Here is a 576,716-nt window from a genome sequence, read left to right as displayed (position 1 = left end):
TATCTCAAACAGTCTACGCTTTGTTCGTTCCCAGGAAGACCAGTAGTAGTTTCCGATGCACATCTGGAGGCATTTTGTAATCTGTGGACTATCAGAGTGCTGAAGAAACACAGAAATTGCATCGGGATTGAATACAACAGCCACCATGCGCACTTTCCACCATGGGAATAATGTCTCAAACAGTCTACGCTTTGATCGTTCCCTGGAAGACCAGTAGTAGTTTCCGATGCACATCTGGAGGCATTCTGTAATCTGTGGACTATCAGAGTGTTGATGAAACACAGAAATTGCATCGGGATTGAATACAACAGTTACCATGCGCACTTTCCTCCATGGGAGTAAAGTCTCTAAAAGTCTACGCTTTGATCGTTCCCTGGAAGACCAGTAGTAGTTTCCGATGCACATCTGGAGGCATTCTGTTATCTGTGGAGTATCAGAGTGTTGATGAAACACAGAAATTGCATCAGGATTGAATACAACAGTCACCATGCGCACTTTCCTCCATTCGAGTAATTCTCAAACAGTCTACGCTTTGATCGTTCCCTGGAAGACCAGTAGTAGTTTTCGATGCACATGTGGAGGCATTCTGTAATCTGTGGAGTATCAGAGTGTTGATGAAACACAGAAATTGCATCGGGATTGAATACAACAGTCACCATGCGCACTTTCCTCCATTCGAGTAATTCTCAAACAGTCTACTCTTTGATCGTTCCCTGGAAGACCAGTAGTAGTTTCCGATGCACAACTGGTTTCATTCTGTAACCTGTGGACTATCAGAGTGTTGATGAAACACAGAAATTGCATCGGGATTGAATACAACAGTCACCATGCGCACTTTCCTCCATGGCAGTAATGTCGTAAACAGTCTACGCTGTGATCGTTCCCTGGAAGAACAGTAGCAGTTTCGGATTATCATCCGGAGCAATTCTGTAATTTGTGGACTATCAGAGTGTTGATGAAACACAGAAATTGCATCGGGATTGAATACAACAGTTACCATGCGCACTTTCCTCCATGTGAGTAATGTCAATAACAGTCTATGCGTTGATCGTTCCCTGGAAGACCAATAGTAGTTTCCGATGCACATCTGGCGGCTTTCTGTAATCTGTGGACTATCAGAGTGTTGGTGAAACACAGAAATTGCATCGGGATTGAATACAACAGTCACCATGCGCACTTTCCTCCATTCGAGTAATTCTCAAACAGTCTACGCTTTGATCGTTCCCTGGAAGACCAGTAGTAGTTTCCGATGCACAACTGGTGGCATTCTGTAACCTGTGGACTATCAGAGTGTTGATGAAACACAGAAATTGCATCGGGATTGAATACAACAGTCACAATGCGCACTTTCCTCCACGGGAGGTATGTCTCAAACAGTCGACGCTTTGATCGTTCCCTGGAAGACCAGTAGTAGATTCCGATGCACATCTTGTGGCATTCTGTTATCTGTGGACTATCAGAGTGTTGATGAAACACAGAAATGCAACGGGATTGAACACAACAGTTACCATGCGCACTTTTCTCCATAGGAGTAATTTCTCAAAGAGTTTACGCTTTGATCGTTCCCTGAAAGACCAGTAGTCGTTTCCGATGCACATCTGGAGGCATTCTGTAATCTGTGGACTATCAGAGTGTTGATGAAACACAGAAATAGCATCGGGATTGAATACAACAGTCACTATACGCACTTTCCACCATGGGAGTAATGTCTCTAACAGTCTACGCTTTGATCGTTCCCTGGAGGACCAGTAGTAGTTTCCGATGCACATCTGGAGGCTTTCCGTAAACTGTGGATTATTAGAGTGTTGATGAAACACAGAAATTGCATCGGGATTGAATACAACAATCACCATGCGCACATTCCTCCATGGGAGTAATGTCTCTAAAAGTCTACGCTTTGATCGTTCCCTGGAAGACCAGTAGTAGTTTTCGATGCACATCTGGTGGCATTCTGTACTCTGTGGACTATCAGAGTGTTGATGAAACACAGAAATTGCATCGGGATTGAATACAACAGTCTCCATGCGCAGTATCTTCCATGGGAGTAATGTCTCAAAGCGTCTACGTTTTGATCGTTCCCTGGAAGACCAGTAGTAGTTTCAATTGCACATCTGGAGGCATTCTGTAATCAGTGGACTATCAGAGTGTTGATGAAACACAGACAATGCATCGGGATTGAATACAACAGTCACCATGCGCACTTTACTCCATGGGAGTAATGTCTCTAATAGTCTACGCTTTGATCGTTCCCTGGAAGACCAGTTGTAGTTTCCGATGCACATCTGGAGGCTTTCTGTAATCTGTGGACTATCAGAGTGTTGATGAAACACAGAAATTGCATCGGGATTGAATACAACAGTTACCATGCGCACTTTCCTCCATGGGAGTAATGTCTCTAAGAGTCTACGCTTTGATCGTTCCCTGGAAGACCAGTAGTAGATTCCGATGCACATCTGGAGGCTATCTGTAATCTGTGGACTATCAGAGTGTTGATGAAACACAGAAATAGCATCGGGATTGAATACAACAATCACCATGCGCACTTTCCTCCATTCGAGTAATTCTCAAACAGTCTACGCTTTGATCGTTCCCTGGAAGACCAGTAGTAGTTTCCGATGCACAACTGGTGGCATTCTGTAACCTGTGGACTATCAGAGTGTTGATGAAACACAGACATTGCATCGGGATTGAATACAACAGTCACCATGCGCACTTTCCTCCATGGGAGTAATGTCTCTAACAGTCTACGCTTTGATCGTTCCCTGGAAGAGCAGTAGTAGTTTCAATTGCACATCTGGAGGCATCCTGTAATCTGTGGACTATCAGAGTGTTGATGAAACACAGAAATTGCATCGGGATTGAATATAACAGTCACCATGCGCACTTTCCTCCATGGCAGTAATGTCCCAAACAGTCTACGCTGTGATCGTTCCCTGGAAGACCAGTAGTAGTTTCGGATTATCATCCGGAGGCATTCTGTAGTTTTTGGACTATCAGAGTGTTGATGAAACACAGAAATTGCATCGGGATTGAATACAACAGCCACCATGCGCACATTCCTCCATAAAAGTAATATCTCAAACAGTCTACGCTTTGTTCGTTCCCAGGAAGACCAGTAGTAGTTTCCGATGCACATCTGGAGGCATTTTGTAATCTGTGGACTATCAGAGTGCTGAAGAAACACAGAAATTGCATCGGGATTGAATACAACAGCCACCATGCGCACTTTCCACCATGGGAATAATGTCTCAAACAGTCTACGCTTTGATCGTTCCCTGGAAGACCAGTAGTAGTTTCCGATGCACATCTGGAGGCATTCTGTAATCTGTGGACTATCAGAGTGTTGATGAAACACAGAAATTGCATCGGGATTGAATACAACAGTTACCATGCGCACTTTCCTCCATGGGAGTAAAGTCTCTAAAAGTCTACGCTTTGATCGTTCCCTGGAAGACCAGTAGTAGTTTCCGATGCACATCTGGAGGCATTCTGTTATCTGTGGAGTATCAGAGTGTTGATGAAACACAGAAATTGCATCAGGATTGAATACAACAGTCACCATGCGCACTTTCCTCCATTCGAGTAATTCTCAAACTGTCTACGCTTTGATCGTTCCCTGGAAGGCCAGTAGTAGTTTCCGATGCACGACTGGTGGCATTCTGTAATCTGTGGACTATCAGAGTGTTGATGAAACACAGAAATTGCATCGGGATATAATACAACTGTCACCATGCCCACTTTCCTCCACGGGAGGTATGTCTCAAACAGTCGACGCTTTGATCGTTCCCTGGAAAACCAGTAGTAGTTTCCGATGCACATCTGGTGGCATTCTGTAATCTGTGGACTATCAGAGTGTTGATGAAACACAGAAATTGCATCGGGGTTGAATACAACAGTCACCATCCGCACATTCCTCCATGGGAGTAATGTCCCAAACAGTCTATGCTTTGATCGTTCCCTGGAAGACCAGTAGTAGTTTCCGATAAACATCTGGAGGCATTCTGAAATCTGTGGACTATCAGAGGGTTGATGAAACACAGAAACTGCATCGGGATTGAATACAACAGTCACCATGCGCACTTTCTTCCATGGGAGTAATGTCTGAAACAGTCTATGCTTTACGCTTTGATCGTTCCCTGGAAAACCATTAGTAGTTTCCGATGCACATCTCGTGGCATTCTGTAATCTGTGGACTGTAAGAGTGTTGATGAAACACAGAAAATGCAACGGGGTTGAATACAACAGTTACCATGCGCACTTTTCTCCTTGGGAGTAATTTCTCAAAGAGTTTACGCTTTGATCGCTCCCTGAAAGATCAGTAGTAGTTTCCGATGCACATCTGGAGGCATTCTGTAATCTGTGGACTATCAGAGTGTTGATGAAACACAGAAATTGCATCGGGATTGAATACAACAGTTACCATGCGCACTTTCCTCCATGGGAGTAATGTCTCTAACAGTCTACGCTTTGATCGTTCCCTGGAAGACCAGTAGTAGTTTCCGATGCACATCTGGAGGCTTTCTGTAATCTGTGGACTATCAGAGTGTTGATGAAGCACAGAAATTGCATCGGGATTGAATACAACAGTCACCATGCTCACTTTCCTCCATGGGGGAAATTCTCAAACAGTCTACGTTTTGATCGTTCCCTGGAAGACCAGTAGTAGTTTCCGATGCACAACTGGTGGCATCTTGTAATCTGTGGACTATCAGTGTTTTGATGAAATACAGAGATTGCTTAGGGATTGAATACAACAGTCACCATGCGCACTTTCCTCCACGGGAGGTATGTCTCAAACAGTCGACGCTTTGATCGTTCTCTGGAAGACCAGTAGCAGTTTCCGATGCACATCTGGTGGCATTCTGTAATCTTTGGACTATCAGAGTGTTGATGAAACACAGAAATTGCATCGGGATTGAATACAACAGTCAGCATCCGCACTTTCCTGCATGGGAGTAATGTCTGAAACAGTCTACGCTTTGATCGTTCCCTGGAAGACCATTAGTAGTTTCCGATGCACATCTAGTGGCATTCTGTAATCTGTGGACTATCAGAGTGTTGATGAAACACAGAAAATGCAACGGGATTGAATACAACAGTTACCATGCGCACTTTTCTCCATGGGAGTAATTTCTCAAAGAGTTTACGCTTTGATCGTTCCCTGAAAGATCAATAGTAGTTTCTGATGCACATCTGGAGGCATTCTGTAATCTGTGGACTATCAGAGTGTTGATGAAACACAGAAATTGCATCGGGATTGAATACAACAGTCACCATGCGCTCATTCCTCCATAAAAGTAATATCTCAAACAGTCTACGCTTTTATCGTTCCCTGGAAGACCAATAGTAGTTTCCGATGCACATCTGGAGGCATTATGTAATCTGTGGACTATCAGAATGTTGATGAAACACAGAAAATGCATCGGGATTGAATACAACAGTCACCATGCGAACTTTCCTTAATGGGAGTAATGTCTCAAACAGTCTACGCTTTGATCGTTCCCCTGGAAGACAGTAGAAGCTTCCGATGCACATCTGGAGGCATTCTGTATTATGCGGACTATCAGAGTGTTGATGAAACACAGAAATGCATCGGGATTGCATACAACAGTCACTATGCGCACTTTCCTCCATGGGAGTAATGTCTCAAACAGTCTACGCTTTGATCGTTCCCTGGAAGACCAGTAGAAGCTTCCGATGCACATCTGGAGGCATTCTGTATTCTGTGGACTATCAGAGTGCTGACGAAACACAGAAATTGCATCGGGATTGATTACAACAGTCACCATGCGCACTTTCCTCCACGGGAGGTATGTCTCAAACAGTCGACGCTTTGATCGTTCCCTGGAAGACCAATAGTAATTTCCGATGCACATCTGGTGGCATTCTGTAATCTGTGCACTATCAGTGTGTTGATGAAAGACAGAAATTACATCTGGATTGAATACAACAGTCACCATCAACAATTCCTGCATGGGAGTAATGTCTAAAACAGTCTACGTTTTGATCGTTCCCATGAAGACCAGTAGTAGTTTCCGATGCACATCTCGTGGCATTCTGTAATCTGTGGACTATCAGAGTGTTGATGGAACACAGAAAATGCAACGGGATTGAATAAAACAGTTACCATGCGCACATTCCTCCATGGGAGTAATGTCTCAAAGAGTTTACGCTTTGCTCGTTCCCTGAAAGGCCAGTAGTAGTTTCCGATGCACATCTGGAGGCATTCTGTAATCTGTGGACTAACAGCGTGTTGATGAAACACAGAAATGGCATCGGGATTGAATACAACAGTCTCCATGCGAACATTCCTCCATGGGGGTAATGTCCCTAACACTCTACGCTTTGATCGTCCCCTGGAAGACCAGTAGCAGTTTCCGATGCACATCTGGAGGCTTTCCGTAATCTGTGGACTATCAGAGTGTTGATGAAACACAGAAATTGCATCGGGATTGAATACAACAGTCACCATGCGCACTTTCCTCCATGGGAGTAATGTCCCAAACAGTCTACGCTCTGATCGTTCCCTGGGAGACCAGTAGTAGTTTCTGATTATCATCCGGAGGCCCTCTGTAATCTGTGGACTATCAGAGTGTTGATGAAACACAGAAATTGCATCGATATTGAATACAACAGTCACCATGCGCACTTTCCTCCATGGGAGTAATGTTTCAAAGAGTTTACGCTTTGATCGTTCCCTGGAAGACCAGTAGTAGTTTCCGATGCACATCTGGAGGAATTCTGTAATCTGTGGACTATCAGAGTGTTGATGAAACACAGAAATTGCATCGGGATTGAATACAACAGTTTCCATGCGCACTTTCCTCCATGTTAGTATTGTCTCTAACAGTCTTCGCTTTGATCGTTCCCTGGAAGACCAGTAGTAGTTTCCGATGCACATCTGGAGGCTTTCTGTAATCTGTGGACTATCAGAGTGTTGATGAAACTTAGAAATTGCATCGGGATTGAATACAACAGTCACCATGCTCACATGCCTCCATGGGAGAAATTCTCAAACAGTCTACGTTTTGATCGTTCCCTGGAAGACCAGTAGTAGTTTCCGATGCACAACTGGTGGCATTCTGTAATCTGTGGACTATCAGAGTTTTGATGAAACACAGAAATTGCATCGGGACTGAAGACAACAGTCAATATGCGCACTTTCCTCCATGGGAGTAAGGTCCCAAACAGTCTACGCTTTGATCGTTCCCTGGAAGACCAGTAGTTGTTTCCGATGCACATCGGGAGGCATTCTGTAATCTGTGGACCATCAGAGTGTTGATGAAAAACAGAAATTGCATCAGGATTGAATACAACATACACCATGCGCACTTTCCTCCATGGGAGTAATGTCTCAAACAGTCTACGCCTTGATTGTTCCCTGGAAGACCATTAGCAGATTCCGATGCACATCTGGAGGCATTCTGTAATCTGTGGAGTATCAGAGTGTTGATGAAACACAGAAATTGCATCGGGATTGAATACACCAGTCACCATGCGCACTTTCCTCCATGGGAGTAATGTCCCAAACAGTCTACGCTTTGAGCGTTCCCTGAAAGACCAGTAGTAGTTTCCATTGCACATCTGGAGGCATTCTGTAATCTGTGGACTATCAGAGTGTTGATGAAACACAGAACTTGCATCGGGATTGAATACAACAGTTATCACGCGCACTTTCCTCCATGGGAGTAATGTCTCTAACAGTCCACGCTTTGATCGTTCCGAGGAAAACCAGTAGTAGTTTCCGATGCACATCTTTAGGCTTTCTGTAATCTGTGGACTATCAGAGTGTTGATGAAACACAGAAATTGCACCGGGATTGAATACAACAGTCACCATGCGCACTTTCCTCCATGGGAGTAATTCTCAAACAGGCTACACTTTGATCGTTACCTGGAAGACCAGTAGTAGTTTCCGATGCACATCTGGTGGCATTCTGTAATCTGTGGACTATCAGAGTGTTGATGAAACACAGAAATTGCATCGGGATTGAATACAACAGTCACCATCCGCACTTTCCTGCATGGGAGTAATGTCTGAATCAGTCTACGCTTTGATCGTTCCCTGGAAGACCATTAGTAGTTTCCGATGCACATCTCGTGGCATTCTGTAATCTGTGGACTATCAAAGTGTTGATGAAACACAGAAATTGCATCGGGATTGAATACAACAGTCACCATGCGCTCATTCCTCCATAAAAGTAATATCTCAAACAGTCTACGCTTTTATCGTTCCCTGGAAGACCAATAGTAGTTTCCGATGCACATCTGGAGGCATTCTGTAATCTGTGGACTATCAGAGTGTTGATGAAACACAGAAATTGCATCGGGATTGAATACAACAGTCACCATGCGCTCATTCCTCCATAAAAGTAATATCTCAAACAGTCTACGCTTTTATCGTTCCAGGGAAGACCAATAGTAGTTTCCGATGCACATCTGGAGGCATTATGTAATCTGTGGACTATCAGAATGTTGATGAAACACAGAAAATGCATCGGGATTGAATACAACAGACACCATGCGAACTTTCCTTAATGGGAGTAATGTCTCAAACAGTCTACGCTTTGATCGTTCCCTGGAAGACCAGTAGAAGCTTCCGATGCACATCTGGAGGCATTCTGTATTATGCGGACTATCAGAGTGTTGATGAAACACAGAAATGCATCGGGATTGCATACAACAGTCACTATGCGCACTTTCCTCCATGGGAGTAATGTCTCAAACAGTCTACGCTTTGATCGTTCCCTGGAAGACCAGTAGAAGCTTCCGATGCACATCTGGAGGCATTCTGTATTCTGTGGACTATCAGAGTGCAGACGAAACACAGAAATTGCATCGGGATTGATTACAACAGTCACCATGCGCACTTTCCTCCACGGGAGGTATGTCTCAAACAGTCGACGCTTTGATCGTTCCCTGGAAGACCAGTAGTAGTTTCCGATGCACATCTGGAGGAATTCTGTAATCTGTGGACTATCAGTGTGTTGATGAAAGACAGAAATTGCATCTGGATTGAATACAACAGTCACCATCAACAATTCCTGCATGGGAGTAATGACTAAAACAGTCTACGTTTTGATCGTTCCCTGGAAGACCAGTAGTAGTTTCCGATGCACATCTCGTGGCATTCTGTAATCTGTGGACTATCAGAGTGTTGATGATACACAGAAAATGCAACGGGATTGAATAAAACAGTTACCATGCACACTTTCCTCCATGGGAGTAATGTCTCAAAGAGTTTACGCTTTGCTCGTTCCCTGAAAGGCAAGTAGTAGTTTCCGATGCACATCTGGAGGCATTCTGTAATCTGTGGACTAACAGCGTGTTGATGAAACACAGAAATGGCATCGGGATTGAATACAACAGTCTCCATGCGAACATTCCTCCATGGGAGTAATGTCCCTAACACTCTACGCTTTGATCGTCCCCTGCAAGACCAGTAGCAGTTTCCGATGAACATCTGGAGGCTTTCCGTAATCTGTGGACTATCAGAGTGTTGATGAAACACAGAAATTGCATCGGGATTGAATACAACAGTCACCATGCGCACTTTCCTCCATGGGAGTAATGTCGCAAACAGTCTACGCTCTGATAGTTCCCTGGAAGACCAGTAGTAGTTTCCGATGCACATCTGGAGGAATTCTGTAATCTGTGGACTATCAGAGTGTTGATGAAACACAGAAATTGCATCGGGATTGAATACAACAGTTTCCATGCGCACTTTCCTCCATGTTAGTATTGTCTCTAACAGTCTACGCTTTGATCGTTCCCTGGAAGACCAGTAGTAGTTTCCGATGCACATCTGGAGGCTTTCTGTAATCTGTGGACTATCAGAGTGTTGATGAAACTTAGAAATTGCATCGGGATTGAATACAACAGTCACCATGCTCACATTCCTCCATGGGAGAAATTCTCAAACAGTCTACGTTTTGATCGTTCCCTGGAAGACCAGTAGTAGTTTCCGATGCACAACTGGTGGCATTCAGTAATCTGTGGACTATCAGAGTTTTGATGAAACACAGAAATTGCATCGGGACTGAAGACAACAGTCAATATGCGCACTTTCCTCCATGGGAGTAATGTCCCAAACAGTCTACGCTTTGATCGTTCCCTGGAAGACCAGTAGTTGTTTCCGATGCACATCGGGTGGCATTCTGTAATCTGTGGACCATCAGAGTGTTGATGAAAAACAGAAATTGCATCAGGATTGAATACAACATACACCATGCGCACTTTCCTCCATGGGAGTAATGTCTCAAACAGTCTACGCCTTGATTGTTCCCTGGGAGACCATTAGCAGATTCCGATGCACATCTGGAGGCATTCTGTAATCTGTGGAGTATCAGAGTGTTGATGAAACACAGAAATTGCATCGGGATTGAATACAACAGTCACCATGCGCACTTTCCTCCATGGGAGTAATGTCCCAAACAGTCTACGCTTTGATCGTTCCCTGAAAGACCAGTAGTAGTTTCCGATGCACATCTGGAGGCATTCTGTAATCTGTGGACTATCAGAGTGTTGATGAAACACAGAACTTGCATCGGGATTGAATACAACAGTTATCACGCGCACTTTCCTCCATGGGAGTAATGTCTCTAACAGTCCACGCTTTGATCGTTCCGAGGAAGACCAGTAGTAGTTTCCGATGCACATCTTTAGGCTTTCTGTAATCTGTGGACTATCAGAGTGTTGATGAAACACAGAAATTGCACCGGGATTGAATACAACAGTCACCATGCGCACTTTCCTCCATGGGAGTAATTCTCAAACAGGCTACACTTTGATCGTTCCCTGGAAGACCAGTAGTAGTTTCCGATGCACATCTGGTGGCATTCTGTAATCTGTGGACTATCAGAGTGTTGATGAAACACAGAAATTTCATCGGGATTGAATACAACAGTCACCATCCGCACTTTCCTGCATGGGAGTAATGTCTGAAACAGTCTACGCTTTGATCGTTCCCTGGAAGACCATTAGTAGTTTCCGATGCACATCTCGTGGCATTCTGTAATCTGTGGACTATCAGAGTGTTGATGAAACACAGAAATTGCATCGGGATTGAATACAACAGTCACCATGCGCTCATTCCTCTATAAAAGTAATATCTCAAACAGTCTACGCTTTTATCGTTCCCTGGAAGACCAATAGTAGTTTCCGATGCACATCTGGAGGCATTCTGTAATCTGTGGACTATCAGAATGTTGATGAAACACAGAAATTGCATCGGGATTGAATACAACAGTCACCATGCGAACTTTCCTTAATGGGAGTAATGTCTCAAACAGTCTACGCTTTGATCGTTCCCTGGAAGACCAGTAGAAGCTTCCGATGCACATCAAGAGGCATTCTGTATTCTGTGGACTATCAGAGTGTTGATGAAACACAGAAATAGCATCGGATTGAAGACAACAGTCACCATGCGCACTTTCCTCCATGGGAGTAATGTCCCAAACATTCTACGCTTTGGTCGTTCCCGGGAAGACCAGTAGTAGTTTCCGATGCACATCTCGTGGCACTCTGTAATCTGTGGACTATGAGAGTGTTGATGAAACACAGAAATTGCATCGGGACTGAATACAACAGTCACCATGCGCACTTTCCTCCATGGGAGTAATGTCGCAAACAGTCTACGCTCTGATAGTTCCCTGGAAGACCAGTAGTAGTTTCCGATGCACATCTGGAGGAATTCTGTAATCTGTGGACTATCAGAGTGTTGATGAAACACAGAAATTGCATCGGGATTGAATACAACAGTTTCCATGCGCACTTTCCTCCATGTTAGTATTGTCTCTAACAGTCTACGCTTTGATCGTTCCCTGGAAGACCAGTAGTAGTTTCCGATGCACATCTGGAGGCTTTCTGTAATCTGTGGACTATCAGAGTGTTGATGAAACTTAGAAATTGCATCGGGATTGAATACAACAGTCACCATGCTCACATTCCTCCATGGGAGAAATTCTCAAACAGTCTACGTTTTGATCGTTCCCTGGAAGACCAGTAGTAGTTTCCGATGCACAACTGGTGGCATTCAGTAATCTGTGGACTATCAGAGTTTTGATGAAACACAGAAATTGCATCGGGACTGAAGACAACAGTCAATATGCGCACTTTCCTCCATGGGAGTAATGTCCCAAACAGTCTACGCTTTGATCGTTCCCTGGAAGACCAGTAGTTGTTTCCGATGCACATCGGGTGGCATTCTGTAATCTGTGGACCATCAGAGTGTTGATGAAAAACAGAAATTGCATCAGGATTGAATACAACATACACCATGCGCACTTTCCTCTATGGGAGTAATGTCTCAAACAGTCTACGCCTTGATTGTTCCCTGGGAGACCATTAGCAGATTCCGATGCACATCTGGAGACATTCTGTAATCTGTGGAGTATCAGAGTGTTGATGAAACACAGAAATTGCATCGGGATTGAATACAACAGTCACCATGCGCACTTTCCTCCATGGGAGTAATGTCCCAAACAGTCTACGCTTTGATCGTTCCCTGAAAGACCAGTAGTAGTTTCCGATGCACATCTGGAGGCATTCTGTAATCTGTGGACTATCAGAGTGTTGATGAAACACAGAACTTGCATCGGGATTGAATACAACAGTTATCACGCGCACTTTCCTCCATGGGAGTAATGTCTCTAACAGTCCACGCTTTGATCGTTCCGAGGAAGACCAGTAGTAGTTTCCGATGCACATCTTTAGGCTTTCTGTAATCTGTGGACTATCAGAGTGTTGATGAAACACAGAAATTGCACCGGGATTGAATACAACAGTCACCATGCGCACTTTCCTCCATGGGAGTAATTCTCAAACAGGCTACACTTTGATCGTTCCCTGGAAGACCAGTAGTAGTTTCCGATGCACATCTGGTGGCATTCTGTAATCTGTGGACTATCAGAGTGTTGATGAAACACAGAAATTTCATCGGGATTGAATACAACAGTCACCATCCGCACTTTCCTGCATGGGAGTAATGTCTGAAACAGTCTACGCTTTGATCGTTCCCTGGAAGACCATTAGTAGTTTCCGATGCACATCTCGTGGCATTCTGTAATCTGTGGACTATCAGAGTGTTGATGAAACACAGAAATTGCATCGGGATTGAATACAACAGTCACCATGCGCTCATTCCTCTATAAAAGTAATATCTCAAACAGTCTACGCTTTTATCGTTCCCTGGAAGACCAATAGTAGTTTCCGATGAACATCTGGAGGCATTCTGTAATCTGTGGACTATCAGAATGTTGATGAAACACAGAAATTGCATCGGGATTGAATACAACAGTCACCATGCGAACTTTCCTTAATGGGAGTAATGTCTCAAACAGTCTACGCTTTGATCGTTCCCTGGAAGACCAGTAGAAGCTTCCGATGCACATCAAGAGGCATTCTGTATTCTGTGGACTATCAGAGTGTTGATGAAACACAGAAATAGCATCGGGATTGAAGACAACAGTCACCATGCGCACTTTCCTCCATGGGAGTAATGTCCCAAACAATCTACGCTTTGATCGTTCCCTGGAAGACCAGTAGTTGTTTCCGATGCACATCTTTAGGCATTCTGTAATCTGTGGACTATCAGAGTGTTGATGAAAAACAGAAATTGCATCAGGATTGAATACAACATTCACCATGCGCACATTCCTCCATGGGAGTAATGTCTCAAACAGTCTACGCTTTGATCGTTCCGTGGAAGACCATTAGTAGATTCCGATGCACATCTGGAGGCATTCTGTAATCTGTGGAGTATCAGAGTGTTGATGAAACACAGAAATTGCATCGGGATTGAATACAAGTCTCCATGCGCACTTTCCTCCATGGGAGTAATGTCCCAAACAGTCTACGCTTTGATCGTTCCCTGAAAGACGTGTAGTAGTTTCCGATGCACATCTGGAGGCATTCTGTAATCTGTGGACTATCAGAGTGTTGATGAAACACAGAACTTGCATCGGGATTGAATACAACAGTTATCACGCGCACTTTCCTCCATGGGAGTAATGTCTCTAACAGTCCACGCTTTGATCGTTCCGAGGAAGACCAGTAGTAGTTTCCGATGCACATCTTTAGGCTTTCTGTAATCTGTGGACTATCAGAGTGTTGATGAAACACAGAAATTGCACCGGGATTGAATACAACAGTCACCATGCGCACTTTCCTCCATGGGAGTAATTCTCAAACAGGCTACACTTTGATCGTTCCCTGGAAGACCAGTAGTAGTTTCCGATGCACATCTGGTGGCATTCTGTAATCTGTGGACTATCAGAGTGTTGATGAAACACAGAAATTGCATCGGGATTGAATACAACAGTCACCATCCGCACTTTCCTGCATGGGAGTAATGTCTGAAACAGTCTACGCTTTGATCGTTCCCTGGAAGACCATTAGTAGTTTCCGATGCACATCTCGTGGCATTCTGTAATCTGTGGACTATCAAAGTGTTGATGAAACACAGAAATTGCATCGGGATTGAATACAACAGTCACCATGCGCTCATTCCTCCATAAAAGTAATATCTCAAACAGTCAACGCTTTTATCGTTCCCTGGAAGACCAATAGTAGTTTCCGATGCACATCTGGAGGCATTATGTAATCTGTGGACTATCAGAATGTTGATGAAACACAGAAAATGCATCGGGATTGAATACAACAGACACCATGCGAACTTTCCTTAATGGGAGTAATGTCTCAAACAGTCTACGCTTTGATCGTTCCCTGGAAGACCAGTAGAAGCTTCCGATGCACATCTGGAGGCATTCTGTATTATGCGGACTATCAGAGTGTTGATGAAACACAGAAATGCATCGGGATTGCATACAACAGTCACTATGCGCACTTTCCTCCATGGGAGTAATGTCTCAAACAGTCTACGCTTTGATCGTTCCCTGGAAGACCAGTAGAAGCTTCCGATGCACATCTGGAGGCATTCTGTATTCTGTGGACTATCAGAGTGCTGACGAAACACAGAAATTGCATCGGGATTGATTACAACAGTCACCATGCGCACTTTCCTCCATGGGAGGTATGTCTCAAACAGTCGACGCTTTGATCGTTCCCTGGAAGACCAATAGTAATTTCCGATGCACATCTGGTGGCATTCTGTAATCTGTGCACTATCAGTGTGTTGATGAAAGACAGAAATTGCATCTGGATTGAATACAACAGTCACCATCAACAATTCCTGCATGGGAGTAATGTCTAAAGCAGTCTACGTTTTGATCGTTCCCTGGAAGACCAGTAGTAGTTTCCGATGCACATCTCGTGGCATTCTGTAATCTGTGGACTATCAGAGTGTTGATGATACACAGAAAATGCAACGGGATTGAATAAAACAGTTACCATGCGCACTTTCCTCCATGGGAGTAATGTCTCAAAGAGTTTACGCTTTGCTCGTTCCCTGAAAGGCAAGTAGTATTTTCCGATGCACATCTGGAGGCATTCTGTAATCTGTGGACTAACAGCGTGTTGATGAAACACAGAAATGGCATCGGGATTGAATACAACAGTCTCCATGCGAACATTCCTCCATGGGAGTAATGTCCCTAACACTCTACGCTTTGATCGTCCCCTGGAAGACCAGTAGCAGTTTCCGATGCACATCTGGAGGCTTTCCGTAATCTGTGGACTATCAGAGTGTTGATGAAACACAGAAATTGCATCGGGATTGAATACAACAGTCACCATGCGCACTTTCCTCCATGGGAGTAATGTCGCAAACAGTCTACGCTCTGATAGTTCCCTGGAAGACCAGTAGTAGTTTCCGATGCACATCTGGAGGAATTCTGTAATCTGTGGACTATCAGAGTGTTGATGAAACACAGAAATTGTATCGGGATTGAATACAACAGTTTCCATGCGCACTTTCCTCCATGTTAGTATTGTCTCTAACAGTCTACGCTTTGATCGTTCCCTGGAAGACCAGTAGTAGTTTCCGATGCACATCTGGAGGCTTTCTGTAATCTGTGGACTATCAGAGTGTTGATGAAACTTAGAAATTGCATCGGGATTGAATACAACAGTCACCATGCTCACATTCCTCCATGGGAGAAATTCTCAAACAGTCTACGTTTTGATCGTTCCCTGGAAGACCAGTAGTAGTTTCCGATGCACAACTGGTGGCATTCAGTAATCTGTGGACTATCAGAGTTTTGATGAAACACAGAAATTGCATCGGGACTGAAGACAACAGTCAATATGCGCACTTTCCTCCATGGGAGTAATGTCCCAAACAGTCTACGCTTTGATCGTTCCCTGGAAGACCAGTAGTTGTTTCCGATGCACATCGGGTGGCATTCTGTAATCTGTGGACCATCAGAGTGTTGATGAAAAACAGAAATTGCATCAGGATTGAATACAACATACACCATGCGCACTTTCCTCCATGGGAGTAATGTCTCAAACAGTCTACGCCTTGATTGTTCCCTGGAAGACCATTAGCAGATTCCGATGCACATCTGGAGGCATTCTGTAATCTGTGGAGTATCAGAGTGTTGATGAAACACAGAAATTGCATCGGGATTGAATACAACAGTCACCATGCGCACTTTCCTCCATGGGAGTAATGTCCCAAACAGTCTACGCTTTGATCGTTCCCTGAAAGACCAGTAGTAGTTTCCGATGCACATCTGGAGGCATTCTGTAATCTGTGGACTATCAGAGTGTTGATGAAACACAGAACTTGCATCGGGATTGAATACAACAGTTATCACGCGCACTTTCCTCCATGGGAGTAATGTCTCTAACAGTCCACGCTTTGATCGTTCCGAGGAAGACCAGTAGTAGTTTCCGATGCACATCTTTAGGCTTTCTGTAATCTGTGGACTATCAGAGTGTTGATGAAACACAGAAATTGCACCGGGATTGAATACAACAGTCACCATGCGCACTTTCCTCCATGGGAGTAATTCTCAAACAGGCTACACTTTGATCGTTCCCTGGAAGACCAGTAGTAGTTTCCGATGCACATCTGGTGGCATTCTGTAATCTATGGACTATCAGAGTGTTGATGAAACACAGAAATTTCATCGGGATTGAATACAACAGTCACCATCCGCACTTTCCTGCATGGGAGTAATGTCTGAAACAGTCTACGCTTTGATCGTTCCCTGGAAGACCATTAGTAGTTTCCGATGCACATCTCGTGGCATTCTGTAATCTGTGGACTATCAGAGTGTTGATGAAACACAGAAATTGCATCGGGATTGAATACAACAGTCACCATGCGCTCATTCCTCTATAAAAGTAATATCTCACACAGTCTACGCTTTTATCGTTCCCTGGAAGACCAATAGTAGTTTCCGATGCACATCTGGAGGCATTCTGTAATCTGTGGACTATCAGAATGTTGATGAAACACAGAAATTGCATCGGGATTGAATACAACAGTCACCATGCGAACTTTCCTTAATGGGAGTAATGTCTCAAACAGTCTACGCTTTGATCGTTCCCTGGAAGACCAGTAGAAGCTTCCGATGCACATCAAGAGGCATTCTGTATTCTGTGGACTATCAGAGTGTTGATGAAACACAGAAATAGCATCGGGATTGAAGACAACAGTCACCATGCGCACTTTCCTCCATGGGAGTAATGTCCCAAACAATCTACGCTTTGATCGTTCCCTGGAAGACCAGTAGTTGTTTCTGATGCACATCTTTAGGCATTCTGTAATCTGTGGACTATCAGAGTGTTGATGAAAAACAGAAATTGCATCAGGATTGAATACAACATTCACCATGCGCACTTTCCTCCATGGGAGTAATGTCTCAAACAGTCTACGCTTTGATCGTTCCGTGGAAGACCATTAGTAGATTCCGATGCACATCTGGAGGCATTCTGTAATCTGTGGACTATCAGAGTGTTGATGAAACACAGAACTTGCATCGGGATTGAATACAACAGTTATCACGCGCACTTTCCTCCATGGGAGTAATGTCTCTAACAGTCCACGCTTTGATCGTTCCGAGGAAGACCAGTAGTAGTTTCCGATGCACATCTTTAGGCTTTCTGTAATCTGTGGACTATCAGAGTGTTGATGAAACACAGAAATTGCATCGGGATTGAATACAACAGTCACCATGCGCACTTTCCTCCATGGGAGTAATGTCGCAAACAGTCTACGCTCTGATAGTTCCCTGGAAGACCAGTAGTAGTTTCCGATGCACATCTGGAGGAATTCTGTAATCTGTGGACTATCAGAGTGTTGATGAAACACAGAAATTGTATCGGGATTGAATACAACAGTTTCCATGCGCACTTTCCTCCATGTTAGTATTGTCTCTAACAGTCTACGCTTTGATCGTTCCCTGGAAGACCAGTAGTAGTTTCCGATGCACATCTGGAGGCTTTCTGTAATCTGTGGACTATCAGAGTGTTGATGAAACTTAGAAATTGCATCGGGATTGAATACAACAGTCACCATGCTCACATTCCTCCATGGGAGAAATTCTCAAACAGTCTACGTTTTGATCGTTCCCTGGAAGACCAGTAGTAGTTTCCGATGCACAACTGGTGGCATTCAGTAATCTGTGGACTATCAGAGTTTTGATGAAACACAGAAATTGCATCGGGACTGAAGACAACAGTCAATATGCGCACTTTCCTCCATGGGAGTAATGTCCCAAACAGTCTACGCTTTGATCGTTCCCTGGAAGACCAGTAGTTGTTTCCGATGCACATCGGGTGGCATTCTGTAATCTGTGGACCATCAGAGTGTTGATGAAAAACAGAAATTGCATCAGGATTGAATACAACATACACCATGCGCACTTTCCTCCATGGGAGTAATGTCTCAAACAGTCTACGCCTTGATTGTTCCCTGGAAGACCATTAGCAGATTCCGATGCACATCTGGAGGCATTCTGTAATCTGTGGAGTATCAGAGTGTTGATGAAACACAGAAATTGCATCGGGATTGAATACAACAGTCACCATGCGCACTTTCCTCCATGGGAGTAATGTCCCAAACAGTCTACGCTTTGATCGTTCCCTGAAAGACCAGTAGTAGTTTCCGATGCACATCTGGAGGCATTCTGTAATCTGTGGACTATCAGAGTGTTGATGAAACACAGAACTTGCATCGGGATTGAATACAACAGTTATCACGCGCACTTTCCTCCATGGGAGTAATGTCTCTAACAGTCCACGCTTTGATCGTTCCGAGGAAGACCAGTAGTAGTTTCCGATGCACATCTTTAGGCTTTCTGTAATCTGTGGACTATCAGAGTGTTGATGAAACACAGAAATTGCACCGGGATTGAATACAACAGTCACCATGCGCACTTTCCTCCATGGGAGTAATTCTCAAACAGGCTACACTTTGATCGTTCCCTGGAAGACCAGTAGTAGTTTCCGATGCACATCTGGTGGCATTCTGTAATCTATGGACTATCAGAGTGTTGATGAAACACAGAAATTTCATCGGGATTGAATACAACAGTCACCATCCGCACTTTCCTGCATGGGAGTAATGTCTGAAACAGTCTACGCTTTGATCGTTCCCTGGAAGACCATTAGTAGTTTCCGATGCACATCTCGTGGCATTCTGTAATCTGTGGACTATCAGAGTGTTGATGAAACACAGAAATTGCATCGGGATTGAATACAACAGTCACCATGCGCTCATTCCTCTATAAAAGTAATATCTCAAACAGTCTACGCTTTTATCGTTCCCTGGAAGACCAATAGTAGTTTCCGATGCACATCTGGAGGCATTCTGTAATCTGTGGACTATCAGAATGTTGATGAAACACAGAAATTGCATCGGGATTGAATACAACAGTCACCATGCGAACTTTCCTTAATGGGAGTAATGTCTCAAACAGTCTACGCTTTGATCGTTCCCTGGAAGACCAGTAGAAGCTACCGATGCACATCAAGAGGCATTCTGTATTCTGTGGACTATCAGAGTGTTGATGAAACACAGAAATAGCATCGGGATTGAAGACAACAGTCACCATGCGCACTTTCCTCCATGGGAGTAATGTCCCAAACAATCTACGCTTTGATCGTTCCCTGGAAGACCAGTAGTTGTTTCCGATGCACATCTTTAGGCATTCTGTAATCTGTGGACTATCAGAGTGTTGATGAAAAACAGAAATTGCATCAGGATTGAATACAACATTCACCATGCGCACTTTCCTCCATGGGAGTAATGTCTCAAACAGTCTACGCTTTGATCGTTCCGTGGAAGACCATTAGTAGATTCCGATGCACATCTGGAGGCATTCTGTAATCTGTGGACTATCAGAGTGTTGATGAAACACAGAACTTGCATCGGGATTGAATACAACAGTTATCACGCGCACTTTCCTCCATGGGAGTAATGTCTCTAACAGTCCACGCTTTGATCGTTCCGAGGAAGACCAGTAGTAGTTTCCGATGCACATCTTTAGGCTTTCTGTAATCTGTGGACTATCAGAGTGTTGATGAAACACAGAAATTGCACCGGGATTGAATACAACAGTCACCATGCGCACTTTCCTCCATGGGAGTAATTCTCAAACAGGCTACACTTTGATCGTTCCCTGGAAGACCAGTAGTAGTTTCCGATGCACATCTGGTGGCATTCTGTAATCTATGGACTATCAGAGTGTTGATGAAACACAGAAATTTCATCGGGATTGAATACAACAGTCACCATCCGCACTTTCCTGCATGGGAGTAATGTCTGAAACAGTCTACGCTTTGATCGTTCCCTGGAAGACCATTAGTAGTTTCCGATGCACATCTCGTGGCATTCTGTAATCTGTGGACTATCAGAGTGTTGATGAAACACAGAAATTGCATCGGGATTGAATACAACAGTCACCATGCGCTCATTCCTCTATAAAAGTAATATCTCAAACAGTCTACGCTTTTATCGTTCCCTGGAAGACCAATAGTAGTTTCCGATGCACATCTGGAGGCATTCTGTAATCTGTGGACTATCAGAATGTTGATGAAACACAGAAATTGCATCGGGATTGAATACAACAGTCACCATGCGAACTTTCCTTAATGGGAGTAATGTCTCAAACAGTCTACGCTTTGATCGTTCCCTGGAAGACCAGTAGAAGCTTCCGATGCACATCAAGAGGCATTCTGTTTTCTGTGGACTATCAGAGTGTTGATGAAACACAGAAATAGCATCGGGATTGAAGACAACAGTCACCATGCGCACTTTCCTCCATGGGAGTAATGTCCCAAACAATCTACGCTTTGATCGTTCCCTGGAAGACCAGTAGTTGTTTCCGATGCACATCTTTAGGCATTCTGTAATCTGTGGACTATCAGAGTGTTGATGAAAAACAGAAATTGCATCAGGATTGAATACAACATTCACCATGCGCACTTTCCTCCATGGGAGTAATGTCTCAAACAGTCTACGCTTTGATCGTTCCGTGGAAGACCATTAGTAGATTCCGATGCACATCTGGAGGCATTCTGTAATCTGTGGAGTATCAGAGTGTTGATGAAACACAGAAATTGCATCGGGATTGAATACAAGTCTCCATGCGCACTTTCCTCCATGGGAGTAATGTCCCAAGCAGTCTACGCTTTGATCGTTCCCTGAAAGACGTGTAGTAGTTTCCGATGCACATCTGGAGGCATTCTGTAATCTGTGGACTATCAGAGTGTTGATGAAACACAGAAATTGCATCGGGATTGAATACAACAGTTATCACGCGCACTTTCCTCCATGGGAGTAATGTCTCTAACAGTCCACGCTTTGATCGTTCCGAGGAAGACCAGTAGTAGTTTCCGATGCACATCTTTAGGCTTTCTGTAATCTGTGGAATATCAGATTGTTGATGAAACACAGAAATTGCATCGGGATTGAATACAACAGTCACCATGCGCACTTTCCTCCATGGGAGTAATTCTCAAACAGTCTACGCTTTGATCGTTCCCTGGAAGACCAGTAGTAGTTTACGATGCCCATCTGGCGGCATTCTGTAATCTGTGGACTATCAGAGTGTTGATGAAACACAGAAATTGCATCGGGATTGAATACAACAGTCACCATCCGCACTTTCCTGCATGGGAGTAATGTCTGAAACAGTCTACGCTTTGATCGTTCCCGGGAAGACCAGTAGTAGTTTCCGATGCACATCTCGTGGCATTCTGTAATCTGTTGACTATCAGAGTGTTGATGAAACACAGAAAATGCAACGGGATTGAATACAACAGTTACCATGCGCACTTTTCTCCATGGGAGTAATTTCTCAAAGAGTTTACGCTTTGATCGATCCCTGAAAGACCAGTAGTAGTTTCCGATGCACATCTGGAGGCATTCTGTAATCTGTGAACTATCAGAGTGTTGATGAAACACAGAAATTGCATCGGGATTGAATACAACAGTCACCATGCGCACATTCCTCCATAAAAGTAATATCTCAAACAGTCTACGCTTTGATCGTTCCCTGGAAGACCAGTAGTAGTTTCCGATGCACATCTGGAGGCATTCTGTAATCTGTGGACTATCAGAGTGCTGATGAAACACTGAAATTGCATCGGGATTGAATACAACAGTCACCATGCGAACTTTCCTTAATGGGAGTAATGTCTCTAACAGTCTACGCTTTGATCGTTCCCTGGAAGACCAGTAGAAGCTTCCGATGCACATCTGGAGGCATTCTGTAATCTGTGGACTATCAGAGTGTTGATGAAACACAGAAATTGCATCGGCATTAAATACAACAGTCACTATGCGCACTTTCCTCCATGGGAGTAATGTCTCTAACAGTCTACGCTTTGATCGTTCCCTGGAGGACCAGTAGTAGTTTCCGATGCACATCTGGAGGCTTTCCGTAATCTGTGGATTATCAGAGTGTTGATGAAACACAGAAATTGCATCGGGATTGAATACAACAGTTACCATGCGCACTTTACTCCATGGGAGTAATGTCTCAAACAGTCTACGCTTTGATCGTTCCCTGGAAGACCGGTAGTAGTTTCCGATTAACATCTGGAGGCATTCTGTAATCTGCGGACTATCAGAGTGTTGATGAAACACAGAAATTGCATCGGGATTGAATACAACAGCCACCATGCGCACTTTCCTCCATGGGAATAATGTCTCAAACAGTCTACGCTTTGATCGTTCCCTGGAAGACCTGTAGTAGTTTCCGATGCACATCTGGATGCTTTCCGTAATCTGTGGATTATCAGAGTGTTGATGAAACACAGAAATTGCATCGGGATTGAATACAACAGTTACCATGCGCACTTTACTCCATGGGAGTAATGTCTCAAACAGTCTACGCTTTGATCGTTCCCTGGAAGACCGGTAGTAGTTTCCGATTAACATCTGGAGGCATTCTGTAATCTGCGGACTATCAGAGTGTTGATGAAACACAGAAATTGCATCGGGATTGAATACAACAGCCACCATGCGCACTTTCCTCCATGGGAATAATGTCTCAAACAGTCTACGCTTTGATCGTTCCCTGGAAGACCTGTAATAGTTTCCGATGCACATCTGGCGTCATTCTGTAATCTGTGGACAGTCAGAGAGTTGTTGAAACACAGAAATTGCCTCGGGATTGAATACAACAGTCACTATGCGCACTTTCCTCCATGGGAGTAATGTCTCTAACAGTCTACGCTTTGATCGTTCCCTGGAGGACCAGTAGTAGTTTCCGATGCACATCTGGAGGCTTTCCGTAATCTGTGGATTATCAGAGTGTTGATGAAACACAGAAATTGCATCGGGATTGAATACAACAGTTACCATGCGCACTTTACTCCATGGGAGTAATGTCTCAAACAGTCTACGCTTTGATCGTTCCCTGGAAGACCGGTAGTAGTTTCCGATTAACATCTGGAGGCATTCTGTAATCTGCGGACTATCAGAGTGTTAATGAAACACAGAAATTGCATCGGGATTGAATACAACAGCCACCATGCGCACTTTCCTCCATGGGAATAATGTCTCAAACAGTCTACGCTTTGATCGTTCCCTGGAAGACCTGTAGTAGTTTCCGATGCACATCTGGAGGCTTTCTGTAATCTGTGGACTATCAGAGTGCTGATGAAACACAGAAATTGCATCGGGATTGAATACAAGAGTCACCATGCGCACATTCCTCCTTATAAGTAATATCTCAAACAGTCTACGCTTTGATCGTTAACTGGAAGACCAGTAGTAGTTTCCGATGCACATCTGGAGGCATTCTGTAATCTGTGGACTACCAGAGTGTTGATGAAACACAGAAATTGCATCGGGATTGAATACAACAGTTACCATGCGCACTTTCCTCCATGGGAGTAATGTCTCTAACAGTCTACGCTTTGATCGTTCCCTGGAAGACCAGTAGTAGTTTCCGATGCACATCTGGAGGCTTTCTGTAATCTGTGGACTATCAGAGTGTTGATGAAACACAGAAATTGCATCGGGATTGAATACAACAGTCACCATGCTCACTTTCCTTAATGGGAGTAATGTCTCTAACAGTCTACGCTTTGATCGTTCCCTGGAAGACCAGTAGAAGCTTCCGATGCACATCTGGAGGCATTCTGTAATCTGTGGACTATCAGAGTGTTGATGAAACACAGAAATTGCATCGGCATTAAATACAACAGTCACTATGCGCACTTTCCTCCATGGGAGTAATGTCTCTAACAGTCTACGCTTTGATCGTTCCCTGGAGGACCAGTAGTAGTTTCCGATGCACATCTGGAGGCATTCCGTAATCTGTGGATTATCAGAGTGTTGATGAAACACAGAAATTGCATTGGGATTGAATTCAACAGTCACCATGCGCACATTCCTACATAAAAGTAATATCTCAAACAGTCTACGCTTTGACCGTTCCCTGGAAGACCAGTAGTAGTTTCCGATGCACATCTGGAGGCATTCTGTAATCTGTGGACTATCAGAGTGTTGATGAAACACAGAAATTGCATCGGGATTGAATACAAGAGTCACCATGCGCACATTCCTCCTTATAAGTAATATCTCAAACAGTCTACGCTTTGATCGTTAACTGGAAGACCAGTAGTAGTTTCCGATGCACATCTGGAGGCATTCTGTAATCTGTGGACTACCAGAGTGTTGATGAAACACAGAAATTGCATCGGGATTGAATACAACAGTTACCATGCGCACTTTCCTCCATTAGAGTAATGTCTCTAACAGTCTACGCTTTGATCGTTCCCTGGAAGACCAGTAGTAGTTTCCGATGCACATCTGGAGGCATTCTGTAATCTGTGGACTATCAGAGTGCTGATGAAACACTGAAATTGCATCGGGATTGAATACAACAGTCACCATGCGAACTTTCCTTAATGGGAGTAATGTCTCTAACAGTCTACGCTTTGATCGTTCCCTGGAAGACCAGTAGAAGCTTCCGATGCACATCTGGAGGCATTCTGTAATCTGTGGACTATCAGAGTGTTGATGAAACACAGAAATTGCATCGGCATTAAATACAACAGTCACTATGCGCACTTTTCTCCATGGGAGTAATGTCTCTAACAGTCTACGCTTTGATCGTTCCCTGGAGGACCAGTAGTAGTTTCCGATGCACATCTGGAGGCTTTCCGTAATCTGTGGATTATCAGAGTGTTGATGAAACACAGAAATTGCATCGGGATTGAATACAAACGTTACCATGCGCACTTTACTCCATGGGAGTAATGTCTCAAACAGTCTACGCTTTGATCGTTCCCTGCAAGACCGGTAGTAGTTTCCGATTAACATCTGGAGGCATTCTGTAATCTGCGGACTATCAGAGTGTTGATGAAACACAGAAATTGCATCGGGATTGAATACAACAGCCACCATGCGCACTTTCCTCCATGGGAATAATGTCTCAAACAGTCTACGCTTTGATCGTTCCCTGGAAGACCTGTAGTAGTTTCCGATGCACATCTGGAGGCATTCTGTAATCTGTGGACTATCAGAGTGTTGATGAAACACAGAAATTGCATCGGGATTGAATACAACAGTCACCATGCGCACTTTCCTCCACGGGAGGTATGTCTCTAACAGTCGACGCTTTGATCGTTCCCTGGAAGACCAGTAGTAGTTTCCGAAGCACATCTGGTGCCATTCTGTAATCTGTGGACTATCAGAGTGTTGATGAAACACAGAAATTGCATCGGGATTGAATACAACTGTCACCATCCGCACTTTCCTGCATGGGAGTAATGTCTGAAACAGTCTACGCTTTGATCGTTAACGGGAAGACCAGTAGAGTTTCCGATGCACATCTCGTGGCATTCTGAAATCTGTGGACTATCAGAGTGTTGATGAAACACAGAAAATGCGTCGGGATTGAATACAACAGTTACCATGCGCACTTTTCTCCATGGGAGTAATTTCTCAAAGAGTTTACGCTTTGATCGTTCCCTGAAAGACCAGTAGCAGTTTCCGATGCACATCTGGAGGCATTCTGTAATCTGGGGACTATCAGAGTGTTGATGAAACACAGAAATTGCATCGGGATTGAATTCAACAGTCACCTTGCGCACATTCCTACATAAAAGTAATATCTCAAACAGTCTACGCTTTGACCGTTCCCTGGAAGACCAGTAGTAGTTTCCGATGCACATCTGGAGGCATTCTGTAATCTGTGGACTATCAGAGTGTTGATGAAACACAGAAATTGCATCGGGATTGAATACAAGAGTCACCATGCGCACATTCCTCCATATAAGTAATTTCTCAAACAGTCTACGCTTTGATCGTTAACTGGAAGACCAGTAGTAGTTTCCGATGCACATCTGGAGGCATTCTGTAATCTGTGGACTACCAGAGTGTTGATGAAACACAGAAATTGCATCGGGATTGAATACAACAGTTACCATGCGCACTTTCCTCCATGGGAGTAATGTCTCTAACAGTCTACGCTTTGATCGTTCCCTGGAAGACCAGTAGTAGTTTCCGATGCACATCTGGAGGCTTTCTGTAATCTGTGGACTATCAGAGTGTTGATGAAACACAGAAATTGCATCGGGATTGAATACAACAGTCACCATGCTCACTTTCCTCCATGGGAGTAATACGCAAACATTCTACGCTTTGATCGTTCCCGGGAAGACCAGTAGTAGCTTTCGATGCACATCTCGTGGCATTCTGTAATCTGTGGACTATCAGAGTGTTGATGAAACACAGAAAATGCAACGGGATTGAATACAACAATTACCATGCGCACTTTTCTCCATGGGAGTAATTTCTCAAAGAGTTTACGCTTTGATCGTTCCCTGAAAGACTAGTAGTATTTTCCGATGCACATCTGGAGGCATTCCGTAATCTGTGGACTATCAGAGTGTTGATGAAACACAGAAATTGCATCGGGATTGAATACAACAGTCACCATGCGCACTTTCCTCCATGGGAGTAATGTCCCAAACAGTCAACGCTTTGATCGTTCCCTGAAAGACCAATAGTAGTTTCCGATGCACATCTGGAGGCATTCTGTAATCTGTGGACTATCAGAGTGTTGATGAAACACAGAAATTGCATCAGGATTGAATACAACAGTTACCATGCGCACTTTCCTCCATGGGAGTAATGTCTCTAACAGTCCACGCTTTGATCGTTCCGGGGAAGACCAGTAGTAGTTTCCGATGCACATCTTTAGGCTTCCTGTAATCTGTGGACTATCAGAGTGTTGATGAAACACAGAAATTGCATCGGGATTGAAAACAACAGTCACCATGCGCACTTTTCTCCATGGGAGTAATTCTCAAACAGTCTACGCTTTGATCGTTCCCGGGAAGACCAGTAGTAGTTTCCGATGCACATCTCGTGACATTCTGTAATCTGTGGACTATCAGAGTGTTGATGAAACACAGAAAATGCAACGGGATTGAATACAACAGTTACCATGCGCACTTTTCTCCATGGGAGTAAATTCTCAAAGAGTTTACGCTTTCATCGTTCCCTGAAAGACCAGTAGTAGTTTCCGATGCACATCTGGAGGCATTCTGTAATCTGTGGACTATCAGAGTGTTGATGAAACACAGAAATTTCATCGGGATTGAATACAACAGTTACCATGCGCACATTCCTCCATAAAAGTAATATCTCAAACAGTCTACGCTTTGATCGTTCCCTGGAAGACCAGTAGTAGTTTCCGATGCACATCTGGAGGCATTCTGAAATCTGTGGACTATCAGAGTGCTGATGAAACACAGAAATTGCATCGGGATTGAATACAACAGTCACCATGCGAAATTTCCTTAATGGGAGTAATGTCTCAAACAGTCTACTATTTGATCGTTCCCTGGAAGACCAGTAGAAGCTTCCGATGCACATCTGGAGGCATTCTGTAATCTGTGGACTATCAGAGTGTTGATGAAACACAGAAATTGCATCGGGATTGAATACAACAGTCAGCATGCGGATTTTCCTTAATGGGAGTAATGTCTCAAACAGTCTACGCTTTGATCGTTCCCTGGAAGACCAGTAGTAGTTTCCGATGCACATCTGGAGGCTTTCTGTAATCTGTGGACTATCAGAGTGCTGATGAAACACAGAAATTGCATCGGGATTAAATACAAAAGTCACTATGCGCACTTTCCTCCATGGGAGTAATGTCTCAAACAGTCTACGCTTTGATCGTTCCCTGGAGGACCAGTAGTAGTTTCCGATGCACATCTGGAGGCATTCCGTAATCTGTGGGTTATCAGAGTGTTGATGAAACACAGAAATTGCATTGGGATTGAATACAACAGTCACCATGCGCACTTTCCTCCATGGGAGTAATGTCTCAAACAGTCAACGCTTTGATCGTTCCCTGGAAGACCAGTAGTAGTTTCCGATTATTATCTGGAGGCATTCTGTAATCTGTGGACTATCAGAGTGTTGATGAAACACAGAAATTGCATCGGGATTGAATACAACAGCCACCATGCGCACTTTCCTCCATGGGAATAATGTCTCAAACAGTCTACGCTTTGATCGTTCCCTGGAAGACCTGTAGTAGTTTCCGATGCACATCTGGAGGCATTCTGTAATCTGTGGGCTATCAGAGTGTTGATGAAACACATAAGTTGCATCGGGATTGAATACAACAGTTACCATGCGCACTTTCCTCCATGGGAGTAATGTCTCTAACAGTTTACGCTTTGATCGTTCCCTGGAAGACCAGTAGTAGTTTCCTATGCACATCTGGAGGCTTTCTGTAATCTGTGGACTATCAGAGTGTTGATGAATCACAGAAATTGCATCGGGATTGAATACAACAGTCACCATGCGCACTTTCCTCCACGGGAGATATGTCTCAAACAGTCGACGCTTTGATCGTTCCCTGGAAGACCAGTAGTAGTTTCCGATGCACATCTGGTGGCATTCTGTAATCTGTAGACTATCAGAGTGTTGATGAAACACAGAAATTGCATCGGGATTGAATACAACAGTCACCATGCGCACATTCCTCCATAAAAGTAATATCTCAAACAGTCGACGCTTTGATCGTTCCCTGGAAGACCTGTAGTAGTTCCGATGCACATCTCATGGCATTCTGTAATCTGCGGACTATCAGAGTGTTGATGAAACACAGAAAATGCAATGGGATTGAATACAACAGTTACCATGCGCACTTTTCTCCATGGGAGTATTTTCTCAAAGAGTTTACGCTTTGATCGTTCCCTGAAAGACCAGTAGTAGTTTCCGATGCACATCTGGAGGCATTCTGTAATCTGTGGACTATCAGAGTGTTGATGAAACACAGAAATTGCATCGGGATTGAATACAACAGTCACCATGCGCACATTCCTCCATAAAAGTAATATCTCAAACAGTCTACGCTTTGATCGTTCCCTGGAAGACCAGTAGTAGTTTCCGATGCACCTCTGGAGGCATTCTGTAATCTGTGGACTATCAGAGTGTTGATGAAACACAGAAATTGCATCGGGATTGCATACAACAGTCACTATGAGCACTTTCCTCCATAGGAGTAATGTCCCAAACAGTCTACGCTTTGATCGTTCCCTGGAGGACCAGTAGTAGTTTCCGATGCACATCAGAAGGCTTTCCGTAATCTGTGGACTATCAGAGTGTTGATGAATCACAGAAATTGCATCGGGATTGCATACAACAGTCACTTTGAGCACTTTCCTCCATGGGAGTAATGTCCCAAACAGTCTACGCTTTGATCGTTCCCTGGAGGACCAGTAGTAGTTTTCGATGCACATCTGGAGGCTTTCCGTAGTCTGTGGACTATCAGAGTGTTGATGAAACACAGAAATTTCATCGGGATTGAATACAACAGTCACCACGCGCACTTTCCTCCATAGGAGTAATGTCTCAAACAGTCTGCGCTTAGATCGTTCCCTGGAAGACCAGTAGCAGTTTCCGATTAACATCTGGAGGCATTCTGTAATCTGTGGACTATCAGAGTGTTGATGAAACACAGAAATTGCATCGGGATTGACGACAACAGTCACCAAGCGCACTTTCTTCCATGGGAGTAATGTCCCAAACAGTCTACGCTTTGATCGTTCCCTTTAAGACCAGTAGTTGTTTCCGATGCACATCGGGAGGCATTCTGTAATCTGTGGACTATCAGAGTGCTGATGATAAACAGAAATTGCATCAGGATTGAATACAACAGCCACCATGCGCACTTTCCTCCATGGGAGTAATGTCTCAAACAGTCTACGCTTTGATAGTTCCTTGGAAGACCATTAGTAGTTTCCGATGCACATCTGGAGGCATTCTGTAATCTGTTGAGTATCAGAGTGTTGATGAAACACAGAAATTGCATCGGGATTGAATACAACAGTCAACGTGCGCAATTTCCTCCATGGGAGTAATGTCCTAAGCAGTCTAAGCTTTGATCTTTCCCTGAAAGACCAGTAGTAGTTTCCGAAGCACATCTGGAGGCATTCTGTAATCTGTGGACTATCAGAGTGTTGATGAAACACAGAAATTGCATCGGGATTGAATACAACAGTTACCATGCACACTTTCCTCCATGGGAGTAATGTACCTAACAGACTACGCTTTGATCGTTCCGTGGAAGACCAGTAGTAGTTTCCGATGCACATCTGGTGGCTTTCTGTAATCTGTGGACTATCAGAGTGTTGATGAAACACAGAAATTGCATCGGGATTGAATACAACAGTCACCATGCGCACTTTCCTCCATGGGAGTAATGTCCCAAACAGTCTACGCTTTGATCTTTCCCTGGAAGACCAGTAGTAGTTTCCGATGCACAACTGGTGGCATTCTGTAATCTGTGGACTATCAGAGTGTTGATGAATCACAGAAATTGCATCGGGATTGAATACAACAGTCACCATGCGCACTTTCCTCCACGGGAGATATGTCTCAAACAGTCGACGCTTTGATCGTTCCCTGGAAGACCAGTAGTAGTTTCCGATGCACATCTGGTGGCATTCTGTAATCTGTAGACTATCAGAGTGTTGATGAAACACAGAAATTGCATCGGGATTGAATACAACTGTCACCATCCGCACTTTTCTGCATGGGAGTAATGTCTGAAACAGTCTACGCTTTGATCGTTCCCTGGAGGACCAGTAGTAGTTTCCGATGCACATCAGGAGGCATTCTGTAATCTGTGGACGATCGAGTGTTGATGAAACACAGAAATTGCATCGGGATTGAATACAACAGTCACCATGCGCACATTAGTCCATAAAAGTAATATCTCAAACAGTCGACGCTTTGATCGTTCCCTGGAAGACCTGTAGTAGTTCCGATGCACATCTCATGGCATTCTGTAGTCTGCGGACTATCAGAGTGTTGATGAAACACAGAAAATGCAATGGGATTGAATACAACAGTTACCATGCGCACTTTTCTCCATGGGAGTATTTTCTCAAAGAGTTTACGCTTTGATCGTTCCCTGAAAGACCAGTAGTAGTTTCCGATGCACATCTGGAGGCATTCTGTAATCTGTGGACTATCAGAGTGTTGATGAAACACCGAAATTGCATCGGGATTGAATACAACAGTCACCATGCGCACATTCCTCCATAAAAGTAATATCTCAAACAGTCTACGCTTTGATCGTTCCCTGGAAGACCAGTAGTAGTTTCCGATGCACCTCTGGAGGCATTCTGTAATCTGTGGACTATCAGAGTGTTGATGAAACACAGAAATTGCATCGGGATTGCATACAACAGTCACTATGAGCACTTTCCTCCATAGGAGTAATGTCCCAAACGGTCTACGCTTTGATCGTTCCCTGGAGGACCAGTAGTAGTTTCCGATGCACATCTGGAGGCTTTCCGTAATCTGTGGACTATCAGAGTGTTGATGAATCACAGAAATTGCATCGGGATTGCATACAACAGTCACTTTGAGCACTTTCCTCCATGGGAGTAATGTCCCAAACAGTCTACGCTTTGATCGTTCCCTGGAGGACCAGTAGTAGTTTTCGATGCACATCTGGAGGCTTTCCGTAGTCTGTGGACTATCAGAGTGTTGATGAAACACAGAAATTGCATCGGGATTGAATACAACAGTCACCACGGGCACTTTCCTCCATAGGAGTAATGTCTCAAACAGTCTACGCTTAGATCGTTCCCTGGAAGACCAGTAGCAGTTTCCGATTAACATCTGGAGGCATTCTGTAATCTGTGGACTATCAGTGTGTTGATGAAACACAGAAATTGCATCGGGATTGACGACAACAGTCACCAAGCGCACTTTCTTCCATGGGAGTAATGTCCCAAACAGTCTACGCTTTGATCGTTCCCTTTAAGACCAGTAGTTGTTTCCGATGCACATCGGGAGGCATTCTGTAATCTGTGGACTATCAGAGTGCTGATGATAAACAGAAATTGCATCAGGATAGAATACAACATTCACCATGCGCACTTTCCTCCATGGGAGTAATGTCTCAAACAGTCTACGCTTTGATAGTTCCTTGGAAGACCATTAGTAGTTTCCGATGCACATCTGGAGGCATTCTGTAATCTGTTGAGTATCAGAGTGTTGATGAAGCACAGAAATTGCATCGGGATTGAATACAACAGTCAACGTGCGCAATTTCCTCCATGGGAGTAATGTCCCAAGCAGTCTAAGCTTTGATCGTTCCCTGAAAGACCAGTAGTAGTTTCCGAAGCACATCTGGAGGCATTCTGTAATCTGTGGACTATCAGAGTGTTGATGAAACACAGAAATTGCATCGGGATTGAATACAACAGTTACCATGCACACTTTCCTCCATGGGAGTAATGTCCCTAACAGACTACGCTTTGATCGTTCCGTGGAAGACCAGTAGTAGTTTCCGATGCACATCTGGTGGCTTTCTGTAATCTGTGGACTATCAGAGTGTTGATGAAACACAGAAATTGCATCGGGATTGAATACAACAGTCACCATGCGCACTTTCCTCCATGGGAGTAATTCTCAAACAGTCTACGTTTTGATCGTTCCCTGGAAGACCAGTAGTAGTTTCCGATGCACATCTGGTGGCATTCTGTAATCTGTGGACTATCAGAGAGTTGATGAAACACAGAAATTGCATCGGGATTGAATACAACAGTCACCATCCGCACGTTCCTGCATGGGAGTAATGTCTGAAACAGTCTACGCTTTGGTCGTTCCCGGGAAGACCAGTAGTAGTTTCCGATGCACATCTCGTGGCACTCTGTAATCTGTGGACTATGAGAGTGTTGATGAAACACAGAAAATGCAACGGGATTGAATACAACAGTTACCATGCGCACTTTTCTCCATGGGAGTAATTTCTCAAAGAGTTTACGCTTTGATCGTTCCCTGAAAGACCAGTAGTAGTTTCCGATACACATCTGGAGGCAATCTGTAATATGTGGACTATCAGAGTGTTGATGAAACACAGAAATTGCATCGGGATTGAATACAACAGTCACCATGCGCTCATTCTTCCATAAAAGTAATATCTCAAACAGTCTACGCTTTGATCGTTCCCTGGAAGACCAGTAGTAGTTTCCGATGCACATCTGGAGGCATCCTGTAATCTGTGGACTATCAGTGTGTTGATGAAACACAGAAATTGCATCGGGACTGAATACAACAGTCACCATGCGAACTTTCCTTAATGGGAGTAATGTCTCAAACAGTCTACGCTTTGATCGTTCCCTGGAAGACCAGTAGAAGCTTCCGATGCACATCTGGAGGCATTCTGTAATCTGTGGACTATCAGAGTGTTGATGAAACACAGAAATGCATCGGGATTGCATACAACAGTCACTATGCGCACTTTCCTCCATGGGAGCAATGTCTCTAACAGTCTACGCTTTGATCGTTCCCTGAAGGACCAGAAGTAGTTTCCGATGCACATCTGGAGGCTTTCCGTAATCTGTGGACTATCAGAGTGTTGATGAAACACAGAAATTGCATCGGGATTGAATACAACAGTCACCATGCGCACTTTGCTCCATGGGAGTAATGTCTCAAACAGTCTACGCTTTGATCGTTCCCTGGAAGACCAGTAGTAGTTTCCGATGCACAACTGGTGGCATTCTGTAATCTGTGGACTATCAGAGTGTTGATGAAACACAGAAATTGCATCGGGATTGAATACAACAGTCACCATGCGCACTTTCCTCCACGGGAGGTATGTCTCAAACAGTCCACGCTTTGATCGTTCCCTGGAAGACCAGTAGTAGTTTCCGATGCACATCTGGTGGCATTCTGTAATCTGTGGACTATCAGAGTGTTGATGAAACACATGAATTGCATCGGGATTGAATACAACAGTCACCACGCGCACTTTCCTCCATGGGAGTAATGTCTCAAACAGTCTACGCTTTGATCGTTCCGTGGAAGACCAGTAGTAGTTTCCGATGCACATCTGGAGGCTTTCTCTAATCTGTGGACTATCAGAGTGTTGATGAAACACAGAAATTGCATCGGGATTGAATACAACAGTCACCATGCGCACTTTCCTCCATGGGAGTAATTCTCAAACAGTCTACGCTTTGATCGTTCCCTGGAAGACCAGTAGTAGTTTCCGATGCACATCTGGAGGCATTCTGTAATCTGTGGACTATCAGGGTGTTGATGAAACACAGAAATTGCATCGGGATTGAATACAACAGTCACCATGCGCTCATTCCTCCATAAAAGTAATATCTCAAACAGTCTACGCTTTGACCGTTCCCTGGAAGACCAGTAGTAGTTTCCGATGCACATCTGGAGGCATTCTGTAATCTGTGGACTATCAGAGTGTTGATGAAACACAGAAATTGCATCGGGATTGAATACAACAGTCACCATGCGAACTTTCCTTAATGGGAGTAATGTCTCAAACAGTCTACGCTTTGATCGTTCCCTGGAAGACCAGTAGAAGCTTCCGATGCACATCTGGAGGCATTGTGTATTCTGTGGACTATCAGAGTGTTGATGAAACACAGAAATGCATCGGGATTGCATACAACAGTCACTATGCGCACTTTCCTCCATGGGAGCAATGTCTCTAACAGTCTACGCTTAGATCGTTCCCTGAAGGACCAGTAGTAGTTTCCGATGCACATCTGGAGGCTTTCCGTAATCTGTGGACTATCAGAGTGTTGATGAAACACAGAAATTGCATCGGGATTGAATACAACAGTCACCATGCGCAGTTTCCTCCATGGGAGTAATGTCTCAAACAGTCTACGCTTTGATCGTTCCCTGGAAGACCAGTAGTTGTTTCCGATGCACATCGGGAGGCATTCTGTAATCTGTGGACTATCAGAGTGTTGATGAAAAACAGAAATTGCATCAGGATTGAATACAACATTCACCTTGCGCACTTTCCTCCATGGGAGTAATGTCTCAAACAGTCTACGCTTTGATGGTTCCCTGGAAGACCATTAGTAGTTTCCGATGCACATCTGGAGGAATTCTGTAATCTGTGGAGTATCAGAGTGTTAATGAAACACAGAAATTGCATCGGGATTGAATACAACAGTCACCATGCGCACTTTCCTCCATGGGAGTAATGTCCCAAACAGTCTACGCTTTGATCGTTCCCTGAAAGACCAGTAGTAGTTTCAGATGCACATCTGGAGGCATTCTGTAATCTGTGGACTATCAGAGTGTTGATGAAACACAGAAATTGCATCGGGATTGAATACAACAGTTAGCATGCGCACTTTCCTCCATGGGAGTAATGTCTCTAACAGTCCACGCTTTGATCGTTCCGTGGAAGACCAGTAGTAGTTTCCGATGCACGTCTTTAGGCTTTCTGTAATCTGTGGACTATCAGAGTGTTTATGAAACACAGAAATTGCATCGGGATTGAATACAAGAGTCACCATGCTCACCTTCCTCCATGGGAGTAATTCCCAAACAGTCTACGCTTTGATCGTTCCCGGGAAGACCAGTAGTAGTTTCCGATGCACATCTCGTGGCATTCTGTAATCTGTGGACTATCAGACTGTTGATGAAACACAGAAATTGCATCGGGATTGAATACAACAGTCACCATGCGCACTTTACTCCATGGGAGTAATTCTCAAACTGTCTACACTTTGATCGTTACCGGGAAGACCAGTAGTAGTTTCCGATGCACATCTCGTGGCATTCTGTAATCTGTGGACAATCAGAGTGTTGATGAAACACAGAAAATGCAACGGGATTGAATACAACAGCTACCATGCGCACTTTTCTCCATGGGAGTAATTTCTCAAAGAGTTTACGCTTTGATCGTTCCCTGAAAGACCAGTAGTAGTTTCCGATGCACATCTGGAGGCATTCTGTAATCTGTGGACTATCAGAGTGTTGATGAAACACAGAAATTGCATCGGGATTGAATACAACAGTCACCATGCGCACATTCCTCCTTAAAAGTAACATCTCAAACAGTCTACGCTTTGATCGTTCCCTGGAAGACCAGTAGTAGTTTCCGATGCACATCTGGAGGCATTCTGTAATCTGTGGACTATCAGAGTGCTGATGAAACACAGAAATTGCATCGGGATTGAATACAACAGTCACCATGCGAACTTTCCTTAATGGGAGTAACTCGCAAACAGTCTACGCTTTGATCGTTCCCTGGAAGACCAGTAGAAGCTTCCGATGCACATCTGGAGGCATTCTGTAATCTGTGGAGTATCAGAGTGTTAATGAAACACAGAAATTGCATCGGGATTGAATACAACAGTCACCATGCGCACTTTCCTCCATGGGAGTAATGTCCCAAACAGTCTACGCTTTGATCGTTCCCTGAAAGACCAGTAGTAGTTTCAGATGTACATCTGGAGGCATTCTGTAATCTGTGGACTATCAGAGTGTTGATGAAACACAGAAATTGCATCGGGATTGAATACAACAGTTAGCATGCGCACTTTCCTCCATGGGAGTAATGTCTCTAACAGTCCACGCTTTGATCATTCCGTGGAAGACCAGTAGTAGTTTCCGATGCACGTCTTTAGGCTTTCTGTAATCTGTGGACTATCAGAGTGTTTATGAAACACAGAAATTGCATCGGGATTGAATACAAGAGTCACCATGCTCACTTTCCTCCATGGGAGTAATTCCCAAACAGTCTACGCTTTGATCGTTCCCGGGAAGACCAGTAGTAGTTTCCGATGCACATCTCGTGGCATTCTGTAATCTGTGGACTATCAGACTGTTGATGAAACACAGAAATTGCATCGGGATTGAATACAACAGTCACCATGCGCACTTTACTCCATGGGAGTAATTCTCAAACTGTCTACACTTTGATCGTTACCGGGAAGACCAGTAGTAGTTTCCGATGCACATCTCGTGGCATTCTGTAATCTGTGGACTATCAGACTGTTGATGAAACACAGAAATTGCATCGGGATTGAATACAACAGTCACCATGCGCACATTCCTCCTTAAAAGTAACATCTCAAACAGTCTACGCTTTGATCGTTCCCTGGAGGACCAGTTGTAGTTTCCGATGCACATCTGGAGGCTTTCCGTAATCTGTGGATTATCAGAGTGTTGATGAAACACATAAATTGCATCGGGATTGAATACAACAGTCACCATGCGCACTTTCCTCCATGGGAGTAATGTCTCAAACAGTCTACGCTTTGATCGTTCCCTGGAAGACCAGTAGGAGTTTCCGATTAACATCTGGAGGCATTCTGTAATCTGTGGACTATCAGAGTGTTGATGAAACACAGAAATTGCATCGGGAATGAAGACAACAGTCACCATGCGCACTTTCCTCCATGGGAGTAATGTCCCAAACAGTCTACGCTTTGATCGTTCCCTGGAAGACCAGTAGTCGTTTCCGATGCACATCTAGTGGCATTCTGTAATCTGTGGACTATCAGAGTGTTGATGAAACACAGAAATTGCATCGGGATTGAATACAACATTCACCATGCGCACTTTCCTCCATGGGAGTAATTTCTCAAACAGTCTACGCTTTGATCGTTCCCTGGAAGACCATTAGTAGTTTCCGATGCACATCTGGAGGCATTCTGTAATCTGTGGAGTATCAGAGTGTTGATGAAACACAGATATTGCATCGGGATTGTATACAACAGTCACCATGTGCACTTTCCTCCATGGGAGTATTGTCCCAAACAGTCTACGCTTTGACCGTTCCCTGAAAGACCAGTAGTAGTTTCCGATGCACATCTGGAGGCATTCTGTAATCTGTGGACTATCGAGTGTTGATGAAACACAGAAATTGCATCAGGATTGAATACAACAGTCACCATGCGCACATTCCTCCATAAAAGTAATATCTCAAACAGTCTACGTTTTGATCGTTCCCTGGAAGACCAGTTGTAGTTTCCGATGCACATCTGGAGGCATTCTGTAATCTGTGGACTATCAGAGTGTTGATGAAACACAGATATTGCATCGGGATTGAATACAACAGCCAACATGCGCACTTTCCTCCATGGGAATAATGTCTCAAACAGTCTACGCTTTGATTGATCCCTGGAAGACCAGTAGTAGTTTCCGATGCACATCTGGAGGCATTCTGTAATCTGTGGACTACCAGAGTGTTGATGAAACACAGAAATTGCATCGGGATTGAAGACAAGAGTCACCATGCGCACTTTCGTCCATGGGAGTAATGTCCCAAACAGTCTACGCTTTGATCGTTCGCTTTAAGACCAGTAGTTGTTTCCGATGCACATCAGTAGGCATTCTGTAATCTGTGGACTATCAGAGTGCTGATGATAAACAGAAATTGCATCAGGATTGAATACAACATTCACCATGCGCACTTTCCTCCATGAGAGTAATGTCTCAAACAGTCTACGCTTTGACAGTTCCCTGGAAGACCATTAGTAGTTTCCGATGCACATCTGGAGGCATTCTGTAATCTGTGGAGTATCAGAGTGTTGATGAAACACAGAAATTGCATCGGGATTGAACACAACAGTCACCATGCGCACTTTCCTCCATGGGAGTAATTCTCAAACAGTCTACGCTTTGATCGTTCCCTGGAAGACCAGTAGTAGTTTCCCATTAACATCTGGAGGCTTTCAGTAATCTGTGGACTATCAGAGTGTTGATGAAACACAGAAATAGCATCGGGATTGAATACAACTGTCACCATCCGCACTTTACTGCATGTGAGTAATGTCTGAAAGAGTCTAAGATTTGATTGTTCCCGGGAAGACCAATAGTTGTTTCCGATGCACATCTCGTGACATTCTGTAATCTGTGGACTATCAGAGTGTTGATGAAACACAGAAAATGCAACGGGATTCAATACAACAGTTACCATGCGCACTTTTGTCCATGGGAGTAATTTCTCAAAGTGTTTACGCTTTGATCGTTCCCTGAAAGACCAGTAGTAGTTTCCGATGCACATCTGGAGGCATTCTGTAATCTGTGGACTATCAGAGTGTTGATGAAACACAGAAATTGCATCGGGATTGAATACAACAGTCACTATGCGCACTTTCCTCCATGGGAGTAATGTCTCTAACAGTCTACGCTTTGATCGTTCCCTGGAGGACCAGTAGTAGTTTCCGATGCACATCTGGAGGCTTTCCGTAATCTGTGGATTATCAGAGCGTTGATGAAACACAGAAATTGCATCGGGATTGAAGACAACAGTCACCATGCGCACTTTCCTCCATGGGAGTAATGTCCCAAACAGTCTACGCTTTGATCGTTCCCTGGAAGACCAGTAGTTTTTTCCGATGCACATCGGGAGGCATTCTGTAATCTGTGGACTATCAGAGTGTTGATGAAACACAGAAATTGCATCGGGATTGAATACAACATTCACCATGCGCACTTTCCTCCATGGGAGTAATTTCTCAAACAGTCTACGCTTTGATCGTTCCCTGGAAGACCAGTAGTAGTTTCCGATGCACAACTGGTGGCATTCTGTAATCTGTGGACTATCAGAGTGTTGATGAAACACAGAAATTGCATCGGGATTGAATACAACAGTCACCATGCGCACTTTCCTCCACGTGAGGTATGTCTCAAACAGTCGACGCTTTGATCGTTCCCTGGAAGACCAGTCGTAGTTTCCGATGCTCATCTGGTGGCATTCTGTAATCTGTGGACTATCAGAGTGTTGATGAAACACAGAAATTGCATCGGGATTGAACACAACAGTCACCATGCGCACATTCCTCCATAAAAGTAATATCTCAAAAAATCTACGCTTTGATCGTTCCCTGGAAGACCAGTAGTAGTTTCCGATGAATATCTGGAGACAATCTGTAATCTGTTGTCTATCAGAGTGTTGATGAAACACAGAAATTTCATGGGGATTGAGTACAACAGTCACCATCCGCACTTTCCTCCATGGGAGTAATGTCTCAAACAGTCTACGCTTTGATCGTTCCCTGAAAGACCAGTAGTAGATTCCGATGCACATCTGGAGGCATTCTGTAATCTGTGGACTATCAGAGTGTTGATGAAACACAGAAATTGCATCGGGATTGAATACAACAGTCACCATGCGCACTTTCCTCCATGGGAGTAATGTCTCACACAGTCTACGCTTTGATCGTTCCCTGGAAGACCAGTAGAATCTTCCGATGGACATCTGGAGGCATTCTGTAATCTGTGGACTATCAGAGTGTTGATGAAACACAGAAATTGCATCGGGATTGAATACAACAGTCACTATGCGCACTTTCCTCCATGGGAGTAATGTCTCTAACAGTCTACGCTTTGATCGTTCCCTGGAGGACCAGTAGTAGTTTCCGAAGAACATCTGGAGGCTTTCCGTATTCTGTGGACTATTAGAGTGTTGATGAAACACAGAAATTGCATCGGGATTGAATACAACAGTCACCATGCGCACTTTCCTCCATGGGAGTAATGTCTCAAACAGTCTACGCTTTGATTGTTCACTGGAAGACCAGTAGTAGTTTGCGATTAACATCTGGAGGCATTCTGTAATCTGTGGACTATCAGAGTGTTGATGAAACACAGAAATTGCATCGGGATTGAAGACAACAGTCGCCATGCGCACTTTCCTCCATGAGAGTAATGTCCCAAACAGTCTACGCTTTGATCGTTCACTGGAAGACCAGTAGTTGTTTCCGATGCACATCGGGAGGCATTCTGTAATCTGTGGAGTATCAGAGTGTTGATGAAACAAAGAAATTGCATCGGGATTGAATACAACAGTCACCATGCGCACTTTCCTCCATGGGAGTAATGTCCCAAACAGTCTACGCTTTGATCGTTCCCTGAAAGACCAGTAGTAGTTTCCGATGCACATCTGGAGGCATTCTGTAATCTGTGGACTATCAGAGTGTTGATGAAACACATATATTGCATCGGGATTGAATACAACAGTCACCATGCGCACTTTCCTCCATGGGAGTAATGTTTCAAAGAGCTTACGCTTTGATCGTTCCCTGGAAGACCAGTAGCAGTTTCCGATGCACATCTGGAGGCATTCTGTAATCTGTGGACTATCAGAGTGTTGATGAAACACAGAAAATGCAACGGGATTGAATACAACAGTTACCAGGTCCACTTTTCTCCATGGGAGTAATTTCTCAAAGAGTTTAAGCTTTGATCGCTCACTGAAAGACCAGTAGTAGTTTCCGATGCACATCTGGAGGCATTCTGTAATCTGTGGACTATCAGAGTGTTGATGAAACACAGAAATTGCATCGGGATTGAATACAAGAGTCACCATGCGCTCATTCCTCCATAAAAGTTATATCTCAAACAGTCTACGCTTCGATCGTTCCCTGGAAGACCAGTAGTAGTTTCCGACGCACATCTGGAGGCATTCTGTAATCTGTGGACTATCAGAGTGTTGATGAAACAAAGAAATTGCATCGGGATTGAATACAACAGTCACCATGCGAACTTTCCTTAATGAGAGTAATGTCTCAAACAGTCTACGCTTTGATCGTTCCCTGGAAGACCAGTAGAAGCTTCCGATGCACATCTGGAGGCATTCTGTAATCTGTGGACTATCAGAGTGTTGATGAAACACAGTAATTGCATTGGGAATCCATACAACAGTAACTATGCGCACTTTCCTCCATTGGAGAAATGTCTCTAACAGTCTACTATTTCATCGTTCCCTGGAGGACCAGTAGTAGTTCCCGATGCACATCTGGAGGCTTTCCGTAATCTGCGGACTATTAGAGTGTTGATGAAACACAGAAATTGCATCGGGATTGAATACAACAGTCACCATGCGCACTTTCCTCCATGGGAGTAATGTCTCAAACAGTCTACGCTATGATCGTTCCCTGGAAGACCAATAGTAGTTTCCGATTAACATCTGGAGGCATTCTGTAATCTGTGGACTATCAGAGTGTTGATGAAACACAGAAATTGCATCGGGATTGAAGACAACAAGTCACCATGCGCACTTTCCTCCATGGGAGTAATGTCCAAAACAGTCAACGCTTTGATCGTTCCTGAAAGACCAGTAGTAGTTTCCGATGCACATCTGGAGGCATTATGTAATCTGTGGACTATCAGAGTGTTGATGAAACACAGAAATTGCATCAGGATTGAATACAACAGTTACCATGCGCACTTTCCTCCATGGGAGTAATGTCTCTAACAGTCCACACTTTGATCGTTCCGTGGAAGACCAGTAGTAGTTTCCGATGCACATCTTTAGGCTTTCTGTAATCTGTGGACTATCAGACTGTTGATGAAACACAGAAATTGCATCGGGATTGAATACAACAGTCACCATGCGCACTTTACTCCATGGGAGTATTTCTCAAACTGTCTACGCTTTGATCGTTACCGGGAAGACCAGTAGTAGTTTCCGATGCACATCTCGTGGCATTCTGTAATCTGTGGACTATCAGAGTGTTGATGAAACACAGAAAATGCAACGGGATTGAATACAACAGCTACCATGCGCACTTTTCTCCATGGGAGTAATTTCTCAAAGAGTTTACGCTTTGATCGTTCCCTGAAAGACCAGTAGTAGTTTCCGATGCACATCTGGAGGCATTCTGTAATCTGTTGACTATCAGAGTGTTGATGAAACACAGAAATTGCATCGGGATTGAATACAACAGTCACCATGCGCACATTCCTCCATAAAAGTAACATCTCAAACAGTCTACGCTTTGATCGTTCCCTGGAAGACCAGTAGTAGTTTCCGATGCACATCTGGAGGCATTCTGTAATCTGTGGACTATCAGAGTGCTGATGAAACACAGAAATTGCATCGGGATTGAATACAACAGTCACCATGCGAACTTTCCTTAATGGGAGTAACTCTCAAACAGTCTACGCTTTGATCGTTCCCTGGAAGACCAGTAGAAGCTTCCGATGCACATCTGGAGGCATTCTGTAATCTGTGGACTATCAGAGTGTTGATGAAACACATAAATTGCATCGGGATTGAATACAACAGTCACCATGCGCACTTTCCTCCATGGGAGTAATGTCTCAAACAATCTACGCTTTGATCGTTCCCTGGAAGACCAGTAGGAGTTTCCGATTAACATCTGGAGGCATTCTGTAATCTGTGGACTATCAGAGTGTTGATGAAACACAGAAATTGCATCGGGAATGAAGACAACAGTCACCATGCGCACTTTCCTCCATGGGAGTAATGTCCCAAACAGTCTACGCTTTGATCGTTCCCTGGTAGACCAGTAGGTTTTTCCGATGCACATCGGGAGGCATTCTATAATCTTTGGACTATCAGAGTGTTGATGAAACACAGAAATTGCATCGGGATTGAATACAACATTCACCATGCGCACTTTCCTCCATGGGAGTAATTTCTCAAACAGTCTACGCTTTGATCGTTCCCTGGAAGACCAGTAGTAGTTTCCGATGCACAACTGGTGGCATTCTGTAATCTGTGGACTATCAGAGTGTTGATGAAACACAGAAATTGCATCGGGATTGAATACAACAGTCACCATGCGCACTTTCCTCCACGTGAGGTATGTCTCAAACAGTCGACGCTTTGATCGTTCCCTGGAAGACCAGTCGTAGTTTCCGATGCTCATCTGGTGGCATTCTGTAATCTGTGGACTATCAGAGTGTTGATGAAACACAGAAATTGCATCGGGATTGAACACAACAGTCACCATGCGCACATTCCTCCATAAAAGTAATATCTCAAAAAATCTACGCTTTGATCGTTCCCTGGAAGACCAGTAGTAGTTTCCGATGAACATCTGGAGACAATCTGTAATCTGTTGTCTATCAGAGTGTTGATGAAACACAGAAATTTCATGGGGATTGAATACAACAGTCACCATCCGCACTTTCCTCCATGGGAGTAATGTCTCAAACAGTCTACGCTTTGATCGTTCCCTGAAAGACCAGTAGTAGATTCCGATGCACATCTGGAGGCATTCTGTAATCTGTGGACTATCAGAGTGTTGATGAAACACAGAAATTGCATCGGGATTGAATACAACAGTCACCATGCGCACTTTCCTCCATGGGAGTAATGTCTCAAACAGTCTCCGCTTTGATCGTTCCCTGGAAGACCAGTAGAATCTTCCGATGGACATCTGGAGGCATTCTGTAATCTGTGGACTATCAGAGTGTTGGTGAAACACAGAAATTGCATCGGGATTGAATACAACAGTCACTATGCGCACTTTCCTCCATGGGAGTAATGTCTCTAACAGTCTACGCTTTGATCGTTCCCTGGAGGACCAGTAGTAGTTTCCGAATTACATCTGGAGGCTTTCCGTATTCTGTGGACTATTAGAGTGTTGATGAAACACAGAAATTGCATCGGGATTGAATACAACAGTCACCATGCGCACTTTCCTCCATGGGAGTAATGTCTCAAACAGTCTACGCTTTGATCGTTCCCTGGAAGACCAGTAGTAGTTTGCGATTAACATCTGGAGGCATTCTGTAATCTGAGGACTATCAGAGTGTTGATGAAACACAGAAATTGCATCGGGATTGAAGACAACAGTCGCCATGCGCACTTTCCTCCATGGGAGTAATTTCTCAAACAGTCTACGCTTTGATCGTTCCCTGGAAGACCAATAGTAGTTTCCGATGCACAACTGGTGGCATTCTGTAATCTGTGGACTATCAGAGTGTTGATGAAACACAGAAATTGCATCGGGATTGAATACAACAGTCACCATGCGCACTTTCCTCCACGTGAGGTATGTCTCAAACAGTCGACGCTTTGATCGTTCCCTGGAAGACCAGTCGTAGTTTCCGATGCTCATCTGGTGGCATTCTGTAATCTGTGGACTATCAGAGTGTTGATGATACACAGAAATTGCATCGGGATTGAACACAACAGTCACCATGCGCACATTCCTCCATAAAAGTAATATCTCAAAAAATCTACGCTTTGATCGTTCCCTGGAAGACCAGTAGTAGTTTCCGATGAACATCTGGAGACAATCTGTAATCTGTTGTCTATCAGAGTGTTGATGAAACACAGAAATTTCATGGGGATTGAATACAACAGTCACCATCCGCACTTTCCTCCATGGGAGTAATGTCTCAAACAGTCTACGCTTTGATCGTTCCCTGAAAGACCAGTAGTAGATTCCGATGCACATCTGGAGGCATTCTGTAATCTGTGGACTATCAGAGTGTTGATGAAACACAGAAATTGCATCGGGATTGAATACAACAGTCACCATGCGCACTTTCCTCCATGGGAGTAATGTCTCAAACAGTCTACGCTTTGATCGTTCCCTGGAAGACCAGTAGAATCTTCCGATGGACATCTGGAGGCATTCTGTAATCTGTGGACTATCAGAGTGTTGATGAAACACAGAAATTGCATCGGGATTGAATACAACAGTCACTATGCGCACTTTCCTCCATGGGAGTAATGTCTCTAACAGTCTACGCTTTGATCGTTCCCTGGAGGACCAGTAGTAGTTTCCGAAGAACATCTGGAGGCTTTCCGTATTCTGTGGACTATTAGAGTGTTGATGAAACACAGAAATTGCATCGGGATTGAATACAACAGTCACCATGCGCACTTTCCTCCATGGGAGTAATGTCTCAAACAGTCTACGCTTTGATCGTTCCCTGGAAGACCAGTAGTAGTTTGCGATTAACATCTGGAGGCATTCTGTAATCTGTGGACTATCAGAGTGTTGATGAAACACAGAAATTGCATCGGGATTGAAGACAACAGTCGCCATGCGCACTTTCCTCCATGAGAGTAATGTCCCAAACAGTCTACGCTTTGATCGTTCCCTGGAAGACCAGTAGTTGTATCCGATGCACATCAGGAGGCATTCTGTAATCTGTGGAGTATCAGAGTGTTGATGAAACAAAGAAATTGCATCGGGATTGAATACAACAGTCACCATGCGCACTTTCCTCCATGGGAGTAATGTCCCAAACAGTCTACGCTTTGATCGTTCCCTGAAAGACCAGTAGTAGTTTCCGATGCACATCTGGAGGCATTCTGTAATCTGTGGACTATCAGAGTGTTGATGAAACACACATATTGCATCGGGATTGAATACAACAGTCACCATGCGCACTTTCCTCCATGGGAGTAATGTTTCAAAGAGCTTACGCTTTGATCGTTCCCTGGAAGACCAGTAGCAGTTTCCGATGCACATCTGGAGGCTTCTGTAATCTGTGGACTATCAGAGTGTTGATGAAACACAGAAAATGCAACGGGATTGAATACAACAGTTACCAGGTCCTCTTTTCTCCATGGGAGTAATTTCTCAAAGAGTTTAAGCTTTGATCGTTCACTGAAAGACCAGTAGTAGTTTCCGATGCACATCTGGAGGCTTTCCGTAATCTGTGGACTATCAGAGTGTTGATGAAACACAGAAATTGCATCGGAATTGAATACAACAGTCACCATGCGCACTTTCCTCCATGGGAGTAATGTCTCAAATAGTCTACGCTATGATCGTTCCCTGGAAGACCAGTAGTAGTTTCCGATTAACATCTGGAGGCATTCTGTAATCTGTGGACTATCTGAGTGTTGATGAAACACAGAAATTGCATCGGGATTGAAGACAACAAGTCACCATGCGCACTTTCGTCCATGGGAGTATTGTCCCAAAAAGTCTACGCTTTGATCGTTCCCTGGAAGACCAGTAGTTGTTTCCGATGCACATCGGGAGGCATTCTGTAATCTGTGGACTATCAGAGTGTTGATGAAAAACAGAAATTGCATCGGGATTGATTACAACATTCACCATGCGCACTTTCCACGATGGGAGTAATGTCTCAAACAGTCTACGCTTTGATCGTTCCCTGGAAGACCATTAGTAATTTCCGATGCACATCTGGAGGCATTCTGTAATCTGTGGAGTATCAGAGTGTTGATGAAACACAGAAATTGCATCGGGATTGAATACAACAGTCACCATGCGCACTTTCCTCTATGGGAGTAATGTCCCAAACAGTCTACGCTTTGATCGTTCCCTGAAAATCCAGTAGTAGTTTCCGATGCATATCTGGAGGCATTCTGTAATCTGTGGACTATCAGAGTGTTGATGAAACACAGAAATTGCATCGGGATTGAATACAACAGTTACCATGCGCACTTTCCTCCATGGGAGTAATGTCTCTAACAGTCTACGCTTTGATCGTTCCGTGGAAGACCAGTAGTAGTTTCCGATGCACATCTGGTGCCTTTCTGTAATCTGTGGACTATCAGAGTGTTGATGAAACACAGAAATTGCATCGGGATTGAATACAACAGTCACCATGCGCACTTTCCTCCATGGGAGTAATTCTCAAACAGTCTACGCTTTGATCTTTCCCTGGAAGACCAGTAGTAGTTTCCCATGCACAACTGGTGGCATTCTGTAATCTGTGGAGTATCAGAGTGTTGATGAAACACAGAAATTGCATCGGGATTGAATACAACAGTCACCATGCGCACTTTCCTCCATGGGAGTAATGTCCAAAACAGTCAACGCTTTGATCGCTCACTGGAAGACCAGTAGTTGTTTCCGATGCACATCTGGAGGCATTCTGTATCTGTGGACTATCAGCGTGTTGATGAAACACAGAAATGGCATCGGGATTGAATACAACAGTCACCATGCGCACATTCCTCCATGAAACTAATATCTCAAACAGTCTACGCTTTGATCGTTCCCTGGAAGACCAGTAGTAGTTTCCGATGCACAACTGGTGGCATTCTGTAATCTGTGGACTATGAGAGTGTTGATGAAACACAGAAATTGCTTCGGGATTGAATACAACAGTCACCATGCGCACTTTCCTCCACCTGAGGTATGTCTCAAACAGTCGACGCTTTGATCGTTCCCTGGAAGACCAGTAGTTGTTTCCGATGCACATCTGGTTGCATTCTGTAATCTGTGGACTATCAGAGTGTTGATGAAACACAGAAAATGCAACGGGATTGAATACAACAGTTACCAGGTCCACTTTTCTCCATGGGAGTAATTTCTCAAAGAGTTTAAGCTTTGATCGTTCCCTGAAAGACCAGTAGTAGTTTCCGATGCACATCTGGACTCATTCTGTAATCTGTGGACTATCAGAGTGTTGATGAAACACAGAAATTTCATCGGGATTGAAGACAACAGTCACCATGCGCACTTTCCTCCATGGGAGTAATGTCCCAAACAGTCTACGCTTTGATCGTTCCCTGGAAGACCAGTAGTTGTTTCCGATGCACATCGGGAGGCATTCTGTAATCTGTGGACTATCAGAGTGTTAATGAAAAACAGAAATTGCATCGGGATTGAATACAACATTCACCATGCGCACTTTCCTCCATGGGAGTAATGTCTCAAACAGTCTACGCTTTGATCGTTCCCTGAAAGTCCAGTAGTAGTTTCCGATGCACATCTGGAGGCATTCTGTAATCTGTGGACTATCAGAGTGTTGATGAAACACAGAAATTGCATCGGGATTGAATACAACAGTTACCATGCGCACTTTCGTCCATGGGAGTAATGTCTCTAACAGTCTACGCTTTGATCGTTCCGTGGAAGACCAGTTGTAGTTTCCGATGCACATCTGGTGGCTTTCTGTAATCTGTGGGCTATCAGAGTGTTGATGAAACACAGAAATTGCATCGGGATTGAATACAACAGTCACCATGCGCACTTTCCTCCATGGGAGTAATTGTCAAACAGTCTACGCTTAGATCTTTCCCTGGAAGACCAGTAGTAGTTTCCCATGCACAACTGGTGGCATTCTGTAATCTGTGGAGTATCAGAGTGTTGATGAAACACAGAAATTGCATCGGGATTGAATACAACAGTCACCATGCGCACTCTCCTCCATGGGAGTAATGTCCCAAACAGTCAACGCTTTGATCGCTCACTGGAAGACCAGTAGTTGTTTCCGATGCACATCTGGAGGCATTCTGTAATCTGTGGACTATCAGCGTGTTGATGAAACACAGAAATGGCATCGGGATTGAATACAACAGTCACCATGCGCACATTCCTCCATAAAAGTAATATCTCAAACAGTCTATGCTTTGATCGTTCCCTGGAAGACCAGTAGTAGTTTCCGATGCACATCTGGAGGCATTCTGTAATCTGTCTAGAATCAGAGAGTTGATGAAACACAAAAATTGCATCGGGATTGAATACAACAGTCACCATGCGCACTTTCCTTCATGGAAGTCATTCTCAAACAGTCTACGCTTTGATCGTTCCCTGGAAGACCAGTAGTAGTTTCCGACGCACATCTGGTGGCATTCTGTAATCTGTGGACTATCAGAGTGTTGATGAAACACAGAAATTTCAACGGGAATGTATACAACAGTCACCATGCGCACTTTCCTCCACGGGAGGTATGTCTCAAACAGTCTACGCTTTGATCGTTCCCTGGAAGACCAGTAGTAGTTTCCGTTGCACATCTGGTGGCATTCTGTAATCTGTGGACTATCAGAGTGTTGATGAAACACAGAAATTGCATCGGGATTGAATACAACAGTCACCATGCGCACTTTCCTCCATGGCAGTAATGTCTGAAACAGTATACGGTTGGATCGTTCCCAGGAAGACCAGTAGTAGTTTCCGATGCACATCTCGTGGCATTCTGTAGTCTGTGGACTATCAGAGTGTTGATGAAACACAGAAAATACTTTGGGATAGAATACAACAGTCACCATGCGCACTTTCCTCCATGGGAGTGACTCTCAAACAGTGTACGCTTTGATCTTTGCCTGGAAGACCAGTAGTAGTTGCCGATGCACATCTGGTGGCATTCTGTAATCTGTGGACTATCAGAGTGTTGATGAAACACAGAAATTGCATTGGGATTGAATACAACAGTCACCTTGCGCACATTCCTGCATAAAAGTAATGTCTCAAACAGTCTACGCTTCGATCGTTCCCTGGAAGACCAGTAAATATTTCCGATGATCATCTGGAGTCTTTCTCTATTCTGTGGACTATCAGAGTGTTGATGAAACACAGAAATTGCACCGGGATAGAATTCAACAGTCACCATGCGCACTTTCCTCCATGGGAGTAATGTCCTAAACAGTCAACGCTTTGATCGCTCACTGGAAGACCAGTAGTTGTTTCCGATGCACATCTGGAGGCATTCTGTAATCTGTGGACTATCAGCGTGTTGATGAAACACAGTAATTGCATTGGGAATCCATACAACAGTAACTATGCGCACTTTCCTCCATTGGAGAAATGTCTCTAACTGTCTACTATTTCATCGTTCCCTGGAGGACCAGTAGTAGTTCCCGATGCACATCTGGAGGCTTTCCGTAATCTGTGGACTATCAGAGTTTGATGAAACACAGAAATTGCATCGGGATTGAATACAACAGTCACCATGCGCACTTTCCTCCATGGCAGTAATGTCTCAAACAGTCTACGCTATGATCGTTCCCTGGAAAGCCAGTAGTAGTTTCCGATTAACATCTGGAGGCATTCTGTAATCTGTGGACTATCAGAGTGTTGATGAAACACAGAAATTGCATCGGGATTGAAGACAACAAGTCACCATGCGCACTTTCCTCCATGGGAGTAATGTCCCAAACAGTCTACGCTTTGATCGTTCCCTGGAAGACCAGTAGTTGTTTCCGATGCACATCGGGAGGCATTCTGTAATCTGTGGACTATCAGAGTGTTGATGAAAAACAGAAATTGCATCGGGATTGAATACAACATTCACCATGCGCACTTTCCACCATGGGAGTAATGTCTCAAACAGTCTACGCTTTGATCGTTCCCTGGAAGACCATTAGTAGTTTCCGATGCACATCTGGAGGCATTCTGTTATCTGTGGAGTATCAGAGTGTTGATGAAACACAGAAATTGCATCGGGATTGAGTACAACAGTCACCATGCGCACTTTGTTCCATGGGAGTAATGTCCCAAACAGTCTACGCATTGATCGTTCCCTGAAAGTCCAGTAGTAGTTTCCGATGCACATCTGGAGGCATTCTGTAATCTGTGGACTATCAGAGTGTTGATGAAACACAGAAATTGCATCGGGATTGAATACAACAGTTACCATGCGCACTTTCCTCCATGGGAGTAATGTCTCTAACAGTCTACGCTTTGATCGTTCCGTGGAAGACCAGTAGTAGTTTCCGATGCACATCTGGTGCCTTTCTGTAATCTGTGGACTATCAGAGTGTTGATGAAACACAGAAATTGCATCGGGATTGAATACAACAGTCACCATGCGCACTTTCCTCCTTGGGAGTAATTCTCAAACAGTCTACGCTTTGATCTTTCCCTGGAAGACCAGTAGTAGTTTCCCATGCACAACTGGTGGCATTCTGTAATCTGTGGAGTATCAGAGTGTTGATGAAACACAGAAATTGCATCGGGATTGAATACAACAGTCACCATGCGCACTTTCCACCATGGGAGTAATGTCCCAAACAGTCAACGCTTTGATCGCTCACTGGAAGACCAGTAGTTGTTTCCGATGCACATCTGGAGGCATTCTGTAATCTGTGGACTATCAGCGTCTTGATGAAACACAGAAATGGCATCGGGATTGAATACAACAGTCACCATGCGCACATTCCTCCATAAAAGTAATATCTCAAACAGTCTACGCTTTGATCGTTCCCTGGAAGACCAGTAGTAGTTTCCGATGCACAACTGGTGGCATTCTGTAATCTGTGGACTATGAGAGTGTTGATGAAACACAGAAATTGCTTCGGGATTGAATACAACAGTCACCATGCGCACTTTCCTCCACCTGAGGTATGTCTCAAACAGTCGACGCTTTGATCGTTCCCTGGAAGACCAGTAGTTGTTTCCGATGCACATCTGGTTGCATTCTGTAATCTGTGGACTATCAGAGTGTTGATGAAACACAGAAAATGCGACGGGATTGAATACAACAGTTACCAGGTCCACTTTTCTCCATGGGAGAAATTTCTCAAAGAGTTTAAGCTTTGATCGTTCCCTGAAAGTCCAGTAGTAGTTTCCGATGCACATCTGGACTCATTCTGTAATCTGTGGACTATCAGAGTGTTGATGAAACACAGAAAATACTTTGGGATAGAATACAACAGTCACCATGCGCACTTTCCTCCATGGGAGTAACTCTCAAACAGTCTACGCTTTGATCTTTCCCTGGAAGACCAGTAGTAGTTTCCGATGCACATCTGGTTTCATTCTGTAATCTGTGGACTATCAGAGTGTTGATGAAACATAGAAATTGCATCGGGATTGAAGACAACAAGTCACCATGCGCACTTTCCTCCATGGGAGTAATGTCCCAAACAGTCTACCCTTTGATCGTTCCCTGGAAGACCAGTAGTTGTTTCCGATGCACATCGGGAGGCATTCTGTAATCTGTGGACTATCAGAGTGTTGATGAAAAACAGAAATTGCATCGGGATTGAATACAACATTCACCATGCGCACTTTCCACCATGGGAGTAATGTCTCAAACAGTCTACGGTTTGATCGTTCCCTGGAAGACCATTAGTAGTTTCCGATGCAGATCTGGAGGCATTCTGTAATCTGTGGAGTATCAGAGTGTTGATGAAGCACAGAAATTGCATCGGGATTGAATACAACAGTCACCATGCGCACTTTCCTCCATGGGAGTAATGTCCCAAACAGTCTACGCTTTGATCGTTCCCTGAAAGTCCAGTAGTAGTTTCCGATGCACATCTGGAGGCATTCTGTAATCTGTGGACTATCAGAGTGTTGATGAAACACAGAAATTGCATCGGGATTGAATACAACAGTTACCATGCGCACTTTCCTTCATGGGAGTAATGTCTCTAACAGTCTACGATTTGATCGTTCCGTGGAAGACCAGTAGTAGTTTCCGATGCACATCTGGTGCCTTTCTGTAATCTGTGGACTATCAGAGTGTTGATGAAACACAGAAATTGAATCGGGATTGAATACAACAGTCACCATGCGCACTTTCCTCCATGGGAGTAATTCTCAAACAGTCTACGCTTTGATCTTTCCCTGGAAGACCAGTAGTAGTTTCCCATGCACAACTGGTGGCATTCTTTAATCTGTGGAGTATCAAAGTGTTGATGAAACACAGAAATTGCATCGGGATTGAATACAACAGTCACCATGCGCACTTTCCTCCATGGGAGTAATGTCCCAAACAGTCAACGCTTTGATCGCTCACTGGAAGACCAGTAGTTGTTTCCGATGCACATCTGGTGGCATTCTGTAATCTGTGGACTATCAGCGTGTTGATGAAACACAGAAATGGCATCGGGATTGAATACAACAGTCACCATGCGAACATTCCTCCATAATAGTAATATCTCAAACAGTCTACGCTTTGATCGTTCCCTGGAAGACCAGTAGTAGTTTCCGATGCACATCTGGAGCCATTCTGTAATCTGTCTAGTATCAGAGTGTTGATGAAACACAGAAATTGCATCGGGATTTAATACAACAGTCACCATGCGCACTTTCCTCCATGGCAGTAATGTCTCAAACAGTCTACGCTGTGATCGTTCCCTGGAAGACCAGTAGTAGTTTCCGATTAACATCTGGAGGCATTCTGTAATCTGTGGACTATCGGAGTGTTGATGAAACACAGAAATTGCATCGGGATTGAAGACAACAAGTCACCATGCGCACTTTCCTCCATGGGAGTAATGTCCCAAACAGTCTACCCTTTGATCGTTTCCTGGAAGACCAGTAGTTGTTTCCGATGCACATCGGGAGGCATTCTGTAATCTGTGGACTATCAGAGTGTTGATGAAAAACAGAAATTGCATCGGGATTGAATACAACAGTCACCATGCGCACTTTCCTCCATGGGAGTGATTCTCAAACAGTCTACGCTTTGATCTTTCCCTGGAAGACCAGTAGTAGTTTCCCATGCACAACTGGTGGCATTCTGTAATCTGTGGAGTATCAGAGTGTTGATGAAACACAGAAATTGCATCGGGATTGAATACAACAGTCACCATGCGCACTTTCCTCCATGGGAGTAATGTCCCAAACAGTCAACGCTTTGATCGCTCACTGGAAGACCAGTAGTTGTTTCCGATGCACATCTGGAGGCATTCTGTAATCTGTGGACTATCAGCGTGTTGATGAAACACAGAAATGGCATCGGGATTGAATACAACAGTCACCATGCGCACATTCCTCCATAAAAGTAATATCTCAAACAGTCTACGCTTTGATCGTTCCCTGGAAGACCAGTAGTAGTTTCCGATGCACAACTGGTGGCATTCTGTAATCTGTGGACTATGAGAGTGTTGATGAAACACAGAAATTGCTTCGGGATTGAATACAACAGTCACCATGCGCACTTTCCTCCACCTGAGGTATGTCTCAAACAGTCGACGCTTTGATCGTTCCCTGGAAGACCAGTAGTTATTTCCGATGCACATCTGGTTGCATTCTGTAATTTGTGGACTATCAGAGTGTTGATGAAACACACAAAATGCAACGGGATTGAATACAACAGTTACCAGGTCCACTTTTCTCCATGGGAGTAATTTCTCAAAGAGTTTAAGCTTTGATCGTTCCCTGAAAGACCAGTAGTAGTTTCCGATGCACATCTGGACTCATTCTGTAATCTGTGGACTATCAGAGTGTTGATGAAACACAGAAATTCCATCGGGATTGAATACAACAGTCACCATGCGAACTTTCCTTAATGAGAGTAATGTCTCAAACAGTCTACGCTTTGATCGTTCCCTGGAAGACCAGTAGTTGTTTCCGATGCACATCTGGAGGCATTCTGTAATCTGTGGACTATCAGCGTGTTGATGAAACACAGAAATGGCATCGGGATTGAATACAACAGTCACCATGCGCACATTCCTCCATAAAAGTAATATCTCAAACAGTCTACGCTTTGATCGTTCCCTGGAAGACCAGTAGTTGTTTCCGATGCTTATCTGGAGGCATTCTGTAATCTGTGGACTATCAGCGTGTTGATGAAACACAGAAATGGCATCGGGATTGAATACAACAGTCACCATGCGCACATTCCTCCATAAAAGTAATATCTCAAACAGTCTACGCTTTGATCGTTCCCTGGAAGACCAGTAGTAGTTTCCGATGCACATCTGGAGGCATTCTGTAATCTGTCTAGTATCAGAGAGTTGATGAAACACAAAAATTGCATCGGGATTGAATACAACAGTCACCATGCGCACATTCCTTCATGGAAGTAATTCTCAAACAGTCTACGCTTTGTTCGTTCCCTGGAAGACCAGTAGTAGTTTCCGACGCACATCTGGTGGCATTCTGTAATCTGTGGACTATCAGAGTGTTGATGAAACACAGAAATTGCATCGGGATTGAATACAACAATCACCATGCGCACTTTCCTCCACGTGAGGTATGTCTCAAGCAGTCTAAACTTTGATCGTTCCCTGGAAGACCAGTAGTAGTTTCCGATGCTCATATGGTGGCATTCTGTAATCTGTGGACTATCAGAGTGTTAATGAAACACAGAAATTCCATGACGATTGAAAACAACAGTCACCATGCGCACTTTCCTCCATGGGAGTAATGTCTGAAACAGTATTCGGTTGGATCGTTCCCAGGAAGACCAGTAGTATTTTCCGATGCACACCTCGTGGCATTCTGTAATCTGTGGACTATCAGAGTGTTGATGAAACACAGAAAATGCATCGGGGTTAAATACAACAGTCACTATGCGCACTTTCCTCCATGGGAGTAACTCTCAAACAGTCTACGGTTTGATCTCTCCCTGGAAGACCAGTAGTAGTTTCCGATGCAAATCTGGTGGCATTCTGCAATCTGTGGACTATCAGCGTGTTGATGAAACACAGAAATGGCATCGGGATTGAATACAACAGTCACCATGCGCACATTCCTCCATAAAAGTAATATCTCAAACAGTCTACGCTTTGATCGTTCCCTGGAAGACCAGTAGTTGTTTCCGATGCTTATCTGGAGGCATTCTGTAATCTGTGGACTATCAGCGTGTTGATGAAACACAGAAATGTCATCGGGATTGAATACAACAGTCACCATGCGCACATTCCTCCATAAAAGTAATATCTCAAACAGTCTACGCTTTGATCGTTCCCTGGAAGACCAGTAGTAGTTTCCGATGCACATCTGGAGGCATTCTGTAATCTGTCTAGTATCAGAGAGTTGATGAAACACAAAAATTGCATCGGGATTGAATACAACAGTCACCATGCGCACATTCCTTCATGGAAGTAATTCTCAAACAGTCTACGCTTTGTTCGTTCCCTGGAAGACCAGTAGTAGTTTCCGACGCACATCTGGTGGCATTCTGTAATCTGTGGACTATCAGAGTGTTGATGAAACACAGAAATTGCATCGGGATTGAATACAACAATCACCATGCGCACTTTCCTCCACGTGAGGTATGTCTCAAGCAGTCTAAACTTTGATCGTTCCCTGGAAGACCAGTAGTAGTTTCCGATGCTCATATGGTGGCATTCTGTAATCTGTGGACTATCAGAGTGTTAATGAAACACAGAAATTCCATGACGATTGAAAACAACAGTCACCATGCGCACTTTCCTCCATGGGAGTAATGTCTGAAACAGTATTCGGTTGGATCGTTCCCAGGAAGACCAGTAGTATTTTCCGATGCACACCTCGTGGCATTCTGTAATCTGTGGACTATCAGAGTGTTGATGAAACACAGAAAATGCATCGGGGTTAAAAACAACAGTCACTATGCGCACTTTCCTCCATGGGAGTAACTCTCAAACAGTCTACGGTTTGATCTCTCCCTGGAAGACCAGTAGTATTTTCCGATGCACACCTCGTGGCATTCTGTAATCTGTGGACTATCAGAGTGTTGATGAAACACAGAAAATGCATCGGGGTTAAATACAACAGTCACTATGCGCACTTTCCTCCATGGGAGTAACTCTCAAACAGTCTACGCTTTGATCGTTCCCTGGAAGACCAGTAGTAGTTTCCGATGCACATCTGGAGCCATTCTGTAATCTGTCTAGTATCAGAGTGTTGATAAAACACAGAAATTGCATCGGGATTGAATACAACAGTCACCATCCGCACTTTCCTCCATGGCAGTTATGTCTGAAACAGTATACGTTTGGATCGTTCCCAGGAAGACCAGTAGTAGTTTCCGATGCACATCTCGTGGCATTCTGTAATCTGTGGACTATCAGAGTGTTGATGAAACACAGAAAATACTTTGGGATAGAATACAACAGTCACCATGCGCACTTTCCTCCATGGGAGTAACTCTCAAACGGTCTACGCTTTGATCTTTCCCTGGAAGACCAGTAGTAGTTTCCGATGCACATCTGGTTTCATTCTGTAATCTGTGGACTATCAGAGTGTTGAGCAAACACAGAAATTTCATCGGGATTCAATACAACAGTCACCATGCGCACTTTCCTCCACGGGAGGTATGTCTCAAACAGTCTACGCTTTGATCGTTCCCTGGAAGACCAGTAGTAGTTTCCGTTGCACATCTGGAGGTATTCTGTAATCTGCGGATTATCAGAGTGTAGGTGAAACACAGAAATTGCATTGGGATTGAATACAACAGTCACCTTGCGCACATTCCTGCATAAAAGTAATGTCTCAAACAGTCTACGCTTTGATCGTTCCCTGGAAGACCAGTAAATATTTCCGATGAACATCTGGAGTCATTCTGTAATCTGTCTAGTATCAGAGGAGTGTTGATGAAACACAGAAATTGCATCGGGATTGAATACAACAGGCACCATGCGCACTTTCCTTCATGGAAGTAATTCTCAAACAGTCTACGCTTTGATCGTTCCCTGGAAGACCAGTAGTAGTTTCCGATGCACATCTGGTGGCATTCTGTAATCTGTGGACTATCAGAATGTTGATGAAACACAGAAATTGCATCGGGATTGAATACAACAATCACCATGCGCTCTTTCCTCCATGGAGTAATGTCTCAAACAGTCTACGCTTTGATCGTTCCCTGGAAGACCAGTAGTAGTTTCCGATTAACATCTGGAGGCATTCTGTAATCTGTGGACTATCAGAGTGTTGATGAAACACAGAAATTGCATCGGAATTGAATACAACAGTCACCGTGCGCACTTTCCTCCATGGGAGTAATGTCCTAAACAGTAAACGCTTTGATCGCTCACTGGAAGACCAGTAGTTGTTTCCGATGCACATCTGGAGGCTTTCCGTCATCTGTGGACTATCAGAGTGTTGATGAAACACAGAAATTGCATCGGGATTGAATACAACAGTCACCATGCGCACTTTCCTCCATGGGAGTAATTCTCAAACAGTCTACGCTTTGATCTTTCCCTGGAAGACCAGTAGTAGTTTCCGATGCACAACTGGTGCCATTCTGTAATCTGTGGAGTATCAGAGTGTTTATGAAACTCAGAAATTGCATCGGGATTGAATACAACAGTCACCATGCGCACTTTTCTCCATGGGAGTAATGTCCCAAAGAGTCAACGCTTTGATCGCTCCCTGGAAGACCAGTAGTTGTTTCCGATGCACATCTGGAGGCATTCTGTAATCTGTGGACTATCAGAGTGTTGATGAACACAGAAAATGCATCGGGATTGAATACAACAGTCACCATGCGCACTTTCCTCCATGGGAGTAACTCTCAAACAGTCTACGCTTTGATCTTTCCCTGGATGACCAGTAGTAGTTTCCGATGCATATCTGGTGGCATTCTGTAATCTGTGGACTATCAGAGTGTTGATGAAACACAGAAATTTCATCGGGATTGAATACAACAGTCACCATGCGCACTTTCCTCCATGGGAGTAATGTCTGAAACAGTATACGGTTGGATCGTTCCCAGGAAGACCAGTAGTAGTTTCCGATGCACATCTCGTGGCATTCTGTAATCTGTGGACTATCAGAGTGTTGATGAAACACAGAAATTGCATCGGGATTGAATACAACAGTCACCATGCGCACTTTCCTCCATGGGAGTAATGTCCCAAACAGTCTACGCTTTGATCGTTCCCTGAAAGACCAGTAGTAGTTTCCGATGCACATCTGGAGGCATTCTGTAATCTGTGGACTATCAGAGTGTTGATGAAACACAGAAATTGCATCGGGATTGAATACAACAGTTACCATGCGCACTTTCCTCCATGGGAGTAATGTCTCTAACAGTGTACGCTTTGATCGTTCCGTGGAAGACCAGTAGTAGTTTCCGATGCACATCTGGAGGCTTTCTGTAATCTGTCTAGTGTCAGAGTGTTGATGAAACACAGAATTTGCATCGGGATTGAATACAACAGTCACCATGCGCACTTTCCTCCATGGGAGTAATTCTCAAACAGTCTACGCTTTGATCGGTCCCTGGAAGACCAGTAGTAGTTTCCGATGCACAACTGGTGGCATTCTGTAATCTGTGGAGCATCAGAGTGTTGATGAAACACAGAAATTGCATCGGGATTGAATACAACAGTCACCATGCGCACTTTCCTCCATGGGAGTAATGTCCCAAACAGTCAACGCTTTGATCGCTCACTGGAAGACCAGTAGTTGTTTACGATGCACATCTGGAGGCATTCTGTAATCTGTGGACTATCAGCGTGTTGATGAAACACAGAAATGGCATCGGGATTGAATACAAGAGTCACCATGCGCACATTCCTCCATAAAAGTAATATCTCAAACAGTCTACGCTTTGATCGTTCCCTGGAAGACCAGTAGTAGTTTCCGATGCACATCTGGAGGCATTCTGTAATCTGTCTAATATCAGAGAGTTGATGAAACACAAAAATTGCATCGGGATTGAATACAACAGTCACCATGCGCACTTTCCTTCATGGAAGTAATTCTCAAACAGTCTACGCTTTGTTCGTTCCCTGGAAGACCAGTAGTAGTCTCCGACGCACATCTGGTGGCATTCTGTAATCTGTGGACTATCAGAGTGTTGATGAAACACAGAAAGAGCATCGGGATTAAATACAACAATCACCATGCGCACTTTCCTCCACGGGAGGTATGTCTCAAACAGTCTAAACTTTGATCGTTCCCTGGAAGACCAGTAGTAGTTTCCGATGCACATATGGTGGCATTCTGTAATCTGTGGACTATCAGAGTGTTGATGAAACACAGAAATTGCATGACGATTCAATACAACAGTCACCATGCGCACTTTCCTCCATGGGAGTAATGTCTGAAACAGTATTCGGTTGGATCGTTCCCAGGAAGACCAGTAGTAGTTTCCGATGCACACCTCGTGGCATTCTGTAGTCTGTGGACTATCAGAGTGTTGATGAAACACAAGAAAATGCATCGGGGTTGAATACAACAGTCACTATGCGCACTTTCCTCCATGGGAGTAACTCTCAAACAGTCTACGGTTTGATCTCTCCCTGGAAGACCAGTAGTAGTTTCCGATGCACATCTGGTGGCATTCTATAATCTGTGGACTATCAGAGTGTTGATGAAACACAGAAATTTCAACGGGAATGTATACAACAGTCACCATGCGCACTTTCCTCCACGGGAGGTATGTCTCAAACAGTCTACGCTTTGATCGTTCCCTGGAAGACCAGCAGTAGTTTCCGTTGCACATCTGGTGGCATTCTGTAATCTGTGGACTATCAGAGTGTTGATGAAACACAGAAATTGCATCGGGATTGAATGCAACAGTCACCATCCGCACTTTCCTCCATGGCAGTTATGTCAGAAACAGTATACGGTTAAATCGTTCCCAGGAAGACCAGTAGTAATTTCCGATGCACATCTCGTGGCATTCTGTAATCTGTGGACTATCAGAGTGTTGATGAAACACAGAAAATACTTTGGGATAGAATACAACAGTCACCATGCGCACTTTCCTCCATGGAATAATGTCTAAAACAGTCTACGCTTTGATCGTTCCCTGGAAGACCAGTAGTAGTTTCCGATTAACATCTGGAGGCATTCTGTAATCTGTGGACTATCAGAGTGTTGATGAAACACAGAAATTGCATCGGAATTGAAGACAACAGTCACCATGCGCACTTTCCTCCATGGGAGTAGTGTCCCAAACAGTCTACGCTTTGATCGTTCCCTGGAAGACCAGTAGTTGTTTCCGATGCACATCGGGAGGCATTCTGTAATCTGTGGACTATCAGAGTGTTGATGAAAAAAATAAATTGCATCGGGATTAAATACAACATTCACCATGCGCACTTTCCTCCATGGGAGTAATGTCTCAAACAGTCTACGCTTTGATCGTTCCCTGGAAGACCAGTAGTTGTATCCGATGCACATCTGGATTCATTCTGTAATCTGTGGAGTATCAGAGTGTTGATGAAACACAGAAATTGTATCGGGATTGAATACAACAGTCACCATGCGCACTTTCCTCCATGGGAGTAATGTCTCAAGGAGTTTACGCTTTGATCGTACTCTGGAAGTCCAGTAGTAGTTTCCTATGCACATCTGGAGGTATTTTGTAATCTGTGGACTATCAGAGTGTTGATGAAACACAGAAATTGCATCGAAATTGTATACAACAGTCACCATGCGCACTTTCTTCCATGGGAGTAATGTCCTTAACAGTCTACGCTTTGATCGTTCCCTGGAAGGCCAGAAGTAGTTTCCGATGCACATCTGGAGGCTTTCCGTCATCTGTGGACTATCAGAGTGTTGATGAAACACAGAAATTGCATCGGGATTGAATACAACAGTCACCATGCGCACTTTCCTCCATGGGAGTAACTCTCAAACAGTCTACGGTTTGATCTCTCCCTGGAAGACCAGTAGTAGTTTCCGATGCACATCTGGTGGCATTCTGTAATCTGTGGACTATCAGAGTGTTGATGAAACACAGAAATTTCAACGGGAATGTATACAACAGTCACCTTGCGCACTTTCCTCCACGGGAGGTGTGTCTCAAACAGTCTACGCTTTGATCGTTCCCTGGAAGACCAGTAAATATTTCCGATGAACATCTGGAGTCATTCTCTATTCTGTGGACTATCAGAGTGTTGATGAAACACAGAAATTGCTCCGGGATTGAATACAACAGTCACCGTGCGCACTTTCCTCCATGGGAGTAATGTCCTAAACAGTCAACGCTTTGATCGCTCACTGGAAGACCAGTAGTTGTTTCCGATGTACATCTGGAGGCATTCTGTAATCTGTGGACTATCAGCGAGATGATGAAACACAGAAATTGCATCGGGATTAATTACAACATTCACCATGCGCACTTTCCTCCATGGGAGTAATGTCTCAAACAGTCTACGCTTTGATCGTTCCCTGGAAGACCAGTAGTAGTTTCCGATGCACATCTGGTGGCATTCTGTAATCTGTGGACTATCAGAGTGTTGATGAAACACAGAAATTGCATCGGGATTGAATACAACAATCACCATGCGCACTTTCCTCCATGGAGTAATGTCTCAAACAGTCTACGCTTTGATCGTTCCCTGGAAGACCAGTAGTAGTTTCCGATTAACATCTGGAGGCATTCTGTAATCTGTGGACTATCAGAGTGTTGATGAAACACAGAAATTGCATCGGAATTGAATACAACAGTCACCGTGCGCACTTTCCTCCATGGGAGTAATGTCCTAAACAGTCAACGCTTTGATCGCTCACTGGAAGACCAGTAGTTGTTTCCGATGCACATCTGGAGGCTTTCCGTCATCTGTGGACTATCAGAGTGTTGATGAAACACAGAAATTGCATCGGGATTGAATACAACAGTCACCATGCGCACTTTCCTCCATGGGAGTAATTCTCAAACAGTCTACGCTTTGATCTTTCCCTGGAAGACCAGTAGTAGTTTCCGATGCACAACTGGTGCCATTCTGTAATCTGTGGAGTATCATAGTGTTGATGAAACTCAGAAATTGCATCGGGATTGAAAACAACAGTCACCATGCGCACTTTTCTCCATGGGAGTAATGTCCCAAAGAGTCAACGCTTTGATCGCTCCCTGGAAGACCAGTAGTTGTTTCCGATGCACATCTGGAAACATTCTGTAATCTGTGGACTATCAGAGTGTTGACGAACACAGAAAATGCATCGGGATTGAATACAACAGTCACCATGCGCACTTTCCTCCATGGGAGTAACTCCCAAACAGTCTACGCTTTGATCTTTCCCTGGATGACCAGTAGTAGTTTCCGATGCATATCTGATGGCATTTTGTAATCTGTGGACTATTAGAGTGTTGATGAAACACAGAAATTTCATCGGGATTGAATACAACAGTCACCATGCGCACTTTCCTCCATGGGAGTAATGTCTGAAACAGTATACGGTTGGATCGTTCCCAGGAAGACCAGTAGTAGTTTCCGATGCACATCTCGTGGCATTCTGTAATCTGTGGACTATCAGAGTGTTGATGAAACACAGAAATTGCATCGGGATTGAATACAAGAGTCACCATGCGCACTTTCCTCCATGGGAGTAATGTCCCAAACAGTCTACGCTTTGATCGTTCCCTGAAAGACCAGTAGTAGTTTCCGATGCACATCTGGAGGCATTCTGTAATCTGTGGACTATCAGTGTGTTGATGAAACACAGAAATTGCATCGGGATTGAATACAACAGTTACCATGCGCACTTTCCTCCATGGGAGTAATGTCTCTAACAGTGTACGCTTTGATCGTTCCGTGGAAGACCAGTAGTAGTTTCCGATGCACATCTGGAGGCTTTCTGTAATCTGTCTAGTGTCAGAGTGTTGATGAAACACAGAATTTGCATCGGGATTGAATACAACAGTCACCATGCGCACTTTCCTCCATGGGAGTAATTCTCAAACAGTCTACGCTTTGATCGGTCCCTGGAAGACCAGTAGTAGTTTCCGATGCACAACTGGTGGCATTCTGTAATCTGTGGAGCATCAGAGTGTTGATGAAACACAGAAATTGCATCGGGATTGAATACAACAGTCACCATGCGCACTTTCCTCCATGGGAGTAATGTCCCAAACAGTCAACGCTTTGATCGCTCACTGGAAGACCAGTAGTTGTTTCCGATGCACATCTGGAGGCATTCTGTAATCTGTGGACTATCAGCGTGTTGATGAAACACAGAAATGGCATCGGGATTGAATACAACAGTCACCATGCGCACATTCCTCCATAAAAGTAATATCTCAAACAGTCTACGCTTTGATCGTTCCCTGGAAGACCAGTAGTAGTTTCCGATGCACATCTGGAGGCATTCTGTAATCTGTCTAATATCAGAGAGTTGATGAAACACAAAAATTGCATCGGGATTGAATACAACAGTCACCATGCGCACTTTCCTTCATGGAAGTAATTCTCAAACAGTCTACGCTTTGTTCGTTCCCTGGAAGACCAGTAGTAGTCTCCGACGCACATCTGGTGGCATTCTGTAATCTGTGGACTATCAGAGTGTTGATGAAACACAGAAATAGCATCGGGATTGAATACAACAATCACCATGCGCACTTTCCTCCACGGGAGGTATGTCTCAAACAGTCTAAACTTTGATCGTTCCCTGGAAGACCAGTAGTAGTTTCCGATGCACATATGGTGGCATTCTGTAATCTGTGGACTATCAGAGTGTTGATGAAACACAGAAATTGCATGACGATTCAATACAACAGTCACCATGCGCACTTTCCTCCATGGGAGTAATGTCTGAAACAGTATTCGGTTGGATCGTTCCCAGGAAGACCAGTAGTAGTTTCCGATGCACACCTCGTGGCATTCTGTAGTCTGTGGACTATCAGAGTGTTGATGAAACACAGAAAATGCATCGGGGTTGAATACAACAGTCACTATGCGCACTTTCCTCCATGGGAGTAACTCTCAAACAGTCTACGCTTTGATCGTTCCCTGGAAGACCAGTAGTAGTTTCCGATGCACATCTGGAGGCATTCTGTAATCTGTCTAATATCAGAGAGTTGATGAAACACAAAAATTGCATCGGGATTGAATACAACAGTCACCATGCGCACTTTCCTTCATGGAAGTAATTCTCAAACAGTCTACGCTTTGTTCGTTCCCTGGAAGACCAGTAGTAGTCTCCGACGCACATCTGGTGGCATTCTGTAATCTGTGGACTATCAGAGTGTTGATGAAACACAGAAATAGCATCGGGATTAAATACAACAATCACCATGCGCACTTTCCTCCACGGGAGGTATGTCTCAAACAGTCTAAACTTTGATCGTTCCCTGGAAGACCAGTAGTAGTTTCCGATGCACATATGGTGGCATTCTGTAATCTGTGGACTATCAGAGTGTTGATGAAACACAGAAATTGCATGACGATTCAATACAACAGTCACCATGCGCACTTTCCTCCATGGGAGTAATGTCTGAAACAGTATTCGGTTGGATCGTTCCCAGGAAGACCAGTAGTAGTTTCCAATGCACACCTCGTGGCATTCTGTAGTCTGTGGACTATCAGAGTGTTGATGAAACACAAGAAAATGCATCGGGGTTGAATACAACAGTCACTATGCGCACTTTCCACCATGGGAGTAACTCTCAAACAGTCTACGGTTTGATCTCTCCCTGGAAGACCAGTAGTAGTTTCCGATGCACATCTGGTGGCATTCTATAATCTGTGGACTATCAGAGTGTTGATGAAACACAGAAATTTCAACGGGAATGTATACAACAGTCACCATGCGCACTTTCCTCCACGGGAGGTATGTCTCAAACAGTCTACGCTTTGATCGTTCCCTGGAAGACCAGCAGTAGTTTCCGTTGCACATCTGGTGGCATTCTGTAATCTGTGGACTATCAGAGTGTTGATGAAACACAGAAATTGCATCGGGATTGAATGCAACAGTCACCATCCGCACTTTCCTCCATGGCAGTTATGTCAGAAACAGTATACGGTTAAATCGTTCCCAGGAAGACCAGTAGTAATTTCCGATGCACATCTCGTGGCATTCTGTAATCTGTGGACTATCAGAGTGTTGATGAAACACAGAAAATACTTTGGGATAGAATACAACAGTCACCATGCGCACTTTCCTCCATGGAATAATGTCTAAAACAGTCTACGCTTTGATCGTTCCCTGGAAGACCAGTAGTAGTTTCCGATTAACATCTGGAGGCATTCTGTAATCTGTGGACTATCAGAGTGTTGATGAAACACAGAAATTGCATCGGAATTGAAGACAACAGTCACCATGCGCACTTTCCTCCATGGGAGTAGTGTCCCAAACAGTCTACGCTTTGATCGTTCCCTGGAAGACCAGTAGTTGTTTCCGATGCACATCGGGAGGCATTCTGTAATCTGTGGACTATCAGAGTGTTGATGAAAAAAATAAATTGCATCGGGATTAAATACAACATTCACCATGCGCACTTTCCTCCATGGGAGTAATGTCTCAAACAGTCTACGCTTTGATCGTTCCCTGGAAGACCAGTAGTTGTATCCGATGCACATCTGGATTCATTCTGTAATCTGTGGAGTATCAGAGTGTTGATGAAACACAGAAATTGTATCGGGATTGAATACAACAGTCACCATGCGCACTTTCCTCCATGGGAGTAATGTCTCAAGGAGTTTACGCTTTGATCGTACTCTGGAAGTCCAGTAGTAGTTTCCTATGCACATCTGGAGGTATTTTGTAATCTGTGGACTATCAGAGTGTTGATGAAACACAGAAATTGCATCGAAATTGTATACAACAGTCACCATGCGCACTTTCTTCCATGGGAGTAATGTCCTTAACAGTCTACGCTTTGATCGTTCCCTGGAAGGCCAGAAGTAGTTTCCGATGCACATCTGGAGGCTTTCCGTCATCTGTGGACTATCAGAGTGTTGATGAAACACAGAAATTGCATCGGGATTGAATACAACAGTCACCATGCGCACTTTCCTCCATGGGAGTAACTCTCAAACAGTCTACGGTTTGATCTCTCCCTGGAAGACCAGTAGTAGTTTCCGATGCACATCTGGTGGCATTCTGTAATCTGTGGACTATCAGAGTGTTGATGAAACACAGAAATTTCAACGGGAATGTATACAACAGTCACCTTGCGCACTTTCCTCCACGGGAGGTGTGTCTCAAACAGTCTACGCTTTGATCGTTCCCTGGAAGACCAGTAAATATTTCCGATGAACATCTGGAGTCATTCTCTATTCTGTGGACTATCAGAGTGTTGATGAAACACAGAAATTGCTCCGGGATTGAATACAACAGTCACCGTGCGCACTTTCCTCCATGGGAGTAATGTCCTAAACAGTCAACGCTTTGATCGCTCACTGGAAGACCAGTAGTTGTTTCCGATGTACATCTGGAGGCATTCTGTAATCTGTGGACTATCAGCGAGATGATGAAACACAGAAATTGCATCGGGATTAAATACAACATTCACCATGCGCACTTTCCTCCATGGGAGTAAAGTCTCAAACAGTCTACGCTTTGATCGTTCCCTGGAAGACCAGTAGTAGTTTCCGATGCACATCTGGTGGCATTCTGTAATCTGTGGACTATCAGAGTGTTGATGAAACACAGAAATTACATCGGGATTGAATACAACAATCACCATGCGCACTTTCCTCCATGGAGTAATGTCTCAAACAGTCTACGCTTTGATCGTTCCCTGGAAGACCAGTAGTAGTTTCCGATTAACATCTGGAGGCATTCTGTAATCTGTGGACTATCAGAGTGTTGATGAAACACAGAAATTGCATCGGAATTGAATACAACAGTCACCGTGCGCACTTTCCTCCATGGGAGTAATGTCCTAAACAGTCAACGCTTTGATCGCTCACTGGAAGACCAGTAGTTGTTTCCGATGCACATCTGGAGGCTTTCCGTCATCTGTGGACTATCAGAGTGTTGATGAAACACAGAAATTGCATCGGGATTGAATACAACAGTCACCATGCGCACTTTCCTCCATGGGAGTAATTCTCAAACAGTCTACGCTTTGATCTTTCCCTGGAAGACCAGTAGTAGTTTCCGATGCACAACTGGTGCCATTCTGTAATCTGTGGAGTATCATAGTGTTGATGAAACTCAGAAATTGCATCGGGATTGAAAACAACAGTCACCATGCGCACTTTTCTCCATGGGAGTAATGTCCCAAAGAGTCAACGCTTTGATCGCTCCCTGGAAGACCAGTAGTTGTTTCCGATGCACATCTGGAGGCATTCTGTAATCTGTGGACTATCAGAGTGTTGACGAACACAGAAAATGCATCGGGATTGAATACAACAGTCACCATGCGCACTTTCCTCCATGGGAGTAACTCCCAAACAGTCTACGCTTTGATCTTTCCCTGGATGACCAGTAGTAGTTTCCGATGCATATCTGATGGCATTTTGTAATCTGTGGACTATTAGAGTGTTGATGAAACACAGAAATTTCATCGGGATTGAATACAACAGTCACCATGCGCACTTTCCTCCATGGGAGTAATGTCTGAAACAGTATACGGTTGGATCGTTCCCAGGAAGACCAGTAGTAGTTTCCGATGCACATCTCGTGGCATTCTGTAATCTGTGGACTATCAGAGTGTTGATGAAACACAGAAATTGCATCGGGATTGAATACAAGAGTCACCATGCGCACTTTCCTCCATGGGAGTAATGTCCCAAACAGTCTACGCTTTGATCGTTCCCTGAAAGACCAGTAGTAGTTTCCGATGCACATCTGGAGGCATTCTGTAATCTGTGGACTATCAGTGTGTTGATGAAACACAGAAATTGCATCGGGATTGAATACAACAGTTACCATGCGCACTTTCCTCCATGGGAGTAATGTCTCTAACAGTGTACGCTTTGATCGTTCCGTGGAAGACCAGTAGTAGTTTCCGATGCACATCTGGAGGCTTTCTGTAATCTGTCTAGTGTCAGAGTGTTGATGAAACACAGAATTTGCATCGGGATTGAATACAACAGTCACCATGCGCACTTTCCTCCATGGGAGTAATTCTCAAACAGTCTACGCTTTGATCGGTCCCTGGAAGACCAGTAGTAGTTTCCGATGCACAACTGGTGGCATTCTGTAATCTGTGGAGCATCAGAGTGTTGATGAAACACAGAAATTGCATCGGGATTGAATACAACAGTCACCATGCGCACTTTCCTCCATGGGAGTAATGTCCCAAACAGTCAACGCTTTGATCGCTCACTGGAAGACCAGTAGTTGTTTCCGATGCACATCTGGAGGCATTCTGTAATCTGTGGACTATCAGCGTGTTGATGAAACACAGAAATGGCATCGGGATTGAATACAACAGTCACCATGCGCACATTCCTCCATAAAAGTAATATCTCAAACAGTCTACGCTTTGATCGTTCCCTGGAAGACCAGTAGTAGTTTCCGATGCACATCTGGAGGCATTCTGTAATCTGTCTAATATCAGAGAGTTGATGAAACACAAAAATTGCATCGGGATTGAATACAACAGTCACCATGCGCACTTTCCTTCATGGAAGTAATTCTCAAACAGTCTACGCTTTGTTCGTTCCCTGGAAGACCAGTAGTAGTCTCCGACGCACATCTGGTGGCATTCTGTAATCTGTGGACTATCAGAGTGTTGATGAAACACAGAAATAGCATCGGGATTGAATACAACAATCACCATGCGCACTTTCCTCCACGGGAGGTATGTCTCAAACAGTCTAAACTTTGATCGTTCCCTGGAAGACCAGTAGTAGTTTCCGATGCACATATGGTGGCATTCTGTAATCTGTGGACTATCAGAGTGTTGATGAAACACAGAAATTGCATGACGATTCAATACAACAGTCACCATGCGCACTTTCCTCCATGGGAGTAATGTCTGAAACAGTATTCGGTTGGATCGTTCCCAGGAAGACCAGTAGTAGTTTCCGATGCACACCTCGTGGCATTCTGTAGTCTGTGGACTATCAGAGTGTTGATGAAACACAGAAAATGCATCGGGGTTGAATACAACAGTCACTATGCGCACTTTCCTCCATGGGAGTAACTCTCAAACAGTCTACGGTTTGATCTCTCCCTGGAAGACCAGTAGTAGTTTCCGATGCACATCTGGTGGCATTCTGTAATCTGTGGACTATCAGATGTTGATGAAACACAGAAATTTCAACGGGAATGTATACAACAGTCACCATGCGCACTTTCCTCCACGGGAGGTATGTCTCAAACAGTCTACGCTTTGATCGTTCCCTGGAAGACCAGCAGTAGTTTCCGTTGCACATCTGGTGGCATTCTGTAATCTGTGGACTATCAGAGTGTTGATGAAACACAGAAATTGCATCGGGATTGAATACAACAGTCACCATCCGCACTTTCCTCCATGGCAGTTATGTCTGAAACAGTATACGGTTAAATCGTTCCCAGGAAGACCAGTAGTAATTTCCGATGCACATCTCGTGGCATTCTGTAATCTGTGGACTATCAGAGTGTTGATGAAACACAGAAAATACTTTGGGATAGAATACAACAGTCACCATGCGCACTTTCCTCCATGGAATAATGTCTAAAACAGTCTACGCTTTGATCGTTCCCTGGAAGACCAGTAGTAGTTTCCGATTAACATCTGGAGGCATTCTGTAATCTGTGGAGTATCAGAGTGTTGATGAAACACAGAAATTGTATCGGGATTGAATACAACAGTCACCATGCGCACTTTCCTCCATGGGAGTAATGTCTCAAGGAGTTTACGCTTTGATCGTACTCTGGAAGTCCAGTAGTAGTTTCCTATGCACATCTGGAGGCATTTTGTAATCTGTGGACTATCAGAGTGTTGATGAAACACAGAAATTGCATCGAAATTGTATACAACAGTCACCATGCGCACTTTCTTCCATGGGAGTAATGTCCTTAACAGTCTACGCTTTGATCGTTCCCTGGAAGGCCAGAAGTAGTTTCCGATGCACATCTGGAGGCTTTCCGTCATCTGTGGACTATCAGAGTGTTGATGAAACACAGAAATTGCCTCGGGATTGAATACAACAGTCACCATGCGCACTTTCCTCCATGGGAGTAATGTCTGAAACAGTATTCGGTTGGATCGTTCCCAGGAAGACCAGTAGTAGTTTCCGATGCACACCTCGTGGCATTCTGTAATCTGTGGACTATCAGAGTGTTGATGAAACACAGAAAATGCATCGGGGTTGAATACAACAGTCACTATGCGCACTTTCCTCCATGGGAGTAACTCTCAAACAGTCTACGGTTTGATCTCTCCCTGGAAGACCAGTAGTAGTTTCCGATGCACATCTGGTGGCATTCTGTAATCTGTGGACTATCAGAGTGTTGATGAAACACAGAAATTTCAACGGGAATGTATACAACAGTCACCATGCGCACTTTCCTCCACGGGAGGTATGTCTCAAACAGTCTACGCTTTGATCGTTCCCTGGAAGACCAGCAGTAGTTTCCGTTGCACATCTGGTGGCATTCTGTAATCTGTGGACTATCAGAGTGTTGATGAAACACAGAAATTGCATCGGGATTGAATACAACAGTCACCATCCGCACTTTCCTCCATGGCAGTTATGACGGAAACAGTATACCTTTTGGATCTTTCCCAGGAAGACCAGTAGTAGTTTCCGATGCACATCTCGTGGCATTCTGTAATCTGTGGACTATCAGAGTGTTGATGAAACACAGAAAATACTTTGGGATAGTATACAACAGTCACCATGCGCACTTTCCTCCATGGGTGTAACTCTCAAACAGTCTACGCTTTGATCTTTCCCTGGAAGACCAGTAGTAGTTTCCGATGCACATCTGGTGGCATTCTGTAATCTGTGGACTATCAGATTGTTGATATAACACAGAAATTTCATCGGGATTGAATACAACAGTCACCATGCGCACTTTCCTCCACGGGAGGTATGTCTCAAACAGTCTACGCTTTGATCGTTCCCTGGAAGACCAGTAGTAGTTTCCGTTGCACATCTGGAGGTATTCTGTAATCTGCGGATTATCAGAGTGTAGGTGAAACACAGAAATTGCATTGGGATTGAATACAACAGTCACCTTGCGCACATTCCTGCATAAAAGTAATGTCTCAAACAGTCTACGCTGTGATCGTTCCCTGGAAGACCAGTAAATATTTCCGATGAAAATCTGGAGTCATTCTCTATTCTGTGGACTATCAGAGTGTTGATGAAACACAGAAATTGCTCCGGGATTGAATACAACAGTCACCGTGCGCACTTTCCTCCATGGGAGTAATGTCCTAAACAGTCAACGCTTTGATCGCTCACTGGAAGACCAGTAGTTGTTTCCGATGTACATCTGGAGGCATTCTGTAATCTGTGGACTATCAGCGAGATGATGAAACACAGAAATGGCATCGGGATTGAATACAACAGTCACCATGCGAACATTCCTCCAGAAAAGTAATATCTCAAACAGTCTACGCTTTGATCGTTCCCTGGAAGACCAGTAGTAGTTTCCGATGCACATCTGGATTCATTCTGTAATCTGTGGAGTATCAGAGTGTTGATGAAACACAGAAATTGCATCGGGATTGAATACAACAGTCACCATGCGCACTTTCCTCCATGGGAGTAATGTCTCAAGGAGTTTACGCTTTGATCGTACTGTGGAAGTCCAGTAGTAGTTTCCTATGCACATCTGGAGGCATTGTGTAATCTGTGGACTATCAGAGTGTTGATGAAACACAGAAATTGCATCGAAATTGTATACAACAGTCACCATGCGCACTTTCTTCCATGGGAGTAATGTCCTTAACAGTCTACGCTTTGATCGTTCCCTGGAAGACCAGAAGTAGTTTCCGATGCACATCTGGAGGCTTTCCGTCATCTGTGGACTATCAGAGTGTTGATGAAACACAGAAATTGCATCGGGATTGAATACAACAGTCACCATGCGCACTTTCCTCCATGGGAGTAATTATCAAACAGTCTACGCTTTGATCTTTCCCTGGAAGACCAGTAGTAGTTTCCGATGCACAACTGGTGCCATTCTGTAATCTGTGGAGTATCAGAGTGTTGATGAAACACAGAAATTGCATCGGGATTGAATACAACAGTCACCATGCGCAATTTCCTCCATGGGAGTAGTGTCTCAAACAGCCTACGCTTTGATCGTTCCCTGGAAGACCAGTAGTTGTTTCCGATGCACATCGGGAGGCATTCTGTAATCTGTGGACTATCAGAGTGTTGATGAAAAACAGAAATTGCATCGGGATTAAATACAACATTCACCATGCGCACTTTCCTCCATGGGAGTAATGTCTCAAACAGTCTACGCTTTGATCGTTCCCTGGAAGACCATTAGTAGTTTCCGATGCACATCTGGATTCATTCTGTAATCTGTGGAGTATCAGAGTGTTGATGAAACACAGAAATTGCATCGGGATTGAATACAACACTCACCATGCGCACTTTCCTCCATGGGAGTAATGTCTCAAGGAGTTTACGCTTTGATCGTACTCTGGAAGTCCAGTAGTAGTTTCCTATGCACATCTGGAGGCATTTTGTAATCTGTGGACTATCAGAGTGTTGATGAAACACAGAAATTGCATCGAAATTGTATACAACAGTCACCATGCGCACTTTCTTCCATGGGAGTAATGTCCTTAACAGTCTACGCTTTGATCGTTCCCTGGAAGACCAGAAGTAGTTTCCGATGCACATCTGGAGGCTTTCCGTCATCTGTGGACTATCAGAGTGTTGATGAAACACAGAAATTGCATCGGGATTGAATACAACAGTCACCATGCGCACTTTCCTCCATGGGAGTAATTCTCAAACAGTCTACGCTTTGATCTTTCCCTGGAAGACCAGTAGTAGTTTCCGATGCACAACTGGTGCCATTCTGTAATCTGTGGAGTATCAGAGTGTTGATGAAACACAGAAATTGCATCGGGATTGAATACAACAGTCACCATGCGCACTTTCCTCCATGGGAGTAATGTCCCAAAGAGTCAACGCTTTGATCGCTCACTGGAAGACCAGTAGTTGTTTCCGAAGCACATCTGGAGGCATTCTGTAATCTGTGGACTATCGGAGTGTTGATGAACACAGAAAATGCATCGGGATTGAATACAACAGTCACCATGCGCACTTTCCTAGATGGGAGTAACTCTCAAACAGTCTACGCTTTGATCTTTCCCTGGATGACCAGTAGTAGTTTCCGATGCATATCTGGAGGCATTCTGTAATCTGTGGGCTATCAGAGTGTTGATGAAACACAGAAATTTCATCGGGATTGAATACAACAGTCACCATGCGCACTTTCCTCCATGGGAGTAATGTCTGAAACAGTATACGGTTGGATCGTTCCCAGGAAGACCAGTAGTAGTTTCCGATGCACATCTCGTGGCATTCTGTAATCTGTGGACTATCAGAGTGTTGATGAAACACAGAAATTGCATCGGGATTGAATACAACAGTCACCATGCGCATTTTCCTCCATGGGAGTAATGTCCCAAACAGTCTACGCCTTGATCGTTCCCTGAAAGACCAGTAGTAGTTTCCGATGCACATCTGGAGGCATTCTGTAATCTGTGGACTATCAGAGTGTTGATGAAACACAGAAATTGCATCGGGATTGAATACAACAGTTACCATGCGCACTTTCCTCCATGGGAGTAATATCTCTAACAGTGTACGCTTTGATCGTTCCGTGGAAGACCAGTAGTAGTTTCCGATGCACATCTGGAGGCTTTCTGTAATCTGTCTAGTGTCAGATTGTTGATGAAACACAGAAATTGCATAGGGATTGAATACAACAGTCACCATGCGCACTTTCCTCCATGGGAGTAATTCTCAAACAGTCTACGCTTTGATCGGTCCCTGGAAGACCAGTAGTAGTTTCCGATGCACAACTGGTGGCATTCTGTAATCTGTGGAGTATCAGAGTGTTGATTAAACACAGAAATTGCATCGGGATTGAATACAACAGTCACCATGCGCACATTCCTCCATGGGAGTAATGACCCAAGCAGTCAACGCTTTGATCGCTCACTGGAAGACCAGTAGTTGTTTCCGATTCACATCTGGAGGCATTCTGTAATCTGTGGACTATCAGCGTGTTGATGAAACACAGAAATGGCATCGGGATTGAATACAACAGTCACCATGCGCACATTCCTCCATAAAAGTAATATCTCAAACAGTCTACGCTTTGATCGTTCCCTGGAAGACCAGTAGTAGTTTCCGATGCACATCTGGAGGCATTCTGTAATCTGTCTAATATCAGAGAGTTGATGAAACACAAAAATTGCATCGGGATTGAATACAACAGTCACCATGCGCACTTTCCTTCATGGAAGTAATTCTCAAACAGTCTACGCTTTGTTCGTTCCCTGGAAGACCAGTAGTAGTTTCCGACGCACATCTGGTGGCATTCTGTAATCTGTGGACTATCAGAGTGTTGATGAAACACAGAAATAGCATCGGGATTGAATACAACAATCACCATGCGCACTTTCCTCCACAGGAGGTATGTCTCAAACAGTCTAAACTTTGATCGTTCCCTGGAAGACCAGTAGTAGTTTCCGATGCACATATGGTGGCATTCTGTAATCTGTGGACTATCAGAGTGTTGATGAAACACAGAAATTGCATGACGATTCAATACAACAGTCACCATGCGCACTTTCCTCCATGGGAGTAATGTCTGAAACAGTATTCGGTTGGATCGTTCCCAGAAAGACCAGTAGTAGTGTCCGATGCACACCTCGTGGCATTCTGTAATCTGTGGACTATCAGAGTGTTGATGAAACACAGAAAATGCATCGGGGTTGAATACAACAGTCACTATGCGCACTTTCCTCCATGGGAGTAACTCTCAAACAGTCTACGGTTTGATCTCTCCCTGGAAGACCAGTAGTAGTTTCCGATGCACATCTGGTGGCATTCTGTAATCTGTGGACTATCAGAGTGTTGATGAAACACAGAAATTTCAACGGGAATGTATACAACAGTCACCATGCGCACTTTCCTCCATGGAGGAATTTCTAAAACAGTCTACGCTTTGATCGTTCCCTAAAAGACCAGTAGTTGTTTCCGATGCACATCGGGAGGCATTCTGTATCTGTGGACTATCAGAGTGTTGATGAAAAACAGAAATTGCATCGGGATTAAATACAACATTCACCATGCGCACTTTCCTCCATGGGAGTAATGTCTCAAACAGTCTACGCTTTGATCGTTACCTGGAAGACCATTAGTAGTTTCCGATGCACATCTGGATTCATTCTGTAATCTGTGGAGTATCAGAGTGTTGATGAAACACAGAAATTGTATCGGGATTGAATACAACAGTCACCATGCGCACTTTCCTCCATGGGAGTAATGTCTCAAGGAGTTTACGCATTGATCGTACTCTGGAAGTCCAGTAGTAGTTTCCTATGCACATCTGGAGGCATTTTATAATCTGTGGACTATCAGAGTGTTGATGAAACACAGAAATTGCATCGAAATTGTATACAACAGTCAAGATGCGCACTTTCCTCCATGGAGGAATGTCTAAAACAGTCTACGCTTTGATCGTTCCCTGGAATGCCAGAAGTAGTTTCCGATGCACATCTGGAGGCTTTCCGTCATCTGTGGACTATCAGAGTGTTGATGAAACACAGAAATTGCATCGGGATTGAATACAACAGTCACCATGCGCACTTTCCTCCATGGGAGTAATTCTCAAACAGTCTACGCTTTGATCTTTCCCTGGAAGACCAGTAGTAGTTTCCGATGCATATCTGGTGGGATTCTGTAATCTGTGGACTATCAGAGTGTTGATGAAACACAGAAATTTCATCGGGATTGAATACAACAGTCACCATGCGCACTTTCCTCCACGGGAGGTATGTCTCAAACAGTCTACGCTTTGATCGTACCCTAGAAGCCCATTAGTAGTTTCCGTTGCACATATGGAGGTATTCTGTAATCTGTGGATTATCAGAGTGTAGATGAAACACAGAAATTGCATCGGGATTGAATACAACAGTCTCCTTGCGCACATTCCTGCATAAAAGTAATGTCTCAAACAGTCTACGCTTTGATCGTTCCCTGGAAGACCAGTAGTAGTTTCCGACGCACATCTGGTGGCATTCTGAAATCTGTGGACTATCAGAGTGTTGATGAAACACAAAAATTTCATCGGGATTGAATACAACAGTCACCATGCGCACTTTCCTCCATGGGAGTAATGTCCCAAACAGTCTACGCTTTGATCTTTCCCTGGAAGACCAGTAGTAGTTTCCGTTGCACATCTGGTGGCATTCTGTAATCTGTGGACTATCAGGGTGTTGATGAAACACAGAAATTTCATCGGGATTGAATACAACAGTCACCATGCGCACTTCCCTCCATGGGAGTAATGTCTGAAACAGTATACGGTTGGATCGTTCCCAGGAAGACCAGTTGTAGTTTCCGATGCACATCTCGTGGCATTCTGTAATCTGTGGACTATCAGAGTGTTGATGAAACACAGAAAATGCATCGGGATTGAATACAACAGTCACCATGCGCACTTTCCTCCATGGGAGTAACTCTCAAACAGTCTACGCTTTGATCTTTCCCTGGAAGACCAGTAGTAGTTTCCGACGCACATCTGGTGGAATTCTGAAATCTGTGGACTATCAGAGTGTTGATGAAACACAAAAATTTCATCGGGATTGAATACAACAGTCACCATGCGCACTTTCCTCCATGGGAGTAATGTCCCAAACAGTCTACGCTTTGATCTTTCCCTGGAAGACCAGTAGTTGTTTCCGATGCACATCGGGAGGGATTCTGTAATCTGTGGACTATCAGAGTGTTGATGAAAAACAGAAATTGCATCGGGATAAAATACAACATTCACCATGCGTACTTTCCTCCATGGGAGTAAGGTCCCAAACAGTCAACGCTTTGATCGCCCACTGGAAGACCAGTAGTTGTTTCCGATGCACATCTGGAAGCATTCTATAATCTGTGGACTATCAGCGTGTTGATGAAACACAGAAATGGCATCGGGATTGAATACAACAGTCACCATGCGCACATTCCTCCATAAAAGTAAAATCTCATTCAGTCTACGATTTGATCGTTCCCTGGAAGACCAGTAGTAGTTTCCGATGCACATCTGGAGGCATTCTGTAATCTGTCTAGTATCAGAGTGGTGATGAAACACAGAAATTGCATCGGTGATTGAATACAACAGTCACCATGCGCACTTTCCTTCATGGAAGTAATTCTCAAACAGTCTACGATCTGATCGTTCCCTAGAAGACCAGTAGTAGTTTCCGATGCACATCTGGTGGCATTCTGTAATCTGTGGAATATCCGAGTGTTGATGAAACACAGAAATTGAATCGGGATTGAATACAACAATCACCATGCGCACTTTCCTATACGGGAGGTATGTCTCAAACAGTCTAAGCTTTGATCGTTCCCTGGAAGACCAGTAGTAGTTTCCGATGCACATCTGGTGGCATTCTGAAATCTGTGGACTATCAGAGTGTTGATGAAACACAGAAATTTCATCGGGATTGAATACAACAGTCACCATGCGCACTTTCCTCCACGGGAGGTATTTCTCCATCAGTCTACGCTTTGATCGTTCCCTGGAAGACCAGTAGTAGTTTCCGTTGCATATCTGGAGGTATTCTGTAATCTGCGGATTATCAGAGTGTAGGTGAAACACAGAAATTGAATTGGGATTGAATACAACAGTCACCTTGAGCACATTCTTCGATAAAAGTAATGTCTCAAACAGTCTACGCTTTGCTCGTTCCCTGGAAGACCAGTAAATATTTCCGATGAACATCTGGAGTCATTCTCTATTCTGTGGACTATCAGAGTGTTGATGAAACACAGAAATTGCACCGGGATTGAATACAACAGTCACCATGCACACTTTCCTCGACGGCAGTAATGTCTCAAACAGTCTACGCTTTGATCGTTCCCTGGAAGACCAGTAGTAGGTTCCGATTAACATCTGGAGGCATTCTGTAATCTGTGGAGTATCAGAGTGTTGATGAAACACAGAAATTGCATCGGGATTGAATACAAAAGTCACCATGCGCACATTCCTAAACGGGAGTAATGTCTCAACCAGTCTACGCTTTGATCGTTCCCTGGAAGACCAGTAGTAGTTTCCGATGCACATCTGGTGGCATTCTGTAATCTGTAGACTATGAGAGTGTTGATGAAACACAGAATTTGCATCGGGATTGAATACAACAGTCACCATGCGCACTTTCCTCCATGGGAGTAATGTCTCTGACAGTTTTCGCTTTGATCGTTCCCTGGAAGACGAGTAGTAGCTTCCGATGCATATCTGGAGGCTTTCTGTAAACTGTGGACTATCAGAGTGTTGATGAAACACAGAAATTGCATCGGGATTGAATACAACAGTCACCATGCGCACATTACTCCATAAAAGTAATGTCTCAAAGAGTCTACGCTTTCATCGTTCCCTGGAAGACCAGTAGTAGTTTCCGATGAACATCTGGATGCATTCTGTAACCTGTGGACAATCAGAGTGTTGATGAAACACAGAAATTGCAATTGGATTGAATACAACAATCACCATGCGCATTTTCCTATACGGGAGGTATGTCTCAAACAGTCTAAGCTTTGATCGTTCCCTGGAAGACCAGTAGTAGTTTCCGATGCACATCTGGTGGCATTCTGAAATCTGTGGACTATCAGAGTGTTGATGAAACACAGAAATTTCATCGGGATTGAATACAACAGTCACCATGCGCACTTTCCTCCACGGGAAGTATTTCTCAAACAGTCTACGCTTTGATCGTTCCCTGGAATACCAGTAGTAGTTTCCGTTGCATATCTGGAGGTATTCTGTAATCTGCGGATTATCAGAGTGTAGGTGAAACACAGAAATTGAATTGGGATTGAATACAACAGTCACCTTGCGCACATTCCTGCATAAAAGTAATGTCTCAAACAGTCTACGCTTTGGTCGTTCCCTGGAAGACCAGTAAATATTTCCGATGAACATCTGGAGTCATTCTCTATTCTGTGGACTATCAGAGAGTTGATGAAACACTGAAATTGCACCGGGATTGAATACAACAGTCACCATGCACACTTTCCTCCACGGCAGTAATGTCTCAAACAGTCTTCGCTTTGATCGTTCCCTGGAAGACCAGTAGTAGGTTCCGATGAACATCTGGAGGCATTCTGTAATCTGTGGAGTATCAGAGTGTTGATGAAACACAGAAATTGCATCGGGATTGAATACAACAGTCACCATGCGCACATTCCTAAACGGGAGTAATGTCTCAACCAGTCTACGCTTTGATCGTTCCCTGGAAGACCAGTAGTAGTTTCCGATGCACATCTGGTGGCATTCTGTAATCTGTAGACTATGAGAGTGTTGATGAAACACAGAATTTGCATCGGGATTGAATACAACAGTCACCATGCGCACTTTCCTCCATGAGAGTAATGTCTCTGACAGTTTTCGCTTTGATCGTTCCCTGGAAGACGAGTAGTAGCTTCCGATGCATATCTGGAGGCTTTCTGTAATCTGTGGACTATCAGAGTGTTGATGAAACACAGCAATTGCATCGGGATTGAACACAACAGTCACCATCCGCACTTTCCTCTATGGGAGTAATGTCTGAAACAGTCTACGCTTTGATCGTGCCCTGGAAGACCAGTAGTAGTTTCCGATGCACATCTCGTGGCATTCTGTATTTTGTGGACTATCTGAGTGTTGATGAAAGAAAGAAAATGGATCGGGATTGAATACAACAGTCACCATGCGCACTTCCCTCCATGGGAGTAAAGTCTCAAAGAGTTTACGATTGATCGTTCCCTGGAAGACCAGTAGTAGTTTACGATGCACATCTGGAGGCATTCTGAAATCTGTGGACTATTACAGTGTTGATGAAACACAGAAATTGCATGGGGATTGAATACAACAGTCACCATGCGCACATTCCTCCATAAAAGTAATGTCTCAAAGAGTCTACGCTTTCATCGTTCCCTGGAAGACCAGTAGTAGCTTCCGATGAACATCTGGATGCATTCTGTAATCTGTGGACTATCAGAGTGTTGATGAAACACAGAAATTGCAATTGGATTGAATACTACAGTCACCATGCGCACTTTCCCCCATGGGAGTAATGTCTCAAACAGTCTACGCTTTGATCGTTAGCTGGAAGACCAGTAGTACTTTCCGATACACAACTTGAAACATTCTGTAATCTGTGAACTATCAGAGTGTTGATGAAACACAGAAATTGCATCGGGATTGAATACAACAGTCACCATGCGCACTTTCCTCCATGGGTGTAATGTCTCAAACAGTCTACGTTTTGATCGTTCCCTGGAAGAGTAGTAGCAGTTTCCGATGCACATCTGGAGACAATCTGTAATCTGTGGTCTATCAGAGTGTTGATGAAACACAGAAATTTCATCGGCATTGAATACAGCAGTCACCATCCGCACTTTCCTCCATGGGAGTAATGTCTCAAACAGTCTATGCTTTGATCGTTCCCTGAAAGACCAGTAGTAGTTTCCGATGCACATCTGGAGGCATTCTGTAATCTGTGGACTATCAGAGTGTTGATGAAACACAGAAATTCCATCGGGATTGAATAGAACAGTCACCATGCGCACTTTCCTCCATGGGAGTAATGTCTCAAACAGTCTACGCTGTAATCGTTCCCTGGAATACCAGTAGTAGTTTCCGATGCACATCTGGTGGCATTCTGAAATCTGTGGACTATCAGAGTGTTGATGAAACACAGAAATTTCATCGGGATTGAATACAACAGTCACCATGCGCACTTTCCTCCACGGGAGGTATTTCTCAAACAGTCTACGCTTTGATCGTTCCCTAGAAGACCAGTAGTAGTTTCCGATGCACATCTGGTGGCATTCTGTAATCTGTGGACTATCAGAGTGTTGATGAAACACAGAAATTGAATCGGGATTGAATACAACAATCACCATGCGCACGTTCCTATACGGAAGGTATGTCTCAAACAGTCTAAGCTTTGATCGTTCCCTGGAAGACCAGTAGTGGTTTCCGATGCACATCTGGAGGCATTCTGAAATCTGTGGACTATCAGAGTGGTGATGAAACACAGAAATTTCATCGGGATTGAATACAACAGTCACCATGCGCACTTTCCTCCACGGGAGGTATTTCTCAAACAGTCTACGATTTGATCGTTCCCTGGAAGACCAGTAGTAGTTTCCGTTGCATATCTGGATGTATTCTGTAACCTGCGGATTATCAGAGTGTAGGTGAAACACAGAAATTGAATTGGGATTGAATACAACAGTCACCTTGCGCACATTCCTGCGTAAAAGTAATGTCTCAAACAGTCTACGCTTTGATCGTTCCCTGGAAGACCAGTAAATATTTCCGATGAACATCTGGAGTCATTCTCTATTCTGTGGACTATCAGAGTGTTGATGAAACACAGAAATTGCACCGGGATTGAATACAACAGTCACCATGCACACTTTCCTCCACGGCAGTAATGTCTAAAACAGTCTACGCTTTGATCGTTCCCTGGAAGACCAGTAGTAGGTTTCGATGAACATCTGGAGGCATTCTGTAATCTGTGGAGTATCAGAGTGTTGATGAAACACAGAAATTGCATCGGGATTGAATACAACAGTCACCATGCGCACATTCCTAAACCTGAGTAATGTCTCAACCAGTCTACGCTTTGATCGTTCCCTGGAAGACCAGTAGTAGTTTCCGATGCACATCTGGTGGCATTCTGTAATCTGTAGACTATGAGAGTGTTGGTGAAACACAGAATTGGCATCGGGATTGAATACAACAGTCACCATGCGCACTTTCCTCCATGGGAGTAATGTCTCTGACAGTTTTCGCTTTGATCGTTCCCTGGAAGACGAGTAGTAGCTTCCGATGCACATCTGGAGGCTTTCTGTAATCTGTGGACTATCAGAGTGTTGATGAAACACAGAAATTGCATCGGGATTGAACACAACAGTCACCATCCGCACTTTCCTCCATGGGAGTAATGTCTGAAACAGTCTACGATTTGATCGTGCCATGGAAGACCAGTAGTAGTTTCCGATGCACATCTCGTGGCATTCTGTATTTTGTGGACTATCTGAGTGTTGATGAAAGAAATAAAATGGATCGGGATTGAATACAACAGTCACCATGCGCACTTTCCTCCATGGGAGTAAAGTCTCAAAGAGTTTACGATTTATCGTTCCCTGGAAGACCAGTAGTAGTTTACGATGCACATCTGGAGGCATTCTGTAATCTGTGGACTATCAGAGTGTTGATGAAACACAGAAATTGCAATTGGATTGAATACAACAATCACCATGCGCACTTTCCTATACGGGAGGTATGTCTCAAACAGTCTAAGCTTTGATCGTTCCCTGGAAGACCAGTAGTAGTTTCCGATGCACATCTGGTGGCATTCTGAAATCTGTGGACTATCAGAGTGTTGATGAAACACAGAAATTTCATCGGGATTGAATACAACAGTCACCATGCGCACTTTCCTCCACGGAAGGTATTTCTCAAACAGTCTACGCTTTGATCGTTCCCTGGAAGATCAGTAGTAGTTTCCGTTGCATATCTGGAGGTATTCTGTAATCTGCGGATTATCAGAGTGTAGGTGAAACACAGAAATTGAATTTTGATTGAATACAACAGTCACCTTGCGCACATTCCTGCATAAAAGTAATGTCTCAAACAGTCTACGCTGTGATCGTTCCCTGGAAGACCAGTAAATATTTCCGATGAACATCTGGAGTCATTCTCTATTCTGTGGACTATCAGAGTGTTGATGAAACACAGAAATTGCACCGGGATTGAATACAACAGTCACCATGCACACTTTCCTCCACGGCAGTAATGTCTCAAACAGTCTACGCTTTGATCGTTCCCTGGAAGACCAGTAGTAGGTTCCGATGAACATCTGGAGGCGTTCTGTAATCTGTGGAGTATCAGAGTGTTGATGAAACACAGAAATTGCATCGGGATTGAATACAACAATCACCATGCGCACATTCCTAAACGGGAGTAATGTCTCAACCTGTCTCCGCTTTGATCGTTCCCTGGAAGACCAGTAGTAGTTTCTGATGCACATCTGGTGGCATTCTGTAATCTGTAGACTATGAGAGTGTTGATGAAACAAAGAATTTGCATCGGGATTGAATACAACAGTCACCATGCGCACTTTCCTCCATGGGAGTAATGTCTCTGACAGTTTTCGCTTTGATCGTTCCCTGGAAGACGAGTAGTAGCTTCCGATGCATATCTGGAGGCTTTCTGTAATCTGTGGACTATCAGAGTGTTGATGAAACACAGAAATTGCATCGGGATTGAACACAACAGTCACCATCCGCACTTTCCTCTATGGGAGTAATGTCTGAAACAGTCTACGCTTTGATCGTGCCCTGGAAGACCAGTAGTAGTTTCCGATGCACATCTCGTGGCATTCTGTATTTTGTGGACTATCTGAGTGTTGATGAAAGAAAGAAAATGGATCGGGATTGAATACAACAGTCACCATGCGCACTTTCCTCCATGGGAGTAAAGTCTCAAAGAGTTTACGATTGATCGTTCCCTGGAAGACCAGTAGTAGTTTACGATGCACATCTGGAGGCATTCTGTAATCTGTGGACTATCAGAGTGTTGATGAAACACAGAAATTGCATCGGGATTGAATACAACAGTCACCATGCGCACTTTCCTCCATGGGAGTAATGTCCCTAACAGTCTACGCTTTGATCGTTCCCTGGAAGACCAGTAGTAGTTTCCGATGCACATATGGAGGCTTTCCGTTATCTGTGGACTATCAGAGTGTTGATGAAACACAGAAATTGCATCGGGATTGAATACAACAGTCACCATGCGCACTTTCCTCCATGGGACTAATGTCTCAAACAGTCTACGTTTTGATCGTTCCCTGGAAGAATAGTAGTAGTTTCCGATGCACATCTGGAGACAATCTGTAATCTGTGGTCTATCAGAGTGTTGATGAAACACAGAAATTTCATCGGGATTGAATACAACAGTCACCATCCGCACTTTCCTCCATGGGAGTAATGTCTCAAACAGTCTATGCTTTGATCGTTCCCTGAAAGACCAGTAGTAGTTTCCGATGCACATCTGCATGCATTCTGTAATCTGTGGACTATCAGAGTGTTGATGAAACACAGGAATTGCAATTGGATTGAATACTACAGTCACCATGCGCACTTTCCTCCATGGGAGTAATGTCTCAAAGAGTTTACGCTTTGATCGTTAGCTGGAAGACAAGAAGTAGTTTCCGATGCACATCTTGAAACATTCTGTAATCTGTGGACTATCAGAGTGTTGATGAAACACAGAAATTGCATCGGGATTGAATACAACAGTCACCATGCGCACTTTACTCCACGGGAGTAATGTCTCAAAGAATCTACGCATTTGATCGTTCCCTGGAAGACCAGTAGTAGTTTCCGATGCACATCTGGTGGCATTCTGTAATTTGTAGACTATCAGATTGTTGATGAAACACAGTAATTGCATCGGGATTGAATACAACAGTCACCATGCGCACTTTCCTCCATGGGAGTTATGTCTCTAACAGTCTACGCTTTGATCGTTCCCTGGAAGACCAGAAGTAGATTCCGATGCACATCTGGTGGCTTTCCGTCATCTGTGGACTATCAGAGTGTTGATGAAACACAGAAATTGCATCGGGATTGAATACAACAGTCACCATTCGCACCGTCCTCCATGGGAGTAATGTCTCAAACAGTCTATGCTTTGATCGTTCCCTGAAAGACCAGTAGTAGTTTCCGATGCACATCTGGAGGCATTCTGTAATCTGTGGACTATCAGAGTGTTGATGAAACACAGAAATTCCATCGGGATTGAATAGAACAGTCACCATGCGCACTTTCCTCCATGGGAGTAATGTCTCAAACAGTCTACGCTTTGATCGTTCCCTGGAAGACCAGTAGTAGTTTCCGATGCACATCTGGAGGCATTCTGTAATCTGCGGAGTATTAGAGTGTTGATGACACACAGAAATTGCATCGGGATTGAATACAACAGTCACCATGCGCACATTCCTCCATGGGAGTAATTCTCAAACAGTCTACGCTTTGATCGTTCCCTGAAAGACCAGTAGTAGATTCCGATGCACATCTGGAGGCATTCTGTAATCTGTGGACTATCAGAGTGTTGATGAAACACAGAAATTCCATCGCGATTGAATAGAACAGTCACCATGCGCACTTTCCTCCATGAGAGTAATGTCTCAAACAGTCTACGCTTTTGATCCTTCCCTGGAAGACCAGTACTAGTTTCCGATGCACATCTGGTGGCATTCTGTAATGTGTACGCTATTAGAGTGTTGATGAAACACAGTAATTGCATCGGGATTGAATACAACAGTCACCATGCGCACTTTCCTCCATGGGAGTAATGTCTGAAACAGTCTACGCTTAGATAGTTCCCAGGAAGACCAGTAGTAGTTTCCGATGCACATCTCGTGGCATTCTGTAATCTGTGGACTATCAGAGTGTTGATGAAACACAGAAGATGCATCGGGATTGAATACAACAGACACCATGCGCACTTTCCTCCATGGGAGTAATGTCTCAAGGAGTTTTCGCTTTGATCGTACTCTGGAAGTCCAGTAGTAGTTTCCGATGCATATCTGGAGGCATTTTGTAATCTGTGGACTATCAAAGTGTTGATGAAACACAGAAATTGCATCGGGATTGAATACAACAATCACCATGCGCACATTCCTAAACGGGAATAATGTCTCAACCTGTCTCCGCTTTGATCGTTCCCTGGAAGACCAGTAGTAGTTTCTGATGCACATCTGGTGGCATTCTGTAATCTGTAGACTATGAGAGTGTTGATGAAACAAAGAATTTGCATCGGGATTGAATACAACAGTCACCATGCGCACTTTCCTCCATGGGAGTAATGTCTCTGACAGTTTTCGCTTTGATCGTTCCCTGGAAGACGAGTAGTAGCTTCCGATGCATATCTGGAGGCTTTCTGTAATCTGTGGACTATCAGAGTGTTGATGAAACACAGAAATTGCATCGGGATTGAACACAACAGTCACCATCCGCACTTTCCTCTATGGGAGTAATGTCTGAAACAGTCTACGCTTTGATCGTGCCCTGGAAGACCAGTAGTAGTTTCCGATGCACATCTCGTGGCATTCTGTATTTTGTGGACTATCTGAGTGTTGATGAAAGAAAGAAAATGGATCGGGATTGAATACAACAGTCACCATGCGCACTTTCCTCCATGGGAGTAAAGTCTCAAAGAGTTTACGATTGATCGTTCCCTGGAAGACCAGTAGTAGTTTACGATGCACATCTGGAGGCATTCTGTAATCTGTGGACTATCAGAGTGTTGATGAAACACAGAAATTGCATCGGGATTGAATACAACAGTCACCATGCGCACTTTCCTCCATGGGAGTAATGTCCCTAACAGTCTACGCTTTGATCGTTCCCTGGAAGACCAGTAGTAGTTTCCGATGCACATATGGAGGCTTTCCGTTATCTGTGGACTATCAGAGTGTTGATGAAACACAGAAATTGCATCGGGATTGAATACAACAGTCACCATGCGCACTTTCCTCCATGGGACTAATGTCTCAAACAGTCTACGTTTTGATCGTTCCCTGGAAGAATAGTAGTAGTTTCCGATGCACATCTGGAGACAATCTGTAATCTGTGGTCTATCAGAGTGTTGATGAAACACAGAAATTTCATCGGGATTGAATACAACAGTCACCATCCGCACTTTCCTCCATGGGAGTAATGTCTCAAACAGTCTATGCTTTGATCGTTCCCTGAAAGACCAGTAGTAGTTTCCGATGCACATCTGCATGCATTCTGTAATCTGTGGACTATCAGAGTGTTGATGAAACACAGGAATTGCAATTGGATTGAATACTACAGTCACCATGCGCACTTTCCTCCATGGGAGTAATGTCTCAAAGAGTTTACGCTTTGATCGTTAGCTGGAAGACAAGAAGTAGTTTCCGATGCACATCTTGAAACATTCTGTAATCTGTGGACTATCAGAGTGTTGATGAAACACAGAAATTGCATCGGGATTGAATACAACAGTCACCATGCGCACTTTACTCCACGGGAGTAATGTCTCAAAGAATCTACGCATTTGATCGTTCCCTGGAAGACCAGTAGTAGTTTCCGATGCACATCTGGTGGCATTCTGTAATTTGTAGACTATCAGATTGTTGATGAAACACAGTAATTGCATCGGGATTGAATACAACAGTCACCATGCGCACTTTCCTCCATGGGAGTTATGTCTCTAACAGTCTACGCTTTGATCGTTCCCTGGAAGACCAGAAGTAGATTCCGATGCACATCTGGTGGCTTTCCGTCATCTGTGGACTATCAGAGTGTTGATGAAACACAGAAATTGCATCGGGATTGAATACAACAGTCACCATTCGCACCGTCCTCCATGGGAGTAATGTCTCAAACAGTCTACGTTTTGATCGTTTACTGGAAGAATAGTAGTAGTTTCCGATGCACATCTGGAGACAATCTATAATGTGTGGTCTATCGGAGTGTTGATGAAACACAGAAATTTCATCGGGATTGAATACAACAGTCACCATCCGCACTTTCCTCCATGGGAGTAATGTCTCAAACAGTCTATGCTTTGATCGTTCCCTGAAAGACCAGTAGTAGTTTCCGATGCACATCTGGAGGCATTCTGTAATCTGTGGACTATCAGAGTGTTGATGAAACACAGAAATTCCATCGGGATTGAATAGAACAGTCACCATGCGCACTTTCCTCCATGGGAGTAATGTCTCAAACAGTCTACGCTTTGATCGTTCCCTGGAAGACCAGTAGTAGTTTCCGATGCACATCTGGAGGCATTCTGTAATCTGCGGAGTATTAGAGTGTTGATGACACACAGAAATTGCATCGGGATTGAATACAACAGTCACCATGCGCACATTCCTCCATGGGAGTAATTCTCAAACAGTCTACGCTTTGATCGTTCCCTGAAAGACCAGTAGTAGATTCCGATGCACATCTGGAGGCATTCTGTAATCTGTGGACTATCAGAGTGTTGATGAAACACAGAAATTCCATCGCGATTGAATAGAACAGTCACCATGCGCACTTTCCTCCATGAGAGTAATGTCTCAAACAGTCTACGCTTTTGATCCTTCCCTGGAAGACCAGTACTAGTTTCCGATGCACATCTGGTGGCATTCTGTAATGTGTACGCTATTAGAGTGTTGATGAAACACAGTAATTGCATCGGGATTGAATACAACAGTCACCATGCGCACTTTCCTCCATGGGAGTAATGTCTGAAACAGTCTACGCTTAGATAGTTCCCAGGAAGACCAGTAGTAGTTTCCGATGCACATCTCGTGGCATTCTGTAATCTGTGGACTATCAGAGTGTTGATGAAACACAGAAGATGCATCGGGATTGAATACAACAGACACCATGCGCACTTTCCTCCATGGGAGTAATGTCTCAAGGAGTTTTCGCTTTGATCGTACTCTGGAAGTCCAGTAGTAGTTTCCGATGCATATCTGGAGGCATTTTGTAATCTGTGGACTATCAAAGTGTTGATGAAACACAGAAATTCCATCGGGATTGAATAGAACAGTCACCATGCGCACTTTCCTCCATGGGAGTAATGTCTCAAACAGTCTACGCTGTAATCGTTCCCTGGAATACCAGTAGTAGTTTCCGATGCACATCTGGTGGCATTCTGAAATCTGTGGACTATCAGAGTGTTGATGAAACACAGAAATTTCATCGGGATTGAATACAACAGTCACCATGCGCACTTTCCTCCACGGGAGGTATTTCTCAAACAGTCTACGCTTTGATCGTTCCCTAGAAGACCAGTAGTAGTTTCCGATGCACATCTGGTGGCATTCTGTAATCTGTGGACTATCAGAGTGTTGATGAAACACAGAAATTGAATCGGGATTGAATACAACAATCACCATGCGCACGTTCCTATACGGAAGGTATGTCTCAAACAGTCTAAGCTTTGATCGTTCCCTGGAAGACCAGTAGTAGTTTCCGATGCACATCTGGAGGCATTCTGAAATCTGTGGACTATCAGAGTGGTGATGAAACACAGAAATTTCATCGGGATTGAATACAACAGTCACCATGCGCACTTTCCTCCACGGGAGGTATTTCTCAAACAGTCTACGATTTGATCGTTCCCTGGAAGACCAGTAGTAGTTTCCGTTGCATATCTGGATGTATTCTGTAACCTGCGGATTATCAGAGTGTAGGTGAAACACAGAAATTGAATTGGGATTGAATACAACAGTCACCTTGCGCACATTCCTGCATAATAGTAATGTCTCAAACAGTCTACGCTTTGATCGTTCCCTGGAAGACCAGTAAATATTTCCGATGAACATCTGGAGTCATTCTCTATTCTGTGGACTATCAGAGTGTTGATGAAACACAGAAATTGCACCGGGATTGAATACAACAGTCACCATGCACACTTTCCTCCACGGCAGTAATGTCTAAAACAGTCTACGCTTTGATCGTTCCCTGGAAGACCAGTAGTAGGTTTCGATGAACATCTGGAGGCATTCTGTAATCTGTGGAGTATCAGAGTGTTGATGAAACACAGAAATTGCATCGGGATTGAATACAACAGTCACCATGCGCACATTCCTAAACCTGAGTAATGTCTCAACCAGTCTACGCTTTGATCGTTCCCTGGAAGACGAGTAGTAGCTTCCGATGCATATCTGGAGGCTTTCTGTAATCTGTGGACTATCAGAGTGTTGATGAAACACAGAAATTGCATCGGGATTGAATACAACAGTCACCATGCGCACTTTCCACCATGGGAGTAATTCTCAAACAGTCTATGCTTTGATCGTTCCCTGGAAGACCAGTAGTAGTTTCCGATGCACATCTGGTGGCATTCTGTAATCTGTGGATTATCAGAGTGTTGATGTAACACAGAAATTGCATCGGGATTGAACACAACAGTCACCATCCGCACTTTCCTCCATGGGAGTAATGTCTGAAACAGTCTACGCTTTGATCGTGCCCTGGAAGACCAGTAGTAGTTTCCGATGCACATCTCGTGGCATTCTGTATTTTGTGGACTATCTGAGTGTTGATGAAAGAAATAAAATGGATCGGGATTGAATACAACAGTCACCATGCGCACTTTCCTCCATGGGAGTAAAGTCTCAAAGAGTTTACGATTTATCGTTCCCTGGAAGACCAGTAGTAGTTTACGATGCACATCTGGAGGCATTCTGTAATCTGTGGACTATCACAGTGTTGATGAAACACAGAAATTGCAATTGGATTGAATACAACAATCACCATGCGCACTTTCCTATACGGGAGGTATGTCTCAAACAGTCTAAGCTTTGATCGTTCCCTGGAAGACCAGTAGTAGTTTCCGATGCACATCTGGTGGCATTCTGAAATCTGTGGACTATCAGAGTGTTGATGAAACACAGAAATTTCATCGGGATTGAATACAACAGTCACCATGCGCACTTTCCTCCACGGAAGGTATTTCTCAAACAGTCTACGCTTTGATCGTTCCCTGGAAGACCAGTAGTAGTTTCCGTTGCATATCTGGAGGTATTCTGTAATCTGCGGATTATCAGAGTGTAGGTGAAACACAGAAATTGAATTTTGATTGAATACAACAGTCACCTTGCGCACATTCCTGCATAAAAGTAATGTCTCAAACAGTCTACGCTGTGATCGTTCCCTGGAAGACCAGTAAATATTTCCGATGAACATCTGGAGTCATTCTCTATTCTGTGGACTATCAGAGTGTTGATGAAACACAGAAATTGCACCGGGATTGAATACAACAGTCACCATGCACACTTTCCTCCACGGCAGTAATGTCTCAAACAGTCTACGCTTTGATCGTTCCCTGGAAGACCAGTAGTAGGTTCCGATGAACATCTGGAGGCGTTCTGTAATCTGTGGAGTATCAGAGTGTTGATGAAACACAGAAATTGCATCGGGATTGAATACAACAATCACCATGCGCACATTCCTAAACGGGAGTAATGTCTCAACCTGTCTCCGCTTTGATCGTTCCCTGGAAGACCAGTAGTAGTTTCTGATGCACATCTGGTGGCATTCTGTAATCTGTAGACTATGAGAGTGTTGATGAAACACAGAATTTGCATCGGGATTGAATACAACAGTCACCATGCGCACTTTCCTCCATGGGAGTAATGTCTCTGACAGTTTTCGCTTTGATCGTTCCCTGGAAGACGAGTAGTAGCTTCCGATGCATATCTGGAGGCTTTCTGTAATCTGTGGACTATCAGAGTGTTGATGAAACACAGAAATTGCATCGGGATTGAACACAACAGTCACCATCCGCACTTTCCTCTATGGGAGTAATGTCTGAAACAGTCTACGCTTTGATCGTGCCCTGGAAGACCAGTAGTAGTTTCCGATGCACATCTCGTGGCATTCTGTATTTTGTGGACTATCTGAGTGTTGATGAAAGAAAGAAAATGTATCGGGATTGAATACAACAGTCACCATGCGCACTTTCCTCCATGGGAGTAAAGTCTCAAAGAGTTTACGATTGATCGTTCCCTGGAAGACCAGTAGTAGTTTACGATGCACATCTGGAGGCATTCTGTAATCTGTGGACTATCAGAGTGTTGATGAAACACAGAAATTGCATCGGGATTGAATACAACAGTCACCATGCGCACTTTCCTCCATGGGAGTAATGTCCCTAACAGTCTACGCTTTGATCGTTCCCTGGAAGACCAGTAGTAGTTTCCGATGCACATATGGAGGCTTTCCGTTATCTGTGGACTATCAGAGTGTTGATGAAAAACAGAAATTGCATCGGGATTGAATACAACAGTCACCATGCGCACTTTCCTCCATGGGACTAATGTCTCAAACAGTCTACGTTTTGATCGTTCCCTGGAAGAATAGTAGTAGTTTCCGATGCACATCTGGAGACAATCTGTAATCTGTGGTCTATCAGAGTGTTGATGAAACACAGAAATTTCATCGGGATTGAATACAACAGTCACCATCCGCACTTTCCTCCATGGGAGTAATGTCTCAAACAGTCTATGCTTTGATCGTTCCCTGAAAGACCAGTAGTAGTTTCCGATGCACATCTGCATGCATTCTGTAATCTGTGGACTATCAGAGTGTTGATGAAACACAGGAATTGCAATTGGATTGAATACTACAGTCACCATGCGCACTTTCCTCCATGGGAGTAATGTCTCAAAGAGTTTACGCTTTGATCGTTAGCTGGAAGACCAGAAGTAGTTTCCGATGCACATCTTGAAACATTCTGTAATCTGTGGACTATCAGAGTGTTGATGAAACACAGAAATTGCATCGGGATTGAATACAACAGTCACCATGCGCACTTTACTCCACGGGAGTAATGTCTCAAAGAATCTACGCATTTGATCGTTCCCTGGAAGACCAGTAGTAGTTTCCGATGCACATCTGGTGGCATTCTGTAATTTGTAGACTGTCAGATTGTTGATGAAACACAGTAATTGCATCGGGATTGAATACAACAGTCACCATGCGCACTTTCCTCCATGGGAGTTATGTCTCTAACAGTCTACGCTTTGATCGTTCCCTGGAAGACCAGAAGTAGATTCCGATGCACATCTGGTGGCTTTCCGTCATCTGTGGACTATAAGAGTGTTGATGAAACACAGAAATTGCATCGGGATTGAATACAACAGTCACCATTCGCACCGTCCTCCATGGGAGTAATGTCTCAAACAGTCTACGTTTTGATCGTTTACTGGAAGAATAGTAGTAGTTTCCGATGCACATCTGGAGACAATCTATAATATGTGGTCTATCAGAGTGTTGATGAAACACAGAAATTTCATCGGGATTGAATACAACAGTCACCATCCGCACTTTCCTCCATGGGAGTAATGTCTCAAACAGTCTATGCTTTGATCGTTCCCTGAAAGACCAGTAGTAGTTTCCGATGCACATCTGGAGGCATTCTGTAATCTGTGGACTATCAGAGTGTTGATGAAACACAGAAATTCCATCGGGATTGAATAGAACAGTCACCATGCGCACTTTCCTCCATGGGAGTAATGTCTCAAACAGTCTACGCTTTGATCGTTCCCTGGAAGACCAGTAGTAGTTTCCGATGCACATCTGGAGGCATTCTGTAATCTGCGGAGTATTAGAGTGTTGATGACACACAGAAATTGCATCGGGATTGAATACAACAGTCACCATGCGCACATTCCTCCATGGGAGTAATTCTCAAACAGTCTACGCTTTGATCGTTCCCTGAAAGACCAGTAGTAGATTCCGATGCACATCTGGAGGCATTCTGTAATCTGTGGACTATCAGAGTGTTGATGAAACACAGAAATTCCATCGCGATTGAATAGAACAGTCACCATGCGCACTTTCCTCCATGAGAGTAATGTCTCAAACAGTCTACGCTTTTGATCCTTCCCTGGAAGACCAGTACTAGTTTCCGATGCACATCTGGTGGCATTCTGTAATGTGTACGCTATTAGAGTGTTGATGAAACACAGTAATTGCATCGGGATTGAATACAACAGTCACCATGCGCACTTTCCTCCATGGGAGTAATGTCTGAAACAGTCTACGCTTAGATAGTTCCCAGGAAGACCAGTAGTAGTTTCCGATGCACATCTCGTGGCATTCTGTAATCTGTGGACTATCAGAGTGTTGATGAAACACAGAAGATGCATCGGGATTGAATACAACAGACACCATGAGCACTTTCCTCCATGGGAGTAATGTCTCAAGGAGTTTTCGCTTTGATCGTACTCTGGAAGTCCAGTAGTAGTTTCCGATGCATATCTGGAGGCATTTTGTAATCTGTGGACTATCAAAGTGTTGATGAAACACAGAAATTGCATCGAAATTGTATACAACATTCACCATGCGCACTTTCTTCCATGGGAGTAATGTCCTTAACAGTCTACGCTTTGATCGATCCCTGGAAGACCAGAAGTAGTTTCCGATGCACATCTGGAGGCTTTCCGTCATCTGTGGACTATCAGAGTGTTGATGAAACACAGAAATTGCATCGGGATTGAATACAACAGTCACCATGCGCACTGTCCTCAATGGGAGTAATGTCCCAAACAGTCTATGCTTTGATCGTTCCCTGGAAGACCAGTAGTAGCTTCTGATGAATATCTGGAGGCATTCTGTAATCTGTGGACTATCAGAGGGTTGATGAAACACAGAAATTGCATCGGGATTGAATACAACAGTCACCATGCATTTTTTCTCTATGGGAGTAATGTCTCAAAGAGTCTACGCTTTGATCGTTCCCTGAAAGACCAGTAGTAGTTTCCGATGCACATCTGGTGGCATTCTGTAATCTGTGGACTATCAGAGTGTTGATGAAACACAGAAATTGCATCGGGATTGAATACAACAGTCACCATTCGCACTTTCCTCCATGGGAGTAATGTCTGAAACAGTCTACGCTTGGATCGTTCCCAGGAAGACCAGTAGTAGTTTCCTATGAACATCTCGTGGCATTCTGTAACCTGTGGACCATCAGAGTGTTGATTAAACACAGAAATTGCATCGGGATTGAATACAACAGTCACCATGCGCACTTTCCATTATGGGCGTAATGTCTCAAACAATCTACGTTTTGATCGTTCCCTGGAAGACCAGTAGTAGTTTCCGATGAACATCTGGAGACAATCTGTAATCTGTTGTCTATCAGAGTGTTGATGAAACACAGAAATTTCATCGGGATTGAATACAACAGTCACCATCCGCACTTTCCTCCATGTGAGTAATGTCTCAAACAGTCTACGCTTTGATCGTTCCCTGAAAGACCAGTAGTAGATTCCGATGCACACCAGGAGGCATTCTGTAATCTGTGGACTATCAGAGTGTGGATGAAACACAGAAATTCCATCGGGATTGAATAGAACAGTCACCATGCGCACTTTCCTCCATGGGAGTAATGTCGCAAACAGTCTACGCTTTGATCGTTCCCTGGAAGACCAGTAGTAGTTTCCGATGCACATCTTGAAACATTCTGTAATCTGTGGACTATCAGAGTGTTGATGAAACACAGAAATTGCATCGGGATTGAATACAACAGTCACCATGCGCACTTTACTCCACGGGAGTAATGTCTCAAACAATCTACGCTTTTGATCCTTCCCTGGAAGAACAGTAGTAGTTTCCGATGCACATCTGGTGGCATTCTGTAATGTGTAGCCTATCAGAGTGTTGTTGAAACACAGTAATTGCATCGGGATTGAATACAACAGACACCATGCGCACTCTCCTCCATGGGAGTAATGTCTCAAGGAGTTTACGCTTTGATCGTACTCTGGAAGTCCAGTAGTAGTTTCCGATGCACATCTGGAGGCATTCTGTAACCTGTGGACTATCAGAGTGATGATGAAATACAGAAATTGCATTGTAATTGTATACAACAGTCACCATGCGCACTTTCTTCCATGGGAGTAATGTCCTTAACAGTCTACGCTTTGATCGTTCCCTGGAAGACCAGTAGTAGTTTCCGATGCACATCTGGAGGCATTCTGTAATCTGTGGAGTATCAGAGTGTTGATGAAACACAGAAATTTCATCGGGATTGAATAAAACAGTCATCATCCGCACTTTCCTCCATGGGAGTTATGTCTCAAACAGTCTACGGTTTGATCTTTCCCTGAAAGACCAGTAGTAGTTTCCGATGCACATCTGGATTCATTCTGTAATCTGTGGACTATCAGAGTTTTGATGAAACACAGAAATTGCATCGAAATTGAATACAATAGTCACCATGCGCACTTTCTTCCATGGGAGTAATGTCTGAAACAGTCTACGCATTGATCGTTCCCTGGAAGACCAGTAGTAGTTTCCGATGCACATCTGTAGGCATTCTGTATTCTGTGGAGTATCAGAGTGTTGATGAGACACAGAAATTGCATCGGCATTGAATACAAAAGTCACCATGCGCACTTTCCTCCACGGGAGGTATGTCTCAAACAGTCTACGCTTTGATAGTTCCCTGGAAGACCAGTAGTAGTTTCCGATGCACATATGGAGATATTCTGTAATCTGTGGATTATCAGAGTGTAGATGAAACACAGAAATTGCATCGGGATTGAATACAACAGTCACCATGCGCACATTCCTGCATAAAAGTAATGTCTCAAACAGTCTTGGCTTTGATCGTTCCCTGGAAGACCAGTAGAAATTTCCGATGAACATCTGGAGGCATTCTGTAATCTGTGGACTATCAGAGTGTTGATGAAACACAGAAATTGCATCGGGATTGAATACAACAGTCACCATGCGCACTTTCCTCCACGGCAGTAATGTCTCTAACAGTGTACGATTTGATCGTTCCCAGGAAGACCAGTAGTAGTTTCCGATGAACATCTGGAGGCATTCTGTAATCTGTGGACTATCAGTGTTGATGAAACACAGATATTGCATCGGGATTGAATACAACAGTCCCCATGCGCACATTACTCCACGGGAGTAATGTCTGAAACAGTCTACGCTTTGATCGTTCCCTGGAAGACCAGTAGTAGTTTCCGATGCACATCTCGTGGCATTCTGTAATCTGTGGACTATCAGAGTGTTGATGAAACACAGAAAATGCATCGGGATTGAAGACAACAATTACCATGCGCACTTTCCTCCATGGGAGTAATGTCTCAAAGGGTTTACGATTTGATCGTTCCCTGGAAGACCAGTAGTAGTTTACGATGCACATCTGGAGGCATTCTGTAATCTATGGACTATCAGAGTGTTGATGAAACACAGAAATTCCATCGCGATTGAATAGAACAGTCACCATGCGCACTTTCCTCCATGAGAGTAATGTCTCAAACAGTCTACGCTTTTGATCCTTCCCTGGAAGACCAGTACTAGTTTCCGATGCACATCTGGTGGCATTCTGTAATGTGTAGGCTATCAGAGTGTTGATGAAACACAGTAATTGCATCGGGATTGAATACAACAGTCACCATGCGCACATTCCTCCACGGGAGTAATGTCTCAACCAGTCTACGCTTTGATCGTTCCCTGGAAGACCAGTAGTAGTTTCCAATGCACATCTGGTGGCATTCTGTAATCTGTAGACTATGAGGGTGTTGATGAAACACAGAATTTGCTTCGGGATTGAATACAACAGTCACCATGCGCACTTTCCTCCATGGGAGTAATGTCTCTGACAGATTTCGCTTTGATCGTTCCCTGGAAGACCAGTAGTAGCTTCCGATGCACATCTGGAGGCTTTCTGTAATCTGTGGACTATCAGAGTGTTGATGAAACACAGAAATAGCATCGGGATTGAATACAACAGTCACCATGCGCACTTTCCTCCATGGGAGTAATGTCTGAAACAGTCTACGTTTTGATCGTGCCCTGAAAGACCAGTAGTAGTTTCCGATGCACATCTCGTGGCATTCTGTATTTTGTGGACTATCTGAGTGTTGATGAAAGAAAGAAAATGGATCGGGATTGAATACAACAGTCACCATGCGCACTTTCCTCCATGGGAGTAAAGTCTCAAAGAGTTTACGATTGATCGTTCAGTGGAAGACCAGTAGTAGTTTACGATGCACATCTGGAGTCATTCTGTAATCTGTGGACTATTAGAGTGTTGATGAAACACAGAAATTGCATCGGGATTGAATACAACAGTCACCATGCGGACTTTCCTCCATGGGAGTAATGTGCCAAACAGTCTATGCTTTGATCGTTCCCTGGAAGACCAGTAGTAGTTTCCGATGAACATCTGGAGGCATTCTGTAATCTGTGGACTATCAGAGTGTTGATGAAACACAGAAATTGCAATTGGATTGAATACTACAGTCACCATGCGCACTTTCCTCCATGGGAGTAATGTCTCAAACAGTCTACGTTTTGATCGTTAGCTGGAAGACCAGTAGTACTTTCCGATGCACATCTTTAAACATCCTGTAATCTGTGAACTATCAGTGTGTTGATGAAACACAGAAATTGCATCGCGATTGAATACAACAGTCACCATGCGCACATTCCTCCATAAAAGTAATATCTCAAACAGTCTACGCTTTTGATCGTTCCCTGGAAGATCAGTAGTAGTTTCCGATGCACATCTGGAGGCTTTCCGTCATCTGTGGACTATCAGAGTGTTGATGAAACACAGAAATTGCATCGGGATTGAATACAACAGTCACCATGCGGACTTTCCTCCATGGGAGTAATGTGCCAAACAGTCTATGCTTTGATCGTTCCCTGGAAGACCAGTAGTAGTTTCCGATGAACATCTGGAGGCATTCTGTAATCTGTGGACTATCAGAGGGTTGATGAAACACAGAAACTTCATCGGGATTGAATACAACAGTCACCATGCATTTTTTCTCCAAGGGAGTAATGTCTCTAAAAGTCTACGCTTTGATCGTTCCCTGAAAGACCAGTAGTAGTTTCCGATGCACATCTGGTGGCATTCTTTAATCTGTGGACTATTAGAGTGTTGATGAAACACGGAAATTTCATCGGGATTGAATACAACAGTCACCATCCGCACTTTCCTCCATGGGAGTAATGTCTCAAACAGTCTATGCTTTGATCGTTCCCTGAAAGACCAGTAGTAGTTTCCGATGCACATCTGGAGGCATTCTGTAATCTGTGGACTATCAAAGTGTTGATGAAACACAAAAATTCCATCGGGATTGAATAGAACAGTCACCATGCGCACTTTCCTCCATGGGAGTAATGTCTCAAACAGTCTACGGTTTTATCGTTCCCTGGAAGACCAGTAGTAGTTTCCGATGCACATCTGGATGCATACTGTAATCTGTGGACTATCAGAGTGTTCATGAAAAACAGGAATTGCAATTGGATTGAATACTACAGTCACCATGCGCACTTTCCTCCATGGGAGTAATTCTCAAACAGTCTACGCCTTGATCGTTCCCTGGAAGACCAGTAGTAGTTTCCGATGAACATCTGGATGCATACTGTAATCTGTGGACTATCAGAGTGTTGATGAAACACAGGAATTGCAATTGGATTGAATACTATAGTCACCATGCGCACTTTCCTCCATGGGAGTAATGTCTCAAAGATTTTACGCATTGATCGTTAGCTGGAAAACCAGTAGTAGTTTCCGATGCACATCTTGAAACATTCTGTAATCTGTGGACTATCAGAGTGTTGATGAAACACAGAAATTGCATCGGGATTGAATACAACAGTCACCATGCGCACTTTACTCCACGGGAGTAATGTCTCAAAGAATCTACGCTTTTGATCGTTCCCTGGAAGACCAGTAGTAGTTTCCGATGCACATCTGGTGGCATTCTGTAATTTGTAGACTATCAGAGTGTTGATGAAACACAGTAATTGCATCGGGATTGAATACAACAGTCACCATGCGCACTGTCCTCCATGGGAGTAATGTGCCAAACAGTCTATGCTTTGATCGTTCCCTGGAAGACCAGTAGTAGCTTCTAATGATTATCTGGAGGCATTCTGTAATCTGTGGACTATCAGAGGGTTGATGAAACACAGAAACTGCATCGGGATTGAATACAACAGTCACCATGCGCACTTTCCTCCATGGGAGTAGTGTCTCAAACAGTCTACGCTTTGATCGATCCCTGAAAGACCAGTAGTAGTTTCCGATGCACATCTGGTGGCATTCTGTAATCTGTGGACTATCAGAGTGTTGATGAAACACAGGAATTGCATCAGGATTGAATACAACAGTCACCATCCGCACTTTCCTCCATGGGAGTAATGTCTGAAACAGTCTACGCTTGGATCGTTCCCAGGAAGTCCAGTAGTAGTTTCCGATGCACATGTCGTGGCATTCTGTAATCTGTGGACCATCAGAGTGTTGATGAAACACAGAAATTGCATCGGGATTGAAAACAACAGTCACCATGCGCACTTTCCATTATGGGAGTAATGTCTCAAACAGTCTACGTTTTGATCGTTCCCTGGAAGACCAGTAGTAGTTTCCGATGAACATCTGGAGACAATCTGTAATCTGTTGTTTATCAGAGTGTTGATGAAACACAGATATTTCATGGGGATTGAATACAACAGTCACCATCCGCACTTTCCTCCATGGGAGTAATGTCTCAAACAGTCTACGCTTTGATCGTTCCCTGAAAGACCTGTAGTAGATTCCGATGCACATCTGGAGGCATTCTGTAATCTGTGGACTATCAGAGTGTTGATGAAACACAGAAATTCCATCAGGATTGAATAGAACAGTCACCATGCGCACTTTACTCCACGGGAGTAATGTCTCAAACAATCTACGCTTTTGATCGTTCCCTGGAAGACCAGTAGTAGTTTCCGATGCACATCTGGTGGGATTCTGTAATGTGTAGACTATCAGAGTGTTGATGAAACACAGTAATTGCATCGGGATTGAATACAACAGTCACCATGCGCACTTTCCTCCATGGGAGTAATGTCTGAAACAGTCTACGATTAGATCGTTCCCAGGAAGACCAGTAGTAGTTTCTGATGCACATCTCGTGGCATTCTGTAATCTGTGGACTATCAGAGTGTTGATGAAACACAGAAAATGCATCGGGATTGAATACAACAGTCACCATGCGCACTTTCCTCCATGGGAGTAATGTCTCAAGGAGTTTACGCTTTGATCGTACTCTGAAAGTCCAGTAGTAGTTTCTGATGAACATCTGCAGGCATTCTGTAATCTGTGGACTATCAGAGTGTTGATGAAACATAGAAATTGCATCGAAATTGTATACAACAGTCACCATGCGCACTTTCTCCCCTTTGAGTAATGTCCTTAACAATCTACGCTTTGATCGTTCCCCGGAAGACCAGTAGTAGTTTCCGATGCACATCTGGAGGCATTCTGTAATCTGTGGACTATCAGAGTGTTGATGAAACACAGAAATTGCATCGGGATTGAATACAACAGTCACCATGCGCACTTTCCTCCACGGCAGTAATGTCTCTAACAGTCTACGATTTGATCGTTCCCAGGAAGACCAGTAGTAGTTTCCGATGAACATCTGGAGGCATTCTGTAATCTGTGGACTATCAGTGTTGATGAAACACAGATATTGCATCGGGATTGAATACAACAGTCCCCATGCGCACATTACTCCACGGGAGTAATGTCTGAAACAGTCTACGCTTTGATCGTTCCCTGGAAGACCAGTAGTAGTTTCCGATGCACATCTCGTGGCATTCTGTAATCTGTGGACTATCAGAGTGTTGATGAAACACAGAAAATGCATCGGGATTGAAGACAACAATTACCATGCGCACTTTCCTCCATGGGAGTAATGTCTCAAAGGGTTTACGATTTGATCGTTCCCTGGAAGACCAGTAGTAGTTTACGATGCACATCTGGAGGCATTCTGTAATCTATGGACTATCAGAGTGTTGATGAAACACAGAAATTCCATCGCGATTGAATAGAACAGTCACCATGCGCACTTTCCTCCATGAGAGTAATGTCTCAAACAGTCTACGCTTTTGATCCTTCCCTGGAAGACCAGTACTAGTTTCCGATGCACATCTGGTGGCATTCTGTAATGTGTAGGCTATCAGAGTGTTGATGAAACACAGTAATTGCATCGGGATTGAATACAACAGTCACCATGCGCACATTCCTCCACGGGAGTAATGTCTCAACCAGTCTACGCTTTGATCGTTCCCTGGAAGACCAGTAGTAGTTTCCAATGCACATCTGGTGGCATTCTGTAATCTGTAGACTATGAGGGTGTTGATGAAACACAGAATTTGCATCGGGATTGAATACAACAGTCACCATGCGCACTTTCCTCCATGGGAGTAATGTCTCTGACAGATTTCGCTTTGATCGTTCCCTGGAAGACCAGTAGTAGCTTCCGATGCACATCTGGAGGCTTTCTGTAATCTGTGGACTATCAGAGTGTTGATGAAACACAGAAATAGCATCGGGATTGAATACAACAGTCACCATGCGCACTTTCCTCCATGGGAGTAATGTCTGAAACAGTCTACGTTTTGATCGTGCCCTGAAAGGCCAGTAGTAGTTTCCGATGCACATCTCGTGGCATTCTGTATTTTGTGGACTATCTGAGTGTTGATGAAAGAAAGAAAATGGATCGGGATTGAATACAACAGTCACCATGCGCACTTTCCTCCATGGGAGTAAAGTCTCAAAGAGTTTACGATTGATCGTTCAGTGGAAGACCAGTAGTAGTTTACGATGCACATCTGGAGTCATTCTGTAATCTGTGGACTATTAGAGTGTTGATGAAACACAGAAATTGCATCGGGATTGAATACAACAGTCACCATGCGGACTTTCCTCCATGGGAGTAATGTGCCAAACAGTCTATGCTTTGATCGTTCCCTGGAAGACCAGTAGTAGTTTCCGATGAACATCTGGAGGCATTCTGTAATCTGTGGACTATCAGAGTGTTGATGAAACACAGAAATTGCAATTGGATTGAATACTACAGTCACCATGCGCACTTTCCTCCATGGGAGTAATGTCTCAAACAGTCTACGTTTTGATCGTTAGCTGGAAGACCAGTAGTACTTTCCGATGCACATCTTTAAACATCCTGTAATCTGTGAACTATCAGAGTGTTGATGAAACACAGAAATTGCATCGCGATTGAATACAACAGTCACCATGCGCACATTCCTCCATAAAAGTAATATCTCAAACAGTCTACGCTTTTGATCGTTCCCTGGAAGATCAGTAGTAGTTTCCGATGCACATCTGGAGGCTTTCCGTCATCTGTGGACTATCAGAGTGTTGATGAAACACAGAAATTGCATCGGGATTGAATACAACAGTCACCATGCGGACTTTCCTCCATGGGAGTAATGTGCCAAACAGTCTATGCTTTGATCGTTCCCTGGAAGACCAGTAGTAGTTTCCGATGAACATCTGGAGGCATTCTGTAATCTGTGGACTATCAGAGGGTTGATGAAACACAGAAACTTCATCGGGATTGAATACAACAGTCACCATGCATTTTTTCTCCAAGGGAGTAATGTCTCTAAAAGTCTACGCTTTGATCGTTCCCTGAAAGACCAGTAGTAGTTTCCGATGCACATCTGGTGGCATTCTTTAATCTGTGGACTATTAGAGTGTTGATGAAACACGGAAATTTCATCGGGATTGAATACAACAGTCACCATCCGCACTTTCCTCCATGGGAGTAATGTCTCAAACAGTCTATGCTTTGATCGTTCCCTGAAAGACCAGTAGTAGTTTCCGATGCACATCTGGAGGCATTCTGTAATCTGTGGACTATCAAAGTGTTGATGAAACACAAAAATTCCATCGGGATTGAATAGAACAGTCACCATGCGCACTTTCCTCCATGGGAGTAATGTCTCAAACAGTCTACGGTTTTATCGTTCCCTGGAAGACCAGTAGTAGTTTCCGATGCACATCTGGATGCATACTGTAATCTGTGGACTATCAGAGTGTTCATGAAAAACAGGAATTGCAATTGGATTGAATACTACAGTCACCATGCGCACTTTCCTCCATGGGAGTAATTCTCAAACAGTCTACGCCTTGATCGTTCCCTGGAAGACCAGTAGTAGTTTCCGATGAACATCTGGATGCATACTGTAATCTGTGGACTATCAGAGTGTTGATGAAACACAGGAATTGCAATTGGATTGAATACTATAGTCACCATGCGCACTTTCCTCCATGGGAGTAATGTCTCAAAGAGTTTACGCATTGATCGTTAGCTGGAAAACCAGTAGTAGTTTCCGATGCACATCTTGAAACATTCTGTAATCTGTGGACTATCAGAGTGTTGATGAAACACAGAAATTGCATCGGGATTGAATACAACAGTCACCATGCGCACTTTACTCCACGGGAGTAATGTCTCAAAGAATCTACGCTTTTGATCGTTCCCTGGAAGACCAGTAGTAGTTTCCGATGCACATCTGGTGGCATTCTGTAATTTGTAGACTATCAGAGTGTTGATGAAACACAGTAATTGCATCGGGATTGAATACAACAGTCACCATGCGCACTGTCCTCCATGGGAGTAATGTGCCAAACAGTCTATGCTTTGATCGTTCCCTGGAAGACCAGTAGTAGCTTCTAATGATTATCTGGAGGCATTCTGTAATCTGTGGACTATCAGAGGGTTGATGAAACACAGAAACTGCATCGGGATTGAATACAACAGTCACCATGCGCACTTTCCTCCATGGGAGTAGTGTCTCAAACAGTCTACGCTTTGATCGATCCCTGAAAGACCAGTAGTAGTTTCCGATGCACATCTGGTGGCATTCTGTAATCTGTGGACTATCAGAGTGTTGATGAAACACAGGAATTGCATCAGGATTGAATACAACAGTCACCATCCGCACTTTCCTCCATGGGAGTAATGTCTGAAACAGTCTACGCTTGGATCGTTCCCAGGAAGTCCAGTAGTAGTTTCCGATGCACATGTCGTGGCATTCTGTAATCTGTGGACCATCAGAGTGTTGATGAAACACAGAAATTGCATCGGGATTGAAAACAACAGTCACCATGCGCACTTTCCATTATGGGAGTAATGTCTCAAACAGTCTACGTTTTGATCGTTCCCTGGAAGACCAGTAGTAGTTTCCGATGAACATCTGGAGACAATCTGTAATCTGTTGTTTATCAGAGTGTTGATGAAACACAGATATTTCATGGGGATTGAATACAACAGTCACCATCCGCACTTTCCTCCATGGGAGTAATGTCTCAAACAGTCTACGCTTTGATCGTTCCCTGAAAGACCTGTAGTAGATTCCGATGCACATCTGGAGGCATTCTGTAATCTGTGGACTATCAGAGTGTTGATGAAACACAGAAATTCCATCAGGATTGAATAGAACAGTCACCATGCGCACTTTACTCCACGGGAGTAATGTCTCAAACAATCTACGCTTTTGATCGTTCCCTGGAAGACCAGTAGTAGTTTCCGATGCACATCTGGTGGGATTCTGTAATGTGTAGACTATCAGAGTGTTGATGAAACACAGTAATTGCATCGGGATTGAATACAACAGTCACCATGCGCACTTTCCTCCATGGGAGTAATGTCTGAAACAGTCTACGATTAGATCGTTCCCAGGAAGACCAGTAGTAGTTTCTGATGCACATCTCGTGGCATTCTGTAATCTGTGGACTATCAGAGTGTTGATGAAACACAGAAAATGCATCGGGATTGAATACAACAGTCACCATGCGCACTTTCCTCCATGGGAGTAATGTCTCAAGGAGTTTACGCTTTGATCGTACTCTGAAAGTCCAGTAGTAGTTTCTGATGAACATCTGCAGGCATTCTGTAATCTGTGGACTATCAGAGTGTTGATGAAACATAGAAATTGCATCGAAATTGTATACAACAGTCACCATGCGCACTTTCTCCCCTTTGAGTAATGTCCTTAACAATCTACGCTTTGATCGTTCCCCGGAAGACCAGTAGTAGTTTCCGATGCACATCTGGAGGCATTCTGTAATCTGTGGAGTATCAGAGTGTTGATGAAACACAGAAATTTCATCGGGATTGAATAAAACAGTCACTATCCGCACTTTCCTCCATGGGAGTTATGTCTCAAACAGTCTACGCATTGATCGTTCCCTGAAAGACCAGTAGTAGTTTCCGATGCACATCTGGAGGCATTCTGTAATCTGTGGACTATCAGAGTGTTGATGAAACACAGAAATTTTATCGGGATTGAATAGAACAGTCACCATGCGCACTTTCCTCCATGATTGTAATGTCTCAAACAGTCTACGCTTTGATCGTTCCCTGGAAGACCAGTAGTAGTTTCCGATGCACATCTGGAGGCATTCTGTAATCTGTGGACTATCAGAGTTTTGATGAAACACAGAAATTGCATCGAAATTGAATACAATAGTCACCATGCGCACGTTCTTCCATGGGAGTAATGTCTGAAACAGTCTACGCTTTGATCGTTCCCTGGAAGACCAGTAGTAGTTTCCGATGCACATCTGGAGGCATTCTGTAATCTATGGAGTATCAGATTGTTTATGAAACACAGAAATTGCATCGGCATTGAATACAACAGTCACCATGCACACTTTCCTCCACGGGTGTTATGTCTGAAACAGTCTATGCTTTGATCGTTCCCTGGAAGACCAGTAGTAGTTTCCGATGCACATATGGAGTTATTCTGTAATCTGTGGATTATCAGAGTGTAGATGAAACACAGAAATTGCATCGTAATTAAATACAACAGTCACCATGCGCACTTTCTCCCCTTTGAGTAATGTCCTTAACAATCTACGCTTTGATCGTTCCCCGGAAGACCAGTAGTAGTTTCCGATGCACATCTGGAGGCATTCTGTAATCTGTGGACTATCAGAGTGTTGATGAAACACAGAAATTGCATCGAAATGGAATACAACAGTCAATATGCGCACTTTCGTCCATGGGAGTAATGTTTGAAACAGTCTATGCTTGGATCGTTCCCAGGAAGACCAGTAGTAGTTTCCGATGCACATCTCGTGGCATTCTGTAATCTGAGGACTATCAGAGTGTTGATGAAACACAGAAAATGCATCGGGATTGAATACAACAGTCACCATAGGCACTTTCCTCCATGGGAGTAATTCTCAAACAGTCTACGCTTTGGTCCTTCCCTGGAAGACCAGTAGTAGCTTCCGATGCACATCTCGTGGCATTCTGTAATCTGAGGACTATCAGAGTGTTGATGAAACACAGAAACTGCATCGGGATTGAATACAACTGTCACCATGCATTTTTTCTCCATGGGAGTAATGTCTCAAACTGTCTACGCTTTTTTCGTTACCTGAAAGACCAGTAGTAGTTTCCGATGCACATCTGGAGGCATTCTGTAATCTGTGGAGTATCAGAGTGTTGATGAAACACTGAAATTGCATCGGCATTGAATACAACAGTCACCATGCGCACATTCCTGCATAAAAGTAATGTCTCAAACAGTCTACGCTTTGATCGTTCCATGGAAGACCAGTAGAAATTTCCGATGAACATCTGGAGGCATTCTGTAATCTGTGGACTATCAGAGTGTTGATGAAACACAGAAATTGCATCGGGATTGAATACAACAGTCACCATGCGCACTTTCCTCCACGGCAGTAATGTGTCAAACAGTCTACGATTTGATCGTTCCCTGGAAGACCAGTAGTAGTTTCCGATGAACATCTGGAGGCAATCTGTAATCTGTGGACTATCAGAGTGTTGATGAAACACAGAAATTGCATCGGGATAGAATACAACAGTCACCATGCGCACATTCCTCCACGGGAGTAATGTCTGAAACAGTCTACGCTTTGATCGTTCCCTGGAAGACCAGTAGTAGTTTCCGATGCACATCTCGTGGCATTCTGTAATCTGTGGACTATCAGAGTGTTGATGAAACACAGAAAATGCATCGGGATTGAATACAACAGTTACCATGCGCACTTTCCTCCATGGTAGTAATGTCTCAAAGAGTTTACGATTTGATCGTTCCCTGAAAGACCAGTAGTAGTTTACGATGCACATCTGGAGGCATTCTGTAATCTGTGGGCTATTAGAGTGTTGATGAAACACAGAAATTGCATCGGGATTGAATACAACAGTCACCATGCGCACATTCCTCCATAAAAGTAATGTCTCAAAGGGTCTACGCTTTCATCGTTCCCTGGAAGACCAGTAGTAGTTTCCGATGAACATCAGGAGGCATTCTGTAATCTGCGGACTATCAGAGGGTTGATGAAACACAGAAACTGCATCGGGATTGAATACAACAATCACCATGCATTTTTTCTTAATGGGAGTAATGTCTCAAACAGTCTACGCTTTGATCGTTCCCTGAAAGTCCAGTAGTAGTTTCCGATGCACATCTGGTGGCATTCTGTAATCTGTGTACTATCAGAGTGTTGATGAAACACAGAAATTGCATCGGGATTGAATACAACAGTCACCTTGCGCACTTTCCTCCATGGGAGTAATGTCCCTAGCAGTCTACGCATTGATCGTTCCCAGGAAGACCAGGAGTAGATTCCGATGGACATCTGGAGGCTTTCCGTTATCTGTGGACTATCAGAGTGATGATGAAACACAGAAATTGCATCGGGTTTGAATACAACAGTCACCATGCGCACTTTCCTTTATGGGAGTAATGTCTCAAACAGTCTACGCTTTGATCGTCCCTGGAAGACCAGTAGTAGTTTCTGATGCACATCTGGAGACAATCTGTAATCTGTGGACTATCAGAATGTTGATGAAACACAGAAATTTCATCGGGATTGAATACAACAGTCACCATGCGCACTTTCCTCCATGGGAGTAATGTCTCAAACAGTCTACGCTTTGATCGTTCCCTGGAAGACCAGTAGTAGTTTCCGATGCACATCTGGAGGCCTTCTATAATCTGTGGACTATCAGAGTGTTGAAGAAACACAGAAATTGCATCGGGATTGAAAACAACAATCTCCATGCCCACTTTCCTCCACGGAAGGTATGTCTCAAACAGTCTACGCTTTGATGGTTCCCTGGAAGACCAGTAGTAGTTTCCGATGCACATCTGGTGGCATTCTGTAATCTGCGAAATATCAGATTGTTGATGAAACACAGAAATTGCATCGGGATTGAATACAACAGTCACCATCCGCACTTTCCTCCATTGAGTAATGTCTGAAACAGTCTACGCTTCGATCGTTCCCAGGAAGGCCAGTAGTAGTTTCAGATGCACATCTCGTGGCATTCTGTAATCTGTGGACTATCAGAGTGTTGATGAAACACAGAAATTGCATCGGGATTGAATACAACAGTCACCATGCGCACTTTCCTCCATGGGTGTAATGACTCAAGGAGTTTACACTTTGATCGTACTCTGAAAGTCCAGTAGTAGTTTCCGATGCACATCTGGAGGCATTCTGTAATCTGTGGACTATCAGAGTGTTGATGAAACACAGAAATTGCATCGAAATTGAATACAACAGTCACCATGCGCACTTCCTTCCATGGGAGTAGTGTCTGAAACAGTCTACGCTTTGATCGTTCCCTGGAAGACCAGTAGTAATTTCCGATGCACATCTGGAGGCATTCTGTAATCTGTGGACTATCAGAGTGATGATGAAACACAGAAAATGCATCGGGATTGAATACAACAGTCACCATGCGCACTTTTCTTCATGGGAGTAATGTCTCAAGGAGTTTACGCTTTGATCGATCCCTGGAAGTCCAGTAGTAGTTTCCGATGCACATCTGGAGGCATTCAGTAATCTGTGGACTATCAGAGTGTTGATGAAACACAGTTATTGCATCGGGATTGAATACAACAGTCACCATGCGCACATTCCTCCATAAAAGTAATGTCTCAAAGAGTCTACGTTTGATCGTTCCCTGGAAGACCAGTAGTAGTTTCCGATGCACATCTGGTGGCATTCTGTAATCTGTGGACTATCAGAGTGTTGATGAAACACAGAAATTGCATCGGGATTGAACACAACAGTCACCATGCGCACTTTCCTCCATGGGAGTAATGTCCCTAGCAGTCTACGCTTTGATCGTTCCCTGGAAGACCAGTAGTAGTTTCCGATGCACATCTGGAGGCATTCTGTAATCTGTGGACTATCAGAGTGTTGATGAAACACAGAAAATGCATCGGGATTGAATACAACAGTCACCATGCGCACTTTCCTTCATGGGAGTAATGTCTCAAGGAATTTACGCTTTGATCGATCCCTGGAAGTCCAGTAGTAGTTTCCGATGCACATCTGGAGGCATTCTGTAATCTGTGGACTATCAGAGTGTTGATGAAACACAGAAACTGCATCGCGATTGAATACAACAGTCACCATGCATTTTTTCTCCATGGGAGTAATGTCTCAAAGAGTTTACGCTTTGATCGTTCCCTGGAAGACCAGTAGTAGTTTACGTTGCACATCTGGAGGCATTATGTAATCTGTGGACTATTAGAGTGTTGATGAAACACAGAAATTGCATCGGGATTGAATACAACAGTCACCATGCGCACATTCTTCCATAAAAGTAATGTCTCAAAGAGTCTACGCTTTAATCGTTCCCTGGAAGACCAGTAGTAGTTTCCGATGCACATCTGGAGGCTTTCCGTCATCTGTGCACTATCAGAGTGTTGATGAAACACAGAAATTGCATCGGGATTGAATACAACAGTCACCATGCGCACTTTCCTCCATGGGAGTAATGTCCCACACAGTCTATGTTTGATCGTTCCCTGGAAGACCAGTAGTAGTTTCCGATGAACATCTGGAGGCATTCTGTAATCTGTGGACTATCAGAGTGTTGATGAAACATAGAAACTGCATCGGGGTTGAATACAACTGTCACCATGCATTTTTTCTCCATGGGAGTAATGTCTCAAACTGTCTACAGTTTGATCGTTCCCTGAAAGACCAGTAGTAGTTTCCGATGCACATCTGGAGGCATTCTGTAACCTGTGGACTATCAGAGTGTTGATGAAACACAGAAATTGCATCGAAATTGAATACAACAGTAACCATGCCCACTGTCTTCCATGGGAGTAATGTCTGAAACAGTCTACGCTTTGATCGTTCCCATGAAGACCAGTAGTAGTTTCCGATGCACATCTGGAGGCATTCTGTAATCTGTGGAATATCAGAGTGTTGATGAAACACTGAAATTGCATCGGCATTGATAACAACAGTCACCATGCGGACATTCCTGCATAAAAGTAATGTCTCAAACAGTCTGCGCTTTGATCGTTCCATGGAAGACCAGTAGAAATTTCCGATGAACATCTGGAGGCATTCTGTAATCTGTGGACTATCAGAGTGTTGATGAAACACAGAAATTGCATCGGGATTGAATACAACAGTCACCATGCGCACTTTCCTTTATGGGAGTAATGTCTGAAACAGTCTACGCTTTGATCGTTCCCTGGAAGACCAGTAGTAGTTTCCGATTCACATCTGGAGGCAATCTGTAATCTGTGGACTATCAGAGTGTTGATGAAACACAGAAATTGCATCGGGATTGAATACAACAGTCACCATGCGCACATTCCTCCACGGGAGTAATGTCTGAAACAGTCTACGCTTTGAACGTTCCCTGGAAGACCAGTAGTAGTTTCCGATGCACATCTCGTGGCATTCTGTAATCTGTGGACTATCAGAGTGTTGATGAAACACAGAAAATGCATCGGGATTGAATACAACAGTTACCATGCGCACTTTCCTCCATGGTAGTAATGTCTCAAAGAGTTTACGATTTGATCGTTCTCTGGAAGACCAGTAGTAGTTTACGATGCACATCTGGAGGCATTCTGTAATCTGTGGACTATTAGAGTGTTGATGAAACACAGAAACTGCATCGGGATTGAATACAACAGTCACCATACGCACATTCCTCCATAACAGTAATGTCTCAAAGAGTCTACGCTTTCATCGTTCCCTGGAAGACCAGTAGTAGTTTCCGATGAACTTATGGAGGCTTTCCGTCATCTGTGCACTATCAGAGTGTTGATGAAACACAGAAATTGCATCGGGATTGAATACAACAGTCACCATGCGCACTTTACTCCACGGGAGTAATGTCTCAAAGAATCTACGCTTTTGATCGTTCCCTGGAAGACCAGTAGTAGTTTCCGATGCACATCTGGTGGCATTCTGTAATTTGTAGACTATCAGAGTGTTGATGAAACACAGTAATTGCATCGGGATTGAATACAACAGTCACCATGCGCACTGTCCTCCATGGGAGTAATGTGCCAAACAGTCTATGCTTTGATCGTTCCCTGGAAGACCAGTAGTAGCTTCTAATGATTATCTGGAGGCATTCTGTAATCTGTGGACTATCAGAGGGTTGATGAAACACAGAAACTGCATCGGGATTGAATACAACAGTCACCATGCGCACTTTCCTCCATGGGAGTAGTGTCTCAAACAGTCTACGCTTTGATCGATCCCTGAAAGACCAGTAGTAGTTTCCGATGCACATCTGGTGGCATTCTGTAATCTGTGGACTATCAGAGTGTTGATGAAACACAGGAATTGCATCAGGATTGAATACAACAGTCACCATCCGCACTTTCCTCCATGGGAGTAATGTCTGAAACAGTCTACGCTTGGATCGTTCCCAGGAAGTCCAGTAGTAGTTTCCGATGCACATGTCGTGGCATTCTGTAATCTGTGGACCATCAGAGTGTTGATGAAACACAGAAATTGCATCGGGATTGAAAACAACAGTCACCATGCGCACTTTCCATTATGGGAGTAATGTCTCAAACAGTCTACGTTTTGATCGTTCCCTGGAAGACCAGTAGTAGTTTCCGATGAACATCTGGAGACAATCTGTAATCTGTTGTTTATCAGAGTGTTGATGAAACACAGATATTTCATGGGGATTGAATACAACAGTCACCATCCGCACTTTCCTCCATGGGAGTAATGTCTCAAACAGTCTACGCTTTGATCGTTCCCTGAAAGACCTGTAGTAGATTCCGATGCACATCTGGAGGCATTCTGTAATCTGTGGACTATCAGAGTGTTGATGAAACACAGAAATTCCATCAGGATTGAATAGAACAGTCACCATGCGCACTTTACTCCACGGGAGTAATGTCTCAAACAATCTACGCTTTTGATCGTTCCCTGGAAGACCAGTAGTAGTTTCCGATGCACATCTGGTGGGATTCTGTAATGTGTAGACTATCAGAGTGTTGATGAAACACAGTAATTGCATCGGGATTGAATACAACAGTCACCATGCGCACTTTCCTCCATGGGAGTAATGTCTGAAACAGTCTACGATTAGATCGTTCCCAGGAAGACCAGTAGTAGTTTCTGATGCACATCTCGTGGCATTCTGTAATCTGTGGACTATCAGAGTGTTGATGAAACACAGAAAATGCATCGGGATTGAATACAACAGTCACCATGCGCACTTTCCTCCATGGGAGTAATGTCTCAAGGAGTTTACGCTTTGATCGTACTCTGAAAGTCCAGTAGTAGTTTCTGATGAACATCTGCAGGCATTCTGTAATCTGTGGACTATCAGAGTGTTGATGAAACATAGAAATTGCATCGAAATTGTATACAACAGTCACCATGCGCACTTTCTCCCCTTTGAGTAATGTCCTTAACAATCTACGCTTTGATCGTTCCCCGGAAGACCAGTAGTAGTTTCCGATGCACATCTGGAGGCATTCTGTAATCTATGGAGTATCAGATTGTTGATGAAACACAGAAAGTTTATCGGGATTGAATAGAACAGTCACCATGCGCACTTTCCTCCATGATTGTAATGTCTCAAACAGTCTACGCTTTGATCGTTCCCTGGAAGACCAGTAGTAGTTTCCGATGCACATCTGGAGGCATTCTGTAATCTGTGGACTATCAGAGTTTTGATGAAACACAGAAATTGCATCGAAATTGAATACAATAGTCACCATGCGCACGTTCTTCCATGGGAGTAATGTCTGAAACAGTCTGCGCTTTGATCGTTCCCTGGAAGACCAGTAGTAGTTTCCGATGCACATCTGGAGGCATTCTGTAATCTATGGAGTATCAGATTGTTTATGAAACACAGAAATTGCATCGGCATTGAATACAACAGTCACCATGCACACTTTCCTCCACGGGTGTTATGTCTGAAACAGTCTATGCTTTGATCGTTCCCTGGAAGACCAGTAGTAGTTTCCGATGCACATATGGAGTTATTCTGTAATCTGTGGATTATCAGAGTGTAGATGAAACACAGAAATTGCATCGTAATTAAATACAACAGTCACCATGCGCACTTTCTCCCCTTTGAGTAATGTCCTTAACAATCTACGCTTTGATCGTTCCCCGGAAGACCAGTAGTAGTTTCCGATGCACATCTGGAGGCATTCTGTAATCTGTGGACTATCAGAGTGTTGATGAAACACAGAAATTGCATCGAAATTGAATACAACAGTCAATATGCGCACTTTCGTCCATGGGAGTAATGTTTGAAACAGTCTATGCTTGGATCGTTCCCAGGAAGACCAGTAGTAGTTTCCGATGTACATCTCGTGGCATTCTGTAATCTGAGGACTATCAGAGTGTTGATGAAACACAGAAAATGCATCGGGATTGAATACAACAGTCACCATGCGCACTTTCCTCCATGGGAGTAATTCTCAAACAGTCTACGCTTTGGTCCTTCCCTGGAAGACCAGTAGTAGCTTCCGATGCACATCTCGTGGCATTCTGTAATCTGAGGACTATCAGAGTGTTGATGAAACACAGAAACTGCATCGGGATTGAATACAACTGTCACCATGCATTTTTTCTCCATGGGAGTAATGTCTCAAACTGTCTACGCTTTTTTCGTTACCTGAAAGACCAGTAGTAGTTTCCGATGCACATCTGGAGGCATTCTGTAACCTGTGGACTATCAGAGTGTTGATGAAACACAGAAATTGCATCGAAATTGAATACAACAGTCACCATGCGCACTTTCTTCCATGGGAGTAATGTCTGAAACAGTCTACGCTTTGATCGTTCCCTGGAAGACCAGTAGTAGTTTCCGATGCACATCTGGAGGCATTCTGTAATCTGTGGAGTATCAGAGTGTTTATGAAACACTGAAATTGCATCGGCATTGAATACAACAGTCACCATGCGCACATTCCTGCATAAAAGTAATGTCTCAAACAGTCTACGCTTTGATCGTTCCATGGAAGACCAGTAGAAATTTCCGATGAACATCTGGAGGCATTCTGTAATCTGTGGACTATCAGAGTGTTGATGAAACACAGAAATTGCATCGGGATTGAATACAACAGTCACCATGCGCACTTTCCTCCACGGCAGTAATGTGTCAAACAGTCTACGATTTGATCGTTCCCTGGAAGACCAGTAGTAGTTTCCGATGAACATCTGGAGGCAATCTGTAATCTGTGGACTATCAGAGTGTTGATGAAACACAGAAATTGCATCGGGATAGAATACAACAGTCACCATGCGCACATTCCTCCACGGGAGTAATGTCTGAAACAGTCTACGCTTTGATCGTTCCCTGGAAGACCAGTAGTAGTTTCCGATGCACATCTCGTGGCATTCTGTAATCTGTGGACTATCAGAGTGTTGATGAAACACAGAAAATGCATCGGGATTGAATACAACAGTTACCATGCGCACTTTCCTCCATGGTAGTAATGTCTCAAAGAGTTTACGATTTGATCGTTCCCTGAAAGACCAGTAGTAGTTTACGATGCACATCTGGAGGCATTCTGTAATCTGTGGGCTATTAGAGTGTTGATGAAACACAGAAATTGCATCGGGATTGAATACAACAGTCACCATGCGCACATTCCTCCATAAAAGTAATGTCTCAAAGGGTCTACGCTTTCATCGTTCCCTGGAAGACCAGTAGTAGTTTCCGATGAACATCAGGAGGCATTCTGTAATCTGCGGACTATCAGAGGGTTGATGAAACACAGAAACTGCATCGGGATTGAATACAACAATCACCATGCATTTTTTCTTAATGGGAGTAATGTCTCAAACAGTCTACGCTTTGATCGTTCCCTGAAAGTCCAGTAGTAGTTTCCGATGCACATCTGGTGGCATTCTGTAATCTGTGTACTATCAGAGTGTTGATGAAACACAGAAATTGCATCGGGATTGAATACAACAGTCACCTTGCGCACTTTCCTCCATGGGAGTAATGTCCCTAGCAGTCTACGCATTGATCGTTCCCAGGAAGACCAGGAGTAGATTCCGATGGACATCTGGAGGCTTTCCGTTATCTGTGGACTATCAGAGTGATGATGAAACACAGAAATTGCATCGGGTTTGAATACAACAGTCACCATGCGCACTTTCCTTTATGGGAGTAATGTCTCAAACAGTCTACGCTTTGATCGTCCCTGGAAGACCAGTAGTAGTTTCTGATGCACATCTGGAGACAATCTGTAATCTGTGGACTATCAGAGTGTTGATGAAACACAGAAATTTCATCGGGATTGAATACAACAGTCACCATGCGCACTTTCCTCCATGGGAGTAATGTCTCAAACAGTCTACGCTTTGATCGTTCCCTGGAAGACCAGTAGTAGTTTCCGATGCACATCTGGAGGCCTTCTATAATCTGTGGACTATCAGAGTGTTGAAGAAACACAGAAATTGCATCGGGATTGAAAACAACAATCTCCATGCCCACTTTCCTCCACGGAAGGTATGTCTCAAACAGTCTACGCTTTGATGGTTCCCTGGAAGACCAGTAGTAGTTTCCGATGCACATCTGGTGGCATTCTGTAATCTGCGAAATATCAGATTGTTGATGAAACACAGAAATTGCATCGGGATTGAATACAACAGTCACCATCCGCACTTTCCTCCATTGAGTAATGTCTGAAACAGTCTACGCTTCGATCGTTCCCAGGAAGGCCAGTAGTAGTTTCAGATGCACATCTCGTGGCATTCTGTAATCTGTGGACTATCAGAGTGTTGATGAAACACAGAAATTGCATCGGGATTGAATACAACAGTCACCATGCGCACTTTCCTCCATGGGTGTAATGACTCAAGGAGTTTACACTTTGATCGTACTCTGAAAGTCCAGTAGTAGTTTCCGATGCACATCTGGAGGCATTCTGTAATCTGTGGACTATCAGAGTGTTGATGAAACACAGAAATTGCATCGAAATTGAATACAACAGTCACCATGCGCACTTCCTTCCATGGGAGTAGTGTCTGAAACAGTCTACGCTTTGATCGTTCCCTGGAAGACCAGTAGTAATTTCCGATGCACATCTGGAGGCATTCTGTAATCTGTGGACTATCAGAGTGATGATGAAACACAGAAAATGCATCGGGATTGAATACAACAGTCACCATGCGCACTTTTCTTCATGGGAGTAATGTCTCAAGGAGTTTACGCTTTGATCGATCCCTGGAAGTCCAGTAGTAGTTTCCGATGCACATCTGGAGGCATTCAGTAATCTGTGGACTATCAGAGTGTTGATGAAACACAGTTATTGCATCGGGATTGAATACAACAGTCACCATGCGCACATTCCTCCATAAAAGTAATGTCTCAAAGAGTCTACGTTTGATCGTTCCCTGGAAGACCAGTAGTAGTTTCCGATGCACATCTGGTGGCATTCTGTAATCTGTGGACTATCAGAGTGTTGATGAAACACAGAAATTGCATCGGGATTGAACACAACAGTCACCATGCGCACTTTCCTCCATGGGAGTAATGTCCCTAGCAGTCTACGCTTTGATCGTTCCCTGGAAGACCAGTAGTAGTTTCCGATGCACATCTGGAGGCATTCTGTAATCTGTGGACTATCAGAGTGTTGATGAAACACAGAAAATGCATCGGGATTGAATACAACAGTCACCATGCGCACTTTCCTTCATGGGAGTAATGTCTAAAGGAATTTACGCTTTGATCGATCCCTGGAAGTCCAGTAGTAGTTTCCGATGCACATCTGGAGGCATTCTGTAATCTGTGGACTATCAGAGTGTTGATGAAACACAGAAATTGCATCGGGATTGAATACAACAGTCACCATGCGCACATTCTTCCATAAAAGTAATGTCTCAAAGAGTCTACGCTTTAATCGTTCCCTGGAAGACCAGTAGTAGTTTCCGATGCACATCTGGAGGCTTTCCGTCATCTGTGCACTATCAGAGTGTTGATGAAACACAGAAATTGCATCGGGATTGAATACAACAGTCACCATGCGCACTTTCCTCCATGGGAGTAATGTCCCAAACAGTCTATGTTTGATCGTTCCCTGGAAGACCAGTAGTAGTTTCCGATGAACATCTGGAGGCATTCTGTAATCTGTGGACTATCAGAGTGTTGATGAAACATAGAAACTGCATCGGGGTTGAATACAACTGTCACCATGCATTTTTTCTCCATGGGAGTAATGTCTCAAACTGTCTACAGTTTGATCGTTCCCTGAAAGACCAGTAGTAGTTTCCGATGCACATCTGGAGGCATTCTGTAACCTATGGACTATCAGAGTGTTGATGAAACACAGAAATTGCATCGAAATTGAATACAACAGTAACCATGCCCACTGTCTTCCATGGGAGTAATGTCTGAAACAGTCTACGCTTTGATCGTTCCCATGAAGACCAGTAGTAGTTTCCGATGCACATCTGGAGGCATTCTGTAATCTGTGGAATATCAGAGTGTTGATGAAACACTGAAATTGCATCGGCATTGATAACAACAGTCACCATGCGGACATTCCTGCATAAAAGTAATGTCTCAAACAGTCTGCGCTTTGATCGTTCCATGGAAGACCAGTAGAAATTTCCGATGAACATCTGGAGGCATTCTGTAATCTGTGGACTATCAGAGTGTTGATGAAACACAGAAATTGCATCGGGATTGAATACAACAGTCACCATGCGCACTTTCCTTTATGGCAGTAATGTCTGAAACAGTCTACGCTTTGATCGTTCCCTGGAAGACCAGTAGTAGTTTCCGATTCACATCTGGAGGCAATCTGTAATCTGTGGACTATCAGAGTGTTGATGAAACACAGAAATTGCATCGGGATTGAATACAACAGTCACCATGCGCACATTCCTCCACGGGAGTAATGTCTGAAACAGTCTACGCTTTGAACGTTCCCTGGAAGACCAGTAGTAGTTTCCGATGCACATCTCGTGGCATTCTGTAATCTGTGGACTATCAGAGTGTTGATGAAACACAGAAAATGCATCGGGATTGAATACAACAGTTACCATGCGCACTTTCCTCCATGGTAGTAATGTCTCAAAGAGTTTACGATTTGATCGTTCTCTGGAAGACCAGTAGTAGTTTACGATGCACATCTGGAGGCATTCTGTAATCTGTGGACTATTAGAGTGTTGATGAAACACAGAAACTGCATCGGGATTGAATACAACAGTCACCATACGCACATTCCTCCATAACAGTAATGTCTCAAAGAGTCTACGCTTTCATCGTTCCCTGGAAGACCAGTAGTAGTTTCCGATGAACTTATGGAGGCATTCTGTAATCTGCGGACTATCAGAGGTTTGATGAAACACAGAAACTGCATCGGGATTGAATACAACAATCACCATGCATTTTTTCTTAATGGGAGTAATGTCTCAAACAGTCTACGATTTGATCGTTCCCTGAAAGTCCAGTAGTAGTTTCCGATGCACATCTGGTGGCATTCTGTAATCTGTGGACTATCAGAGTGTTGATGAAACACAGAAATTGCATCGGGATTGAATACAACAGTCACCTTGCGCACTTTCCTCCATGGGAGTAATGTCCCTAGCAGTCTACGCTTGGATCGTTCCCAGGAAGACCAGGAGTAGATTCCGATGGACATCTGGAGGCTTTCCGTTATCTGTGGACTATCAGAGTGATGATGAAACACAGAAATTGCATCGGGTTTGAATACAACAGTCACCATGCGCACTTTCCTTTATGGGAGTAATGTCTCAAACAGTCTACGCTTTGATCGTTCCCTGGAAGACCAGTAGTAGTTTCTGATGCACATCTGGAGACAATCTGTAATCTGTGGACTATCAGAGTGTTGATGAAACACAGAAATTGCATCGGGATTGAATACAACAGTCACCATGCGCACTTTCCTCCACGGCAGTAATGTCTCAAACAGTCTACGATTTGATCGTTCCCTGGAAGACCAGTAGTAGTTTCCGATGAACATCTGGAGGCAATCTGTAATCTGTGGACTATCAGTGTTGATGAAACACAGAAATTGCATCGGGATTGAATACAACAGTCACCATGCGCACATTCCTCCACGGGAGAAATGTCTGAAACAGTCTACGCTTTGATCGTTCCCTGAAAGTCCAGTAGTAGTTTCCGATGCACATCTGGTGGCATTCTGTAATCTGTGGACTATCAGAGTGTTGATGAAACACAGAAATTGCATCGGGATTGAATACAACAGTCACCATCCGCACTTTCCTCCATGGGAGTAATGTCCCTAACAGTCTACTCTTTGATCGTTCCCTGGAAGACCAGTAGTAGTTTCCGATGCACATCTGGAGGCTTTCCGTTATCTGTGGACTATCAGAGTTTTGATGAAACACAGAAACTGCATCGGGATTGAATACAACAGTCACCATGCATTTTTTCACCATGGGAGTAATGTCTCAAAGAGTTTACGCTTTGATCGTTCCCTGGAAGACCAGTAGTAGTTTACGTTGCACATCTGGAGGCATTATGTAATCTGTGGACTATTAGAGTGTTGATGAAACACAGAAATTGCATCGGGATTGAATACAACAGTCACCATGCGCACATTCTTCCATAAAAGTAATGTCTCAAAGAGTCTACGCTTTGATCGTTCCCTGGAAGACCAGTAGTAGTTTCCGATGCACATCTGGAGGCTTTCCGTCATCTGTGCACTATCAGAGTGTTGATGAAACACAGAAATTGCATCGGGATTGAATACAACAGTCACCATGCGCACTTTCCTCCATGGGAGTAATGTGCCAAACAGTCTATGTTTGATCGTTCCCTGGAAGACCAGTAGTAGTTTCCGATGAACATCTGGAGGCATTCTGTAATCTGTGGACTATCAGAGTGTTGATGAAACACAGAAATTGCATCGGGTTTGAAGACAACTGTCACCATGCATTTTTTCTCCATGGGAGTAATGTCTCAAACTGTCTACGCTTTGATCGTTCCCTGAAAGACCAGTAGTAGTTTCCGATGCACAACTTGAGGCATTCTGTAACCTGTGGACTATCAGAGTGTTGATGAAAAACAGAAATTGCATCGAAATTGAATACAACAGACACCATGCGCACTTTCTTCCATGGGAGTAATGTCTGAAACAGTCTACGCTTTGATCGTTCCCATGAAGACCAGTAGTAGTTTCCGATGCACATCTGGAGGCATTCTGTAATCTGTGTACTATCAGAGTGTTGATGAAACACTGAAATTGCATCGGCATTGAATACAACAGTCACCATGCGCACATTCCTGCATAAAAGTAATGTCTCAAACAGTCTACGCTTTGATAGTTCCATGGAAGACCAGTAGAAATTTCCGATGAACATCTGGAGGCATTCTGTAATCTGTGGACTATCAGAGTGTTGATGATACACAGAAATTGCATCGGGATTGAATACAACAGTCACCATGCGCACTTTCCTTTATGGGAGTAATGTCTCAAACAGTCTACGCTTCGATCGTTCCCTGGAAGACCAGTAGTAGTTTCCGATGAACATCTGGAGGCAATCTGTAATCTGTGGACTATCAGAGTGTTGATGAAACACAGAAATTGCATCGGGATTGAATACAACAGTCACCATGCGCACATTCCTCCACGGGAGTAATGTCTGAAACAGTCTACACTTTGATCGTTCAATGGAAGACCAGTAGTAGTTTCCGATGCACATCTCGTGGCATTCTGTAATCTGTGGACTATCAGAGTGTTGATGAATCACAGAAAATGCATCGGGATTGAATACAACAGTTACCATGCGCACTTTCCTCCATGGTAGTTATGTCTCAAAGAGTTTACGATTTGATCGTTCCCTGGAAGACCAGTAGTAGTTTACGATGCACATCTGGAGGCATTCTGTAGTCTGTGGACTATTAGAGTGTTGATGAAACACAGAAATTGCATCGGGATTGAATACAACAGTCACCATGCGCACATTCCTCCATAAAAGTAATGTCTCAAAGAGTCTACGCTTTCATCGTTCCCTGGATGACCAGTAGTAGTTTCCGATGAACATCTGGAGGCATTCTGTAATCTGCGGACTATCAGGGGGTTGATGAAACACAGAAACTGCATCGGGATTGAATACAACAATCACCATGCATTTTTTCTTAATGTGAGTAATGTCTCAAACAGTCTACGATTTGATCGTTCCCTGAAAGTCCAGTAGTAGTTTCCGATGCACATTTGGTGGCATTCTGTAATCTGTGGACTATCAGAGTGTTGATGAAACACAGAAATTGCATCGGGATTGAATACAACAGTCACCATGCGCACTTTCCACCATGGGAGTAATTCTCAAACAGTCTATGCTTTGATCGTTCCCTGGAAGACCAGTAGTAGTTTCCGATGCACATCTGGTGGCATTCTGTAATCTGTGGACTATCAGAGGGTTGATGAAAGAAATAAAATGGATCGGGATTGAATACAACAGTCACCATGCGCACTTTCCTCCACGGCAGTAATGTCTCAAACAGTCTACGATTTGATCGTTCCCTCGAAGACCAGTAGTAGTTTCCGATGAACATCTGGAGGCAATCTGTAATCTGTGGACTATCAGTGTTGATGAAACACAGAAATTGCATCAAGATTGAATACAACAGTCACCATGCGCACATTCCTCCACGGGTGTAATGTCTGAAACAGTCTACGCTTTGATCGTTCCCTGGAAGATTAGTAGTAGTTTCCGATGCACATCTCGTGGCATTCTGTAATCTGTGGACTATCAGAGTGTTGACGAAACACAGAAAATGCATCGGGATTGAATACAACAGTTACCATGCGCACTTTCCTCCATGGTAGTAATGTCTCAAAGAGTTTACGATTTGAACGTTCCCTGGAAGACCAGTAGTAGTTTACGATGCACATCTGGAGGCATTCTGTAATCTGTGGACTATTAGAGAGTTGATGAAACACAGAAATTGCATCGGGATTGAATACAGCAGTCACCATGCGCACATTCCTCCATAAAAGTAATGTCTCAAAGAGTTTACGCTTTCATCGTTCCCTGGAAGACCAGTAGTAGTTTCCGATGAACATCTGGAGGCATTCTGTAATCTGCGGACTATCAGAGGGTTGATGAAACACAGAAACTGCATCGGGATTGAATACAACAATCACCATGCATTTTTTCTTAATGGGAGTAATGTCTCAAACAGTCTACGCTTTGATCGTTCCCTGAAAGTCCAGTAGTAGTTTTCGATGCACATCTGGTGGCATTCTGTAATCTGTGGAATATCAGAGTGTTGATGAAACACAGAAATTGCATCGGGATTGAATAGAACAGTCACCTTGCGCACTTTCCTCCATGGGAGTAATGTCCCTAGCAGTCTACGCTTTGATCGTTCCCTGGGAGACCAGTAGTAGTTTCTGATGCACATCTGGAGACAATCTGTAATCTGTGGACTATCAGAGTGTAGATGAAACACAGAAATTTCATCGGGATTGAATACAACAGTCACCATCCGCACTTTCCTCCATGGGAGTAATGTCTCAAAGAGTCTACGCTTTGATCGTTCCCTGGAAGACCAATAGTAGTTTCCGATGCACATCTGGAGGCCTTCTATAATCTGTGGACTATCAGAGTGTTGAAGAAACACAGAAATTGCATCGGGATTGAATACAACAATCTCCATGCACACTTTCCTCCACGGAAGGTATGTCTCAAACAGTCTACGCTTTGATGGTTCCCTGGAAAACCAGTAGTAATTTCCGATGCACATCTGGTGGCATTCTGTAATCTGTGAACTATCAGATTGTTGATGAAACACAGAAATTGCATCGGGATTCAATACAACAGTCACCATCCGCACTTTCCTCCATGGGAGTAATGTCTGAAACAGTCTACGCTTGGATCGTTCCCAGGAAGACCAGTAGTAGTTTCCGATGCACATCTCGTGGCATTCTGTAATCTGTGGACTATCAGAGTGTTGATGAAACACAGAAATTGCATCGGGATTAAATACAACAGTCAACATGCGCACTTTCCTCCGTGGGAGTAATGACTCAAGCAGTTTACGCTTTGATCGTACTCTGAAAGTCCAGTAGTAGTTTCCGATGCACATCTGGAGGCATTCTGTAATCTGTGGACTATCAGAGTGTTGATGAAACACAGAAATTGCATCGAAATTGAATACAACAGTCACCATGCGCACTTCCTTATATGGGAGTAGTGTCTGAAACAGTCTTCGCCTTGATCGTTTCCTGGAAGTCCAGTAGTAGTTTCCGATGCACATCTGGAGGCATTCTGTAATCTGTGGACTATCAGAGTGTTGATGAAACACAGAAATTGCATCGGGATTGAATACAACAGTCACCATGCGCACATTCCTCCATAAAAGTAATGTCTCAAAGAGTCTACGTTTGATCGTTCCCTGGAAGACCAGTAGTAGTTTCCGATGCACATCTGGTGGCATTCTGTAATCTGTGGACTATCAGAGTGTTGATGAAACACAGAAATTGCATCGGGATTGAATACAACAGTCACCATGCGCACTTTCCTCCATGGGAGTAATGGCCCCAGCAGTCTACGCTTTGATCGTTCCCTGGAAGACCAGTAGTAGTTTCCGATGCACATCTGGAGGCTTTCCGTCACCTGTGGACTATCAGAGTGTTGATGAAACACAGAAATTGCATCGGGATTGAATACAACAGTCACCATGCGCACATTCCTCCATAAAAGTAATGTCTCAAAGAGTCTACGTTTGATCGTTCATTGGAAGACCACTAGTAGTTTCCGGTGCACATCTGGAGACAATCTGTAATCTGTGGACTATCAGAGTGTATATGAAACACAGAAATTTCATCGGGATTGAATACAACAGTCACCATCCGCAATTTCCTCCATGGGAGTAATGTCTCAAACAGTCTACGCTTTGATCGTTCCCTGAAAGACCAGTAGTAGTTTCCGATGCACATCTGGAGGCATTCTGTAATCTGTGGACTATCAGAGTGTTGATGAAACACAGAAATTGCATCGGGATTGAATACAACAGTCACCATGCGCACAATCCTCCATAAAAGTAATGTCTCAAACAGTCTCCGCTTTGATCGTTCCCTGGAAGACCAGTAGTAGTTTCCGATTAACATCTGGAGGCATTCTGTAATCTGTGGACTATCAGAGTGTTGATGAAACACAGAAATTTCATCGGGATTGAATACAACAGTCACCATCCGCACTTTCCTCCATGGGAGTAATGTCCCTAACAGTCTACGCTTTGATCGTTCCCTGGAAGACCAGTAGTAGTTTCCGATGCACATCTGGAGGCTTTCCGTTATCTGTGGAAAATCAGAGTTTTGATGAAACACAGAAACTGCATCGTAATTTAATACAACAGTCACCATGCATTTTTTCTCCATGGGAGTAATGTCTCAAACAGGCAACGCTTTGATCGTTCCCTGAAAGACCAGTAGTAGTTTCCGATGCACATCTGGTGGCATTCTGTAATCTGTGGACTATCAGAGTGTTGATGAAACACAGAAATTGCATCGGGATTGAATACAACAGTCACCATGCGCACTTTCCTCCATGGGAGTAATGTCCCTAACAGTCTACGCTTTGATCGTTCCCTGGAAGACCAGTAGAAGTTTTCGGTGCACATCTGGTGGCATTTTGTAATCTGTGAACTATCAGATTGTTGATGATACACAGAAATTGCATCGGGATTGAATACAACAGTCACCATCCGCACTTTCCTCCATGTGAGTAATGTCTGAAACAGTCTTCGCTTTGATCGTTCCCAGGAAGACCAGTAGTAGATTCCGATGCACATCTCGTGGCATTCTGTAATCTGTGGACTATCAGAGTGTTGATGAATCACAGAAAATGCATCGCGATTGAATACAACAGTCACCATGAGCACGTTCCTCCATGGGAGTAATGTCTCAAGGAGTTTACGCTTTGATCGTACTCTGAAAGTCCAGTAGTAGTTTCCGATGCACATCTGGAGGAATTCTGAAATCTGTGAACTATCAGATTGTTGATGAAACACAGAAATTGCATCGAAATTGAATACAACAGTCAATATGCGCACTTTCTTCCATGGGAGTAATGTCTGAAAGAGTCTATGCTTGGATCGTTCCCAGGAAGACCAGTAGTAGTTTCCGATGCTCATCTCGTGGCATTCTGTAATCTGTGGACTATCAGAGTGTTGATGAAACACAGAAATTGCATCGGGATTGAATACAACAGTCACCATGCGTACTTTCCTCCATGGGAGTAATGTCCCTAACAGTCTACGCTTTGATCGTTCCCTGGAAGACCAGTAGTAGTTTCCGATGCACATCTGGAGGCTTTACGTCATCTGTGGACTATCAGAGTGTTGATGAAACACAGAAATTGCATCGGGATTGAATACAACAGTCACCATGCGCACTTTCCTTTATGGGAGTAATGTCTTAAACAGTCTACGCTTTGATCGTTCCCTGGAAGACCAGTAGTAGTTTCCGATGCACATCTGGAGACAATCTGTAATCTGTGGACTATCAGAGTGTTGATGAAACACAGAAATTTCATCGGGATTGAATACAACAGTCACCATCCGCACTTTCCTCCATGGGAGTAATGTCTCAAACAGTCTACGCTTTGATCGTTCCCTGAAAGGCCAGTAGTAGTTTCCGATGCACATCTGGAGCTATTCTGTAATCTGTGGACTATCAGAGTGTTGATGAAACACAGAAATTGCATCGGGTTTGAATACTACAGTCACCATGCGCACATTCCTCAATAAAAGTAATGTCTCATACAGTCTACGCTTTGATCGTTCCCAAGAAGACCAGTAGTAGATTCCGATTAACATCTGGAGGCATTCTGTAATCTGTGGACTATCAGAGTGTTGATGAAACACAGAAATTTCATCGGGATTGAATACAACAGTCACCATCCGCACTTTCCTCCATGGGAGTAATGTCCCTAACAGTCTACGCTTTGATCGTTCCCTGGAAGACCAGTAGTAGTTTCCGATGCACATCTGGAGACAATCTGTAATCTGTGGGCTATCAGAGTGTTGATGAAACACAGAAATTGCATCGGGATTGAATATAACAGTCTCCATCCTCACTTTCCTCCATGGGAGTAATGTCTCAAACAGTCTACGCTTTGATCGTTTCCTGGAAGACCAGTAGTAGTTTCCGATGCACATCTGGAGGCCTTCAGTAATCTGTGGAGTATTAGAATGTTGATGAAACACAGAAATTGCATCGGGATTGAATACAACAGTCACCATGCGCACTTTCTTCCATGGGAGTGATTCTCAAACAGTCTACGCTTTGATCCTTCCCTGGAAGACCAGTAGTAGCTTCCGATGCACATCTGGTGGCATTCTGTAATCTGTGGAATATCAGAGTGTTGAGGAAACACAGAAATTGCATCGGTATTGAATACAACAATTTCCATGCGCACTTTCCTCCACGGGAGGTATGTCTCAAACAGTCTACGCTTTGATGGTTCCCTGGAAGACCAGTAGTAGTTTCCGATGCACATCTCGTGGCATTCTGTAATCTGTAAACTATCAGATTGTTGATGAAACACAGAAATTGCATCGGGATTGAATACAACAGTCACCATCCGCACTTTCCTCCATGGGAGTAATGTCTGAAACAGTCTACGCTTGGATCGTTCCCAGGAAGACCAGTAGTAGTTTCCGATGCACATCTCGTGGCATTCTGTAATCTGTGGACTATCGGAGTGTTGATGAAACACAGAAATTGCATCGGGATTGAATACAACAGTCACCATGCGCACTTTCCTCCATGGGAGTAATGACTCAAGGAGTTTACGCTTTGATCGTACTCTGAAAGTCCAGTAGTAGTTTCCGATGCACATCTGGAGGCATTCTGTAATCTGTGGACTATCAGAGTGTTGATGAAACACAGAAATTGAATCGAAATTGAATACAACAGTCACCATGCGCACTTCCTTCCATGGGAGTAGTGTCTGAAACAGTCTACGCTTTGATCGTTCCCTGGAAGACCAGTAGTAATTTCCGATGCACATCTGGAGGCATTCTGTAATCTGTGGACTATCAGAGTGTTGATGAAACACAGAAAATGCATCGGGATTGAATACAACAGTCACCATGCGCTCTTTCCTTCATGGGAGTAATGTCTCAAGGAGTTTACGCTTTGATCGTTCCCTGAAAGTCCAGTAGTAGTTTCCGATGCACATCTGGTGGCATTCTGTAATCTGTGGACTATCAGAGTGTTGATGAAACACAGAAATTGCATCGGGATTGAATACAACAGTCACCTTGCGCACTTTCCTCCATGGGAGTAATGTCCCTAGCAGTCTACGCTTTGATCGTTCCCAGGAAGACCAGGAGTAGATTCCGATGGACATCTGGAGGCTTTCCGTTATCTGTGGAGTATCAGAGTGATGATGAAACACAGAAATTGCATCGGGTTTGAATACAACAGTCACCATGCGCACTTTCCTTTATGGGAGTAATGCCTCAAACAGTCTACGCTTTGATCGTTCCCTGGAAGATCAGTAGTAGTTTCCGATGCACATCTGGAGGCCTTCTGTAATCTGTGGAGTATTAGAATGTTGATGAAACACAGAAATTGCATCGGGATTGAATACAACAGTCACCATGCGCACTTTCTTCCATGGGAGTGATTCTCAAACAGTCTACGCTTTGATCCTTCCCTGGAAGACCAGTAGTAGCTTCCGATGCACATCTGGTGGCATTCTGTAATCTGTGGACTATCAGAGTGTTGACGAAACACAGAAATTGCATCGAAATTGAATACAACAGTCACCATGGGCACTTTCTTCCATGGGAATAATGTCTGAAACTGTCTACGCTTGGATCGTTCTCAGGAAGACCAGTAGTAGTTTCCGATGCACATCTCGTGGCATTCTGTAATCAGTGGACTATCAGAGTGTTGATGAAACACAGAAATTGCATCGGGATTGCATACAACAGTCACCATGCACGCTTTCCTCCATGGGAGTAATGACTCAAGGAGTTTACGCTTTGATCGTACTCTGAAAGTCCAGTAGTAGCTTCCGATGCACATCTGGAGGCATTCTGTAATCTGTGGACTATCAGAGTGTTGATGAAACACAGAAATTGCATCGAAATTGAATACAACAGTCACCAAGCGCACTTCCTTAAATGGGAGTAGTGTCTGAAACAGTCTAAGCTTTGATCGTTCCCTGGAAGACCAGTAGTAATTTCCGATGCACATCTGGAGGCATTCTGTAATCTGTGGACTATCAGAGTGTTGATGAAACACAGAAAATGCCTCGGGATTGAATACAACAGTCACCATGCGCACTTTCCTTCATGGGAGTAATGTCCCAAAGAGTTTACGCTTTGATCGATCCCTGGAAGTCCAGTAGTAGTTTCCGATGCACATCTGGATTCATTCTGTAATCTGTGGACTATCAGAGTGTTGATGAAAAACAGAAATTGCATCGGGATTGAATACAACAGTCACCATGCGCACTTTCCTCCATGGGAGTAATGTCCCTAGCAGTCTACGCTTTGATCGTTCCCTGGAAGACCAGTAGTAGTTTCCGATGCACATCTGGAGGCTTTCCGTCATCTGTGGACTATCAGAGTGTTGATGAAACACAGAAATTGCATCGGGATTGAATACAACAGTCACCATGCGCACTTTCCTTTATGGGAGTAATGTCTCAAACAGTCTACGATATGATCGTTCCCTGGAAGACCAGTAGTAGTTTCCGATGCACATCTGGAGACAATCTGTAATCTGTGGACTATCAGAGTGTTGATGAAACACAGAAATTTCATCGGGATTGAATACAAGAGTCACCATCCGCACTTTCCTCCATGGGAGTAATGTCTCAAACAGCCTACGCTTTGATCGTTCCCTGAAAGACCAGTAGTAGTTTCCGATGCACATCTGGAGGCATTCTGTAATCTGTGGACAATCAGAGTGTTGATGAAACACAGAAATTGCATCGGGATTGAATACAACACTCACCATGCGCACATTCCTCCATAAAAGTAATGTCTCAAACAGTCTACGCTTTGATCGTTCCCTCGATGACCAGTTGTAGTTTCCGATTAACATCTGGAGGCATTCTGTAATCTGTGGACTATCAGAGTGTTGATGAAACACAGAAATTTCATCGGGATTGAATACAACAGTCACCATCCGCACTTTCCTCCATGGGAGTAATGTCCCTAACAGTCTACGCTTTGATCGTTCCCTGGAAGACCAGTAGTAGTTTCCGATGCACATCTGGAGACAATCTGTAATCTGTGGACTATCAGAGTGTTGATGAAACACAGAAATTTCATCGGCATTGAATACAACAGTCACCATCCGCACTTTCCTCCATGGGAGTAATGTCCCTAACAGTCTACGCTTTGATCGTTCCCTGGAAGACCAGTAGTAGTTTCCGATGCACATCTGGAGGCTTTCCGTTATCCTTGGACTATCAGAGTTTTGATGAAACACAGAAACTGCATCGTAATTTAATACAATCCCCATGCATTTTTTCTCCATGGGAGTAATGTCTCAAACAGTCTACGCTTTGATCGTTCCCTGAAAGACCAGTAGTAGTTTCCGATACACATCTGGTGGCATTCTGTAATCTGTGGACTATCAGAGTGTTGATGAAACACAGAAATTGCATCTGGATTGAATACAACAGTCACCATGCGCACTTTCCTCCATGGGATTAATGTCCCTATCAGTCTACGCTTTCATCGTTCCCTGGAAGACCAGTAGTAGTTTCCGATGCACATCTGGTGGCATTTTGTAATCTGTGAACTATCAGATTGTTGATGAAACACAGAAATTGCATCGGGATTGAATACAACAGTCACCATCCGCACTTTCCTCCATGTGAGTGATGTCTGAAACAGTCTTCGCTTGGATCGTTCCCAGGAAGACCAGTAGTAGATTCCGATGCACATCTCGTCGCATTCTGTAATCTGTGTACTATCAGAGTGTTGATGAATCACAGAAAATGCATCGCGATTGAATACAACAGTCACCAGGCGCACTTTCCTTCATGGGAGTAATGTCTCAAGGATTCTACGCTTTGATCGATCCCTGGAAGTCCAAGAGTAGTTTCCGATGCACATCTGGAGGCATTCTGTAATCTGTGGACTATCAGAGTGTTGATGAAACACCGAAATCGCATCGGGATTGAATACAACAGTCACCATGCGCACATTCCTCCATAAAAGTAATGTCTCAAAGAGTCTATGCTTTGATCGTTCCCTGGAAGACCAGTAGTAGTTTCCGATGCACATCTGGTGGCATTCTGTAATCTGTGGACTATCAGAGTGATGATGAAACACAGAAATTGCATCGGGATTGAATACAACAGTCACCATGCGTACTTTCCTCCATGGGAGTAATGTCCCTAACAGTCTACGCTTTGATCGTTCCCTGGAACACCAGTAGTAGTTTCCGGTGCACATCTGGAGGCTTTACGTCATCTGTGGACTATCAGAGTGTTGATGAAACACAGAAATTGCATCGGGATTGAATACAACAGTCACCATGCGCACTTTCCTTTATGGGAGTAATGTCTCAAACAGTCTACGATATGATCGTTCCCTGGAAGACCAGTAGTAGTTTCCGATGCACATCTGGAGACAATCTGTAATCTGTGGACTATCAGAGTGTTGATGAAACACAGAAATTTCATCGGGATTGAATACAAGAGTCACCATCCGCACTTTCCTCCATGGGAGTAATGTCTCAAACAGCCTACGCTTTGATCGTTCCCTGAAAGACCAGTAGTAGTTTCCGATGCACACCTGGAGGCATTCTGTAATCTGTGGACAATCAGAGTGTTGATGAAACACAGAAATTGCATCGGGATTGAATACAACACTCACCATGCGCACATTCCTCCATAAAAGTAATGTCTCAAACAGTCTACGCTTTGATCGTTCCCTGGATGACCAGTAGTAGTTTCCGATTAACATCTGGAGGCATTCTGTAATCTGTGGACTATCAGAGTGTTGATGAAACACAGAAATTTCATCGGGATTGAATACAACAGTCACCATCCGCACTTTCCTCCATGGGAGTAATGTCCCTAACAGTCTACGCTTTGATCGTTCCCTGGAAGACCAGTAGTAGTTTCCGATGCACATCTGGAGACAATCTGTAATCTGTGGACTATCAGATTGTTGATGAAACACAGAAATTTCATCGGCATTGAATACAACAGTCACCATCCGCACTTTCCTCCATAGGAGTAATGAACCCTAACAGTCTACGCTTTGATCGTTCCCTGGAAGACCAGTAGTAGTTTCCGATGCACATCTGGAGACAATCTGTAATCTGTGGACTATCAGAGTGTTGATGAAACACAGAAATTTCATCGGGATTGAATACAACAGTCACCATCCGCACTTTTCTCCATGGGAGTAATGTCTCAAACAGTCTACGCTTTGATCGTTCCCTGAAAGGCCAGTAGTAGTTTCCGATGCACATCTGGAGGCATTCTGTAATCTGTGGACTATCAGAGTGTTGATGAAACACAGAAATTGCATCGAAATTGAATACAACAGTCACCATGCGCATTTTCTTCCATGGGAGTATTGTCTGAAACAGTCTACGCTTTGATCGTTCCCTGGAAGACCAGTAGTAGTTTCCGATGCACATATGGAGGTATACTGTAATCTGTGGATTATCAGAGTGTAGATGAAACACAGAAATTGCATCGGGATTGAATACAACAGTCACCATGCGCACATTCCTGCATAAAAGTAATGTCTCAAACAGTCTACGCTTTGATCGTTCCCTGGAAGACCAGTAGAAATTTCCGATGAACATCTGGAGTCATTCTGTAATCTGAGGACTATCAGAGTGTTGATGAAATACAGAAATTGCATCGGGATTGAATACAACAGTCACCATGCGCACTTTCCTCCACGGCAGTAATGTCTCAAACAGTCTACGATTTGATCGTTCCCTGGAAGACCAGTAGTAGTTTCCGATGTACATCTGGAGGCATTCTGTAATCTGTGGACTATCAGTGTTGATGAAACACAGAAATTGCATCGGGATTGAATACAACAGCCACCATGCGCACATTCCTCCACGGGAGTAATATCTGAAACAGTCTACGCTTTGATCGTTCCCTGGAAGACCAGTAGTAGTTTCCGATGCACATCTGGAGGCATTCTGTAATCTGTGGACTATCAGAGTGTTGATGAAACACAGAAATAGCGTCGAAATTGAATACAACAGTCAATATGCGCACTTTCTTCCATGGGAGTAATGTCTGAAACAGTCTATGCTTGGATCCTTCCCAGTAAGACCAGTTGTAGTTTCCCATGCTCATCTCGTGGCATTCTGTAATCTGTGGCCTTTCAGAGTGTTGATGAAACACAGAAATTGCATCGGGATTGAATACAACAGTCACCAAGAGCACCTTCCTCCATAAAAGTAATGTCTCAAAGAGTCTACGCTTTGATCGTTCCCTGGAAGACCAGTAGTAGTTTCCGATGCACATCTGGTGGCATTCTGTAATCTGTGGACTATCAGAGTGTTGATGAAACACAGATATTGCATCGGGATTGAATATAACAGTATCTATGCGCACTTTCCTCCATGGGAGTAATGTCCCTAACAGTCTACGCTTTGATCGTTCCCTGGAAGACCAGTAGTAGTTTCCGATGCACATCTGGAGGCTTTCCGTCATCTGTGGACTATCAGAGTGTTGATGAAACACAGAAATTGCATCGGGATTGAATACAACAGTCACCATGCGCATTTTCCTTTATGGGAGAAATGTCTCAAACAGTCTACGCTTTGATCGTTCCCTGGAAGACCAGTAGTAGTTTCCGATGCACATCTGGAGACAATCTGTAATCTGTGGACTATCAGAGTGTTGATGAAACACAGAAATTTCATCGGGATTGAATACAACAGTCACCATCCGCACTTTCCTCCATGGGAGTAATGTCACAAACAGTCTACGCTTTGATCGTTCCCTGAAAGGCCAGTAGTAAGTTCCCATGCACATCTGGAGGCATTCTGTAATCTGTGGACTATCAGAGTGTTGATGAAACACAGAAATTGCATCGGGATTGAATACAACAGTCACCATGTGCACATTCCTCCATAAAAGTAATGTCTCAAACAGTCTACGCTTTGATCGTTCCCTGGAAGACCAGTAGTAGTTTCCGATGCACATCTGGAGACAATCTGTAATCTGTGGACTATCAGAGTGTTGATGAAACACAGAAATTTCATCGGGATTGAATACAACAGTCACCATCCGCACTTTCCTCCATGGGAGTAATGTCCCTAACAGTCTACGCTTTGATCGTTCCCTGGAAGACCAGTAGTAGTTTCCGATGCACATCTTTAGGCTTTCCGTTATATGTGGACTATCAGAGTTTTGATGAAACACAGAAACTGCCTCGGGATTGAATACAACAGTCACCATGCATTTATTCTCCATGGGAGTAATGTCTCAAAGAGTTTACGCTTTGATCGTTCCCTGGAAGACCAGTAGTAGTTCCCGATGCACATCTGGAGGCATTCTGTTATCTGTGGACTATTAGAGTGTTGATGAATCACAGAAATTGCATCGGGATTGAATACAACAGTCACCATGCGCACATTCCTCCATAAAAGTAATGTCTCAAAGAGTCTACGCTTTGATCGTTCCCTGGAAGACCAGTAGTAGTTTCCGATGCACATCTGGAGGCATTCTGTAATCTGTGGACTATCAGAGTGTTGATGAAACACAGAAACTGCATCGGGATTAATACAACTGTCACCATGCATTTTTTCTCCATGGGAGTAATGTCTCAAACTGTCTACGCTTTGATCGTTCCCTGAAAGACCAGTAGTAGTTTCCGATGCACATCTGGAGGCATTCTGTAATCTGTGGACTATCAGAGTGTTGATGAAACACAGAAATTGCATCGAAATTGAATACAACAGTCACCATGCGCACCTTCTTCCATGGGAGTAATGTCAGAAACAGTCGACGCTTTGATCGTTCCCTGGAAGACCAGTAGTAGTTTCCGATGCACATCTGGAGTCATTCTGTAATCTGTGGAGTATCAGAGTGTTGATAAAACACAGAAATTGCATCGGCATTGAATACAACAGTCACCATGCGCACTTTCCTCCACGGGAGGTATGTCTCAAACAGTCTACGCTTTGATCGTACCCTAGAAGCCCATTAGTAGTTTCCGTTGCACATATGGAGGTATTCTGTAATCTGTGGATTATCAGAGTGTAGATGAAACACAGAAATTGCATCGGGATTGAATACAACAGTCACCTTGCGCACATTCCTGCATAAAAGTAATGTCTCAAAGAGTCTACGCTTTGATCGTTCCCTGGAAGACCAGTGGAAATTTCCGATGAACATCTGGAGGCATTCTGTAATCTGTGGACTATCAGAGTGTTGATGAAACACAGAACTTGCAACGGGATTGAATACAACAGTCACCATGCGCACTTTCCTCCACGGCAGTAATGTCTCAAACAGTCTACTATTTGATCGTTTCCTGGAAGACCAGTAGTAGTTTCCGATGAACATCTGGAGGCATTCTGTAATCTGTGGACTATCAGAGTGTTGATGAAAAACAGAAATTGTATCGGGATTGAATACAACAGTCACCATTCGCACTTTCCTCCGTGGGAGTAATGTCTCAAGGAGTTTACGCTTTGATCGTACTCTGAAAGTCCAGTAGTAGTTTCCGATGCACATCTGGAGGCATTCTGTAATCTGTGGACTATCAGAGAGTTGATGAAAAACAGAAATTGTATCGAAATTGAATACAACAGTCAATATGCGCACTTTCTTCCATATGAGTAATGTCTGCAATAGTCTATCTTTGGATCGTTCCCTGGAAGACCAGTAGTAGTTTCCGATGCACATCTCGTGGCAATCTGTAATCTGTGGACTATCAGAGTGTTGATGAAACACAGAAATTGCATCGAAATTGAATACAACAGTCAATATGCGCACTTTCTTCCATAGGAGTAATGTCTGAAACAGTCTACGCTTTGATCGTACCCTAGAAGCCCATTAGTAGTTTCCGTTGCACATATGGAGGTATTCTGTAATCTGTGGATTATCAGAGTGTAGATGAAACACAGAAATTGCATCGGGATTGAATACAACAGTCACCATGCGCACATTCCTGCATAAAAGTAATGTCTCAAACTGTCTACGCTTTGATCGTTCCCTGGAAGACCAGTAGAAATTTCCGATGAACATCTGGAGGCATTCTGTAATCTGTGGACTATCAGAGTGTTGATGAAAAACAGAAATTGTATCGAAATTGAATACAACAGTCACCATGCGCACTTTCCTCCACGGCAGTAATGTCTCAAACAGTCTACGCTTTGATCGTTCCCTGGAAGACCAGTAGTAATTTCCGATGCACATCTGGATGCTTTCCGTAATCTGTGGACTATCAGAGTGTTGATGAAACACAGAAATTGCATCGGGATGGAATACAACAGTCACCATGCGCACTTTCCTCCACGGCAGTAATGTCTCAAACAGTCTACTTTTTGATCGTTCCCTGGAAGACCAGTAGTAGTTTCCGATGCACATCTGGAGGCATTCTGTAATCTGTGGACTATCAGAGTGTTGATGAAAAACAGAAATTGTATCGAAATTGAATACAACAGACAATATGCGCACTTTCTTCCATATGAGTAATGTCTGCAATAGTCTATCTTTGGATCGTTCCCAGGAAGACCAGTAGTAGTTTCCGATGCACATCTCGTGGCAATCTGTAATCTGTGGACTATCAGAGTGTTGAAGAAACACAGATATTGCATCAGGATTGAATACGACAGTCACCATGCGCACATTCCTCCATAAAAGTAATGTCTCAAAGAGTCTACGCTTTGATCGTTCCCTGGAAGACCAGTAGTAGTTTCCGATGCACATCTGGTTGCATTCTGTAATCTATGGACTATCAGAGTGTTGATGAAACACAGAAATTGCATCGGGATTGAATACAACAGTCACAATGCGCACTTTCCTCCATGGGCGTAATGTCCCTAACAGTCTACGCTTTGATCGTTCCCTGGAAGACCAGTAGTAGTTTCCGATGCACATCTGGAGGCTTTCCGTCATCTGTGGACTATCAGAGTGTTGATGAAACACAGAAATTGCATCGCGATTGAATACAAGTCACCATGCGCACTTTCCTTTATGGGAGTAATGTCTCAAACAGTCTACGCTTTGATCGTTCCCTGGAAGACCAGTAGTAGTTTCCGATTAACATCTGGAGGCATTCTGTAATCTGTGGACTATCAGAGTGTTGATGAAACACAGAAATTTCATCGGGATTGAATACAACAGTCACCATCCGAACTTTCCTCCGTGGTAGTAATGTCCCTAACAGTCTACGCTTTGATCGTTCCCTGGAAGACCAGTAGTAGTTTCCGATGCACATCTGGAGGCTTTCCTTTATCTGTGAACTATCAGTGTGTTTATGAAACACAGAAATTTCATCGGGATTGAATACAACAGTCACCATGCGCACTTTCCTCCATGGGAGTAATGTCCCTAACAGTCTACGATTTGATCGTTCCCTGGAAGCTCAGTAGTAGTTTCCGATGCACATCTCGTGGCATTCTGTAATGTGTGGACTATCAGAGTGTTGATGAAACACAGAAAATGCATCGGGATTGAATACAACAGTCACCATGCGCACATTCCTCCATGGGAGTAATGTCTCAAAGAGTTTACGCTTTGATCGTTTTCAGGAAGACCAGTAGTAGTTTACGAGACACATCTGGAGGCATTCTGTAATCTGTGGTCTATTAGAGTGTTGATGAAACACAGAAATTGCATCGGGATTGAATGCAACAGTCACCATGCGAACATTCCTCCATAAAAGTAATGTCTCAAACAGACTACGCTTTGATCGTTCCCTGCAAGACCAGTAGTAGTTTCCGATGAACACCTTGAGGCATTCTGTAATCTGTGGACTATCAGAGTGTTGATGAAACACAGAAATTGCAATTGGATTGAATACTACAGTCAACATGCACACTTTCCTATATGGTAGTAATGTCTCTGACAGTCTAAGCTTTGATCGTTAGCTGGAAGACCAGTAGTAGTTTCCGATGCACATCTTGAAACATTCTGTAATCTGTGGACTATCAGAGTGTTGATGAAACACAGAAATTGCATCGGGATTGAATACAACAGTCACCATGCCACTTTCCTCCAGGGGAGTAATGTCTCAAACAATCTACGCCTTTGATCGTTCGCTGGAAGACCAGTAGTAGTTTGCGATGCACATATGGTGGCATTCTGTAATGCGTAGACTATCAGAGTGTTGATGAAACACAGTAATTTCATCGGGATTGAATACAACAGTCACCATGCGCACTTTCCTCCATGGGAGTAATGTATCTAACAGTCTACGCTTTGATCGTTCCCGGGAAGACCAGTAGTATTTTCCGATGCACATCTGGAGGCTTTCTGTAATCTGTGGACTATCAGAGTGTTGATGAAACACAGAAATTCCATCGGGATTGAATACAACAGTCTCCATGCGCAGTTTCCTCCATGGGAGTAATGTCTCAAACAGTCAACGCTTAGATCGTTCCCTGGAAGACCAGTAGTAGTTTCCGATGCACATCTGGATGCTTTCCGTAATCTGTGGACTATCAGAGTGTTGATGTGACACAGAAATTGCATCGGGATTGAATACAACAGTCACCATGCGCACTTTCCTCCATGGGAGTAATGTCTCAAACAGTCTACGCTTTGATCGTTCCCTGGAAGACCAGTAGTAGCTTCCGATTAACATCTGGAGGCATTCTGTAATCTGTGGACTATCAGAGTGTTGATGAAACACAGAAATTGCATCTTGATTGAATACTACATTCAACATGCGCACTTTCCTCCATGGGAGTAATGTCTCAAACAGTCTACGTTTTGATCGTTCCCTGGAAGACCAGTAGTAGCTTCCGATTAACATCTGGAGGCATTCTGTAATCTGTGGACTATCAGAGTGTTGATGAAACACAGAAATTGCATCGGGATTGAAGACAACAGTCACCATGCGCACTTTCCACCATGGGAGTAATGTCCCAAACAGTCTACGCTTTGATCGTTCCCTGGAAGACCAGTAGTAGTTTCCGATGTACATCGGGAGGCATTCTGTAATCTGTGGACTATCAGAGTGTTGATGAAACACAGAAATTGCATCGGGATTGAATACTACATTCACCATGCGCACTTTCCTCCATGGGAGTAATGTCTCAAACAGTCTACGTTTTGATCGTTCCCTGGAAGACCATTAGTAGTTTCCGATGCACATCTGGAGGCATTCCATAATCTGTGGACTATCAGAGTAATGATGAAACACAGAAATTGCATTGGGATTGAATACAACAGTCACCATGCGCACATTCCTCCACGGGAGTAATGTCTCAAACAATCTACGCTTTGATCGTTCCCTGGAAGACAAGTAGTAGTTTCCGATGCACATCTGGTGGCATTCTGTAATCTGTAGACTATCTGAGTGTTGATGAAACACAGGAATTGCAACGGGGTTGAATACAACAGTCACCATGCGCACTTTCCTCCATGCTAGTAATGTCTCTAACAGTTGTCGCTTTGATCGTTCCCTGGAAGACCAGTAGTAGTTTCCGACGCACATCTGGAGGCTTTCCGTGATCTGTGGACTATCAGAGTGTTGATGAAACACAGAAATTGCATCGGGATTGAATACAACAGTCACCATGCGCACTTTCCTCCATGGGAGTAATTCGCAAACAGTCTATGCTTTGATCTTTCCCTGGAAGACCAGTAGTAGTTTCCGATGCACATCTGGTTTCATTCTGTAATCTGTGGACTATCAGAGTGTTGATGAAACACAGAAAATGCATCGCGATTGAATACAACAGTCACCATGCGCACTTTCCTCCATGGGAGTAATGTCTCTAACAGTCTACGCTTTGATCGTTCACTGGAAGACCAATAGTAGCTTCCGATTAACATCTGGAGGTATTCTGTAATCTGTGGAGTATCAGAGTGTTGATGAAACACAGAAATTGCATCGGGATTGAAGACAACAGTAACCATGCGCACTTTCCACCATGGGAGTAATGTCCCAAACAGTCTACGCTTTGATCGTTCCCTGGAAGACCAGTAGTAGCTTCCGATTAACATCTGGAGGTATTCTGTAATCTGAGGACTATCAGAGTGTTGATGAAACACAGAACCTGCATCGGGATTGAATACAACAATCACCATGCGCACTTTCCTCCACGGGAGGTATGTCTCAAACAGTCTACGCTTTGATCATTCCCTGGAAGACCAGTAGTAGCTTCCGATTAACATCTGGAGGTATTCTGTAATCTGTGGACTATCAGAGTGTTGATGAATCACAGAAATTGCATCGGGATTGAATACAACAGTCACCATCCACACTTTCCTCCATGGGAGTAATGTCTGAAACAGTCTACGCTTGGATCTTTCCCTTATCATTTAGCTACAAAATAGCAGGTCAGCAACTGGAAGTAGTTAATTCCATAAATTATCTGGGAGTACTCATTAGGAGTGATTTAAAATGGAATGATCATATAAAGTTGATCGTCGGTAAAGCAGATGCCAGACTGAGATTCATTGGAAGAATCTTAAGGAAATGCAATCCGACAACAAAGGAAGTAGGTTACAGTACGCTTGTTCGCCCAATGCTTGAATACTGCTCAGCAGTGTTTGATCCGCACCAGGTAGGGTTGATAGAAGAGATAGAGAAGATCCAACAGAGAGCAGCGCGCTTCGTTACAGGATCATTTAGTAATTGCGAAAGCGTTACGGAGATGATAGATAAACTCCAGTGGAAGACTCTGCAGGAGAGACGCTCAGTAGCTCGGTACGGGCTTTTGTTAAAGTTTCAAGAACATACCTTCACCGAAGAGTCAAGCAGTATATTGCTCCCTCCTACGTATATCTCGCGAAGAGACCATGAGGATAAAATCAGAGAGATTAGAGCCCACACAGAAGCATACCGACAATCCATCTTTCCACGTACAGTACGAGACTGGAATAGAAGGGAGAACCGATAGAGGTACTCAGGGTACCCTCCGCCACACACCGTCAGGTGGCTTGCGGAGTATGGATGTAGATGTAGATGTAGATGTAGTAGTTTCCGATGCACATCTCGTGGCATTCTGTAATCTGTGGTCTATCAGAGTGTTGATGAAACACAGAAAATGCATCGGGATTGAATACAACAGTCACCATGCGCACTTTCCTCCATGGGAGTAACTCTCAAACAGTCTACGCTTTGATCGTTCCCTGGATGACCAGTAGTAGTTTCCGAATCACATCTGGTAGCATTCTGTAATCTGTGGACTATCAGAGTGTTGATGAAACACAGAAATTTCATTCGGATTAAATACAACAGTCACCATGCGCACTTTCCTCCATGGGAGTAATTCTCAAACAGTCTACACTTTGATCGTTCCCTGGAAGACCAGTAGTAGTTTCCAATGCACATCGTGAGGCATTCTGTAATCTGTGGACTATCAGAGTGTTGATGAAACACAGAAATTGCATCAGGATTGAATACTACATTCACCATGCGCACTTTCCTCCATGGGAGTAATGTCTCAAACAGTCTACGCTTTTATCGTTCCCTGGAAGACCATTAGTAGTTTCCGATGCACATCTGGAGGCATTCTGTAATCTGTGGAGTATCAGAGTGTTGATGAAACACAGAAATTGCATCGGGATTGAATACAACAGTCACCATGCGCATTTTCCTCCATGGGAGTAATTCTCAAACAGTCTACGCTTTGATCGTTCCCTGAAGACCAGTGGTAGTTTCCGATGCACATCTGGTGGCATTCTGTAATCTGTGGACTATCAGAGTGTTGATGAAACACAGAAATTTCATCCGGATTGAATACAACTGTCCCCATGCGCACTTTCCTCCATGGGAGTAATTCTCAAACAGTCTACGCTTTGAGCGTTCCCTGGAAGACCAGTAGTAGTTTCCGATGCACATCTGGATGCTTTCCGTAATCTGTGGACTATCAGAGTGTTGATGAAACACAGAAATTGCATCGGGATTGAATACAACAGTCACCATGCGCACTTTCCTCCACAGGAGGTATGTCTCAAACATTCTACGCTTTGATCGTTCCCTGGAAGACTTGAAGTTGTTTCCGATGCACATCTGGAGGCATTCTGTAATCTGTGGACTATCAGAGTGTTGATGAAACACAGAAATTGCATCGGGATTGAAGACAACAGTCACCATGCGCACTTTCCGCCGTGGGAGTAATGTCCCAAACAGTCTACGCTTTGATCGTGCCCTGGAAGACCAGTAGTTGTTTCCGATGCACATCGGGAGGCATTCTGTAATCTGTGGACTATCAGAGTGTTGATGAAACACAGAAATTGCATCGGGATTGAATACAACAGTCACCATGCGCATTTTCCTCCATGGGAGTAATTCTCAAACAGTCTACGCTTTGGTCGTTCCCTGGAAGACCAGTAGTAGTTTCCGATGCACATCTGGTGGCATTCTGTAATCTGTGGACTATCAGAGTGTTGATGAAACACAGAAACTGCATCGGGATTGAATACAACAATCACCATGCGCACTTTCCTCCACGGGAGGTATGTCTCAAACAGTCTACGCTTTGATCGTTCCCTGGAAGACCAGTAGTAGTTTCCAATGCACATCTGGTGGCATTCTGTAATCTGTGGACTATCAGAGTGTTGATGAAACACAGAAATTGCATCGGGATTGAATACAACAGTCACCATCCGCACTTTCCTCCATGGGAGTAATGTCTGAAACAGTCTACGCTTGGATCGTTCCCTTATCATTTAGCTACAAAATAGCAGGTCAGCAACTGGAAGTAGTTAATTCCATAAATTATCTGGGAGTACTCATTAGGAGTGATTTAAAATGGAATGATCATATAAAGTTGATCGTCGGTAAAGCAGATGCCAGACTGAGATTCATTGGAAGAATCTTAAGGAAATGCAATCCGACAACAAAGGAAGTAGGTCACAGTACGCTTGTTCGCCCAATGCTTGAATACTGCTCAGCAGTGTGGGATCCGCACCAGGTAGGGTTGATAGAAGAGATAGAGAAGATCCAACGGAGAGCAGCGCCCCTCGTTACAGGATCATTTAGTAATAGCGAAAGCGTTACGGAGATGATAGATAAACTCCAGTGGAGGACTCTGCAGGAGAGACGCTCAGTAGCTCGGTACGGGCTTTTGTTAAAGTTTCGAGAACATACCTTCACCGAATAGTCAAGCAGTATATTGCTCCCTCCTACGTATACCTCGCGAAGAGACCATGAGGATAAAATCAGAGAGATTAGAGCCCACACAGAAGCATACCGACAATCCTTCTTTCCACGTACAATACGAGACTGGAATAGAAGGGAGAACCGATAGAGGTACTCAGGGTACCCTTCGCCACACACCGTCAGGTGGCTTGCGGGGTATGGATGTAGATGTAGATGTAGATGTAGTAGTTTCCGATGCACATGTCGTGGCATTCTGTAATCTGTGGACTATCAGAGTGTTGATGAAACACAGAAAATGCATCGAGGTTGAATACAACAGTCACCATGCGCACTTTCCTCCATGGGAGTAACTCTCAAACAGTCTACGCTTTGATCGTTCCCTGGAAGACCAGTAGTAGTTTCCGAATCACATCTGGTAGCATTCTGTAATCTTTGGACTATCAGAGTGTTGATGAAACACAGAAATTTCATCCGGATTGAATACAACAGTCACCATGCGCACTTTCCTCCATGGGAGTAATTCTCCAACAGTCTACGCTTTGATCGTTCCCTGGAAGACCAGTAGTAGTTTCCGATGCACATCTGGTGGCATTCTGTAACCTGTGGACTATCAGAGTGTTGATGAAACACAGAAATTGCATCGGGATTCAAAACAACAATCATCATGCGCACTTTCCTCAACGGGAGGTATGTCTCAAACAATCTACCCTTTGATCGTTCCCTGGAAGACCAGTAGTAGTTTCCGATGCACATCTGGTGGCATTCTGTAATCTGTGGACTATCAGAGTGTTGATGAAAATTAGAAATTGCATCGGGATTGAATACAACAGTCACCATCCGCACATTACTCCATGGGAGTAATGTCTGAAACAGTCTACGCTTGGATCGTTCCCAGGAAGACCAGTAGTAGTTTCCGATGCACATCTCGTGGCATTCTGTAATCTGTGGACTATCAGAGCGTTGATGAAACACAGAAAATGCATCGGGATTGAATACAACAGTCACCATGCGCACTTTCCCCCATGGGGGTAAATCTCAAACAGACTACGCTTTGATCGTTCCCTGGAAGACCAGTAGTAGTTTTCGATGCACATTTGGTAGCATTCTGTTATCTGAGGACTATCAGAGTGTTGATGAAACACAGAAATTTCATCTGGATTGAATACAACAGTCACCATGCGCACATTCCTCCACGGGAGGTATGTCTCAAACAGTCTACGCTTTGATCGTTCCCTGGAAGACCAGTAGTAGCTTCCGATGCACATCTGGTGGCATTCTGTAATCTGTAGACTATCAGAGTGTTGATGAAACACAGAAATTGCATCGGGGTTGAATACAACAGTCACCATGCGCACTTTCCTCCATGCTAGTAATGTCTCTAACAGTTGTCGCTTTGATCGTTCCCTGGAAGACCAGTAGTAGTTTCCGACGCACATCTGGAGGCTTTCTGCGATCTGTGGACTATCAGAGTGTTGATGAAACGCAGAAATTGCATCGGGATTGAATACAACAGTCACCATGCCCACTTTCCTCCATGGGAGTAATTCTCGAACAGTCTATGCTTTGATCGTTCCCTGGAAGACCAGTAGTAGTTTCTGATGCACATCTGGTGGCATTCTGTAATCTGTGGACTATCAGAGTGTTGATGAAACACAGAAATTGCATCGGGATTGAACACAACAGTCACCATCCGCACTTTCCTCCATGGGAGTAATGTCTGAAACAGTCTACGTTTTGATCGTTCCCTGGAAGACCAGTGTAGTTTCCGATGCACATCTCGTGGCATTCTGTAATCTGTGGACTATCACAGTGTTGATGAAACACAGAAAATGCATCGCGATTGAATACAACAGTCACCATGCGCACTTTCCTCCATGTGAGTAATGTCTCAAAGAGTTTACGCTTTGATTGTTTTCTGGAAGACCAGTAGTAGTTTCCGATGCACATCTGGAGGCATTCTGTAATCTGTGGACTATTAGAGTGTTGCTGAAACACAGAAATTGCATCGGGATTGAATACAATGGTCACCATGCGCACTTTCCTCCACGGGAGTAATGTCTCAAACAATCTACGCCTTTGATCGTTCCCTGGAAGACCAGTAGTAGTTTGCGATGCACATATGGTGGTATTCTGTAATGCGTAGACTATCAGAGAGTTGATGAAACACAGTAATTGCATCGGGATTGAATACAACAGTCACCATCCGCACTTTCCTCCATGGGAGTAATGTCTCTAACAGTCTGCGCTTCGATCGTTCCCTGGAAGACCAGTAGTATTTTCCGTTGCACATCTGGATGCTTTCCGTAATCTGTGGACTATCAGAGTGTTGATGAAACACAGAAATTGCATCGGGATTGAACACAACAGTCACCATGCGCACTTTCCTCCATGGGAGTTGTGTCTCAAACAGTCTACGCTTTGATCGTTCCCTGGAAGACCAGTACTAGCTTCCGATTAACATCTGGAGGTATTCTGTAATCTGTGGACTATCAGAGTGTTGATGAAACACAGAAATTGCATCGGGATTGAAGACAACAGTCATCATGCGCACTTTCCACCATGGGAGTAATGTCCCAAAGAGTCTACGCTTCTATCGTTCCCTGGATGACCAGTAGTTGTTTCCGATGCACATCGGGAGGCATTCTGTAATCTGTGGACTATCAGAGTGTTGATGAAACACAGAAATTGCATCGTGATTGAATACTACATTCACCATGCGCACTTTCCTCCATGGGAGTAATGTCTCAAACAGTCTACGCTTTGATCGTTCCCTGGAAGACCATTAGTAGTTTCCGATGCACATCTGGAGGCATTCTGTAATCTGTGGAGTATCAGAGGCCTGATGAACCACAGAAATTTCATCCGGATTGAATACAACGGTCACCATCCGCACTTTCCTCAATGGGAGTAATGTCTCAAACAGTCTACGCTTTGATCGTTCACTGATAGACCAGTAGTAGTTTCCGATGCACATCTGGAGGCATTCTGTAATCTGTGGACTATCAGAGTGTTGATGAAACACAGAAATTCCATCGGGATTGAATAGAACTTTCACCATGCGCACTTTCCTAAATGCCAGTAATGTCTCAAAGAGTCTACGCTTTGATCGTTCCCTGGAAAACCAGTAGTAGTTTCCGATGCACATCTGGAGGCATTCTGTAATCTGTGGACTATCAGAGTGTTGATGAAACATAGAAATTGCATCGGGATTGAATACAACAGTCACCATGCGCACATTCCTAAACGGGAGTAATGTCTCAAATAATCTATCTTTGATCGTTCCCTGGAAGACAAGTAGTAGTTTCCGATGCACATCTGGTGGCATTCTGTAATCTGTAGACTATCAGAGTGTTGATGAAATACAGAAATTGCATCGGGGTTGAATGCAACAGTCATCATGCGCACTTTCCTCCATGCTAGTAATGTCTCTAACAGTTGTCGCTTTGATCGTTCCCTGGAAGACCAGTAGTAGCTTCCGACGCACATCTGGTGGCATTCTGTAATCTGTGGACTATCAGAGTGTTGATGAAACACAGAAATTGCTTCGGGATTGAATACAACAGTCTCCATGCGCAGTTTCCTCCATGGGAGTAATGTCTCAACAGTCTACGCTTTGATCGTTCCCTGGAAGACCAGTAGTAGTTTCCGATGCACATCTGGATGCTTTCCGTAATCTGTGGACTATCAGAGTGTTGATGAAACACAGAAATTGCATCGGGATTGAACACAACAGTCACCATGCGCACTTGCCTCCATGGGAGTAGTGTCTCAAACAGTCTACGCTTTGATCGTTCCCTGGAAGACCAGTAGTAGCTTCCGATTAACATCTGGAGGTATTCTGTAATCTGTGGACTATCAGAGTGTTGATGAAACACAGAAATTGCATCGGGATTGAATACAACAGTCACCATGCGCACTTTCCTCCATGGGAGTAATTCTCAAACAGTCTATGCTTTGATCGTTCCCTGGAAGACCAGTAGTAGTTTCCGATGCACATCTGGTGGCATTCTGTAATCTGTGGACTATCAGAGTGTTGATGAAACACAGAAATTGCATCGGGAATGAATACAACAGTCAACATGCGCACGTTCCTCCACGGGAGGTATGTCTCTATCAGTCTACACTTTGATCGTTCCCTGGAAGACCAGTAGTAGTTTCCGATGCACATCTGGTGGCATTCTTTAATCTGTGGACTATCAGAGTGTTGATGAAACACAGAAATTGCATCGGGATTGAACACAACAGTCACCATCCGCACTTTCCTCCATGGGATTAATGTCTGAAACAGTCTACGTTTTGATCGTTCTATGGAAGACCAGTAGTAGTTTGCGATGCACATATGGTGGTATTCTGTAATGCGTAGACTATCAGAGAGTTGATGAAACACAGTAATTGCATCGGGATTGAATACAACAGTCACCATCCGCACTTTCCTCCATGGGAGTAATGTCTCTAACAGTCTGCGCTTCGATCGTTCCCTGGAAGACCAGTAGTATTTTCCGTTGCACATCTGGATGCTTTCCGTAATCTGTGGACTATCAGAGTGTTGATGAAACACAGAAATTGAATCGGGATTGAACACAACAGTCACCATGCGCACTTTCCTCCATGGGAGTAGTGTCTCAAACAGTCTACGCTTTGATCGTTCCCTGGAAGACCAGTACTAGCTTCCGATTAACATCTGGAGGTATTCTGTAATCTGTGGACTATCAGAGTGTTGATGAAACACAGAAATTGCATCGGGATTGAAGACAACAGTCATCATGCGCACTTTCCACCATGGGAGTAATGTCCCAAAGAGTCTACGCTTCTATCGTTCCCTGGATGACCAGTAGTTGTTTCCGATGCACATCGGGAGGCATTCTGTAATCTGTGGACTATCAGAGTGTTGATGAAACACAGAAATTGCATCGTGATTGAATACTACATTCACCATGCGCACTTTCCTCCATGGGAGTAATGTCTCAAACAGTCTACGCTTTAATCGTTCCCTGGAAGACCATTAGTAGTTTCCGATGCACATCTGGAGGCATTCTGTAATCTGTGGAGTATCAGAGGCCTGATGAATCACAGAAGTTTCATCCGGATTGAATACAACAGTCACCATGCGCACTTTCCTCCGCGGGAGTAATGTCCCAAACAGTCTACGCTTTCATCGTTCCCTGGAAGACCATTAGTAGTTTCGGATGCACATCTGGAGGCATTCCGTAATCTGTGGACTATCAGAGTGTTGATGAAACACGGAAATTGCATCGGGATTGAATACAACAGTCACCATGCGCACATTCCTAAACGGGAGTAATGTCTCAAATAATCTATCTTTGATCGTTCCCTGGAAGACAAGTAGTAGTTTCCGATGCACATCTGGTGGCATTCTGTAATCTGTAGACTATCAGAGTGTTGATGAAACACAGAAATTGCATCGGGGTTGAATACAACAGTCACCATGCGCACTTTCCTTCATGCTAGTAATGTCTCTAACAGTTGTCACTTTGATCGTTCCCTGGAAGACCAGTAGTAGTTTCCGACGCACATCTGGTGGCATTCTGTAATCTGTGGACTATCAGAGTGTTGATGAAACACAGAAATTGCTTCGGGATTGAATACAACAGTCTCCATGCGCAGTTTCCTCCATGGGAGTAATGTCTCAACAGTCTACGCTTTGATCGTTCCCTGGAAGACCAGTAGTAGTTTCCGATGCACATCTGGATGCTTTCCGTAATCTGTGGACTATCAGAGTGTTGATGAAACACAGAAATTGCATCGGGATTGAACACAACAGTCTCCATGCGCACTTTCCTCCATGGGAGTAGTGTCTCAAACAGTCTACGCTTTGATCGTTCCCTGGAAGACCAGTAGTAGCTTCCGATTAACATCTGGAGGTATTCTGTAATCTGTGGACTATCAGAGTGTTGATGAAACACAGAAATTGCATCGGGATTGAATACAACAGTCACCATGCGCACTTTCCTCCATGGGAGTAATTCTCAAACAGTCTATGCTTTGATCGTTCCCTGGAAGACCAGTAGTAGTTTCCGATGCACATCTGGTGGCATTCTGTAATCTGTGGACTATCAGAGTGTTGATGAAACACAGAAATTGCATCGGGAATGAATACAACAGTCAACATGCGCACGTTCCTCCACGGGAGGTATGTCTCTATCAGTCTACACTTTGATCGTTCCCTGGAAGACCAGTAGTAGTTTCCGATGCACATCTGGTGGCATTCTGTAATCTGTGGACTATCAGAGTGTTGATGAAACACAGAAATTGCATCAGGATTGAACACAACAGTCACCATCCGCACTTTCCTCCATGGGATTAATGTCTGAAACAGTCTACGTTTTGATCGTTCCCTGGAAGACCAGTAGTAGTTTCCGATGCACATCTCGTGGCATTCTGTAATCTGTGGACTATCAGAGTGTTGATGAAACACAGAAAATGCATCGCGATTGAATACAACAGTCACCATGCGCACTTTCCTCCATGGGAGTAATGTCTCAAAGAGTTTACGTTTTGATCGTTTTCTGGAAGACCAGTAGTAGTTTCCGATGCACATCTGGAGGCAGTCTGTAATCTTTGGACTATTAGAGTGTTGATGAAACACAGAAATTGCTTCGGGATTGAATACAACAGTCTCCATGCGCAGTTTCCTCCATGGGAGTAATGTCTCAAACAGTCTACGCTTTGATCGTTCCCTGGAAGTCCAGTAGTAGTTTCCGATGCACATCTGGATGCTTTCCGTAATCTGTGGACTATCAGAGTGTTGATGAAACACAGAAATTGCATCGGGATTGAATACAACAGTCACCATGCGCACTTTCCTCCATGGGAGTAATGTCTCAAACAGTCTACGCTTTGATCGTTCCCTGGAAGACCAGTATTAGCTTCCGATTAACATCTGGAGGTATTCTGTAATCTGTGGACTATCAGAGTGTTGATAAAACACAGAAATTGCATCGGGATTGAAGACAACAGTCACCAAGCGCACTTTCCACCATGGGAGTAATGTCCCAAACAGTCTACGCTTTGATCGTGCACTGGAAGACCAGTAGTTGTTTCCGATGCACATCGGGAGGCATTCTGTAATCTGTGGACTATCAGAGTGTTGATGAAACACAGAAATTGCATCAGGATTGAATACAACATTCACCATACGCACTTTCCTCCATGGAAGTAATGTCTCAAAGAGTCTACGCTTTGATCGTTCCCTGGAAGACCATTAGTAGTTTCCGATGCACATCTGGAGGCATTCTGTAATCTGTGGAGTATCAGAGTGTTGATGAAACACAGAAATTGCATCGGGATTGAATACAACAGTCACCATGCGCATTTTCCTCCATGGGAGTAATTCTCAAACAGTCTACGCTTTGATCGTTCCCTGGAAGACCAGTAGAAGCTTCCGATGCACATCTGGTGGCATTCTGTAATCTGTGGACTATCAGAGTGTTGATGAAACACAGAAACTGCATCGGGATTGAATACAACAATCACCATGCGCACTTTCCTCCACGGGAGGTATGTCTCAAACAGTCTACGCTTTGATCGTTCCCTGGAAGACCAGTAGTAGTTTCAAATGCACATCTGGTGGCATTCTGTAATCTGTGGACTAACAGAGTGTTGATGAAACTCAGATATTGCATCGGGATTGAATCCAACAGTCACCATCCCCACTTTCCTCCATGGGAGTAATGTCTGAAACAGTCTACGCTTGGATCGTTCCCTAATCATTTAGCTACAAAATAGCAGGTCAGCAACTGGAAGTAGTTAATTCGATAAATTATCTGGGAGTACTCATTAGGAGTGATTTAGAATGGAATGATCATATAAAGTTGAACGTCGGTAAAGCAGATACCAGACTGAGATTCATTGGAAGAATCTTAAGGAAATGCAATCCGACAACAAAGGAAGTAGGTTACAGTACGCTTGTTCGCCCAATGCTTGAATACTGCTCAGCAGTGTGGGATCCGCACCAGGTAGGGTTGATAGAAGAGATAGAGAAGATCCAACGGAGAGCAGCGCGCTTCGTTACAGGATCATTTAGTAATTGCGAAAGCGTTACGGAGATGATAGATAAACTCCAGTGGTGACTCTGCAGGAGAGACGCTCAGAAGCTCGGTATGGGCTTTTGTTAAAGTTTCGAGAACATACCTTCACCGAATAGTCAAGCAGTATATTGCTCCCTCCTACGTATACCTCGCGAAGAGACCATGAGGATAAAATCGGAGAGATTAGAGCCCACACAGAAGCATACCGACAATCCTTCTTTCCACGTACAATACGAGACTGGAATAGAAGGGAGAACCGATAGAGGTACTCAGGGTACCCTCCGCCACACACCGTCAGGTGGCTTGCGGAGTATGGATGTAGATGTAGATGTAGATGTAGTAGTTTCCGATGCACATCTCGTGGCATTCTGTAATCTGTGGACTATCAGAGTGTTGATGAAACACAGAAAATGCAACGGGATTGAATACAACAGTCACCATGCGCACTTTCCTCCATGGGAGTAACTCTCAAACAGTCTACGCTTTGATCGTTCCCTGGAAGACCAGTAGTAGTTTCCGATGCACATCTGGTAGCATTCTGTAATCTGTGGACTATCAGAGTGTTGATGAAACACAGAAATTTCATCCGGATTGAATACAACAGCCACCATGCGCACATTCCTCCACGGGAGGTATGTCTCAAACAGTCTACGCTTTGATCGTTCCCTGTAAGACCAGTAGCAGTTTCCGATGCACATCTGGTGGCATTCTGTAATCTGTGGACTATCAGAGTGTTGATGAAACACAGAAATTGCATCGGGATTGAACACAACAGTCACCATCCGCACTTTCCTCCATGGGAGTAATGTCTGAAACAGTCTACGTTTTGATCGTTCCCTGGAAGACCAGTAGTAGCTTCCGATGCACATCTCGTGGCATTCTGTAATCTGTGGACTATCAGAGTGTTGATGAAACACAGAAAATGCATCGCGATTGAATACAACAGTCACCATGCGCACTTTCCTCCATGGGAGTAATGTCTCAAAGAGATTACGCTTTGATTGTTTTTTGGAAGACCAGTAGTAGTTTCCGATGCACATCTGGAGGCATTCTGTAATCTGTGGACTATTAGAGTGTTGATGAAACACAGAAATTGCATCGGCATTCAATACAACAGTCACCATGAGCACTTTCCTCCATGGGAGTAATGTCTCTAACAGTCTGCGTTTTGATCGTTCCCTGGAAGACCAGTAGTATTTTCCGTTGCACATCTGGAGGCTTTCTGTAATCTGTGGACTATCAGAGTGTTGATGAAACACAGAAATTGCATCGGGATTGAAGACAACAGTCACCATGCGCAATTTCCACCATGGGATTAATGTCCCAAACAGTCTACGCTTTGATCGTTCCCTGGAAGACCATTAGTAGTTTACGATGCACATCTGGAGGCATTCTGTAATCTGTGGAGTATCAGAGTGTTGATGAAACACAGAAATTTCATCCGGATTGAATACAACAGTCACCATGCGCACTTTCCTCCGCGGGAGTAATGTCTCAAACAATCTACGCCTTTGATCGTACAATGGAAGACCAGTAGTAGTTTGCGATGCACATATGGTGGCATTCTGTAATCTGTAGACTATCAGAGTGTTGATGAAACACAGAAATTGCATCGGGGTTGAATACAACAGTCACCATGCGCACTTTCCTCCATGCTAGTAATGTCTCTAACAGTTGTCGCTTTGATCGTTCCCTGGAAGACCAGTAGTTGTTTCCGATGCACATCGGGAGGCATTCTGTAATCTGTGGACTATCAGAGTGTTGATGAAACACAGAAACTGCATCAGGATTGAATACTACATTCACCATGCGTACTTTCCTCCATGGGAGTAATGTCTGAAACAGTCTACGATTTGATCGTTCCCTGGAAGACCATTAGTAGTTTCCGATGCACATCTGGAGGCATTCTGTAATCTGTGGACTATCAGAGTGTTGATGAAACACAGAAACTGCATCGGGATTGAATACAACAATCACCATGCGCACTTTCCTCCACGGGAGGTATGTCTCAAACAGTCTACGCTTTGATCGTTCCCTGGAAGACCAGTAGTAGTTTCCAATGCACATCTGGTGGCATTCTGTAATCTGTGGACTATCAGAGTGTTGATGAAACACAGAAATTGCATCGGGATTGAATACAACAGTCACCATCCGCACTTTCCTCCATGGGAGTAATGTCTGAAACAGTCTACGCTTGGATCGTTCCCTTATCATTTAGCTACAAAATAGCAGGTCAGCAACTGGAAGTAGTTAATTCCATAAATTATCTGGGAGTACTCATTAGGAGTGATTTAGAATGGATTGATCATATAAAGTTGATCGTCGGTAAAGCAGATGCCAGACTGAGATTCATTGGAAGAATCTTAAGGAAATGCAATCTGACAACAAAGGAAGTAGGTTACAGTACGCTTGTTCGCCAAATGCTTGAATACTGCTCAGCAGTGTGGGATCCGCACCAGGTAGGGTTGATAGATGAGATAGAGAAGATCCAACGGAGAGCAGCGCGCTTCGTTACAGGATCATTTAGTAATTGCGAAAGCGTTACGGAGATGATAGATAAACTCCAGTGGAAGACTCTGCAGGAGAGACGCTCAGTAGCTCGGTACGGGCTTTTGTTAAAGTTTCGAGAACATACCTTCACCGAATAGTCAAGCAGTATATTGCTGCCTCCTACGTATACCTCGCGAAGAGACCATGAGGATAAAATCAGAGAGATTAGAGCCCACACAGAAGCATACCGACAATCCTTCTTTCCACGTACAATACGAGACTGGAATAGAAGGGAGAACCGATAAAGGTACTCAGGGTACCCTACGGCACACACCGTCAGGTGGCTTGCGGAGTATGGATGTAGATGTAGATGTACATGTAGTAGTTTCCGATGCACATCTCGTGGCATTCTGTAATCTGTGGACTATAAGAGTGTTGATGAAACACAGAAAATGCATCGGGATTGAATACAACAGTCACCATCCGCACTTTCCTCCATGGGAGTAACTCTCAAACAGTCTACGCTTTGATCGTTCCCTGGAAGACCAGTAGTAGTTTCCGAATCACATCTGGTGGCATTCTGTAAACTGTGGACTATCAGAGTGTTGATGAAACACAGAAATTTCATCCGGATTGAATACAACAGTCACCATGCGCACTTTCCTCCATGGGAGTAATTCTCCAACACTCAACGCTTTGATCGTTCCCTGGAAGACCAGTGGTAGTTTCCGATGCACATCTGGTGGCATTCTGTTCTGTGGACTATCAGAGTGTTGATGAAACACAGAAATTGCATCGGGATTGAATACAACTATCACCATGCGCACTTTCCTCCACGGGAGGTATGTCTCAAACAGTCTACGCTTTGATCGTTCCCTGGAAGACCAGTAGTAGTTTCCGATGCACATCTGGTGGTATTCTGTAATCCGTAGACTATCAGAGTCTTGATGAAACACAGAAATTGCATCGGGGTTGAATACAACAGTCACCATGCGCACTTTCCTCCATGGGAGTAATTCTCAAACAGTCTATGCTTTGATCGTTCCCTGGAAGACCAGTAGTAGTTTCCGATGCACATCTGGTGGCATTCTGTAATCTGTGGACTATCAGAGAGTTGATGAAACACAGAAATTGCATCGGGAATGAACACAACAGTCAACAGGCACACGTTCCTCCACGGGAGGTATGTCTCTAACAGACTACGCTTTGATCGTTCCCTGGAAGACAAGTAGTAGTTTCCGATGCACATCTGGTTGCATTCTGTAATCTGTGGACTATCAGAGTGTTGATGAAACACAGAAATTGCATCGGGATTGAACACAACAGTCACCATCCGCACTTTCCTCCATGGGAGTAATGTCTGAAACAGTCTACGTTTTGATCGTTCCCTGGAATACCAGTAGTAGTTTCCGATACACATCTCGTGGCATGCTGTAATCTGTGGACTATCAGAGTGTTGATGAAACACAGAAAATGCATCGCGATTGAATACAACAGTCGCCATGCGCATTTTCCTCCATGCTAGTAATGTCTCTAACAGTTGTCGCTTTGATCGTTCCCTGGAAGACCAGTAGTATTTTCCGTTGCACATCTGGAGGCTTTCTGTAATCTGTGGACTATCAGAGTGTTGATGAAACACAGAAATTGCTTCGGGATTGAATACAACAGTGTCCATGCGCAGTTTCCTCCATGGGGGTAATGTCTCAAACAGTCTACGCTTTGATCGTTCCCTGGAAGACCAGTAGTAGTTTCCGATGCACATCTCGTGGCATTCTGTTATCTGTGGACTATCAGAGTGTTGATGAAACACAGAAAATGCATCGCGATTGAATACAACAGTCACCATGCGCACTTTCCTCCATGGGAGTAATGTCTCAAAGAGATTACGCTTTGATCGTTTTCTGGAAGACCAGTAGTAGTTTCCGATGCACATCTGGAGGCATTCTGTAATCTGTGGACTATTAGAGTGTTGATGAAACACAGAAATTGCATCGGGATTGAATACAATAGTCACCATGCGCACTTTCCTCCACGGGAGTAATGTCTCAAACAATCTACGCCTTTGATCGTTCCCTGGAAGACCAGTAGTAGTTTGCGATGCACATATGGTGGCATTCTGTAATGCGTAGACTATCAGAGAGTTGATGAAACACAGTAATTGCATCGGGATTCAATACAACAGTCACCATGAGCACTTTCCTCCATGGGAGTAATGTCTCTAACAGTCTGCGTTTTGATCGTTCCCTGGAAGACCAGTAGTATTTTCCGTTGCACATCTGGAGGCTTTCTGTAATCTGTGGACTATCAGAGTGTTGATGAAACACAGAAATTGCATCGGGATTGAATACAACAGTCACCATGCGCACTTTCCTCCATGGGAGTAGTGTCTCAAACAGTCTACGCTTTGATCGTTCCCTGGAAGACCAGTAGTAGCTTCCGATTAACATCTGGAGGTATTCTGTAATCTGTGGACTATCAGAGTGTTGATGAAACACAGAAATTGCATCGGGATTGAAGACAACAGTCACCATGCGCACTTTCCACCATGGGAGTAATGTCCCAAACAGTCTACGCTTTGATCCTTCCCTGGAAGACCATTAGTAGTTTACGATGCACATCTGGAGGCATTCTGTAATCTGTGGAGTATCAGAGTGTTGATGAAACACAGAAATTTCATCCGGATTGAATACAACAGTCACCATGCGCACTTTCCTCCGCGGGAGTAATGTCTCAAACAATCTACGCCTTTGATCGTTCAATGGAAGACCAGTAGTAGTTTGCGATGCACATCTGGTGGTATTCTGTAATCCGTAGACTATCAGAGTGTTGATGAAACACAGAAATTGCATCGGGGCTGAATACAACAGTCACCATGCGCACTTTCCTCCATGGGAGTAATTCTCAAACAGTCTATGCTTTGATCGTTCCCTGGAAGACCAGTAGTAGTTTCCGATGCACATCTGGTGGCATTCTGTAATCTGTGGACTATCAGAGAGTTGATGAAACACAGAAATTGCATCGGGAATGAACACAACAGTCAACAGGCACACGTTCCTCCACGGGAGGTATGTCTCTAACAGACTACGCTTTGATCGTTCCCTGGAAGACAAGTAGTAGTTTCCGATGCACATCTGGTTGCATTCTGTAATCTGTGGACTATCAGAGTGTTGATGAAACACAGAAATTGCATCGGGATTGAACACAACAGTCACCATCCGCACTTTCCTCCATGGGAGTAATGTCTGAAACAGTCTACGTTTTGATCGTTCCCTGGAATACCAGTAGTAGTTTCCGATACACATCTCGTGGCATGCTGTAATCTGTGGACTATCAGAGTGTTGATGAAACACAGAAAATGCATCGCGATTGAATACAACAGTCACCATGCGCACTTTCCTCAATGCTACTAGTGTCTCTAACAGTCTACGCTTTGATCGTTCCTTGGAAGACAAGTAGTAGTTTCCGATGCACATCTGGTTGCATTCTGTAAGCTGTGGACTATCAGAGTGTTGATGAAACACAGAAATTGCATCGGGGTTGAATACAACAGTCACCATGCGCACTTTCCTCCATGGGAGTAATTCTCAAACAGTCTATGCTTTGATCGTTACCTGGAAGACCAGTAGTAGTTTCCGGTGCACATCTGGTGGCATTCTGTAATCTGTGGACTATCAGAGTGTTGATGAAACACAGAAATTGCATCGGGATTGAACACAACAGTCACCGTCCGCACTTTCCTCCATGGGAGTAATGTCTGAAACAGTCTACGTTTTGACCGTTCCCTGGAATACCAGTAGTAGTTTCCGATACACATCTCGTGGCATGCTGTAATCTGTGGACTATCAGAGTGTTGATGAAACACAGAAAATGCATCGCGATTGAATACAACAGTCACCATGCGCACTTTCCTCCATGCTAGTAGTGTCTCTAACAGTCTACGCTTTGATCGTTCCCTGGAAGACAAGTAGTAGTTTCCGATGCACATCTGGTTGCATTCTGTAAGCTGTGGACTATCAGAGTGTTGATGAAACACAGAAATTGCATCGGGGTTGAATACAACAGTCACCATGCGCACTTTCCTCCATGGGAGTAATTCTCAAACAGTCTATGCTTTGATCGTTCCCTGGAAGACCAGTAGTAGTTTCCGATGCACATCTGGTGGCATTCTGTAATCTGTGGACTATCAGAGAGTTGATGAAACACAGAAATTGCATCGGGAATGAATACAACAGTCAACAGGCACACGTTCCTCCACGGGAGGTATGTCTCTAACAGTCTACGCTTTGATCGTTCCCTGGAAGACCAGTAGTAGTTTCCGATGCACATCTGGTTGCATTCTGTAAACTGTGGACTATCAGAGTGTTGATGAAACACAGAAATTGCATCGGGATTGAACACAACAGTCACCATCCGCACTTTCCTCCATGGGAGTAATTCTCAAACAGTCTATGCTTTGATCGTTCCCTGGAAGACCAGTAGTAGTTTCCGATGCACATCTGGTGGCATTCTGTAATCTGTGGACTATCAGAGAGTTGATGAAACACAGAAATTGCATCGGGAATGAACACAACAGTCAACAGGCACACGTTCCTCCACGGGAGGTATGTCTCTAACAGACTACGCTTTGATCGTTCCCTGGAAGACAAGTAGTAGTTTCCGATGCACATCTGGTTGCATTCTGTAATCTGTGGACTATCAGAGTGTTGATGAAACACAGAAATTGCATCGGGATTGAACACAACAGTCACCATGCGCACTTTCCTCCGCGGGAGTAATGTCTCAAACAATCTACGCCTTTGATCGTTCAATGGAAGACCAGTAGTAGTTTGCGATGCACATATGGTGGCATTCTGTAATCTGTAGACTATCAGAGTGTTGATGAAACACAGAAATTGCATCGGGGATGAATACAACAGTCACCATGCGCACTTTCCTCCATGCTAGTAATGTCTCTAACAGTTGTCGCTTTGATCGTTCCCTGGAAGACCAGTAGTTGTTTCCGATGCACATCGGGAGGCATTCTGTAATCTGTGGACTATCAGAGTGTTGATGAAACACAGAAATTGCATCAGGATTGAATACTACATTCACCATGCGCACTTTCCTCCATGGGAGTAATGTCTGAAACAGTCTACGCTTTGATCGTTCCCTGGAAGACCATTAGTAGTTTCCGATGCACATCTGGAGGCATTCTGTAATCTGTGGACTATCAGAGTGTTGATGAAACACAGAAACTGCATCGGGATTGAATACAACAATCACCATGCGCACTTTCCTCCACGGGAGGTATGTCTCAAACAGTCTACGCTTTGATCGTTCCCTGGAAGACCAGTTGTAGTTTCCAATGCACATCTGGTGGCATTCTGTAATCTGTGGACTATCAGAGTGTTGATGAAACACAGAAATTGCATCGGGATTGAATACATCAGTCACCATCCGCACTTTCCTCCATGGGAGTAATGTCTGAAACAGTCTACGCTTGGATCGTTCCCTTATCATTTAGCTACAAAATAGCAGGTCAGCAACTGGAAGTAGTTAATTCCATAAATTATCTGGGAGTGCTCATTAGGAGTGATTTAGAATGGAATGATCATATAAAGTTGATCGTCGGTAAAGCAGATGCCAAACTGAGATTCATTGGAAGAATCTTAAGGAAATGCAATCTGACAACAAAGGAAGTAGGTTACAGTACGCTTGTTCGCCAAATGCTTGAATACTGCTCAGCAGTGTGGGATCCGCACCAGGTAGGGTTGATAGATGAGATAGAGAAGATCCAACGGAGAGCAGCGCGCTTCGTTTCAGGATCATTTAGTAATTGCGAAAGCGTTACGGAGATGATAGATAAACTCCAGTGGAAGACTCTGCAGGAGAGACGCTCAGTAGCTCGGTACGGGCTTTTGTTAAAGTTTCGAGAACATACCTTCACCGAATAGTCAAGCAGTATATTGCTGCCTCCTACGTATACCTCGCGAAGAGACCATGAGGATAAAATCAGAGAGATTAGAGCCCACACAGGAGCATACCGACAATCCTTCTTTCCACGTACAATACGAGACTGGAATAGAAGGGAGAACCGATAAAGGTACTCAGGGTACCCTACGGCACACACCGTCAGGTGGCTTGCGGAGTATGGATGTAGATGTAGATGTACATGTAGTAGTTTCCGATGAACATCTCGTGGCATTCTGTAATCTGTGGACTATCAGAGTGTTGATGAAACACAGAAAACGCATCGGGATTGAATACAACAGTCACCATGCGCACTTTCCTCCATGGGAGTAACTCTCAAACAGTCTACGCTTTGATCGTTCCCTGGAAGACCAGTAGTAGTTTCCGAATCACATCTGGTGGCATTCTGTAATCTGTGGACTATCAGAGTGTTGATGAAACACAGAAATTTCATCCGGATTGAATACAAAAGTCACCATGCGCACTTTCCTCCATGGGAGTAATTCTCCAACACTCAACGCTTTGATCGTTCCCTGGAAGACCAGTAGTAGTTTCCGATGCACATCTGGTGGCATTCTGTTCTGTGGACTATCAGAGTGTTGATGAAACACAGAAATTGCATCGGGATTGAATACAACAATCACCATGCGCACTTTCCTCCACGGGAGGTATGTCTCAAACAGTCTACGATTTGTCGTTCCCTGGAAGACCAGTAGTAGTTTCCGATGCACATCTGGTGGTATTCTGTAATCCGTAGACTATCAGAGTGTTGATGAAACACAGAAATTGCATCGGGGTTGAATACAACAGTCACCATGCGCACTTTCCTCCATGGGAGTAATTCTCAAACAGTCTATGCTTTGATCGTTCCCTGGAAGACCAGTAGTAGTTTCCGATGCACATCTGGTGGCATTCTGTAATCTGTGGACTATCAGAGAGTTGATGAAACACAGAAATTGCATCGGGAATGAATACAACAGTCAACAGGCACACGTTCCTCCACGGGAGGTATGTCTCTAACAGTCTACGCTTTGATCGTTCCCTGGAAGACCAGTAGTAGATTCCGATGCACATCTTGTTGCATTCTGTAATCTGTGGACTATCAGAGTGTTGATTTAACACAGAAATTGCATCGGGATTGAACACAACAGTCACCATCCGCACTTTCCTCCATGGGAGTAATGTCTGAAACAGTCTACGTTTTGATCGTTCCCTGGAATACCAGTAGTAGTTTCCGATACACATCTCGTGGCATGCTGTAATCTGTGGACTATCAGAGTGTTGATGAAACACAGAAAATGCATCGCGATTGAATACAACAGTCATCATGCGCACTTTCCTCCATGCTAGTAATGTCTCTAACAGTTGTCGCTTTGATCGTTCCCTGGAAGACCAGTAGTATTTTTCGTTGCACATCTGGAGGCTTTCTGTAATCTGTGGACTAAGAGAGTGTTGATGAAACACAGAAATTGCTTCGGGATTGAATACAACAGTGTCCATGCGCTGTTTCCTCCATGGGGGTAATGTCTCAAACAGTCTACGCTTTGATCGTTCCCTGGAAGACCAGTAGTAGTTTCCGATGCACATCTGGATGCTTTCCGTAATCTGTGGACTATCAGAGTGTTGATGAAACACATAAATTGCATCGGGATTGAATACAACAGTCACCATGCGCACTTTCCTCCATGCTAGTAATGTCTCTAACAGTTGTCGCTTTGATCGCTCCCTGGAAGACCAGTAGTTGTTTCCGATGCACATCGGGAGGCATTCTGTAATCTGTGGACTATCAGAGTGTTGATGAAACACAGAAATTGCATCAGGATTGAATACTACATTCACCATGCGCACTTTCCTCCATGGGAGTAATGTCTCAAACAGTCTACGCTTTGATCGTTCCCTGGAAGACCATTAGTAGTTTCCGATGCACATCTGGATTCATTCTGTAATCTGTGGAGTATCAGAGTGTTGATGAAACACAGAAATTGCATCGGGATTGAATACAACAGTCACCATGCACATTTTCCTCCATGGGAGTAATTCTCAAACAGTCTACGCTTTGATCGTTCCCTGGAAGACCAGTAGTAGTTTCCGATGCACATCTGGTGGCATTCTGTAATCTGTGGACTATCAGAGTGTTGATGAAACACAGAAACTGCATCGGGATTGAATACAACAATCACCATGCGCACTTTCCTCCACGGGTGGTATGTCTCAAACAGTCTACGCTTTGATTGTTCCCTGGAAGACCAGTAGTAGTTTCCAATGCACATCTGGTCTCATTCTGTAATCTGTGGACTATCAGAGTGTTGATGAAACATAGAAATTGCATCGGGATTGAATACAACAGTCACCATCCGCACTTTCCTCCATGGGTGTAATGTCTGAAACAGTCTATGCTTGGATCGTTCCCTTATCATTTAGCTACAAAATAGCAGGTCAGCAACTGGAAGTAGTTAATTCCATAAATTATCTGGGAGTACTCATTAATAGTGATTTAAAATGGAATGATCATATAAAGTTGATCGTCGGTAAAGCAGATGCCAGACTGAGATTCATTGGAAGAATCTTAAGGAAATGCAATCCGACAACAAAGGAAGTAGGTTACAGTACGCTTGTTCGCCCAATGCTTGAATACTGCTCAGCAGTGTGGGATCCGCACCAGTTAGGGTTGATAGAAGAGATAGAGAAGATCCAACGGAGAGCAGCGCGCTTCGTTACAGGATCATTTAGTAATTGTGAAAGCGTTACGGAGATGATAGATAAACTCCAGTGGAAGACTCTGCAGAAGAGACGCTCAGTAGCTCGGTATGGGCTTTTGTAAAAGTTTTGAGAACATACCTTCACCGAATAGTCAAGCAGTATATTGCTCCCTCCTACGTATACCTCGCGAAGAGACCATGAGGATAAAATCAGAGAGATTAGAGCCCACACAGAAGCATACCGACAATCCTTCTTTCCACGTACAATACGAGACTGGAATAGAAGGGAGAACCGATAGAGGTACTCAGGGTTCCCTCCGCCACACACCGTCAGGTGGCTTGCGGAGTATGGATGTAGATGTAGATGTAGATGTAGTAGTTTCCGATGCACATCTCGTGGCATTCTGTAATCTGTGGACTATCAGAGTGTTGATGAAACACAGAAAGAGCATCAGGATTGAATACAACAGTCACCATGCGCACTTTCCTCCATGGGAGTAACTCTCAAACAGTCTACGCTTTGATCGTTCCCTGGAAGACCAGTAGTAGTTTCCGAATCACATCTAGTAGTATTCTGTAATCTGTGGACTATCAGAGTGTTGATGAAACACAGAAACTTCATCCGGATTGAATACAACAGTCACCATGCGCACTTTCCTCCATGGGAGTAATTCTCCAACAGTCTACGCTTTGATCGTTCCCTGGAAGACCAGTAGTAGTTTCCGATGCACATCTGGTGGCATTCTGTAATCTGTGGACTATCAGAGTGTTGATGAAAATCAGAAATTGCATCGGGATTGAATACAACAATCACCATCCGCACTTTACTCCATGGGAGTAATGTCTGAAACAGTGTACGCTTGGATCGTTCCCAGGAAGACCAGTAGTAGTTTCCGATGCACATCTGGTGGCATTCTGTAATCTGTAGACTATCAGAGTGTTGATGAAACACAGAAATTGCATCGGGGTTGAATACAACAGTCACCATGCGCACTTTCCTCCATGCTAGTAATGTCTCTAACAGTTATCGCTTTGATCGTTCCCTGGAAGTCCAGTAGTAGTTTCCGACGCACTTCTGGAGGCTTTCTGTGATCTGTGGACTATCAGAGTGTTGATGAAACACAGAAATTGCATCGGGATTGAATACAACAGTCACCATGCGCATTTTCCTCCATGGGAGTAATTCTCAAACAGTCTACGCTTTGATCGTTCCCTGGAAGACCAGTAGTAGCTTCCGATTAACACCTGGAGGTATTCTGTAATCTGTGGACTATCAGAGTGTTGATGAAACACAGAAATTGCATCGGGATTGAAGACAACAGTCACCATGCGCACTTTCCACCATGGGAGTAATGTCCAAAACAGTCTACGCTTTGATCGTTCCCTGGAAGACCAGTAGTAGTTTCCGACGCACATCTGGAGGCTTTCTGTGATCTGTGGACTATCAGAGTGTTGATGAAACACAGAAATTGCATCGGGATTGAATACAACAGTCACCATGCGCAATTTCATCCATGGGATTAATTCTCAAACAGTCTACGCTTTGATCGTTCCCTGGAAGACCATCAGTAGTTTCCGATGCACATCTGGAGGCATTCCGTAATCTGTGGACTATCAGAGTGTTGATGAAACACAGAAATTGCATCGGGATTGAATACAACAGTCACCATGCGCACATTCCTAAACGGGAGTAATGTCTCAAACAATCTACGCTTTGATCGTTCCCTGGAATACAAGTAGTAGTTTCCGATGCACATCTGGAGGCATTCCGTAATCTGTGGACTATCAGAGTGTTGATGAAACACAGAAATTGCATCGGGATTGAATACAACAGTCACCATGCGCACATTCCTAAACGGGAGTAATGTCTCAAACAATCTACGCTTTGATCGTTCCCTGGAAGACAAGTAGTAGTTTCCGATGCACATCTGGTGGCATTCTGTAATCTGTAGACTATCAGAGTGTTGATGAAACACAGAAATTGCATCGGGATTGAATACAACAGTCACCATGCGCACTTTCCTCCATGCTAGTAATGTCTCTAACAGTTGTCGCTTTGATCGTTCCCTAGAAGACCAGTAGTAGTTTCCGACGCACATCTGGAGGCTTTCTGTGATCTGTGGACTATCAGAGTGTTGATGAAACACAGAAATTGCATCGGGATTGAATACAACAGTCACCATGCGCACTTTCATCCATGGGATTAATTCTCAAACAGTCTATGCTTTGATCGTTCCCTGGAAGACCAGTAGTAGTTTCCGATGCACATCTGGTGGCATTCTGTAATCTGTGGACTATCAGAGTGTTGATGAAACACAGAAATTGCATCGGGAATAAATACAACAGTCAACATGCGCACGTTCCTCCACGGGAGGTATGTCTATAACAGTCTTCTTTTTGATCGTTCCCTGGAAGACCAGTAGTAGTTTCCGATGCACATCTGGTGGCATTCTGTAATCTGTGGACTATCAGAGTGTTGATGAAACACAGAAATTGCATCGGGATTGAACACAACAGTCACCATCCGCACTTTCCTCCATGGGAGTAATGTGTGAAACAGTCTACGTTTTGATCGTTCCCTGGAAGACCAGTAGTAGTTTCCGATGCACATCTCGTGGCATTCTGTAATCTGTGGAAAATCAGAGTGTTGATGAAACACAGATAATGCATAGCGATTGAACACAACAGTCACCATGCGCACTTTCCTCCATGGGAGTAATGTCTCAAAGAGTTTACGCTTTGATCGTTTTCTGGAAGACCAGTAGTAGTTTCCGATGCACATCTGGAGGCATTCTGTAATCTGTGGACTATTAGAGTGTTGATGAAACACAGAAATTGCTTCGGGATTGAATACAACAGTCTCCATGCGCAGTTTCCTCCATGGGAGTAATGTCTCAAACAGTCTACGCTTTGATCGTTCCTTGGAAGACCAGTAGTAGTTTCCGATGCACATCTGGATGCTTTCCGTAATCTGAGGACTATCAGAGTGCTGATGAAACACAGAAATTGCATCGGGATTGAATACAACAGTCACCATGCGCACTTTCCTCCTTGGGAGTAGTGTCTCAAACAGTCTACGCTTTAATCGTTCCCTGGAAGACCAGTAGTAGCTTCCGATTAACATCTGGAGGTATTCTGTAATCTGTGGACTATCAGAGTGTTGATGAAACACAGAAATTGCATCGCGATTAAAGACAACAAACACCATGCGCACTTTCCACCATGGGAGTAATGTCCCAAACAGTCTACGCTTTGATCGTTCCCTGGAAGACCAGTAGTTGTTTCCGATGCACATCGGGAGGCATTCTGTAATCTGTGGACTATCAGAGTGTTGATGAAACACAGAAATTGCATCGTGATTGAATACTACATTCACCATGCGCACTTTCCTCCATGGGAGTAATGTCTCAAACAGTCTACGCTTTGATCGTTCCCTGGTAGACCATTAGTAGTTTCCGATGCACATCTGGAGGCATTCTGTAATCTGTGGAGTATCAGTGTGTTGATGAAACACAGAAATTTCAGCCGGATTGAATACAACAGTCACCATGCGCACTTTCCTCTGCGGGAGTAATGTCTCAAACAATCTACGACTTTGATCGTTCCCTGGAAGACCAGTAGTAGTTTGCGATGCACATATGGTGGCATTCTGTAATGCGTAGACTATCAGAGTGTTGATAAAACACAGAAACTGCATCGGGATTGAATACAACAGTCACCATGCGCACATTCCTCCACGGGAGTAATGTCTCAAACAATCTTCGCGTTGATCGTTCCCTGGAAGACAAGTAGTAGCTTCCGATGCACATCTGGTGGCATTCTGTAATCAGTAGACTATCAGAGTGTTGATGAAACACAGAAATTACATCGGGGTTGAATACAACAGTCACCATGCGCTCTTTCCTCCATGCTAGTAATGTCTCTAACAGTTGTCGCTTTGATCGTTCCCTGGAAGACCAGTAGTTGTTTCCGATGCACATCTGGTGGCATTCTGTAATCTGTGGACTATCAGAGTGTTGATGAAACACAGAAATGGCATCGGGAGGGATACAACAGTCAACATGCGCACTTTCCTCCACGGGAGGTATGTCTCTAACAGTCTACGCTTTGATCGTTCCCTGGAAGACCTGTAGTAGTTTCCGATGCACATCTGGTGGCATTCTGTAATCTGTGGACTATCAGAGTGTTGATGAAACACAGATATTGCATCGGGATTGAACACAACAGTCACCATCCGCACTTTCCTCCATGGGAGTAATGTATGAAACAGTCTACGTTTTGATGGTTCCCTGGAAGACCAGTAGTAGTTTCCGATGCACATCTCGTGGCATTCTGTAATCTGTGGACTATCAGAGTGTTGATGAAACACAGAAAATGCATCGCGATTGAATACAACAGTCACCATGCGCACTTTCCTCCATGGGAGTAATGTCTCAAAGAGTTTACGCTTTGATCGTTTTCTGGAAGACCAGTAGTAGTTTCCGATGCACATCTGGAGGCATTCTGTAATCTGTGGACTATCAGAGTGTTGATGAAACACAGAAATTTCTTCGGGATTGAATACAACAGTCTCCATGCGCTGTTTCCTCCATGGGAGTAATGTCTCAAACAGTCTACGCTTTGATCGTTCCCTGGAAGACCAGTAGTAATTTCCGATGCACATCTGGATGCTTTCCGTAATCTGTGGACTATCAGAGTGTTGATGAAACACAGAAATTGCATCGGGATTGAATACAACAGTCACCATGCGCACTTTCCTCCATGGGAGTAATGTCTCAAACAGTCTACGCTTTGATCGTTTCCTGGAAGACCAGTAGTAGCTTCCGATTAACATCTGGAGCTATTCTGTAATCTGTGGACTATCAGAGTGTTGATGAAACACAGAAATTGCATCGGGATTGAAGACAACAGTCACCATGCGCACTTTCCACCATGGGAGTAATGTCCCAAACAGTCTACGCTTTGATCGTTCCCTGGAAGACCAGTAGTTGTTTCCGATGCACATCGGGAGGCATTCTGTAATCTGTGGACTATCAGAGTGTTGATGAAACACAGAAATTGCATCGTGATTGAATACTACATTCACCATGCGCACTTTCCTCCATGGGAGTTATGTCTCAAACAGTCTACGCTTTGATCGTTCCCTGGAAGACCATTAGTAGTTTCCGATGCACATTTGGAGGCATTCTGTAATCTGTGGAGTATCAGAGTGTTGATGAAACACAGAAATTTCATCCGGATTGAATACAACAGTCACCATGCGCACTTTCCTCCATGGGAGTAATGTCTGAAACAGTCTACGCTTGGATCGTTCCCTTATCATTTAGCTACAAAATAGCAGGTCAGCAACTGGAAGTAGTTAATTCCATAAATTATCTGGGAGTGCTCATTAGGAGTGATTTAGAATGGAATGATCATATAAAGTTGATCGTCGGTAAAGCAGATGCCAGACTGAGATTCATTGGAAGAATCTTAAGGAAATGCAATCTGACAACAAAGGAAGTAGGTTACAGTACGCTTGTTCGCCAAATGCTTGAATACTGCTCAGCAGTGTGGGATCCGCACCAGGTAGGGTTGATAGATGAGATAGAGAAGATCCAACGGAGAGCAGCGCGCTTCGTTTCAGGATCATTTAGTAATTGCGAAAGCGTTACGGAGATGATAGATAAACTCCAGTGGAAGACTCTGCAGGAGAGACGCTCAGTAGCTCGGTACGGGCTTTTGTTAAAGTTTCGAGAACATACCTTCACCGAATAGTCAAGCAGTATATTGCTGCCTCCTACGTATACCTCGCGAAGAGACCATGAGGATAAAATCAGAGAGATTAGAGCCCACACAGGAGCATACCGACAATCCTTCTTTCCACGTACAATACGAGACTGGAATAGAAGGGAGAACCGATAAAGGTACTCAGGGTACCCTACGGCACACACCGTCAGGTGGCTTGCGGAGTATGGATGTAGATGTAGATGTACATGTAGTAGTTTCCGATGAACATCTCGTGGCATTCTGTAATCTGTGGACTATCAGAGTGTTGATGAAACACAGAAAACGCATCGGGATTGAATACAACAGTCACCATGCGCACTTTCCTCCATGGGAGTAACTCTCAAACAGTCTACGCTTTGATCGTTCCCTGGAAGACCAGTAGTAGTTTCCGAATCACATCTGGTGGCATTCTGTAATCTGTGGACTATCAGAGTGTTGATGAAACACAGAAATTTCATCCGGATTGAATACAAAAGTCACCATGCGCACTTTCCTCCATGGGAGTAATTCTCCAACACTCAACGCTTTGATCGTTCCCTGGAAGACCAGTAGTAGTTTCCGATGCACATCTGGTGGCATTCTGTTCTGTGGACTATCAGAGTGTTGATGAAACACAGAAATTGCATCGGGATTGAATACAACAATCACCATGCGCACTTTCCTCCACGGGAGGTATGTCTCAAACAGTCTACGATTTGTCGTTCCCTGGAAGACCAGTAGTAGTTTCCGATGCACATCTGGTGGTATTCTGTAATCCGTAGACTATCAGAGTGTTGATGAAACACAGAAATTGCATCGGGGTTGAATACAACGGTCACCATGCGCACTTTCCTCCATGGGAGTAATTCTCAAACAGTCTATGCTTTGATCGTTCCCTGGAAGACCAGTAGTAGTTTCCGATGCACATCTGGTGGCATTCTGTAATCTGTGGACTATCAGAGAGTTGATGAAACACAGAAATTGCATCGGGAATGAATACAACAGTCAACAGGCACACGTTCCTCCACGGGAGGTATGTCTCTAACAGTCTACGCTTTGATCGTTCCCTGGAAGACCAGTAGTAGATTCCGATGCACATCTTGTTGCATTCTGTAATCTGTGGACTATCAGAGTGTTGATTTAACACAGAAATTGCATCGGGATTGAACACAACAGTCACCATCCGCACTTTCCTCCATGGGAGTAATGTCTGAAACAGTCTACGTTTTGATCGTTCCCTGGAATACCAGTAGTAGTTTCCGATACACATCTCGTGGCATGCTGTAATCTGTGGACTATCAGAGTGTTGATGAAACACAGAAAATGCATCGCGATTGAATACAACAGTCATCATGCGCACTTTCCTCCATGCTAGTAATGTCTCTAACAGTTGTCGCTTTGATCGTTCCCTGGAAGACCAGTAGTATTTTCCGTTGCACATCTGGAGGCTTTCTGTAATCTGTGGACTAAGAGAGTGTTGATGAAACACAGAAATTGCTTCGGGATTGAATACAACAGTGTCCATGCGCTGTTTCCTCCATGGGGGTAATGTCTCAAACAGTCTACGCTTTGATCGTTCCCTGGAAGACCAGTAGTAGTTTCCGATGCACATCTGGATGCTTTCCGTAATCTGTGGACTATCAGAGTGTTGATGAAACACATAAATTGCATCGGGATTGAATACAACAGTCACCATGCGCACTTTCCTCCATGCTAGTAATGTCTCTAACAGTTGTCGCTTTGATCGCTCCCTGGAAGACCAGTAGTTGTTTCCGATGCACATCGGGAGGCATTCTGTAATCTGTGGACTATCAGAGTGTTGATGAAACACAGAAATTGCATCAGGATTGAATACTACATTCACCATGCGCACTTTCCTCCATGGGAGTAATGTCTCAAACAGTCTACGCTTTGATCGTTCCCTGGAAGACCATTAGTAGTTTCCGATGCACATCTGGATTCATTCTGTAATCTGTGGAGTATCAGAGTGTTGATGAAACACAGAAATTGCATCGGGATTGAATACAACAGTCACCATGCACATTTTCCTCCATGGGAGTAATTCTCAAACAGTCTACGCTTTGATCGTTCCCTGGAAGACCAGTAGTAGTTTCCGATGCACATCTGGTGGCATTCTGTAATCTGTGGACTATCAGAGTGTTGATGAAACACAGAAACTGCATCGGGATTGAATACAACAATCACCATGCGCACTTTCCTCCACGGGTGGTATGTCTCAAACAGTCTACGCTTTGATTGTTCCCTGGAAGACCAGTAGTAGTTTCCAATGCACATCTGGTCTCATTCTGTAATCTGTGGACTATCAGAGTGTTGATGAAACATAGAAATTGCATCGGGATTGAATACAACAGTCACCATCCGCACTTTCCTCCATGGGTGTAATGTCTGAAACAGTCTATGCTTGGATCGTTCCCTTATCATTTAGCTACAAAATAGCAGGTCAGCAACTGGAAGTAGTTAATTCCATAAATTATCTGGGAGTACTCATTAATAGTGATTTAAAATGGAATGATCATATAAAGTTGATCGTCGGTAAAGCAGATGCCAGACTGAGATTCATTGGAAGAATCTTAAGGAAATGCAATCCGACAACAAAGGAAGTAGGTTACAGTACGCTTGTTCGCCCAATGCTTGAATACTGCTCAGCAGTGTGGGATCCGCACCAGTTAGGGTTGATAGAAGAGATAGAGAAGATCCAACGGAGAGCAGCGCGCTTCGTTACAGGATCATTTAGTAATTGTGAAAGCGTTACGGAGATGATAGATAAACTCCAGTGGAAGACTCTGCAGAAGAGACGCTCAGTAGCTCGGTATGGGCTTTTGTAAAAGTTTTGAGAACATACCTTCACCGAATAGTCAAGCAGTATATTGCTCCCTCCTACGTATACCTCGCGAAGAGACCATGAGGATAAAATCAGAGAGATTAGAGCCCACACAGAAGCATACCGACAATCCTTCTTTCCACGTACAATACGAGACTGGAATAGAAGGGAGAACCGATAGAGGTACTCAGGGTTCCCTCCGCCACACACCGTCAGGTGGCTTGCGGAGTATGGATGTAGATGTAGATGTAGATGTAGTAGTTTCCGATGCACATCTCGTGGCATTCTGTAATCTGTGGACTATCAGAGTGTTGATGAAACACAGAAAGAGCATCAGGATTGAATACAACAGTCACCATGCGCACTTTCCTCCATGGGAGTAACTCTCAAACAGTCTACGCTTTGATCGTTCCCTGGAAGACCAGTAGTAGTTTCCGAATCACATCTAGTAGTATTCTGTAATCTGTGGACTATCAGAGTGTTGATGAAACACAGAAACTTCATCCGGATTGAATACAACAGTCACCATGCGCACTTTCCTCCATGGGAGTAATTCTCCAACAGTCTACGCTTTGATCGTTCCCTGGAAGACCAGTAGTAGTTTCCGATGCACATCTGGTGGCATTCTGTAATCTGTGGACTATCAGAGTGTTGATGAAAATCAGAAATTGCATCGGGATTGAATACAACAATCACCATCCGCACTTTACTCCATGGGAGTAATGTCTGAAACAGTGTACGCTTGGATCGTTCCCAGGAAGACCAGTAGTAGTTTCCGATGCACATCTGGTGGCATTCTGTAATCTGTAGACTATCAGAGTGTTGATGAAACACAGAAATTGCATCGGGGTTGAATACAACAGTCACCATGCGCACTTTCCTCCATGCTAGTAATGTCTCTAACAGTTATCGCTTTGATCGTTCCCTGGAAGTCCAGTAGTAGTTTCCGACGCACTTCTGGAGGCTTTCTGTGATCTGTGGACTATCAGAGTGTTGATGAAACACAGAAATTGCATCGGGATTGAATACAACAGTCACCATGCGCATTTTCCTCCATGGGAGTAATTCTCAAACAGTCTACGCTTTGATCGTTCCCTGGAAGACCAGTAGTAGCTTCCGATTAACACCTGGAGGTATTCTGTAATCTGTGGACTATCAGAGTGTTGATGAAACACAGAAATTGCATCGGGATTGAAGACAACAGTCACCATGCGCACTTTCCACCATGGGAGTAATGTCCAAAACAGTCTACGCTTTGATCGTTCCCTGGAAGACCAGTAGTAGTTTCCGACGCACATCTGGAGGCTTTCTGTGATCTGTGGACTATCAGAGTGTTGATGAAACACAGAAATTGCATCGGGATTGAATACAACAGTCACCATGCGCAATTTCATCCATGGGATTAATTCTCAAACAGTCTACGCTTTGATCGTTCCCTGGAAGACCATCAGTAGTTTCCGATGCACATCTGGAGGCATTCCGTAATCTGTGGACTATCAGAGTGTTGATGAAACACAGAAATTGCATCGGGATTGAATACAACAGTCACCATGCGCACATTCCTAAACGGGAGTAATGTCTCAAACAATCTACGCTTTGATCGTTCCCTGGAATACAAGTAGTAGTTTCCGATGCACATCTGGAGGCATTCCGTAATCTGTGGACTATCAGAGTGTTGATGAAACACAGAAATTGCATCGGGATTGAATACAACAGTCACCATGCGCACATTCCTAAACGGGAGTAATGTCTCAAACAATCTACGCTTTGATCGTTCCCTGGAAGACAAGTAGTAGTTTCCGATGCACATCTGGTGGCATTCTGTAATCTGTAGACTATCAGAGTGTTGATGAAACACAGAAATTGCATCGGGATTGAATACAACAGTCACCATGCGCACTTTCCTCCATGCTAGTAATGTCTCTAACAGTTGTCGCTTTGATCGTTCCCTAGAAGACCAGTAGTAGTTTCCGACGCACATCTGGAGGCTTTCTGTGATCTGTGGACTATCAGAGTGTTGATGAAACACAGAAATTGCATCGGGATTGAATACAACAGTCACCATGCGCACTTTCATCCATGGGATTAATTCTCAAACAGTCTATGCTTTGATCGTTCCCTGGAAGACCAGTAGTAGTTTCCGATGCACATCTGGTGGCATTCTGTAATCTGTGGACTATCAGAGTGTTGATGAAACACAGAAATTGCATCGGGAATAAATACAACAGTCAACATGCGCACGTTCCTCCACGGGAGGTATGTCTATAACAGTCTTCTTTTTGATCGTTCCCTGGAAGACCAGTAGTAGTTTCCGATGCACATCTGGTGGCATTCTGTAATCTGTGGACTATCAGAGTGTTGATGAAACACAGAAATTGCATCGGGATTGAACACAACAGTCACCATCCGCACTTTCCTCCATGGGAGTAATGTGTGAAACAGTCTACGTTTTGATCGTTCCCTGGAAGACCAGTAGTAGTTTCCGATGCACATCTCGTGGCATTCTGTAATCTGTGGAAAATCAGAGTGTTGATGAAACACAGATAATGCATAGCGATTGAACACAACAGTCACCATGCGCACTTTCCTCCATGGGAGTAATGTCTCAAAGAGTTTACGCTTTGATCGTTTTCTGGAAGACCAGTAGTAGTTTCCGATGCACATCTGGAGGCATTCTGTAATCTGTGGACTATTAGAGTGTTGATGAAACACAGAAATTGCTTCGGGATTGAATACAACAGTCTCCATGCGCAGTTTCCTCCATGGGAGTAATGTCTCAAACAGTCTACGCTTTGATCGTTCCTTGGAAGACCAGTAGTAGTTTCCGATGCACATCTGGATGCTTTCCGTAATCTGAGGACTATCAGAGTGCTGATGAAACACAGAAATTGCATCGGGATTGAATACAACAGTCACCATGCGCACTTTCCTCCTTGGGAGTAGTGTCTCAAACAGTCTACGCTTTAATCGTTCCCTGGAAGACCAGTAGTAGCTTCCGATTAACATCTGGAGGTATTCTGTAATCTGTGGACTATCAGAGTGTTGATGAAACACAGAAATTGCATCGCGATTAAAGACAACAAACACCATGCGCACTTTCCACCATGGGAGTAATGTCCCAAACAGTCTACGCTTTGATCGTTCCCTGGAAGACCAGTAGTTGTTTCCGATGCACATCGGGAGGCATTCTGTAATCTGTGGACTATCAGAGTGTTGATGAAACACAGAAATTGCATCGTGATTGAATACTACATTCACCATGCGCACTTTCCTCCATGGGAGTAATGTCTCAAACAGTCTACGCTTTGATCGTTCCCTGGTAGACCATTAGTAGTTTCCGATGCACATCTGGAGGCATTCTGTAATCTGTGGAGTATCAGTGTGTTGATGAAACACAGAAATTTCAGCCGGATTGAATACAACAGTCACCATGCGCACTTTCCTCTGCGGGAGTAATGTCTCAAACAATCTACGACTTTGATCGTTCCCTGGAAGACCAGTAGTAGTTTGCGATGCACATATGGTGGCATTCTGTAATGCGTAGACTATCAGAGTGTTGATAAAACACAGAAACTGCATCGGGATTGAATACAACAGTCACCATGCGCACATTCCTCCACGGGAGTAATGTCTCAAACAATCTTCGCGTTGATCGTTCCCTGGAAGACAAGTAGTAGCTTCCGATGCACATCTGGTGGCATTCTGTAATCAGTAGACTATCAGAGTGTTGATGAAACACAGAAATTACATCGGGGTTGAATACAACAGTCACCATGCGCTCTTTCCTCCATGCTAGTAATGTCTCTAACAGTTGTCGCTTTGATCGTTCCCTGGAAGACCAGTAGTTGTTTCCGATGCACATCTGGTGGCATTCTGTAATCTGTGGACTATCAGAGTGTTGATGAAACACAGAAATGGCATCGGGAGGGATACAACAGTCAACATGCGCACTTTCCTCCACGGGAGGTATGTCTCTAACAGTCTACGCTTTGATCGTTCCCTGGAAGACCTGTAGTAGTTTCCGATGCACATCTGGTGGCATTCTGTAATCTGTGGACTATCAGAGTGTTGATGAAACACAGATATTGCATCGGGATTGAACACAACAGTCACCATCCGCACTTTCCTCCATGGGAGTAATGTATGAAACAGTCTACGTTTTGATGGTTCCCTGGAAGACCAGTAGTAGTTTCCGATGCACATCTCGTGGCATTCTGTAATCTGTGGACTATCAGAGTGTTGATGAAACACAGAAAATGCATCGCGATTGAATACAACAGTCACCATGCGCACTTTCCTCCATGGGAGTAATGTCTCAAAGAGTTTACGCTTTGATCGTTTTCTGGAAGACCAGTAGTAGTTTCCGATGCACATCTGGAGGCATTCTGTAATCTGTGGACTATCAGAGTGTTGATGAAACACAGAAATTTCTTCGGGATTGAATACAACAGTCTCCATGCGCTGTTTCCTCCATGGGAGTAATGTCTCAAACAGTCTACGCTTTGATCGTTCCCTGGAAGACCAGTAGTAATTTCCGATGCACATCTGGATGCTTTCCGTAATCTGTGGACTATCAGAGTGTTGATGAAACACAGAAATTGCATCGGGATTGAATACAACAGTCACCATGCGCACTTTCCTCCATGGGAGTAATGTCTCAAACAGTCTACGCTTTGATCGTTTCCTGGAAGACCAGTAGTAGCTTCCGATTAACATCTGGAGCTATTCTGTAATCTGTGGACTATCAGAGTGTTGATGAAACACAGAAATTGCATCGGGATTGAAGACAACAGTCACCATGCGCACTTTCCACCATGGGAGTAATGTCCCAAACAGTCTACGCTTTGATCGTTCCCTGGAAGACCAGTAGTTGTTTCCGATGCACATCGGGAGGCATTCTGTAATCTGTGGACTATCAGAGTGTTGATGAAACACAGAAATTGCATCGTGATTGAATACTACATTCACCATGCGCACTTTCCTCCATGGGAGTTATGTCTCAAACAGTCTACGCTTTGATCGTTCCCTGGAAGACCATTAGTAGTTTCCGATGCACATTTGGAGGCATTCTGTAATCTGTGGAGTATCAGAGTGTTGATGAAACACAGAAATTTCATCCGGATTGAATACAACAGTCACCATGCGCACTTTCCTCCATGGGAGTAATTCTCAAACAGTTTACGCTTTGATCGTTCCCTGGAAGACCAGTAGTAGTTTCCGATGCACATCTGGTGGCATTCTGTAATCTGTGGACTATCAGAGTGTTGATGAAACACAGAAACCGCATCGGGATTGAATACAACAATCACCATGCGCACTTTCCTCCGCGGGAGGTATGTCTCAAACAGTCTACGCTTTGATCGTTCCCTGGAAGACCAGTAGTAGTTTCGATGCACATCTGGTGGCATTCTGTAATCTGTGGACTATCAGAGTGTTGATGAAACACAGAAATTGCATCGGGATTGAATACAACAGTCACCATCCGCACTTTCCTCCATGGGAGTAATGTCTGAAACAGTCTACGCTTGGATTGTTCCCTTATCATTTAGCTACAAAATAGCAGGTCAGCAACTGGAAGTAGTTAATTCCATAAATTATCTGGGAGTACTCATTAGGAGTGATTTAAAATGGAATGATCATATAAAGTTGATCGTCGGTAAAGCAGATGCCAGACTGAGATTCATTGAAAGAATCTTATGGGAATGCAATCCGACAACAAAGGTAGTAGGTTACAGTACGCTTGTACGCCCAATGCTTGAATACTGCTCAGCAGTGTGGGATCCGCACCAGGTAGGGTTGATAGAAGAGATAGAGAAGATCCAACGGAGAGCAGCTCGCTTCGTTACTGGATCATTTAGTAATTGCAAAAGCGTTACGGAGATGATAGATAAACTCCAGTGGAAGACTCTGCAGGAGAGACGCTCAGTAGCTCGGTACGGGCTTTTTTTAAAGTTTCGAGAACATACCTTCACCGAATAGTCAAGCAGTATATTGCTCCCTCCTACGCATATCTCGCGAAGAGACCATGAGGATAAAATCAGAGAGATTGGAGCCCACACAGGAGCATACCGACAATCCTTCTTTCCACGTACAATACGAGACTGGAATAGAAGGGAGAACCGATAGAGGTACTCAGGGTACATTCCGCCACACACCGTCAGGTGGCTTGCGGAGTATGGATGTAGATGTAGATGTAGATGTAGTTGTTTCCGATGGACATCTCATGGCATTCTTTAATCTGTGGACTATCAGAGTATTGATGAAACACAGAAAATGCATCAGGATTGAATACAACAGTCACCATGCCCACTTTCCTCCATGGGAGTAACTCTCAAACAGTCTACGCTTTGATCGTTCCCTGGAAGACCAGTAGTACTTTCCGATGCACATCTGGTAGCATTCTGTAATCTGTGGACTACCAGAGTGTTGATGAAACACAGAAATTTCATCCGGATTGAATACAACAGTCACCATTCGCACTTTCCTCCATGGGAGTAATTCTCAAACAGTCTACGCTTTGATCGTTCCCTGGAAGACCAGTAGTAGTTTCCGATGCACATCTGGTGGCATTCTGTAATCTGAGGACTATCAGAGTGTTGATGAAACACAGAAATTGCATCGGGATTGAATACAACAATCACCATGAACACTTTCCTCCATGGTAGTAACTCTCAAACAATCTACGCTTTGATCGTTCCCTGGAAGACCAGTAGTAGTTTCCGATGCACATCTGGTAGCATTCTGTAATCTGTGGACTATCAGAGTGTTGATGAAACACAGAAATTTCATCCGGATTGAATGCAACAGTCACCATGCGAACATTCCTCCACGGGAGGTTTGTCTCAAACAGTCTACGCTTTGATCGTTCCCTGGAAGACCAGTAGTAGTTTCCGATGCACATCTGGAGGTATTCTGTAATCTGAAGACTATGAGAGTGTTGTTGAAACACAGAAATTGCATCGGAATTGAAGACAACAGTCACCATGCGCACTTTACACCATGGGAGTAATGTCCCAAACAGTCTACGCTTTGATCGTTCCCTGGAAGACCATTAGAAGTTTCCGATGCACATCTGGAGGCATTCCGTAATCTGTGGACTATCAGAGTGTTGATGAAACACAGAAATTGCATCGGGATTGAATACAACAGTCACCATGAGCTCATTCCTCCACGGGAGTAATGTCTCAAACAATCTACGCTTTGATCGTTCAATGGAAGACAAGTAGTAGTTTCCGATGCACATCTGGAGGCATTCTGTAATCTGTAGACTATCAGAGTGTTGATGAAACACAGAAATTGCATCGGGGTTGAATACAACAGTCACCATGCGCACTTTCCTCCATGGGAGTAATGTCCCAAACAGTCCATGCTTTGATCGTTCCTTGGAAGACCATTAGAAGTTTCCGATGCACATCTGGAGGCATTCCGTAATCTGTGGACTATCAGAGTGTTGATGAAACACAGAAATTGCATCGGGATTGAATACAACAGTCACCATGCGCACTTTCCTCCATGGGAGTAATGTCTCTAACAGTCTGCGCTTTGATCGTTCACTGGAAGACCAGTAATATTTTCCGTTGCACATCTGGAGGCTTTCTGTAATCTGTGGACTATCAGAGTGTTGATGAAACACAGAAATTTCTTCGGGATTGAATACAACAGTCTCCATGCGCAGTTTCCTCCATGGGAGTAATGTCTCAAACAGTCTACGCTTTGATCGTTCCCTGGAAGACCAGTAGTAATTTCCGATGCACATCTGGATGCTTTCCGTAATCTGTGGACTATCAGAGTGTTTATGAAACACAGAAATTTCATCCGGATTGAATACAACAGTCACCATGCGCACTTTCCTCCATGGGAGTAATTCTCAAACAGTTTACGCTTTGATCGTTCCCTGGAAGACCAGTAGTAGTTTCCGATGCACATCTGGTGGCATTCTGTAATCTGTGGACTATCAGAGTGTTGATGAAACACAGAAACCGCATCGGGATTGAATACAACAATCACCATGCGCACTTTCCTCCACGGGAGGTATGTCTCAAACAGTCTACGCTTTGATCGTTCCCTGAAAGACCAGTAGTAGTTTCCGTGCACATCTGGTGGCATTCTGTAATCTGTGGACTATCAGAGTGTTGATGAAACACAGAAATTGCATCGGGATTGAATACAACAGTCACCATCCGCACTTTCCTCCATGGGAGTAATGTCTGAAACAGTCTACGCTTGGATTGTTCCTTTATCATTTAGCTACAAAATAGCAGGTCAGCAACTGGAAGTAGTTAATTCCATAAATTATCTGGGAGTACTCATTAGGAGTGATTTAAAATGGAATGATCATATAAAGTTGATCGTCGGTAAAGCAGATGCCAGACTGAGATTCATTGAAAGAATCTTAAGGGAATGCAATCCGACAACAAAGGTAGTAGGTTACAGTACGCTTGTTCGCCCAATGCTTGAATACTGCTCAGCAGTGTGGGATCCGCACCAGGTAGGGTTGATAGAAGAGATAGAGAAGATCCAACGGAGAGCAGCGCGCTTCGTTACTGGATCATTTAGTAATTGCAAAAGCGTTACGGAGATGATAGATAAACTCCAGTGGAAGACTCTGCAGGAGAGACGCTCAGTAGCTCGGTACGGGCTTTTGTTAAAGTTTCGAGAACATACCTTCACCGAATAGTCAAGCAGTATATTGCTCCCTCCTACGTATATCTCGCGAAGAGACCATGAGGATAAAATCAGAGAGATTGGAGCCCACACAGGAGCATACCGACAATCCTTCTTTCCACGTACAATACGAGACTGGAATAGAAGGGAGAACCGATAGAGGTACTCAGGGTACCCTCCGCCACACACCGTCAGGTGGCTTGCGGAGTATGGATGTAGATGTAGATGTAGATGTAGATGTAGTTGTTTCCGATCCACATCTCATGGCATTCTTTAATCTGTGGACTATCAGAGTATTGATGAAACACAGAAAATGCAGCGGGATTGAATACAACAGTCACCATGCGCACTTTCCTCCATGGGAGTAACTCTCAAACAGTCTACGCTTTGATCGTTCCCTGGAAGACCAGTAGTAGTTTCCGATGCACATCTGGTAGCATTCTGCAATCTGTGGACTACCAGAGTGTTGATGAAACACAGAAATTTCATCCGGATTGAATACAACAGTCACCACTCGCACTTTCCTCCATGGGAGTAATTCTCAAACAGTCTACGCTTTGATCGTTCCCTGGAAGACCAGTAGTAGTTTCCGATGCACATCTGGTGGCATTCTGTAATCTGAGGACTATCAGAGTGTTGATGAAACACAGAAATTGCTTCGGGATTGAATACAACAATCACCATGCGCACTTTCCTCCATGGGAGTAACTCTCAAACAATCTACGCTTTGATCGTTTCCTGGAAGACCAGTAGTAGCTTCCGATTAACATCTGGAGCTATTCTGTAATCTGTGGACTATCAGAGTGTTGATGAAACACAGAAATTGCATCGGGATTGAAGACAACAGTCACCATGCGCACTTTCCACCATGGGAGTAATGTCCCAAACAGTCTACGCTTTGATCGTTCCCTGGAAGACCAGTAGTTGTTTCCGATGCACATCGGGAGGCATTCTGTAATCTGTGGACTATCAGAGTGTTGATGAAACACAGAAATTGCATCGTGATTGAATACTACATTCACCATGCGCACTTTCCTCCATGGGAGTTATGTCTCAAACAGTCTACGCTTTGATCGTTCCCTGGAAGACCATTAGTAGTTTCCGATGCACATCTGGAGGCATTCTGTAATCTGTGGAGTATCAGAGTGTTGATGAAACACAGAAATTTCATCCGGATTGAATACAACAGTCACCATGCGCACTTTCCTCCATGGGAGTAATTCTCAAACAGTCTACGCTTTGATCGTTCCCTGGAAGACCAGTAGTAGTTTCCGATGCACATCTGGTGGCATTCTGTAATCTGTGGACTATCAGAGTGTTGATGAAACACAGAAACTGCATCGGGATTGAATACAACAATCACCATGCGCACTTTCCTCCACGGGAGGTATGTCTCAAACAGTCTACGCTTTGATCGTTCCCTGGAAGACCAGTAGTAGTTTTCAATGCACATCTGGTGGCATTCTGTAATCTGTGGACTATCAGAGTGTTGATGAAACACAGAAATTGCATCGGGATTGAATACAACAGTCACCATCCGCACTTTCCTCCATGGGAGTAATGTCTGAAACAGTCTACGCTTGGATTGTTCCTTATCATTTAGCTACAAAATAGCAGGTCAGCAACTGGTAGTAGTTAATTCCATAAATTATCTGGGAGTACTCATTAGGAGTGATTTAAAATGGAATGGTCATATAAAGTTGATCGTCGGTAAAGCAGATGCCAGACTGAGATTCATTGAAAGAATCTTAAGGGAATGCAATCCGACAACAAAGGTAGTAGGTTACAGTACGCTTCTTCGCCCAATGCTTGAATACTGCTCAGCAGTGTAGGATCCGCACCAGGTAGGGTTGATAGAAGAGATAGAGAAGATCCAACGGAGAGCAGCGCGCTTCGTTACTGGATCGTTTAGTAATTGCGAAAGCGTTACGGAGATGATAGATAAACTCCAGTGGAAGACTCTGCAGGAGAGACGCTCAGTAGCTCGGTACGGGCTTTTGTTAAAGTTTCGAGAATATACCTTCACCGAATAGTCAAGCAGTATATTGCTCCCTCCTACGTATATCTCGCGAAGAGACCATGAGAATAAAATCAGAGAGATTAGAGCCCACACAGGAGCATACCGACAATCCTTCTTTCCACGTACAATACGAGACTGGAATAGAAGGGAGAACCGATAGAGGTACTCAGGGTACCCTCTGCCACACACCGTCAGGGGGCTTGCGGAATATGGATGTAGATGTAGATGTAGATGTAGTTGTTTCCGATGCACATCTCGTGGCATTCTTTAATCTGTGGACTATCAGAATATTGATGAAACACAGAAAATGCATCGGGATTGAATACAACAGTCACCATGCCCACTTTCCTCCATGGGAGTAACTCTCAAACAGTGTACGCTTTGATCGTTCCCTGGAAGACCAGTAGTAGTTTCCGAATCACATCTGGTAGCATTCTGTATTCTGAGGACTACCAGAGTGTTGATGAAACACAGAAATTTCATCCGGATTGAATACAACAGTCACCATTCGCACTTTCCTCCATGGGAGTAATTCTCAAACAGTCTACGCTTTGATCGTTCCCTGGAAGACCAGTAGTAGTTTCCGATGCACATCTGGTGGCATTCTGTAATCTGAGGACTATCAGAGTGTTGATGAAACACAGAAATTGCTTCGGGATTGAATACAACAATAACCATGCGCACTTTCCTCCATGGGAGTAACTCTCAAACAATCTACGCTTTGATCGTTCCCTGGAAGACCAGTAGTAGTTTCCGATGCACATCTGGTAGCATTCTGTAATCTGTGGACTACCAGAGTGTTGATGAAACACAGAAATTTCATCCGGATTGAATACAACAGTCACCATTCGCACTTTCCTCCATGCTACTAATGTCTCTAACAGTTGTCGCTTTGATTGTTCCCTGGAAGACCAGTAGTAGTTTCCGACGCACATCTGGAGGCTTCCTGTGATCTGTGGACTATCAGAGTGTTGATGAAACCCAGAAATTGCATCGGAATGGAATACAACAGTCACCATGCGCACTTTCCTCCATGGGAGTAATTCTCAAACAGTCTATGCTTTGATCGTTCCCTGGAAGACCAGTAGTAGTTTCCGATGCACATCTTGTGGCATTCTGTAATCTGTGGACTATCAGAGTGTTGATGAAACACAGAAATTGCATCGGGATTGAACACAACAGTCACCATCCGCACTTTCCTCAATGGGAGTAATGTCTGAAACAGTCTACGTTTTGATCGTTCCCTGGAAGACCAGTAGAATTTTCCGGTGCACATCTGGAGGCTTTCTGTAATCTGTGGACTATCAGAGCGTTGATGAAACACAGAAATTGCTTCGGGATTGAATACAACAGTCTCCATGCGCAGTTTCCTCCATGGGAGTAATGTGTCAAACAGTCTACGCTTTGATCGTTCCCTGGAAGACCAGTAGTAGTTTCCGATGCACATCTGGATGCTTTCCGTAATCTGTGGACTATCAGAGTGTTGATGAAACACAGAAATTGCATCGGGATTGAATACAACAGTCACCATGCGCACTTTCCTCCATGGGAGTAGTGTCTCAAACAGTCTACGCTTTGATCGTTCCCTGGAAGACCAGTAGTAGCTTCCGATTAACATCTGGAGGTATTCTGTAATCTGTGGACTATCAGAGTGTTGATGAAACACAGAAATTGCATCGGGATTGAAGACAACAGTCACCATGAGCACTTTCCACCATGAGAGTAATGTCCCAAACAGTCTACGCTTTGATCGTTCCCTGGAAGACCAGTACTTGTTTCCGATGACATCAGGAGGCATTCTGTAATCTGTGGACTATCAGAGTATTGATGAAACACAGAAATTGCATCGTGATTGAATACTACACTCACCATGCGCACTTTCCTCCATGGGAGTAATGTCTCAAACAGTTTACGCTTTGATCGTTCCCTGGAAGACCAGTAGTAGTTTCCGATGCACATCTGGTGGCATTCTGTAATCTGTAGACCATCAGAGTGTTGATGAATTACAGAAATTGCATCGGGGTTGAATACAACAGTCACCATGCGCACTTTCCTCCATGCAAGTAATGTCTCTAACAGTTGTCGCTTTGATCGTTCCCTGGAAGACCAGTAGTAGTTTCCGACACACATCTGGAGGCTTTCTGTGATCTGTGGACTATCAGAGTGATGATGAAACACAGAAATTGCATCGGAATTGAATACAACATTCACCATGCGCACTTTGCTCCATGGGAGTAATTCTCAAACAGTCTATGTTTTGATCGTTCCCTGGAAGCCCAGTAGTAGTTTCCGATGCACATCTGGTGGCATTCTGTAATCTGTGGACTATCAGAGTGTTGATGAAACACAGAAATTGCATCGGGAAAGAATACAACAGTCAACATGCGCACTTTCCTCCACGGGAGGTATGTCTCAAACAGTCAACGCTTTGATCGTTCCCTGGAAGACCAGTAGTAGTTTCCGATTAACATCTGGAGGTATTCTGTAATCTGTGGACTATCAGAGTGTTGATGAAACACAGAAATTGCATCGGGATTGAAGACAACAGTCACCATGAGCACTTTCCACCATGAGAGTAATGTCCCAAACAGTCTACGCTTTGATCGTTCCCTGGAAGACCAGTACTTGTTTCCGATGACATCAGGAGGCATTCTGTAATCTGTGGACTATCAGAGTGTTGATGAAACACAGAAAATGCATCGCGATTGAATACAACAGTCAACATGCGCACTTTCCTCCATGGGAGTAATGTCTCAAAGAGTTTACGCTTTGATCGTTTTCTGGAAGACCAGTAGTAGTTTCCGATGCACATCTGGAGGCATCCTGTAATCTGTGGACTATTAGAGTGTTGATGAAACACAGAAATTGCATCGGGACTGTATACAACAGTCACCATGCGCACTTTCCTCCGCGGGAGTAATGTCTCAAACAATCTACGCCTTTGATCGTTCTCTGGAAGACCAGTAGTATTTTCCGTTGCACATCTGGAAGCTTTCTGTAATCTGTGGAGTATCAGAGTGTTGATGAAACACAGAAATTGCATTGTGATTGAATACTACATTCACCATGCGCACTTTCCTCTATGGGAGTAAAGTCGCAAACACTCTACGATTTGATCGTTCCCTGGAAGACCATTAGTAGTTTCCGATGCACATCTGGTGGCATTCTGTAATCTGTGGACTATCAGAGTGTTGATGAAACACAGAAACTGCTTCGGGATTGAATACAACAATCGCCATGCACACTTTCCTCCACGGGAGGTATGTCTCAAACAGTCAACGCTTTGATCGTTCCCTGGAAGACCAGTAGTAGTTTCCGATGCACATCTGGTAGCATTCTGTAATCTGTGGACTATCAGAGTGTTGATGAAACACAGAAATTTCATCCGGATTGAATACAACAGTCAACATGCGCACTTTCCTCCACGGGAGTAATGTCTCGAACAATCTACGCCTATGGTCGTTCCCTGGAAGACCAGTAGTAGTTTGCGATGCACATATGGTGGCATTCTGTAATGCGTAGACTATCAGAGTGTTGATGAAACACAGTAATTGCATCGTGATTGAATACAACAGTCACCATGCGCACTTTCCACCATGGGAGTAATGTCCCAAACAGTCTACGCTTTGATCGTTCCCTGGAAGACCAGTAGTAGTTTCCGATGCACATCCGGATGCTTTCCGTAATCTGTGGACTATCAGAGCGTTGATGAAACACAGAAATTGCATAAGGATTGAATACAACAGTCACCATGCGCACTTTCCTCCATGGGAGTACTGTCTCAAACAGTATACGCTTTGATCATTCCCTGGAAGACCAGTAGTAGCTTCCGATTAACATCTGGAGGCATTCTGTAATCTGTGGACTATCAGAGTGTTGATGAAACACAGAAATTGCATCGGGATTGAAGACAACAGTCACCATGCGCACTTTCCACCATGGGAGTAATGTCCCAAACAGTCTACGCTTTGATCGTTCCCTGGAAGACCAGTAGTTGTGTCCGATGCACATCGGGAGGCATTCTGTAATCTGTGGACTATCAGAGTGTTGATGAAACACAGAAATTGCATCGGGATTGAATACTACATTGACCATGCGCACTTTCCTCCATGGGAGTAATGTCTCAAACAGTCTACGCTTTGATCGTTCCCTGGAAGACCATTAGTAGTTTCCGATGCACATCTGGAGGCATTCTGTAATCCTTGGACGATCAGAGTGTTGATGAAACACAGAAATTGCATCGGGATTGAATACAACAGTCACCATGCGCAGTTTCCTCCATGGGAGAAATGTCTCAAAGAGTTTACGCTTTGATCGTTCCCTGGAAGACAAGTAGTAGTTTCCGATGCACATCTGGTTTCATTCTGTAATCTGTTGACTATCAGATTGTTGATGAAACACAGAAATTGCATCGGGATTGAATACAACAGTCACCATGCGCACTTTCCTCCATGGGAGTAATGTCTCTAACAGTTTTCGGTTTCATCGTTCCCTGGAAGACCAGTAGTAGTTTCCGACGCACATCTGGAGGCTCTCTGTGATCTGTAGACTATCAGAGTGTTGATGAAACACAGAAATTGCATCGGGATTGAATACAACAGTCAACATGCGCACTTTCCTCCACGGGAGGTATGTCTCAAACAGTCTACGCTTTGATCGTTCCCTGGAAGACCAGTAGTTGTTTCCGATGCACATCGGGAGGCATTCTGTAATCTGTGGACTATCAGAGTGTTGATGAAACACAGAAATTGCATCGTGATTGAATACTACATTCACCATGCGCACTTTCCTCCATGGGAGTTATGTCTCAAACAGTCTACGCTTTGATCGTTCCCTGGAAGACCATTAGTAGTTTCCGATGCACATCTGGAGGCATTCTGTAATCTGTGGACTACCAGAGTGTTGATGAAACACAGAAACTGCATCGGGATTGAATACAACAATCACCATGCGCACTTTCCTCCACGGGAGGTATGTCTCAAACAGTCTACGCTTTGATCGTTCCCTGGAAGACCAGTAGTAGTTTCCAATGCACATCTGGAGGCATTCTGTAATCAGTGGAGTATCAGAGTGTTGATGAAACACAGACATTTCATCTGGATTGCATACAACAGTCACCATGCGCACTTTCCTCCATGGGAGTAATTCTCAAACAGTCTACGCTTTGATCGTTCCCTGGAAGACCAGTAGTAGTTTCCGATGCACATCTGGTGGCATTCTGTAATCTGTGGACTATCAGAGTGTTGATGAAACACAGAAATTGCATCGGGATTGAATACAACAGTCACCATCCGCACTTTCCTCCATGGGAGTAATGTCTGAAACAGTCTACGCTTGGATTGTTCCCTTATCATTTAGCTACAAAATAGCAGGTCAGCAACTGGAAGTAGTTAATTCCATAAATTATCTGGGAGTAGTCATTAGGAGTGATTTAAAATGGAATGATCATATAAAGTTGATCGTCGGTAAAGCAGATGCCAGACTGAGATTCATTGAAAGAATCTTAAGGGAATGCAATCCGACAACAAAGGTAGTAGGTTACAGTACGCTTGTTCGCCCAATGCTTGAATACTGCTCAGCAGTGTAGGATCCGCACCAGGTAGGGTTGATAGAAGAGATAGAGAAGATCCAACGGAGAGCAGCGCGCTTCGTTACTGGATCGTTTAGTAATTGCGAAAGCGTTACGGAGATGATAGATAAACTCCAGTGGAAGACTCTGCAGGAGAGACGCTCAGTAGCTCGATACGGGCTTTTGTTAAAGTTTCGAGAACATACCTTCACCGAATAGTCAAGCAGTATATTGCTACCTCCTACGTATATCTCGCGAAGAGACCATGAGGATAAAATCAGAGAGATTAGAGCCCACACATGAGCATACCGACAATCCTTCTTTCCACGTACAATACGAGACTGGAATAGAAGGGAGAACCGATAGAGGTACTCAGGGTACCCTCTGCCACACACCGTCAGGTGGCTTGCGGAGTATGGATGTAGATGTAGATGTAGATGTAGTTGTTTCCGATGCACATCTCGTGGCATTCTTTAATCTGTGGACTATCAGAGTATTGATGAAACACAGGAAATGCATCGGGATTGAATACAACAGTCACCATGCCCACTTTCCTCCATGGGAGTAACTCTCAAACAGTCTACGCTTTGATCGTTCCCTGGAAGACCAGTAGTAGTTTCCGAATCACATCTCGTAGCATTCTGTAATCTGTGGACTACCAGAGTGTTGATGAAACACAGAAATTTCATCCGGATTGAATACAACAGTCACCATTCGCACTTTCCTCCATGCTAGTAATGTCTCTAACAGTTGTCGCTTTGATCGTTCCCTGGAAGACCAGTAGTAGTTTCCGACGCACATCTGGAGGCTTTCTGTGATCTGTGGACTATCAGAGTGTTGATGAAACCCAGAAATTGCATCGGGATTGAATACAACAGTCACCATGCGCACTTTCCTCCATGGGAGTAATTCTCAAACAGTCTATGCTTTGATCGTTCCCTGGAAGACCAGTAGTAGTTTCCGATGCACATCTTGTGGCATTCTGTAATCTGTGGACTATCAGAGTGTTGATGAAACACAGAAATTGCATCGGGATTGAACACAACAGTCACCATCCGCACTTTCCTCAATGGGAGTAATGTCTGAAACAGTCTACGTTTTGATCGTTCCCTGGAAGACCAGTAGTATTTTCCGGTGCACATCTGGAGGCTTTCTGTAATCTGTGGACTATCAGAGTGTTGATGAAACACAGAAATTGCTTCGGGATTGAATACAACATTCTCCATGCGCAGTTTCCTCCATGGGAGTAATGTCTCAAACAGTCTACGCTTTGATCGTTCCCTGGAAGACCAGTAGTAGTTTCCGATGCACATCTGGATGCTTTCCGTAATCTGTGGACTATCAGAGTGTTGATGAAACACAGAAATTGCATCGGGATTGAATACAACAGTCACCATGCGCACTTTCCTCCATGGGAGTAGTGTCTCAAACAGTCTACGCTTTTGATCGTTCCCTGGAAGACCAGTAGTAGCTTCCGATTAATATCTGGAGGTATTCTGTAATCTGTGGACTATCAGAGTGTTGATGAAACACAGAAATTGCATCGGGATTGAAGACAACAGTCACCATGAGCACTTTCCACCATGAGAGTAATGTCCCAAACAGTCTACGCTTTGATCGTTCCCTGGAAGACCAGTAGTTGTTTCCGATGCACATCAGGAGGCATTCTGTAATCTGTGGACTTTCAGAGTGTTGATGAAACACAGAAATTGCATCGTGATTGAATACTACACTCACCATGCGCACTTTCCTCCATGGGAGTAATGTCTCAAACAGTCTACGCTTTGATCGTTCCCTGGAAGACCAGTAGTAGTTTCCGATGCACATCTGGTGGCATTCTATAATCTGTAGACCATCAGAGTGTTGATGAATTACAGAAATTGCATCGGGGTTGAATACAACAGTCACCATGCGCACTTTCCTCCATGCTAGTAATGTCTCTAACAGTTGTCGCTTTGATCGTTCCCTGGAAGACCAGTAGTAGTTTCCGACACACATCTGGAGGCTTTCTGTGATCTGTGGACTATCAGAGTGATGATGAAACACAGAAATTGCATCGGGATTGAATACAACAGTCACCATGCGCACTTTTCTCCATGGGAGTAATTCTCAAACAGTCTATGTTTTGATCGTTCCCTGGAAGCCCAGTAGTAGTTTCCGATGCACATCTGGTGGCATTGTGTAATCTGTGGACTATCAGAGTGTTGATGAAACACAGAAATTGCATCGGGAAAGAATACAACAGTCAACATGCGCACTTTCCTCCACGGGAGGTATGTCTCTAACAGTCTACGCTTTGATCGTTCCCTGGAAGACCAGTAGTAGTTTCCGATGCACATCTGGTGGCATTCTGTAATCTGTGGACTATCAGAGTGTTGATGAAACACAGAAAATGCATCGCGATTGAATACAACAGTCAACATGCGCACTTTCCTCCATGGGAGTAATGTCTCAAAGAGTTTACGCTTTGATCGTTTTCTGGAAGACCAGTAGTAGTTTCCGATGCACATCTGGAGGCATCCTGTAATCTGTGGACTATTAGAGTGTTGATGAAACACAGAAATTGCATCGGGACTGTATACAACAGTCACAATGCGCACTTTCCTCCGCGGGAGTAATGTCTCAAACAATCTACGCCTTTGATCGTTCCCTGGAAGACCAGTAGTATTTTCCGTTGCACATCTGGAAGCTTTCTGTAATCTGTGGAGTATCAGAGTGTTGATGAAACACAGAAATTGCATCGTGATTGAATACTACATTCACCATGCGCGCTTTCCTCCATGGGAGTAATGTCTCAAACAGTCTACGCTTTGATCGTTCCCTGGAAGACCATTAGTAGTTTCCGATGCACATCTGGTGGCATTCTGTAATCTGTGGACTATCAGAGTGTTGATGAAACACAGAAACTGCTTCGGGATTGAATACAACAATCGCCATGCCCACTTTCCTCCACGGGAGGTATGTCTCAAACAGTCAACGCTTTGATCGTTCCCTGGAAGACCAGTAGTAGTTTCCGATGCACATCTGGTAGCATTCTGTAATCTGTGGACTATCAGAGTGTTGATGAAACACAGAAATTTCATCCGGATTGAATACAACAGTCAACATGCGCACTTTCCTCCACGGGAGTAATGTCTCGAACAATCTACGCCTTTGGTCGTTCCCTGGAAGACCAGTAGTAGTTTGCGATGCACATATGGTGGCATTCTGTAATGCGTAGACTATCAGAGTGTTGATGAAACACAGTAATTGCATCGTGATTGAATACAACAGTCACCATGCGCACTTTCCTCCATGGGAGTACTGTCTCAAACAGTATACGCTTTGATCATTCCCTGGAAGACCAGTAGTAGCTTCCGATTAACATCTGGAGGCATTCTGTAATCTGTGGACTATCAGAGTGTTGATGAAACACAGAAATTGCATCGGGATTGAAGACAACAGTCACCATGCGCTCTTTCCACCATGGGAGTAATGTCCCAAACAGTCTACGCTTTGATCGTTCCCTGGAAGACCAGTAGTTGTGTCCGATGCACATTGGGAGGCATTCTGTAATCTGTGGACTATCAGAGTGTTGATGAAACACAGAAATTGCATCGGGTTTGAATACTACATTCACCATGCGCACTTTCCTCCATGGGAGTAATGTCTCAAACAGTCTACGCTTTGATCGTTCCCTGCAAGACCAGTAATAGATTCCGATGAACACCTTCATGCATTCTGTAATCTGTGGACTATCAGAGTGGTGATGAAACACAGAAATTGCATTTGGATTGAATACTACAGTCACCATGCGCACTTTCCTATGTGGGAGTAATGTCTCTAACAGTCTACGATTTGTTCGTTCCCTGGAAAAACAGTAGTATTTTCCGATGCACGTCTGGATGCTTTCTGTAATCTGTGGACTATCAGAGTGTTGATGAAACACAGAAATTCCATCGGGATTGAATACAACAGTCAACATGCGCACTTTCCTCCACGGGAGATATGTCTCTAACAGTCTACGCTTTGATCGTTCCCTGGAAGACCAGTAGTAGTTTCCGATGCACATCTGGTGGCATTCCGTAATCTGTGGACTATCAGAGTGTTGATGAAACACAGAAACTGCTTCGGGATTGAATACAACAATCGCCATGCCCACTTTCCTCCACGGGAGGTATGTCTCAAACAGTCAACGCTTTGATCGTTCCCTGGAAGACCAGTAGTAGTTTCCGATGCACATCTGGTAGCATTCTGTAATCTGTGGACTATCAGAGTGTTGATGAAACACAGAAATTTCATCCGGATTGAATACAACAGTCAACATGCGCACTTTCCTCCACGGGAGTAATGTCTCGAACAATCTACGCATTTGGTCGTTCCCTGGAAGACCAGTAGTAGTTTGCGATGCACATATGGTGGCATTCTGTAATGCGTAGACTATCAGAGTGTTGATGAAACACAGTAATTGCATCGTGATTGAATACAACAGTCACCATGCGCACTTTCCTCCATGAGAGTACTGTCTCAAACAGTATACGCTTTTATCATTCCCTGGAAGACCAGTAGTAGCTTCCGATTAACATCTGGAGGCATTCCGTAAACTGTGGACTATCAGAGTGTTGATGAAACACAGAAATTGCATCGGGATTGAAGACAACAGTCACCATGCGCACTTTCCACCATGGGAGTAATGTCCCAAACAGTCTACGCTTTGATCGTTCCCTGGAAGACCAGTAGTAGTTTCCGATGCACATCCGGATGCTTTCCGTAATCTGTGGACTATCAGAGCGTTGATGAAACACAGAAATTGCATAGGGATTGAATACAACTGTCACCATGCGCACTTTCCTCCATGGGAGTACTGTCTCAAACAGTATACGCTTTGATCATTCCCTGGAAGAACAGTAGTAGCTTCCGATTAACATCTGGAGGCATTCTGTAATCTGTGGACTATCAGAGTGTTGATGAAACACAGAAATTGCATCGGGATTGAAGACAACAGTCACCATGCGCACTTTCCACCATGGGAGTAATGTCCCAAACAGTCTACGCTTTGATCGTTCCCTGGAAGACCAGTAGTTGTGTCCGATGCACATCGGGAGGCATTCTATAATCTGTGGACTATCAGAGTGTTGATGAAACACAGAAATTGCATCGGGATTGAATACTACAATCACCATGCGCACTTTCCTCCATGGGAGTAATGTCTCAAACAGTCTACGCTTTGATCGTTCCCTGGAAGACCATTAGTAGTTTCCGATGCACATCTGGAGGCATTCTGTAATCCTTGGACGATCAGAGTGTTGATGAAACACAGAAATTGCATCGGGATTGAATACAACAGTCACCATGCGCAGTTTCCTCCATGGGAGAAATGTGTCAAAGAGTTTACGCTTTGATCGTTCCCTGGAAGACAAGTAGTAGTTTCCGATGCACATCTGGTTTCATTCTGTAATCTGTAGACTATCAGATTGTTGATGAAACACAGAAATTGCATCGGGATTGAATACAACTGTCACCATGCGCACTTTCCTCCATGGGAGTAATGTCTCTAACAGTTTTCGGTTTCATCGTTCCCTGGAAGACCAGTAGTAGTTTCCGACGCACATCTGGAGGCTTTCTGTGATCTGTAGACTATCAGAGTGTTGATGAAACACAGAAATTGCATCGGGATTGAATACAACAGTCAACATGCGCACTTTCCTCCACGGGAGGTATGTCTCTAACTGTCTACGATTTGATCGTTCCCTGGAAGACCAGTAGTAGTTTCCGATGCACATCTGGTGGCATTCTGTAATCTGTGGACTATCAGAGTGTTGATGAAACACAGAAATTGCATCGGGATTGAATACAACAGTCACCATGCGCACATTCCTCCATAAAAGAAATGTCTCAAAGAGTCTACGCTTTGATCGTTCCCTGCAAGACCAGTAATAGATTCCGATGAACACCTTGATGCATTCTGTAATCTGTGGACTATCAGAGTGGTGATGAAACACAGAAATTGCATTTGGATTGAATACTACAGTCACCATGCGCACTTTCCTATGTGGGAGTAATGTCTCTAACAGTCTACGATTTGTTCGTTCCCTGGAAGAACAGTAGTATTTTCCGATGCACGTCTGGATGCTTTCTGTAATCTGTGGACTATCAGAGTGTTGATGAAACACAGAAATTCCATCGGGATTGAATACAACAGTCTCCATGCGCAGTTTCCTCCGTGGCAGTAATGTCTCAAAGAGTCTACGCTTTGATCGTTCCCTGGAAGACCAGTAGTAGTTTCCGATGCACACCTGGCGGCATTCTGTAATCTGTGGACTATCAGAGTGTTGATGAAACAAAGAAATTGCATCGGGATTGAATACAACAGTCAACATCCGCACTTTCCTCCATGGGAGTAATGTCTGAAACAGTCTACGCTTTGATCGTTCCCTGGAAGACAATTAGTAGTTTCCGATGCACATCTGGAGGCATTCTGTAATCTGTGGAGTATCAAAGTGTTGATGAAACACAGAAATTGCATCGGGATTGAATACAACAGTCATCATGCGCACTTTCCTCCATGGGAGTAATTCTCAAACAGTCTACGGTTTGATCGTTCCCTGGGAGACCAGTAGTAGTTTCCGATGCACATCTGGTGGCATTCTGTAATCTGTGGTCTATCAGAGTGTTGATGAAACCCAGAAACTGCATCGGGATTGAATACAACAATCACCATGCGCACTTTCCTCCACGGGAGGTATGTCTCAAACAGTCTACGCTTTGATCGTTCCCTGGAAGACCAGTAGTAGTTTCCGATGCACATCTGGTGGTATTCTCTAATCTGTGGACTATCAGAGTGTTGATGAAACACAGAAATTGCATCGGGATTGAATAAAACAGTCACCATCCGCACTTTGCTCTATGGGAGTAATGTCTGAAACAGTCTACGCTTGGATCGTTCCCAGGAAGACCAGTAGCAGTTTCCGATGCACATCTCGTGGCATTCTGTAATCTGTGGAGTATCAGAGTGTTGATGAAACACAGAAATTGCATCGGGATTGAATACAGCTGTCACCATGCCCACTTTCCTCCATGGGAGTAATTCTCAAACAGTCTACGCTTTGATCGTTCCCTGGAAGACCAGTAGTAGTTTCCGATGCACATCTGGTAGCACTCTTTAATCTGTGGACTATCAGAGTGTTGATGAAACACAGAAATTTCATCCGAATTGAATACAACAGTCACCATGCGCACTTTCCTCCATGGGAGTAATTCTCAAACAGTCTACGCTTTGATCGTTCCCTGGAAGACCAGTAGTAGTTTCCGATGCACATCTGGCGGCATTCTGTAATCTGTGGACTATCAGAGTGTTGATGAAACAAAGAAATTGCATCGGGATTTAATACAACAGTCAACATCCGCACTTTCCTCCATGGGAGTAATGTCTGAAACAGTCTACGCTTGGATCGTTCCCAGGAAGACCAGTAGTAGTTTCCGATGCACATCTGGAGGCATTCTGTAATCTGTGGAGTATCAAAGTGTTGATGAAACACAGAAATTGCATCGGGATTGAATACAACAGTCATCATGCGCACTTTCCTCCATGGGAGTAATTCTCAAACAGTCTACGCTTTGATCGTTCCCTGGAAGACCAGTAGTAGTTTCCGATGCACATCTGGTGGCATTCTGTAATCTGTGGACTATCAGAGTGTTGATGAAACACAGAAATTTCATCCGAATTGAATACAACAGTCACCATGCGCACTTTCCTCCATGGGAATAATTCTCAAACAGTCTACGCTTTTATCGTTCCCTGGAAGACCAGTAGTAGTTTCCGATGCACATCTGGTGGCATTCTGTAATCTGTGGACTATCAGAGTGTTGATGAAACAAAGAAATTGCATCGGGATTGAATACAACAGTCAACATCCGCACTTTCCTCCATGGGAGTAATGTCTGAAACAGTCTACGCTTTTATCGTTCCCTGGAAGACCAGTAGTAGTTTCCGATGCACATCTTGGGGCATTCTGTAATCTGTGAACTATCAGAGTGTTGATGAAACAAAGAAATTGCATCGGGATTGAATACAACAGTCAACATCCGCACTTTCCTCCATGGGAGTAATGTCTGAAACAGTCTACGCTTGGATCGTTCCCAGGAAGACCAGTAGTAGTTTCCGATGCGCATCTGGATGCTTTCCGTAATCTGTGGACTATCAGAGTGTTGATGAAACACAGAAATTGCATCGGGATTGAATACAACAGTCACCATGCGCACTTTCCTCCATGGGAGTACTGTCTCAAACAGTCTACGCTTTGATCGTTCCCTGGAAGACCAGTAGTAGCTTCCGATTAACATCTGGAGGCATTCTGTAATCTGTGGACTATCAGAGTGTTGATGAAACACAGAAAATGCATCGGGATTGAATACAACAGTCACCATGCGCACTTTCCTCCATGGGAGTAACTCTCAAACAGTCTACGCTTTGATAGTTCACTGGAAGACCAGTAGTAGTTTCCGATGCACATCTGGTAGCATTCTGTAGTCTGTGGACTATCAGAGTGTTGATGAAACACAGAAATTTCATCCGGATTGAATACAACAGTCACCATGCGCACATTCCTCCACGGGAGGTATGTCTAAAACAGTCTACGCTTTGATCGTTCCCTGGAAGACCAGTAGTAGTTTACGATGCACATCTGGAGGTATTCTGTAATCTGTAGACTATGAGAGTGTTGATGAAACACAGAATTTGCATCGGGATTGAATACAACAGTCACCATGCGCACATTCCTCCATGGGAGTAACTCTCAAACAATCTACGCTTTGATCGTTCCCTGGAAGACCAGTAGTAGTTTCCTATGCACATCTGGTAGCATTCTGTAATCTGTGGACTATCAGAGTGTTGATGAAACACAGAAATTTCATCCGGATTGAATACAACAGTCACCATGCGCACTTTCCTCCATGGGAGTACTGTCTCAAACAGTCTACGCTTTGATCGTTCCCTGGAAGACCAGTAGTAGCTTCCGATTAACATCTGGAGGCATTCTGTAATCTGTGGACTATCAGAGTGTTGATGAAACACAGATATACCATCGGGATTGAATACAAAAGTCCCCATGCGCAGTTTCCTCCATGGGAGTGATGTCTCAAACAGTCAACGCTTTGATCGTTCCCTGGAAGACCAGTAGTAGTTTCCGATGCACATCTGGATGCTTTCCGTAATCTGTGGACTATCAGAGTGTTGATGAAACACAGAAATTGCATCGGGATTGAATACAACAGTCACCATGCGCACATTCCTCCATAAAAGTAATGTCTCAAAGAGTCTACGCTTTGATCGTTCATTGCAAGACCAGTAATAGTTTACGATGAACACCTTGAATCAATCTGTAATCTGTGGACTATCAGTGTGTTGATGAAACACAGAAATTGCAATTGGATTGAATACTACAGTCACCATGCGCACTTTCCTATATGGGAGTAATGTCTCTAACAGTCTACGCTTTGATCGTTAGCTGGAAGACCAGTAGTAGTTTCCGATGCACATCTTGAAACATTCTGTAATCTGTGGACTATCAGAGTGTTGATGAAACACAGAAATTGCATCGGGATTGAATACAACAGTCACCATGCGCACTTTCCTCCATGGCAGTTGTTGTCTCAAACAATCTACGCCTTTCATCGTTCCCTGGAAGACCAGTAGTAGCTTCCGATTAACATCTGGAGGCATTCTGCAATCTGTGGACTATCAGAGTGTTGATGAAACACAGAAATTGCATCGGGACTGAAGACAACAGTCACCATGCGCACTTTCCACCAAGGGAGTAATGTCCCAAGTAGTCTACGCTTTGATCGTTCCCTGGAAGACCAGTATTTGTTTCCGATGCACATCGGGAGGCATTCTGTAATCTGTGGACTATCAGAGTGTTGATGAAAAACAGAAATTGCATCGGGATTGAATACTACATTCACCATGCGCACTTTCCTCCACAGGAGTAATGTCTCAAACAGTCTACGCATTGATCGTTCCCTGGAAGACCATTAGTTGTTTCCGATGCACATCTGGAGGCATTCTGTAATCTGTGGAGTATCAAAGTGTTGATGAAACACAGAAATTGCATCGGGATTGAATACAACAGTCACCATGCACACTTTCCTCCATGGGAGTAATTCTCAAACAGTCTAAGCTTTGATCGTTCCCTAGAAGACCAGTAGTAGTTTCCGATGCACATATGGTGGCATTCTGTAATTCGTAGACTATCAGAGTGTTGATGAAACACAGTGATTGCATCGGGATTGAACACAACAGTCACCATGCGCACTTTCCTCCATGGGAGTAATGTCTCTAACAGTCTACGATTTGATCGTTCCCTGGAAGACCAGTAGTATTTTCCGATGCACATCTGGAGGCTTTCTGTTATCTGTGGACTATCAGAGTGTTGATGAAACACAGAAATTGCATCGGGATTGAATACAACAGTCACCATGCGGACTTTCCTCAATGCGAGTAATGTCTGAAACAGTCTACGTTTTGATCGTTTCCTGGAAGACCATTAGTAGTTTCCGATGCACATCTGGAGGCATTCTGTAATCTGTGGAGTATCAAAGTGTTGACGAAACACAGAAATTGCATCAGGATTGAATACAACAGTCACCATCCGCACTTTCCTCCATGGAAGTAATGTCTGAAACAGTCTACGTTTTGATCGTTCCCTGGAAGACCAGTAGTAGTTTCCGATGCACATCTCGTGGCATTCTGTAATCTGGGGACTATCAGAGTGTTGAGGAAACACAGATAATGCAACGGGATTGAATACAACAGTCAACATGCGCACTTTCCTAAATGGGAGTAATGTCTCAAAGAGCTTACGCTTTGATCGTTTTCTGGAAGACCAGTAGTAGTTTACGATGCACATCTGGAGGCATTCTGTAATCTGTGGACTATTAGAGTGTTGATGAAACACAGAAATTGCATCGGGATTGAATACAACAGTCACCATGCGCACTTTCGCCCACGGGAGTAGTGTCTCAAACAATCTACGCCTTTGATCGTTCCCTGGAAGACCAGTAGTAGTTTTCGATGCACATATGGTGGCATTCTGTAATGCGTAGACTATCAGAGTATTGATGAAACACAGTGATTGCATCGGGATTGAATACAACAGTTACCATGCGCACTTTCCTCCATGGGAGTAATGTCTCTAACGGTCTACGCTTTGATCGTTCCCTGTAAGACCAGTAGTATTTTCCGATGCACATCTGGAGGCTTTCTGTTATCTGTGTACTATCAGAGTGTTGATGAAACACAGAAATTGCATCGGGATTGAATACAACAGTCACCATGCGGACTTTCCTCCATGGGAGTAATGTCTCAAACAGTCTACGCTTTGATCGTTCCCTGGAAGACCAATAGTAGTTTCCGATTAACATATGGAGGCATTCTGCAATCTGTGGACTATCAGAGTGTTGATGAAACACAGATATACCATCGGGATTGAATACAAAAGTCTCCATGCGCAGTTTCCTCCATGGGAGTGATGTCTCAAACAGTCAACGCTTTGATCGTTCCCTGGAAGACCAGTAGTAGTTTCCGATGCACATCTGGATGCTTTCCGTAATCTGTGGACTATCAGAGTGTTGATGAAACACAGAAATTGCGTCGGGATTGAATACAACAGTCACCATGCGCACATTCCTCCATAAAAGTAATGTCTCAAAGAGTCTACACTTTGATCGTTCATTGCAAGACCAGTAATAGTTTCCGATGAACACCTTGAATCATTCTGTAATCTGTGGACTATCAGAGTGTAGATGAAACACAGAAATTGCAATTGGATTGAATACTACAGTCACCATGCGCACTTTCCTATATGGGAGTAATGTCTCTAACAGTCTACGCTTTGATCGTTAGCTGGAAGACCAGTAGTAGTTTCCGATGCACATCTTGAAACATTCTGTAATCTGTGGACTATCAGAGTGTTGATGAAACACAGAAATTGCATCGGGATTGAATACAACAGTCACCATACTCACTTTCCTCCATGGCAGTTGTTGTCTCAAACAATCTACGCCTTTCATCGTTCCCTGGAAGACCAGTAGTAGCTTCCGATTAACATCTGGAGGCATTCTGCAATCTGTGGACTATCAGAGTGTTGATGAAACACAGAAATTGCATCGGGACTGAAGACAACAGTCACCATGCGCACTTTGCACCAAGGGAGTAATGTCCCAAGTAGTCTACGCTTGGATCGTTCCCAGGAAGACCAGTAGTAGTTTCCGATGCGCATCTGGATGCTTTCCGTAATCTGTGGACTATCAGAGTGTTGATGAAACACAGAAATTGCATCGGGATTGAATACAATAGTCACCATGCGCACTTTCCTCCATGGGAGTACTGTCTCAAACAGTCTACGCTTTGATCGTTCTCTGGAAGACCAGTAGTAGCTTCCGATTAACATCTGGAGGCATTCTGTAATCTGTGGACTATGAGAGTGTTGATGAAACACAGAATTTGCATCGGGATTGAATACAACAGTCACCATGCGCACTTTCCTCCATGGGAGTAACTCTCAAACAATCTACGCTTTGATCGTTCCCTGGAAGACCAGTAGTAGTTTCCTATGCACATCTGGTAGCATTCTGTAATCTGTGGACTATCAGAGTGTTGATGAAACACAGAAATTTCATCCGGATTGAATACAACAGTCACCATGCGCACTTTCCTCCATGGGAGTACTGTCTCAAACAGTCTACGCTTTGATCGTTCCCTGGAAGACCAGTAGTAGCTTCCGATTAACATCTGGAGGCATTCTGTAATCTGTGGACTATCAGAGTGTTGATGAAACACAGATATACCATCGGTATTGAATACAAAAGTCCCCATGCGCAGTTTCCTACATGTTAGTGATGTCTCAAACAGTAAACGCTTTGATCGTTCCCTGGAAGACCAGTAGTAGTTTCCGATGCACATCTGGATGCTTTCCGTAATCTGTGGACTATCAGAGTGTTGATGAAACACAGAAATTGCATCGGGATTGAATACAACAGTCACCATGCGCACATTCCTCCATAAAAGTAATGTCTCAAAGAGTCTACGCTTTGATCGTTCATTGCAAGACCAGTAATAGTTTCCGATGAACACCTTGAATCATTTTGTAATCTGTGGACTATCAGAGTGTTGATGAAACACAGAAATTGCAATTGGATTGAATACTACAGTCACCATGCGCACTTTCCTATATGGGAGTAATGTCTCTAACAGTCTACGCTTTGATCGCTAGCTGGAAGACCAGTAGTAGTTTCCGATGCACATCTTGAAACATTCTGTAATCTGTGGACTATCAGAGTGTTGATGAAACACAGAAATTGCATCGGGATTGAATACAACAGTCACCATGCGCACTTTCCTCCATGGCAGTTGTTGTCTCAAACAATCTACGCCTTTCATCGTTCCCTGGAAGACCAGTAGTAGCTTCCGATTAACATCTGGAGGCATTCTGCAATCTGTGGACTATCAGAGTGTTGATGAAACACAGAAATTGCATCGGGACTGAAGACAACAGTCACCATGCGCACTTTCCACCAAGGGAGTAATGTCCCAAGTAGTCTACGCTTTGATCGTTCCCTGGAAGACCAGTATTTGTTTCCGATGCACATCGGGAGGCATTCTGTAATCTGTGGACTATCAGAGTGTTGATGAAAAACAGAAATTGCATCGGGATTGAATACTACATTCACCATGCGCACTTTCCTCCACAGGAGTAATGTCTCAAACAGTCTACGCATTGATCGTTCCCTGGAAGACCATTAGTTGTTTCCGATGCACATCTGGAGGCATTCTGTAATCTGTGGAGTATCAAAGTGTTGATGAAACACAGAAATTGCATCGGGATTGAATACAACAGTCACCATGCACACTTTCCTCCATGGGAGTAATTCTCAAACAGTCTAAGCTTTGATCGTTCCCTAGAAGACCAGTAGTAGTTTCCGATGCACATATGGTGGCATTCTGTAATTCGTAGACTATCAGAGTGTTGATGAAACACAGTGATTGCATCGGGATTGAACACAACAGTCACCATGCGCACTTTCCTCCATTGGAGTAATGTCTCTAACTGTCTACGATTTGATCGTTCCTTGGAAGACCAGTAGTATTTTCCGATGCACATCTGGAGGCTTTCTGTTATCTGTGGACTATCAGAGTGTTGATGAAACACAGAAATGGCATCGGGATTGAATACAACAGTCACCATGCGGACTTTCCTCAATGCGAGTAATGTCTGAAACAGTCTACGTTTTGATCGTTCCCTGGAAGACCATTAGTAGTTTCCGATGCACATCTGGAGGCATTCTGTAATCTGTGGAGTATCAAAGTGTTGACGAAACACAGAAATTGCATCAGGATTGAATACAACAGTCACCATCCGCACTTTCCTCCATGGAAGTAATGTCTGAAACAGTCTACGTTTTGATCGTTCCCTGGAAGACCAGTAGTAGTTTCCGATGCATATCTCGTGGCATTCTGTAATCTGGGGACTATCAGAGTGTTGAGGAAACACAGAAAATGCAACGGGATTGAATACAACAGTCAACATGCGCACTTTCCTAAATGGGAGTAATGTCTCAAAGAGCTTACGCTTTGATCGTTTTCTGGAAGACCAGTAGTAATTTACGATGCACATCTGGAGGCATTCTGTAATCTGTGGACTATTAGAGTGTTGATGAAACACAGAAATTGCATCGGGATTGAATACAACAGTCACCATGCGCACTTTCGACCACGGGAGTAGTGTCTCAAACAATCTACGCCTTTGATCGTTCCCTGGAAGACCAGTAGTAGTTTGCGATGCACATATGGTGGCATTCTGTAATGCGTAGACTATCAGAGTGTTGATGAAACACAGTAATTGCATCGGGATTGAATACAACAGTTACCATGCGCACTTTCCTCCATGGGAGTAATGTCTCTAACGGTCTACGCTTTGATCGTTCCCTGGAAGACCAGTAGTATTTTCCGATGCACATCTGGAGGCTTTCTGTTATCTGTGTACTATCAGAGTGTTGATGAAACACAGAAATTGCATCGGGATTGAATACAACAGTCACCATGCGGACTTTCCTCCATGGGAGTAATGTCTCAAACAGTCTACGCTTTGATCGTTCCCTGGAAGACCAGTAGTAGTTTCCGATTAACATATGGAGGCATTCTGCAATCTGTGGACTATCAGAGTGTTGATGAAACACAGATATACCATCGGGATTGAATACAAAAGTCTCCATGCGCAGTTTCCTCCATGGGAGTGATGTCTCAAACAGTCAACGTTTTGATCGTTCCCTGGAAGACCAGTAGTAGTTTCCGATGCACATCTGGATGCTTTCCGTAATCTGTGGACTATCAGAGTGTTGATGAAACACAGAAATAGCATCGGGATTGAATACAACAGTCACCATGCTCACATTCCTCCATAAAAGTAATGTCTCAAAGAGTCTACGCTTTGATCGTTCATTGCAAGACCAGTAATAGTTTCCGATGAACACCTTGAATCATTCTGTAATCTGTGGACTATCAGAGTGTAGATGAAACACAGAAATTGCAATTGGATTGAATACTACAGTCACCATGCGCACTTTCCTATATGGGAGTAATGTCTCTAACAGTCTACGCTTTGATCGTTAGCTGGAAGACCAGTAGTAGTTTCCGATGCACATCTTGAAACATTCTGTAATCTGTGGACTATCAGAGTGTTGATGAAACACAGAAATTGCATCGGGATTGAATACAACAGTCACCATGCGCACTTTCCTCCATGGCAGTTGTTGTCTCAAACAATCTACGCCTTTCATCGTTCCCTGGAAGACCAGTAGTAGCTTCCGATTAACATCTGGAGGCATTCTGCAATCTGTGGACTATCAGAGTGTTGATGAAACACAGAAATTGCATCGGGACTGAAGACAACAGTCACCATGCGCACTTTGCACCAAGGGAGTAATGTCCCAAGTAGTCTACGCTTTGATCGTTCCCTGGAAGACCAGTAGTTGTTTCCGATGCACATCTGGTGGCATTCTGTAATCTGTGGACTATCAGAGTGTTGATGAAACAAAGAAATTCCATCGGGATTGAATACAACAGTCAACATCCGCACTTTCCTCCATGGGAGTAATGTCTGAAAGAGTCTACGCTTTTATCGTTCCCTGGAAGACCAGTAGTAGTTTCCGATGCACATCTTGGGGCATTCTGTAATCTGTGAACTATCAGAGTGTTGATGAAACAAAGAAATTGCATCGGGATTGAATACAACAGTCAACATCCGCACTTTCCTCCATGGGAGTAATGTCTGAAACAGTCTACGATTGGATCGTTCCCAGGAAGACCAGTAGTAGTTTCCGATGCGCATCTGGATGCTTTCCGTAATCTGTGGACTATCAGAGTGTTGATGAAACACAGAAATTGCATCGGGATTGAATACAACAGTCACCATGCGCACTTTCCTCCATGGGAGTACTGTCTCAAACAGTCTACGCTTTGATCGTTCCCTGGAAGACCAGTTGTAGCTTCCGATTAACATCTGGAGGCATTCTGTAATCTGTGGACTATCAGAGTGTTGATGAAACACAGAAAATGCATCGGGATTGAATACAACAGTCACCATGCGCACTTTCCTCCATGGGAGTAACTCTCAAACAGTCTACGCTTTGATAGTTCACTGGAAGACCAGTAGTAGTTTCCGATGCACATCTGGTAGCATTCTGTAGTCTGTGGACTATCAGAGTGTTGATGAAACACAGAAATTTCATCCGGATTGAATACAACAGTCACCATGCGCACATTCCTCCACGGGAGGTATGTCTAAAACAGTCTACGCTTTGATCGTTCCCTGGAAGACCAGTAGTAGTTTACGATGCACATCTGGAGGTATTCTGTAATCTGTAGACTATGAGAGTGTTGATGAAACACAGAATTTGCATCGGGATTGAATACAACAGTCACCATGCGCACTTTCCTCCATGGGAGTAACTCTCAAACAATCTACGCTTTGATCCTTCCCTGGAAGACCAGTAGTAGTTTCCTATGCACATCTGGTAGCATTCTGTAATCTGTGGACTATCAGAGTGTTGATGAAACACAGAAATTTCATCCGGATTGAATACAACAGTCACCATGCGCACTTTCCTCCATGGGAGTACTGTCTCAAACAGTCTACGCTTTGATCGTTCCCTGGAAGACCAGTAGTAGCTTCCGATTAACATCTGGAGGCATTCTGTAATCTGTGGACTATCAGAGTGTTGATGAAACACAGATATACCATCGGGATTGAATACAAAAGTCCCCATGCGCAGTTTCCTCCATGGGAGTGATGTCTCAAACAGTCAACGCTTTGATCGTTCCCTGGAAGACCAGTAGTAGTTTCCGATGCACATCTGGATGCTTTCCGTAATCTGTGGACTATCAGAGTGTTGATGAAACACAGAAATTGCATCGGGATTGAATACAACAGTCACCATGCGCACATTCCTCCATAAAAGTAATGTCTCAAAGAGTCTACGCTTTGATCGTTCATTGCAAGACCAGTAATAGTTTCCGATGAACACCTTGAATCATTCTGTAATCTGTGGACTATCAGAGTGTTGATGAAACACAGAAATTGCAATTGGATTGAATACTACAGTCACCATGCGCACTTTCCTATATGGGAGTAATGTCTCTAACAGTCTACGCTTTGATCGTTAGCTGGAAGACCAGTAGTAGTTTCCGATGCACATCTTGAAACATTCTGTAATCTGTGGACTATCAGAGTGTTGATGAAACACAGAAATTGCATCGGGATTGAATACAACAGTCACCATGCGCACTTTCCTCCATGGCAGTTGTTGTCTCAAACAATCTACGCCTTTCATCGTTCCCTGGAAGACCAGTAGTAGCTTCCGATTAACATCTGGAGGCATTCTGCAATCTGTGGACTATCAGAGTGTTGATGAAACACAGAAATTGCATCGGGACTGAAGACAACAGTCACCATGCGCACTTTCCACCAAGGGAGTAATGTCCCAAGTAGTCTACGCTTTGATCGTTCCCTGGAAGACCAGTATTTGTTTCCGATGCACATCGGGAGGTATTCTGTAATCTGTGGACTATCAGAGTGTTGATGAGGCACAGAAATTGCATCGGGATTGAATACTACATTCACCATGCGCACTTTCCTCCACAGGAGTAATGTCTCAAACAGTCTACGCATTGATCGTTCCCTGGAAGACCATTAGTTGTTTCCGATGCACATCTGGAGGCATTCTGTAATCTGTGGAGTATCAAAGTTTTGATGAAACACAGAAATTGCATCGGGATTGAATACAACAGTCACCATGCACACTTTCCTCCATGGGAGTAATTCTCAAACAGTCTAAGCTTTGATCGTTCCCTAGAAGACCAGTAGTAGTTTCCGATGCACATATGGTGGCATTCTGTAATTCGTAGACTATCAGAGTGTTGATGAAACACAGTGATTGCATCGGGATTGAACACAACAGTCACCATGCGCACTTTCCTCCATGGAAGGAATGTCTGAAGCAGTCTACGTTTTGATCGTTCCCTGGAAGACCAGTAGTAGTTTCCGATGCACGTCTCGTGGCATTCTGTAATCTGGGGACTATCAGAGTGTTGAGGAAACACAGAAAATGCAACGGGATTGAATACAACAGTCAACATGCGCACTTTCCTAAATGGGAGTAATGTCTCAAAGAGCTTACGCTTTGATCGTTTTCTGGAAGACCAGTAGTAGTTTACGATGCACATCTGGAGGCATTCTGTAATCTGTGGACTATTAGAGTGTTGATGAAACACAGAAATTGCATCGGGATTGAATACAACAGTCACCATGCGCACTTTCGCCCACGGGAGTAGTGTCTCAAACAATCTACGCCTTTGATCGTTCCCTGGAAGACCAGTAGTAGTTTGCGATGCACATATGGTGGCATTCTGTAATGCGTAGACTATCAGAGTGTTGATGAAACACAGTAATTGCATCGGGATTGAATACAACAGTTACCATGCGCACTTTCCTCCATGGGAGTAATGTCTCTAACGGTCTACGCTTTGATCGTTCCCTGGAAGACCAGTAGTATTTTCCGATGCACATCTGGAGGCTTTCTGTTATCTGTGTACTATCAGAGTGTTGATGAAACACAGAAATTGCATCGGGATTGAATACAACACTCACCATGCGGACTTTCCTCCATGGGAGTAATGTCTCAAACAGTCTACGCTTTGATCGTTCCCTGGAAGACCAGTAGTAGTTTCCGATTAACATATGGAGGCATTCTGCAATCTGTGGACTATCAGAGTGTTGATGAAACACAGATATACCATCGGGATTGAATACAAAAGTATCCATGCGCAGTTTCCTCCATGGGAGTGATGTCTCAAACAGTCAACGCTTTGATCATTCCCTGGAAGACCAGTAGTAGTTTCCGATGCACATCTGGATGCTTTCCGTAATCTGTGGACTATCAGAGTGTTGATGAAACACAGAAATTGCATCGGGATTGAATACAACAGTCACCATGCGCACATTCCTCCATAAAAGTAATGTCTCAAAGAGTCTACGCTTTGATCGTTCATTGCAAGACCAGTAATAGTTTCCGATGAACACCTTGAATCATTCTGTAATCTGTGGACTATCAGAGTGTAGATGATACACAGAAATTGCAATTGGATTGAATACTACAGTCACCATGCGCACTTTCCTATATGGGAGTAATGTCTCTAACAGTCTACGCTTTGATCGTTAGCTGGAAGACCAGTAGTAGTTTCCGATGCACATCTTGAAACATTCTGTAATCTGTGGACTATCAGAGTGTTGATGAAACACAGAAATTGCATCGGGATTGAATACAACAGTCACCATGCGCACTTTCCTCCATGGCAGTTGTTGTCTCAAACAATCTACGCCTTTCATCGTTCCCTGGAAGACCAGTAGTAGCTTCCGATTAACATCTGGAGGCATTCTGCAATCTGTGGACTATCAGAGTGTTGATGAAACACAGAAATTGCATCGGGACTGAAGACAACAGTCACCATGCGCACTTTGCACCAAGGGAGTAATGTCCCAAGTAGTCTACGCTTTGATCGTACCCTGGAAGACCATTAGTTGTTTCCGATGCACATCGGGAGGCATTCTGTAATCTGTGGACTATCAGAGTGTTGATGAAACACAGAAATTGCATCGGGATTGAATACTACATTCACCATGCGCACTTTCCTCCACAGGAGTAATGTCTCAAACAGTCTACGCATTGATCGTTCCCTGGAAGACCATTATTAGTTTCCGATGCACATCTGGAGGCATTCTGTAATCTGTGGAGTATCAAAGTGTTGATGAAACACAGAAATTGCATCGGGATTGAATACAACAGTCAGCATGCACACTTTCCTCCATGGGAGTAATTCTCAAACAGTCTAAGCTTTAATCGTTCCCTAGAAGACCAGTAGTAGTTTCCGATGCACATATGGTGGCATTCTGTAATGCGTAGACTATCAGAGTGTTGATGAAACACAGTGATTGCATCGGGATTGAATACAACAGTCACCATGCGCACTTTCCTCCATGGGAGTAATGTCTCTAACAGTCTACGATTTGATCGTTCCCTGGAAGACCAGTAGTATTTTCCGATGCACATCTGGAGGCTTTCTGTTATCTGTGGACTATCAGAGTGTTGATGAAACACAGAAATTGCATCGGGATTGAATACAACAGTCACCATGCGGACTTTCCTCAATGCGAGTAATGTCTGAAACAGTCTACGTTTTGATCGTTCCCTGGAAGACCATTAGTAGTTTCCGATGCACATCTGGAGGCATTCTGTAATCTGTGGAGTATCAAAGTGTTGACGAAACACAGAAATTGCATCGGGATTGAATACAACAGTCACCATCCGCACTTTCCTCCATGGAAGTAATGTCTGAAACAGTCTACGTTTTGATCGTTCCCTGGAAGACCAGTAGTAGTTTCCGATGCACATCTCGTGGCATTCTGTAATCTGTGGACTATCAGAGTGTTGAGGAAACACAGAAAATGCATCGGGATTGAATACAACAGTCAACATGCGCACTTTCCTAAATGGGAGTAATGTCTCAAAGAGCTTACGCTTTGATCGTTTTCTGGAAGACCAGTAGTAGTTTACGATGCACATCTGGAGGCATTCTGTAATCTGTGGACTATTGGAGTGTTGATGAAACACAGAAATTGCATCGGGATTGAATACAACAGTCACCATGCGCACTTTCCTCCATGGGAGTTATTCTCAAACAGTCTACGCTTTGATCGTTCCCTGGAAGACCAGTAGTAGTTTGCGATGCACATATGGTGGCATTCTGTAATGCGTAGACTATCAGAGTGTTGATGAAACACAGGAATTGCATCGGGATTGAATACAACAGTTACCATGCGCACTTTCCTCCATGGGAGTAATGTCTCTAACAGTCTACGCTTTGATCGTTCCCTGGAAGACCAGTAGTATTTTCTGATGCACATCTGGAGGCTTTCTGTTATCTGTGGACTATCAGAGTGTCGATGAGACACAGAAATGGCATCGGGATTGAATACAACAGTCACCATACGGACTTTCCTCCATGGGAGTTATGTCTCAAACAGTCTACGCTTTGATCCTTCCCTGGAAGACCAGTAGTAGTTTCCGATTAACATATGGAGGCATTCTGCAATCTGTGGACTATCAGAGTGTTGATGAAACACAGAAATTGCATCGGGATTGAAGACAACAGTCACCATGCGCACTTCCCACCATGGGAGTAATGTCCCAAACAGTCTACGCTTTGATCGTTCCCTGGAAGACCAGTAGTTGTTTCCGATGCACATCGGAAGGCATTCTGTAATCTGTGGACTATCAGAGTGTTGATGAAACACAGCAATTGCATCGGGATTGAATACTACATTCACCATGCGAACTTTCCTCCACGGGAGTAATGTCTCAAACAGTCTACGCTTTGGTCGTTCCCTGGAAGACCATTAGTAGTTTCCGATGCATATCTGGAGGCATTCTGTAATCTGTGGAGTATCAGAGTGTTGATGAAACACAGAAATTGCATCGGGATTGAATACAACAGTCACCATCCGCAATTTCCTCCATGGGAGTAATGTCTGAAACAGTCTACGCTTTGATCGTTCCCAGGAAGACCAGTAGCAGTTTCCGATGCATATCTCGTGGCATTCTGTAATCTGTGGACTGTCAGAGTGTTGATGAAACACTGAAATTGCATCGGGATTGAATACAACAGTCACCATGCGCACTTTCCTCCATGGGAGTAATTCTCAAACAGTCTACGTTTTGATCGTTCCCTGGAAGACCAGTAGTAGTTTCCGATGCACATCTGGTAGCATTCTGTAATCTGTGGACTATCAGAGTGTTGATGAAACACTGAAATTTCATCCGGATTGAATACAACAGTCACCATGCGCACATTCCTCCATGGGAGTAATTCTCAAACAGTCTACGCTTTGATCGTTCCCTGGAACACCAGTAGTAGTTTCCGATGCACATCTGGTGGCATTCTGTAATCTGTGGAGTATCAGAGTGTTGATGAAACACAGAAATTGCATCGGGATTGAATACAACAGTCACCATCCGCACTTTCCTCCATGGAGGTAATGTCTGAAACAGTCTACGCTTGGATCGTTCCCAGGAAGACCAGTAGTAGTTTCCGATGCACATCTCGTGGCATTCTGTAATCTGTGGACTATCAGAGTGTTGATGAAACACAGAAAATGCATCGGGATTGAATACAACAGTCACCATGCGCACTTTCCTCCATGGGAGTTATTCTCAAACAGTCTACGCTTTGATTGTTCCCTGGAAGACCAGTAGTAGTTTCCGATGCACATCTGGAGGCATTCTGTAATCTGTGGAGAATCAAAGTGTCGATGAAACACAGAAATTGCATCGGGATTGAATACAACAGTCACCAGGCGCACTTTCCTCCATGGGAGTAATTCTCAAACAGTCTACGCTTTGATCGTTCCCTGGAAGACCAGTAGTAGTTTCCGATGCACATCTGGTGGCATTCTGTAATCTGTGGACTATCAGAGTGTTGATGAAACACAGAAACTGCTTCGGGATTGAATACATCAATCGCCATGCGCACTTCCCTCCACGGGAGGTATGTCTCAAACAGTCTACGCTTTGATCGTTCCCTAGAAGACCAGTAGTAGTTTCCGATGCACATCTGGTGGTATTCTCTAATCTGTGGACTATCAGAGTGTTGATGAAACACAGAAATTGCATCGGGATTGAATACAACAGTCACCATCCGCACTTTCCTCCATGGGAGTAATGTCTGAAACAGTCTACGCTTGGATCGTTCCCAGGAAGACCAGTAGCAGTTTCCGATGCACATCTCGTGGCATTCTGTAATCTGTGGAGTATCAGAGTGTTGATGAAAAACAGAAATTGCATCGGGATTGAATACAACAGACACCATGCGCACTTTCCTCCATGGGAGTAATTCTCAAACAGTCTACGCTTTGATTGTTCCCTGGAAGACCAGTAGTGGTTTCCGATGCACATCTGGTAGCATTCTGTAATCTGTGGACTATCAGAGTGTTGATGAAACACAGAAAATGCTTCGGGATTGAATACAACAGTCACCATGCGCACTTTCCTCCATGGGAGTAATTCTCAAACAGTCTACGCTTTGATCGTTCCCTGGAAGACCAGTAGTAGTTTCCGATGCACATCTGGTGGCATTCTGTAATCTGTGGACTATCAGAGTGTTGAAGAAACAAAGAAATTGCATCGGGATTGAATACAACAGTCACCATCCGCACTTTCCTCCATGGGAGTAATGTCTGAAACAGTCTACGCTTGGATCGTTCCCAGGAAGGCCAGTAGTAGTTTCAGATGCACATCTCGTGGCATTCTGTAATCTGTGGACTATCAGAGTGTTGATGAAACACAGAAAATGCATCGGGATTGAATACAACAGTCACCATGCGCACTTTCCTCCATGGGAGTAACTCTCAAACAGTCTACGCTTTGATCGTTCCCTGGAAGACCAGTAGTAGTTTCCGATGCACATCTGGTAGCATTCTGTAATCTGTGGACTATCAGAGTGTTGATGAAACACAGAAATTTCATCCGGATTGAATACAACAGTCACCATGCGCACTTCCCTCCATGGGAGTAACTCTCAAACAGTCTACGCTTTGATCGTACCCTGGAAGACCATTAGTAGTTTCCGATGCACATCTGGAGGCATTCTGTAATCTGTGGAGTATCAAAGTGTTGATGATACACAGAAATTGCATCGGGATTGAAAACAACAGTCACCATGCGCACTTTCCTCCATGGGAGTAATTCTCAAACAGTCTACGCTTTGATCGTTCCCTGGAAGACCAATAGTAGTTTCCGATGCACATCTGGTGGCTTTCTGTAATCTGTGGACTATCAGAGTGTTGATGAAACACAGAAACTGCTTCGGGATTGAATACAACAATCACCATGGCCACTTTCCTCCACGGGAGGTATGTCTCAAACAGTCTACGCTTTGATCGTTCCCTGGAAGACCAGTAGTAGTTTCCGATGCACATCTGGTGGTATTCTCTAATCTGTGGACTATCAGGGTGTTGATGAAACACAGAAATTGCACCGGGATTGAATACAACAGTCACCATGCGCACTTTCCTCCATGGGAGTAACTCTCATGCAGTCAACGCTTTGATCGTTCCCTGGAAGAACTGTAGTAGTTTCCGATGCACATCTGGTAGCATTCTGTAATCTGTGGACTATCAGAGTGTTGATGAAACACAGAAATTTCATCCGGATAGAATACAACAGTCACCATGCGCACTTTCCTCCATGGGAGTAATTCTCAAACAGTCTACGCTTTGATCGTTCCCTGGAAGACCAGTAGTAGTTTCCGATGCACATCTGGTGGCATTCTGTCATCTGTGGACTATCAGAGTGTTGATGAAACACAGAAAATGCATCGGGATTTAATACAACAGTCACCATGCGCACTTTCCTCCATGGGAGTAACTCTCAAACAGTCTACGCTTTGATCGTTCCCTGGAAGACCAGAGTAGTTTCCGATGCACATCTGGTAGCATTCTGTACTCTGTGGACAATCAGAGTGTTGATGAAACACAGAAATTTCATCCGGATTGAATACAACAGTCACCATGCGCACATTCCTCCACGGGAGGTACGTCTCAAACAGTCTACGCTTTGATCGTTCCCTGGAAGACCAGTAGTAGTTTCCGATGCTCATCTGGAGGTATTCTGTAATCTGTAGACTATGAGAGTGTTGATGAAACACAGAATTTGCATCGGGATTGAATACAACAGTCACCATGCGCACTTTCCTCCATGGGAGTAACTCTCAAACAGTCTACGCTTTGATCGTTCCCTGGAAGCCCAGTAGTTGTTTCCGATGCACATCGGGAGGCATTCTGTAATCTGTGGAGTATCAAAGTGTTGACGAAACACAGAAATTGCATCAGGATTGAATACAACAGTCACCATGCGCACTTTCCTCCATGGGAGGTATGTCTCTATAAGTCTACGCTTTGATCGTTCCTTGAAAAACCAGTAGTAGTTTCCGATGCACATCTGGTGGCTTTCTGTAATCTGTCGACTATCAGAGTGTTGACGAAACACAGAAATTGCATCGGGATTGAACACAACAGTCACCATCCGCACTTTCCTCCATGGGAGTAATGTCTGAAACAGTCCACGTTTTGATCGTTCCCTGCAAGAGAAGTAGTAGTTTCCGATGCACATCTCGTGGCATTCTGTAATCTGTGGACTGTCAGAGTGTTGATGAAACACAGAAATTGCATCGGGATTGAATACAACAGTCACCATGCGCACTTTCCTCCATGGGAGTAATTCTCAAACAGTCTACGCTTTGATCGTTCCCTGGAAGACCAGTAGTAGTTTCCGATGCACATCTGGTAGCATTCTGTAATCTGTGGACTGTCAGAGTGTTGATGAAACAAAGAAATTTCATCCGGATTGAATACAACAGTCACCATGCCCACTTTCCTCCATGGGAGTAATTCTCAAACAGTCTACGCTTTGATCGTTCCCTGGAAGACAGTAGTAGTTTCCGATGCACATCTGGTGGCATTCTGTAATCTGTGGAGTATCAGAGTGTTGATGAAACACAGAAATTGCATCGGGATTGAATACAACAGTCACCATCCGCACTTTCCTCCATAGGAGTAATGTCTGAAACAGTCTACGCTTGGATCGTTCCCAGGAAGACCAGTAGTAGTTTCCGATGCACATCTCGTGGCATTCTGTAATCTGTGGACTTTCAGAGTGTTGATGAAACACAGAAAATGCATCGCGATTGAATACAACAGTCACCATGCGCACTTTCCTCCATGGGAGTTATTCTCAAACAGTCTACGCTTTGATCGTTCCCTGGAAGACCAGTAGTAGTTTCCGATGCACATCTGGAGGCTTTCTGTAATCTGTGGAGTATCAAAGTGTTGATGAAACATAGAAATTGCATCGGGATTGAATACAACAGTCACCAGGCGCACTTTCCTCCATGGGAGTAATTCTAAAACAGTCTACGCTTTGATCGTTCCCTGGAAGACCAGTAGTAGTTTCCGATGCACATCTGGTGGCATTCTGTAATCTGTGGACTATCAGAGTGTTGATAAAACACAGTAATTGCATCGGGATTGAATACAACAGTTACCATGCGCACTTTCCTCCATGGGAGTAATGTCTCTAACAGTCTACGCTTTGATCGTTCCCTGGCAGACCAGTAGTCTTTTCCGATGCACATCTGGAGGCTTTCTGTTATCTGTTTACTATCAGAGTGTTGATGAAACACAGAAATTGCATCGGGATTGAATACAACAGTCACCAGGCGCACTTTCCTCCATAGGAGTAATTCTAAAACAGTCTACGCTTTGATCGTTCCCTGGAAGACCAGTAGTAGTTTCCGATGCACATCTCGTGGCATTCTGTAATATGTGGACTGTCAGAGTGTTGATGAAACACAGAAATTGCATCGGGATTGAATACAACAGTCACCATGCGCACTTTCCTCCATAGGAGTAATTCTCAAACAGTCTACGCTTTGATCGTTCCCTGGAAGACCAGTAGTAGTTTCCGATGCACATCTGGTAGCATTCTGTAATCTGTGGACTATCAGAGAGTTGATGAAACACAGAAATTTCATCCGGATTGAGTACAACAGTCACCATGCGCACTTTCCTCAATGGGAGTAATTCTCAAACAGTCTACGCTTTGATCGTTCCCTGGAAGACCAGTAGTAGTTTCCGATGCACATCTGGTGGCATTCTGTAATCTGTGGAGTATCAGAGTGTTGATGAAACACAGATATTGCATCGGGATTGAATACAAGAGTCACCATCCGCACTTTCCTCCATGGGAGTAATGTCTGAAACAGTCTACGCTTGGATCGTTCCCAGGAAGACCAGTAGTAGTTTCCGATGCACATCTCGTGGCATTCTGTAATCTTTGGACTTTCAGAGTGTTGATGAAACACAGAAAATGCATCGGGATTGAATACAACAGTCACCATGCGCACTTTCCTCCATGGGAGTTATTCTCAAACACTCTACGCCTTGATCGTTCCCTGGAAGACCAGTAGTAGTTTCCGATGCACATCTGGAGGCATTCTGTAATCTGTGGAGTATCAAAGTGTCGATGAAACACAGAAATTGCAGCGGGATTGAATACAACAGTCACCAGGCGCACTTTCCTCCATGGGAGTAATCTAAAACAGTCTACGCTTTGATCGTTCCCTGGAAGACCAGTAGTTGTTTCCGATGCACATCGGAAGGCAATCTGTAATCTGTGGACTATCAGAGTGTTGATGAAATACAGAAATTGCATCGGGATTGAATACTACATTCACCATGCGAACTTTCCTCCACGGGAGTAATGTCTCAAACAGTCTACGCCTTGATCGTTCCCTGGAAGACCAGTAGTAGTTTCCGATGCACATCTGGTGGTATTCTCTAATCTGTGGACTATCAGAGTGTTGACGAAACACAGAAATTGCATCGGGATTGAAGACAACAGTCACCATGCGCACTTCCCACCATGAGAGCAATGTCCCAAACAGTCTACGCTTTGATCGTTCCCTGGAAGACCAGTAGTTGTTTCCGATGCACATCGGAAGGCATTCTGTAATCTGTGGACTATCAGAGTGTTGATGAAATACAGAAATTGCATCGGGATTGAATACTACATTCACCATGCGAACTTTCCTCCACGGGAGTAATGTCTCAAACAGTCTACGCTTTGATCGTTCCCTGGAAGACCATTAGTAGTTTCCGATGCATATCTGGAGGCATTCTGTAATCTGTGGAGTATCAGAGGGTTGATGAAACACAGAAATTTCATCCGGATTGAATACAACAGTCACCATGCGCACTTTCCTCCATGGGAGTAATTCTCAAACAGTCTACGCTTTGATCGTTCCCTGGAAGACCAGTAGTAGTTTCCGATGCACATCTGGTGGCATTCTGTAATCTGTGGAGTATCAGAGTGTTGATGAAACACAGAAATTGCATCGGGATTAAATACAACAGTCACCATCCGCACTTTCCTCCATGGGAGTAATGTCTGAAACAGTCTACGCATGGATCGTTCCCAGGAAGACCAGTAGTAGTTTCAGATGCACATTTCGTGGCATTCTGTAATCTGTGGACTATCAGAGTGTTGATGAAACACTGAAAATGCATCGGGATTGAATACAACAGTCACCATGCGCACTTTCCTCCATGGGAGTTATTCTCAAACAGTCTACGCTTTGATCGTTCCCTGGAAGACCAGTAGTAGTTTCCGATGCACATCTGGAGGCATTCTGTAATCTGTGGAGTATCAAAGTGTTGATGAAACACAGAAATTGCATCGGGATTTAATACAACAGTCACCAGGCGCACTTTCCTCCATGGGAGTAATTCTCAAACAGTCTACGCTTTGATCGTTCCCTGGAAGACCAGTAGTAGTTTCCGATGCACATCTGGTGGCATTCTGTAATCTGTGGACTATCAGAGTGTTGATGAAACACAGAAACTGCTTCGGGATTGAATACAACAATCGCCATGCGCACTTTCCTAGACGGGAGGTATGTCTCAAACAGTCTACGCTTTGATCGTTCCCTGGAAGACCAGTAGTAGTTTCCGATGCACATCTGGTGGCATTCTGCAATCTGTGGACTATCAGAGTGTTGTTGAAACACAGAAATTGCATCGGGATTGAATACAACAGTCACCAGGCGCACTTTCCTCCATAGGAGTAATTCTAAAACAGTCTACGCTTTGATCGTTCCCTGGAAGACCAGTAGTAGTTTCCGATGCACATCTCGTGGCATTCTGTAATATGTGGACTGTCAGAGTGTTGATGAAACACAGAAATTGCATTGGGATTGAATACAACAGTCACCATGCGCACTTTCCTCCATGGGAGTAATTCTCAAACAGTCTACGCTTTGATCGTTCCCTGGAAGACCAGTAGTAGTTTCCGATGCACATCTGGTAGCATTCTGTAATCTGTGGACTATCAGAGAGTTGATGAAACACAGAAATTTCATCCGGATTGAATACAACAGTCACCATGCGCACTTTCCTCAATGGGAGTAATTCTCAAACAGTCTACGCTTTGATCGTTCCCTGGAAGACCAGTAGTAGTTTCCGATGCACATCTGGAGGCATTCTGTGAGCTGTGGAGTATCAAAGTGTTGATGAAACACAGAAATTGCATCGGGATTGAATACAACAGTCACCAGGCGCACTTTCCTCCATGGGTGTAATCTAAAACAGTCTACGCTTTGATCGTTCCCTGGAAGACCAGTAGTAGTTTCCGATGCACATCTGGTGGCATTCTGTAATCTGTGGACTATCAGAGTGTTGATAAAACACAGTAATTGCATCGGGATTGAATACAACAGTTACCATGCGCACTTTCCTCCATGGGAGTAATGTCTCTAACAGTCTACGCTTTGATCGTTCCCTGGAGGACCAGTAGTAGTTTCCGATGCACATCTGGAGGCTTTCTGTTATCTGTGGACTATCAGAGTGTTGATGAAACACAGAAATTGCATCGGGATTGAATACAACAGTCACCATGCGGACTTTCCTCCATGGGAGTAATGTCTCAAACAGTCTACGCTTTGATCGTTCCCTGGAAGACCAGTAGTAGTTTCCGATTAACATATGGAGGCATTCTGCAATCTGTGGACTATCAGAGTGTTGACGAAACACAGAAATTGCATCGGGATTGAAGACAACAGTCACCATGCGCACTTCCCACCATGAGAGCAATGTCCCAAACAGTCTACGCTTTGATCGTTCCCTGGAAGACCAGTAGTTGTTTCCGATGCACATCGGAAGGCATACTGTAATCTGCGGACTATCAGAGTGTTGATGAAATACAGAAATTGCATCGGGATTGAATACAACAGTCACCATGCGCACTTTCCTCCATAGGAGTAATTCTCAAACAGTCTACGCTTTGATCGTTCCCTGGAAGACCAGTAGTAGTTTCCGATGCACATCTGGTAGCATTCTGTAATCTGTGGACTATCAGAGAGTTGATGAAACACAGAAATTTCATCCGGATTGAGTACAACAGTCACCATGCGCACTTTCCTCAATGGGAGTAATTCTCAAACAGTCTACGCTTTGATCGTTCCCTGGAAGACCAGTAGTAGTTTCCGATGCACATCTGGTGGTATTCTGTAATCTGTGGAGTATCAGAGTGTTGATGAAACACAGAAATTGCATCGGGATTGAATACAAGAGTCACCATCCGCACTTTCCTCCATGGGAGTAATGTCTGAAACAGTCTACGCTTGGATCGTTCCCAGGAAGACCAGTAGTAGTTTCCGATGCACATCTCGTGGCATTCTGTAATCTTTGGACTTTCAGAGTGTTGATGAAACACAGAAAATGCATCGGGATTGAATACAACAGTCACCATGCGCACTTTCCTCCATGGGAGTTATTCTCAAACACTCTACGCCTTGATCGTTCCCTGGAAGACCAGTAGTAGTTTCCGATGCACATCTGGAGGCATTCTGTAATCTGTGGAGTATCAAAGTGTCGATGAAACACAGAAATTGCAGCGGGATTGAATACAACAGTCACCAGGCGCACTTTCCTCCATGGGAGTAATCTAAAACAGTCTACGCTTTGATCGTTCCCTGGAAGACCAGTAGTTGTTTCCGATGCACATCGGAAGGCATTCTGTAATCTGTGGACTATCAGAGTGTTGATGAAATACAGAAATTGCATCGGGATTGAATACTACATTCACCATGCGAACTTTCCTCCACGGGAGTAATGTCTCAAACAGTCTACGCCTTGATCGTTCCCTGGAAGACCAGTAGTAGTTTCCGATGCACATCTGGTGGTATTCTCTAATCTGTGGACTATCAGAGTGTTGATGAAACACAGAAATTGCATCGGGATTGAATACAACAGTCACCATCCGCACTTTCCTCCATGGGAGTAATGCCTGAAACAGTCTACGCTTGGATCGTTCCCAGGAAGACCAGTAGCAGTTTCCGATGCACATCTCGTGGCATTCTGCAATCTGTGGACTATCAGAGTGTTGTTGAAACACAGAAATTGCATCGGGATTGAATACAACAGTCACCAGGCGCACTTTCCTCCATAGGAGTAATTCTAAAACAGTCTACGCTTTGATCGTTCCCTGGAAGACCAGTAGTAGTTTCCGATGCACATCTCGTGGCATTCTGTAATATGTGGACTGTCAGAGTGTTGATGAAACACAGAAATTGCATTGGGATTGAATACAACAGTCACCATGCGCACTTTCCTCCATGGGAGTAATTCTCAAACAGTCTACGCTTTGATCGTTCCCTGGAAGACCAGTAGTAGTTTCCGATGCACATCTGGTGGTATTCTCTAATCTGTGGACTATCAGAGTGTTGATGAAACACAGAAATTGCATCGGGATTGAATACAACAGTCACCATCCGCACTTTCCTCCATGGGAGTAATGTCTCTAACAGTCTACGCTTTGATCGTTCCCTGGAGGACCAGTAGTAGATTCCGATGCACATCTGGAGGCTTTCTGTTATCTGTGGACTATCAGAGTGTTGATGAAACACAGAAATTGCATCGGGATTGAATACAACAGTCACCATGCGGACTTTCCTCCATGGGAGTAATGTCTCAAACAGTCTACGCTTTGATCGTTCCCTGGAAGACCAGTAGTAGTTTCCGATTAACATATGGAGGCATTCTGCAATCTGTGGACTATCAGAGTGTTGACGAAACACAGAAATTGCATCGGGATTGAAGACAACAGTCACCATGCGCACTTCCCACCATGAGAGCAATGTCCCAAACAGTCTACGCTTTGATCGTTCCCTGGAAGACCAGTAGTTGTTTCCGATGCACATCGGAAGGCATTCTGTAATCTGTGGACTATCAGAGTGTTGATGAAATACAGAAATTGCATCGGGATTGAATACTACATTCACCATGCGAACTTTCCTCCACGGGAGTAATGTCTCAAACAGTCTACGCTTTGATCGTTCCCTGGAAGACCATTAGTAGTTTCCGATGCATATCTGGAGGCATTCTGTAATCTGTGGAGTATCAGAGGGTTGATGAAACACAGAAATTTCATCCGGATTGAATACAACAGTCACCATGCGCACTTTCCTCCATGGGAGTAATTCTCAAACAGTCTACGCTTTGATCGTTCCCTGGAAGACCAGTAGTAGTTTCCGATGCACATCTGGTGGCATTCTGTAATCTGTGGAGTATCAGAGTGTTGATGAAACACAGAAATTGCATCGGGATTAAATACAACAGTCACCATCCGCACTTTCCTCCATGGGAGTAATGTCTGAAACAGTCTACGCATGGATCGTTCCCAGGAAGACCAGTAGTAGTTTCAGATGCACATTTCGTGGCATTCTGTAATCTGTGGACTATCAGAGTGTTGATGAAACACTGAAAATGCATCGGGATTGAATACAACAGTCACCATGCGCACTTTCCTCCATGGGAGTTATTCTCAAACAGTCTACGCTTTGATCGTTCCCTGGAAGACCAGTAGTAGTTTCCGATGCACATCTGGAGGCATTCTGTAATCTGTGGAGTATCAAAGTGTTGATGAAACACAGAAATTGCATCGGGATTTAATACAACAGTCACCAGGCGCACTTTCCTCCATGGGAGTAATTCTCAAACAGTCTACGCTTTGATCGTTCCCTGGAAGACCAGTAGTAGTTTCCGATGCACATCTGGTGGCATTCTGTAATCTGTGGACTATCAGAGTGTTGATGAAACACAGAAACTGCTTCGGGATTGAATACAACAATCGCCATGCGCACTTTCCTAGACGGGAGGTATGTCTCAAACAGTCTACGCTTTGATCGTTCCCTGGAAGACCAGTAGTAGTTTCCGATGCACATCTGGTGGCATTCTGCAATCTGTGGACTATCAGAGTGTTGTTGAAACACAGAAATTGCATCGGGATTGAATACAACAGTCACCAGGCGCACTTTCCTCCATAGGAGTAATTCTAAAACAGTCTACGCTTTGATCGTTCCCTGGAAGACCAGTAGTAGTTTCCGATGCACATCTCGTGGCATTCTGTAATATGTGGACTGTCAGAGTGTTGATGAAACACAGAAATTGCATTGGGATTGAATACAACAGTCACCATGCGCACTTTCCTCCATGGGAGTAATTCTCAAACAGTCTACGCTTTGATCGTTCCCTGGAAGACCAGTAGTAGTTTCCGATGCACATCTGGTAGCATTCTGTAATCTGTGGACTATCAGAGAGTTGATGAAACACAGAAATTTCATCCGGATTGAATACAACAGTCACCATGCGCACTTTCCTCAATGGGAGTAATTCTCAAACAGTCTACGCTTTGATCGTTCCCTGGAAGACCAGTAGTAGTTTCCGATGCACATCTGGAGGCATTCTGTGAGCTGTGGAGTATCAAAGTGTTGATGAAACACAGAAATTGCATCGGGATTGAATACAACAGTCACCAGGCGCACTTTCCTCCATGGGTGTAATCTAAAACAGTCTACGCTTTGATCGTTCCCTGGAAGACCAGTAGTAGTTTCCGATGCACATCTGGTGGCATTCTGTAATCTGTGGACTATCAGAGTGTTGATAAAACACAGTAATTGCATCGGGATTGAATACAACAGTTACCATGCGCACTTTCCTCCATGGGAGTAATGTCTCTAACAGTCTACGCTTTGATCGTTCCCTGGCGGACCAGTAGTAGTTTCCGATGCACATCTGGAGGCTTTCTGTTATCTGTGGACTATCAGAGTGTTGATGAAACACAGAAATTGCATCGGGATTGAATACAACAGTCACCATGCGGACTTTCCTCCATGGGAGTAATGTCTCAAACAGTCTACGCTTTGATCGTTCCCTGGAAGACCAGTAGTAGTTTCCGATTAACATATGGAGGCATTCTGCAATCTGTGGACTATCAGAGTGTTGACGAAACACAGAAATTGCATCGGGATTGAAGACAACAGTCACCATGCGCACTTCCCACCATGAGAGCAATGTCCCAAACAGTCTACGCTTTGATCGTTCCCTGGAAGACCAGTAGTTGTTTCCGATGCACATCGGAAGGCATACTGTAATCTGCGGACTATCAGAGTGTTGATGAAATACAGAAATTGCATCGGGATTGAATACTACATTCACCATGCGAACTTTCCTCCACGGGAGTAATGTCTCAAACAGTCTACGTTTTGATCGTTCCCTGGAAGACCATTAGTAGTTTCCGATGCATATCTGGAGGCATTCTGTATTCTGTGGAGTATCAGAGTGTTGATGAAACACAGAAATTTCATCCGGATTGAATACAACAGTCACCATGCGCACATTCCTCCATGGGAGTAATTCTCAAACAGTCTACGCTTTGATCGTTCCCTGGAAGACCAGTAGTAGTTTCCGATGCACATCTGGTGGCATTCTGTAATCTGTGGAGTATCAGAGTGTTGATAAAACACAGAAATTGCATCGGGATTAAATACAACAGTCACCATCCGCACTTTCCTCCATGGGAGTAATGTCTGAAACAGTCTACGCTTGGATCGTTCCCAGGAAGACCAGTAGTAGTTTCAGATGCACATCTCGTGGCATTCTGTAATCTGTGGACTATCAGAGTGTTGATGAAACACAGAAAATGCATCGGGATTGAATACAACAGTCACCATGCGCACTTTCCTCCATGGGAGTTATTCTCAAACAGTCTACGCTTTGATCGTTCCCTGGAAGACCAGTAGTAGTTTCCGATGCACATCTGGAGGCATTCTGTAATCTGTGGAGTATCAAAGTGTTGATGAAACACAGAAATTGCATCGGGATTTAATACAACAGTCACCAGGCGCACTTTCCTCCATGGGAGTAATTCTCAAACAGTCTACGCTTTGATCGTTCCCTGGAAGACCAGTAGTAGTTTCCGATGCACATCTGGTGGCATTCTGTAATCTGTGGACTATCAGAGTGTTGATGAAACACAGAAACTGCTTCGGGATTGAATACAACAATCGCCATGCGCACTTTCCTAGACGGGAGGTATGTCTCAAACAGTCTACGCTTTGATCATTCCCTGGAAGACCAGTAGTAGTTTCCGATGCACATCTGGTGGTATTCTCTAATCTGTGGACTATCAGAGTGTTGATGAAACACAGAAATTGCATCGGGATTGAATATAACAGTCACCATCCGCACTTTCCTCCATGGGAGTAATGCCTGAAACAGTCTACGCTTGGATCGTTCCCAGGAAGACCAGTAGCAGTTTCCGATGCACATCTCGTGGCATTCTGTAATCTGTGGAGTATCAGAGTGTTGATGAAACACAGAAATTGCATCGGGATTGAATACAACAGTCACCATGCGCACTTTCCTCCATGGGAGTAATTCTCAAACAGTCTACGCTTTGATATTTCCCTGGAAGACCAGTAGTAGTTTCCGATGCACATCTGGTAGCATTCTGTAATCTGTGGACCATCAGAGTGTTGATGAAACACAGAAATTTCATCCGGATTTAATACAACAGTCACCATGCGCACTTTCCTCCATTGGAATAACTCTCAAACAGTCTACGCTTTGATCGTTCCCTGGAAGACCATTAGTAGTTTACTATGCACATATGGAGGCATTCTGTAATCTGTGGAGTATCAAAGTGTTGATGAAACACAGAAATTGCATCGGGATTGAATACAACAGTCACCATGCGCACTTTCCTCCATGGGAGTAATTCTCAAACAGTCTACGCTTTGATCGTTCCCTGGAAGACCAGTAGTAGTTTCCGAAGCACATCTGGTGGCATTCTGTAATCTGTGGAGTATCAAAGTGTTGATGAAACACAGGATTTGCATCGGGATTGAATACAACAGTCACCATGCTCACTTTCCTCCATGGGAGTTATTCTCAAACAGTCTACGCTTTGATCGCTCCCTCGAAGACCAGTAGTAGTTTCCGATGCACATCTGGTGGTATTCTCTAATTTGTGGACTATCAGAGTGTTGATGAAACACAGAAATTTCATCCGGATTTAATACAACAGTCACCATGCGCACATTCCTCCACGGGAGGTATGTCTCAAACAGTCTACGCTTTGATCGTTCCCTGGAAGACCATTAGTAGTTTCCGATGCACATCTGGTAGCATTCTGTAATCTGTGGAGTATCAAAGTGTTGATGAAACACAGAAATTGCATCGGGATTGAATATAACAGTCACCATGCGCACTTTCCTCCATGGGAGTAATTCTCAAACAGTCTACGCTTTGATCGTTCCCCGGAAGACGAGTAGTAGTTTCCGATGCACATCAGTCGGCATTCTGTAGTCTGTGGACTATCAGAGTGTTGATGAAACACAGAAACTGCTTCGGGATTGAATACAACAATCACCATGCGCACTTCACTCCACGGGAGGTATGTCTCAAACAGTCTACGCTTTGATCGTTCCCTGGAAGACCAGTAGTAGTTTCCGATGCACATCTGGTCGTATTCTCTAATCTGTGGACTATCAGAGTGTTGATGAAACACAGAAATTGCATCGGGATTGAATACAACAGTCACCACCCGCAAATTCCTCCATGGGAGTAATGTCTGAAACAGTCTACGCTTGGATCGATCCCAGGAAGACCAGTAGCAGTTTCCGATGCACATCTCGTGGCATTCTGTAATCTGTGGAGTATCAGAGTGTTGATGAAACACAGAAATTGCATCGGGATTGAATACAACAGTCACCATGCGCACTTTCCTCCATGGGAGTAATTCTCAAACAGTCTACGCTTTGATCGTTCCCTGGAAGACCAGTAGTAGTATCCGATGCACATCTGGTAGCATTCTGTAATCTGTGGACTATCAGAGTGTTGATGAAACACAGAAATTTCATCCGGATTGAATACAACAGTCACCATGTGCACCTTCCTCCATGGGAGTAATTCTCAAAGAGTCTACGCTTGGATCGTTCCCTGGAAGACCAGTAGTAGTTTCCGATGCACCTCTGGTAGCATTCTGTAATCTGTGGACTATCAGAGTGTTGATGAAACAAAGAAATTGCATCGGGATTGAATACAACAGTCACCATCCGCACTTTCCTCCATGGGAGTAATGTCTGAAACAGTCTACGCTTGAATCGTTCCCAGGAAGACCAGTAGTAGTTTCCGATGCACATCTGGTGGTATTCTCTAATCTGTGGACTATCAGAGTGTTGATGAAACACAGAAACTGCTTCGGGATTGAATACAACAATCACCATGCGCACTTTACTCTACGGGAGGTATGTCTCAAACAGTTTACGCTTTGATCGTTCCCTGGAAGACCAGTAGTAGTTTCCGATGCTCATCTGGTAGCATTCTGTATCTGTGGACTATCAGAGTGTTGATGAAACACAGAAATTTCATCCGGATTGAATACAACAGTCACCATGCGCACATTCCTTCACGGGAGGTATGTCTCAAACAGTCTACGCTTTGATCGTTCCCTGGAAGACCATTAGTAATTTCCGATGCTCATCTGGAGGCATTCTGTAATCTGTGGAGTATCAAAGTGTTGATGAAACACAGAAATTGCATCGGGATTGAATACAACAGTAACCATGCGCACTTTCCTCCATGGGAGTAACTCTCATACAGTCTACGCTTTGATCGTTCCCTGGAAGACCAGTAGTAGTTTCCGATGCACATCTGGTAGCATTCTGTAATCTGTGGACTATCAGAGTGTTAATGAAACACAGAAATTTCATCCGGATTGAATACAACAGTCACCATGCGCACTTTCCTCCTTGGGAGTAATTCTCAAACAGTCTACGCTTTGATCGTTCCCTGGAAGACCAGTAGTAGTTTCCGATGCACGTCTGGTAGCATTCTGTAATCTGTGGACTATCAGAGTGTTGATGAAATACAGAAATTTCATCCGGATTGAATACAACAGTCACCATGCGCACTTTCCTCCATGGGAGTAATTCTCAAACAGTCTACGCTTTGATCGTTCCCTGGAAGACCAGTAGTAGTTTCCGATGCACATCTGGTGGCATTCTGTAATCTGTGGACTATCAGAGTGTTGATGAAACAAAGAAATTGCATCGGGATTGAATACAACAGTCACCATCCGCACTTTCCTCCATGGGAGTAATGTCAGAAACAGTCTACGCTTGGATCGTTCCCAGGAAGAACCGTAGTAGTTTCCGATGCACATCTCGTGGCATTCTGTAATCTGTGGACTATCAGAGTTTTGATGAAACACAAAAAATGCATCGGGATTGAATACAACAGTCACCATGCGCACTTTCCTCCATGGGAGTAACTCTCAAACAGTCTACGCTTTGATCGTTCCCTGGAAGACCAGTAGTAGTTTCCAATGCACATCTGGTAGCATTCTGTAATCTGTGGACTATCAGAGTGTTGATGAAACACAGAAATTTCATCGGGATTGAATACAACAGTCACCATGCGCACATTCCTCCACGGGAGGTATGTCTCAAACAGTCTACGCTTTGATCGTTCCCTGGAAGACCAGTAGTAGTTTCCTATGCACATCTGGAAGTATTCTGTAATCTGTAGACTATGAGAGTGTTGATGAAACACAGAATTTGCATCGGGATTGAATACAACAATCACCATGAGCACTTTCCTCCACGGGAGGTATATCTCAAAAAGTCTACGCTTTGATCGTTCCTTGGAAGACCAGTAGCAGTTTCCGATGCACATCTGGTCGCATTCTGTAATCTGTGGACTATCAGAGTGTTGATGAAACACAGAAATTGCATCGGGATTGAATACAACAGTCACCATCCGCACTTTCCTCCATGGGAGTAATGTCTGAAACATTCTACGCTTGGATCATTCCCAGGAAGACCAGTAGTAGTTTCCGATGCACATCCCGTTGCATTCTGTAATCTGTGGACTATCAGATTGTTGATGAAACACAGAAAATGCATAGGGATTGAATACAACGGTCATCATGCGCACTTCCCTCCATGGGAGTAACTCTCAAACAGTCTACGCTTTGATCGTTCCCTGGAAGACCAGTAGTAGTTTCCGATGCACATCTGGTATCATTCTGTAATCTGTGGACTATCAGAGTGTTGATGAAACAGAGAAGTTTCATCCGGATTGAATACAACTGTCACCATGCGCACACTCCTCCACGGGAGGTATATTTCAAACAGTCTACGCTTTGATCGTTCCCTGGAAGACCAGTAGTAGTTTCCGATGCACATCTGGTGGCATTCTGTAATCTGTGGACTATCAGAGTGTTGATGAAACACAGAAATTGCATCGGGATTGAACACAACAGTCACCATCCGCACTGTCCTCCATGGGAGTAATGTCTGAAACAGCCTACATTTTGATCGCTACCTGGAAGACCAGTAGTTGTTTCCGATGCACATCTCGTGGCATTCTGTAATCTGTGGACCATCAGAGTGTTGATGAAACACAGAAAATGCATCGGGATTGAATACAACAGTCACCATGCGCACTTTCCTCCATGGGAGTAATGTCTCAAAGAGTTTACGCTTTTATCGTTTTCTTGAAGACCAGTAGTAGTTTACGATGCACATCTGGAGGCATTCTGTAATCTGTGGACTATTAGAGTGTTGATGAAACACAGAAATTGCATCGGGATCGAATACAACAGTCACCATGCGCACATTCCTCCATAAAAGTAATGTCTCAGAGAGTCTACGCTTTGATCGTTCCCTGCAAGATCGGTAATAGTTTCCGATGGACACCTTGAGGCATTCTGTAATCTGTGGACTATCAGAGTGTTGATGAAACACAGAAATTGCAATTGGATTGAATACTACAGTCACCATGCGCACTTTCCTATATGGGAGTAATGTCTCTAACAGTCTACGATTTGATCGTTAGCTGGAAGACCAGTAGTAGTTTCCGATGCACATCTTGAAACATTCTGTAATCTGTGGACTATCAGAGTGTTGATGAAACACAGAAATTGCATCGGGATTGAATACAACAGTCACCATGCGCACTTTCCTCCAAGGGATTAATGTCTCAAACAATCTACGCCTTTGATCGTTCCCTGGAATACCAGTCGTAGTTTGCGATGCACATATGGTTGCATTCTGTAATGCGTAGACTATCAGAGTGTTGATGAAACACAGTAATTGCATCGGGATTGAATAGAACAGTCACCATGCGCACTTTTATCCATGGGAGTAATGTCTCTAACAGTCTACGCTTTGATCGTTCCCTGGAAGAAAAGTAGTATATTCAGATGCACATCTGGAGGCTTTCTGTAATCTGTGGACTATCAGAGTGTTGATGAAACACAGAAATTCCATCGGGATTGAATACAACAGTCTCCATGCGCCGTTTCCTCCATGGCAGTAATGTCTCAAACAGTCTACTCTTTGATCGTTCCCTGGATGACCAGTAGTAGTTTCCGATGCACATCTGGATGCTTTCCGTAATCTGCGAACTATCAGAGTGTTGATGAAACACAGAAATTGCATCGGGAATGAATACAACAGTCGCCATGCGCACTTTCCTCCATGGGAGTAATGTCTCAAACAGTCTTCGCTTTGATCGTTCCCTGGAAGATTAGTAGTAGTTTCCGATGCACATCTGTTGGCATTCTGTAATCTGTGGACTATCAGAGTGTTGATGAAACACAGAAATTGCATCGGGATTAAACACAACAGTCACCATCCGCACTTTCCTCCATGGGAGTTATGTCTGAAACAGTCTACACTTTGATCGCTCCCTGGATGACCAGTAGTTGTTTCCGATGTACATCTCGTGGCATTCTGTAATTATGTGGACCATGAGAGTGTTGATGAAACACAGAAAATGCATCGGGATTGAATACAACAGTCACCATGCGCACTTTCCTCCGTGGGAGTAATGTCTCAAAGAGTTTACGCTTTGGTCGTTTTCTGGAAGACCAGTAGTAGTTTACGATGCACATCTGGAGGCATTCTGTAATCTGTGGACTATTAGAGTGTTGATGAAACACAGAAATTGCATCGGGATTGAATACAACAGTCTCCATGCGCCGTTTCCTCCATGGCAGTAATGTCTCAAACAGTCTACGCTTTGATCGTTCCCTGGATGACCAGTAGTAGTTTACGATGCACATCTGGATGCTTTCCGTAATCTGCGAACTATCAGAGTGTTGATGAAACAAAGAAATTGCATCGGGAATGAATACAACAGTCGTAATGCGCACTTTCCTCCATGGGAGTAATGTCACAAACAGTCTACGCTTTGATCGTTCCCTGGAAGACCAGTAGTAGTTTCCGATTAACATCTGGAGGCATTCTGTAAGCTGTTGACTATCAGAGTGTTGATGAAACACAGAAATTGCATCGGGATTGAAGACAACAGTCACCATGCGCACTTTCCACCATGGGAGTAATGTCCCAAGCAGTTTACGCTTTGATCGTTCCCTGGAAGACCAGTAGTTGTTTCCGATGCACATCGGGAGGCATTCTGTAATCTGTGGACTATCAGAGTGTTGTTGAAACACAGAAATTGGATCGGGATTGAATACTACATTCACCATGCGCACTTTCCTCCATGGGAGTAATGTCTCAAACAGCCTAAGCTTTGATCGTTCCCTGGAAGACCATTAGTAGTTTCCGATGCACATCTGGTGGCATTCTGTAATCTGTGGAGTATCAAAGTGTTGATGAAACACAGAATCTGCATCAGGATTGAATACAACAATCACCATGCGCACTTTCCTGCACGGGAGGTATGTCTCAAACAGTCTACGCTTTGATCGTTCCCTGGAAGACCAGTAGTAGTTTCCGATGCACATCTGGTGGTATTCTCTAATCTGTGGACTATCAGAGTGTTGATGAAACACAGAAATTGCATCGGGATTAAATACAACAGTCACCATTCGCACTTTCCTCCATGGGAGTAATGTCTGAAACAGTCTACGCTTGGATCGTTCCCAGGAAGACCAGTAGCAGATTCCGATGCACATCTCGTGGCATTCTGTAATCGGTGGAGTATCAGAGTGTTGATGAAACACAGAAATTGCATCGGGATTGAATGCAACAGTCACCATGCGCACTTTCCTCCATGGGGGTAATTCTCAAACAGTCTACACTTTGATCGTTATCTGGAAGAGCAGTAGTAGTTTCTGATGTACATCTGGTAGCATTCTGTAATCTGTGGACTATCAGAGTGTTGATGAAACACAGAAATTTCATCCGGATTGAATACAACAGTCACCATGCGCACTTTCCTCCATGCGAGTAATTCTCAAACAGTCTACGCTTTGATCGTTCCCTGGAAGACCAGTAGTAGTTTCCGATGCACATCTGGTGGCATTCTGTAATCTGTGGACTATCAGAGTGTTGATGAAACACAGATATTGCATCGGGATTTAATACAACAGTCACCATGGGCACTTTCCTCCATGGGAGTAATTCTCAAACAGTCTACGCTTTGATCGTTCCCTGGAAGACCAGTAGTAGTTTCCGATGCACTTCTGGTAGCATTCTGTAATCCGTGGACTATCAGAGTGTTGATGAAACACAGAAATTGCATCGGGATTGAATACTACATTCACCATGCGCACTTTCCTCCATGGGAGTAATGTCTCCAACAGTCTACGCACTGATCGTTCCCTGGAAGACCAGTAGTATTTTCCGAAGCACATCTGGAGGCTTTCTGTAATCTGCGGAGTATGAGAGTGTTGATGAAACACAGAAATTCCATCGGGATTGAATACAACAGTCTCCATGCGCAGTTTCCTCCGTGGTAGTAATGTCTCAAACAGTCTACGCTTTGATCTTTCCCTGGATGACCAGTAGTAGTTTCCGATGCACATCGGGAGGCATTCTGTAATCTGTGAACTATCAGAGTGTTGATGAAACACAGAAATTGCATCGGGATTGAATACTACATTCACCATGCGCACTTTCTTCCATGGGAGTAATGTCTCAAACAGTATACGCTTTGATCGTTCTCTGGAAGACCATTGGCAGTTTCCGATGCACATCTGGAGGCATTCTGTAATCTGTGGAATATCAGAGTGTTGATGAAACACAGAAATTGCATCGGGATTGAATACAACAGTCACCATGCGCACTTTCCTCCTTGGGAGTAATTCTCAAACAGTCTACGCTTTGATCGTTCCCTGGAAGACCAGTAGTAGTTTCCGATGCACATGTGGTGGTATTCTCTAATCTGTGGACTATCAGAATGTTGATGAACCACAGAAATTGCATCGGGATTAAATACAACAGTCACCATCCGAACTTTCCTCCATTTTAGTAATGTCTGAAACAGTCTACGCTTGGATCGATTCCAGGAAGACCAGTAGCAGTTTCGGTTTCACATCTCGTGGCATTCTGTAATCTATGGAGTATCAGAGTGTTGATGAAACACAGAAATTGCATTGGGATGAATACAACAGTCACAATGTGCACTCTCCTCCATGGGAGTAATTCTCAAACAGTCTACGCTTTGATCGTTCCCTGGAAGACCAGTAGTAGTTTCCGATGCACATCTGGAGGTATTCTGTTATCTGTAGACTATGAGAGTGTTGATGAAACACAGAATTTGCATCGGGATTGAATACAACAGTCACCATGCGCACTTTCCTCCATGGGAATAATGTCTGTAACAGTTTTCGCTTTGATCGTTCCCTGGAAGACCATTAGTAGTTTCCGATGCACATCTGGATTCTTTCTGTAATCTGTGGACTATCAGACTGTTGATGAAACACAGAAATTGCATCGGGAATGAATACAACAGTCAACATGCGCACTTTCCTCCACGGGATGTATGTCTCTAACTGTCTATGCTTTGATCGTTCCCTTGAAGACCAGTAGTAGTTTCCGATGCACATCTGGCGGCATTCTGTAATCTGTGGACTATCAGAGTTTTGATGAAACACAGAAACTGCATCGGGATTGAATACAACAATCACCATGCGCAGTTTCCTCCATGGGAGGTATGTCTCAAACAGTCTACGCTTTGATCGTTCCCTGGAAGACCAGTAGTAGTTTCCGATGCACATCTGGTGGCATTCTGTGATCTGTGGACTATCAGAGTGTTGATGAAACACAGAAATTGCATCGGGATTGAATACAACAATCACCATGCGCACTTTCCTCCACGGGAGGTATGTCTCAAAGAGTCTACGCTTTGATCGTTCCCTGGAAGACCAGTAGTAGTTTCCGATGCACATCTGGAGGTATTCTGTTATCTGTAGACTATGAGCGTGTTGATGAAACACAGAATTTGCATCGGGATTGAATACAACAGTCACCATGCGCACTTTCCTCCATGGGAATAATGTCTGTAACAGTTTTCGCTTTGATCGTTCCCTGGAAGACCATTAGTAGCTTCCGATGCACATCTGGATTCTTTCTGTAATCTGTGGACTATCAGACTGTTGATGAAACACAGAAATTGCATCGGGAATGAATACAACAGTCAACATGCGCACTTTCCTCCACGGGATGTATGTCTCTAACTGTCTATGCTTTGATCGTTCCCTTGAAGACCAGTAGTAGTTTCCGATGCACATCTGGTGGCATTCTGTAATCTGTGGACTATCAGAGTGTTGATGAAACACAGAAATTGCATCAGGACTGAACACAACAGTCACAATCCGCACTTTCCTCCATGGGAGTAATGTCTGAAACAGTCTACGCTTTGATCGTTCCCTGTAAGAACAGTAGCAGTTTCCGATGCACATCTAGTGGCATTCTGTAATCTGTGGACTATCAGAATGTTGATGAAACACAGAATCTGCATCGGGATTGAATACAACAATCACCATGCGCACTTTCCTCCACGGGAGGTATGTCTCAAACAGTCTACGCTTTGATCGTTCCCTGGAAGACCAGTAGTAGTTTCCGATGCACATCTGGTGGTATTCTCTAATCTGTGGACTATCAGAGTGTTGATGAAACACAGAAATTGCATCGGGATTGAATACAACAGTCACCATCCGCACTTTCCTCCATGGGAGTAATGTCAGAAACAGTCTACGCCTGGACCGTTCCCAGGAAGACCAGTAGCAGATTCCGATGAACATCTCGTGGCATTCTGTAATCGGAGGAGTATCAGAGTGTTGATGAAACACAGAAATTGCATCGGGATGGAATACTACATTCACCATGCGCACTTTCCTCCATGGGAGTAATGTCTCCAACAGTCTACGCTTTGATCGTTACCTGGAAGACCAGTACTATTTTCCGATGCACATCTGGAGGCTTTCTGTAATCTGTGGACTATCAGAGTGTTGATGAAACACAGAAATTCCATCGGGATTGAATACAACAGTCTCCATGCGCAGTTTCCTCCATGGTAGTAATGTCTCAAACTGTCTACGCTTTGATCGTTCCCTGACAGACAAGTAGTAGTTTCCGATGCACATGTGGATGCTTTCCGTAATCTGTGGACTATCAGAGTGTTGATGAAACACAGAAATTGCATCGAGATTGAATACAACGGTCACCATGCGCACTTTCCTCCATGGGAGTAATGGCCCAAACAGTCTACGCTTTGATCGTTCCCTGGATGACCAGTAGTAGCTTTCGATTAACGTCTGGAGGCATTCTGTAATCTGTGGACTATCAGAGTGTTGATGAAACACAGAAATTGCATCGGGGTTGAAGACAACAGTCACCATGCGCACTTTCCTCCACGGGAGGTATGTCTCAAACAGTCTACGCTTTGATCGTTCCCTGGAAGACCAGTAGTAGTTTCCGATGCACATGTGGTTGTATTCTCTAATCAGTGGACTATCAGAATGTTGATGAACCACAGAAATTGCATCGGGATTGAATACAACAGTCACCATCCGCACTTTCCTCCATTTTAGTAATGTCTGAAACAGTCTACGCTTGGATCGATCCCAGGAAGGCCAGTAGCAGTTTCGGTTGCACATCTCGTGGCATTCTGTAATCTGTGGAGTATCAGAGTGTTGATGAAACACAGAAATTGCATTGGGATTGAATACAACAGTCACCATGCGCACTTTCCTCCATGGGAGTAATTCTCAAGCAGTCTACGCTTTGATCGTTCCCTGGAAGACCAGTAGTAGTTTCCGATGCACATCTGGTGGCATTCTGTAATCTGTGGACTATCAGAGTGTTGATGAAACACAGAAATTGCATCGGGATTGAATACAACAATCACCATGCGCACTTTCCTCCACGGGAGGTATGTCTCAAACAGTCTACGCTTTGATCGTTCCCTGGAAGACCAGTAGTAGTTTCCGATGCACATCTGGAGGTATTCTGTTATCTGTAGACTATGAGAGTGTTGATGAAACACAGAATTTGCATCGGGATTGAATACAACAGTCACCATGCGCACTTTCCTCCATGGGAATAGTGTCTCTAACAGTTTTCGCTTTGATCGTTCCCTGGAAGACCAGTAGTAGTTTCCGATGCACATCTGGATTCTTTCTGTAATCTGAGGACTATCAGACTGTTGATGAAACACAGAAATTGCATCGGGAATGAATACAACAGTCAACATGCGCACTTTCCTCCACGGGATGTATGTCTCTAACTGTCTATGCTTTGATCGTTCCCTTGAAGACCAGTAGTAGTTTCCGATGCACATCTGGTGGCATTCTGTAATCTGTGGACTATCAGAGTGTTGCTGAAACCCAGAAATTGCATCAGGACTGAACACAACAGTCACCATCCGCACTTTCCTCCATGGGAGTAATGTCTGAAACAGTCTACGCTTTGATCGTTCCCTGGAAGACCAGTAGTAGTTTCCGATGCACATCTGGTGGCATTCTGTAATCTGTGGACTATCAGAGTGTTGATGAAACAAAGAAGTTGCATCCGGATTGAATACAACAGTCACCATGCGCACATTCCTCCACGGGAGGTATGTCTCAAACAGTCTACGCTTTGATCGTTCCCTGGAAGACCATTAGTAATTTCCAATGCACATCTGGAGGCATTCTGTAATCTGTGGAGTATCAAAGTGTTAATGAAACACAGAAATTGCATCGGGATTGAATACAACAGTCACCATGCGCACTTTCCTCCATGGGAGTACTCTCATACAGTCTACGCTTTGATCGTTCCCTGGAAGACCAATAGTAGTTTCCGATGCACATCTGGTGGCATTCTGTAATCTGTGGACTAGCTGAGTGTTGATGAAACACAGAAACTGCTTCGGGATTGAATACAACAATCACCATGCGCACTTTCCTCCACGGGAGGTATGTCTCAAACAGTCTACGCTTTGATCGTTCCCTGGAAGACCAGTAGTAGTTTCGGATGCACATCTAGTGGTATTCTCTAATCTGTGGACTATCAGAGTGTTGATGAAACACAGAAATTGCATCGGGATTGAATACAACAGTCACCATGCGCACTTTCCTCCATGGGAGTACTCTCATACAGTCTACGCTTTGATCGTTCCCTGGAAGACCAGTAGTAGTTTCCGATGCACATCTGGTAGCATTCTGTTATCTGTGGACTATCAGAGTGTTGATGAAACACAGAAATTTCATCCGGATTGAATACAACAGTCACCATGCGCACTTTCCTCCTTGGGAGTAATTCTCAAACAGTCTACGCTTTGATCGTTCCCTGGAAGACCAGTAGTGGTTTCCGATGCACATCTGGTGGCATTCTGTAATCTGTGGACTATCAGAGTGTTGATGAAACACAGAAATTGCATCGGGATTGAATACAACAATCACCATGAGTACTTTCCTCCACGGGAGGTATATCTCAAACAGTCTACGCTTTGATCGTTCCTTGGAAGACCAGTAGCAGTTTCCGATGCACATCTGGTCGCATTCTGTAATCTGTGGACTATCAGAGTGTTGATAAAACACAGAAATTGCATCGGGATTGAATACAACAGTCACCATCCGCACTTTCCTCCATGGGAGTAATGTCTGAAACAGTCTACGCTTGGATCGTTCCCAGGAAGACCAGTAGTAGTTTCCGATGCACATCCCGTTGCATTCTGTAATCTGTGGACTATCAGATTGTTGATGAAACACAGAAAATGCATCGGGATTGAATACAACGGTCATCATGCGCACTTCCCTCCATGGGAGTAACTCTCAAACAGTCTACGCTTTGATCGTTCCCTGGAAGACCAGTAGTAGTTTCCGATGCACATCTGGTATCATTCTGTAATCTGTGGACTATCAGAGTGTTGATGAAACAGAGAAGTTTCATCCGGATTGAATACAACGGTCACCATGCGCACATTCCTCCACGGGAGGTATATTTCAAACAGTCTACGCTTTGATCGTTCCCTGGAAGACCAGTAGTAGTTTCCGATGCACATCTGGTGGCATTCTGTAATCTGTGGACTATCAGAGTGTTGATGAAACACAGAAATTGCATCGGGATTGAACACAACAGTCACCATCCGCACTGTCCTCCATGGGAGTAATGTCTGAAACAGCCTACATTTTGATCGCTCCCTGGAAGACCAGTAGTTGTTTCCGATGCACATCTCGTGGCATTCTGTAATCTGTGTACCATCAGAGTTTTGATGAAACACAGAAAATGCATCGGGATTGAATACAACAGTCACCATGCGCACTTTCCTCCATGGGAGTAATGTCTCAAAGAGTTTACGCTTTGATCGTTTTCTGGAAGACCAGTAGTAGTTTACGATGCACATCTGGAGGCATTCTGTAATCTGTGGACTATCAGAGTGTTGATGAAACACAGAAATTGCATCGGGATTGAATACAACAGTCACCATGCGCACATTCCTCCATAAAAGTAATGTCTCAGAGAGTCTACGCTTTGATCGTTCCCTGCAAGATCAGTAATAGTTTCCGATGGACACCTTGAGGCATTCTGTAATCTGTGGACTATCAGAGTGTTGATGAAACACAGAAATTGCAATTGGATTGAATACTACAGTCACCATGCGCACTTTCCTATATGGGAGTAATGTCTCTAACAGTCTACGATTTGATCGTTAGCTGGAAGACCAGTAGTAGTTTCCGATGCACATCTTGAAACATTCTGTAATCTGTGGACTATCAGAGTGTTGATGAAACACAGAAATTGCATCGGGATTGAATACAACAGTCACCATGCGCACTTTCCTCCAAGGGATTAATGTCTCAAACAATCTACGCCTTTGATCGTTCCCTGGAATACCAGTCGTAGTTTGCGATGCACATATGGTTGCATTCTGTAATGCGTAGACTATCAGAGTGTTGATGAAACACAGTAATTGCATCGGGATTGAATAGAACAGTCACCATGCGCACTTTTATCCATGGGAGTAATGTCTCTAACAGTCTACGCTTTGATCGTTCCCTGGAAGAAAAGTAGTATATTCAGATGCACATCTGGAGGCTTTCTGTAATCTGTGGACTATCAGAGTGTTGATGAAACACAGAAATTCCATCGGGATTGAATACAACAGTCTCCATGCGCCGTTTCCTCCATGGCAGTAATGTCTCAAACAGTCTACGCTTTGATCGTTCCCTGGATGACCAGTAGTTGTTTCCGATGCACATCTGGATGCTTTCCGTAATCTGCGAACTATCAGAGTGTTGATGAAACACAGAAATTGCATCGGGAATGAATACAACAGTCGCCATGCGCACTTTCCTCCATGGGAGTAATGTCTCAAACAGTCTTCGCTTTGATCGTTCCCTGGAAGACCAGTAGTAGTTTCCGATGCACATCTGGTGGCATTCTGTAATCTGTGGACTATCAGAGTGTTGATGAAACACAGATATTGCATCGGGATTTAATACAACAGTCACCATGGGCACTTTCCTCCATGGGAGTAATTCTCAAACAGTCTACGCTTTGATCGTTCCCTGGAAGACCAGTAGTAGTTTCCGATGCACTTCTGGTAGCATTCTGTAATCCGTGGACTATCAGAGTGTTGATGAAACACAGAAATTGCATCGGGATTGAATACTACATTCACCATGCGCACTTTCCTCCATGGGAGTAATGTCTCCAACAGTCTACGCACTGATCGTTCCCTGGAAGACCAGTAGTATTTTCCGAAGCACATCTGGAGGCTTTCTGTAATCTGTGGAGTATGAGAGTGTTGATGAAACACAGAAATTCCATCGGGATTGAATACAACAGTCTCCATGCGCAGTTTCCTCCGTGGTAGTAATGTCTCAAACAGTCTACGCTTTGATCTTTCCCTGGATGACCAGTAGTAGTTTCCGATGCACATCGGGAGGCATTCTGTAATCTGTGAACTATCAGAGTGTTGATGAAACACAGAAACTGCATCGGGATTGAATACTACATTCACAATGCGCACTTTCTTCCATGGGAGTAATGTCTCAAACAGTATACGCTTTGATCGTTCTCTGGAAGACCATTGGCAGTTTCCGATGCACATCTGGAGGCATTCTGTAATCTGTGGAATATCAGAGTGTTGATGAAACACAGAAATTGCATCGGGATTGAATACAACAGTCACCATGCGCACTTTCCTCCTTGGGAGTAATTCTCAAACAGTCTACGCTTTGATCGTTCCCTGGAAGACCAGTAGTAGTTTCCGATGCACATGTGGTGGTATTCTCTAATCTGTGGACTATCAGAATGTTGATGAACCACAGAAATTGCATCGGGATTAAATACAACAGTCACCATCCGAACTTTCCTCCATTTTAGTAATGTCTGAAACAGTCTACGCTTGGATCGATTCCAGGAAGACCAGTAGCAGTTTCGGTGGCACATCTCGTGGCATTCTGTAATCTATGGAGTATCAGAGTGTTGATGAAACACAGAAATTGCATTGGGATTGAATACAACAGTCACAATGTGCACTCTCCTCCATGGGAGTAATTCTCAAACAGTCTACGCTTTGATCGTTCCCTGGAAGACCAGTAGTAGTTTCCGATGCACATCTGGAGGTATTCTGTTATCTGTAGACTATAAGAGTGTTGATGAAACACAGAATTTGCATCGGGATTGAATACAACAGTCACCATGCGCACTTTCCTCCATGGGAATAATGTCTGTAACAGTTTTCGCTTTGATCGTTCCCTGGAAGACCATTAGTAGTTTCCGATGCACATCTGGATTCTTTCTGTAATCTGTGGACTATCAGACTGTTGATGAAACACAGAAATTGCATCGGGAATGAATACAACAGTCAACATGCGCACTTTCCTCCACGGGATGTATGTCTCTAACTGTCTATGCTTTGATCGTTCCCTTGAAGACCAGTAGTAGTTTCCGATGCACATCTGGTGGCATTCTGTAATCTGTGGACTATCAGAGTTTTGATGAAACACAGAAACTGCATCGGGATTGAATACAACAATCACCATGCGCAGTTTCCTCCATGGGAGGTATGTCTCAAACAGTCTACGCTTTGATCGTTCCCTGGAAGACCAGTAGTAGTTTCCGATGCACATCTGGTGGCATTCTGTAATCTGTGGACTATCAGAGTGTTGATGAAACACAGAAATTGCATCGGGATTGAATACAACAATCACCATGCGCACTTTCCTCCACGGGAGGTATGTCTCAAAGAGTCTACGCTTTGATCGTTCCCTGGAAGACCAGTAGTAGTTTCCGATGCACATCTGGAGGTATTCTGTTATCTGTAGACTATGAGAGTGTTGATGAAACACAGAATTTGCATCGGGATTGAATACAACAGTCACCATGCGCACTTTCCTCCATGGGAATAATGTCTGTAACAGTTTTCGCTTTGATCGTTCCCTGGAAGACCATTAGTAGCTTCCGATGCACATCTGGATTCTTTCTGTAATCTGTGGACTATCAGACTGTTGATGAAACACAGAAATTGCATCGGGAATGAATACAACAGTCAACATGCGCACTTTCCTCCACGGGATGTATGTCTCTAACTGTCTATGCTTTGATCGTTCCCTTGAAGACCAGTAGTAGTTTCCGATGCACATCTGGTGGCATTCTGTAATCTGTGGACTATCAGAGTGTTGATGAAACACAGAAATTGCATCAGGACTGAACACAACAGTCACAATCCGCACTTTCCTCCATGGGAGTAATGTCTGAAACAGTCTACGCTTTGATCGTTCCCTGTAAGAACAGTAGCAGTTTCCGATGCACATCTAGTGGCATTCTGTAATCTGTGGACTATCAGAATGTTGATGAAACACAGAATCTGCATCGGGATTGAATACAACAATCACCATGCGCACTTTCCTCCACGGGAGGTATGTCTCAAACAGTCTACGCTTTGATCGTTCCCTGGAAGACCAGTAGTAGTTTCCGATGCACATCTGGTGGTATTCTCTAATCTGTGGACTATCAGAGTGTTGATGAAACACAGAAATTGCATCGGGATTGAATACAACAGTCACCATCCGCACTTTCCTCCATGGGAGTAATGTCAGAAACAGTCTACGCTTGGACCGTTCCCAGGAAGACCAGTAGCAGATTCCGATGAACATCTCGTGGCATTCTGTAATCGGAGGAGTATCAGAGTGTTGATGAAACACAGAAATTGCATCGGGATGGAATACTACATTCACCATGCGCACTTTCCTCCATGGGAGTAATGTCTCCAACAGTCTACGCTTTGATCGTTACCTGGAAGACCAGTACTATTTTCCGATGCACATCTGGAGGCTTTCTGTAATCTGTGGACTATCAGAGTGTTGATGAAACACAGAAATTCCATCGGGATTGAATACAACAGTCTCCATGCGCAGTTTCCTCCATGGTAGTAATGTCTCAAACTGTCTACGCTTTGATCGTTCCCTGACAGACAAGTAGTAGTTTCCGATGCACATGTGGATGCTTTCCGTAATCTGTGGACTATCAGAGTGTTGATGAAACACAGAAATTGCATCGAGATTGAATACAACGGTCACCATGCGCACTTTCCTCCATGGGAGTAGTGGCCCAAACAGTCTACGCTTTGATCGTTCCCTGGATGACCAGTAGTAGCTTTCGATTAACGTCTGGAGGCATTCTGTAATCTGTGGACTATCAGAGTGTTGATGAAACACAGAAATTGCATCGGGGTTGAAGACAACAGTCACCATGCGCACTTTCCTCCACGGGAGGTATGTCTCAAACAGTCTACGCTTTGATCGTTCCCTGGAAGACCAGTAGTAGTTTCCGATGCACATGTGGTTGTATTCTCTAATCAGTGGACTATCAGAATGTTGATGAACCACAGAAATTGCATCGGGATTGAATACAACAGTCACCATCCGCACTTTCCTCCATTTTAGTAATGTCTGAAACAGTCTACGCTTGGATCGATCCCAGGAAGGCCAGTAGCAGTTTCGGTTGCACATCTCGTGGCATTCTGTAATCTGTGGAGTATTAGAGTGTTGATGAAACACAGAAATTGCATTGGGATTGAATACAACAGTCACCATGCGCACTTTCCTCCATGGGAGTAATTCTCAAGCAGTCTACGCTTTGATCGTTCCCTGGAAGACCAGTAGTAGTTTCCGATACACATCTGGTGGCATTCTGTAATCTGTGGACTATCAGAGTGTTGATGAAACACAGAAATTGCATCGGGATTGAATACAACAATCACCATGCGCACTTTCCTCCACGGGAGGTATGTCTCAAACAGTCTACGCTTTGATCGTTCCCTGGAAGACCAGTAGTAGTTTCCGATGCACATCTGGAGGTATTCTGTTATCTGTAGACTATGAGAGTGTTGATGAAACACAGAATTTGCATCGGGATTGAATACAACAGTCACCATGCGCACTTTCCTCCATGGGAATAGTGTCTCTAACAGTTTTCGATTTGATCGTTCCCTGGAAGACCAGTAGTAGTTTCCGATGCACATCTGGATTCTTTCTGTAATCTGAGGACTATCAGACAGTTGATGAAACACAGAAATTGCATCGGGAATGAATACATCAGTCAACATGCGCACTTTCCTCCACGGGATGTATGTCTCTAACTGTCTATGCTTTGATCGTTCCCTTGAAGACCAGTAGTAGTTTCCGATGCACATCTGGTGGCATTCTGTAATCTGTGGACTATCAGAGTGTTGCTGAAACCCAGAAATTGCATCAGGACTGAACACAACAGTCACCATCCGCACTTTCCTCCATGGGAGTAATGTCTGAAACAGTCTACGCTTTGATCGTTCCCTGGAAGACCAGTAGTAGTTTCCGATGCACATCTGGTGGCATTCTGTAATCTGTGGACTATCAGAGTGTTGATGAAACAAAGAAATTGCATCCGGATTGAATACAACAGTCACCATGCGCACATTCCTCCACGGGAGGTATGTCTCAAACAGTCTACGCTTTGATCGTTCCCTGGAAGACCATTAGTAATTTCCAATGCACATCTGGAGGCATTCTGTAATCTGTGGAGTATCAAAGTGTTAATGAAACACAGAAATTGCATCGGGATTGAATACAACAGTCACCATGCGCACTTTCCTCCATGGGAGTACTCTCATACAGTCTACGCTTTGATCGTTCCCTGGAAGACCAATAGTAGTTTCCGATGCACATCTGGTGGCATTCTGTAATCTGTGGACTAGCTGAGTGTTGATAAAACACAGAAACTGCTTCGGGATTGAATACAACAATCACCATGCGCACTTTCCTCCACGGGAGGTATGTCTCAAACAGTCTACGCTTTGATCGTTCCCTGGAAGACCAGTAGTAGTTTCGGATGCACATCTGGTAGCATTCTGTTATCTGTGGACTATCAGAGTGTTGATGAAACACAGAAATTTCATCCGGATTGAATACAACAGTCACCATGCGCACTTTCCTCCTTGGGAGTAATTCTCAAACAGTCTACGCTTTGATCGTTCCCTGGAAGACCAGTAGTGGTTTCCGATGCACATCTGGTGGCATTCTGTAATCTGTGGACTATCAGAGTGTTGATGAAACACAGAAATTGCATCGGGATTGAATACAACAATCACCATGAGTACTTTCCTCCACGGGAGGTATATCTCAAACAGTCTACGCTTTGATCGTTCCTTGGAAGACCAGTAGCAGTTTCCGATGCACATCTGGTCGCATTCTGTAATCTGTGGACTATCAGAGTGTTGATAAAACACAGAAATTGCATCGGGTTGAATACAACAGTCACCATCCGCACTTTCCTCCATGGGAGTAATGTCTAAAACAGTCTACGCTTGGATCGTTCCCAGGAAGACCAGTAGTAGTTTCCGATGCACATCCCGTTGCATTCTGTAATCTGTGGACTATCAGATTGTTGATGAAACACAGAAAATGCATCGGGATTGAATACAACGGTCATCATGCGCACTTCCCTCAATGGGAGTAACTCTCAAACAGTCTACGCTTTGATCGTTCCCTGGAAGACCAGTAGTAGTTTCCGATGCACATCTGGTATCATTCTGTAATCTGTGGACTATCAGAGTGTTGATGAAACAGAGAAGTTTCATCCGGATTGAATACAACTGTCACCATGCGCACATTCCTCCACGGGAGGTATATTTCAAACAGTCTACGCTTTGATCGTTCCCTGGAAGACCAGTAGTAGTTTCCGATGCACATCTGGTGGCATTCTGTAATCTGTGGACTATCAGAGTGTTGATGAAACACAGAAATTGCATCGGGATTGAACACAACAGTCACCATCCGCACTGTCCTCCATGGGAGTAATGTCTGAAACAGCCTACATTTTGATCGCTCCCTGGAAGACCAGTAGTTGTTTCCGATGCACATCTCGTGGCATTCTGTAATCTGTGTACCATCAGAGTTTTGATGAAACACAGAAAATGCATCGGGATTGAATACAACAGTCACCATGCGCACTTTCCTCCATGGGAGTAATGTCTCAAAGTGTTTACGCTTTGATCGTTTTCTGGAAGACCAGTAGTAGTTTACGATGCACATCTGGAGGCATTCTGTAATCTGTGGACTATCAGAGTGTTGATGAAACACAGAAATTGCATCGGGATTGAATACAACAGTCACCATGCGCACATTCCTCCATAAAAGTAATGTCTCAGAGAGTCTACGCTTTGATCGTTCCCTGCAAGATCAGTAATAGTTTCCGATGGACACCTTGAGGCATTCTGTAATCTGTGGACTATCAGAGTGTTGATGAAACACAGAAATTGCAATTGGATTGAATACTACAGTCACCATGCGCACTTTCCTATATGGGAGTAATGTCTCTAACAGTCTACGATTTGATCGTTAGCTGGAAGACCAGTAGTAGTTTCCGATGCACATCTTGAAACATTCTGTAATCTGTGGACTATCAGAGTGTTGATGAAACACAGAAATTGCATCGGGATTGAATACAACAGTCACCATGCGCACTTTCCTCCAAGGGATTAATGTCTCAAACAATCTACGCCTTTGATCGTTCCCTGGAATACCAGTCGTAGTTTGCGATGCACATATGGTTGCATTCTGTAATGCGTAGACTATCAGAGTGTTGATGAAACACAGTAATTGCATCGGGATTGAATAGAACAGTCACCATGCGCACTTTTATCCATGGGAGTAATGTCTCTAACAGTCTACGCTTTGATCGTTCCCTGGAAGAAAAGTAGTATATTCAGATGCACATCTGGAGGCTTTCTGTAATCTGTGGACTATCAGAGTGTTGATGAAACACAGAAATTCCATCGGGATTGAATACAACAGTCTCCATGCGCCGTTTCCTCCATGGCAGTAATGTCTCAAACAGTCTACGCTTTGATCGTTCCCTGGATGACCAGTAGTTGTTTCCGATGCACATCTGGATGCTTTCCGTAATCTGCGAACTATCAGAGTGTTGATGAAACACAGAAATTGCATCGGGAATGAATACAACAGTCGCCATGCGCACTTTCCTCCATGGGAGTAATGTCTCAAACAGTCTTCGCTTTGATCGTTCCCTGGAAGACCAGTAGTAGTTTCCGATGCACATCTGGTGGCATTCTGTAATCTGTGGACTATCAGAGTGTTGATGAAACACAGAAATTGCATCGGGATTGAACACAACAGTCACCATCCGCACTTTCCTCCATGGGAGTTATGTCTGAAACAGTCTACACTTTGATCGCTCCCTGGAAGACCAGTAGTTGTTTCCGATGCACATCTCGTGGCATTCTGTAATTATGTGGACCATGAGAGTGTTGATGAAACACAGAAAATGCATCGGGATTGAATACAACAGTCACCATGCGCACTTTCCTCCATGGGAGTAATGTCTCAAAGAGTTTACGCTTTGATCGTTTTCTGGAAGACCAGTAGTAGTTTACGATGCACATCTGGATGCATTCTTTAATCTGTGGACTATTAGAGTGTTGATGAAACACAGAAATTGCATCGGGATTGAATACAACAGTCTCCATGCGCCGTTTCCTCCATGGCAGTAATGTCTCAAACAGTCTACGCTTTGATCGTTCCCTGGATGACCAGTAGTAGTTTACGATGCACATCTGGATGCTTTCCGTAATCTGCGAACTATCAGAGTGTTGATGAAACACAGAAATTGCATCGGGAATGAATACAACAGTCGCAATGCACACTTTCCTCCATGGGAGTAATGTCACAAACAGTCTACGCTTTGATCGTTCCCTGGAAGACCAGTAGTAGTTTCCGATTAACATCTGGAGGCATTCTGTAAGCTGTTGACTATCAGAGTGTTGATGAAACACAGAAATTGCATCGGGATTGAAGACAACAGTCACCATGCGCACTTTCCACCATGGGAGTAATGTCCCAAGCAGTTTACGCTTTGATCGTTCCCTGGAAGACCAGTAGTTGTTTCCGATGCACATCGGGAGGCATTCTGTAATCTGTGGACTATCAGAGTGTTGATGAAACACAGAAATTGGATCGGGATTGAATACTACATTCACCATGCGCACTTTCCTCCATGGGAGTAATGTCTCAAACAGCCTAAGCTTTGATCGTTCCGAGGAAGACCATTAGTAGTTTCCGATGCACATCTGGAGGCATTCTGTAATCTGTGGAGTATCAAAGTGTTGATGAAACACAGAAATTGCATCGGGATTGAATACAACAGTCACCAAGCGCACTTTCCTCCATGGGAGTAATTCTCAAACAGTCTACGCTTTGATTGTTCCCAGGAAGACCAGTAGTAGTTTCCGATGCACATCTGGTGGCATTCTGTAATCTGTGGACTATCAGAGTGTTGATGAAACACAGAATCTGCATCGGGATTGAATACAATAATCACTATGCGCACTTTCCTGCACGGGAGGTATGTCTCAAACAGTCTACGCTTTGATCGTTCCCTGGAAGACCAGTAGTAGTTTCCGATGCACATCTGGTGGTATTCTCTAATCTGTGGACTATCAGAGTGTTGATGAAACACAGAAATTGCATCGGGATTAAATACAACAGTCACCATTCGCACTTTCCTCCATGGGAGTAATGTCTGAAACAGTCTACGCTTGGATCGTTCCCAGGATGACCAGTAGCAGATTCCGATGCACATCTCGTGGCATTCTGTAATCGGTGGAGTATCAGAGTGTTGATGAAACACAGAAATTGCATCGGGATTGAATGCAACAGTCACCATGCGCACTTTCCTCCATGGGGGTAATTCTCAAACAGTCTACGCTTTGATCGTTATCTGGAAGAGCAGTAGTAGTTTCTGATGCACATCTGGTAGCATTCTGTAATCTGTGGACTATCAGAGTGTTGATGAAACACAGAAATTTCATCCGGATTGAATACAACAGTCACCATGCGCACTTTCCTCCATGGGAGTAATTCTCAAACAGTCTACGCTTAGATCGTTCCCTGGAAGACCAGTAGTAGTTTCCGATGCACTACTGGTGGCATTCTGTAATCTGTGGACTATCAGAGTGTTGATGAAACACAGATATTGCATCGGGATTTAATACAACAGTCACCATGCGCACTTTCCTTCATGGGAGTAATTCTCAAACAGTCTACGCTTTGATCGTTCCCTGGAAGACCAGTAGTAGTTTCCGATGCACTTCTGGTAGCATTCTGTAATCTGTGGACTATCAGAGTGTTGATGAAACACAGAAATTGCATCGGGATTGAATACTACATTCACCATGCGCACTTTCCTCCATGGGAGTAATGTCTCCAACAGTCTACGCTTTGATCGTTCCCTGGAAGACCAGTAGTATTTTCCGAAGCACATCTGGAGGCTTTCTGTAATCTGTGGACTATCAGAGTGTTGATGAAACACAGAAATTCCATCGCGATTGAATACAACAGTCTCCATGCGCAGTTTCCTCCATGGTAGTAATGTCTCAAACTGTCTACGCTTTGATCGTTCCCTGGAAGACCAGTAGTAGTTTCCGATGCACATGTGGATGCTTTCCGCAATCTGTGGACTATCAGAGTGTTGATGAAACACAGAAATTGCATCGAGATTGAATACAACGGTCACCATGCGCACATTCCTCCATGGGAGTAATGGCCCAAACAGTCTACGCTTTGATCTTTCCCTGGATGACCAGTAGTAGTTTCCGATGCACATCGGGAGGCATTCTGTAATCTGTGAACTATCAGAGTGTTGATGAAACACAGAAATTGCATCGGGATTGAATACTACATTCACCATGCGCACTTTCTTCCATGGGAGTAATGTCTCAAACAGTATACGCTTTGATCGTTCCCTGGAAGACCATTGGCAGTTTCCGATGCACATCTGGAGGCATTCTGTAATCTGTGGAATATCAGAGTGTTGATGAAACACTGAAATTGCATCGGGATTGAATACAACAGTCACCATGCGCACTTTCCTCCTTGGGAGTAATTCTCAAACAGTCTACGCTTTGATCGTTCCCTGGAAGACCAGTAGTAGTTTCCGATGCACATCTGGTGGTGTTCTCTAACCCGTGGACTATCAGAGTGTTGATGAAACACAGAAATTGCATCGGGATTGAATACCACAGTCACCATGCGCACTTTCCTCCATGGGAGTAATTCTCAAACAGTCTACGCTTTGATCGTTCCCTGGAAGACCAGTAGTAGTTTCCGATGCACATCTGGTAGCATTCTGTAATCTGTGGACTATCAGAGTGTTGATGAAACACAGAAATTGCATCGGGATTGAATACAACAATCACCATGCGCACTTTCCTCCACGGGAGGTATGTCTCAAACAGTCTACGCTTTGATCGTTCCCTGGAAGACCAGTAGTAGTTTCCGATGCACATCTGGAGGTATTCTGTTATCTGTAGACTATGAGAGTGTTGATGAAACACAGAATTTGCATCGGGATTGAATACAACTGTCACCATGCGCACTTTCCTCCATGGGAATAATGTCTGTAACAGTTTTCGCTTTGATCGTTCCCTGGAAGACCAGTAATAGTTTCCGATGCACATCTGGATTCTTTCTGTAATCTGTGGACTATCAGACTGTTGATGAAACACAGAAATTGCATCGGGAATGAATACAACAGTCAACATGCGCACTTTCCTCCACGGGATGTATGTCTCTAACTGTCTATGCTTTGATCGTTCCCTTGAAGACCAGTAGTAGTTTCCGATGCACATCTGGTGGCATTCTGTAATCTGTGGACTATCAGAGTGTTGATGAAACACAGAAATTGCATCAGGACTGAACACAACAGTCACAATCCGCACTTTCCTCCATGGGAGTAATGTCTGAAACAGTCTACGCTTTGATCGTTCCCTGTAAGAACAGTAGCAGTTTCCGATGCATTCTGTAATCTGTGGACTATCAGAATGTTGATGAAACACAGAATCTGCATCGGGATTGAATACAACAATCACCATGCGCACTTTCCTCCACGGGAGGTATGTCTCAAACAGTCTACGCTTTGATCGTTCCCTGGAAGACCAGTAGTAGTTTCCGATGCACATCTGGTGGTATTCTCTAATCTGTGGACTATCAGAGTGTTGATGAAACACAGAAATTGCATCGGGATTGAATACAACAGTCACCATCCGCACTTTCCTCCATGGGAGTAATGTCTGAAACAGTCTACGCTTGGACCGTTCCCAGGAAGACCAGTAGCAGATTCCGATGAACATCTCGTGGCATTCTGTAATCGGAGGAGTATCAGAGTGTTGATGAAACACAGAAATTGCATCGAGATTGAATACAACAGTCACCATCCGCACTTTCCTCCATTTTAGTAATGTCTGAAACAGTCTACGCTTGGATCGATCCCAGGAAGGCCAGTAGCAGTTTCGGTTGCACATCTCGTGGCAATCTGTAATCTGTGGAGTATCAGAGTGTTGATGAAACACAGAAATTGCATTGGGATTGAATACAACAGTCACCATGCGCACTTTCCTCCATGGGAGTAATTCTCAAACAGTCTACGCTTTGATCGTTCCCTGGAAGACCAGTAGTAGTTTCCGATGCACATCTAGTGGCATTCTGTAATCTGTGGACTATCAGAGTTTTGATGAAACACAGAAACTGCATCGGGATTGAATACAACAATCACCATGCGCAGTTTCCTCCATGGGAGGTATGTCTCAAACAGTCTACGCTTTGATCGTTCCCTGAAAGACCAGTAGTAGTTTCCGATGAACATCTGGTGGTGTTCTCTAACCTGTGGACTATCAGAGTGTTGATGAAACACAAAAATTGCATCGGGATTGAATACAACAGTCACCATGCGCACTTTCCTCCATGGGAGTAATTCTCAAACAGTCTACGCTTTGATCGTTCCCTGGAAGACCAGTAGTAGTTTCCGATGCACATCTGGTGGCATTCTGTAATCTGTGGACTATCAGAGTGTTGATGAAACACAGAAATTGCATCGGGATTGAATACAACAATCACCATGCGCACTTTCCTCCACGGGAGGTATGTCTCAAACAGTCTACGCTTTGATCGTTCCCTGGAAGACCAGTAGTAGTTTCCGATGCACATCTGGAGGTATTCTGTTATCTGTAGACTATGAGAGTGTTGATGAAACATAGAAATTGCATCGGGATTGAATACAACAGTCACCATCCGCACTTTCCTCCATGGGAGTAATGTCTGAAACAGTCTACGCTTGGATCGTTCCCAGGAAGACCAGTAGTAGTTTCCGATGCACATCCCGTTGCATTCTGTAATCTGTGGACTATCAGATTGTTGATGAAACACAGAAAATGCATCGCGATTGAATACAACGGTCATCATGCGCACTTCCCTCCATGGGAGTAACTCTCAAACAGTCTACGCTCTGATCGTTCCCTGGAAGACCAGTAGTAGTTTCCGATGCACATCTGGTATCATTCTGTAATCTGTGGACTATCAGAGTGTTGATGAAACAGAGAAGTTTCATCCAAGTTGAATACAACTGTCACCATGCGCACATTCCTCCACGGGAGGTATATTTCAAACAGTCTACGCTTTGATCGTTCCCTGGAAGACCAGTAGTAGTTTCCGATGCACATCTGGCGGCATTCTGTAATCTGTGGACTATCAGAGTGTTGATGAAACACAGAAATTGCATCGGGATTGAATACAACTGTCACCATGCGCACTTTCCTCCATGGGAGTAATTCTCAAACAGTCTACGCTTTGATCGTTCCCTGGAAGACCAGTAGTAGTTTCCGATGCACATCTAGTGGCATTCTGTAATCTGTGGACTATCAGAGTTTTGATGAAACACAGAAACTGCATCGGGATTGAATACAACAATCACCATGCGCAGTTTCCTCCATGGGAGGTATGTCTCAAACAGTCTACGCTTTGATCGTTCCCTGAAAGACCAGTAGTAGTTTCCGATGAACATCTGGTGGTGTTCTCTAACCTGTGGACTATCAGAGTGTTGATGAAACACAAAAATTGCATCGGGATTGAATACAACAATCACCATGCGCAGTTTCCTCCATGGGAGGTATGTCTCAAACAGTCTACGCTTTGATCGTTCCCTGAAAGACCAGTAGTAGTTTCCGATGAACATCTGGTGGTGTTCTCTAACCTGTGGACTATCAGAGTGTTGATGAAACACAAAAATTGCATCGGGATTGAATACAACAGTCACCATGCGCACTTTCCTCCATGGGAGTAATTCTCAAACAGTCTACGCTTTGATCGTTCCCTGGAAGACCAGTAGTAGTTTCCGATGCACATCTGGTGGCATTCTGTAATCTGTGGACTATCAGAGTGTTGATGAAACACAGAAATTGCATCGGGATTGAATACAACAATCACCATGCGCACTTTCCTCCACGGGAGGTATGTCTCAAACAGTCTACGCTTTGATCGTTCCCTGGAAGACCAGTAGTAGTTTCCGATGCACATCTGGAGGTATTCTGTTATCTGTAGACTATGAGAGTGTTGATGAAACATAGAAATTGCATCGGGATTGAATACAACAGTCACCATCCGCACTTTCCTCCATGGGAGTAATGTCTGAAACAGTCTACGCTTGGATCGTTCCCAGGAAGACCAGTAGTAGTTTCCGATGCACATCCCGTTGCATTCTGTAATCTGTGGACTATCAGATTGTTGATGAAACACAGAAAATGCATCGCGATTGAATACAACGGTCATCATGCGCACTTCCCTCCATGGGAGTAACTCTCAAACAGTCTACGCTCTGATCGTTCCCTGGAAGACCAGTAGTAGTTTCCGATGCACATCTGGTATCATTCTGTAATCTGTGGACTATCAGAGTGTTGATGAAACAGAGAAGTTTCATCCGGATTGAATACAACTGTCACCATGCGCACATTCCTCCACGGGAGGTATATTTCAAACAGTCTACGCTTTGATCGTTCCCTGGAAGACCAGTAGTAGTTTCCAATGCACATCTGGCGGCATTCTGTAATCTGTGGACTATCAGAGTGTTGATGAAACACAGAAATTGCATCGGGATTGAATACAACAGTCACCATGCGCACTTTCCTCCATGGGAGTAATTCTCAAACAGTCTACGCTTTGATCGTTCCCTGGAAGACCAGTAGTAGTTTCCGATGCACATCTAGTGGCATTCTGTAATCTGTGGACTATCAGAGTTTTGATGAAACACAGAAACTTCATCGGGATTGAATACAACAATCACCATGCGCAGTTTCCTCCATGGGAGGTATGTCTCAAACAGTCTACGCTTTGATCGTTCCCTGAAAGACCAGTAGTAGTTTCCGATGAACATCTGGTGGTGTTCTCTAACCTGTGGACTATCAGAGTGTTGATGAAACACAAAAATTGCATCGGGATTGAATACAACAGTCACCATGCGCACTTTCCTCCATGGGAGTAATTCTAGAACAGTCTACGCTTTGATCGTTCCCTGGAAGACCAGTAGTAGTTTCCGATGCACATCTGGTGGCATTCTGTAATCTGTGGACTATCAGAGTGTTGATGAAACACAGAAATTGCATCGGGATTGAATACAACAATCACCATGCGCACTTTCCTCCACGGGAGGTATGTCTCAAACAGTCTACGCTTTGATCGTTCCCTGGAAGACCGGTAGTAGTTTCCGATGCACATCTGGAGGTATTCTGTTATCTGTAGACTATGAGAGTGTTGATGAAACATAGAAATTGCATCGGGATTGAATACTACAGTCACCATCCGCACTTTCCTCCATGGGAGTAATGTCTGAAACAGTCTACGCTTGGATCGTTCCCAGGAAGACCAGTAGTAGTTTCCGATGCACATCCCGTTGCATTCTGTAATCTGTGGACTATCAGATTGTTGATGAAACACAGAAAATGCATCGCGATTGAATACAACGGTCATCATGCGCACTTCCCTCCATGGGAGTAACTCTTAAACAGTCTACGCTCTGATCGTTCCCTGGAAGACCAGTAGTAGTTTCCGATGCACATCTGGTATCATTCTGTAATCTGTGGACTATCAGAGTTTTGATGAAACACAGAAACTGCATCGGGATTGAATACAACAATCACCATGCGCAGTTTCCTCCATGGGAGGTATGTCTCAAACAGTCTACGCTTTGATCGTTCCCTGAAAGACCAGTAGTAGTTTCCGATGAACATCTGGTGGTGTTCTCTAACCTGTGGACTATCAGAGTGTTGATGAAACACAAAAATTGCATCGGGATTGAATACAACAATCACCATGCGCAGTTTCCTCCATGGGAGGTATGTCTCAAACAGTCTACGCTTTGATCGTTCCCTGAAAGACCAGTAGTAGTTTCCGATGAACATCTGGTGGTGTTCTCTAACCTGTGGACTATCAGAGTGTTGATGAAACACAAAAATTGCATCGGGATTGAATACAACAGTCACCATGCGCACTTTCCTCCATGGGAGTAATTCTCAAACAGTCTACGCTTTGATCGTTCCCTGGAAGACCAGTAGTAGTTTCCGATGCACATCTGGTGGCATTCTGTAATCTGTGGACTATCAGAGTGTTGATGAAACACAGAAATTGCATCGGGATTGAATACAACAATCACCATGCGCACTTTCCTCCACGGGAGGTATGTCTCAAACAGTCTACGCTTTGATCGTTCCCTGGAAGACCAGTAGTAGTTTCCGATGCACATCTGGAGGTATTCTGTTATCTGTAGACTATGAGAGTGTTGATGAAACATAGAAATTGCATCGGGATTGAATACAACAGTCACCATCCGCACTTTCCTCCATGGGAGTAATGTCTGAAACAGTCTACGCTTGGATCGTTCCCAGGAAGACCAGTAGTAGTTTCCGATGCACATCCCGTTGCATTCTGTAATCTGTGGACTATCAGATTGTTGATGAAACACAGAAAATGCATCGCGATTGAATACAACGGTCATCATGCGCACTTCCCTCCATGGGAGTAACTCTCAAACAGTCTACGCTCTGATCGTTCCCTGGAAGACCAGTAGTAGTTTCCGATGCACATCTGGTATCATTCTGTAATCTGTGGACTATCAGAGTGTTGATGAAACAGAGAAGTTTCATCCGGATTGAATACAACTGTCACCATGCGCACATTCCTCCACGGGAGGTATATTTCAAACAGTCTACGCTTTGATCGTTCCCTGGAAGACCAGTAGTAGTTTCCGATGCACATCTGGCGGCATTCTGTAATCTGTGGACTATCAGAGTGTTGATGAAACACAGAAATTGCATCGGGATTGAATACAACAGTCACCATGCGCACTTTCCTCCATGGGAGTAATTCTCAAACAGTCTACGCTTTGATCGTTCCCTGGAAGACCAGTAGTAGTTTCCGATGCACATCTAGTGGCATTCTGTAATCTGTGGACTATCAGAGTTTTGATGAAACACAGAAACTTCATCGGGATTGAATACAACAATCACCATGCGCAGTTTCCTCCATGGGAGGTATGTCTCAAACAGTCTACGCTTTGATCGTTCCCTGAAAGACCAGTAGTAGTTTCCGATGAACATCTGGTGGTGTTCTCTAACCTGTGGACTATCAGAGTGTTGATGAAACACAAAAATTGCATCGGGATTGAATACAACAGTCACCATGCGCACTTTCCTCCATGGGAGTAATTCTCAAACAGTCTACGCTTTGATCGTTCCCTGGAGGACCAGTAGTAGTTTCCGATGCACATCTGGTGGCATTCTGTAATCTGTGGACTATCAGAGTGTTGATGAAACACAGAAATTGCATCGGGATTGAATACAACAATCACCATGCGCACTTTCCTCCACGGGAGGTATGTCTCAAACAGTCTACGCTTTGATCGTTCCCTGGAAGACCAGTAGTAGTTTCCGATGCACATCTGGAGGTATTCTGTTATCTGTAGACTATGAGAGTGTTGATGAAACATAGAAATTGCATCGGGATTGAATACTACAGTCACCATCCGCACTTTCCTCCATGGGAGTAATGTCTGAAACAGTCTACGCTTGGATCGTTCCCAGGAAGACCAGTAGTAGTTTCCGATGCACATCCCGTTGCATTCTGTAATCTGTGGACTATCAGATTGTTGATGAAACACAGAAAATGCATCGCGATTGAATACAACGGTCATCATGCGCACTTCCCTCCATGGGAGTAACTCTTAAACAGTCTACGCTCTGATCGTTCCCTGGAAGACCAGTAGTAGTTTCCGATGCACATCTGGTATCATTCTGTAATCTGTGGACTATCAGAGTGTTGATGAAACAGAGAAGTTTCATCCGGATTGAACACAACTGTCACCATGCGCACATTCCTCCACGGGAGGTATATTTCAAACAGTCTACGCTTTGATCGTTCCCTGGAAGACCAGTAGTAGTTTCCGATGCACATCTGGTGGCATTCTGTAATCTGTGGACTATCAGAGTGTTGATGAAACACAGAAATTGCATCGGGATTGAACACAACAGTCACCATCCGCACTGTCCTCCATGGGAGCAATGTCTGAAACAGCCTACATTTTGATCGCTCCCTGGAAGACCAGTAGTTGTTTCCGATGCACATCTCGTGGCATTCTGTGATCTGTGGACCATCAGAGTGTTGACGAAACACAGAAAATGCATCGGGATTGAATACAACAGTCACCATGCGCACTTTCCTCCATGGGAGTAATGTCTCAAAGAGTTTACGCTTTGATCGTTTTCTGGAAGACCAGTAGTAGTTTACGATGCACATCTGGAGGCATTCTGTAATCTGTGGACTATTAGAGTGTTGATGAAACACAGAAATGGCATCGGGATTGAATACAACAGTCACCATGCGCACATTCCTCCATAAAAGTAATGTCTCAGAGAGTCTACGCTTTGATCGTTCCCTGCAAGATCAGTAATAGTTTCCGATGGACACCTTGAGGCATTCTGTAATCTGTGGACTATCAGAGTGTTGATGAAACACAGAAATTGCATCGGGATTGAATACAACAGTCACCATGCGCACTTTCCTCCATGGGAGTAATTCTCAAACAGTCTACGCTTTGATCGTTCCCTGGAAGACCAGTAGTAGTTTCCGATGCACATCTGGTGGCATTCTGTAATCTGTGGACTATCAGAGTGTTGATGAAACACAGAAATTGCATCGGGATTGAATACAACAATCACCATGCGCAGTTTCCTCCATGGGAGGTATGTCTCAAACAGTCTACGCTTTGATCGTTCCCTGAAAGACCAGTAGTAGTTTCCGATGAACATCTGGTGGTGTTCTCTAACCTGTGGACTATCAGAGTGTTGATGAAACACAAAAATTGCATCGGGATTGAATACAACAATCACCATGCGCAGTTTCCTCCATGGGAGGTATGTCTCAAACAGTCTACGCTTTGATCGTTCCCTGAAAGACCAGTAGTAGTTTCCGATGAACATCTGGTGGTGTTCTCTAACCTGTGGACTATCAGAGTGTTGATGAAACACAAAAATTGCATCGGGATTGAATACAACAGTCACCATGCGCACTTTCCTCCATGGGAGTAATTCTCAAACAGTCTACGCTTTGATCGTTCCCTGGAAGACCAGTAGTAGTTTCCGATGCACATCTGGTGGCATTCTGTAATCTGTGGACTATCAGAGTGTTGATGAAACACAGAAATTGCATCGGGATTGAATACAACAATCACCATGCGCACTTTCCTCCACGGGAGGTATGTCTCAAACAGTCTACGCTTTGATCGTTCCCTGGAAGACCAGTAGTAGTTTCCGATGCACATCTGGAGGTATTCTGTTATCTGTAGACTATGAGAGTGTTGATGAAACATAGAAATTGCATCGGGATTGAATACAACAGTCACCATCCGCACTTTCCTCCATGGGAGTAATGTCTGAAACAGTCTACGCTTGGATCGTTCCCAGGAAGACCAGTAGTAGTTTCCGATGCACATCCCGTTGCATTCTGTAATCTGTGGACTATCAGATTGTTGATGAAACACAGAAAATGCATCGCGATTGAATACAACGGTCATCATGCGCACTTCCCTCCATGGGAGTAACTCTCAAACAGTCTACGCTCTGATCGTTCCCTGGAAGACCAGTAGTAGTTTCCGATGCACATCTGGTATCATTCTGTAATCTGTGGACTATCAGAGTGTTGATGAAACAGAGAAGTTTCATCCGGATTGAATACAACTGTCACCATGCGCACATTCCTCCACGGGAGGTATATTTCAAACAGTCTACGCTTTGATCGTTCCCTGGAAGACCAGTAGTAGTTTCCGATGCACATCTGGCGGCATTCTGTAATCTGTGGACTATCAGAGTGTTGATGAAACACAGAAATTGCATCGGGATTGAATACAACAGTCACCATGCGCACTTTCCTCCATGGGAGTAATTCTCAAACAGTCTACGCTTTGATCGTTCCCTGGAAGACCAGTAGTAGTTTCCGATGCACATCTAGTGGCATTCTGTAATCTGTGGACTATCAGAGTTTTGATGAAACACAGAAACTTCATCGGGATTGAATACAACAATCACCATGCGCAGTTTCCTCCATGGGAGGTATGTCTCAAACAGTCTACGCTTTGATCGTTCCCTGAAAGACCAGTAGTAGTTTCCGATGAACATCTGGTGGTGTTCTCTAACCTGTGGACTATCAGAGTGTTGATGAAACACAAAAATTGCATCGGGATTGAATACAACAGTCACCATGCGCACTTTCCTCCATGGGAGTAATTCTCAAACAGTCTACGCTTTGATCGTTCCCTGGAAGACCAGTAGTAGTTTCCGATGCACATCTGGTGGCATTCTGTAATCTGTGGACTATCAGAGTGTTGATGAAACACAGAAATTGCATCGGGATTGAATACAACAATCACCATGCGCACTTTCCTCCACGGGAGGTATGTCTCAAACAGTCTACGCTTTGATCGTTTCCTGGAAGACCAGTAGTAGTTTCCGATGCACATCTGGAGGTATTCTGTTATCTGTAGACTATGAGAGTGTTGATGAAACATAGAAATTGCATCGGGATTGAATACTACAGTCACCATCCGCACTTTCCTCCATGGGAGTAATGTCTGAAACAGTCTACGCTTGGATCGTTCCCAGGAAGACCAGTAGTAGTTTCCGATGCACATCCCGTTGCATTCTGTAATCTGTGGACTATCAGATTGTTGATGAAACACAGAAAATGCATCGCGATTGAATACAACGGTCATCATGCGCACTTCCCTCCATGGGAGTAACTCTTAAACAGTCTACGCTCTGATCGTTCCCTGGAAGACCAGTAGTAGTTTCCGATGCACATCTGGTATCATTCTGTAATCTGTGGACTATCAGAGTGTTGATGAAACAGAGAAGTTTCATCCGGATTGAACACAACTGTCACCATGCGCACATTCCTCCACGGGAGGTATATTTCAAACAGTCTACGCTTTGATCGTTCCCTGGAAGACCAGTAGTAGTTTCCGATGCACATCTGGTGGCATTCTGTAATCTGTGGACTATCAGAGTGTTGATGAAACACAGAAATTGCATCGGGATTGAACACAACAGTCACCATCCGCACTGTCCTCCATGGGAGCAATGTCTGAAACAGCCTACATTTTGATCGCTCCCTGGAAGACCAGTAGTTGTTTCCGATGCACATCTCGTGGCATTCTGTGATCTGTGGACCATCAGAGTGTTGACGAAACACAGAAAATGCATCGGGATTGAATACAACAGTCACCATGCGCACTTTCCTCCATGGGAGTAATGTCTCAAAGAGTTTACGCTTTGATCGTTTTCTGGAAGACCAGTAGTAGTTTACGATGCACATCTGGAGGCATTCTGTAATCTGTGGACTATTAGAGTGTTGATGAAACACAGAAATGGCATCGGGATTGAATACAACAGTCACCATGCGCACATTCCTCCATAAAAGTAATGTCTCAGAGAGTCTACGCTTTGATCGTTCCCTGCAAGATCAGTAATAGTTTCCGATGGACACCTTGAGGCATTCTGTAATCTGTGGACTATCAGAGTGTTGATGAAACACAGAAATTGCAATTGGATTGAATACTACAGTCACCATGCGCACTTTCCTATATGGGAGTAATGTCTCAAACAGTCTACGATTTGATCGTTAGCTGGAAGACCAGTAGTAGTTTCCGATGCACATCTTGAAACATTCTGTAATCTGTGGACTATCAGAGAGTTGATGAAACACAGAAATTGCATCTGGATTGAATACAACAGTCACCATGCGCACTTTCCTCCAAGGCATTAATGTCTCAAACAATCTACGCCTTTGATCGTTCCCTGGAATACCAGTCGTAGTTTGCGAAGCACATATGGTTGCATTCTGTAATGCGTAGACTATCAGAGTGTTGATGAAACACAGTAATTGCATCGGGATTGAATAGAACAGTCACCATGCACACTTTTATCCATGGGAGTAATGTCTCTAACAGTCTACGCTTTGATCGTTCCCTGGAAGAAAAGTAGTATATTCAGATGCACATCTGGAGGCTTTCTGTAATCTGTGGACTATCAGAGTGTTGATGAAACACAGAAATTCCATCGGGATTGAATACAACAGTCTCCATGCGCCGTTTCCTCCATGGCAGTAATGTCTCTAACAGTCTACGCTTTGATCGTTCCCTGGATGACCAGTAGTAGTTTCCGATGCACATCTGGATGCTTTCCGTAATCTGCGAACTATCAGAGTGTTGATGAAACACAGAAATTGCATCGGGAATGAATACAACAGTCGCCATGCGCACTTTCCTCCATGGGAGTAATGTCTCAAACAGTCTTCGCTTTGATCGTTCCCTGGAAGACCAGTAGTAGTTTCCGATGCACATCTGGTGGCATTCTGTAATCTGTGGACTATCAGAGTGTTGATGAAACACAGAAATTGCATCGGGATTGAACACAACAGTCACCATCCGCACTTTCCTCCATGGAGTTATGTCTGAAACAGTCTACACTTTGATCGCTCCCTGGAAGACCAGTAGTTGTTTCCGATGCACATCTCGTGGCATTCTGTAATTATGTGGACCATGAGAGTGCTGATGAAACACAGAAAATGCATTGGGATTGAATACAACAGTCACCATGCGCACTTTCCTCCATGGGAGTAATGTCTCAAAGAGTTTACGCTTTGATCGTTTTCTGGAAGACCAGTAGTAGTTTACGATGCACATCTGGAGGCATTCTGTAATCTGTGGACTATTAGAGTGTTGATGGAACACAGAAATTGCATCGGGATTGAATACAACAGTCTCCATGCGCCGTTTCCTCCATGGCAGTAATGTCTCAAACAGTCTACGCTTTGATCGTTCCCTGGATGACCAGTAGTAGTTTACGATGCACATCTGGATGCTTTCCGTAATCTGCGATCTATCAGAGTGTTGATGAAACACAGAAATTGCATCGGGAATGAATACAACAGTCGCAATGCACACTTTCCTCCATGGGAGTAATGTCACAAACAGTCTACGCTTTGATCGTTCCCTGGAAGACCAGTAGTAGTTTCCTATTAACATCTGGAGGCATTCTGTAAGCTGTTGACTATCAGAGTGTTGATGAAACACAGAAATTGCATCGGGATTGAAGACAACAGTCACCATGCGCACTTTCCACCATGGGAGTAATGTCCCAAGCAGTTTACGCTTTGATCGTTCCCTGGAAGACCAGTAGTTGTTTCCGATGCACATCGGGAGGCATTCTGTAATCTGTGGACTATCAGAGTGTTGATGAAACACAGAAATTGGATCGGGATTGAATACTACATTCACCATGCGCACTTTCCTCCATGGGAGTAATGTCTCAAACAGCCTAAGCTTTGATCGTTCCCTGGAAGACCAGTAGTAGTTTCCGATGCACATCTGGAGGCATTCTGTAATCTGTGGAGTATCAAAGTGTTGATGAAACACAGAAATTGCATCGGGATTGAATACAACAGTCACCATGCGCACTTTCCTCCATGGGAGTAATTCTCAAACAGTCTACGCTTTGATTGTTCCCAGGAAGACCAGTAGTAGTTTCCGATGCACATCTGGTGGCATTCTGTAGTCTGTGGACTATCAGAGTGTTGATGAAACACAGAATCTGCATCGGGATTGAATACAACAATCACCATGCGCACTTTCCTGCACGGGAGGTATGTCTCAAACAGTCTACGCTTTGATCGTTCCCTGGAAGACCAGTAGTAGTTTCCGATGCACACCTGGTGGTATTCTCTAATCTGTGGACTATCAGAGTGTTGATGAAACACAGAAATTGCATCGGGATTAAATACAACAGTCACCATTCGCACTTTCCTCCATGGGAGTAATGTCTGAAACAGTCTACGCTTTGATCGTTCCCTGGAAGACCAGTAGTATTTTCCGAAGCACATCTGGAGGCTTTCTGTAATCTGTGGACTATCAGAGTGTTGATGAAACACAGAAATTCCATCGGGATTGAATACAACAGTCTCCATGCGCAGTTTCCTCCATGGTAGTAATGTCTCAAACTGTCTACGCTTTGATCGTTCCCTGGAAGACCAGTAGTAGTTTCCGATGCACATGTGGATGCTTTCCGCAATCTGTGGACTATCAGAGTGTTGATGAAACACAGAAATTGCATAGGGATTGAATGCAAAAGTCACCATGCGCACTTTCCTCCATGGGGGTAATTCTCAAACAGTCTAAGCTTTGATCGTTATCTGGAAGAGCAGTAGTAGTTTCTGATGCACATCTGGTAGCATTCTGTAATCTGTGGACTGTCAGAGTGTTGATGAAACACAGAAATTTTATCCGGATTGAATACAACAGTCACCATGCGCACTTTCCTCCATGGGAGTAATTCTCAAACAGTCTACGCTTTGATCGTTCCCTGGAAGACCAGTAGTAGTTTCCGATGCACATCTGGTGGCATTCTGTAATCTGTGGACTATCAGAGTGTTGATGAAACACAGATATTGCATCGGGATTTAATACAACAGTCACCATGCGCACTTTCCTCCATGGGAGTAATTCTCAAACAGTCTACGCTTTGATCGTTCCCTGGAAGACCAGTAGTAGTTTCCGATGCACTTCTGGTAGCATTCTGTAATCTGTGGGCTATCAGAGTGTTGATGAAACACAGAAATTGCATCGGGATTGAATACTACATTCACCATGCGCACTTTCCTCCATGGGAGTAATGTCTCCAACAGTCTACGCATTGATCGTTCCCTGGAAGACCAGTAGTATTTTCCGAAGCACATCTGGAGGCTTTCTGTAATCTGTGGACTATCAGAGTGTTGATGAAACACAGAAATTCCATCGGGATTGAATACAACAGTCTCCATGCGCAGTTTCCTCCATGGTAGTAATGTCTCAAACTGTCCACGCTTTGATCGTTCCCTGGAAGACCAGTAGTAGTTTCCGATGCACATGTGGGTGCTTTCCGCAATCTGTGGACTATCAGAGTGTTGATGAAACACAGAAATTGCATCGAGATTGAATACAACGGTCACCATGCGCACTTTCCTCCATGGGAGTAATGTCTCAAACAGTATACGCTTTGATCGTTCCCTGGAAGACCATTGGCAGTTTCCGATGCACATCTGGAGGCATTCTGTAATCTGTGGAATATCAGAGTGTTGATGAAACACTGAAATTGCATCGGGATTGAATACAACATTCACCATGCGCACTTTCCTCCTTGGGAGTAATTCACAAACAGTCTACGCTTTGATCGTTCCCTGGAAGACCAGTAGTAGTTTCCGATGCACATGTGGTGGTATTCTCTAATCTGTGGACTATCAGAATGTTGATGAACCACAGAAATTGCATCGGGATTGAATACAACAGTCACCATCCGAACTTTCCTCCATTTTAGTAATGTCTGAAACAGTCTACGCTTGGATCGATTCCAGGAAGACCAGTAGCAGTTTCGGTGGCACATCTCGTGGCATTCTGTAATCTATGGAGTATCAGAGTGTTAATGAAACACAGAAATTGCATTGGGATTGAATACAACAGTCACAATGTGCACTTTCCTCCATGGGAGTAATTCTCAAACAGTCTACGCTTTGATCGTTCCCTGGAAGACCAGTAGTAGTTTCCGATGCACATCTGGATTCTTTCTGTAATCTGTGGACTATCAGAGTGTTGATGAAACACAGAAATTGCATCGGGATTGAATACAACAATCACCATGCGCACTTTCCTCCACGGGAGGTATGTCTCAAACAGTCTACGCTTTGATCGTTCCCTGGAAGACCAGTAGTAGTTTCCGATGCACATCTGGAGGTTTTCTGTTATCTGTAGACTATGAGAGTGTTGATGAAACACAGAATTTGCATCGGGATTGAATAAAACAGTCACCATGCGCACTTTCCTCCATGGGAATAATGTCTGTAACAATTTTCGCTTTGATCGTTCCCTGGAAGACCAGTAGTAGTTTCCGATGCACATCTGGATTCTTTCTGTAATCTGTGGACTATCAGACTGTTGATGAAACACAGAAATTGCATCGGGAATGAATACAACAGTCAACATGCGCACTTTCCTCCACGGGATGTATGTCTCTAACTGTCTATGCTTTGATCGTTCCCTTGAAGACCAGTAGTAGTTTCCGATGCACATCTGGTGGCATTCTGTAATCTGTGGACTATCAGAGTGTTGATGAAACACAGAAATTGCATCAGGACTGAACACAACAGTCACAATCCGCACTTTCCTCCATGGGAGTAATGTCTGAAACAGTCTACGCTTTGATCGTTCCCTGTAAGAACAGTAGCAGTTTCCGATGCACATCTAGTGACATTCTGTAATCTGTGGACTATCAGAATGTTGATGAAACACAGAATCTGCATCGGGATTGAATACAACAATCACCATGCGCACTTTCCTCCACGGGAGGTATGTCTCAAACAGTCTACGCTTTGATCGTTCCCTGGAAGACCAGTAGTAATTTCCGATGCACATCTGGTGGTATTCTCTAATCTGTGGACTATCAGAGTGTTGATGAAACACAGAAATTGCATCGGGATTGAATACAACAGTCACCATCCGCACTTTCCTCCATGGGAGTAATGTCTGAAACAGTCTACGCTTGGACCGTTCCCAGGAAGACCAGTAGCAGATTCCGATGAACATCTCGTGGCATTCTGTAATCGGAGGTGTATCAGAGTGTTGATGAAACACAGAAATTGCATCGGGATTGAATACTACATTCACCATGCGCACTTTCCTCCATGGGAGTAATGTCTCCAACAGTCTACGCATTGATCGTTCCCTGGAAGACCAGTACTATTTTCCGATGCACATCTGGAGGCTTTCTGTAATCTGTGGACTATCAGAGTGTTGATGAAACACAGAAATTCCATCGGGATTGAATACAACAGTCTCCATGCGCAGTTTCCTCCATGGTAGTAATGTCTCAAACTGTCTAAGCTTTGATCGTTCCCTGACAGACCAGTAGTAGTTCCCGATGCACATGTAGACGCTTTCCGTAATCTGTGGACTATCAGAGTGTTGATGAAACACAGAAATTGCATCGGGGTTGAAGACAACAGTCACCATGCGCACTTTCCTCCACGGGAGGTATGTCTCAAACAGTCTACGCTTTGATCGTTCCCTGGAAGACCAGTAGGTGTTTCCGATGCACATCTGCTGGTATTCTCTAATCTGTGGACTATCAGAGTGTTAATGAAACACAGAAATTGCATCGGGATTGAATACAACAGTCACCATCCGCACTTTCCTCCATGGGAGTAATGTCTGAAACAGTCTACGCTTGGACCGTTCCCAGGAAGACCAGTAGCAGATTCCGATGCACATCTCGTGGCATTCTGTAATCGGTGGAGTATCAGAGTGTTGATGAAACACAGAAATTGCATCGGGATTGAATACAACAGTCACCAAGCGCAATTTCCTCCATGGGAGTAATTCTCACACAGTCTACGCTATGATCGTTTCCTGGAAGACCAATAGTAGTTTCCGATGCACATCTGGTAGCATTCTGTAATCTGTGGACTATCAGAGTGTTGATGAAACACAGAAATTTTATCCGGATTGAATACAACAGTCACCATGCGCACTTTCCTCCATGGGAGTAATTCTCAAACAATCTACGCTTTGATCGTTCCCTGGCAGACCAGTAGTAGTTTCCGATGCACATCTGGTGGCATTCTGTAATCTGTGGACTATCAGAGTGTTGATGAAACACAGAAATTGCATCGGGATTGAATACAACAATCACAATGCGCACTTTCCTCCATGGGAGGTATGTCTCAAACAGTCTACGCTTTGATCGTCCCCTGGAAGACCAGTAGTAGTTTCCGATGCACATCTGGTGGCATTCTGTAATCTGTGGACTATCAGAGTGTTGATGAAACACAGAATTTGCATCGGGATTGATACAACAGTCACCATCCGCACTTTCCTCCATGGGAGTAATGTCTGAAACAGTCTACGGTTGGATCGTTCCTAGGAAGACCAGTAGTAGTTTCCGATGCACATCTGGTAGCGTTCTGTAATCTGTGGACTATCAGAGTGTTGATGAAAGACAGAAATTTCATCCGGATTGAATACAACAGTCACCATGCGCACTTTCCTCCATGGGAGTAATTCTCAAACAGTCTACGCTTTGATCGTTCCCTGGAAGACCAGTAGTAGTTTCCGATGCACATCTGGTGGCATTCTGTAATCTGTGGACTATCAGTGTGTTGATGAAACACAGAAACTGCATGGGGATTGAATACAACAATCACAATGCGCACTTTCCTCCACGGGAGGAATGTCTCAAACAGTCTACGATTTGATCGTTCCCTGGAAGACCAGTAGTAGTTTCCGATGCACATCTGGTGGTATTCTCTAATCAGTTGACTATCAGAGTGTTGATGAAACACAGAAATTGCATCTGGATTGAATACAACAGTCACCATCCGCACTTTCCTCCATTTTAGTAATGTCTGAAACAGTCTACGCTTGGATCGATCCCAGGAAGACCAGTAGCAGTTTCCGATGCACATCTCGTGGCATTCTGTAATCTGTGGAGTATGAGAGTGTTGATGAAACACGGAAATTGCATTGGGATTGAATACAACAGTCACCATGCGCACTTTCCTCCATGGGAGTAATTCTCAAACAGTCTACGCTTTGATCGTTCCCTGGAAGACCAGTAGTAGTTTCCGATGCACATCTAGTGGCATTCTGTAATCTGTGGACTATCAGAGTGTTGATGAAACACAGAAACTGCATCGGGATTGAATACAACAATCACCATGCGCACTTTCCTCCACGGGAGGTATGTCTCAAACAGTGGACGCTTTGATCGTTCCCTGGAAGACCAGTAGTAGTTTCCGATGCACATCTGGTGGCATTCTGTAATCTGTGGACTATCAGAGTGTTGATGAAACACAGAAATTGCATCGGGATTGAATACAAAAGTCACCATCCGCACTTTCCTTCATGGGAGTAATGTCTGAAACAGTCTACGCTTGGATTGTTCCCAGGCAGACCAGTAGCAGTTTCCGATGCACATCTCGTGGCATTCTGTAATCTGTGGAGTATCAGAGTGTTGATGAAATACAGAAATTGCATCGGGATGAATACAACAGTCACCATGCGCTCTTTCCTCCATGGGATTGATTCTCAAACAGTCTACGCTTTAATCGTTCCCTGGAAGACCAGTAGTAGTTTCCGATGCACATCTGGAGGTATTCTGTTATCTGTAGTCTATGAGAGTGTTGATGAAACACAGAATTTGCATCGGGATTGAATACAACAGTCAAAATGCGCACTTTCCTCCATGGGAATAATGTCTCTAACTGTTCTCGCTTTGATCGTTCCTTGGAAGACCAGTAGTAGTTTCCGATGGACATCTGGAGGCTTTCTGTAATCTGTGGACTATCAGACTGTTGATGAAACACAGAAATTGCATCGGGAATGAATACAACAGTCAACATGCGCACTTTCCTCCACGGGATGTATGTCTCTAACAGTCTATGCTTTGATCGTTCCCTTGAAGACCAGTAGTAGTTTCCGATGCACATCTGGTGGCATTCTGTAATCTGTGGACTATCAGAGTGTTGATGAAACACAGATATTGCATCGGGACTGAACACAATAGTCACCATCCGCACTTTCCTCCATGGGAGTAATGTCTGAAACAGTCTACGCTTTGATCGTTCCCCGTAAGACCAGTAGTAGTTTAGGATGCACATCTGGAGGCATTCTGTAATCTGTGGACTATTAGAGTGTTGATGAAACACAGAAATTGCATCGCGATTGAATACAACAGTCACCATGCGCACGTTCATCAATAAAAGTAATGTCACAAAGAATCTACGCTTTGATCGTTCCCTGGAAGACCAGTAGTAGTTTCCGATGAACAGCTGGATGCATTCTGTAATCTGTGGACTATCAGAGTGTTGATGAAACACAGAAATTGCATCGGGATTGAACACAACAGTCACCATCCGCACTTTCCTCCATGGGAGTAATGTCTCAAGGAGTTTACGCTTTGATCGTACTCTGGAAGTCCAGTAGTAGTTTCCGATGCACATCTAGTGGCATTCTGTAATCTGTGGACTATCAGAGTGTTGATGAAACACAGAAACTGCATCGGGATTGAATACAACAATCACCATGCGCAGTTTCCTCCACGGGAGGTATGTTTCAAACAGTCTACGCTTTGATCGTTCCCTGGAAGACCAGTAGTAGTTTCCGATGCACATCTGCTGGTATTCTCTAATCTGTGGACTATCAGAGTGTTAATGAAACACAGAAATTGCATCGGGATTGAATACAACAGTCACCATCCGCACTTTCCTCCATGGGAGTAATGTCTGAAACAGTCTACGCTTGGACCGTTCCCAGGAAGACCAGTAGCAGATTCCGATGCACATCTCGTGGCATTCTGTAATCGGTGGAGTATCAGAGTGTTGATGAAACACAGAAATTGCATCGGGATTGAATACAACAGTCACCAAGCGCAATTTCCTCCATGGGAGCAATTCTCACACAGTCTACGCTTTGATCGTTTCCTGGAAGACCAGTAGTAGTTTCCGATGCACATCTGGTAGCATTCTGTAATCTGTGGACTATCAGAGTGTTGATGAAACACAGAAATTTTATCCGGATTGAATACAACAGTCACCATGCGCACTTTCCTCCATGGGAGTAATTCTCAAACAATCTACGCTTTGATCGTTCCCTGGCAGACCAGTAGTAGTTTCCGATGCACATCTGGTGGCATTCTGTAATCTGTGGACTATCAGAGTGTTGATGAAACACAGAAATTGCATCGGGATTGAATACAACAATCACAATGCGCACTTTCCTCCATGGGAGGTATGTCTCAAACAGTCTACGCTTTGATCGTCCCCTGGAAGACCAGTAGTAGTTTCCGATGCACATCTGGTGGCATTCTGTAATCTGTGGACTATCAGAGTGTTGATGAAACACAGAATTTGCATCGGGATTGATACAACAGTCACCATCCGCACTTTCCTCCATGGGAGTAATGTCTGAAACAGTCTACGCTTTGATCGTTCCCTGTAAGACCAGTAGTAGTTTAGGATGCACATCTGGAGGCATTCTGTAATCTGTGGACTATTAGAGTGTTGATGAAACACAGAAATTGCATCGCGATTGAATACAACAGTCACCATGCGCACATTCATCAATAAAAGTAATGTCTCAAAGAATCTACGCTTTGATCGTTCCCTGGAAGACCAGTAGTAGTTTCCGATGAACAGCTGGATGCATTCTGTAATCTGTGGACTATCAGAGTGTTGATGAAACACAGAAATTGCATCGGGATTGAACACAACAGTCACCATCCGCACTTTCCTAGATGGGAGTAATGTCTTAAGGAGTTTACGCTTTGATCGTACTCTGGAAGTCCAGTAGTAGTTTCCGATGCACATCTAGTGGCATTCTGTAATCTGTGGACTATCAGAGTGTTGATGAAACACAGAAACTGCATCGGGATTGAATACAACAATCACCATGCGCAGTTCCCTCCACGGGAGGTATGTCTCAAACAGTCTACGCTTTGATCGTTCCCTGGAAGACCAGTAGTAGTTTCCGATGCACATCTGGTGGTGTTCTCTAACCTGTGGACTATCAGAGTGTTGATGAAACACAGAAATTGCATCGGGATTGAATACAACAGTCACCATGCGCACTTTTCTACATGGGAGTAATTCTCAAACAGTCTACGCTTTGATCGTTCCCTGGAAGACCAGTAGTAGTTTCGGATGCACATCTAGTGGCATTCTGTAATCTGTGGACTATCAGAGTGTTGATGAAACACAGAAACTGCATCGGGATTGAATACAACAATCACCATGCGCACTTTCCTCCACGGGAGGTATGTCTCAAACAGTGGACGCTTTGATCGTTCCCTGGAAGACCAGTAGTAGTTTCCGATGCACATCTGGTGGCATTCTGTAATCTGTGGACTATCAGAGTGTTGATGAAACACAGAAATTGCATCGGGATTTAATACAAAAGTCACCATCCGCACTTTCCTTCATGGGAGTAATGTCTGAAACAGTCTACGCTTGGATTGTTCCCAGGCAGACCAGTAGCAGTTTCCGATGCACATCTCGTGGCATTCTGTAATCTGTGGAGTATCAGAGTGTTGATGAAACACAGAAATTGCATCGGGATGAATACAACAGTCACCATGCGCTCTTTCCTCCATGGGATTGATTCTCAAACAGTCTACGCTTTGATCGTTCCCTGGAAGACCAGTAGTAGTTTCCGATGCACATCTGGAGGTATTCTGTTATCTGTAGACTATGAGAGTGTTGATGAAACACAATATTTGCATCGGGATTGAATACAACAGTCAAAATGCGCACTTTCCTCCATGGGAATAATGTCTCTAACTGTTCTCGCTTTGATCGTTCCTTGGAAGACCAGTAGTAGTTTCCGATGGACATCTGGAGGCTTTCTGTAATCTGTGGACTATCAGACTGTTGATGAAACACAGAAATTGCATCGGGAATGAATACAACAGTCAACATGCGCACTTTCCTCCACGGGATGTATGTCTCTAACAGTCTATGCTTTGATCGTTCCCTTGAAGACCCGTAGTAGTTTCCGATGCACATCTGGTGGCATTCTGTAATCTGTGGACTATCAGAGTGTTGATGAAACACAGAAATTGCATCGGGACTGAACACAATAGTCACCATCCGCACTTTCCTCCATGGGAGTAATGTCTGAAACAGTCTACGCTTTTATCGTTCCCTGTAAGACCAGTAGTAGTTTAGGATGCACATCTGGAGGCATTCTGTAATCTGTGGACTATTAGAGTGTTGATGAAACACAGAAATTGCATCGCGATTGAATACAACAGTCACCATGCGCACATTCATCAATAAATGTAATGTCTCAAAGAATCTACGCTTTGATCGTTCCCTGGAAGACCAGTAGTAGTTTCCGATGAACAGCTGGATGCATTCTGTAATCTGTGGACTATCAGAGTGTTGATGAAACACAGAAATTGCATCGGGATTGAACACAACAGTCACCATCCGCACTTTCCTCCATGGGAGTAATGTCTCAAGGAGTTTACGCTTTGATCGTACTCTGGAAGTCCAGTAGTAGTTTCCGATGCACATCTGGAGCAATTCTGTAATCTGTGGACTATCAGAGTGTTGATGAAACACAGAAATTGCATCGGGATTGAATTGAACAGTCACCATGCGCACATTCTTCCATAAAAGTATTGTCTCAAAGAGTCTACGCTTTGATCGTTCCCTGGAAGATCAGTAGTAGTATCCGATGAATATCTGGATGCATTCTGTAATCTGTGGACTATCAAAGTGTTGATGAAACACAGAAATTCCATCGGGATTGAATACAACAATCTCCATGTGCAGTTTCCTACATGGCAGTAATGTCTCAAACAGTCTACGCTTTGATCGTTCCCTGGAAGACCAGTAGTAGTTTCCGATGCACATCTGGATGCTTTCCGTAATCTGTGGACTATCAGAGTGTTGATGAAACACAGACATTGCATCGGGATTGAATACAACAGTCACCATGCGCACTTTCCTCCATGGCAGTAATGTCTATAACAGTCTACGCTTTGATAGTTCCCTGGAAGACCAGTACTTGTTTCCGATGCACATCTGGTGGCATTCTGTAATGTGTAGACTATTAGAGTGTTGATGAAACACAGAAATTGCATCGGGATTGAATACAACAGTCACCATGCGCACTTTCCTCCATGGGAATAATGTCTCTAATAGTTTTCGCTTTGATCGCTCCCTGGAAGACCAGTAGTAGTTTTCGATGCACATCTGGAGGCTTTCTGTAATCGGTGGACTATCAGACTGTTGATGAAACACAGAAATTGCATCGGGAATGAATACAACAGTCAACATGCGCACTTTCCTTCACGGGATGTATGTCTCTTACAGTCTATGCTTTGATCGTTCCCTTGAAGACCAGTCGTAGTTTCCGATGCACATCTGGTGGCATTCTGTAATCAGTGGACTATCAGAGTGTTGATGAAACACAGAAATTGCATCGGGATTGAACATAACAGTCACCATCCGCATTTTCCTTCATGGGAGTAATGTCTGAAACAGTCTACGCTTTGATCGTTCCCTGTAAGACCAGTAGCAGTTTACGATGCACATCTAGTGGCATATAGTAATCTGTGGACTATCAGAGTGTTGATGAAACACAGAAAATGCATCGGGATTGAATACAAAAGTCACCATGCGCACTTTCCTCCATGGGAGAAGTGTCTCAAAGAGTTTACGCTTTGATCGTTCCCTGGAAGACCAGTAGTAGTTTAGGATGCACATCTGGAGGCATTCTGTAATATGTGGACTATCAGAGTGGTGATGAAACACAGAAATTGCATCGGGATTGAATACAACAGTCACCATGCGCACTTTACTCCACGGGAGTAATGTCTCAAACTATCTACGCTTTTGATCGTTGCCTGGAAGACCAGTACTTGTTTCCGATACACATCTGGTGGCATTCTGTAATGTGCAGACTATCAGAGTGTTGATGAAACACAGTAATTGCATCGGGATTGAATACAACAGTCACCATGCGCACTTTCCTCCATGGGAGTATTGTCTCTAACAGTCTACGCTGTGATCGTTCCCTGGAAGACCAGTAGTAGTTTCCGATGCACATCTGGTGGTATTCTGTAATCCGTAGACTATCAGAGTGTTGATGAAACACAGAAATTTCATCGTGATTGAATACAACAGTCACCATGCGCACTTTCCTCCATGGGAGTAATGTCCCAAACAGTCTATGTTTTGATCGTTCCCTGCAAGACCAGTAGTAGTTTCCGATGAACATCTGGAGGCATTCTGAAATCTGTGGACTATCAGAGGGTTGATGAAACACAGAAACTGCATCGGGATTGAATACAACAGTCACCATCCGCACTTTCCTCCATGGGAGTAATGTCTGAAACAGTCTACGCTTGGATCGTTCCCAGGAAGACCAGTAGTAGTTTCCGATGCACATCTCGTGGCATTCTGTAATCTGTGGACTAACAGAGTGTTGATGAAACACTGAAAATGCATCGGGATTGAATACAACATTCACCATGCGCACTTTCCTCCATGGGAGTAATGTCTCAAGGAGTTTACGCTTTGATCGTACTATGGAAGTCCAGTAGTAGTTTCAGATGCACATCTGGAGGCATTCTGTAATCTGTGGACTATCAGAGTGTTGATGAAACACAGAAATTGCATCGGGATTGAACACAACAGTCACCATCCGCACTTTCCTCCATGGGAGTAATGTCTCAAATAGTCTACGCTTTGATCGTTAGCTGGAAGACCAGTAGTAGTTTCCGATGTACATCTTGAAACATTCTGTATTATGGGGACTATCAGAGTGTTGATGAAACACAGAAATTGCATCGGGATTGAATACAACAGTCACCATGCGCAGTTTCTTCCATGGGAGTAATGTCTCTAAGAGTCTACGTTTTGATCGTTCCCTGGAAGACCAGTACTTGTTTCCGATGCACATCTGGTGGCATTCTGTAATGTGTAGACTATCAGAGTGTTGATGAAACACAGTAATTGCATCGGGATTGAATACAACAGTCACCATGAGCACTTTCCTCCATGGGAGTAATGTCTCTAACAGTCTACGCTTTGATCGTTCCCTGGAAGACCAGTAGTATTTTCCGATGCACATCTGGAGGCTTCCTGTAATCTGTGGACTATCAGAGTGTTGATGAAACACAGAAATTCCATCGGGATTGAATACAACAGTCTCCATGCGCAGTTTCCTACATGGCAGTAATGTCTCAAACAGTCTACGCTTTGATCGTTCCCTGGAAGACCAGTAGTAGTTTCCGATGCACATCTGGATGCTTTCCGTAATCTGTGGACTATCAGAGTGTTGATGAAACACAGAAATTGCATCGGGATTGAATACAACTGTCACCATGCGCACTTTCCTCCATGGGAGTAATGTCTCAAACAGTCTACGCTTTAATCGTTCCCTGGAAGACCAGTAGTAGCTTCCGATTAACATCTGGAGGCATTCTGTAATCTGTGGACTATCAGAGTGTTAATGAAACTCAGAAATTGCATCGGGATTGAAGACAACAGTCACCATGCGCACTTTCCAGCATGGGAGTAATGTCCCAAACAGTATACGCTTTGATCGTTCCCTGGAAGACCAGTAGTTGTTTCCGATGCACATCGGGAGGCATTCTGTAATCTGTGGACTATCAGAGTGTTGATGAAACACAGAAACTGCATCGGGATTGAATACAAAAATCACCATACGCACTTTCCTCCACGGGAGGTATGTCTCAAATTGTCTACGGTTTGATCGTTCCCTGGAAGACCAGTAGTAGTTTCCGATGCACATCTGGTGGTATTCTCTAATCTGTGGACTATCAGAGTGTTGATGAAACACAGAAATTGCATCGGGATTGAATACAAAAGTCACCATCCGCACTTACCTCCATGGGAGTAATGTCTGAAACAGTCTACGCTTGGATCGTTCCCAGGAAGACCAGTAGCAATTTCCGATGCACATCTCGTTGAATTCTGTAATCTGTGGAGTATCAGAGTGTTGATGAAACACAGAAATTGCATCGGGATTGAATACAACAGTCACCATGCGCACTTTCCTCCATGGGAGTAATTCTCAAACAGTCTACGCTTTGATCGTTCCCTGGAAGACCAGTAGTAGTTTCCGATGCACATCTGGTGGCATTCTGTAATCTGTGGACTATAAGAGTGTTGATGAAACACAGAAATTGCATCGGGATTGGATACAACAATCACCATGCGCACTTTCCTCCACGGGAGGTATGTCCCAAACAGTCTACGCTTTGATCGTTCCCTGGAAGACAAGTAGTAGTTTCCGATGCACATCTGGTGGCATTCTGTAATCTGTGGACAATCAGAGAGTTGATGAAACACAGAAATTGCATCGGGATTGAATACAACAGTCACCATGCGCACTTCCCTCCATGGGAGTAACTCTCAAACAGTCTACGCTTTAATCGTTCCCTGGAAGACCAGTAGTAGTTTCCGATGCACATCTGGTAGCATTCTGTAATCTGTGGACTATCAGAGTGTTGATGAAACACAGAAATTTCATCCGGATTGAATACAACAGTCACCATGCGCACATTCCTCCACGGGAGGTATGTCTCAAACAGTCTACGCTTTGATCGTTCCCTGGAAGACCAGTAGTAGTTTCCGATGCACATCCGGAGGTATTCTGTAAGCTGTAGACTATGAGAGTGTTGATGAAACACAGAATTTGCATCGGGATTGAGTACAACAGTCACCATGCGCAATTTCCTCCATGGGAGTAACTCTCAAACAATCTACGCTTTGATCGTCCCTGGAAGACCAGTAGTAGTTTCCAAAGCACATCTGGTAGCATTTTGTAATCTGTGGACTATATGAGTGCTGATGAAACACAGAAATTTCATCCGGATTGAATACAACGGTCACCATGCGCACTTTCCTCCATGGGAGTAATGTCTCAAACAATCTACGCCTTTGATCGTTCCCTGGAAGACCAGTAGTAGTTTGCGATGCACATGTGGTGGCATTCTGTAATGCGTAGACTATCAGAGTGTTGATGAATCACAGTAATTGCATCGGGATTGAATACAACAGTCACCATGCGCTCTTACCTCCATGGGAGTAATGTCTCTAACAGTCTACGCTTTGATCGTTCCCTGGAAGACCAGTATTATTTTCCGATGCACATCTGGAGGCTTTCTGTAATCTGTGGACTATCAGAGTGTTGATGAATCACAGAAGTTCCATATGGATTGAAGACAACAGCCACCATGCGCACTTTCCACCATGTGAGTAATGTCCCAAACAGTCTACGCTTTGATCGTTCCCTGGAAGACCAGTGGTTGTTTCCGATGCACATCGGGAGGCATTCTGTAATCTGTGGACTATCAGAGTGTTGATGAAACACAGAAATTGCATCGGGATTGAATACTACATTCACCATGCGCACTTTCCTGCATGAGAGTAATTCTCAAACAGTCTACACTTTGATCGTTCCCTGGAAGACCAGTAGTAGTTTCCGGTGCACATCTGGTGGCATTCTGTAATCTGTGGACTATCAGAGTGTTGATGAAACACAGACACTGCATCGTGATTGAATACAACAATCACCATGCGCACTTTCCTCCACGGGAGGTATGTCTCAAACAGTCTACGCTTTGATCGTTCCCTGGAAGACCAGTAGTAGTTTCCGATGCACATCTGGTGGTATTCTCTAATCTGTGGACTATCTGAGTGTTGATGAAACACAGAAATTGCATCGGAATTGAATACAACAGTCGCCATCCGCACTTTCCTCCATGGGAGTAATTCTCAAACTGTCTACGCTTTGATCGTTCCCTGGAAGGCCAGTAGTAGTTTCCGATGCACATCTGGTGGCATTCTGTAATCTGTGGAGTATCAGAGTGTTGATGAAACACAGAAATTGCATCGGGATTGAATACTACATTCACAATGCGGACTTTCCTCCATGGGAGTAATGTCTCAAACAGTCTACGATTTGATCGTTCCCTGGAAGACCATTAGTAGTTTCCGATGCGCATCTGGAGGCATTCTGTAATCTGTGGAGTATCAGAGTGTTGATGAAACACAGAAATTGCATCGGGATTGAATACAACAGTCACCATGCGCACTTTCCTCCATGGGAGTAATTCTCAAACAGTCTACGCTTTGATCGTTCCCTGGAAGACCAGTAGTAGTTTCCGATGCACATCTAGTGGCATTCTGTAATCTGTGGGCAATCAGAGTGTTGATGAAACACAGAAATTGCATCGGGATTGAATACAACAGTCACCATGCGCACTTAACTCCATGGGAGTAATTCTCAAACAGTCTACGCTTTGATCGTTCCCTGGAAGACCAGTAGTAGTTTCCGATGCACATCTGGTGGCAATCTGTAATCTGTGGACTATCAGAGTGTTGATGAAACACAGAAACTGCATCGCGATTGATTCTAACAATCACCATGCGCACTTTCCTCCACGGGAGGTATGTCTCAAACAGTCTACGCTTTGATCATTCCCTGGAAGACCAGTAGCAGTTTCCGATGCACATCTGGTGGTATTCTCTAATCTGTGGACTATCAGAATGTTGATGAAACACAGAAATTGCATCGGGATTGAATACAACAGTCACCATCCGCATTTTCCTCAATGGGAGTAATGTCTGAAACAGTCTACGGTTGGATTGTTCCCAGGAAGACCAGTAGCAGTTTCCGATGCACATCTAGTGGCATTCTGTAATCTGTGGAGTATCAGAGTGTTGATGAAACACAGAAATTGCATCGGGATTGAATACAACAGTCACGATGCGCACTTTCCTCCATGGGAGTAATTCTCAAACAGTCTACGCTTTAATCGTTCCCTGGAAGACCAGTAGTAGTTTCCGATGCACATCTGGAGGTATTCTGTAATCTGTAGACTATGAAGGTGTTGATGAAACACAGAATTTGCATCGGGATTGAATACAACAGTCACCATGTGCACTTTCCTCCACGGGAGTAATGTCTGAAACAGTCTACGCTTTGATCGTTCACCTGGAAGACCAGTAGCAGTTTCCGATGCACATCTCGTGGCATTCTGTAATCTGTGGACTACCAGAGTGTTGATGAAACACAGAAATTGCATCGGGATTGAACACAACAGTCACCATCCGCACTTTCCTCCATGGGAGTAATGTCTGAAACAGTCTACGCTTTGATCGTTCCCTGGAAGACCAGTAGCAGTTTCCGATGCACATCTCGTGGCATTCTGTAATCTGTGGACTATCAGAGTGTTGATGAAACTCAGAAAATGCATCGGGATTGAATACAACAGTCACCATTCGCACGTTCCTCCATGGGAGAAATGTCTCAAAGAATTTACGCTTTGATCGTTCCCTGGAAGACCAGTAGTAGTTTAGGATTCACATCTGGAGGCATTCTGTAATCTGTGGACTATTAGAGTGTTGATGAAGCACAGAAAATGCATCGGGATTGAATACAACAGTTACCATGCGCACTTTCCTCCATGGGAGTAATGTCTCAAAGAGTTTACGCTTTGATCGTTCCCTGGAAGACCAGTAGTAGTTTCCGATGCACATCTCGTTTCATTCTGTAATCTCTGGACTATCAGAGTGTTGATGAAACACAGAAAATGCATCGGGATTGAACACAACAGTCACCATCCGCACTTTCCTCCATGGGAGTAATGTCCCAAACAGTCTATGCTTTGATTGTTCCCTGGAAGACCAGTAGTAGTTTCCGATGAACATCTGGAGGCATTCTGAAATCTGTGGACTATCAGAGTGTTGATGAAACACAGAATTTGCTTCGGGATTGAATACATCAGTCACAATGCGCACTTTCCTCCATGGGAGTAATTCTCAAACAGTCTACGCTTTGATCGTTCCCTGGAAGACCAGTAGTAGTTTCCGATGCACATCTGGTGGCATTTTGTAATGTGTGGACTGTCAGAGTGTTGATGAAACACAGAAATTGCATCGGGATTGAATACAACAATCACCATGCGCACTTTCCTCCAAGGGAGGTATGTCTCAAACAGTCTACGCTTTGATCGTTCCCTGGAAGACCAGTAGTAGTTTCCGATGCACATCTGGTGGCATTCTGTAATCTGTGGACTATCAGAGTGTTGATGAAACACAGAAATTGCATCGGGATTCAATACAACAGTCACCATCCGCACTTTCCGCCATGGGAGTAATGTCTGAAACAGTCTACGCTTGGATTGTTCCCAGGAAGACCACTAGCAGTTTCCGATGCACATCTCGTGGCATTCTGTAATCTGTGGAGTATCAGAGTGTTGATGAAACACAGAAATTGCATCGGGATTGAATACAACAGTCACCATGCGCACTTTCCTAGATGGGAGTAACTCTCAAACAGTGTACGCTTTGATCGTTCCCTGAAAGACCAGTAGTAGTTTCCGATGCACATCTATAGGTATTCTGTAATCTGTAGACTATAAGAGTGTTGATGAAACACAGAATTTGCAACGGGATTGAATACAACAGTCACCATGCGAACTTTCCTCCATGGGAATAATGTTTCTAAGAGTTTTTGCTTTGATCGTTGCCTGGAAGACCAGTAGTAGTTTCCGATGCACATCTGGAGGCTTTCTGCAATCTGTGGACTATCAGAGTGTTGATGAAACACAGAAATTGCATCGGGATTGAACACAACAGTCACCATCCGCACTTTCCTCCATTGCAGTAATGTCTGAAACAGTCTACGCTTTGATCGTTCCCTGGAAGACCAGTAGCAGTTTCCGATGCACATCTCGTGGCATTCTGTAATTTGTGGACTATCAGAGTGTTGATGAAACACAGAAAATGCATCGGGACTGAATACAACAGTCACCATGCGCACTTTCCTCCATGGGAGAAATGTCTCAAAGAGTTACGCTTTGATCATTCCCTGGAAGACCAGTAGTAATTTAGGATGCACATCTGGAGGCATTCTGTAATTGGACTATTAGAGTGGACTATTAGAGTGTTGATGAAACACAGAAATTGCATCGGGATTAAATACAACAGTCACCATGCGCACATTCATCCATAAAAGTAATGTCTCAAAGAGTCTACGCTTTGATCGTTCCCTGGAAGACCAGTAGTAGTTTCCGATGAACATCTGGATGCATTCTGTAATCTGTGGACTATCAAAGTGTTCATGAAACACAGAAATTGCATCGGGATTGAACACAACAGTCACCATCCGCACTTTCCTCCATGGGAGTAATGTCTCAAACAGTCTACGCTTTGATCGCTAGCTGGAAGATCAGTAGTAGTTTCCGATGCACATCTTGAAACATTCTGTAATATGTGGACTATCAGAGTGTTGATGAAACACAGAAATTGCATCGGGATTGAATACAACAGTCACCATGCGCACTTTCCTCCATTGGAGTAATGTCTCTAACAGTCTACGCTTTGATCGTTCCCTGGAAGACCAGTAGTAGTTTCCGATGCACATCTGGAGGCTTTCCGTCATCTGTGGACTATCAGAGTGTTGATGAAACACGGAAATTGCATCGGGATTGAATACAACAGTCACCATGCGCACTTTCCTCCATGGGAGTAATGTCCCAAACAGTCTATACGTTGATCGTTCCCTGGTAGACATGTAGTAGTTTCCGATGAACATCTGGAGGCATTCTGAAATCTGTGGACTATCAGAGGGTTCATGAAACACAGAAACAGCATTGGGATTGAATACAACAGTCACCTTGCGCACTTTCCTCCATGGGAGTAATGTCACTAACAGTCTAGGCTTTGATCGTTCCCTGGAAGACCATTAGTAGAATCCGATGCACATCTGGTGGCTTTCCGTTATCTGTGGACTATCAGAGTGTTGATGAAACACAAAAATAGCATCGGGATTGAATACAACAGTCACCATGCGCACTTTACTTTATGGGAGTAATGTCACAAACAGTCTACGCTTTGATCGTTCCCTGAAAGACCAGTAGTAGTTTCCGATGCAAATCTGGTGGCATTCTGTAATCTGTGGACTGCCAGAGTGTTGATGAAACACAGAAATTGCATCGGGATTGAATACAACAATCACCATGCGCACTTTCCTCCACGGGAGATATGTCTCAAACAGTCTACGCTTTGATCGTTCCCTGGAAGACCAGTAGTAGTTTCCGATGCACATCTGGTGGCATTCTGTAATCTGTGGACTATCAGAGTGTTGATGAAACACAGAAATTGCATCGGGATTCAATACAACAGTCACCATCCGCACTTTCCTCCATGGGATTAATGTCTGAAACAGTCTACGCTTGGATTGTTCCCAGGAAGACCTGTAGCAGTTTCCGATGCACATCTCGTGGCATTCTGTAATCTGTGGAGTATCAGAGTGTTGATGAAACACAAAAATTGCATCGGGATTCAATACAACAGTCACCATGCGCACTTTGCTCCATGGGAGTAACTCTCAAAAAGTCTACGTTTTGATCTTTCCCTGGAAGACCAAGAGTACTTTCCGATGCACATCTGGAGGTATTCAGTAATCTGTAGACAATGAAGGTGTTAATGAAACACAGAATTTGCATCGGGATTGAATACAACAGTCACCATGCGCACTTTCCTCCACGGGAGTAATGTCTGAAACAGTCTACGCTTTGATCGTTCCCTGGAAGACCAGTAGTAGTTTCCGATGCACATCTCGTGGCATTCTGTAATCAGTTTACTATCAGAGTGTTGATGAAACACCGAAAATGCATCGGGATTGAATACAACAGTTACCATGCGCACTTTTCTCCATGGGAGTAATGTCTCAAAGAGTTTACGCTTTGATCGTTCCCTGGAAGACCAGTAGCAGTTTCCGATGCACATCTCGTGGCATTCTGTAATCTGTGGACTATCAGAGTGTTGATGAAACTCAGAAAATGCATCGGGATTGAATACAACAGTCACCATGCGCACTTTCCTCCATGGGAGAAATGTCTCAAAGAATTTACGCTTTGATCGTTCCCTGGAAGACCAGTAGTAGTTTAGGATGCACATCTGGAGGCATTCTGTAATCTGTGGACTATTAGAGTGTTGATGAAGCACAGAAAATGCATCGGGATTGAATACAACAGTTACCATGCGCACTTTCCTCCATGGGAGTAATGTCTCAAAGAGTTTACGCTTTGATCGTTCCCTGGAAGACCAGTAGTAGTTTCCGATGCACATCTCGTTTCATTCTGTAATCTTTGGACTATCAGAGTGTTGATGAAACACAGAAAATGCATCGGGATTGAACACAACAGTCACAATCCGCACTTTCCTCCATGGGAGTAATGTCCCAAACAGTCTATGCTTTGATTGTTCCCTGGAAGACCAGTAGTAGTTTCCGATGAACATCTGGAGGCATTCTGAAATCTGTGGACTATCAGAGTGTTGATGAAACACAGAATTTGCATCGGGATTGAATACATCAGTCACAATGCGCACTTTCCTCCATGGGAGTAATTCTCAAACAGTCTACGCTTTGATCGTTCCCTGGAAGACCAGTAGTAGTTTCCGATGCACATCTGGTGGCATTCTGTAATGTGTGGACTGTCAGAGTGTTGATGAAACACAGAAATTGCATCGGGATTGAATACAACAATCACCATGCGCACTTTCCTCCACGGGAGGTATGTCTCAAACAGTCTACGCTTTGATCGTTCCCTGGAAGACCAGTAGTAGTTTCCGATGCACATCTGGTGGCATTCTGTAATCTGTGGACTATCAGAGTGTTCATGAAACACAGAAATTGCATCGGGATTCAATACAACAGTCACCATCCGCACTTTCCGCCATGGGAGAAATGTCTGAAACAGTCTACGCTTGGATTGTTCCCAGGAAGACCACTAGCAGTTTCCGATGCACATCTCGTGGCATTCTGTAATCTGTGGAGTATCAGAGTGTTGATGAAACACAGAAATTGCATCGGGATTGAATACAACAGTCACCATGCGCACTTTCCTAGATGGGAGTAACTCTCAAACAGTGTACGCTCTGATCGTTCCCTGGAAGACCAGTAGTAGTTTCCGATGCACATCTGGAGGTATTCTGTAATCTGTAGACTATAAGAGTGTTGATGAAACACAGAATTTGCAACGGGATTGAATACAACAGTCACCATGCGAACTTTCCTCCATGGGAATAATGTCTCTAAGAGTTTTCGCTTTGATCGTTCCCTGGAAGACCAGTAGTAGTTTCCGATGCACATCTGGAGGCTTTCTGTAATCTGTGGACTATCAGAGTGTTGATGAAACACAGAAATTGCATCGGGATTGAATACAACAGTCAACATGCGCACTTTCCTCCACGGGATGTATGTCTCTAACAGTCTATTCTGTGATCGTTCCCTTGAAGACCAGTAGTAGTTTCCGATACACATCTGGTGGCATTCTGTAATCTGTGGACTATCAGAGTGTTGATGAAACACAGAAATTGCATCGGGATTGAATACAACAGTCACCATGCGCACTTTCCTCCATTGGAGTAATGTCTCTAATAGTCTACGCTTTGATCGTTCCCTGGAAGACCAGTAGTAGTTTCCGATGCACATCTGGAGGCTTTCCGTCATCTGTGGACTGTCAGAGTGTTGATGAAACACAGAAACTGCATCGGGATTGAATACAACAGTCACCATGCGCACTTTACTTTATGGGAGTAATGTCACAAACAGTCTACGCTTTGATCGTTCCCTGAAAGACCAGTAGTAGTTTCCGATGCAAATCTGGTGGCATTCTGTAATCTGTGGACTACCAGAGTGTTGATGAAACACAGAAATTGCATCGGGATTGAATACAACAATCACCATGTTCACTTTCCTCCACGGGAGATATGTCTCAAACAGTCTACGCTTTGATCGTTCCCTGGAAGACCAGTAGTAGTTTCCGATGCACATCTGGTGGCATTCTGTAATCTGTGGACTATCAGAGTGTTGATGAAACTCTGAAAATGCATCGGGATTGAATACAACAGTCACCATGCGCACTTTCCTCCATGGGAGAAATGTCTCAAAGAGTTACGCTTTGATCGTTCCCTGGAAGACCAGTAGTAGTTTAGGATGCACATCTGGAGGCATTCTGTAATTGGACTATTAGAGTGGACTATTAGAGTGTTGATGAAACACAGAAATTGCATCGGGATTAAATACAACAGTCACCATGCGCACATTCATCCATAAAAGTAATGTCTCAAAGAGTCTACGCTTTGATCGTTCCCTGGAAGACCAGTAGTAGTTTCCGATGAACATCTGGATGCATTCTGTAATCTGTGGACTATCAAAGTGTTCATGAAACACAGAAATTGCATCGGGATTGAACACAACAGTCACCATCCGCACTTTCCTCCATGGGAGTAATGTCTCAAACAGTCTACGCTTTGATCGCTAGCTGGAAGATCAGTAGTAGATTCCGATGCACATCTTGAAACATTCTGTAATATGTGGACTATCAGAGTGTTGATGAAACACAGAAATTGCACCGGGATTGAATACAACAGTCAGCATGCGCACTTTCCTCCATTGGAGTAATGTCTCTAACAGTCTACGCTTTGATCGTTCCCTGGAAGACCAGTAGTAGTTTCCGATGCACATCTGGAGGCTTTCCGTCATCTGTGGACTATCAGAGTGTTGATGAAACACGGAAATTGCATCGGGATTGAATACAACAGTCACCATGCGCACTTTCCTCCATGGGAGTAATGTCCCAAACAGTCTATACGTTGATCGTTCCCTGGTAGACATGTAGTAGTTTCCGATGAACATCTGGAGGCATTCTGAAATCTGTGGACTATCAGAGTGTTCATGAAACACAGAAACAGCATTGGGATTGAATACAACAGTCACCTTGCGCACTTTCCTCCATGGGAGTAATGTCACTAACAGTCTTGGCTTTGATCGTTCCCTGGAAGACCATTAGTAGAATCCGATGCACATCTGGTGGCTTTCCGTTATCTGTGGACTATCAGAGTGTTGATGAAACACAAAAATAGCATCGGGATTGAATACAACAGTCACCATGCGCACTTTACTTTATGGGAGTAATGTCACAAACAGTCTACGCTTTGATCGTTCCCTGAAAGACCAGTAGTAGTTTCTGATGCAAATCTGGTGGCATTCTGTAATCTGTGGACTGCCAGAGTGTTGATGAAACACAGAAATTGCATCGGGATTGAATACAACAATCACCATGCGCACTTTCCTCCACGGGAGATATGTCTCAAACAGTCTACGCTTTGATCGTTCCCTGGAAGACCAGTAGTAGTTTCCGATGCACATCTGGTGGCATTCTGTAATCTGTGGACTATCAGAGTGTTGATGAAACACAGAAATTGCATCGGGATTCAATACAACAGTCACCATCCGCACTTTCCTCCATGGGATTAATGTCTGAAACAGTCTACGCTTGGATTGTTCCCAGGAAGACCTGTAGCAGTTTCCGATGCACATCTCGTGGCATTCTGTAATCTGTGGAGTATCAGAGTGTTGATGAAACACAAAAATTGCATCGGGATTCAATACAACAGTCACCATGCGCACTTTGCTCCATGGGAGTAACTCTCAAAAAGTCTACGTTGTGATCTTTCCCTGGAAGACCAGTAGTACTTTCCGATGCACATCTGGAGGTATTCAGTAATCTGTAGACAATGAAGGTGTTAATGAAACACAGAATTTGCATCGGGATTGAATACAACAGTCACCATGCGCACTTTCCTCAACGGGAGTAATGTCTGAAACAGTCTACGCTTTGATCGTTCCCTGGAAGACCAGTAGTAGTTTCCGATGCACATCTCGTGGCATTCTGTAATCAGTTTACTATCAGAGTGTTGATGAAACACAGAAATTGCATCGGGATTGAATACAACAGTCACCATGCGCACTTTCCTCCATGGGAGTAATGTCCCAAACAGTCTATACGTTGATCGTTCCCTGGTAGACATGTAGTAGTTTCCGATGAACATCTGGAGGCATTCTGAAATCTGTGGACTATCAGAGTGTTCATGAAACACATAAACAGCATTGGGATTGAATACAACAGTCACCTTGCGCACTTTCCTCCATGGGAGTAATGTCACTAACAGTCTAGGCTTTGATCGTTCCCTGGAAGACCATTAGTAGAATCCGATGCACATCTGGTGGCTTTCCGTTATCTGTGGACTATCAGAGTGTTGATGAAACACAAAAATAGCATCGGGATTGAATACAACAGTCACCATGCGCACTTTACTTTATGGGAGTAATGTCACAAACAGTCTACGCTTTGATCGTTCCCTGAAAGACCAGTAGTAGTTTCCGATGCAAATCTGGTGGCATTCTGTAATCTGTGGACTGCCAGAGTGTTGATGAAACACAGAAATTGCATCGGGATTGAATACAACAATCACCATGCGCACTTTCCTCCACGGGAGATATGTCTCAAACAGTCTACGCTTTGATCGTTCCCTGGAAGACCAGTAGTAGTTTCCGATGCACATCTGGTGGCATTCTGTAATCTGTGGACTATCAGAGTGTTGATGAAACACAGAAATTGCATCGGGATTCAATACAACAGTCACCATCCGCACTTTCCTCCATGGGATTAATGTCTGAAACAGTCTACGCTTGGATTGTTCCCAGGAAGACCTGTAGCAGTTTCCGATGCACATCTCGTGGCATTCTGTAATCTGTGGAGTATCAGAGTGTTGATGAAACACAAAAATTGCATCGGGATTCAATACAACAGTCACCATGCGCACTTTGCTCCATGGGAGTAATGTCTCAAAGAGTTTACGCTTTGATCGTTCCCTGGAAGACCAGTAGCAGTTTCCGATGCACATCTCGTGGCATTCTGTAATCTGTGGACTATCAGAGTGTTGATGAAACTCAGAAAATGCATCGGGATTGAATACAACAGTCACCATGCGCACTTTCCTCCATGGGAGAAATGTCTCAAAGAATTTACGCTTTGATCGTTCCCTGGAAGACCAGTAGTAGTTTAGGATGCACATCTGGAGGCATTCTGTAATCTGTGGACTATTAGAGTGTTGATGAAGCACAGAAAATGCATCGGGATTGAATACAACAGTTACCATGCGCACTTTCCTTCATGGGAGTAATGTCTCAAAGAGTTTACGCTTTGATCGTTCCCTGGAAGACCAGTAGTAGTTTCCGATGCACATCTCGTTTCATTCTGTAATCTGTGGACTATCAGAGTGTTGATGAAACACAGAAAATGCATCGGGATTGAACACAACAGTCACCATCCGCACTTTCCTCCATGGGAGTAATGTCCCAAACAGTCTATGCTTTGATTGTTCCCTGGAAGAGCAGTAGTAGTTTCCGATGAACATCTGGAGGCATTCTGAAATCTGTGGACTATCAGAGTGTTGATGAAACACAGAATTTGCATCGGGATTGAATACATCAGTCACAATGCGCACTTTCCTCCATGGGAGTAATTCTCAAACAGTCTACGCTTTGATCGTTCCCTGGAAGACCAGTAGTAGTTTCCGATGCACATCTGGTGGCATTCTGTAATGTGTGGACTGTCAGAGTGTTGATGAAACACAGAAATTGCATCGGGATTGAATACAACAATCACCATGCGCACTTTCCTCCACGGGAGGTATGTCTCAAACAGTCTACGCTTTGATCGTTCCCTGGAAGACCAGTAGTAGTTTCCGATGCACATCTGGTGGCATTCTGTAATCTGTGGACTATCAGGGTGTTCATGAAACACAGAAATTGCATCGGGATTCAATACAACAGTCACCATCCGCACTTTCCGCCATGGGAGTAATGTCTGAAACAGTCTACGCTTGGATTGTTCCCAGGAAGACCACTAGCAGTTTCCGATGCACATCTCGTGGCATTCTGTAATCTGTGGAGTATCAGAGTGTTGATGAAACACAGAAATTGCATCGGGATTGAATACAACAGTCACCATGCGCACTTTCCTAGATGGGAGTAACTCTCAAACAGTGTACGCTCTGATCGTTCCCGGGAAGACCAGTAGTAGTTTCCGATGCACATCTGGAGGTATTCTGTAATCTGTAGACTATAAGAGTGTTGATGAAACACAGAATTTGCAACGGGATTGAATACAACAGTCACCATGCGAACTTTCCTCCATGGGAATAATGTCTCTAAGAGTTTTCGCTTTGATCGTTCCCTGGAAGACCAGTAGTAGTTTCCGATGCACATCTGGAGGCTTTCTGTAATCTGTGGACTATCAGAGTGTTGATGAAACACAGAAATTGCATCGGGATTGAATACAACAGTCAACATGCGCACTTTCCTCCACGGGATGTATGTCTCTAACAGTGTATTCTGTGATCGTTCCCTTGAAGACCAGTAGTAGTTTCCGATACACATCTGGTGGCATTCTGTAATCTGTGGACTATCAGAGTGTTGATGAAACACAGAAATTGCATCGGGATTGAATACAACAGTCACCATGCGCACTTTCCTCCATTGGAGTAATGTCTCTAACAGTCTACGCTTTGATCGTTCCCTGGAAGACCAGTAGTAGTTTCCGATGCACATCTGGAGGCTTTCCGTCATCTGTGGACTATCAGAGTGTTGATGAAACACGGAAATTGCATCGGGATTGAATACAACAGTCACCATGCGCACTTTCCTCCATGGGAGTCATGTCCCAAACAGTCTATACGTTGATCGTTCCCTGGTAGACCAGTAGTAGTTTCCGATGAACATCTGGAGGCATTCTGAAATCTGTGGACTATCAGAGGGTTCAAGAAACACAGAAACTGCATCGGGATTGAATACAACAGTCACCATGCGCACTTTACTTTATGGGAGTAATGTCACAAACAGTCTACGCTTTGATCGTTCCCTGAAAGACCAGTAGTAGTTTCCGATGCAAATCTGGTGGCATTCTGTAATCTGTGGACTACCAGAGTGTTGATGAAACACAGAAATTGCATCGGGATTGAATACAACAATCACCATGTTCACTTTCCTCCACGGCAGATATGTCTCAAACAGTCTACGCTTTGATCGTTCCCTGGAAGACCAGTAGTAGTTTCCGATGCACATCTGGTGGCATTCTGTAATCTGTGGACTATCAGAGTGTTGATGAAACACAGAAATTGCATCGGGATTCAATACAACAGTCACCATCCCCACTTTCCACAATGGGATTAATGTCTGAAACAGTCTACGCTTTGATTGTTCCCAGGAAGACCTGTAGCAGTTTCCGATGCACATCTCGTGGCATTCTGTAATCTGTGGAGTATCAGAGTGTTGATGAAACACAAAAATTGCATCGCGATTCAATACAACAGTCACCATGCGCACTTTGCTCCATGGGAGTAACTCTCAAAAAGTCTACGCTTTGATCTTTCCCTGGAAGACCAGTAGTACTTTCCGATGCACATCTGGAGGTATTCAGTAATCTGTAGACAATGAAGGTGTTAATGAAACACAGAATTTGCATCGGGATTGAATACAACAGTCACCATGCGCACTTTCCTCCACGGGAGTAATGTCTGAAACAGTCTACGCTTTGATCGTTCCCTGGATGACCAGTAGTAGTTTCCGATGCACATCTCGTGGCATTCTGTAATCAGTTTACTATCAGAGTGTTCATGAAACACCGAAAATGCATCGGGATTGAATACAACAGTTACCATGCGCACTTTTCTCCATGGGAGTGATGTCTCAAAGAGCTTACGCTTTGATCGTTCCCTGGAAGACCAGTAGCAGTTTCCGATGCACATCTCGTGGCATTCTGTAATCTGTGGACTATCAGAGTGTTGATGAAACTCAGAAAATGCATCGGGATTGAATACAACAGTCACCATGCGCACTTTTTCCTCCATGGGAGAAATGTCTCAAAGAGTTTACGCTTTGATCGTTCCCTGGAAGAGCAGTCGTAGTTTAGGATGCACATCTGGATGCATTCTGTAATCTGTGGACTATCAGAGTGTTGATGAAACACAGAAAATTCATCGGGATTGAACACAACAGTCACCATCCGCACTTTCCTCCATGGGAGTAATGTCTCAAACAGTCTACGCTTTGATCGTTAGCTGGAAGACCAGTAGTAGTTTCCGATGCACATCTTGAAACATTCTGTAATATGTGGACTATCAGAGTGTTGATGAAACACAGAAATTGCATCGGGATTGAATACAACAGTCACCATGCGCACTTTACTCCACGGGAGTATTGTCTCAAACTATCTACGCTTTTGATCGTTCCCTGGAAGACCAGTACTTGTTTCCGATGCACATCAGGTGCCATTCTGTAATGTGTAGACTATCAGAGTGTTGATGAAACACAGTAATTGCTTCGGGATTGAATACAACAGTCACCATGCGCACTTTACTTTATGGGAGTAATGTCACAAACAGTCTACGCTTTGATCGTTCCCTGGAAGACCATTAGTAGAATCCGATGCACATCTGGTGGCTTTCCGTTATCTGTGGACTATCAGAGTGTTGATGAAACACAGAAATAGCATCGGGATTGAATACAACAGTCACCATGCGCACTTTACTTTATGGGAGTAATGTCACAAACAGTCTACGCTTTGATCGTTCCCTGAAAGACCAGTAGTAGTTTCCGATGAACATCTGGAGGCATTCTGTAATGTGTAGACTATCAGAGTGTTGATGAAACACAGAAATTGCATCGGGATTGAATACAACAGTCACCATGCACACTTTCCTCCATGGGAGTAATGTCTCTAACAGTCTACGTTTTGATCGTTCCCTGGAAGACCAGTAGTAGTTTCCGATGCACATCTGGAGGCTTTCCGTCATCTGTGGACCATCAGAGTTTTGATGAAACACAGATATTGCAAATGGATTGAATACTACAGTCACCATGCACACTTTCCTCCATGGGAGTAATGTCTCAAACAGTCTACGCTTTGATCGTTAGCTGGAAGACCAGTAGTAGTTTCCGATGCACATCTGGAGGCATTATGAAATCTGTGGACTATCAGAGTGTTGACGAAACACAGAAATTGCATCGAAATTGAATACAGCAGTCACCATGCGCACTTTCTTCAATGGGAGTAGTGTCTGAAACAGTCTACGCTTTGATCATTCCCTGGAAGACCAGTAGTAGTTTCCGATGCACATCTTAAAACATTCTGTAATATGTGGACTATCAGAGTGTTGATGAAACAAAGAAATTGCATCGGGATTGAATACAACAGTCACCATGCGCACTTTACTCCACAGGAGTATTGTCTCAAACTATCTACGCGTTTGATCGTTCCCTGGAAGGCCAGTACTTGTTTCCAATGCACATCTGGTGGCATTCTGTAATGTGTAGACTATCAGAGTGTTGATGAAACACAGTAATTGCATCGGCATTGAATACAACAGTCACCATGCGTACTTTCCTCCATGGGTGTAATGTCTCTAACAGTCTACGCTTTGATCGTTCCCTGGAAGACCAGTAGTAGTTTCCGATGCACATCTGGAGGCTTTACGTCATCTGTGGACTATCAGAGTGTTGATGAAACACAGAAATTGCATCGGGATTGAATACAACAGTCACCATGCGCACTTTCCTCCATGGGAGTAATATCCCAAACAGTCTATTCTTTGATCGTTCCCTGGAAGACCAGTAATAGTTTCCGATGAACATCTGGAGGCATTCTGAAATCTGTGGACTATCAGTGGGTTGATGAAACACAGAAACTGCATCGGGATTGAATACAACAGTCACCTTGCGCACTTTCCTCCATGGGAGTAATGTCACTAACAGTCTACGCTTTGATCGTTCCCTGGAAGACCAGTAGTAGTTTCCGATGCACATCTGGTGGCTTTCCGTTATCTGTGGACTATCAGAGTGTTGATGAAACACAGAAATAGCATCGGGATTGAATACAACAGTCACCATGCGCACTTTACTTTATGGGAGTAATGTCACAAACAGTCTACGCTTTGATCGTTCCCTGAAAGACCAGTAGTAGTTTCCGATGCAAATCTGGTGGCATTCTGTAATCTGTAGACTATCAGAGTGCTGATGAAACACCGAAATTGCATCGAAATTGAATACAACAGTCACCATGCGCACTTTTTTCCATGGGAGTAATGTCTGAAACAGTCTACGCTTTGATCGTTCCCAGGAAGACCAGTAGTAGTTTCCGATGCTTATCTGGAGGCTTTCTGTCATCTGTGGACTATCAGAGTGTTGATGAAACTCAGAAATTGCATCAGGATTGAATACAACAGTCACCATGCGCACTTTCCTCCATGGGAGTAATGTCCCAAACAGTCTATGATTTGATTGTTATCTGGAAGACCAGTAGTAGTTTCCGATGAACATCTGGAGGCATTGTGAAATCTGTGGACTATCAGAGGGTTGATGAAACACAGAAACTGCATCGGGATTGAATACAACAGTTACCAAGCGCACTTTCCTCCAAGGGTTGTAATGTCACTAACAGTCTACGCTTTGATCGTTCCCTGGAAGACCAGTAGTAGTTTCCGATGCACATCTGGAGGCTTTCCGTTATCTGTGGACTATCAGAGTGTTGATGAAACACAGAAATAGCATCGGGATTGAATACAACAGTCACCATGTGCAATTTCCTTTATGGGAGTAATGTCTCAAACAGTCTACGCTGGGATCGTTCCCTGAAAGACCAGTAGTAGTTTCCGATGCAAATCTGGTGGCATTCTGTAATCTGTGGACTACCAGAGTGTTATTGAAACACAGGAATTGCATCGGGATTGAATACAACAGTCACCATCCGCACTTTCCTCCATGGGAGCAATGTCTGAAACAGTCTACGCTTGGATCGTTCCCAGGAAGACCAGTAGCAGTTTCCGATGCACATCTCGTTGAATTCCGTAATCTGTGGAGTATCAGAGTGTTGATGAAACACAGAAATTGCATCGGGATTGAATACAACAGTCACCATGCGCACTTTCCTCCATGGGAGTAATTCTCAAACAGTCTACGCTTTGATCGTTCCCTGGAAGACCAGTAGTAGTTTCCGATGCACATCTGGTGGCATTCTGTAATCTGTGGACTATAAGAGTGTTGATGAAACACAGAAATTGCATCGGGATTGGATACAACAATCACCATGCGCACTTCCCTCCACGGGAGGTATGTCTCAAACAGTCTACGCTTTGATCGTTCCCTGGAAGACAAGTAGTAGTTTCCGATGCACATCTGGTGGCATTCTGTAATCTGTGGACAATCAGAGTGTTGATGAAACACAGAAATTGCATCGGGATTGAATACAACAGTCACCATCCGCACTTTCCTCCATGGGAGTAATGTCTGAAACAGTCTACGCTTGGATCGTTCCCAGGAAGACCAGTAGTAGTTTCCGATGCACATGTCGTGGCATTCTGTAATCTGTGGACTATCAGAGTGTTGATGAAACACAGAAAATGCATCGGGATTGAATACAACAGTCACAATGCGCACTTCCCTCCATGGAAGTAACTCTCCAACAGTCTACGCTTTAATCGTTCCCTGGAAGACCAGTAGTAGTTTCCGATGCACATCTGGTAGCATTCTGTAATCTGTGGACTATCAGAGTGTTGATGAAACACAGAAATTTCATCCGGATTGAATACAACAGTCACCATGCGCACATTCCTCCACGGGAGGTATGTCTCAAACAGTCTACGCTTTGATCGTTCCCTGGAAGACCAGTAGTAGTTTCCGATGCACATCTGGAGGTATTCTGTAAGCTGTAGACTATGAGAGTGTTGATGAAACACAGAATTTGCATCGGGATTGAATACAACAGTCACCATGCGCACTTTCCTCCATGGGAGTAACTCTCAAACAATCTACGCTTTGATCGTCCCTGGAAGACCAGTAGTAGTTTCCAATGCACATCTGGTAGCATTTTGTAATCTGTGGACTATCAGAGTGTTGATGAAACACAGAAATTTCATCCGGATTGAATACAACAGTCACCATGCGCACTTTCCTCCACGGGAGTAATGTCTCAAACAATCTACGCCTTTGATCGTTCCCTGGAAGACCAGTAGTAGTTTGCGATGCACATGTGGTGGCATTCTGTAATGCGTAGACTATCAGAGTGTTGATGAATCACAGTAATTGCATCGGGATTGAATACAACAGTCACCATGCGCACTTTGCTCCATGGGAGTAATGTCTCTAACAGTCTACGCTTTGATCGTTCCCTGGAAGACCAGTAGTATTTTCCGATGCACATCTGGAGGCTTTCTGTAATCTGTGGACTATCAGAGTGTTGATGAAACACAGAAGTTCCATATGGATTGAAGACAACAGCCACCATGCGCACTTTCCACCATGTGAGTAATGTCCCAAACAGTCTACGCTTTGATCGTTCCCTGGAAGACCAGTAGTTGTTTCCGATGCACATCGGGAGGCATTCTGTAATCTGTGGACTATCAGAGTGTTGATGAAACACAGAAATTGCATCGGGATTGAATACTACATTCACCATGCAAACTTTCCTGCATGAGAGTAATTCTCAAACAGTCCACGCTTTGATCGTTCCCTGGAAGACCAGTAGTAGTTTCCGGTGCACATCTGGTGGCATTCAGTAATCTGTGGACTATCAGAGTGTTGATGAAACACAGACACTGCATCGTGATTGAATACAACAATCACCATGCGCACTTTCCTCCACGGGAGGTATGTCTCAAACAGTCTACGCTTTGATCGTTCCCTGGAAGACCAGTAGTAGTTTCCGATGCACATCTGGTGGTATTCTCTAATCTGTGGACTATCTGAGTGTTGATGAAACACAGAAATTGCATCGGGATTGAATACAACAGTCACCATCCGCACTTTCCTCCATGGGAGTAATTCTCAAACAGTCTACGCTTTGATCGTTCCCTGGAAGGCCAGTAGTAGTTTCCGATGCACATCTGGTGGCATTCTGTAATCTGTGGAGTATCAGAGTGTTGATGAAACACAGAAATTGCATCGGGATTGAATACTACATTCACAATGCGCACTTTCCTCCATGGGAGTAATGTCTCAAACAGTCTACGATTTGATCGTTCCCTGGAAGACCATTAGTAGTTTCCGATGCGCATCTGGAGGCATTCTGTAATCTGTGGAGTATCAGAGTGTTGATGAAACACAGAAATTGCATCGGGATTGAATACAACAGTCACCATGCGCACTTTCCTCCATGGGAGTAATTCTCAAACAGTCTACGCTTTGATCGTTCCCTGGAAGACCAGTAGTAGTTTCCGATGCACATCTAGTGGCATTCTGTAATCTGTGGGCTATCAGAGTGTTGATGAAACACAGAAATTGCATCGGGATTGAATACAACAGTCACGATGCGCACTTTCCTCCATGGGAGTAATTCTCAAACAGTCTACGCTTTAATCGTTCCCTGGAAGACCAGCAGTAGTTTCCGATGCACATCTTGTGGCATTCTGTAATCTGTGGACTATCAGAGTGTTGATGAAACACAGAAATTGCATCGGGATTGAATACAACAATCACCATGTGCACTTTCCTCCACGGGAGAAATGTCTCAAAGAATTTACGCTTTGATCGTTCCCTGGAAGACCAGTAGTAGTTTAGGATGCACATCTGGAGGCATTCCGTAATCTGTGGACTATGAGAGTGTTGATGAACCACAGAAAATGCATCGGGATTGAATACAACAGTTACCATGCGCACTTTCCTCCATGGGAGTAATGTCTCAAAGAGTTTACGCTTTGATCGTTCCCTGGAAGACCAGTAGTAGTTTCCGATGCACATCTCGTTTCATCCTGTAATCTGTGGACTATCAGAGTGTTGATGAAACACAGAAATTGCATCGGGATTGAACACAACAGTCACCATCCGCACTTTCCTCCATGGGAGTAATGTCCCAAACAGTCTATGGTTTGATTGTTCCCTGGAAGACCAGTAGTAGTTTCCGATGAACATCTGGAGGCATTCTGAAATCTGTGGACTATCAGAGTGTTGATGAAACACAGAGTTTGCATCGGGATTGAATACAACAGTCACAATGCGCACTTTCCTCCATGGGAGTAATTCTCAAACAGTCTACGCTTTGATCGTTCCCTGGAAGACCAGTAGTAGTTTCCGATGCACATCTGGTGGCATTCTGTAATCTGTGGACTGTCAGAGTGTTGATGAAACACAGAAATTGCATCGGGATTGAATACAACAATCACCATGCGCACTTTCCTCCACGGGAGGTATGTCTCAAACAGTCTACGCTTTGATCGTTCCCTGGAAGACCAGTAGTAGTTTCCGATGCACATCTGGTGGCATTCTGTAATCTGTGGACTATCAGAGTGTTGATGAAACACAGAAATTGCATCGGGATTGAATGCAACAGTCACCATGCGCACTTTCCTAGATGGGAGTAACTCTCAAACAGTATACGCTTTGATTGTTCCCTGGAAGACCAGTAGTAGTTTCCGATGCGCATCTGGAGGTATTCTGTAATCTGTAGACTATGAGAGTGTTGATGAAACACAGAATTTGCAACGGGATTGAATACAACAGTCACCATGCGAACTTTCCTCCATGGGAATAATGTCTTCAAGAGTTTTCGCTTTGATCGTTCCCTGGAAGACCAGTAGTAGTTTCCGATGCACATCTGGAAGCTTTCTGTAATCTGTGGACTATCAGAGTGTTGATGAAACACAGAAATTGCATCGGGATTGAATACAACAGTCAACATGCGCACTTTCCTCCACGGGATGTATGTCTCTAACAGTCTATTCTGTGATCGTTCCCTTGAAGACCAGTAGTAGTTTCCGATACACATCTGGTGGCATTCTGTAATCTGTGGACTATCAGAGTGTTGATGAAACACAGAAATTGCATCGGGATTGAACACAACAGTCACCATCCGCACTTTCCTCCATTGGAGTAATGTCTGAAACAGTCTACGCTTTGATCGTTCCCTGGAAGACCAGTAGCAGTTTCCGATGCACATCTCGTGGCATTCTGTAATCTGTGGACTATCAGAGTGTTGATGAAACACAGAAAATGCATCGGGACTGAATACAACAGTCACCATGCGCACTTTCCTCCATGGGGGAAATGTCTCAAAGAGTTACGCTTTGATCGTTCCCTGGATGACCAGTAGTAGTTTAGGATGCACATCTGGAGGCATTCTGTAATTGGACTATTAGAGTGGACTATTAGAGTGTTGATGAAACACAGAAATTGCATCGGGATTGAATACAACAGTCACCATGCGCACATTCATCCATAAAAGTAATGTCTCAAAGAGTCTACGCTTTGATCGTTCCCTGGAAGACCAGTAGTAGTTTCCGATGAACATCTGGATGCATTCTGTAATCTGTGGACTATCAGAGTGTTCATGAAACACAGAAATTGCAACGGGATTGAACACAACAGTCACCATCCGCACTTTCCTCCATGGGAGTAATGTCTCAAACAGTCTACGCTTTGATCGTTAGCTGGAAGATCAGTAGTAGTTTCCGATGCACATCTTGAAACATTCTGCAATATGTGGACTATCAGAGTGTTGATGAAACACTGAAATTGCATTGGGATTGAATACAACAGTCACCATGCGCACTTTCCTCCATGGGAGTAATGTCTCTAACAGTCTACGCTTTGATCGTTCCCTGGAAGACCAGTAGTAGTTTCCGATGCACATCTGGAGGCTTTCCGTCATCTGTGGACTATCAGAGTGTTGATGAAACACGGAAATTGCATCGGGATTGAATACAACAGTCACCATGCGCACTTTCCTCCATGGGAGTAATGTCCCAAACAGTCTATACTTTGATCGTTCTCTGGAAGATCAGTAGTAGTTTCCGATGCAAATCTGGTGGCATTTTGTAATCTGTGGACTACCAGAGTGTTGATGAAACACAGAAATTGCATCGGGATTGAATACAACAATCACCATGCGCACTTTCCTCCACGGGAGATATGTCTCAAACAGTCTACGCTTTGATCGTTCCCTGGAAGACCAGTAGTAGTTTCCGATGCACATCTGGTGGCATTCTGTAATCTGTGGACTATCAGAGTGTTGATGAAACACAGAAATTGCATCGGGATTCAATACAACAGTCACCATCCGCACTTTCCTCCATGGCATTAATGTCTGAAACAGTCTACGCTTGGATTGTTCCCAGGAAGACCTGTAGCAGTTTCCGATGCACATCTCGTGGCATTCTGTAATCTGTGGAGTATCAGAGTGTTGATGAAACAGAGAAATTGCATCGGGATTCAATACAACAGTCACCATGCGCACTTTGCTCCATGGGAGTAACTCTCAAAAAGTCTACGCTTTGATCTTTCCCTGGAAGACCAGTAGTACTTTCCGATGCACATCTGGAGGCATTCAGTAATCTGTAGACTATGAAGGTGTTAATGAAACACAGAATTTGCATCGGGATTGAATACAACAGTCACCATGCGCACTTTCCTCCACGGGAGTAATGTCTGAAACAGTCTACGCTTTGATCGTTCCCTGGAAGACCAGTAGTAGTTTCCGATGCACATCTCGTGGCATTCTGTAATCTGTGGACTACCAGAGTGTTGATGAAACACAGAAATTGCATCGGGATTGAATACAACAATCACCATGCGCACTTTCCTCCACAGGAGATATGTCTCAAACAGTCTACGCTTTGATCGTTCCCTGGAAGACCAGTAGTAGTTTCCGATGCACATCTGGTGGCATTCTGTAATCTGTGGACTATCAGAGTGTTGATGAAACACAGAAATTGCATCGGGATTCAATACAACAGTCACCATCCGCACTTTCCTCCATGGGATTAATGTCTGAAACAGTCTACGCTTGGATTGTTCCCAGGAAGACCTGTAGCAGTTTCTGATGCACATCTCGTGGCATTCTGTAATCTGTGGAGTATCAGAGTGTTGATGAAACACAGAAATTGCATCGGGATTCAATACAACAGTCACCATGCGCACTTTGCTCCATGGGAGTAACTCTCAAAAAGTCTACGCTTTGATCTTTCCCTGGAAGACCAGTAGTACTTTCCGATGCACATCTGGAGGCATTCAGTAATCTGTAGACTATGAAGGTGTTAATGAAACACAGAATTTGCATCGGGATTGAATGCAACAGTCACCATGCGCACTTTCCTCCACGGGAGTAATGTCTGAAACAGTCTACGCTTTGATCGTTCCCTGGAAGACCAGTAGTAGTTTCCGATGCACATCTCGTGGCATTCTGTAATCAGTTTACTATCAGAGTGTTGATGAAACACCGAAAATGCATCGGGATTGAATACAACAGTTACCATGCGCACTTTTCTCCATGGGAGTAATGTCTCAAAGAGTTTACGCTTTGATCGTTCCCTATAAGACCAGTAGTAGTTTTAGATGCACATCTCGTTTCATTCTGTAATCTGTGGACTATCAGAGTGTTGATGAAACACAGAAATTGCATCGGGATTGAACACAACAGTCACCATCCGCACTTTCCTCCATGGGAGTAATGTCTGAAACAGTCTACGCTTTGATCGTTCCCTTTAAGACCAGTAGCAGTTTCCGATGCACATCTCGTGGCATTCTGTAATCTGTGGACTATCAGAGTGTTGATGAAACTCAGAAAATGCATCGGGATTGAATACAACAGTCACCATGCGCACTTTCCTCCATGGGAGAAATGTCTCAAAGAGTTTACGCTTTGATCGTTCCCTGGAAGAGCAGTAGTAGTTTAGGATGCACATCTGGATGCATTCTGTAATCTGTGGACTATCAGAGTGTTGATGAAACACAGAAAATGCATCGGGATTGAACACAACAGTCAATATCCGCACTTTCCACCATGGGAGTAATGTCTCAAACAGTCTACGCTTTGATCGTTAGCTGGAAGACCAGTAGTAGTTTCCGATGCACATCTTGAAACATTCTGTAATATGTGGACTATCAGAGTGTTGATGAAACACAGAAATTGCATCGGGATTGAATACAACAGTCACCATGCGCACTTTACTCCACGGGAGTATAGTCTGAAACTATCTACGCGTTTGATCGTTCCCTGGAAGACCAGTACTTGTTTCCGATGCACATCAGGTGCCATTCTGTAATGTGTAGACTATCAGAGTGTTGATGAAACACAGTAATTGCTTCGGGATTGAATACAACAGTCACCATGCGCACTTTCCTCCATGGGAGTAATGTCTCTAACAGTCTACGCTTTGATCGTTCACTGGAAGACCAGTAGTAGTTTCCGATGAACATCTGGAGGCATTCTGAAATCTGTGGACTATCAGAGGGTTCATGAAACACAGAAACTGCATTGGGATTGAGTACTACAGTCACCTTGCGCACTTTCCTCCATGGGAGTAATGTCACTAACAGTCTAGGCTTTGATCGTTCCCTGGAAGACCATTAGTAGAATCCGATGCACATCTGGTGGCTTTCCGTTATCTGTGGACTATCAGAGTGTTGATGAAACACAGAAATAGCATCGGGATTGAATACAACAGTCACCATGCGCACTTTACTTTATGGGAGTAGTGTCACAAACAGTCTACGCTTTGATCGTTCCCTGAAAGACCAGTAGTAGTTTCCGATGCAAATCTGGTGGCATTCTGTAATCTGTGGACTACCAGAGTGTTGATGAAACACAGAAATTGCATCGGGATTGAATACAATAATCACCATGCGCACTTTCCTCCACGGGAGATATGTCTCAAACAGTCTACGCTTTGATCGTTCCCTGGAAGACCAGTAGTAGTTTCCGATGCACATCTGGTGGCATTCTGTAATCTGTGGACTATCAGAGTGTTGATGAAACACAGAAATTGCATCGGGATTCAATACAACAGTCACCATCCGCACTTTCCTCCATGGGATTAATGTCTGAAACAGTCTACGCTTGGATTGTTCCCAGGAAGACCAGTAGTAGTTTCCGATGCACATCTGGTGGCATTCTGTAATCTGTAGACTATGAGAGTGCTGATGAAACACAGAATTTGCAACGGGATTGAATACAACAGTCACCATGCGCACTTTCCTCCATGGGAATAATGTCTCTAAGAGTTTTCGCTTTGATCGTTCCCTGGAAGACCAGTAGTAGTTTCCGATGCACATCTGGAGGCTTTCTGTAATCTGTGGACTATCAGAGTATTGATGAACCACAGAAATTGCATCGGGATTGAATACAACAGTCAACATGCGCACTTTCCTCCACGGGATGTATGTCTCTAACAGTCTATGCTGTGATCGTTCCCTTGGAGGCCAGTAGTAGTTTCCGATGCACATTTGGTGGCATTCTGTAATCTGTGGACTATCAGAGTGTTGATGAAACACAGAAATTGCATCGGGATTGAACACAACAGTCACCATCCGCACTTTCCTCCATTGGAGTAATGTCGGAAACAGTCTACGCTTTGATCGTTCCCTGGAAAACCAGTAGCAGCTTCCGATGCACATCTCGTGGCATTCTGTAATCTGTGGACTATCAGAGTGTTGATGAAACACAGATAATGCATCGGGATTGAATACAACAGTCACCCTGCGCACTTTCCTCCACGGGAGAAATGTCTCAAAGAGTTTACGCTTTGATCATTCCCTGGAAGACCAGTAGTAGTTTAGGATGCACATCTGGAGGCATTCTGTAATCTGTGGACTATTAGAGTGTTGATGAAACACAGAAATTGCATCGATATTGAATACAACAGTCACCATGCGCACATTCATCCGTAAAAGTAATGTCTCAAAGAGTCTACGCTTTGATCGTTCCCTGGAAGACCAGTAGTAGTTTCCGATGAAAATCTGGATGCATTCTGTAATCTGTAGACTATCAGAGTGCTGATGAAACACCGAAATTGCATCGAAATTGAATACAACAGTCACCATGCGCACTTTTTTCCATGGGAGTAATGTCTGAAACAGTCAACGCTTTGATCGTTCCCAGGAAGACCAGTAGTAGTTTCCGATGCATATCTGGAGGCTTTCTGTCATCTGTGGACTATCAGAGTGTTGATGAAACTCAGAAATTGCATCAGGATGGAATACAACAGTCACCATGTGCACTTTCCTCCATGGGAGTAATGTCCCAAACAGTCTATGATTTGATTGTTCCCTGGAAGACCAGTAGTAGTTTCCGATGAACATCTGGAGGCATTGTGAAATCTGTGGACTATCAGAGGGTTGATCAAACACAGAAACTGCATCGGGACTGAATACAACAGTTACCAAGCGCACTTTCCTCCATGGGAGTAATGTCACTAACAGTCTACGCTTTGATCGTTCCCTGGAAGACCAGTAGTAGTTTCCGATGCACATCTGGAGGCTTTCCGTTATCTGTGGACTATCAGAGTGTTGATGAAACACAGAAATAGCATCGGGATTGAATACAACAGTCACCATGTGCACTTTCCTTTATGGGAGTAATGTCTCAAACAGTCTACGCTTTGATCGTTAGCTGGAAGACCAGTAGTAGTTTCCGATGCACATCTTGAAACATTCTGTAATATGTGGACTATCAGAGTGTTGATGAAACACAGAAATTGCATCAGGATTGAATACAACAGTCACTATGCGCACCTTACTCCACAGGAGTAATGTCTCAAACTATCTACGCTTTTGATCGTTCACTGGAAGACCAGTACTTGTTTCCGACGCACATCTGGAGGCATTCTGTTATGTGTAGACTATCAGAGTGTTGATGAAACACAGTAATTGCATCGGGATTGAATACAACAGTCACCATGCGCACTTTCCTCCATGGGAGTAATGTCTCTAACAGTTTGCGCTTTGATCGTTCCCTGGAGTACCTGTAGTAGTTTCCGATGCATATCTGGAGGCTTTCTGTCATCTGTGGACTATCAGAGTGTTGATGAAACTCAGAAATTGCATCAGGATTGAATACAACAGTCACCATGCGCACTTTCCTCCATGGGAGTAATGTCCCAAACAGTCTATGATTTGATTGTTATCTGGAAGACCAGTAGTAGTTTCCGATGAACATCTGGAGGCATTGTGAAATCTGTGGACTATCAGAGGGTTGATGAAACACAGAAACTGCATCGGGATTGAATACAACAGTTACCAAGCGCACTTTCCTCCATGGGAGTAATGTCACTAACAGTCTACGCTTTGATCGTTCCCTGGAAGACCAGTAGTAGTTTCCGATGCACATCTGGAGGCTTTCCGTTATCTGTGGACTATCAGAGTGTTGATGAAACACAGAAATAGCATCGGGATTGAATACAACAGTCACCATGTGCAATTTCCTTTATGGGAGTAATGTCTCAAACAGTCTACGCAATGATCGTTCCCTGAAAGACCAGTAGTAGTTTCCGATGCAAATCTGGTGGCATTCTGTAATCTGTGGACTACCAGAGTGTTATTGAAACACAGGAATTGCATCGGGATTGAATACAACAGTCACCATCCGCACTTTCCTCCATGGGAGTAATGTCTGAAACAGTCTACGCTTGGATCGTTCCCAGGAAGACCAGTAGCAGTTTCCGATGCACATCTCGTTGAATTCCGTAATCTGTGGAGTATCAGAGTGTTGATGAAACACAGAAATTGCATCGGGATTGAATACAACAGTCACCATGCGCACTTTCCTCCATGGGAGTAATTCTCAAACAGTCTACGCTTTGATGGTTCCCTGGAAGACCAGTAGTAGTTTCCGATGCACATCTGGTGGCATTCTGTAATCTGTGGACTATAAGAGTGTTGATGAAACACAGAAATTGCATCGGGATTGGATACAACAATCACCATGCGCACTTTCCTCAATGGGAGGTATGTCTCAAACAGTCTACGCTTTGATCGTTCCCTGGAAGACAAGTAGTAGTTTCCGATGCACATCTGGTGGCATTCTGTAATCTGTGGACAATCAGAGTGTTGATGAAACACAGAAATTGCATCGGGATTGAATACAACAGTCACCATCCGCACTTTCCTCCATGGGAGTAATGTCTGAAACAGTCTACGCTTGGATCGTTCCCAGGAAGACCAGTAGTAGTTTCCGATGCACATGTCGTGGCATACTGTAATCTGTGGACTATCAGAGTGTTGATGAAACACAGAAAATGCATCGGGATTGAATACAACAGTCACCATGCGCACTTCCCTCCATGGAAGTAACTCCCAAACAGTCTACGCTTTAATCGTTCCCTGGAAGACCAGTAGTAGTTTCCGATGCACATCTGGTAGCATTCTGTAATCTGTGGACTATCAGAGTGTTGATGAAACACAGAAATTTCATCCGGATTGAATACAACAGTCACCATGCGCACATTCCTCCACGGGAGGTATGTCTCAAACAGTCTACGCTTTGATCGTTCCCTGGAAGACCAGTAGTAGTTTCCGATGCACATCTGGAGGTATTCTGTAAGCTGTAGACTATGAGAGTGTTGATGAAACACAGAATTTGCATCGGGATTGAATACAACAGTCACCATGCGCACTTTCCTCCATGGGAGTAACTCTCAAACAATCTACGCTTTGATCGTCCCTGGAAGACCAGTAGTAGTTTCCAATGCACATCTGGTAGCATTTTGTAATCTGTGGACTATCAGAGTGTTGATGAAACACAGAAATTTCATCCGGATTGAATACAACAGTCACCATGCGCACTTTCCTCCACGGGAGTAATGTCTCAAACAATCTACGCCTTTGATCGTTCCCTGGAAGACCAGTATTAGTTTGCGATGCACATGTGGTGGCATTCTGTAATGCGTAGACTATCAGAGTGTTGATGAATCACAGTAATTGCATCGGGATTGAATACAACAGTTACCATGCGCACTTTCCTCCATGGGAGTAATGTCTCTAACAGTCTACGCTTTGATCGTTCCCTGGAAGACCAGTAGTATTTTCCGATGCACATCTGGAGGCTTTCTGTAATCTGTGGACTATCAGAGTGTTGATGAAACACAGAAGCTCCATATGGATTGAAGACAACAGCCACCATGCGCACTTTCCACCATGTGAGTAATGTCCCAAACAGTCTACGCTTTGATCGTTCCCTGGAAGACCAGTAGTTGTTTCCGATGCACATCGGGAGGCATTCTGTAATCTGTGGACTATCAGAGTGTTGATGAAACACAGAAATTGCATCGGGATTGAATACTACATTCACCATGCAAACTTTCCTGCATGAGAGTAATTCTCAAACAGTCTACGCTTTGATCGTTCCCTGGAAGACCAGTAGTAGTTTCCGGTGCACATCTGGTGGCATTCTGTAATCTGTGGACTATCAGAGTGTTGATGAAACACAGACACTGCATCGTGATTGAATACAACAATCACCATGCGCACTTTCCTCCACGGGAGGTATGTTTCAAACAGACTACGCTTTGATCGTTCCCTGGAAGACCAGTAGTAGTTTCCGATGAACATCTGGTGGTATTCTCTAATCTGTGGACTATCTGAGTGTTGATGAAACACAGAAATTGCATCGGGATTGAATACAACAGTCACCATCCGCACTTTCCCCCATGGGAGTAATTCTCAAACTGTCTACGCTTTGATCGTTCCCTGGAAGGCCAGTAGTAGTTTCCGATGCACATCTGGTGGCATTCTGTAATCTGTGGAGTATCAGAGTGTTGATGAAACACAGAAATTGCATCGGGATTGAATACTACATTCACAATGCGCACTTTCCTCCATGGGAGTAATGTCTCAAACAGTCTACGATTTGATCGTTCCCTGGAAGACCATTAGTAGTTTCCGATGCGCATCTGGAGGCATTCTGTAATCTGTGGAGTATCAGAGTGTTGATGAAACACAGATATTGCATCGGGATTGAATACAACAGTCACCATGCGCACTTTCCTCCATGGGAGTAATTCTCAAACAGTCTACGCTTTGATCGTTCCCTCGAAGACCAGTAGTAGTTTCCGAGGCACATCTAGTGGCATTCTGTAATCTGTGGGCTATCAGAGTGTTGATGAAACACAGAAATTGCATCGGGATTGAATACAACAGTCACCATGCGCACTTTCCTCCATGGGAGTAATTCTCAAACAGTCTACGCTTTAATCGTTCCCTGGAAGACCAGTAGTAGTTTCCGATGCACATCTGGTGGCAATCTGTAATCTGTGGACTATCAGAGTGTTGTTGAAACACAGAAACTGCATCGCGATTGATTCTAACAATCACCATGCGCACTTTCCTCCACGGGAGGTATGTCTCAAACAGTCTACGCTTTGATCATTCCCTGGAAGACCAGTAGCAGTTTCCGATGCACATCTGGTGGTATTCTCTAATCTGTGGACCATCAGAATGTTGATGAAACACAGAAATTGCATCGGGATTGAATACAACAGTCACCATCCACATTTTCTTCCATGGCAGTAATGTCTGCAACAGTCTACGGTTGGATTGTGCCCAGGAAGACCAGTAGCAGTTTCCGATGCACATCTAGTGGCATTCTGTAATCTGTGGAGTATCAGAGTGTTGATGAAACACAGAAATTGCATCGGGATTGAATACAACAGTCACGATGCGCACTTTCCTCCATGGGAGTAAGTCTCAAACAGTCTACGCTTTAATCGTTCCCTGGAAGACCAGCAGTAGTTTCCGATGCACATCTGGTGGCATTCTGTAATCTGTGGACTATCAGAGTGTTGATGAAACACAGAAATTGCATCGGGATTGAATACAACAATCACCATGTGCACTTTCCTCCACGGGAGAAATGTCTCAAAGAATTTACGCTTTGATCGTTCCCTGGAAGACCAGTAGTAGTTTAGGATGCACATCTGGAGGCATTCTGTAATCTGTGGACTATTAGAGTGTTGATGAAGCACAGAAAATGCATCGGGATTGAATACAACAGTTACCATGCGCACTTTCCTCCATGGGAGTAATGTCTCAAAGAGTTTACGCTTTGATCGTTCCCTGGAAGACCAGTAGTAGTTTCCGATGCACATCTCGTTTCATTCTGTAATCTGTGGACTATCAGAGTGTTGATGAAACACAGAAATTGCATCGGGATTGAACACAACAGTCACCATCCGCACTTTCCTCCATGGAAGTAACTCTCAAACAGTCTACGCTTTAATCGTTCCCTGGAAGACCAGTAGTAGTTTCCGATGCACATCTGGTAGCATTCTGTAATCTGTGGACTATCAGAGTGTTGATGAAACACAGAAATTTCATCCGGATTGAATACAACAGTCACCATGCGCACATTCCTCCACGGGAGGTATGTCTCAAACAGTCTACGCTTTGATCGTTCCCTGGAAGACCAGTAGTAGTTTCCGATGCACATCTGGAGGTATTCTGTAAGCTGTAGACTATGAGAGTGTTGATGAAACTCAGAATTTGCATCGGGATTGAATACAACAGTCACCATGCGCACTTTCCTCCATGGCAGGAACTCTCAAACAATCTACGCTTTGATCGTCCCTGGAAGACCAGTAGTAGTTTCCAATGCACATCTGCTAGCATTTTGTAATCTGTGGACTATCACAGTGTTGATGAAACACAGAAATTTCATCCGGATTGAATACAACAGTCACCATGCGCACTTTCCTCCACGGGAGTAATGTCTGAAACAATCTACGCCTTTGATCGTTCCCTGGAAGACCAGTAGTAGTTTGCGATGCACATGTGGTGGCATTCTGTAATGCGTAGACTATCAGAGTGTTGATGAATCACAGTAATTGCATCGGGATTGAATACAACAGTTACCATGCGCACTTTCCTCCATGGGAGTAATGTCTCTAACAGTCTACGCTTTGATCGTTCCCTGGAAGACCAGTAGTATTTTCCGATGCACATCTGGAGGCTTTCTGTAATCTGTGGACTATCAGAGTGTTGATGAAACACAGAAGTTCCATATGGATTGAAGACAACAGCCACCATGCGCACTTTCCACCATGTGAGTAATGTCCCAAACAGTCTACGCTTTGATCGTTCCCTGGAAGATCAGTAGTTGTTTCCGATGCACATCGGGAGGCATTCTGTAATCTGTGGACTATCAGAGTGTTGATGAAACACAGAAATTGCATCGGGATTGAATACTACATTCACCATGCAAACTTTCCTGCATGAGAGTAATTCTCAAACAGTCTACGCTTTGATCGTTCCCTGGAAGACCAGTAGTAGTTTCCGGTGCACATCTGGTGGCATTCTGTAATCTGTGGACTATCAGAGTGTTGATGAAACACAGACACTGCATCGTGATTGAATACAACAATCACCATGCGCACTTTCCTCCACGGGAGGTATGTCTCAAACAGTCTACGCTTTGATCGTTCCCTGGAAGACCAGTAGTAGTTTCCGATGCACATCTGGTGGTATTCTCTAATCTGTGGACTATCTGAGTGTTGATGAAACACAGAAATTGCATCGGGATTGAATACAACAGTCACCATCCGCACTTTCCTCCATGGGAGTAATTCTCAAACTGTCTACGCTTTGATCGTTCCCTGGAAGGCCAGTAGTAGTTTCCGATGCACATCTGGTGGCATTCTGTAATCTGTGGAGTATCAGAGTGTTGATGAAACACAGAAATTGCATCGGGATTGAATACTACATTCACAATGCGCACTTTCCTCCATGGGAGTAATGTCTCAAACAGTCTACGATTTGATCGTTCCCTGGAAGACCATTAGTAGTTTCCGATGCGCATCTGGAGGCATTCTGTAATCTGTGGAGTATCAGAGTGTTGATGAAACACAGAAATTGCATCGGGATTGAATACAACAGTCACCATCCGCACTTTCCTCCATGGGAGTAATTCTCAAACAGTCTACGCTTTGATCGTTCCCTCGAAGACCAGTAGTAGTTTCCGATGCACATCTGGAGGCATTCTGTAATCTGTGGGCTATCAGAGTGTTGATGAAACACAGAAATTGCATCGGGATTGAATACAACAGTCACCATGCGCACTTAACTCCATGGGAGTAATTCTCAAGCAGTCTACGCTTTAATCGTTCCCTGGAAGACCAGTAGTAGTTTCCGATGCACATCTGGTGGCAATCTGTAATCTGTGGACTATCAGAGTGTTGTTGAAACACAGAAACTGCATCGCGATTGATTCTAACAATCACCATGCGCAATTTCCTCCACGGGAGGTATGTCTCAAACAGTCTACGCTTTGATCATTCCCTGGAAGACCAGTAGCAGTTTCCGATGCACATCTGGTGGTATTCTCTAATCTGTGGACCATCAGAATGTTGATGAAACACAGAAATTGCATCGGGATTGAATACAACAGTCACCATCCGCATTTTCTTCCATGGGAGTAATGTCTGAAACAGTCTACGGTTGGATTGTGCCCAGGAAGACCAGTAGCAGTTTCCGATGCACATCTAGTGGCATTCTGTAATCTGTTGAGTATCAGAGTGTTGATGAAACACAGAAATTGCATCGGGATTGAATACAACAGTCACGATGCGCACTTTCCTCCATGGGAGTAAGTCTCAAACAGTCTACGCTTTAATCGTTCCCTGGAAGACCAGCAGTAGTTTCCGATGCACATCTGGTGGCATTCTGTAATCTGTGGACTATCAGAGTGTTGATGAAACACAGAAATTGCATCGGGATTGAATACAACAATCACCATGTGCTCTTTCCTCCACGGGAGAAATGTCTCAAAGAATTTACGCTTTGATCGTTCCCTGGAAGACCAGTAGTAGTTTAGGATGCACATCTGGAGGCATTCTGTAATCTGTGGACTATTAGAGTGTTGATGAAGCACAGAAAATGCATCGGGATTGAATACAACAGTTACCATGCGCACTTTCCTCCATGGGAGTAATGTCTCAAAGAGTTTACGCTTTGATCGTTCCCTGGAAGACCAGTAGTAGTTTCCGATGCACATCTCGTTTCATTCTGTAATCTGTGGACTATCAGAGTGTTGATGAAACACAGAAATTGCATCGGGATTGAACACAACAGTCACCATCCGCACTTTCCTCCATGGGAGTAATGTCCCAAACAGTCTATGCTTTGATTGTTCCCTGGAAGACCAGTAGTAGTTTCCGATGAACATCTGGAGGCATTCTGAAATCTGTGGACTATCAGAGTGTTGATGAAACACGGAATTTGCATCGGGATTGAATACAACAGTCACAATGCGCCCTTTCCTCCATGGGAGTAATTCTCAAACAGTCTACGCTTTGATCGTTCCCTGGAAGACCAGTAGTAGTTTCCGATGCACATCTGGTGGCATTCTGTAATCTGTGGACTGTCAGAGTGTTGATGAAACACAGAAATTGCATCGGGATTGAATACAACAATCACCATGCGCACTTACCTCCACGGGAGGTATGTCTCAAACAGTCTACGCTTTGATCGTTCCCTGGAAGACCAGTAGTAGTTTCCGATGCACATCTGGTGGCATTCTGTAATCTGTGGACTATCAGAGTGTTGATGAAACAGAGAAATTGCATCGGGATTCAATACAACAGTCACCATCCGCACTTTCCGCCATGGGAGTAATGTCTGAAACAGTCTACGCTTGGATTGTTCCCAGGAAGACCACTAGCAGTTTCCGATGCACATTTCGTGGCATTCTGTAATCTGTGGAGTATCAGAGTGTTGATGAAACACAGAAATTGCATCGGGATTGAATACAACAGTCACCATGCGCACTTTCCTAGATGGGAGTAACTCTCAAACAGTATACGCTTTGATCGTTCCCTGGAAGACCAGTAGTAGTTTCCGATGCACATCTGGAGGTATTCTGTAATCTGTAGACTATGAGAGTGTTGATGAAACACAGAATTTGCAACGGGATTGAATACAACAGTCACCATGCGAACTTTCCTCCATGGGAATAATGTCTCTAAGAGTTTTCGCTTTGATCGTTCCCTGGAAGACCAGTAGTAGTTTCCGATGCACATCTGGAAGCTTTCTGTAATCTGTGGACTATCAGAGTGTTGATGAAACACAGAAATTGCATCGGGATTGAATACAACAGTCAACATGCGCACTTTCCTCCACGGGATGTATGTCTCTAACAGTCTATTCTGTGATCGTTCCCTTGAAGACCAGTAGTAGTTTCCGATACACATCTGGTGGCATTCTGTAATCTGTGGACTATCAGAGTGTTGATGAAACACAGAAATTGCATCGGGATTGAACACAACAGTCACCATGCGCACTTTCCTCCATTGGAGGAATGTCTGAAACAGTCTACGCTTTGATCGTTCCCTGGAAGGCCAGTAGCAGTTTCCGATGCACATCTCGTGGCATTCTGTAATCTGTGGACTATCAGAGTGTTGATGAAACACAGAAAATGCATCGGGACTGAATACAACAGTCACCATGCGCACTTTCCTCCATGGGGGAAATGTCTCAAAGAGTTACGCTTTGATCGTTCCCTGGAAGACCAGTAGTAGTTTAGGATGCACATCTGGAGGCATTCTGTAATTGGACTATTAGAGTGGACTATTAGAGTGTTGATGAAACACAGAAATTGCATCGGGATTGAATACAACAGTCACCATGCGCACATTCATCCATAAAAGTAATGTCTCAAAGAGTCTACGCTTTGATCGTTCCCTGGAAGACCAGTAGTAGTTTCCGATGAACATCTGGATGCATTCTGTAATCTGTGGACTATCAGAGTGTTCATGAAACACAGAAATTGCAACGGGATTGAACACAACAGTCACCATCCGCACTTTCCTCCATGGGAGTAATGTCTCAAACAGTCTACGCTTTGATCGTTAGCTGGAAGATCAGTAGTAGTTTCCGATGCACATCTTGAAACATTCTGTAATATGTGGACTATCAGAGTGTTGATGAAACACAGAAATTGCATTGGGATTGAATACAACAGTCACCATGCGCACTTTCCTCCATGGGAGTAATGTCTCTAACAGTCTACGCTTTGATCGTTCCCTGGAAGACCAGTAGTAGTTTCCGATGCACATCTGGAGGCTTTCCGTCATCTGTGGACTATCAGAGTGTTGATGAAACACGGAAATTGCATCGGGATTGAATACAACAGTCACCATGCGCACTTTCCTCCATGGGAGTAATGTCCCAAACAGTCTATACTTTGATCGTTCTCTGGAAGACCAGTAGTAGTTTCCGATGCAAATCTGGTGGCATTCTGTAATCTGTGGACTATCAGAGGGTTCATGAAACACAGAAACTGCATTGGGATTGAATACAACAGTCACCTTGCGCACTTTCCTCCATGGAAGTAATGTCACTGACAGTCTCGGCTTTGATCGTTCCCTGGAAGACCATTAGTAGAATCCGATGCACATCTGGTGGCTTTCCGTTATCTGTGGACTATCAGAGTGTTGATGAAACACAGAAATCGCATCGGGATTGAATACAACAATCACCGTGCGCACTTTCCTCCACGGGAGGTATGTCTCAAACAGTCTACGCTTTGATCGTTCCCTGGAAGACCAGTAGTAGTTTCCGATGCACATCAGGTGGCAATCTGTAATCTGTGGACTATCAGAGTGTTGATGAAACACAGAAATTGCATCGCGATTCAATACAACAGTCACCATCCGCACTTTCCTCCATGGGATTAATGTCTGAAACAGTCTACGCTTGGATTGTTCCCAGGAAGACCTGTAGCAGTTTCCGATGCACATCTCGTGGCATTCTGTAATCTGTGGAGTATCAGAGTGTTGATGAAACACAGAAATTGCATCGGGATTCAATACAACAGTCACCATGCGCACTTTGCTCCATGGGAGTAACTCTCAAAAAGTCTACGCTTTGATCTTTCCCTGGAAGACCTGTAGTACCTTCCGATGCACATCTGGAGGCATTCAGTAATCTGTAGACTATGAAGGTGTTAATGAAACACAGAATTTGCATCGGGATTGAATACAACAGTCACCATGCGCACTTTCCTCCACGGGAGTAATGTCTGAAACAGTCTACGCTTTGATCGTTCCCTGGAAGACCAGTAGTAGTTTCCGATGCACATCTCGTGGCATTCTGTAATCAGTTTACTATCAGAGTGTTGATGAAACACCGAAAATGCATCGGGATTGAATACAACAGTTACCATGCGCACTTTTCTCCATGGGAGTAATGTCTCAAAGAGTTTACGCTTTGATCGTTCCCTATAAGACCAGTAGTAGCTTTAGATGCACATCTCGTTTCATTCTGTAATCTGTGGACTATCAGAGTGTTGATGAAACACAGAAATTGCATCGGGATTGAACACAACAGTCACCATCCGCACTTTCCTCCATGGGAGTATTGTCTGAAACAGTCTACGCTTTGATCGTTCCCTGGAAGACCAGTAGCAGATTCCGATGCACATCTCGTGGCATTCTGTAATCTGTGGACTATCAGAGTGTTGATGAAACTCAGAAAATGCATCGGGATTGAATACAACAGTCACCATGCGCACGTTCCTCCATGGGAGATATGTCTCAAAGAGTTTACGCTTTGATCGTTCCCTGGAAGAGCAGTAGTAGTTTAGGATGCACATCTGGATGCATTCTGTAATCTGTGGACTATCAGAGTGTTGATGAAACACAGAAAATGCATCGGGATTGAACACAACAGTCACCATCCGCACTTTCCTCCATGGGAGTAATGTCTCAAACAGTCTACGCTTTGATCGTTAGCTGGAAGACCAGTAGTAGTTTCCGATGCACATCTTGAAACATTCTGTAATATGTGGACTATCAGAGTGTTGATGAAACACAGAAATTGCATCGGGATTGAATACAACAGTCACCATGCGCACTTTACTCCACGGGAGTATTGTCTGAAACTATCTACGCGTTTGATCGTTCCCTGGAAGACCAGTACTTGTTTCCGATGCACATCAGGTGCCATTCTGTAATGTGTAGACTATCAGAGTGTTGATGAAACACAGTAATTGCTTCGGGATTGAATACAACAGTCACCATGCGCACTTTCCTCCATGGGAGTAATGTCTCTAACAGTCTACGCTTTGATCGTTCACTGGAAGACCAGTAGTAGTTTCCGATGAACATCTGGAGGCATTCTGAAATCTGTGGACTATCAGAGGGTTCATGAAACACAGAAACTGCATTGGGATTGAGTACAACAGTCACCTTGCGCACTTTCCTTCATGGGAGTAATGTCACTAACAGTCTAGGCTTTGATCGTTCCCTGGAAAACCATTAGTAGAATCCGATGCACATCTGGTGGCTTTCCGTTATCTGTGGACTATCAGAGTGTTGATGAAACACAGAAATAGCATCGGGATTGAATACAACAGTCACCATGCGCACTTTACTTTATGGGAGTAGTGTCACAAACAGTCTACGCTTTGATCGTTCCCTGAAAGACCAGTAGTAGTTTCCGATGCAAATCTGGTGGCATTCTGTAATCTGTGGACTACCAGAGTGTTGATGAAACACAGAAATTGCATCGGGATTGAATACAATAATCACCATGCGCACTTTCCTCCACGGGAGATATGTCTCAAACAGTCTACGCTTTGATCGTTCCCTGGAAGACCAGTAGTAGTTTCCGATGCACATCTGGTGGCATTCTGTAATCTGTGGACTATCAGAGTGTTGATGAAACACAGAAATTGCATCGGGATTCAATACAACAGTCACCATCCGCACTTTCCTCCATGGGATTAATGTCTGAAACAGTCTACGCTTGGATTGTTCCCAGGAAGACCAGTAGTAGTTTCCGATGCACATCTGGTGGCATTCTGTAATCTGTAGACTATGAGAGTGCTGATGAAACACAGAATTTGCAACGGGATTGAATACAACAGTCACCATGCGCACTTTCCTCCATGGGAATAATGTCTCTAAGAGTTTTCGCTTTGATCGTTCCCTGGAAGACCAGTAGTAGTTTCCGATGCACATCTGGAGGCTTTCTGTAATCTGTGGACTATCAGAGTATTGATGAACCACAGAAATTGCATCGGGATTTAATACAACGGTCAACATGCGCACTTTCCTCCACGGGATGTATGTCTCTAACAGTCTATGCTGTGATCGTTCCCTTGGAGGCCAGTAGTAGTTTCCGATGCACATTTGGTGGCATTCTGTAATCTGTGGACTATCAGAGTGTTGATGAAACACAGAAATTGCATCGGGATTGAACACAACAGTCACCATCCGCACTTTCCTCCATTGGAGTAATGTCGGAAACAGTCTACGCTTTGATCGTTCCCTGGAAAACCAGTAGCAGTTTCCGATGCACATCTCGTGGCATTCTGTAATCTGTGGACTATCAGAGTGTTGATGAAACACAGAAAATGCATCGGGATTGAATACAACAGTCACCCTGCGCACTTTCCTCCATGGGAGAAATGTCTCAAAGAGTTTACGCTTTGATCATTCCCTGGAAGACCAGTAGTAGTTTAGGATGCACATCTGGAGGCATTCTGTAATCTGTGGACTATTAGAGTGTTGATGAAACACAGAAATTGCATCGATATTGAATACAACAGTCACCATGCGCACATTCATCCATAAAAGTAATGTCTCAAAGAGTCTACGCTTTGATCGTTCCCTGGAAGACCAGTAGCAGTTTCCGATGAACATCTGGATGCATTCTGTAATCTGTGGACTATCAGAGTGTTGATGAAACTCAGATATTGCAAATGGATTGAATACTACATTCACCATGCACACTTTCCTCCATGGGAGTAATGTCTCAAACAGTCTACGCTTTGATCGTTAGCTGGAAGACCAGTAGTAGTTTCCGATGCACATCTTGAAACATTCTGTAATATCTGGACTATCAAAGTGTTGATGAAACTCAGAAATTGCATCGGGATTGAATACAACAGTCACCATGCGCACTTTACTCCTCGGGAGTAATGTCTTTAACTATCTACGCTTTTGATCGTTCCCTGGAAGACAAGTACTTGTTTCCGATGCACACCTCGTGGCATTCTGTAATCTGTAGACTATCAGAGTGTTGATGAAACACAGAAAATGAATCGGGATTGAATACAACATTCACCATGCGCACTTTCCCCCATAGGATTAATGTCTCAAGGAGTTTACGCTTTGATCGTACTCTGGAAGTCCAGTAGTAGCTTCCGATGCACATCTGGAGGCATTCTGTAATCTGTGGACTATCAGAGTGTTGACGAAACACAGAAATTGAATCGAAATTGAATACAGCAGTCACCATGCGCACTTTCTTCCATGGGAGTAATGTCTGAAACAGTCTACGCTTGGATCGTTCCCAGGAAGACCAGTAGTAGTTTCCGATGCACATCTCGTGGCGTTCGGTAATCTGTGGACTATCAGAGTGTTGATGAAACACAGAATTTGCATCGGGATTGAATACAACAGTCACCACGCGCACTTTCCTCCATGGGAATAATGTCTCTAACAGTTTTCGCTTTGATCGTTCCCTGGAAGACCAGTAGTAGTTTCCGATGCACATCTGGAGCCTTTCTGTAATCTGTGGACTATTAGAGTGTTGATGAAACACAGAAATTGCATCGGGATTGAATACAACAGTCACCATGCGCACATTCATCCATAAAAGTAATGTCTCAAAGAGTCTACGCTTTGATTGTTACCTGGAAGACCAGTAGTAGTTTCCGATGAACATCTGGATGCATTCTCTAATCTGTGGACCATCAGAGTGTTGATGAAACACAGAAATTGCATCGAGATTGAACACAACAGTCACCATCAACACTTTCCTCCATGGGAGTAATGTCTCAAACAGTCCACGCTTTGATCGTTAGCTGGAAGAGCAGTAGTAGTTTCCGATGCACATCTTAAAACATTCTGTAATATGTGGACTATCAGAGTGTTGATGAAACAAAGAAATTGCATCGGGATTGAATACAACAGTCACCATGCGCACTTTACTCCACGGGAGTATTGTCTCAAACTATCTACGCTTTTGATCGTTCCCTGGAAGGCCAGTACTTATTTCCAATGCACATCTGGTGGCATTCTGTAATGTGTAGACTATCAGAGTGTTGATGAAACACAGTAATTGCATCGGCATTGAATACAACAGTCACCATGCGTACTTTCCTCCATGGGTGTAATGTCTCTAACAGTCTACGCTTTGATCGTTACCTGGAAGACCAGTAGTAGTTTCCGATACAAATCTGGAGGCTTTACGTCATCTGTGGACTATCAGAGTGTTGATGAAACACAGAAATTGCATCGGGATTGAATACAACAGTCACCATGCGCACTTTCCTCCATGGGAGTAATATCCCAAACAGTCTATTCTTTGATCGTTCCCTGGAAGACCAGTAGTAGTTTCCGATGAACATCTGGAGGCATTCTGAAATCTGTGGACTATCAGAGGGTTGATGAGACACAGAAACTGCATCGGGATTGAATACAACAGTCACCTTGCGCACTTTCCTCCATGGGAGTAATGTCACTAACAGTCTACGCTTTGATCGTTTCCTGGAAGACCAGTAGTAGTTTCCGATGCACATCTGGTGGCTTTCCGTTATCTGTGGACTATCAGAGTGTTGATGAAACACAGAAATAGCATCGGGATTGAATACAACAGTCACCATGCACATTTTACTTTATGGGAGTAATGTCACAAACAGTCTACGCTTTGATCGTTCCCTGAAAGACCAGTAGTAGTTTCCGATGCAAATCTGGTGGCATTCTGTAATCTGTGGACTATCAGAGTGCTGATGAAACACCGAAATTGCATCGAAATTGAATACAACAGTCACCATGCGCACTTTTTTCCATGGGAGTAATGTCTGAAACAGTCTACGCTTTGATCGTTCCCTCGAAGACCAGTAGTAGTTTCCGATGCACATCTGGAGGTATTCTGTAATCTGTGGACTATCAGAGTGTTGATGAAACACAGAAAGCGCATCGGGATAGAATAGAACAGTCACCATGAGCCTATTCTTCCATAAAAGAAATGTCTCAAAGAGTCTACGCTTTGATCGTTCCCTGGAAGACCAGTAGTAGTTTCCGATGAATATCTGGATGCATTCTGTTATCTGTGGACTATCAGAGTGTTGATGAAACACAGAAATTGCATCGGGGTTGAACACAACAGTCACCATCCGCACCTTCCTAGATGGGAGTAATGTCTCAAACAGGCTACGCTTTGATCGTCAGCTGGAAGACCAGTAGTAGTTTCCGATGCACATCTTGAAACATTCTGTAATATGTGGACTATCAGAGTGTTGATGAAACACAGAAATTGCATCGGGATTGAATACAACAGTCACCATGCGCACCTTACTCCACAGGAGTAATGTCTCAAACTATCTACGCTTTTGATCGTTCACTGGAAGACCAGTACTTGTTTCCGACGCACATCTGGAGGCATTCTGTTATGTGTAGACTATCAGAGTGTTGATGAAACACAGTAATTGCATCGGGATTGAATACAACAGTCACCATGCGCACTTTCCTCCATGGGAGTAATGTCTCTAACAGTTTACGCTTTGATCGTTCCCTGGAAGACCAGTAGTAGTTTCCGATGCATATCTGGAGGCTTTCTGTCATCTGTGGACTATCAGAGTGTTGATGAAACTCAGAAATTGCATCAGGATTGAATACAACAGTCACCATGCGCACTTTCCTCCATGTGAATAATGTCCCAAACAGTCTATGATTTGATTGTTCCCTGGAAGACCAGTAGTAGTTTCCGATGAACATCTGGAGGCATTGTGAAATCTGTGGACTATCAGAGGGTTGATGAAACACAGAAACTGCATCGGGATTGAATACAACAGTTACCAAGCGCACTTTCCTCCATGGGAGTAATGTCACTAACAGTCTACGCTTTGATCGTTCCCTGGAAGACCAGTAGTAGTTTCCGATGCACATCTGGAGGCTTTCCGTTATCTGTGGACTATCAGAGTGTTGATGAAACACAGAAATTGCATCGGGATTGAATACAACAGTCACCATGCGCACTTTACTCTACGGGAGTAATGTCTCAAACTATCTACGCTTTTGATCGTTCCCTGGAAGACAAGTACTTGTTTCCGATGCAAAACTGGTGGCATTCTGTAATGTGTAGACTATCAGAGTGTTGAGGAAACACAGTAATTGCATCGGGATTGAATACATCAGTCACCATGCGCACTTTCCTCCATGGGAGTAATGTCTCTAACAGTCTACGCTTTGATCGTTCCCTGGAGGACCAGTAGTAGTTTCCGATGCATATCTGGAGGCTTTCCGTCATCTGTGGACTATCAGAGTGTTGATGAAACACAGAAATTGCATCGGGATTGAATACAACAGTCACCATGCGCACTTTCCTCCATGGGAGTAATGTCCCAAACAGTCTATGCTTTGATCGTTCCCTGGATGACCAGTAGTAGTTTCCGATGAACATCTGGGGGCATTCTGAAATCTGTGGACTACCAGAGTGTTGATGAAAGACAGAAATTGCATCGGGATTGAATACAACAGTCACCATCCGCACTTTTCTCCATGGGAGTAATGTCTGAAACAGTCTACGCTTTGATCGTTCCCTGGAAGACCAGTAGCAGTTTCCGATGCACATCTCGTGGCATTCTGTAATCTGTGGACTATCAGAGTGTTGATGAAACACAGAAAATGCATCGGGATTGAATACAACAGTCACCATGCGCACTTTCCTCCATGGGAGAAATGTCTCAAAGAGTTTACGCTTTGATCGTTCCCTGTAATACCAGTAGTAGTTTCCGATGAACATCTGGATGCATTCTGTAATCTGTGGACTATCAGAGTGTTGATGAAACACAGAAATTGCAATTGGATTGAATACTACAGTCACCATGCGCACTTTCCTCCATGGGAGTAATGTCTCAAACAGTCTACGCTTTGATCGTTAGCTGGAAGACCATTAGTAGTTTCCGATGCGCATCTTGAAACATTCTGTAATATGTGGACTATCAGAGTGTTGATGAAACAGAGAAATTGCATCGGGATTGAATACAACAGTCACCATTCGCACTTTCCTCCATGGGAGTAATGTCTCAAACTATCTACGCTTTTGATCGTTCCCTGGAAGACCAGTACTTGTTTCCGATGCACATCTGGTGGCATTCTGTAATGTGTAGACTATCAGAGTGTTGATGAAACACAGTAATTGCATCGTTATTGAATACAACAGTCACCATGCGCACTTTCCTCCATGGGAGTAATGTCTCTAACAGTCTACGCTTTGATCGTTCCCTGGAAGACCAGTAGTATTTTCCGATGCACACCTGGAGGCTTTCCGTCATCTGTGGACTATCAGAGTGTTGATGAAACACAGAAATTGCATAGGGATTGAATACAACAGTCACCATGCGCACTTTCCTCCATGGGAGTAATGTCACTAACAGTCTACGCTTTGATCTTTCCCTGGAAGACCAGTAGTAGTTTCCGATGCACATCTGTAGGCTTTCCGTTATCTGTGGACTATCAGAGTGTTGATGAAACACAGAAATAGCATCGGGATTGAGTACAACAGTCACCATGCGCACTTTACTTTATGGGAGTAATGTCACAAACAGTCTACGCTTTGAACGTTCCCTGAAAGACCAGTAGTAGTTCCCGATGGAAATCTTGTGGCATTATGTAATCTGTGGACTACCAGAGTGTTGATGAAACACAGGAATTGCATCGGGATTGAATACAACAGTCACCATCCGCACTTTCCTCCATGGGAGTAATGTCTGAAACAGTCTACGCTTGGATCGTTCCCAGGAAGACCAGTAGTAGTTTCCGATGCACATCTCGTGGCATTCTGTAATCTGTGGACTATCAGAGTGTTGATGAAACACAGGAATTGCATCGGGATTGAATACAACAGTCACCATCCGCACTTTCCTCCATGGGAGTAATGTCTGAAACAGTCTACGCTTGGATCGTTCCCAGGAAGACCAGTAGTAGTTTCCGATGCACATCTCGTGGCATTCTGTAATCTGTGGACTATCAGAGTGTTGATGAAACACAGAAATTGCATCGGGATTGAATAGAACAGTCACCATGCGCACATTCTTCCATAAAAGTAATGTCTCAAAGAGTCTACGCTTTGATTGTTCCCTGGAAGACCAGTAGTAGTTTCCGATGCATATCTGGAGGCTTTCCGTCATCTGTGGACTATCAGAGTGTTGATGAAACACAGAAATTGCATCGGGATTGAATACAACAGTCACCATGCGCACTTTCCTCCATGGGAGTAATGTCCCAAACAGTCTATGCTTTGATCGTTCCCTGGATGACCAGTAGTAGTTTCCGATGAACATCTGGATGCATTCTGTAATCTGTGGAATATCAGAGTGTTGATGAAACACAGAAATTGCAATTGGATTGAATACTGCAGTCACCATGCGCACTTTCCTCCATGGGAGTAATGTCTCAAACAGTCTACGCTTTGATCGTTAGCTGGAAGACCATTAGTAGTTTCCGATGCACATCTTGAAACATTCTGTAATATGTGGACTATCAGAGTGTTGATGAAACAGAGAAATTGCATCGGGATTGAATACAACAGTCACCATGCGCACTTTCCTCCATGGGAGTAATGTCTCTAACAGTCTACGCTTTGATCGTTCCCTGGAAGACCAGTAGTAGTTTCCGATGCACACCTGGAGGCTTTCCGTCATCTGTGGACTATCAAAGTGTTGATGAAACACAGAAATTGCATAGGGATTGAATACAACAGTCACCATGCGCACTTTCCTCCATGGGAGTAATGTCACTAACAGTCTACGCTTTGATCGTTCCCTGGAAGAGCAGTACTTGTTTCCGATGCACATCTGGTGGCATTCTGTAATGTGTAGACTATCAGAGTGTTGAGGAAACACAGTAATTGCATCGGGATTGAATACACCAGTCACCATGCGCACTTTCCTCCATGGGAGTAATGTCTCTAACAGTCTACGCTTTGATCGTTCCCTGGAAGACCAGTAGTAGTTTCCGATGCACACCTGGAGGCTTTCCGTTATCTGTGGACTATCAGAGTGCTGATGAAACACAGAAACAGCATCGGGATTGAGTACAACAGTCACCATGCGCACTTTACTTTATGGAAGTAATGTCACAAACAGTCTACGCTTTGAACGTTCCCTGAAAGACCAGTAGTAGTTCCCGATGCAAATCTGGTGGCATTATGTAATCTGTGGACTACCAGAGTGTTGATGAAACACAGATATTGCATCGGGATGGAATACAACAGTCACCATCCGCACTTTCCTCCATGGGAGTAATGTCTGAAACAGTCTACGCTTGGATCGTTCCCAGGAAGACCAGTAGTAGTTTCCGATGCACATCTCGTGGCATTCTGTAATCTGTGGACTATCAGAGTGTTGATGAAACACAGAAAATGCATCGGGATTGAATACAACATTCACCATGCGCAGTTTCCTCCATGGGAATAATGTCTCAAGGAGTTTCCGCTATGATCGTACTCTGGAAGTCCAGTATTAGTTTCCGATGCACATCTGGAGGCATTCTGTAATTTGTGGACTATCAGAGTGTTGATGAAACACCGAAATTGCATCGAAATTGAATACAACAGTCACCATGCGCACTTTTTTCCATGGGAGTAATGTCTGAAACAGTCTACGCTTTAATCGTTCCCTGGAAGACCAGTAGTAGTTTCCGATGCACATCTGGAGGTTTTCTGTAATCTGTGGACTATCAGAGTGTTGATGAAACACAGAAATTGCATCGGGATTGAATAGAACAGTCACCATGCACACATTCTTCCATAAAAGTAATGTCTCAAAGAGTCTACGCTTTGATCGTTCCCTGGAAGACCAGTAGTAGTTTCCGATGCACATCAGGAGGCTTTCCGTTATCTGTGGACTATCAGGGTTTTGATGAAACACAGAAATAGCATCGTGATTGAATACAACAGTCGCCATGCGCACTTTCCTTTATGCGAGTAATGTCTCAAACAGTCTACGCTTGGATCGTTCCCAGGAAGACCAGTAGTAGTTTCCGATGCACATCTCGTGGCATTCTGTAATCTGTGGACTATCAGAGTGTTGATGAAACACAGAAACTGCATCTGGATTGAATACAACATTCACCATGCACACTTTCCTCCATGGGAGTAATGTCTCAAGGAGTTTACGCTTTGACCGTACTCTGGAAGTACAGTAGTAGTTTCCGATGCACATCTGGAGGCATTCTGTAATCTGGGGACTATCAGAGTGTTGATGAAAAACAGAAATTGCATCGAAATTGAATACAACAGTCAAAAGCGCACTTTATTCCATGGGAGTAATGCCTGAATCAGTGTACGCTTTGATCGTTCCCTGGAAGACCAGTAGCAGTTTCCGATGCACATCTGGAGGCTTTCTGTAATCTGTGGACTATCAGAGTGTTGATGAAACACAGAAATTGCATCGGGAAGGAATACAACTGTCAACATGCGCACTTTCCTCCACGGGATGTATGTCTCTAACAGACTATGCTTTGATCGTTCCCTTGAAGACCAGTAGTAGTTTCCGATGAATATCTGGAGGCATTGAGAAATCTGTGGACTATCAGAGGGTTGATGAAACACAGAAACTGCATCGGGATTGAATACAACAGTTACCAAGCGCACTTTCCTCAAAGGGAGTAATGTCACTAACAGTCTACGCTTTGATCGTTCCCTGGAAGACCAGTAGTAGTTTCCGATGCACATCAGGAGGCTTTCCGTTATCTGTGGACTATCAGAGTGTTGATGAAACACAGAAATTGCATCGGGATTGAATACAACAGTCACCATGCGCACTTTACTCCACAGGAGTAATGTCTCAAACAATCTACGCTTTTGATCGTTCACTGGAAGACCAGTACTTGTTTCCGACGCACATCTGGAGGCATTCTGTTATGTGTAGACTATCAGAGTGTTGATGAAACACAGTAATTGCATCGGGATTGAATACAACAGTCACCATGCGCACTTTCCTCCATGGGAGTAATGTCACTAATAGTTTACGCTTTGATCGTTCCCTGGAAGACCTGTAGTAGCTTCCGATGCACATCTGGAGGCTTTCCGTTATCTGTGGACTATCAGAGTGTTGATGAAACACAGATATAGCATCGGGATTGAATGCAACAGTCACCATGTGCACTTTCCTTTATGGGAGTAATGTCTCGAACAGTCTACGCTTGGATCGTTCCCTGAAAGACCAGTAGTAGTTTCCGATGCACATCTGGTGGCATTCTGTAATCTGTGGACTAGCAGAGTGTTATTGAAACACAGGAATTGCATCGGGATTGAATATAACAGTCACCATCCGCACTTTCCTCCATGGGAGTAATGTCTGAAACAGTCTACGCTTGGATCGTTCCCAGGAAGACCAGTAGTAGTTTCCGATGCACATCTCGTGGCATTCTGTAATCTGTGGACTATCAGAGTGTTGATGAAACACAGAAAATGCATCGGGATTGAATACAACAGTCACCACGCGCACTTTCCTCCATGGGAGTAATGTCTCAAGGAGTTTACGCTTTGACCGTACTCTGGAAGTCCAGTAGTAGTTTCCGATGCACATCTGGAGGCATTCTGTAAACTGTGGACTATCAGAGTGTTGATGAAACACAGAAATTGCATCGAAATTGAATACAACAGTCACCATGCGCACTTTCTTCCATGGGAGTAATGTCTGAAACAGTCTACGCTTTGATCGTTCCCTGGAAGACCAGTAGTAGTTTCCGATGCACATCGGGAGACATTCTATAATCTGTGGAGTATCAGAGTGTTGATGAAACACAGAAACTTCATCGGGATTGAATACAACAGTCACCATGCGCACTTTACTCCATGGGAGTAATGTCTCAAACAGTCTACGCTTGGATCGTTCCCTGGAAGACCATTAGTAGTTTCCGATGCACATCTGGAGGCATTCTGTAATCTCTGGACTATCAGAGTGTTGACGAAACACAGAAATTGCATCGAAATTGAATACAACAGTCACCATGCGCACTTTCTTCCATGGGAGTAATGTCTGAAACAGTCTACGCTTTGATCGTTCCCTGGAAGACCAGTAGTAGTTTCCGATGCACATCTGGAGGCATTCTGTAATCTGTGGACTATCAGAGTGTTGATGAAACACAGAAATTGCATCGAAATTGAATGCAACAGTCACTATGCGCACTTTCTTACACGGGAGTAATGTCTGAAACAGTCTACGCTTGGATCGTTCCCTGGAAGACCAGTAGTAGTTTCCGATGCACATCGCGTGGCATTCGGTAATCTGTGGACTATCAGAGTGTTGAAGAAACACAGAAAATGCATCGGGATTGAATACAACAGTCACCATGCGCACTTTCCTCCATGGGAGTAACTCTCAAACAGTCTACGCATTGATCGTTCCCTGGAAGACCAGTAGTAGTTTCCGATGCACATCTGGTAGCATTCTGTAATCTGTGGACTATCAGAGTGTTGATGAAACACAGAAATTGCATCGGGATTGAATACAACAGTCACCATCCGCACATTCCTCCATGGGAGTAATGTCCCAAACAGTCTATGCTTTGATCGTTCCCTGGATGACCAGTAGTAGTTGCCGATGAACATCTGGAGGCATTCTGAAATCTGTGGACTACCAGAGATTTGATGAAACACAGAAATTGCATCGGGATTGAATACAACAGTCACCATCCGCACATTCCTCCATGGGAGTAATGTCTGAAACAGTCTACGCTTTGATCGTTCCCTGGAAGACCAGTAGTAGTTTCCGATGCACATCTGGAGGCATTCTGTAATCTGTGGACTATCAGAGTGTTGATGAAACACAGAAATTGCATCGGGATTGAATAGAACAGTCACCATGCGCACATTCTTCCATAAAAGTAATGTCTCAAAGAGTCTACGCTTTGATCGTTCCCTGGAAGACCAGTAGTAGTTTCCGATGCACATCAGGAGGCTTTCCGTTATCTGTAGACTATCAGAGTTTTGATGAAACACAGAAATAGCATCGGGATTGAATACAACAGTCGCCATGCGCACTTTCCTTTATGGGAGTAATGTCTCAAACAGTCTACGCTTGGATCGTTCCCAGGAAGACCAGTAGTAGTTTCCGATGCACATCTCGTGGCATTCTGTAATCTGTGGACTATCAGAGTGTTGATGAAACACAGAAACTGCATCTGGATTGAATACAACATTCACCATGCACACTTTCCTCCATGGGAGTAATGTCTCAAGGAGTTTACGCTTTGACCGTACTCTGGAAGTACAGTAGTAGTTTCCGATGCACATCTGGAGGCATTCTGTAATCTGTGGACTATCAGAGTGTTGATGAAACACTGAAATGGCATCGGGAATGTTTCAACAGTCAACATGCGCACTTTCCTCCACGGGATGTATGTCTCTAACAGTCTATGCTTTGATCGTTCCCTTGAAGACCAGTAGTAGTTTCCGATGCACATCTGGTGGCATTCTGTAATCTGTGGACTATCAGAGTGTTGATAAAACACAGATATTGCATCGGGATTGAATACAACAGTCACCATGCGCACTTTACTCCACAGGAGTAATGTCTCAAACTATCTACGCTTTTGATCGTTCACTGGAAGACCAGTACTTGTTTCCGACGCACATCTGGAGGCATTCTGTTATGTGTAGACTATCAGAGTGTAGATGAAACACAGTAATTGCATCGGGATTGAATACAACAGTCACCATGGGAACTTTCCTCCATGGGAGTAATGTCTCTAACAGTTTACGCTTTGATCGTTCCCTGGAAGACCTGTAGTAGTTTCCGATGCACATCTGGAGGCTTTCTGTCATCTGTGGACTATCAGAGTGTTGATGAAACTCAGAAATTGCATCGGGATTGAATACAACAGTCACCATGCGCACTTTCCTCCATGGGAGTAATGTCCCAAACAGTCTATGATTTGATTGTTCCCTGGAAGACCAGTAGTTGTTTCCGATGAACATCTGGAGGCATTGTGAAGTCTGTGGACTATCAGAGGGTTCATGAAACACAGAAACTGCAACGGGATTGAATACAACAGTTACCAAGCGCACTTTGCTCAATGGGAGTAATGTCACTAACAGTCTACGCTTTGATCGTTCCCAGGAAGACCAGTGGTAGTTTCCGGTGCACATCTGGAGGCTTTCCGTTATCTGTGGACTATCAGAGTGTTGATGAAACACAGAAATAGCATCGGGATTGAATACAACAGTCACCATGTGCACTTTCCTTTACGGGAGTAATGTCTCGAACAGTCTACGCTTGGATCGTTCCCAGGAAGACCAGTAGTAGTTCCCGATGCACATCTCGTGGCATTCTGTAATCTGTGGACTATCAGAGTGTTGATGAAACACAGAAAATGCATCGGGATTGAATACAACAGTCACCACGCGCACTTTCCTCCATGGGAGTAATGTCTCAAGGAGTTTACGCTTTGACCGTACTGTGGAAGTCCAGTAGTAGTTTCCGAAACACATCTGGAGGCATTCTGTAATCTGTGGACAATCAGAGTGTTGATGAAACACAGAAATTGCATCGAAATTGAATACAACAGTCACCATGGGCACTTTCTTCCATGGGAGTAATGTCTGAAACAGTCTACGCTTTGATCGTTCCCTGGAAGACCAGTAGTAGTTTCCGATGCACATCGGGAGGCATTCTGTAATCTGTGGAGTATCAGAGTGTTGATGAAACACAGAAACTTCATCGGGATTGAATACAACAGTCACCATGCGCACTTTACTCCATGGGAGTAATGTCTCAAACAGTCTACGCTTGGATCGTTCCCTGGAAGACCAGTAGTAGTTTCCAATGCACATCGCGTGGCATTCGGTAATCTGTGGACTATCAGAGTGTTGAAGAAACACAGAAAATGCATCGGGATTGAATACAACAGTCACCATGCGCACTTTCCTCCATGGGAGTAACTCTCAAACAGTCTACGCATTGATCGTTCCCTGGAAGACCAGTAGTAGTTTCCGATGCACATCTGGTAGCATTCTGTAATCTGTGGACTATCAGAGTGTTGATGAAACACAGAAATTTCGTCCGGATTGAATACAACAGTCACCATGCGCACATTCCTCCACGGGTGGAATGTCTCAAACAGTCTACGCTTTGATCGTTCCCTAGAAGACCTGTAGTAGTTTCCGATGCACATGTGGATGCATTCTGTAATCTGTGGACTATCAGAGTATTGATGAAACACAGAAATTGCAAATGGATTGAATACTACAGTCACCATGCGCACTTTCCTCCATGGGAGTAATGTCTCAAACAGTCTACGCTTTGATCGTTAGCTGGAAGACCAGTAGTAGTTTCCGATGCACATCTTGAAACATTCTGTAATATGTGGACTATCAAAGTGTTGATGAAACTCAGAAATTGCATTGGGATTGAATACAACAGTCACCATACGCACTTTACTCGACGGGAGTAATGTCTCAAACTATCTACGCTTTTGATCGTTCCCTGGAAGACAAGTACTTGTTTCCGATGCACATCTGGTGGCATTCTGTAATGTGCAGACTATCAGAGTGTTGAGGAAACACAGTAATTGCATCGGGATTGAATACACCAGTCACCATGCGCACTTTCCTCCATGGGAGTAATGTCTCTAACAGTCTACGCTTTGATCGTTCCCTGGAAGACCAGTAGTAGTTTCCGATGCATATCTGGAGGCTTTCCGTCATCTGTGGACTATCAGAGTGTTGATGAAACACAGAAATTGCATCGGGATTGAATACAACAGTCACCATGCGCACTTTCCTCCATGGGAGTAATGTCCAAAACAGTCTATGCTTTGATCGTTCCCTGGATGACCAGTAGTAGTCTCCGATGAACATCTGGAGGCATTCTGAAATCTGTGGACTACCAGAGTGTTGATGAAACACAGGAATTGCATCGGGATTGAATACAACAGTCACCTTCCGCACATTCCTCCACGGGAGTAATGTCTGAAACAGTCTACGCTTTGATCGTTCCCTGGAAGACCAGTAGCAGTTTCAGATGCACATCTCGTGGCATTCTGTAATCTGTGGACTATCAGAGTGTTGATGAAACACAGAAAATGCATCGGGATTGAATATAACAGTGACCATGCGCACTTTCCTCCATGGGAGAAATGTCTCAAAGAGTTTACGCTTTGATCGATCCCTGGAAGACCAGTAGTAGTTTCCGATGAACATCTGGATGCATTCTGTAATCTGTGGACTATCAGAGTGTTGATAAAACACAGAAATTGCATCGGGATTGAATACTACAGACACCATGCGCACTTTCCTCCATGGGAGTAATGTCTCAAACAGTCTACGCTTTGATCGTTAGCTGGAAGACCATTAGTAGTTTCCGATGCACATCTTGAAACATTCTGTAATATGTGGACTATCAGAGTGTTGATGAAACAGAGAAATTGCATCGGGATTGAATACAACAGTCACCATGCGCACTTTCCTCCATGGGAGTAATGTCTCAAACTATCTACGCTTTTGATCGTTCCCTGGAAGACCTGTACTTGTTTCCGATGCACATCTGGTGGCATTCTGTAATGTGTAGACTATCAGAGTGTTGATGAAACACAGTAATTGCATCGTTATTGAATACAACAGTCACCATGCGCACTTTCCTCCATGGGAGTAATGTCTCTAACAGTCTACGCTTTGATCGTTCCCTGGAAGACCAGTAGTAGTTTCCGATGCACACCTGGAGGCTTTCCGTCATCTGTGGACTATCAGAGTGTTGATGAAACACAGAAATTGCATAGGGATTGAATACAACAGTCACCATGCGCACTTTCCTCCATGTTAGTAATGTCACTAACAGTCTACGCTTTGATCGTTCTCTGGAAGACCAGTAGTAGTTTCCGATGCACATCTGGATGCTTTCCGTTATCTGTGGACTATCAGAGTGTTGATGAAACACAGAAATAGCATCGGGATTGAGTACAACAGTCACCATGCGCACTTTACTTTATGGGAGTAATGTCACAAACAGTCTACGCTTGGATCGTTCCCAGGAAGTCCAGTATTAGTTTCCGATGCACATCTGGAGGCATTCTGTAATCTGTGGACTATCAGAGTGTTGATGAAACACAGAAATTGCATCGGGATTGAATAGAACCGTCACCATGCGCACATTCTTCCATAAAAGTAATGTCTCAAAGAGTCTACGCTTTGATTGTTCCCTGGAAGACCAGTAGTAGTTTCCGATGAATATCTGGATGCATTCTGTAATCCGTGGACTATCAGAGTGTTCATGAAACACAGAAATTGCATCGGGATTGAACACAACAGTCACCATGCGCACTTTTTTCCATGGGAGTAATGTCTGAAACAGTCTACGCTTTGACCGGTAGCTGGAAGACCAGTAGTAGTTTCCGATGCACATCTTGAAACATTCTGTAATATGTGGACTATCAGAGTGTTGATGAAACACAGAAATTGCATCGGGATTGAATACAACAGTCACCATGCGCACTTTACTCCACGGGAGTAATGTCTCAATCTATCTACGCTTTTGATCGTTCCCTGGAAGACCAGTACTTGTTTCCGATGCACATCTAAAGGCATTCTGTAATGTGTAGACTATCAGAGTGTTGATGAAACACAGTAATTGCATCGGGATTGAATACAACAGTCACCATGCGCACTTTCCTCCATGGGAGTAATGTCTCAAGGAGTTTACGCTATGACCGTACTCTGGAAGTACAGTAGTAGTTTCCGATGCACATCTGGAGGCATTCTGTAATCTGTGGACTATCAGAGTGTTGATGAAACACAGAAATTGCATCGAAATTGAATACAACAGTCAAAATGCGCACTTTCTTCCATGGGAGTAATGTCTGAAACAGTCTACGCTTTGATCGTTCCCTGGGAGACCAGTAGCAGTTTCCGAAGCACTTCTGGAGGCTTTCTGTAATCTGTGGACTATCAGAGTGTTGATGAAACACAGAGATTGCATCGGGAATGAATACGACAGTCAACATGCGCACTTTCCTCCACGGGATGTATGTCTCTAATAGTCTATGCTTTGATCGTTTCCTTGAAGACCAGTAGTAGTTTCCGATGCACATCTGGAGGCTTTCTGTAATCTGTGGACTATCAGAGTGTTGATGAAACACAGAAATTGCATCGGGATTGAATACAACAGTCACCATGCGCACTTTCCTCCATTATAGTAGTGTCACTAACAGTCTACGCTTTGATCGTTCCCTGGAAGACCAGTAGTAGTTTCCGATGCACATCTGGAGGCTTTCCGTTATCTGTGGACTATCAGAGTGTTGATGAAACACAGAAATAGCATCGGGATTGAGTACAACAGTCACCATGCGCACTTTACTTTACAGGAGTAATGTCACAAATAGTCTACGCTTGGATCGTTCCCAGGAAGTCCAGTATTAGTTTCCGATGCACATCTGGAGGCATTCTGTAATCTGTGGACTATCAGAGTGTTGATGAAACACCGAAATTGCATCGAAATTGAATACAACAGTCAACATGCGCACTTTCCTGCACGGGATGTATGTCACTAACAGTCTATGCTTTGATCGTTCGCTTGAAGACCAGTAGCAGTTTCCGATGCACATCACGTGGCATTCTGTATTCTGTGGACTATCAGAGTGTTGATGAAACACAGAAAATGCATCGGGATTGAATACAACAGTCACCTTGCGCACTTTCCTCCATGGGAGAAATGTCTCAAAGAGTTTACGCTTTGATCGATCCCTGGAAGACCAGTAGTAGTTTCCGATGAACATCTGGATGCATTCTGTAATCTGTGGACTATCAGAGTGTTGATGAAACACAGAAATTGCAATTGGATTGAATACTACAGTCACCATGCGCACTTTCCTCCATAGGAGTAATGTCTCAAACAGTCTACGCTTTGATCGTTCCCTGGAAGACCAGTAGTAGTTTCCGATGCACACCTGGAGGCTTTCCGTCATCTGTGGACTATCAGAGTGTTGATGAAACACAGAAATTGCATAGGGATTGAATACAACAGTCACCATGCGCACTTTCCTCCATGGGAGTAATGTCACTAACAGTCTACGCTTTGATCGTTCTCTGGAAGACCAGTAGTAGTTTCCGATGCACATCTGGAGGCTTTCCGTTATCTGTGGACTATCAGAGTGTTGATGAAACACAGAAATAGCATCGGGATTGAGTACAACAGTCACCATGCGCACTTTACTTTATGGGAGTAATGTCACAAACAGTCTACGCTTGGATCGTTCCCAGGAAGTCCAGTATTAGTTTCCGTTGCACATCTGGAGGCATTCTGTAATCTGTGGACTATCAGAGTGTTGATGAAACACCGAAATTGCATCGAAATTGAATACAACAGTCACCATGCGCACTTTTTTCCATGGGAGTAATGTCTGAAACAGTCTACGCTTTGATCGTTCCCTGGAAGACCAGTAGTAGTTTCCGATGAATATCTGGATGCATTCTGTAATCTGTGGACTATCAGAGTGTTTATGAAACACAGAAATTGCATCGGGATTGAACACAACAGTCACCATCCGCACTTTCCTCCATGGGAGTAATCGTTCAAACAGTCTACGCTTTGATCGGTAGCTGGAAGACCAGTAGTAGTTTCCGATGCACATCTTGAAACATTCTGTAATATGTGGACTATCAGAGTGTTGATGAAACACAGAAATTGCATCGGGATTGAATACAACAGTCACCATGCGCACTTTACTCCACGGGAGTAATGTCTCAATCTATCTACGCTTTTGATCGTTCCCTGGAAGACCAGTACTTGTTTCCGATGCACATCTAAAGGCATTCTGTAATGTGTAGACTATCAGAGTGTTGATGAAACACAGTAATTGCATCGGGATTGAATACAACAGTCACCATGCGCACTTTCCTCCATGGGAGTAATGTCTCTAACAGTCTACGCTTTGATCGTTCCCTGGAAGACCAGTAGTAGTTTCCGATGCACATCTGGAGGCTTTCTGTCAACTGTGGACTATCAGAGTGTTGATGAAACACAGAAATTGCATCGGGATTGAATACAACAGTCACCATGCGTACTTTCCTCCATGGGAGTAATGTCTCTAACAGTCTACGCTTTGTTCGTTCCCTGGAAGACCAGTAGTAGTTTCCGATGCACATCTGGAGGCTTTCTGTCATCTGTGGACTATCAGAGTGTTGATGAAACACAGAAATTGCATCGGGATTGAATACAACAGTCACCATGCGCACTTTCCTCCATGGGAGTAATGTCCCAAACAGTCTATGATTTGATCGTTCCCTGGAAGACCAGTAGTAGTTTCCGATGAACATCTGGAGGCATTGTGAAATCTGTGGACTATCAGAGGGTTGATGAAACCCAGAAACTGCATCGGGATTGAATACAACATTCACCATGCACACTTTCCTCCATGGGAGTAATGTCTCAAGGAGTTTACGTTATGACCGTACTCTGGAAGTACAGTAGTAGTTTCCGATGCACATCTGGAGGCATTCTGTAATCTGTGGACTATCAGAGTGTTGATGAAACACAGAAATTGCATCGAAATTGAATGCAACAGTCAGTATGGGGACCTTCTTCCACGGGAGTAATGTCTGAAACAGTCTACACTTGGATCGTTCCCAGGAAGGCCAGTAGTAGTATCCGATGCACATCTGGAGGTATTCTGTATTCTGTAGACTATGAGAGTGTTGATGAAACACAGAAATTGCATCGGGATTGAATACAACAGTCACCATGCGCACTTTACTCCACGGGAGTAATGTCTCAAACTATCTACGCTATTGATCGTTCCCTGGAAGACCAGTACTTGTTTCCGATGCACATCTGGTGGCATTCTGTAATGTGTAGACTATCAGAGTGTTGATGAAACACAGTAATTGCATCGGGATTGAATACACCACTCACCATGCGCACTTTACTCTACGGGAGTAATGTCTCAAACAATCTACGATTTTGATCGTTCCCTGGAAGACCAGTACTTGTTTCCGATGCACATCTGGTGGCATTCTGTAATGTGTAGACTATCAGAGTGTTGATGAAACACAGTAATTGCATCGGTATTGAATACAACAGTCACCATGCGCACTTTCCTCCATTGGAGTAATGTCCCAAACAGTCTATGCTTTGATCGTTCCCTGGAAGACCAGTAGTAGTTTCTGATGAACATCTGGAGGCATTCTGAAATCTGTGGACTGTCAGAGGGTTGATGAAACAGAGACAATGCAACGGGATTGAATACAACAGTCACCATGCGCACTTTCCTCCATGGGAGTAATGTCACTAACAGTCTACGCTTTGATCGTTCCCTGGAAGACCAGTAGTAGTTTCCGATGCACATCTGGAGGCTTTCCGTTATCTGCGGACTATCAGAGTGTTGATGAAACACAGAAATAGCATCGGGATTGAATACAACAGTCACCATACGCATTTTTCTTTATGGGAGTAATGTCTCAAACAGTCAACGCTTTGATCGTTCCCTGAAAGACCAGTAGTAGTTTCCGATGCACATCTGGTGGCATTCTGTAATCTGTTTACTACCAGAGTGTTGATGAAGCACAGAAATTGCATCGGGATTGAATACAACAGTCACCATCCGCACTTTCCTATATGGGAGTAATGTCTGAAACAGTCTACGCTTTGATCGTTCCCTGGAAGACCAGTACTTGTTTCCGAAGCACATCTGGTGGCATTCTGTAATGTGTAGACTATCAGAGTGTTGATGAAACACAGTAATTGCGTCGTTATTGAATACAACAGTCACCATGCGCACTTTCCTCCATGGGAGTAATGTCACTAGCAGTCTACCCTTTGATCGTTCCCTGGAAGACCAGTAGTAGTTTCCGATGCACAACTTCAGGCTTTCCGTCATCTGTGGACTATCAGAGTGTTGATGAATCACAGAAATTGCATCGGATTGAATACAACAGTCACCATGCGCACTTTCTTCCATGGGAGTAATGTCTGAAACAGTCTGCGCTTTGATCGTTCCCTGGAAGACCAGTAGTAGTTTCCGATGCACATCTGGAGGCATTCGGTAACCTGTGGAGTATCAGAGTGTTGATGAAACACAGAAACTTCATCGGGATTGAATACAACAGTCACCATCCGCACTTTCCTCAATGGGAGTAATGTCTCAAACAGTCTACGCTTTGATCGTTCACTGATAGACCAGTAGTAGTTTCCGATGCACATCTGGAGGCATTCCGTAATCTGTGGACTATCAGAGTGTTGATGAAACACAGAAATTGCAAATGGATTGAATACTACAGTCACCATGCGCACTTTCCTCCATGGGAGTAATGTCTCAAACAGTCTACGCTTTGATCGTTAGCTGGAAGACCAGTAGTAGTTTCCGATGCACATCTTGAAACATTCTGTAATATGTGGACTATCAAAGTGTTGATGAAACTCAGAAATTGCATTGGGATTGAATACAACAGTCACCATACGCACTTTACTCGACGGGAGTAATGTCTCAAACTATCTACGCTTTTGATCGTTCCCTGGAAGACAAGTACTTGTTTCCGATGCACATCTGGTGGCATTCTGTAATGTGCAGACTATCAGAGTGTTGAGGAAACACAGTAATTGCATCGGGATTGAATACACCAGTCACCATGCGCACTTTCCTCCATGGGAGTAATGTCTCTAACAGTCTACGCTTTGATCGTTCCCTGGAAGACCAGTAGTAGTTTCCGATGCATATCTGGAGGCTTTCCGTCATCTGTGGACTATCAGAGTGTTGATGAAACACAGAAATTGCATCGGGATTGAATACAACAGTCACCATGCGCACTTTCCTCCATGGGAGTAATGTCCAAAACAGTCTATGCTTTGATCGTTCCCTGGATGACCAGTAGTAGTTTCCGATGAACATCTGGAGGCATTCTGAAATCTGTGGACTACCAGAGTGTTGATGAAACACAGGAATTGCATCGGGATTGAATACAACAGTCACCTTCCGCACATTCCTCCACGGGAGTAATGTCTGAAACAGTCTACGCTTTGATCGTTCCCTGGAAGACCAGTAGCAGTTTCAGATGCACATCTCGTGGCATTCTGTAATCTGTGGACTATCAGAGTGTTGATGAAACACAGAAAATGCATCGGGATTGAATATAACAGTGACCATGCGCACTTTCCTCCATGGGAGAAATGTCTCAAAGAGTTTACGCTTTGATCGATCCCTGGAAGACCAGTAGTAGTTTCCGATGAACATCTGGATGCATTCTGTAATCTGTGGACTATCAGAGTGTTGATAAAACACAGAAATTGCATCGGGATTGAATACTACAGACACCATGCGCACTTTCCTCCATGGGAGTAATGTCTCAAACAGTCTACGCTTTGATCGTTAGCTGGAAGACCATTAGTAGTTTCCGATGCACATCTTGAAACATTCTGTAATATGTGGACTATCAGAGTGTTGATGAAACAGAGAAATTGCATCGGGATTGAATACAACAGTCACCATGCGCACTTTCCTCCATGGGAGTAATGTCTCAAACTACCTACGCTTTTGATCGTTCCCTGGAAGACCTGTACTTGTTTCCGATGCACATCTGGTGGCATTCTGTAATGTGTAGACTATCAGAGTGTTGATGAAACACAGTAATTGCATCGTTATTGAATACAACAGTCACCATGCGCACTTTCCTCCATGGGAGTAATGTCTCTAACAGTCTACGCTTTGATCGTTCCCTGGAAGACCAGTAGTAGTTTCCGATGCACACCTGGAGGCTTTCCGTCATCTGTGGACTATCAGAGTGTTGATGAAACACAGAAATTGCATAGGGATTGAATACAACAGTCACCATGCGCACTTTCCTCCATGTTAGTAATGTCACTAACAGTCTACGCTTTGATCGTTCTCTGGAAGACCAGTAGTAGTTTCCGATGCACATCTGGATGCTTTCCGTTATCTGTGGACTATCAGAGTGTTGATGAAACACAGAAATAGCATCGGGATTGAGTACAACAGTCACCATGCGCACTTTACTTTATGGGAGTAATGTCACAAACAGTCTACGCTTGGATCGTTCCCAGGAAGTCCAGTATTAGTTTCCGATGCACATCTGGAGGCATTCTGTAATCTGTGGACTATCAGAGTGTTGATGAAACACAGAAATTGCATCGGGATTGAATAGAACCGTCACCATGCGCACATTCTTCCATAAAAGTAATGTCTCAAAGAGTCTACGCTTTGATTGTTCCCTGGAAGACCAGTAGTAGTTTCCGATGAGTATCTGGATGCATTCTGTAATCCGTGGACTATCAGAGTGTTCATGAAACACAGAAATTGCATCGGGATTGAACACAACAGTCACCATGCGCACTTTTTTCCATGGGAGTAATGTCTGAAACAGTCTACGCTTTGACCGGTAGCTGGAAGACCAGTAGTAGTTTCCGATGCACATCTTGAAACATTCTGTAATATGTGGACTATCAGAGTGTTGATGAAACACAGAAATTGCATCGGGATTGAATACAACAGTCACCATGCGCACTTTACTCCACGGGAGTAATGTCTCAATCTATCTACGCTTTTGATCGTTCCCTGGAAGACCAGTACTTGTTTCCGATGCACATCTAAAGGCATTCTGTAATGTGTAGACTATCAGAGTGTTGATGAAACACAGTAATTGCATCGGGATTGAATACAACAGTCACCATGCGCACTTTCCTCCATGGGAGTAATGTCTCAAGGAGTTTACGCTATGACCGTACTCTGGAAGTACAGTAGTAGTTTCCGATGCACATCTGGAGGCATTCTGTAATCTGTGGACTATCAGAGTGTTGATGAAACACAGAAATTGCATCGAAATTGAATACAACAGTCAAAATGCGCACTTTCTTCCATGGGAGTAATGTCTGAAACAGTCTACGCTTTGATCGTTCCCTGGGAGACCAGTAGCAGTTTCCGAAGCACTTCTGGAGGCTTTCTGTAATCTGTGGACTATCAGAGTGTTGATGAAACACAGAGATTGCATCGGGAATGAATACGACAGTCAACATGCGCACTTTCCTCCACGGGATGTATGTCTCTAATAGTCTATGCTTTGATCGTTTCCTTGAAGACCAGTAGTAGTTTCCGATGCACATCTGGAGGCTTTCTGTAATCTGTGGACTATCAGAGTGTTGATGAAACACAGAAATTGCATCGGGATTGAATACAACAGTCACCATGCGCACTTTCCTCCATTATAGTAGTGTCACTAACAGTCTACGCTTTGATCGTTCCCTGGAAGACCAGTAGTAGTTTCCGATGCACATCTGGAGGCTTTCCGTTATCTGTGGACTATCAGAGTGTTGATGAAACACAGAAATAGCATCGGGATTGAGTACAACAGTCACCATGCGCACTTTACTTTACAGGAGTAATGTCACAAATAGTCTACGCTTGGATCGTTCCCAGGAAGTCCAGTATTAGTTTCCGATGCACATCTGGAGGCATTCTGTAATCTGTGGACTATCAGAGTGTTGATGAAACACCGAAATTGCATCGAAATTGAATACAACAGTCAACATGCGCACTTTCCTGCACGGGATGTATGTCACTAACAGTCTATGCTTTGATCGTTCGCTTGAAGACCAGTAGCAGTTTCCGATGCACATCACGTGGCATTCTGTATTCTGTGGACTATCAGAGTGTTGATGAAACACAGAAAATGCATCGGGATTGAATACAACAGTCACCTTGCGCACTTTCCTCCATGGGAGAAATGTCTCAAAGAGTTTACGCTTTGATCGATCCCTGGAAGACCAGTAGTAGTTTCCGATGAACATCTGGATGCATTCTGTAATCTGTGGACTATCAGAGTGTTGATGAAACACAGAAATTGCAATTGGATTGAATACTACAGTCACCATGCGCACTTTCCTCCATAGGAGTAATGTCTCAAACAGTCTACGCTTTGATCGTTCCCTGGAAGACCAGTAGTAGTTTCCGATGCACACCTGGAGGCTTTCCGTCATCTGTGGACTATCAGAGTGTTGATGAAACACAGAAATTGCATAGGGATTGAATACAACAGTCACCATGCGCACTTTCCTCCATGGGAGTAATGTCACTAACAGTCTACGCTTTGATCGTTCTCTGGAAGACCAGTAGTAGTTTCCGATGCACATCTGGAGGCTTTCCGTTATCTGTGGACTATCAGAGTGTTGATGAAACACAGAAATAGCATCGGGATTGAGTACAACAGTCACCATGCGCACTTTACTTTATGGGAGTAATGTCACAAACAGTCTACGCTTGGATCGTTCCCAGGAAGTCCAGTATTAGTTTCCGTTGCACATCTGGAGGCATTCTGTAATCTGTGGACTATCAGAGTGTTGATGAAACACCGAAATTGCATCGAAATTGAATACAACAGTCACCATGCGCACTTTTTTCCATGGGAGTAATGTCTGAAACAGTCTACGCTTTGATCGTTCCCTGGAAGACCAGTAGTAGTTTCCGATGAATATCTGGATGCATTCTGTAATCTGTGGACTATCAGAGTGTTTATGAAACACAGAAATTGCATCGGGATTGAACACAACAGTCACCATCCGCACTTTCCTCCATGGGAGTAATCGTTCAAACAGTCTACGCTTTGATCGGTAGCTGGAAGACCAGTAGTAGTTTCCGATGCACATCTTGAAACATTCTGTAATATGTGGACTATCAGAGTGTTGATGAAACACAGAAATTGCATCGGGATTGAATACAACAGTCACCATGCGCACTTTACTCCACGGGAGTAATGTCTCAATCTATCTACGCTTTTGATCGTTCCCTGGAAGACCAGTACTTGTTTCCGATGCACATCTAAAGGCATTCTGTAATGTGTAGACTATCAGAGTGTTGATGAAACACAGTAATTGCATCGGGATTGAATACAACAGTCACCATGCGCACTTTCCTCCATGGGAGTAATGTCTCTAACAGTCTACGCTTTGATCGTTCCCTGGAAGACCAGTAGTAGTTTCCGATGCACATCTGGAGGCTTTCTGTCAACTGTGGACTATCAGAGTGTTGATGAAACACAGAAATTGCATCGGGATTGAATACAACAGTCACCATGCGTACTTTCCTCCATGGGAGTAATGTCTCTAACAGTCTACGCTTTGTTCGTTCCCTGGAAGACCAGTAGTAGTTTCCGATGCACATCTGGAGGCTTTCTGTCATCTGTGGACTATCAGAGTGTTGATGAAACACAGAAATTGCATCGGGATTGAATACAACAGTCACCATGCGCACTTTCCTCCATGGGAGTAATGTCCCAAACAGTCTATGATTTGATCGTTCCCTGGAAGACCAGTAGTAGTTTCCGATGAACATCTGGAGGCATTGTGAAATCTGTGGACTATCAGAGGGTTGATGAAACCCAGAAACTGCATCGGGATTGAATACAACATTCACCATGCACACTTTCCTCCATGGGAGTAATGTCTCAAGGAGTTTACGTTATGACCGTACTCTGGAAGTACAGTAGTAGTTTCCGATGCACATCTGGAGGCATTCTGTAATCTGTGGACTATCAGAGTGTTGATGAAACACAGAAATTGCATCGAAATTGAATGCAACAGTCAGTATGGGGACCTTCTTCCACGGGAGTAATGTCTGAAACAGTCTACACTTGGATCGTTCCCTGGAAGACCAGTAGTAGTATCCGATGCACATCTGGAGGTATTCTGTATTCTGTAGACTATGAGAGTGTTGATGAAACACAGAAATTGCATCGGGATTGAATACAACAGTCACCATGCGCACTTTACTCCACGGGAGTAATGTCTCAAACTATCTACGCTATTGATCGTTCCCTGGAAGACCAGTACTTGTTTCCGATGCACATCTGGTGGCATTCTGTAATGTGTAGACTATCAGAGTGTTGATGAAACACAGTAATTGCATCGGGATTGAATACACCACTCACCATGCGCACTTTACTCTACGGGAGTAATGTCTCAAACAATCTACGATTTTGATCGTTCCCTGGAAGACCAGTACTTGTTTCCGATGCACATCTGGTGGCATTCTGTAATGTGTAGACTATCAGAGTGTTGATGAAACACAGTAATTGCATCGGTATTGAATACAACAGTCACCATGCGCACTTTCCTCCATTGGAGTAATGTCCCAAACAGTCTATGCTTTGATCGTTCCCTGGAAGACCAGTAGTAGTTTCTGATGAACATCTGGAGGCATTCTGAAATCTGTGGACTGTCAGAGGGTTGATGAAACAGAGACAATGCAACGGGATTGAATACAACAGTCACCATGCGCACTTTCCTCCATGGGAGTAATGTCACTAACAGTCTACGCTTTGATCGTTCCCTGGAAGACCAGTAGTAGTTTCCGATGCACATCTGGAGGCTTTCCGTTATCTGCGGACTATCAGAGTGTTGATGAAACACAGAAATAGCATCGGGATTGAATACAACAGTCACCATACGCATTTTTCTTTATGGGAGTAATGTCTCAAACAGTCAACGCTTTGATCGTTCCCTGAAAGACCAGTAGTAGTTTCCGATGCACATCTGGTGGCATTCTGTAATCTGTTTACTACCAGAGTGTTGATGAAGCACAGAAATTGCATCGGGATTGAATACAACAGTCACCATCCGCACTTTCCTATATGGGAGTAATGTCTGAAACAGTCTACGCTTTGATCGTTCCCTGGAAGACCAGTACTTGTTTCCGAAGCACATCTGGTGGCATTCTGTAATGTGTAGACTATCAGAGTGTTGATGAAACACAGTAATTGCGTCGTTATTGAATACAACAGTCACCATGCGCACTTTCCTCCATGGGAGTAATGTCACTAGCAGTCTACCCTTTGATCGTTCCCTGGAAGACCAGTAGTAGTTTCCGATGCACAACTTCAGGCTTTCCGTCATCTGTGGACTATCAGAGTGTTGATGAATCACAGAAATTGCATCGGATTGAATACAACAGTCACCATGCGCACTTTCTTCCATGGGAGTAATGTCTGAAACAGTCTGCGCTTTGATCGTTCCCTGGAAGACCAGTAGTAGTTTCCGATGCACATCTGGAGGCATTCGGTAACCTGTGGAGTATCAGAGTGTTGATGAAACACAGAAACTTCATCGGGATTGAATACAACAGTCACCATCCGCACTTTCCTCAATGGGAGTAATGTCTCAAACAGTCTACGCTTTGATCGTTCACTGATAGACCAGTAGTAGTTTCCGATGCACATCTGGAGGCATTCCGTAATCTGTGGACTATCAGAGTGTTGATGAAACACAGAAATTCCATCGGGATTGAATAGAACTTTCACCATGCGCACTTTCCTAAATTGGAGTAATGTCTCAAAGAGTCTACGCTTTGATCGTTCCCTGGAAAACCAGTAGTAGTTTCCGATGCACATCTGGAGGCATTCTGTAATCTGTGGACTATCAGAGTGTTGACGAAACACAGAAATTGCATCGAAATTGAATACAACAGTTACCATGCGCACTTTCTTCCATGGGAGTAATGTCTGAAACTGTCTACGATTTGATCGTTCCCTGGAAGACCAGTAGTATTTTCCGATGCACATCTGGAGGCATTCTGTAATCTGTGGACTATTAGAGTGTTGATGAAACACAGAAATTGCATCGAAATTGAATACAACAGTCACTATGCGCACTTTCTTCCACGGGAGTAATGTCTGAAACAGTCTACGCTTGGATCGTTCCCAGGAAGACCAGTAGTAGTTTCCGATGCACATCTAGGGGCATTCTTTAATCTGTGGACTATCAGAGTGGTGATGAAACACAGAAAATGCATCGGGATTGAATACAACAGTCACCATGTTCACTTTCCTTCATGAGAGTAATGTCTCAAGGAATTTACGCTTTGATCGTCCCTGGAAGTCCAGTAGTAGTTTCTGATGCACATCTGGAGGCACTCTGTAATCTGTGGACTATCAGAGTGTTGATGAAACACAGAAATCGCATCGAAATTGAATACAACAGTCACCATGCGCATTTTCTTCCATGGGAGTAATGTCTGAAACAGTCTACGCTTTGATCGTTCCCTGGAAGACCAGTAGTAGTTTCCGATGCACATCTGGAGGCATTCTGTAATCTGTGGAGATTCAGAGTGTTGATGAAACACAGAAATTGCATCGGGATTGAATACAACAGTCACCATCCGCACTTTCCTCCATGGGAGTAATGTCTCAAGGAGTTTACGCTTTGATCGTTCCCTGGAAGTCCATTAGTAGTTTCTGATGCACATCTGAAGGCATTCTGTAATCTGTGGACTATCAGAGTTTTGATGAAACACAGAAATTGCAATTGGATTGAATACTACAGTCACCATGCGCACTTTCCTCCATGGGAGTAATGTGTCAAACAGTCTACGCTTTGATCGTTAGCTGGAAGACCAGTAGTAGTTTCCGAGGCAGATCTTGAAACATTCTGTAATATGTGGACTATCAGAGTGTTGATGAAGCACAGAATTTGCATCGGGATTGAATACAAAAGTCACCATGCGCACTTTACTCTACGGGAGTAATGTCTCAAACAATCTACGATTTTGATCGTTCCCTGGAAGACCAGTACTTGTTTCCGATGCACATCTGGTGGCATTATGTAATGTGTAGACTATCAGAGTGTTGATGAAACACAGTAATTGCATCGGGATTGAATACAACAGTCACCATGCGCACTTTCCTCCATGGGAGTAATGTCACTAACAGTCTACGCTTTGATCGTTCCCTGGAAGACCAGTAGTAGTTTCCGATGCACATCTGGAGGCTTTCCGTTATCTGTGGACTATCAGAGGGTTGATGAAACACAGAAATAACATCGCGATTGAATACAACAATCACCATGCGCACTTTCCTTTATTGGAGTAATGACTCAAACAGTCTACGCTTTGATCGTTCCCTGAAAGACCAGTAGTAGTTTCCGATGCACATCTGGAGGCATTCTGAAATCTGTGGACTATCAGAGGGTTGGTGAAACACAGAAACTGCATCTGGATAGAATACAACAGTCACCATGCGCACTTTCCTCCATGGGAGTAATGTCCCTAACAGTCTACGCTTTGATCGTTCCCTGGAAGACCAGTAGTAGTTTCCGATGCACATCTGGAGGCTTTCCGTTATCTGTGGACTATCAGAGGGTTGATGAAACACAGAAATAGCATCGCGATTGAATACAACAATCACCATGCGCACTTTCCTTTATTGGAGTAATGACTCAAACAGTCTACGCTTTGATCGTTCCCTGAAAGACCAGTAGTAGTTTCCGATGCACATCTGGAGGCATTCTGTAATCTGTGGACTATCAGAGTGTTGATGAAACACAGAAAATGCATCGGGACTGAATACAACAGTCACCATGCGCACTTTCCTTCAAGGGATGTATGTCTCAAACAGTCTAGGCTTTGATCGTTCCCTGGAAGACCAGTAGTAGTTTCCGATGCTCCTCTGGAGGTATTCTGTAATCTGTGGAGTATTAGACTGTTGATGAGATACAGAAATTGCATCGGGATTGAATACAACAGTCACCATGCGCACTTTCCTCTATGGGAGTAATTCTCAAACAGTCTACGCTTTGATCGTTCCCTGGAAGACCAGTAGTAGTTTCCGATGCACATCTGGTGGCATTCTGTAATCTGTGAACTATCAGAGTGTTGATGAAACACGGAAAATGCATCGGGATTTAATACAACAGTCACCATGCGCACTTTCCTTCATGGGAGTAATGTCTCAAGGAGATTACGTTTTGATCGTTCCCTGGAAGTAGAGTAGTAGTTTCTGATGCACATCTGGAGGCATTCTGTAATCTGTGGGCTATCAGAGTGTTGATGAAACACAGAAATTGCATCGGGATTGAAAACAACAATCACCATACGCACTTTCCTATACGGGAGGTATGTCTCAAACAGTCTACGCTTTGATCGTTCCCTGGAAGACCAGTAGTAGTTTCCGATGCACATCTGGTGGCATTCTGTAATCTGTGGACTATGAGAGTGTTGATGAATCTCAGAAATTGCATCGGGATTGAATACAACAGTCACCATCCGCACTTTCCTCCATGGGAGTAATGTCTGAAACAGTCTACGCTTGGATCGTTCCCAGGAAGACCAGTAGTAGTTTCCTATGCACATCTCGTGGCATTCTGTAATCTGTGGACTATCAAAGTGTTGATGAAACAAAGAAAATGCATCGGGATTGAATACAACATTCAACATGCGCACATTCCTCCATTGGAGTAATGTCTCAAGGAGTTTACGCTTTGATCGTACTCTGGAAGTCAAGTAGTAGTTTCCGATGCACATCTGGAGGCATTCTGTAATCAGTGGACTATCAGAGTGTTGATGAAACACAGAAATTGCATCGAAATTTAATACAACAATCACCATGCGCACTTTCTTCCATGAGAGTAATGTCTGAAACAGTCTACGCTTTGATCGTTCCCTGGAAGACCAGTAGTAGTTTCCGATGCACATCTGGAGGCATTCTGTAACCTGTGGAGTATCAGAGTGTTGATGAAACACAGAAACTTCATCGGGATTGAATTCAACAGTCACCATGCGCACTTTCTTCCATGAGAGTAATGTCTGAAACAGTCTACGCTTTGTTCGTTCCCTGGAAGACCAGTAGTAGTTTCCGATGCACATCTGGAGGCATTCTGTAATCTGTGGAGTATCGGAGTGTTGATGAAACACAGAAAATTCATCGGGATTGAATTCAACAGTCACCATGCGCACTTTCCTCCATGGGAGTAATGTCTCAGACAGTCTACGCTTTGATCGTTCCCTGGAAGACCAGTAGTAGTTTCCGATGCACATCTGGTGGCATTCTGTAATCTGTGGACTATCAGAGTGTTGATGAAACACGGAAAATGCATCGGGATTTAATACAACAGTCACCATGCGCACTTTCCTTCATGGGAGTAATGTCTCAAGGAGTTTACGCTTTGATCGTTCCCTGGAAGTACAGTAGTAGTTTCTGATGCACATCTGGAGGCATTCTGTAATCTGTGGGCTATCAGAGTGTTGATGAAACACAGAAATTGCATCGAAATTTAATACAACAATCACCATGCGCACTTTCTTCCATGAGAGTAATGTCTGAAACAGTCTACGCTTTGATCGTTCCCTGGAAGACCAGTAGTAGTTTCCGATGCACATCTGGAGGCATTCTGTAACCTGTGGACTATGAGAGTGTTGATGAATCTCAGAAATTGCATCGGGATTTAATACAACAGTCACCATCCGCACTTTCCTCCATGGGAGTAATGTCTGAAACAGTCTACGCTTGGATCGTTCCCAGGAAGACCAGTAGTAGTTTCCTATGCACATCTCGTGGCATTCTGTAATCTGTGGACTATCAAAGTGTTGATGAAACAAAGAAAATGCATCGGGATTGAATACAACATTCAACATGCGCACATTCCTCCATTGGAGTAATGTCTCAAGGAGTTTACGCTTTGATCGTACTCTGGAAGTCAAGTAGTAGTTTCCGATGCACATCTGGAGGCATTCTGTAATCAGTGGACTATCAGAGTGTTGATGAAACACAGAAATTGCATCGAAATTTAATACAACAATCACCATGCGCACTTTCTTCCATGAGAGTAATGTCTGAAACAGTCTACGCTTTGATCGTTCCCTGGAAGACCAGTAGTAGTTTCCGATGCACATCTGGAGGCATTCTGTAACCTGTGGAGTATCAGAGTGTTGATGAAACACAGAAACTTCATCGGGATTGAATTCAACAGTCACCATGCGCACTTTCTTCCATGAGAGTAATGTCTGAAACAGTCTACGCTTTGTTCGTTCCCTGGAAGACCAGTAGTAGTTTCCGATGCACATCTGGAGGCATTCTGTAATCTGTGGAGTATCGGAGTGTTGATGAAACACAGAAAATTCATCGGGATTGAATTCAACAGTCACCATGCGCACTTTCCTCCATGGGAGTAATGTCTCAGACAGTCTACGCTTTGATCGTTCCCTGGAAGACCAGTAGTAGTTTCCGATGCACATCTGGTGGCATTCTGTAATCTGTGGACTATCAGAGTGTTGATGAAACACGGAAAATGCATCGGGATTTAATACAACAGTCACCATGCGCACTTTCCTTCATGGGAGTAATGTCTCAAGGAGTTTACGCTTTGATCGTTCCCTGGAAGTACAGTAGTAGTTTCTGATGCACATCTGGAGGCATTCTGTAATCTGTGGGCTATCAGAGTGTTGATGAAACACAGAAATTGCATCGAAATTGAATACAACAGTCACCATGCGCACATTCTTCCATGGGAGTAATGTCTGAAACAGTCTACGCTTTGATCGATCCCTGGAAGACCAGTAGTAGTTTCCGATGCACATCTGGAGGCATTCTGTAACCTGTGGAGTATCAGAGTGTTGATGAAACACAGAAATTGCATCGGCATTGAATTCAACTGTCACCATGCGCACATTCCTCCACTGGAGTTATGTCTCAAAGAGTCTACGCTTTGATCGTTCCCTGGAAGACCAGTAGTAGTTTCCGATGCACATCTGGAGGCATTCTATAATGTGTGGAGTATTAGACTTTTGATGAGACACAGAAATTGCATCGGGATTGAATACAACAGTCACCATCCGCACTTTCCTCCATGGGAGTAATTCTCAAACAGTCTTCGCTTTGATCGTTTTCTGGAAGACCAGTAGTAGTTTCCGATGCACATCTGGTGGCATTCTGCAATCTGTGGACTATCAGAGTGTTGAAGAAACACAGAAATTGCATCGGGATTGAAAACAACAATCACGATGCGCACTTTCCTATACTGGAGGTATGTCTCAAACAGTCTACGCTTTGATCGTTCCCTGGAAGACCAGTAGTAGTTTCCGATGCACATCTGGTGGCATTCTGTAATCTGTGGACTATGAGAGTGTTGATGAAACACAGAAATTGCATCGGGATTGAATACAACAGTCACCATCGGCACTTTCCTCCATGGGAGTAATGTCTGAAACAGTCTACGCTTGGATCGTTCCCAGGAAGACCAGTAGTAGTTTCCTATGCACATCTCGTGGCATTCTGTAATCTGTGGACTATCAAAGTGTTGATGAAACAAAGAAAATGCATCGGGATTGAATACAACATTCAACATGCGCACTTTCCTCCATTGGAGTAATGTCTCAAGGAGTTTACGCTTTGATCGTACTCTGGAAGTCAAGTAGTAGTTTCCGATGCACATCTGGAGGCATTCTGTAATCAGTGGACTATCAGAGTGTTGATGAAACACAGAAATTGCATCGAAATTGAATACAACAATCACCATGCGCACTTTCTTCCATGAGAGTAATGTCTGAAACTGTCTACGCTTTGTTCGTTCCCTGGAAGACCAGTAGTAGTTTCCGATGCACATCTGGAGGCATTCTGTAATCTGTGGAGTATCAGAGTGTTGATGAAACACAGAGAATTCATCGGGATTGAATTCAACAGTCACCATGCGCACTTTCCTCCATGGGAGTAATGTCTCAGACAGCCTACGCTTTGGTCGTTCCCTGAAAGACCAGTAGTAGTTTCCGATGCACATCTGGAGGCTTTCTGTAATCTGCGGACTATCAGATTGTTGATGAAACACAGAAAATGCATAGAGATTGAATACAACAGTCACCATGCGCACTTTCCTTCATGGGAGTAATGTCTCAAGGAGTTTACACTTGGATCGTTCCCTGGAAGTCCAGTAGTAGTTTCTGATGCACATCTGGAGGCATTCTGTAATCTGTGGACTATCAGAGTGTTGATGAAACACAGAAATTGCATCGAAATTGAATACAACAGTCACCATGCGCACTTTCATCCATGGGAGTAATGTCTGAAACAGTCTGCGCTTTGATCGTTCCCTGGAAGACCAGTAGTAGTTTCCGATGCACAACTTCAGGCTTTCCGTCATCTGTGGACTATCAGAGTGTTGATGAATCACAGAAATTGCATCGGATTGAATACAACAGTCACCATGCGCACTTTCTTCCATGGGAGTAATGTCTGAAACAGTCTGCGCTTTGATCGTTCCCTGGAAGACCAGTAGTAGTTTCCGATGCACATCTGGAGGCATTCGGTAATCTGTGGAGTATCAGAGTGTTGATGAAACACAGAAACTTCATCGGGATTGAATACAACAGTCACCATCCGCACTTTCCTCAATGGGAGTAATGTCTCAAACAGTCTACGCTTTGATCGTTCACTGATAGACCAGTAGTAGTTTCCGATGCACATCTGGAGGCATTCTGTAATCTGTGGACTATCAGAGTGTTGATGAAACACAGAAATTCCATCGGGATTGAATAGAACTTTCACCATGCGCACTTTCCTAAATTGGAGTAATGTCTCAAAGAGTCTACGCTTTGATCGTTCCCTGGAAAACCAGTAGTAGTTTCCGATGCACATCTGGAGGCATTCTGTAATCTGTGGACTATCAGAGTGTTGACGAAACACAGAAATTGCATCGAAATTGAATACAACGGTTACCATGCGCACTTTCTTCCATGGGAGTAATGTCTGAAACTGTCTACGATTTGATCGTTCCCTGGAAGACCAGTAGTATTTTCCGATGCACATCTGGAGGCATTCTGTAATCTGTGGACTATTAGAGTGTTGATGAAACACAGAAATTGCATCGAAATTGAATACAACAGTCACTATGCGCACTTTCCTCCATGGGAGTAATGTCTGAAACAGTCTACGCTTGGATCGTTCCCAGGAAGACCAGTAGTAGTTTCCGATGCACATCTGGAGGCATTCTGTAATCTGTGGAGATTCAGAGTGTTGATGAAACACAGAAATTGCATCGGGATTGAATACAACAGTCACCATGTTCACTTTCCTTCATGAGAGTAATGTCTCAAGGAATTTACGCTTTGATCGTCCCTGGAAGTCCAGTAGTAGTTTCTGATGCACATCTGGAGGCACTCTGTAATCTGTGGACTATCAGAGTGTTGATGAAACACAGAAATCGCATCGAAATTGAATACAACAGTCACCATGCGCACTTTCTTCCATGGGAGTAATGTCTGAAACAGTCTACGCTTTGATCGTTCCCTGGAAGACCAGTAGTAGTTTCCGATGCACATCTGGAGGCATTCTGTAATCTGTGGAGAGTCAGAGTGTTGATGAAACACAGAAATTGCATCGGGATTGAATACAACAGTCACCATGCGCACTTTCCTCCATGGGAGTAATGTCACTAACAGTCTACGCTTTGATCGTTCCCTGGAAGACCAGTAGTAGTTTCCGATGCATATCTGGAGGCTTTCCGTCATCTGTGGACTGTCAGAGTGTTGATGAAACACAGAAATTGCATCGGGATTGAATACAACAGTCACCATGCGCACTTTCCTCCATGGGAGTAATTTCCCAAACAGTCTATGCTTTGATCGTTCCCTGGAAGACCAGTAGTAGTTTCCGATGAACATCTGGAGGCATTCTGAAATCTGTGGACTATCAGAGGGTTGGTGAAACACAGAAACTGCATCTGGATAGAATACAACAGTCACCATGCGCACTTTCCTCCATGGGAGTAATGTCCCTAACAGTCTACGCTTTGATCGTTCCCTGGAAGACCAGTAGAAGTTTCCGATGCACATCTGGAGGCTTTCCGTTATCTGTGGACTATCAGAGGGTTGATGAAACACAGAAATAGCATCGCGATTGAATACAACAATCACCATGCGCACTTTCCTTTATTGGAGTAATGACTCAAACAGTCTACGCTTTGATCGTTCCCTGAAAGACCAGTAGTAGTTTCCGATGCACATCTGGAGGCATTCTGTAATCTGTGGACTATCAGAGTGTTGATGAAACACAGAAAATGCATCGGGACTGAATACAACAGTCACCATGCGCACTTTCCTTCAAGGGATGTATGTCTCAAACAGTCTAGGCTTTGATCGTTCCCTGGAAGACCAGTAGTAGTTTCCGATGCTCCTCTGGAGGTATTCTGTAATCTGTGGAGTATTAGACTGTTGATGAGATACAGAAATTGCATCGGGATTGAATACAACAGTCACCATGCGCACTTTCCTCAATGGGAGTAATTCTCAAACAGTCTACGCTTTGATCGTTCCCTGGAAGACCAGTAGTAGTTTCCGATGCACATCTGGTGGCATTCTGTAATCTGTGAACTATCAGAGTGTTGATGAAACACGGAAAATGCATCGGGATTTAATACAACAGTCACCATGCGCACTTTCCTTCATGGGAGTAATGTCTCAAGGAGATTACGTTTTGATCGTTCCCTGGAAGTAGAGTAGTAGTTTCTGATGCACATCTGGAGGCATTCTGTAATCTGTGGGCTATCAGAGTGTTGATGAAACACAGAAATTGCATCGAAATTGAATACAACAGTCACCATGCGCACATTCTTCCATGGGAGTAATGTCTGAAACAGTCTACGCTTTGATCGATCCCTGGAAGACCAGTAGTAGTTTCCGATGCACATCTGGAGGCATTCTGTAATCTGTGGAGTATCAGAGTGTTGATGAAACACAGAAATTGCATCGGCATTGAATTCAACTGTCACCATGCGCACATTCCTCCACTGGAGGTATGTCTCAAACAGTCTACGCTTTGATCGTTCCCTGGAAGACCAGTAGTAGTTTCCGATGCACATCTGGAGGCATTCTATAATGTGTGGAGTATTAGACTGTTGATGAGACACAGAAATTGCATCGGGATTGATTACAACAGTCACCATCCGCACTTTCCTCCATGGGAGTAATTCTCAAACAGTCTACGCTTTGATCGTTTTCTGGAAGACCAGTAGTAGTTTCCGATGCACATCTGGTGGCATTCTGTAATCTGTGGACTATCAGAGTGTTGAAGAAACACAGAAATTGCATCGGGATTGAAAACAACAATCACCATACGCACTTTCCTATACGGGAGGTATGTCTCAAACAGTCTACGCTTTGATCGTTCCCTGGAAGACCAGTAGTAGTTTCCGATGCACATCTGGTGGCATTCTGTAATCTGTGGACTATGAGAGTGTTGATGAATCTCAGAAATTGCATCGGGATTGAATACAACAGTCACCATCCGCACTTTCCTCCATGGGAGTAATGTCTGAAACAGTCTACGCTTGGATCGTTCCCAGGAAGACCAGTAGTAGTTTCCTATGCACATCTCGTGGCATTCTGTAATCTGTGGACTATCAAAGTGTTGATGAAACAAAGAAAATGCATCGGGATTGAATACAACATTCAACATGCGCACATTCCTCCATTGGAGTAATGTCTCAAGGAGTTTACGCTTTGATCGTACTCTGGAAGTCAAGTAGTAGTTTCCGATGCACATCTGGAGGCATTCTGTAATCAGTGGACTATCAGAGTGTTGATGAAACACAGAAATTGCATCGAAATTTAATACAACAATCACCATGCGCACTTTCTTCCATGAGAGTAATGTCTGAAACAGTCTACGCTTTGATCGTTCCCTGGAAGACCAGTAGTAGTTTCCGATGCACATCTGGAGGCATTCTGTAACCTGTGGAGTATCAGAGTGTTGATGAAACACAGAAACTTCATCGGGATTGAATTCAACAGTCACCATGCGCACTTTCTTCCATGAGAGTAATGTCTGAAACAGTCTACGCTTTGTTCGTTCCCTGGAAGACCAGTAGTAGTTTCCGATGCACATCTGGAGGCATTCTGTAATCTGTGGAGTATCGGAGTGTTGATGAAACACAGAAAATTCATCGGGATTGAATTCAACAGTCACCATGCGCACTTTCCTCCATGGGAGTAATGTCTCAGACAGTCTACGCTTTGATCGTTCCCTGGAAGACCAGTAGTAGTTTCCGATGCACATCTGGTGGCATTCTGTAATCTGTGGACTATCAGAGTGTTGATGAAACACGGAAAATGCATCGGGATTTAATACAACAGTCACCATGCGCACTTTCCTTCATGGGAGTAATGTCTCAAGGAGTTTACGCTTTGATCGTTCCCTGGAAGTACAGTAGTAGTTTCTGATGCACATCTGGAGGCATTCTGTAATCTGTGGGCTATCAGAGTGTTGATGAAACACAGAAATTGCATCGAAATTGAATACAACAGTCACCATGCGCACATTCTTCCATGGGAGTAATGTCTGAAACAGTCTACGCTTTGATCGATCCCTGGAAGACCAGTAGTAGTTTCCGATGCACATCTGGAGGCATTCTGTAACCTGTGGAGTATCAGAGTGTTGATGAAACACAGAAATTGCATCGGCATTGAATTCAACTGTCACCATGCGCACATTCCTCCACTGGAGTTATGTCTCAAACAGTCTACGCTTTGATCGTTCCCTGGAAGACCAGTAGTAGTTTCCGATGCACATCTGGAGGCATTCTATAATGTGTGGAGTATTAGACTTTTGATGAGACACAGAAATTGCATCGGGATTGAATACAACAGTCACCATCCGCACTTTCCTCCATGGGAGTAATTCTCAAACAGTCTTCGCTTTGATCGTTTTCTGGAAGACCAGTAGTAGTTTCCGATGCACATCTGGTGGCATTCTGCAATCTGTGGACTATCAGAGTGTTGAAGAAACACAGAAATTGCATCGGGATTGAAAACAACAATCACGATGCGCACTTTCCTATACTGGAGGTATGTCTCAAACAGTCTACGCTTTGATCGTTCCCTGGAAGACCAGTAGTAGTTTCCGATGCACATCTGGTGGCATTCTGTAATCTGTGGACTATGAGAGTGTTGATGAAACACAGAAATTGCATCGGGATTGAATACAACAGTCACCATCCGCACTTTCCTCCATGGGAGTAATGTCTGAAACAGTCTACGCTTGGATCGTTCCCAGGAAGACCAGTAGTAGTTTCCTATGCACATCTCGTGGCATTCTGTAATCTGTGGACTATCAAAGTGTTGATGAAACAAAGAAAATGCATCGGGATTGAATACAACATTCAACATGCGCACTTTCCTCCATTGGAGTAATGTCTCAAGGAGTTTACGCTTTGATCGTACTCTGGAAGTCAAGTAGTAGTTTCCGATGCACATCTGGAGGCATTCTGTAATCAGTGGACTATCAGAGTGTTGATGAAACACAGAAATTGCATCGAAATTGAATACAACAATCACCATGCGCACTTTCTTCCATGAGAGTAATGTCTGAAACTGTCTACGCTTTGTTCGTTCCCTGGAAGACCAGTAGTAGTTTCCGATGCACATCTGGAGGCATTCTGTAATCTGTGGAGTATCAGAGTGTTGATGAAACACAGAGAATTCATCGGGATTGAATTCAACAGTCACCATGCGCACTTTCCCTTTATGGGAGTAATGTCTCAGACAGCCTACGCTTTGGTCGTTCCCTGAAAGACCAGTAGTAGTTTCCGATGCACATCTGGAGGCTTTCTGTAATCTGCGGACTATCAGATTGTTGATGAAACACAGAAAATGCATAGAGATTGAATACAACAGTCACCATGCGCACTTTCCTTCATGGGAGTAATGTCTCAAGGAGTTTACACTTGGATCGTTCCCTGGAAGTCCAGTAGTAGTTTCTGATGCACATCTGGAGGCATTCTGTAATCTGTGGACTATCAGAGTGTTGATGAAACACAGAAATTGCATCGAAATTGAATACAACAGTCACCATGCGCACTTTCATCCATGGGAGTAATGTCTGAAACAGTCTACGATTTCATCGTTCCCTGGAAGACCAGTAGAAATTTCCGATGAACATCTGGAGGCATTCTGTAATCTGTGGACTATCAGAGTGTTGATGAAACACAGAAATTGCATTGGGATTGAATACAACAGTCACCATGCGCACTTTCCTCCACAGCAGTAATGTCTCAAACAGTCTACGTTTTGATCGTTAACTGGAAGACGAGTAATAGTTTCCGATGAACATCTGGAGGCATTCTGTAATCTGTGGACTATCAGAGTGTTGATGAAACACAGAAATTGCATCGGGATTGAATACAACAGTCACCATGCGCACATTCCTCCACGGGAGTAAAATATCAAACAGTCTACGCTTTGATCGTTCCCTGGAAGACCGGTAGTAGTTTCCGATGCACATCTGGTGGCATTCTGTAATCTGTAGACTATCAGAGTGTTGATGAAACACAGAAATTGCATCGGGATTGAATACAACCTTCACCATGCGCACTTTCCTCCATGGGAGTAATGTCTCTAAACGTTTTCGCTTTTATCGTTCCCTGAAAGACCAGTAGTAGTTTCCGATGCACATCTGGAGGCTTTCTGTGATCTATGGACTATCAGAGTGTTGATGAAACACAGAAATTGCATCGGGATTGAATACAACAGTCACCATGCGCACTTTCCTCCATGGGAGTATCCCTCAAACAGTCTATGCTTTGATCGTTCCCTGGAAGACCAGTAGTAGTTTCCGATGCACATCTGGTGGCATTCTGTAATCTGTGGACTATCAGAGTGTTGATGAACCACAGAAATTGCATCGGAAATGAATACAACGGTCAACATGCGCACTTTCCTCCACGGGAGGTATGTCTCTAACAGTCTACGCTTTGATCGTTCCCTGCAGGACCAGTAGTAGTTTCCGATGCACATCTGGTGGCATTCTGAAATCTGTGGACTATCAGAGTGTTGATGAACCACAGAAAATGCGTCGGAAATGAATACAACAGTCACCATGCGCACTTTCCGCCACGGCAGTAATGTCTCAAACAGTCTACGTTTTGATCGTTCCCTGGAAGACGAGTAGTAGTTTCCGATGAACATCTGGAGGCATTCTGTAATCAGTGGACTATCAGAGTGTTGATGAAACACAGAAATTGTATCGAAATTGAATACAACAGTCACCATTCGCACTTTCTTCCATGGGAGTAGTGTCTGAAACAGTCTACGCTTTGATCGTTCCCTGGAAGACCAGTAGTAGTTTCCGATGCACATCTGGAGGCATTCTGTAATCTGTGGAGTATCAGAGTGTTGATGAAACACAGAAAATTCATCGCGATTGAATACAACAGTCACTATGCGCACTTTCCTCCATGGGAGTAATGTCTCAGACAGTCTACGCTTTGATCGTTCCCGGGAAGACCAGTAGTAGTTTCCGATGCACATCTTGAGGCATTCTGTAATCTGTAGACTATCAGATTGTTGATGAAACACAGAAAATGCATCGAGATTGAATACAACAGTCACCATGCGCACTTTCCTTATTGGGAGTAATGTCTCAAGGAGTTTACGCTTGGATCGTTCCCTGGAAGACCAGTAGTAGTTTCCGATGCACATCTTGAGGCATTCTGTAATCTGTGGACTATCAGAGTGTTGATGAAACACAGAAATTGCATCGAAATTGAATACAACAGTCACCATGCGCACTTTCTTCCATGGGAGTAATGTCTGAAACAGTCTACGATTTCATCGTTCCCTGGAAGACCAGTAGAAATTTCCGATGAACATCTGGAGGCATTCGGTAATCTGTGGACTATCAGAGTGTTGATGAAACACAGAAATTGCATCGGGATTGAATACAACAGTCACCATGCGCACTTTCCTCCACAGCAGTAATGTCTCAAACAGTCTACGTTTTGATCGTTAACTGGAAGACGAGTAGTAGTTTCCGATGAACATCTGGAGGCATTCTGTAATCTGTGGACTATCAGAGTGTTGATGAAACACAGAAATTGCATCAGGATTGAATACAACAGTCACCATGCGCACATTCCTCCACAGGAGTAATGTCTCAAACAGTCTACGCTTTGATCGTTCACTGAAAGACCAGTAGTAGTTTCCGATGCACATCTGGAGGCATTCTGTAATCTGTGGACTATCAGAGTGTTGATGAAACACAGAAATTCCATCGGGATTGATTTGAACTGTCACCATGCGCACTTTCCTAAATGGGAGTAATGTCTCAAAGAGTCTACGCTTTGATCGTTCCCTGGAAAACCAGTAGTAGTTTCCGATGCACATCTGGAGGCATTCTGTAATCTGTTTACTACCAGAGTGATGATGAAACACAGAAATTGCATCGGGATTGAATACAACAGTCACCATCCGCACTTTCCTCCATGTGAGTAATGTCTGAAACAGTCTACGCTTTGATCGTTCCCTGGCAGACCAGTACTTGTTTCCGAAGCACATCTGGTGGCATTCTGTAATGTGTAGACTATCAGAGTGTTGATGAAACACAGTAATTGCGTCGTTATTGAATACAACAGTCACCATGCGCACTTTCCTCCATGGGAGTAATGTCACTAGCAGTCTACGCTTTGATCGTTCCCTGGAAGACCAGTAGTAGTTTCCGATGCACAACTTCAGGCTTTCCGTCATCTGTGGACTATCAGAGTGTTGATGAAACACAGAAATTGCATCGGGATTGAATACAACAGTCACCATGCGCACTTTCTTCCATGGGAGTAATGTCTGAAACAGTCTGCGCTTTGATCGTTCCCTGGAAGACCAGTAGTAGATTCCGATGCACATCTGGAGGCATTCGGTAATCTGTGGAGTATCAGAGTGTTGATGAAACACAGAAACTTCATCGGGATTGAATACAACAGTCACCATCCGCACTTTCCTCAATGGGAGTAATGTCTCAAACAGTCTACGCTTTGATCGTTCACTAAAAGACCAGTAGTAGTTTCCGATGCACATCTGGAGGCATTCTGTAATCTGTGGACTATCAGAGTGTTGATGAAACACAGAAATTCCATCGGGATTGAAAAGAACTGTCACCATGCGCACTTTCCTAAATGGGAGTAATGTCTCAAAGAGTCTACGCTTTGATCGTCCCCTGGAAAACCAGTAGTAGTTTCCGATGCACATCTGGAGGCATTCTGTAATCTGTGGACTACCAGAGTGTTGACGAAACACAGAAATTGCATTGAAATTGAATACAACAGTCACCATGCGCACTTTCCTTCATGAGAGTAATGTCTCAAGGAATTTACGCTTTGATCGTTCCCTGGAAGTCCAGTAGTAGTTTCTGATGCACATCTGGAGGCACTCTGTAATCTGTGGACTATCAGAGTGTTGATGAAACACAGAAATCGCATCGAAATTGAATACAACAGTCACCATGCGCACTTTCTCTTATGGGAGTAATGTCTGAAACAGTCTACGCTTTGATCGTTCCCTGGAAGACCAGTAGTAGTTTCCGATGCACATCTGCAGGCATTCTGTAATCTGTGGAGTATCAGAGTGTTGATGAAACACAGAAATTGCATCGGCATTGTATACAACAGTCACCATCCGCACTTTCCTCCATGGGAGTAATGTCTCAAGGAGTTTACGATTTGATCGTTCACTGGAAGTCCATTAGTAGTTTCTGATGCACATCTGAAGGCATTCTGTAATCTTTGGACTATCAGAGTGTTGATGAAACACAGAAATTGCAATTGGATTGAATACTACAGTCACCATGCGCACTTTCCTCCATGGGAGTAATGTCTCAAACAGTCTACGCTTTGATCGTTAGCTGGAAGACCAGTAGTAGTTTCCGAGGCACATCTTGAAACATTCTGTAATATGTGGACTATCAGAGTGTTGATGAAACACAGAAATTGCATCGGGATTGAATACAACAGTCACCATGCGCACTTTACTCTACGGGAGTAATGTCTCAAACAATCTACGATTTTGATCGTTCCCTGGAAGACCAGTACTTGTTTCCGATGCACATCTGGTGGCATTCTGTAATGTGTAGACTATCAGAGTGTTGATGAAACACAGTAATTGCATCGGGATTGAATACAACAGTCACCATGCGCACTTTCCTCCATGGGAGTAATGTCCCAAACAGTCTATGCTTTGATCGTTCCCTGGAAGACCAGTAGTAGTTTCCGATGAACATCTGGAGGCATTCTGAAATCTGTGGACTATCAGAGGGTTGATGAAACACAGAAACTGCATCTGGATTGAATACAACAGTCACCATGCGCACTTTCCTCCATGGGAGTAATGTCCCTAACAGTCTACGCTTTGATCGTTCCCTGGAAGACCAGTAGTAGTTTCCGATGCACATCTGGAGGCTTTCCGTTATCTGTGGACTATCAGAGGGTTGATGAAACACAGAAATAGCATCGGGATTGAATACAACAGTCACCATGCGCACTTTCCTTTATGGGAGTAATGACTCAAGCAGTCTACGCTTTGATCGTTCCCTGAAAGACCAGTAGTAGTTTCCGATGCACATCTGGAGGCATTCTGTAATCTGTGGACTATCAGAGTGTTGATGAAACACAGAAAATGCATCGGGATTGAATACAACAGTCACCATGCTCACTTTCCTTCATGTAATGTATGTCTCAAACAGTCTAGGCTTTGATCGTTCCCTGGAAGACCAGTAGTAGTTTCCGATGCTCCTCTGGAGGTATTCTGTAATCTGTGGAGTATTAGACTGTTGATGAGACATAGAAATTGCATCGGGATTGAATACAACAGTCACCATGCGCACTTTCCTCTATGGAAGTAATTCTCAAACAGTCTACGCTTTGATCGTTCCCTGGAACACCAGTAGTAGTTTCCGATGCACATCTGGAGGCATTCTGTAATCTGTGGACTATCAGAGTGTTGATGAAACACAGAAATTGCATCGGGATTGAATACAACAGTCACCATGCGCACATTCCTCCACGGGAGTAATGTCTCAAACAGTCTACGCTTTGATCGTTCCCTGGAAGACCAGTAGTAGTTTCCGATGCACATCTCTTGGCATTCTGTAATCTGTAGACTATCAGAGTGTTGATGAAACACAGAAATTGCATCGGGATTGAATACAACATTCACCATGCGCACTTTCCTCCATGGGAGTAATGTCTCTAAAAGTTTTCGCTTTTATCGTTCCCTGGAAGACCAGTAGTAGTTTAAGATGCACATCTGGAGGCTTTCTGTGATCTGTGGACTATCAGAGTGTTGATGAAACACAGAAATTGCATCGGGATTGAATACAACAGTCACCATGCGCACTTTCCTCCATGGGAGTATCCCTCAAACAGTCTATGCTTTGATCGTTCCCTGGAAGACCAGTAGTAGTTTCCGATGCACATCTGGTGGCATTCTGTAATCTGTGGACTATCAGAGTGTTGATGAACCACAGAAATTGCATCGGAAATGAATACAACGGTCAACATGCGCACTTTCCTCCACGGGAGGTATGTCTCTAACAGTCTACGATTTGATCGTTCCCTGCAGGTCCAGTAGTAGTTTCCGATGCACATCTGGTGGCATTCTGTAATCTGTGGACTATCAGAGTGTTGAAGAAACACAGAAATAGCATCGGGATTGAAAAAAACAGTCACCATCCGCACTTTCCTCCATGGGAGTAATGTCTGAAACAGTCTACGCTTTGGTCGTTCCCTGGAAGACCAGTAGTAGTTTCCGATGCACATCTGGAGGCATTCTGTAATCTGTGGACTATCAGATTGTTGATGAAACACAGAAAATGCATAGAGATTGAATACAACAGTCACCATGCGCACTTACCTTCATGGGAGTAATGTCTCAAGGTGTTTACACTTGGATCGTTCCCTGGAAGTCCAGTAGTAGTTTCTGATGCACATCTGGAGGCATTCTGTAATCTATGGACTATCAGAGTGTTGATGAAACACAGAAATTGCATCGAAATAGAATACAACAGTCACCATGCGCACTTTCATCCATGGGAGTAATGTCTGAAACAGTCTACGATTTCATCGTTCCCTGGAAGACCAGTAGAAATTTCCGATGAACATCTGGAGGCATTCTGTAATCTGTGGACTATCAGAGTGTTGATGAAACACAGAAATTGCATTGGGATTGAATACAACAGTCACCATGCGCACTTTCCTCCACAGCAGTAATGTCTCAAACAGTCTACGTTTTGATCGTTAACTGGAAGACGAGTAGTAGTTTCCGATGAAAATCTGGAGGCATTCTGTAATCTGTGGACTATCAGAGTGTTGATGAAACACAGAAATTGCATCGGGATTGAATACAACAGTCACCATGCGCACATTCCTCCACGGGAGTAATATCTCAAACAGTTTACGCTTTGATCGTTCCCTGGAAGACCGGTAGTAGTTTCCGATGCACATCTGGTGGCATTCTGTAATCTGTAGACTATCAGAGTGTTGATGAAACACAGAAATTGCATCGGGATTGAATACAACATTCACCATGCGCACTTTCCTCCATGGGAGTAATGTCTCTAAACGTTTTCGCTTTTATCGTTCCCTGGATGACCAGTAGTAGTTTCCGATGCACATCTGGAGGCTTTCTGTGATCTGTGGACTATCAGAGTGTTGATGAAACACAGAAATTGCATCGGGATTGAATACAACAGTCACCATGCGCACTTTCCTCCATGGGAGTATCCCTCAAACAGTCTATGCTTTGATCGTTCCCTGGAAGACCAGTAGTAGTTTCCGATGCACATCTGGTGGCATTCTGTAATCTGTGGACTATCAGAGTGTTGATGAACCACAGAAATTGCATCGGAAATGAATACAACGGTCAACATGCGCACTTTCCTCCACGGGATGTATGTCTCTAACAGTCTACGCTTTGATCGTTCCCTGCAGGACCAGTAGTAGTTTCCGATGCACATCTGGTGGCATTCTGAAATCTGTGGACTATCAGAGTGTTGATGAACCACAGAAATTGCGTCGGAAATGAATACAACAGTCACCATGCGCACTTTCCGCCACGGCAGTAATGTCTCAAACAGTCTACACTTTGATCGTTCCCTGGAAGACCAGTAGTAGTTTCCGATGCACATCTGGAGGCATTCTGTTATCTGTGGACTATCAGATTGTTGATGAAACACAGAAAATGCATCGAGATTGAATACAACAGTCACCATGCGCACTTTCCTTCATGGGAGTAATGTCTCAAGGAGTTTACGCGTGGATCGTTCCCTGGAAGTCCAGTAGTAGTTTCTAATGCACATCTGGAGGCATTCTGTAATCTGTGGACTATCAAAGTGTTGATGAAACACAGAAATTGCATCGAAATTGAATACAACAGTCACCATGCGCACTTTCTTCCATGGGAGTAATGTCTGAAACAGTCTACGATTTCATCGTTCCCTGGAAGACCTGTAGAAATTTCCGATGAACATCTGGAGGCATCCTGTAATCTGTGGACTATCAGAGTGTTGATGTAACACAGAAATTGCATCGGGATTGAATACAACAGTCACCATGCGCACTTTCCTCCACAGCAGTAATGTCTCAAACAGTCTACGTTTTGATCGTTAACTGGAAGACGAGTAGTAGTTTCCGATGAACATCTGGAGGCATTCTGTAATCTGTGGACTATCAGAGTGTTGATGAGGCACAGAAATTGCATCGGGATTGAATACAACAGTCACCATGCGCACATTCCTCCACGGGAGTAATGTCTCAAACAGTCTACGCTTTGATCGTTCCCTGGAAGACCGGTAGTAGTTTCCGATGCACATCTGGTGGCATTCTGTAATCTGTAGACTATCAGAGTGTTGATGAAACACAGAAATTGCATCGGGATTGAATACAACATTCACCATGCGCACTTTCCTCCATGGGAGTAATGTCTCTAAAAGTTTTCGCTTTTATCGTTCCCTGGAAGACCAGTAGTAGTTTCCGATGCACATCTGGAGGCTTTCTGTGATCTGTGGACTATCAGAGTGTTGATGAAACACAGAAATTGCATCGGGATTGAATACAACAGACACCATGCGCACTTTCCTCCATGGGAGTATCCCTCAAACAGTCTATGCTTTGATCGTTCCCTGGAAGACCAGTAGTAGTTTCCGATGCACATCTGGTGGCATTCTGTAATCTGTGGACTATCAGAGTGTTGATGAACCACAGAAATTGCATCGGAAATGAATACAACGGTCAACATGCGCACTTTTCTCCACGGGAGGTATGTCTCTAACAGTCTACGCTTTGATCGTTCCCTGCAGGACCAGTAGTAGTTTCCGATGCACATCTGGTGGCATTCTGAAATCTGTGGACTATCAGAGTGTTGATGAAACACGGAAAATGCATCGGGATTTAATACAACAGTCACCATGCGCACTTTCCTTCATGGGAGTAATGTCTCAAGGAGTTTACGCTTTGATCGTTCCCTGGAAGTAGAGTAGTAGTTTCTGATGCACATCTGGAGGCATTCTGTAATCTGTGGGCTATCAGATTGTTGATGAAACACAGAAATTGCATCGAAATTGAATACAACAGTCACCATGCGCACATTCTTCCATGGGAGTAATGTCTGAAACAGTCTACGCTTTGATCGATCCCTGGAAGTCCAGTAGTAGTTTCCGATGCACATCTGGAGGCATTCTGTAATCTGTGGAGTATCAGAGTGTTGATGAAACACAGAAATTGCATCGGCATTGAATTCAACTGTCACCATGCGCACATTCCTTCACTGGAGGTATGTCTCAAACAGTCTACGCTTTGATCGTTCCCTGGAAGACCAGTAGTAGTTTCCGATGCACATCTGGAGGCATTCTGTAATCTGTGGACTATCAGAGTGTTGATGAAACACAGAAATTGCATCGGGATTGAATACAACAGTCACCATGCGCACATTCCTCCACGGGAGTAATGTCTCAAACAGTCTACGCTTTGATCGTTCCCTGGAAGACCAGTAGTAGTTTCCGATGCACATCTCTTGGCATTCTGTAATCTGTAGACTATCAGAGTGTTGATGAAACACAGAAATTGCATCGGGATTGAATACAACATTCACCATGCGCACTTTCCTCCATGGGAGTAATGTCTCTAAAAGTTTTCGCTTTTATCGTTCCCTGGAAGACCAGTAGTAGTTTAAGATGCACATCTGGAGGCTTTCTGTGATCTGTGGACTATCAGAGTGTTGATGAAACACAGAAATTGCATCGGGATTGAATACAACAGTCACCATGCGCACTTTCCTCCATGGGAGTATCCCTCAAACAGTCTATGCTTTGATCGTTCCCTGGAAGACCAGTAGTAGTTTCCGATGCACATCTGGTGGCATTCTGTAATCTGTGGACTATCAGAGTGTTGATGAACCACAGAAATTGCATCGGAAATGTATACAACGGTCAACATGCGCACTTTCCTCCACGGGAGGTATGTCTCTAACAGTCTACGCTTTGATCGTTCCCTGCAGGACCAGTAGTAGTTTCCGATGCACATCTGGTGGCATTCTGTAATCTGTGGACTATCAGAGTGTTGAAGAAACACAGAAATAGCATGGGGATTGAAACAACAGTCACCATCCGCACTTTCCTCCATGGGAGTAATGTCTGAAACAGTCTACGCTTTGGTCGTTCCCTGGAAGACCAGTAGTAGTTTCCGATGCACATCTGGAGGCATTCTGTAATCTGTGGACTATCAGATTGTTGATGAAACACAGAAAATGCATAGAGATTGAATACAACACTCACCATGCGCACTTACCTTCATGGGAGTAATGTCTCAAGGTGTTTACACTTGGATCGTTCCCTGGAAGTCCAGTAGTAGTTTCTGATGCACATCTGGAGCCATTCTGTAATCTGTGGACTATCAGAGTGTTGATGAAACACAGAAATTGCATCGGGATTGAATACAACATTCACCATGCGCACTTTCATCCATGGGAGTAATGTCTCTAAAAGTTTTCGCTTTTATCGTTCCCTGGAAGACCAGTAGTAGTTTGCGATGCACATCTGGAGGCTTTCTGTGATCTGTGGACTATCAGAGTGTTGATGAAACACAGAAATTGCATTGGGATTGAATACAACAGTCACCATGCGCACTTTCCTCCACAGCAGTAATGTCTCAAACAGTCTACGTTTTGATCGTTAACTGGAAGACGAGTAGTAGTTTCCGATGAAAATCTGGAGGCATTCTGTAATCTGTGGACTATCAGAGTGTTGATGAAACACAGAAATTGCATCGGGATTGAATACAACAGTCACCATGCGCACATTCCTCCACGGGAGTAATATCTCAAACAGTTTACGCTTTGATCGTTCCCTGGAAGACCGGTAGTAGTTTCCGATGCACATCTTTTGGCATTCTGTAATCTGTAGACTATCAGAGTGTTGATGAAACACAGAAATTGCATCGGGATTGAATACAACATTCACCATGCGCACTTTCCTCCATGGGAGTAATTTCTCTAAACGTTTTCGCTTTTATCGTTCCCTGGATGACCAGTAGTAGTTTCCGATGCACATCTGGAGGCTTTCTGTGATCTGTGGACTATCAGAGTGTTGATGAAACACAGATATTGCATCGAAATTGAATACAACAGTCACCATGCGCACTTTCTTCCATGGGAGTAATGTCTGAAACAGTCTACGATTTCATCGTTCCCTGGAAGACCAGTAGAAATTTCCGATGAACATCTGGAGGCATCCTGTAATCTGTGGACTATCAGAGTGTTGATGAAGCACAGAAATTGCATCGGGATTGAATACAACAGTCACCATGCGCACATTCCTCCACGGGAGTAATGTCTCAAACAGTCTATGCTTTGATCGTTCCCTGGAAGACCTGTAGTAGTTTCCGATGCACATCTGGTGGCATTCTGTAATCTGTAGACTATCAGAGTGTTGATGAAACACAGAAATTGCATCGGGATTGAATACAACATTCACCATGCGCACTTTCCTCCATGGGAGTAATGTCTCTAAAAGTTTTCGCTTTTATCGTTCCCTGGAAGACCAGTAGTAGTTTCCGATGCACATCTGGAGGCTTTCTGTGATCTGTGGACTATCAGAGTGTTGATGAAACACAGAAATTGCATCGGGATTGAATACAACAGACACCATGCGCACTTTCCTCCATGGGAGTATCCCTCAAACAGTCTATGCTTTGATCGTTCCCTGGAAGACCAGTAGTAGTTTCCGATGCACATCTGGTGGCATTCTGTAATCTGTGGTCTATCAGAGTGATGATGAACCACAGAAATTGCGTCGGAAATGAATACAACAGTCACCATGCGCACTTTCCGCCACGGCAGTAATGTCTCAAACAGTCTACGTTTTGATCGTTCCCTGGAAGACGAGTAGTAGTTTCCGATGAACATCTGGAGGCATTCTGTAATCAGTGGACTATCAGAGTGTTGATGAAGCACAGAAATTGCATCGAAATTGAATACAACAGTCACCATTCGCACTTTCTTCCATGGGAGTAATGTCTGAAACAGTCTACGCTTTGATCGTTCCCTGGAAGACCAGTAGTAGTTTCCGATGCACATCTGGAGGCATTCTGTAATCTGTGGAGTATCAGAGTGTTGATGAAACACAGAAATTTCATCGGGATTGAATACAACAGTCACCATGCGCACTTTCCTCCATGGGAGTAATGTCTCAGACAGTCTACGCTTTGATCGTTCCCTGGAAGACCAGTAGTAGTTTCCGATGCACATCTGGAGGCATTCTGTAATCTGTGGACTATCAGATTGTTGATGAAACACAGAAAATGCATCGAGATTGAATACAACAGTCACCATGCGCACTTTTCTTCATGGGAGTAATGTCTCAAGGAGTTTACGCTAGGATCGTTCCCTGGAAGTCCAGTAGTAGTTTCTAATGCACATCTGGAGGCATTCTGTAATCTGTGGACTATCTGAGTGTTGATGAAACACAGAAATTGCATCGAAATTGAATACAACAGTCACCATGCGCACTTTCTTCCATGGGAGTAATGTCTGAAACTGTCTACGATTTCATCGTTCCCTGGAAGACCAGTAGAAATTTCCGATGAACATCTGGAGGCATTCTGTAATCTGTGGACTATCAGAGTGTTGATGAAACACAGAAATTGCATCGGGATCGAATACAACAGTCACCATGCGCACTTTCCTCCACAGCAGTAATGTCTCAAACAGTCTACGTTTTGATCGTTAACTGGAAGACGAGTAGTAGTTTCCGATGAACATCTGGAGGCATTCTGTAATCTGTGGACTATCAGTGTGTTGATGAAGCACAGAAATTGCATCGGGATTGAATACAACAGTCACCATGCGCACATTCCTCCACGGGAGTAATGTCTCAAACAGTCTACGCTTTGATCGTTCCCTGGAAGACCGGTAGTAGTTTCCGATGCACATCTGGTGGCATTCTGTAATCTGTAGACTATCAGAGTGTTGATGAAACACAGAAATTGCATCGGGATTGAATACAACATTCACCATGCGCACTTTCCTCCATGGGAGTAATGTCTCTAAAAGTTTTCGCTTTTATCGTTCCCTGGAAGACCAGTAGTAGTTTCCGATGCACATCTGGAGGCTTTCTGTGATCTGTGGACTATCAGAGTGTTGATGAACCACAGAAATTGCGTCGGAAATGAATACAACAGTCACCATGCGCACTTACCTCCATGGGAGTAATGTCTCAGACAGTCTACGGTTTGATCGTTCCCTGGAAAACCAGTAGTAGTTTCCGATGCACATCTGGAGGCATTCTGCAATCTGTGGACTATCAGATTGTTGATGAAACACAGAAAATGCATCGAGATTGAATACAACAGTCACCATGCGCACTTTCCTTCATGGGAGTAATGTCTCAAGGAGTTTACGCTTGGATCGTTCCCTGGAAGTCCAGTAGTAGTTTCTGATGCAAATCTGGAGGCATTCTGTAATCTGTGGACTATCAGAGTGTTGACGAAACACAGAAATTGCATCGAAATTGAATACAACAGTCACCATGCGCACTTTCTTCCATGGGAGTAATGACTGAAACAGTCTACGATTTCATCGTTCCCTGGAAGACCAGTCGAAATTTCCGATGAACTTCTGGAGGCATTCTGTAATCTGTGGACTATCAGAGTGTTGATGAAACACAGATATTGCGTCGGGATTGAATACAACAGTCACCATGCGCACTTTCCTCCACAGCAGTAATGTCTCAAACAGTCTACGTTTTGATCTTTAACTGGAAGACGAGTAGTAGTTTCCGATGAACATCTGGAGGCATTCTGTAATCTGTGGACTATCAGAGTGTTGATGAAACACAGAAATTGCATCGGGATTGAATACAACAGTCACCATGCGCACATTCCTCCACGGGAGTAATGTCTCAAACAGTCTACGCTTTGATCGTTCCCTGGAAGACCGGTAGTAGTTTCCGATGCACATCTCTTGGCATTCTGTAATCTGTAGACTATCAGAGTGTTGATGAAACACAGAGATTGCATCGGGATTGAATACAACATTCACCATGCGCACTTTCCTCCATGGGAGTAATGTCTCTAAAAGTTTTCGCTTTTATCGTTCCCTGGAAGACCAGTAGTAGTTTCCGATGCACATCTGGAGGCTTTCTGTGATCTGTGGACTATCAGAGTGTTGATGAAACACAGAAATTGCATCGGGATTGAATACAACAGTCACCATGCGCACTTTCCTCCATGGGAGTATCCCTCATACAGTCTATGCTTTGATCGTTCCCTGGAAGACCAGTAGTAGTTTCCGATGCACATCTGGTGGCATTCTGTAATCTGTGGACTATCAGAGTGTTGATGAACCACAGAAATTGCATCGGAAATGAATACAACGGTCAACATGCGCACTTTCCTCCACTGGAGGTATGTCTCTAACATTCTACGCTTTGATCGTTCCCTGCAGGACCAGTAGTAGTTTCCGATGCACATCTGGTGGCGTTCTGTAATCTGTTTACTATCAGAGTGTTGATGAAACACAGAAATTGCTTCAGGATTGAACACAACAGTCATCATCCGCACTTTCCTCCATGGGAGTAATGTCTGAAACAGACTACGCTTTGATCGTTCCCTGAAAGACCACGCTTTGATCGTCCCTTCAGGACCAGTAGTAGTTTACGATGCACATCTGGAGGCATTCTGTAATCTGTGGACTATCAGAGTGTTGATGAAACACAGAAATTGCATCGGGATTGAATACAACAGTCACCATGCGCACTTTCCTCCATGGGAGTATCCCTCAAACAGTCTATGCTTTGATCGTTCCCTGGAAGACCAGTAGTAGTTTCCGATGCACATCTGGTGGCATTCTGTAATCTGTGGACTATCAGAGTGTTGATGAACCACAGAAATTGCATCGGAAATGAATACAACGGTCAACATGCGCACTTTCCTCCACGGGAGGTATGTCTCTAACAGTCTACGCTTTGATCGTTCCCTGCAGGACCAGTAGTAGTTTCCGATGCACTTCTGGTGGCATTCTGTAATCTGTGGACTATCAGAGTGTTGAAGAAACACAGAAATTGCATCGGGATTGAAAACAACAGTCACCATCCGCACTTACCTCCATGGTAGTAATGTCTGAAACAGTCTACGCTTTGGTCGTTCCCTGGAAGACCAGTAGTAGTTTCCGATGCACATCTGGAGGCATTGTGTAATCTGTGGACTATCAGATTGTTGATGAAACACAGAAAATGCATAGAGATTGAATACAACAGTCACCATGCGCACTTACCTTCATGGGAGTAATGTCTCAAGGAGTTTACACTTGGATCGTTCCCTGGAAATCCAGTAGTAGTTTCTGATGCACATCTGGAGGCATTCTGTATACTGTGGACTATCAGAGTGTTGATGAAACACAGAAATTGCATCGAAATTGATTACAACAGTCACCATGCGCACTTTCATCCATGGGAGTAATGTCTGAAACAGTCTACGATTTCATCGTTCCCTGGAAGACCAGTAGAAATTTCCGATGAACATCTGGAGGCATTCTGTAATCTGTGGACTATCAGAGTGTTGATGAAACACAGAAATTGCATTGGGATTGAATACAACAGTCACCATGCGCACTTTCCTCCACAGCAGTAATGTCTCAAACAGTCTACGTTTTGATCGTTAACTGGAAGACGAGTAGTAGTTTCCGATGAACATCTGGAGGCATTCTGTAATCTGTGGACTATCAGAGTGTTGATGAAACACAGAAATTGCATCGGGATTGAATACAACAGTCACCATGCGCACATTCCTCCACGGGAGTAATATCTCAAACAGTCTACGCTTTGATCGTTCCCTGGAAGACCGGTAGTAGTTTCCGATGCACATCTGGTGGCATTCTGTAATCTGTAGACTGTCAGAGTGTTGATGAAACACAGAAATTGCATCGGGATTGAATACAACATTCACCATGCGCACTTTCCTCCATGGGAGTAATGTCTCTAAACGTTTTCGCTTTTATCGTTCCCTGGAAGACCAGTAGTAGTTTCCGATGCACATCTGGAAGCTTTCTGTGATCTGTGGACTATCAGAGTGTTGATGAAACACAGAAATTGCATCGGGATTGACTACAACAGTCACCATGCGCACTTCCCTCCATGGGAGTATCCCTCAAACAGTCTATGCTATGATCGTTCCCTGGAAGACCAGTAGTAGTTTCCGATGCACATCTGGTGGCATTCTGTAATCTGTGGACTATCAGAGTGTTGATGAACCACAGAAATTGCATCGGAAATGAATACAACGGTCAACATGCGCACTTTCCTCCACGGGAGGTATGACTCTAACAGTCTACGCTTTGATCGTTCCCTGCAGGACCAGTAGTAGTTTCCGATGCACATCAGGTGGCATTCTGAAATCTGTGGACTATCAGAGTGTTGATGAACCACAGAAATTTCGTCGGAAATGAATACAACAGTCACCATGCGCACTTTCCGCCACGGCAGTAATGTCTCAAACAGTCTACGTTTTGATCGTTCCCTGGAAGACGAGTAGTAGTTTCCGATGAACATCTGGAGGCATTCTGTAATCAGTGGACTATCAGAGTGTTAATGAAACACAGAAATTGCATCGAAATTGAATACAACAGTCACCATTCGCACTTTCTTCCATGGGAGTAATGTCTGAAACAGTCTACGCTTTGATCGTTCCCTGGAAGACCAGTAGTAGTTTCCGATGAACATCTGGAGGCATTCTGTAATCTGTGGAGTATCAGAGTGTTGATGAAACACAGAAAATTCATCGGGATTGAATACAACAGTCACCATGCCCACGTTCCTCCATGGGAGTAATGTCTCAGACAGTCTACGCTTTGATCGTTCCCTGGAAGACCAGTAGTAGTTTCCGATGCACATCTGGAGGCATTCTGTAATCTGTGGACTATCAGATTGTTGATGAAACACAGAAAATGCATCGAGATTGAATACAACAGTCACCATGCGCACTTTCCTTCATGGGAGTAATGTCTCAAGGAGTTTACGCTTGGATCGTTCCCTGGAAGTCCAGTAGTAGTTTCTAATGCACATCTGGAGGCATTCTGTAATCTGTGGACTATCAGAGTGTTGATGAAACACAGAAATTGCATCGAAATTGAATACAACAGTCACCATGCGCACTTTCTTCCATGGGAGTAATGTCTGAAACAGTCTACGATTTCATCGTTCCCTGGAAGACCAGTAGAAATTTCCGATGAACATCTGGAGGCATTCTGTAATCTGTGGACTATCAGAGTGTTGATGAAACACAGAAATTGCATCGGGATTGAATACAACAGTCACCATGCGCACATTCCTCCACAGCAGTAATGTCTCAAACAGTCTACGTTTTGATCGTTAACTGGAAGACGAGTAGTAGTTTCCGATGAACATCTGGAGGCATTCTGTAATCTGTGGACTATCAGAGTGTTGATGAAACACAGAAATTGCATCGGGATTGAATACAACAGTCACCATGCGCACATTCCTCCACGGGAGTAATGTCTCAAACAGTCTACGCTTTGATCGTTCCCTGGAAGACCGGTAGTAGTTTTCGATGCACATCTGGTGGCATTCTGTAATCTGTAGACTATCAGAGTGTTGATGAAACACAGAAATTGCATCGGGATTGAATACAACATTCACCATGCGCACTTTCCTCCATGGGAGTAATGTCTCTAAAAGTTTTCGCTTTTATCGTTCCCTGGAAGACCAGTAGTAGTTTCCGATGCACATCTGGAGGCTTTCTGTGATCTGTGGACTATCAGAGTGTTGATAAAACACAGAAATTGCATCGGGATTGAATACAAAATACACCATGCGCACTTTCCTCCATGGGAGTATCCCTCAAACAGTCTATGCTTTGATCGTTCCCTGGAAGACCAGTAGTAGTTTCCGATGCACATCTGGTGGCATTCTGTAATCTGTGGACTATCAGAGTTTTGATGAACCACAGAAATTGCATCGGAATTGAATACAACGGTCAACATGCGCACTTTCCTCCACGGGAGGTATGTCTCTAACAGTCTACGCTTTGATCGTTCCCTGCAGGACCAGTAGTAGTTTCCGATGCACATCTGGTGGCATTCTGAAATCTGTGGACTATCAGAGTGTTGATGAACCACAGAAATTGCGTCGGAAATGAATACAACAGTCACCATGCGCACTTTCCGCCACGGCAGTAATGTCTCAAACAGTCTACGTTTTGATCGTTCCCTGGAAGACGAGTAGTAGTTTCCGATGAACATCTGGAGGCATTCTGTAATCAGTGGACTATCAGAGTGTTGATGAAACACAGAAATTGCATCGAAATTGAATACAACAGTCACCATGCGAACTTTCTTCCATGGGAGTAATGACTGAAACAGTCTACGATTTCATCGTTCCCTGGAAGACCAGTAGAAATTTCCGATGAACATGTGGAGGCATTCTGTAATCTGTGGACTATCAGAGTGTTGATGAAACACAGAAATTGCGTCGGGATTGAATACAACAGTCACCATGCGCACTTTCCTCCACAGCAGTAATGTCTCAAACAGTCTACGTTTTGATCTTTAACTGGAAGACGAGTAGTAGTTTCCAATGAACATCTGGAGGCATTCTGTAATCTGTGGACTATCAGAGTGTTGATGAAACACAGAAATTGCATCGGGATTGAATACAACAGTCACCATGCGCACATTCCTCCACGGGAGTAATGTCTCAAACAGTCTACGCTTTGATCGTTCCCTGGAAGACCGGTAGTAGTTTCCGATGCACATCTCTTGGCATTCTCTAATCTGTAGACTATCAGAGTGTTGATGAAACACAGAAATTGCATCGGGATTGAATACAACATTCACCATGCGCACTTTCCTCCATGGGAGTAATGTCTCTAAAAGTTTTCGCTTTTATCGTTCCCTGGAAGACCAGTAGTAGTTTCCGATGCACATCTGGAGGCTTTCTGTGATCTGTGGACTATCAGAGTGTTGATGAAACACAGAAATTGCATCGGGATTGAATACAACAGTCACCATGCGCACTTTCCTCCATGGGAGTATCCCTCAAACAGTCTATGCTTTGATCGTTCCCTGGAAGATCAGTAGTAGTTTCCGATGCACATCTGGTGGCATTCTGTAATCTGTGGACTATCAGAGTGTTGATGAACCACAGAAATTGCATCGGAAATGAATACAACGGTCAACATGCTCACTTTCATCCACGGGAGGTATGTCTCTAACATTCTACGCTTTGATCGTTCCCTGCAGGACCAGTAGTAGTTTCCGATGCACATCTGGTGGCGTTCTGTAATCTGTGGACTATCAGAGTGTTGATGAAACACAGAAATTGCTTCGGGATTGAACACAACAGTCATCATCCGCACTTTCCTCCATCGGAGTAATGTCTGAAACAGACTACGCTTTGATCGTTCCCTGCAAGACCACGCTTTGATCGTTCCCTGCAGGACCAGTAGTAGTTTACGATGCACATCTGGAGGCATTCTGTAATCTGTGGACTATCAGAGTGTTGATGAAACACAGAAATTGCATCGGGATTGAATACAACAGTCACCATGCGCACTTTCCTCCATGGGAGTATCCCTCAAACAGTCTATGCTTTGATCGTTCCCTGGAAGACCAGTAGTAGTTTCCGATGCACATCTGGTGGCATTCTGTAATCTGTGGACTATCAGAGTGTTGATGAACCACAGAAATTGCATCGGGATTGAATACAACAGTCACCATGCGCACATTCCTCCACGGGAGTAATGTCTCAAACAGTCTACGCTTTGATCGTTCCCTGGAAGACCGGTAGTAGTTTCCGATGCACATCTCTTGGCATTCTCTAATCTGTAGACTATCAGAGTGTTGATGAAACACAGAAATTGCATCGGGATTGAATACAACATTCACCATGCGCACTTTCCTCCATGGGAGTAATGTCTCTAAAAGTTTTCGCTTTTATCGTTCCCTGGAAGACCAGTAGTAGTTTCCGATGCACATCTGGAGGCTTTCTGTGATCTGTGGACTATCAGAGTGTTGATGAAACACAGAAATTGCATCGGGATTGAATACAACAGTCACCATGCTCACTTTCCTCCACGGGAGGTATGTCTCTAACATTCTACGCTTTGATCGTTCCCTGCAGGACCAGTAGTAGTTTCCGATGCACATCTGGTGGCGTTCTGTAATCTGTGGACTATCAGAGTGTTGATGAAACACAGAAATTGCTTCGGGATTGAACACAACAGTCATCATCCGCACTTTCCTCCATCGGAGTAATGTCTGAAACAGACTACGCTTTGATCGTTCCCTGGAAGACCGGTAGTAGTTTCCGATGCACATCTCTTGGCATTCTCTAATCTGTAGACTATCAGAGTGTTGATGAAACACAGAAATTGCATCGGGATTGAATACAACATTCACCATGCGCACTTTCCTCCATGGGAGTAATGTCTCTAAAAGTTTTCGCTTTTATCGTTCCCTGGAAGACCAGTAGTAGTTTCCGATGCACATCTGGAGGCATTCTGTAATCTGTGGACTATCAGAGTGTTGATGAAACACAGAAATTGCATCGGGATTGAATACAACAGTCACCATGCGCACTTTCCTCCATGGGAGTATCCCTCAAACAGTCTATGCTTTGATCGTTCCCTGGAAGACCAGTAGTAGTTTCCGATGCACATCTGGTGGCATTCTGTAATCTGTGGACTATCAGAGTGTTGATGAACCACAGAAATTGCATCGGAAATGAATACAACGGTCAACATGCGCACTTTCCTCCACAGGAGGTATGTCTCTAACAGTCTACGCTTTGATCGTTCCCTGCAGGACCAGTAGTAGTTTCCGATGCACATCTGGTGGCATTCTGTAATCTGTGGACTATCAGTGTGTTGAAGAAACACAGAAATTGCATCGGGATTGAAAACAACAGTCACCATCCGCACTTTCCTCCATGGGAGTAATGTCTGAAACAGTCTACGCTTTGGTCGTTCCCTGGAAGACCAGTAGTAGTTTCCGATGCACATCTGGAGGCATTCTGTAATCTGTGGACTATCAGATTGTTGATGAAACACAGAAAATGCATAGAGATTGAATACAACAGTCACCATGCGCACTTACCTTCATGGGAGTAATGTCTCAAGGAGTTTACACTTGGATCGTTCCCTGGAAATCCAGTAGTAGTTTCTGATGCACATCTGGAGGCATTCTGTATACTGTGGACTATCAGAGTGTTGATGAAACACAGAAATTGCATCGAAATTGAATACAACAGTCACCATGCGCAGTTTCATCCATGGGAGTAATGTCTGAAACAGTCTACGATTTCATCGTTCCCTGGAAGACCAGTAGAAATTTCCGATGAACATCTGGAGGCATTCTGTAATCTGTGGACTATCAGAGTGTTGATGAAACACAGAAATTGCATTGGGATTGAATACAACAGTCACCATGCGCACTTTCCTCCACAGCAGTAATGTCTCAAACAGTCTACGTTTTGATCGTTAACTGGAAGACGAGTAGTAGTTTCCGATGAACATCTGGAGGCATTCTGTAATCTGTGGACTATCAGAGTGTTGATGAAACACAGAAATTGCATCGGGATTGAATACAACAGTCACCATGCGCACTTTTCTCCATGGGAGTAATATCTCAAACAGTCTACGCATTGATCGTTCCCTGGAAGACCGGTAGTAGTTTCCGATGCACATCTGGTGGCATTCTGTAATCTGTAGACTATCAGAGTGTTGATGCAACACAGAAATTGCATCGGGATTGAATACAACATTCACCATGCGCACTTTCCTCCATGGGAGTAATGTCTCTAAACGTTTTCGCTTTTATCGTTCCCTGGAAGACCATTAGTAGTTTCCGATGCACATCTGGAGGCTTTCTGTGATCTGTGGACTATCAGAGTGTTGATGAAACACAGAAATTGCATCGGGATTGACTACAACAGTCACCATGCGCACTTCCCTCCATGGGAGTATCCCTCAAACAGTCTATGCTATGATCGTTCCCTGGAAGACCAGTAGTAGTTTCCGATGCACATCTGGTGGCATTCTATAATCTGTGGACTATCAGAGTGTTGATGAACCACAGAAATTGCATCGGAAATGAATACAACGGTCAACATGCGCACTTTCCTCCAGGGGAGGTATGTCTCTAACAGTCTACGCTTTGATCGTTCCCTGCAGGACCAGTAGTAGTTTCCGATGCACATCAGGTGGCATTCTGAAATCTGTGGACTATCAGAGTGTTGATGAACCACAGAAATTTCGTCGGAAATGAATACAACAGTCACCATGCGCACTTTCCGCCACGGCAGTAATGTCTCAATCAGTCTACGTTTTGATCGTTCCCTGGAAGACGAGTAGTAGTTTCCGATGAACATCTGGAGGCATTCTGTAATCAGTGGACTATCAGAGTGTTAATGAAACACAGAAATTGCATCGAAATTGAATACAACAGTCACCATTCGCACTTTCTTCCATGGGAGTAATGTCTGAAACAGTCTACGCTTTGATCGTTCCCTGGAAGACCAGTAGTAGTTTCCGATGCACATCTGGAGGCATTCTGTAATCTGTGGAGTATCAGAGTGTTGATGAAACACAGAAAATTCATCGGGATTGAATACAACAGTCACCATGCGCACGTTCCTCCATGGGAGTAATGTCTCAGACGGTCTACGCTTTGATCGTTCCCTGGAAGACCAGTAGTAGTTTCCGATGCACATCTGGAGGCATTCTGTAATCTGTGGACTATCAGATTGTTGATGAAACACAGAAAATGCATCGAGATTGAATACAACAGTCACCATGCGCACTTTCCTTCATGGGAGTAATGTCTCAAGGAGTTTATGCTTGTATCGTTCCCTGGAAGTCCAGTAGTAGTTTCTTATGTACATCTGGAGGCATTCTGTAATCTGTGGACTATCAGAGTTTGATGAAACACAGAAATTGCATCGGGATTGAATACAACAGTCACCATGCGCACATTCCTCCACAGCAGTAATGTCTGAAACAGTCTACGTTTTGAGCGTTAACTGGAAGACGAGTAGTAGTTTCCGATGAACATCTGGAGGCATTCTGTAATCTGTGGACTATCAGAGTGTTGATGAAACACAGAAATTGCATCGGGATTGAATACAACAGTCACCATGCGCACATTCCTCCACGGGAGTAATGTCTCAAACAGTCTACGCTTTGATCGTTCCCTGGAAGACCGGTAGTAGTTTCCGATGCACATCTGGTGGCATTCTGTAATCTGTAGACTATCAGAGTGTTGATGAAACACAGAAATTGCATCGGGATTGAATACAGCATTCACCATGCGCACTTTCCTCCATGGGAGTAATGTCTCTAAAAGTTTTCGCTTTTATCGTTCCCTGGAAGACCAGTAGTAGTTTCCGATGCACATCTGGAGGCTTTCTGTGATCTGTGGACTATCAGAGTGTTGATGAAACACAGAAATTGCATCGGGATTGAATACAACAGACACCATGCGCACTTTCCTCCATGGGAGTATCCCTCAAACAGTCTATGCTTTGATCGTTCCCTGGAAGACCAGTAGTAGTTTCCGATGCACATCTGGTGGCATTCTGTAATCTGTGGACTATCAGAGTGTTGATGAACCACAGAAATTGCATCGTAAATGAATACAACGGTCAACATGCGCACTTTCCTCCACGGGAGGTATGTCTCTAACAGTCTACGCTTTGATCGTTCCCTGCAGGACCAGTAGTAGTTTCCGATGCACATCTGGAGGCATTCTGTAATCTGTGGACTATCAGATTGTTGATGAAACACAGAAAATGCATCGAGATTGAATACAACAGTCACCATGCGCACTTTCCTTCATGGGAGTAATGTCTCAAGGAGTTTACGCTTGGATCGTTCCCTGGAAGTCCAGTAGTAGTTTCTAATGCACATCTGGAGGCATTCTGTAATCTGTGGACTATCAGAGTGTTGATGAAACACAGAAATTACATCGAAATTGAATACAACAGTCACCATGCGCACTTTCTTCCATGAGAGTAATGTCTGAAGCAGTCTACGATTTCATCGTTCCCTGGAAGACCAGTAGAAATTTCCGATGAACATCTGGAGGCATTCTGTAATCTGTGGACTATCAGAGTGTTGATGAAACACAGAAATTGCATCGGGATTGAATACAACAGTCACCATGCGCACATTCCTCCACAGCAGTAATGTCTCAAACAGTCTACGTTTTGAGCGTTAACTGGAAGACGAGTAGTAGTTTCCGATGACCATCTGGAGGCATTCTGTAATCTGTGGACTATCAGAGTGTTGATGAAACACAGTAATTGCATCGGGATTGAATACAACAGTCACCATGCGCACATTCCTCCACGGGAGTAATGTCTCAAACAGTCTACGCTTTGATCGTTCCCTGGAAGACCGGTAGTAGTTTCCGATGCACATCTGGTGGCATTCTGTAATCTGTAGACTATCAGAGTGTTGATGAAACACAGAAATTGCATCGGGATTGAATACAGCATTCACCATGCGCACTTTCCTCCATGGGAGTAATGTCTCTAAAAGTTTTCGCTTTTATCGTTCCCTGGAAGACCAGTAGTAGTTTCCGATGCGCATCTGGAGGCTTTCTGTGATCTGTGGACTATCAGAGTGTTGATGAACCACAGAAATTGCGTCGGAAATGAATACAACAGTCACCATTCGCAGTTTCCGCCACGGCAGTAATGTCTCAAACAGTCTACGTTTTGATCGTTCCCTGGAAGACGAGTAGTAGTTTCCGATGAACATCTGGAGGCATTCTGTAATCTGTGGAGTATCAGAGTGTTGATGAAACACAGAAAATTCATCGGGATTGAATACAACAGTCACCATGCGCACGTTCCTCCATGGGAGTAATGTCTCAGACAGTCTACGCTTTGATCGTTCCCTGGAAGACCAGTAGTAGTTTCCGATGCACATCTGGTGGCATTCTGTAATCTGTGGACTATCAGAGTGTTGATGAACCACAGAAATTGCATCGGAAATGAATACAACGGTCAACATGCGCACTTTCCTCCACGGGAGGTATGTCTCTAACAGTCTACGCTTTGATCGTTCCCTGCAGGACCAGTAGTAGTTTCCGATGCACATCTGGTGGCATTCTGAAATCTGTGGACTATCAGAGTGTTGATGAACCACAGAAATTGCGTCGGAAATGAATACAACAGTCACCATGCGCACTTTCTTCCATGGGAGTAATGTCTGAAACAGTCTACGCTTTGATCGTTCCCTGGAAGACCAGTAGTAGTTTCCGATGCACATCTGGAGGCATTCTGTAATCTGTGGAGTATCAGAGTGTTGATGAAACACAGAAAATTCATCGGGATTGAATACAACAGTCACCATGCGCACTTTCCTTCATGGGAGTAATGTCTCAAGGAGTTTACGCTTGGATCGTTCCCTGGAAGTCCAGTAGTAGTTTCTAATGCACATCTGGAGGCATTCTGTAATCTGTGGACTATCAGAGTGTTGATGAAACACAGAAATTACATCGAAATTGAATACAACAGTCACCATGCGCACTTTCTTCCATGAGAGTAATGTCTGAAACAGTCTACGATTTCATCGTTCCCTGGAAGACCAGTAGAAATTTCCGATGAACATCTGGAGGCATTCTGTAATCTGTGGACTATCAGAGTGTTGATGAAACACAGAAATTGCATCGGGATTGAATACAACAGTCACCATGCGCACATTCCTCCACAGCAGTAATGTCTCAAACAGTCTACGTTTTGAGCGTTAACTGGAAGACGAGTAGTAGTTTCCGATGAACATCTGGAGGCATTCTGTAATCTGTGGACTATCAGAGTGTTGATGAAACACAGTAATTGCATCGGGATTGAATACAACAGTCACCATGCGCACATTCCTCCACGGGAGTAATGTCTCAAACAGTCTACGCTTTGATCGTTCCCTGGAAGACCGGTAGTAGTTTCCGATGCACATCTGGTGGCATTCTGTAATCTGTAGACTATCAGAGTGTTGATGAAACACAGAAATTGCATCGGGATTGAATACAGCATTCACCATGCGCACTTTCCTCCATGGGAGTAATGTCTCTAAAAGTTTTCGCTTTTATCGTTCCCTGGAAGACCAGTAGTAGTTTCCGATGCGCATCTGGAGGCTTTCTGTGATCTGTGGACTATCAGAGTGTTGATGAACCACAGAAATTGCGTCGGAAATGAATACAACAGTCACCATTCGCACTTTCCGCCACGGCAGTAATGTCTCAAACAGTCTACGTTTTGATCGTTCCCTGGAAGACGAGTAGTAGTTTCCGATGAACATCTGGAGGCATTCTGTAATCTGTGGAGTATCAGTGTGTTGATGAAACACAGAAAATTCATCGGGATTGAATACAACAGTCACCATGCGCACGTTCCTCCATGGGAGTAATGTCTCAGACAGTCTACGCTTTGATCGTTCCCTGGAAGACCAGTAGTAGTTTCCGATGCACATCTGGTGGCATTCTGTTATCTGTGGACTATCAGAGTGTTGATGAACCACAGAAATTGCATCGGAAATGAAGACAACGGTCAACATGCGCACTTTCCTCCACGGGAGGTATGTCTCTAACAGTCTACGCTTTGATCGTTCCCTGCAGGACCAGTAGTAGTTTCCGATGGACATCTGGTGGCATTCTGAAATCTGTGGACTATCAGAGTGTTGATGAACCACAGAAATTGCGTCGGAAATGAATACAACAGTCACCATGCGCACTTTCTTCCATGGGAGTAATGTCTGAAACAGTCTACGCTTTGATCGTTCCCTGGAAGACCAGTAGTAGTGTCCGATGCACATCTGGAGGCATTCTGTAATCTGTGGAGTATCAGAGTGTTGATGAAACACAGAAAATTCATCGGGATTGAATACAACAGTCACCATGCGCACTTTCCTCCATGGGAGTAATGTCTCAGACTGTCTACGCTTTGATCGTTCCCTGGAAGACCAGTAGTAGTTTCCGATGCACATCTGGAGGCATTCTGTAATCTGTGGACTATCAGATTGTTGATGAAACACAGAAAATGCATCGAGATTGAATACAACAGTCACCATGCGCACTTTTCTTCATGGGAGTAATGTCTCAAGGAGTTTACGCTTGGATCGTTCCCTGGAAGTCCAGTAGTAGTTTCTAATGCACATCTGGAGGCATTCTGTAATCTGTGGACTATCAGAGTGTTGATGAAACACAGAAATTGCATCGAAATTGAATACAACAGTCACCATGCGCACTTTCTTCCATGGGAGTAATGTCTGAAACAGTCTACGATTTCATCGTTCCCTGGAAGACCAGTAGAAATTTCCGATGAACATCTGGAGGCATTCTGTAATCTGTGGACTATCAGAGTGTTGATGAAACACAGAAATTGCATCGGGATTGAATACAACAGTCACCATGCGCACTTTCCTCCACAGCAGTAATGTCTCAAACAGTCTACGTTTTGATCGTTAACTTTAAGACGAGTAGTAGTTTCCGATGAACATCTGGAGGCATTCTGTAATCTGTGGACTATCAGGGTGTTGATGAAGCACAGAAATTGCATCGAAATTGAATACAACAGTCACCATGCGCACTTTCTTCCATGGGAGTAATGACTGAAACAGTCTACGATTTCATCGTTCCCTGGAAGACCAGTAGAAATTTCCGATGAACATCTGGAGGCATTCTGTAATCTGTGGACTATCAGAGTGTTGATGAAACACAGAAATTGCGTCGGGATTGAATACAACAGTCACCATGCGCACTTTCCTCCACAGCAGTAATGTCTCAAACAGTCTACGTTTTGATCTTTAACTGGAAGACGAGTAGTAGTTTCCGATGAACATCTGGAGGCATTCTGTAATCTGTGGACTATCAGAGTGTTGATGAAACACAGAAATTGCATCGGGATTGAATACAACAGTCACCATGCGCACATTCCTCCACGGGAGTAATGTCTCAAACAGTCTACGCTTTGATCGTTCCCTGGAAGACCGGTAGTAGTTTCCGATGCACATCTCTTGGCATTCTGTAATCTGTAGACTATCAGAGTGTTGATGAGACACAGAAATTGCATCGGGATTGAATACAACATTCACCATGCGCACTTTCCTCCATGGGAGTAATGTCTCTAAAAGTTTTCGCTTTTATCGTTCCCTGGAAGACCAGTAGTAGTTTCCGATGCACATCTGGAGGCTTTCTGTGATCTGTGGACTATCAGAGTGTTGATGAAACACAGAAATTGCATTGGGATTGAATACAACAGTCACCATGCGCACTTTCCTCCATGGGAGTATCCCTCAAACAGTCTATGCTTTGATCGTTCCCTGGAAGACCAGTAGTAGTTTCCGATGCACATCTGGTGGCATTCTGTAATCTGTGGACTATCAGAGTGTTGATGAACCACAGAAATTGCATCGGAAATGAATACAATGGTCAACATGCGCACTTTCCTCCACGGGAGGTATGTCTCTAACATTCTAAGCTTTGATCGTTCCCTGCAGGACCAGTAGTAGTTTCCGATGCACATCTGGTGGCGTTCTGCAATCTGTGGACTATCAGAGTGTTGATGAAACACAGAAATTGCTTCGGGATTGAACACAACAGTCACCATCCGCACTTTCCTCCATGGGAGTAATGTCTGAAACAGACTACGCTTTGATCGTTCCCTGAAAGACCACGCTTTGATCATTCCCTGCAGGACCAGTAGTAGTTTACGATGCACATCTGGAGGCATTCTGTAATCTGTGGACTATCAGAGTGTTGATGAAACACAGAAATTGCATCGGGATTGAATACAACAGTCAACATGCGCACTTTCCTCCACGGCAGTAATGTCTCAAACATTCTACGTTTTGATCGTTCCCTGGAAGACGAGTAGTAGTTTCCGATGCACATCTGGTGGCATTCTGTAATCTGTGGACTATCAGAGTGTTGATGAAACACAGAAATTGCATCAGGATTGAACACAACAGTCACCATCCGCACTTTCCTCCATAGGAGAAATGTCTGAAACAGTCTACGCTTTGATCGTTCCCCGGAAGACCAGTAGTAGTTTCCGATGCACATCTCTTGGCATTCTGTAATCTGTGGACTATTAGAGTGTTGATGAAACACAGAAATTGCATCGGGATTGAATACAACAGTCACCATGCGCACATTCCTCCATAAAAATAATGTCTCAAAGAGTCCACGCTTTGATCGTTCCCTGGAAGACCAGTAGTAGTTTCCGATGAACATCTTGAGGCATTCTGTAATCTGTGCACTATCAGAGTGTTGATGAAACACAGAAATTGCAATTGGATTGAATACTACAGTCAAAATGCGCACTTTCCTATATGGGAGTAATGTCTCTAACAGTCTACGATTTGATCGTTAGCTGGAAGACCAGTAGTAGTTTCCGATGCACATCTTGAAACATTCTGTAATCTGTGGACTATCAGAGTGTTTATGAAACACAGAAATTGCATCGGGATTGAACACAACAGTCACCATCCGCACTTTCTTCCATGGGAGTAATGTCTGAAACAGTCTACGCTTTGATCGTTCCCTGGAATACCACGCTTTGATCGTTCCCTGCAGTACCAGTAGTAGTTTCCGATGCACATCTGGAGGCATTCTGTAATCTGTGGACTATCAGAGTGTTGATGAAACACAGAAATTGCATAAGGATTGAATACAACAGTCACCATGCGCACTTTCCTCCATGGGAGTATCTCTCAAACAGTCTATGCTTTGATCGTTCCCTGGAAGACCAGTAGTAGTTTCCGATGCACATCTGGTGGCATTCTGTAATCTGTGGACTATCAGAATGTTGATGAACCACAGAAATTGCGTCGGAAATGAATACAACAGTCAACATGCGCACTTTCCTCCACGGGAGGTATGCCTCTAACAGTCTACGCTTTGATCGTTCCCTGCAGGACCAGTAGTAGTTTCCGATGCACATCTGGTGGCATTCTGTAATCTGCGAAGTATCAGAGTGTTGATGAAACACAGAAATTGCATCGGGATGGAACACAACAGTCACAATCCGCACTTTCCTCCATGGGAGTAATGTCTGAAACAGTCTTCGCTTTGATCGTTCCCTGGAAGACCACGCTTTGATCGTTCCCTGCAGGACCAGTAGTAGTTTCCGATGCACATCTGGTGGCATTCTGTAATCTGTGGACTATCAGAGTGTTGATGAAACACAGAAATTGCATCAGGATTGAACACAACAGTCACCAGCCGCACTTCCCTCCATAGGAGAAATGTCTGAAACAGTCTACGCTTTGATCATTCCCCGGAAGACCAGTAGTAGTTTCCGATGCACATCTCTTGGCATTCTGTAATCTGTGGGCTATCAGAGTGATGATGAAACACTGAAAATGCATCGGGATTGAATACAACAGTCACCATGCGCACTTTCCTCCATGGGAGTAATGTCTCAAAGAGTTTACGTTTTGATCGTTTTCTGGAAGACCAGTAGTAGTTTACGATGCACATCTGGAGGCATTCTGTAATCTGTGGACTATTAGAGTGTTGATGAAACACAGAAATTGAATCGGGATTGAATACAACAGTCACCATGCGCACCATCCTCCATAAAAGTAATGTCTCAAAGAGTCTACGCTTTGATCGTTCCCTGGGAGACCAGTAGTAGTTTCCGATGAACATCTTGAGTCATTCTGTTAACTGTGCACTATCAGAGTGTTGATGAAACACAGAAATTGCAATTGGATTGAATACTACAGTCAAAATGCGCACTTTCCTATATGGGAGTAATGTCTCTAACAGTCTACGATTTGATCGTTAGCTGGAAGACCAGTAGTAGTTTCCGATGCACATCTTGAAACATTCTGTAATCTGTGGACTATCAGAGTGTTTATGAAACACAGAAATTGCATCGGGATTGAATACAACAGTCAACATGCGCACTTTCCTCCATGGGAGTAATGTCTCAAGCAATCTACGCTTTTGATCGTTCATTGGAAGACCAGTAGTAGTTTGCGATGCACATCTGGTGGCATTCTGTAATGTGTAGACTATCAGAGTGTTGATGAAACACAGTAATTGCATCGGGATTGAATACAACAGTCACCATGCGCACTTTTCTCCATGGGAGTAATGTCTCTAACAGTCTACGATTTGATCGTTCTCTGGAAGACCAGTAGTAGTTTCCGGTGCACATCTTGAGGCTTTCTGTAATCTGTGGACTATCAGAGTGTTGATGAAACACAAAAATTGCATCAGGATTGAATACAACAGTCACCATGCGCACATTCCTCCATAAAAGTAATGTCTCAAAGAGTCCACGCTTTGATCGTTCCCTGGAAGACCAGTAGTAGTTTCCGATGAACATCTTGAGGCATTCTGTAATCTGTGCACTATCAGAGTGTTGATGAAACACAGAAATTGCAATTGGATTGAATACTACAGTCAAAATGCGCACTTTCCTATATGGGAGTAATGTCTCTAACAGTCTACGATTTGATCGTTAGCTGGAAGACCAGTAGTAGTTTCCGATGCACCTCTTGAAACATTCTGTAATCTGTGGACTATCAGAATGTTTATGAAACACAGAAATTACATCGGGATTGAATACAACAGTCAACATGCGCACTTTCCTCCACGGGAGTAATGTCTCAAACAACCTACGCTTTTGATCGTTCCCTGGAAGACCAGTAGTAGTTTCCGGTGCACATCTGGAGGCTTTCTGTAATCTGTGGACTATCAGAGTGTTGATGAAACACAGAAATTGCATCAGGATTGAATACAACAGTCTCCATGCGCAGTTTCCTCCAGGGGAGTAATGTCTCAAACAGTCTACGCTTTGATCGTTCCCTGGAAGACCAGTAGTAGTTTCAATTGCACATCTGGAGGCATTCTGTAATCCGTGGACTATCAGAGTGTTGATGAAACACAGGAATTGCATCGGGTTTGAATACAACAGTCACCATGCGCACTTTCCTCCATGGGAGTAATGTCTCTAACAGTCTACGCTTTGATCGTTCCCTGGATGACCAGTAGTAGTTTCCGATGCACATCTGGAGGCTTTCCGTCATCTGTGGACTATCAGAGTGTTGATGAAACACAGAAATTGCATCGGGATTGACTACAACAGTCACCATGCGCACTTTCCTAGATGGGAGTAATGTGCCAAACAGTCTATGCATTGATCGTTCCCTGGAAGACGAGTAGTAGCTTCCGATGAACATCTGGAGGCATTCTGTAATCTGTGGACTATCAGAGGGTTGATGAAACACAAAAACTGCATCGGGATTGAGTACAAAAGTTACCATGCGCACTTTCCTCCATGGGAGTAATCTCTCAAACAGTCTACGCTTTGATCGTTCCCTGAAAGACCAGCAGTAGTTTCCGATGCACATCTGGTGGCATTCTGTAATGTGTAGACTATCAGAGTGTTGATGAAACACAGTAATTGCATCGGGATTGAATACAACAGTCACCATGCGCACTTTTCTCCATGGGTGTATTGTCTCTAAGAGTCTACGCTTTGATCGTTCCCTGGAAGACCAGTAGTAGTTTCAATTGCACATCTGGAGACATTCTGTAACCCGTGGACTATCAGAGTGTTGATGAAACACAGAAATTGCATCGGGTTTGAATACAACAGTCACCATGCGCACTTTCCTCCATGGGAGTAATGTCTCAAACAGGCTTCGCTTTGATCGTTCCCTGGAAGACCAGTAGTAGTTTCCGATGCACATCTGGTGGCATTCTGTAATCTGTAGACTATCAGAGTGATGATGAAACACAGAAATTGCATCGGGATTGAATACAACAGTCATCATGAGCACTTTCCTCCATGTGAGTAATGTCTCTAACAGTTTTCGGTTTTATCGTTCCCTGGAAGACCAGTAGTAGTTTCCGATGCACATCTGGAGGCTTTCTGTGATCTGTGGACTATCTGAGTGTTGATGAAACACAGAAATTGCATCGGGATTGAATACAACAGTCACCATGCACACTTTCCATAATGGGAGTAATGCCTCATACAGTCTACGCTTTGATCGTTCCCTGGAAGACCAGTAGTAGTTTCCGATGCACATCTTGAAACATTCTGTAATCTGTGGACTATCAGAGTGTTTATGAAACACAGAAATTGCATCGGGATTGAATACAACAGTCAACATGCACACTTTCCTCCACGGGAGTAATGTCTCAAAACAATCTACGCTTTTGTTCGTTCCCTGGAAGACCAGTAGCAGTTTGCGATGCACATCTGGTGGCATTCTGTAATGTGTAGACTATCATAGTGTTTATGAAACACACAAATTGCATCGGGATTGAATACAATAGTCACCATGCGCACTTTTCTCCATGGGAGTAATGTCTCTAACAGTCTACGCTTTGATCGTTCTCTGGAAGACCAGTAGTAGTTTCAATTGCACATCTGGAGGCATTCTGTAATCCGTGGACTATCAGAGTGTTGATGAAACACAGATATTGCATCGGGATTGAATACAAGAATCACCATGCGCACATTCCTCCATAAAAGTAATGCCTCAAACAGTCTACGCTTTGATCGTTCCCTGGAAGACCAGTAGTAGTTTCCGATGCACATCTTGAAACATTCTGTAATCTGTGGACTATCAGAGTGTTTATGAAACACAGAAATTGCATCGGGATTGAATACAACAGTCAACATGCGCACTTTCCTCCACGGGAGGTATGTCTCTAACAGTCTACGCTCTGATCGTTCCCTGCAGGACCAGTAGTAGTTTCCGATGCACATCTGGTGGCATTCTGTAATCTGTGGACTATCAGAGTGTTGTTGAAACACAGAAATTGCATCGGGATTGAACACAACAGTCACCATCCGCACTTTCCTCCATGGGAGTAATGTCTGAAACAATCTACGCTTTGATCGTTCCCTGGAAGACCACGCTTTGATCGTTCCCTGCAGGACCAGTAGTAGTTACCGATGCACATCTGGTGGCATTCTGTAATCTGTGGACTATCAGAGTGTTGATGAAACACAGAAATTGCATCGGGATTGAACACAACAGTCACCATCCGCACTTTCCTATATGGGAGTAATGTCTGAAACAGTCTACGCTTTGATCGTTCCCCGGAAGACCAGTAGTAGTTTCCGATGCACATCTCTTGGCATTCTGTAATCTGTGGACTATCAGAGTGTTGATGAAACACAGAAAATATATAGGGATTGAATACAACAGTCACCATGCGCACTTTCCTCCATGGGAGTAATGTCTCAAAGAGTTTACGCTTTGATCGTTTTCTGGAAGACCCGTAGTAGTTTACGATGCACATCTGGAGGCATTCTGTAATCTGTGGAGTATTAGAGTGTTGATGAAACACAGAAATTGCATCGGGATTGAATACAACAGTCACCATGCTCACATTCCTCCATTAAAGTAATGTCTCAAAGAGTCCACGCTTTGATCGTTCCCTGGAAGACCAGTAGTAGTTCCCGATGAACATCTTGAGGCATTCTGTAATCTGTGGACTATCAGAGTGTTGATGAAACACAGAAATTGCAATTGGATTGAATACTACAGTCAAAATGCGCACTCTCCTATATGGGAGTAATGTCTCTAACAGTCTACGATTTGATCGTTAGCTGGAAGACCAGTAGTAGTTTCCGATGCACATCTGGAGGCTTTCTGTGATCTGTCGACTATCAGAGGGTTGATGAAACACAAAAACTGCATCGGGATTGAGTACAACAGTCACATTGCGCACTTTCCTCCATGGGAGTAATGTCTGAAACAGTCTACGCTTTGATCGTCCCTGACAGACCAGCAGTAGTTTCAGATGCACATCTGGTGGCATTCTGTAATCTGTGGACTATCAGAGTGTTGATGAAACACAGAAATTGCATCGGGATTTTATACAACCGTCACCATGCGCACATTCCTCCATAAAAGTAATGTCTCAAAGAGTCCACGCTTTGATCGTTCCCTGGAAGACCAGTAGTAGTTTATAATGAACATCTTGAGGCATTCTGTAATCTGTGGACTATCAGAGTGTTGATGAAACACAGAAATTGCAGTTGGATTGAATGCTACAGTCAAAATGCGCACTTTCCTATACGGGAGTAATGTCTCTAACAGTCTACGCTTTGATCGTTAGCTGAAAGACCAGTAGTAGTTTCCGATGCACATCTTGAAACATTCTGTAATCTGTGGACTATCGGAGTGTTGATGAAACACAGAAATTGCATCGGGATTGAATACAACAGTCAACATGCGCACTTTCCTCCACTGGAGTAATGTCTCAAACAATCTACGCTTTTGATCGTTCCCTGGAAGACCAGTAGTAGTTTGCGATGCACATCTTTTGGCATTCTGTAATGTGTAGACTATCAGAGTGTTGATGAAACACAGTAATTGCATCGGGATTGAATACAACAGTCAGCATGCGCACATTCCTCCACGGAAGTAATGTCTCTAACAGTTGTCGCTTTTATCGTTCCCTGGAAGACCATTAGTAGTTTCCGATGCACATCTGGAGGCTTTCTGTGATCTGTATACTATCAGAGTGTTGATGAAACACAGACATTGCATCGGGATTGAATACAACAGTCACCATCCGCACTTTCCTCCATGGGAGTAATGTCTGAAATAGTCTATGCTTTGATCGTTCCCTGGAAGACCAGTAGTAGTTTCCGATGCACATCTGGTGGCATTCTGTAATCTGTGGACTATCAGAGTGTTGATGAATCACAGAAATTGCGTCGGAAATGAATACAACAGTCAACATGCGCACTTTCCTCCACGGAGGTATGTCTCTAACAGTCTACGTTTTGATCGTTCCCTGCAGTACCAGTAGTAGTTTCCGATGCACATCTGGTGGCATTCTGTAATCTGTGGACTATCAGAGTGTTGATGAAACACAGAAATTGCATCGGAATTGAATACAACAGTCACCATGCGCACATTCTTCCATAAAAGTAATGTCTCAAAGAGTCCACGCTTTGATCGTTCCCTGGAAGACCAGTAGTAGTTTCCGATGAACATCTTGAGGCATTCTGTAATCTGTGGACTATCAGAGTGTTGATGAAACACAGAAATTGCATCGGGATTGAATACAACAGTCAAAATGCGCACTTTCCTATATGGGATTAATGTCTCTAACAGTCTACGATTTGATCGTTAGCTGGAAGACCAGTAGTAGTTTCCGATGCACATCTTGAAACATTCTGTAATCTGTGGACTATCAGAGTGTTGATGAAACACAGAAATTGCATCGGGATTGAATCCAACAGTCAACATGCGCACTTTCCTCCATGGGAGTAATGTCTCTAACAGTCTACGCTTTGATCGTTCCCTGGAAGACCAGTAGTAGTTTCCGGTGCACATCTGGTGGCATTCTGTAATGTGTAGACTATCAGAGTGTTGATGAAACACAGAAATTGCATCGGGTTTGAATACAACAGTCACCATGCGCACTATCCTCCATGGGAGTAATGTCTCTAAGAGTCTACGCTTTGATCGTTCCCTGGAAGACCAGTAGTAGTTTCAATTGCACATCTGGAGACATTCTGTAACCCGTGGACTATCAGAGTGTTGATGAAACACAGAAATTGCATCGGGACTGAATACAACAGTCAACATGCGCACTTTCCTCCACTGGAGTAATGTCACAAACAATCTACGCTTTTGATCGGTCCCTGGAAGACAAGTAGTAGTTTGCGATGCACATCTGGTGGCATTCTGTAATGTGTAGACTATCAGAGTGTTGATGAAACACAGTAATTGCATCGGGATTGAATACAACAGTCAGCATGCGCACATACCTCCACGGGAGTAATGTCTCTAACAGTTTTCGCTTTTATCGTTACCTGGAAGACCAGTAGTAGCTTCCGATGCACATCTGGAGGCTTTCTGTGATCTGTGGACTATCAGAGTGTTGATGAAACACAGAAATTGCATCGGGATTGAATACAACAGTCACCATCCACACTTTCCTCCATGGGAGTAATGTCTGAAACAGTCTACGCTTTGATCGTTCCCTGAAAGACCACGCTTTGATCGTTCCCTGCAGGACCAGTACTAGTTTCCGATGCACATCTGGAGGCATTCTGTAATCTGTGGACTATCAGAGTGTTGATGAAACACAGAAATTGCATCGGGATTGAATACAACAGTCACCATGCGCAAATTCCTCCACAGGAGTAATGTCTCAAACAGTCTACGCTTTGATCGTTCCCTGGAAGACCAGTAGTAGTTTCCGATGCACATCTGGTGGCATTCTGTAATCTGTAGACTATCAGAGTGTTGATGAAACACAGAAATTGCATCGGGATTGAATACAACAGTCACCATGCGCACTTTCCTCCATGGGAGTAATGTCTCTAACAGTTTTCGCTTTTATCGTTCCCTGGAAGACCAGTAGTAGATTCCGCTGCACATCTGGAGGCTTTCTGTGATCTGTGGACTATCAGGGTGTTGATGAAACACAGAAATTACATCGGGATTGAATACAACAGTCACCATGCGCACTTTCCTCAATGGGAGTATCTCTCAAACAGTCTATGCTTTGATCGTTCCCTGGAAGACCAGCAGTAGTTTCCGATGCACATCTGGTGGCATTCTGTAATCTGTGGACTATCAGAGTGTTGATGAACCACAGAAATTGCGTCGGAAATGAATACAACAGTCAACATGCGCACTTTCCTCCACGGGAGGTATGTCTCTAACAGTCTACGCTTTGATCGTTCCCTGCAGGACCAGTAGTAGTTTCCGATGCACATCTGGTGGCATTCTGTAATCTGTGGACTATCAGAGTGTTGATGAAACACAGACATTGCATCGGGATTGAACACAACAGTCACCATCCGCACTTTCCTCCATGGGAGTTATGTCTGAAACAGCCTACGCTTTGATCGTTCCAGGGAAGACCACGCTTTGATCGTTCCCTGGAAGACCAGTAGTAGGTTCCGATGAACATCTTGAGGCATTCTGTAATCCGTGGACTATCAGAGTGTTGATGAAACACAGAAATTGCATCGGGATTGAATACAACAGTCACCATCCGCACTTTCCTCCATGGGAGTAATGTCTGAAACAGTCTATGCTTTGATCGTTCCCTGGAAGACCAGTAGTAGTTTCCGATGCACATCTGGTGGCATTCTGTAATCTGTGGACTATCAGAGTGTTGATGAATCACAGAAATTGCGTCGGAAATGAATACAACAGTCAACATGCGCACTTTCCTCCACGGAGGTATGTCTCTAACAGTCTACGTTTTGATCGTTCCCTGCAGTACCAGTAGTAGTTTCCGATGCACATCTGGTGGCATTCTGTAATCTGTGGACTATCAGAGTGTTGATGAAACACAGAAATTGCATCGGGATTGAACACAACAGTCACCATCCGCACTTTCCTCCATGGGAGTAATTTCTAAAGCAGTCTACGCTTTGATCGTTCCCCGGAAGACCAGTAGTAGTTTCCGCTGCACATCTCGTGGCATTCTGTAATCTGTGGACTATGAGAGTGTTGATGAATCACAGAAAATGCATCGGGATTGAATACAACAGTCACCATTAGCACTTTCCTCCATGGGAGTAATGTCTCAAAGAGTTTACGCTTTGATCCTTTTCTGGAAGACCAGTAGTAGTTTACGATCCACATCTGGAGGCATTCTGTAATCTGTGGACTATTAGAGTGTTGATGAAACACAGAAATTGCATCGGAATTGAATACAACAGTCACCATGCGCACATTCATCCATAAAAGTAATGTCTCAAAGAGTCCACGCTTTGATCGTTCCCTGGAAGACCAGTAGTAGTTTCCGATGAACATCTTGAGGCATTCTGTAATCTGTGGACTATCAGAGTGTTGATGAAACACAGAAATTGCATCGGGATTGAATACAACAGTCAAAATGCGCACTTTCCTATATGGGATTAATGTCTCTAACAGTCTACGATTTGATCGTTAGCTGGAAGACCAGTAGTAGTTTCCGATGCACATCTTGAAACATTCTGTAATCTGTGGACTATCAGAGTGTTGATGAAACACAGAAATTGCATCGGGATTGAATCCAACAGTCAACATGCGCACTTTCCTCCACGGGAGTAATGTCTCTAACAGTCTACGCTTTGATCGTTCCCTGGAAGACCAGTAGTAGTTTCCGGTGCACATCTGGTGGCATTCTGTAATGTGTAGACTATCAGAGTGTTGATGAAACACAGTAATTGCATCGGGATTGAATACAACAGTCACCATGCGCACTTTTCTCCATGGGAGTATTGTCTCTAAGAGTCTACGCTTTGATCGTTCCCTGGAAGACCAGTAGTAGTTTCAATTGCACATCTGGAGACATTCTGTAACCCGTGGACTATCAGAGTGTTGATGAAACACAGAAATTGCATCGGGTTTGAATACAACAGTCACCATGCGCACTTTCCTCCATGGGAGTAATGTCTCTAACAGTCTACGTTTTGATCGTTACCTGGAAGACCAGTAGTAGTTTCCGATGCACATCTGGAGGCTTGCCGTCAACTGTGGACTATCAGAGTGTTGATGAAACACAGAAATTGCATCGGGATTGACTACAACAGTCACCATGCACACTTTCCTCCGTGGGAGTAATGTGCCAAACAGTCTATGCATTGATCGTTCCCCGGAAGACGAGTAGTAGTTTCCGATGAACATCTGGAGGCATTCTGTAATCTGTGGACTATCAGAGGGTTGATGAAACACAAAAACTGCATCGGGATTGAGTTCAACAGTCACCATGCGCACTCTCCTCCATGGGAGTAATCTCTCAAACAGTCTACGCTTTGATCGTTCCCTGAAAGACCAGCAGTAGTTTCCGATGCACATCTGGTGGCATTCTGTAATCTGTGGACTATCAGAGTGTTGATGAAGCACAGAAATTGCATCGGGATTCAATACAACCGTCACCATGCGCACATTCCTCCTTAAAAGTAATGTCTCAAAGAGTCCACGCTTTGATCGTTCCCTGGAAGACCAGTAGTAGTTTATAATGAACATCTTGAGGCATTCTGTAATCTGTGGACTATCAGAGTGTTGATGAAACACAGAAATTACAATTGGATTGAATGCCACAGTCAAATTGCGCACTTTCCTATATGGGAGTAATGTCTCTAACAAACTACGCTTTGAACGTTAGCTGAAAGACCAGTAGTAGTTTCCGATGCACATCTTGAAACATTCTGTAATATGTGGACTATCGGAGTGTTGATGAAACACAGAAATTGCATCGGGATTGAATACAACAGTCAACATGCGCACTTTCCTCCACTGGAGTAATGTCACAAACAATCTACGCATTTGATCGGTCCCTGGAAGACAAGTAGTAGTTTGCGATGCACATCTGGTGGCATTCTGTAATGTGTAGACTATCAGAGTGTTGATGAAACACAGTAATTGCATCGGGATTGAATACAACAGTCAGCATGCGCACATTCCTCCACGGGAGTAATGTCTCTAACAGTTTTCGCTTTTATCGTTACCTGGAAGACCAGTAGTAGCTTCCGATGCACATCTGGAGGCATTCTGTGATCTGTGGACTGTCAGAGTGTTGATGAAACACAGAAATTGCATCGGGATTGAATACAACAGTCACCATCCACACTTTTCTCCATGCGAGTAATGTCTGAAACAGTCTACGCTTTGATCGTTCCCTGAAAGACCACGCTTTGATCGTTCCCTGCAGGACCAGTACTAGTTTCCGATGCACATCTGGAGGCATTCTGTAATCTGTGGACTATCAGAGTGTTGATGAAACACAGAAATTGCATCGGGATTGAATACAACAGTCACCATGCGCAAATTCCTCCACGGGAGTAATGTCTCAAACAGTCTACGCTTTGATCGTTCCCTGGAAGACCAGTAGTAGTTTCCGATGCACATCTGGTGGCATTCTGTAATCTGTAGACTATCAGAGTGTTGATGAAACACAGAAATTGCATCGGGATTGAATACAACAGTCACCATGCGCACTTTCCTCCATGGGAGTAATGTCTCTAACAGTTTTCGCTTTTATCGTTCCCTGGAAGACCAGTAGTAGATTCCGATGCACATCTGGAGGCTTTCTGTGATCTGTGGACTATCAGAGTGTTGATGAACCACAGAAATTGCGTCGGAAATGAATACAACAGTCAACATGCGCACTTTCCTCCACGGGAGGTATGTCTCTAACAGTCTACGCTTTGATCGTTCCCTGCAGGACCAGTAGTAGTTTCCGATGCACATCTGGTGGCATTCTGTAATCTGTGGACTATCAGAGTGTTGATGAAACACAGACATTGCATCGGGATTGAACACAACAGTCACCATCCGCACTTTCCTCCATGGGAGTTATGTCTGAAACAGCCTACGCTTTGATCGTTCCAGGGAAGACCACGCTTTGATCGTTCCCTGGAAGACCAGTAGTAGGTTCCGATGAACATCTTGAGGCATTCTGTAATCTGTGGACTATCAGAGTGTTGATGAAACACAGAAATTGCATTGGGATTGAATACAACAGTCAAAATTCGCACTTTCCCATATGGGAGTAGTGTCTCTAACAGTCTACGATTTGATCGTTAGCTGGAAGATCAGTAGTAGTTTCCGATGCACATCTTGAAACATTCTGTAATCTGTCGACTATCAGAGTGTTGATGAAACACAGAAATTGCATCGGGTATGAATACAACAGTCAACATGCGCACTTTCCTCCACGGGAGTAATGTCTCTAACAGTCTACGTTTGATCGTTCCCTGGAAGACCAGTAGTAGTTTCCGGTGCACATCTAGTGGCATTCTGTAATGTGTAGGCTATCAGAGTGTTGATGAAACACAGTAATTGCATCGGGATTGAATACAACAGTCACCATGCGCACTTTTCTCCATGGGAGTAATGTCTCTAACAGTCTACGCTTTGATCGTTCCCTGGAAGACCAGTAGTAGTTTCAATTGCACATCTGGAGGCATTCTGTAATCCGTGGACTATCAGAGTGTTGATGAAACACAGAAATTGCATCGGGTTTGAATACAACAGTCACCATGCGCACTTTCCTCCATGGGAGTAATGTCTCTAACAGTCTACGCTTTGATCGTTCCCTGGAAGACCAGTAGTAGCTTCCGATGCACATCTGGAGGCTTTCCGTCATCCCTGGACTATCAGAGTGTTGATGAAACACAGAAATTGCATCGGGATTGACTACAACAGTCACCATGCACACTTTCCTCCATGGGAGTAATGTGCCAAACAGTCTATGCATTGATCGTTCCCTGGAAGACGAGTAGTAGTTTCCGATGAACATCTGGAGGCATTCTGTAATCTGTGGACTATCAGAGTGTTGATGAAACACAGAAATTGCATCGGGATTGAATACAACAGTCACCATGCGCACTTTTCTATACGGGAGTAATGTCTCAAACAATCTTCGCCTTTGATCGTTCCCTGGAAGACCAGTAGTAGTTTGCGATGCACATCTGGTTTCATTCTGTAATGTGTAGACTATCAGAGTGTTGATGAAACACTGAAATTGCATCGGGATTGAATACAACAATCTCCATGCACAGTTTCCTCCATGGGAGTAATGTCTCAAACAGTCTACGCATTGATCGTTCCCAGGAAGACCAATAGTAGTTTCTATTGCACATCTGGAGGCATTCTGTAATCTGTGGACTCTCAGAGTGTTGATGAAACACAGAAATTGCATCGGGTTTGAATACAACAGTCACCATGCGCACTTTCCTCCATGGGAGTAATGTCTCTAACAGTCTACGCTTTGATCGTTCCCTGAAAGACCAGCAGTAGTTTCCGATGAACATCTGGAGGCATTCTGAAATCTGTGGACTATGCACATCTGGAGGCATTCTGTAATCTGTGGACTATCAGAGCGTTGATGAAACACAGAAATAGCATCGGTATTCAATACAACAGTCACCATGCGCACTTTCCTGCATGGGAGTAATTCTCAAACAGTCTATGCTTTGATCGTTCCCTGGAAGACCAGTAGTAGTTTCCAATGCACATCTGGTGGCATTCTGTAATCTGTGGACTATCAGAGTGTTGATGAACCACAGAAATTGCATCGGGAATGAATACAACAGTCAACATGCGCACTTTCCTCCACGGGAGGTATGTCTCTAACAGTCTACGCTTTGATCGTTCCCTGCAGGTCCAGTAGTAGTTTCCGATGCACATCTGGTGGCATTCTGTAATCTGTGGACTCTCAGAGTGTTGATGAAACACAAAAACTGCATCGGGATTGAATACAACATTCACCATGCGCACTTTCCTCCATGGGAGTTATCTCTCAAACAGTCTACGCTTTGATCGTTCCCTGAAAGACCAGCAGCAGCTTCCGATGCACATCTGGTGGCATTCTGTAACCTGTGGACTATGCACATCTGGAGGCATTCTGTAATCTGTGGACTATCAGAGCGTTGATGAAACACAGAAATTGCATCGGGATTGAATACAACCGTCACCATGCGCACATTCCTCAAAGAGTTTACGCTTTGATCGTTTTCTGGAAGACCAGTAGTAGTTTACGATGAACATCTGGCGGCATTCTGTAATCTGTGGACTATCAGAGGGTTGATGAAACACAATAACTGCATCGGGATTGAATACAACATTCACCATGCGCACTTTCCTCCATGTGAGTAATCTCTCAAACAGTCTACGCTTTGATCGTTCCCTGAAAGACCAGCAGTAGCTTCCGATGCACATCTGGTGGCATTCTGTAATCTGTGTACTATCAGAGTGTTGATGAAACACAGAAATTGCATCGGGATTGAATACAACAGTCACCATAGGCACTTTCTTCCATGGGAGTAATGTCTGAAACAGTCTACGGTTTGATCGTTCCCTGGAAGACCATAGCAGTTTCCGATGCACATCTGGAGGCATTCTGTAATCTGTGGACTATCGGAGTGTTGATGAAACACAGAAATTGCATCGAAATTGAATACAACTATCACCATGCGCACGTTCTTCCATGGGAGTAATGTCTGTAACAGTCTACGCTTTCATCGTTCCCTGGAAGACCAGTAGAAATTTCCGATGAACATCTGCAGGCATTCTGTAATCTCTGGACTATCAGAGTGTTGATGAAACACAGATATTGCATCGGGATTGAAGGCAACAGTCACCATGCGCACTTTCCTCCATGGGAGTAGTGTCTGAACAGTCTACGCTTTGATCGTTCCCTGGAAGACCAGTAGTAGTTTCCGATGCACATCTGGTGGCATTCTGTAATCTGTAGACTATCAGAGTGATGATGAAACACAGAAATTGCATCGGGATTAAATACAACAGTCACCATGCGCACTTTCCTCCATGGGAGTAATGTCTCTAAGTGTTTTCCATTTTATCGTTCCTTGGAAGACCATTAGTAGTTTCCGATGCACATCTGAAGGCTCTCTGTAATCTGTGGACTATCAGAGTGTTGATGAAACACAGAAATAGCATCGGGATTCAATACAACAGTCACCATGCGCACTTTCCTGCATGGGAGTAATTCTCAAACAGTCTATGCTTTGATCGTTCCCTGGAAGACCAGTAGTAGTTTCCAATGCACATCTGGTGGCATTCTGTAATCTGTGGACTATCAGAGTGTTGATGAACCACAGAAATTGCATCGGGAATGAATACAACAGTCAACATGCGCACTTTCCTCCACGGGAGGTATGTCTCTAACAGTCTACGCTTTGATCGTTCCCTGCAGGTCCAGTAGTAGTTTCCGATGCACATCTGGTGGCATTCTGTAATCTGTGGACTATCAGAGTGTTGATGAACCACAGAAATTGCATCGGGAATGAATACAACAGTCAACATGGGCACTTTCCTCCACGGGAGGTATGTCTCTAACAGTCTACGCTTTGATCGTTCCTTGCAGGCCCAGTAGTAGTTTCCGATGCACATCTGGTGGCATTCTGTAATCTGTGGACTATCAGAGAGTTGATGAAACACGGAAATTGTATCGGGATTGAACACAACAGTCACCATCCGCACTTTCCTCCATGGGAGTAATGTCTGAAAGAGTCTACGCTTTGATCGTTCCCTGGAAGACCAGTAGTAGTTTAAGATGCACTTCTCGTGGCATTCTGTAATCTGTGGACTATCAGAGTGTTGATGAAGCACAGAAAATGCATCGGGATTGAATACAACAGTCACCATGCGCACATTCCTCAATGGGAGTATTGTCTCAAACAGTCTACGCTTTGATTGTTCCCTGGAAGACCAGTAGTAGTTTCCGATGCACATCTGGAGGCATTCTGTAATCTGTGGACTATCAGAGTGTTGACGAAACACAGAAATTGCATCGAAATTGAATACAACAGTCACCATGCGCACTTTCTTCCATGGGAGTAATGTCTTAAACAGTCTACGCTTTGATCGTTTACTGGAAGACCAGTAGTAGTTTCCGATGCACATCTGGAGGCATTCTGTAATCTGTGGACTATCAGAGTGTTGATAAAACACAGAAATTACATCGAAATTGAATACAACAGTCACCATTCGCACTTTCTTCCACGGGAGTAATGTCTGAAACAGTCTACGCTTTGATCGTTCCCTGCTGGACAAGTAGTAGTTTCCGATGCACATCTGGTGGCATTCTGTAATCTGGGGACTATCAGAGTGTTGATGAAACACAGAATATGTATCGGGATTGAATACAACAGTCACCATGCGCACTTTCCTCCATGGGAGTAATGTCTCAAAGAGTTTACGCTTTGATCGTTTTCTGGAAGACCAGTAGTAGTTTACGATGAACATCTGGAGGCATTCTGTAATCTGTGGACTATCAGAGGGTTGATGAAACACAAAAACTGCATCGGGATTGAATACAACATTCACCATGCGCACTTTCCTCCATGGGAGTAATCTCTCAAACAGTGTACGCTTTCATCGTTCCCTGAAAGACCAGCAGTAGTTTCCGATGCACATCTGGTGGCATTCTGTAATCTGTGGACTATCAGAGTGTTGATGAAGCACAGAAATTGCATCGGGATTGAATACAACAGTCTCCATGCGCACTTTCCTCCATGGGAGTAATGTCTCAAACAGTCTACGCTTGGATCGTTCCCAGGAAGACCAGTAGTCGTTTCCGATGCACATCTCGTGGCATTCTGTAATCTGCAGACTATCAGAGTGTTGAAGAAACACAGAAAATGCATCGGGATTGAATACAACAGTCACCATGCGCACTTTCCTTCATGGGAGTAATGTCTCAAGGAGTTTACGCTTTAATCGTTCCCTGGAAGTCCAGTAGTAGTTTCTGATGCACATCTGGTGTCATTCTGTAATCTGTGGACTATCAGAGTGTTGATGAAACACAGAAATTGCATCGAAATTGAATACAACAGTCACCATGCGCACTTTCCTCCATGGGAGTAATTCTCAAACAGTCTATGCTTTGATCGTTCCGTGGAAGACCAGTAGTAGTTTCCGATGCACATCTGGTGGCTTTCTGTAAACTTTGGACTATCAGAGTGTTGATGAACCACAGAAATAGCATCGGGAATGAATACAACAGTCAACATGGGAACTTTCCTCCACGGGAGGTATGTCTCTAACAGTCTACGCTTTGATCGTTCCCTGCAGGACCAGTAGTAGTTTCCGATGCACATCTGGTGGCATTCTGTAATCTGTGGACTATCAGAGTGTTGATGAAACACACAAAATGCATCGGCATTGAATACAACAGTCACCATGCGCACTTTCCTCCATGGGAGTAATTCTCAAACAGTCTATGCCTTGATCGTTCCCTGGAAGACCAGTAGTAGTTTCCGATGCACATCTGGTGGCATTCTGTAATCTGTGGACTATCAGAGTGTTGATGAACCACAGAAATTGACTCGGGAATGAATACAACAGTCAACATGCGCACTTTCCTCCACGGGAGTAATGTCTCAAACAATCTACGCTTTTGATCGTTGCCTGGAACACCAGTAGTAGTTTCCGATGCACATCTGGTGGCATTCTGTAATCTGTGGACTATCAGAGTGTTGATGAAAGACAGAAATTGCATCGGGAATGAACACAACAGTCACCATCCGCACTTTCCTCCATGGGAGTAATGTCTGAAACAGTCTACGCTTTGATCGTTACCTTGAAGACCACGCTTTGATCGTTCCCTGCAGGACCAGTAGTTGTTTCCGATGCACATCTGGTGGCATTTTGTAATCTGTGGTCTATCAGAGTGTTGATGAAACACAGAAATTGCATCGGGATTGAACACAACAGTCACCATCCGCACTTTCCTCCATGGGAGTAATGTCTGAAACAGTCTACGCTTTGATCGTTCCCTGGAAGACCAGTAGTAGTTTCCGATGCACATCTCGTGGCATTCTGTAATCTGTGGTCTATCAGAGTGTTGATGAAACACAGAAATTGCATCGGGATTGAAACCAACAGTCACCATCCGCACTTTCCTCCATGGGAGTAATGTCTGGAACAGTCTACGCTTTGATCGTTCCCTGGAAGACCAGTAGTAGTTTCCGATGCACATCTCGTGGCATTCTGTAATCTGTGGACTATTAGAGTGTTGATGAAACACAGAAATTGCATCGGGATTGAATACAACAGTCACCATGCGCACATTCCTCCATAAAAGTAATGTCTCAAAAAGTCCACGCTTTGATCGTTACCTGGAAGACCACGCTTTGATCGTTCCCTGGAAGACCAGTAGTAGTTTCCGATGCACATCTCGTGGCATTCTGTAATCTGTGGTCTATCAGAGTGTTGATGAAACACAGAAATTGCATCGGGATTGAACACAACAGTCACCATCCGCACTTTCCTCCATGGGAGTAATGTCTGGAACAGTCTACGCTTTGATCGTTACCTTGAAGACCACGCTTTGATCGTTCCCTGGAAGACCAGTAGTAGTTTCCGATGCACATCTCGTGGCATTCTGTAATCTGTGGACTATTAGAGTGTTGATGAAACACAGAAATTGCATCGGGATTGAATACAACAGTCACCATGCGCACATTCCTCCATAAAAGTAATGTCTCAAAGAGTCCACGCTTTGATCGTTCCCTGGAAAACCAGTAGTAGTTTCCGATGAACATCTTGAGGCCTTCTGTAATCTGTGGACTATCAGAGTGTTGAAGAAACACAGAAATTGCAATTGGACTGAATGCTACAGTCAAAATGCGCACTTTCCTATATGGGAGTAATGTTTCTAACAGTCAACGTTTTGATCGTTAGCTGGAAGACCAGTAGTAGTTTCCGATGCACATCTCGTTGAATTCCGTAATCTGTGGAGTATCAGAGTGTTGATGAAACACAGAAATTGCATCGGGATTGAATACAACAGTCACCATGCGCACTTTCCTCCATGGGAGTAATTCTCAAACAGTCTACGCTTTGATGGTTCCCTGGAAGACCAGTAGTAGTTTCCGATGCACATCTGGTGGCATTCTGTAATCTGTGGACTATAAGAGTGTTGATGAAACACAGAAATTGCATCGGGATTGGATACAACATTTACCATGCGCACTTTCCTCCATGAGAGTAATCTCTCAAACAGTCTACGCTTTGATCGTTCCCTGAAAGACCAGCAGTAGCTTCCGATGCACATCTGGTGGCATTCTGTAATCTGTGGACTATCAGAGTGTTGATGAAACACAGAAATTGCATCGGGAATGAATACAACAGTTACCATGCGAACTTTCCTCCATGTCAGTAATGTCTCAAACAGTCTACTCTTTGATCGTTCCCTGGAAGACCAGTAGTAGTTTCCGATGCACATCTGGAGGCATTCTGTAATCCGTGGAGTATCAGAGTGTTGACGAAACACAGAAATTGCATCGAAATTGTATACAACAGTCACCATGGGCACTTTCTTCCATGGGAGTAATGTCTGAAACAGTCTACGCTTGGATCGTTCTCAGGAAGACCAGTAGTAGTTTCCGATGCACATCTCGTGGCATTCTGTAATCAGTGGACTATCAGAGTGTTGATGAAACACAGAAAATGCATCGGGATTGAATACAACAGTCACCATGCGCACTTTCGTTCATGGGGGTAATGTCTTAAGGAGTTTACGCATTGATCGTTCACTGGAAGTCCAGTAGTAGTTTCTGATGCACATCTGGTGTCATTCTGTAATCCGTGGACTATCAGAGTGTTGATGAAACACAGAAATTGCATCGAAATTGAATACAACAGTCACCATGCGCACTTTCCTCCATGGGAGTAATTCTCAAATAGTCTATGCTTTGATAGTTCCCTGGAAGACCAGTAGTAGTTTCCGATGCACATCTGGTGGCATTCTGTAATCTGTGGACTATCAGAGTGTTGATGAACCACAGAAATTGCATCGGGAATGAATACAACAGTCAACATGGGCACTTTCCTCCACGGGAGGTATGTCTCTAAGAGTCTACTCTTTGATCGTTAACTGCAGGAGCAGTAGTAGTTTCCTATGCACATCTGTTGATATTCTGTAATCTGTGGACTATCAGAGTGTTGATGAAACACAGAAATTGCATCGGGATTGAACACAACCGTCACCATCCGCACTTTCCTCCATAGAAGTAATGTCTGAAACAGTCTACGCTTTGATCGTTCCCTGGAACACCAGTAGTAGTTTCCGATGCACATCTCGTGGCATTCTGGAATCTGTGAACTATGAGAGTGTTGATGAAACACAGAAAGTGCATCGGGATTGAATACAACGGTCACCATGCACACTTTCCTCCATGGGAGTAATGTCACAAAGAGTTTACGCTTTGGTCGTTTTCTGGAAGACCAGTAGTGGTTTCCGATGCACATCTGGTGGCATTCTGTAATCTGTGGACTATCAGAGTGTTGATGAAACACAGAAAATGCATCGGGATTGAATACAACAGTCACCATGCGCACTTTCCTCCATGGGAGTACTGTCTCAAAGAGTTTACGCTTTGATCGTTTTCTGGAAGACCAGAAGTAGTTACGATGCACATCTGGAGGCATTCTGTAATATGTGGACTTTTAGAGTGTTGATGAAACACAGAAATTGCATCGGGATAGAATACAACAGTCACCATGCGCACATTCCTCCATAAAAGTAATGTCTCAAAGAGCCTACGCTATGAACGTTCCCTGGAAGACCAGTAGTAGTTTCCGATGAACATCTTGAGGCATTCTGTAATCTGTGGACTATCAGAGTGTTGATGTAACACAGAAATTGCAAATGGATTGAGTACTACAGTCACCATGCGCACCTTCCTATATGGGAGTAATGTCTCTAACAGTCTACGCTTTGATCATTAGCCGGAAGACAAGTAGTAGTTTCCGATGGACATCTGGAGGCTTTCCGTCATCTGTGGACTATCAGAGTGTTGATGAAACACAGAAATTGCATCGGGATTGAATACAACAGTCTCCATGCGCAGTTTCCTCCTTGGGAGTAATGTCTCAAACAGTCTACGCTTTGATCTTTCCCTGGAAGACCAGTAGTAGTTTCAATTGCACATCTGGAGGCATTCTGTAATCTGTGGACTATCAGAGTGTTGATGAAACACAGAAATTGCATCGGGATTGAATACAACAGTCTCCATGCGCAGTTTCCTCCTTGGGAGTAATGTCTCAAAGAGTCTACGCTTTGATCGTTCCCTGGAAGACCAGTAGAAGTTTGGGATGCACATCTGGTGGCATTCTGTAATGTGTAGACTATCAGAGTGTTGATGATACACAGTAATTGCATCGGGATTGAATACAACAGTCACCATGCGCACTTTACTTCATGGGAGTAATGTCTCAAGGAGTTTACGCTTTGGTCGTTCCCTGGAAGTCCAGTAGTAGTTTCTGATGCACATGTGGAGGCATTCTGTAATCTGTGGACTATCAGAGTGTTGATGAAACACAGAAATTGCATCGAAATTGAATACAACAGTCACCATGCGCACTTTCCTCCATGGGAGTATTTCTCAAACTGTCTATGCTTTGATCGTTCCCTGGAAGTCCAGTAGTAGTTTCTGATGCACATCTGGAGGCATTCTGTAATCTGTGGACTATCAGAGTGTTGATGAAACACAAAAATTGCATCGGGATTGAATACAACAGTCACCATGCGCCCTTTCCTCCATGGGAATAATGTCCCAGACAGTCTATGCTTTGATCGTTCCCTGGAAGACGAATAGTAGTTTCCGATGAACATCTGGAGGCATTCTGTAATCTGTGGACTATCAGAGGGTTGATGAAACACAAAAACTGCATCGGGATTGAATACAACATTCACCATGTGCACTTTCCTCCATGGGAGTAATCTCTCAAACAGTCTACGCTTTGATCGTTCCCTGTAAGACCAGTGGTAGTTTCCGAAGGGCATCTGGAGGCATTCTGCATTCTGTGGACATTCACAGTGTTGATGAAACACAGAAATGGCATCGGGATTGAATACCACAGGCACCATGCGTCCTTTTCTCCATAGGAGTGATGTCTCAAAGTGTGTACGCTTTGATCGTTACCTGGAAGACCAATAGAAGTTTTCGAAGCTCATCTGGAGGCATTTTGTAATCTCTGGACCTTCAGAGTTTTGATGATACACAGAAATTGCATCGGGATTGTATACAACAGGCACCATGTCGGCTTTTCTCTATGTTAGTATTGTCTCAAACTGTCTATGCTTTGATCGTACCCTGGAAGAACAGTTTTAGTTTCCGAAGCACATCTGGAGGCATTCTGTAATCTGTGGACCTTTAGAGTGTTGATGACACACAGAAATTGCATCGGTATTGTATACAACGGGCACCATGCAGACTTTTCTCTAAGGGAGTAATGTCTCAAACTCTCTACACTTTCATAGTTCCCTGGAAGTGCAGTAGTTATTTCCGAAGCACATATGGAGGCATTCTGTAATCTGTGGACCTTGAGAGTGTTAATGAAACACAGAAATTACATCGGGATTGAATAAAACAAGCACCATGCGGACTTTATTGCATGAGAGAAATGTCCCAAACTTTCTACGCTTTGATCGTTCCCTGGAAGACCAGTAGTAGTTTATAAGGCACATTGGGAGGCATTCTGTAATCTGTGGGCCTTCACAGTGTTGATGAAACACAGATATTGCATCGCGATTGAATAAAACAGGCACCATGCGGATTTTTCTCCATTAGAGTAATATCTCAAACTGTCTACGATTTGATCGTTTCCTGGAAGACCAGTAGTAATTTCCGAAGCACATCTGGAGGCATTCTGTAATATGTGGAAATTCAGAGTGTTGATGAAACACAGGAATTGCATCGGGATCAAATACAACAGCCACCTTGAGGACCTTTGTCCATGGGAGAAATGTCTCAAACTGTCTACGAATTTTGATCGATTCCTCGAAGACCAGTAGGAGCTTCCAAGCACAACTGGAGGCATTACGTGATCTGTGGACCGTCAGGGTGTTGATGAAACACAGCAATTGCATCGGGATTGAATACAGCAGGCACCATGCAGACTCTTCTCCATGGGAGTAATGTCTCAAACTGTGAACGATTTGATCGATTCCTGGAAGACCAGTAGTAGTTTGCGATGCACATCTGGAGGCATTCTGTAATCTGTGGACCATCAGAGTGTTGGTGAAACGCAGAAATTGCAAAGGGATTGAATATAACAGGAACCATGCGGACTTTTCTCCATAGGCGTAATGACTCAAATTGTCTACGCTTTGATCGACTTCTGGGAGACCAGTAGGGGTTTTTGAAGCACATCTGTAGGCATTCTGTGATCTTTGGACCTTCAGACTGTTGATGAAACACAGAAATTGCATCGGGATTGAATTCAACAGCCACCATGCCGACTTCTCTCCATGGGAGTAATGTCTCAAACTGTCTACGATTTGATCGTTCCCTGAAAAACCAGTAGTAATTTCCGAAGCATATCTGGAGGCATTCTGTAATCTGTGGACCTTCAGAGTGTTGGTGAAACACAGAAATTGGAAAGGGATTGAATACAACAGGAAAAATGCGGACTTTTCTCCATGGGAGTAATATCTCAAACTGTGTACGATTTGATAGATTCCTGGAAGACCAGTAGTTGTTTGCGAAGCACATCTGGAGGCAATCTGTAATCTGTGCACTTTCAGAGTGTTGATGAAACATTGATATTGCATCGGGATTGAATACAACAGGCTCCATGGGGACTTTTCTCCATGAGAGTAATGTCTCAAACTGTCTACGCTTTGATCGTTCCCTGTAAGACCAGTGGTAGTTTCCGAAGGGCATCTGGAGGCATTCTGCATTCTGTGGACATTCACAGTGTTGATGAAACACAGAAATGGCATCGGGATTGAATACCACAGGCACCATGCGTCCTTTTCTCCATAGGAGTAATGTCTCAAAGTGTGTACGCTTTGATCGTTACCTGGAAGACCAATAAAAGTTTTCGAAGCGCATCTGGAGGCATTTTGTAACCTCTGGACCTTCAGAGTTTTGATGATACACAGAAATTGCATCGGGATTGTATACAACAGGCACCATGTCGGCTTTTCTCTATGTTAGTATTGTCTCAAACGGTCTATGCTTTGATCGTACCCTGGAAGAACAGTTTTAGTTTCCGAAGCACATCTGGAGGCATTCTGTAATCTGTGGACCTTTAGAGTGTTGATGAAACACAGAAATTGCATCGGGATTGTATACAACGGGCACCATGCAGACTTTTCTCTAAGGGAGTAATGTCTCAAACTCTCTACACTTTCATAGTTCCCTGGAAGTGCAGTAGTTATTTCCGAAGCACATATGGAGGCATTCTGTAATCTGTGGACCTTGAGAGTGTTAATGAAACACAGAAATTACATCGGGATTGAATAAAACAAGCACCATGCGGACTTTATTGCATGAGAGAAATGTCCCAAACTTTCTACGCTTTGATCGTTTCCTGGAAGACCAGTAGTAATTTCCGAAGCACATCTGGAGGCATTCTGTAATTTGTGGAAATTCAGAGTGTTGATGAAACACAGGAATTGCATCGGGATCAAATACAACAGCCACCTTGAGGAGCTTTGTCCATGGGAGAAATGTTTCAAACTGTCTACGAATTTTGATCGATTCCTCGAAGACCAGTAGGAGCTTCCAAGCACAACTGGAGGCATTACGTGATCTGTGGACCGTCAGGGTGTTGATGAAACACAGCAATTGCATCGGGATTGAATACAACAGGCACCATGCAGACTCTTCTCCATGGGAGTAATGTCTCAAACTGTGAACGATTTGATCGATTCCTGGAAGACCAGTAGTAGTTTGCGATGCACATCTGGAGGCATTCTGTAATCTGTGGACCATCAGAGTGTTGGTGAAACGCAGAAATTGCAAAGGGATTGAATACAACAGGAACCATGCGGACTTTTCTCCATAGGCGTAATGACTCAAATTGTCTAGGCTTTGATCGACTTCTGGGAGACCAGTAGGGGTTTTTGAAGCACATCTGTAGGCATTCTGTGATCTTTGGACCTTCAGACTGTTGATGAAACACAGAAATTGCGTCGGGATTGAATTCAACAGCCACCATGCCGACTTCTCTCCATGGGAGTAATGTCTCAAACTGTCTACGTTTTGATCGTTCCCTGGAAGACCAGTAGTAATTTCCGAAGCATATCTGGAGGCATTCTGTAATCTGTGGACCTTCAGAGTGTTGGTGAAACAGAAATTGCAAAGGGATTCAATACAACAGGAGAAATGCGGACTTCTCTCCATGGGAGTGATATCTCAAACTGTGTTTAGATTAGATTAGATTAATACTTGTTCCATAGATCATGAATACGACACTTCGTAATGATGTGGAACGTGTCAGGTTAATAAAAGATGTCTGTACAAGAAATTACATTACACAAAATATTGCATGACACTAATGATTAAGTTTTTTTTTTTTTTTTTTTTTTTTTTTTTTTATATACTTACTTTATATCTAAAAATTCAGCCAATGAGTAGAAGGAGTTGTCATCTAGAAATTCTTTTAATTTATTTTTAAATGTTAGTTGGCTATCTGTCAGGCTTTTGATGCTGTTTGGTAGGTGCCCAAAGACTTTTGTGGCAGCATAATTTACCCCTTTCTGTGCCAAAGTCAGATTTAACCCTCCATAGTGAAGATCATCCTTTCTCCTGGTGTTATAGGTATGCACACTGCTATTACTTTTGAATTGGGTTGGATTATTATCAACAAATTTCATAAGGGAATATATATACTGTGAGGTTACTGTGAGGATCCCTAGATCTTTAAATAGATGTCTGCAGGATGACCGTGGGTGGGCTCCAGCAATTATTCTGATTACACGTTTTTGTGCAATGAATACTTTTCTACTCAACGATGAATTACCCCAGAATATGATGCCATACGAAAGCAGTGAATGAAAGTAGGCATAGTAAGCTAATTTACTGAGATTCTTATCACCAAAATTTGCAATAACCCTAATAGCATACGTAGCTGAACTCAGACGTTTCAGCAGACCATCAATGTGTTGATTTAATAGATTCCTGGAAGACCAGTAGTTGTTTGCGAAGCACATCTGGAGGTAATCTGTAATCTGTGCACTTTCAGAGTGTTGATGAAACAAAGATATTGCATCGGGATTGAATACAACTTGCTCCATGAGGACTTTTCTCCATGAGAGTAATGTCTCAAACTGTCTACGTTTTGATCGATTCCTGGATGACCAGTAGTAGTTTCCGAAGCACATCTGGAGGCATTCTGCAATTTGTGAACCTTCAGAGTGTTCATGAAACACTGAAATTGCATCGGGATTGAATAGAAAGGCACCATGCTAACTTTTATCCATGTCAGTAATGTCTGAAACTGTCTACGCTATAATTGTTCCCTGGAAGAACAGTAGTAGTTTCCGAAGCACATCTCGAGTCATTCTGTAATCTGTGTACCTTCAGAGTGTTGATGAAACACAGAAATTGCATCGGGAATGAGTACAACAGGCAGCATGAGGACTTTTCTCCATGGGAGTAATGTCTCAAACTGTCTACCCTTTGGTCGCTCCCTGATAGACCAGTAGTAGTTTCCAAAGCACAATGGGAGGCATTCTGTATTCTGTGGACTTTCACAGTGTTGATGAAACACAGAAATTGCTTCGGGTTTGAATATAAGAGGCACCATGCGGACTTTTCTCCATTGGAGTAATGTCTCAAACTGTCTACGCTTTGATCGTAACCTGGAAGACCAGTAGTAGTTTCCGAAGAACATCTGGAGGCTTTCTGTAATCTATGGAGCTTCAGAGTGTTGATGAAACACAGAAATTGCAACGGGATTAAATACAACAGTCTCCATGAAGAATTTTCCCAATGATAGTAATGTTTAAAACTGTATACGCTTTGGTCGTTTCCTGGAAGACCAGTAGTTTTTAAGAAGCACATCAGGAAGTATTCAGTAATCTGTGGACCTTCAGAGTGTACATAAAACACAGAAATTGCATCGGGATTGAATAGAACAGGCACCATACGGACTTTTCTCCATGGGAGTAATGTCTCAAACTGTCTACACTTTCATAGTTCCCTGGAAGGGCAGTAGTAGTTTCCGAAGCACATCTGGAGGCATTCTGTAATCTGTGGACCTTCAGGGTGTTGATGAAACACAGCAATTGCATCGGGATTGAATACAACAGGCACCATGCAGACTCTTCTCCATGGGAGTAATGTCTCAAACTGTGAACGATTTGATCGATTCCTGGAAGACCAGTAGTAGTTTGCGATGCACATCTGGGGGCATTCTGTAATCTGTGGACCATCAGAGTGTTGGTGAAACGCAGATATTGCAAAGGGATTGAATACAACAGGAACCATGCGGACTTTTCTCCATAGGCGTAATGACTCAAATTGTCTACGCTTTGATCGACTTCTGGGAGACCAGTAGGGGTTTTTGAAGCACATCTGTAGGCATTCTGTGATCTTTAGACCTTCAGAGTGTTGAAGAAACACAGAAATTGCATCGGGATTGAATACAACAGCCACCATGCGGACTTCTCTCCATGGGAGTAATGTCTCAAACTGTCTACGATTTGATCGTTCCCTGGAAGACCGGTAGTAATTTCCGAAGCATATCTGGAGGCATTCTGTAATCTGTGGACCTTCAGAGTGTTGGTGAAACACAGAAATTGGAAAGGGATTGAATACAACTGGAAAAATGCGGACTTTTATCCATGGGAGTAATATCTCAAACTGTCTGCGCTTTGATCGTTCCCTGTAAGACCAGTGGTAGTTTCCGAAGGGCATCTGGAGGCATTTTGCATTCTGTGGACATTCACAGTGTTGATGAAACACAGAAATGGCATCGGGATTGAATACCACAGGCACCATGCGTCCTTTTCTCCATAGGAGTAATGTCTCAAACTGTCTACGTTTTGATCGATTCCTGGATGACCAGTAGTAGATTCCGAAGCACATCTGGAGGCATTCTGTAATCTGTGGACCTTCAGAGTATTGATGAAACACAGGAATTGCATCGGTATTAAATAGAACAGACACCATGAGGACCTTACCCCATGGGAGAAATCTCTCAATCTGTCTACGAAATTTGATCGATTCCTCGAAGACCAGTAGTAGTTTCCGAAGCACATCTGGAGGCATTCCGTAATCTGAGGACCTTCAGAGTGTTGAAGAAACACAAAAATTGAATCTGGATTGAATACAACATGCACCATGCGGCCTTTTCTCCATGGGAGTAATGTCTCAAACAGACTACGCTTAGATCGTTTCCTGGAAGACCAGTTGTACTATCCGAAGCACATCTGGAGGCATTCTGTAATCGGTGGACCTTTTAGTGTAGATGAAACACAGGAATTGCATCGGGATTAAATACAGCAGATACCATGATGACCTTTCTCCATGGGAGAGATGTCTCAAACTGTCTGCGAATTTTGTCCGATTCCTCGAAGGCCAGTAGTAGTTTTCAAGCACATCTGCAGGCATTCTGTGATCTGTGGCCCTTCATAGTGTTAATGAAACACAGAAATTGCATCGGGATTGAATACAACCGGCACCATGCTGTCTTTTCTCCATGGGAGTAATGTCTCAAAGTGTTTACGCTTTGATCGTTCCCTGGAAATCCAGTAGTAAATTTCGGAAGCACATCTGGAGGCATTCTGTAATCTGTGCACCTTCAGAGTGTTGATGAAACACAGAAATTGCATCGGGAATGAATACAACAGGCACCATGCTGTCTATTCTCCATGGGAGTAATGTCTCAAACAGTCTACGCTTTGTTCGTTCCCTGGAAGACCAGTAGTAGTTTATAAGGCACAGCTGGAGGCATTCTGTAATCTGTGGGCCTTCACAGTGTTGATGAAACGCAGATATTGCAAAGGGATTGAATACAACATGAACCATGCGGACTTTTCTCAATGGGAGTAATGTCTCAAACTGTGTGCGATTGGATCGATTCCTGGAAGACCAGTAGTAGTTTGCAAAGCACATCTGGAGGTATTCTGTAATTTGTGCCCTTTCAGTGTGTTGATGAAACACAGAAATTGCATCGAGATTGAATACAACAGGCTCCATGCGGACTATTCTCCATGGGAGTAATCTCTCAAACTGTGTACGATTGGATCGATTCCTGCAAGACCAGTAGTAGTTTGCAAAGCACTTCTTTAGGCATTCTGTAGTTTGTGCACTTTCAGAGTGTTGATGAAACTCAGATATTGCATCGAGATTGAATACAACAGGCTCCATGCGGACTATTCTCCATAGGCGTAATGACTCAAACTGTCTACGCTTTGATCGACTTCTGGGAGACCAGTGGGAGTTTTCGAAGCACATCTGTAGGCATTCTGTGATCTTTTTACCTTCAGAGTGTTGATGAAACACAGAAATTGCATCGGGATTGAATACAACACGTACCATGAGGACTTCTCTCCATGGGAGTAATGTCTCAAACTGCCTACGATTTGATCGTTCCCTGGAAGACCAGTAGTAGTTCCGGAAGCACATCTAAAGGCATTCTGTATACTGTGGACTTGACAATGTTGATGAAACACAGAAATTGGATTGGGATTGAATAGAACAGGCCCCATGCGTACTTATCTCCATAGGGGTGGTGTCTCATAGTGGATACGATTTGATCGTTCCCTGGAAGGGCAGTACTTATTTCCGAAGTACATCTGGAGGCATTCTTTAATCTGTGGACCATCAGGGTGTTAATAAAACACAGCAATTGCATCGGGATTGAATAAAACAAGAACCATGCGGACTTTTTTGCATTAGAGTAATGTCTCAAACTTTCTACGCTTTGATCGTTCCCTTGAAGACCAGTAGTAGTTTCCTAAGGACATCTGGAGGCACTCTGTATTCTGTGGACGTTCAGAGTGTTGATGAAACACAGAAATTGCATCGGGATTAAATACAACAGCCACCATGAAAACCTTTAACCATGGGAGAAATGTCTCAAACTGTCTACGAATTTTGATCGATTCCTCGAAGACCAGTAGTAGTTTCCAAGGACATGTGGAGGCATTCTGTGATCTATGGACCTTCAGAGTGTTGATGAAGCACAGAAATTGCATCGGGATTGAATAGAACAGGCACCATGCGGACTTTTCTCCATGGGAGTAATGTCTAAAACTGTCTACGCTTTGATCGTTCCCTGGAAGACCAGTAGTAGTTTATAAGGCACATCTGGAGGCATTCTGTAATCTGTGGGCCTTCGCAGTGTTGATGAAACACAGAAATTGCATCGGGATTGAATAAAACAGGCACCATGTATACTTTTCCCCATGGGAGTAATGTCTCAAACTGTGAACGATTTGATCGATTCCTGGAAGACCAGTAGTAGTTTGCGAAGCACATCTGGAGGCATTCTGTAATTTGTGCACTTTCAGAGTGTTGTTGAAACACAGAAATTGCATCGGGATTGAATACAACAGGCTCCATGTGGACTTTTCTCCATAGGCGTAATGACTCAAACTGTCTACGCTTTGATCGACTTCTGGGAGACCAGTACGAGTTTTTGAAGCACATCTGTAGGCATTCTGTGATCTTTGGACCTTCAGAGTGTTGATGAAACACAGAAATTGCATTGGGATTGAATGAAACAAGCACCATGCGGACTTTTTTGCATGAGAGTAATGTCTCAAACTTTCTACGCTTTGATCGTTCCCTGGAAGACCAGTAGTAGTTTCCTAAGGACATCTGGAGGCATTCTGTATTCTTTGGACGTTCAGAATATTGATGAAACACAGAAATTGTATCAGGATTAAATACAACAGCCACCATGAAGACCTTTCACCGTGGGAGAAATGTCTCAAACTGTCTACGAATTTTGATCGATTCCTCGAAGACCAGTAGTAGTTTCCAAGGACATGTGGAGGCATTCTGTGATCTATGGACCTTCAGAGTGTTGATGAAGCACAGAAATTGCATCGGGATTGAATACAACAGGCACCATGCAGACTTTTCTCCATGGGAGTAATGTCTCAAACTGTCTACGATTTTATCGTTCCCTGGAAGGGCAGTAGTAGTTTCCGAAGCACATCTGGAGGCATTCTGTAATCTGTGGAACTTCAGAGTGTTAATGAAACACAGAAATTGCATCGGGATTGAATAAAACAAGCACCATGCGGACTTTTTTGCACGAGAGTAATGTCTCAAACTTTCTACGCTTTCATCCTTCCCTGGAAGAATAGTTGTAGTTTCCGAAGCACATCTGGAGGCATTCTGTATTCTGTGGACATTCACAGTGTTCATGAAACACAGAAATTTGATCGGGATTGAATTCAACAGGCACCATGCGTCCTTTTCTCCATAGGAGTAATGTCTCAAAGTGTCTACGGTTTGATCGTTACCTGGAAGACCAGTAGAAGTATTCGAAGTACATCAGGGGGCATTTTGTAACCTGTGAACCTTCAAAGTGTTGATGATACACAGAAATTGCATCGGGATTGAATACAACATGTACCATGCGGACTTTTTTCAATGATAGCAATATCACAAACAGTCTACGCTTTGCTCGTTCCCTGGAAGACCAGTAGTAGTTTCCAAGTCACATCTGGAAGCATTCTGTAATCTGTTTACCTTCAGTGCGTTGATGAAACACAGAAAGTGCATCGGGATTGAATACAACAGGCACCATGCGGACTTCTCTCCATGTGAGTAATGTCCCCAACAGTCTACTATTTGGTCGCTCCCTGGAAGACCAGTAGTAGTTTCCGAAGCAGATCAGGAGGCATTCTGTAATCTGTTGCCCTTCAGAGTGTTGATGAAACACAGAAATTGCGTCGGGATTGAATGGAAGAGGCACCATGCGGACTTTTCTCAATGATAGTAATGTCTCAAACTGTCTACGCTTTGGTCGTCCAGTCGAAGACCATTAGTAGTTTCCGAACCACATCAGCAGGCATTCTGTAATCTGTGGACCTTCAGAGTGTTCATAAACACAGAAATTGGATCTTGATTGAATACAACAGGCACTATGCGTACTTTTCTCCATAGGAGTAATGTCTCCAAGTGTCTACGCTTTGATCGTTCCCTGGAAGACCAGTACGAGTTTTTGAAGCACATCTGTAGGCATTCTGTGATCTTTGGACCTTCAGAGTGTTGATGAAACACAGAAATTGCATTGGGATTGAATGAAACAAGCACCATGCGGACTTTTTTGCATGAGAGTAATGTCTCAAACTTTCTACGCTTTGATCGTTCCCTGGAAGACCAGTAGTAGTTTCCTAAGGACATCTGGAGGCATTCTGTATTCTTTGGACGTTCAGAATATTGATGAAACACAGAAATTGTATCAGGATTAAATACAACAGCCACCATGAAGACCTTTCACCGTGGGAGAAATGTCTCAAACTGTCTACGAATTTTGATCGATTCCTCGAAGACCAGTAGTAGTTTCCAAGGACATGTGGAGGCATTCTGTGATCTATGGACCTTCAGAGTGTTGATGAAGCACAGAAATTGCATCGGGATTGAATACAACAGGCACCATGCAGACTTTTCTCCATGGGAGTAATGTCTCAAACTGTCTACGATTTTATCGTTCCCTGCAAGGGCAGTAGTAGTTTCCGAAGCACATCTGGAGGCATTCTGTAATCTGTGGAACTTCAGAGTGTTAATGAAACACAGAAATTGCATCGGGATTGAATAAAACAAGCACCATGCGGACTTTTTTGCACGAGAGTAATGTCTCAAACTTTCTACGCTTTCATCCTTCCCTGGAAGAATAGTTGTAGTTTCCGAAGCACATCTGGAGGCATTCTGTATTCTGTGGACATTCACAGTGTTCATGAAACACAGAAATTTGATCGGGATTGAATTCAACAGGCACCATGCGTCCTTTTCTCCATAGGAGTAATGTCTCAAAGTGTCTACGGTTTGATCGTTACCTGGAAGACCAGTAGAAGTATTCGAAGTACATCAGGGGGCATTTTGTAACCTGTGAACCTTCAAAGTGTTGATGATACACAGAAATTGCATCGGGATTGAATACAACATGTACCATGCGGACTTTTTTCAATGATAGCAATATCACAAACAGTCTACGCTTTGCTCGTTCCCTGGAAGACCAGTAGTAGTTTCCAAGTCACATCTGGAAGCATTCTGTAATCTGTTTACCTTCAGTGCGTTGATGAAACACAAAAAGTGCATCGGGATTGAATACAACAGGCACCATGCGGACTTCTCTCCATGTGAGTAATGTCCCCAACAGTCTACTATTTGGTCGCTCCCTGGAAGACCAGTAGTAGTTTCCGAAGCAGATCAGGAGGCATTCTGTAATCTGTTGCCCTTCAGAGTGTTGATGAAACACAGAAATTGCGTCGGGATTGAATGGAAGAGGCACCATGCGGACTTTTCTCAATGATAGTAATGTCTCAAACTGTCTACGCTTTGGTCGTCCAGTCGAAGACCATTAGTAGTTTCCGAACCACATCAGCAGGCATTCTGTAATCTGTGGACCTTCAGAGTGTTCATAAACACAGAAATTGGATCTTGATTGAATACAACAGGCACTATGCGTACTTTTCTCCATAGGAGTAATGTCTCCAAGTGTCTACGATTTGATAGTTACCTGGAATATCAGTAGTAGTTTCCGAAGCACGTCTGGAGGCTTTCTTTAATCTGTGGACCTTCAGATTGTTCATGAAACACAGAAATTCCTTCGGGATTGAATACAACAGACACCATGCGGAGTTTTCTCAATTGGTGTAATGTCTCAAACTGTCTACGCTTTGATCGTTCCCTGGAAGACCAGTGGTAGTTTTCGAAGCACGTCTGGAGGCTTTCTGTAATCTGTGGTCCTTCAGAGTGTTGATGATACACAGAAATTGCATCGGGATTGAATACAACAGGCACCATGCGGACTTTTCTCCATGATAGTAATGTCTCAAACTGTCTACGCTTTGATCGTTAACAGGAAGACCAGTAACAGTTTCCGAAGCACATCTGGAGGCATTCTGTAATCTGTTTACGTTCAGAGTGTTGATGGAACACAGAAATTGCATCGGGATTGAATACAACAGGCACCATGCGGACTTTTCTCCATGTTAGTAATGTCTTAAACTGTCTACGTTTTGATCGTTCCCTTGAAGACCAGTAGTAGTTTCTGAAGCACATCTGGAGGCATTTTGTAATCTGTGGGTCTTCACAGTGTTGATGAAACACATAAATTGCATCAGGATTCAATACAACAGGCACCATGCGGACATTTCTCCACGGGAGTAATGTCTTAAACGGTCTACGTTTTGATCGATTACTGGAAGACCAGTAGTAGATTCCGAAGCACGTCTGGAGGCATTCTGTAATCTGTAGACCTTCTGAGTGTTGATGAAATATATGAATTGCATCGGGATTAAGTAGAACAGATACCATGAGGACCTTACTCCATGGGAGAAATGTCTCAAACTGTCTACAAATTTTGATTGATTCCTCGAAGACCAGTAGTAGTTTCCGAAGCACATCTGGTAGCATTCCGTAATCTGTGGACCTTCAGAATGTTAATTAAATACAGAAATTACATCGGGATTGAATAAAACATGCACCATGCCAACTTTGTTGCATGAGAGTAATGTCTCAAACTTTCTACGATTTGATCGTTCCCTGAAAGACCTGTAGAAGTTTCCGAAGCAAATCTGGAGGCATTCCGTAACCTGTGGACCTTCAGAGTGTTGATGAAACACAGAAATTGCGTCAGGATTGAATACAACAGTCACCATGCGGTCTTTTCTATATGGGAGTAATATCAGAAACAGTCTACGCTTTGATCAATCTCTGGAAGACCAGTAGTAGTTTCCAAGCCGCATCTGGAGGCATTCTGTAATCTGTTTACCTTCAGTGCGTTAATGAAACACAGAAAGTGCATCGGGATTGAATACAACAGGCACCATGCGGACTTTTCTCAATGGGAGTAATGTCTCAAATTGTACACGCTTTGATCGTTCTCTGGAAGACCAGTAGTAGTTTTAGAAGCACATCTGGCGGCATTCTGTAATCTGTTTACATTCAGGGTGTTGATGGAACGCAGAAATTGCATCAGGATTGAATACAACAGGCACCATGCGGACTTTTCTCCGTGTGAGTAATGTCCCCAACTGTCTACGTTTTGATCTTTCCCTAGCAGACCAGTAGTAATTACTGAAGCACATCTGGAGGCATTCTGTAATCTGTGGACTTTCACAGTGTTGATGAAACACAGATATTGGATCGGGATTGAATACAACAGGTACCATGCGTACTTTTCTCCATGAGAGTAATGTCTCAAACTGTGTACGATTTGATCAATTCCTGGCAGATCAGTAGTAGTTTAAAATGCACATCTGAAGGCATTCTGTAATCTGTGGGCCTTCAGAGGGAAGGTGAAACATAGAAATTGCATCGGGAATGAATACAACAGGAACCATGCATACTTTTCTCCATGGGAGTAATGTCTCAAGGTGACTACGCTTTGATCGTTACCTGGAGGACAAGCAGTAGTTTCCGAAGCTCATCTGGAGGCATTCTGTAATCTGTGGACCTTCAGAGTGTCGATGAAACACAGACAGTGCATCGGGTTTGAATACAACAGTCACCATGTGGACTTTTCTCTATGGGAGTGACGTCTCGGAGTGTCTAAGATTTGATCGTTACCTGGAAGACCAGTAGTAGTTTCCGAAGCACATCTGGAGGCGTTCTGTAATCTGTGGACCTTGAGAGTGTTGATGAAACACAGAAATTGCATCGGGATTGAATACAACAGTCACCATGCGGTCTTTTCTCCATGTTAGTAATGTCTCAAACTGTCTATGTTTTGATCGTTCCCTTGAAGACCAGTAGTAGTTTCTGAAGCACATCTGGATTCATTCTGTAATCTGTGGGTCTTCAGAGTGTTGATGAAACACAGAAATTGCATCGGGATTCAATACAATAGGCACCATGCGGACATTTCTCCATGGGAGTAATGTCTCAAACTGTCTACGTTTTGATCGATTCTTGGAATACTAGTAGTAGATTCCGAAGCACATCTGGAGGCATTCTGTAATCTGTGGACCTTCAGAATGTTAATTAAATACAGAAATTGCATCGGGATTGAATAAAACAAACACCATGCGGACATTTTTGCATGCGATTAATGTCTCAAACTTTCTACGCTTTGATCTTTCCCTGGAAGACCAGTAGAAGTTTCCGAAGCACATCTGAAGGCATTCCGTAATCGGTGGACTTTCAGAGTGTTGATGAAACACAGAAATTGCATCAGGATTGAATACAACAGTCACCATGCGGTCTCTTCTATATGGGAAAAGTATCACAAATAGTCTACGCTCTGATCGTTCCCTGGAAGACCAGTAGTAGTTTCCAAGTCACATCTGGAGGCATTCTGTAATCTGTTTACCTTCAGTGCGTTGATGAAACACAGAAATTGCATCGGGATTGAATACAACAGGCACCATGTGGACTTTTCTCCATGGGAGTAATGTCTCAAATTGTATACGCTTTGATCGTTCTCTGGAAGACCAGTAGTAGTTTTCGAAGCACATCTGGAGGCATTGTGTAATCTGTTTACATTCAGGGTGTTGATGGAACACAGAAATTGCATCGGGATTGAATACAACAGGCACCATGCGGACATTTCTCCATGTGAGTAATGTCTCAAACTGTCTACGTTTTGATCGTTCCCTTGAAGACCAGTAGTAATTTCCGAAGCTTATCTGGAGGCCTTATGTAATTTGGACCTTCACAGTGTCTTGAAACACAGAATTTGGATCGGGATTGAATACAACAGGTACCATGCGTACTTTTCTCCATGATAGTAATGTCTCAAACTGTGTACGATTTGATCGATTCCTGGAAGACCAGTAGTAGTTTAAAAGGCACATCTGAAGGCATTCTGTAATCTGTGGGCCATCAGAGTGATGGTGAAACGCAGAAATTACATCGGGATTGAATACAACAGGAACCATGCGGTTTTTTCTCCATGGGAGTAATGTCTCAAACTGTATACGATTTGATCGATTCCTCGAAGACCAGTAGTAGTTTCCGAACCACATCTGGAAGCATTCTGAATCTGTGCTCCTTCATAGTGTTGATGAAACACAGAAATTGCATCAGTTTTGAATACAACAGGCACCAAGCGGTCTTTTCTCCATGGGAGTAATGTCTCAGACAGTCTACGTTTTGATCGCTTCCTGGAAGACCAGTAGTAGTTTAAAAGGCCTATCTGGAGGCATTCTGTAATCTGTGGGCCATCAGAGTGTTGGTGAAACGCAGATATCGCATCGGGATTGAAAACAACAGGAACCATGCGGAATTTTCTCCATGGGAGTAATGTCTCAAACTGTGTACGATTTGAACGATTCCTGGAAGACCAGTAGTAGTTTGCGAAGCACATATGGAGGCATTCTGTAATCCGTGCACTTTCAGAGTGTTGACGAAACACTAAAAGTGCAATGGGATTCAATACAACAGGCTCCATGCGGACTTTTCTCCATAGGCGTAATGTCTCAAAATGTCTACGGTTTGATCTAATTCTGGGAGACCAGTAGTAGTTTTTGAGGCACATCTGGAGGCATTCTGTGATATTTGTACCTTCAGAGTGTTGATGAAACACAGTATTTTCATCGGGATTGACTACAACAGGCACCATGCAGACTTTTCTCCATGGTAGTAATGTCTCAAACTGTCTACTATTTGCTCGTTCCCAGGAAGACCAGTAGTAGTTTCCGAAGCAGATCTGGAGGCATTCTGTAATCTGTTGCCCTTCAGAGTGTTGATGAAACACAGAAATAGCATCGGGATTGAATACAAGAGGCACAATGCGGACTTTTCTCGATGATAGTAATGTCTCAAACTGTCTACGCTTTCATCGCCCAGCCGAAGACCATTAGTAGTTTCCGAACAACATCAGGAGGCATTCTGTAATCTGTGGACCTTCAGAGTGTTCATAAACACAGAAATTGCATCGGGATTGAATAGAACAGGCACCATGAGGACTTTTCTCAATGAGAGTAATTTCTAAAACTGTCTACGCTTTGATCGTTAACTGGAAGACCAGTAAGAGTTTCCGAAGCACATCTGGAGGCATTCTGTAATCTGTTGACCTTCAGAGTGTTGATGAAACACAGAAATAGCATCAGGATTGAATACAAGTCACCATCCGGTCTTTCCTATATGGGAGTAATGTCACAAACAGTCTACGCTTTGATCGTTCCCTGAAAGACCAGTAGTAGTTTCCAAGTCACATCTGGAGGCATTCTGTAACCTGTGGACCTTCAGAGTGTTGATGAAACATGGAAATTGCATCGGGATTTAATACATCAGGCACCATGCGGACTTCCCTCCATGGGAGTAATGTCTCAAACTGTCTACACTTTGATCGTTCCCTGGAAGACCAGTAGTAGTTTCCGAAGCACATCTGGATGCATTCTGTATTCTGAGGACCTTCACAGTGTTGATGAAACACAGAAATTGGATCTTGATTGAATTCAACAGGCACCATGCGTGCTTTTCTCTCTAGCAGTAATGTCTCAAAGTGTCTACGATTTGATCGTTCCCTGGAAGACCAGCGGTAGTTTTCGAAGCACATCTGGAGGCATTCTGTAATCTGTGGATTTTCAGAGTGTTGATGATACACAGAAATTGCATCGGGATTGAATACAACAGGCACCATGCGGACTTTTCTCCATGATAGTAATGTCTCAAAATGTCTACGCTTTGATCGTTAACTGGAAGACAGTAACAGTTTCCGCAGCACATCTGGAGGCATTCTGTAATCTGTTTACGTTCAGATTGTTGATGGAACACAGAAATTGCATCGGGATTGAATACAACAGGAACCATGCGGACTTTTCTCCAAGTGAGTAATGTCCCCAACTGTATACGTTTTTATCCTTCCCTAGCAGACCAGTAGTAATTTCTGAAGCACATCTGGAGGCATTCTGTAATCTGTGGTCTTTCAAAGTGTTGATGAAACATAGAAATTGGATCGGGATTGAATACAACAGGTACCATGCGGACTTTTCTCCATGGGAGTAATGTCTCAAACTTTGTACGATTTGATCGATTCCTGGAAGACCAGTAGTAGTTTCCGAACCACATCTGGAAGCATTCTGAATCTGTGGACCTTTAGAGTGTTGATGAAACACAGAAATTGCATTGGGATTCAATGCAACAGGCACCAAACGGTCTTTTCTCCATGGTAGTAATGACTGAAACAGTCTACGCTTTGATCGCTTCCTGTAGGACCAGTAATAGTTCACGAAGCACAGGTGGAAGCATTCTGTAATCTTTGGACTCTCAGAGTGTTCATGAAACACTAAAATTGCATCGGGATTGTATAGAACAGGCACCATGCGAACTTTTCTCCATGGGAGTAATGTCTCAAATTGTCTACGCTTTGATCGTTCCCTGGAATACCAGAGTAGTTTCCGAAGCACATCTGGAGGCATTCTGTATTCTGTGGACCTTCACAGTGTTGATGAAACACAGAAATTGCATCGGGATTCAATACAACAGGCTGCATGCGGACTTTTCTCCATGGAAGTAATGTCTCAATGTGTATACGCTTTGATCGTTCCCTGGAGGACCAGTAGTAGTTTGGGAAGTCTATCTGGAGACATTCAGTAATCTGTGTACATTCAGAGTGATGATGGAACACAGAAATTGTTTCGGGATGAATACAACATTCACCATGCAGACTTTTCTCCATGGGAGTAATGTCTCAAAGTGTCTACGCTTTGATCGCTCCCAGGAAGACCAGTAGTGGTTTCCGATGCACATCTGTAGGCATTCTGTAATCTGTGGACCTTCGCAGTGTTCATGATATACAGAAATTGCTTCGGGATTGAATAGAACAGGCACCATGCGAACTTTTCTCCATGGGAGTAATGTCTCAAACTGTCTACACTTTGATCGATTCCCTAAAGATCAGTAGTAGTTCCGAAGCACATCTGGAGGCATTCTGCAATCTGTGGACACTCAGAGTGTTGACGAAACACAGAAACTGCATCGGGATTGAATTGAACAGGCACCATGTGGACTTTTCTCCATGGGAGAAATTTCTCAATTTCTCTCCGCTTTGATAGTTCCCTGGAAGACAAGTAGTAGTTTCTGAAGCACATCTGGAGGCATTTTGTAATCTGTGGACCTTCAGATTCTTGATGTAACACAGAAATTCCATCGGGATTGAATACAACAGGCACCATGCGGAGTTTTCTCCATTGGAGTAATGTCTCAAACTGTCTACGCTTTGATCGTTCCCTGGAAGACCAGTGGTAGTTTTCGAAGCACATCTGGAGGCTTTCTGTAATCTGTGGATTTTAGGGGTGTTGATGAAACACAGAAATTGCATCGGGATTGAATTCAACAGGCACCATGCGGACTTTTCTATATGGGAGTAATGTCTCAAACTTCTTACGTTTTGATCATTCCCTGGAAGGCCTGTAGTAGTTTACGAAGCACATCTGAAGACATTCCGTAATCTGTGGACCTTCAGAGTGTTGATGAAACACAGATATTCCAACAGGTTTGAATACAACAGGCACCATGTGGACTTATCTCCACGGGAGAAATGTCTCAAACCGTGTACAATTTAATCGATTCCTGGAAGACCAGTAGTAGTTTCCGAAGCACATCTGGAGGCTTTCTGTAATCTGTGGACCTTCAGAGTGTTGATGAAATACAGAAATTGCATCGGGATTGAACACAACAGTCACCATGCGGTCTTTTCTCCATGTTTGTATTGTCTCAAACTGTCTACGTTTTGATCGTTCCCTTGAAGACCAGTAGTAGTTTCTAAAGCACATCTGGAGGCATTCTGTAATCTGTGGGACTTCAGAGTGTTGATGAAACACAGAAATTGCATCGGGATTCAATACAACAGGCACCATGCGGACATTACTCCATGGGAGTAATGTCTCAAACTTTCTACGTTTTGATCGATTCCTGGAAGACCAGTAGTAGATTCCGAAGCACGTCTGGAGGCATTATGTTATCTGTGGACCTTCAGAGTGATGCTGAAACATAGAAATTGGATCGGGAATGAATACGACAGGAACCATGCGGACCTTTCTCCATGGGAGTAATGTCTCAAAGTGTATACGCTTTGATCGTTCCCTGGAAGACCAGTAGTAGTTTGGGAAGTCTATCTGGAGACATTCAGTAATCTGTGGACATTCAGAGTGCTGATGGAACACAGAAATTGTATCGGGATTCAATACAACAGGCACCATGCGGACTTTTCTGCATGGGAGTAATGTCCGAAAGTGTCTACGCTTTGATCGCTCCCAGGAAGACCAGTAGTGGTTTCCGCTGCACATCTCTAGGTATTCTGTAATCTTTGGACCTTCGGAGTGTTCATGAAACACAGAAATTGCTCCGGGATTGAATAGAACAGGCACCATGCGAACTTTTCTCAATGGGAGTAATGTCTCAAGCTGTCTACGCTTTGATCGTTCCCTGGAATACCAGAGTAGTTTCTGATGCACATCTGGAGGCATTCTCTAATCTGTGGAAATTCAGAGTGTTGATGAAACACAGAAATTGCATCTGGATTGAATACAACGGGCACCATGCGGACTTTTTTTCTCATGCGAGTAATGTGTTCAACTATCTACGTTTTGATTGTTCCCTGGAAGACCAGTAGTAGTTTCCGAGGCACATCTGGAGGCATTCTGCAATCTGTGGACACTCAGAGTGTTGACGAAACACAGAAACTGCATCGGGATTGAATTGAACAGGCACCATGTGGACTTTTCTCCATGGGAGAAATTTCTCAAATTGTCTACGGTTTGATAGTTTCCTGGAAGACAAGTAGTAGTTTCTGAAGCACATCTGGAGGCATTCTGTGATCTGTCGACCTTCAATGTGTTGATGAAACACAGAAATTGCATTGGAATTGAATACAACAGGCATCATGCGGAATTATCTCCATGGGTGTAATGTCTCTATCTGTCTACGTTTTGATCGTTCCCTGGAAGGCAAATTGTAGTTTCCGAAGCATTTCTGGAGCCATTCTCTAATCCGTGGGCATTCAGAGTGTTGATGAAACACAGAAATTGCATCGGGATTGAATACAACAGGCACCATGCGGACTTTTCTCCACGGGAGTAATGTCTCAAACCGTGTACACTTTAATCGGTTCCTGGAAGACCAGTAGTAGTTTCCGACGCACATCTGGAGGCATTCTGTAATCTGTGTACATTCAGAGTGTTGATAAAACACGGAGATTGTATCAGGATTAAATACAACAGGCACCATGCGGACTTTTCTCCACGGGAGTAATGTCTCAAACTGTGTACACTTTAATCGATTCCTGGAAGACCAGTAGTAGTTTTCGAAGCACATCTGGAGGCATTCAGTAATACGTGCCCCTTCAGAGTGTTGACGAAACACCAAAGGTGCATCGGGATTCAATACAACAGGCTCCATGCGGACTCTTCTGCATAGGAGTAATGTCTCAAGCTGACTACGCTTTGATCGTTACCTGGAAGACAAGTAGTAGTTTCCGAAGCTCATGTGGAGGCATTCTGTAATCTCTGGACATTCAGAGTGTCGATGAAACACAGACAGTGCATCGGGTTTAAATACAACTGTCAACATGTGGACTTTTCTCTATGGGAGTGATGTCTCAGAGTGTCTACGATTTGATCGTTCCCTGGAAGACCATTAGTAGTTTCCGAAGCACATCTTGAGGCTTTCTGTCATCTGTGGACCTTCAGAGTGTTGATGGAACACAGAAATTGCATCGGGATTGAATACAACAGGCACCATGCGGACTTTTCTCCATGGGAGTAATGTCTCAAATTGTATTCGTTTTGATCGTTCTCTGGAAGACCAGTAGTAGCTTTCGAAGCACATCTGGAGGCATTCTGTAATCTGTTTACATTCAGGGTGTTGATGGTTCGCAGTAATTGCATCGGGATTGAATAAAACAGGCACCATGCGGACTTTTCTCCATGTGAGTAATGTCCCCAAATGTCTACGTTTTGATCCTTCCCTAGCAGACCAGTAGTAATTACTGAAGCACATCTGGAGGCATTCTGTAATCTGTGGACTTTCACAGTGTTGATGAAACACAGAAATTGCATCAGTTTTGAATACAACAGACACCAAACGGTCTTTTCTCCATGGGAGTAATGTCTCAAACAGTCTACGCTTTGATCGCTTCCTGGAAGACCAGTAGTAGTTCATGAAGCACATCTGGAGGCATTCTGTAATCTTTGGACTCTCATAGTGTTCATGAAACACAGAAATTGCATCTTGATTAAATACAACAGACACCATGCCGACCTCTCTCCATGGGAGAAATATCTCAAACTGTCTACGAATTTTGATCGAGTCCTAGAAGACCAGTAGTAGTTTCCAAGCACATCTGGAGACATTCTGTAATCTGTTGCCCTTCAGAGTGTTGATGAAACACAGAAATTGCATCGGGATTGAATACAAGAGGCACCATGCGGAGTTTTCTCGATGATAGTAATGTCTCAAACTGTCTACGCTTTGATCGTCCAGCCGAAGACCATTAGTAGTTTCCGAACCACATCATTAGGCATTCTGTAATCTGTGGACCTTCAGAGTGTTCATAAACACAGAAATTGCATCGGGATTGAATATAACAGGCACCATGCGGACTTTTCTCTATTAGAGTAATGTCTAAAACTGTTTACGCTTTGATCGTTAACTGGAAGACCAGTGGTAGTTTTCGAAGCACATCTGGAGCCATTCTGTAATCTGTGGATTTTCAGAGTGTTGATGATACACAGAAATTGCATCGGGATTGAATACAACAGGCACCATGCGGACTTTTCTCCATGATAGAAATTTCTCAAACCGTCTACGCTTTGATCGTTAACTGGAAGACCAGTAACAGTTTCCGAAGCACATGTGGAGGCATTCTGTAATCTGTTTACGTTCAGAGTGTTGATGGAACCCAGAAATTGCATCGGTATTGAATACAACAGTCACCATGCGGACTTTTCTCTATGTGAGTAATGTCCCCAACTCTATACGTTTTTATCCTTCCCTACCAGACCAGTAGTAATTACTGAAGCACATGTGGAGGCATTCTGTAATCTGTGGACTTTCACAGTGTTGATGAAACATGGAAATTGGATCGGGATTGTATAGAACAGGCACCATGCGAACTTTTCTCCATGGGAGTAATGTCTCAAATTGTCGACGTTTTGATCGAGCCCTGGAAGACCAGTAGTGGTTTCCGATGCACATCTCTATGCATTCTGTAATCTGTGATCCTTCGGAGTGTTCATGAAATACAGAAATTGCTTCGGGACTGAATAGAAAAGGCACCATACGAACTTTTCTCCATGGGAGTAATGTCTCAAACTGTATACACTTTGATCGATTCCCTGAAGATCAGTAGTAGTTCCGAAGCACATCTGGAGGCATTCTGCAATCTGTGGACACTCAGAGTGTTGACGAAACACAGAAACTGCATCGGGATTGAATTGAACAGGCACCATGTGGACTTTTCTCCATGGGTGTAATTTCTCAAATTGTCTACAATTTGATAGTTCCCTGGAATACAAGTAGTAGTTTCTGAAGCACATCTGGAGGCATTCTGTAATATGTGGACCTTCAGAGTGTTGATGAAACACAGAATTTGCATCGGGATTGAATACAATAGGCAATATGCGGTCTTTTCTCCATGGGAGTAATGTCTCAAACAGTCGACGCTTTGATCGTTCCCTGGAAGACCAGTAGTAGATTCAAAGACACAACTGGAGGCATTCTGTGATCTGTCGACCTTCAAAGTGTTGATGAAACACAGAAATTGCATCTGGTTTGAATACAACAACCACCATGCGGACGTTTCTCCACTGGAGTAATGTCTCAAACCGTGTACACTTTAATCGATTCCTGGAAGACCAGTAGTAGTTTCCGACGCACAACTGGAGGCATTCTGTAATCTGTGAACCTTCAGATTGTTGATGAAACACAGAAATTGCATCAGGATTGAATACGACAGGCACCATGCGGACTCTTCTCCATAGGAGTAATGTCTCAAGCTGACTACGCTTTGATCGTTACCTGGAAGACACGTAGTAGTTTCCGAAGCTCAACTGGAGGTATTCTGTAATCTGTGGACCTTCAGAGTGTCGATGAAACACAGGCAGTGCATCGGGTTTAAATACAACTGTCAACATGTGGACTTTTCTCTATGGGAGTGATGTCTCAGAGTGTCTACGCTTTGATCGTTACCTGGAAGACCAGTAGTAGTTTCGGAAGCACATCTGGAGGCTTTCTGTGATCTGCGGACCTTCAGAGTGTTGATGAAATACAGAAATTGCATCGGGATTGAATACAACAGTCACCATGCGGTCTTTTCTCCATGTTTGTAATGTCTCAAACTGTCTACGTGTTGATCGTTCCCTTGAAGACCAGTAGTAGTTTCTGAAGCACATCTGGAGGCATTCTGTAATCTGTTGGTCTTCAGAGTGTTGATGAAACACAGAAATTGCATCGGGATTCAATACAACAGGCACAATGCGGACATTACTCCATGGGAGTAATGTCTCAAAGTTTCTACGTTTTGATCGATTCCTGGAAGACCAGTAGTAGATTCCGAAGCACGTCGGGAGGCATTCTGTTATCTGTGGACCTTCAGAGTGCTGATGAAACACAGGAATTGCTTCGTTATTAAATAGAACAGCCACCTTGAGGAACTTACTCCATGGGAGAAATGCCTCAAACTGTCTACAATTTTTGATTGATTCCTCGAACACCAGTAGTAGTTTCGGAAGCTCATCTGGTAGCATTGCGAAATCTGTGGACCTTCAGAGTGTTGATGAAACACAGAAAATGCATCGGGATTGTATACAACAGGTACCATGCGTACTTTTCTCAATGAGAGTAATGTCTCAAACTGTGTACGATTTGATCGATTCCTGGAAGATCAGTAGTAGTTTAAAAGGCACATCTGGAGGCATTCTGTTATCTGTGGGCCTTCAGAGTGATGGTGAAACATAGTAATTGCATCGGGAATGAATACTACAGGAACCATGCGGACTTTTCTCCATGGGAGTAATGTCTCAAACTGTGTACGATTTGATCGATACCTGGAAGACCAGTAGTAGTTTTCGAACCACATCTGGAAGCATTCTGAATCCGTGTACCTTCAGAGTGTTGATGAAACAATAAAATTGCATCGGGATTGTATAGAACAGGCACCATGCGAACTTTTCTCCATGGGAGTCATGTCTCAAATTGTCTACGCTTTGATCGTTCCCTGGAATACCAGAGTAGCTTCCGAAGCACATCTGGGGGCATTCTGTATTCTGTGGACCTTCACAGTGTTGATAAAACACAGAAATTGCATCGGGATTCAATACAACAGGCTGCATGCGGACTTTTCTCCATGGGAGTAATGTCTCAAAGTGTATAGGCTTTGATCGCTCCCTGGAAGAACAGTAGTAGTTTGGGAAGTCTATCTGGTGACTTTCAGTAATCTGTGGACATTCAGAGTGCTGGTGGAACACAGAAATTGTATCGGGATTGAATACAACAGGCACCATGCGGATTTTTCCCGTAGGGGTAATGTCTCAAATTGAGTACGCTTTAACCGATTCCTGGAAGACCAGTAATAGTTTCCGAAGCATATATGAAGACATTCTGTATTCTGTGGACCTTCATAGTGTTGATGAAACACAGAGATTGCATCAGGATTGAATACAACAGGCACCATGCGGACTCTTCTCCATAGGAGTAATGTCTCAAGTTGACTACGCTTTGAACGTTACATGGAAGAAAAGTAGTAGTTTCCGAAGCACATCTGGAGGCTTTCTGCAATCTGTTGACCTTCAGAGTGTTGATGAAACACGAAAATTGCATCTGCATTGGATACATCAGGCGCCATGCAGAGTGTTGATGGAACACAGAAATTCAGTCGGGATTGAATACAACAGGCACCATGCAGACTTTTCTCCATGAGAGTTATGTCTCAATTTGTCTACGATTTGTTCGTTCCCTTTAAAACCAGTAGTAGTTTCCGAAGCACATCGTGAGGCTTTCTGTCATCTGTGCACCCTCAGAGTGTTGATGGAACACAGAAATTCGGTCGGGATTGAAAACAACAGGCACCATACGGACTTCTCTCCATGGAAGTAATGTCTCAAAGTGTCTACGTTTTGATCGACTCCTGGGAGCTCAGTAGTAGGTTTTGAAGCTCATCTGGAGGCATTGTGTAATCTAAGGACCTTCAGAGTGTTGACGAAACACAGAAATTGTATCGGGATTGAATACAACAGGCACCATGCGGACTTTTCTCCATGAGAGTAATGTCTCAAACTGTCTACGCTTTGATTGTTCCCTTTAAAACAAGTAACAGTTTCCGAAGCACATCTAGAGCCATTATGTAATCTGTGGACCTTCAGAGTTTTGATGAAACACATAAATTGCATCGGGATTGAATACAGCAGTCACCATGCGGATTTTTCCACATGGGAGTAATATCTCAAACTGACTAAGCTTTGATCGTTACCTGGTGGACAAGTAGTAGTTTGCGAAGCACATCTGTAGGCATTCTGTAATCTGTGGACCTTCAGAGTGTTCATGAAACACAGAAATTGCATCGGAATTGAATTGAACAGGCGGCACTTATCTCCGTGGGAGAAATTTTTCAAACTGTCTACGCTTTGATCGTTCCCTGGAAGACCGGTAGTAGTTTCCGAAGCACATATGGAGGCAATCTGTAATCTGTGGACCTTCAGAGTGTTGATGAAACACAATAATTGCATCGGGATTGAATACAACAGGCAATATGTGCTCTTTATTCCATGGGAGTAATGTCTGTAACGGTCTACGCTTTGACCGTACCCTGGAAGACCAGTAGTAGTTTCCAAGGCACATCTGGAGGCATTCTGTAATCTGTAGACCTTCAAATTGTTGATGAAACACAGAAATTGCATCGGGATTGAATACAACAGGCACCATGCGGACTTTTCTGCGTAGGAGTAATGTCTGAAACTGTATACGATTTCATCGTTCCCTGGAAGACCAGTAGTAGTGTCCGTAGCACATCTGGAGACATTCTGTAAACAGTGGACCTTCAAATTCTTGAAGAAACACAGAAATTGCATCGGGATTGAATACAACAGGCACCATGCGGACTTTTCTGCGTCGGAGTAATGTCTCAATCTGTATACGATTTGATCGTTCCCTGGAAGACCAGTAGTAGTTTCCGAAGCACATGTGAAGGCATTCTGTATTCAGTGGACCTTCACAGTGTTGATGAAGCACAGAAATTGCATCGGGATTGTATAAAACAGTCAACATGCGGACTTTTCTCCATGGCAGCATATGTCTCATAGAGTCTACGGTTTGATCGTTACCTGGAACACCAGTAGCAGTTTCCGAAGCACATCTGGAGGCTTTCTGTAATCTGTAGAACTTCAGAGTGTTGATGAAACACAGAAATTGAATCGGGATTGAATACAACAGGCACCATGCGGACTTTTCTCCATTCGAGTAATGTCTCAAACTGTCTACGCTTTGATCGTTCCCTGGAAGACCAGTAGTAGTTTCCGAAGCACATCTGGAGACATTCCGTAAACAGTGGACCTTCACTGTGTTGATGAAACACATAAATTGCATCGGGATAGAATATAACAGATGCCATGCGGACTTTTCTCCATGATAGTAATGTCTCAAACTGTATACGCTTTGATCGTTCCCTGGAAGACCAGTAGTAGTTTCCGAAGAACATCTGGAGGCATTCTGTAATCCGTGGACCTTCAGAGTGTTGATGAAACACAGAAATTGCATCGGGATTGAATACAACAGGCAATATGTAGTCTTTATTCCATGGGAGTAGTGTCATTATCAGTCTACGCTTTGATCGTAACCTGTAACACCAGTAGTAGTTTCCAAGGCACATCTGGAGGCATTCTGTAATCTGTGGACCTTCAGAGTGTTGATGAAACACAGAAATTGCATCGGGATTGAATACAACATGCACCATGCGGACTTCTTTCCATTCGAGTAATGTCTCAAACTGTCTACGCTTTGATCGTTCCCTGGAAGACCAGTAGTAGTTTCCGAAGCATATCTGGTGACATTCCGTAAAAAGTGGACCTTCAGAGTTTAGATGAAACACATAAATTGCATCGGGTTTGAATACAACAACCACCATGCGGAATTTTCTCCATGGGAGCGATGTCTCAAACTGTCTACGCTTTGATCGATTCCTGGAAGACCAGTAGTAGTTTCCGAAGCACATCTGGAGCCAATCCGTAATCTGTGGACGTTCAGAGTGTTGATGAAACACCGAAATTGCATCAGGATTGAATGCAACAGTCACCATGCGGACTTTTCTCTAAGGGGCGTAATGTCTCACACTGTCTACGCTTCGATCGATTCCTGGGAGACAAGTAGTAGTTTTTGAATCATATCTTTAGGCATTCAGTATTCTGTGGACCTTCACAGTGTTGATGAAGCACAGAAATTGCATCTGGATTGTATACAACAGTCACCATGCGGACTTTTCTCCATGGCAGTATATATCTCAAAGAGTCTACGCTTTGATCGTTACTTGGAAGACCAGTAGCAGTTTCCGAAGCACATCTGGAGGCTTTCTGTAATCTGTGGACCTTCAGAGTGTTGATGAAACACAGAAATTGCATCGGGATAGAATACAACAGACACCATGCTGACTTTTCTCCATGATAGTAATGTCTCAAACTGTATACGCTTTGATCGTTCCCTGGAAGACCAGTAGTAGTTTTCGAAGCACATGTGGAGGCATTCTGTAATACGCGGACCTTCAGGGGGTTAATGAAACACAGAAATTGCCTCGGGTTTGAATAGAACAGGCACAATGCGAACTTTTATCCATGGGGTTAATGTCTTAAACTGTCTACGACTTGATCGTTCCCTGGAAAACCAGGAGTAGTTTCCGATGCACATCTGGAGGCATTCTGTATTCTGTAGACCCTCAGAGTGTTGATGAAACACAGAAATTGCATCCGGATTTAATACAGCAGGCACCATGCGGACTTTTCTCCATGGGAGTAATGTCTAAAACTGTCTACGCTTTGATCGATTCCTGGAACACCAGTAGAAGTTTCCGAATCACATCTGGAGGCATTCTGTAATCCGTGGACATTCGAAGTGTTGATGAAACACAGAAACTATATCGGGATTGAATACAACAGGCACCATGCTTACGTTTCTCCATGAGAGTAATGTCTCAAACTGTCTTCGCTTTGGTCGTTCCCTGGAAAATCTGTAGTAGTTTCCGAAGCACATCTGGAGGCATTCTGTAATCTGTTTTTCATCAGAGTGTCGATGAAACACAGCAATTGCATCAGGATAGAAAACAACAGGCACTATGCGGACTTTTCCCCATGGGAGTAATATCTCAAACTGACTACAATTTGATCGTTACCTGGTGGACAAGTAGTAGTTTGCGAAGCACATATGTAGGCATTCTGTAATCTGTGGGCCTTCAGAGTGTTCATGAAACACAGAAATTGCATCGGGATTGAATTGAACAGGCACCATGCGGACTTTTCTATATGGAAGAAATTTCTCAAACTGTCTACGCTTTGATCGTTCCCTGGAAGACCGGTAGTAGTTTCCGAAGCACATCTGGAGGCATTCTGTAGTCTGTGGACCTTCAGAGTGTTCATGAAACACAAAAATTGCATCGGGATGGAATACAACAGGCACCATGCGGACATTTCTGCGTGGGAGTAATGTTTCAAACTGTATACGATTTGATCGTTCCCTGGAAGACCAGTAGTTGTGTCCGAAGCACATCTGAAGACATTCTGTAAACAGTGGACCTTCAAATTCTTGAAGAAACACAGAAATTGGATCGGGATTGAATACAACAGGCACCATGCGGACTTTTGTACGTGGGAGTAATGTCTCAATCTGTATACGATTTGATCGTTCCCTGGAAGACCAGTAGTAGTTTCCGAAGCACATGTGGAGGCATTCTGTATTCTGTGGACCTTCAGAGTGTTGATGAAGCACAGAAATTGCATCGGGATTGTATAAAACAGTCACCATGCGGACGTTTCTCTATGGCAGCATATGGCTCATAGAGTCTACGCTTTGATCGTTACCTGGAAGACAGTAGCAGTTTCCGAAGCACATCTGGAGGCTTTCTGTAATCTGTAGTACATAAGAGTGTTGATGAAACACAGAAATTGCATCGGGATTGAATACAAAAGACTCCATGCGGACTTTTCTCCATTCGAGTAATGTCTCAAACTGTCTACGCTTTGATCGTTCCCTGGAAGACCAGTAGTAGTTTCCGAAGCACATCTGGAGACATTCCGTAAACAGTGGACCTTCAGAGTGTTGATGAAACACATAAATTGCATCGGGATAGAATACAACAGACACCATGCGGACTTTTCTCCATGATAGTAATGTCTCAAACTGTCTACGCTTTGATCGATTCCTGGAAAACCAGTACTAGTTTCCGAAGAACATCTGGAGGCATTCTGTAATCCGTGTACCTTCAGAGTGTTGATGAAACACAGAAATTGCATCGGGATTAAATACAACAGGCACCATGCGGTCCTTTCTCCTTGGAAGAAATGTTTTAAACTGTCTCCGAATTGTGATCGCTCCCTCGAAGACCAGTAGTAGTTTCACAGCATATCCGGAGGCATTCTGTAATCTGTCGACATTCGGAGTGTTGATGAAACACAGAAACTGCATCGGGATTGAATACAACAGTCACCATGCGGACTTTTCCGCATCGGAGTAAAATCTCAAACTGACTACACTTTGATGGTTACCTGGTGGACAAGTAGTAGTTTCTCAAGCACTTCTGGAGGCATTCTGTAATCAGTGGACCGTCAGAGTGTTGATGAAACACAGAAATTGCATCGGGATTAAATACAACAGGCACAATGGGGTCCTTTCTCCTTGGCAGAAATGTTTTAAACTGTCTCCGAATTTTGATAGCTCCCTCGAAGACCAGTAGTAGTTTCAAAGCATATCTGGGAGCATTCTGTAATCTGTCGACATTCGGAGTGTTGATGAAACACAGAGACTGCATCGGGATTGAATACAACAGGCACCATGCGGACTTTTCCGCGTGGGAGTAATATCTCAAACTGACTACACTTTGATGGTTACCTGGTGGACAAGTAGTAGTTTCTGAAGCACATCTGGAGGCATTCTGTAATCAGTGGACCGTCAGAGTGATGATGAAACACAGAAATTGCATCGGGACTAAATACAACAGGTAATGTGCGGACATTTTATCATGGGGTAAATGTCGCAAACTGTCTACCGAATTTGATCGATTCCTCGAAGAATAGTAGTAGTTTCCAAACACATCTGGAGGCATTCTGTAATCTGTGGACTTTTAGAGTGTTGATGAAACACAGAAAATGCATCGGGATTGAATACAAAAGGCACCATCCGGATTTTTCTAGATGTGAGTAATGTCTCAAACTGTATACGCTTTGATCGTTCCCTGGAAGACCAGTAGTAGTTTTCGAAGCACATGTGGAGGCATTCTGTAATCCGCGGACCTTCAGGGGGTTCATGAAACACAGAAATTGCCTCGGGATGGAATAGAACAGGCACAATGCGAACTTTTCTCAATGGGGGTAATGTCTTAAACTGTCTACGACTTGATCGTTCCCTGGAAAACCAGGAGTAGTTTGCGATGCACATCTGGAGGCATTCTGTAATCCGTGGACATTCGGAGTGTTGATGAAACACAGAAACTATATCGGGATGGAATACTACAGGCACCATGCTTACGTTTCTCCATGAGAGTAATGCCTCAAACTGTCTTCGCTTTGGTCGTTCCCTGGAAAATCTGTAGTAGTTTCCGAAGCACATCTGGAATCATTCTGTAATCTGTTTACCATCAGAGTGTTGATGAAACACAGCAATTGCATCAGGATAGAATACAACAGGCACTATGCGGACTTTTCCCCATGGGAGTAATATCTCAAACTGACTACAATTTGATCGTTACCTGGTGGACAAGTAGTAGTTTGCGAAGCACATATGTAGGCATTCTGTAATCTGTGGACCTTCAGAGTGTTCATGAAACACAGAAATGGCATCGGGATTGAATTGAACAGGCACCATGCGGACTTTTCTCCATGGAAGAAATTTCTCAAACTGTCTACGCTTTGATCGTTCCCTGGAAGACCGGTAGTAGTTTCCGAAGCACATCTGGAGGCATTCTGTAATCTGTGGACCTTCAGAGTGTTGATGAAACACAAAAATTGCATCGGGATTGAATACAACAGGCACCATGCGGACTTTTCTCCATTCGAGTAATGTTTCAAACTGTCTACGCTTCGATCGTTCCCTGGAAGACCAGTAGTAGTTTCCGAAGCACATCTCGAGACATTCCGTAAACAGTGGACCTTCAGAGTGTTGATGAAACACCGAAATTGCATCGGTATTAAATACAAAAGTCACCGTGCGGACTTTTCTCGGGATTGAATTGAACAGGCACCATGCGACCTTTTCTCCATGGGAGATATTTCTCAAACTGTCTTCACTTTGATCGTGCCCTGGAAGAACAGTAGTAGTTTCCGAAGCACATCTGCAAACATTCTGTAATCTGTGGACCTTCAGAGTGTTGATAGAACACAGAAATTGCATCGGGATTGAATACAACTGCCAATATGTGGTCCTTTCTCCTTGGCAGAAATGTCTAAACACTCTACGAATTTTGATCGCTCCCTCGAAGACCATTAGTAGTTTCAAAGCATATCCGGAGGCACTCTGTAATCTGTCGACATTCGGAGTGTTGATGAAACACAGAAACTGCATCGGGATTGAATACAACAGGCACCATGCGGACTTTTCCCCATGGGAGTAATATCTCAAACTGACTACACTTTGGTCGTTCCCTGGTAAATCAGTAGTAGTTTCAAAAGCACATCTGGAGGCATTCTGTAATCTGTGGACGTTCACAGGGTTGATGAAACACAGAAATTGCAACGGGATTGAATACAACTGGCACCATGCGGAATTTTTTCCATGGGAGTAATGTGTTAAACTGCCTACGCTTTGATCGTTCATTGGAAGAACAGAAGTAGATTATGAAGCACATCTGGAGGCATTCTGAAATCTGTGGATCTTCAGAGTGTTAATGAAACATATAAATTGCATCGGGATGGAATACAACAGGCACTATGCAGACTTTTCTCCATTCGAGTAATGTCTCAAACTGTCTACGCTTTGATCATTCCCTGGAAGACCAGTAGTAGTTTCCGAAGCACTTCTGGAGACATTCCGTAAACAGTGGACCTTCAGAGTGTTGATGAAACACCGAAATTGCATCGGGATCGAATACAACAGTCACCATGCGGACTTTTCACCATGAGAGTAATGTCTCAAACTGTCTTCGCTTTGGTCGTTCCCTGGTAAATCAGTAGTAGTTTCAAAAGCACATCTGGAGGCATTCTGTAATCTGTGGACGTTCACAGGGTTGATGAAACACAGAAATTGCAACGGGATTGAATACAACTGGCACCATGCGGAATTTTTTCCATGGGAGTAATGTGTTAAACTGCCTACGCTTTGATCGTTCATTGGAAGAACAGTAGTAGATTATGAAGCACATCTGGAGGCATTCTGAAATCTGTGGATCTTCAGAGTGTTCATGAAACATATAAATTGCATCGGGATGGAATACAACAGGCACTATGCAGACTTTTCTCCATTCGAGTAATGTCTCAAACTGTCTACGCTTTGATCGTTCCCTGGAAGACCAGTAGTAGTTTCCGAAGCACTTCTGGAGACATTCCGTAAACAGTGGACCTTCAGAGTGTTGATGAAACACCGAAATTGCATCGGGATCGAATACAACAGTCACCATGCTGACTTTTCTCCATGGGCATAATGTCTCACACTGTCTACGCTTCGATCGATTCCTGGGAGACAAGTAGTAGTTTTTGAAGCACATCTGGAGGCATTCTGTATTCTGCGGACATTCACAGTGTTGATGAAGCACAGAAATTGCATCGGGATTTTATACAGCAGTCACCATGCGGACTTTTCTCCATGGCAGTATATGTCTCAAAGAGTCTACGATTTGATCGTTACCTGGAAGACCAGTAGCAGTTTCAGATGCACATCTGGAGGTTTTTTGTAACCTGTGGACCTTCAGAGTGTTGATGAAACACAGAAATTGCATCGGGATAGAATACAACAGACACCATGCGGACTTTTCTCCATGATAGTAATGTCTCAAATTGTATACGCTTTTGATCGTTCCCTGGAAGATCAGTAGTAGTTTGCGAAGCACATTGGAGGCATTCTGTAACCCGTGGACCTTCAGAGCGTTCATGAAACACAGAAATTGCTTCTGGTTTAAATAGAACAGGCACATTGCGAACTTTTCTCCATGGGAGTAATGTCTCAATCTGTCTACGCCTTCATCGTTCCCTGGAACACCAGTAGTAGTTTCCGAAGCACATTTGGAGGCATTCTGAAAAACGGGGACTTTCAGAGTGTTGATGAAACACAGAAATTGCATCGGGATTGAATACAACAGGCACGATGCGGTCCTGTCTCCTTGCCAGAAATGTCTTAAACTGTCTACAAATTTTGATCGATCTCTCGAAGACCAGTAGTAGTATCAAAGCATATCCGGAGGCATTCTGTAATCTGTCGACATTCGGAGTGTTGATGAAACACAGAAACTGTATCGGGATTGAATACAACATGCACCATGCGCACTTTTCTCCATGATAGTAATGTCTCCAACTGAATTCGCTTTGATCGTTCCCTTGAAGACCAGTAGCAGTTTGCGAAGCACATCTGGAGGCATTCTGTATTCCGTGGACTTTCAGAATGTTTATGAAACACTGAAATTGCCTCGGGTTTGAATAGAACAGGCACCATGCGAACTTTTCTCCAAGGGAGTAATGTCTCAAACTGTCTACGCTTTGATCTATTCCTGGAAGGCCAGTAGTAGTTTCCGAAGCACATCTAGAGCCATTCTGTAATCTGTGGACGTTTAGAGTGTTGATGAAACACCAAGATTGCATCGGTATTGAATACAACAGTCACCGTGCGGACTTTTCTCCATGGGCATAATGTCTCACACTGTCTACGGTTCGATCGATTCCTGGGAGACAAGTAGTAGTTTTTGAAGCACTTCTGGAGGCATTCTGTAATTCCTGGATCTTCAGAGTGTTCATGAAACACAGAAATTGCATCGGGACTAAATACAACAGGTAACATGAGGCTCTTTTACCATGGGGTAAATGTCTCAAACTGTCTACCGAATTTGATCGGTTCCTCGAAAGAAAGTAGTAGTTTCCAAACACATCTGGAGGCATTCTGTAATCTGTGGACTTTCAGAATGTTGATGAAACACAGATATCGCATCGTGATTGAATACAACAGGCACCATGCGGACTTTTCTCCATGGGAGTAATGTCTCAAACTGTCAACGCTTTGATGCTTCCCTCGAAGACCAGTAGCAGTCTCCGAAGCACATCTGGAGTCATTCTGTAATCTGTGGACCTTCAGAGTGTTGACGAAACACAGGAAATGCATGGGGATTGAATACAGAAGGCACTATGCGGACTGTTCTAGATGTGAGTAATGTCTCAAACTCTCTACGCTTTGCTCGATCCATGGAAGACAAGTAGTAGTTTCTGAAGCACATCTGGAGGCATTCTATAATCTGTGGAAATTCAGAGTGTCGGTGAAACACAGAAATTTTATCGGGATTGAATACAACAGGCAATATGTTGTCTTTATTCCATGGGAGTAATGTCATAAAGAGTCTACGCTTTGTTCGTAACCTGTAAGACCAGTCGTAGTTTCCAAGGCACATCTGGGGACATTCTGTAATCTGTGGACCTCCAGAGTATTGATGAAACACAGAAATTGCATCGGGATTGAATACAACAGGCACCATGCGGACTTTTCTCCATTCGAGTAATGTCTCAAACTGTCTACGCTTTGATCATTCCCTGGAAGACCAGTAGTAGATTCCGAAGCACATATGGAGACATTCCGTAAACAGTGGACCTTCAGAGTGTTGATGAAACACATAAATTGCATCGGGATTGAATACAACAACCACCATGCGGAATTTTCTCCAAGGGGGGCGATGTCTCAAACTGTCTACGCTTTGATCGATTCCTGGAATACCAGTAGTAGTCTCCAAAGCACATCTGGAGCCATTCTGTACTCTGTGGACGTTCAGAGTGTTGATGAAACACCGAAATTGCATTGGGATTGAATACAACAGTCACCATGCGGACATTTCTCCATGGGCATAATGTCTCACACTGTATACGCTTTCATCGTAACCTGTAAGACCTGTAGTACTTTCCGATGCACATCTGGAGGCATTCTGTATTCTGTGGACTTTCAGAGTGTTGATGAAATACAGATATTACGTTGGGATTGAATTACACAGGCACCATGCGGTCTTTTCTATATGGGGGTAATGTCTCAAACTGTCTACGCCTTGATCGATTCCTGGAAAACCAGTAGTAGTTTCCGAAGCACATTTGGAGGCATTCTGTAATCCGTGGACATTCAGAGTGTTGAAGAGACACAGAAATGGCATCGGGATTGAATACAACAGGCAATATGCGGTCCTTTCTCCTTTGGCAGAAATGTCTTAACATGTCTACGAATTTTGATCGATCCCTCGAAGACCTGTAGTAGTTTCTAAGCACATCCGGAGGCATTCTGTAATGTGTCGACATTAGGAGTGTTGATGAAACACAGAAACTGCATCGGGATTGAATACAACAGGCACTATGCAGACATTTCTCCATTCGAGTAATGTCTCAAACTGTCTACGCTTTGATCGTTCCCTGGAAGACCAGTAGTAGTTTCCGAAGCACTTCTGGAGACATTCCGTAAGCAGTGGACCTTCAGAGTGTTGATGAAACACCGAAATTGCATCGGGATCGAATACAAAAGTCACCATGCTGACTTTTCTCCATGGGCATAATGTCTCACACTGTCTACGCTTCGATCGATTCCTGGGAGACAAGTAGTAGTTTTTGAAGCACATCTGGAGGCTTTTTGTAACCTGTGGACCTTCAGAGTGTTGATGAAACACAGAAATTGCATCGGGATAGAATACAACAGATACCATGCAGACATTTCTCCATGATAGTAATGTCTCAAACTGTATACGTTTTGATTGTTCCCTGGAAGACCAGTAGTAGTTTGCGAAGCACATGTGGAGGCATTCTGTATTCCGTGGACCTTCAGAGCGTTCATGAAACACAGAAATTGCCTCGGGTTTGAATAGAACAGGCACAATGCGAACTTTTCTCCATGGGAGTAATGTCTCAAACAGTCTACGCCTTGATCGTTCCCTGGAATACCAGTAGCAGTTTCCGATGCACATCTGGAGGCATTCTGTATTCTGTGGACCTTCAGAGTGTTGATGAAACACATAAATTACATCGGGATTGGATTTAACAGGCACCATGCGGTCTTTTCTATATGGGGGTAATGTCTCAAGCAGTCTACCCTTTGATCGTTCCCTGGAAGACCAGTGGTAGTTACCAAGGCACATCTGGTGGCATTCTGTAATCTGTGGGCTTCAGAGTGTTAATGAAACACACAAATTGCATCGAGATTGAATACAACAGGCACCACGTAGACTTTTCTGCATGGGAGTAATGTCTCAAACTGTCTACGCTTTGATCGATTCCTGAGACACCAGTAGTAGTTTCCGAAGCACATCTGGAAACATTCTGTAATCTGTGGACCTTCAGAGTGTTGATGGAACACAGAAATTGCATCGGGATTGAATAGAACAGGCAATATGTGGTCTTTATTCCACGAGAGTATTGTCTCAAACAGTCTACGCTTTGATCGTACCCTGGAAGACCAGTAATAGTTTCCAAGGCACATCTGGAGGAATTCTGTAATCTTTGGACCTTCAGAGAGTTGATGAAACACAGAGATTGCATCGGGATTGAATACAACATGCACCATGCGCACTTTTCTCCATGATAGTAATGTCTCAAACTGTCTTCGCTTTGGTCGTTCCCTGGTAAATCAGTAGTAGTTTCAAAAGCACATCTGGAGGCATTCTGTAATCTGTGGACGTTCACAGGGTTGATGAAACACAGAAATTGCAACGGGATTGAATACAACTGGCACCATGCGGAATTTTTTCCATGGGAGTAATGTGTTAAACTGCCTACGCTTTGATCGTTCATTGGAAGAACAGTAGTAGATTATGAAGCACATCTGGAGGCATTCTGAAATCTGTGGATCTTCAGAGTGTTCATGAAACATATAAATTGCATCGGGATGGAATACAACAGGCACTATGCAGACTTTTCTCCATTCGAGTAATGTCTCAAACTGTCTACGCTTTGATCGTTCCCTGGAAGACCAGTAGTAGTTTCCGAAGCAATTCTGGAGACATTCCGTAAACAGTGGACCTTCAGAGTGTTGATGAAACACCGAAATTGCATCGGGATCGAATACAACAGTCACCATGCTGACTTTTCTCCATGGGCATAATGTCTCACACTGTCTACGCTTCGATCGATTCCTGGGAGACAAGTAGTAGTTTTTGAAGCACATCTGGAGGCATTCTGTATTCTGCGGACATTCACAGTGTTGATGAAGCACAGAAATTGCATCGGGATTTTATACAGCAGTCACCATGCGGACTTTTCTCCATGGCAGTATATGTCTCAAAGAGTCTACGATTTGATCGTTACCTGGAAGACCAGTAGCAGTTTCAGATGCACATCTGGAGGTTTTTTGTAACCTGTGGACCTTCAGAGTGTTGATGAAACACAGAAATTGCATCGGGATAGAATACAACAGACACCATGCGGACTTTTCTCCATGATAGTAATGTCTCAAATTGTATACGCTTTTGATCGTTCCCTGGAAGATCAGTAGTAGTTTGCGAAGCACATTGGAGGCATTCTGTAACCCGTGGACCTTCAGAGCGTTCATGAAACACAGAAATTGCTTCTGGTTTAAATAGAACAGGCACAATGCGAACTTTTCTCCATGGGAGTAATGTCTCAATCTGTCTACGCCTTCATCGTTCCCTGGAACACCAGTAGTAGTTTCCGAAGCACATTTGGAGGCATTCTGAAAAACGGGGACTTTCAGAGTGTTGATGAAACACAGAAATTGCATCGGGATTGAATACAACAGGCACGATGCGGTCCTGTCTCCTTGCCAGAAATGTCTTAAACTGTCTACAAATTTTGATCGATCCCTCGAAGACCAGTAGTAGTATCAAAGCATATCCGGAGGCATTCTGTAATCTGTCGACATTCGGAGTGTTGATGAAACACAGAAACTGCATCGGGATTGAATACAACATGCACCATGCGCACTTTTCTCCATGATAGTAATGTCTCCAACTGAATTCGCTTTGATCGTTCCCTTGAAGACCAGTAGCAGTTTGCGAAGCACATCTGGAGGCATTCTGCATTCCGTGGACTTTCAGAATGTTTATGAAACACTGAAATTGCCTCGGGTTTGAATAGAACAGGCACCATGCGAACTTTTCTCCAAGGGAGTAATGTCTCAAACTGTCTACGCTTTGATCTATTCCTGGAAGGCCAGTAGTAGTTTCCGAAGCACATCTAGAGCCATTCTGTAATCTGTGGACGTTTAGAGTGTTGATGAAACACCAAGATTGCATCGGTATTGAATACAACAGTCACCGTGCGGACTTTTCTCCATGGGCATAATGTCTCACACTGTCTACGGTTCGATCGATTCCTGGGAGACAAGTAGTAGTTTTTGAAGCACTTCTGGAGGCATTCTGTAATTCCTGGATCTTCAGAGTGTTCATGAAACACAGAAATTGCATCGGGACTAAATACAACAGGTAACATGAGGCTCTTTTACCATGGGGTAAATGTCTCAAACTGTCTACCGAATTTGATCGGTTCCTCGAAAGAAAGTAGTAGTTTCCAAACACATCTGGAGGCATTCTGTAATCTGTGGACTTTCAGAATGTTGATGAAACACAGATATCGCATCGTGATTGAATACAACAGGCACCATGCGGACTTTTCTCCATGGGAGTAATGTCTCAAACTGTCAACGCTTTGATGCTTCCCTCGAAGACCAGTAGCAGTCTCCGAAGCACATCTGGAGTCATTCTGTAATCTGTGGACCTTCAGAGTGTTGACGAAACACAGGAAATGCATGGGGATTGAATACAGAAGGCACTATGCGGACTGTTCTAGATGTGAGTAATGTCTCAAACTCTCTACGCTTTGCTCGATCCATGGAAGACAAGTAGTAGTTTCTGAAGCACATCTGGAGGCATTCTATAATCTGTGGAAATTCAGAGTGTCGGTGAAACACAGAAATTTTATCGGGATTGAATACAACAGGCAATATGTTGTCTTTATTCCATGGGAGTAATGTCATAAAGAGTCTACGCTTTATTCGTAACCTGTAAGACCAGTCGTAGTTTCCAAGGCACATCTGGAGACATTCTGTAATCTGTGGACCTCCAGAGTATTGATGAAACACAGAAATTGCATCGGGATTGAATACAACAGGCACCATGCGGACTTTTCTCCATTCGAGTAATGTCTCAAACTGTCTACGCTTTGATCATTCCCTGGAAGACCAGTAGTAGATTCCGAAGCACATATGGAGACATTCCGTAAACAGTGGACCTTCAGAGTGTTGATGAAACACATAAATTGCATCGGGATTGAATACAACAACCACCATGCGGAATTTTCTCCAAGGGGGGCGATGTCTCAAACTGTCTACGCTTTGATCGATTCCTGGAATACCAGTAGTAGTCTCCAAAGCACATCTGGAGCCATTCTGTACTCTGTGGACGTTCAGAGTGTTGATGAAACACCGAAATTGCATTGGGATTGAATACAACAGTCACCATGCGGACTTTTCTCCATGGGCATAATGTCTCACACTGTATACGCTTTCATCGTAACCTGTAAGACCTGTAGTACTTTCCGATGCACATCTGGAGGCATTCTGTATTCTGTGGACTTTCAGAGTGTTGATGAAATACAGATATTACGTTGGGATTGAATTACACAGGCACCATGCGGTCTTTTCTATATGGGGGTAATGTCTCAAACTGTCTACGCCTTGATCGATTCCTGGAAAACCAGTAGTAGTTTCCGAAGCACATTTGGAGGCATTCTGTAATCCGTGGACATTCAGAGTGTTGAAGAGACACAGAAATGGCATCGGGATTGAATACAACAGGCAATATGCGGTCCTTTCTCCTTTGGCAGAAATGTCTTAACATGTCTACGAATTTTGATCGATCCCTCGAAGACCTGTAGTAGTTTCTAAGCACATCCGGAGGCATTCTGTAATGTGTCGACATTAGGAGTGTTGATGAAACACAGAAACTGCATCGGGATTGAATACAACAGGCACTATGCAGACATTTCTCCATTCGAGTAATGTCTCAAACTGTCTACGCTTTGATCGTTCCCTGGAAGACCAGTAGTAGTTTCCGAAGCACTTCTGGAGACATTCCGTAAGCAGTGGACCTTCAGAGTGTTGATGAAACACCGAAATTGCATCGGGATCGAATACAAAAGTCACCATGCTGACTTTTCTCCATGGGCATAATGTCTCACACTGTCTACGCTTCGATCGATTCCTGGGAGACAAGTAGTAGTTTTTGAAGCACATCTGGAGGCTTTTTGTAACCTGTGGACCTTCAGAGTGTTGATGAAACACAGAAATTGCATCGGGATAGAATACAACAAATACCATGCAGACTTTTCTCCATGATAGTAATGTCTCAAACTGTATACGTTTTGATTGTTCCCTGGAAGACCAGTAGTAGTTTGCGAAGCACATGTGGAGGCATTCTGTATTCCGTGGACCTTCAGAGCGTTCATGAAACACAGAAATTGCCTCGGGTTTGAATAGAACAGGCACAATGCGAACTTTTCTCCATGGGAGTAATGTCTCAAACTGTCTACGCCTTGATCGTTCCCTGGAATACCAGTAGCAGTTTCCGATGCACATCTGGAGGCATTCTGTATTCTGTGGACCTTCCGAGTGTTGATGAAACACATAAATTACATCGGGATTGGATTTAACAGGCACCATGCGGTCTTTTCTATATGGGGGTAATGTCTCAAGCAGTCTACCCTTTGATCGTTCCCTGGAAGACCAGTGGTAGTTACCAAGGCACATCTGGTGGCATTCTGTAATCTGTGGGCTTCAGAGTGTTAATGAAGCACACAAATTGCATCGAGATTGAATACAACAGGCACCACGTAGACTTTTCTGCATGGGAGTAATGTCTCAAACTGTCTACGCTTTGATCGATTCCTGAGATACCAGTAGTAGTTTCCGAAGCACATCTGGAAACATTCTGTAATCTGTGGACCTTCAGAGTGTTGATGGAACACAGAAATTGCATCGGGATTGAATACAACAGGCAATATGTGGTCTTTATTCCACGAGAGTATTGTCTCAAACAGTCTACGCTTTGATCGTACCCTGGAAGACCAGTAATAGTTTCCAAGGCACATCTGGAGGAATTCTGTAATCTTTGGACCTTCAGAGAGTTGATGAAACACAGAGATTGCATCGGGATTGAATACAACAGGCACCATGCGGTCCTTTCTCCTTCTCAGAAATGTCTTAAACTCTCTACAAATTTTGATCGCTCCCTCGAAGGCCATTAATAGTTACAAAGCATATCTGGAGGCATTATGTAATCTGTCGACATTCGGAGTGTCGATGAAACACAGAAACTGCATCGGGATTGAATACAACAGGCACCTTGCGGACTTTTCCCCATGGGAGTAATATCTAGAACTGACTACACTTTGATCGTTACCTGGTGGACAAGTAGTAGTTTGCGAAGCACATGTGGAAACTTTCTGTAATATGTGGACCTTCAGAGTGTTGATAAAACACAGAAAGTGCATTGGGATTGAATACAACAGGCACCATGCGGACATTTCACCATGAGAGTAATGTCTCAAACTGTCTTCGCTTTGGTCGATCCCTGGAAAAACAGTAGTAGTTTCAAAAGCACATCTGGTGGCATTCTGTAATCTGTGGACGTTCACAGGGTTGACGAAACACAGAAATAGCAACGGGATTGAATACAACTGGCACCATGCGGAATTTTTCCATGGGAGTAATGTGTTAAACTGCCTACGCTTTGATCGTTCATTGGAAGAACAGTAGTAGATTAGGAAGCACATCTGGAGGCGTTCTGAAATCTGTGGACCTTCAGAGTGTTCATGAAACATAGAAATTGCATCGGGATTGAATACAACAGGCACCAACCGGTCCTTTCTCCTTTGGCAGAAATGTCTTAACCTGTCTACGAATTTTGATCGATCCCTCGAAGACCTGTAGTAGTTTCTAAGCATATCCGGAGGCATTCTGTAATCTGTCGACATTCGGAGTGTTGATGAAACACAGAAATTGCATCGGGATTGAATACAACAGGTAATATGTGGTCGTTATTCCATAAGACTATTGTCTGGAAGACCAGTAGTAGTTTCCAAGGCACATCTGGAGGAATTCTGTAATCTGTGGTCCTTCAGAGTGTTGATGAAACACAGAGATTGCATCGGGATTGAATACAACAGGCACCATGCGGTCCATTCTCCTTTGGCAGAAATGTCTTAACCTGTCTACGAATTTTGATCGATCCCTCGAAGACCTGTAGTACTTTCTAAGCATATCCGGAGGCATTCTGTAATTTGTCGACATTCGGAGTGTTGCTGAAACACAGAAACCGCATCGGGATTGAATACAACAGGCACTATGCAGACTTTTCTCCATTCGAGTAATGTCTCAAACTGTCAACGCTTTAATCAATTACAGGAAGACCATTAGTAGTTTCCGACGCACATCTGGACGAATTCTGTAATCGGTGGACCTTTAGAGTCTTGATGAAACACAGAAATTGCATCGGGATCGAATACAACAGTCACCATGCTGACTTTTCTCCATGGGCATAATGTCTCACACTGTCTACGCCTCGATCGATTCCTGGGAGACAGGTAGTAGTTTTTGAAGCACATCTGGAGGCATTCTGTATTCTGCGGACATTCACAGTGTTGATGAAGCACAGAAATTGCATCGGGATTGTATACAACAGTCACCATGCGGACTTTTCTCCATGGCAATATATGTCTCAAAGAGTCTACGCTTTGATCGTCACCTGGAAGACCAGTAGCAGTTTCAGAAGCACATCTGGAGGCTTTTTGTAACCTGTGGACCTTCAGAGTGTTGATGAAACACAGAAATTGCATCGGGATAGAATACAACAGACACCATGCGGACTTTTCTCCATGATAGTAATGTCTCAAACTGTATACGCTTTGATCGTTCCCTGGAAGACCAGTAGTAGTTTGCGAAGCACATGTGGAGGCATTCCGTAACCCGTGGACCTTCAGAGCGTTCATGAAACACAGAAATTGCATCGGGATTGAATTTAACAGGCACCATGCGGTTTTTCCTATATGGGGGTAATGTCTGAAGCACTCTACCCTTTGATCGTTCCCTGGAAGACCAGTGGTAGTTACCAAGGCCCATCTGGTGGCATTCTGTAATCTGTGGGCTTCAGAGTGTTAATGAAACACAGAAATTGCATCGAGATTGAATACAACAGGCACCACGCGGACTTTTCTCCATGATAGTAATGTCTCAAATTGTATACGCTTTTGATCGTTCCCTGGAAGATCAGTAGTAGTTTGCGAAGCACATTGGAGGCATTCTGTAAGCCGTGGACCTTCAGAGCGTTCATGAAACACAGAAATTGCTTCTGGTTTAAATAGAACAGGCACAATGCGAACTTTTCTCCATGGGAGTAATGTCTCAATCTGTCTACGCCTTCATCGTTCCCTGGAACACCAGTAGTAGTTTCCGAAGCACTTCTGGAGACATTCCGTAAACAGTGGACCTTCAGAGTGCTGATGAAACACCGAAATTGCATCGGGATCGAATACAACAGTCACCATGCTGACTTTTCTCCATGGGCATAATGTCTCACACTGTCTACGCCTCGATCGATTCCTGGGAGACAGGTAGTAGTTTTTGAAGCACATCTGGAGGCATTCTGTATTCTGCGGACATTCACAGTGTTGATGAAGCACAGAAATTGCATCGGGATTGTATACAACAGTCACCATGCGGACTTTTCTCCATGGCAATATATGTCTCAAAGAGTCTACGCTTTGATCGTCACCTGGAAGACCAGTAGCAGTTTCAGAAGCACATCTGGAGGCTTTTTGTAACCTGTGGACCTTCAGAGTGTTGATGAAACACAGAAATTGCATCGGGATAGAATACAACAGACACCATGCGGACTTTTCTCCATGATAGTAATGTCTCAAACTGTATACGCTTTGATCGTTCCCTGGAAGACCAGTAGTAGTTTGCGAAGCACATGTGGAGGCATTCCGTAACCCGTGGACCTTCAGAGCGTTCATGAAACACAGAAATTGCATCGGGATTGAATTTAACAGGCACCATGCGGTTTTTCCTATATGGGGGTAATGTCTGAAGCACTCTACCCTTTGATCGTTCCCTGGAAGACCAGTGGTAGTTACCAAGGCCCATCTGGTGGCATTCTGTAATCTGTGGGCTTCAGAGTGTTAATGAAACACAGAAATTGCATCGAGATTGAATACAACAGGCACCACGCGGACTTTTCTGCATGGGAGTAATGTCTCAAACTGTCTACGCTTTGATCGATTCCTGAAACACCAGTAGTAGTTTCCGAAGCACATTTGGAGGCATTCTGAAAAACGGGGACCTTCAGAGTGTTGATGAAACTCAGCAATTGCATCGGGATTGAATACAACAGGCACCATGCGGTCCTTTCTCCTTGGAAGAAATATCTTATCCTCTCTACGAATTTTGATCGATCCCTCGAAGACCAGTAGTAGTTTCAAAGAATATCCGGAGGCATTCTGTAATCTGTCGACTTTCGGAGTGTTAATGAAACACAGAAACTGCATCGGGATTGAATACAACAGGCACCATACGGACTTTTCCCCATGGGAGTAATATCTCGAACAGACTACACTTTGATCGTTACCTGATGCACAAGTAATAGTTTGCGAAGCACATGAGAGGCTTTCTGTAGTCTGTGGACCTTCAGAGTGTTGATGAAACACAGAAAGTGCATTGGGATTGAATACAACAGGCACCATGCGGACTTTTCACCATGAGAGTAACGTCTCAAACTGACTTCGCTTTGGTCGTTCCCTGGAAAATCAGTAGTAGTTTCCGAAGCACATCTGGAGACATTCTGTAATCTGTGGACATTCACACGATTGATGAAACACAAAACGGGATTGAATACAACAGGCACCATGCGGTCCTTTCTCCTTTATCAGAAATGTCTTAACCTGTCTACGAATTTTGATCGATCCCTCGAAGACCTGTAGTAGTTTCAAAGCATATCCGGAGGCATTCTGTAATCTGTCGACATTCGGAGTGTTTATGAAACACAGAAACTGCATCGGGATTGAATACAACAGGCACTATGCGGACTTTTCTCCATTCGAGTAATGTCTCAAACTGTCTACGCTTTGATCGTTCCCTGGAAGACCAGTAGTAGTTTCCGAAGCACTTCTGGAGACATTTCGTAAACAGTGGACCCCCAGAGTGTTGATGAAACACATAATTTGCATCGGGATTGAATACAACAACCACCATGCAGAATTTTCTCCATGGGAGTAATGTCTCAAACAGTCTAAGATTTGATCGTACCCTGAAAGACCAGTAGCAGTTTCCAAGGCACATCTGGAAGAATTCTGTAATCTGTGGACCTTCTGACTGTTGATGAAACACAGAGATTGCATCGGGATTGAATACAACAGGCATCATGCGGTCGTTTCTCCTTTGGCAGAAATGTCTTAAACTGTCTACGAATTTTGATCGATCCCTCGAAGACCTGTAGTAGTATCAAAGCATATCCGGAGGCATTCTGTAATCCGTCGACATTCGGAGTGTTGATGAAACACAGAAACTGCATCGGGATTAAATACCACAGGCACCATGCGGACTTTTCTCCACCTCTGTAATGTCTCAAACTGTCTACGCTTTGATCGTTCCCTGAATGACCAGAAGTAGTTTCCGAAGCACTTCTGGAGACATTCCGTAAACAGTGGACCTTCAAATTGTTGATGAAACACATAAATTGCATCGGGATTGAATACAACAACCACCATGCGGAATTTTCTCCATGGGAGCGATGTCTCAAACTGTCTACGACTTGATCGTTCCCTGGAATACCAGAAGTAGTTTAAGATGCACATCTGGAGGCATTCTGTATTCTGTGGATTTTCAGAGTGTTGATGAAACACTGAAATTACATCTGGATTGAATTAAACAGGCACTGTGCGGTCTTTTCTATATGGGGGTAATGTCTCAAACAGTCTACCCTTTGATCGTTCCCTGGAAGACCAGTGGTAGTTACCAAGGCACATCTGGTGGCATTCTGTAATCTGTGGGGCTTCAGAGTGTTAATGAAACACAGAAACTGCATCGGGATTGAATACAACAGGCACCACGCGGACTTTTCCCCATGGGAGTGTTATCTCAAACTAACTACACTTTGATCGTTACCTGGTGGACAAGTAGTAGTTTGCGAAGCACATGTGGAGACTTTCTGTAATCTGTGGACCTTCAGAGTGTTGATGAAACACAGAAAGTGCATTGGGATTGAATACAACATGCACCATACGGACTTTTCACCATGAGAGTAATGTCTCAAACTGTCTTCGCTTTGGTCGTTCCCTGGAAAATCAGTAGTAGTTTCCGAAGTACATCTGGAGGCATTCTGTAATCTGTGGACGTTCGCAGGGTTGACGAAATACAGAAATTGAATCGGGATTGAATACAGCTGGCACCATGCGGACTTTTTTTCATGTGAGTAATGTGTTAAACTGCCTACGCTTTGATCGTTCCCTAGAAGACCAGTAGTAGTTTCCGAAGCACATCTGGAGGCATTCTGAAATCTGTGGACCTTCAGAGTGTTCATGAAACACAGAAATTGCATTGGGATTCAATTGAACAGGCACCACTCGAACTTTTCTCCGTGGGAGAAGTTTCTCAAACTGTCTTCACTTTGATCGTGCCCTGGAAGACCAGTATGTGTTTCCGAAGCACATCTGGAAACATTCTCTAATCTGTGGACCTTCAGAGTGTTGATGGAACACATAAATTGCAACGGGATTGAATACAACAGGCACCATGCGGACTTTTCTCCATGGGAGAAAAGTCTCAAACTATCTACGAATTTTGATCAGTTCCTCGAAGACCAGTTGAAGTTTAAATGCAGATCTGGAGGCATTCTGTAATCTGTGGACCTTCCATGTGTTGACGAAACACAGAAATTGTATTGGGATTGAATACAACAGGCACCATGCGGACTTTTCTAACTGGGAGTAATATCTCAAACTGTCTACATTTCGATCGTTCAGTGGAAGACCAGTAGTAGTTTCCGAAGCACATCTTGGGTAATTCTGTAATCTGTGGTCCTTCAGAGTGTTGAAGAAACACAGAATTACATCGGGATTGAATACAACAGGCACCGTGCGGAATTTTCTCAATGGGAGTAAAACTGTCTACGCTTTGATGGATTCCTGGAATACCAGTAGTAGTTTCCGAAGCACATCAGGTTGCTTTCCTTTATCTGTGGACCTTCAGAGTGTTGACGAAACAAAGAAAATGCATCAGGATTTAATACAAAACTCACCATGCGGACTTTTCTCGATGTGAGTATTGTCTCAAACTGTCTACGCTTTGATCGATCCATCTAAGACAAATAGTAGTTTCTGAAGTACATCTGGAGGCATTCTATAATCAGTGGAAATTCAGAGTGTTGGTGAAATACAGAAATTGCATCGTTATTGAATACAACAGGCAATATATGGTCTTTATTCCATGGGAGTAATGTCATAAAAAGTCTACGCTTTGATCGTAACCTGTAAGACCAGTAGTAGTTTCCAAGGCACATCTGGAGGCGTTCTGTAATCTGTGCACCTACAGAGTGTTGATGAAACACAGAAATTGCATCGGGATTGAGTACAACAGGCACCATGAGGACTTTTCTCTGTGGGAGTAATGTCTCAAACTGTTTACGCTCTGATCGTTCCCTGGAACACCAGTAGTAGTTTCCGAAGCACATCTGGAAACATTCCGTAAACAGTGGACTTTCAGAGAGTTGATGAAACACAGAAATTGCATCAGGATTGAATACAACAACCACCATGAGGAATTTTCTCCATGGGAGCGATGTCTCAAACTGTCTGCGCTTTGATCGATTCCTGGAAGGCCAGTAGTAGTTTATGAAGCACATCTGGAGCCATTCTGTAATCTGTGGACCTTCAGAGTTTTGATGAAACACCGAAATTGCATCGGGATTGAATACAACAGTCAGCATGGGGAATTTTCTCATTGGGCATAATGTCTCACACTGTCTACGCTTCGAACGATTCCTGGGAGACAAGTAGTAGTTTTTGAGGCACATCTGGAGGCACTCTGTATTCTGCGGACATACAACAGGCACCATGTAGTGTTTTCTCCATGGGAGTAATGTCTCAAAATGTTAACTCTTTGATGATTCCCTTGAAGACCAGTAGCAGTTTCCGAAGCACATCTGGAGGCATTTCGTAATCTTTGGAGCTTCAGAGTGTTGATCAAACACCGAAATAGCATCGGGATTGAATAGAACAGGCACCATACGGACTTTTCTCCATGGGAGAAATATCTCAAACAGTCTAATAATTTTAAACGATTCCTCGAAGACCATTAGTAGTTTCCAAGCCCATCTTTATTCATTCTGTAATCATTGGACGTTCAGAGTGTTGATGAAAAACAGAAATTGAATCGGGATTGGATACAACAGGCACCACTTGGTTTTTTCTCCATGGGAGTTAAGTCTCTAACTGTCTACGCTTTGATCGTTCCCTGGAAGATCAGTAGTAGTTTCCGAAACACATCTGGAGGCATTCCGTAATCTGTGAACCTTCAGAGTATTGATGAAACATTGAAATTGAATTGGGATTGAATACAACAGGCACCATGCGGACTTTTCTCCATAGGAGAAATGTCGCAAACTATCTACGAACTTTGATCAGTTCCTCGAAGACCAGTTGTACTATCCAAGCACATCTGGAGGCATTCTGTAATCTGTGGACCTTCCGTGTGTTGATGAAACACAGAAATTGCATCGGGATTGAATACAACAGGCACCATGCGGGGTTTTCTCCATGGGAGTAATGTCACAAACTGTCTACGCTTCGATCATTCAGTGGAAGACCAGTAGTAGTTAACGAAGCACATCTGGGGGTATTCTGTAATCTGTGGTCCGTCCGAGTGTTGATGTAACACAGAAATTACATCGGGATTGAGTACAACAGGCACTATGCGGACTTTCCTCCGTGAGAGTAATGTCTCAGAATATTTACGCTTTAATCGTTCCCTGGAAGACCAGTAGTAGTTTCGGAAGTACATCTGGAGGCATTCGGTAAGCTGAAGACCTTCAGTGTGTTGATGAAACACAGAAATTGCATCGGGATTGAATACAACAGGCACCATGTAGTGTTTTCTCCATGGGAGTAATGTCAGAAACTATCTACGCTTCGATCGTTCAGTGGAAGACCAGTAGTAGCTTCCGAAGCACATCTGGGGGCATTCTGTAATCTGTGGTCCTTGAGAATGTTGCAGAAACACATACATTTCATCGGGATTCAATACAAGAAGCACCATGCGGACTTTTCTCCACGTGAGTAATGTCTCAAACTGATTACATATTGATCGTTCCCTGGAAGACAAGTGGTAGTTTAAGAAGCACATAAGGAGGCATTCCGTAATCTGTGGAGCTTCAGAGTGTTGATGGAACACAAAAATTGCATCGGGATTGAATACAACAGGCAACATACGGACTATGCTCCATGGGAGTAATGTCTCAAACTGTCTACGCTTTAATCATTCCCTGGAAGACCAGTAGTAGTTTCCGAAGAACATCTGGAAGCATTCCTTAATCTGTGGAGATTCAGAGTGTTGATGAAACACAGAAAGTGCTTCGGGATTGAATACAAGAGGCATAATGCAGACTTTTCTCCACGGGAGCAATGTCTCAAACTGTTTACGCTTTGATCGCTCCCTGGAAGACCATTAGTAGTTTCCGAAGCACATCTGGAGACATTCCGTAAACAGTGGACCTTCAGAGTGTTGATGAAACACAGAAATTGCATCGTGATATAATACAAAAGGTACTATGCAGACTTTTCTCCATGGGAGTAATGCCTCCCAGTGTCTACGCTTAGATCGTTCTCTGGAAGACGAGTAGTAGTTTGCGAAACACATCTGGACTCATTCTGTAATCTGTGGCCTTCAGAGTGTTGATGAAACACTGAAATTGAATTGTGATTGAATCCAACAGGCACCATGCGGACTTTTCTCCATGGGAATAATGTCTCACACTGTCTACGCTTCGGTCGATTCCTGTTAGACAAGTAGTAGTTTTTGAAGTACATCTGCAGGCATTCGGTATTCTGTAAAACTTCAGAGTGTTGATGTAACACAGAAATTGTATCGGGATTGAATACAACACGCAGGATGCGGAGTTTTCTCCATGGGAGTAATGTCACAAACTGTCTACGCTTCGATCATTCAGTGGAAGACCAGTAGGAGTTTCCGAAGCACATCTGGGGGCATTCTGTAATCTGTGGTCCTTCAGAGTGTTGATGTAACACAGAAATTACATCGGGATTGAATACAACAGGCACCATGCGGACTTTCCTCCATGAGAGTAATGTCTCAGGCTATCTACGCTTCAATCGTTCCCTGGAAGACCAGTAGTAGTTTCGGAAGTACATCTGGAGGCATTCGGTAATCTGTAGACCTTCAGAGTCTTGATGAAATATAGAAATTGCATCGGGATTAAATACAAGAGGCACGGAGCTGACCTTTCTCGATAGGAGAAATGTCTCTAACTGTCTACAAGTTTTGATCGATTCCTCGAAGACCAGTAGTAGTTTTCAAGCATATCTGGAGGCATTTTGTAATCATTGGACCTTCAGAGTGTTGATGAAACACAGAAATTGCATCGGGATTGAATACAACAGGCACCATGCAAACTTTTCTCCATGGGAGTAATGTCTCAAACCGTATACGCTTCGGTCGTTCCCTGGAAGACCAGTAGTAGTTTCCGAAGCACATCTGGAGACATTCCGTAAACAGTGGACCTTTAGAGTGTTGATGAAACACAGAAATTGCATCGGGATTGGATACAACCGGCACCAAGAGGACTTTTCTCCATTGGATTAAAGTCTCAAACTGTAAACGATTTGATCGTTCCCTGGAAGACCAGTAGTAGTTTGCGAAACTCATCTGGAGCCTTTCTGTTTTCTGTGGACCTTCAGAGTGTTGATGGAACACAGAAATTACATCGGGATGGAATACGACAGGCACCATGCGGACTTTTCTCCATGGGAGTAATGTCTCAAAATGTCTACGCTTTAATCATTCCCTGGAAGACCACTAGTAGTTTCCGAAGCACATCTGGAGGCATTCCGTAATCATTGGAGCTTCAGAGTGTTGACGAAACACAGAAATTGCATCGGGATTGAATACAACAGGCAGCATGCGGACTTTTCGCCATGGGAGTAATGCCTCAAAATGTCTACTCTTAGATCGTTCCCTGGAAGACGAGTAGTAGTTTCCGAAACACATTTGAACTCATTCTTTAATCTGTGGTCCTTCAGAGTGTTGATGAAACACTGAAATTGAATTGTGATTGAATCCAACAGGCACCATGCGGACTTTTCTCCATGGGAATAATGTCTCACACTGTCTACGCTTCGATCGATTCCTGTTAGACAAGTAGTAGTTTTTGAAGTACATCTGCAGGCATTCGGTATTCTGTAGACCTTCCGAGTGTTGATGAAAGAAAGAAATTGCATCGGGACTGAATACAACAGGCAGCATGCGGAGTTTTCTCCATGGGAGTAATGTCACAAACTGTCTACGTTTCGATCATTCAGTGGAAGACCAGTAGTGGTTAACGAAGCACATCTGGGGGTATTCTGTAATCTGTGGTCCTTCAGAGTGTTGATGTAACACAGAAATTACATCGGGATTGAATACAACAGGCACTATGCGGACTTTCCTCCGTGAGAGTAATGTCTCAGACTATTTACGCTTTAAACGTTCCCTGGACGACCAGTAGTAGTTTCGGAAGCACATCTGGAGGCATTCCGTAATCTTTGGAGCTTCAGAGTGTTGATGAATCACAGAAATTGCGTCGGGATTGAATACAACAGGCACAATGCAGACTTTTCTCCACGGGAGTAATGTCTCAAACTGTATAGGTCTCGATCGTTTCCTGTAAGACCAGTAGTAGTTTCCGAAGCACATCTGGAGACATTCCGTAAACAGTGGACCTTCAGAGTGTTGATGAAACACAGAAATAGCATCGGGATCGGATAGAACCAGCACCATGAGGACTTCTCTCCATGGGATTAATGTCTCAAACTGTAAACGTTTTGATCGTTCCCTGCAAGACCAGTAGTAGTTTGCGAATCACATCTGGAGGCATTCTGTAATCTGTGGTCCTTCAGAATGTTGAAGAAACACAGAAATTGCATCACGATTGAATACAACAGGCACCATGTGGACTTTCTCCATGGCAGTGTTGTCTCAAACTGTCCACATTTTGATCGTTCCCTGGGAGACAAGTAGTAGATTAAGAAGCACATCTGGAGCCATTCCGTAATCTGTGGAGCTTCGGAGTGTTGATGGAACACAAAAATTGCATCGGGATTGAATACAACAGGCACCATGCGGACTTTCCTCCACGGGAGTAATGCCTCACAGTGTCTACGCTTAGATCGTTCCCTGGAAGACGAGTAGTAGTTTCCGAAACACATTTGGACTCATTCTTTAATCTGTGGACCTTCAGAGTGTTGATAAAACACAGAAATTGCATCGGGATTGAATAGAACAGGCACCATGCCGACTTTTGTGCATGGGGGTAATGTCTCAAAGTGTCTACACTTTGATCGATTCCTCGAAGACCAGTAGTAGTTTCCAAGCACATCTGGAGGCATTCTGTAAACATTGCACCTTCAGAGTGTTGATGAAACACAGAAATTGCATAATGCTTGAATACAATAGGCACCATGCAGACTTTTCTCCATGGGAGTAATGTTTCAAACTGTCAACGCTTTGATCGTATAAGTAATAGTTTCCGAAACACATCTGGAGGCATTCTCTAATCTGTGGAAATTCAGAGAGTTGATGAAACACAGAAATTGCATCGGGATTTAATACAACAGGCACCACGCAGACTTTTCTCCATGGGAGTAATGTCTCAAACTGTACACGCTTTGATCGTTCCCTGGAAGACCAGTAGTAGTCTCCGAAGCACATCTGGAGGCATTCTGTAATCTGTGGACCTTCAGAGTGTTGATGAAACACAGAAATTGAATCAGGATTGAATACAACAAACACCATGCGGACTTTTTTCCAGGGGCATAATGTCTCAATCTGACAACGCTTTGATCGATCCCTGGAAGACCAGTAGTAGTTTCCGAAGCACATGTGGAAGCATTCTGTAGTCTGTGGACCTTCACAGTGGTGATGAAACACCGAGATTGCATCAGGAGTGAATACAACAGGCACCATGCGGACTTTTCTCCACGAGAGTAATGTCTAAAACTGTCACGCTTTAATCGATTCCTGGAAGACCAGTAGTAGTTTCTGACGCACATCTCAAGGCATTCTGTAATCTGATGACCTTCAGAGTTTTGATGAAACACAGAAAATGTATCGGGATTCAATACAACAAGCACCATGCGGACTTTTCTCCATGGGAGTAATGTCTCAAATTGCCTACGCTTTAATCGTTCTTTGGAAGACCAGTAGTAGTTTCATTAGAACATCTGGAGGCATTCTGTAACCTGTGGACATTCAGAGTGTTGATGAAACACAGAAATTGCATCGGAATTGAATTCAACAGGCACCATGCGGACTTTTCTCCATGGGAGTAATGTCTCAAACTGAGTACGCTTTGATCGTTCCCTGGAAGACCAGTAGTAGTTTCCGAAGCACATCTGGAGGCAATCTGTAATCTGTGGACCTTCAGAGTGTTGATGAAACACAGAAAATTCATTTGGATTGAATACAACAGGCAACATGAGGGCTTTTCTCCATGGGCGTAATGTCTCAACCTGTCTACGCATTGTTCGATTCCTGGGAGACCAGTAGTAGTTTCCGAAGCATATCTTTAGGCATTCTGTAATCTGTGGACCTTCAGAGTGATGTTGAAACACAGAAATTTCATTGGGATAGAATACAACAGGCACCATGAGGATTTTTCTCCATGGGAGTAAGGTCTCAAACTGACTACTCTTTGATCGTTCCCTTGAAGGCCAGCAGTAGCTTCCAAAGCACATCTAAAGGCGTTCTGTAATCTGTGGCCCTAAAGAGTATTGATGAAACACATAAATTGCTACAAGATTGAATACAACAGGCACCATGCGGTCTTTTCTCCATGGAGTAATGTCTCAAACTGTCTACGCTTTGGTCGTTCCCTGGAAGACAAGTGGTAGTTTCAGAAAAACATCTGCGACGCATTCTGTAATCTGTGGACCTTCAGAGTGTTGATGAAACACAGAGATTGCATTAGGATTGATTAAAACAGGCACCGTGCGGACATTTCTCCATGCGAGTGATGTCTCAAACTGTGTACGTTTTGATCGATACCTCGAAGACCAGTAGTAGTTTGCGAAGCACATCTGGAGGCATTCTGTAATCTGTTGACCTTCAGAGTGTTGTTGAGACAAAGAAATTGCATCAGGATAGAATACAACAGGCACCATGCGGACTTTTTTCTATGAGAGTAATGTCTCAAACTGACTACGCTTTGATAGTTACCTGGAAGACCAGTAGTAGTTTCCGAAGCACATCTGGATGCATTCTGTAATCTGTGGACTTTCAGAGTGTTGATAATACACAGAAATTGCATCGGAATTGTATACAACAGACGCCATGCGAATTTTTCTCCATGTGGGTAATGTCTCAGTCTGTCTACGCTTTTGATCGATTCCTGGAAGACCAGTAGTAGTTTCCGATGCACATCGGGAGGCATTCTGTAATCTGTGGACCTTCAGAGTGTTGATGAAACACAGAAATTGCATCGGTATTGATTACAACAGACACCATGCGGACTTTTATCCATGTCAGTACTGTCTCAATCTGTCAACTATTTGATCGTTCCCTGGAAGACCAGTAGCAGTTTCCGAAGCACACCTGGAGGCATTCTGTAATCTATGAACCTTCAGAGTGTTGATGAAACACAGAAATTGCATCGGGAAGGAATACAACAGTCTCCATGCGTATTTTTCTACATGGGAGTATTGTCTCAAACTGTCTACGCATTGATCGTTCCCTGGAAGACAAGTAGTAGTTTCCGAAGCACATCTGGAGGCATTCTGTAATCTTCGGACCTTCAGAGTGTTGAAGAAATTCAGGAATTTCTTCGGGATTGAATTCAGCTATCATCATACAAACTTTTCTCCATGTGAGAAACGTCTCAAGCTGTATAAGCTTTGATCGTTCCCTTGAAGACCAGTAGTAGGTTCCGTAGCACATCTGGAGGCATACTGTAATCTGTGGACCTTCAGAGTGTTGATGAAACACAGAAATTGCATCGGGAACGAAGACAACAGCCACCATGCAGACTTTTCTCAATGGGATTAATGACTCAAACTGTATACGCATTGATCGTTCTCTGGAAGACCAGTAGTAGTTTCCGAAGCACGTCTGGAGGCATTGTGTAATCCGTGGACCTTCAGAGTGATGATGAAACACAGAAATTGCATCGGGATTGAAGAGAACATGCACCATGCGGACCTCTCTCCATGCGAGTAATGCCTCAAACTGTATACCCTTTGATCTTTCCTGGGAGACCAGTAGTAGTTTCCGAAGCACATCTGGAGACATTCTGTAATCTGTGGACCTTCAGAGTGTTGATAAAACACAGAATTTGCATCGCATATAAATACAACGGGCACCATGCGGACCTCTCTCCATGCGAGTAATGCCTCAAACTGTATACCCTTTGATCTTTCCTGGGAGACCAGTAGTCGTTTCCGAAGCACATCTGGTATCATTCTATAATCAGTGGAACTTCAGAGTGTTGATGAAACACAGAAATTGCATCGTGATTGAATAGAACAGGCACCATGCGGACATTTCTCCAAATGAGTAATGTCTCAAACTGTCTACGCTTTGATCTTTCTCTGGAAAACCTATAGTAGTTTCCGAAGCACATCTGGAGGCATTCTGTAACCTGTGGACCTTCAGAGTGTTGATGAAACACATAAATTGCATCGCGATTGAATAGGACAGGCACCATGCCGACTTTTGTCCATGGGAGTCATGTCACAAACTGTCTATGCGTTTATCGATTCCTGGAAACCCAGTAGTAGTATCCGAAGCATATCTGGAGGCATTCTGTAATCTGCGGACCTTCAGAGTGTTAATGAAACACTGAATTTGCAGCGAGATTCAGTACAACAGTCAGCATGCGGACTTTTCTCTATGGGAGTAATGTCTCAAACTGTCTATGATTTTAAGGATTCTCGGAAGAACAGTAGTAGTTTCCGAAGCACATCTGGAGGCATTCTGTAATCTGTGGACCTTCTGAGTGTTGATGAAACACAGAAAATGAATCGGGATTCAATAAACCAGTCACCATGATGAATTTTCTCCATGGGAGAAATGTCTCAAACTCTCTACTAATTTTGATCGATTCATCGAAGGCAAGTAGTAGTTTCCGAAGCACATCTGGAGGCATTCTGTAACAATGAGGACTTTTCTCAGTGAGAGCAATGTCTCAAACTGTCAATGCTTTGATTGCTCCCTGTAAGACAAGTAGTGGTTTCCGCTGCACATATTTAGGCATTCTGTTATCTGTGGACCTTAAGAGTGTTGATGAAGCACAGAAATGTCTACGGGATTGAATACAACAGGCACCATGCGGACTTTTCTCAATGGAAGTTATGTCTCAATCTCTCTACGGTTTGATCGTTCCCTGGAAGACCAATAGTAAATTTCGAAGCACATCTGGAGGCATTCTGTAAACTGTGGAGCTTCAGAGTGTTAATGAAACACTGAATTAGCAGCAACATTTAATACAACAGGCACCATGCGGACTTACTCCATGGGAGTAATGTCTCAAACTGTCTACGCTTTGATCGTTCCCTGGAAGACCAGTAGTAATTTCCGAAGCACATATGGAGGCATTCTGTAATCTGTGGACCTTCAGAGTGATGATGAATCACAGAATTGCATCGTGATTGAAGAGAACAGGCACCATGCGGTCTTTTTTCCATGGGAATAATGTCTCAAACTGTCTACGCTTTTGATCCATTCCTGGAAGACCAGTAGTAGTTTCCGAAGCACATATGGAGGCATTCTGTAATCTGTGGACCTTCAGAGTGTTGATGAAACACTGAATTTTCAGCAAGATTGAATACAACAGGCAGCATGTGTGCTTTTCTCCAAGGGAGTAATGTCTCATACTGTCTACGCTTTGATCGTTCCCTGGAAGACAAGTAGTAGTTTCCAAAACACATCTGGAGGCATTCTGTAATCAGTGGACCTTCAGAGTGTTGATGAAACACATAAATTGCATCGGGTTTGAAGAGAACAGGCACCATCCGGACTTTTGTCCATGGGAGTAATATCTCAAACTGTCTATGCATTTATCGATTCCTGGAAGACCAGTAGTAGTTTTCGAAGCACATCTGGAGGAATTCTTTAATCTGCGGACCTTCAGAGTGTTAATGAAACACTGAATTTGCAGCGACATTGAGTACAACAGACACCATGCGGACTTTTCTCCGTGGGAGTAGTGTCTCAAATTGTCTTCGCTTTGATGGATTCCTGGAAGACTAGTAGTAGTTTCCGAAGCATATCAGGAGGCATTCTGTTATCTGTGGAATTTCAGAGTGTTAAGGAAACACAGAAATTGCATCGAGATTGAATAGAACATTCACCATGCCGACTTTTCTCCATGGTAGTAATGTCTCAAACTGTCGACGCTTTGATCGTTTCCTGTAAGACCAGTAGAAGTTACCGAAGCACATGTGGAGGTATTCTGTAACCATGCGGAATTTCCTCAGTGGGAGCAATGTCTCAAACTGTCTACGTTTTTAGCGCCCCATGTAAAACAAGTAGTAGTTGCCGCTGCACACATGAAGCTATTCTGTTATCTGTGGACTTTCAGAGTGTTGACGAAACACAGATATTGCATCGGGATTGAATACAACGGTCACCATGCGTACTTTTCTCCATATCAGAAATGTATCAAACTGTCTAAGCTTTGATCGTTCCCTGGAGGACCAATAGTAGATTTCGAAGCACATCTGGAGGCATTCTGTAATCTGTGGACCTTCAGAGGAATGATGAATCACAGAAATTGCATCTGGATTGAAGAGAACAGTAACCATGCGGACTTTTCTCCATGGGAGTAATGTCTCAAACTGTCTACGCTTTGATCGTTCCCTGGAAGACAAGTAGTAGTTTCCAAAACACATCCGGAGGCATTCTGTAATCTTTGGACCTTCAGAGTGTTGATGAAACACAGAATTTGCATCGCATATGAATACAACCGGCACTATGAGGACTTTTCTCCATGCGAGTAATGAATCAAACTGTATACCCTTGGATCGGTCCCTGGGAGACCAGTAGTCGTTTTCAAAGTATATCTGGTATCATTCTATAACCAGTGGAACTTCCGAGTGTTGATGAAACACAGAAATTGCATCGTGATTGAATAGAACAGTCACCATGCGGACATTTCTCCACATGAGTAAAGTCTCAAACCGTCTACGCTTTGATCTTTCCCTGGAAAACCGATAGTAGTTTCCAAAACACATCTGGAGGCATTCTGTTATTGTGGAACTTCAGAGTGTTGATGAACCACAGATATTACATCGGGATTGAATACAATAGGTACCATGCGGACTTTTCTCCATGCGAGTATTGTCCCAAACTGTATAACCTTGGATCTTTCCCTGGAAGACCGGTAGTAGTTACCGATGCACATATGGAGGCATTCTGTTATCTATGGACCTTCAGAGTGTTGAGGAAACACAGAAAATGCATCGGGATTGAATAGAAGAGGCACCATGCCGACTTTTCTCCATGGTAGTAATGTCTCAAACTGTCTACGCTTTGATCGTTCCCTGGAAGACCAATAGTAGTTTCCGAAGCACATCTGGAGGCTACCTGTAATCTGTGGACCTTCAGAGTGTTGATGAAACACTGAATTTGCAGCAAGATTGAATACAACAGGCACCATGCGGACTTTTCTCCATGGGAGTAATGTCTCAAACTGTCTATGATTTTAAGGATTCCTGGAAGAACAGTAGTGGTTTCCGAACCACATCTGGAGGCATTATGTAATCTGTGGACCTTCAGAGCTTTGATGAAACACAGAAAATACATCGGGATTCAATAAACCAGTCACCATGCGGAATTTTCTCCATGGGAGAAATGTCTCAAACTCTCCACCCAATTTTGATCGATTCATCGAAGGCAAGTAATAGTTTCCGAAGCACATCTGGAAGCATTCTGTAATCTGTGGAACTTCAGAGTGTTGATGAACCACAGATATTACATCGGGATTGAATACAATAGATACCTTGCGGACTTTTCTCCATGGTAGTAATGTCTCTAACCATCGACGCTTCGGTAGTTCTCTGGAAGACCAGTAGTAGTTACCGAAGCACATATGGAGGCATTCTGTAACAATCAGGAGTCTTCTCAGTGAGAGCAATGTCTCAAACTGTCTACGATTTGATCGCTCCCTGTAAGACCAGTAGTGGTTTCCGCTGCACATATGGAGGCATTCTGTTATCTGTGGACCTTCAGAGTTTTGATGAAACACAGAAATATCTACGGGATTGAATACAACAGGCACCATGCGGACTTTTCTCCATGGAACTATTGTCTCAATCTCTCTAAGGTTTGATCGTTCCCTGGAAGACCAATAGTAGATTTCGAAGCACATCTGGAGGCATTCTGTAATCTGTGGAGCTTCAGAGTGTTGATGAAACACAGAAATTGCACCGGGATTGAATAGAACAGGCACCATGCGGACTTTTCCTCATGGGAGTAATGTCTCAAACTGTCTACGCTTCTCATCGATTCCTGGAAGCATAGTAGTAGTTTCCGAAGCACATCTCAAGGCATTCTGTAATCTCTGGACCATCAGAGTGTTGATGAAACACTGAATTTGCAGCTAGATTTAATACAACAGGCACCATGCGAACTTACTCCATGGGAGTAATGTCTCAATCTGTCTACGCTTTGATCGTTCCCTGGATGACCAGTAGTAATTTCCGAAGCACATATGGAGGCATTCTGTAATCTGTGGACCTTCAGAGTGATGATGAAACACAGAAATTGCGTCGGGATTGAAAAGAACAGACACCATGCGGACTTTTCTCCATGGGAGTAATGTCTCAAACTGTCTATGATTTTAAGGATTCCTGGAAGAACAGTAGTAGTTTCCGAAGCACATATGGAGGCATTCTGTAATCTGTGGACCTATAGAGTGATGATGAAACGCAGAAATTGCATCTGGATTGAAGAGAACTGTCACCATGCGGACTTTTCTCCATGGGAGTACTGTCCCAAACTGTCTACCCTTTTGATCGATTCCTGGAAGACCAGCAGTAGTTTCCGAACCACATCTGGAGGCATTCTGTAATCTGTGGACCTTCAGAGTGTTGATGAAACACTGAATTTGCAGCAAGATTGAATACAACAGGCACCATGCGTGCTTTTCTCCATGGGAGTAATGTCTCAAACTGTCTACGCTTTGATCGTTCCCTGGAAGACAAGTAGTAGTTTCCAAAACATATCTGGAGGCATTCTGTAATCTGTGGACCTTTAGAGTGTTGATGAAACACAGAAAATACGTCGGGATTCAATAAACCAGTCACCATGCGGAATTTTCTCCATGGGAGAAATGTCTCAAACTCTCTACTAATTTTGATCGATTCCTCGAAGGCAAGTAATAGTTCCCGAAGCACATCTGGAAGCGTTCTGTAATCTGTGGAACTTCAGAGTGTTGATGAACAACAGATATTACATCGGGATTGAATACAATAGATACCATGCGGACTTTTCTCCATGGTAGTAATGTCTCAAACCATCGACGCTTCGGTAGTTCTCTGGAAGACCAGTAGTAGTTACCGAAGCACATATGGAGGCATTCTGTAACAATCAGGAGTTTTCTCAGTGAGAGCACTGTCTCAAACTGTCTACGCTTTGATCGCTCCCTGTAAGACCAGTAGTGGTTTCCGCTGCACATATGGAGGCATTCTGTTATCTGTGGATCTTCAGAGTGTTGATGAAACACAGAAATATCCACGGGATTGAATACAACAGGCACCATGCGTGCTTTTCTCCATGGAACTATTGTCTCAATCTCTCTACGGTTTGATCGTTCCCTGGAAGACCAATAGTAGATTTCGAAGCACATCTGGAGGAATTCTGTAATCTGTGGAGCTTCAGAGTCTTGATGAAACACAGAATTTACATCGGGATTGAATAGAACAGGCACCATGCGGACTTTTCCTCATGGGAGTGATGTCTCAAACTGTCTACGCTTTTCATCGATTCCTGGAAGCATAGTAGTAGTTTCCGAAGCACATCTCAAGGCATTCTGTAATCTCTGGACCTTCAGAGTGTTGATAAAACACAGAATTTGCATCGCATATGAATACAACCGGCACCATGCGCACTTCTCTCCATGCGAGTAATGCCTCAAAATGTATACCCTTTGATTGTTCCCTGGGAGACCAGTAATCGTTTCCGAAGCACATCTGGTATCATTCTATAATCAGTGGACCTTCAGAGTGTTGATGAAAAACAGATATTACATCGGGATTGAATACAATAGATACCATGCGGACTTTTCTCCATGGTAGTAATGTCTCAAACCATCGACGCTTCGGTAGTTCTCTGGAAGACCAGTAGTAGTTACCGATGCCCATATGGAGGCATTCTGTAACAATCATGAGTTCTCTCAGTGAGAGCAATGTCTCAAACTGTCTACGCTTTGATCGCTCCCTGTAAGACCAGTAGTGGTTTCCGCTGCACATATGGAGGCATTCTGTTATCTGTGGACCTTCAGAGTGTTGATGAAACACAGAAATATTTACGGGATTGAATACAACAGGCACCATGCGGACGTTTCCTCATGGGAGTAATGTATCAAACTGTCTACGCTTTTCATCGATTCCTGGAAGCATAGCAGTAGTTTCCGAAGCACATCTCAAGGCATTCTGATATCTCTGGACCTTCAGAGTGTTGATGAAACACTGAATTTGCAGCTAGATTTGATACAACAGGCACCATGCGGACTTACTTCATGGGAGTAATGTCTCAATCTGTCTACCCTTTGATCGTTCCCTGGAAGACCAGTAGTAATTTCCGAAGCACACATGGAGGCATTCTGTAATCCGTGGACCTTCAGAGTGATGATGAAACACAGAAATTGCATCGGGATTGAAGAGAACTTGCACCATGCGGACATTTCTCCATGGGAGTAATGTCTCAATCTGTCTACGCTTTTGATCGATTCCGGGAAGACCAGTAGTACTTTCCGAAGCACATCTGGAGGCATTCTGTAATCTGTGGACCTTCAGAGTGTTGATAAAACACAGAATTTGCATCGCATATAAGTACAACGGGCACCATGCGGACCTCTCTCCATACGAGTAATGCCTCAAACTGTATACCCTTTGATCTTTCCTGGGAGACCAGTAGTCGTTTCCGAAGCACATCTGGTATCATTCTATAATCAGTGGAACTTCAGAGTGTTAAGGAAACACAGAATTGCATCGTGATTGAAGAGAACAGGCACCATGCGGTCTTTTTTCCATGGGAGTAATGTCTCAAACTGTCTACGCTTTTGATCCATTCCTGGAAGACCAGTAGAAGTTACCGAAGCACATGTGGAGGTATTCTGTAACCATGCGAAATTTTCTCAGTGGGAGCAATGTCTCAAACTGTCTACGTTTTTAGCGCTCCATGTAAAACAAGTAGTAGTTGCCGCTGCACACATGAAGCTATTCTGTTATCTGTGGACTTTCAGAGTGTTGACGAAACACAGATATTGCATCGGGATTGAATACAACGGTCACCATGCGTACTTTTCTCCATATCAGAAATGTATCAAACTGTCTAACCTTTGATCGTTCCCTGGAGGACCAATAGTAGATTTCGAAGCACATCTGGAGGCATTCTGTAATCTGTGGACCTTCAGAGGAATGATAAATCACAGAAATTGCATCTGGATTGAAGAGAACAGACACCATGCGGACTTTTCTCCATGGGAGTAATGTCTCAAACTGTCTACGCTTTTGATCGATTCCTGGAAGACCAGTAGTAGTTTCCGAAGCACATCTGGAGGCATTCTTTAATCTGTGGACCTTCAAAGTGTTGATGAAACACTGAATTTGCAGCAAGATTGAATACAACAGGCACCATGCGTGCTTTTCTCCATGGGAGTAATGTCTCAAACTGTCTACGCTTTGATCGTTCCCTGGAAGACAAGTAGTAGTTTCCAAAACACATCCGGAGGCATTCTGTAATCTTTGGACCTTCAGAGTGTTGATGAAACACAGAATTTGCATCGCATATGAATACAACCGGCACTATGAGGACTTTTCTACATGCGAGTAATGAATCAAACTGTATACCCTTTGATCGGTCCCTGGGAGACCAGTAGTCGTTTTCAAAGCATATCTGGTATCATTCTATAACCAGTGGAACTTCAGAGTGTTGATGAAACACAGAAATTGCATCGTGATTGAATAGAACAGTCACCATGCGGACATTTCTCCACATGAGTAAAATCTCAAACTGTCTACGCTTTGATCTTTCCCTGGAAAACCAATAGTAGTTTCCAAAACACATCTGGAGGCATTCTGTTATCTGTGGAACTTCAGAGTGTTGATGAACCACAGATATTACATCGGGATTGAATACAATAGATACCTTGCGGACTTTTCTCCATGGTAGTAATGTCTCTAACCATCGACGCTTCGGTAGTTCTCTGGAAGACCAGTAGTAGTTACCGAAGCACATATGGAGGCATTCTGTAACAATCAGGAGTCTTCTCAGTGAGAGCAATGTCTCAAACTGTTTACGATTTGATCGCTCCCTGTAAGACCAGTAGTGGTTTCCGCTGCACATATGGAGGCATTCTGTTATCTGTGGACCTTCAGAGTTTTGATGAAACACAGAAATATCTACGGGATTGAATACAACAGGCACCATGCGGACTTTTCTCCATGGAACTATTGTCTCAATCTCTCTAAGGTTTGATCGTTCCCTGGAAGACCAATAGTAGATTTCGAAGCACATCTGGAGGCATTCTGTAATCTGTGGAGCTTCAGAGTGTTGATGAAACACAGAAATTGCACCGGGATTGAATAGAACAGGCACCATGCGGACTTTTCCTCATGGGAGTAATGTCTCAAACTGTCTACGCTTCTCATCGATTCCTGGAAGCATAGTAGTAGTTTCCGAAGCACATCTCAAGGCATTCTGTAATCTCTGGACCATCAGAGTGTTGATGAAACACTGAATTTGCAGCTAGATTTAATACAACAGGCACCATGCGAACTTACTCCATGGGAGTAATGTCTCAATCTGTCTACGCTTTGATCGTTCCCTGGATGACCAGTAGTAATTTCCGAAGCACATATGGAGGCATTCTGTAATCTGTGGACCTTCAGAGTGATGATGAAACACAGAAATTGCGTCGGGATTGAAAAGAACAGACACCATGCGGACTTTTCTCCATGGGAGTAATGTCTCAAACTGTCTATGATTTTAAGGATTCCTGGAAGAACAGTAGTAGTTTCCGAAGCACATATGGAGGCATTCTGTAATCTGTGGACCTATAGAGTGATGATGAAACGCAGAAATTGCATCTGGATTGAAGAGAACTGTCACCATGCGGACTTTTCTCCATGGGAGTACTGTCCCAAACTGTCTACCCTTTTGATCGATTCCTGGAAGACCAGCAGTAGTTTCCGAACCACATCTGGAGGCATTCTGTAATCTGTGGACCTTCAGAGTGTTGATGAAACACTGAATTTGCAGCAAGATTGAATACAACAGGCACCATGCGTGCTTTTCTCCATGGGAGTAATGTCTCAAACTGTCTACGCTTTGATCGTTCCCTGGAAGACAAGTAGTAGTTTCCAAAACACATCTGGAGGCATTCTGTAATCTGTGGACCTTCAGAGTGTTGATGAAACACAGAATTTGCATCGCATATGAATACAACCGGCACCATGCTGACTTCTCTCCATGCGAGTAATGAATCAAACTGCATACCCTTTGATCGTTCCCTGGGAGACCAGTAGTCGTTTCCGAAGCACATCTGGAGGCTCCCTGTAATCTGTGGACCTTCAGAGTGTTGCTGAAATACTGAATTTGCAGCAAGATTGAATACAACAGGCACCATGCGGACTTTTCTCCATGGGAGTAATGTCTCAAACTGTCGATGATTTTAAGGATTCCTGGAAGAACAGTAGTAGTTTCCGAAGCACATCTGGAAGCATTCTGTAATCTGTGGACCTTCAGAGTGTTGATGAAACACAGAAAATGCGTCAGGATTCAATAAACCAGTCACCATGCGGAATTTTCTCCATGGGAGAAATGTCTCAAACTCTCTACTAATTTTGATCGATTCATCGAAGGCAAGTAATAGTTCCCGAAGCACATCTGGAAGCATTCTGTAATCTGTGGAACTTCAGAGTGTTGATGAACAACAGATATTACATCGGGATTGAATACAATAGATACCTTGCGGACTTTTCTCCATGGTAGTAATGTCTCAAACCATCGACGCTTCGGTAGTTCTCTGGAAGACCAGTAGTAGTTACCGAAGCACATATGGAGGCATTCTGTAACAATCAGGAGTTTTCTCAGTGAGAGCACTGTCTCAAACTGTCTACGCCTTGATCGCTCCCTGTAAGACCAGTAGTGGTTTCCGCTGCACATATGGAGGCATTCTGTTATCTGTGGATCTTCAGAGTGTTGATGAAACACAGAAATATCTACGGGATTGAATACAACAGGCACCATGCGGACTTTTCTCCATGGAACTATTGTCTCAATCTCTCTACGGTTTGATCGTTCCCTGGAAGACCAATAGTAGATTTCGAAGCACATCTGGAGACATTCTGTAATCTGTGGAGCTTCAGAGTGTTGATGAAACACAGAATTTGCATCGGGATTGAATAGAACAGGCACCATGCGGACTTTTCCTCATGGGAGTGATGTCTCAAACTGTCTACGCTTTTCATCGATTCCTGGAAGCATAGTAGTAGTTTCCGAAGCACATCTCAAGGCATTCTGTAATCTCTGGACCTTCAGAGTGTTGATAAAACACAGAATTTGCATCGCATATGAATACAACCGGCACCATGCGCACTTCTCTCCATGCGAGTAATGCCTCAAAATGTATACCCTTTGATTGTTCCCTGGGAGACCAGTAATCGTTTCCGAAGCACATCTGGTATCATTCTATAATCAGTGGACCTTCAGAGTGTTGATGAAACACAGATATTACATCGGGATTGAATACAATAGATACCATGCGGACTTTTCTCCATGGTAGTAATGTCTCAAACCATCGACGCTTCGGTAGTTCTTTGGAAGACCAGTAGTAGTTACCGATGCCCATATGGAGGCATTCTGTAACAATCATGAGTTCTCTCAGTGAGAGCAATGTCTCAAACTGTCTACGCTTTGATCGCTCCCTGTAAGACCAGTAGTGGTTTCCGCTGCACATATGGAGGCATTCTGTTATCTGTGGACCTTCAGAGTGTTGATGAAACACAGAAATATCTACGGGATTGAATACAACAGGCACCATGCGGACGTTTCCTCATGGGAGTAATGTTTCAAACTGTCTACGCTTTTCATCGATTCCTGGAAGCATAGCAGTAGTTTCCGAAGCACATCTCAAGGAATTCTGTTATCTCTGGACCTTCAGAGTGTTGATGAAACACTGAATTTGCAGCTAGATTTGATACAACAGGCACCATGCGGACTTACTTCATGGGAGTAATGTCTCAATCTGTCTACCCTTTGATCGTTCCCTGGAAGACCAGTAGTAATTTCCGAAGCACACATGGAGGCATTCTGTAATCCGTGGACCTTCAGAGTGATGATGAAACACAGAAATTGCATCGGGATTGAAGAGAACATGCACCATGCGGACATTTCTCCATGGGAGTAATGTCTCAATCTGTCTACGCTTTTGATCGATTCCGGGAAGACCAGTAGTACTTTCCGAAGCACATCTGGAGGCATTCTGTAATCTGTGGACCTTCAGAGTGTTGATAAAACACAGAATTTGCATCGCATATAAATACAACGGGCACCATGCGGACCTCTCTCCATGCGAGTAATGCCTCAAACTGTATACCCTTTGATCTTTCCTGGGAGACCAGTAGTCGTTTCCGAAGCACATCTGGTATCATTCTATAATCAGTGGAACTTCAGAGTGTTAAGGAAACACAGAAATTGCATCGTGATTGAATAGAACCGGCACCATGCGGACATTTCTCCAAATGAGTAATGTCTCAAACTGTCTACGCTTTGATCTTTCTCTGGAAAACCTATAGTAGTTTCCGAAGCACATCTGGAGGCATTCTGTAACCTGTGGACCTTCAGAGTGTTGATGAAACACATAAATTGCATCGCGATTGAATAGGACATGCACCATGCCGACTTTTGTCCATGGGAGTCATGTCACAAACTGTCTATGCGTTTATCGATTCCTGGAAACCCAGTAGTAGTATCCGAAGCTTATCTGGAGGCATTCTGTAATCTGCGGACCTTCAGAGTGTTAATGAAACACTGAATTTGCAGCGAGATTCAGTACAACAGGCAGCATGCGGACTTTTCTCTATGGGAGTAATGTCTCAAACTGTCTATGATTTTAAGGATTCTCGGAAGAACAGTAGTAGTTTCCGAAGCACATCTGGAGGCATTCTGTAATCTGTGGACCTTCTGAGTGTTGATGAAACACAGAAAATGAATCGGGATTCAATAAACCAGTCACCATGATGAATTTTCTCCATGGGAGAAATGTCTCAAACTCTCTACTAATTTTGATCGATTCATCGAAGGCAAGTAGTAGTTTCCGAAGCACATCTGGAGGCATTCTGTAACAATGAGGACTTTTCTCAGTGAGAGCAATGTCTCAAACTGTCTATGCTTTGATTGCTCCCTGTAAGACAAGTAGTGGTTTCCGCTGCACATATTTAGGCATTCTGTTATCTGTGGACCTTAAGAGTGTTGATGAAGCACAGAAATGTCTACGGGATTGAATACAACAGGCACCATGCGGACTTTTCTCAATGGAAGTAATGTCTCAATCTCTCTACGGTTTGATCGTTCCCTGGAAGACCAATAGTAAATTTCGAAGCACATCTGGAGGCATTCTGTAAACTGTGGAGCTTCAGAGTGTTAATGAAACACTGAATTTGCAGCAACATTTAATACAACAGGCACCATGCGGACTTACTCCATGGGAGTAATGTCTCAAACTGTCTACGCTTTGATCGTTCCCTGGAAGACCAGTAGTAATTTCCGAAGCACATATGGAGGCATTCTGTAATCTGTGGACCTTCAGAGTGATGATGAAACACAGAATTGCATCGTGATTGAAGAGAACAGGCACCATGCGGTCTTTTTTCCATGGGAGTAATGTCTCAAATTGTCTACGCTTTTGATCCATTCCTGGAAGACCAGTAGTAGTTTCCGAAGCACATATGGAGGCATTCTGTAATCTGTGGACCTTCAGAGTGTTGATGAAACACTGAATTTTCAGCAAGATTGAATACAACAGGCAGCATGTGTGCTTTTCTCCAAGGGAGTAATGTCTCATACTGTCTACGCTTTGATCGTTCCCTGGAAGACAAGTAGTAGTTTCCAAAACACATCTGGAGGCATTCTGTAATCAGTGGACCTTCAGAGTGTTGATGAAACACATAAATTGCATCGGGTTTGAAGAGAACAGGCACCATCCGGACTTTTGTCCATGGGAGTAATATCTCAAACTGTCTATGCATTTATCGATTCCTGGAAGACCAGTAGTAGTTTTCGAAGCACATCTGGAGGAATTCTTTAATCTGCGGACCTTCAGAGTGTTAATGAAACACTGAATTTGCAGCGACATTGAGTACAACAGACACCATGCGGACTTTTCTCCGTGGGAGTAGTGTCTCAAATTGTCTTCGCTTTGATGGATTCCTGGAAGACTAGTAGTAGTTTCCGAAGCATATCAGGAGGCATTCTGTTATCTGTGGAATTTCAGAGTGTTAAGGAAACACAGAAATTGCATCGAGATTGAATAGAACATTCACCATGCCGACTTTTCTCCATGGTAGTAATGTCTCAAACTGTCGACGCTTTGATCGTTTCCTGTAAGACCAGTAGAAGTTACCGAAGCACATGTGGAGGTATTCTGTAACCATGCGGAATTTTCTCAGTGGGAGCAATGTCTCAAACTGTCTACGTTTTTAGCGCCCCATGTAAAACAAGTAGTAGTTGCCGCTGCACACATGAAGCTATTCTGTTATCTGTGGACTTTCACAGTGTTGACGAAACACAGATATTGCATCGGGATTGAATACAACGGTCACCATGCGTACTTTTCTCCATATCAGAAATGTATCAAACTGTCTAAGCTTTGATCGTTCCCTGGAGGACCAATAGTAGATTTCGAAGCACATCTGGAGGCATTCTGTAATCTGTGGACCTTCAGAGGAATGATGAATCACAGAAATTGCATCTGGATTGAAGAGAACAGTCACCATGCGGACTTTTCTCCATGGGAGTAATGTCTCAAACTGTCTACGCTTTTGATCGATTCCTGGAAGACCAGTAGTAGTTTCCGAAGCACATCTGGAGGCATTCTGTAATCTGTGGACCTTCAAAGTGTTGATGAAACACTGAATTTGCAGCAAGATTGAATACAACAGGCACCATGCGTGCTTTCCTCCATGGGAGTAATGTCTCAAACTGTCTACGCTTTGATCGTTCCCTGGAAGACAAGTAGTAGTTTCCAAAACACATGCGGAGGCATTCTGTAATCTTTGGACCTTCAGAGTGTTGATGAAACACAGAATTTGCATCGCATATGAATGCAACCGGCACTATGAGGACTTTTCTCCATGCGAGTAATGAATCAAACTGTATACTCTTTGATCGGTCCCTGGGAGACCAGTAGTCGTTTTCAAAGCATATCTGGTATCATTCTATAACCAGTGGAACTTCAGAGTGTTGATGAAACACAGAAATTGCATCGTGATTGAATAGAACAGTCACCATGCGGACATTTCTCCACATGAGTAAAGTCTCAAACTGTCTACGCTTTGATCTTTCCCTGGAAAACCAATAGTAGTTTCCAAAACACATCTGGAGGCATTCTGTTATCTGTGAAACTTCAGAGTGTTGATGAACCACAGATATTACATCGGGATTGAATACAATAGGTACCATGCGGACTTTTCTCCATGCGAGTATTGTCTCAAACTGTATAACCTTGGATCTTTCCCTGGAAGACCGGTAGTAGTTACCGATGCACATATGGAGGCATTCTGTTATCTATGGACCTTCAGAGTGTTGAGGAAACACTGAAATTGCATCGGGATTGAATAGAAGAGGCACCATGCCGACTTTTCTCCATGGTAGTAATGTCTCAAACTGTCTACGCTTTGATCGTTCCCTGGAAGACCAATAGTAGTTTCCGAAGCACATCTGGAGGCTACCTGTAATCTGTGGACCTTCAGAGTGTTGATGAAACACTGAATTTGCAGCAAGATTGAATACAACAGGCACCATGCGGACTTTTCTCCATGGGAGTAATGTCTCAAACTGTCTATGATTTTAAGGATTCCTGGAAGAACAGTAGTGGTTTCCGAAGCACATCTGGAGGCATTATGTAATCTGTGGACCTTCAGAGTTTTGATGAAACACAGAAAATACATCGGGATTCAATAAACCAGTCACTATGCGGAATTTTCTCCATGGGAGAAATGTCTCAAACTCTCTACCCAATTTTGATCGATTCATCGAAGGCAAGTAATAGTTTCCGAAGCACATCTGGAAGCATTCTGTAATCTGTGGAACTTCAGAGTGTTGATGAACCACAGATATTACATCGGGATTGAATACAATAGATACCTTGCGGACTTTTCTCCATGGTAGTAATGTCTCTAACCATCGACGCTTCGGTAGTTCTCTGGAAGACCAGTAGTAGTTACCGAAGCACATATGGAGGCATTCTGTAACAATCAGGAGTCTTCTCAGTGAGAGCAATGTCTCAAACTGTCTACGATTTGATCGCTCCCTGTAAGACCAGTAGTGGTTTCCGCTGCACATATTTAGGCATTCTGTTATCTGTGGACCTTCAGAGTGTTGATGAAACACAGAAATTGCATCGGGATTGAATAGAACAGGCACCATGCGGCCTTCATCCATGGGAGTAATATCTCATACTGTCTACGCTTTTGATCGATTCCTGGAGGCATAGTAGTAGTTTCAGAAGCACATCATAAGGCATTCTGTAATCTGTGGACCTTCAGAGTGTTGATAAAACACTGAATTTGCAGCAAGATTGAATGCAACAGGAACCATGTGTGCTTTTCTCCAAGGGAGTAATGTCTCAAACTGTCTACGCTTTGATCGTTCCCTGGAAGACAGGTAGTAGTTTCCAAAACACATCTGGAGGCATTCTGTAATCTGTGTACCTTCACACTGTTGATGAAACACAGAATTAGCATCGCATATGAATACAATCGGCACCATGCGGACTTCTCTCCATGCGAGTAGTGCCTCAAACTGTATACCCTTTGATCGTTCCCTGGGAGACCAGTAGTCGTTTCCGAAGCACATCTGGTATCATTCTATAATCAGTGGAACTTCAGAGTGTTGATGAAACACAGAAATTGCATCGTGATTGAATAGAACAGGCACCATGCGGACTTTCCTCCATATGAGTAATATCTCAAACTGTCTACGCTTTGATCGTTCCCTGGAAAACCAATAGTAGTTTCCGAAGCACATCTGGAGGCATTCAGTAACCTGTGGACCTTCAGAGTGTTGATGAAACACATAAATTGCATCGGGATTGAATAGAACAGGCACCATGCGGACTTTTCTCCATGGGAGTAACGTCTCAATCTGTCTACGCCTTGATGGATTCCTGGAAGACCAGTAGTAGTTTCCGAAGCACATCAGGAGTCATTCTGTAATCTGTGGAACTTCTCAGTGTTGATGAAACACAGATATTGCATCGGATATGAATACAATGGGCACCATGCGGACTTCACTCCATTCGAGTATTGTCTCAAACTGTATAACGTTTGATCTTTCCCTGGAAGACAAGTAGTAGTTGCCGCTGCACATATGGAGCCATTCTGTTATCTGTGCACCTTCAGAGTGTTGATGTAACACAGAAATAGCATCGGGATTGAATACAACAGGCACCATGCGGACTTTTCTCCATGGGAGTAATGTCTCAAACTGTCTACGCTTTGATCATTCCCTCGAAAACAAGCAATAGTTTCCGAAGCACATCTAGAGGCATTCTGTTATCTGTGGGCCTTCAGAGTGTTGATGAAACACACAAATTGCATCGTAATTGAATATAACAGGCACCATGCGGACTTTTCTCCATGCGAGTAATGTCTCAAACCGTATACGCTTTGATCGTTCCCTGGAAGACCAGTTAGTTTCCGAAGCACATCTGGAGGCATAAGGTAATCTGTGGACCGTCAGAATGTTGATGAAACACAGAATTTGTATTGGGATTGTATACAACAAGCACCATGCGGACTTTTTTCCATGGGAGTAACGTCTATAACAGTCTACGCTTTGATCTTTAACTGGGAGACAATGGGAGTAATTTCTCTAACTGTCTATGTTTTGATCAATTACTGGAAGACCAGTAATAGTTTCCGAAGCACATCTGCAGGCATTTTGTAATCTGTGGACCTTCAGAGTGTTGATGAAGACAGAAATTGCATCGGGATTGAATACAGCTGTCACCATGCCGACATTTCACCATGGGAGTAATGTCTCAAACTGTGTACGCTTTGATCGATACCTGGAAGACCAGTAGTAGTTGCCCACGCACATCTGGAAGCATTGTGTAATCTGTGGACCTTCTGAGTGTTGATGAAACACACAAATTGCCTCTGGATTAAAAACAACAGGCAACATGTGGACTTTTCTCCATGGGAATAATGTCGCAAACTGTCTACGCCTTGATGGTTCCCTGCTGGACGAGTAGAATTTTCGAAAGCACATCAGGAGGCATTCTGTAATCTGAGGTCCTTCAGAATGTTGATAAAACACAGAAATTTCATCGGGATTAAATACAACAGGCACCATGCGGATTTTTGTCCATGGGAGTAATGTCTCAAACTATCGACGCATTGATCGCTTCCATGGAAGTCCAGTTGAAGTTGCCTGTGCACATATGGAGGCATTCTGTAATCTGTGGACCTTCAGATTGTTGATAAAACATAGAAATTGCATCGGGATTGAATACAACAGGCACCATGCGGACTTTTCTCCAAGTGAGTGTTGTCTTAAACTGTCTACGCTTTGATCGTTCCATGGAAGACCAGTAGTACATTCCGAAGCACATTTGAGGCTATTGTGTAAGCTGTGGACTTTCAGAGTGTTCATGCAACACAGAAATTGCATTGCTATTGAATACAACAAGCACCATGTGGACTTTTCTCCATGGGGATAATGTCCCAACCTGTCTAAGCTTTCATCGTTACCTAGAAGCCAGTAGTAGTTTCCGAAGCACATTCGGAGCCGTTCTGTAATCTGTGGACTTTCAGAGTGTTGATAAAACACAGAAATTTCATCGGGAATTAATACAAAATGCACCTGGCGGAATTTTCTCCATGGGAGTAATGTCTCAAACTGTCTACGCTTTTATCGTTCCCTGGAAGACCAGTAGTAGTTTCCGAAGCAAATCAGGAGGCATTCTGTAATCTGTGGACCTTCAGACTGTTGATGAAACACTGGAATTGCATCCGGATTGAATAGAACAGGCACCATGCGGCCTTTTCTCTATGGGAGTAATGCCTCAAACTATCTACGCGTTGATCGATTCCTGATAGACCAGTAGAAATTTCCGAAGCACATCTGGAGGCATTATGTAATCTGTGGAGCTTCAGAGTGTTGATGAAACACTGAATTTGCAGCGAGATTGAATACAACAGGCTCCATGCGGACTTTTCTCCATTGGAGTAGTGTCTCAAAGTCTCTACGCTTTGATCGTTCCGTGAAAGACCAGTAGAAATTTCCTAAACACATCTCGAGGAATTCTGTAATATGTGGACCTCCAAGGGTTGATGAAACGCAGAAATTGCTTCCGGAAAGAAGACAACAGCCACCATGCGGACTTTTCTCCATGGGAGTAATGTCTCAAACTGTCAACGATTTGATCGTGCCCTGGAAGGGCAGGACTAGCTTCTGAAGCACATCTGGCGGCATTCTGTAATCTGTGGACCTTCAGAGTGTTGACAAAACACAAAACTTGCATCGGGATTGAATACAACATTCACCATGTGGACTTTTCTAAATGGGATTAATGTCTCAAACTCCCTACGCTTTGATCGATTCCTGGAAGACCAGTAGTAGTTTCGAAAGCAAATATGTAGGCATTCTGTAATCTGTGGAAATTCAGAGTGTTGATGAAACACAGAAATTGCATAGCTATTGAATACAACAGGCACCATGTGGACTTTTCTCCATGGGAGTAATGACTCAAACTGTCTACGCTTTGATCGTTCCCTGGAACACCAGTAGTAGATTCAGAAGCACATATGGAGGCAGTCTGTAACCTGTGGACCTTCAAAGAATTGATAAAAGCACATAAATTGCACATGGATTGAATAAAACAGGCACCATGCGGACTTTTCTCCATGGGAATAATGTCTCCAACTGTCTAAGATTTCATCGTTACCTGGAAGACAGTAGTAGTTTCCGAACCACATTTGGAGGCGTTCTAAAATCTGTCCACTTTCAGAGTGTTGATCAAACACATAAATTTCATCGGTAATTAATACAACGTGCACCTGGCGGAATTTTCTCCATGGGAGTAATATCTCAAACTGTCTAGGCTTTTATCGTTCCCTGGTAGACCAGTAGTAGTTTCCGAAGCAAATCTGGAGGCATTCTGTATTCTGTGAACCTTCAGAGTGGTGATGAAACACAGAAATTGCCTGGGGCATTGAATACAACAGGCACCATGCGAACTTTTCTCCATGGGAGTACTGTCCCAAACTGTCTCAAACTGTCAAAGCTTTGATCGTTCCCTGGAAGGCCAGGAATAGGTTCAGAAGCACATCTGGAGGCATTCTTTAATCTGTGGACCTTCAGAGTGTTGAAGAAACACAGAAATTGTATCGGGATTGAATATAACAGGCACTATGTTGACTTTTTTCCATGGGAGTAGTGTCTGAAACTGTCTACGCTTTGATCGTTAACTGGGAGACAAGTAGTAGTTTAAGAAGCACATCTGGAGGCATTCTGTAATCTGTGGACCTTCACTGTTTTGATGAAACACAGAAATTGCATCGGGATTGAATACAACAGGCACCATGCGGACTTTTCTCCATATGAGTAATGTCTCGAACTGTATACGCTTTGACCGTTCCCTGGACGACAAGTTGTAGATTCCGAACCACATCTGGAGGCACTCTATAATCTGTGGACCTTCAGAGTGTTGATGAAACACAGAAATTGCATCGGGATTGAGTATAAAACGCACCATGCGCACTTATCTCAATGGGAGTAATGTCTCAAACTGTCTTCGCTTTGATCGTACCCTTGAAAACCAGTAGTAGTTTCCGAAGCACATCTGGAGGCATTCTGTTGTCTGTGGACCTTAAGAGTGTTGATGAGCACAGAAATTGCATCGGGATTGAATAAAACTTTCACCATGCGGTCCTTTTTTCAATGAGAGTAATGTCTCAAACTGTGTACGCTTTAATCGATACCTGGAAGACCAATAGTAGTTACCCAAGCACATCTGGGGTCATTCTGTAATCTGCGGACCGTCCAAGTGTTGATGAAACACAGTTATTGCAACGGGATTGAATACAACAGGTACCATGTAGACTTCGCTTCATTGGAGTAATGTCTCAAACTGTCTACGCCTTGATATTCGCCTGCAGGACCAGTAGTAGTTTCGGCAGCACATCTAGAGGCATTCTGTAATCGGAGGACCTTCAGTATGTTGATAAAACACCGAAATTGCATCGGGATTAAATACAACAGGCACCATGCGGTCTTTTCTCCATGGGAGTAATGTCTCAAACTGCCTAAGCTTTGATCGCTCCCCGTAAGACCAGCAGTAATTGCCGAAGCACATCTGGAGACATTCTGTAATCTGTGGACTCAGAGAGTTGATGAAACACAGAAATGGCATTGCGATTGAATACAACATGCAGTATGCGAACTTATATCCATGGGAGTAATGTCTCATACTGCCTACGCTTCGTTCGTTTCTTGGAAGACCAGTAGTAGTTTCCGAAGCACATCTGGAGGCATTAGGTAATCTGTGGACCTTCAGAGTGTTGATGAAACACACAAATTGCATCGGGATTAAATACAACAGGCACCATGCGGACTTTTCTAAATGGGATTAATATCTCAAACTGCCTACGCTTTGATCGATTCCTGAAAGACCGGTAGTAGTTTCAAAAGCACATCAGGGGCAATCTGTAATCTGTGGACTTTCAGAGGGTTGATGAAACACAGAAATGGCATCGGGATTGAATACAACACTCACCATGCGGACTTTTCTCCATGGGAGTAATATCACAAATTGTCTACGAGTTGATTGCTCACTGGAAGACCAGTAGTAGTTTCCGAAGCACATCTGGAGGCACTCTGTAATTTTAGGACCTTCAGAGTGTTGATAAAACACAGAAATTGCATCGGGATTGAATACAACTGAATCATGCGAAATTTTCGACATGGAAGTAATGTCTCAATCTGTCTCCGCTTTGATCGTTCCCTGGAAGACCATAGTAGTTTCCGAAGCACATCTGGAGGCATTCTGTAATCTGTGCACATTCAGAGTGTTGATGAAACACAGGAATTGGATCGGGATTGAATACAACAGGCACCATGTGGACTTTTCTTCATTGGTGTATTGTCTCAAACTGTCTACTATTTGATGGTCGCCTGCAGGACCAGTAGTAGTTTCGGCAGCACATCTGGAGGCATTCTGTAATCTGAGGACCTTCAGAATGTTGATAAAACACAGTAATTGCATCGGGATTAAATACAACAGGCACCATGCGGTCTTTTCTCCATGGGAGTAATGTCTCAAACTGCCTACGCTTTGATCGTTCTCTTGAAGACCAGTAGTAGTTGCCGAAACACATCCTGAGACATTCTGTAATCTGTGGACTTTCAGAGTGTTGAAGGAAAAACACAGAAATGGCATTGCGATTGAATACGACATGCGCCATGTGGACTTTTATCCATGGGAGTAATGTCTCAAACTTTCTACGCTTTGTTCGTTCCTTGGAAGCCCAGTAGTAGTTTCCGAAGCACATCTGGAGGGATTCTGTAATCTGTGGACCTTCAGAGTGCTGATGAAACGCAGAAATTGCATTGGGATTGACTACAACAGGCACCATGTGGACTTTTTTCCATGGGAGTACTGTCCCAAACTGTCAACGCTTTGATCGTTCCCTGGAAGGCCAGGAGTCGGTTCTGAAGCGCATCTGGAGGCATTCTTTAATCTGTGGACCTTCAGAGTGTTGGAGAAACACAGAAATTGCATCGGGATTGAATATAACAGGCACCATGCCGCACTTTTTTCCATGGGAGTAACGTCTATAACAGTCTACGCTTTGATCTTTAACTGGGAGACAAGTAGTAGTTTAAGAAGCACATCTGGAGGCATTCTGTAATCTGTGGACCTTCAGTGTTTTGATGAAACGCAGAAATTGAATGGGGATTGAATACAACAGGCACCATGCGGACTTTTCACCATGTGAGTAATGTCTCGAACTGTATACGCTATGACCGTTCCCTGGACGACAAGTTGTAGTTTCCGAAGCACATCTGGAGGCATTCTATAACCTGTGGACCTTCAGAGTGTTGATGAAACACAGAAATTGCATTGGGATTGAGTACAAAACGCACCATGCGGTCTTTTCTCAATGGGAGTAATGTCTCAAACTGTCTACGCTTTGATCGTTCCCTGGAAGACCAGTAGTACCTGCCGCTGCACATATTGAGGCATTCTGTAATCTATGGACCTTCAGAGTGTTGATAAAACACAGAAATTGCATTGGGATTGAATACAACAGGCACCATGCGGCCTTTTCTCAATGGGATTAATGTCTTTAACTGTCTACAGGTTTGATCAATTCTTGGAAGAACAGTAGTAGTTTCCGAAGCATATCTTTAGACATTCTATAAAATGTGGAACTTTTGAGTATTGATGAAACACAGAAACTTCATCGGGATTGAATACAACAGGCACCATGCAGCCTTTTCTCCATGGGAGTAATGTCATTAAGTGTCTACGGTTTGATCGATTCCTGGAAGACCAGTAGTAGTTTCCGAAGAACATCTGAGGGCATTCTGTTATCTGTGGACCTTCAGAGTGTTGATGAAACACAGAAATTGCATAGGGATTGAATACAACTGTCACCAAGTAGTTTGCAAAGCACATCTGGTGACATTCTGTAACCTGTGGACCTTCAGAGTTTAGATGAAACACAGAAATTGTATCGGGATTGAATATAACCGGCACCATGCGGCCTTTTTTCCATTGGTGTAATGTCTGGAACTGTCTACGCTTTGATCGTTCCCTTGAAGACCAGTAGTAGTTTCCGAAGCACGTCTGGAGGCATTCAGTTGTCTGTGGACCTTAAGAGTGTTGATGAGCACAGAAATTGCATCGGGATTGAATATAACTGTCACCATGCGGACTTTTCTCAATGAGAGTAATGTCTCAAACTGTGTACGCTTTAATCGATACCTGGAAGACCAGTACTAGTTACCCAAGCACATCTGGGGTCATTCTGTAATCTGTGGACATTCACAGTGTTGATGAAACACAGTTATTGCATCGGGATTGAGTATAAAACGCACCATGCGCACTTATCTCAATGGGAGTAATGTCTCAAACTGTCTACGCTTTGATCGTACCCTTGAAAACCATAGTAGTTTCCGAAGCACATCTGGAGGCATTCTGTTGTCTGTGGACCTTAAGAGTGTTGATGAGCACAGAAATTGCATCGGGATTGAATAAAACTTTCACCATGTGGTCCTTTTTTCAATAAGAGTAATGTCTCAAACTGTGTACGCTTTAATCGATACCTGGAAGACCAATAGTAGTTACCCAAGCACATCTGGGGTCATTCTGTAATCTGCGGACCGTCCAAGTGTTGATGAAACACAGTTATTGCAACGGGATTGAATACAACAGGTACCATGTAGACTTCGCTTCATTGGAGTAATGTCTCAAACTGTCTACGCCTTGATATTCGCCTGCAGGACCAGTAGTAGTTTCGGCAGCACATCTAGAGGCATTCTGTAATCGGAGGACCTTCAGTATGTTGATAAAACACCGAAATTGCATCGGCATTAAATACAACAGGCACCATGCGGTCTTTTCTCCATGGGAGTAATGTCTCAAACTGCCTACGCTTTGATCGATTCCTGAAAGACCGGTAGTAGTTTCAAAAGCACATCAGGGGCAATCTGTAATCTGTGGACTTTCAGAGGGTTGATGAAACACAGAAATGGCATCGGGATTGAATACAACACTCACCATGCGGACTTTTCTCCATGGGAGTAATATCACAAATTGTCTACGAGTTGATTGCTCACTGGAAGACCAGTAGTAGTTTCCGAAGCACATCTGGAGGCACTCTGTAACTTTAGGACCTTCAGAGTGTTGATAAAACACAGAAATTGCATCGGGATTGAATACAACTGAATCATGCGAAATTTTCGACATGGAAGTAATGTCTCAAACTGTCTCCGCTTTGATCGTTCCCTGGTAGACCATAGTAGTTTCCGAGGCACATCTGGAGGCATTCTGTAATCTGTGCACATTCAGAGTGTTGATGAAACACAGGAATTGGATCGGGATTGAATACAACAGGCACCATGTGGACTTTTCTTCATTGGTGTATTGTCTCAAACTGTCTACGATTTGATGGTCGCCTGCAGGACCAGTAGTAGTTTCGGCAGCACATCTGGAGGCATTCTGTAATCTGAGGACCTTCAGAATGTTGATAAAACACAGTAATTGCATCGGGATTAAATACAACAGGCACCATGCGGTCTTTTCTCAATGGGAGTAATGTCTCAAACTGCCTACGCTTTGATCGTTCTCTTGAAGACCAGTAGTAGTTGCCGAAACACATCCTGAGACATTCTGTAATCTGTGGACTTTCAGAGTGTTGAAGGAAAAACACAGAAATGGCATTGCGATTGAATACGACATGCGCCATGTGGACTTTTATCCATGGGAGTAATGTCTCAAACTTTCTACGCTTTGTTCGTTTCTTGGAAGCCCAGTAGTAGTTTCCGAAGCACATCTGGAGGGATTCTGTAATCTGTGGACCTTCAGAGTGGTGATGAAACGCAGAAATTGCATTGGGATTGACTACAACAGGCACCATGTGGACTTTTTTCCATGGGAGTACTGTCCCAAACTGTCAACGCTTTGATCGTTCCCTGGAAGGCCAGGAGTCGGTTCTGAAGCGCATCTGGAGGCATTCTTTAATCTGTGGACCTTCAGAGTGTTGGAGAAACACAGAAATTGCATCGGGATTGAATATAACAGGCACCATGCCGCACTTTTTTCCATGGGAGTAACGTCTATAACAGTCTACGCTTTGATCTTTAACTGGGAGACAAGTAGTAGTTTAAGAAGCACATCTGGAGGCATTCTGTAATCTGTGGACCTTCAGTGTTTTGATGAAACGCAGAAATTGAATGGGGATTGAATACAACAGGCACCATGCGGACTTTTCACCATGTGAGTAATGTCTCGAACTGTATACGCTATGACCGTTCCCTGGACGACAAGTTGTAGTTTCCGAAGCACATCTGGAGGCATTCTATAACCTGCGGACCTTCAGAGTGTTGATGAAACACAGAAATTGCATTGGGATTGAGTACAAAACGCACCATGCGGTCTTTTCTCAATGGGAGTAATGTCTCAAACTGTCTACGCTTTGATCGTTCCCTTGAAGACCAGTAGTAGTTTCCGAAGCACGTCTGGAGGCATTCAGTTGTCTGTGGACCTTAAGAGTGTTGATGAGCACAGAAATTGCATCGGGATTGAATATAACTGTCACCATGCGGACTTTTCTCAATGAGAGTAATGTCTCAAACTGTGTACGCTTTAATCGATACCTGGAAGACCAGTACTAGTTACCCAAGCACATCTGGGGTCATTCTGTAATCTGTGGACATTCACAGTGTTGATGAAACACAGTTATTGCATCGGGACTAAATACAACAGGCACGATGCCGACATTTCTCCATGGGAGTAATGTCTCAAACTGTCTCCGCTTTGATCGTTCCCTGGAAGACCAGAAGTAGTTCCCGAAGCACATCTGGAGGCTTTATGTAATCTGTGGACATTCAGAGTGTTGATGAAACACAGGAATTGAATCGGGATTGAATACAACAGGCACAATGTGGACTTTTCTTCATTGGTGTAATGTCTCAAACTGTCTACGATTTGATGGTCGCCTGCACGACCAGTAGTAGTTTCGGCAGCACATCTGGAGGCATTCTGTAATCTGTGGACTTTCAGAGTGTTGATGAAACACAGAAATGGCATTGCGATTGAATACAACACGCGCCATGCCAACTTTTATCCATGGGAGTAATGTCTCAAACTGTCTACGCTTTGTTCGTTTCTTGGAAGACCAGAAGTAGTTTCCGAAGCACATCTGGAGGGAGTCTGTAACCTGTGGACCTTCAGATTGGTGATGAAACACAAAAATTTCATCGGGATTGAATACAACAGTCACCATGCGGACTTTTCTCCATGGGAGTAATGTCTCAAACTGTCTACGCATTGATCATTTCGTGAAAGACAAGTAGTAGTTTCCGAAGCACATGTGGCGGCATTCTCTAATCTGTAGACCTTCAGAGTGTTGATGAAACACAAAAATTGCTTTGGGATTGAAACCAATAGGCAACATGCGGACTTTTCTAAATGAAATTAATTTCTCAAACTGCGTACACTTTGATCGATTAATGGAAGGCCAGTATTAGTTTCAAAAGCACATCTGGAGGCATTCTGTAATCTTTGAACCTTCAGAGTGTTGATGAAACACAGAAATTGCATCGGGATTGAATACAACAAGTACCATGTAGACTTTGCTTCATTGGAGTAATGTCTCAAACTGTCTACGTCTTGATGGTCGCCTGCCGGACCAGTAGTAGTTTCGGCAATACATCTGGAGGCATTCTGTAATCTGAGGACCTTCAGAATGTTGATAAAACACAGAAATTTCATCGGGATTAAATACAACAGGCACCATGCGGTCTTTTCTCCATGGGTGTAGTGTCTCAAACTAACTAACTGCCTACGCTTTGATCGCTCCCTGGAAGACCAGCAGTAGTTGCCGAAGCACATCTGGAGACATTCTGTAATCTATGGACTTTCAGAGAGTTGATGAAACACAGAAATGGCATTGCGATTGAATACAACATGCAATATGCGAACTTATATCCATGGGAGTAATGTCTCAAACTGTCTACGCTTCGTTCGTTTCTTGGATGACCAGTAGTAGTTTCCGAAGCACATCTGGAGGCATTAGGTAATCTGTGGACCTTCAGAGTGTTGATGAAACACAAAAATTGCATCGGGATTAAATACAACAGGCACCATGCGGACTTTTTTATATGGGATTAATATCTCAAACTGCCTACGCTTTGATCGATTCCTGAAAGACCGGTAGTAGTTTCAAAAGCACATCAGGGGCAATCTGTAATCTGTGGACTTTCAGAGGGTTGATGAAACACAGAAATGGCATCGGGATTGAATACAACACTCACCATGCGGACTTTTCTCCATGGGAGTAATATCACAAATTGTCTACGAGTTGATTGCTCACTGGAAGACCAGTAGTAGTTTCCGAAGCACATCTGGAGGCACTCTGCAATTTTTGGACCTTCAAAGTGTTGATAAAACACAGAAATTGCATCGGGATGAATACAACTGAATCATGCAAAATTTTCGACATGGAAGTAATGTCTCAAACTGTCTCCGCTTTGATCGTTCCCTGGAAGACCATAGTAGTTTCCGAAGCACATCTGGAGGCATTCTGTAATCTGTGCACATTCAGAGTGTTGATGAAACACAGGAATTGGATCGGGATTGAATACAACAGGCACCATGTGGACTTTTCTTCATAGGTGTAATGCCTCAAACTGTCCACGATTTGATGGTCGACTGCAGGACAGTAGTAGTTTCGGCAGCACATCTGGAGGCATTCTGTAATCTGAGGACCTTCAGAATGTTGATAAAACACAGAAATTGCATCGGGATTAAATACAACAGGCACCATGCGGTCTTTTCTCCATGGGAGTAATGTCTCAAATTGCCTACGCTTTGATCGTTCTCTTGAAGACCAGTAGTAGTTGCCGAAGCACATCCTGAGACATTCTGTAATCTGTGGACTTTCAGAGTGTTGAAGGAAAAACACAGAAATGGCATTGCGATTGAATACAACATGCGCCATGCGGACTTTTATCCATGGGAGTAATGTCTCAAACTTTCTACGCTTTGTTCGTTTCTTGGAAGACCAGTAGTAGTTTCCGAAGCACATCTGGAGGGATTCTGTAATCTGTGGACCTTCAGAGTGGTGATGAAACGCAGAAATTGCATTGGGATTGAATACAACAGGCACCATGTGGAATTTTTTTCCATGGGAGTACTGTCCCAAACTGTCAACGCTTTGATCGTTCCCTGGAAGGCCAGGAGTCGGTTCTGAAGCACATCTGGAGGCATTCTTTAAACTGTGGACCTTCAGAGTGTTGAAGAAACACAGAAATTGCATCGGGATTGAATATAACAGGCACCATGCCGCACTTTTTTCCATGGGAGTAACGTCTATAACAGTCTACGCTTTGATCTTTAACTGGGAGACAAGTAGTAGTTTAAGAAGCATATCTGGAGGCATTCTGTAATCTGTGGACCTTCAGTGTTTTGATGAAACGCAGAAATTGCATGGGGATTGAATACAACAGGCACCATGCGGACTTTTCACCATGTGAGTAATGTCTCGAACTGTATACGCTTTGACCGTTCCCTGGACGACAAGTTGTAGTTTCCGAAGCACATCTGGAGGCATTCTATAACCTGTGGACCTTCAGAGCGTTGATCAAACACAGAAATTGCATCGGGATTGAGTACAAAACGCACCATGCGGTCTTTTCTCAATTGGAGTAATGTCTCAAACTGTCTACGCTTTGACCGTTCCCTGGACGACAAGTTGTAGTTTCCGAAGCATATCTGGAGACAATCTGTAAAATGTGGACCATCTGAGTATTGATGAAACACAGAAACTTCATCGGGATTGAATACAACAGGCACCATGTAGCCTTTTCTCCATGGGTGTAATGTCTTTAACTGTCTACGGTTTGATCGATTCCTGGAAGGCCAGTAGTAGTTTCCGAAGAACATCTGGAGGCATTCTGTTATCTGTGGACCTTCAGAGTGTTGATGAAACACAGTAATTGCATAGGGATTGAATACAACGGTCACCAAGTAGTTTGCGAAGCACATCTGGAGACATTCTGTAACCTGTGGACCTTCAGAGTTTAGATGAAACACAGAAATTGTATCGGGATTGAATATAACCGGCACCATGGGGCCTTTTTTCCATTGGTGTAATGTCTGGAACTGTCTACGCTTTGATCGTTCCCTTGAAGACCAGTAGTAGTTTCCGAAGCACATCTGGAGGCATTCAGTTGTCTGTGGACATTAAGAGTGTTGATGAGCACAGAAATTGCATCGGGATTGAATATAACTGTCACCATGCGGACTTTTCTCAATGAGAGTAATGTCTCAAACTGTGTACGCTTTAATCGATACCTGGAAGACCAGTACTAGTTACCCAAGCACATCTGGGGTCATTCTGTAATCTGTGGACCTTCACAGTGTTGATGAAACACAGTTATTGCATCGGGACTGAATACAACAGGCACCATGCCGACATTTCTCCATGGGAGTAATGTCTCAAACTGTCTCCGCTTTGATCGTTCCCTGGAAGACCAGAAGTAGTTCCCGAAGCACATCTGGAGGCATTATGTAATCTGTGGACATTCAGAGTGTTGATGAAACACAGGAATTGGATCGGGATTAAATACAACAGGCACAATGTGGACTTTTCTTCATTGGTGTAATGTCTCAAACTGTCTACGATTTGATGGTCGCCTGCACGACCAGTAGTAGTTTCAGCAGCACATCTGGAGGCATTCTGTAATCTGTGGACTTTCAGAGTGTTGATGAAACAAAGAAATGGCATTGCGATTGAATACAACATGCGCCATGCGAACTTTTATCCATGGGAGTAATGTCTCAAACTGTCTACGCTTTGTTCGTTTCTTGGAAGACCAGAAGTAGTTTCCGTAGCACATCTGGAGGGATTCTGTAACCTGTGGACCTTCAGATTGTTGATGAAACACAAAAATTTCATCGGGATTGAATACAACAGTCACCATGCGGACTTTTCTCCATGGGAGTAATGTCTCAAACTGTCTACGCATTGATCATTTCGTGAAAGACAAGTAGTAGTTTCCGAAGCACATGTGGCGGCATTCTCTTATCTGTAGATCTTCAGAGTGTTGATGAAACACAAAAATTGCTTTGGGATTGAAACCAATAGGCAACATGCGGAGTTTTCTAAATAAAATTAACGTCTCAAACTGCGTACACTTTGATCGATTAATGGAAGGCCAGTATTAGTTTCAAAAGCACATCTGGAAGCATTCTGTAATCTTTGAACCTTCAGAGTGTTGATGAAACACAGAAATTGCATCGGGATTGAATACAACAAGTACCATGTAGACTTTGCTTCATTGGAGTAATGTCTCAAACTGTCTACGCCTTGATGGTCGCCTGCAAGACCAGTAGTAGTTTCGGCAGCACATCTGGAGGCATTCTGTAAACCGAGGACATTCAGAATGTTGATAAAACACAGAAATTTCATCGGGATTAAATACAACAGGCACCATGCGGTCTTTTCTCCATGGGTGTAGTGTCTCAAACTGCCTAACTGCCTACGCTTTGATCGCTCCCTGGAAGACCAGTAGTAGTTGCCGAAACACATCTGGAGACATTCTGTAATCTGTGGACTTTCAGAGAGTTGATGAAACACAGAAATGGCATTGCGATTGAATACAACATGCACGATGCGAACTTATATCCATGGGAGTAATGTCTCAAACTCTCTACGCTTTGTTCGTTCCTTGGAAGACCAGTAGTAGTTTCCGAAGCACATCTGGAGGCATTCTGTAATCTGTGGAGGTTCAGAGTGTTGATGAAACACAGAAATTGCTTTGGGATTGAATACATGAGGGCCATGCGGATTTTCTCCATGGGAGTAATGTCACAAATTGTCTACGCTTTGATCGCTCCCTGGAATACCAGTAGTAGTTTCCGAAGCACATCTGGACGCACTATGTAATTTGTGGACCTTCAGAGTGTTGATGACACACAGAAATTGCATCGGAATTGAATACTACAGAATCATGCGAAGTTTTCGCCATGGAACTAATGTCTCAAACTGTCTCCGCTTAGATCGTTCCCTTGAAGACCAATAGTTGTTTCCAAAGCCCATCTGGAGGCAATCTGTAATCTGTGGACTTTCAGAGGGTTGATGAAACACAGAAATTGTATCGGGATGGAATGCAACAGTCACCATGCGGACTTTTCTCCATGGGAGTAATGTCTCAAACAGCCTACGCTTTGATCGCTCCCCGGAAGACCAGTAGTAGTTGCCGACGCACATCAGGAGACATTCTGTAATCTGTGGACTTTCAGAGAGTTGATGAAACACAGAAAAGGCATTGCGATTGAATACAACATGCAATATGCGAACTTATATCCATGGGAGTAATGTCTCAAACTGCCTACGCTTCGTTCGTTTCTTGGAAGACCAGTAGTAGTTTCCGAAGCACATCTGGAGGCATTAGGTAATCTGTGGACCTTCAGAGTGTTGATGAAACACAAAAATTGCATCGGGATTGAATACAACAGGCACCATGCGGATTTTTCTAAATGGGATTAATATCTCAAACTGCCTACGCTTTGATCGATTCCTGAAAGACCGGTATTAGTTTCAAAAGCACATCAGGGGGCAATCTGTAATCTGTGGACTTTCAGAGGTTTGATGAAACACAGAAATTGCATCGGTATTGAGTACAACACTCACCATGCGGACTTTTCTCCATGGGAGTAATGTCTCAAACTGTCTACGCTCTGATCGTTACCTGGAAGACCAGTAGTAGTTTCCCAAGCACATGTGGAGGCATTCTGTAATCTGTGGACGTTCAGTGTGTTGAAGAAACACAGAAATTGCTTTGGGATTGCATACATGAGGACCATGCGGACTTTTCTCCATGGGAGTAATATCACAAATTGTCTACGAGTTGATTGCTCACTGGAAGACCAGTAGTAGTTTCCGAAGCACATCTGGAGGCACTCTGTAATTTTTGGACCTTCAGAGTGTTGATAAAACACAGAAATTGCATCGGGATTGAATACAACAGTCACCATGCGGACTTTTCTCCATGGGAGTAATGTCTCAAACTGCCTACGCTTTGATCGCTCCCCGGAAGACCAGTAGTAGTTGTCGAAGCACATCTGGAGGCATTCTGTAATCTGTGCACATTCAGAGTGTTGATGAAACACAGGAATTGGATCGGGATTGAATACAACAGGCTCCATGTGGACTTTTCCTCATTGGTGTTATGTCTCAAACTGTCTACGATTTGATGGTCGCCTGCAGGACCAGTAGTAGTTTCGGCAGCACATCTGGAGGCATTCTGTAATCTGAGGACCTTCAGAATGTTGATAAAACACAGTAATTGCATCGGGATTAAATACAACAGGCACCATGCGGTCTATTCTCCATGGGAGTAATGTCTCAAACTGTCTACGATTTGATGGTCGCCTGCACGACCAGTAGTAGTTTCAGCAGCACATCTGGAGGCATTCTGTAATCTGTGGACTTTCAGAGTGTTGATGAAACACAGAAATGGCATTGCGATTGAATACAACATGCGCCATGCGAACTTTTATCCATGGGAGTAATGTCTCAAACTGTCTACGCTTTGTTCGTTTCTTGGAAGACCAGAAGTAGTTTCCGTAGCACATCTGGAGGGATTCTGTAACCTGTGGACCTTCAGATTGTTGATGAAACACAAAAATTTCATCGGGATTGAATACAACAGTCACCATGCGGACTTTTCTCCATGGGAGTAATGTCTCAAACTGTCTACGCATTGATCATTTCGTGAAAGACAAGTAGTAGTTTCCGAAGCACATGTGGCGGCATTCTCTTATCTGTAGATCTTCAGAGTGTTGATGAAACACAAAAACTGCTTTGGGATTGAAACCAATAGGCAACATGCGGAGTTTTCTAAATAAAATTAATGTCTCAAACTGCGTACACTTTGATCGATTAATGGAAGGCCAGTATTAGTTTCAAAAGCACATCTGGAGGCATTCTGTAATCTTTGAACCTTCAGAGTGTTGATGAAACACAGAAATTGCATCGGGATTGAATACAACAAGTACCATGTAGACTTTGCTTCATTGGAGTAATGTCCCAAACTGTCTACGCCTTGATGGTCGCCTGCAGGACCAGTAGTAGTTTCGGCAGCACATCTGGAGGCATTCTGTAAACCGAGGACATTCAGAATGTTGATAAAACACAGAAATTTCATCGGGATTAAATACAACAGGCACCATGCGGTCTTTTCTCCATGGGTGTAGTGTCTCAAACTGCCTAACTGCCTACGCTTTGATCGCTCCCTGGAAGACCAGTAGTAGTTGCCGAAACACATCTGGAGACATTCTGTAATCTGTGGACTTTCAGAGAGTTGATGAAACACAGAAATCGCATTGCGATTGAATACAACATGCACGATGCGAACTTATATCCATGGGAGTAATGTCTCAAACTCTCTACGCTTTGTTCGTTCCTTGGAAGACCAGTAGTAGTTTCCGAAGCACATCTGGAGGCATTCTGTAATCTGTGGAGATTCAGAGTGTTGATGAAACACAGAAATTGCTTTGGGATTGAATACATGAGGGCCACGCGGATTTTCTCCATGGGAGTAATGTCACAAATTGTCTACGCTTTGATCGCTCCCTGGAAGACCAGTAGTAGTTTCCGAAGCACATCTGGACGCACTCTGTAATTTGTGGACCTTCAGAGTGTTGATGACACACAGAAATTGTATCGGGATGGAATGCAACAGTCACCATGCGGGCGTTTTCTCCATGGGAATAATGTCTCAAACAGCCTACGCTTTGATCGCTCCCCGGAAGACCAGTAGTAGTTGCCGACGCACATCAGGAGACATTCTGTAATCTGTGGACTTTCAGAGAGTTGATGAAACACAGAAAAGGCATTGCGATTGAATACAACATGCAATATGCGAACTTATATCCATGGGAGTAATGTCTCAAACTGGCTACGCTTCGTTCGTTTCTTGGAAGACCAGTAGTAGTTTCCGAAGCACATCTGGAGGCATTAGGTAATCTGTGGACCTTCAGAGTGTTGATGAAACACAAAAATTGCATCGGGATTGAATACAACAGGCACCATGCGGATTTTTCTAAATGGGATTAATATCTCAAACTGCCTACGCTTTGATCGATTCCTGAAAGACCGGTATTAGTTTCAAAAGCACATCAGGGGGCAATCTGTAATCTGTGGACTTTCAGAGGGTTGATGAAACACAGAAATTGCATCGGTATTGAGTACAACACTCACCATGCGGACTTTTCTCCATGGGAGTAATGTCTCAAACTGTCTACGCTCTGATCGTTACCTGGAAGGCCAGTAGTGGTTTCCCAAGCACATGTGGAGGCCTTCTGTAATCTGTGGACGTTCAGTGTGTTGAAGAAACACAGAAATTGCTTTGGGATTGCATACATGAGGACCATGCGGACTTTTCTCCATGGGAGTAATATCACAAATTGTCTACGAGTTGATTGCTCACTGGAAGACCAGTAGTAGTTTCCGAAGCACATCTGGAGGCACTCTGTAATTTTTGGACCTTCAGAAAGTTGATAAAACACAGAAATTGCATCGGGATTGAATACAACAGTCACCATGCGGACTTTTCTCCATGGGAGTAATGTCTCAAACTGCCTACGCTTTGATCGCTCCCCGGAAGACCAGTAGTAGTTGTCGAAGCACATCTGGAGGCATTCTGTAATCTGTGCACATTCAGAGTGTTGATGAAACACAGGAATTGGATCGGGATTGAATACAACAGGCTCCATGGTGACTTTTCCTCATTGGTGTAATGTCTCAAACTGTCTACGATTTGATGGTCGCCTGCAGGACCAGTAGTAGTTTCGGCAGCACATCTGGAGGCATTCTGTAATCTGAGGACCTTCAGAATGTTGATAAAACACAGTAATTGCATCGGGATTAAATACAACAGGCACCATGCGGTCTATTCTCCATGGGAGTAATGTCTCAAACTGCCTACGCTTTGATCGTTAACCGGAAGACCAGTAGTAGTTGCCGAAGCACATCTGGAGACATTCTGTAATCTGTGGACTTTCAGAGTGTTGATGAAACACAGAAATGGCATTGCGATTGAATACAACATGCGCCATGCGAACTTTTATCCATTGGAGTAATGTCTCAAACTGTCTACGCTTTGTTCGTTTATTGGAAGACCAGTAGTAGTTTCCGTAGCACATCTGGAGGGATTCTGTAACCTGTGGACCTTCAGATTGTTGATGAAACACAGAAATGGCATTGCGATTGAATACAACATGCGCCATGCGAACTTTTATCCATGGGAGTAATGTCTCAAACTGTCTACGCATTGATCATTTCGTGAAAGACAAGTAGTAGTTTCCGAAGCACATGTGGCGGCATTCTCTTATCTGTAGATCTTCAGAGTGTTGATGAAACACAAAAATTGCTTTGGGATTGAAACCAATAGGCAACATGCGGAGTTTTCTAAATAAAATTAATGTCTCAAACTGCGTACACTTTGATCGATTAATGGAAGGCCAGTATTAGTTTCAAAAGCACATCTGGAGGCATTCTGTAATCTTTGAACCTTCAGAGTGTTGATGAAACACAGAAATTGCATCGGGATTGAATACAACAGGCACCATGCGGTCTTTTCTCCATGGGTGTAGTGTCTCAAACTGCCTAACTGCCTACGCTTTGATCGCTCCCTGGAAGACCAGTAGTAGTTGCCGAAACACATCTGGAGACATTCTGTAATCTGTGGACTTTCAGAGAGTTGATGAAACACAGAAATGGCATTGCGATTGAATACACCATGCACGATGCGAACTTATATCCATGGGAGTAATGTCTCAAACTCTCTACGCTTTGTTCGTTCCTTGGAAGACCAGTAGTAGTTTCCGAAGCACATCTGGAGGCATTCTGTAATCTGTGGAGGTTCAGAGTGTTGATGAAACACAGAAATTGCTTTGGGATTGAATACATGAGGGCCATGCGGATTTTCTCCATGGGAGTAATGTCACAAATTGTCTACGCTTTGATCGCTCCCTGGAAGACCAGTAGTAGTTTCCGAAGCACATCTGGACGCACTATGTAATTTGTGGACCTTCAGAGTGTTGATGACACACAGAAATTGCATCGGAATTGAATACTACAGAATCATGCGAAGTTTTCGCCATGGAACTAATGTCTCAAACTGTCTCCGCTTAGATCGTTACCTTGAAGACCAATAGTTGTTTCCAAAGCCCATCTGGAGGCAATCTGTAATCTGTGGACTTTCAGAGGGTTGATGAAACACAGAAATTGTATCGGGATGGAATGCAACAGTCACCATGCGGAATTTTCTCCATGGGAGTAATGTCTCAAACAGCCTACGCTTTGATCGCTCCCCGGAAGACCAGTAGTAGTTGCCGACGCACATCAGGAGACATTTTGTAATCTGTGGACATTCAGAGAGTTGATGAAACACAGAAAAGGCATTGCGATTGAATACAACATGCAATATGCGAACTTATATCCATGGGAGTAATGTCTCAAACTGCCTACGCTTCGTTCGTTTCTTGGAAGACCAGTAGTAGTTTCCGAAGCACATCTGGAGGCATTAGGTAATCTGTGGACCTCCAGAGTGTTGATGAAACACAAAAATTGCATCGGGATTGAATACAACAGGCACCATGCGGATTTTTCTAAATGGGATTAATATCTCAAACTGCCTACGCTTTGATCGATTCCTGAAAGACCGGTATTAGTTTCAAAAGCACATCAGGGGGCAATCTGTAATCTGTGGACTTTCAGAGGGTTGATGAAACACAGAAATTGCATCGGTATTGAGTACAACACTCACCATGCGGACTTTTCTCCATGGGAGTAATGTCTCAAACTGTCTACGCTCTGATCGTTACCTGGAAGACCAGTAGTAGTTTCCCAAGCACATGTGGAGGCATTCTGTAATCTGTGGACGTTCAGTGTGTTGAAGAAACACAGAAATTGCTTTGGGATTGCATACATGAGGACCATGCGGACTTTTCTCCATGGGAGTAATATCACAAATTGTCTACGAGTTGATTGCTCACTGGAAGACCAGTAGTAGTTTCCGAAGCACATCTGGAGGCACTCTGCAATTTTTGGACCTTCAAAGTGTTGATAAAACACAGAAATTGCATCGGGATGAATACAACTGAATCATGCAAAATTTTCGACATGGAAGTAATGTCTCAAACTGTCTCCGCCTTGATCGTTCCCTGGAAGACCATAGTAGTTTCCGAAGCACATCTGGAGGCATTCTGTAATCTGTGCACATTCAGAGTGTTGATGAAACACAGGAATTGGATCGGGATTGAATACAACAGGCACCATGTGGACTTTTCTTCATTGGTGTAATGCCTCAAACTGTCCACGATTTGATGGTCGACTGCAGGACAGTAGTAGTTTCGGCAGCACATCTGGAGGCATTCTGTAATCTGAGGACCTTCAGAATGTTGATAAAACACAGAAATTGCATCGGGATTAAATACAACAGCCACCATGCGGTCTTTTCTCCATGGGAGTAATGTCTCAAACTGCCTACGCTTTGATCGTTCTCTTGAAGACCAGTAGTAGTTGCCGAAGCACATCCTGAGACATTCTGTAATCTGTGGACTTTCAGAGTGTGGAAGGAAAAACACAGAAATGGCATTGCGATTGAATACAACATGCGCCATGCGGACTTTTATCCATGGGAGTAATGTCTCAAACTTTCTACGCTTTGTTCGTTTCTTGGAAGACCAGTAGTAGTTTCCGAAGCACATCTGGAGGGATTCTGTTTTCTGTGGACCTTCAGAGTGGTGATGAAACGCAGAAATTGCATTGGGATTGAATACAACAGGCACCATGTGGACTTTTTTCCATGGGAGTACTGTCCCAAACTGTGAACGCTTTGATCGTTCCCTGGAAGGCCAGGAGTCGGTTCTGAAGCACATCTGGAGGCATTCTTTAAACTGTGGACCTTCAGAGTGTTGAAGAAACACAGAAATTGCATCGGGATTGAATATAACAGGCACCATGCCGCACTTTTTTCCATGGGAGTAACGTCTATAACAGTCTACGCTTTGATCTTTAACTGGGAGACAAGTAGTAGTTTGAGAAGCACATCTGGAGGCATTCTGTAATCTGTGGACCTTCAGTGTTTTGATGAAACGCAGAAATTGCATGGGGATTGAATACAACAGGCACCATGCGGACTTTTCACCATGTGAGTAATGTCTCGAACTGTATACGCTTTGACCGTTCCCTGGACGACAAGTTGTAGTTTCCGAAGCACATCTGGAGGCATTCTATAACCTGTGGACCTTCAGAGCGTTGATCAAACACAGAAATTGCATCGGGATTGAGTACAAAACGCACCATGCGGTCTTTTCTCAATTGGAGTAATGTCTCAAACTGTCTACGCTTTGACCGTTCCCTGGACGACAAGTTGTAGTTTCCGAAGCATATCTGGAGACAATCTGTAAAATGTGGACCTTCTGAGTATTGATGAAACACAGAAACTTCATCGGGATTGAATACAACAGGCACCATGTAGCCTTTTCTCCATGGGTGTAATGTCTTTAACTGTCTACGGTTTGATCGATTCCTGGAAGACCAGTAGTAGTTTCCGAAGAACATCTGGAGGCATTCTGTTATCTGTGGACCTTCAGAGTGTTGATGAAACACAGAAATTGCATAGGGATTGAATACAACGGTCACCAAGTAGTTTGCGAAGCACATCTGGAGACATTCTGTAACCTGTGGACCTTCAGAGTTTAGATGAAACACAGAAATTGTATCGGGATTGAATATAACCGGCACCATGGGGCCTTTTTTCTATTGGTGTAATGTCTGGAACTGTCTACGCTTTGATCGTTCCCTTGAAGACCAGTAGTAGTTTCCGAAGCACATCTGGAGGCATTCAGTTGTCTGTGGACATTAAGAGTGTTGATGAGCACAGAAATTGCATCGGGATTGAATATAACTGTCACCATGCGGACTTTTCTCAATGAGAGTAATGTCTCAAACTGTGTACGCTTTAATCGATACCTGGAAGACCAATACTAGTTACCCAAGCACATCTGGGGTCATTCTGTAATCTGTGGACCTTCACAGTGTTGATGAAACACAGTTATTGCATCGGGACTGAATACAACAGGCACCATGCCGACATTTCTCCATGGGAGTAATGTCTCAAACTGTCTCCGCTTTGATCGTTCCCTGGAAGACCAGAAGTAGTTCCCGAAGCACATCTGGAGGCATTATGTAATCTGTGGACATTCAGAGTGTTGATGAAACACAGAAATTTCATCGGGATTAAATACAACAGGCACCATGCGGTCTTTTCTCCATGGGTGTAGTGTCTCAAACTGCCTAACTGCCTACGCTTTGATCGCTCCCTGGAAGACCAGTAGTAGTTGCCGAAACACATCTGGAGACATTCTGTAATCTGTGGACTTTCAGAGAGTTGATGAAACACAGAAATGGCATTGCGATTGAATACAACATGCACGATGCGAACTTATATCCATGGGAGTAATGTCTCAAACTCTCTACGCTTTGTTCGTTCCTTGGAAGACCAGTAGTAGTTTCCGAAGCACATCTGGAGGCATTCTGTAATCTGTGGAGGTTCAGAGTGTTGATGAAACACAGAAATTGCTTTGGGATTGAATACATGAGGGCCATGCGGATTTTCTCCATGGGAGTAATGTCACAAATTGTCTACGCTTTGATCGCTCCCTGGAAGACCAGTAGTAGTTTCCGAAGCACATCTGGACGCACTCTGTAATTTGTGGACCTTCAGAGTGTTGATGACACACAGAAATTGCATCGGAATTGAATACTACAGAATCATGCGAAGTTTTCGCCATGGAACTAATGTCTCAAACTGTCTCCGCTTAGATCGTTCCCTTGAAGACCAATAGTTGTTTCCAAAGCCCATCTGGAGGCAATCTGTAATCTGTGGACTTTCAGAGGGTTGATGAAACACAGAAATTGTATCGGGATGGAATGCAACAGTCACCATGCGGACTTTTCAGCATGGGAGTAATGTCTCAAACAGCCAACGCTTTGATCGATCCCCGGAAGACCAGTAGTAGTTGCCGACGCACATCAGGAGACATTCTGTAATCTGTGGACTTTCAGAGAGTTGATGAAACACAGAAAAGGCATTGCGATTGAATACAACATGCAATATGCGAACTTATATCCATGGGAGTAATGTCTCAAACTGGCTACGCTTCGTTCGTTTCTTGGAAGACCAGTAGTAGTTTCCGAAGCACATCTGGAGGCATTAGGTAATCTGTGGACCTTCAGAACGTTGCGGAAACACAAAAATTGCATCGGGATTGAATACAACAGCCACTATGCGGACTTTTCTCCATGGGAGTAATGTCTCAAACTGCCTAGGCTTTGATCGTTCCCTGGAAGACCAGTAGTAGTTTTCAAAGCACATCTGGAGGCATTCTGTAAGCTGTGGGCTTTCAGAGTGTTGATGAACCACTGAAATGGCATTGCGATTGAATACAACATGCACCATGCGAATTTTTATCCATGGGAGTAATGTCTCAAACTGTCTACGCTTTGTTTGTCTCTTGGAAGACCAGTAGTAGTTTCCCAAGCAAATCTGAAGCCATTCTGTAAGCTGTGGACTTTCAGAGTGTTGATGAATCACAGAAATTGCGTCGCAATTGAATACAACATGCACCATGTGGACTTTTTTCCATGGGAGTAATGTCTGAAACTGTCTACGCTTTGATCGTTCCCTGGGAGACAAGTAGTAGTTTAAGAAGCACATCTGGAGGCATTCTGTAATCTGTGGACCTTCAGAATATTGATGAAGCACAGAAACTGCATCGGGAATAAATATAACTGTCACCATGCAGACTTTTCTCAATGAAAGTAATGTCTCAAACTGAGTATGCTTTAATCGATACCTAGAAGTCCAGTAGTAGTTACCCAAGCACATCTGGGGTCATTCTGTAATCTGTGGACCTTCAGAGTGTTGATGAAACACAGACATTGCATCGAAAGTGGATACAACAGGCACCATGCGGACTTATCTCCATGAGAGTGATGTCTCAAACTGTCTACGCTTTCACCATTCCCTGGACGACAAGTAGTAGTTTATGAAGCACATCTGGAGGCATTCTGTAATCTGTGGACCTTCAGAGTGTTGATGAGACACAGAAATGGCATTGCGATTGAATACAACATGCACCATGCGCACTTTTATCCATTGGAGTAATGTCTTAAACTGTATACGCTTGGTTCGTTACTTGGAAATCCAGTAGTTGTTTCCGAAGCACATCTGGAGGCATTTTGTAATCTGTGGACTATCCGAGTGTTGATGAAACACGAAAATTGCATCGAGATTGAATACAACAGGCACCATGCGGACTTTTCTCCAAGGGAGTAATGTCTCAAACTGTCTACGTTTTGATCGATCCCTGTAAGACCAGTAGTTGTTTCCGAAGCACATCTCGAGCCATACTGTAATCTGTGGACATTCAGAGTGTTGATCAAACACTGAAATTGCATCGGGATTGTATACAACAGGCACCATGCGGACTTTTCTTCATGGGAGTAATGTCTCAAACTGTCTACGTTTTGATCGTTCCCTGGAAGACCAGTAGTAGTTTCCGAAGCACATCTAAAGGCACTCTGTTATCTGTAGAACTTCAGAGTGTTGATGAAACACAGAAATTGCATCGGGATTTAATACAACAGGCACCATGCGGACTTTTCTCCATGGGAGTAATATCTCAAACTGTCTATGCTTTCTTCGATTCCTGGGAGAACAGTAGTAGTTTCCGAAGCACATCAAGAGGAATTCTGTAATCTGTGGACCTTCAGAGTGTTGATGAAACACAGGCATTGCATCGAAAGTGGATGCAACAGGCACCATGCGGTCTCATCTCCACGAGGGAGATGTCTCAAACTGTCTACGCGTTGATCATTCCTTGGACGACAAGTAGTATTTTATGAAGCACATCTGGAGGCATCCTGTAATCTGTGAACATTCAGAGTGTTGATGAAATACAGAAATTGCATCGGGATAGAATACAACAGGCACCATGCGGACTTTTCTATATGGGTGTAATGTCTCAAACTGTCTATGCCCTGATCGTTCCCTGGAAGACCAGTAGCATTTTCCGAAGCACATCTGGAGGCATTCCGTAATCATTGGAGCTTCAGAGTGTTGATGAAACACAGAAATTGCATCGTGATTTAGTGCAACAGGCACCATGCAGACTTTTCTCCATCGGACTAATGTCTCAAACTATCTACGCTTTGATCGTTCCCTGGAAGACCTGTAGTAGTGTCCGAAGCATATCTGGAGGCACTCTGTTATCTGTGGAACTTCAGAGTGTTAATGAAACCCTGAAATTGCATCGGGATTGAATACAAAAGCCACCATGCGGAGTTTTCTCCATGGGAGTAATGTCTCAAACTGTCTATGACCTGCTCGTTACCTGGAAGACCAGTAGTATTTTCCGAAGCACATCTGGAGGCACTCCGTAGTTTGTGGCATTTCAGAGTGTTGATGAAACACAGAAATTGCATCGGGATTGAATACAACAGCACCATGCGAACTTTTCGCAATGGAAATAATGTCTCAAACTGTCTCCGCTTTGATCGTTCCCTGGAAGACAAGTAGCAGTTTCCAAAGCACAGCTGGAGCCATTCTGTAATCTGTGGACCTTCAGAGTGTTGATGAAACACAGATATTGCATCGGGATTTAGTACAACAGGCATCATGCGTACTTTTCTCCATGGGTGTAATATCTCAAAGTGTCTATGTTTTTTTCGATTATTGGGAGACCAGTAGTAGCTTCCGAAGCACATCTGGAGGCATTCTGTAATCTGTGGACCTTCGGAGTGTGGAGGAAACACAGAAATTGCATCGAGATTCAATACAACAGGCACCATGCGGACTTTCCTCCATGAGAGTAATGTGTCAAACTGTCTACGCTTGATCGTTCCCTGGAAGGCCTGTAGTAGTTTCTGAAGCACATCTAGATGCATTCTGTAAACTGTGGACCTTCAGAGTGTTGATGATACACAGAAATTCAATCGGGATTGAATACAACAGGCACCATGCGGACTTCTCTCCATGGGAGTAATGTCTCAAACTGTCTACGCTCTGATCGTTACCTGGAAGACCAGTAGTAGTTTCCGAAGCACATCTGGAGGCACTTTGTAATCTGTGGACATTCAGACTGTTGATGAAACACAGAAATTCCATCGGAATTGTATACAACAGGCACCATTCGGACTTTTCTCCATGGGAGTAATGTCTCAAACTCTCTACGCTTTGATCGTTCCCTGGAAGACCAGTAGTAGTTTCCGAAGCACAGCTGGAGCCATTCTGTAATCTGTGGACCTCAAAATTGTTGATGAAACACAGAAATTGCATCGGGATTTAATACAACAGGCACCATGCGGACTTTTCTCCATAGGAGTAATGTCTCAAACTGTCTACGCTTTGATCGCTCCCTGGAAGACCAGTAGTAGTTGCAGAAGCACATCTGGAGACATTCTGTAATCTGTGGACTTTCAGAGAGTTGATGAAACACAGAAATGGCATTGCGATTGAATACAACATGCACGATTGCGAACTTATATCCATGGGAGTAATGTCTCAAACTCTCTACGCTTTGTTCGTTCCTTGGAAGACCAGTAGTAGTTTCCGAAGCACATCTGGAGGCATTCTGTAATCTGTGGACCTTCAGATTGTTGTTGAAACACAAAAATTCCATCGGGAATGAATACAACAGGCACCATGCGGACTTTTCTTAATGGGATTAATATCTCACACTGCCTACGCTGTGATCGATTCCTGAAAGACCGGTACTAGTTTCAAAAGCACATCAGGAGTCAATCAGTTATCTGTGGACTTTCAAAGGGTTGATGAAACACAGAAATTGCATCGGGATTGAATACAATTGTCACCATGCGGACTTTTCTCCATGGGAGTAATGTCTCAAACTGTCTACGCTTTGTTCGTTTCTTGGAAGACCAGTAGTAGTTTCCCAAGCACATGTGGAGGCATTCTGTAATCTGTGGAGGTTCAGAGTGTTGATGAAACACAGAAATTGCTTTGGTTTTGAATACATGAGGGCCATGCGTATTTTCTCCATGGGGGTAATGTCACAAATTGTCTACGGTTTGATCGTACCCAGGTAGACCAGTAGTAGTTTCCGAAGCACATCTGGACGCACTCTGTAATTTGTGGACCTTCAGAGTGTTGATGACACACAGAAATTGCATCTGAATTGAATACTACAGAATCATGCGAAGTTTTCGCCATGGAACTAATGTCTCAAACTGTCTCCGCTTAGATCGTTCACTTGAAGACCAGTAGTTGTTTCCAAAGCACATCTGGAGGCAATCTGTAATCTGTGGACTTTCAGAGGGTTGATGAAACGCAGAAATTGTATCGGGATGGAATACAACAGTCACCATGAGCACTTTCCTCCATGGGAGTAATGTCTCAAACGGTCTACGCATTGATCGTTCCCTGGAAGAGCAGTAGTACCTGCCGCTGCACATATTGAGGCATTCTGTAATCTGTGGACCTTCAGAGTGTTGATAAAACACAGAAATTGCATTGGGGTTGAATACAACAGGCATCATGCGGCCTTTTCTCAATGGGATTAATGTCTTTAACTGTCTACAGGTTTGATCAATTCTTGGAAGACCAGTAGTAGTTTCCGAAGCATATCTGGAGACATTCTGTAAAATGTGAAACTTCCGAGTATTGATGAAACACAGAAACTTCATCGGGATTGAATACAACAGGCACCATGCAGCCTTTTCTCCATGGGAGTAATGTCTTTAACTGTCTACGGTTTGATCGATTCCTGGAAGACCAGTAGTAGTTTCCGAAGAACATCTGGAGGCATTCTGTTATCTGTGGACCTTCAGAGTGTTGATGAAACACAGAAATTGCATAGGGATTGAATACAACTGTCACCAAGTAGTTTGCGAAGCACATCTGGAGACATTCTGTAACCTGTGGACCTTCAGAGTTTAGATGAAACACAGAAATTGTATCGGGATTTAATATAACCGGCACCATGCCGCCTTTTTTCCATTGGTGTAATGTCTCGAACTGTCTACGCTTTGATCGTTCCCTTGAAGACCAGTAGTAGTTTCCGAAGCACATCTGGAGGCATTCAGTTGTCTGTAGACCTTAAGAGTGTTGATGAGCACAGAAATTGCATCGGGATTGAATAAAACTGTCACCATGCGGACTTTTCTCAATGAGAGTAATGTCTCAAACTGTGTACGCTTTAATCAATACCTGGAAGACCAGTAGTAGTTACCCAAGCACATCTGGGGTCATTCTGTACTCTGTGGACCTTCACAGTTTGATGAAACACAGTTATTGCATCGGGACTGAATACAACAGGCACCATGCCGACATTTCTCCATGGGAGTAATGTCTCAAACTGTCTCCGCGTTGATCGTTCCCTGGAAGACCAGAAGTAGTTCCCGAAGCACATCTGGAGGCATTATGTAATCTGTGGACATTCAGAGTGTTGATGAAACACAGGAATTGGATCGGGATTGAATACAACAGGCACAATGTGGACTTTTCTTCATTGGTGTAATGTCTCAAACTGTCTACGATTTGATGGTCGCCTGCACGACCAGTAGTAGTTTCGGCAGCACATCTGGAGGCATTCTGTAATCTGAGGACCTTCAGAATGTTGATAAAACACAGAAATTTCATCGGTATTAAATACAACAGGCACCATGCGGTCTTTTCTCCATGGTTGTAGTGTCTCAAACTGCCTAACTGCCTACGCTTTGATCGTTCCCTGGAAGACCAGTAGTAGTTGCCGAAGCACATCTGGAGGCATTATGTAATCTGTGGACTTTCAAAGGGTTGATGAAACACAGAAATTGCATCGGGATTGAATACAACTGTCACCATGCGGACTTTTCTCCATGGGAGTAATGTCTCAAACTGTCTACGCTTTGATCGCTCCCTGGAAGACCAGTAATAGTTTCCGAAGCACATCTGGACGCACTCTATAATTTTTGGACCTTCAGAGTGTTGATGACACACAGAAATTGCATCGGAATTGAATACTACAGAATCATGCGAAGTTTTCGCCATGGAACTAAAGTCTCAAACTGTCTTCGCTTTGATCGTTCCCTTGAAGACCAGTAGTTGTTTCCAAAGCACATCTGGAGGCAATCTGTAATCTGTGGACTTTCAGAGGGTTGATGAAACACAGAAATTGTATCGGGATTGAATACAACAGTCACCATGCGGACTTTTCTAAATTAAATTAATGTCACAAACTGCCTACAATTTGATCGATTCCTGGAAGGCCAGTATTAGATTCAAAAAACATCTGGAGGCATTCTGTAATCTGTGAACCTACAGAGTATTGATGAAGCGCAGATATTGCATCGGGATTGAATAAAACTGTCACCATACGGACTTTTCTCAATGATAGTAATGTCTCTAACTGTGTATACTTTGATCGATACCTGGAAGGCCAGTAGTAGTTTAAAAAGCACATGTGGAGACATTCTGTAATCTGTGGACCTTTAGAACGTTGAGGAAACACAGAAATTGCATCGGGGTTGAATACAACATCCACTATGCGGACTTTTCTCCATGGGAGTAATGTCTCAAACTGCCTAGGCTGTAATCGTTCCCTGGAAGACCAGTAGTAGTTGTCGAAGCACATCTGGAGGCATTCTGTAAGCTGTGCGCTTACAGAGTGTTGATGAACCACTGTAATGGCATTGCGATTGAATACAACATGCACCATGCGTATTTTTATCCAAGGGAGTAATGTCTCAAACTGTCTACGCTCTGTTCGTTTCTTGGAAGACCAGTAGTAGTTTCCCAAGCACATCTGAAGCCATTCTGTAAGCTGTGGACTTTCAGAGTGTTGATGAATCACAGAAATTGCGTCGCAATTGAATACAACATGCACCATGTGGACTTTTTTCCATGGGAGTAATGTCTGAAACTGTCTACGCTTTGATCGTTCCCTGGGAGACAAGTAGTAGTTTAAACTCTCTACGCTTTGTTCGTTCCTTGGAAGACCAGTAGTAGTTTCCGAAGCACATCTGGAGGCATTCTGTAATCTGTGGACCTTCAGATTGTTGTTGAAACACAAAAATTCCATCGGGAATGAATACAACAGGCACCATGCGGACTTTTCTTAATGGGATTAATATCTCACACTGCCTACGCTTTGATCGATTCCTGAAAGACCGGTACTAGTTTCAAAAGCACATCAGGAGGCAATCAGTTATCTGTGGACTTTCAAAGGGTTGATGAAACACAGAAATTGCATCGGGATTGAATACAAATGTCACCATGCGGACTTTTCTCCATGGGAGTAATGTCTCAAACTGTCTACGCTTTGTTCGTTTCTTGGAAGACCAGTAGTAGTTTCCCAAGCACATGTGGAGGCATTCTGTAATCTGTGGAGGTTCAGAGTGTTGATGAAACACAGAAATTGCTTTGGTTTTGAATACATGAGGGCCATGCGTATTTTCTCCATGGGGGTAATGTCACAAATTGTCTACGCTTTGATCGTACCCTGGTAGACCAGTAGTAGTTTCCGAAGCACATCTGGACGCACTCTGTAATTTGTGGACCTTCAGAGTGTTGATGACACACAGAAATTGCATCTGAATTGAATACTACAGAATCATGCGAAGTTTTCGCCATGGAACTAATGTCTCAAACTGTCTCCGCTTAGATCGTTCACTTGAAGACCAGTAGTTGTTTCCAAAGCACATCTGGAGGCAATCTGTAATCTGTGGACTTTCAGAGGGTTGATGAAACGCAGAAATTGTATCGGGATGGAATACAACAGTCACCATGAGCACTTTCCTCCATGGGAGTAATGTCTCAAACGGTCTACGCATTGATCGTTCCCTGGAAGAGCAGTAGTACCTGCCGCTGCACATATTGAGGCATTCTGTAATCTGTGGACCTTCAGAGTGTTGATAAAACACAGAAATTGCATTGGGGTTGAATACAACAGGCATCATGCGGCCTTTTCTCAATGGGATTAATGTCTTTAACTGTCTACAGGTTTGATCAATTCTTGGAAGACCAGTAGTAGTTTCCGAAGCATATCTGGAGACATTCTGTAAAATGTGGAACTTCCGAGTATTGATGAAACACAGAAACTTCATCGGGATTGAATACAACAGGCACCATGCAACCTTTTCTCCATGGGAGTAGTGTCTTTAACTGTCTACGGTTTGATCGATTCCTGGAAGACCAGTAGTAGTTTCCGAAGAACATCTGGAGGCATTCTGTTATCTGTGGACCTTCAGAGTGTTGATGAAACACAGAAATTGCATTGGGATTGAATACAACTGTCACCAAGTAGTTTGCGAAGCACATCTGGAGACATTCTGTAACCTGTGGACCTTCAGAGTTTAGATGAAACACAGAAATTGTATCGGGATTTAATATAACCGGCACCATGCCGCCTTTTTTCCATTGGTGTAATGTCTCGAACTGTCTACGCTTTGATCGTTCCCTTGAAGACCAGTAGTAGTTTCCGAAGCACATCTGGAGGCATTCAGTTGTCTGTGGACCTTAAGAGTGTTGATGAGCACAGAAATTGCATCGGGATTGAATAAAACTGTCACCATGCGGACTTTTCTCAATGAGAGTAATGTCTCAAACTGTGTACGCTTTAATCAATACCTGGAAGACCAGTAGTAGTTACCCAAGCACATCTGGGGTCATTCTGTAATCTGTGGACCTTCACAGTTTGATGAAACACAGTTATTGCATCGGGACTGAATACAACAGGCACCATGCCGACATTTCTCCATGGGAGTAATGTCTCAAACTGTCTCCGCGTTGATCGTTCCCTGGAAGACCAGAAGTAGTTCCCGAAGCACATCTGGAGGCATTATGTAATCTGTGGACATTCAGAGTGTTGATGAAACACAGGAATTGGATCGGGATTGAATACAACAGGCACAATGTGGACTTTTCTTCATTGGTGTAATGTCTCAAACTGTCTACGATTTGATGGTCGCCTGCACGACCAGTAGTAGTTTCGGCAGCACATCTGGAGGCATTCTGTAATCTGAGGACCTTCAGAATGTTGATAAAACACAGAAATTTCATCGGTATTAAATACAACAGGCACCATGCGTTCTTTTCTCCATGGTTGTAGTGTCTCAAACTGCCTAACTGCCTACGCTTTGATCGCTCCCTGGAAGACCAGTAGTAGTTGCCGAAGCACATCTGGAGGCATTATGTAATCTGTGGACTTTCAAAGGGTTGATGAAACACAGAAATTGCATCGGGATTGAATACAACTGTCACCATGCGGACTTTTCTCCATGGGAGTAATGTCTCAAACTGTCTACGCTTTGATCGCTCCCTGGAAGACCAGTAATAGTTTCCGAAGCACATCTGGACGCACTCTATAATTTTTGGACCTTCAGAGTGTTGATGACACACAGAAATTGCATCGGAATTGAATACTACAGAATCATGCGAAGTTTTCGCCATGGAACTAAAGTCTCAAACTGTCTTCGCTTTGATCGTTCCCTTGAAGACCAGTAGTTGTTTCCAAAGCACATCTGGAGGCAATCTGTAATCTGTGGACTTTCAGAGGGTTGATGAAACACAGAAATTGTATCGGGATTGAATACAACAGTCACCATGCGGACTTTTCTAAATTAAATTAATGTCACAAACTGCCTACAATTTGATCGATTCCTGGAAGGCCAGTATTAGATTCAAAAAACATCTGGAGGCATTCTGTAATCTGTGAACCTTCAGAGTGTTGATGAAGGGCAGATATTGCATCGGGATTGAATAAAACTGTCACCATACGGACTTTTCTCAATGATAGTAATGTCTCTAACTGTGTATACTTTGATCGATACCTGGAAGGCCAGTAGTAGTTTAAAAAGCACATGTGGAGACATTCTGTAATCTGTGGACCTTTAGAACGTTGAGGAAACACAGAAATTGCATCGGGGTTGAATACAACAGCCACTATGCGGACTTTTCTCCATGGGAGTAATGTCTCAAACTGCCTAGGCTGTAATCGTTCCCTGGAAGACCAGTAGTAGTTGTCGAAGCACATCTGGAGGCATTCTGTAAGCTGTGCGCTTTCAGAGTGTTGATGAACCACTGAAATGGCATTGCGATTGAATACAACATGCACCATGCGTATTTTTATCCAAGGGAGTAATGTCTCAAACTGTCTACGCTCTGTTCGTTTCTTGGAAGACCAGTAGTAGTTTCCCAAGCACATCTGAAGCCATTCTGTAAGCTGTGGACTTTCAGAGTGTTGATGAATCACAGAAATTGCGTCGCAATTGAATACAACATGCACCATGTGGACTTTTTTCCATGGGAGTAATGTCTGAAACTGTCTACGCTTTGATCGTTCCCTGGGAGACAAGTAGTAGTTTAAGAAGCACATCTGGAGGCATTCTGTAATCTGTGGACCTTCAGAGTGTTGATGAAGCACAGAAACTGCATCGGGAATAAATATAACTGTCACCATGCGGACTTTTATCAATGAGAGTAATGTCTCAAACTGAGTATGCTTTAATCGATACCTAGAAGTCCAGTAGTAGTTACCCAAGCACATCTGGGGTCATTCTGTAATCTGCGGAACTTCAGAGTGTTGATGAAACACAGAAATTGCATCGGGATTGAATAAAACAGGCACCATGTGGACTTTGCTTCATTGGATTAATGTCTCAAACTGTCTACGCCTTGATGGACGCCTGTAGGACCAGTAGTACTTTCGGAAGCACATCTGGATGCATTCTGTAATCTGAGGACCTTCAGAGTGTTGATAAAAAACAGAAATTGCATCGGGATTAAATACAACATGCACCATGCGAACTTTTATCCATGGGAGTAATGTCTCAAACTGTCTACGCTTTGTTCGTTTCTTGGAAGACCAGTAGTAGTTTCGGCAGCACATCTGGAGGCATCTGTAATCTGTGGACCTTCAGAGTGTTGATGAAACACAGACATTGCATCGAAAGTGGATACAACAGGCACCATGCGGACTTTTCTCCATGGGAGTAATATCTCAAACTGTCTATGCTTTCTTCGATTCCTGGGAGAACAGTAGTAGTTTCCGAAGCACATCAAGAGGAATTCTGAAATCTGTGGACCTTCAGAGTGTTGATGAAACACAGACATTGCATCGAGATTCAATACAACAGCACCTTGCGAACTTTTCTCCATGAGAGTAATGTCTCAAACTGTCTACGCTTTGATTGTTCCCTGAAAGAACAGTAGTAATTTCCGAAGCACATCGGGAAGCATCTGTAATCTGTGGACCTTCAGAGTGTTGATGAAACACAGACATTGCATCGAAAGTGGATACAACAGGCACCACGCGGACTTATCTCCATGAGAGTGATGTCTCAAACTCTCTACGCTTTGGTCATTCCCTGGACGACAAGTAGTAGTTTATGAAGCACATCTGGAGGTATTTTGAAATCTGTGGACATTCAGAGTATTGATGAAACACAGAAAATGCATCGGGATAGAATACAACAGGCACCATGCGGACTTTTCTATCTGGTTGTAATGTCTCAAACTATCTACGTTTTGATCGTTCCATGGAAGACCAGTAGTAGTTTCCGAAGCACATCTGGAGCCATTCTGTAATCCGTGGACCTTCAGAGTGTTGATGAAACACAGAAATGGCATCGGGATTGTATACAACAGGCACACTGCGGACTTTTCTCCATGGGACTAATGTATCAAACTGTCTACGCTTTGATCGTTCCCTGGAAGACCTGTAGTAGTTTCCGAAGCATATCTGGAGGCACTCTGTTATCTGTGGAACTTCAGAGTGTTAATGAAACCCTGAAATTGCATCGGGATTGAATACAAAAGCCACCATGCGGACTTTTCTCCATGGGAGTAATGTCTCAAACTGTCTATGACCTGATCGTTACCTGGAAGACGAGTAGAATTTTCCGAAGCACATCTGGAGGCACTCCGTAGTTTGTGGCATTTCAGAGTGTTGATGAAACACAGAAATTGCATCGGGATTGAATACAACAGCACCATGCGAACTTTTCGCAATGGAAGTAATGTCTCAAACTGTCTACGCTTTGATCGTTCCCTGGAATGACTGTAGTAGTTTCCGAAGCACATCTAGAAGCATTCCGACAACTGTTGACCGTCAGAGTGTTGACGAAACACATAAATTGCATCGGGATTGAATACAACAGTCACCATGCGGACTTCTCTCCATGGGTCTAATGTCTCTAACTGTCTACGCTTAGATCGTCCCCTGGAAGACCAGTAGTAGTTTCCGAAGCACATTTGGGGGTATCTGTAATCTGTGGACCTTCAGAGTGTAGATGAAACACAGAAATTGCATCGGGATTGTATACAACAGGCACACTGCGGACTTTTCTCCATGGGACTAATGTCTCAAACCGTCTACACTTTGATCGTTCCCTGGAAGACCAGTAGTAGTGTCCGAAGCACATCTGTAAGCACTTTATTATCTGTGGAACTTCAGGGTGTTGATGAAACACAGAAATTGCATCAGGATTGAATACAACAGGCACGTTGCGGACTTTTCTCCATTTCAGTAATGTCTAAAACTGACTACGCCCTGATCGTTCCCTGGAAGACGAGTAGTATCTTCCAAAGCACATCTGGAGGCACTCCGTAATTTGTGGACCTTGAGAGTGTTGATGAAACCCACAAATTGCATCGGGATTGAATACAACAGCACCATGCGCACTTTTCGCAACGGAAGTAATGTCTCAAACTATCTCCGCTTTGATCATTCCCTGGAAGACCAGTAGTAGTTTCCGAAGCACATCTGGAGGCATTCTGTAATCTGTGGACCTTCAGAGTGTTGAAGAAACACAGAAATTGCATCGGGATTGAATACAACAAGCACCATGCGGACTTTTCTGCATGGATGTAATGTCTCAAACTATCTACGATTTCATCGTTCAGTGGAAGGCCAGCAGCAGTTTCCGAAGCACAGCTGGAGCCATTCTGTCATCTGTGGTCCTTCAGAGTGTTGATGAAACACAGAAATTGCATCGGGATTGTATACAACAGGCACCATGCGGACTTTTCTCACTGGGAGTAATATCTCAAACTGTCTATGCTTTGATCGATTCCTGGGAGACCAGTAGCAGTTTCCGAAGCGCATCTGGGGCATTCTGTAATCTGTGGACCTTCAGAGTGTTGATGAAACACAGAAATTGCATCGGGATTTAATACAACAGGCACCATGCGGACTTTTCTCCATGGGAGTAATATCTCAAACTGTCTATGCTTTCTTCGATTCCTGGGAGAACAGTAGTAGTTTCCGAAGCACATCAAGAGGAATTCTGTAATCTGTGGACCTTCAGAGTGTTGATGAAAACAGACATTGCATCGAAAGTCGATGCAACAGGCACCATGCGGTCTTATCTCCAAGAGGGTGAAGTCTAAACTGTCTACGCGTTGATCATTCCATGGATGACAAGTGGTAGTTTATGAAGCACATCTGGTGGCATCCTGTAATCAGTGAACATTCAGAGTGTTGATGAAACACAGAAATTGCATCGGGATAGAATACAACAGGCACCATGCGGACTTTTCTATATGGGTGTAATGTCTCAAACTGTCTATGCCCTGATCGTTCCCTGGAAGACCAGTAGCATTTTCCGAAGCACATCTGGAGGCACTCCGTAATTTGTGGCCCTTCAGAGTGTTGATGAAACACAGAAATAGCATCGGGATTTAGTACAACAGGCACTATGCGGACTTTTCTCCATGGGAATAATATCTCAAATTTTCTCTGTTTTGATGGTTCCCTGGAAGGCCTGCAGTAGCTTCTGAAGCACATCTGGAGGCATTCTGTAATCTGTTTACCTTCAAAGTGTTGATGAAACACAGAAATTGCATCGAGATTCAATACAACAGCACCTTGCGAACTTTTCTCCATGAGAGTAATGTCTCAAACTGTCTACGCTTTGATTGTTCCCTGAAAGAACAGTAGTAATTTCCGAAGCACATCGGGAAGCATCTGTAATCTGTGGACCTTCAGAGTGTTGATGAAACACAGACATTGCATCGAAAGTGGATACAACCGGCACCACGCGGACTTATCTCCATGAGAGTGATGTCTCAAACTCTCTACGCTTTGGTCATTCCCTGGACGAAAAGTAGTAGTTTATGAAGCACATCTGGAGGTATTCTGTAATCTGTGGACATTCAGAGTGTTGATGAAACACAGAAATTGCATCGGGATTGAATACAACAGCACCATGCGAACTTTTCGCAATGGAAGTAATGTCTCAAACTGTCTCCGCTTTGATCGTTCCCTGGAAGACAAGTAATAGTTTCCGAAGCACAGCTGGAGGAACTCTGTAATCTGTGGACATTCAGAGTGTTGATGAAACACAGAAATGGCATTGCGATTGAATACATCATGCACCATGCGAACTTTTCTGCATGGATGTAATGTCTCAAACTATCTACGCTTTCATCGTTCAGTGGAAGACCAGCAGCAGTTTCCGAAGCACAGCTGGAGCCATTCTGTAATCTGTGGTCCTTCAGAGTGTTGATGAAACACAAAAATTGCATCGGGATTTAATGCAACAGGCACCATGCGGACTTTTCTCAGTGGGAGTAATATCTCAAACTGTCTATGATTTTATTGATTCCTGGGAGACCAGTAGTTGTTTCCGAATCACATCTTGAGGCATTCTGTAATCTGTGGACCTTCGGAGTGTTGAGGAAACACAGAAATTGCATCGAGATTGAATACAACGTGCACCATGCGGACTTTTCTCCCTGAGAGTAATGTCTCAAACTGTCTACGCTTGATCGTTCCCTGGACGGCCTGTAGTAGTTTCTGAAGCACATCTAGAAGCATTCTGTAAACTGTGGACCTTCAGAGTGTTGATGATACACAGAAACTCAATCGGGGTAGAATACAACAGGCACCATGCGGACTTCTCTCTATGAGAGTAATGTCTCAAACTGTCTACGCTCTGTTCGTTACCTGGAAGACCAGTAGTAGTTTCCGAAGCACATGTGGAGGCACTCTGTAATCTGTGGACATTCAGAGTGTTGATGAAACACAGAAATGGCATTGCGATTGAATACAACATGCACCATGCGAACTTTTGTCCATGGGTGTAATGTCTCAAACTGTATACGCTTTGTTCGTTTCTTGGAAGACCAGTAGTAGTTTCCCAAGCACATCTGAAGCCATTCTGTAATCTGTGGACATTCAGAGATTTGATGAAACACAGATACTGCATCGGGATTTTATACAACAGGCACCATGCGGACTTTTCCCCATGGGAGTAATATCTCAATCCGTCTATGCTTTGATCGATTCCTGGGAGACCAGTAGCAGTTTCCGAAGCGCATCTGGGGCATTCTGTAATCTGTGGACCTTCAGAGTGTTGATGAAACACAGAAATTGCATCGGGATTCAATACAACAGCACCATGCTGACACTTCTCCATGAGAGTAATGTCTCAAACTGTCTACGCTTTGATCGTTCCCTGGAATGACTGTAGTAGTTTCCGAAGCACATCTAGAAGCATTCCGTAAACTGTTGACCGTCAGAGTGTTGACGAAACACATAAATTGCATCGGGATTGAATACAACAGTCACCATACGGACTTCTCTCCATGGGTCTAATGTCTCTAACTGTCTACGCTTAGATCGTTCCCTGGAAGACCAGTAGTAGTTTCCGAAGCACATTTGGGGGTATCTCTAATCTGTGGACCTTCAGAGTGTTGATGAAACACAGAAATTGCATCGGGATTGTATACAACAGGCACACTGCGGACTTTTCTCCATGGGACTAATGTCTCAAACCGTCTACACTTTGATCGTTCCCTGGAAGACCAGTAGTAGTGTCCGAAGCACATCTGTAAGCACTTTATTATCTGTGGAACTTCAGGGTGTTGATGAAACACAGAAATTGCATCAGGATTGAATACAACAGGCACGTTGCGGACTTTTCTCCATGGGAGTAATGTCTAAAACTGACTACGCCCTGATCGTTCCCTGGAAGACGAGTAGTATTTTCCAAAGCACATCTGGAGGCACTCCGTAATTTGTGGACCTTGAGAGTGTTGATGAAACCCACAAATTGCATCGGGATTGAATACAACAGCACCATGCGCACTTTTCGCAACGGAAGTAATGTTACAAACTGTCTCCGCTTTGATCATTCCCTGGAAGACCAGTAGTAGTTTCCGAAGCACATCAGGAGGCATTCTGTAATCTGTGGACCTTCAGAGTGTTGAAGAAACAGAGAAATTGCATCGGGATTGAATACAACAAGCACCATGCGGACTTTTCTGCATGGATGTAATGTCTCAAACTATCTACGCTTTCATCGTTCAGTGGAAGGCCAGCAGCAGTTTCCGAAGCACAGCTGGAGCCATTCTGTCATCTGTGGTCCTTCAGAGTGTTGATTAAACACAGAAATTGCATCGGGATTGTATACAACAGGCACCATGCGGACTTTTCTCACTGGGAGTAATATCTCAAACTGTCTATGCTTCGATCGATTCCTGGGAGACCAGTAGTAGTTTCCGAAGCACATCTGGAGGCATTGTGTAATCTGTGGACATTCAGAGTGTTGATCAAACACAGAAATTGCATCGAGATTCAGTACAACAGGCACCATATGTACTTTTCTCCATGAGAGTAATGTCTCAAACTGTCTACGCTTTGATCGTTCCCTGGAAGGCCAGTACTAGATTCCGAAGCACATCTAGAAGCATTCTATAAACTGTGGACCTTCTGAGTGTTGATGATACACAGAAAATGCATCGGGATTGAATACAACAGCACCATGCGAACTTTTCGCAACGTAAGTAATGTCTCAAACTGTCTCCGCTTTGATCATTTACTGGAAGACCAGTAGTACTTTCCGAAGCACATCTTTACGCATTCTGTAATCTGTGGAACTTCAGAGTGTTGATGAAACACAGAAATGCCATCGGGATTTAGTACAACAGGCACCATGCGGACTTTTCTCCATGGGAGTAATGTCTGAAACTGTCTATGTCCTGATCGTTCCCTGGAAGACCAGTAGTATTTTCCGAAGCACATCTGGAGGCACTCCGTAATTTGTGGCCCTTCAGAGTGTTGATGAAACACAGAAATTGCATCGGGATTGAATACAACAGCACCAATGCGAACTTTTCGCAATTGAAGTAATGTCTCAAACTGTCTCCGCTTTCATCGTTCCCTGGCAGACCAGTAGTAGTTTCCGAAGCACATCTGGAGGCATTCTATAACCTGCAGACCTTCGGAGTGTTGATGAAACACAGTAATTGCATCGGGATTTAGTACAACAGGCACCATGCGGACTTTTCTGCATGATAGTAATGTCTCAAACTATCTACGTTTTGATCGTTCCCTGGAAGACCAGTAGCAGTTTCCCAAGCACAGCTGGAGGCACTCCGTAATATGTGGACCTTTAGAGTGTTGGTGAAACACAGATATTGCATCGAGATTTAATACAACATGCAATATGCGGACTTTTCTCCATGGGAGTAATATCTCAAACTGTCTATGATTTTATTGATATCTGGGAGACCAGTAGTTGTTTCCGAAGCACATCTGGACGCATTCTGTAATCTGTGGACCTACGGAGTGTTGAGGAAACACAGAAATTGCATCGAAATTCAATACAACAGGCACCATGCGGACTTTTCTCCATGAGAGTTATGTCTCAAACTGTCTACGCTTGATCGTTCCCTGGAAGGCCTGTAATAGTTTCTGAAGCACATCTAGAAGCTTTCTGTAAAGTGTGGACCTTCAGAGTGTTGATGATACACAGAAATTCAGTCTTGATAGAAAACAACAGGCACCATGCGGACTTTTCTCACTGGGAGTAATATCTCAATCTGTCTATGCTTTGATCGATTCCTGGGAGACCAGTAGCAGTTTCCGAAGCGCATCTGGGGCATTCTGTAATCTGTGGACCTTCAGAGTGTTGATGAAACACAGAAATTGCATCGGGATTTAATACAACAGGCACCATGCGGACTTTTCTCCATGGGAGTAATATCTCAAACTGTCTATGCTTTCTTCGATTCCTGGGAGAACAGTAGTAGTTTCCGAAGCACATCAAGAGGAATTCTGTAATCTGTGGACCTTCAGAGTGTTGATGAAACACAGACATTGCATCGAAAGTCGATGCAACAGGCACCATGCGGTCTTATCTCCAAGAGGGTGAAGTCTCAAACTGTCTACACGTTGATCATTCCATGGATGACAAGTGGTAGTTTATGAAGCACATCTGGTGGCATCCTGTAATCAGTGAACATTCAGAGTGTTGATGAAACACAGAAATTGCATCGGGATAGAATACAACAGGCACCATGCGGACTTTTCTATATGGGTGTAATGTCTCAAACTGTCTATGCCCTGATCGTTCCCTGGAAGACCAGTAGCATTTTCCGAAGAACATCTGGAGGCACTCCGTAATTCGTGGCCCTTCAGAGTGTTGATGAAACACAGAAACTACATCGGGATTGAATACTACCGCACCATGCGAACTTTTCGCAATGGAAATAATGTCTCAAACTGTCTCTGTTTTGATCGTTCCCTGGAAGACCAGTAGTAGTTTCCGAAGCACATCTGGAGGCATTCTGTAAACTGTGGACCTTCAGAGTGTTAATGAAACACAGAAATAGCATCGGGATTTAGTACAACAGGCACTATGCGGACTTTTCTCCATGGGAATAATATCTCAAATTTTCTCTGTTTTGATGGTTCCCTGGAAGGCCTGCAGTAGCTTCTGAAGCACATCTGGAGGCATTCTGTAATCTGTTTACCTTCAAAGTGTTGATGAAACACAGAAATTGCATCGAGATTCAATACAACAGCACCTTGCGAACTTTTCTCCATGAGAGTAATGTCTCAAACTGTCTACGCTTTGATTGTTCCCTGAAAGAACAGTAGTAATTTCCGAAGCACATCGGGAAGCATCTGTAATCTGTGGACCTTCAGAGTGTTGATGAAACACAGACATTGCATCGAAAGTGGATACAACAGGCACCACGCGGACTTATCTCCATGAGAGTGATGTCTCAAACTCTCTACGCTTTGGTCATTCCCTGGACGACAAGTAGTAGTTTATGAAGCACATCTGGAGGTATTCTGTAATCTGTGGACATTCAGAGTGTTGATGAAACACAGAAATTGCATCGGGATTGAATACAACAGCACCATGCGAACTTTTCGCAATGGAAGTAATGTCTCAAACTGTCTCCGCTTTGATCGTTCCCTGGAAGACAAGTAATAGTTTCCGAAGCACAGCTGGAGGAACTCTGTAATCTGTGGACATTCAGAGTGTTGATGAAACACAGAAATGGCATTGCGATTGAATACATCATGCACCATGCGAACTTTTCTGCATGGATGTAGTGTCTCAAACTATCTACGCTTTCATCGTTCAGTGGAAGGCCAGCAGCAGTTTCCGAAGCACAGCTGGAGCCATTCTGTAATCTGTGTTCCTTCAGAGTGTTGATGAAACACAAAAATTGCATCGGGATTTAATGCAACAGGCACCATGCGGACTTTTCTCAGTGGGAGTAATATCTCAAACTGTCTATGATTTTATTGATTCCTGGGAGACCAGTAGTTGTTTCCGAATCACATCTTGAGGCATTCTGTAATCTGTGGACCTTCGGAGTGTTGAGGAAACACAGAAATTGCATCGAGATTGAATACAACGTGCACCATGCGGACTTTTCTCCCTGAGAGTAATGTCTCAAACTGTCTACGCTTGATCGTTCCCTGAACGGCCTGTAGTAGTTTCTGAAGCACATCTAGAAGCATTCTGTAAACTGTGGACCTTCAGAGTGTTGATGATACACAGAAACTCAATCGGGGTAGAATACAACAGGCACCATGCGGACTTCTCTCTATGAGAGTAATGTCTCAAACTGTCTACGCTCTGTTCGTTACCTGGAAGACCAGTAGTAGTTTCCGAAGCACATGTGGAGGCACTCTGTAATCTGTGGACATTCAGAGTGTTGATGAAACACAGAAATGGCATTGCGATTGAATACAACATGCACCATGCGAACTTTTGTCCATGGGTGTAATGTCTCAAACTGTATACGCTTTGTTCGTTTCTTGGAAGACCAGTAGTAGTTTCCCAAGCACATCTGAAGCCATTCTGTAATCTGTGGACATTCAGAGTGTTGATGAAACACAGATACTGCATCGGGATTTTATACAACAGGCACCATGCGGACTTTTCCCCATGGGAGTAATATCTCAATCCGTCTATGCTTTGATCGATTCCTGGGAGACCAGTAGCAGTTTCCGAAGCGCATCTGGGGCATTCTGTAATCTGTGGACCTTCAGAGTGTTGATGAAACACAGAAATTGCATCGGGATTCAATACAACAGCACCATGCTGACACTTCTCCATGAGAGTAATGTCTCAAACTGTCTACGCTTTGATCGTTCCCTGGAATGACTGTAGTAGTTTCCGAAGCACATCTAGAAGCATTCCGTAAACTGTTGACCGTCAGAGTGTTGACGAAACACATAAATTGCATCGGGATTGAATACAACAGTCACCATACGGACTTCTCTCCATGGGTCTAATGTCTCTAACTGTCTACGCTTAGATCGTTCCCTGGAAGACCAGTAGTAGTTTCCGAAGCACATTTGGGGGTATCTCTAATCTGTGGACCTTCAGAGTGTTGATGAAACACAGAAATTGCATCGGGATTGTATACAACAGGCACACTGCGGACTTTTCTCTATGGGACTAATGTCTCAAACCGTCTACACTTTGATCGTTCCCTGGAAGACCAGTAGTAGTGTCCGAAGCACATCTGTAAGCACTTTATTATCTGTGGAACTTCAGGGTGTTGATGAAACACAGAAATTGCATCAGGATTGAATACAACAGGCACGTTGCGGACTTTTCTCCATGGGAGTAATGTCTAAAACTGACTACGCCCTGATCGTTCCCTGGAAGACGAGTAGTATTTTCCAAAGCACATCTGGAGGCACTCCGTAATTTGTGGACCTTGAGAGTGTTGATGAAACCCACAAATTGCATCGGGATTGAATACAACAGCACCATGCGCACTTTTCGCAACGGAAGTAATGTCTCAAACTGTCTCCGCTTTGATCATTCCCTGGAAGACCAGTAGTAGTTTCCGAAGCACATCTGGAGGCATTCTGTAATCTGTGGACCTTCAGAGTGTTGAAGAAACAGAGAAATTGCATCGGGATTGAATACAACAAGCACCATGCGGACTTTTCTGCATGGATGTAATGTCTCAAACTATCTACGCTTTCATCGTTCAGTGGAAGGCCAGCAGCAGTTTCCGAAGCACAGCTGGATCCATTCTGTCATCTGTGGTCCTTCAGAGTGTTGATTAAACACAGAAATTGCATCGGGATTGTATACAACAGGCACCATGCGGACTTTTCTCACTGGGAGTAATATCTCAAACTGTCTATGCTTCGATCGATTCCTGGGAGACCAGTAGTAGTTTCCGAAGCACATCTGGAGGCATTGTGTAATCTGTGGACATTCAGAGTGTTGATCAAACACAGAAATTGCATCGAGATTCAGTACAACAGGCACCATATGTACTTTTCTCCATGAGAGTAATGTCTCAAACTGTCTACGCTTTGATCGTTCCCTGGAAGGCCAGTACTAGATTCCGAAGCACATCTAGAAGCATTCTATAAACTGTGGACCTTCTGAGTGTTGATGATACACAGAAAATGCATCGGGATTGAATACAACAGCACCATGCGAACTTTTCGCAACGTAAGTAATGTCTCAAACTGTCTCCGCTTTGATCATTTACTGGAAGACCAGTAGTACTTTCCGAAGCACATCTTTACGCATTCTGTAATCTGTGGAACTTCAGAGTGTTGATGAAACACAGAAATGCCATCGGGATTTAGTACAACAGGCACCATGCGGACTTTTCTCCATGGGAGTAATGTCTGAAACTGTCTATGTCCTGATCGTTCCCTGGAAGACCAGTAGTATTTTCCGAAGCACATCTGGAGGCACTCCGTAATTTGTGGCCCTTCAGAGTGTTGATGAAACACAGAAATTGCATCGGGATTGAATACAACAGCACCAATGCGAACTTTTCGCAATTGAAGTAATGTCTCAAACTGTCTCCGCTTTCATCGTTCCCTGGCAGACCAGTAGTAGTTTCCGAAGCACATCTGGAGGCATTCTATAACCTGCAGACCTTCGGAGTGTTGATGAAACACAGTAATTGCATCGGGATTTAGTACAACAGGCACCATGCGGACTTTTCTGCATGATAGTAATGTCTCAAACTATCTACGTTTTGGTCGTTCCCTGGAAGACCAGTAGCAGTTTCCCAAGCACAGCTGGAGGCACTCCGTAATATGTGGACCTTTAGAGTGTTGGTGAAACACAGATATTGCATCGAGATTTAATACAACATGCACTATGCGGACTTTTCTCCATGGGAGTAATATCTCAAACTGTTTATGATTTTATTGATTTCTGGGAGACCAGTAGTTGTTTCCGAAGCACATCTGGACGCATTCTGTAATCTGTGGATCTACGGAGTGTTGAGGAAACACAGAAATTGCATCGAAATTCAATACAACAGGCACCATGCGGACTTTTCTCAAAGGGAGTAATGTCTCAAACTGTCTACGTTCTGGTCGTTCCCTGGAAGACCAGTAGTATTTTCCGCAGCACATCTGGAGGCATTCTGTAATCTGTGGACCTACGGAGTGTTGAGGAAACACAGAAATTGCATCGAGTTTCAATACAACAGGCACCATGCGGACTTTTCTCCATGAGAGTAATGTGTCAACTGTCTACGCTTGATCGTTCCCTGGAAGGCCTGTAGTAGTTTCTGAAGCACATCTAGAAGCATTCTGTAAACTGTGGACCTTCAGAGTGTTGATGATACACAGAAGTTCAATCGGGATTGAATACAACAGGCACCATGCGGACTTCTCTCCAAGGGAGTAATGTCTCAAACTGTCTACGCTCTGATCGTTACCTGGAAGACCAGTAGTAGTTTCCGAAGCACATGTGGAGGCACTCTGTAATCTGTGGACATTCAGAGTGTTGATGAAACACAGAAATTGCATCGGGATTGAATACAACAGCACCATGCGAACTTTTCGCAATGGAAGTAATGTCTCAAACTGTCTCCGCTTTGATCGTTCCCTGGAAGACAAGTAATAGTTTCCGAAGCACAGCTGGAGGAACTCTGTAATCTGTGGACATTCAGAGTGTTGATGAAACACAGAAATGGCATTGCGATTGAATACATCATGCACCATGCGAACTTTTCTGCATGGATGTAATGTCTCAAACTATCTACGCTTTCATCGTTCAGTGGAAGGCCAGCAGCAGTTTCCGAAGCACAGCTGGAGCCATTCTGTAATCTGTGGTCCTTCAGAGTGTTGATGAAACACAAAAATTGCATCGGGATTTAATGCAACAGGCACCATGCGGACTTTTCTCAGTGGGAGTAATATCTCAAACTGTCTATGATTTTATTGATTCCTGGGAGACCAGTAGTTGTTTCCGAATCACATCTTGAGGCATTCTGTAATCTGTGGACCTTCGGAGTGTTGAGGAAACACAGAAATTGCATCGAGATTGAATACAACGTGCACCATGCGGACTTTTCTCCCTGAGAGTAATGTCTCAAACTGTCTACGCTTGATCGTTCCCTGGACGGCCTGTAGTAGTTTCTGAAGCACATCTAGAAGCATTCTGTAAACTGTGGACCTTCAGAGTGTTGATGATACACAGAAACTCAATCGGGGTAGAATACAACAGGCACCATGCGGACTTCTCTCTATGAGAGTAATGTCTCAAACTGTCTACGCTCTGTTCGTTACCTGGAAGACCAGTAGTAGTTTCCGAAGCACATGTGGAGGCACTCTGTAATCTGTGGACATTCAGAGTGTTGATGAAACACAGAAATGGCATTGCGATTGAATACAACATGCACCATGCGAACTTTTGTCCATGGGTGTAATGTCTCAAACTGTATACGCTTTGTTCGTTTCTTGGAAGACCAGTAGTAGTTTCCCAAGCACATCTGAAGCCATTCTGTAATCTGTGGACATTCAGAGATTTGATGAAACACAGATACTGCATCGGGATTTTATACAACAGGCACCATGCGGACTTTTCCCCATGGGAGTAATATCTCAATCCGTCTATGCTTTGATCGATTCCTGGGAGACCAGTAGCAGTTTCCGAAGCGCATCTGGGGCATTCTGTAATCTGTGGACCTTCAGAGTGTTGATGAAACACAGAAATTGCATCGGGATTCAATACAACAGCACCATGCTGACACTTCTCCATGAGAGTAATGTCTCAAACTGTCTACGCTTTGATCGTTCCCTGGAATGACTGTAGTAGTTTCCGAAGCACATCTAGAAGCATTCCGTAAACTGTTGACCGTCAGAGTGTTGACGAAACACATAAATTGCATCGGGATTGAATACAACAGTCACCATACGGACTTCTCTCCATGGGTCTAATGTCTCTAACTGTCTACGCTTAGATCGTTCCCTGGAAGACCAGTAGTAGTTTCCGAAGCACATTTGGGGGTATCTCTAATCTGTGGACCTTCAGAGTGTTGATGAAACACAGAAATTGCATCGGGATTGTATACAACAGGCACACTGCGGACTTTTCTCCATGGGACTAATGTCTCAAACCGTCTACACTTTGATCGTTCCCTGGAAGACCAGTAGTAGTGTCCGAAGCACATCTGTAAGCACTTTATTATCTGTGGAACTTCAGGGTGTTGATGAAACACAGAAATTGCATCAGGATTGAATACAACAGGCACGTTGCGGACTTTTCTCCATGGGAGTAATGTCTAAAACTGACTACGCCCTGATCGTTCCCTGGAAGACGAGTAGTATTTTCCAAAGCACATCTGGAGGCACTCCGTAATTTGTGGACCTTGAGAGTGTTGATGAAACCCACAAATTGCATCGGGATTGAATACAACAGCACCATGCGCACTTTTCGCAACGGAAGTAATGTCTCAAACTGTCTCCGCTTTGATCATTCCCTGGAAGACCAGTAGTAGTTTCCGAAGCACATCTGGAGGCATTCTGTAATCTGTGGACCTTCAGAGTGTTGAAGAAACAGAGAAATTGCATCGGGATTGAATACAACAAGCACCATGCGGACTTTTCTGCATGGATGTAATGTCTCAAACTATCTACGCTTTCATCGTTCAGTGGAAGGCCAGCAGCAGTTTCCGAAGCACAGCTGGAGCCATTCTGTCATCTGTGGTCCTTCAGAGTGTTGATTAAACACAGAAATTGCATCGGGATTGTATACAACAGGCACCATGCGGACTTTTCTCACTGGGAGTAATATCTCAAACTGTCTATGCTTCGATCGATTCCTGGGAGACCAGTAGTAGTTTCCGAAGCACATCTGGAGGCATTGTGTAATCTGTGGACATTCAGAGTGTTGATCAAACACAGAAATTGCATCGAGATTCAGTACAACAGGCACCATATGTACTTTTCTCCATGAGAGTAATGTCTCAAACTGTCTACGCTTTGATCGTTCCCTGGAAGGCCAGTACTAGATTCCGAAGCACATCTAGAAGCATTCTATAAACTGTGGACCTTCTGAGTGTTGATGATACACAGAAAATGCATCGGGATTGAATACAACAGCACCATGCGAACTTTTCGCAACGTAAGTAATGTCTCAAACTGTCTCCGCTTTGATCATTTACTGGAAGACCAGTAGTACTTTCCGAAGCACATCTTTACGCATTCTGTAATCTGTGGAACTTCAGAGTGTTGATGAAACACAGAAATGCCATCGGGATTTAGTACAACAGGCACCATGCGGACTTTTCTCCATGGGAGTAATGTCTGAAACTGTCTATGTCATGATCGTTCCCTGGAAGACCAGTAGTATTTTCCGAAGCACATCTGGAGGCACTCCGTAATTTGTGGCCCTTCAGAGTGTTGATGAAACACAGAAATTGCATCGGGATTGAATACAACAGCACCAATGCGAACTTTTCGCAATTGAAGTAATGTCTCAAACTGTCTCCGCTTTCATCGTTCCCTGGCAGACCAGTAGTAGTTTCCGAAGCACATCTGGAGGCATTCTATAACCTGCAGACCTTCGGAGTGTTGATGAAACACAGTAATTGCATCGGGATTTAGTACAACAGGCACCATGCGGACTTTTCTGCATGATAGTAATGTCTCAAACTATCTACGTTTTGATCGTTCCCTGGAAGACCAGTAGCAGTTTCCCAAGCACAGCTGGAGGCACTCCGTAATATGTGGACCTTTAGAGTGTTGGTGAAACACAGATATTGCATCGAGATTTAATACAACATGCACTATGCGGACTTTTCTCCATGGGAGTAATATCTCAAACTGTTTATGATTTTATTGATTTCTGGGAGACCAGTAGTTGTTTCCGAAGCACATCTGGACGCATTCTGTAATCTGTGGATCTACGGAGTGTTGAGGAAACACAGAAATTGCATCGAAATTCAATACAACAGGCACCATGCGGACTTTTCTCAAAGGGAGTAATGTCTCAAACTGTCTACGTTCTGGTCGTTCCCTGGAAGACCAGTAGTATTTTCCGCAGCACATCTGGAGGCATTCTGTAATCTGTGGACCTACGGAGTGTTGAGGAAACACAGAAATTGCATCGAGTTTCAATACAACAGGCACCATGCGGACTTTTCTCCATGAGAGTAATGTGTCAACTGTCTACGCTTGATCGTTCCCTGGAAGGCCTGTAGTAGTTTCTGAAGCACATCTAGAAGCATTCTGTAAACTGTGGACCTTCAGAGTGTTGATGATACACAGAAGTTCAATCGGGATTGAATACAACAGGCACCATGCGGACTTCTCTCCAAGGGAGTAATGTCTCAAACTGTCTACGCTCTGATCGTTACCTGGAAGACCAGTAGTAGTTTCCGAAGCACATGTGGAGGCACTCTGTAATCTGTGGACATTCAGAGTGTTGATGAAACACAGAAATTGCATCGGGATTTAGTACAACAGCCACCATGCGGACTTTTCTCCATGGGAGTAATGTCTCAAACTGTCTATGTCCTGATCGTTTCCTGGAAGACCAGTAGTATTTTCCGAAGCACATCTGGAGGCACTCCGTAATTTGTGGCCCTTCAGAGTGTTGATGAAACTCAGAAATTGCATCGGGATTGAATACAACAGCACCAATGCGAACTTTTCGCAATTGAAGTAATGTCTTTAACTGTCTCCGCTTTGATCGTTCCCTGGCAGACCAGTAGTAGTTTCCGAAGCACATCTGGAGGCATTCTATATCCTGCGGACCTTCAGAGTGTTGATGAAACACAGGAATTGTATCAGGATTTAATACAACAGGCACGATGCGTACTTTTCTCCATGGGAGTAATGTCTAAAACTGACTACGCCCTGATCGTTCCCTGGAAGACCAGTAGTATTTTCCAAAGCACATCTGGAGGCACTCCGTAATTTGTGGACCTTGAGAGTGTTGATGAAGCCCACAAATTGCATCGGGATTGAATACAACAGCACCATGCGAACTTTTCGCAACGGAAGTAATGTCTCAAACTGTCTCCGCTTTGATCGATTCCTGGGAGACCAGTAGCTGTTTCCGAAGCATATCCGGAGGCATCTGTAATCTGTGGACCTTCACAGTTTTGATGAACCACAGACATAGCATCAAAATTGAATACTACAGCACCATGCGGACTTATCTCCATGAGAGTGATGTCTCAAACTGTCTCCGCTTTGATCATTTCCTCGAAGAACAGTAGTAGTTTCCGAAGCACATCTGGAGGCATTCTGTAATCTGTGGTTCTTCAGAGTGATGATGAAACATACATATTGTATCGGGATTGAATACAACAGGCACCATGCGGACTTTTCTATATGGGAGTAATGTCTCGAACTATCAACGCTTTGACCGTTCCCTGGAAGACCAGTAATAATTTCCGAAGCACATCTGGGGCATTCTGTAATATGTTTACATTCAGTGTGTTGATCAAACACAGAAGTTAAAGCGGAATTGAATACAACAGGCACTATGCGGACTTTTCTCCATGGTAGTAATGTCTCAAACTGTCTACGTCTTGATCGTTCCCTCGTAGACCACTAGTAGCTTCCGAAGCACATATGGAGGCACTCTGTAATCTGTGGACCTTCGAAGTGTTGCTGAAACACAGAAATTGCATCGAGATTCAATACAACATGACCGTGCGGACTCTTCTACATGAGAGTAACGTCTCAAACTGTCTACGCTTTGATTGTTCCCTAGAAGACCAGTAGTAGTTTCCGAAGCACATTTGGGGCCATCTGTAATCTGTGGACCTACAGAGTGTGGATGAAACACAGAAATTGCAACGGGATTGAATCAAAACAGGCACCATGCAGGTTTTTCTCCATGGGGTAATGTCTCAAACTCTCTACGCTTTGATCGACTACTGGAAGAGCAATATGAGTTTCCGAAGCACTTCTGGAGGGATTCTTAATCTGTGGACCTTCAGACTGTTGATGAAACACAAAAATTGCATTGGGCTTGAATACAACATACACCATGCAGATCTTTATCCATGGGAGTAAAGTCTCAAACTGTCTACACTTTGATCGTTCCCTGGAAGACCTGTAATAGTTTCCGAATCAAATCTGGCGGCATTCTGTAATCTGTGGAGCTTCGAAGTGTTCGTGAAACACCAAATTTGCATCGGGAAGGAATACAACAGGCACCATGCGGACTTTTTTCTAAGGGACTATTGTCTCTAACTATCTACGCTTCGATGGTTCACTGGAAGACCAGTAGTAGATTCCGAAGCACATTTGGAGGCATGCTGTAATCTGTGGACCTTCAGAGTGTTGATGAAATACGAAAATTGCATCGGGATTGAAAAAAACAGGCACCATGCGGACTTCTCTCCATGGGACTTATGTCTCAAACTGTCTACGCTCTGATCGTTACCTGGAAGACCAGTAGTAGTTTCCGAAGCACACCTGGAGGCACTCTGTAATCTGCGTACCTTCAGAGTAATGATGAAACACAGAAATTTTATCAGGATTGCATAAAACAGGCACCATCCGTGCTTTTCTGCATGGGAGTAATGTCTCAAACTATCTACGCTTTGATTGTTCAGTGGAAGACCAGCAGCAGTTTCCGAAGCGCAGCTGGACACATTCTGTAATCTGTGGACCTTCAGAGTGTTGACGAAACACAGACATTGCATCGGGATTGTATACAACAGGCACCATGCGGAATTTTTCTCCATGGGAGTAATATCTCAAACTGTCTATGCTTTGATCGATTCCTGGGAGAACAGTAGTAGTTTCCGAAGCACATCTGGATGCACTCTGTGATCTGTGGACCTTCAGAGTGTTGATGAAACACAGAAATTGCATCGAGATTCAATACAACAGGCACCATGCGGACTCTTCTCCATCAGAGTAATGTCTCAAACTGTCTACGCTTTAATCCTTCCCTGGACGACCGGTAGTAGCTTCCAAATAACATCTGGAGGCATTCTGTAGGCAGTGGAACTTCAGAGTGTTGTTGAAACATAGAAATTGCATCGGAATTGAATACAACATGCACCATTTGGGCTTTTCTCCATGGGAGTGATGTCTCAAACTGTCTACGTTTTGATAGTTCCCTCGTAGACCACTAGTAGTTTCCGAAGCACACCTGGAGGCACTCTGTAATCTGTCGACCTTCGGAGTGTTGCTGAAACACAGAAATAGCATCGAGATTCAATACAACAGGAGCATGCGTACTCTTCTACATGAGAGTAATGTCTCAAACTGTCTATGCTTTGATCATTCCCTTTAAGACCAGTAGTAGTTTTCGAAGCACATTTGGGGGCATCTGTAATCGGTGGACGTTCAGAGTGTTGAAACACATAAGTTGGATCGGGATTGAATACAACAGGCACCAAGCGGACTTTCTTCTATGGGAGTAATGTCTCGAACATTCTACGCTTTGATCGTTCGCTGCAAGAGCAGTAGTAGTTTCCGAAGCCCATCTGGAGGCATCTGTAATCTGTGGACCTTCAGAGTGTTGATGAAACACAGAAATAGCATCGGGATTGAATACAGCAGGCACCATGCGTACTTTTCTAAATGGGAGTAATGTCTAAAACTGTCTACGCTAAGGTCGTTTTCTGGAAGGGCAGAAGTAGTTCCCCAAACACATCTGGAGGCATTCTGTAATCTGTAGACCTTCAGAGTATTGATGAAACACATAGATTGCATCGAGATTGAATACAACAGGCACCATGCGTACTTTTCTAAATGGGAGTAATGTCTAAAACTGTCTACGCTAAGGTCGTTTCCTGGAAGGGCAGTAGTAGTTCCCCAAACACATCTGGAGGCATTCTGTAATCTGTAGACCTTCAGAGTGTTGATGAAACACAGAAATTGCAACGGTATTGAGTACGACAGGCACCATGCAGTTTTTTCTCCATGGGAGTAATGTCTCAAACTGCCTACGATTTTATCGTTCCCTCGAATACAGTTAGTAGTGTCCGAAGCACATCTGGGGTCATTTTGTAATCTGTGGACCTTCAGTGTGTTGATGAAACACAGATATTGCATCGGGATTGAATACAACAGGCAATATACGGATTTTTCTCCATGGGAGTTATGTCTCAAAGTGTCTACGTTTTGACCGTTCACTGGAAGACCAGTAGTAGTTTGCGAATCACATCTTTAGGCATTCTGTAATCTGTGGAGCTTTTGAGTGTTGATGAAACACAGAAATTGCATCGGGATTGAATACCACATTCACCATACGGACTTTTCTCCATGGGAGTAATGTCTTAAACTGTCTACGCTTTGATCGATTCCGTGAAGACCAGTAGTAGTTTCCTAAGCACATCTGGATGCACTCTGTAAACTGTATATCTTCAGAGTGTTGATGATACACAGGAATTGCATTGGGATTGAATACAACAGGCACCATGCAAACTTTTCCCCATCGGAGTAATGTTACAAACTGTCTACGCTTTGATCGTTCCCTGGAAGACCAGTAGTAGTTACGGAAGCTAATATGGAGGCATTCGGTAATCTGTGGACCTTCATAGTGTTGATGAAACACAGAAATTGCATCGGGATTGAATACAAAAGGTACCTTGCGGTCATTTCTCGATGGGAGTAATGCCACAAACTGTCTACGTTTTGATCGTTCCCTTAAAGACCAGCATTAGTTTCCCAAGAGCATCTGGAGGCATTCTGTATTCAGTGGACCTTCAGAGTGTTGATGAAACACAGAAATTGCTTCAGGATTGAATACCAGAGGCACCATGCAGTTTTTTCTCCATGGGTGTAATGTCTCATACTGTCTACGCTTTGATCGTTCCCTGGAAGGGCAGTAGTACGTTCCAAATCACATCTGTAGGCATTCTGTAACCTGTTGAGCTTTGAAGTGTTGATGATACACAGAAATTGCATCGGGAAAGAATACAACAGGCACCATGCGGACTTTTCTCCATGGGAGTAATGTCTAAAACTGTCTACGCTAAGGTCGTTTCCTGGATGGGCAGTAGTAGTTCCCCAAACACATCTGGAAGCATTCTGTAATCTGTAGACCTTCAGAGTGTTGATGAAACACAGAAGTTGCATGGGGATTGAATACAACAGGCACCATGCGGACTTTTTCCATGCGAGTAGTGTCTGAAACTATCTACAATTTGATCTTTCCCTGGAAGACAAGTAGTAGTTTCCGAATCACATATGGAGGCATTCTGTAATCTGTGGAGCTTCGAAGTGTTTGTGAAACACAGCAATTGCATCGGGAATGAATAGAACAGGAACAATGCAGACTTTTCTCCATTTGAGTAATGTCTCAAACTATCTACTCTTTGATCGGTTCCAGGAGAGCAGTGGTAGTTTACGATTCACATTTGGAGGCATTCTGTAATCTGCGGACCTTCAGAGTGTTGATGAAACACAGAGATTGCATTGGGATTGAAAACAAATGACACCAAGCGGACTTTTCTCCATGGGAGTAATGTCTTAAACTGTCTACGCTTTGATCGATTCCGTGAAGACCAGTAGTAGTTTCCTAAGCACATCTGGAGGCACTCTGTAACCTGTATATCTTCAGAGGGTTGATGATACACAGAAATTGCATTGGGATTGAATACAACAGGCACCATGCAGACTTTTCCCCATCGGAGTAATGTTTCATACTGTCTACGCTTTGATCCTTTGATGGAAGACCAGTAGTAGCTACGGAAGCTATTATGGAGGCATTCGGTAATCTGTGGACCTTCATAGTGTTGATGAAACACAGAAATTGCTTCAGGATTGAATACCAGGGGCACCATGCAGTTTTTTCTCCATGGGTGTAATGTCTCACACTGTCTACGCTTTGATCGTTCCCTGGAAGGGCAGTAGTAGGTTCCGAATCACATCTGTAGGCATTCTGTAACCTGTTGAGCTTTGAAGTGTTGATGATACACAGAAATTGCATCGGGAATGAATACAAAAGGCACCATGCGGTCTTTTCTCTTTGGGAGTAATGTCTAAAACTGTCTACGCTAAGGTCGTTTCCTGGAAGGGCAGTAGTAGTTCCCCAAACACATCTGGAAGCATTCTGTAATCTGTAGACCTTCAGAGTGTTGATGAAACACAGAAATTGCATCGGGATTGAATACAACAGGCACCATGCGGACTTTTCTCCAATGGAGTAATGTCTCAAACTGTCTACGCTTTGATAAATTCCGTGAAGACCAGTAGTACATTCCTAAGCACATCTGGAGGCATTCTGAAATCTGATGACCATCAGAGTGTTGATGAAACACAGACATTTCATCGGGATTGAATACAACAGGCACCAAGCAGTTTTTTCTCAATGGTAGTAATGTCTCAAACAGTCTACGATTTGATCGATTCCTGGGAGACCGGTATTAGTTTGAGAAGCACATCTGGAGGCATTCTGTAATCTGTGGACTATCAGAGTGTTGATGAAACACAGAAATTGCATCCGAATTGATTACAACAGCCACCATATGGACTTTTCCCCATGGGCGTAATGTCTCAAATTGTCTACGATTTGATCGATTCCTGGGAGACCGGTAGTAGTATCCGAAGCAGATCTGGAGGAATTCTGTAATCTGTGGACCCTCAGAATGTTGATGAATCACAGAAATTGCGTCGGTAATGAACACAACAGGCACCATGCCGACTTTTCTCCATGGGAGCAATGCCTCAAACTGTCTACGATTTGATCGTTCCATGGAAAACCAGTAGTAGTTTCCGAAACACATCTAGGGGCATTTTGTAATCTGTGGATCTTCAGAGTGTTGATGAAACACAGAAATTGCATCGGGAATGAATACAACGGGCACCAAGCAGACTTTTCTCCATGGCAGTAATGTCTCAAACAGTCTACGATTTGATCGATTCCTGGGAGACCGGTATTAGTTTGCGAAGCACACCTGGAGGCATTCTGTAATCTGTGGACTATCAGAGTGTTGATGAAACACAGAAATTGCATCGGGATTGAATACAACAGGCACCATGCAGACTTTTCTCCATGGGAGTAATGTCTCAAACTGTCTAGGATTTGATCGTTCCCTGGAAGACAAGTAGTAGTTTCCGAAGCACATCTGGTGGCATTCTGTAATTTGTGGATATCCAAAGTGTTGGTGAAACACAGAAATTGCATCGTTATTGAATACAACGATCACAATGCGGACTTTTTCCATGGGAGTAATGTCTCAAACTGTCTACGCTTTGGTCCTTTACTCGAAGGCCAGTAGTAATTTCCGAAACACATCTGGAGGCATTCTGAAATCTGTGGACCTTCAGAGTGCTGATGAAATACAGAAATTGCATCGGGATTGAATACAACAGTCACCATACGGACTTTTCTCCACGGGAGTATTGTCTCAAACGGCTATGCTTTGATCGTCCCCTGGAAGACCAGTAGTAGTTTCCGAAGCACACCTGGAGGCATTCTGTAATCTTTGGACTTTCAGAATCTTGATGAAACACAGAATTTTCATTGGGATTGAATACAACAGGCACCATGTGGACATTTCTCCATGGGAGTAATGTCTTAAACTGTCTACGCTTTGATCGTTTTCTGGAAGGCCAGTAGTAGTTTCCGAAGCACATCTGGAGGCATTCTGACATCTGTGGATATTCAGAGTGTTGATGAAACACATAAATTGCATCCGAATTGATTACAACAGCCACCATATGGACTTTTCCCCATGGGCGTAATGTCTCAAATTGTCTACGATTTGATCGATTCCTGGGAGACCGGTAGTAGTGTCCGAAGCACATCTGGAGGAATTCTGTAATCTGTGGACCCTCAGAATGTTGATGAATCACAGTAATTGCGTCGGTATTGAACACAACAGACACCATGCCGACTTTTCTCCATGGGAGCAATGCCTCAAACTGTCTACGATTTGATCGTTCCATGGAAAACCAGTAGCAGTTTCCGAAACACATCTAGGGGCATTTTGTAATCTGTGGATCTTCAGAGTGTTGATGAAACACAGAAATTGCATCGGGAATGTATACAACAGGCACCATGCAGACTTTTCTCCATGGCAGTATTGTCTCAAACTGTCTACGCTTTGATCGTTACCTGGAAGACCAGTAGTAGTTTTCGAAGCACGCCTGGAGGCATTCTGTAATCTGTGGCCATTTTTAGAATGTTGATGACACACAGTAATGGCATCGGGATTGAATACAACAGGCTACATGCGGATATTTCTCAATGGGAGTAATGTCTTAAACTGTCTACGCTTTGATCGATTCCGTGAAGACCAGTAGTAGTTTCCTAAGCACATCTGGATGCACTCTGTAAACTGTATATCTTCAGAGTGTTGATGATACACAGGAATTGCATTGGGATTGAATACAACAGGCACCATGCAGACTTTTCCCCATCGGAGTAATGTTACAAACTGTCTACGCTTTGATCGTTCCCTGGAAGACCAGTAGTAGTTACGGAACCTAATATGGAGGCATTCGGTAATCTGTGGACCTTCATAGTGTTGATGAAACACAGAAATTGCATCGGGATTGAATACAAAAGGTACCTTGCGGTCATTTCTCGATGGGAGTAATGCCACAAACTGTCTACGTTTTGATCGTTCCCTTAAAGACCAGCATTAGTTTCCCAAGAGCATCTGGAGGCATTCTGTATTCAGTGGACCTTCAGAGTGTTGATGAAACACAGAAATTGCTTCAGGATTGAATACCAGAGGCACCATGCAGTTTTTTCTCCATGGGTGTAATGTCTCATACTGTCTACGCTTTGATCGTTCCCTGGAAGGGCAGTAGTAGGTTCCAAATCACATCTGTAGGCATTCTGTAACCTGTTGAGATTTGAAGTGTTGATGATACACAGAAATTGCATCGGGAAAGAATACAACAGGCACCATGCGACTTTTCTCCATGGGAGTAATGTCTAAAACTGTCTACGTTAAGGTCGTTTCCTGGATGGGCAGTAGTAGTTCCCCAAACACATCTGGAAGCATTCTGTAATCTGTAGACCTTCAGAGTGTTGATGAAACACAGAAGTTGCATGGGGATTGAATACAACAGGCACCATGCGGACTTTTTCCATGCGAGTAGTGTCTGAAACTATCTACAATTTGATCTTTCCCTGGAAGACAAGTAGTAGTTTCCGAATCACATATGGAGGCATTCTGTAATCTGTGGAGCTTCGGTGTTTGTGAAACACTGCAATTGCATCGGGAATGAATAGAACAGGAACAATGCAGACTTTTCTCCATTTGAGTAATGTCTCAAACTATCTACTCTTTGATCGGTTCCAGGAGAGCAGTGGTAGTTTCCGATTCACATTTGGAGGCATTCTGTAATCTGCGGACCTTCAGAGTGTTGATGAAACACAGAGATTGCATTGGGATTGAAAACAAATGACACCAAGCGGACTTTTCTCCATGGGAGTAATGTCTTAAACTGTCTACGCTTTGATCGATTCCGTGAAGACCAGTAGTAGTTTCCTAAGCACATCTGGAGGCACTCTGTAACCTGTATATCTTCAGAGGGTTGATGATACACAGAAATTGCATTGGGATTGAATACAACAGGCACCATGCAGACTTTTCCCCATCGGAGTAATGTTTCATACTGTCTACGCTTTGATCCTTTGATGGAAGACCAGTAGTAGTTACGGAAGCTATTATGGAGGCATTCGGTAATCTGTGGACCTTCATAGTGTTGATGAAACACAGAAATTGCTTCAGGATTGAATACCAGGGGCACCATGCAGTTTTTTCTCCATGGGTGTAATGTCTCACACTGTCTACGCTTTGATCGTTCCCTGGAAGGGCAGTAGTAGGTTCCGAATCACATCTGTAGGCATTCTGTAACCTGTTGAGCTTTGAAGTGTTGATGATACACAGAAATTGCATCGGGAATGAATACAAAAGGCACCATGCGGTCTTTTCTCTTTGGGAGTAATGTCTAAAACTGTCTACGCTAAGGTCGTTTCCTGGAAGGGCAGTAGTAGTTCCCCAAACACATCTGGAAGCATTCTGTAATCTGTAGACCTTCAGAGTGTTGATGAAACACAGAAATTGCATCGGGATTGAATACAACAGGCACCATGCGGACTTTTCTCCAATGGAGTAATGTCTCAAACTGTCTACGCTTTGATAAATTCCGTGAAGACCAGTAGTACATTCCTAAGCACATCTGGAGGCATTCTGAAATCTGATGACCATCAGAGTGTTGATGAAACACAGAAATTTCATCGGGATTGAATACAACAGGCACCAAGCAGTTTTTTCTCAATGGTAGTAATGTCTCAAACAGTCTACGATTTGATCGATTCCTGGGAGACCGGTATTAGTTTGAGAAGCACATCTGGAGGCATTCTGTAATCTGTGGACTATCAGAGTGTTGATGAAACACAGAAATTGCATCCGAATTGATTACAACAGCCACCATATGGACTTTTCCCCATGGGCGTAATGTCTCAAATTGTCTACGATTTGATCGATTCCTGGGAGACCGGTAGTAGTATCCGAAGCAGATCTGGAGGAATTCTGTAATCTGTGGACCCTCAGAATGTTGATGAATCACAGAAATTGCGTCGGTATTGAACACAACAGGCACCATGCCGACTTTTCTCCATGGGAGCAATGCCTCAAACTGTCTACGATTTGATCGTTCCATGGAAAACCAGTAGTAGTTTCCGAAACACATCTAGGGGCATTTTGTAATCTGTGGATCTTCAGGGTGTTGATGAAACACAGAAATTGCATCGGGATTGAATACAACAGGCACCATGCAGGCTTTTCTCCATGGGAGTAATGTCTCAAACTGTCTAGGATTTGATCGTTCCCTGGAAGACAAGTAGTAGTTTCCGAAACACATCTAGGGGCATTCTGTAATCTGTGGACCTTCAGAGTGTTGATGAAACACAGAAATTGCATCGGGAATGAATACAACAGGCACCATGCAGACTTTTCTCCATGGCAGTATTGTCTCAAACAGTCTACGATTTGATCGATTCCTGGGAGACCGGTATTTGTTTGCGAAGCACATCTGGAGGCATTCTGTAATCTGTGGACTATCAGAGTGTTGACGAAACACAGAAATTGCATCAGGATTGAATACAACAGGCACCATGCAGACTTTTCTCCATGGGAGTAATGTCTCAAACTGTCTAGGATTTGATCGTTCCATGGAAAACCTGTAGTAGTTTCCGAAACACATCTAGGGGCATTCTGTAATCTGTGGACCTTCAGAGTGTTGATGAAACACAGAAATTGCATCGGGAATGAATACAACAGGCACCATGCAGACTTTTCTCCATGGCAGTATTGTCTCAAACTGTCTACGCTTTGACCGTTACCTGGAAGACCAGTAGTAGTTTTCGAAGCACGCCTGGAGGCATTCTGTAATCTGTGGCCATTTTTAGAATGTTGATGACACACAGTAATGGCATCGGGATTGAATACAACAGGCCACATGCGGATATGTCTCCATGTGAGTCATGTCTCAAACTGTCTTCGCTTTGATTGATTCCTGGTGGACCTGTAGCTGTTTCAGAGCCACACCTGGATGTATTCTGATATATGTGACCCTTCAGAGTGTTGATGAAATCCAGAAATTGCATCGAGATTGAATACAACAGTCACCATGCGGACTTTTCTCCATGGGAGTACTGTCTCAAAAGGTCTATGCTTTGATCGTCCCCTGGATGACAAGTGATAGTTTCCGAAGCACATCTGGAGGCATTCTGTAATCTCTGGAACTAAAGAGTGTTGATGAAACACAAAAAATGCATCCTGACTAAATACAACAGTCACTATGCATACTTTTCTCCATAGGAGTAATGTTTCACACCTTCTACGATTTGATCGTTCCCTGGAAGACCAGTAGTAGTTTGCGAAGCACATCTGGAGGCAATCTGTAATCTGCGGACCTTCAGAGTGTTGATGAAACACAGAACTTGCATCGGGAATGAATACAACTGGCAACATGCAGACTTTTCTCTATGGGAGTATTGTCTCAATTTGTCTTCGCTTTGATCGTTCCCTGAAAGACAAGTAGTAGTTTCCGAAGCACACATGAGGGCAGTCTGTAATCTCTGGACCTTCAGAGTGTTGATAAAACAAATTTGAGTCGGGATTGAATGACACAGGCACCATGCGGACTTTTCTCCATGGCAGTAATGACTAAAACTGTCTACACTTTGATCGTTCCCTAGAAGACCAGTAGCAGTTTTCGAAACACATCAGGAGGCATTATGTAATCTTTGGACTTTCGGACTGTTGATGAAACACAGCCATTACATCGGGAATGAATACAGCCACCATGCTGTCTTTTTCTCCAGGAGAGTGATGTCTCAAACTTTCTACGCTTCGATCGCTCCCTGGAAGACCAGTAGTAGCCTTGCAAGCACATGTGGAGGCATTCTGTAAGCTGTGGACCCTCAGAGTGTTGATGAAACACAGAAATTGCACCGGGATTGAATACAACAGCCACCATGCTGACTTTACTCCATGGGAGTAATGTCTCAAACTGTCTACGCTTTGATCGTTCCTTGGAAGACCAGTAGTAGTTAACGAACTACATCTGGAGGCATCCTGTAATCTGTGGACCTTGAGAGTGTTGATGAAACACAGAAATTGCATTGGGATTGAATACACAGGTACCATGCAGATCTTTCTCCACAGGAGTAATGTCACAAACTGTCTCCGCTTTGATCGGTTCCTGGAAGACCAGTTGTAGTTTCCAAAGATAGTCTGGAAGCATTCTGTAATCTGTGGACCTTCAGAGTGTTGATGAAACACAGAAATTGCATCGGGATTGAATACAACAGACACCATGCGGACTTTTCTCCATGGGAGTAATGTCTCAAACTGTCTAGGATTTGATCGTTCCATGGAAAACCAGTAGTAGTTTCCAAAACACATCTAGGGGCATTTTGTAATCTGTGGATCTTCAGAGTGTTGATGAAACACAGAAATTGCATCGGGAATGAATACAACGGGCACCAAGCAGACTTTTCTCCATAGCAGTAATGTCTCAAACAGTCTACGATTTGATCGATTCCTGGGAGACCGGTATTAGTTTGCGAAGCACATCTGGAGGCATTCTGTAATCTGTGGACTATCAGAGTGTTGATGAAACACAGAAATTGCATCGGGATTGAATACAACAGGCACCATGCAGACTTTTCTACATGGCAGTATTGTCTCAAACTGTCTACGCTTTGATCGTTACCTGGAAGACCAGTAGTAGTTTTCGAAGCACGCGTGGAGGCATTCTGTAATCTGTGGACATTTTTAGAATGTTGATGGCACACAGTAATGGCATCGGGATTGAATCCAACAGGCCACATGCGGATATTTCTCCATGGGAGTCATGTCCCAAACTGTCTACGCTTTGATTGATTCCTGGTGGACCTGTAGCTGTTTCAGAGCCACACCTGGATGTATTCTGAAATCTGTGACCCTTCAGAGTGTTGATGAAATCCAGAAATTGCATCGAGATTGAATACAACAGTCACCATGCGGACTTTTCTCCATGGGAGCAATGTTTCACACCTTCTACGCTTTGATCGTTCCCTGGAAGACCAGTAGTAGTTTGCGAAGCACATCTGGAGGCAATCTGTAATCTGCGGACCTTCAGAGTGTTGATGAAACACAGAACTTGCATCGGGAATGAATACAACTGGCAACATGCAGACTTTTCTCTATGGGAGTATTGTCTCAATTTTTCTACGCTTTGATCGTTCCCTGAAAGACAAGTAGTAGTTTCCGAAGCATATCTGAAGGCAGTCTGTAATCTCTGGACCTTCAGAGTGTTGATAAAACACAAAATTGCGTCGGGATTGAATACAACAGGCACCATGCGGACTTTTCTCCATGGCAGTAATGACTAAAACTGTCTACACTTTGATCGTTCCCTAGAAGACCAGTAGCAGTTTTCGAAACACATCTGGAGGCATTATGTAATCTTTGGACTTTCAGACTTTTGATGAAACACAGCCATTACATCGGGAATGAATACAGCCACCATGCTCTCTTTTTCTCCAGGAGAGTGATGTCTCAAACTTTCTACGCTTCGATCGCTCCCTGGAAGACCAGTAGTAGCCTTGCAAGCACATGTGGAGGCATTCTGTAAGCTGTGGACCTTCATAGTGTTGATGAAACACAGAAATTGCACCGGGATTGAATACAACAGGCACCATGTTGACTTTACTACATGGGAGCAATGTCTCAAACTGTCTACGCTTTGATCGTTCTATGGAAGACCAGTAGTAGTTAACGAAGCACATCTGGAGGCGTCCTGTAATCTGTGGACCTTGAGAGTGTTGAAGAAACACAGAAATTGCATTGGGATTGGATACACAGGTACCATGCGGACCTTTCTCCATGGGAGTAATGTCACAAACTGTCTCCGCTTTGATCGGTTCCTGGAAGACCAGTTGTAGTTTCCAAAGATAGTCTGGGAGCATTCTGTAATCTGTGGACCTTCAGAGTGTTGATGAAACACAGAAATTGCATCGGGATTGAATACAACAGACACCATGCCGACTTTTCTCCATGGGAGTAATGTCTCAAACTGTCTAGGATTTGATCGTTCCATGGAAAACCAGTAGTAGTTTCCAAAACACATCTAGGGGCATTTTGTAATCTGTGGATCTTCAGAGTGTTGATGAAACACAGAAATTGCATCGGGAATGAATACAACGGGCACCAAGCAGACTTTTCTCCATGGCAGTAATGTCTCAAACAGTCTACGATTTGATCGATTCCTGGGAGACCTGTATTAGTTTGCGAAGCACATCTGGAGGCATTCTGTAATCTGTGGACTATCAGAGTGTAGATGAAACACAGAAATTGCATCGGGATTGAATACAACAGGCACCATGCAGACTTTTCTCCATGGGAGTAATGTCTCAAACTGTCTAGGATTTGATCGTTCCATGGAAAACCTGTAGTAGTTTCCGAAACACATCTAGGGGCATTCTGTAATCTGTGGACCTTCAGAGTGTTGATGAAACACAGAAATTGCATCGGGAATGAATACAACAGGCACCATGCAGACTTTTCTCCATGGCAGTATTGTCTCAAAATGTCTACGCTTTGATCGTTACCTGGAAGACCAGTAGTAGTTTCCGAAGCACGCCTGGAGGCATTCTGTAATCTGTGGACATTTTTAGAATGTTGATGGCACACAGTAATGGCATCGGGATTGAATACAACAGGCCACATGCGGATATTTCTCAATGGGAGTCATGTCCCAAACTGTCTACGCTTTGATTGATTCCTGGTGGACCTGTAGCTGTTTCAGAGCCACACCTGGATGTATTCTGAAATCTATGACCCTTCAGAGTGTTGATGAAATCCAGAAATTTCATCGAGATTGAATACAACAGTCACCATGCGGACTTTTCTCCATGGGAGTACTGTCTCAAAAGGTCTATGCTTTGATCGTCCCCTGGAAGACAAGTGGTAGTTTCCGAAGCACATCTGGAGGCATTCTGTAATCTCTGGAACTAAAGAGTGTTGATGAAACACAAAAAATGCATCCTGACTCAATACAACAGTCACTATGCATACTTTTCTCCATGGGAGTAATGTTTCACACCTTCTACGCTTTGATCGTTACCTGGAAGACCAGTAGTAGTTTGCGAAGCACATCTGGAGGCAATCTGTAATCTGCGGACCTTCAGAGTGTTGATGAAACACAGAACTTGCATCAGGACTGAATACAACTGGCAACATGCAGACTTTTCTCTATGGGAGTATTGTCTCAATTTTTCTACGTTTTGATCGTTCCCTGAAAGACAAGTAGTAGTTTCCGAAGCATATCTGGAGGCTGTCTGTAATCTCTGGACCTTCCGAGTGTTGCTAAAACACAAAATTGCGTCGGGATTGAATGCAACAGGCACCATGCGGACTTTTCTCCATGGCAGTAATGACTAAAACGGTCTACACTTTGATCGTTCCCTAGAAGACCAGTAGCAGTTTTCGAAACACATCTGGAGGCATTATGTAATCTTTGGACTTTCAGACTGTTGATGAAACACAGCCATTACATCGGGAATGAATACAGCCACCATGCTCTCTTTTTCTCCAGGAGAGTGATGTCTCAAACTTTCTACGCTTCGATCGCTCCCTGGAAGATCAGTAGTAGCCTTGCAAGCACATGTGGAGGCATTCTGTAAGCTGTGGACCTTCATAGTGTTGATGAAACACAGAAATTGCACCGGGATTGAATACAACAGGCACCATGTTGACTTTACTCCATGGGAGTAATGTCTCAAACTGTCTACGCTTTGATCGTTCTATGGAAGACCAGTAGTAGTTAACGAAGCACATCTGGAGGCGTCCTGTAATCTGTGGACCTTGAGAGTGTTGAAGAAACACAGAAATTGCATTGGGATTGGATACACAGGTACCATGCGGACCTTTCTCCATGGGAGTAATGTCACAAACTGTCACCGCTTTGATCGGTTCCTGGAAGACCAGTTGTAGTTTCCAAAGATAGTCTGGAAGCATTGTGTAATCTGTGGACCTTCAGAGTGTTGATGAAACACAGAAATTGCATCGGGATTGAATACAACAGACACCATGCGGACTTTTCTCCATGGGAGTAATGTCTCAAACTGTCTAGGATTTGATCGTTCCATGGAAAACCAGTAGTAGTTTCCAAAACACATCTAGGGGCATTTTGTAATCTATGGATCTTCAGAGTGTTGATGAAACAGAGAAATTGTATCGGGAATGAATACAACGGGCACCAAGCAGACTTTTCTCCATGGCAGTAATGTCTCAAAAAGTCTACGATTTGATCGATTCCTGGGAGACCGGTATTAGTTTGCGAAGCACATCTGGAGGCATTCTGTAATCTGTGGACTATCAGAGTGTTGATGAAACACAGAAATAGCATCGGGATTGAATACAACAGGCACCATGCAGTCTTTTCTACATGGGAGTAATGTCTCAAACAGTCTACGCTTTGATCGTTATCTGGATGACCAATAGTAGTTTCCCAAGCACATCTGGAGGCGTTCTGTAATCTGTGGACCTTCAGAGTGTTGATGAAAGACAGTAATGGCATCGGGATAGAATACAAAAGTTACCATGCCGACTTTTCTCCATGGCAGTAATGTCTCAAACTGTGCCTGCTTTGATCGATCCCTGGAAGACCAGTAGCAGTTTCCGAAGCACACCTTGAGTCATTCTGTAATCTGTGGACCTTCAGAGTGTTGATGAAACACAGATATTCCATCGGGATTGAATACAACAGGCACATTGCAGAATTTTCTCCATGAAAGTAATGTATAAAACTGTCTACGCTTTGATCGTTCCCTGAAAGACAAGTAGTAGTTTGCGAAGCACATCTGGAGGCATTCTGTATTCTATGGACCTTTTGAGTGTTGATGAAACACAGAAATTGCAAGGGGATTGAGTAAAACAGGCACCATGCAGGTTATTCTCCATAGGAGTTATGTCTCAAACTGTCTACGCTTTGCTCGACACCTGGAAGAGCAGGTAAGTTTCCGAAGCACATCTGGAAGGATTCTGTAATCTGTGGACCTTCAGAGTATTGATGAAACAGAGAAATTGCATTGGGATTGAATACAACATGCACCATGCCGACATTTCTCCATGGGAGTATTGTCTCAGACTGTATACGCTTTCATCAATTAGTGGAAGACCAGTAGTAGTTTCCGAAGCACATCTGGAGGCATTCTGTAATCTGTGAACCTTCAGAATAATGATGAAACACAGAAATTGCATCTCGATTGAATACCACAGGCACTATGCAGACGTTTCTCCATTTGAGTTATGTCTCCAACTGTCTACTCTTTGATCGGTTCCAGGAGAGCAGAAGTAGTTTCCGAAGCACATCCGGAGGCATTCTGAAATCTGACGACCTTCAGAGTGTTGATGAGACACAGACATTGCATCAGGATTGAATACAACAGGCAGAATGCAGACTTTTCTCCACAGGAGTAATGTCTAAAACTGTCTACGTTTTGGTCGTTTACTGGAAGGCCAGTAGTAGTTTGCGAAACACATCTGGAGGCTTTCGGTAATCAGCGGACCTTCAGAGTGTTGATGAAACACAGAAATTGCATCGGGATTGAATACAAGAAGCACAATTCTGACTTTTATCCACCTGAGTTATGTCTCAAACTGTCTACGGTTTGATCTATCCCTGGAGGACCAGTAGTAGCTTCCGAAGCACATCTGGAGGCATTCTGTAATCTGTATACTTTCCAAGTGTTGAAGAAACTCAGAAATTGCATCGGGATTGAATATAACAGGCACCATTCAGACTTTTCTCCTTGGGAGTAATGTCTCAAACAGTCTACGCCTTGATCGTTATCTGGAAGACCAGTAGTAGTTTCCGAAGCACACCTTGACGCATTCTGCAATCTGTGGACGTTCAGAGTTTTGATATAACACAGATATTCCATCTTGATTGAATACAACTGGCCCCATGCAGACTTTTCTCAATGGGAGTATTGTCTCAAACTGTCTACGCTTTGATCGTTCCCTGGAAGACCAGTAGCAACTTCCGAAGCACGCCTGGAGGCATTCTGTAATATGTGGACATTTTTAGAATGTTGATGAAACACAGAGATTGCATCGGGATTGAATACAACAGTCACCATGCGGACATTTCTCCATGGGAGTAATGTCTCTAACTGTCTACGTTTTGATCGTTCCCTGGAAGAACAGTATTAGTTTGCGAAGCACATCCGGAGCCATTCTGAAATCAGTGACCCTTCAGAGTTTTGATGAGACACATAAATTGCATCGGAATTGATTACAACAGGCACCATATGGACTTTTCTCCATTAGCGTAATGTCTCAAATTGTTAACGACTTGATCGATTCCTGGCAGACCAGTATTAGTTTCCGAAGCACATCTGGAGGCATTCTGTAATCTGTGGGCCTTCAGAGTGTTGATGAAACACAGAAATTGCATCGGGATTGAATACAACAGGCACCATGCAAACTTTTCTGATTGGGAGTAATGTCTCAAACTGTCTACGCTTTGATCGATTCCTGGAAGACCAGTTGTAGTTTCCGAAGCAGATCTAGGGGCATTCTGTAATCTGCGGACCTTCAGAGTGTTGATGAAACACAGAACTTGCATCGGGAATGAATACAACTGGCAACATGCAGATTTTTCTCTATGGGAGTATTGTCTCAATTTGTCTACGCTTTGATCGTTCCCTGAAAGACAAGTAGTAGTTTCCGAAGCACATCTGGAGGCAGTCTGTAATCTCTGGACCTTCAGAGTGTTGATAAAACACAAAGTTGCGTCGGGATTGGATACAACAGGCACCATGCGGACTTTTCTCAATGGCAGTAATGACTAAAACTGTCTACACTTTGATCGTTCCCTAGAAGACCAGTAGCAGTTTTCGAAACACATCTGGAGGCATTATGTAATCTTTGGACTTTGAGACTGTTGATGAAACTCAGAAATTACATCGCGATTGAATACAACAGGCACCATGCGGTCTTTTCTCCATGGCAGTAATGTCCCAAATTGTCTCCGCATTGATTTTTTTCTGGAAAACCAGTAGTACTTTCCGAAGCACATCTGGAGGCAATCTGTAATCTGAGGATCTTCGATGTGTTGATGAACCAAAGAAATTGCGTCGGGAATGAATGCAACAAGCACAATGAGGACTTCTCTCCATGGGAGTAATGTCTCAATCTGTCTACGCTTTGGCCGTTTCCTGGAGGGCCAGTAGTAGCTTTCGAAGCAGTTCTAGGGGCATTCTGTAATCCATGGACCTTCAGAGTGTTGATGAAACACAGAGATTCCATCGGGATTGAATACGACAGGCACCATGCGGTCTTTTCTCCATGGGAGTAATGTCTCAAACTGTCTACACTTTGATCGTTCCCTGGAAGACCAGTAGTAGTATCCGCATCACATCTGTAGGCATTCTGTAATCTGAGGACCTTCAGAGTGTGGATGAAACACTGAAATTGCATTGGGATTGATTAAAAAAGGCACCATTCGGACTTTTCTCAATGGGAGTAGTGTCTCAAACTGTCTTCATTTTGATGGTTCCCTGGAAGACCAGTAGGAGTTTCCAAATTACATCTGGAGACAATCTGTAATCTGTGGATCCTCTGAGTGTTGATGAAACACAGGGATTGCTTCGGGATTGAATAAAACAGGCACCATGCAGACTTATCTCCATGGGAGTAATGTCTCAAATTGTCTACGCTTTGATCGTTAACTGGAAGACCAGTAGTAGCTTCCACAGCACATCTGGAGGCATTCTGACATCCGTGGACCTTCAGAGTGTTGATGAAACTCAGAAATTGCATCGGGATTTAATACTACAGGCAGCATGCGGACTTTACTCCATGGGAGTAATGTCTCAAACTGTCTATGCGTTGATCGTACACTGGAAGATCAGCAGTAGTTTCCGAAGCAAATGTGGAGGCAGTCCGTAATCTCTGGACCTTTAGAGTGTTGATGAAACACAAAAACTGCATTGGGATTGAATACAACAGGCACCAAGCAGACTTTTCTCCATGGCAGTCATATCTCAAACTATCTACGCTTCGATCGTTCCCTGGAAGACAAGTAGTAGTTTCCGAAGCACGTCTGGTGTCATTCTGTAATCTGTGGACCTTTAGAGTGTTGATGAAACACAGAAATTGCATCGCCATTGAATACAACAGGCACAAAGCAGACATTTCTCCATGGGAGTAATGTCTCAAACTGTCTACGCTTTGATCGTTTCCTGGAAGACCAATATTAGTTTCCGAAGCACATCTGGGGGCGTTCTGTAATCTGTGGACTTTCAGAGTGTTGATGACACACAGATATTGCACCGGGATTCAATACAACAGACACCATGCGGACTTTTCTCCATGGGAGTAATGTCTCAACTGTGTAGGCTTTGATCGTTCCCTGGAAGACCAGTAGTAGTTTCCGAAGCACATCTGTAGGCATTCTGTAATCTCTGGACCTTCAGAGTGTAGATGAAACACAGATCTTGTATCGGGATTGAATAGAACAGGCACCATAAGAACTTTTCTCGATGGGAATAGTGTGTCAAACTGTCTACACTTTGATCGCTCGCTGGAAGACTAGTAGCAGTTTCCGAATCACTTCTGGAGGCATTCTGTAATCTGTGGAACTTCGAAGTGTTGATGAAACACAGAAATCGCATTAGGATCGAATACAACTGGCACCATGCAGACTTTTCTCCATGGCAGTAATTTCTCAAACTATCTACGCTTTGATCGTTCTCTGGAAGACAAGTAGTAGTTTACGGAGCACATTTGGTCTCATTCTGTAATCTGTGGACCTTTAGAGTGTTGATGAAACACAGAAATTGGATCGCGATTGAATACAGCAGGCACAATGCTGACTTTTCTCCAAGGGAGTAATGTCTTAAACTGTCTAAGCTTTCATCGTTCCTGGGAGACCAGTACTAGTTTCCGAATCACACGTGGAGGCATTCTGTAATCTGTGGACATTGAGAGTGTTGATGAAACATAGAAATTGCATCGGGATTGAATACAACAGGCACCATGCGGTCTTTACTCCATGGGAGTAATGTCTCAAAGTGTCTTTGCGTTGATCGTACACTCGAAGACCAGTAGTAGTTTCCAAAGCACATGTGGAGGCAGTCCGTAATCTGTGGACCTTTAGAGTGTTGATGAAACACAGAAATTACATCGTGATTGAATACAACAGGCCGCATGCAGACTTTTCTCCATGCACTAATTTCTCAAACTATATACGCTTTGATCATTCCCTGGAAGACCAGTAGTATTTTCCGATGCACATCTGGTGGCATTCTGTAATCTGTGGACCTTCATATTGTTGATTAAACACAGAAATTGCATCGTGATTGAATACAACAGGCCGCATGCAGACTTTTCTCCATGGGAGTAAGGTCTCAAACTGTCTACATTTTGATCGTTACCTGGAAGACAAGTAGAAGTTTCCGAAGTACATCTGGTGGCAATCTGTAATCTGTGGACTTTCAGAGTGTTGATGAAACTCAGAAATTGCTTCGGGATTGAATAAAACAGGCACCATGCAGACTTTTGTCCATGGGATTAATGTCTCAATCTGACTACAATTTTGATCGTTCCCTGGAAGACCAGTAGTAGTTTCCGAAGCACATCTGGGGGCAATCTGTAATCTGTGGACCTTCGTAGTGTTGATGAAACACAGATATTTCATCGGGACTGAATACAACAGGCACCATGCAGACTTTTAACCATGGGAGTAATGTCTCAAACTATCTACGCTTTGATCGTTCTCTGGAAGACTAGTAGTAGTTTACGGAGCACATCTGGTCTCATTCTGTAACCTGTGGAACTTTAGAGTGTTGATGAAACACAGAAATTGGATCGCGATTGAATACAACAGGCACAATGCAGACTTTTCTCCAAGGGCGTAATGTCTCAAACTGTCTAAGCTTTCATCGTTCCTGGGAGACCAGTACTAGTTTCCGAATCACACGTGGAGGCGTTCTGTAATCTGTGGACATTCAGAGTGTTGATGAAGCATAGAAATTGCATAGGGATTGAATACAACAGGAACCATGCCGAGTTATCCCCATGATAGGGATGTCTCAAACTGTCTATTCTTTGATCTTTCCCTGGAAGTCCAGTTGTAGTTTCCGAATCACATCTGGAGGCATTCTGTGTAATGTGAAACTTCTAAGTGTTGATAAAACACAGAAATTGCATCGGGAATGAATACAATAAGCACCATGCGAACTTATCTCAATGGGAGTAATGTCTCAAACTGTCTACGCTTTTGTCGTTTCCTGAAAGGCCAGTAGTAGTTTTCGAAGCAGATCTGGAGGCATTCTGTAATCTGTGGACCTTCAGAGTGTTGATGAAAATAGAAAATGCATCGGGATTGTATACAACCAGCACGATGCAGACTTTTCTCCATGGGAGTAATGTCTCAAACTGTCTTCGCTTTGATCGATTCATGGAAGACCAGTAATTGTTTCCGATGCACATCTGGAGGCATTATGTAATCTGTGGACCTTCAGAGTGTTGATGTAACAAATAAATTGCATCGGGAATTAATGCAACAGTCACCATGCGAACTTCCATCCATGGGAGTAATGTCTCAAACTGTGTTATACTTTGGTCGTTTCCTGGAAAGCCAGTTGTAGTTTCCGAACAGATCTGGAGGCATTCTGTAATCCAAGGACCTTCAGAGTGTTGATGAAACACAGAGATTGAATCGGGATTAAATACAACATTCACCATGCGGACTTTTCTCCATGGGAGTAATGTCTCAAAGTATCAACGTTTTGATCGGTTCCTGGAAGAGCAGTAGTAGTTTAAGAAGCACATTTGGAGGCATTCTGTAATTTGTATACCTTCAGAGTGTTGATGAAACACAGAAACTGCATTGGGATTGGATACCACAGTCACCATGACGACTTTTTTCCATAGGAGTAATGTCTCAAACTGTCTATGCTTTGATTTTTTCGTGGAAGACCACTACTAGTTTCCAAAGCACATCTGGATTCATTCTGTAATATGTGGAATTTCAGAGTGTTGATGACACAGGAATTGCATCGGGATTGAATACCACATTCACCATGCGGACTTTTCTCCATGGGAGTAATGTCTCAAAGTGTCAACGCTTTGATCGATTCCTGGAAGAGCAGTAGTAGTTTAAGAAGCACATCTGGAGGCATTTCGTAATTTGTAGACGTTCAGAGTATTGATGAAACACAGAAATAGCATCGGGATTGTTTACAAAAGGCACCATGCGGACTTTTCTCCATGTTAGTAATGTCTCAAACTGTCTGCGCTTTTATCGATTCCTGGAAGACCAGTAGTAGTTTCTGAACCACATCTCGAGGCATTCTGTAATCTGTGGACCTTCAGTGTGTTGATGAAACAAAGAAATTGCATCGTAATTGAACACAACATGCACCAGTCGGGCTATTCCTGGAAGAGCAGTAGTAGTTTCTGATGCACATCTGCAGGCATTATGTAATCTGTGGACCTTCAGAGTGTTGATGAAACACAAAAATTGCATTGTGATTGAACACCACAGACACCATGCCGACTTTTCTCAATGCGAGTAATGTCTCAAACTGTCTACGCTTTGATCGTTCCCTGGAAGACCAGTCGTACTTTCTGAAGCACAACTGGAGTTATTCTGCAATCGGTGGCTCTTCAGGGTGTTGATGAAACAAAGAAATTGCATCGGGATTGAATACAACAGGCACAATGCCTCCTTTTCTCCATGGGAGTAATGTCTTTAACTGTCTAGGCTTTGATCGATTCCTAGAAGACCAGTAAAAGCTTCCGAAGCACATCTGGAGGTATTCTGTAATCTGTAGACCCTCAGAGTATTGATGAAACAATGAAATTTCATCCGGAAATCGCATGTTTTCTCCATGGGAGTAGTGTCTCAAACTGTCTACGCTCTGGTCGATTCCTGGAAGAGCAGTAGTAGTTTAAGAAGCACATGGGGAGGGATTTTGTAATCAGTGCACATTCAGGGTGTTTATGAAACAAAGAAATTGCTTCGGGATTGAATACAACACACACCATGCAGACTTTTCTCCATGGGAGTAATGTCTCAAACTGTCTACGGTTTTATCGTTCCCTCGAAGTCCAGTAGAAGTTTCCGAAGCACATCTGTTGGCATTCTGTAATCTGTGGACCTTCAGTGTGTTGATGAAACAATGAAATTGCATCGTAATTGAACACAACATGCACCAATCGGACTTTTCTCCATGGGAGTAATGTCTCAAACCTTCTACGGTTTGATCGTTCCCTGGAAGACCAGTAGTATATTCCGAAGCACATCTGGAGGCCCTCTGTAATCTGTGGACCTTCAGAGTGTTGATGAAGCACAGAAATGGCATCGGGATTCGATACAACAGGAACCATGCGGACTTTTCTCCATAGGAATTATGTCTCAAACTGTCTACGATTTGTTCGTTCCCTGGAAGACCAATAATAGTTTACGAAGCACATCTGGAAGCATTCTGTAATCTGTGGACCTTTAGACTGTTGATGAAACACAGAAATTGCGTCTTGATTGAATACAACAGGCACCATGCAGACATTTCTCCATGGGAGCAATGTCTCAAATGGTCTGCGCTTTGAACGATTCCTGGAATAATAGTAGTAGTTTCCGAAGCACATCTGGAGTCATTCTGTAATCAGTGAACGTTAAGAGTGTTGATGAAACACAGAAATTGCATCGGGATTGAAAAAAACAATTACCATGCGGACTTTTCTCCATGGCAGTAATGTCTCAATCTGTCTACGATTTGATCGTAGCCTGAAACACCAGTAGTAGTTTCCGAAACACATCTGGAGACATTCTGTAATCTGTGGAACTTCTGAGTGTTGATGAAACAAAGAAATTGCATCGTGGCTAAATACACAGGCACCATGTGGACTTTTCTCCATGGGAGTAATGTCTCAAACTGTCTACGCTTTGATCGATTCCTGGAAGAGCAGTAGTGGTTTAAGAATCACATCTGGAGGAATTCTGTAATCTGTGGACCTTCAGAGTGTTGATGAAACACAGAAATTGCATCGGGATTGTATACAACAGGCACCATGCGGACTTTTCTCCATGGGAGTAATATCTCAAATTGTCTGCGCTATCATCGATTCCTGGAAGACCAGTAGTAGTTTCCGAAGCATTTCTGGATGCATTTTGTAATCTGAGGACCTTCAGAGCGTTGATGAAGCACACAAATGACATCGGGTTTGGATACAACGGGCACCATGCGGACTTTTCTCCATAGAAGAAATGTCTCAAACTGTCTACGATTTGATCGTTTCCTGGAAGACTAGTAGTAGTTTCCGAAGCACATCTGTTGGCATTCTGTAATCTATGGAGTTTCTGAGTGTTGATGAAACACCGAAATTGCATCGAGATTGAATACAACAGGCACCAAGCGTACTTTTCTCCATGGGAGAAATGTCTCAAACTGTCTACGCTTTGTTCGCTCCCTGGAAGTCCAGTAGTAGTTTCCGAATCACATCTGGAGGCCTTCTGTAATCCGTGACATTCAGGGTGTTGATGAAAGAGAGAGATTGCTTCGGGATTGAATACAACACGCACCATGCAGACCTTTCTCCATGGGAGTAATGTCTCAAATTGTCATCGCTTTTGATCGATCCCTGGAAGAGCAGTAGTAGTTTAAGTATGACATCTGTTGGCATTCTGTATTCTATGGAGTTTCTGAGTGTTGATGGAAAACCGAAATTGCATCGGGATTGTATACAAGAGGCACCATGCGGACTTTTCTCCATGGGAGTAATGGGTCAAACTGTCTACGCTTTGATCGATTACTAGAAGACCAGCAGAAGCTTCCGAAGCACATCTGGAGTAATTCTGTAATCTGTGGACCTTAAGAGTGTTGATGCAACACAGAATCTGCATCGGGATTCAAAACAACAACCACCATGCGGACTTTTCTCCAAGGGATAAATGTCTGAAACTGTCTACGATATGATCGTTCCCCGAAAGACCAGTAGTAGTTACCGAATCACATCCCGAAGCATTCTTTAATCTGTGGACCTTCTGAGTGTTGATGAAACAAAGAAATTGCATCGTAATTGAACACATCATGCACCAATCGGACTTTTCTCCATGATAGTAATGTCTCAAACTGTCTACGATTTGATCGTTCCCTGGGAGACCAGTAGTACTTTACGAAGCACATCTGGAACCATTCTGTAATCTGTGGACCTTCAGACTTTTTATGAAACATAGAAATTGCATCGGGATTGAATACAACAGGCGCCATGCGTACTTTTCTCCATGGGTGAAATGTCTCAAACTGTCTACGTTTTGTTCGTTCCCTGGAAAACCAGTAGTAGTTTCCGAATCAAATCTAGAGGCCTTCTGTAATCTGTGGACCTTAAGAGTGTTGATGAAACACAGAAACTGCATCGGGATTGAAAACATCAACCACCATGCGAACTTTTCTCCATGGGATTAATGCCTCAAACTGTCTACGATTTGATCGTTCCCTGAAAGACCAATAGTAGTTACCGAAACACATCTGGAAGCCTTCTTTAACCTGTAGACCTTCAGAGTGTTGATGAACCACAGAAATAGCATCGGGATTGTATACAACAGGTACCATGCGGACTTTTCCCCATGGGAGTAATGTCTCAAATTGTCTACGCTTTGATCGTTCCCTGGAAGCCCAGTAGTAGTTTCCGAAGCACATCTGGAGTCATTCTGTAATCTGTGGACCTTAAGAGTGTTGATGAAACACAGAAATTGCATCGTAATTGAACACAAAACCATGCACCATGCGGACTTTCCGCCATGGGAGTAATGTCTCAAACTGTCTACGCTTTGATCGTTCCCTGGAAGACCAGTAGTAGTTTCGGAAGCACATCTGGAGGCACTCTGTAATCTGTGGACCTTCAGAGTGTTGATGGAACACCGAAATTGCATCGGGATTGAATACAACAGGCACCATGCGTACTTTTCTCCATGGGAGAAATGCGTCAAACTGCCTACGATTTGTTCGTTCCCTAGAAGACCAGTAGTAGTTTTCGCATCACATCTGGAGGCCTTCTGTAATCTGTGGACATTCAGGGTGTTGATGAAACAAAGAACTTGCTTCGGGATTGAGTACAACACGCACCATGCAGACATTTCTCCATGGGAGTAATGTCTGAAACTGTCAACGCTTTGATCGATCCCTGAAAGAGCAGTAGTAGTTTAAGAATCACATCTGTTGGCATTCTGTAATCTATAGAGTTTCTGAGTTTAGATGGAACACCGAAATTGCATCGAAATTGCAACAGGCACCATACGCACTTTTCTCCATTGGATTAATGACTCAAATTGTCTGCGATTTGATCGATTCCTGGAAGACCTGTAGTAGTGTCCGAAGCATATCTGGAGGCAATCTGTAATCTGTGGACGTTCAGGGTGTTGATGAAACAAACAAATTGCTTCGGGGTTGATTACAACAGGCACCATGCAGACTTTTCTCCATTTGAGTAATCTCTCAAATTGTCTGAGCTTTGATCGATTCCTGGAAGACCAGAAGTAGTTTACGAAGCACATCTGGAGTAATTCTGTAATCTGAGGACCTTAAGAGTGTTGATGAAACACAGAAACTGCGTCGGGATTGAAAACAACAACCACCATGCGGACTTTCCTCCATGGGATTAATGTCTCAAACTGTCTACGATTAGATAGTACCCTGAAAGACCAGTAGTAGTTACCGAAAGACAACTGGATTCATTCTGTAATCTGTGGACCTTCTGAATGTTGATGAAACAAGGGAATTGCATCGTAATTGAACACAACAGGCACCATGCGGACTTTTCTCCATAGGGGTAATGTCTCAAACTGTCTACGATTTGATCGTTCCCTGGAAGACCAGTAGTAGTTTCCGAATCACATCTGGAGGCATTCTGTAATCTATGGAGTGTCTGAGTGTTGATGAAACACAGAAATTGCATCGTAATTGAACACAACATGCACCATACGGACTCTTCTCCATAAGAGTAATGTTGCTTCGGGATTGAATAAAACAGGCACCATGCAGACTTTTGTCCATGGGATTAATGTCTCAATCTGACTACAATTTTGATCGTTCCCTGGAAGACCAGTAGTAGTTTCCGAAGCACATCTGGGGGCAATCTGTAATCTGTGGACCTTCGTAGTGTTGATGAAACACAGATATTTCATCGGGACTGAATACAACAGGCACCATGCAGACTTTTAACCATGGGAGTAATGTCTCAAACTATCTACGCTTTGATCGTTCTCTGGAAGACTAGTAGTAGTTTACGGAGCACATCTGGTCTCATTCTGTAACCTGTGGAACTTTAGAGTGTTGATGAAACACAGAAATTGGATCGCGATTGAATACAACAGGCACAATGCAGACTTTTCTCCAAGGGAGTAATGTCTCAAACTGTCTAAGCTTTCATCGTTCCTGGGAGACCAGTACTAGTTTCCGAATCACACGTGGAGGCGTTCTGTAATCTGTGGACATTCAGAGTGTTGATGAAGCATAGAAATTGCATAGGGATTGAATACAACAGGAACCATGCCGAGTTATCCCCATGATAGGGATGTCTCAAACTGTCTATTCTTTGATCTTTCCCTGGAAGTCCAGTTGTAGTTTCCGAATCACATCTGGAGGCATTCTGTGTAATGTGAAACATCTAAGTGTTGATAAAACACAGAAATTGCATCGGGAATGAATACAATAAGCACCATGCGAACTTATCTCCATGGGAGTAATGTCTCAAACTGTCTACGCTTTGGTCGTTTCCTGAAAGGCCAGTAGTAGTTTTCGAAGCAGATCTGGAGGCATTCTGTAATCTGTGGACCTTCAGAGTGTTGATGAAAATAGAAAATGCATCGGGATTGTATACAACCAGCACGATGCAGACTTTTCTCCATGGGAGTAATGTCTCAAACTGTCTTCGCTTTGATCGATTCATGGAAGACCAGTAGTTGTTTCCGAAGCACATCTGGAGGCATTTTGCAATCTGTGGACCTTCAGAGTGTTGAAGAAACACAGAAAATGCATCGGGATTGAATACAACAACCACCATGCGAACTTTTCTCCATGGGATTAATGTCTCAAACTGTCTACGCTTTGATCGTTCCCTGGAAGACCAGTAGTACTTTCTGAAGCACATCTGGAATCATTCTGTAATCAGTGGACCTTCAGAGTGATGACGAAACGCCGAAATTGCATCGGTATTGAATACAACAGGCACCCAGCGGACGTTTCTCCATGGGAGTAATGTCTCAAATTGTCTACGCTTTGATTGTTCCCTGGAAGACCAGTAGTACTTTCTGAAGCACATCTCGAGGCAATCTGTAATCTATGGAGCTTCTGAGTTTTGATGAAACACAGAAATTGGATCGGGATTGAATACAACAGGCACCATGCCGACTATTCTCCATGGGAGTAATGTCTCAAATTGTCTATGGTTTGGACGTTCCCTGGAAGACCAGTAGTAGTTTCAGAAGCACATCTGGAGGCATTCTGTAGTCTGTGGATCTTCAGAGTTTTGATGAAACAAAGAAATTGAGTCGGGATTTAATACAACAGGCACGATGCGGACTTTTCTCAATGGCAATAATGTCTCTAAATGTCTAAGGTTTGATCTTCCCCTGGAAGACCAGTAGTAGTTGTCGAAGCACATCTGAAGGCATTCTGTAATCTGTGGACCATCAGAATGTTGCTGAAGCACAGTAATGCCATCGGGATTGAATAAAACAGGCACCATGCCCATTTTTCTCCATGGGAGTAATGTGTCAAACTGTCTACGGTTTTATCGCTCCCTGGAACACCAGTAGTAGTTTCCGAATCACATCTTAATGCATTCTGTAATCTATGGACCTTCAGAGTGATGATGAAACACAGAAATTGCATCCACATTGAATAAACTGGCAGCAAGTGGACTCTTCTACATGGGAGTAGTGTCTCAAACTGTCTACACTTTGATCGTTCCCTGGAAGACCAGTAGTAGTTTCCGAATCACACCTGGGAGCATTCTGTAATCTATGGAGTTTCTGAGTGATGATGAAACACCGACATTGCATTGGGATTGAATACAACAGGCACCATGCGGACTATTCTCCATGTGTGTAATGTCTAAAACTGTCTACGCTTTGATCGTTCCCTGGAAGACCAGTAGTACTCTCTGAAGCACATCTGGCTTCATTCTGTAATCAGTGGACCTTCAGGGTGTTGATGAAACACAAAAATTGCATCGGGATTGAATACAACAGGCAACATGTGGACTTTTCTCCATGGGAGTAGTGTCTCAAACTGTCTACACTTTGATCGTTCCCTGGAAGACCAGTAGTAGTTTCCGAATCACATCTGGAGGCCATCTGTAAGATATGGAGCTTCAGAGTGTTGATGACACATAGAAATTGCATCGGGATTGAATACAACAGGCAATAAGCGGACTCTTCTCCATGGGAGTAATGGCTCAAACTGTCTACGCCTTGAACGTTCCCTATAAGACCAGTAGTAGTTTACGAATCACATCTGGAGCCATTCTGTAATCTATGGAGCTTCTGGGTGTTGATGAAACACAGAAATTGGATCAGGATTGAATACAACAGGCACCATGCCGACTATTCTCCATGGGAGTAATGTCTCAAATTTTCTACGGTTTGGTCGTCCCTGGAAGACCAGTAGTTGTTTCAGAAGAACATCTGGAGGCATTTTGTAATCTGTGGACCTTCAGAGTTATGATGAAACAAAGACATTGAATCGGGATTGAATACAACAGGCACGATGTGGACTTCTCTCCAAGGGAATAATGTCTCTAAATGTCTACGGTTTGATCGTTACCTGGAAGAACAGCAGTAGTTTTCGAAGCACATCTGAAGGCATTCTGTAATCTGTGGACCATCAGAATGTTGATGAAGCCCAGAAATGCCATCGGGATTGAATACAACAGGCACCATGCGGACTTTTCACCATGGGAGAAATGTGTCAAACGGTCTACGATTTCATCGTTCCCTGGAAGACCAGTAGTAGTTTCCGAAGCACATCTGGAGGGATTCTGTAAACAGTTTACCATCAGAGTGTTGTTGATACACAGAAATTGCATGAGGTTTGAATACAACAGCCACCGTGCAGACTTTTCTCCATGGGAGTAATGTCTCAAACTGTCTACGCTTTGATCGTTCCTGGGAGACCAGTAGTAGTTTTCGAAGAACACCTGGAGTCATTCTGTAATCTGTGGACATTGAGAGTGTTGATGAAACACAGAAATTTCATCGGGATTGAATACCACAGGCACCATGCGTACTTTTTTCCATTGGAGTAATGTCTCAAACTTTCTACGCTTTGATCGATTCCTGGAAGACCAGTAGAAGCTTCCAAAGCACATCTGGAGGCACTGTGTAATCTGTGGACATTCAGGGTGTTGATGAAGCAAAGAAATTGCATCGGGAGTGAATACAACAGGCACCATGCCGACTTACCTCTATGGGAGTAATGTCTCAAACTGTCTGCGATTTGATCGATGCCTGGAAGACCAGTAGTAGCTTCCGAAGCACATCTGGAGGCATTTTGTAATCTGTGGACCTTCAGAGTGTTGATGAAACACAGTCATTGCATCAGAATTGAATACAACAACCACCATGCGGACATTTCTCCATGGGATTAATGTCTCAAACTGTGTACGCTTTGATCGTTCCTGGGAGACCAGTAGTAGTTTTCGAAGCACATCTGGAGGCATTTTGTAATCCGTGGACATTCAGAGTGTTGATGAAACACAGAAAATGCATCGGGATTGAATACCACAGGCACCATGCGGAGTTTTTTCCATGATAGGGATGTTTTAAACTAACTATGCTTTGATCATTCTCTGGAAGACCAGTAGTAATCTCGGATGCACATCTGGAAGCATTCTGTACCCTGTGGACCTTCAGTGTGTTGCTGAAACACAGAAATTGCATCGGGATTGAATACAACAGGCACCATGTGGACTTTTCTACATGGGAGTAGTGACTCAAACTGTCTACACTTTGATCGTTGCCTGGAAGACCAGTAGTTGTTTCCGAATCACATCTGGATTCATTCTGTAATCTATGGAGCTTCTTAGGGTTGCTGAAAGAAAAAATTGCATCGGGATTGAATACAACAGGCACCATGCCGACTATTCTCCATGGGAGTAATGTCTCAAATTTTCTACGGTTTGGTCGTCCCTGGAAGACCAGTAGTTGTTTCAGAAGAACATCTGGAGGCATTTTGTAATCTGTGGACCTTCAGAGTTATGATGAAACAAAGACATTGAATCGGGATTGAATACAACAGGCACGATGTGGACTTCTCTCCAAGGGAATAATGTCTCTAAATGTCTACGGTTTGATCGTTACCTGGAAGAACAGCAGTAGTTTTCGAAGCACATCTGAAGGCATTCTGTAATCTGTGGACCATCAGAATGTTGATGAAGCCCAGAAATGCCATCGGGATTGAATACAACAGGCACCATGCGGACTTTTCACCATGGGAGAAATGTGTCAAACGGTCTACGATTTCATCGTTCCCTGGAAGACCAGTAGTAGTTTCCGAAGCACATCTGGAGGGATTCTGTAAACAGTTTACCATCAGAGTGTTGTTGAAACACAGAAATTGCATGAGGTTTGAATACAACAGCCACCGTGCAGACTTTTCTTCATGGGAGTAATGTCTCAAACTGTCTACGCTTTGATCGTTCCTGGGAGACCAGTAGTAGTTTTCGAAGAACACCTGGAGTCATTCTGTAATCTGTGGACATTGAGAGTGTTGATGAAACACAGAAATTTCATCGGGATTGAATACCACAGGCACCATGCGTACTTTTTTCCATGGGAGTAATGTCTCAAACTTTCTACGCTTTGATCGATTCCTGGAAGACCAGTAGAAGCTTCCAAAGCACATCTGGAGGCATTGTGTAATCTGTGGACATTCAGGGTGTTGATGAAACAAAGAAATTGCATCGGGAGTGAATACAACAGGCACCATGCCGACTTTCCTCTATGGGAGTAATGTCTCAAACTGTCTGCGATTTGATCGATGCCTGGAAGACCAGTAGTAGCTTCCGAAGCACATCTGGAGGCATTTTGTAATCTGTGGACCTTCAGAGTGTTGATGAAACACAGTCATTGCATCAGAATTGAATACAACAACCACCATGCGGACATTTCTCCATGGGATTAATGTCTCAAACTGTGTACGCTTTGATCGTTCCTGGGAGACCAGTAGTAGTTTTCGAAGCACATCTGGAGGCATTTTGTAATCCGTGGACATTCAGAGTGTTGATGAAACACAGAATATGCATCGGGATTGAATACCACAGGCACCATGCGGAGCGTTTTCCATGATAGGGATGTTTTAAACTAACTATGCTTTGATCTTTCTCTGGAAGACCAGTAGTAATCTCGGATGCACTTCTGGAAGCATTCTGTACCCTGTGGACCTTCAGTGTGTTGCTGAAACACAGAAATTGCATCGGGATTGAATACAACAGGCACCATGTGGACTTTCCTACATGGGAGTAGTGACTCAAACTGTCTACAGTTTGATCGTTGCCTGGAAGACCAGTAGTTGTTTCCGAATCACATCTGGATTCATTCTGTAATCTATGGAGCTTCTTAGAGTTGCTGAAAGAAAAAATTGCATAGGGATTGAATACAACAGGCACCCAGCGGACGTTTCTCCATGGGAGTAATGTCTCAAATTGTCTACGCTTTGATTGTTCCCTGGAAGACCAGTAGTACTTTCTGAAGCACATCTGGAGGCATTCTGTAATCTATGGAGGTTCTGAGTTTTGATGAAACACAGAAATTGGATCTGGATTGAATACAACAGGCACCATGCCGACTATTCTCCATGGGAGTAATGTCTCAAATTGTCTATGGTTTGGTCGTTCCCTGGAAGACCAGTTTTAGTATCAGAAGCACATCTGGAATCATTCTGTAGTCTGAGGATCTTCAGAGTTTTTATGAAACAAAGAAATTGAATCGGGATTGAATACAACAGGCACGATGCGGACTTTTCTCCATGGCAATAATGTCTCTAAATGTCTAAGGTTTGATCGTTCCCTGGACGACCAGTAGTAGTTGTCGAAGCACATCTGAAGGCATTCTGTAATCTGTGGGCCATCAGAATGTTGATGAAGCACAGTAATGCCATCGGGATTGAATAAAACAGGCACCATGCCGATTTTTCTCCATGGGAGTAGTGTGTCAAACTGTCTACGGTTTTATCGCTCCCTGGAAGACCAGTAGTAGTTTCCGAACCACATCTGGATGCATTCTGTAATCTATGGACCTTCAGAATGATGATGAAACACAGAAATTGCATCCACATTGAATAAACTGGCACCAAGTGGACTCTTCTACATGGGAGTAGGGTCTCAAACTGTCTACACTTTGATCGTTCCCTGGAAGACCATTAGTAGTTTCCGAAGTACATCTACAGGCATTCTGTAATCTGTGGACCTTCAGAGTGTTGATGAAACACAGAAATTGCATCGGGATAGAATACAACAGGCAACATGAGGACTTTTCTGCATGGGAGTAGTGTCTCAAACTGTCTACACTTTGATCGTTCCCTGGAAGGACTGTAGTAGTTTCCGAATCACATCTGGGAGCATTCTGTAATCTATGGAGTTTCTGAGTGATGATGAAACACCGACATTGCATCGGGATTGAGTACAACAGGCACCATGCGGACTTTTCTCCATGTGTAATGTCTAAAACTGTCTACGCTTTGATCGTTCCTGGGAGACCAGTAGTAGTTGTCGAAGCACACCTGGAGACATACTGTAATCTGTGGACATTCAGAGTGCTGATGAAACACCGAAATTGCATCGGGATTGAATACCGCAGGCACCATGCGTACTTTTTTCAATGGGAGTAATGTCTCAAACTGTCTACCCTTTGATCGATTCCTGGAACACCAATAGGAGCTTCCAAAGCACATCTGGGCGCATTCTGTAATCTGTGGACATTCACGGTGTTGATGAAACAAAGAAATTGTATCGTGATTGAACACCACAGTCACCATGCGAACTTTTCTCCATGGGAATAATGTCTCAAACAGTCTACGCTTTGATCGACTCCTGGAAGACAAGTAGAAGCTTCCGAAGCACATCTGGATTCATTCTGTAATCTGTAGAACTTCAGAGTATTGATGAAACACAGAAATAGCACCGGTGTGTATACAACAGGCACTATGCGGACTATCCACTATGGGAGTAATGTCTCAAACTGTCTACGATTTGATCCATTCCTGGAAAACCAGTAGTAGCTTCCGAAGCACATCTGGAGGCATTCTGTAATCTGAGGACCTTCAGAGTGTTGATGAAACACAGAAATTGCATGGGGATTGTATACAACAGGCACCGTGCAGACTTTTCTTTATGGGAGTAATATCTCAAACTGTCTACGCTTTGATCGTTTCCTGGGAGACCAGTAGCAGTTTTAGAAGCACATCTGGAGGCAGTTCTGAAATGTGTGGACCTTTAGAGTGTTTATGAAACACAGAAATTCCATCGAGATTGAATACAATACCCACCATGCAGATTTTTCTCCAAGGGAGTAATGTCTCAAACTGTGTACGCTTTGATCGTTTCTGGGAGACCAGTAGTAGTTTTAGAATCACACTTGGAGATATTCTGTAATCTGTGGACACTCTGAGTGTTGATGAAACACAGAAATTGCGTCGGGATTGAATACCACAGGCACCACGATGAGTTTTCTCCATGATAGGGATGTCTCAAACTAACTATGCATTGATCTTTCCCTGTAAGACCAGTAGTAATCTCGGATACACATCTGGAGGCATTCTGTAATCTGTGGACCTTCTGACTGTTGATGAAACACAGAAATTGCATCGGGATTGAATACCACAGGCATCATGCCGACTTTACTCCATTTAAGTAATGTCTCAAATTTTCCACGGTTCTATCGATTCCTGGAAGACCAGTAGAAGCTTCCGATGCACTTCTGGAGGCATTCTGTAATCAGTAGATCTTCAGAGTATTGATGAATCAGATAAATTGCATCGGAATTGTATACAACTGGCACCATGCGGACTTTCTCCGTGGGAGTAATGTCTCAAACTGTCTACGCTTTGATCGATTCCTGGAAGACCAGTAGAAGCTTCCGAAGCACATCTGGATTCATTCTGTAATCTGTAGAACTTCAGAGTATTGATGAAACACAGAAATAGCACCGGTGTGTATACAACAGGCACTATGCGGACTATCCACTATGGGAGTAATGTCTCAAACTGTCTGCGATTTGATACGTTCCTGGAAAACCAGTAGTAGCTTCCGAAGCACATCTGGAGGCATTCTGTAATCTGAGGACCTTCAGAGTGTTGATGAAACACAGAAATTGCATGGGGATTGAATACAACAGGCACCGTGCAGACTTTTCTGAATGGGAGTAATGTCTCAAACTGTCTACGCTTTGATCGTTTCCTGGGAGATCAGTAGCAGTTTTAGAAGCACATCTGGAGGCAGTTCTGAAACGTGTGGACCTTTAGAGTGTTTATGAAACACAGAAATTCCATCGAGATTGAATACAATATCCACCATGCAGATTTTTCTCCAAGGCAGTAATGTCTCAAACTGTGTACGCTTTGATCGTTCCTGGGAGACCAGTAGTAGTTTTAGAATCACACTTGGAGATATTCTGTAATCTGTGGACACTCTGAGTGTTGATGAAACACAGAAATTGCGTCGGGATTGAATACCACAGGCACCACGATGAGTTTTCTCCATGATAGGGATGTCTCAAACTAACTATGCATTGATCTTTCCCTGTAAGACCAGTAGTAATCTCGGATACACATCTGGAGGCATTCTGTAATCTGTGGACCTTCTGACTGTTGATGAAACACAGAAATATCATCGGGCTTGAGTACAACAGGCACCATGTGGACTTTTCTACATGGGGGTAATGTCTCAAACTGTCTACGCTTTGATCGTTCCCTGGCAGACCAGTAGACCTTTCCGAAGCACACCTGGAGGTATTCTGTAAGCTGTCGACCTTCAATGTGTTGAAGAAACAAACAAATTGCTTGGCGATTGAATACAACAGGCACCATGCAGAATTTTCTCGATGGGAGTAATGTCTCAAACTCTAAACCCATTGATCTGTTCCTGGAAGAGCAGTAGCATTTTCCGAAGGACATCTGGAGGCATTCTGTAGTCTGTGGATCTTCAGAGTTTTTATGAAACAAAGAAATTGAATCGGGATTGAATACAACAGGCACGATGCGGACTTTTCTCCATGGCAATAATGTCTCTAAATGTCTAAGGTTTGATCGTTCCCTGGAAGACCAGTAGTAGTGGTCGAAGCACATCTGAAGGCATTCTGTAATCTGTTTGCCATCAGAATGTTGATGAAGCACAGTAATGCCATCGGGATTGAATAAAACAGGCACCATGCCGATTTTTCTCCATGGGAGTAGTGTGTCAAACTGTCTACGGTTTTATCGCTCCCTGGAAGACCATTAGTAGTTTCCGAAGTACATCTACAGGCATTCTGTAAACTGTGGACCTTCAGAGTGTTGATGAAACACAGAAATTGCATCGGGATAGAATACAACAGGCAACATGAGGACTTTTCTCCATGGGAGTAGTGTCTCAAACTGTCTACACTTTGATCGTTCCCTGGAAATACTGTAGTAGTTTCCGAATCACATCTGGGAGCATTCTGTAATCTATGGAGTTTCTGAGTGATGATGAAACACCGACATTGCGTCGGGATTGAATACAACAGGCATCATGCGGACTTTTCTCCATGTGTAATGTCTAAAACTGTCTACGCTTTGATCGTTCCTGGGAGACCAGTAGTAGTTGTCGAAGCACACCTGGAGACATGCTGTAATCTGTGGACATTCAGAGTGCTGATGAAACACAGAAATTGCATCGGGATTGAATACCACAGGCACCATGCGTACTTTTTTCAATGGGAGTAATGTCTCAAACTGTCTACCCTTTGATCGATTCCTATAACACCAATAGGAGCTTCCAAAGCACATCTGGAGGCATTCTGTAATCTGTGGACATTCAGGGTGTTGATGAAACAAAGAAATTGCATCGTGATTGAACACCACAGTCACCATGCGAACTATTCTCCATGGGACTAATGTCTCAAACTGTCTACGCTTTGATCGATTCCTGGAAGACCAGTAGAAGCTTCCGAAGCACATCTGGATTCATTCTGTAATCTGTAGAACTTCAGAGTATTGATGAAACACAGAAATAGCACCGGTGTGTATACAACAGGCACTATGCGGACTATCCACTATGGGAGTAATGTCTCAAACTGTCTACGATTTGATCCATTCCTGGAAAACCAGTAGTAGCTTCCGAAGCACATCTGGAGGCATTCTGTAATCTGAGGACCTTCAGAGTGTTGATGAAACACAGTCATTGCATCAGAATTGAATACAACAACCACCATGCGGACATTTCTCCATGGGATTAATGTCTCAAACTGTGTACGCTTTGATCGTTCCTGGGAGACCAGTAGTAGTTTTCGAAGCACATCTGGAGGCATTTTGTAATCCGTGGACATTCAGAGTGTTGATGAAACACAGAATATGCATCGGGATTGAATACCACAGGCACCATGCGGAGCGTTTTCCATGATAGGGATGTTTTAATCTAACTATGCTTTGATCTTTCTCTGGAAGACCAGTAGTAATCTCGGATGCACATCTGGAAGCATTCTGTACCCTGTGGACCTTCAGTGTGTTGCTGAAACACAGAAATTGCATCGGGATTGAATACAACAGGCACCATGTGGACTTTCCTACATGGGAGTAGTGACTCAAACTGTCTACACTTTGATCGTTGCCTGGAAGACCAGTAGTTGTTTCCGAATCACATCTGGATTCATTCTGTAATCTATGGAGCTTCTTAGAGTTGCTGAAAGAAAAAATTGCATAGGGATTGAATACAACAGGCACCCAGCGGACGTTTCTCCATGGGAGTAATGTCTCAAATTGTCTACGCTTTGATTGTTCCCTGGAAGACCATTAGTAGTTTCCGAAGTACATCTACAGGCATTCTGTAATCTGTGGACCTTCAGAGTATTGATGAAACACAGAAATTGCATCGGGATAGAATACAACAGGCACCATGCCGATTTATCTCCATGGGAGTAGTGTGTCAAACTGTCTACGGTTTTATCGCTCCCTGGAAGACCAGTAGTAGCTTCCGAACCACATCTGGATGCATTCTGTAATCTATGGACCTTCAGAATGATGATGAAACACAGAAATTGCATCCACATTGAATAAACTGGCACCAAGTGGACTCTTCTACATGGGAGTAGGGTCTCAAACTGTCTACACTTTGATCGTTCCCTGGAAGACCATTAGTAGTTTCCGAAGTACATCTACAGGCATTCTGTAATCTGTGGACCTTCAGAGTGTTGATGAAACACAGAAATTGCATCGGGATAGAATACAACAGGCAACATGAGGACTTTTCTGCATGGGAGTAGTGTCTCAAACTGTCTACACTTTGATCGTTCTCTGGAAGGACTGTAGTAGTTTCCGAATCACATCTGGGAGCATTCTGTAATCTATGGAGTTTCTGAGTGATGATGAAACACCGACATTGCATCGGGATTGAGTACAACAGGCACCATGCGGACTTTTCTCCATGTGTAATGTCTAAAACTGTCTACGCTTTGATCGTTCCTGGGAGACCAGTAGTAGTTGTCGAAGCACACCTGGAGACATACTGTAATCTGTGGACATTCAGAGTGCTGATGAAACACCGAAATTGCATCGGGATTGAATACCGCAGGCACCATGCGTACTTTTTTCAATGGGAGTAATGTCTCAAACTGTCTACCCTTTGATCGATTCCTGGAACACCAATAGGAGCTTCCAAAGCACATCTGGAGGCATTCTGTAATCTGTGGACATTCAGGGTGTTGATGAAACAAAGAAATTGTATCGTGATTGAACACCACAGTCACCATGCGAACTTTTCTCCATGGGAATAATGTCTCAAACAGTCTACGCTTTGATCGACTCCTGGAAGACAAGTAGAAGCTTCCGAAGCACATCTGGATTCATTCTGTAATCTGTAGAACTTCAGAGTATTGATGAAACACAGAAATAGCACCGGTGTGTATACAACAGGCACTATGCGGACTATCCACTATGGGAGTAATGTCTCAAACTGTCTACGATTTGATCCATTCCTGGAAAACCAGTAGTAGCTTCCGAAGCACATCTGGAGGCATTCTGTAATCTGAGGACCTTCAGAGTGTTGATGAAACACAGAAATTGCGTGGGGATTGTATACAACAGGCACCGTGCAGACTTTTCTGAATGGGAGTAATATCTCAAACTGTCTACGCTTTGATCGTTTCCTGGGAGACCAGTAGCAGTTTTAGAAGCACATCTGGAGGCAGTTCTGAAATGTGTGGACCTTTAGAGTGTTTATGAAACACAGAAATTCCATCGAGATTGAATACAATACCCACCATGCAGATTTTTCTCCAAGGGAGTAATGTCTCAAACTGTGTACGCTTTGATCGTTCCTGGGAGACCAGTAGTAGTTTTAGAATCACACTTGGAGATATTCTGTAATCTGTGGACACTCTGAGTGTTGATGAAACACAGAAATTGCGTCGGGATTGAATACCACAGGCACCACGATGAGTTTTCTCCATGATAGGGATGTCTCAAACTAACTATGCATTGATCTTTCCCTGTAAGACCAGTAGTAATCTCGGATACACATCTGGAGGCATTCTGTAATCTGTGGACCTTCTGACTGTTGATGAAACACAGAAATGGCATCGGGCTTGAGTACAACAGGCACCATGTGGACTTTTCTACATGGGGGTAATGTCTCAAACTGTCTACGCTTTGATCGTTCCCTGGCAGACCAGTAGACCTTTCCGAAGCACATCTGGAGGTATTCTGTAAGCTGTCGACCTTCAGAGAGTTGAAGAAACAAACAAATTGCTTGGCGATTGAATACAACAGGCACCATGCAGAATTTTCTCGATGGGAGTAATGTCTCAAACTCTAAACCCATTGATCTGTTCCTGGAAGAGCAGTAGCATTTTCCGAAGGACATCTGGAGGCATTCTGTAGTCTGTGGATCTTCAGAGTTTTTATGAAACAAAGAAATTGAATCGGGATTGAATACAACAGGCACGATGCGGACTTTTCTCCATGGCAATAATGTCTCTAAATGTCTAAGGTTTGATCGTTCCCTGGAAGACCAGTAGTAGTTGTCGAAGCACATCTGAAGGCATTCTGTAATCTGTTTGCCATCAGAATGTTGATGAAGCACAGTAATGCCATCGGGATTGAATAAAACAGGCACCATGCCGATTTTTCTTCATGGGAGTAGTGTGTCAAACTGTCTACGGTTTTATCGCTCCCTGGAAGACCATTAGTAGTTTCCGAAGTACATCTACAGGCATTCTGTAATCTGTGGACCTTCAGAGTGTTGATGAAACACAGAAATTGCATCGGGATAGAATACAACAGGCAACATGAGGACTTTTCTCCATGGGAGTAGTGTCTCAAACTGTCTACACTTTGATCGTTCCCTGGAAATACTGTAGTAGTTTCCGAATCACATCTGGGAGCATTCTGTAATCTATGGAGTTTCTGAGTGATGATGAAACACCGACATTGCATCGGGATTGAACACAACAGGCACCATGCGGACTTTTCTCCATGTGTAATGTCTAAAACTGTCTACGCTTTGATCGTTCCTGGGAGACCAGTAGTAGTTGTCGAAGCACACCTGGAGACATGCTGTAATCTGTGGACATTCAGAGTGCTGATGAAACACAGAAATTGCATCGGGATTGAATACCACAGGCACCATGCGTACTTTTTTCAATGGGAGTAATGTCTCAAACTGTCTACCCTTTGATCGATTCCTGGAACACCAATAGGAGCTTCCAAAGCACATCTGGAGGCATTCTGTAATCTGTGGACATTCAGGGTGTTGATGAAACAAAGAAATTGCATCGTGATTGAACACCACAGTCACCATGCGAACTTTTCTCCATGGGACTAATGTCTCAAACTGTCTACGCTTTGATCGATTCCTGGAAGACCAGTAGAAGCTTCCGAAGCACATCTGGATTCATTCTGTAATCTGTAGAACTTCAGAGTATTGATGAAACACAGAAATAGCACCGGTGTGTATACAACAGGCACTATGCGGACTATCCACTATGGGAGTAATGTCTCAAACTGTCTACGATTTGATCCATTCCTGGAAAACCAGTAGTAGCTTCCGAAGCACATCTGGAGGCATTCTGTAATCTGAGGACCTTCAGAGTGTTGATGAAACACAGAAATTGCATGGGGATTGTATACAACAGGCACCGTGCAGACTTTTCTGAATGGGAGTAATGTCTCAAACTGTCTACGCTTTGATCGTTTCCTGGGAGACCAGTAGCAGTTTTAGAAGCACATCTGGAGGCAGTTCTGAAACGTGTGGACCTTTAGAGTGTTTATGAAACACAGAAATTCCATCGAGATTGAATACAATATCCACCATGCAGATTTTTCTCCAAGGCAGTAATGTCTCAAACTGTGTACGCTTTGATCGTTCCTGGGAGACCAGTAGTAGTTTTCGAATCACACTTGGAGATATTCTGTAATCTGTGGACACTCTGAGTGTTGATGAAACACAGAAATTGCGTCGGGATTGAATACCACAGGCACCACGATGAGTTTTCTCCATGATAGGGATGTCTCAAACTAACTATGCATTGATCTTTCCCTGTAAGACCAGTAGTAATCTCGGATACACATCTGGAGGCATTCTGTAATCTGTGGACCTTCTGACTGTTGATGAAACACAGAAATTGCATCGGGATTGAATACCACAGGCATCATGCCGACTTTACTCCATTTAAGTAATGTCTCAAATTTTCCACGGTTCTATCGATTCCTGGAAGACCAGTAGAAGCTTCCGATGCACTTCTGGAGGCATTCTGTAATCAGTAGATCTTCAGAGTATTGATGAATCAGATAAATTGCATCGGAATTGTATACAACTGGCACCATGCGGACTTTCTCCGTGGGAGTAATGTCTCAAACTGTCTACGCTTTGATCGATTCCTGGAAGACCAGTAGAAGCTTCCGAAGCACATCTGGATTCATTCTGTAATCTGTAGAACTTCAGAGTATTGATGAAACACAGAAATAGCACCGGTGTGTATACAACAGGCACTATGCGGACTATCCACTATGGGAGTAATGTCTCAAACTGTCTGCGATTTGATACGTTCCTGGAAAACCAGTAGTAGCTTCCGAAGCACATCTGGAGGCATTCTGTAATCTGAGGACCTTCAGAGTGTTGATGAAACACAGAAATTGCATGGGGATTGAATACAACAGGCACCGTGCAGACTTTTCTGAATGGGAGTAATGTCTCAAACTGTCTACGCTTTGATCGTTTCCTGGGAGATCAGTAGCAGTTTTAGAAGCACATCTGGAGGCAGTTCTGAAACGTGTGGACCTTTAGAGTGTTTATGAAACACAGAAATTCCATCGAGATTGAATACAATATCCACCATGCAGATTTTTCTCCAAGGCAGTAATGTCTCAAACTGTGTACGCTTTGATCGTTCCTGGGAGACCAGTAGTAGTTTTAGAATCACACTTGGAGATATTCTGTAATCTGTGGACACTCTGAGTGTTGATGAAACACAGAAATTGCGTCGGGATTGAATACCACAGGCACCACGATGAGTTTTCTCCATGATAGGGATGTCTCAAACTAACTATGCATTGATCTTTCCCTGTAAGACCAGTAGTAATCTCGGATACACATCTGGAGGCATTCTGTAATCTGTGGACCTTCTGACTGTTGATGAAACACAGAAATATCATCGGGCTTGAGTACAACAGGCACCATGTGGACTTTTCTACATGGGGGTAATGTCTCAAACTGTCTACGCTTTGATCGTTCCCTGGCAGACCAGTAGACCTTTCCGAAGCACACCTGGAGGTATTCTGTAAGCTGTCGACCTTCAATGTGTTGAAGAAACAAACAAATTGCTTGGCGATTGAATACAACAGGCACCATGCAGAATTTTCTCGATGGGAGTAATGTCTCAAACTCTAAACCCATTGATCTGTTCCTGGAAGAGCAGTAGCATTTTCCGAAGGACATCTGGAGGCATTCTGTAGTCTGTGGATCTTCAGAGTTTTTATGAAACAAAGAAATTGAATCGGGATTGAATACAACAGGCACGATGCGGACTTTTCTCCATGGCAATAATGTCTCTAAATGTCTAAGGTTTGATCGTTCCCTGGAAGACCAGTAGTAGTTGTCGAAGCACATCTGAAGGCATTCTGTAATCTGTTTGCCATCAGAATGTTGATGAAGCACAGTAATGCCATCGGGATTGAATAAAACAGGCACCATGCCGATTTTTCTCCATGGGAGTAGTGTGTCAAACTGTCTACGGTTTTATCGCTCCCTGGAAGACCAGTAGTAGTTTCCGTACCACATCTGGATGCATTCTGTAATCTATGGACCTTCAGAGTGATGATGAAACACAGAAATTTCATCCACATTGAATAAACTGGCACCAAGTGGACTCTTCTACATGGGAGTAGTGTCTCAAACTGTCTACACTTTGATCGTTCCCTGGAAGACCATTAGTAGTTTCCGAAGTACATCTACAGGCATTCTGTAATCTGTGGACCTTCAGAGTATTGATGAAACACAGAAATTGCATCGGGATAGAATACAACAGGCAACATGAGGACTTTTCTCCATGGGAGTAGTGTCTCAAACTGTCTACACTTTGATCGATCCCTGGAAATACTGTAGTAGTTTCCGAATCACATCTGGGAGCATTCTGTAATCTATGGAGTTTCTGAGTGATGATGAAACACCGACATTGCATCGGGATTGAATACAACAGGCACCATGCGGACTTTACTCCATGTGTAATGTCTAAAACTGTCTACGCTTTGATCGTTCCTGGGAGACCAGTAGTAGTTGTCGAAGCACACCTGGAGACATGCTGTAATCTGTGGACATTCAGAGTGCTGATGAAACACAGAAATTGCATCGGGATTGAATACCACAGGCACCATGCGTACTTTTTTCAATGGGAGTAATGTCTCAAACTGTCTACCCTTTGATCGATTCCTGGAACACCAATAGGAGCTTCCAAAGCACATCTGGAGGCATTCTGTAATCTGTGGACATTCAGGGTGTTGATGAAACAAAGAAATTGCATCGTGATTGAACACCACATTCACCATGCGAACTTTTCTCCATGGGACTAATGTCTCAAACTGTCTACGCTTTGATCGATTCCTGGAAGACCAGTAGAAGCTTCCGAAGCACATCTGGATTCATTCTGTAATCTGTAGAACTTCAGAGTATTGATGAACACAGAAATAGCACCGGTGTGTATACAACAGGCACTATGGCACTATGCGGACTATCCACTATGGGAGTAATGTCTCAAACTGTCTGCGATTTGATCCATTCCTGGAAAACCAGTAGTAGCTTCCGAAGCACATCTGGAGGCATTCTGTAATCTGAGGACCTTCAGAGTGTTGATGAAACACAGAAATTGCATGGGGATTGAATACAACAGGCACCGTGCAGACTTTTCTGAATGGGAGTAATGTCTCAAACTGTCTACGCTTTGATCGTTTCCTGGGAGACCATTAGCAGTTTTAGAAGCACATCTGGAGGCAGTTCTGAAACGTGTGGACCTTTAGAGTGTTTATGAAACACAGAAATTCCATCGAGATTGAATACAATATCCACCATGCAGATTTTTCTCTAAGGCAGTAGTGTCTCAAACTGTGTACGCTTTGATCGTTCCTGGGAGACCAGTAGTAGTTTTCGAATCACACTTGGAGATATTCTGTAATCTGTGGACACTCTGAGTGTGGATGAAACACAGAAATTGCGTCGGGATTGAATACCACAGGCACCATGCCGACTTTACTCCATTTAAGTAATGTCTCAAATTTTCCACGGTTCTATCGATTCCTGGAAGAAGAGTTGAAGCTTCCGATGCACTTCTTGAGGCATTCTGTAATCAGTAGATCTTCAGAGTATTGATGAATCAGATAAATTGCATCGGGATTGTATACAACTGGCACCATGCGCACTTTCTCCTTGGGAGTAATGTCTGAAACTGTCTACGCTTTGACTTTTTCCTGTAAGACCACTATTAGTTTCCGAAGCACATCTGGATTCGTTCTGTAATATGTGGACCTTCAGAGTGTTCATGAAATACAGAAATGGCATCGGGATTGAATACAAGAGGCACAATGCGGACTTATCTCCATGGGAGTAATGTCGCAAACTGTCTCTGCTTCGATCGTTCCCTGGAAGACCAGTAGTAGTTTCCGAAGCAAATCTGGAGGCATTTTGTAATCTGTGGACCTTCAGAGTGTTGATGAAATACAGAAATTTCATCAGGATTGAATACAAAAGGCACCATACCGACTTTTCTCAGTAGGAGTAATGTCTCAAGCTGTCTACGCTTTCATTGATATTTGGGAGACCAGTAGCAGTTTTAGAAGCACATCTGAAGGGATTCTGAAATCTGTGGACCTTCAGAGTGTTGATGAAACACAGAAATTGCATCGGGATTGAATCCAACAGGCACCATGCGGAATTTTGTTCATGACAGGTATGTCTCCAGCTGTCTATGCATTGATATTTCCCTGGAAGAACAGTAGTAGTCTCGGATGCACATCTGGACGCAATGTGTAATCTGTGGACCTTCTGAGTGTTGATGAAACACAGAAATTGCATCGGGATTGAATTCAACATGCACCATGCGGACTTCTCTCCATGCGAGTAACGTCTCAGACAGTCTACACTTTGATCGTTCAATGAAAGACCAGTAGTAGTTTCCGAAGCACATCTGGAGGCATTCTGTAATTTGTAGAACTCCGTGGTGTTGATGAAAGAAAGAAATTGCATCGGGATTGAATACAACAATCACCATGCAGACTTTTCTCCATGGGAGTAATGTCTCAAACTGTCAACGCTTTGATCGATTCCTGGAAGAGCAGTAGTACTTTCCGAAGCATATCTGGAGGCATTCTGTAATCAGTGGACCTTCAGAGTGTTGATGAAACACAGAAATTGCATCGGGATTGAATACCACAGGAACCATGGGGACATTTCTCCATGCGAGTAATGTCTCAAACTCTCTACGCTTTGATCGATTCATGGAAGACCAGTAGTAGCTTCCGAAGCACATCTGGAAGCATTCTGTATACTGTAGACCATCAGAGTATTGATGAAAAACAGACATTGCATTAGGATTGTATACAACATGCACCATGCGGACTTTTGTATATGAGTGTAGTGTCTCAAACTTTCTATATGGGTGTAGTGTCTCAAACTATCTACACTTTGATCGTTCCGTGGAAGACCGGTAGTAGTTTCCGAATTACATCTTTAGTCATTCTGTAATCTCTGGAGCTTCGAAGTGTTGATGAAACACAGAAATTGCATCAGGAATCAATACATCAAGCACTTTTTTCCATGGCAGTAATGTCTCAAACTGATACGCTTTGGTCGTTTCCTGGAAGGCTAGTAGCAGTTTCCGAAGCACATCTGGGGCATTCTGTAATCCGTGGACCTTCAGAGTGATGATGAAACACAGAGATTGCATCGGGACTGAATACAACTGGCACCATGCGGACTTTCCTCCATGGGAGTTATGTCTCAAACTGTCTACGATTTGATCGACTCTTGGGAGACCAGTAGCAGATTCAGAAGCAGATCTGGAGGCATTTTGAAGTCTGTAGAACTTCAGAGTATTGATGAAACACAGAAATAGCAAAGTTGTGTATACAAGAGGCACTATGCGGACTTTCCACTATGGGAGTAATGTCTCAAACTGTCTGCGATTTGATCGATTCCTGGAAGACCAGTAGTAGTTTCCCAAGCACATCAGGAGGCATTCTGTAATCTTTGGACTCTCAGAGTGTTGATGAAACATATAAATTGCATCGGGATTGATTACAACAGGCACCAGAAGAACTTTTCTCCATGGGAGTAATGTCTCAAACTGTCTACGCTTTGATCGATTCCTGGGATATCAGTATTAGTTTCCGATGCACATCTCGAGGCTTTCTGTAATCTCTGGACCTTCAGAGTGTTGATGAAACACAGAAATTGAATCGGGATTGCATACCACAGGCACCATGCGGGCTCTTCTCCATGGGACTAATGTCTATAACTGTCCACGTTTTGATCGATTCCTGGGAGACCAGTATTAGTTTCCGAAGCACATCTAGAGGCTTTCTGTAATCTCTGGACCATCAGAGTGTTGATATAACACAGAAATTGCTTTGGGATTGAATACAACAGGCACCATGCGGAATTTTCTCCATGGGAGTAATGTCTAAAACTGTCTACGCTTTGATCGATTCCTGGAAGACCAGTAGTAGTTTCCCAAGCATATCTTTAGGCATTCTGTAATCTGTGTACCTTCGGAGTTTTGATGAAGCACAGAAATGGCATCGGGATTGAATACAACAGGCACCATGCAGACTTTTCTCGATTGGAAGAATGTCTCAAAATGTCAATGCTTTGATCTATTCGTGGAAGAGCAGTAGTAGTTTCCGAAGCACGTCTGGAGGCATTCGTCAATCTGTGGACCTTCAGAGTGTTGATATAACACAGAATTTGCATTGGCATTGAATACAACAGGCACCATGCGAACATTTCTCCATGGGAGTAATGTCTCAAACAATCTACGCTTTGATCGTTGAATGAAAGACCAGTAGTAGTTTCCGATGCACATCTGGAGGCATTCTGTAATTTGTGGAACTTCGTGGTGTTGATGAAACAAAGAAATTACATCGGGATTGAATACACCAGGCACCATTCGGACTCTTCTCCATTGGACTAATGTCTACAAATGTCCATGCTTTATCGATTCCTGGAAGACCAGTAGTAGTTTCCGAAGCACATCTGTAGACATGCTGTAATCTGTGGACCTGCAGAGTGTTGATGACACACAGAATATTCATCGGGACTGAATATAACAGGCACTATGTGGATTTTTCTCCATGGGATTAATGTCTCAAACCGTCTACGCTTTGTTCGTTCCCTGGAAGACCAGTAGTAGTTGCCGAAGAACATCTGGAAGCATTCTGTATTCTGTTGACCTTT

The sequence above is a fragment of the Schistocerca gregaria genome, unplaced genomic scaffold (genome assembly GCF_023897955.1).
Source record: "Schistocerca gregaria isolate iqSchGreg1 unplaced genomic scaffold, iqSchGreg1.2 ptg000131l, whole genome shotgun sequence".
Taxonomy (NCBI): domain Eukaryota; kingdom Metazoa; phylum Arthropoda; class Insecta; order Orthoptera; family Acrididae; genus Schistocerca; species Schistocerca gregaria.
This window is presented reverse-complemented; position numbering follows the sequence as displayed.